The sequence below is a fragment of the Emys orbicularis genome, chromosome 6, assembly GCF_028017835.1.
Source record: "Emys orbicularis isolate rEmyOrb1 chromosome 6, rEmyOrb1.hap1, whole genome shotgun sequence".
Classification (NCBI taxonomy): Eukaryota; Metazoa; Chordata; order Testudines; family Emydidae; genus Emys; species Emys orbicularis.
The window spans coordinates 42,172,182-42,748,897 of NC_088688.1; the positions used below are offsets into that span (position 1 = coordinate 42,172,182).

At 41.8% G+C, this 576,716-nt stretch overlaps 2 protein-coding genes across 2 annotated transcripts; one reads left to right on the forward strand and one right to left on the reverse strand.

Moving 5' to 3' along the window:
- Positions 1 to 43,668: 43,668 nt before the first annotated feature.
- MAST4 (microtubule associated serine/threonine kinase family member 4) lies at positions 43,669 to 482,362 on the forward strand. Its single transcript, XM_065406852.1, has 31 exons — positions 43,669 to 43,974; positions 144,466 to 144,619; positions 169,755 to 169,876; positions 247,051 to 247,125; positions 271,062 to 271,093; positions 374,090 to 374,178; positions 387,889 to 387,958; positions 390,815 to 390,835; positions 391,522 to 391,600; positions 399,429 to 399,586; positions 403,267 to 403,342; positions 405,241 to 405,450; positions 408,704 to 408,805; positions 415,205 to 415,337; positions 430,075 to 430,136; positions 438,176 to 438,261; positions 448,035 to 448,243; positions 449,369 to 449,507; positions 450,681 to 450,813; positions 451,569 to 451,734; positions 456,415 to 456,516; positions 465,685 to 465,807; positions 466,060 to 466,172; positions 467,652 to 467,779; positions 467,917 to 468,149; positions 469,531 to 469,731; positions 471,034 to 471,263; positions 472,589 to 472,711; positions 475,076 to 475,212; positions 477,351 to 477,532; positions 478,482 to 482,362. Exons 1-31 carry the CDS (start codon positions 43,669 to 43,671, stop codon positions 482,360 to 482,362), a joined length of 7,875 nt encoding a protein of 2,624 aa, XP_065262924.1.
- A 14,784-nt stretch (positions 482,363 to 497,146) lies between these two features.
- Positions 497,147 to 505,229, reverse strand: CD180 (CD180 molecule). The gene is made up of 3 exons (XM_065405867.1): positions 505,140 to 505,229; positions 499,669 to 499,835; positions 497,147 to 498,878 (listed from the first exon to the last, which is right to left on the reverse strand). Exons 1-3 carry the CDS (start codon positions 505,227 to 505,229, stop codon positions 497,147 to 497,149), a joined length of 1,989 nt encoding a protein of 662 aa, XP_065261939.1.
- Between the last annotated feature and the right edge of the window lie 71,487 nt (positions 505,230 to 576,716).

Genomic DNA, 576,716 nt, shown 5'->3' on the forward strand with positions numbered 1-576,716 from the left:
GGAAGGCAGCAAGCCAGTCCCTGGTATTGAAAAGGTTGAGAAACACTGCCCTAGAACATCTCATGGGACGTGCCCAAGGTCACATGAGAAATCTGTGATGGAGCAGAGAATCGGAGCTGGCTCTCCTCAGTCCCCAGCTAGCACCTTAACCAGTGGACCATCCTTCCTCACCTCTAACTTATTGTATTTGAACTGAACACAAAATGGGCACTGCCCTTGCAGCAGGCAGAGATCTTGGTCTCTATGTAAAGGTTTAGTCTGCTAAACCAGAATGCCGTTATCTCCTTTCAGGAACATAAGTCGCATATTGGTTAGAGTGCCCCCAAAGGAACAAGGGAGTCCATGAGTGAGAGTCAGCAAGAGAATAGCTGAGTATTAAATGCTCATGTTTTGGCATAATGCTGAAAGCAGCTCCAGCATGGCAGTGCAGTAGAAGTGCACAAGCCTGAGGCTTCTGACACAAAGGCCAGGTCTACACTAACCCCCCCACTTCGGACTAAGGTACGCAAATTCAGCTACGTTAATAACGTAGCTGAATTCGAAGTACCTTAGTCCGAAGTTACCGCGGTCCAGACGCGGCAGGAAGGCTCCCCCGTCGATGCTGCGTACTCCGCTCGCCGAGCTGGAGTACCAGCGTCGAAGGCGAGCACTTCCGGGATCGATCCGGGGCACTTCCGGGATCGATTTATCGCGTCTTAACCAGACGCGATAAATCGAACTCAGAAAGCCGATTGCTTACATCTGGACCCGGATGTAAGTGAAGACGTACCCAAAGGAGTAAATCAGTTTAATGTGACTGTTCATTAGCTATTGTGTTAAGACACTGACCATCTTATTAAGACCTTTTAAGTTTCTTGGTATTTAGTGACAAAGGACAGTCACAGCAGCATCCCCTCCCCCAGCAGTAATGGTAGGGAGTTCAAGAGACCATGTTAAATGTCCTATTCAGTTTTTCTTGACTGAATTGTATTAAATGTTTGACAGTGTGCTCATGTGGACTGGAGAAGGACTAGCATCAGGGCAGTGGCTGCTCCTCCCTCCCAGCACCTCCCCCACCCCTGGGTCTGGCTGTAGCCCCTAGGGTGACCAGATGTCCTGATTTTATAGGGACAATCCTGATTTTTGGGTTTTTCTTATATAGGCTGCTATTACCCCCCCCATCCCAATTTTTCACACTTGCTGTCTGGTCACCCTAGTAGCCCCCAATAAGGAATCTCCTTATGTCCCCTGGACTCACTCCTGCACAGGTGAATTTCAGGACTCAATGCCACAGACACTAACTTCCCTCAGATGTTTCTTGCAGACTGGTCAGTGTTTCTCCCCTCCCTCCACTTTGGGGGGTGGGAAGAGCAGGATCGGAGAGAGCTTGGTGCAACTCCTTACCTCAGACTACAGCCATTTTTCTGTGTGGTCCAGAGGCCACACAGATGTTTTGCAGCAGGAGGATAATTGTCTATGCTGTGGAGAAGGGCACGGAGAAGAGAGGTATCCTTTGAAGACACTTTCCCCTACTGCATAGCCCAACTACAGCATTGTCTGTGAATATGCTTCCCTCTGCACCGCACAGCTGGGTGGCCAAAGGCAGCAGAACTTCTGCGTTCCACTCCAAATTTGATGGATATTGTTAATTTTCCAGGGAATAAATATGGTCTCTAAGCTCTGTTTAGACTCAGACCCAAGTTGATAAACCTGACTAAAATTTTAGCAAAAAACAGTGAGATTTATATGAATGAGTCTTGCCCATTAGAGAAACAGGCACACAGACTTTTTAAAAATCCTTATGTGATAAAATAATGTCTAGGAGGGAAGCATCTGCCCATTAGCTAAAGGGTTTGCGGATCAATTCGACTTCCACTGAAGTCAATAGGAGCCTTTCCACTGACATCTAAATGCCATTGAACAAGCCCTTGATATGGAAACTATATTTCAAAAAATCAAGTCTAAACTCAGGAGTATCTTCAGTTTTCTTTGCTTTAACTCCTTTGGTTATGCAGGATGTATTCATACATTTCTGGTACAATTTCTCTTGGGGGTCCCATATTAGGAACACCCTTGCATTTAGGGTCTGATCCAAAGCCCATTGTTGTCAAAGGAAGTCTTCTCTTGACTTCAATGGTCTTTGGATCTGGGCTTTTACATTTTTGACTAAGCCACATTCAAACGGCTGCTGCAATGGAGATATGATACAGTGAAGGAGCTAAGACCATGAATAGATTATTCTCTGTACAGTGATAGGGTCTCCAAGACCCAGACTAGTTCATTAAAGAAAATTGTGTAAGCAGTGTCAGGATGAGCTCTACCCTGACATCTGGTGGTGAATTATGGCGAGTGTGGAAAAGAACTCCAGGGGCTGATCTTGTTTGCATAGGCACACCCACTCGCCTGGCATGGAACAACAGCAACTGAAAGTGGTTACTTTGGCTGGTGTGGGATCCCCAGTTTCTCTATTATTGGGGCAGGAAGAATAAAGTTTTGTTACCCTGATTCTGTGAATCAAGGCCAGTGGAACTGTTGTATGACAGAAGGACTGAGTGAGTCCTTCACCATTACCTAAGTAGCACTTGCTTGACAAGGGGCATGGGTTACAAAACCCAGTGAATTGAGAGAGGATGGGGACAGGTATTTGTACCTGATGGTATGGGCCCCCTCTGAGGGTTTGAAACACCAATTGCACCACCTCCTCTCTCCACTGTTGAATGTCAGAGCTAACTTTGATTCCATTAGGAGTCTAGTTACAGGCTGCTGAGCTAAATTCACTTTGGGCCAATGGTGCACCAGCACTAGGGCTCCCCTACTATTGAGCTGAAATCACTAAGAGCTGACGTTATTAAGAGCTGAGATCACTGAGTGAAGTGTTAACAAGTGGGGGAGCCTGAAGCTATATTGCTCAGCAGCTGGCAGAGCAATTTGTGGGGACGACTGGAGGAGCAGCGAGCGGCGTGGAGCCTTGTGGGGCCGGTTGGAGTGGCCCAAGGAATGGCGAGCGGAGCTGTTTGCAGGGACGGCTGGAACGGCTCACAGGTCAGTGAGCGGAGTGGAGCAGCTTGTAGAGCGGAGCAGTTCGTGGGATGGCAGGAAAGTGGACTGGCTCGTGGTGAAGACTGCGGCGGAACCCCCATGGAGAAACAGACGGCTGGCCAGCCTCGGATCACGTAAGGTGCCCCTTAACACCCTGCGTGCCCCCCCTTTTTGCTCTGGGGCTGCACTGACCAGGGACAGAGACTTTGGGGGTTGTTGGACTTTGGGGACTCTGGGTGATTTTTGGGTTGTTGGATTCAAGAGACAAAGGGAAAGGACACAGCCCAATTTGCTGGGGTGGGTTTTGCTCATGGTTTGTGTTATGAATCCTGTTTGTGGTGTTTTTTCCAATCTTATGCTGATGTCGTTTACCTCATGTTATTAAACATTTTCTGCTACACTCAGACTCCGTGCTTGCGAGAGGGGAAGTATTGCCTCTTAGAGGTACCCAGGGGGGTGGTATGTAATTGTCCCAGGTCACTGGGTGGGGGCTCGAGCCGGTTTTGCATTGTGTTATTGAAACAGAACCCCTAGATACAGAACCCGGCCCTTGTTGCTGCCAACTTAGATGGGCAGAAGGGTTACAATTGCATTTACTAACATTGCTCCAATGTTTTTTTTTTCTGCCTTTTCTCCCATCCCCCACACCATGGAAACCAACTTCACCATCCGCTCTCATCATTTATATAGCACCAACGGGACATTATGGGCTTTACACACAAGTATGAAGACTAGATCCTTCTCCTGAAGAGAGAGATACAGTAGTCTGATATGTATTAACTACAAAAGGCAAGAATTATGCCTGTTAAAAGCACCTGCTAGCAGTGCAGCTGGAGTTGAGGCCACTCTATTATTCTTCATCTGGTGAGCACTGATGGTGTATTCAGCACTTTGCAGAACATAGAAGATACAGTCTCTGGCCCAAGATGTTTATAATCTATGCTGATTACACTGTGCTAATCAGCCTTCATATTCCCCATTATGAAGACATTCTCCTGCTACAAAAATTGATCTAGTAGCTCAAATAGTGATGAGTCCTGATGAGTGCCAAAGCCCGTCTTACTCCTGAGGTCACTAGAAGCTTTGTAGTGCTTTTCAAGTACTGCAGTGATTTATTTTGGATTACTTACCGTTTCATATACATCAAAACTTCCTTCTGGATTTTAAGGAGGAGATCAATATACTCCTCAAAAATGCCTTAGCCCTTTTCTTAAAAATACATATTGTTGGCCAGAAAATACCCCATTGTTCCTGAATTAAATTCCCGAATAGGCACTTTAATTCCAAAGCAGGGATAAAAAGAAAGTTCAAGGCATGATGCACTGTAAATATTGCCACATACCATACAATTCCTTTTGTATTAAATGAATTTGATATTCAAGATCTTAAATTCCAGGCCACCCATTACTGGTACACACAGTAAATGAGTGGGCCTGTGTGGTCAGAGAAGCAATGCATTTTCACTAACATTATCAAGTCAAAGGGAACCCCAAAATATTGCCTACCTAGGCTTCCATCATTTAAAGAAAAGCTTATCAACTATAATTTGTGAATTAAAATCCATTTGAGTGCATCTACAATCTGTTTAAAATTTAATCACCACCTACATGTGAGTTTTGCCTGAATAAGGCCTGCAATGTCAGGTGCTAATCCTCTAGTAGCTGAATTACAGGAAATCTTTGAGATCCTATTTTCAATGGTAAAGGGATAATCACTATATTGAAAACAACTCCTCTTCTTACCTTCCAAAAGCATAGCTGACCTGGCAATTCAGTTGAGTTTGTAAAATGTGTTTGATTATGGGAAAGAAAGGACTAAAACATATGGGAACGAACAACCTGTTATCTAACGCAATCTTGCCACCTTTCCCCCTTGTACGCATAGTGGCCTGAAGAAGTAGTGATCTGTGACCAGTCATTGGCACCCCTTACATAAAGGAAGGAACACTATCTGATCTACCCAATTCCTTTTTAGTGTAATATATTCTTGAACTGCACAGTGAATTTCCTATAATAATAAATAATAAAAAGCTACTTGAGATTCACTACTGTTTAAGAAAATATTTTACAGTACATTGAGCTGCTAATACCAAAATGTTCCAAAAAGTAAACTTGATCTTGTTGGCAGAAATGATTTACTGGGTTTTCTGAAAAGGAGTTAATGTTCCTTGACCTTCATCGGTAACTATGGACTTGATTTATCCACTGCAGACCCTAGTAGAGGGTCCCCCCAAAGGCATTCTGCCTGAAAGGTGGGACCGGGCTAGAGAAGTGCAAAGCTTCAGCAGCGCTCACTTGGTCTGGGGCTCCATAACCAGCTAGCAGAGCCTGGACATAGCCAAACTGCCCAAGGACTGCACTGAATCAATGCATCTCCGCAGACCGCCTCCCCCAAAGGAGCGCCAATGGAAACAAGCTGCAAACTAAAGCTGCCGCCTCCTATTGAAAACAGTGGGCAATATGGTGGTATATGTCCCCCCCATGTGACACAAGGGTGGCAATCTGAATCGTTCTATCCCAGCAGTTTGAATCAAGCTCTATATCCATCACCACACAATGCTTTTGGAAGTGCATGTGCACCAATTTAAAAATGTTAAATTGCTGCTAAGCAGGCATATAGTCATTAGTAAGTAGGGAGAACTGAAATTCACACATAAGAAGCAGTCTGTGTCAGTAATAAGCATTGACATTACAACATTGGGTTCTAACTCGTTTATTTCACAAGTTTGGATTTTTCAGTGTCTTGCCTCTGAACATAAATAAAACAAGCAAGAAAAAAAATTATGTAGGTTGGCTTAAACCACTCCTTCTGTAGTGTGGTGGTGTCCAGGCTTCCGGAGTACAATTCCTGGGATGCGCAGGGTGCTTGGATGATGAGTCTCATGGAAGCAGTAAGGGTATGATCCTAAGAACTGGGTTTCAAGTCTTTTTAGAGGCAGACCTTTCTTCTTCCCAATGACACATGCATTTCCATTTGAACATTCATATAGAACAAAGGGGGACTTTTGCCTCACTTCATCCCCCTGGCTGCTAGCATTGTGGTCTCTCATTTCTTGTGGGGAGGAGCATCTCATCCTTCTGCAATAGGTAGTTTACATACCTCTCTACCTGAGGGGTAGGAACCTAATTAAGAACCCACATGCCCTACTTAATAGTGAAACCTCAGTTTTGCAGTAATAAGCCAAATACTTGGAGAAAATGCAGTGCAAAGTCTTCTTACTTCAGCCTTTAAATTTAAGACCTGGGTGAGCATAGCAGATGTAATTTCTTCTGCATGCACCACTTAAAAAAAACATTTTGTATACAACAACAACAACAACATGGCCTATTTTTGTCACTGCAGCTGAATGGCAGCTTTTAAAGTGAGGAAGACCTTTAATGTGTTCCTTTGTCACATCTGAAATGGAGAGATTTGGATCAAAGATCCTGTTAACTTTAAAGCAGCCGTTTCCAAGCTTTGATTATGGAAGATTGTTGGTTCTTAAGCTCATTGAGTATATATCCTCCCACACTACAGATGGACCCAAACTGCAAAGCAGGAATTTTTTTTACCAGATCTGGATCCAAACCTTTCCAAAGCTCAGGGCTATTTGGCTCTGAGATTTCAGCTCGAACCATTCACTCCACACTAGATTTGAAAGAACATTAAAGATGCTTTGCAAATTGAAATACTTATCTAAAATGCTATCTATATTTCCAGGAAAATCTGTGCTATGTTAGTCATGGATGGTATAGAACTAAGTTCTCCAATGTACGGTGAATCCTTTGATTTTAAACCTTACATCATATCAAGCAGTGGCTCTCCAACTTATTTGATCGTGCCCCCCTTCTTTGTGTCTGAAGGCAGAGTGGAGAGCAGTGGCTGCTGGCGTGGTGCCCAGCTTTGAAGGCAGTGCCACTGCCAGCAGCGAAGGAGAAAGCATAGTATGGTATTTACACCTACCTTTACTTCTGTGCTGCTGGTGGCAGCAGCGTTGTCTTCAGAGCTGGGCGCCCAGCCAGCAGCTGCCGCTAGCCAGCAGCTGCCGCTCTCCAGCAGCCCAGCTCTGAATGTGTGCAGTCATTTTTTTTCTTCTGTAACGCTTCTCATGCCCCCACAGAATACACCTCCTCCTCCCCCTCGCCCCCCCAGTTTGAGAACCTCCAGCAAAATTTACCTTCTTCTGGGATTTCTTCTTCTTTATTCCTCATTTTGATTTCACTGCAGTGCCAGAGTTCCTTTCCAGGGTTTTCCTATTGAAGTTTCAACAGCCTCCAAACCTCACCCAAGCCACAACTAATCTATTGCAGTGATTGTCAAACTTATTTAATCACGCCTTCCTTCTTTGTGTCTGTAATAGTTTGTGCCTCCTCCGCCACACAGGTACATATACCACTGATAAAAACAACAACATGCAATTCTTACTAAATATTAAAAACAGTAAGGCATGGATTCAAACAGAGCCAACAATCCATTGTTATAAAAGCAAAAAGCAAAACTGAGATGCTTACAATTAAATGTGCACACCACATCGTAGCAAACAGATTAACGTATAGATGGCAATGACTTTGTATAATGCTATACAACAGGGGTCGGCAACCTACGGCACGCGTGCCAAACACGGCACGCAAGCCGATTTTGAATGGCACGCGGCTGCCTGCCGCGGTTCCGACCCCCAGCTGCACTCAGCCCCCCCGCCCACCGTTCTCCCCTGCGGGGGCAGGAGGCAGAAGCTTCGTCCTGCAGCAGCCAAGCTCCCCCGCTTCTTCCCCCAGCCGTGGTGCAGCCTGCTTTCCTGCCCTTCCTCCTCTCCTTCCCTGCGCCGGCCCTTGCAAAGGGAGGGGGGAGGAGTGGCAGTGTGCTCACTGCTCCGCAAAAGCCCCCGGAGTTCCAGCCGGCGCGTGGCAGCCCCGCGGCCCCTTGCTAAAGCCGGCCCTGGGTAAAGGAGGCAGAGAAGAGGTAGGGACGGGCCTTGGGGAAGGGGGTGGAACAGGACATATCCCTTCCAGCTCCCTGCCATGAGCCGCTGAGGGCAGGGGGCTGGGAGCACCCCCACGAGCCGAGCACCCCAGCCCTCTGCCCTGAACCCCCCCACACCCCCAGCCTTCTGCCCTGCACCTCCACACACCCCCAGCCCTCTGCCCTGACCTCTGAAGCCCCCCCCACCCCCAGCCTTCTGCCCTGCACCTCCACCCCCCCAGCCCTCTGCCGACCTCTGAAGCCCCCCACACCGCCAGCCTTCTGCCCTGCACCTCCACACACCCCCAGCCCTCTGCCCTGACCTCTGAAGCCCCCCACACCCCCAGCCTTCTGCCCTGCACCTCCACCCCCCCAGCCCTCTGCCCTGACCTCTGAAGCCCCCCACACCGCCAGCCTTCTGCCCTGCACCTCCACACACCCCCAGCCCTCTGCCCTGACCTCTGAAGCCCCCCACACCCACCCTTCTGGAGGTGTGGGGGGCTTCAGAGGTCAGGCCCCACTCAGCCCGCTGCCGGCCTAGGTGAACAGAACACCAGGCTGGCGGCGAGCTGAGCAGGCTGGCGGCGTAAGATCAGCATTTTAATTTAATTTTAAATGAAGCTTCTTAAATATTTTGAAAACCTTGTTTACTTTACATACAACAATAGCTTAGTTATATAATATATAGACTTATAGAGACCTTCTAAAAAACGTTAAAATGTATTACCGGCACGCGAAACCTTAAATTAAAGTAAATAAATGAAGACTCGGCACACCGCTTCTGAAAGGTTGCCTACCCCTGCTATACAAGCTGAAACAGAAATCTGTCAAAATGCACAGCGCCATCTAGAGTCAAATGTGCAGTGCCATCTGAGGACTGATATGTCTGTAGGAATCAGTTTTGCTAGTTATTCATTGCTGTGAGTAAAATGTGTGCAGTACGTTCCCCCCTCGCCTCTCCCCAAAGCTTCTAACGCCTTCTGCCCCAAAATACATTCCACACCCCCCCAAGTTTGAGAACCTCTGATCTATTGTAATGATAAGCTAAAGCATTTCTATACTTCCAGTGTTACCACTACATCATTAGTGATACATTCAGGAGTGAGAAGACAACTTTGCAATTACTTACAAAGATCTTTAACAGATTTAGCCCAAAGATGGAGAAGTTAATGATAGCTCATATGTTAAGGTTGAATAGCTTTTCCAAGCATGTCATCTTGGTGGGAGCAAACTGTAACCATAATAGTCAATGAGCGGGTCCTGGGTTGCAAGGAAGGTCTATATGTAATGAAACTTTCACCCTAATACAGTGTTTATGCAGGCATCTTGATAGGAGCATCTTGTCATAAAGACAACTTCTTCAAGAGACAGGCAGGCCAGATTCTGATCTCAGTAAAACTGTAGCAACTCCATTGACTTTAAATTCCTCCAGAGTCACACCAGTATATAGGAAGGAAGAGCTGAATTTGGCCCCATCTATTTATGTGTTTTATTTAGCAGCTATATAATGTTAGACTCTATAGTCTTTATACAAGTGTAGATACAACTGAGCATGTCTGAGCAGTATTACACTCCAGAAGCCCGCTGTAAGCCATGGTATTCAGAAGCCAGCCCTTTGTCATGTTGTAGGTAACCTTTCCATACAGCACCTCACACTATCAAAACAGCAAGAAATGGATGAAATTATTCCCAGAATGATGAATGCATTTTACAGTGTCTTGTGAAATATTCATGGTATTGACTTGCTGGAGAAAATTGACACTACATACAACAGGTCTAATTCCTGGTACAGATACTCCACCAGCAAGCAAAGCAAGATAATGCAGACCCCACCAGGCTTTTCTTGGATTACTTAGTTTTCCTTCTACCAAGCTGCTTTAAACATTTAAGAACAGATTCTGGCTGCTCATGGACAACTGTGCAATGGGGAGGGAGGGAGAAGCACTTTCCCCAACCTGCGCAAGGGATAATTAGATTCCACTAGACACCCCAAAGGGGACAGGTGTGAATACTGCACCTCTTGAAAGGAGGTGGAGGACCTGCTGCCCAGCATGCTCAATCCACTGTCAACTGAGCCCTGTGTATGCCTCTCTTGCACAGCTGGAATGCCTCCAGTCACTGCTGTTGTGCACCTTTACACACTCCCTTCTCCCCCACCCCATGAAGCTGTGCTTATTAAAGCCACAATGTGGAACTCAGTGTTGTGCAATCAATCAATAATTTGATCTTAGTGGTTCTGTCGAGGTCGGAGATTGCTGTACTTTGAGGGTTTTTTAAATGAAAGAACTGATATTTTTTCCTAAAGAAATAGCAGCTTTTGCAAAAACTTTCCGCAAAATTGTGCTCCACCTGCTTTTTTCATAAGAAGCTGTGATTCCCCCCGGCCTTTAATTGCTGCACGAGGTGTAATTTGTCTTTGGTGCTCTGGAGTTGCTGAGCTCCTTCCTTTCTTTACCTGATGTTTCACTCAAGCAATATGCTTAATCAATGTTTGCTGATGTTTATAGTCTAATGCTTACTGACAGCAGGTGCAGAAGTAGTAAATCACCATCTGCATAAAAATCTTCCTTAAATTCAGCAGCATGCTGTTTTGCTGTAATTTTAGTAGACAGGTGATTTTTCATGGCACCTCTATAGGGTATTTTCCCCCCAGATAGCTGGTTCTATTTTCCTACCTGCTGCTTTCAGAAGTTATGGCCTTTTTGGTGGACCTGTGTGAGGTGCCACTTCTAGCATATCTATTTGTTTTTCTTGTTGATGGACTTTCCCTAGTGTTCAATTGTGATATACGGCTCTCGGGGTCTAACTCCAACCCAGTTTTCATCATGTCTTACTCTGTTCTGCTAAAAAAAAAAAAAAAAAAAAAGAAAAAGTGGCAGAGGGCTGCTTTGAGCTGCTCTTGCTTGTACAGTGTGGACAAAGGAACTCTGTAACTCTTCTTTGAAGGTATACAATTTTCATCATGGCAGGTAAACATTTAGCTGCATAATGTCCACTAATATTAATGGGAGGTATATGGCTAAATCTCCATGCACCATGCTCGCAAAATTTCTCCTAAATCCTACATCATTGGTTTTAAGGATGGGGGCAGGAAAAATTATCAGACCAATTGTTTCTGAAACTGAGGTGTTCCAATTAGTTGCCTGTCTTGCTAGTGCTTCAGGTCCGCAATGTTTCCTAGTCACTGCTAATAGTCCATCAGTTTATTTCTGAAACAATAGAGAAAGACTTGATTTCTATTAGCTAAAACCATTTACAGTTCTAAGTTGCTAGTACATCTCTCCATCTTTTCCTTATATATTATTGTATAGGGGCCTAGAGGCCTGCTGTTGTGCAAGGCACTCTATTAACATATAATAAGAGATAGTCCCTACTTTGAAGAGCTCAGTCAAACAGAAAAGACAAAGGGCAAGAGGAGAAACAAAGGCACAGAGCAGTGACATGGCTTACCCAATGTCATACAGCACATCAGTGGCAGAACCTGGACTAGAACTTGACTGCCAGTGAAGTATCCTAGAGAGACTAGGTGGATGAGGTGATCTTTTATTGGACCAACTTCTGTCTTCTTGAAGAAGAGCTCTGTGTAAGCTCAAAAGCTTGTTGTCTCTCTCACCAGCAGAAGTTGCTCCAACAAAAGACATTACCTCGTCCAATATGTCTAATATCCTGGGACCAACACCACTACAACAACACTGCATACAATAGTGAAGTAGCCTGTCTACAGGACCTTGCTATCTCTTAAAATTGTGCTTTGTTTTATTAAACTGCCTGTTGATGCACTGCCAGAAAGAACAGGGATAGTAAAATCCAAGGTGATTCAAGAAAACAGCTGAAAGGAAAGGTACATAGGAACACACAGAATTTAGTGAGTAAATATGATCACATACAGCATGGAGGCTGCAAAGAATCCATGCAGATACGAAATACCAAATGATAAATGTTCAAAACTAAATAGAATATGAACAAAGAGCCACTATTTACTATTTTTGATCGCAAACTTTGTATATGTACTTTTGAAAATCTACCTGAAGATCAGATAAAGCAGCTTAAGGTGAGCTAAGAAAATTTTTAGATAAGCTGGTTCAAAGACAAAATGTAAAGACCAGTAAATAATTAAACTGAGCCATGTGAGATGAATCTTAAAGCAAGATGTAGCTGAGCCAATAGAAACTCAAGATCAATTGTGCCTGCACATCAAAGACAAGCTGCAGTACAGTGAGAAAGAACTCTAGGAGGAAATATACCAGAATATTATCTATTACAGGGTGAACTGTATCATATGTCAGAGAAAAATGAGACACTTTGCTCCACTAGGATTATCAAAAATCTTCTGGGTAAAAATCAACTTCTCCTGGATAGAACAGATGTCTTATCATTACCTAGCAACATCTGAAAGAGAGTAAGCCAATTCTTTAAAATGCTCAGGTTCCAGGGCAGTAGACTTTCTGGTCTTAAGGATAAGTCTCCCTATTTCTGAGTCTTTAAAAAATAGTACAGGAACTATACTGTTGCACAGGCAGTGGCAACTGGAAGGTTTCCATGAGGAATACAGGATCGCACCCCAGCTACAGTCAATGTTCAGAAAACTACTTCTAACAAAAAAAAAAAAAAAAAAAAAATGAGGAGTCCTTGTGGCACCTTAGAGACTAACAAATTTATTTGGGTATAATCTTTCATGGGCTATAACCCACTTCACCAGATGTATGAAGTAAAAGATACAGGAGCAGGTATAAATACACAAAAGAATGTCTAACAAGATAAATCAATTAACAGCAGGATACCAAGGGAGGAGAAATAATTTTTGAAGTGGTAAGAGAGTGGCCCATTACAGACAGTTGACAAGAAGGTGTGAGTAACAGTAGGGAGAAATTAGTATTGGAGAAACTAAGTTTAGGTTTTGTAATGACCCAACCACTCCCAGTCTTTATTCAGGCCTAATCTGATGGTATCTAGTTTGCAAATTAATTCCAGTTCTGCAGCTTCATGTTGGAGTCTGTTTTTGAAGTTTTTTTGTTGAAGAATTGCCACTTTGAGGTCTGTTATTGAGTGACCAGAGAAACTGAAGTGTTCTCCTACTGGTTTTTGAATGTTATGATTCTTGATGTCAGCTTTGTGTCCATTTATTCTTTTGCGTAGAGATTGTCTGGTTTGGCCAATGTACATGGCAGAGGGGCATTATTGGCACTGGATGGCATATATCACATTGGTAGATGTGCAGGTGAACGAGCCCCGGATGGTGTGGCTGATGTGGTTAGGTCCTATGACGGTGTCCCTTGAATAGATATGTGGACAGAGTTGGAACCGGGGTTTGTAGCAGGGTTTGGTTCCTGGGTTGGTGTTTTTGTTGTGTGGTGTATAGCTGGTGAGTATTTGCTTCAGGTTGGGGGGCTGTCTGTAAGCGAGGACTGGCCTGTCTCCCAAGGTCTGTGAGAGTGAGGGATTGTACTTCAGGATAGGTTGTAGATCCTTGATGATGTGCTGGAGAGGTTTTAGTTGGGGGCTGTAGGTGACGGCTAGTGGCATTCTGTTACTTTCTTTGTTGGGCCTGCCTTGTAGTAGGTGACTTCTCTGTACCCTTCTGGCTCTGTCAATCTGTTTCTTCACTTCACCAGGTGGGTATTGCAGTTTTAAGAACACTTGATAGAGATTCTGTAGGTGTTTGTCTCCATCTGAGGGATCGGAGCAAATGCGGTTGTATCTTAGAGCTTGGCTGTAGACAATGGATTGTGTGATCTGGTCTGGATGAAAGCTGGAGGCATGTAGGTAAGTATAGCAGTCAGTAGGTTTCCGGTATACGGTGGTGTTTATGTGACCATCGCTTATTAGCACTGTAGTGTCTAGGAAATGGACCTCTTGTGTGGACTGGTCCAGGCTGAGGTTGATGGTAGGGTGGAAATCGTTGAAATCTTGGTGGAATTCCTCAAGGACCTCCTTCCCATGGGTCCAGATGATGAAGATGTCATCAATGAAGCGCAAATAGAGTAGGGGCATAAGGGGATGAGAGCTGAGGAAGCATCGTTCTAAGTCAGCCATAAAAATGTTGGCATATTGAGGGGCCATGCGGGTACCCATAGCAGTCCCGCTGCCTTGAAGGTATAAATTGTCCCCAAATCTGAAATAGTTGTGCATAAGGACAAAGTTCAGCCACCAGGTTTGCCGTGATGGTATCAGGGATGCTATTCCTGATGGCTTGTAGTACATCTTTGTGAGGAATGTTGGTGTAGAGGGCTTCTACATATAGTGGCGAGGATGGTGTTTTCTGGAAGATCATCAAAGGATTGTAGTTTCCTCAGGAAGTCAGTGGTGTCTCGAAGATAGCTGGGAGTGCTGGTAGCGTAGGGCCTGAGGAGAGAGTCTATATAGCCAGATAATTCTGCTGTCAGGGTGCCAATGCCTGAGATGATAGGGAGTCCAGGATTCTCAGGTTCATGGATTTTGGGTAGCAGGTAGAATACCCCTGGTCGGGGCTCTGGGGGTGTGAAAGTGTAGATTTGTTCCTGTGCTTCTTTAGGGAGTTTCTTGAGCAGATGGTGTAGTTTCTTTTGATAATCCTCAGTGGAGTCCGAAGGTAATGGCCTGTAGAATGTGGTGACAGAGAGTTGTCTAGCAGCCTCTTGAGAAGCACAGGAACAAATCTACACTCTACAGAGTCCTTGTACAAAACAAGCCTAAAAATTACCACAGTTAACAAGAGAGTAGAGCACAATATTAGAGATAATGAAGAAAACCAGAAGGTTAATTACGTTGGCCAACAGCAAAATAAGATCCAGCCCCAACGGAACAGATGTTATCAAGCCAAACAGAGTTATTAGGAGGAACAGATTGACCAAGGAAATGAAATGATAATTGACCAAGCTTCTGGTTATCAGATCCTAGGTCCCCCTGACAGAAAAAGCAACAGAAGATAACTTTTCTCCCTTTAGTTATACCCATGAAAGTGAGGGTTGCATATGTGCAGAATTTGGCCCATAAAATGTTTAGTCTGAAAACACTAAGCAAGTTGAACTGAGAAAAGTCTATTACTCAGCATAACCCTAAACTGAGACTAAACTTTATTTCCTATACATAGTTATATGAGGTTGGACAGGGTTACAAAAGGCTAATATTCCTGTCACATGACAGGTCAGTATCCACTGACTCCAGTTGCTACTGTGTGTGTGATTATGGTCATAACAAGATCACAGAATGGTACAAAATCAAATTTGAGGAGAAAATGTCAGTATGGCCAGCTCATGAAAGGACCCTTTCTCCTTGGGGGTCATTCTGATAACAGGCAAGTTGTTAGGCCTTGTGGATTCAAGAAACTGAATAGATTATTGAAGTCTATTATGTATGCAAATCTAGGCTGCCTATTTCACAAGAATGGCCTTTCCCATGGTATTTTGGCACGTTCACTTTCATACTCTAGAACATATTTCCTGTATTTCTCTCCCCACATTTTTTATTAGAAATATTTGCATGAAAACAGGAGAGCTGATTAAGAGTTTGCTCAGTCCCACTACTTATCACTAACTTGAAGTCATGAAATATTCTGTTTGTGACATCAAACATGTCCACAGCAATTAACTGTGGTGTCAGTTTATGATTTCAAGTGAGGAATAAATGAAAGGAGCAGAGTTCCTGCAAATACAGGATCTCTAAATAATACAAATCAAATGAAGAGAAATACAGAAAAGTGCCTGCTATTTAAATTACGCCATTCTACATAGATTGTTTTCCATGAGACATCTGTTGCAATGATAGTTATTAATACAGGCAAGTTTCTTAGATAACTCTATTGAGGCAAAAAATATGTGTACACGCAGCACCAGGGAAGAATAAAAGAAGAGTTCTGTTAAACTGTAAGTGAGAGTGTGAAATGTATTAGTGTAGCTGTAGAGCTGCTTTTAAAAAGTCTGATGTGGTCGATGTATTCACTAGATGACATGTACTGTGATGCTCAAAAGGCAGGGCTTAAGAAAATGAACTAGCTAATGGTGAGTAGGAAACTTTCCCTAGTGATTTAGGGTTGAGTGGGGTTCCCTAAGCCATCATTTTCTATAGAATTTAAGCTTTCATGAAGAAAATTTCTAGCCTTATGGGCTAGGTCTACCAGCCTGGTTCAACAGGCTCATGCTAGTGGGGCCTGCGGTAGAGCACTAAAAGTAGCTGTGTCAGCTTTGCATCTTGGGCTCTCAAGCCCAGCCCATCCCTCCAGGCTTGAGAACCCAAGCTTTAGCCTGAGCTGCAATGTCTATACAGCTATTTTTAGCTAGCACGAGTCTGTCGATCCAGGCTGGGAGGTTCACTCCCAGCTGCAGAGTAGCAATCCCCCTGGTTGAAAGGAGAACTTTATGAATGTGAGCTGAAGTGAGGTTGTCTTGTCACTGTTACAGGGCTAATTGTAACTCTGGCCCCTTCTCTGATCTCCCTGAGGGCACCCATCAGGTATGAGGCCTCAAGCCTTTACCTCCTTGCGATGTGTCATGCGGTGCACCTCTCACCGCTGGACTGGTGCCTCCTCCTGGCCACTCTGGGGATTAGGTCGAGGCCAACACCCCCATCCACAGTCTGCACACTGTCACTCTGTCTCTGCTTCAGCCTATGATCCCTCTCTCGGCTTCCGGAACCGCAACATCCTCTTTGCGCCTTAGCCTTCCAGCTAGGTCGCCATCCGTGTTTTCCCCCTTCCAGGGTTGCATATCTCTATCCAACAGTCCAGCCACTTCGCCAGTGGCGAGTGGAGGGTAATTGGGGCCTACCCACTAGTCCATGTCCCAGCCCAGGGACCCTGTAAATGGCAGCCTCCTGCTGCGCCTCTTTAACTTCTCTCAATACTGCTATATTTCCTTGGGCCCTTTCCCCATGGCCCCAGTACTCTTTGCCCTCACCTCAGGGCCCTCAGCTGTTCAGAGGAACACTCCGATGCGGAAACTACAGAACTCGAACCACCAAAAAAAGAAAACCTTCTGCTGGTGGCATCTGACTCAGATGATGAAAGTGAACGTGCGTTGGTCTGCACTGCTTTGGATTTTTATTGAGCAGAACCCGTCATCAGCATGGAAGCATGTCCTCTGGAATGGTGGCCAAAGCATGAAGGGGCATATGAATGTTTAGCATATCTCGCACGTAAATACCTTGCAATGCCGGCTAAAAAAGTGCCATGAGAACATCTGCTCTCACTTTCAGGTGACGTTATAAACAAGAAGTGGGCAGCATTATCTCCTGCAAATGTAAACAAACTTGTTTCTCTGAGTGATTGGCTGAACAAGAAGCAGGACTGAGTGGACTTGTAGGCTCTAAAGTTTTACATTATTTTATTTTTGAATGCAGTTTTTTTTGTACATAATTCTACATTTGTAAATTCAGCTTTCATGATATAGAGATTGCATTACAGGACTTGTATGAGGTGAACTGAAAAATATCATTTTTGTTTTTTACAGCACAAATATTTGTAATCAAAAATAAATATAAAGTGAGCTCTGTACACTTTGTATTCTGTGTTGTAACTGAAATCAATATATTTGAAAATGCAGTAAAAATCCAAAAATATTTACATAAATTCCATTGTTTAACAGTGCGATTAATCACGATTAATTTTTTTAATCGTTTGACAGCCCTAATCACATTATTTACCTTGTCCAAAACAGCAACAACAAAACATATTCAGGAATACATCATTCAGTCAAACTTGCTACATAAAAATTTGCCACTTAATCAAATGGCAGCCTCATAGAGCCTGCATTCACTGTGTTCCAGTCTACAAAACAGACTTTTGCTGAATGCTACTTTGCCCAATAAAACCCAGAGTTAGTACTGATATGTTTTGTAACATAGGTGATTCATCAGCGTGAAGCATAGCTGTTACCCGCTGCATATCCACATTAGCCTGCCAAGAATAAAGTAGGGAAGATGAATAATCATTGATACATATCACACTTTACTTAAGAATTCAAATAGACAGTGTATGAAGTATTTGTCAAGATTTTACTTTCTATGCGGATTGTTTCATTTCTACTAAAAAACCATATACTGTGCCAGTGCTATCTGTGTTGCATGAATCATTAGGTAAACAAAAATGCACATTTCAAGATAAACTGCATCACAATGCTTCTGTTGTATTGTCTGATTACTGATATATACATATATTATAGATATGCAGTCTTGGTGCATATCTTTCACTCTCCATAAGAAAAGTGTTATTTTACCTACCTGGGATTTGCCTTTAGAACAAATGAAGCATTGCATTGAAAGATGATGAAACTGCAAGAGATCAGGATATGAATGTCTCTAATATCTGGCAGTTAACTCCAGGAGTGTGTGTGCCCACTGCTGTAGTTTTACAGTGCCATTGTGCGGAGTAGCCTTCAGTATATTGTATCAATTCAATCCAAGTCCAAGTGACGAACTATATGGGAGGCCAAAAGTGCCACAATATTCATGACACCTTTGAATTAAATATGAACCACTAGCTATGTATGTCAAAAAAGTTATCAAGAATTCTGGTCACTGCAAATTCATCCTTTACATCCCTCTGTTGGAGGGATTGTGCAACAGTAAAAACTTGATATTTGCTTCTAGTTTTGACAGCTTGAGTGCTACTTATTGAAGAATTCACTCCCCTCGCAGTAGGTACACCGAATACTGTGTTTCTACTGAGCCTACTGTGAACCAAATGAAACGCTGCATGCTGTATATTCTGAACTAGAAATCTTCACTTCTCAATCTTCCAGTGGTCCTCCAGTTTTTTTTGGACTTAAGGTTCTGAATGCATTGAGCTTTGAGTGTTTTTACCCCCTTGCTAACCACAACAGACTCTATGGCAATACATGGAAGAATACATACCTTGACGAGAGCTAAATATGTAGGTTTGTCATAGCAAATACTGAAAGCAGTTGTGGAAGATCTCCTTTCATTGCCTGTATTCCCTTAAACTACCAGTGTGGAAAATAAAAATTCTACTTGATCTAAAAAACACATGCACAAATAAAAAGAGAATTAACAAGACTTATGCAACAAAAGCCTGATCCAAAGTCCATTGAAGGCAATAGGAGTCTTTTGATGTACTTCAATGAGCTATGGATCAAGCCTATAAAGCATAAATCATGATCTTTTACTGTTACCCTCACTCCAATTTATGATGCCTCCTCTTGTAAATTACTGCTGTTACGTTACACTAATTTTGATTATAAGCACCTCACATTACATAAAAACCCATATTACAGGAATATAAACACACTATTTAAACCTATGACATTGTAGAAATGAATAATAATAGCTGTAGCAAAAAGTTAAAACTGGAAGTCATACATCTGTGGTTTTAAAAAAAGTGACGTCTCAGGACCAGGGGTGGCACTGGGAGGGGAGTGGGGGACTATAGCCACTCCAAAATTTGCTTTAGCTCCCCTCACCCCGTAGCCACCCTGTAGCAGCAGCCACTCTCTGGCTGCCCAGGTCTGAAGGCAGCAGCACTGCTGCCAGCAGCAGCATAGGAGTAAGCCCGGGCATGGGGTTCAGGTGCCTGAGAGCAACCCACAGCCTGTGTCCCTGCCTGCCGGGTGCATTGCCCAGGGCAGGTGCAGGGGCCTGTAGCCTTTTATTTTATTTAAAGTGAATTTAGTTAATTTACTATTTTAAGTAATTTTGTATTATACCATCATGGGACTGGCTTTGGTGGCTACAGTTGCAAACTCAGAATGAAAGTTACCTCTGTCATTTGTCTCAGATCTAAAGTTTCTAGGAACGCATGAAGACCCAGGAAAATAAAACAGACATTCACAATGTCTAGTCTGCCGTATCAATTTTATTAAAGTTACCAACAATGTTATGACCATCCAAGCATATATAAATCCTAAAAATATCCATGCACAAGTTATAGCTATAGTTATACTCACATTCTCCTAGATAATCTTAAGGTCTGATGGATCCCTCACGGATTGATCATCAATAGAGAGATGGTTCCTGCTGGAGTTTCCCCAAAGGTAAATCCCAATCCAGGCACCCTCTTTTATAATGTGATTCTGACTATATCTTATACCCTACTCTTTTTCCTTATCTGTATTGTGTTCCGCAAGAATATTGGGGTACCCTGTTTTTCATAGGTTGTTTATAGTTCCCTTTATTCTCATTAGCATTTGCGCACATAGTGCACCTTGTGGTTAGGGCACATGTTAGAAAAATGTGACTACTGGGTATCGTGTAATCAAAAATTACTCTTGCGATTAATTTTCTGCAATACCATCCATTGGTACATCTTCTGTACAAAATCCATAATTTTGTGGCATCAGGTTATTCTCTGGTCACTTACTTATGTCAAGCATTTCTTAAGCCTTAGGCTTAGTATGGCTAAGCTAAAATCTTACAGGCCTCAGCCTGTAGGCCTTGCATTCCAGCCCTATTTACTTAGATACCTAAGGCATATTTATCGCTTCTGACTACTGATCATTGTATGCTGAATAGATTTAAATTGCAGGATTACAGAAACATAAGATTGATCAGTAGTCAGAAGCGATAAATATCATAACATCACACAATAAATGAATGCTAAAGTAATTGGCTACAGTCCAAGGCTCCCCACAGTTGCCTGGACTGACCTGCTCCTGCCCATGCTCCTGGGACCTCCCTCCCCGTGGTCACTGCCTGCTGGAGGCTCTGTCGGCCCCAGAGCCAGGTCCCTGCACCCTGGTGGCTGTTACTGGCTGCAAGCAGTCAAAGGGCAGTGGGGAGCTAAGGAGCAGCCGCAGCCCCGGCCAGGGGGTGGGGCCACAGAGAGGGGCAGGGCCTGATGGCAAGGGGGACAAGGTCCCCCCAATTTTCTGTCTAGCCCACCTCAGCCCCCACACCAAGAAAAGGCTGGCACCTCTCCCCCTCCCCCCCCCCCCCCACACATTCAGCACACTCTTTAAATGTAAATTAAAGAAAAGTATTTTGGCTGCACAATACGTCCCCTTGGGTAGTTGGGCACATCCCTCTTTCTCTTTACATAGTCCTGTCCAGATACAGTGCTTATTCCCTATTTTTAAAAGTTAGTTAAATTAAATTTGGAAGGATCCTTAGCACTCAGCTGATCCATTTACTTGCTTCTGCTGCCCTAGGAGCTCTGACATGGAATTAAAGTTTCTGCCGCTGGGACATAAATGCAGATGTTGTATAAAGGCAGTGTCAGCTTTTAAAAAACAAAACCTCTCTCTCCAAGTCTAAGGCAACCAATTTTTAAAATCTGAGCTGCTTTTACTCTATATCAGTACTTAGAAGTTGGGTCTCTTCATTTTAGTGGGATGTTAAGGAGCTCTCGTTTTTCTTTAAAAATCATGATACGTAGCAGCTATGTAGTGCTTTACATTATAGATCTCAGAGTGCTTTACAAATGCATGTCATCAACATTCCCTCCAGTGTACAGATGGGGCACATGGAGGCTTAGAGATGTGATTTGCTCCAGACCATGCTGCAAGTCAGGTGTAGAGTTGGGAAGAGAAAGCAGGTCTGTTCATTCCCAGTCTGGTGAACTAGCCACTGGATCATGCTGCCTCCACAGTCAATAAGTTCTTTCCAGAGACAATCAAAAATCATTTGTAACAAGGCCCTGATTGTGCCTGGGGATCCATGCAGGCAGACTCATGAGCCTGTGCAGAGCTCCACCAAAATTGATGGAGCTCCATGTGGGCAAACAGGTCTTGCCTGTGAAGATCCAGTGGCAGGATCAGGGCCTGACTCACTTTCCAGAGCAGATTTTGTGCCTAAAATAGATATCTTCAGAAAATGTATTTTGTTCCCCTGAGGTTTTGTAGATTCTGTGGATGGCAGGGCCGGCTCCAGCATTTCTGCTGCCCCAAGCAAAAAAAAAAAAAAAAAAAAAAGCCGCGATCGGCGGCGGCAGTTCAGCGGCAGGTCCTTCACTCCTAGAGGGAGTGAGGGACCTGCTGCCCCTGAATTGCCGCAGGTGCCGCCCCTCTCCCTTGGCCGCCCCAAGCACCTGCTTGTTAAGCTGGTGCCTGGAGCCGGCCCTGGTGGATGGAGACCACTATATAACTCTTTCTCTAAAAGCTTAGACTGTTGAGGAATAAGGAGGTATTTGGTAGCTGTTCCCTATGACAGATCTAGGGGTACCCAGGAATGTAAGTCTCCTTGTTACCATCTGCCTCCAGAATGAGGGAGTCTTCCTTATGGCAACTCAGTGTTAGCTCCCAAACACCACCAGCTTCTCAGCCATTCAAGCATTCTCGTCTGGGCTATGCCAGCCCTATCTTTGCCTTGCACCCTGCCCCCGAGTCCCCTGGAAGTGTTTCTTTGTGATATCCAGCCCCTGAGCATGGCTATTTACAGAAATCCCAGATCCTCTGCCCCCAAAGGAGCAGTATATCCAAGTTTACCTTAAACAACCGCTCCTGCATAACACACAGGACTCGTAATGAAACAAAACAAGGCTTATTTAAGAAAGAATCAAGATTCCACTAGAAACAAGAGCGAGTGAGGGAAACAAACGGTACAATACAAAACAAAATCATAAAACATTAACAAGGGCCTACACTTATTAATAGTTACCTTTCCTATCTAATAAAGTCAATTTTCTCCCCAAAGTTCAGCCTATTGCCGAGCTGGCTGACTTCACAGAAAGCAGTGTCCAATCTTTCATGAAAAACGTCCCTACGCAACAAGATGCATCCACAGTGAATGGATTCAGAGTGGCTCTCCCCACTCTATGTTACACTGAAACAGTCTCTTGTCTTTATTCCCTGTCTATTATAATGGCCATTTTAAAAATCTCCAAGTGGTTTCAATTGTTTGCAGTTGTCTTTGATTATTTTCCATTGACTGTTCTGTGATGGCGCACTGGAAGACAATTGAGCCTTGCATTACATCACCAGCTAACCAGGGAGGGGTGGCAACCCCCTCCTGCATGAATAGGCCATCACCAAGTGATATCACTCCCTGGTGACTCCTTTTAATCTTAAAACCATAAGGGCATAAACTTCATTATTCCTTAAATATCACCCATACACACATCACGCCATAATTATGAACATTGATAAGTTGCAACCTTTCACTAGAGACCTTACATATTACCCTTCATGCATAAATACCCTGAAAGCAATGTATTTGATGTAGTGAATTTGTCAGCTCTGAGACAAGAGTTGTTTGCAAAGAACAGAGGACCTTTTGACAAGGAGCCTTTGTGGATGTCAGGAACTGCAGGTCATGAACCCTGGTCCACACCCAGTGACCTGCTCACAGTTGCTAGTGCAGAAGCTGAACCCCAACAGAGGTCTCCAGTCCTGGAACCTGATTGGCAGAATGCTGGGGGTCCTGATTGGTCCATGGCTTCTATATAAACCCAGCACAGGAACAGAGAGTGGCCTATGCAACTGAGATCTACTCTGCTCTTGCCTGATTTCCAGCATCTGACTTGTGGATCTGCTCTCAAGTTTGTCTCCTGCTTCTGATCTCCCAGAATCCTGAGTTGGCTGACTCTTGATTCCTATCCTGTGACTGTGGACCCTGCCCACGACCTGGCCATGACAGTGTCACAACCCCTGCAGATGGGACTAACAATCATCCTACAATATATAGTTAAATTTTTATGTGGTGGATTGAGGACTGTGTTAGAATTACAAGCTATCACTCTGGGTGTTTGTGTGTGTGTGTGTGGGGGGGTCCTGCTTGCAGGATAGGGGGCTCTGTAGGGAAGCATGCCATCTGAATCAGTTCTACAAAGAGCCAGTCTAGAGTAAGGTGGGGTGAGTTGCGCCTCTCAGTTTTAGGGAGCAAACTGCTTTGTGTCTCTGTTTTGGGTGCTTGTGTGTTATCGTTCTGAATTCTGAGAAATACCAGTGTTACTTTGCAACCTTCCAGCAAGAGGATTTTTGTTTTTATCTAACATCTGTTTGCATGTCATGAACATAACACTTTTTTTTTCATAACTGTATCAGGGTGCAATTCAGTGCCATCTGGTTTGATTTCAGTTTTGGACAGAGTTTAGCCATGCAGCTTGCAAGTCAATACAATACAATTTAGTGGTCTCATTCTGCTCTAATTCTGCAAACTCCCATTGACTTCAATGAGAGCAGGGCCAGTTCCTAACAGTTAGTGTAAGCTGGAAAATCAAACAGGTGTCCAGATTTAAATAAACCTGGCTCAGAAGCCTAGGAATTAAAATATATTATTACTGAAAGGAGGAGGAAAGAAATTGGCATATTCTTTCACTGATGATTGATGGATTTCTGTACAAGGAGACTTGGAGATCATTATGGTGCCTCTGTTGAATTAGACAAAGAGTGACTTCCGTCTGTTTCTGGGAACATGCACGTCAACATGTGAAGATTTTATTTTCTTCCCACATCATGGCTGTTGCATACAGACCAGAGAAAGAGTACTGGCACTAGTTAGATTGCTATATTCCAGAGGCACAGTTGGTGGGCTTCCTACCACAGAGAAACTCTACTTGTTAACAGAACTGAAAGTTGATGAAAAGTTAACGTATCAGGACAAATTCCATGTTCACTAAATGACCATGATGCTTTGGTGCAGTTGCCTTTTGGAATACAACACAGGAACTTTCTTAACTAGGCTTCTTTCTCACATTTTAGCTCTGTTGTTTGTGCAATTGTTTCTCACTCTGAGGAGGAGTCTGGAATGAATATCAGGTGGTGAGATTTTTATGCTAAGATAAATTCACAGTTTAAAATTGAGATGTTGCTATGCAATTTTAGGAATGATGTAAGATGACAACTGTGAGCTTTAACTATTTTAATTAGATTGCTACTAAAGATGGAAGAAATTTTTACTAATTTTTAAACATAAGTATATTGTAGTAACATCCTGGTTTGTAGCTGAGGGTTCCTTTGGGGTTTAAGCTGTTATTTTACTGTTATTTTATCAATTGAATCAGTTTACCTCTAGCTGGCAGTGTTCTCCCTCTAGGGTGCCTTGAGATTTTTGAAATGCTGGCAGGATCTGCCTGTGTTCTTGTAAACTATGCTACTGAAATTAGTGCCTGGATGCCTGTTTAAGCCCAATTACATCTTGTTTGGCCATATTTCCTTGGTTTTGGTTCTATGCCCTTCCAAGCCAAGGCTGAATACCAGGATTTATATATGTATTCTGGACTGTTTTATGAAAATACAAAAAGGTAGCTTTGTGAGTGAGGATGTTGTGAGTTTGTTCAGCCTTGATATATAAGGAAACAAAGCTGTTGCCTGGAAATAAAGTATGTGAGCAACTGAAAAATGGCAGAAAAATTGGTGAGGAGGGAAAAGCTGCTACCTTGACCACCCAACCCACTAGAAACAACTGGATTTATAACCATCATGTATGCAAATGAGTCATGCGGTCAATGGAGTTCTGGATGGTGTGAAGAAAATAGACTAACAATTTCTAGTTAGAGGGTTGATGGTAGAGAAAACACAAGGAAAAGGATTCTACTTATGGGAATCTTGGTCCAGGTAGAAAATTCTTCTTCCCTTTGTTTTGTCTCTTCCTTCCTTTTCCAACAGCTGTCTCTCCCCCTTACCTCATCTCCTGTGTTATGATCTGTGTGTACTTGTCCCAAAGTAAAAATGACTAAATACAGATTTCTGAAGCATACTGTTTGGATGCATAAAAGCTTTTTTATACTTGTGTGTATACCCCACATTTACGTAGTATGCACCCTACTTTAACTTATATCTTCTGGCTTTTCAACATATAATGCATACCAACATACATTCCCTTATATGAGTAAAGCAGGTCTGGGTGGGGAAGTCTAGGTGCAAGGAGTCTAAATTACATTACCTTATGCATCACTTCTGAATTTGACGCAAAGTTTCCATGATTTACTAGTGACACCTAGTGTATTCAACCTCTGTAGATAGAACATTGCACTTATTCTCCAGTTTTCTTTGCCACTATGAAGAATGCTGAGTATAATCCAGAATGCCTCCTCCTTGTCTAAGATGGCCACTCACATACTCCCAGAATACTGGACATTCTGGTACTTCTGGGAACAGCGTGGGTCCACCCCTGCTGGGGAGACCCACCCTGGCCTGTGTGACTGTGCATGTGAGGTCATTCTGCATGGGGGATGCCATTTTGAGGTGCGTGCCTCCCTGTCCCTGCTGGCATGTGACCTCACATGCACAATGTGTGGGAGGTCACGCTGATGGAATGGTGTGCTCCTCAGAATGGCATCCCCCATCCAATATCCCATGTCCAGTTTTGTCTCTGTACCAGATGGGAGGCAAACCACCCAAACAGAGATGAGTGGCCTCCCTATCTTTCTCTGACACATAGGGTGACCAGACAGCAAATGTGAAAAATCGGGACGGGGGTGGGGGGTAATAGGAGCCTATATTAAAAAAAGACCCAAAAATCAAGACTGTCCCTATAAAATTGGGACATCTGGTCACCCTACTGACACACGTAGCTTCACACCACAGTGTGGATGCAGCTTGCTTTTCACTGCCTCTTGTGCAGAGTAGACATAGCCTAAGAGAGCCCATTACTGTGAACTCGATATACCTGGAACTCTACATTGCCCAGACCAGTTGTACTAAAAAAATGTCTTATGTGGGTTGGCTAAGCTTGCCACTGAATAGCTTAACAAGACAGTGTTTATATATATATAGCTATAGATACACACAGCCCTTCCATGACTTCCTCAGTGTTTCATGTCACTGAAAACATCAGTCTTTTTCTACTGGATCAAACATTTAATTGCTGAATTTGTCTAGGATCTCATTGTAGATGTCATTATTAAATTCATCAGGATCCAGAGCTGTGTTAGAATGACTTAACAGCCCTAAAAACTTTCTTTATATTTGCTATCAATTCTAATGATCACATTCAGTGTTCCAGAATGACAGAAAGATATGACTTATCAATATGACTATGGATGCCTTTGAACACATCATTTATGAAAGGAGGAAAGCATGCAACTGTGGTAGGACTCTTTTAAACTGCAAATTAATAGTTAACCAAGTTATTACTAAACCTCATACAAATGCTTGATTGCTTTATTAAAAAATATTGTTTATCTTCATTTTAGAAGATTGGCTAAGACAGCTTTAATCACCTTTGTATCTCATTCATATACATTTACGATAACATATATTAGTTCAAACACAAAAAACTGTTAAAAGAACATTAAGACTGCAAAGTCAACCACTCAGGAAATGACAGAATTAAGACTGTCCGGGTAAACTTAATTCACCTCCCATGGCTGTATGCATTACAATACAGTCTTAAATTACACAATCACTTTACAAGATCACATGATAAGTGCTCACTGAATGGATACCTATTCAATGTTTCTAACTATCCTCTTTACTGAATGTGTGGGCCCAGGCCTTATTTACTGCACACCATCCAAATCCTGCACTGAATTATTAATTTCCTCAAAGGCTTTTTCTATGATACTTATCATGGTGGTGCTTTGTTTCTTTGGAAACATTGATTAATTTATCTTCACAACAACCTGTGAAATAAGGTGGAATAATTATCCCATTTTACACAGGGAAAATGGAGGCTAAAATTGTCAAAAGTCCACTAATTTTGGATGCTTATTTGGAGAGCCCTAGGGCCTGATTTTTCCCCCAGGATACTTAGTAGAGCTGGTCACAGATTTTGATGGAATATTTTTCCATTGCAAAATGCCAATTTATCAAAAGCGAAACATTTAGCAGAAACATGTTGATTTTGGCAAATTTTGTGTTGGGGGGGAGGGGAAATTGGGGGGAAAAAGGGATTTTGATAAGGTCAAACTTCTATTTTTCCATTTTTGGAGTGGAATGGTTTCATTTTGTTTTGAAACAACTTTCTGTTTCAAAATTTCTTATTTGTATTAATTTCTAAAAATTAAAGTCAATGAAAATGTATATTTCAGTTTCATCAAAACAAAACATTTCAGTCCAGCAGAATTTTGTTTCATGGGTTTTGAAAATGTTTGGTTTTGTTCTATTTCAGGTTAGAAAAAAATGTAAAAATTGCAGAATTTCCTGGAAAAATGGAAAATCCAGTTCCTGCCCAGCTCTAGTACGCAGCATTATATAGCACAGGGGTAGGCAACCTATGGCACGCATGCCAAAGGTGGTACGTGAGCTGGTTTTCAGTGACACTCACACTGCCTGGGTCCTGGCCACCAGTCCAGGGGGCTCTGCATTTTAATTTAATTTTAAATGAATCTTCTTAAACATTTAAAAAATCTTATTTACTTTAGATACAACAATAGTTTATTTATATATTATAGACTTATAGAAAGAGACCTTCTAAAAACGTTAAAATGTATTACTGGCACGCAAAACCTTAAATTAGAGTGAATAAATGAAAACTCAGCACACCACTTCTGAAAGGTTGCCGACCCCTGATATAGCATGTTGTATGTTCAGAACACAACTGCCACTAACCTTATTTGCAGTTGTGAGTGCTCAGCACTTCTGCAATCAGACTCTACTTATTGGGCACTCAGAAAATGAGGAACACAATTAGACAGAATGAGAAACCATTAGTGGCCTCCAGTGAACATTCGTGTTTAAGAGACTTGCCCAGCATAAGATAGGAACTATGGTGCAGGCAGAGAGAGAATCCAGTTCTCTGGGGTGGCATTCAACTGCCTTAGCCATGCACAGTAAGGTCAGCACATAGGAGTTGTGAGAAGGTGGAGCGTGCTTGGTACAGACAGACGCTTTGGAGAATTTAGCTGTCAAACTCTAACAAGCCTCTTCTGAGCACATATAACTAAGATTATAAAACGCTTATAACCTGGCTATATTTGGGGAGAATTTAACATATATGGCAAAAGATACATCCCTCATGCTAAGGCCACCTTCCTGGCAAATTTCAGGCCCTGGTTCCAGAGCATGGAGGTGCTGTGGCTTCTCACTGAAACAGTTGTAAGAATTTTTTAGCAATGTATTTTTCTGTAGCTACATTCTTGGAGGTGGCTGAACTGTTTTGGCTGAAACTTTCACAAAACACTCCCCATAGCCAAACAAGCAAATACGCTCAGTTCCCCCTCCTCCACCAACCTCAACTAGAGGCAGATACTCACCATGGAAAATTTCAGTTTGAATGGTTAAAGTTTGGCAAAGTTATAAGCAACTAAAAACAGATTCTTATAATAATGGAAAGTTGTAGGTAACCTTAATTATTGGCATAATTATTTCAGATGCTGCTCCACCCCCATTGGTGCTTTCCCTCACCATGGCAGGCATGGATCAGCATTCATGTCGCACTTTCTGTTAGTAGCTGGCCTGGGCAAGCTAATGATTCAACCAGTGGACCAAATTAGTCGGTGAATCCTGGTCATGTGCCACCTGAGGCACATTGCACATATGCTAAGAAGACCCCCACCATTCCTTTATATGCAGGGGATGGGAAAAATGAGCTAGCTGCTATTTAGTGTGACATTTGCTACAGAGCTCAGCTCCTGTTGTTCTCAGTTTTTGGAAAGAGATCGGCTATGGATGGAATGTTGTGCCATGCATCACGGACTGGTGTCTTTCTTAGCTTGTTTTTCTCTGTGTGTGTCTGCCGGCACTCTTCCTGGTTACTGTTCTCTCTGCACTGAGAAAGATTGTCCTCAGCTGGAGCTACTGGAAGCTGAGCTCTTTTCAAAACTCTGGCCCCCCTTTATTTAGGATCCTCAACGGTCTTTAGGTGCCTAACTCCTATTGAAATGAACAGGATTTAGATGCTTAAATACCTTTAAGGATCTGGGCCAGAGTCTTTTGAAAGTCGAGCTCTTAAATTCTCTCTCCCCCTCTCTCTAAACCAACACTAGAGGCTCTCCCAAGACAGTGTGAAAATTGCAGAGTCACATGCATGTGTATTATGGAATGATGACAGTTTCTGCACAGTTAAGATTGTGACCAGATTGCATTATAAACCCTATTGTTAGCTTTTCCTCCTCCCTCATAATTTTAGATAACAGAATAGCTTTGGCCTGGAAATTGCTATGCTTCCTCTGAAGAATAAGAAATGTAAAGTTTGAAGAAAAAAGGTCAAAGGCTTTGTCAGTTACAGATGACTCAATAATTTACTCTGATTTGAAATGTTGATTTGTGTTTAATTGTTTTGTCCCTCTGGCTCAAATATGGCTTATCAGCCATTCAATTTTTTTCCATAGTTAAATCTCCTTAGAAATTCATGCATAGGCTCTCTTAGAAGAAAATAGGCTGTAATCAAGCAAAGTTATTAATGATTGTTGTCTCTGTCTGTAATTGTTATTGTGTATGTACAGCTGCTCAGCTTGTAGCTTTCTGTTAGGTCTGGGAAGAAACAGCTGTAGATTGCTCTGGTTGAGCTGTGACTAAACTGAATACATTGTCCCAAACTATATTGTAAAAAAACCCTGTTATTTATTATTATAGGCAGAGCTGGCATCCATGCCTATAATAAATAAGGTTCCCTGACACTTTCCATTGTAAGACCCTATTTTAAACTGCTTATAACTTTGCCAAATATTTTCTGTTGAGTCTGAAATCTTCCATGCTTACCTCAGACTGAATTGTTTTGGAAAGTTTCAGCACAAACAGTTCATCACTTTCCAATAAAATGAAATTATAGAACTACTAACTGTAGTATGTAACCTATTATTTAAATCACCTTCTGTACCAGATGACTAGAGGATAGCTACTGTGACATCAACTTTTTAAAAAGGCTCCAGAGGTGATCCTAGCATCAGTACCAGACAAATTGGCTGAAACCTATAGTAAAGAACAAAATGACCAAACACATAAATGAGCCTGATTTGTTGGAAGATTCAATGCAGCTTTTGTAAAGGGAAATCATGCCTCACCAATATATTAGAATTCTTTGAAGGGGTCAGCAATCATGTGGACAAGGGGGATTCAGTGGATATAGTGTACTTGCAGTTTCAGAAAGCCTTTGACAAGGTCCCTCACCAAAGGCTCTTACCCCATGACTGCTCATTTTGCTTAACAGGGAAGGTCCTCTCATGAAACAGTAACTAGTTAAAAGACAGGAAACAAAGGGTAGGAATAAATGGTCAGGTTTCAGAATGGAGAGAGGTAAATGATAGTGTCCCTCACATATCTGTCCTGGAACCAGTGCTATTCAACATATTCATAAATGATCTGGAAAAAGGGGTAAACAGTAAAGTGGCAAAATTTGCAGATGATACAAAATTACTCAAGATAGTTAGATCCAAAGCAGACTGTGAGGAGATACAAAGGGATCTCACAAAATTGGGTGACTGGGCAACAAAATGGCAGATGAAATTCAATGTTGATAAATGCAAAGTAATGCACATTTGAAAACATAATCCCAACTATAGATATAAAATGATGGGGTCTAAATTAGCTTTGATCACTCAAGAAAGAGATCTTGGAGTCATTGTGGCTAATTCTCTGAAAACATCCACTTAATGTGCAGCGGCAGTCAAAAAAGCGAACAGAATGTTGGGGATCATTAAGAAAGGGATAGATAATAAGATAGAAAATATCATATTGCCTCTATATAAATCCATGGTACACCCACACATTGAATACTGCAGGCAGTTCTAGTTGCCCCATCTTAAAAAGGATATATTAGAATTGGAAAAGGTACAGGGAAAGGCAACAAAAATTATAAGGGTATGAAACAACTTTCATATGAGGAGAGGTTATAAAGACTGGGACTTTTCATCTTGGGAAAGAGACAACTAAAGGGGGATATGATAGACGTATAAAATCATGAATGGTGTGGAGAAAGTGAATAAGGAAGTGTTATTTACCCCTTCACATAATACAAGAATCAGGAGTCACCCAATGAAATTAATAGGCAGAAGGTTTAAAACAAACAAAAGGAAGTACTTCTTCAGACAATGCACAGTCAACCTGTGGAACTCATTGCCAGGGAATGTTGTGAAGGCCAAAAGTATAACTGGGTTCAAAAAAGAACTAGCTACGTTCATGGAGGATAGGTCCATCAATGGCTATTTGCCAAGATGGTCAGGGAGGCAAACCCATGCTTTGAGTGTTCCTAATCTCTGACTGCCAGAAGCTAGGAGTGGATGACATGGGGATCACTTTAATTGCCCCATTCTGTTCATTCCCTCTGAAACACTTGGCATTGGCCACTGTCAGAAGACAGGATACTGGGCTAGATGGACCATTGGGCTGACCCAGCATGGCTGTTCTTATGTTCTTCTAACAGGTTTTTTTAATGCAATTAATTATTTGCATTACAATAGTGCCTAGAGAGCCCAACCAATATCAGGGCCTCACAGCACTAGGCATTGTCCAAATGCATCTGGTACTCCTTCACTGAAGAGCTTACACTAAACAAGTGACTCAGACAAAGGAAAACAGAGGTACAAGAAGTGAAGTGACTTGCCAAAACAGACCCACCGACAGAGGGAAGCAGAGGGGGCAATTGCACAGGGACCCGGGCAATTTAAAAGGGCCCGGGGGTCCCCAGCCGTTGCCGGCAGCACAGCGGGGCTAAGGCAGGCTTCCTGCCCACCCTTACTCCGCGACGCTCCCAGAAGCGGCCAGCACGTCCCTGTGACCCCTGGGGATGGGGTCTCCACGCGCTACCCCCACCGCGAGTGCCAACTCTGCAGCTCGAATTGGCCGGGAGCTGCGGAGGTGGTGCCTGCGGGCAGTGGCGCATGGAGACCCCTTGGGCCCCCCGCCTAGGAGCCACTGCTAGAGGGGTGTGCCAGTGGCTTTCAGGAGCTGCCCGAGGTAAGTGCCAACCCCTTGACTCCCTCCTGCACCCCAACCCCCTACCCCGCCCAGATCCTGCACCCCGCACCCCCTCTCCCACCCCACCCTCCTGCCCCAGCCTGGTGAAAGTGAGTGAGGGTGGGGGAGAGTGAGCGATGGAGGGAGGGGGGATGGAGTGAGTAGGGGGTGGAGCCTCAGAGAAGGGGTGGGACCTCAGGGCAGGAGGCGGGGCAAGGGTCTTTGGGTTTGCGTGATTAGACAGTTGACAACCCTACTGGGCAGGCATGTGGAAGCCCTGGCCATGCCAGAAGAGAGCGCCCAGCAACGCAGGCGGCAGCTCTCTGGGCACCGGCCAGCGCAGGCGCAGCACGGCCCAAATGTCAGGCGGACTGCATCCGCACGGGCGCGGCTTGTGCGGACGTGGGGGCCTATTGACTGTTCTGCCCTGGGCCCGGAATTGCTGTTGACGGGCCTGTGCCCAAGATAACACAGCAAGTCAGTGGCATGGGTAGCCCAGGTCTCTTGACTCCCAGTGCAACACCCTACCCATTACACCAGACTGTCTCTCACATAATGTATTATGCTTCTGTGTGGGTAAGTATAAAGCATTATACAAGCATTTCAAGGACAAGATGTTCCAGCTGTTTCTTGCAGAGCCTTTTTGTCTGGTGCATACACGGCTAGAGAGAACAGAATAGCAGAAAAGTGAGCCAAGGCATGAGATATTAAATAAAGAGAGGGGACTTGAACACAGAAAGAGACATTGAGAGAAAGATTAGTTTGGAAGTGAAGAAAGAGAGAACAGCACATATATGCGTAGGCCCAAGTCTGTTGTGTCATTGACATCAGAATGCTGAATTATTAAACTAATTATAGAAAATTGCAAGCCCATAAAAATTAATCCCACATCATTTCATATTCCCTCTCGATTTTTTTATCCACCATATTTTGTGTCTTATCCATTGTTCTGTTGGAGAATAGAGAGTTATGCTTCCTTTTCTATGTATAGCATTTTGGCATTGTCCCCACTATATCAAACTGTCTATCTGACAGTGAGGCTGTCAATTATACTTCATTTTTTCTATGGTCAGCCTTGATGAGCAATGGCCAAAGTTTTCAGACCTGGTTGCCTAAAGTTAGGTTCCTAAAAGAAAGAGACCTGATTTTCCCCAGGACCTGCAAGTGGTCATTTAGGAGCCTTAATATGTATTTAGAAGTCTTCCTTTATGCGCCTAGGTTTGTAAAGTTTGGCCAGCATTTCTAATTTTGAACCTCAAAATGAGGCCCAATTCTGCCCTTAAACTTCATGTGTGCAGTGTTTGAATGAGTTTGAGATTCCCTACATCCCTACTAATAAGGCCTTTCAGTTTAAACTGGCAATTACTGGTAAAAATAGTATTGAAACAATGACAAGGACTTATTGGTAAATGTGTGTTTGTGTCTAGGAATATAGAAATTGTCAATTTTAGCTCACAGTAATCAGCCTCATTCCACTTCACAGTATTTCTGTTTAAGTTTAACTATCCTAGTCTGCTGCTGACAATCAAGAGAGCACAATATGAAGTAGAAGTTGAAAAAGCCTGCAGGTTTGGACTTCCTTGTGAAATATTCTTGGCAAAACAAACAAACAAATAAACAAAAAGCTCAGTTTTTTTCAGCAAACACATACAAATGGAGAGCTCTACTAGAGCAATTAATGGGTCAAGACTTAGCCACCAAATATTTATCCATGAACCACTGAGACAGTTGCACTCATCTGATGCAATGCAGATCATAAAGCCCAGAGCAAAGTGCATGAAAAATTGAGACAATTCATTCCTGGTTAAGGGGATCTGGCTCTGGAACAAACTTTCACAGGGGATTAGAGAATCCAGAATATGACCATCTTCAGGAAAGGTGCAAAACCTGCTCTTTCCACTATATCAAGAATAATACTCCCAACACTGACACCGTCATCTACCCAGAGACTATCCCCCCAATAGAATTCAATTTTTAAAAAACTGGAACAAACATACTACCCCCCCCCCCCCCAAATAAATTTTTTGCCTCAAAACGGGAGGATGCCACAGACTGACTCCATGAAGTCCACTAGGACTATTTCTATTGATTTTACATGGAAGGTGCTTAGACACTACAATGATGGGTGATGTATAAAACTCTAAGATAGACCATAATAAATCTTTTATATCCAGATACAAAATGGGAAGCAGTAGTTTGATTTATTTATTTATTTATTTATTTTTACTTTAGCCAGCTGAGCAGGCAGAGTTTTGAATTTGGGTATTTTAAGGATTTTTCTTCTTCGTATGGGATTCACCTACTGAACACCAAACTCCTGTTCTCCTGCTGTAATGCTTCCATACAGTGAAGAAGAGTTTTGGCTCTTGTGGTAGCTTATTTCTTGTTGGGAGAGAGCTGAGTGGACACAAACTCAGGAAATTCCTCCCCAATCTGTTTTGATATAAAATATATGCTTAGTTTCTATTACTGCTGTGAACAAGGATGGCTAAGAAACAGGGCCAGATTTAGGGGCAGGCTACCCCAGCGACTGGCTTGGGGGGGGGGGGGGAATGCAGAACTCTGGGTGCTATTTTTGTTGTTAGCGACAAAAGGGAAAATAGAATGTTTGAAGTAACATGTTTCAGGTATTCCTTATGTGGATTCATATTTCACTAACCTCCTAGAATGTTCTGGACCATTATAGAATGTTGTGGAACCATCCAGACTTTTTGAGAACTACATTTTCCCTCAAACCTCCTAGAATGTTGTCAGCCATGCCCTTGTGTGTATATAAGGGGCAGGGTGTTGCCAGTCAGTGAGATATAAGAATGAATTTAAGTGAAGCAAGAGCCCAGCTGCGATATTTATTGTCTTATATGCCAGGAATAAATCATGCATGAAAATCGTGCATGAAAGTCCATGAAATGGGCTACAAATGCAATAAAAAAGAAGGTATTCAAAAGTTTAACAAATGGGGATGAGGGGTGCTGAAGACACTCCTCACCTTGGGCACCTTTTGGACTAGGGCCATCCCTACTAACAAAAGTAAAAGCAAGGCTTACTTAGATGTACTGTAGCACCATTTTCCTGGCTCCAGCAAACAGAGGCGGCTCTATGTATTTTGCCCCCCCAAGCACAGCAGTCAGGCGGCTTTCGGCGGCATGCCTGCGGGAGGTCCGCTGGTCCCGCGCCTTCGGTGTACCCACCGCCGAATTGCCGTTCAAGCCATGGGACTGGCGGACCTCCCGCAGGCATGCTGCCGAAGGCAGCCTGAGTGCCGCCCTCACGGCGACCAGCAGGCTGCCCCCCGCAGCTTGCCGCCCCAGGCACGCACTTGGTGCGCTGGTGCCTGGAGCCGCCCCTGCCAGCAAAGCAGCTGAACTCTCACAGAAAAATGCTACTTACCCCCAAACTCTAAGCCAGATTCCTCACTGTTCTAGCAGGTGTGCCTGTGAAGAGATGGAGGCAGGTAATTCGTGCCTGCCCTTTTCAGGTGGCTGTTGGAGCCCTGGCATAGCTTACAGCAGCTCTGAAAGCTGCCTTAAATTGTGCCACAGAAGCATGGTCACGTATGGCGTTTTTAAGGAGTACTGATGAGCAGCGACACAGGTCCACACCAAACACATGCCCTCCTGACCCTCCCTGGGCACACCTCAGAAAATGCCCAGCACCCAGAAGTTCTGGAGATTAGGGAGAGCTGGCGAAAGGTCCCCCTGCACCAGGGTTATTCCCCAAAGCGGCCTTACATCTGCCCTGCAGCCCCTTTGTATCATCTTAGCTGATGAACGGGGACACAGAGCAAAAATGAACAGGGCTCATTAAGGCAACAGTGGTTTGCATCTGTGTCCTAAGTCCTTTCCATTCAAACTAAAATCCTTTTAAAGGTTAATCTGCCAGGGTGTCACTTTGAATATCAAAGTATTCACTATCAAAATCATCCCTGCATGGAGTGCCAATCTGTCTGATTGCCTGACTTGAGGAAAAAAGGGAGCAAGAGTTTCTGACTTTGAGTCAGTGTGATTCACCTGCCTGAGCACTCCATTAGCCTGTCTTGAAGATGACTGGAAGAGGAGGAAATGGGCTATGTTCTTTCCCCCTGTTTTATGATGTATAAGGGCCTGAAAGGGTCTGCACCCCCAACAACAAAGAAAGGGGTGGATGGTAATCTTAGTTTTTACCTTAAAAGTATTATAAATCTCATGTTTTCCCAGAGGTTTCCTTGGAGAGCCCAGGCTGTCTATATTAAGATTTTCTGAAATTCTCCCCCATATGCTCTTGCTCTCTGGTGTAGCTCTTCCATGGGATGCTAGCATACACCAGCTGCCAGCATTTTTAATCACTGTTTCATTTAGGCCTGGTCAGAGCGTGTCTAGATGTCAATGTGGTAAAATATCTGGACTTGGTAAGAACATCTGCAGTAGGAGGCCCGCATTGGCTTTTTAATTTTTCCTTTATAGAGGTGTGGGCATCTTAAATGCAACAACCTATTTCAATCCATTTATTATCATTTATATCTTTACAACTTTTATTACAATAATTTTCAGGACTCAGAGTGTTTATGTTTAGGCTATTTGTATAATAGTCTCCACATGTGACATTTAAATGCTAGCACAGTTATAACTCTGGGGCACCTGGCATTGACCACTGTCGGAAGACTGGATACTGGGCTAGATGGACCTTTGGTCTGACCCAGTATGGCCATTCTTATGTTCTTCATTGAGATGACTGACATGTCAGAATGCCCATGTTTCAGTCTATATGCCAGCTGTCTCAAAGGCCCTATCTACTAAAAATGAACTGTGCTTCACATCCAGTCAAAAACAGCTTCCTTCCTTGGCCCCCCGTAAAAAGGCTGGCAACATTTGCTGAAAACACACCCTTTTAGGAGTGTTAAATCTCTTGGGAAAGGGTTTAATTAGTTATGCTGACTCACTGAGGCAGGAAACTCATTGCCCCATCTGGTTATAAAAAAGAAATGGATTTTTGAGGGAGAAAGAATCTAGGATGTGGTCTGAATAATCCAGATGGAGGAAATTTAGGGGCAGCTAATTGTGGGGAGAAGATTTGAGCTGGTCTTTGTTACCTTTGGGGAGAAGGATAGCTCAGTGGTTTGAGCATTGGCCTGCTAAACTCAGGGTTGTGAGTTCAATCCTTGAGGGGGCCACTTAGAGGGCTCTGGGGCAAAATTAGTAATTGGTCCTGCTAGTGAAGGCAGCAGGCTGGACTCAATGACCTTTCAGGGTCCCTTCCCGCTCTATGAGATAGGCATATATTACCTTATTCTTGTTTGTTTCTTAATGAATCCAGATTTCACAAACACAATTTGGTTATTGCTAGACAAGGAAAGCAGTTGTCCCATTCTTCTGCATTGGGTGTTGAATTTAGCTTTTCTGTCCACACCATTGTCCAAACTCTCTTCAATCATGGTTGAGAGAAGGCTAGAGGGAACTGAATATCGACCATTGCTTAATTTCTGGTGGAAACACATCTAACAAAAGGCACCAGTGAAATATTTACAAGTGAAAGCAATATTTGAAACCAGAAGGGCTAGAAACTATAGTTTTTAAATGAAAGTTAGATTGCAAAGCATACAGTAATATCTGTGAAAGATATATAGAATTTGCACATTTCCATTGCCCTACTTATTGCTAGCACTTTCCATTTATCTTCAAGTAGGCAGATTTCTTCCAGAAGTAAAGCAGAAAATGAAGTGGCTTGCATGAATCCTCTCTTACGGAAGAAGCTCAGTAATGAAACATTTATACACCACCAGTGCAACAGTTACAGAATAAAAAATGGAAGGGTCTATTCAGATTACAATTTGGTTTCAGGATTGGCATTAATTGGCAATATTGCTGGCAGTTTCAAAAGGGAGGGAAGGACTGAAAAGGCACAGAGACTCATTCATCCATAAAAACGATTCTTCCAGGTCAGGACTGTTGCACGGTGACAATACAGCAAGAGACTGTAATTATTTTATGCACAGCGGGTTTCATTTGCCAGAGCTGTCAGACCAGCAACTTTCTTAGGTACCAAACCCACTTTAAAAACAAATTTTAAAAGTTGCTTTTTGCAAAGGTGGACCTTTGCATACATGTGCTCTATTAAAGTGTAAGAAACCAATTCTAAGCTACAGAAGAAACATTAGACAAAACATCACCTAACTATAAAAGGGCAGCACTTTGAAAATATACAGTGCTATAAATCTGCTGCAATAAGTGTTATAGAGGACAGACCTTTGGAGTTTGGCCCATAAGATCTTAGGTCAGCAGCCTGCCACACCACTAAAACTCTCCGATACACCCCTGTCATTTCCCTTCTTGACTTTTGTAACCTTTTCCTTTCTGATCTTTTTGACACCCATCTAGTTCTGCTCTGGTCCATTCAAAACACTGCTGCTAAGTTCATTTTCTTTGCCTGTCATTTTTACCATGTCACCCCCTTCTTTGAGTCTCTTCACTGAGCCTCCACTCTCTTCAACACAATGAATAAAACCTGATCCTTACCGTTAAGGCCCATCACAACTTATCCCCTCCCTGCTTATCTGCTTGTGTATCTTCTTATGTTGTTCCTTCCACCCCTTCTACTCCATCTATATGATGCCAGCCTCCATTGGCCATTTTTCTACTTCTCCCAAAAGCAGCCATGCTTCAGTAGTGTCCCTCATGTCTGGCGCACACACACCAAACTTGTCTGTAAATCCACTACCCCATCTTCCTTCAAATCCCTACTTCTATTGTGAGCATTTGCCAACCAATAACAGCTAGGTAGATGGTCAATAGAAACGTCTGGCATTTACCTGTTTGTTTATTTGTATCCTAATTATATATTTTTTAGATTTAGCAGATGTGAAACCACCTAACTATGCACACGTTCTTATTACTGTTTTCTTTGTTCTCCTGCTGGTTCATTGCACCCACTTCTTGAATCTTGTCTTACATAAATGGTAAGCTCTTTGTGCCAAGAACCATCTTTTACTTCGTCTCTGAGCAGTGTCTAGCCTAGTGGGGCTCTGATCCTCATTAGGAACACTTCACACTACAGTAATACAGATAAATGCTAATAATATAATAATCACCTACATCTTTCTGCTGGGAGTAGTGTGAGCAATGCTGTAAAATACATTACTCTAAGATGCTTTGCCATTATATGGGAGGGTCAAACCAGAAGCTAAATTCTAACATTATTTCTATTGTTTTGGCCATTGCATTCATTCCAAAGGATATATTTTGACTTCCACTCAACTACCTATGAGGTCTCTATTGTAGAAAATCTAAATAATAAACATAGAGTATCATTATAGTGATCTAGATGCTTTTGAGAGAAAATAGGTGAGTTCTGCCTTCACTCTCATTCTGTCCCCCAACTTGGATGCTTTGTGCCATTCCAGTCGCTGGAAAACTAGCTGAACGGTGTACCTGGGAATTCTCCTGGTGTAAGAGAATACCTTGGTGGTGAACAGTCTGCACTGCAGTCTAGCTCTATGTCACCATCCTTTCTCACCCCACGACGGGAGATGAGGCTGGGAAATAGGGGACATAGCTGAAGCACCTCTATGCTTCAGCTATTACTGGCTGCCACAATTGCCCCTGGAGGCTGTGGGCAGCTAGGCATATGTTACAATTGTCTTGAGGCTGCTCTAATTTATGCCAAGAACTGTATCAGTTCTTGTCAGGTCCTACAAGCCAAGGGCTATAAAGGAGTCAGCATACAGTCACCTTCATGGAGTGCAAATCACAACTGGAGTCTGGGTCTTTATACAAACCAAAAGACATGATGTTTACCGGCTTTTCTCTTTAGAAATGACTTGCTAAACTGAAGGCAAAACACAGTTTTCCCTGGGTAGCGTCATAAAAGTGCAACTGAACGCTAACAATTTAATCTGTTCCTAGGTCTACATTCTAGAACGGTGGTTTTCAAACCGTGGTTCGCGACCCAGAACTGGTTCGCGGAATGGAAGGGACTGGGTCGCGGCAGCTCTGGTCAGCAGCGCCGACTGGGCTGTTAAAAGTCCCGTCGGAGGTGCTGTCCGGCTACGGCAGGCTAGTTCCTACCTGTTCCGACACTGTGCTGTGCCCTGGAAGCGGCCAGCAACAGGTCCGGCTCCTAGGTGGCAGGGGGGCCTGAGCACCAGCTCTGCACTCCCATTGGCCGGGAACCTGCCAATTGGAGCTGGGGGGAGGCAATGCCTGCAGGGGAGAGCCACGCGGAGCTGCTTGCATGCCTCCACCTAGGAGCTGGACATGCTGCTGGTTGCTTCCGGGGCGCAGTGCAGTCCGCGGTGCCAGGACAGTCGGGAAGCCTGCCTCTGCACCCTGGCTGCACCGCTGACTGGGAGCTGCCGGAGGTAAGCCCATGTCCCAATCCCCTGCCCCAGACCTGAGCCCCCCCAACCCAGAGCCCCCTCCTGCACTCCAAACCTCTCATCCCCGGCCCCACCCCAGAGCCTGCACCCCCAGCCCAGAGCTCTGATCCCCTTCTGCACCCCAATCCCCTGCCATACCCCTGAGCCCTCCCCACACCCAGAGCCCCTCATTCCCGGCCCCATCCCGCAGTCCTCACCCTAACCCTCTGCCCCAGCCCTGAGCCCCTCCCACACCCCAAACCCCTCATCCCCAGCTCTGTTGGGTCGCGGGCACCAACAATTTTCTTCAACTGAGTTGCCAAAAAAAGTTTGAAAGCCACTGTTCTAGAATGCCCACACCTGAAAATATACCGAACAGCATCCTGGGGTGACACTGCAGTTCTAGACTGTGTTTAACTGTGTTTCTAATCTGAGATGTATCTCTGTTAAAAAGACACTGTTGAGGTATAATGCTTATTGTCTCTTCATCATTCTTGGATGCATTTTTCTTAGGGCCTGTTCTGCAAACTCCATTTGTTAAACATCCAGAGTTTTAGCTCCATTCAAAACTCAGTAGCTAAAGGTAGGTTTAAGCTTTGGGGAGACTTGAAACAGGAGAGGAAAAGGAGCTTGGGATCAAGACTTTTAAAGTATTGATTTTTTTCTTTGTTGATTAGCTAATCTGACAATGCATGAAGCCCAGGATAACACTGAAAAAATGGCTCCACTCATCATCACCACCACCAGTACTATTTGAGGGAAAGGATGGGTCTTATGGTAAAGTACAGGATTGGGAATCAGGAATTCCTAACTTCATCATCTACTTACTGTGTGACTTTGGACTCTGCTCAAGTTTCCTCCTGTAATAAATTTCTGCTCAATATATAATATTTGTTGAGAGCCTCCAATGGTAGTTGTTACAGGAATGCTAAGTATGACTCCAGTGCTTAATTTGTAACTGATGCAGCAAACCCAGAGGTGCCAGGCTATGAACTGCCAAGCCTAGAGGTGCCAGGGCTCAGCCCTGGTAAGCCCTGGCAAAAATTGAGCACTGTATGACTCTGATCTTGCAATTGGACGTATGTGGGTGGGTTTCTGAGCCTATGCAGATCCCTGTTGAAATAAATGCAGCTCTGATGGGCACAGGAGTCCATCTGTGATGATCTCATCATAGGATTGGGTCCGTATTGTTGTTATAGATGGTTCAGTATAGAAACATATGCTTTATAAACAAAGAGAAAATATATTTAAAAAATTGACAAAAAGATGCAGATAGGAATCTAGTGGGATTTTCAAAAGTGCCTAGATGCCTAACTCCTGGGAATTAAACAGCTTTGATGCTTTTGAAAATCTCACTAGGCACCTATACGCAGCATCTTTAGGCATCAGACCTTTAAAAATCTGGCCCAAAGTTTCTTAAAGTTAGTGAATGTTACACTATGATGAGCACCATAGTGTACTTTGCCATAAAATTGCTATCAGCAACTTCTTAAGTGGTATTGAATTGGCATTCCAATCACAACAAACTGTTGGTGGCTAATTTGATTGTTTTAAAGGGCAACAATCCACCTGAAAAATCATATTTCCGTGGGAATTATTTGTACATATTATTGGTACAAATCATATTTACTACTCTGAAATTAAAGACATTTTTTCTGTATTATTTTGTCTGTTTGCTTTGTATGTAGTGAATTTCAGGGTTCTAGTTGAAAGTGTATGCCCTTGCAAGATTCTGCAAGAAAGTGTGAGGCCCCATTTGTGCAGGACACTGGTGCAGCCCCAGCACAGAAGTCTGCCCGTGGCCCCAGTATCAACAAAGCTGAAACCCAAGAGGCAGTAGCTAGTAGTGTGCACGGAGATTGTTTAAAAAAAAAATGGTGCAGGGATTGATTGGGACCCAGACCTCTTACCACAACACAAATAAATTAATAAAATAACAATACTAGGAGACCTGTAGGAATGGGCCTGAGAATGTTTGGGTCTCGCCAAAAAGGCTCTTCAACAGAGAGGGATTTTGAAAGGATTTTTTAAAAAATATCAGAACACTCACTTTCTATCAGAAAGTTTAATATATCGTTTATAAATAGTCTAGTTGACAGCGTCCCTTTCATAAGATCCCAGCCTGTGTTCACACACAAATGAGCCCCAGTGGCGGCACGATGGTTTGAAAGAACTTGCTGTCTTCAGAGACGTTGCATCTTGCGCGGAGGTGCAAGGAGACAGATCTTCTGGCTCTCCCGCCCCTCTTTTCTCCTTTTTAGCTGGTTGTTTCCACTCTCTCTCCCCTCCTCCTTCCCTGCCTCGATCCCTCCTTTTCCCTCTCCTCCCTCCCCGCATTACCTGCCGCTCACGTTGGGCTCTTGGCCCAGGAATCATCCTTGCAGGGCCCACCCACCGCCGTCCTTACCATTGGCTCCGCGGGCTGCCCGTCTCCCCCTTCCCCTGTCCCGGAGGCAGGTTCGCGGGAGCTGCGGCAGGCTCGGCGCGTCTCCGGCTGCTTGGGAGAGGAGCCGCCGCTGGCACCGACAGCTCGGAGCCTTGGTCCTACGCGCCGCGGCGGCGCCCCAGCAGCGGCGGGCAGGGACTCCCCGGGTATCTCAGCCAAAGCGCCATGTAGCCGCTGTTGTCCCGGACGGCGCGCGGTGCCCCTAGGGACGCTTCCCGGCGGAGCATGTAGGCGCCAGCGGCGGGGGACTGAGCTGGTTCCCCACCGCGGCGGCTCCTGTTTGCCCGCGGCACTTGGCGGCGATGGGGGAGAAAGTTTCGGCCGCTCCGGAGCGGCTGCGGGGCGGCGGCCGGATCGTCTCGTCCTGCTCCAGCTCCTCGGGCTCCTCCTCGGGCTCCTCAACTCTCTCGGAGGAGGGGGACGCCGGCTTGGCCCGGGACCGCCCCGGCGGCTGCTCGGACGCGGGGCGGCAGGCGGCGGCTCCCCGCGGGGCGGAGGGGGAGGAAGCCGGGCGGTGGCGGCAGAGCGAGGAGGCGGCGAGCCCAGGTGGGGGGCAGCAGCAGCTTCGGCCGGAGAGCGACGCCTCGCTGGAGGAACAGGAGGAGGAGGTGCGGTTTGTCCCGGGGAAGGGGCCCGGCCAGGTGCAGGCGGGGGGTGGCCGTGGCTGGCTCCCGAGCCGGGCGTGGTGGCGGCGGGCAGGGGTGTCGCCGTGAGGTTAAAAGCGCTCTCTCCTCCTGCGGGGATTTCCTGGCAGGATCCCGGGTGCAGCGTGGCATCCCCCGGTCAGTTGGCTGCAGAGATGTTGGAACAATTTGTATAGCGGCGGTGCTGAGAGCCATTGAACCAGACTGTAATAACCTTGTATATGATAGAAACCACTTGGGGAGGAGGGGGTGTGTTTGCAGCATGCTTTGATGGATGCGGGGCGTTGAACTTGCTTCTCTGCTCGTGTCTGCCGCTGAAAGGAGAGCTTGGGCTGAGACAGGACAGGGCTTCACCAGCACGTTGTTCACAGGGGTCCTACCCCGGTTCACTTGTTCCACATAGGATTCTTGTTTGTTCCTGTTGCTAAATGTTTATTTTTAAAAAAGGGAAAAACTTCCTGATCCCCAGCCCCCTTCTTTCTTTCCTCCCAGGAACAATCACCATAACGGTGCTATAAAATGAACTCCTCAATGTCAAATGGAAATTGTGGGTTAGCCCTTAAATGACACTAATCTGCCTGGAAGAGCTAATGCCATAGCTTTGTGGATTATGGTGTGGGTTTGTGAAGACAGATCTGTTGGATGATATATGTATACACATGTTTTTTTTTTTTTTTTAATTTATAGCCTATTTTCTAATTATTTTAAAGGCATTTGGACTGTTTTCAGGGTTGGGACTATATCTGTATGCATTGTATAGTGTTCATATGTATTGGTATGCTCTGGTTCCATAGAACTTCATAATACCTAGTTTGGAATTGTATGGTTTTATATGCTGTCACTGGGCAATCTGTGCTCTCTCTTAGCCTGGTGGCTCACAAACTTCTTTTGTTAAGAATTTGTCCACAACATCCTGATGCAGGTTACCTTCTCTCTGACTTCATCCTACACCTTCCTGTGGCTATGGCTGGGATTGACCAGGGTTTATCTTCGCTGTAACGTTAGCTTGAGTTAGCTATGCTCAGGTTCACTCCTGTTGAGGTAGCCTAGCCCATAAGAGCTTAAGAATGGTCATACTGGGCCAGATCAATGTGGCTGGTGCCAGATGCCTGAGAGGGAATGAACAGAACAATTATCAAGTGATCCATCCCCTGTTGTCCAGTTCCAGCTTCTGGCAGATGAAGGTTTAGGGACATCTAAGGTATGTCTGCACTGCAATTAGACACCCGCAGCTGGCCCGTGCCAGCTGACTCAGGCTGAGAGGCTGTTGAATTGCAGTGTAGATGCTTGGGCTTGGGCTGGAGTCCAGGCTCTAGGACCCTGTGAGGTGGGAGATCCCAGAGCTTGGGCTGCAGCCTGAGTCCTGAACCTCTATGCCGCAATTAAACAGCCCCTTAGCCCGAGCCCTGCAATCCCGATCCAGCTGAACAGGCCAGCCGCGGGTGCCTAATTGCAATGTAGACATACCCCAGAGCATAGCGTCGAGTCCCTGGACTCTGACCATCTGGACCAATTGATGAACCTATTCTCCATGAACATACCTAGCTCTTTTTTGAACCCTGTTATACTTTTGGCCTTCACAGCATCCTCTGACTGAAGTTAGAGCAGGCACACTGTGAAATAACATTTGAGCTGCAGAGTGGCTGGGTCCCCACTGCATTACTAGCTGAAGTATCAGTAGTACTTGAGCTTCAACCCATAACCCCTAATGAGCTAAGGAGCTCAGGTTTAACGCACTACTTAACTCAAGCTAGAGATTTTTGCTTGGTTGAGAATTGGTTAAGGGCAACACTCCAGTTAAAACCTTCAGCTAATGCTGTTAGCGCTGTTAACACAATGTTAGTAAGCCCTAAGAGAATTAGGCACAAAACTGCCATTGAAATTCAGTGGAAGATGAGTGCCTAACTGCCCTTCTGGAAACTCCAGTCTTCCCACAAAGTGGAGCAATAGCCACAGAGAACATGTTTGAACACCCGCTTCCTCTGCATTAAAGCCAGTTTATCCGCAGGCTGTTTTCTTTTTTGCATGTGTAAGATTTTATCTCCCCTGGCTGCTAGCAACCATGTAGCAGTATTCATGCCAGGTCACTTGCTGTTTGGTTCTGCTCTCCTTTTGCATTTGCTAGCCCACCAGTTTTGCTGTAGTCAGCAGAATTGCTCATGGTTGAATTTCAAAGTGAAGAAACACTTAAAGCGGCATGTTAAGACTTCATTTTCTATGCAGAAACCCACACGTGGAGAAGACAGGGGAGTTCTGAAACAGACTTGTGTGCTCACTTGAAGCTTTTCAAAAAGCTGGATGTTCATTACAGCTTGCATAGTTGGGGAAGTCATGCTGATTGGTCTTGTCCCATTAGTTTTATTTTTGTTACTTTTAAATACAGTCAGAGTTTGAAAAGCTTACTGGACTTCCCTCTGGTTAGGAAGAGAAGGATGCCAGTGAGGTGCAGAAATAGTGCCTTAGTACGAAGGTTAGATTTCTTCTCTCTCTCCTGCTCCCTCCTTCTCAATCTCAGCTTCAGGGAAAGGAAATGCTTGAGAGTGATAGTCTTGTTAAGTGCATACCACTGCTAGGAAAACCTGTGAGCAGCAGGAGAGGTAGGATAGCTGTCAGCAGGCCCAAGAAGACAGTGCTGCCTCAGTTCACACTTTTGTAAAGTTATCTTTATAAGCATAACTTGAACTTTTAAATTTAAAAGTTCACATCAAGAACTTTTAAATTCTGTAATATCTAGTGATTTAGATTCCCTGCTGCTTGTGAGTAGAACTGGGTGAATAATTGATTTTTTGGTAGCTTGGCAGTTATGTGCAAAACAAAAAATTGTGTTCAGTTGACCCTGAACTGTAAATTCCAAAAAATTGCAGCAAATCAAAAAAGTTGACTTAAAAATACATTTCAGGTTTAAATGAAACATTCATTTAGTTCTTGGGTATTTTAAAAAAATATATAAAGCAAAGGAAATGAAAGGCTAAAATGGTTGGAGGAAGAGATAGTTCTGCCCTCCTTATAACTTTTAGCTCTGTGGTTAGGAGACTCTCTTGGGATGAATTCCCCATCTGCCCAGTGTGGAGCAAGGGTTTGAACTTGAGTTTCCCGTTTCTCAGGTGAATGCCCTAACTACTGGGCTACAGAATGTTCTCTCAATCTCTACTCTTGAAACTGTTCCATGGCGTATGAATAATTAAGTAACAATTGGAGCAGTGACTTGAATTTGAGTTTCTCCCTTCTCAGGTGAGTGTCCAAACCGCCAGGCTGCCCAGTAACCTGGGTTGGGTGTGTGTCAGGCTGTGCTACTGAAGCTGTTCCACGTTGTTTAAAACTCTTGAATAGTCATTGGACCAGAGAGAGGGAGAATGATTCCATAGCCTGGAGCTTCTGTGGGGCTGAAGGGAAAGGAATGAATGCCAGAGAGGCAGTGCTTGCCCCATTTTCTTTTTCACCATGCTTCTCCATCTCCTGTGCACCGGCTCATCTCTCTGCCAGAAAGTGGCTGGGAGCAGGGGATCATAGTTGTTTATAGTTTGTTTTGTTAAACTTATTAAAACAAATGGTACCAAACATCAACAATGAGTAGTCATTTTTTCTGAATACTTGTCTATCTTTCAACAAGAAAGAAGTAGTTTATAGGCGAATCAATTTTCAGACTTAGACTGAATTGCTGGAGATTGAGCTTACATACAATGTGAGATCATCATTGAATTTGAAGCTAATTGCTATTGATTCTACTACGAGTTCCTGAATCACTTGGATAACTGGGAACACTCCTGCTTATCAGAGTGCTATAGCAGCCTTTCAGCAGGAGTGCAGTACTTCACAGTAAGAATAACTGTTTAACCATTTTAGCCAAAGAAAGAAATATTATAAAAAAGCTTCTGAAAAAGCCACCTTCTCCCAAATATACAAACCCAGTCCTTGTTACCATGCTAAATTGAACTTTTACATGAGAAAATTGGTAAATTACTGTTGTAAAGTAAAAAAATGTATTCTCTGTAACTGAGACTTGGTATTCAGATATCAGTCTGATTTGAGTTCTATTTTCAAGGTTATTAAAACCCCAAAATGACTGGGTTTCTACTGAAAACTTAAACTGACTTCTTAGAGTTGCTTATACTCAATAAAATATATTCTTTGGAAACAGCTTCTCCCCACCCCCCAGTTGGCATGATTCCTGTATCTTAAGTCCCTTGTTCTGTATAATTAAGGACACAGAAGAAAAACTACTGTACTAAGAAACAGCTCTATCTTCTGCTGCCTACTGGTCACCTGAAGAGCCACTCCTCTATTCATGATATTGTAACCCACATGTTCTATACTGTAGCATTTGACTTAGGCCATATCTACACTAAAAAGTTAGGTGGACCCAGCTATGTTGCTCAGGGGTGTGAAAAAAATCCACACGTTGGAGCAGTGTAATGAAGCAGACCTAACCCCTGGTGTTGACAGTGCTAAGTTGATGGAAAAATTCTTCTGATGACCTAGCTACCACCTCTCGGGGAGGTGGATTAACTACAGCTATGGGAGAATCCCTCCCGTCACTGTAATGAATGTCTACGCTGAAGTGTTGCAGCTGTACTGCTGTAGTGGTTTATGTGTAGACATAGCCTTAGTTTTTCCAGGAGGGGGAAGAGAAGCTGTGAGGAGGAGACATGGATCTTAGTTGGATACTCTTTTTGCACAGGTGCAGAGGGCAGGGCAGGACAACTCAGCTAGAAAGACCCAGAACAGGGTATGGTAGTTAGTAGATATGTTCATTAATTGTTCTGAGGCTGTACAGGAAGTTTTCATTGTGAGCAACCCACCTGCCAGGTCATCTCTTAGTTATCCTCTGAGAGTTGAGACAGTCCGAGAGCCAGGGGATTGGGGAAAGGTTATAAATAGAGGAGTTAAAAATAGGCCTGTATAGATTGACACAGGACCAAGCATTGTGTTTGCTTTGAGGGCTGGGTCCCAGGCCCTGTACCACTTTGGATACAGGTGAGTTCTATTTCAGCTTTATTTACTAGGGAAACCCTCCATTAGAGTGATATTTGGTCCACCACAGTGTGTTTTATGGAACTGCCTGTGGAATTTGTTTTGTTATTAGCACTCTGCTCTAAACTGGGATTCTGTTTTAGAGAGAATGGGGTAGCACTTTGTGAATTCTTGCCTGACTTAGCCAGGCTTATGAGGAGATATGGTACCCTGCAATTGAGAGGACCAGTCGGCTATTAATTCCAGGGCTGAGTGGCCGCTAGTTGTGGAGCTCCCCAGACTGTTCGTTTGCGGAGAGGGTGCTGAAGTGTTTGAAAGGACCAAGAGGCTGTCATTTCTCAGCTCCAAAGAGTCCAGGTGACACACACTACATAATATAGTTACCTCTAAAGTCTCAGAAATCATCTCTGAGAACGGATCAGAGGGAAATGTGTTTTGATGTGTGTGCTAATGTATAAAAATGCTGTGCTGAAACCTTATATTTGAAAATATACGCACATAAAAGAGAAACAAAAGGGGGAAGTCTGTATAAGCTACACCAATTGATTCTTCTATCTAATAGATTTTGTTTAAAAGTTATTATTCGTATTCCAAATGCTATTTACAACATTTTATACTATTTACAATGTGTTTTGTATGCATTAAATCTTTGTTCTACTAAGAACTGTATGGTGCTCTCTCTTTTGACTGGGAACTGTGAACATCCATTTATCCGGGTTTTACATTCAACAACCCTGAGGTTGAACTTTGTGTAACCTTTTTAGAAAGCACTGCAAGACAGCTCTGGCCTGTGCTTCAGCAAAGGGTTAAGCTGAGGTGCTGGAAGAAGGGGAATGGGGGGGGGGGAAGGGAGGGGAGGTGAAATAGATTTATACAGAATATTGTCTGAACATCCTCTGTGTCTGTTCCAGTATAAAAATCAGTTGCTTTGAAAATCATTGTGACTTCATGTGAGAAATGTGAACAAGAGTAGATGGATTTCTGGAAAACCAAGAGTCTGTCATGAAGCCATTGATATTGTGGAGCAAAAGCCCCCAGAAAATAGAGTTGTTTGTAAACTGTTTTTTGTAGATTTGTCATCTGGCATGCATAACGCTCTAGTAGGTACATACCTATGTCATTCCAAATTGCCATCTCTTAATGCAGCATTGTTGGCTGTAGCTTATGCTACTCTTAAACATCCTAGTATCCTTAAATATGAATAATGTACATGTTTTGCTGTGCTGGAGTGTGACATAAGTCTTTTAAAAAAATATGAATGATCTACTCTGAAGTATTTTCAATGGAGATGTTACATGATTGACACCAGGGCATACCACTCTTCCCTAACCAAGTGGAGTGGTGGTATTTTGCCTTTCCTTTATTTTCCCCCCCACTTCCTTAAAAATAAAAACTCCATCTGTTATGGACAGGTTAGGTGTCTGTGGGAAACACCAATTATACAGGTCCTTGCATTGTTTTAGTAATACGTTTTTAGTCTTTGGCACTGATGGAGCATGCACCATTGCAGCGCGTCCTGAACACCTCTTCTGCTCAAAGATGAACGGCATAATTACTGGAAAGTGAGTTAAGAGTCATAGATAGAGATGCCACAATGAAATACATGCTCACTGCTAGGTAGAGCTGGAATTTAACAAGATAGTTTTGTGTCGGAAAATGCCGATTCATCAACCTGAACACTTTTCCTGGAAAGGGGCATTTTCAATGAAGCTTTCATTGGGAAGGTGTCTGGTCCAGGGTATAATTGCTATTCAAAACCAGGGAGATCCACCCAATAATAGTCATAGCCCAATGGATATGGCACTCATCCGAGATGCAGATGACATGGGGAAGCCAAGTTTAAGTGCCTGCTCAGCCTGTTCAGAACACTTGTGAATCTGGATCTTACCCTAACCATGAGGCTATTGGCTACTCCAGCGCGTGGGTCTCTTCTGTTTGGAACTGTTTCAGTCTATATAAATATTCATTGGGCTAGAAAGAGATTAACTCTGTAGCTTGGTTGTTAGGGCACTCATGTGGGAGACATAGGCTAGGTCTACGCTACCCGCCTGAATCGGCGGGTAGAAATCGACCTCTCGGGGATCGAATTATTGCGTCTCGTCGGGACGCAACAATCGATCCCCGAATCGACGCTCTTACTCCACCAGCGGAGGTGGGAGTAAGCGCTGTCGACGGGAAGCCGCGAAGGTCGATTTTGCCACCGTCCTTACAGCGGGGTAAGTCGGCTGCGATACGTCGAATTCAGCTACGCTATTCGCGTAGCTGAATTTGCGAATCTTAAATCGACCCCCCCCATAGTGAGGATGTAGCCTTAGTTTCAAGTCCCTGATCCGAATCAGGGAGATCAGGGACGTGAACCTGGTTCTCCCATGTCTCCTTCATCTCGGGTGAGTGCCATAACCGCTGGATGGTTGGCTCTGTGGAGTGGGGTGTCTTTCTCTGTTCTTACACCAACAACTTTGAAATATCTCAGTTTTGTCCTAAAGTTAAATGGGAAACTTTTCAAAATTATGAAAATTCTCACAGGATGGGAAAACCATTTCCCAGCCAGCTCTACTACCAAGTTCTTGATTATTTTCAGTGGGGTTATTTAAAAATGAAAATGTTTTGCTTTATTACCACCTTCTCTTAAGTATATAGCACTGTCTCAACATTCATGTAAACCACTCTTTTCCATTTTGTCTTTAACATTGGAAGGATTTAGTACTTCCCTTTCTTTGCTTGAAGGTCTTGTCAAGAACTTTGGAGGACTCTTGGTGATGCCACACAAAGACGTAACCTGAGCTTCTGTCCCCTCAGTGGTGTGAGTGCTGAAGAGACTGATTCTTACACTTAAGGCTTTGTCTACACTGGCAAGTGAAAGACAAAACTTTTGTCATTCAGAGGTGTTAACCCCCTCTTCTTCTCCTCCTCCTCCTCTTCTCCACCCCCCCCCCACCCACGAAAGACAAAAGTTTTTCTGACAAGTGCTGGTGTGAACAGGGTTTTGTTGGCAGGAGTGCTCTCCTGTCGACAAAGCTAACACCACTCGTGACCGGAGAACTTGCTTCTGCCGACAAACAGCGGCTACACTGTGCACCTTTTAGTAGCATGGCTGTGGCGGCACAGCCGTGTTGCCAAAAGCTGCGTAGTATAAACATAGCCTCAGCTGCAGCTCAGTTTACACTTTCATGTGCCAGAACTGTTTAGCTCTTTTCCTTATTTGCTGAAGGACCTTAAGAGGGCCTGATATTTCTAGTCTTAAAAACAAGATTTTGAGATAATCTGTCTACATCATAAAGAAGCAATTAAAGGGCCATAAATTTGCTTTTTTTATTTGGCGAACGAGAGGAAATTGTGCTGAGATTACCATTATTGTCCATAGAGCTAGTTTTAGCATTTTTTTTCTTCTTCAGCAGTAATGCAAGTAATCCAACTAAACAATAATTTTAATAATACTGGGCTTGATCTTGGGACAAGAACCTGTAACATCTGAGTGATAACGGAATTCTTAAGTAATCCATATTATTAATACATAATCTATAGATCGGGCTTCAGCATCCAGCAGTCTTACTAACTATATGAACCTCCACCATAGAATGAGCCATGGAAAAATAGTTTTTCTGGATAACTGCAGTTCAGTGTTGCAAGACTCTTGGACAAACCCACAACCCTCTAGATTGTTCAAACAAACTACAATTAAAAAAAACAACCTCAAGCTTTATTACAAATGTGAACATCTAAATTTAATCTGCTACTAGGGTACCTACGTTAGTCCCTGAGTTGGCTGCATGATGTGTGAAGCTTTTCATTTGCACCCACAACTTTGTTTTTTCCACATGTGACAGAATCCCATTTTACAGGTGGGCTGCTGGTGACCAGGTTGAGAGAGAGGGGTATTTGTACTGTCTGCACTCAGCGTGAGACCAGACCTCAATTTGGACTTCAGGGTAGCAGTTTCATAGCCTGTCTTCCTGAAACTAACAATACTAACTTGCATCTGGACACTGTCTTTATTCTGAGGATTGCAAAGCACTTAACAAACCCCAGTCAATGCCCCATGCCATGCATGAGAGGAAGGTATTTATCCTGTATTTACAGATGCAGGAAACAGAAACATGGCAGTTCAGGGACTTGTCCAAGGAAACACAGTGAATTAGAACAAGGAACATAAACAAGGATCTAGCTATTAGGCAACGGTCTTAGGGGTCAGCGCTCTGTAGAACGGAGATGCTCTGATACCATGGTGATGGGCACTGTATAAATTCTAGAATAAAAGACCCAACAGTGAGGTGGGGAGGCTCTAGTTCAATTGCAGCAGAACTTGGGCAGGCCCTGCCTTCTCTATTCTGCAAAAGCATAACCGGCATGGAGCAGATGGGGAAATTGGCTTTCTGACAGTGGGAACGTCACCTCTGCTCCTGCTCAGCCTTTAGCTTCTTTGCAGGCAGAGACTAGCTTGGAAGACCACTCCCCCACACTGCTGTGAAAGCAAAAATCTCTCTAGTGGCTCTCTGTGAGGAAGATGGGGAGAGATGTGTACCAAATGTTTTGTTCTGTGTTGGTTCAGCACCTCGCACAATGGGAATCTGGTCCATGACGGGGGCTCCCAGGTGCGATGCTAACACAAATAATAAATATCCTCAAGTGCAGTATTTGCAGCTCCTGCTGGAATACTCTGTCTAGTTCTGGCGTGCACAATTGAAGAAGAATGTTGATAAACGAGCGGGTTCAGAGAAGAGCCACGAGAATAATTAAAGGAGTAGAAAACATGCCTTACAGTGATTGAGCTCCTCTATCTATTTAGTTTAACAACGAGAAGGTTAAAGAGGTGACTTTTTGGGGGGTGGGGAGAAGAGACTTTATTTGATGTTTTGGGTCATTTACAATAAGACAGTACAGTAATATTGTTTTAACATATGTAGGTACATACCTTAATACAGAATTAATAATATAAGCAACATATTGTATCTTACCATATATTGTTATCTATTGACCATATTGTGTTATTGTTAACATTTTATTTTATTCAAGATTATTTAAACAGAACCTTAGCATAGGGGTGTGTATGTGTGTGTGCTTATGTAACCGTTCATATTAACTTTTTCGGGGGGAGGAAGGTGAATGTTTTCTGGGGAGTGAAATGGGGAGGGGAGGAGTCTCAGGAGAATAGAGCAAAAGGAAAGCTAAGGGGGCTGAAAGGGATGTAATTCAATTATTATCCTCTGTATATATCCTTCCTGACTATCCTATAAGTGTAGGCTTACTGCGTCTATATATCAAAGTATCTCAGTGGTTTCAGTATTTCTACTGGATTGGTTTCCCATGCAAGGTATACTATTTAACGTTTTGTTAAAAAATTTGTCTGGAATTGTTTTCACAAAAGTTGTTAGACCTTCCATTATAAGATACTCTATTAATAGTTTATTCCAGTGAGCTACAGTAGGAATAGTTTCCTGGGCCCACAAATTAAAGATTGCCTTTTTTTTTTGCTATGAAGAGCAAGAATAGGAGTAGCTTCCTTGTTCCTGGTTTGAGTCTTTTTAGACTCAATACACTTGTTTAGAACTTTAACAGAACTTAATCTCTCTAGTATTATTTTTTTATTTCAGGATTATTTTCCAGACCTTTCTACTACCCAGCAGTTCCATATCCTATATATGAAAGAGAGCCTGGCTGTCTTGCATTTCATAAGATATCTGGGGCAATATTATGTATTTTATTATGTAGAGATAGAGAAACATGCATTCTGTAAATTAAAAAGTACTGACATTGTACTACTTGGTTAGTATTTCAGCCAATATTTATCGTCTATATTATCTCATTCCATTATTGACAGTCTACGCTCCATAGCTCAATAGCTTTATGTGGCTTGTCCTCTAAAACATAGTCATGAGATTAATATATTCTAGACATAATCTTGTTTGCTGAAACTTCAAGCCTGCTTACAAAGTTTACTAATACATATAACTTTGTTGGTTCCTTTTTTATCTGAAAGTGTTTATTGAAAAAGTAAGCAATCTGTATAAATTCATATGATATATTTTTAAAAATATATCAGCTATATCTGTTTTAGGGGTTGTCCATCCGTAAAGAAATCTTTCCACTTTTCCTAGTGATATTTGCCTCAACACCTAAAAACTTCTTTATTCAGTCCAGTTTTAAAAGCAGTGCCACTTTTTATTATTTATATTCTGAGATCTCTTCTTTTTGTTTGGTCAAGTGCCTCAGGTACGGGATTAAGGGGTGACTTGATCACTATTTGTAAGTACCTACATGGGGGAACAAATATTTCATAATGGGTTCTTCCGTCTAGCAGACAAACGTATAACAAGATCCAGTGGCTAGAAATAGACAAATTCAGGCTAGAAATAAAGCATAAGTTTTTAATAGGTTAATTAATCATTGGAACAATTTACCAAGAACTGTGGTGGATTCTCCATCACTGGCAATTTTTAAATCAAGATTGTATTTTGTTTAAAAGATATATGCTCTAGGTCAAACAAGAATTAATTCAGAGAAGTTCTGTGGTATGTATTGTGCAGGAAGTCGGCCTATATGATTACAGTTGTCTTTTCTGGTTTTAGAATCTATTCAAAGATCATGAGTCAGGCCTCAAAATGAATTTAAAAATAAAATTGGGTTCTTTTTGTTAGTTGTCTGGATTTTGAGCATTTAAGGGGTCATGTTTTCCAACTCTTCTTCACCACCATGAAGGCTACACCTTTTATTTTTAATTGTTTTAATAAATGGAGGTTTTCATGACTTCAGAAGCTGGGGCTTTAGGAAATATACTAAATGTTCTGTGACTTGTGATACAGTCAGAAAAGCTGACAGCTGAGTGCATGGGGGAGTGATGGAAAGACAATGAGAAGATGGGGAGGAGTGGACTGGTGAGACTAATCCCCCAAAATTGCAGGACTGCGAGGAGGGAAAAATGGGTGGAAAAAAATCTCCATCTAAAATGAGGCCATTTACTTTTAAGTTTTTTAGTTTGTTTGAGCTACTGATCCCAACTATCGGAGTTTAAATATCTAGCTGAAAGAAATTCTCCCATAAAACCTGCCCTCTGCACTTTGAAAGAATGTAATGATGATATCCTACTCAAACAGAGACCCAAATAAAACTAAGGCTCCCGTCTACCCTACAAACCCTTAACCGGGTTACACTTTGTGTGCTATTTACATAAAGCCTACCCATGTCTTCGAGAGGCCTAAGCCTGATTTTGTGACCTGGTAATACAGCTGTTACGGTCCATCCATATTTTAAATGGTAAGCATGTCTTAACCAGGAACTACTTAGCACAGTTATTTGCAGTGCAGATATGGCTGAAGGTCTTGAATATAGAAAGGATTAAATCTTGAAAGGCACTACACAAGTTGGCATACACAGTGTGCCTGATTAATTCACGTTTTAATTTAGAAGTGACTTTGCAGAGAGGAAGAAACCCAAAAGTGTTTGCACAAATGATTAAATATAGATGGAAGTAGCTGAACGTGGGGTTAACTCATACAATCCACAGCAGGGATGATGCATTCTCCGTTGTCCCACAGAAACGTTACTGTGCATTATGTTCGTTCAGCAGATTTAGGGCGAACTCCATGCATGGGTCTCAGTAGAAACACACTGTGACTTAATTTTTATTTCTTGAGGGCAGCATTTATTAAATATATACTGATTGGCAAATTCTTTCTTCATGGAGCCTTTCCTTGATGCTTTGCTAGAACTGTGTAATTAGCTGCACCTGTTCTGTGAGTGATCTTACTGTGTCTAATAGCACTCCTACCTTGGGAGATAGTGTGCTGTGGGTGGGTGTACAGATCAGCCAGTGTATTAAAAAAAACCCAAAACACTTCAGATTGCTAGTTATCTTCCTGTCTTTAGGCAACTTTTATTAGAATGTAACTATGCTATAATTATGGTTGAGAAGATATTTACAGAATAAGCCTCTATTTTTCATACTTTACCTTACCAAAAATGTCTCGGTCAGACCTCTTTCATACCAGACTTGAGGTTATGGGTCTATTACAGGAGTGGGTGGGTGAGGCTCTGTGGCCTGCAATGTGCAGGAATGTCAGACTAGATAGTCATGATGGTCCCTTCTGGCCTTAAAGTCTGAGTCTATTAATTTTTGTGTATAGAAAATTTTGGAGGAAATGTGTAATCTTATTTTGTTCAAAGATACTGGAATACCAAAGGAGGTTATCTTTTGGCAGATAAGCCATTTTTGAGCTATGAGTTATTAAAAAGTCACACTTGTATGTGGTGGTTTCCACTCAACTGGTCTGTCTTAATCTCTTACAGTTTTTGATTCTCCCTTACTTAGCACAGACGTTCTTCTGCTTATGACACACTAGAGAAAACTTAGAGGTATATCTTCAGCTGATGTAAATTGTCATAGTTCCATCGACTTCTTTGGAGCTGTGATGGATATGGAGCTCTTCTGTAGTAACTTATGAATACTGTAGGTTGACCTTGCTATTGGGATGTTCACTGTATGAATATATTAGTTTCGTTTAACAGTGGGCTGTATGGAAAACAAGCGAGCAGGAAGAACAGCTCAAGGTAAACCACCCCACAGCGGGTTTAGGGTTGTTATGGGACCGTGGCAGAGCCTTAACCCTGAGGACTCTGTCATGACTTGCAGAGTTCACTGAACTGGTTTATGATGAGCAGGGCCCAAAACCTAGGAAGTGACAACCCAAGGAACATTCTCTGGATAAAAAGAGATTCTTTATTTCCAGAGGGGAAGTAGTTGTTGAGGAGCTCTTTGGGGAAGCAGACTAAGACAGGCACCTGCTGCAGTGTTGAAGAAGCTAGGACACCTTCACAGGATGGTGAACTTTAGGTAAGACACAGACACACATGCACCCACAGTTTGTTTTAAAATCCTTTTACTCTAAATGTGGTGTTCTGACTATGAAAAATTAAACAATATTTTGATTTAAGAAGGCCATCTGATCACTATATTCACCACTAATCACAAATTCCTGAAGGAAAGGACCACAGGCACCAAACTCAGTTGGACCTGCTAGGTAAGCATAGTTTGATGCACAGATTACTGTAGCCCAGAGTCTGGTCTCCGAGTGGGAGAATTGTAGAACTCCACTCCAGAAGAGGTAAGCACATAAGGCCTGACACCTGAAGTGGGTTTGCTCTGGGACAAAGATGCAGCTATCTTTGCAACCAGGACAGGTGCTAGGACAACTTACACCATTTTAGTATCAGCCCCATAATGTTCTGCAGCCTTTATGTTTCCATGACTGTCTGTGTAACACTCTGCTAGCACAGTGGACTTTTCTGAAAAGCCATTAGAAACAAAATGAACAAAAGAAGATGCATTGTACAAATCTAAGACGGTAGTCAATGTAACAAGTTTTAAGTGGTTAAAAAAAAAAAAAATCCCCCACACGCAACTCTGGATGCAGCGCTAGCTTTCTGAGGGTGGGTAAAGTAAGGGCAAGTCTTCTACCACTGACACATTTGTAACCACTTACAGTAGCTAGTGGGCGCGAGCTTGGCGTGCTATTGCACCCTTCCGTTTAATTCACTTGGATGTTACCAACGGGTATAGTTGTGCAATGCAAGTGACAACTTATCTCCTAGATGATGAGGAAAGAGTGTCTACAACTATGTGCGCCTTGGTTTCATGCAAGTGAGTACAAGCAAGTTATAGCTATGAGAGAACTAAAATATTTGAATCCAGCTTGGCCTCTCCCAGTGTGACTCTACTAGGTAAGGATTTTTGCATAGTAATCAAATTACGTAATGGTAAATCAAAGAGATTATGAATCTCAATGTAGATTTACACAGTGATGGATGAGTCAGTATAAAAGCCAAGAGCGGAACTGGGAATAGCAGACTGAACACAACTCTTAGAATTTGGTTTCAAATCCAGGTGCAATATGGTACATGAATGAAACTGTGTGAGGAAATAGACTATTAGGTAGTTCTGGCAAGTGTGATGGTTTGACCTGTTCTTTAATTTATCTCTGACACTGTTGCTAGCAGGCTTCTATAGCTGGCTGGAAGTTAGATGATAATTGTAAATACTCAACTACCTGTACTTAGATGCTATCTAACCAACTAAAGCCAATAAAGTTATTTAAATAAGCATTGCAGGCAACAAATTATCACTATTTATTTACATATGAAGCAAAAATATGTCCATTGTTACAAATCTAGGTGCCAATTTTAGAAATATGCACATGAGTACTCCCATTGAATCTAATGAGGCTACTCGTGTGTAATGTTATGTTCGAATATGAAGGTGTTTGCATGTTAGGTGGCCTTAGTTTGTAAGGTTTTTATGTATTGATGAGGTATTGGAAGCATTTAGCAGAGGCTTCTTGAATCTCATTTCTGTATTACTGGAGAATGTGTTTATAATATACGTACACATACATATATATATATCTCCAGGACAACTTGTCAAGAATTTATTTGTAAAGTTAAGTATATCTTGATCTTCACAAATAAGGCGAAGTGAAACCTGAATTTTTCCATATAATTACAAGTGGGTTTCTTGAGTGGTATATTCACAGCAGACTCAATTCTGTGTCATTGGGAGATCTGTTTGAGTATGGAGTGCATGATTTAGGCCCGTGACTGATAGTTACTTGGCTGTTAAGAATTCATAATATTAATCTTGATTATATGCGAACAGACACACTATTCACTAGTCACTTCCCCTCTGTGCCTCAGTTTCCCGATCTGTAAAATGGGGATAATGATACTGACCTCCTTCGTAAAATGCTTTGAGATCTACTAATGGAAAGTGCTATATAAGTGCTAGGTATTATTCATATTATTACTACTACCCTGTTTTACTATACTGCATCGGTAATAGTTCCTTAAGTGTTTTATTGCATACCTGCCAGTTACTTTCAGATACTGTGTTATGAACTCTTGTTTATACAGGGTGCTACTCCTGTTGAAACTATAGGAAAAACTGTATTGTACTTGAGAAATACCATGAGTACTTAAAATACGGTTTCTGTAGCTCCAAGACAGGAGAGTTATAGCTATATGTGCAACCTTCACTTTGGTATTTTTGGCTCTTGAGTGCTTGACCATGGAATCTCTTAAAGTTTGCAGGATTAGTCTTGTCCCTATCTTTCCCTCTGTATTCCACCCACACGCTTTGTGAGAATAAAAAATGGCACCGTGGCCATCTGGATAGTTCCAGGTCAGATTTGCTGAGGCAAAAATACTTATTTGTAGACTATCTCCTAGCCTGGCTAACTCTTTGGGATGCTTGCCTCCTGCATCTTCACTAGTATGAAGATTCTGTGGATCAAGTTCTGCCACATACACCTGTGCAATCTCACTTTAGTCAGTAGAGTTCCACAGGTGTGTCCAATTGTCCTTAGTAGAGTCTTTTTAAAATTCCTTGTTACCTTGGAAGTCCTCCTACCTCCCCAATTTAAGGGTATAATGCAGTACAAAAACGTTGGAATGGCATTCTATCCACCAATGTAACCATGTGTATGTATATAAAGGTATTGTATAGTCCCATATTCATTATATCACTGGTTTCCATATAAAATTTACTCTGTTTACAAGTAAATAGAAATGATTTTTGTCTAACAGTCAGCCCTGCAAAATCGTGCTGGGTTTTGACAATCAAGTGGATTTTTTTTTTTTAACACCTCCAGTGGTATCACCAGTATCAGAGGGTTTGCATGACAAATTGAACTCTCAGCTACATCTGTGCAATTCCATTTCTTTAAACGATGCTCTCATCACACACACACACACACACACACACACACACACACACACACACACACACACACACACACACACACACACACACACAACATGCACAAACCAATTTATAGATAGATAATTTTACTGAGGGCTTAATCTGCAAACAGTAATGTTGTACAGGTGTAAGAGGGGACAGAGCTTAGCCTGCTGAGCCTTTCTCATTGGTAATGGTGATGGTGTATATGATGGAAAGAGCCTAGGTTGATTATCAGAACCCAGAGTCAGGGCTGGTCTACACCACGAATTTATATTGCTATAGCTGTATCTCTCAGGGGTGTGGAAAAATCCACATCCCAAGAGAAGTAGATATACCGCCTTACCCCCTGGTTATAGATAGTGCAAGGTAGGTAAAAGAATTCTTCCATTGATCTAGCTACTGCCTCTCGGAGAGGTGGATTACCTTTGCTAATGGGAGAACCTCTCCCATTGGTGTAGGTAGTGCCTACACTGAAGCAGAGCAGCAGCACTGCAGCTGAAGCACTGTAGCGTTTTAAGTGTAGACATATCCTGAGTTCATACATAGAATTAGTTACGTGCCTTGAGCATGGAACCTGACAAAGTCACTTTTTAGAGAAGGATGACGCTTCAGTTGTTTGATCAACAATCGTAAGATTTAAAAAACAATTTAATGTCAGTCTGGGAAAATGTTTCCTGTATAACCTGTGTCTGTTTAGTAGTTTTCAGAATTGTATTTGTGTACAGAGCTGTGTAGTGCTGGTGTTGCCTAACTCTGCAGATTCAAACCATAATCCAGCTCAGTTGTGGAGCTCTTGCATCCAGCACTTGGAAAACTAGAGTCAAAGTGTACATATATTTCAGTTACTTTGAGTTGTCAAGTCTTGTCTTATCTTGTCCTTTCAGAAAAAAAAATTTCCCCCCTGAAAACTCATAAAAATGTATACTGCAGTATTGATGCCTTTTGGATAGCGAAAAGGTCTGTTGCATTGCATATATATAATGTTCCAAAGTGGGTTTGCTGAATGAAGAGGTAAAAGTATTGATTTCATTCATCATAGATGCAGAGGGAATAAAATACTTGTGCTGATAAACTTGGAAGGCTTAATTCAGGAAAGAATTTAGTACTTAGATTTTTTTTTTCTTAATATAATATTATCCACTTCATGAGGTATCCATACAGTTCTCTCGTCAATGTCCATTTGTTCATCATTTTGATAACAATATAATTTTTCTTACACTGAGAGAAGGCAGGGCTAAAGTAATAGGAGTCACTTGACATAACTTCTAAAATCAGATCGATATTTTTATTGCATATTGCCATTTCAGTGAGCAGTGCTGTAATAACAAACTCTAATTCTTGTCAACACAACATGTACATTTAAGCACCTCCTCAACAGTAGGGGACCAAAAAGATGTTATTTTGCCTTGGCTATTTTAACACCTATTTTAAAATATTGTAATCCATAAAATATCCTTTTAACTTGATAAAAGCAAAATAACTAACTTCTGAGTAAGCTTTTACTAAATTGTAAATTAAAGATCAAAGTTCCCTACTTCCACAAACATCGATCCCATGAAGTCCTTCTCTACTTTTGCCAACGCCAGGTGATCAAAAATTATGAGTGGCTTTAAAATCATAAGACTTTTTTTTTTTTTTTTTTAAAGTTGAGATCTTTTTATCTGCTTTCTGTTTTTTTGAGTCTTTAGGGTTCATGTTTTTTCAGCGTTTATCTGCAAGCACGAAGGCTAGAAACTCGCTTTTAAAAAATAAACAAAATCTTGAGAATCTCATGTAATCACAGGACCTCAGATCTGGCACTTCAGAAAAGTATCAAATATCATAAGAGTCATAAAATCAGGAGTGTTGCCAACAAATCTACTTCCCCGAAAGCCGGAATAAATAAAACTTGCATTGTGTCCTGATAGCTGTAGAAGCCTGGCCCTTTCAGACAGATGGGTAATAGGCTTGAAACAATACCCTGCCGCCAGCCCCTCTCTTGCTTCGGTGCCCCTGCTTATAGCAACTGTGACAGTATGGCATGTTGGAGAGAGTGCTTCTTAACAGGAAGGTCTCAAGCCATTTAATTGTATAGGTCAAAACCAACAGCTTAGTTTCCGCTTGGTAACCAGCAGACAGCTAGTGCACATTCTGTGGCACAGGTGTCATGCTTGTGCCAAGTTATGTTGCTTAATAAGTGGGTTGCTGTGTTCTGCTCCAGCTTGTTTCTGGGTTGTCTTAGGCCATCGTGTCTGGTACAGCACATTGCAGTTATTTAGTCTTGAGTGATAGAGGCCTGAATCGTGGTAGCAAGGTCTGTGTCTGAAAGAAATGGCCACAGACTCCAAATGAAATGGGGACTGAGGTGAGATGAATTCCTTGACACTGATTCTATACAATCCTAATAAAGCAGCTGGGGATCCAACAGCATCTCCAAATTGCAAACTCTGGTAACAAACTGCAGACACCCTCAATAAGGAGGACAGATAGTCTTCTCCATATTTTTGGTTTGCTTTCCCAAAACCAACATCACCTTGGTCTTATTTGGATTGAGCTTCTAATCTCAGCAAAGCTGCTGACTTGCTGTGTAGCTTTAGAAAAATCATTTAGCCTCTTGTTTACCTACCTTGACAGGTGTGCTGTGAGGCTTAATGCTAAAGCATTTTGAGATTCTTGGTCGAAAGGTGTTTTATAAAAAGTAAAAGCTGGGGAATTCTTAAGTAAGAAATTGCCAGATTCCTACTAATAGGGGCAGAGGGAAGAAAGGTGTAGGTGGTCTAAGTGTATAGGCACAATGTGTTAAAGGTTTCTGTGAAACATCAGTTGCTCTTTAATATCTTGAGTATAAGTAGAAGTCTGAACAGAAGATGAACTAGGTGGTAGTTGACTTTATTTTTAAATATTTAGAGGAACACCTTAAATGTGCTAAACCATTTGTTCCAGGCAAGCTGCAAAAACAAAGTATGTGGGTGTCTGCGTGGGGTGAGGGAAAATATTTTCTAGCTCTTATGTACTTTGAGTCTCAATGCTCATTTCCTAGGGCAGAGATTTGCATAAAACACTGGTTGGAAAAACAATAAAAAAGATGCTGGTCTTCTGGATATTTGAATTTAGCATTACATTTCTCTAAATGAGAGGTTCTCAACCTTTTTCTTTCTGAGCCTTCCCCCTCCCCTCCCAATATGCTATAAAAATTCCACAGCCCATCTCTACCACAAATGTTTTTCTGCATATAAAAGCCAGGGCCAGCATTAGGGGGTAGCAAGCAGGGCAATTGCCTGGAGCTTCACGCCAAAGGGGGCCCCGTGAAGCCAAGTTGCTCAGGCTTCGGCTTCAGCCCTGGTTGGCTTCACCGGGCTTCAGCCCCAGGTGGTGGGGTTTCAGTTTTCTGCCATGGACCCCCAGCAAGTCTAATGCCGGCCCTGCTTGACTGAATCCTGCTCGGGGCCTCCCAGTGGGCCCCGAACCCCTGGTTGAGAACCACTGCTCTAAATGATATCTCCTGTAGTCAAACAATGTAGTGTCTACCACCTGAATCAAAGCACTTTCTGTTTCCTGCCTAGCTGCAGCTCTGAGGTGTGAGCTTTGTGGTATGCTTTGAACACTGGAAGAACCTGTTAACGATATATCTAATGCTGGTGCTTTTCCTCTGTGCACTTGGTCACCCTCCATTGCCTTCTGCTTGCTCAGCAGTGCACAAAGCTGTGAAATGTACTGCATCACATACCTTTTAACTAACACCCCTTTCCCACTCACTTTGGACTTGATGTTTCATTCTCTACATCTTGATTATTTTTATTACTATTTCATCACCCATTATAAGTTTAACTTGGTTGAATTACTCTGCAAAGCACTCTGGATAATGCTGAAAACTTAGCTGAACACGTGCTACTCCTAACATATATTATGTAATTCTTTAAAATAAAAAGGGACTGGTCAGAGACAACTAGTACCTGAATTGAGAAATAGAGCATCTGCATCAAGCAAATACATTTTAAGCCTTAAATTCTTCTGTCTGATCAATTTAAGTCAGATGATTAGCTGTATTTTAGTGTTTTCCACATTTAAGTTCAGTCCTTGTTTGAATATTTTTTTTCAGTGATCCAGCCTTGGTGTTCTGTTTCATCTGGTCTCCACTTCCCTTTCCCTGCCCCATATAAAAAGTGATTACCCTTGCTCCATACTTGTCAGTGTTCCTTGTCTCAGTAGGACAGGTTCTACAATGAAAAGCCATATTTGAGCTGTTGTGTTTTGTAAAGCACCATTTACATTTTATAATATCTTTGCTGTATTGCATACATTCAGTGGCATGTCAAAATAGAATAACCACTAAAAATGTTTAGGACATATGCAGACAATTTGCAGTAGGACATAGCGGTATACAAAGAATCTCCCAAAGAATCTGAACTTTGCCACGCACTTTCTATCTTTACTTTGTGTGCCTCTTTTTCAGAGGAGAGATTTGACAACATTTTATAGAAATATTCATTAACTAGTGTGTGTTGCTTCCACATATTGTTCTGATGTCTTCATTATTAAGTTGCTCTCATAGTTTTGAACTGGTTGGATACAGGGGTGTGCCCAAGGGGGGGGGGGAAAGGGGCATAGGTCCCCCAAAATTCATCTAAAAAAAATGTATTTCTGACTCAGCCCTGGCGGCTGACTCCTGGCCGCTGCTCCGGCCCTGGACCGTGTCCCTGGTCGGATGGTATTTGTTTTTCTTTCTGATAACTGTCTAATGATGTACAGTGTCTTCGTATCATTATGTGCGTCAATGGTCTGTGCATCTATTGCCATTTTGTCTAGTGGAGGAAGGCAAAGAGAGGGATGATGTGGTCAAAGCTGTGGGCTAGGAAGCTGATCTTTACAGCAGCATTCTGAATGGAGATGAGCAAGGCAAAATTGCATTTGTCAAGGCCAGAGTAAAAAATTTTACCAAGTGGTACCCTTGAGAATTGTTCATCATTTTATCAAAAGTACTTGGCAGGGACAGGGAGTTGGAGTATGAAATAATGTATGCATTCAACATTAGGAGAGGTTGAAAATGTTTTCTGGACTTCTGGGACTTAGTATAATCCTGATTCATCTCTTGTTTTACTGGCCCTCTGTATTTCTCTTGTCGCCTCCATGTTCTCTTCTTTTGGAGTCTAACCTTGATCCCTTCTTCTCCTTCCCCCATTTCATTGTAGTATAGAAAAAGCAGAGGAAAGATAAGTGGTAACTAAATGTTTATAAGGTGGGTTTTTTGGCAAATGCTGAAAAAATAGTTTGCTAACACTTGCTAAACTTAACTGTAGTACCACAGAAAATACTATGTAAATGGCTATTCTTGGTGTTTCATATGTTTTAGATAGAGTTGTAAACTAGATTACTATTGAATATTCTAAGCTCTTTTACCTGCTGTCAAATCAGATCTGGTTATGAGGAACTTATTTGATCACGAGTCGCTGGATGAGAATATATTTCCACACACTTTGAAGTAAATAATTTTGAAGCGGCAATGTTTCCAGGGTAGGCTTCACAAACGTAGCCTGACAGCATTGAAATATATCTTTTAAAACCCTAACAGCAGGCATCAGCAAGACTCCAGTCTATTATTACTTTAATTATCTGCTCAAACCTTGAATTTTTTCAAATATAAGAAACACTTCAGCATTTTTGACAATGCAGAGTAGAATAGTGTAAAAATATTCATGTTATGCTTACTGTAAAGTAACCGAACAACTTGGTGAAAATGTTTTTACTTTAAATACTTGAATGTAGGTTGCTTTAAAGGGAAGATTTATTGTTGGTAGGAATGGTGGGAACAGAAACACTTAAAAAAATAAAATAAAACAAAACTACTGTCCTGATCTTGCAGCCATTGCTCACAAGTAATCCATCAGGTAATGGAGTCACATGGAAGCTAGTGGGATCACTTGCACGATAGATTACTTACATGAATAAAGGCTGTAAGTCTAGGACTCGTATCAGCAGCAAGTAATTATATATTATGTTTAATGACTTAAAATTTGCACATCATAAAAAATTTGAAAATGAGTTTCTCCTTTCCTGACCCAACAGTTGGAGTTCACGCTTCATTGTTCTCCGTGCAGCGGTGTCTGATCTCTCAAATCTCTCACTCTGTTAAAACATTTATCTTCACTTGTTAGAATCTGGATAACTCCAGAATGGCATAACCACTCAAATGAGTTCCCCTTCTTTTTCAGATTAATGTCAAAAGAGAAATTAGTCATATTTTCTTTATATAATGAGTTTATAGTTTTGTATTTAACAGGCTTTTACAGTTCTATCTTGGTTATAAACTACAATGATACAAGATAGTATTGAAGATAGATGTCACACTTAATCAGAAGATTTGATACTAATCTAATTTTTGTTGCGCATTTTGTAAAAATTGCTTACCCGGATGAACAAAGCTGCAGTAATGGATTTTTTTCCCCCTCAAGTACTGAAGTGGTGTGCCAGTATATCTGTGAATAGGGTAGTACTTTCTAAGTTTAAAATAATTAGCTGCTTCCTGTAAAATGCCTTCAGAAATAAAGGACTTTTTAATGCCCATTACAATGCTTGTCTGTTAGTTTTGGTGAACCTTAGGGAAAGATCCACCATAAATACAAAATAATTACAACATTAATATTAAAGTGAGATCTCAGGCTCCTGTCCACCCCATCCAGAAAATTAGACTCTATGTTCTGGAAGTAACAAAACAAACAACATCAAACACAGGATGACACTGTAAAGCAGGGGTGGGCAAACTTTTTGGCCCGAGGGCCACATTGGGGTTGCAAAACTGTAGGGAAGGCTGTGCCTTCCCAAACAGCCTGGCCCCCGCCCCCTATCCAACCCCGCTCTCTGACTGCCCCCTCAGAACCTCTGACCCATCCAACCCCCCCTGCTCCTTGTCCCCTGACCGCCCCCTCCTGGGACCCCTGCCCCTAACCGCCCTCCCGGGACCCCACCCCTATCCAATCCCCCTGCTCCCAGTCCCCCTGACAGCCCCAACCCCTATCCACACCCCCGCCCCCTGACAGGCCCCCCGGGACCCCACGCCTATCCAACCCCCCCTGTTCCCCATCTCCTGACCCCTATCCACATCCCTGCCCCCTGACAGGCCCCCCGGGACTCCCACGCTTATCCAAGCCCCCCGTTTCCCTCCCGATCGTCCCCATCCAACCACCCCCTGTCCCCTGACTGCCCCCCGGGACTCCCCGGCCCTTACCATGCCGCTCAGAGCAGCATGTCTGGCAGCTGTGCTGCCTGGTCGGAGCTAGACACGCTGCCCTGCAGGAGCGTGCTGCCCTGCTGCCCAGAGCGCTGCCTGCGTGGCGGCGGAGGAAGGGGGACAGCCTCCGTGGCTGGGAGCTCAAGGGCCGGGCAGGATGGTCCCGCAGGCGGGATGTGGCCTGCGGGCCGTAGTTTGCCCACCTCTGCTGTAAAGTAATGCAATTTGAAAATTACATGGCTTTAAGCAATTTCATTGTGTTCTCTTTCCTCAACCCTTAGTGGTTCCACAGGCTTCTAGGTGCTTCATTCAGCTAGCAGCAGGTCTACAGAACTTTACTCAAATCTGCAGGAGATACTAATCTCCTAATTCTATACATAAATGCAAGAGGATAAGGCTGTAATTCATCCAAGGGATTCTGATGAAACTGACAAACCACCAAGTGTTTTGCTCTCTTAATGTCACTGTAATCTGTTGATGGAATTATCGTCCTCCTTTGTAAAATTGGGGGAACATTATTGTTTTATTATGAGAGAGACAAGGTAGGTGAGGTAATCTCTCTTATTGGACCAGCTTCGGTTGGTGGAACGGACAAACTTCACTGAGCTCTTCCTCAGGACACCATTATACAAATTACACAATTAACAAAAGTGAAGAGAAATGCTCTTGTAGTAGAAACCTACTTGAAAAATATATAAGGCTGAGGATTGAACAAGTAATTTTAAGGATGACCAAGCTCCACCGTAATAAGCATAAAGCTGTTTAAATTGAGACAGTTCCAGCATTCAGACAAGTGATGGCTCCAAATATAGCAGAGAACTCCTACCCGGTTTCTAATCTAGCAATAACTGAAAGACTATGTGCTTCTGACCCATTGGCCTACCAGTAAAACATGGTCATAGTACAAAAATAGAGAAAATCCTCCTTACTGCTCACTTATTACAATGCTAGTTGAGGTCAGATTAGAAAACCCCCAAAATAGAGAACTAACTCTGGAAGAACAGGATTGCAATAGAGGGAGACAAAAATTGTCTGGGTAATATATAATAAATGCCCATGCGTGCAATTGTATTTTCCTTCATCCTGTGGCTGTAAGCCGATAAACTCTATACATTTAGCCAGATTGCACGTAGGGTTTAAATGGGCGCACTCTGATGTGCGCATGCATGCAAGCGGAGCTGTCCCTTGACCTCTTATGGTCAACGTAACAAGTCGTGATTTTGAAGGAGACTGTGTAAAGGGGTATAACAGCAGAAATGTGGATTTTTTTTTTCTATGAGCTGTCCAGGTGCTTTTTGGTTCCAAACCATCCTCCGTGCGTGTAAATGGCAAAATAAGCCTATTATGATATCTTGGCTTTTTAAAAATATAGACAGAGCCCAACTTGATCTTACCTTTGCATAAGTGAATTTATAGCAGCATATGCCTGAAGTACTACGTACAGTTGTAGGTGAGCTGTACTGTTTAACATTTCATGTAGGCTAATGTTAGAAGAATTTTTTGTCTCACAATTGCACTGCATTTTGAGACACTAATAAAAGTCTTGTCAAATAGTTTGTTTTTGCCTCCATTTTTCAAAATTTGAATTGTCAGATGAAAAGCTTTTAGTATGCTTGACTGATTGTTCTAGTCAGGTAAAGTTTTTGAGTAAATTACTGGTTGATCATGCTTTTGAAAGTGGCTCTTGAATTCTGACTTTGTACAAAGGCTTTCTTTGTTTAAAATAACACATGTTGATGCTGCTTTGCAGGTATTGAATTTTTGTTACTTAGTGGAATACTAGGATATTTTAGTAAACCTTCAAACTTAAGTAATGAGTGAAACTTAAACCTCAGTAGAATAGTATGTTAGTGGTATGTTTTCAAGTGGTTAGTGCGTGTTAGTGCGTATTCTCCAAAAATCAAGCATTTTTCCTGCAAACTCTCAAGCCCTCAAGCGACATTACAACATTCAATGGTAGAAAGTGATAGTGGAGAAAGCAACGTATTCTCTAACCCCATGGCTATCTTCTTTCTTAGGCCTGGTCTACACTAGGAGTTTATATCGAATTTAGCGCCGTTACATCGAATTAACCCCGCACCCGTCCACACCACGAAGCTATTTAATTCGACATAGAGCTCTCTTAAATTCGACTTCTGTACTCCTCGAAAACGAGAGGAGTAGCACTAAATTCGAAATGGCAATATCGAATTAGGCTAGGTGTGGATGGAAATCGACGGTAATAGCTCCGGGAGCTATCCCACAGTGCACCACTCTGTTGACGCTCTGGACAGCACTTCGAGCTCGGATGCTCTGACCAGCCACACAGGAAAAGCCCCGGGAAAATTTGAATTCCTTTTCCTGTCTGGGCAGTTTGAATCTCATTTTCTGTTTGGACAGCGTGGAGAGCTCAGCAGCACTGGCAACGATGCAGAGCTCTCCAGCAGAGATGGCCGTGCAATCTAATAGAAAGAGGGCCCCAGCATGGACTGATCGGGAAGTCTTGGATCTCATCGCTGTGTGGGGCGATGAGTCCGTGCTTTCAGAGCTGCGCTCCAAAAGAAGGAATGCAAAGATCTACGAGAAGATCTCTAAAGCCATGGCAGAGAGAGGATACAGCCGGGATGCAACGCAGTGCTGCGTGAAAATCAAGGAGCTGAGACAAGGCTACCAAAAAACCAAAGAGGCAAACCGACGCTCCGGATCCCAGCCCCACACATCACGTTTCTACGAGGCACTGCATTCCATCCTAGGTGCGGCCGCCACCACTACCCCACCACTGACCGTGGACTCCGAGGATGGGATATTGTCCACGGCCGGTTCCTCGTCGGAAATGTTAGGTGACGGGGAAGATGAGGAAGGAGATGAGGACGAGGCAGTCGACAGCGCTTGCACCGCTGATTTCCCCGACAGCCAGGAGCTCTTCATCACCCTTACCGAGATCCCCTACCAACCGTCCACAGCCGTTACCCTGGACACCGAATCAGGGGAAGGATCAAGCAGTGAGTGCTTTAAACATCTCAACATTTCATTTAAACATAACTGGAATATTTATATTAAGAATGGGCTTTTCAGTCACTCAATTAAACATAGAAACTTTTATTTATAACAAAACAGGAATATTAACTATATTTGTAATTTGTTGTTCATGATTTAGTTGGCTTAGTCAACTATTTAGTCCTAACTATGTATAGAAAATCAAATAATGTCCGGATATTCATGATTAGGCCACCACAGGACGCTCCACTCTGTAGTCCCTTATGCTGCACTTAAATGAAAAGACGGTCGATGTGCCCGGGAATGGACAGAGAGTCCTCCTGGGATAGCTCGGCATAGCTCTCCTGGAGGTACCGCTCAAGCATGCGCATGAGGTTCCGCGGCAGGGCGATCTTGTTCGGTCCCCCGTGGTAACACACGTTCCCACGCCATGAGTCCATCAGGTAGTCCAGGATCAGTGCTCGGCACAGCATGGCGGCATACGGCCCTGGCCTCTGAATGGTCTCACGAAGCATCCTTCCCCTCTCTGTCTCCGAGATCCTCATCAGTGTAATATCACACATGACGCCCTGCTTTAAATTAGGGAGGGGAATGTTAGTATTGGGACTGCTTTACAGCCACGCGGTGGAGGCGGCAGAGGGGCAGCATACAGGGAGCTTTCCCGGGGACAGCCGCGAGGTGGTGGGACAGGGGCAGAGCTCATGCTTCCCTGATTGCTGCCAGCAGAGAGTGGCCTTGCATTCAGTGCGAAAGGAGCCCAGTGCTACTATTACATTTTTAAGCTGCAACAAGTGTACGGCTTACCATGTTTTCCAGCAACAGAAGTAGAGGTGTCCTGCAACGCTTCTCTGATCGCAACTGCAGGACCCCAGGCAGTCAAGGCGAGGGCCGAAAATTCGACCTTGTCCTGACTGCGCATGTGAAAGGTCCAGTGCATGGTGTTGTTCACAGAGAAAGACTATGTTCTTTGTTAGCAACTTCATTTATCTGTCTCAGGAATTTACTCCCTTTTTCCCATTCCCACAGACACATCTGCGACTGTCTCCCAACCCAGCCTGGCATCACACTCCCAGAGGCTAGCGCAGATTAGGAGAAGGAAGAGAAAGACGCGTGAAGACATGTTTTATGAACTTATGGAGTGCTCACGAGAGCAGGCAGCCCAGACGACACAGTGGAGGGAGAACTTGTCACAAATGCACAGAGCAGTCATGGAACGGGAGGAGAGGTGGCGCCAGGAGGACCAGCAGGCTACTCAAACCCTGCTTGGACTAATGAGGGAGCAAACGGAGACGCTCCGGCGCCTAGTGGATGTTCTGCAAGACCGGAGGCAGGAGGACAGAGCCCTGCTGCTGTCTATCTCTAACCGCCCTCCCCCGCCACCAAGTCCCACACCCCCCTCACCAAAAGTCCAAAGAAGGAGGGGCGGCAAGGGCCGTTAAAACTTTCAGTCGGCCCCTGCACACTGCTGCAGCAAATGAAGGCTCTCGTTCCAAAGTTTGAAAAGTCCTTTCCTACCCATCTCACAATAGCCCACGTCCAAGTTTCCTCCCCCCCCTTTTCATGTGCGGTTCATAATAAAACATCTGTTTCTGTTAAGTACTGTTTCCGAGAGTGTCTTTTAGAGGGGATTCTGTCTGAAGGGGGGGAAGGGGTTTGTTACTTGGACAGGACAGTCACCTGTAGCAGGCTACAGAGGCGGGGGCAGGTCCAGCATCAGGACACATACACAGTACAGTCACCAGTTACCCTGGTCAGTCTGGGAGGCGGTTTTCATGTTCTGGGGTGCGAGGGGGTTGATCTGTGACTTTGTGGCGGGGGAGGGCAGTTACAGATCTTCTGCCGCGGTCCTTATCCTGGATCACAGAGCCACGCAGCAGGGGATCTGTTACCCTCCGCCCCCTGCCAGAAAGTCACTTGGCCGACACATACATGCAGTCCCGCCCAGGACTGCTGGCAGGCTGCGTTGAAACAACCAATCCAGCACTGCGGAGCCTGTCATTCCCGGAGTTTAGAAGCATCATTTGCATCAAAACACTAAACCCGCCCCCCGCCACAGTCTGCGTCCCCGGTTTAAAACATTCCCGCGAAAACAGTAAGAAAGAGAACCTTGTTCAGTAACAAAACGGAACAGATTTTATTTGTTGGGAAGGTGGGGAAGGGGGTATGTAACTTGGAAGGATAGTCAACAGTAACTGGGTAAAGAAACGGGGGCAGGTTCAGTATCTGTGTCCACAAAGTAAACAGTCACTGGAGACCCTGCTCAGTCAGGAACCTGGCTTTCAAAGCCTCCCTGATGCACAGCGCGTCCCGCTGTGATCTTCTAATCGCCCGGCTGTCTGGCTGGACGTAATCAGAAGCCAGGCTATTTGCCTCAAGCTCCCACCCCGCCATAAAGGTCTCCCCCTTGCTCTCACACAAATTGTGGAGCACACAGCAAGCAGCTATCACAATGGGGATATTGGTCTCGCTGAGATCACAGCGAGTGAGTAGGCTTCTCCATCTCCCCTTGAGACGGCCAAAAGCACACTCCACCACCATTCTGCACTTGCTGAGCCGGTAGTTGAATAGTTCTTTCCCTGAGTCCAGTGCGCCAGTGTAGGGCTTCATGAGCCAGGGCATTAGCGGGTATGCAGGGTCCCCGAGGATGACTGTAGGCATCTCCACATCCCCAACAGTTACTTTGTGGTCCGGGAAGTAAAGACCTTCCTGCAGCCGTCTACACAGACCAGAGTTCCTGAACACCCTAGCGTCATGAACCTTGCCAGGCCATCCAACGTAGATATTGGTAAAACGTCCCCGATGGTCCACCAGTGCTTGCAGCACCATGGAAAAGTACCCCTTTCTGTTGATGTACTGGCTGGCCTGGTGGTCCGGTGCCAGGATAGGGATGTGAGTCCCATCTATAGCCCCACCGCAGTTTGGGAATCCCATCTCGGCAAAGCCATCTCTGATGAGCTCCACGTTTCCCAGGGTCACTACCTTAGATAGCAGTAGCTTGACGATTGCCCTGGCTACTTGCATAACAGCAACCCCCACGGTAGACTTGCCCACACCAAAGTGGTTAGCGACGGACCGGTAGCTGTCTGGCGTTGCGAGCTTCCAGAGGGCTATGGCCACTCGCTTCTGGACAGTCAGGGCTGCCCGCATCCGGGTGTCCTTGCGCTTCAGGGCAGGGGACAGCAACTCACACAGTTCGAGGAAAGTCCCCTTCCGCATGCGAAAGTTGCGCAGCCACTGGGATTCATCCCAGACCTGCAGCACTATGCGGTCCCACCAGTCCGTGCTTGTTTCACGGGCCCAGAATCGCCATTCAACAGTATCAACAAGACCCAGTGACAGCGAGATGTCCTGGGCGCTGGGTCTCATGTTCTCAGAGAGGTCGGAGCTAGTGTCCGACTTCATGCCGTCACGGTGGTGCCGTAGCCTCCTCTCATGATTGATCTGCAGCTGCCTCTGGTACAGGTGGAGGAGAAGCTGCGAGGCGTTGAGAACTGCCACAACTGCAGCGATGGTCGCAGCGGGATCCATGCTCGCACTGCTGTGGCGTCCGCGCTGTCAGTAATCAGAAAAGCGCGCGAACTGATTTCCCGCCGGCGCTTTCAGGGAGGGAGGGAGGGAGGGCGTGAGTGACGGACGGATGACGACAGGCGCCCAAAAGCACCCTCGACACATTTTTTTACCCAGAAGGCATTTGGGGCTCGACCCAGAATTCCAATGGGCAGCGGGGACTGCGGGAACTGTGGGATAGCTGCCCACAGTGCACCGCTTCCAATGTCGACGCTTGCCCCGTTAGTGTGGACTCACAAAGTCGAATTACTGTCCTTAGTGTGGACACACACGTTCGACTTAGTAATATCGATTCCACATAGTCGAATTAACTAAAATCGAAGTACTCTCGTAGTGTAGACAAGGCCTTAGTGTTGTTGTCTTTCCCTTATCTTTGTGCCTTCTTTCCATTTGGGCCCTATATCTGGCTCACACTCAGTGACACAGACTGCCATGTCACTGCCCTCTCATCCTGTTTAAAGTGAACTTCTTGCTAAAGGTTTATAACCTATAATCTCAGTCCTTCCCCCCGCCCCCCATGCTATTCAAAATAGATTACAGGAGGGGAAATTCCAAATGTTGTGTAACTAGCAACTCAGAAGTGTTTTAACTGTTGAATATATCTGAGATTTTGTACTGATTAAATGGAATGTTTCTTCCCTTTCACCTCTGGAAGTATTGGGCATTCTTGAGGGCAAAATCTCTGTGCCACCACAAAAGCTATTATTCATCATTAGTTAAAGTATGCAACTTCTTGTCATGCTTATCCAATGGGTGGATTCCATTATAAACAGTATTCTGGATTTTTCTTCTGCTTGTTTATTTAAGTGTGTGTTAGCGGTGCTATTTTATGTTGTACATACGATACCTGTATATCATTTTTAAGTTTCTTACTGGTGTTGGTTTTTAAAGATGGCAGTGATCATATGATTAAACACATGCTTTCATCTATTTTTTATAATGCTTTGTCTGTAGTCATTGACACAATATTGCCTCCTAGTGATGCTTGCAAGAAGTAATACTAATTTAATATTCCCTTGTCCAGCCGAAATCAGCAGTTTATCTATCTAGGGTACTCATACAATTTTCTATTCCTGTGGCAGAGGGACAACTGTCGATCTTATCATTAAGGAGAGAATACCATCTATTACTAAGATCCCATACATGGAGATCTAGAAACTAACATGACTATTTCAACAGAAGTATCTTTTAATTAAAAAAAAAAAAAAAAAAAAAAATTAATTAAAAAAAAAAAGAAAAAAAGAAAAAAGGAACAAAATCTTTTGTTCCAAACCAAATTTTATCACAGAACTGTATCTGGCTCATCTTTAACATCTATTAGGTCATCAGATAGTTGTCCTGATGATGCATGATTATTTCCTTGTCTCTCACCCAAAATACCGTAGTTACAAGTATATAGCCGTTTGGATCAGCGAAGGAAGAAAAATGTGTCACAACAGTATAAAATGCATTCATTTTGATGGTAATTACTGTATCCCCATCATTTCTTGTGGTGTTCTTTCGCAAGGTGTCCCTGAGTGACAGACTGGATGGTGTGGGGTATGTAATGTGTAGCTGTTATGACTTGTCTTCTGTGCACTGCAACTTAAAGGTGCAAGCCTTTTTTTTTTTTATTTTTTTTTAAATCTTGGTTTTGTGTCCTTTTTTCTTGCTTTATGATGTAAAAAGATGGCCAGAAAACTTTTTATTTAATTTTTTTTTTTAAAAAAAATCAGGGAATCTAATGTGAACCAAATGTGTTATTTTTAATAAAAGACAAATTCTGATGTTAGTCATTGTTATGGAATTGGCATAAACAAAGCAAAAATTAACTTAAACGTTGGCTGTTAATACATGCAAGACTTATTGTAATGCTAATGGAAGTGACATACATTGTCAGTCTGATTTTTCACCCCCCTTTTTGGGTGGGATGTCTTTATTGTGAGCTCTGTAATATAGGACAGTGCTATGTGGTAAATACACTGGTAAACTGGATGCTGTTGGACCATCATAGCTGTTTTTCTTACATTAAAGTCAATTGATAGTTTATTTTAAAATGACAACTTATTTTTTAATTGAATCTTTCCAATTTCTTTTGTCTTTAGTTTGAACATAAGTGAATGAAATTTTCAGTAGAGAAGAACAATAGTCTAAAATCTATTCTTACTGTGTTAATCGTTGATGCCTATGTAAACGAGTGCACACTTTGGCCCAGTATCCCTTTTCTATACAGTCCTGATAGCGTGCTAAGCAGTACACAGAACACAGCAGCAGAACTATCTTAAGGTCTTGCAAAGGGCTCCAAATATTTGTGAATGTGCAAGTGTTAAGGCTAATCTCTTCTTTCATATTGAAAGAAGATGCTCAGCCCTTTGTGAAGAAAACCTTGAAAATATAGCTGTCCATTTATAATATTTTATGGTTGAAAGTTTGTTGGGAAAGATCATTTCCTCCCCTTTAAGATCCATCAAACATACATATACCGATGGATCCCTTTTATGGGTAAGGAGAAGACAAAAGTCCTAGGCCAATTTGCAAGTGGGTTATACTGCATGGGCTTCTGCTAATTATGCTAAAGTTAACACAGCTAACTCCTCTGCTGAGCAGCTGACATGACTTCTGGCTACAGGTATGGGCGGCTAAATTGCACAAGAAGCAGCTGCTGGGGCTCTGGCTGCTCCATTGTCTACTTCCTTGCCAGACTGTGGGAGCCCTATTGCAGTAGGATGGGAGCTCAGCTAGCTTTGCCTGAGCCTAGGAGTTGCACTTAGCAATGCAATGGATGGCTCCTCTCCCCCCCACAGCTCCATATGGCAGGCTAGGAAAGATGATGAACTGGGAACCAACAACCAGGTACCGCTCCTAGATTCTCTGGCTCAGGCCTGGAGCAAGTTCGACCAGTCCCCAGACTACTCTCTTACTTGTAACAGCTGGCTGAGGTCTGTCTAGTGGACCTTGCGCTAGCTGGAAGTAGCCAGAGGACCTTGATCCCTAGCCTCTCCAACATACATTCTGCACCAGGGTCTGTCAGATGGGGGAGTCTGGCTGTGCTGGCTTTGTGTCCCCTGGGGGCTCTTCCATGCTGAGGGAATGGACTAACAGAGTTTTTTCTCCTTCAGTGCCACTGGCATGGAGTAGGACAGATTCCGCCCCAATTGCTGATAGTGGTACCTTGACCTTTTTGAAATAATATGTTTAGCTTGAGGGCTGAAAAAGTTGGACACTGCTGCAATAGTTAGAGAAGGCCATTAATCTCCCAGAACAGCTAGGATGGAGACGTACCAATAGATTTTAGATGTACACCTCTACCCTGATATAACATGACCCGATATAACACAGTAAAGCAGTGCTTCGGGGGTGGGGCTGCGCACTCCGGCGGGTCAAAGCAAGTTCGATATAATGCGGTTTCACCTATAACGTGGTACGATTTTTTGGCTCCCGAGGACAGCGTTATATCAGGGTAGAGGTGTATTTGTGCTGTGCAGTGTTACACCAAACCATGCATGGTGTACAAAGGTACAACTTTATGTCTGAATTATGTTTAGGGATTTAATCTTTTCAGTAATTCTCTCTGCTACCACCCACTTCTTGTGTTAATTTAAATGTTTGTACTCTGATGTAAAAGAAAACATAACTGTTGCATCTTTTCCTGTTTCCAACTGGCTAAAAATGTTAGCCGGTGTATTTTTGTTCTTCGTTGCAATATAATAGTACTGTAGTAAATACTCGTGTGCTTGCTAAAATATTTCATCTGCATAGTTAAATTGCATTAATACCTTTTTATAAAAAGAAATTGCCAGTAAAATAACTAGAGGGCTCCATTTTTTTGAAATAATAGATTAGCATCCATACATAGTCTAGTTACAAGCGGATTTGATCTTTCAGTGAAATTTCATAATCCTCGTGCAGATATAAAACTGTGTATGCAGCCTAACTAAATATTTTTTACATAAACCAAGCAGGTGGAATTTTTACACCTTGGAGTTAGTTATCTTTTTGGCAGTAATTACCTTGCAGGACTGAATTAGAATGCCTCCTGGATAACAAATAGATGGCACAGAGTTCTCATGCAGGCTTTAATATTTCATTACTGAACGTATTCAGTTACCTTACTGTGGATGGACTGACCCACACAATTTCTAGTAGTGAGTGAAAAAATTTAAGTCTATGAAGCCTGTGAAGAAATTACTTCCCTTTTTAAAAAGTACTGTACTTAGAGAAGCTTTGTGTTTGCCTAATTAAATATTACACATTCAGGCATTTTTTCCCCAAGCACTTCCTTTTTTGTGCAAATGGGAATTCAGTAACCTGGATTGTAGTTATAACATTGTTCTGCCTTTAAGATGAAAAATCATGATCACAAGGTATTGGACCAAAACGGAATTGTAATCTGGTGATTAAAATCTCTTCTGTATTATAGTTGAACTGGTAGCAATGCCCATAGTTAAGGTTTCATGCTTCATGCATTTGTGAATCATCATCATGGTAAATCCCAAATGGTCGTGGCCTCCCTGCAAATTGAACGCCACCCAGCTCGATCTCTGGCATGGTGCTCCAGGTGGTCTGATGACCAGTGATGGACATAAACTGAATATACAATCACCGAAGATTTTGGTGCCCTCATGATTGCAGGCCATGTATACCAAGGGATGTTGCTACATGTGTTGGGCTTAGTCGGTCTTCCATTCTTATAATATGTATATACCAAAAAAGCTGCCAAAACTGAACCACTATTGTTGGAGTCAGTTGCGGGGTTCAGCTTCATTTGTGTAAGTTAAAGCTAAATTCTGAGTTTACTCTTTCTAAAACTCTAGCTGCAGGTTCTCAAACTCCTTTGAGGGTTTTTTTCCCCCCCCCCTCAAGGCACATTGGTCTAAGATGGCTGCTACTGCTATCTCATACCTTTTAAGGCAGACTGTTAGCATGGGATAGTCATTCTATTCAGAGCCTTACAATACAGATTACTTGATGTAGTTGAGGTGAGAAAATGGGACCTGAAGTGTATGTCAGCAAATCCTGGCCAATTCTTAAATTAAAATTTAGAAAGGGAGAAATTATTTACCTCACTCTAAATGAAATCCAGGAAATTTCAGGGCAGTCGCCTAAAATAGAGGAAAGCAATGTTTTAAACAAAACTTTCATTAAACAATAAGGGTCTGCTGTACTGCTAAAGGATTTATTGCAAGCTTAAAAATTCATATAGTTGAAGGAGTACTTATGATTAACTTTGCCCTAGAATGAGCTTACATTTGTATATCTTGAATGGGGCATTCACCTGAAAATTAAATTAGAGATTTAAAATCTGAAACTGAGGCCAATGTTGAGATTAAAAAACTCTGACCAAAGTCTAAAGAACGCTTGAATGGTGAGGAACTGAGGCAGGAAAATGTTTTTGTTCTTTAGTCTTGATCTGTATATTTCTTGTGCTTACTAAAGTAAAGTATGATGGTTTAAGAATCCCTTTTACAAAGCCTGTGTGTTATGTGCTTCAGCTATCATGTGTCCCTGATGAGGTATCTGGTAAACCACCAGTTTGGAGCTTTAGGAGAGGATGGTGTTAAGCTACTTGGAGGATGTAGGAAGTCAGCACTGGTCCTGGAGGCCTAGGGCAGCTGTTCATTGAGGTCCCAATTCTGGGAATGGGTAGCAGAAAGTCTGTTCCAAGGAAGTGTGCGAGAGAGGCTGGAGCCTGTTGAGACCCAGAGAAGCTTAAAGCACATGAGTCCAACGTGATGGGACCCAAACACAGCAGTCTGGTGAATGTCCGATAGGAGAAGACTTGTGGGGGATTGTCGCAAGGACTTGTTAAGTGTGGGACAAGAAATTGACAAAAACAATTTATTCTATATAGAACATAGATTTAAAATGACTTGATTTTATTTTTCATAAGTAAGAAAATACTGGGGATTGTCTAATGGACAATCGACATAAAGTACTATTGAAGAGAAGTTCTAAAACAGTGATTTTTTTTTTTTAATGGATTAGGGTTGCCAACTTTCTAATCGCACAAAACTGAACACCCCTGCCCAGCCCCTTCCTTGAGGCCCTGCCCCTTCCCCTTTGTTGCTTGCTCTCCCCCATGCTCACTCACTTTCACCAGGTTGGGGTGCGGGGGGTGGGTGAGGGCTCTGACTGTGGGTGTGGGCTGTGGGGTGGGGCCGGGTGTGACGGGTTGGATCACAGAAACCCCCTTGGGAGCTGCCACCTAATGTACCAAGACAACCCCTGCTTCTGTTTTCCCTGCCAGCTCAGGACTCCAGCACCCTGTCTTGCTGAGGCAGACACTCCCGTCTGCTCCAACACAGATCCAGAGTCTGAATCACTTGCCCCAAAGCTGCAAGTTTACCTGAAAACAGCTCACAGAAGTGTGCTTGTCTCTAGCACTCAGATGCCCAACTCCCAATGGGGTCTAAACCCAAATAAATTCGTTTTACCCGGTATAAAGCTTATACAGGGTAAACTCATAAATTGTTCGCCCTCTATAACACCGATAGAGAGATATGCACAGCTGTTTGCTCCCCCAGGTATTAATACATACTCTGAGTAAATTACTAAGTAGAAAGTGACTTTATTAAATACAGATAGTAGGATTAAAGTGGTTCCACGTGGTAAATGGCAGAACAAAGTAAGTCACCAAGCAAAATAAAATAAAATGCGCAAATCCATGTCTAATCAAACTGAATACAGATAATCTCACCCTCAGAGATACTTCAGTAAGCTTTTTCTCAGACTGGACACCTTCCAGGCCTGGGCACAATTATTTCCCCTGGTACAGCTCTTGTTGCAGCTCAGGTGATAGCTAGGGGATTCTTCATGATGGCTCCTCTCCCCCTCTGTTCTCTTCCACCCCTTTATATATCTTTTGCATAAGGCGGGAACCCTTTGTCCCTCTGGGTTTCCACTCCCCCCCCCCCCCCCCCCCCCGGAAAAGCACCAGGTTAAAGATGGATTCCAGTTCAGGTGACACGATCACATGTCACTGCAAGACTTCATTACCCACTTGCCAGCACACACATATACAGGAAGACTAACAGGTAAACACAGCCATCTGCAGACAATGGTCCTGGTTAATGGGAGTCATCAAGATTCCAAACCATCATTAATGGCCCACACTTTACATAATTACAATAGGCCCTCAGAGTTATATTTTATATTTCTAGTTTTAGATACAAGAGGGGTACATTTCTACAAATAGGATGATCACACTCAGTAGATTATAAGCTTTGTAATGATACCTTACAAGAGACCTTTTGCATGAAGCATATCCCAGTTGCATTATATTCACTTATCATGTTTTTATAAAACTATATGGACTGCACAACGTCACACCTGGGATGAGGGGTTTTGGGTGCAGGAGGGGGCTCAGGGCTGGGGCAGGGTGTTGGGAGGGTGCGGGAGGGGTTTGGAGTGCGGGGTCCCAGTGGCACTTAACACAGCTCCCAGGAAGCGTCTGCCAAGTCCCTGCAGTCCCTAGGCGCATGGATGGCCAGGAAGGCTCCCGTGCGCTGCCCTCACCCCCGCAGGCGACACCCCTGTAGCTCCCATTGGTTGCAGTTCCAGCTGCAGAACTGGCACTAGGGGCAGGGGCAGCGCACAGAGCCTCTCTGGCTGCCCATGCGCCTAGGGACTACAAGGACCGGGCGGCTACTTCCAGAAGCCACGCTGAACTAGGGCATGCAGGGAGCCTGCCTTAGCCCCGGGGCCCCACTGTGCCAGTGACCAGAGCCATCAGAGTCCCTTTTTGACCAGGCGTTCCGGTCAAAAACCGGATGTCTGACAACCCTAGTGTGTGTGTGTGTGTGTGTGTGTGTTTGTGGACCCCAAAGCATCTTATTTCAGCCAGAACCATGTCAAGAGAGCACTAGTCAACTCAAGCAAATGAGTCAATATATTAATCAGTCTGGTAGGCCCCTCTAAGTCTTTGCCCCACTTAATCATTATGTATTGCTGGTTTTCCTTTTACTATCCTTCCACAGCTGCCCTTCCCTCCTCCTTCCCCCCCCCCCCCCCGGCCCCCCAGTTGCTTCTCTGAATCCTTTCTCAGGTTTGGTGTCTGGCAGTTCTAAAACTGCGGTTTGGCTCTACATTTAGCCATGAAGGGCATAAAAAATAACCAGTACAGGCTGAAGTTCCTGGATTAATTCTATGATGCTTGGGCCCAGACAGTGTCAGCAGTAAGAGACCGGGGTTTGCTGCTGTGTGTTTCTCTAGTGCTCGTGATTGCCCTATTTTTTTTTTTTTTTTTTAATTCTTTAATTATGGTGGAAAAGTCCATAGTGGAAGTGCACATATTTGTATGCCAAACTAACTAGCAATAGATTCCTTTTGTCAGTGGCTGCTACTGCAAATCAACTGAGTTTTCGGCTGTGAGAAAATATCTTAAATGCAGAAATATTAATTCATCCTTAAGAGTTTGCAGAAGGCTCGTAATAAAGAATACAAATTGTTTTATTTGGGAAGATGAAATCACAAAGGGATTGATCTTTCGCTCAGTGAGAATGAGATTTTTCTTTATAATTAATGCCAAAGAGGCCACAATACTAGCTAAATTACTAGTTTTGAGAGATCATGTCATTTAATATATTAAATGATTATAAGATTTTTAAGATAATTGGGACTAGGGCAATGTTTTGTTTGGTATGTAGTTTTTTTAATGTTTAATTTTATGAAATAGTGATTCATGCTAGAAAATTATATATTGATTCATCCATGTAGGTGTCAGTTTTAGGCTTAAAAAGGATATTTATGTAAATCCTGCAAGGGGTAACTTTTTGCAGCTGCAGGGGTAATTAAAGTTAAGACAGGATCTTTTTTTAGAAGTGCTAGTACAACACACATGAGAATTAAACAGAGAACTATATTTTTTTCACCCAGATCCCTACTGAACATCAGTCCTTATAAATTGTTGGAAGTAGAGGTTAGAGTGAAAGCAGTTCACTCACAGTAAAATTTGGTGTCAGATTATAGCTGAATATAGACCCTTTTAAAATGCTGAGTAACAGGAATTTGAAGAATTTGGTCATGTTCTGTTATCCTCAAGGGACACACTTTTCCGCTCAGTCCTCCAAAAATTATGCTGTGGGTTACAGGAAAGAAAGGCAGGAGGAGTGTTTGAAGTTGACACAATCAAAATGTGTTTCTAGTGAAAGAAATTGTGCTGAAAGCATGTTTCAGAGGCTTAATCTCTGACCTTTTGTCCCTTTCCGGTCAATTTTTTTCACCCAAAGACTCTTGAAATTTGATTAACAAGGTTTTGATCTAGTCTAGTTTCTGACTGAGGTCCTGATGCTTCTCTAATTGAAGTTGTCAAGGCTGATTCCCCACTCTGGCACTTCGAGTGCAGAAGGTAGGGGCCTGCAAGAATTTTTAAAAATTAATACTTGCCACTCCAGGCTTGTATTAAACTCCCAAGGTTAGCTTTTTTTCTGACCTTGGCTTGGTAAACGCTGCCACCACCCAAATGCAAAACCCCTTTTTGGAACCCAGGAAGGCACACTTGGGAATTCCTTCCGGTGGAGTACCCTCAAGCCCTTTCACCCCCACCTCTGGGGAAGAGCTGAGAAAGAAAACAAAGGAAATTAGCTGTTGCCACCAGTTAATTAAACAACATATGCACAAACCTCTTAGGACACCAAAAATTAAATCCTGTTCTTAAAAAAGGTAAATTTTATTAAAAACAAAAAGAAAGAAAATACATTTCGAATTTAGGCTTTTGTTAGATTTTAAAAGAGCAATTCCAAAAATTAAGCACCCAAAATAGCTTTCTTGGGGGTTCAGCTTAAAGGTTACAAGCAAACAAAGGCATCCGGGGTTAGCACAGAGGAATAAGAAAGAAAGAGAAATAAACCTAATCGCGTCTTTCTAAACATTCCTGATCTACTTACACATTTGGGGGTTCCTAATAAGTAGTTCTAGGTATGATCTGATGAGCTATGATCATACCTGGCTTAAAGCTTCTCATAGCATAACTGCTACCTGTTCCCCTCTTTCCCGGAGAACCACAACAGACACAAAGGGAAAGTTCCCCCCCCCCCATTTAAAAAAGTTCTAGCCTTCCCATTGGCTTTTTTGATCAGGTGCCCACTCCCTTTCCTTTTCCTGGGGGACTTTTTTAACCCTTTAGAGGTAAAGCAAGCAGAGAACAGCCACCAAGAGGGACTTATAGCTAACTGGCTGGCTGGGTGTCCGTAAAAGGGAGCTCCCCATCGCCCACTTCATTTATCACAGAAGTCAATGAGAATTTTTCTATTCGAATTTAGTGTAGGCAGGTTCTGAAGTTTGTAATTGGGTCTTTTTTCTTAAGTTGAAATCAAGTCACTTCCAAAAATAAGTTTCAGGTGCTATATATGCCTGTAGTACCTCCTGCCGATTATTGTGGCTTTCCAATTTTGTGTCGGATGGGAAAATGTTTTCCCTCTCCTGTTGTGTGAAAGACCCACACAAACACAGATATTTGCTTATTTGATACCCAAAATGCTGTCAAAGGCAGGGTTTCACTCTTCCCTCTATAAAATCAAACTGAAAATAAAGTACAATTTATTTTGTCTCTAATATCCTTGAGATATAGTACTCTTAGGTATAAACTAGTTAAGTTTACAGATTTATTATTATTTTTTTTTTTAAAAGGTGACTCTCCTTGAGTTGGTCTGAAAATGGCTTTTTTCTGTGGAAAATTTCTAGGGGTGGGGGGAATTGTCAAAAATTTCAGTGAAAATTTTTTATTTTTGGTCAAATTCAATTTGTCTAGAAATTTTCATTGAGGAAAGCAGACATTTTCTGTTTAGTCAAAGATACAATTTGGGAAAATAACTTTGATAGAAAATTTCCAACCAGGCCTCCTGTGTCCCTTTCAGGGAATCTGCCCTTCTTCTCCCTATGGCTGGCTTTTAGTTAAGAAGCATATTTTATGTGTGCTTCATGTTAAGAAGTGCTGTCTGGCATTTGTTGACCTTTCTTTTGGGGGATGCTGCATATGATCCCAGAAACAGTTTTTGCTATTGAAACTCCATGGATTTGTTGAGAAGCTTTATATAAGCACCGAAACCAAGCACATTTCTTCTGAGCTACACTGGTAGCTGACAGAAACTAATATGGGAAAAATTCATCTTGATTATGTTCCTGAAACAAAATTCAGAACGCAGTCAAAATGTACCTCGCCCAGCATGGGATTGTTACTCCTAATGGAAGAGTTGCTAAAATTATTCTTTAATGTGGCACAGGAAGATCTGTGGGATTGCCAGGCCTGTGCAATTTCATAGGGTGTAAATTCTGAATGCCATGGATTTTGTAGGGTGATTTTGAGGGAGTAAGAGCAATGGGATGAAACTGGGCGAGGGAAATGCTTAGTATAAGAAGATAAGAATGACCATGCTGGGCTAGACCAAAGGTTCAGCTAGCTCAGTGTCCTGCCTTCTGACAGTGGCCAATGCCAGATGCTTCAGAAGGAATGAACAGAACAATGCAATTATCGGGTGATCCATCCCATGTCATCCAGTCCCAGCATCTATCAGTCAGAGGCGTAGGGACACCTAGATCATGGGATTGCTGTATTGGGAATGGTGTACTGGGAAACCTCCTATTGGAGTATGAGAGAGAATCCCAAGAGAAATGGTAAATTCCATTATTTGAGTTATTTAAAATAGACTGGGCAAAGCATTCAAGAGTATATTAGAGAACTATTATTATGTCTTGAGTTCCAGAAGTGAGTTTCCTGCTTTCCTATTTGCAGCAATTAGCCAGGTGTTTTATTTCTTTGAATAAAAATGCCATACGGATTATTGGGTGATTCTGAGCAAAGACTTACATAGTTTATAAAGCCACTATGATCACCTAGCCTGACCTCCTGCATAACACCAACCATAAGCACTTTCCTGAATTTATACCTATTTGAGCTAAAGCACATCTTTTAGAAAAAAAATACAGCATTAATTAAAATGCTTCTTTTACTAGGAGCCAGTTTTTCAAAAGAGCTCAGCACACTGAGCTGAGTTCCATTGACAATTGGGGCCTTGGTGTCCAGATGGGTGCTGCTGGTTGCTGAGCTCCATTGAAAATAATGTCACAGTAGTGGCGCTGAGTAGAGCTGGGTGAAATTTTTCAGCCAAAACTTTTTTCAGATTTAGGGACATCAAAATATTTCCCAAATTCATGTATTTTTTGCTAAATTCTTCATGTAGTAGAAAAAACTTCTGAAAAAGTTGAAAATTTTTGTTTCAACACTTTAGAAACTAAACATTTTGACTTTTTTAAGTTAAAAGAATTTTTATTTTCAAATGGTCCTTCAAATTAATTTTAATATATATGGCCCGAAACAATTTTTTAAACTTTTTTTTGTAAACTGAAATTTTGGGTCACCCCAAAATGAATTTTTTTCAGATCTGCCAATGAACCAAAAAAATCAGTTATTCATACACCTATGGTGATAAGACCTTGAAAATCTGTCTCTAAATGGCCATGCTTTTGACTCAAGTAGCCTTTTACTAAATGTTCTGCTCCAGCAGAACTGTCATGCACTCACTGTATTGGTGCTATATACTGAGGCATCAGTGATTGTTTTCTCTCATGCTAATTCTGCTTGGATTTTTGCCTTTTGCCATTGCTTTGTGTGGCTATTTGACGGATGGGCCCAGACCCACTCATCTGTGTGTAGAGTGGCCTCAGGACCCTGGCTCCTTTGTTGTAGCAAGGCTGCCTCCCTAGGTTGGTATTCGCTTAACTACTTTTATATACAGTACCTTCCACCAGGCTGTAGCACACTACCCCTCGTAGGAAACAGTGTCTTGGTTCTCCAGGCCATCAGTCTCTGTCCTGGGCTGCTATCTAGGCCCTTGGAAGGGTGTATTGCAAGGGTCCAATATTGCCAGGTAGGGATCCCTTCCTGTCTTTGCCATCCATGTCTTGGCTGTCTTTATTGCTGTCTCTGTCTTCCCATTGCTTTTTGAATATCTAGGAGAAGACATCTTGTACTCAAAGTCATGTGCCCACAGACTGAGCTGCTGAGGGAAACGTTTGGAGGAGGCACCAGGAGCTCAGTCTTTGTGCACATGTCTAGACTACTCCAGTTTCTGGGAAGTGGACTATCTGGAGACACTCGGTGAAGAAGTGTGATCAGAAAACTGAAGGCACATTCAGTGCTCCTTCCAATTTCCATGCAGGTTGCTACATAAAGTATCATCTGTAATCTCCATTTTCTGTTATGTAGTTCACTCTTTGGGTTGGAACTGTGAACTTTTTAATACTCTCCTGAGGGTACTTAGAGTTTCTGGTAGTGTTACAACAGTCTGTTTTGATGATGGACTATTCAGGGTAGTATGTTACACTTGATTGGATAAACAAATCTCTCCCTCATACACATGAAGCAGTTGAAAAAGTTGTCTCGTGCTTCATTGTCTAAACTTGTATTGTTGGCCATTAAGAGTGTACTCTCTCTCTCGGTCAATGTTTGATACAAAATAGTACTTCTCTTTATTAAGATTAGGAAATAAGATTTCAGATTTTTTGCTGTTCAAATAAAAAAAAAGTGTTATTCAAGTGTTAACACCTATGTCAAATTATCTTCTGCTTCAGTCTTCATCCTTGGTCTTGTCTGTGTACTTGATTGCTTACATCCTCTACTGCCTGAGTGGGATTAAAGGCAACCATGTCAACTGGACAAAAGTGTAATTCTTTAAACAAGGGTGCAGAAGGTGCTTTTTTGAATATTTGTATAAAATTTAGCACAAATTATGTTAGTAAATCTGTAGTAGTCCTGCACTGGACTTATCTGTGTCAGTATTTCCAACCTCAAGTATTCAAAAATTATGGGTCAGGTCCCAAAATCATGAGATTGGCCTAATAATGAGATTTAAAAGCATAGATTTGGGCTTCTTTATCTTGGTCTTCCAGTTTCTGAGCCGTTAGGGTGCACTCATTTAATGTTTTCTCCACAACCATCAAGGCTAGAAACTTTTGATTTTAAATGAAGGCTGAGATTCTCCTGCAGTCTATTGATAATCAGTTGGGGCTTTAGGATAAATACTAAATACCATGAGACTCATGATACAATCGCAAGAGCTGGCAATGCTGCTAACTACAGACACAAGGTCATACCAATGAAGAAATTAATATTTGGCGTAAAGGTGGAAACTAGAAAGAGCACTTCAAACACACCAATCATTTTTAAGATAAGAGATATATAAACAGTCCTCACAATAATTGTGCTTTGTCTGTGTATATGTATGTGTGTGTGTGTGTGTGTGTACACACACACACACACACACACACACACACAGCTCTGTAAGATTCATACTATTAGCATTGAGTCCTGTGTATTAATATTCCTATTTTTTATGGTCTCCGAATATTTCCAGTTGATTTTTGCCAGTTTCACTGCCAATGTGGCAGTGTCTTTTGAAGGCATAGACTAGTTGCACAGTGTACAAAGAACAACCTGGCTCAATGCTGTAATTCTGTACCTGTGTTTTCGCCTGTGGAAGCAGCAGCACAAACTGTTGTGGAGAGTCCCTCTAAAATCTTTGTGTAACAGTGCAGAGCAGATGAGAATAACGATATTGCTGTCCCCAAGCTAGTTTCTGTAGCACCTCAGAGGAAACCTTCCAGTGGAACTCGTAGGTAGAGTAGTATTAAGAGACGTGGGGGAGGAATTCTACAGATGCTCTTGGAAAATACTAGCTTCTTACCTTGCAGCCACATTGGAAGCCTTTTCTCTTTCTATTTTATATCCTGTTCTTGAGGATTACTAGTTAATAATTCACACACACTGTAGTTACCAATTAAAGAGAAATTGAATTTGAAGCAGCAGTAAGTTCAATTAAATATATTTGGGAATCGGTTATTTCTTCAATTGCCCAGGTAGGGGGTTTAATTATTTTAAAAATGGTCATTTCTTCTGGATGCATTTTTTACTTTGCATGAGTGAAAAGAAAAAGAACCAACCATTAATTACCATTACTAAGGAATTAAATATTTTTAACCTCTGAAATTGTGTATTTTTTAAGTTTTAAACAAAAAGACTGATAATGAAATAAATATACATCTAGGCTGGATGGAGTGCATGTTTAATGCCCCCCCAAAAAGGGCAATATAACGTTTAAGATCATGACCTTTAAAATGAATATGCAAATATAAAACGGCAGTACAATTAGACTGACCATTTAAAACTGAAAATTTGAGACAAATTGGAAGGGAAGGATTTATCTAATTTTGGTTATAAAAGAATAAATAGACTTTTGAAGTCTCTTTGTATAGGAGTTTGGGTATTGCCATAGCAAAAACAGTGGCAAACTATCTAGTTTGATCAATTACATGAAAAGAGAGTGCAAAAAAATTTCTTCACTGTATGGTACATGTGTTCTATTTAGTATTGAATGTGACTAAGAACTGAAATCTATAGAAATGCATGAATGTGGGTAGTAATATGTTGTATTAGGCATGACTTGACTATTTTGCTGTGACTAATCAAAATATGTTAATCAAATATAAACTTGGAGGGTTTTCTTGTTTGGTGAAATGATATAACATATCCACATTTCATCTAAGTGCAGCTGCTTTTGGTTTACCCTTTATAGTGCAACTCTTTTACCTTGAATAGACCTATACTATGCCAAAAGTGAACTAAACAATGTGCAAGGAAAGCAATGTAACTGTCTTGCTTTTAAAAGACAATTTGAGTCACTTGTTACCCTTGTATGACTTGCACATCTCTTAGTTGGCAATGTTAATGGAGTACAGAGATGATATCATAGTTAAATTACACAGAGAACCGTTCTCTGGTTCTTATTGGGACATTCAGTAATACAGAGATGAATGCGCTGTACTCTTTTACTGACTTTGGGATTGGGAGCAAGAGTAGCTAGGCAAGATGCCCAGAGCAGTTTTTTCAGTTCTGTCAGATGATGATTATAGTGAGGCTTTCGTTTTCTGGCCAGGTTGTTTATCGTAATATATTGCACTCATTTGATGGCAGGTGTTGGATGATTTAGGTCAACAGTAGCATATTTTAAACTTTTCAGTGTACTGTATGGGAGCCTATAATGTTGTATAACACAACTGGTAGATGCCGAAGATAACTTTAATAAGGGTACTCCTTTTATGATATGAAAATGGGGCAGATTAAGGGATAACAGTTTATAGCATCAACTTCTATAGTAATTTTTTTTCACTTTGGAGTACTTAAACTTTCGAATGCTCAACAGTAATTGGGTTTGGTTCAGCTAGTGTAACCTAGGACAGAGTGCCTATGACAGCAACTGTATAGAAAGCCTAACTGAGTTCAGGTTGCCTGAAACCTCTGCTTTACCAGGAGGTGCCTCTGCTTCAGTAGTGGATGGTGTGGCTGGGAGTCAAGGCCAGGCAAAGATGATTGACATGCACTGATTTCCCACATTTCCTGATGGGCAAGTTTAAAGCTGCCCTTACTTAGCAGATATGCTTGATGGATAGGGATGGTGCAAATACTGCTTTACCCTCTCCCTGGAGTGAATCACTGAGGTTACTGTGGTCCTTGTTTGGCACTGAAGGGTGCGATTTTCACTCCTCTGTGCCAGTAGGGTGTGTTGAGCCCAGTGTGTTGAAGTCTGTTTTGCCTGAACATTGAGATTACTCTTTAGGGGTGATCAATTCAACCAGAATATGTTGAACAAAAAACAGCTTTGCTAGGGGGCTGGTGGATAGAGATCTGTGTTCTGATTATTGATGTTTTTTGTTTCAAATTGAAAATTCTGATGACCCATGAAAGCCACAAGGTTGTACCAAAATCTGCCGTGTCTGAATGTGTAGTTTATATCTTTTTTCCATTTTAAAGTTAGAGGTGGAGTTCTACTCATCTTGTGTGTAGCTTGTGTATATTTTTAAGGGCTTGTCTATGTTTGAAATGCTACAGCTACAGTTTCCATTACAACTCCTTGTTCTTTCTCAACTTTCTATAACATCCCCTTTGGACTTAACTTTCCATGATCTTTGCCTGTTTCTTTTTTTCTTCTAATTACAGAAGAGTGGGGAAATATAAAAGTCAAGTTGGTATACACCTGATTCTCACTGAGAACTAGTGCCTTTGCCTTGTGTGAGGAGAAAAATTGGTTTTGATGTTAGGTATGGCTGTTTGGAAAAATACTACTTTCTGTAACGATGTGTTCAGCAGCTGTGATGCTTACTGCTCCTAGTGTTTTTCATTGTCATTGTCTGTGAGCAGCATGTTTTACGTCTATCAACACAGGAGCACTTTCAGTAACGTTCTGGATGTTCTCAAAGAAATGAGCCAGGGTTGCCCTTGGTGTTATTTAAATGACTTCTGTACCTCATCCGGGCTGGGATGTGGGTGACACACATAATTTTGGTTTGTAACTGTCTGTCTGGGATTCTTGTCAAAGTATTTCATTTGTCCTAGTTCCTGTTACAGCTCTTCTGTAAATCCTTCAGTGCTAAGTGTCACTGGACCAGGAAGCTTGTCAGATCTTGGCACTAAGATTTTCTTTTGTCATCTTGACTATGGGTCTCTGAATTGGTGATGCTGATTGTGAGGTGTGCTAGAATATTCTAACAATGCTAATATGGATTCCTTGAATCTGCAGGGCTTTTAAAATCTAAACTGTTTTGCTATTTGTACTGACTTTCTAGTCACACATTTGATTCTGAATAGTAATCACTTGACATGGTGTGCTTGAATTCCTATCAGAGAATTGCTGAAATTAGCCACTTGTGAATTGTGGCTCATTATCTACTATTAATTTAACTGGAACTCAGTTGTGAGCAAACTGCAATTTACAATGTGTTATGACACTATTACTTGTTATATTGTACAACAGTGTAAAATCGAGGGAATTTGAGTAGTTGTCCACTAACAAGTAATTTTGTGTTTGAATTCAAATAGATCTGCACCTACCTTGGACCAAGTGTGATCAGGAATTCGATGAGGTTTAAATGACTCTTGCATTGTCTCCAGTATTTCCTGCAGATTGCACCCTTGGAAACAATCTTTGCTGGTAACCTGCATGTCTGCTTGAAATAAGATCTCTCTGGCTCTGTTCTTAAACCTCTCAATACTCAGACTTTAAAGTCAGAAGGGACCATCATGATCATCTAGTCTGACCTGCACGTTGCAGGCCACAGAACCTCACCCACCCACTCCTGAAATAGACCTCTAACCTCTGGTTGAATTACTGCAGTCCTCAAATCATGGTTTAAAGACTTCAAGTTACAGATAATTCACCATTTACACCCTTCCAGGGTCTCCGCCAATCTGACCAAAAATTCCTTCCTGACCCCAAATATGGCGATCAGTTAGACCATGAGCATATGGGTAAGACCCTCCAGGCAGATACTTGGGAAAGAATTCTCTGTAGTAACTCTGAGTCCTCCCCATCTAGTGTCCTGTTTACAGCTCTTGGGGATTTTTGCTACTGCAGTCGACGATGGGCCACACGCCACTGAAGGCAGTCCCATCATAACATCCCCTCCATAAACTTATCAAGATCAGTCTTGAAGCCAGTTAGGTTTTTTGCCCCCACTGCTCCCCTGGGAAGGCTGTTCCAGAACTTCACTCCTCTGATGGTTAGAAATCTTCACCTAATTTCCAGCCTAAACTTGTTGATGGCCAGTTTATACCCATTTGTTCTTGTGTCCACATTGGTGCTTAACTTCAATAACTCCTCTATCTCCCTTGTATTTATCCCTCTGATGTATTTATAAAGAGCAATCATATCTCCCCTCAGCCTTCTTTAGCTTAAGCTAAACAAGCCAAGCTCTTTGAGTCTCCTCTCATAAGGTAGGTTTTCCATTCCTCGGATCATCCTAGTAGCCCTTCTCTGCACCTGTTCCCGTTTAAATTAATCTTTCTTCAACATGGGAGACCAGAATTGCACACAGTATTCCAGATGAGGTCTCACCAGTGTCTGTATAATGGTACTAACTCTTCCCTGTCTCTACTGGAAATATTTCACCTGATGCGTCCTAGGAGTGCATTAGATTTTTTTCACAACCGCATAACATTCACTGCTCAGTCATTCTGTGATCAACCAGTTTTCCTCCTCTGTCACTCCCAATTTATAAGTCCCCAGATTATAGCAAAACATCTTGTTGTTAGTCCCTAAATGCATGACTTTGCACTGTTACATTTCATCCCATTTTTATTACTCCAGTTTACAAGGTGTGACGAAGTGGGACTGTTCTTAATGTTTCCTCTGAATACTGTGTGGGTACCTCAGTTTCTGGCCGACCCTCCGTCGCCTAGCAAGTAATGGCCAGGCCCTTCCCCCCTGCAAGGGGATGCTAAAGGTGTGGGAGAACAAAGAGGTCAGGTGACCTCCTGGCCCGGGAAAGGAACTCAGCAGAGAAGGAGGGGCTGGAGGGGGTTTCAGTTGGGAGCTGGCTGGGGACGCGGAGTGAGTGCAGACATGGTTGTCTGGCTCACTGGGCCCCAGAATGGATCCGGCTGAGGGATCCCGTTCGCTGGACCTACAAGCTCTCTTTTAAACCGTGTTCCTGTCATCTAATAAATCTCTGTTTTACTGGCTGGCTGAGAGTCACATCTGATTGCCAAGTGGGGGTGCGTGCAGGACCCTCTGGCTTCCCCAAGACCCCGCCTGGACGGACTCGCTGTGGGAAGCGCACGGAGGGGCATATGCTGAATGCTCCCAGGAGAGACCCAGGAGGTGAAGCCGTGTGAGCTTCTTTCCCATGGAGCAGACTGTCTTCAGGGCGAGGAGGCTCCCCAAAGTCCTGACTGGCTTTGTGGGGAGCAATTCCAGAGCATCGCCTGGGGACTCCGTGACACAAGGTCATCCAGATCTTCTTGCATGATATTCTGGTCCTCCTCCATATTGACTATACCTCCCAACTTTGTGTCATCCACAAATTTTATTAGCGCACACTCAATTTTTGTGCCAAGGTCAGTAATAAAAATGTTAAATAAGATTGGTCCCAAGATCAATCCCAGAGGAACTCCCCTAGTAATCTCCCTCCAGCCTGACAGTTCACCTTTCTGTATGACCTGTTGTAGTCCCCCCTTTAACCAGTTCCTTATTCACCTATCAATTCTCAGATTAATCCCATCTTCTCCAATATGACTAATAATTTTCAGTGTGGAACTGTATCAAATGCCTTACTGAAATTCAGGTAGATTAGATCTACTGCATTTCCTTTGTCTAAAAAATCAGTTATCTTCTCAAGGAAAGAGATCTGGTTTGTCTGGCACAATCTATCTTTTGTAAAATCATGTATTTTATCCCAATTACTGTTCACCTCTGTCCTTAACTACTTTCTCTTTCAAAATTTGTTTCAAGAGCTTGCATACAATTAAAGTCAAACTAACCGGCCTGTCGTTTCCTGGATCACTTTTCCCCCTTTCTTAAAAATAGAACTATATTAGCAATTCTCCAGTCATAGTGTACAAACACTGAGTTTACAGATTGATTGATTAAAAATCCTTGCTACTGGGCTTGCAATTTCAGGTACCAGTTCCTTTAATATTCTTGGATTTAGATTATCTAGGTCCCCCCGATTTTAATGCCATTAAGCTGTTTGAGTTTGACTTCCACCTCCATATCCCCGTTGCCATTAGCCACCCTGCTACTATCCCTTTGATTTAAAGTACCGTATATACTCGTTCATAAGCTGAATTTTTTTTAGTAAAAAAGGGAAGCACCAGAGAAGGGGGTTGGCTTATGAACGGGTATAGAGAGGGAGAGGTGGGACACAGCCCCTCCCCCCAACAGAGGTAGCAAGGAGAGGCAGCACAGCCAGAAGGGAAGAGTTGGGGCCAGAGTCTCTCCGCTTCTGGCCACGCTGCTCTCCCCACAGCCTCCGAAGCAGCTGCAGCTCCAGGGCTGGCAGGCTGCAGCCGTGCCGCTCGGCCCCGTCCCCCAGAGCACGCTGCAGCCATGCCACCCGGCCCAGCCCACTGGAATATGCTGCGGCTGCGCCTTCCAGTCTGGCCCACCGGAGCAGGCTACGGCTGCGCTGCCCATCCTCCCCTGACCCTCCCCAGATAAGGTGGGACGGGATGGGATGGGGAGAGTGTGGGGGTCCTGGGCTAGGGGTGGAGTCATGTGGGGGGTGATCACAGGGATTACTCCCCTGACCCCCAGCTTCTCCCCCCAAAAAACATTTCCTCACCAGTTGCTGTCCCGGCCCATCAGGGTAAGCAGCTGGCGCGCCGGGACACTTTGTTTACTTAGGTTTACCTCCGTGCCTGCAGACGCTTGAGGTAAAAAAACCGTCTCGGCCCACCAGCGGCTTATCCTGATGGTCCAGGAGCCAAAGTTTGCTGACTCCTGAATTATAGGGTCAGCTTATGAATGCGTCATAAAAATTTTCCATTTTTACTTATCCATCTTGTGGGGATTGGCTTATAAACGAACCAGCTTATGATCACGTATATACGGTAATTCCAAGCCTCTTCCACATTCAGATCCTTTAGTTCTTCAGTCCAGTTCACTTCCCTAACTAATTCTCTTCATTTTTTAAGGTTAGCTCTTTTGAAATCAAGGACCCTTGTTGCAGATCTATTTTTGTTTATCCTTACATTTAGTTTAAACTGAATTAGCTCATGATCACTCGGATCAAGGTTCTCCGCTACAATCAGTTCTTCTACGAGGTCCTCGCTACACACCAATACCAAATCTAAAATGGTATCACCTCTTTGTTGGTTCAGCAACTATTTGTTGAAGAAATCTGTCAGCTATCACAGCCACAAAAGTCTGGGCCCTACTATTATTAGCACTTGTCATCCAATCTATGTGTGGAAAGTTAATCTCCCATAATCACACAATTCACAGTAGTATTTATTTCATTAAAATATTAAAGAGGTCTCTATCGATATCCAAATTGGGTCCTGGTGGTCTGTAGCATACCCCAGGCACTATATCGGGGGAACCTCTGGTAGCTTTCTTCAAGAAAGTGATTTTGGCGCAGACAGACTCTGTCTTATCCATTCCATCCCTTCTAATTTCTTTACAGTCTACTTCATCATTAATCTACAATCCAGTCGGCATGGTGAATAATTGGGTGCTAGTATAACATGATGTCCTTTGCGCAAACTCCTTTCAACAATTTTAGCTCAATAGTCCCAGTAAGATGTTAAGTTTGAAGATTTCTGGGCTTTTCTGTTTAGCCATCTACTTAGAATTATTTTTCAGTTGTAAGTTTGAGTCCTCTTGTTTCTCATTTGAGTGTCTCTGGTCTTTCTATTAGAAAGAGGTAGTAGTGCAGTCATACGTCCTTCAAATGTCTCTTTCTGCAGCCTTTTAAATGAATGTTGGCTATAAGAAGCTCTTCACCAAGATGACATTTCACATTTAATGAGTACTTCTGCAATTTCACTATCACTTTCTGGAGTATAGGCAATCCTTTGAAGAATACTTTCTGTAATGTGGCTTTTGTGGTGTGTGTCTACATTGGTAAATGGCTATCTATAAACATAATGAAACAACTCATGACCTTAAACAATTGCTGGCATTTTTTCAGTTTTGACCCTTGAATACATTTAATATAGTACTTTTAAACAAGCCAGAATTTCACTTCAAAACCACATCTGCTAAGTTTCTCAAGTTGCCTTTTTTTAGTCTTTGGCCTGGTGTACACTACGAGTTTAGTTTGAATTTAGCAGCATTAAATCGAATTAACCCTGCACCCGTCCACACAACGAAGCCATTTACTTCGACATAAAGGGCTCTTAAAATCTATTTCTGTACTCTTCCCCGACAAGGGGAGTAGCGCCGAAATCGACATTGCCATTTCGAATTAGGGTTAGTGTGGTCACAATTCGACGCTATTGGCCTCCGGGAACTATCCCACAGTGCACCATTGTGACCGCTCTGGACAGCAATCTGAAGTCGGATGCACTGACCAGGTAGACAGGAAAAGCCCTGTGAACTTTTGAATTTTATTTCCTGTTTGCCCAGCGTGGAGAGCACAGGTGACCATGCAGAGCTCATCAGCACAGGTAACCATGCAGTCCGAGAATCGAAAAAGAGCACCAGCATGGACCATACGGAAGGTACTGGATCTGATCGCTATATGGGGAGAGGATTCCGTGCTAGCAGAACTATGTTCCAAAAGACGAAATGCCAAAACATTTGAAAAAATTTCTAAGGGCATGATGGAGAGAGGCCGCAATAGGGATTCATATCAGTGCCGTGTGAAAGTTAAGGAGCTCAGACAAGCCTACCAGAAAACCAAAGAAGCAAACGGAAGGTCCAGGGCAGAGCCGCAGACATGCCGCTTCTACGCTGAGCTGCATGCAGTTCTAGGGGGGGCCGCCACCACTACCCCATCCCTGACCGTGGATTCCGAGGAGGGGGTAATCTCAGCCATGCCTGAGGATTCTGTGGACGGGGAGGAGGAGGAGGAGGATGAGGACGAGCTTGTGGAGAGCACACAGCACTCCGTTCTCCCCAGCAGCCAGGATCTTTTTCTCAGCCTGACTGAAGTACCCTCCTAACCCCTCCCAAGGCGTTATCCCAGACAATGAGGCCATGGAAGGGACCTCTGGTGAGTGTACCTTTGTAAATATAAAATATAGTTTAAAAGCAAGCGTTTTTTAATGATTAATTTGCCCTGAGGACTTGGGATGCATTTGCGGCCAGTACAGCTACTGGAAAAGTCTGTTAACGTGTCTGGGGATGGAGAGGAAATCCTCCAGGGACATCTCCATGAAGCTCTCCTGGAGGTACTCCAAAAGCCTTTGCAGAAGGTTTCTGGGCAGTGCAGCCTTATTCCGTCCTCCATGGTAGGACACTTGACCATGCCATGCTAGTAGCAAATAATCTGGTATCATTGCATGACAAAGCCTGGCAGCGTATGGTCCCGGTGTTTGCTGGCATTCAAGCAACATCCGTTCTTTATCTCGCTGTGTTATCCTCAGGAGAGTGATATTGTTCATGGTAACCTGGTTGAAATACGGGAATTTAATTAAGGTGACAGAGGTGACCGTTCCTACTGGGCTGTTTGCCTGTGGCTGAAAAGAAATCCTTCCCTGCAGTTAGCCAAGCCGGGGGGGATCATTGGCGATGAGCTTTTCGCATTTGGCTAGCAGGGATCTTCCCTGATACTAGCCACGCGGTGGGGGGAGGGGTAAAGCGATCATCCCAGAGAATTGGATTGGGGTGCGGGAGGTTAGTTTGGTTTCTGCTGCTACACGTTAACAGGAAAACCGCAGCACTCAACAGGCTTTGCTTGGTATGTGGGAAAGGAGGGCACTGCTTTTAGGAAGGCTGCAGAAGCCAAAGACAATGGCTTACCATGGCCGCATGCAAGCCGAATTCTGTTGCCCGGACCTGCGTCTGTGATCTCTAACACCAAAGCCGCAGGCACTCAATATTAAGATGCAAAATGCGACCTTGTACCGAAAATCACATGTGCTATGTAATATGAATAGTGTTGTTCACCGTGAAAGAGTATAAGCATTGTTCTGTAAAATGTATCTTTTTAAATACTTCTCTCCCTTTTTTCCCTCCCTCCTGCAGCTGCAAATTTTTCAAGCCTCCCTCCTCCGTCCCAAAGGCTATCTCAGATAAGGTGGCGAAAAAAACAGGCGCGAGACGAAATGTTCTCTGAAATCATGGAATCGACCCGCAATGAAAGAGCTCATCTGAATGAGTGGAAGGACACTGTATCAAAGTACAGGAAAGATGCCAGGGAACGTGAGGACAGGAGGGACGAATGTGAAGAGAGGAGGGACACTCGAGATCAGAGGTGGCGGCAGGAAGATCAGAGGAGGCAGGATGCAACGCTGGGGCTACTGTGGGATCAAACGGACATGCTCCGGCATCTGGTGGAACTTCAGGAACGGCAGCAGGACCACAGAGTGCCGCTGCAGCCCCTGTATAACCGCCCTCACCATGTTCCATAGCCTCCTCACCCAGACGTGTAAGAATGTGCGTGGGGGGGGGGGAAGGAGGCTCCGTGCACCCGCCCACTCCACCCCAGTGGACAGCCCAAGCAAAAGGCTGTCATTATTTTGAACTTTTGAAGTGGCCTTTTCCTTTCCTCCTATCCTCCTCTCAAACCCCACCTGGGCTACCTTGTCAGTTCTCTCCCTACGTTTATAATCAATAATAAAGAATACATGATTTTTAAACGATAGTGACTTTATTTCCTTTGAAAGCAAGCTGTGATCAAAGGGGGGAGGGTGGTTTGCTTACAGGGAATGAGTCAATCAAGGGGGTGGGTTTTCATCAAGGAGAAACAAACAGAACTTTCACACCGTAGCCTGGCCAGTCATGAAACTGGTTTTCAAAGCTTCTCTGATGCGCAGCGCTTCCTGGTGTGCTCTTCTAATCGCCCTGGTGTCTGGCTGCGCGTAATCAGCGGCCAGGCAATTTGCCTCAGCCTCCCACCCCGCCATAAAGGTCTCCCCCTTACTCTCACAGAGATTGTGGAGCACACAGCAAGCAGCAGTAACAATGGGAATATTGGTTTGGCTGAGGTCTGAGCGAGTCAGTAACGTGCGCCAGCGACCCTTTAAACGTCCAAATGCACATTCTACCACCATTCTGCACTTGCTCAGCCTGTAGTTGAACAGCTCCTGACTACTGTCCAGGCTGCCTGTATATGGCTTCATGAGCCATGGCATTAAGGGGTAGGCTGGGTCCCCAAGAATAACTATTGGCATTTCAACATCCCCAACGGTTATTTTCTGGTCCGGGAAGTAAGTCCCTTGCTGCAGCCGTTTAAACAGAGTAGTGTTCCTGAAGACGCGAGCATCACGAACCCTTCCCGGCCAGCCCGCGTTGATGTTGGTGAAACGTCCCTTGTGATCCACCAGTGCTTGCAGCACCATTGAAAAGTCCCCTTGCGATTTATGTACTGGCTGCCCTGGTGCTCCGGTGCCAAGATAGGGATATGGGTTCCATCTATCGCCCCACCACAGTCAGGGAATCCCATTGCAGCAAAGCCATCCACTATGATCTGCACATTTCCCAGAGTCACTACCTTTGGTAGCAGCAGCTCAGTGATTGCTTTGGCTACTTGGATCACAGCAGCCCCCACAGTAGATTTGCCCACTCCAAATTGATTCCAGACTGACCGGTAGCTGTCTGGTGTTGCAAGCTTCCACAGGGCTATCGCCACTTGCTTCTCAACTGTGAGGGCTGCTCTCATCTTGGTATTCTGGCGCTTCAGGGCAGGGGAAAGCAAGTCACAAAGTTCCATGAAAGTGCCCTTACGCATGCGAAAGTTTCGCAGCCACTGGGAATCGTCCCACACCTGCAACACTATGCGGTCCCACCAGTCTGTGCTTGTTTCCCGGGCCCAGAATTGGCGTTCCACAGCTATAACCTGCCCCATTAACAGCCTGATCTCCAAAGCGCCGGGGCCTGCGGTTTGAGAGAATTCTGTGTCCATGTCCTCATCACTCTTGTTGCTGCGCTGCCGTAGCCGACTCCTCCTTGCCTGGTTTTGCAGGTTCTGGTTCAGCATAAACTGCACGATAATGCGTGAGGTGTTTACAGTGTTCATGACTGCTGTCTTGAGCTGAGCGGGTTCCATGCTTGCCGTGGTATGGCGTCTGCACTGTTCACCCAGGAAAAAAGGCGCAAAACAGTTGTCTGCCGTCGCTTTCATGGAGGGACGGGGAGGATGTACCCGGAACCACCCGCGACAATGTTTTTGGCCCCATCAGGCATTGGGATCTTAACCCAGAATTCCAATAGGCGGAGGAGACTGCGGGAACTATGGAATAGCTACCCACAGTGCAACGCTCCGGAAGTCGACGCTAGCCTCGGTACATGGACACACACAGCCGAATTAATGTGATTAGTGTGGCCGCATACACTCGACTTTATACAATCAGTTGCCAAAAATCGAGTTCTGTAAATTCGAAGTAATCCCGTAGTGTAGACATACCCCTTGTACAGAACAGCTTTCAATGTGTTCAGAACCCAAACAAAAATGTGACACTGAAAACTGTTTCTTCTCCTGTTCAGATAACTGATTGGGTTTTGTGAAACTTTCCAAAGTCTCAATTTTGTGCTGAGGTCTCCTGAAAAAACTTAAACAAAACAACCTCCCTCAAAAATTACTTTCCACCTAATAGTTATTAGGGGACTGATAATCAAGGTTTCTATAAAATGTTCCATTTATCCTAAACGCTAATGTCACACCCACAATGTGTATTATAAATGTGCCTATCTTCTGTAGTGCATGCCCTGATTTGTTGACCGGATAGATATCTGAACAATCTGTACAGAGAGCTAGCAAATTCTTGTCTTTCTCATGTAGCTTTGATCAAGTTACACCCATTATGAGATGTGTTTTAGCAACTTCAATATGCATGAATTACATGATGATACATTTCCTCTTGGGTAGAGCCAGTTTAGTTGAATGCGTCAGGCTATGAAGTATGGGCTTGTGTATCAGACTGAGAATATTAGATTGGGTCATTGGTGCACAAAATGTTGGAAACAGCGATAAGTGGTTTAAGCCAATCTTAAACAATGTTTTACTGGTGGGTGATGCCATCCTTCATTTAGATCAGGGTATTCATATGCAGTATCTACTTACATATTGAACACATTTTAAGTGTATTGATTTAATTAAATAACAAGAGTTGGTGCATAATTAAAAAAAAAAAAAGAATTAAGAGGTGGAAATTAATTCATTTCCTCTCTCCTCCTTCCCCACCCCCCAAAAAACCCACACACATAGGTTGATAAAGTTCTTACTTAATATACTGAATTTCTGAGAACTAAAAGTAGAGAAATTTAAATCTGTGTGATCAATAAACCTTATTATATTAGCACTGTCAAATTGAAATTTCCCATTTCTCCCTGAAAATTTTGTAGCATCTATGGTTAAAAGTAACATCTAAGCTGAGTGTAATTGATGATGTATAATAGATTTTTTTGTATTGTGCATTATATAGTGTTTTATGTATAATTGGTTTTTATTTTCAGTTTGTCTCGTACTAAAAAAAAAAACCCAATCCATTATAAACGCAGAAGTTGTGCCACTTATGATGTTGCTCCAATTTAGTTAAACTCATTCAACTTTTTGTGTAGGGAGATTTCAGCCATTATTGTGTGGTTGTGCTAGCTGAAGTTAGAGTAACTCTTAATAAAACTCACTTCTATAGTTCTACCTCCCACCCAATCCTTTCCAAACAGTAGTTTTTACACACTGTCCAGGCCAATTCTTGAGGTGCAGAGATAAAAAAACAAGCCCTTTTATGTAAAAGATGTTACCAGTTGTACACTATGTATATTAAGTAAAGCACTGTGGATGTTTACTGGTTACTGTGTGACCTTGGGAATTAACTTCGGTACCTTTTTTTTTTAGTTTTCCTGCCAGTAGAATGTGAAAAAAAACACCAAAACTTGACTACTACCTAAGGGTGCTATGATGCTGTGTCAGGGGGTGTACCAACCCCACACTGGTGAGGCAAGCGTTAAAAAGCTGCTCTGAGCCCAAGAGGCCACGCCCCCTTGCCTCTGCTGTGCGTGCTCCCAATGGAGGGAGCATTTAAAAAAAGAGCGACTCAGTTCAGTCTGGCGGACAGCAGTCAGGTATAGCAGTCTCCTGCCGAGAAGTCACCAGGATGCCAAACTGCTGGGATTGAGCCTCGTAGCCAAACCTCTGGAAGCCCATTGACCACAGGAGCTGAAGATGATGACTCACTATTGCTGACTCAGGAGATACATCAGTGGGGAACACAGGAGGGACCCCAAGTCCAGCCCGAATTGGTGCCGGAGGGACTGGAACAAGGGTAGGAAGTGAGCCAGGAAATGCACTTAGGAGTACAAGGGCTACTGCTTCGAAGGGCCCTGGGTTGGAACATGGTGGAGTAGGGTGGGCCTGGATTTCCCTACTCCTTCCCACTCGCAAGTGAGTGATACTATCCTGGGCTGTTGTTGCTAGGCAAGGCAGCCTTTGGATTCTCACCAGTGGGCGACATTACCCTAGCCGGGAAAATGATGCTTGGATTCTGCTCAATAGGTGTTATGCCCCAGAGTATTGCCGTTAGGCACTACTGTTGTCCCAGAGCACGCAGCCAATCCCCTGACAGATGCTTAATTCATTAATATTTGTAGTGCTTTAAAATCCTCTGGGAGACTCTTTGGCCTTATGTGAACAAAAATTTGCACTGATTTTAACTAAATCTGAACAGTCGCTTTGTTTGAATGCTTTGAAATCAGTTTTGACTGCTTTATATTGATTTAATTAAAGTCAATTCCTTACTGACTTGGTTAAATGGTGCAGCTTCAGTGTCTAGACAAGGCCTTGGAATTATAGAGACTGATTATTTTGTGCAAAATTTTCAGATCCTGTAGCTAAGAAATAGAAATAACTTGTTAGATTACAAACAGTGAGAACATGTAACTTTTTAAAATTACAAGTTAATTTTGAGATAAAACTTTAAATCGGGAGCTAGGTGGCACATAGCTAGCCTTTTACTGTGAGGGAAATGGGTTGAAGCCTTGACCAAGATCTTAAAAAATGTAAACAGTAATATATTATTGGTTATTTACATAGTTTTATCTATTGTTTGATATGTTACCTTTGCAAAAGAGCTAAGTTAGTATAATGGAAGAAACACTTAGCTGTAGGAATTTTTGCCTTAAAATGCCTCAAACATGAAGAAATGCCTCTAATTTGAAAATCGTATCTTCTTATGAGTACTTTATACCTACTATTGTTAGACAAAAGTCCTAGAAGAACTGAAGGAGATTAGAGGAAAACACATCTGTTTTCCCGATTCACCTGTGTGTGTTTATGCTGGACATTTGACAGCACTTTGTGTATTGTCAGTTCTCCTATTTTGTAGATAGTCAGTTGCAATTGCTATTTTATGCGACAGCATGAGACCACCACTTGTGCAGTGCTCTTGGGGTGCTCACATTCATGCATTTTCCCAGGCTTTGCAGGATGGTATTTACTGTTAAAATTCCACAGTAAAGCTCAAATTGAACTCGCAGTAGGCAGTGGACAGAAAGGAAGTGGAGACGGGATGGACCCTATCATATTAGATGGTAGTACTCTTGGGTCCGCTAAAAGACTGTAAAGCCCTTCAGGGACCAGAAAAACCCAGTGCATGCTTTCTTTTTAATGTGTGCATGTTTAAAGGGTGCTCTCTCATGAATGTTAGCTTTTTCTTTTTTTAAATGGATCAATTTAAAATAAACTTGTCACTTTATTTTTGCATTTAGGTTATAATGTAGAGCTTTTGATAAATGTATTCTGGCTTTTTTTCCCCTTCCTACAATTTCAGTCCTTAAATGGTAAACAAACATTGTGGTTAGGTCAGCTTCCCGTAACTTTCCTCACCAGTGAAATTAAAGTTGGGTTTGTTTATAGTTCCTGGCATCTTCCCTCGAAGGAAAAATCTTCAGTTGTTGTAAATCAGTTTATCTCCTCACCAGAGCCTTTATGCTTTACATCAGCTGGGGATCTGGTCCTCATTCTTTACCTACTGAGCCTTACTAAACATTCTCCAGTCACTCTAATTCTCCATGAACTGACAAACTTTTAAGTGACCTTTCTACTGCCTTGGCTTTTTCTATAAAAAAAAATCTGAAGTATGATTCATCTCAGCTAGGTTTGCCAGGCGTCCGGTTTTCGACTGGAACACGCGGTCGAAAAGGGACCCCGGCGGTGCTGGTCAGCACTGCCGACTGGGCCATTAAAAGTCCGGTAGACGGTGCTGCGGGTCTAAGGCAGGCTAGTCCTTACCTGGCCTGGGGCACCGCGCTGCGCCCCGGAAGCAGCAAGCAGGTCCAGCTCCTAGGCAGGGGGACCACGGGGCTCCGTGTGCTACCCCCGGCTGAGCACCGGCTCCGCACTCCCATTGGCCGGGGACCATGGCTAATGGGAACTGTGGAGGCAGTGCCTGCGGGCAAGAGCAGTGTGCAGAGTCTCCTGCCCCCCGCCTAGGAGCCGGACCTGCTGGCTGCTTCCGGGGCGCAGTGCAGTGCGGAGCCAGGACAGGCAGGGATCCTGCCTTAACCCTGCTGACCAGGAGCCGCCCAAGTAAGCCCAGAGCCCCCTCCCACAACCTGAACTTCTCATCCACAGCCCCAGCCAGAGACCATACCCCCTCCTGCACCCCAACCCCCTGCCTCAACCTGCAGCCCCCTCCCGCATTCTGAATCCCGGCCCCACCCCCCCAGTCTGGAGCCCCCTCCTGCACCCCAAACCACTCATCCCCACCCCAGAGCCCTCACCCGCTCCCACACCCCAACTCCATGCCCTGGCCTGGAGCCCTCTCCCGTACCTGAGCCCTTCATTTCTGGCCCCACTCCAGAGCCCACACCCCCAGTTAGAGCCCTCACACCCTCCTGCACCCCAACCCCTGCCCCAGTCCAGTGAAAGTGAGTGAAGGTGGGGGAGAGCAAGCCACTCAGGGAGAGGAAATGTAGTGAGTAGGGGGCGGGGCCTCAGGGCCTGGGCGGGCCTAGGGTGTTCGGTTTTGTACAATTAGAAAGTTGGCAACCCTAATCTCAGATTGGTCCTTAGTCATCTGTTTAAATTTCCAAATATCTGCACTGTCATGATCAGAACCTTTTAGGCCACTTAGGATATGTCTACACAGCAACTAGATACCCACAGCTGGCCTGTGCGAGCTGACTCGGGGTTGCAGGGCTCAGTCTGTGGGGCTGTTCGGTTGCTGTGTAAACTTCAGGCTGGAGCCCACACTCTAGGATCCAGAGCTCAGGCTCCAGCCCAAGCCCAGAAGTCTACACAGTAATGAAACAGCCCTGGAGCCTGATTCCCGTGAGTGGAGGCAATGCGTTGCGGGAGTCATGTGGGGTCACGTGCCCCCCAGATTTCTGAAAGCACCGAGCTGCATTTGCATGGATTGCTCTGCTTAGCCTGCCGGGAGCAGAGGGTGGAGGGGTTGGGTCTGTTTTTCTCATGCTGTGCCCCACCCCGGTACATTTCTGGCTTGCTTGGCCCCTCTCCCCCTCAGCTGGGCCTGCATAGGGAGTAGAGTGGGCAGGACAGAGCTGCTTCTTCTGCCGGGTGAGGGAGGCTGCTCTGTGTCGTTGCTTTTGTGCAGCGTGGTGGCTGCCTGCAAGAGTCCGGCTTGGGAGGCAGCAGCATCCCATGTGGCAGGTAACCCTGGTGGGGTGGGCAGAGCGTGGCAGGGCCGGGTGCAGGGTCTCTGGGGAAGGTGTCGGGAGCAAGTTCCCTGTGCTCATCCTGAGTTAGGGGCATTGCCTGCACCCTTCCCCTGCTGAGGTGTCTACGAGGGGACAAGGAGCCGGGGAGAAACTCTGTTGCTGTGATTCCCCCTCTGGGGCTGGGACTGGCCTGGAGGCACGTGCTCCCTGCTCCTTCAGCCTCAGCCCCAGCCCCCCAGGAGCTGGTGGGATTTGTTGCCCGGGCCCAGGGAGGTGGGGCCTGGAAGGTTCCTGCGCCCAAAGACGACGCATGGGGCAGTCATGTGCCTCTCCCTCCAACCTTTAAATTGTGTTCTTCCTCCCCCCCACCCCCCATCAACAGTTATGTGTCACTTCTGCCCATGAGCTCGAGTCAGCTGGCATGGGCCAACTGCAGGTATCTAGTTGCTGTGTAGACATATACTTACTCTCTGGAAAATGTATTTCTTTCTTAGTCAAATGGTAGCTTTGACCCAGAGCAATTTCTAACTCAGCTGAGTTTGTAAATTGCTATAGTTGTTACTGGCTTCTTTCTTGCATATTGTTTGTTTATACTTCAATTTTAATTTCTTAATTTTTTTTTTCTAAAAACAGACATTTAAGGTAACAAAAAAAAAAAATGATCCTTAAAAATTTCCGTACCTATGCTAATAGAATATTAGGTGTTCAAAGCTAAAATAATTTTTAAAATTGACTTTTGCAGTATAAGCAATTTGTTTCTATTTGCATGTCATTTGGCTTGAATAATGAGGCTAAACTGGTGGGCTTTTGTGTCGAGTCATTTTCTGGTTCTCATGCACTAGTGCTATAGGGGAATGCTTATTAGATGTAAATATTTATAATTTCTTTGACAGAAATTTTAAAAGGAAAAGCAATTAATCAAAAAGCATATTAGATTCTGTCTTCCCCCCATTTTTTAACCCTACCTTTATTTTGGACAGAGTCTATTTGGCAAGGTTTTTTTTGTTTTTTGTTTTTTTTTAATCAGGTTAAAATTTTCAAACATGAATCCAAATTTAGGCACCCAAATAAATGAAGTGTTGAACGCTCACATATCCTATTAAATTAATGGAAACTGCAGGTGCTCAGCCTATTTTAAAAATAGGCTAACTTTTACTTAGACCTGTAAATACATAACTTTAGGCTTTTAAACTAAAAATGTTGGCCTCAGGCCCTAACTCAGGCTTGTTTACTCACTTAAAAAAAAAAACCCTCTCTTTTTCTGTGTACCTCCTCTTCCTCCTCCACCTTTCCTGAATTTTATTTTAAGTGTGTTGCTTTTCTTCAGTCATGTTATGAAATATCTGATACTCATATCCTCTAGGTCACTTAATTGACAGAAGTGTGTGTGTGTTTTTTTTTTTTTTTTTTTTTTTTAATCAACAGGCATGCCCAGATAGAGTAAAAGTCTCTGAATACCTTCCCCTCCATCTTTATATGTTTTGTGCTCCCATACTTCAGTCTGTCTGATTTTATTCACTCTACCAGATTCCTTAGCAAAGAATGTCCTAACAGTCATAGATTCATGATTTTTTTTTTTTTTTTTTTAACGCTCCACAACTGAGCATTTGTTCTTTGGCTTGTACCCAAATTTAACAGAATTTAGTATCTTTAGATTTTCTCCTGCTTTTTTATATGATAAATTATTGCATTTGCAACATGTAATACACCAATTAACAAGCATAAATATTTTATGTTTAGGATTACTTAGATTGTAAACTATTTGGGACAGGGATTATCTTTTAATTATGTGTCTAGGGTGCTTAGCAAGGTGAGGCCCTGGTACATAATTACTGGTGCTACAGCAAAAATAATAGAATTGGAAAGCAAGAAACACATGATCTATGGGGAAGCCATAAGCCAAACTAAATTGATAGATGCAGGTATGATTTTGTACACTTTTTTCACTGTAATAAGCTTTTATGACTAACATCTAATTAGAGAACCAAGGTAGCCATTTAAAAAGTCCACATTTACCACCAATTACTACACATTTGTAATACAATTGTATTAAATGTATGCTTACATGTGGCATGTAAGCTTGATTGGCTCAAACTTCTTAAACTTGTGATTCCTGCATGATGATCTTAAAATAATAATTTACCAATTTAAAAGCCACCCTTTGTGGATTCTTCAAAATCGTTGTCCTGCTTCTTGTGAATTTCTCCATTGTTTGGCAGTTGACTGCTTCTTTGCTATGGCCTTTGGCTCTGTCTTCTCCGTGTTGCATCAACAATGTTTGTTGGAGGCAGTGCTTCTTGTCATGCATGGGAAATGAGAATGAGCTCCCAGGAGGCTGAGTAATAGGAACAGAGCAGAGCTGGGGTAGAGGTGTAATCCATGCAGGAGGAGGACACATCTTTTATTTTGAAAGGTGGGGCAGGAAGCGAAGTCCTTAGCAGACTCACAATAACTGAGGTAGGACAGCCTTGTCAATCCCCTGGGACTGTGTATCTTGGTACAGTGCCTAGAATATCTGGTCACTTTACAGAAAACAGCAATCAGTCTGTTCTAAGTAACGCTGTCTGTTATGCACTAAGTTATATTCACAAAGTGTGTCAACGCACAATAGCAAAATGTGGTATTTAAAGGCCTCGTGTAAATGACATTGTTTTGAAAAGGAGGGTCTCCAAAAGCTTTCTAAATTGATATGCTTAACACAAACAAAACCAAGAAGCAAGTTATAGCTCACCGTTTTACACCTTGAAGATATTTGCTTTCTGCTTAACTGGCTTCATTTGTTGCTTTGACTTTTAAAAAGTTACGCTGGATGCAGTGGTGATTTCACAGCGCTCAGTGTTCTGTTTAAAGTCTAGTTTAGCACCACTTTGGGAATTGTATGTCAGTTGACATACATTGTTAATAACTTTTCTACCACCTACAGAGCTGGTCAAATAATAGAAAATATAGTAGTGAATAATTATTCAGTGCATACGTTGTCGAATTTCCCAGTGAGTAAGTCTCAATGATCCACCTCACTGATTCACCTGATCCAATTGTTGTACAATTGTTGAGCTAAATATCAATTTTATTTATACTTGTTTTTTTAACACACACACACAGCTAACTGTATTTATTACCTTTGCTCAGAATCTCACGTGTGTCTGGGAAACTAAATTCTTCCGTTACTTTCATTTTTCAGATAAGAAAGATGAGGATGAAGTTTATTTGATTTTAAAATTGTTGCCTGAACATAAAACATTTCTCTCGGTGTTATCTATTTTTTCTGTGAGTGATAGATTTCCTGTTTTAAATACAATTGCCCCTAGCTGCACTTACGGTTTTTTTACTATTCAAACAAATTTTTGTGCTCCGTATAATCAGTCCTTATTCTGTCATTTGGGCTTTAAGTTTAGTACATGACTGTAGGAGTCATGTAGCTTGAAAGTCAACCTTAGAGGTGTTATCTCCAGGATGAATAGCTTCACAAGGCTGAATGGTCACTGGATTCATGCTGAGCCAGGCCTTCAGTTCCTGTCCCTCCTGCTCTGCTCAGCTCTTTAGCTAATTGCCTGGTCTAGTGAAGCTCTGGAGCAGAGTGAGTGCTTGGTGATGGCAGCTGAGGTGGGGGTCTTCTCTCATGCCATCTCTGATACAGAGGAGGTCACCTTGAGGAAGGTGATGGTAAGTTTCCCTGCAAGGCTGGATAAGCTCTCTGCCTGTCCTGGTGGCTGCTGTGGAGCAGAGATTCCCTAGTGCTGCAAGAGATTAGGGAAGAGAGAGAGCCATGTTCAAAACCTGATCAAAATGCAAATACAAAGAAAGTGCTCGTCTCTATTGTCAAACATCCCAGAGATAACTACCATAAAAATAGCTTCCTTGGCACTCTTCCCAATTACACTATTTGGCTTGTGGGACTGTTCTGGGGCAGATTCCAGTGTGACAACAGAATCATAGAAATGCAGTATGGATAGGCAAGAAGACTTAAGTCTTTTCTATCTTTCAACTCACAGATATAAATAATTCCTTTACACTCTACAAATCCTTGTAGAGAGTTGTCATATTCCCTTTATTAGTTGTAATTTAGTCAATCTGTACATATTCTTTCCTAAATATATAAAGGTTGATTAAAGTACTTTAAAAAGGAGGACATGATCATTGATTGCATCAGTTTTCTGCCGTGAGTTATGAACTCACGATCAGCTGTTTTATTTGTGAATTTTCTCAGCTGAGCACCCAAGATGACATAAAATTTAAGAGACTGAGAGCTATCCTGTTTAGTGTACATGCATTAAAATAACAAGTTGCCCATCACATGACTTTGACAGTTGCTGTTACTTTTAGACTTGTGCAAGTATAAGTAATCTGAGAACAACGTACAGCGTGATTGAGTTCCATATTATGCCGTTTTCTAGCTCTTCTAGCCTCCAAGCTCTTCCAAAATGGAAAACCTGAAATACAACCTAACCTATTCATCTGCATATGCACAAAGTTAACTTTTCCCCTGTTTGTTGTCTTCTCCTAACTCAGGTGTAGTCTTAGTCGTGTTTAGGAGTCTTAATTTCCTGAATGCTCTGGAATCTAGCTCATTAGTTTTTAAGGTTCTAATGTTTAATTTGAACTTAACTTTACATGAAAATGAAATTCTATCCCATTCAGTAAACAGCATATTGCACACTATCTGCAAAGCATTAGTTTTGCTTTGAAATTAACCATTTAAAACAAGCTAAACGTTCATTCGTGTAGATTCTGCCTTTTTATTGGTACTTAATTGTCATTTTTAAGCACACTAAAGGGTAGCAACATCAAGAGCCACTAATTTTTATTCAAAACAAGCAATCTGGTCTTCCTATCCTCTTCATTAGCTAACCCGAACTTGTTTGGGAAAGGTCAAACCAACTCATTTTTTTAGGTTAGTATAAAGGGCTACGTTTATCAGCTGAATAAACATTATGAGCAAAACTGATTGTGCTATATTTAACTTGCTTTCCTTTGGTTTTCCTACATTCAAAATGTAAGAGGAAGAAATTTCAGTATTTACTCTAAAGCAAAATAGGTCAGACATGTTTGTCTTGATTTAATTCCTTTCCCCACAGTCTCCGTATTGATGATAAACTGTACACGTGAAAATTGAATTCAGCAGCAACTTCCCCTTTTCTCCAATTGCGCAACAAGCGTGAGGTCGCAAAATGAAAATAAGTGCGACCTTCTGAATCTGTCTTGCAATAAAGTACCACTGTTCTGCTTAATGAAAAGTAAAACATTTCAAAGTGGTAACATGTTATGGCTTCTTTTACGCTATCTAAGCTATGGAACTAAGTAAATCAAAACGCTGGAGAAGTGCAGTACATTAAACTGAACTTTCATTCTAAGGCTCTCCTTCCTTTTGATTTTAGATATATTATAGAATGGCAAATACAATGCCAAATTTATCCTCCAGCCACATGTTGGCTTAATCATGCTAGTAACAACTGTTCAAACCTGTGGCTTCCCTGTCCCTTGCTAACAGTTTTTTGTTTTGTTTTGTTTTTATTTAAATGTTCCATGCATGCTCAAATACTGGTGTGTGCATGCATGTGAATATATACCATCCCTAAGCAGTATAAGGCATGGCTTCAGAATTAGTAATTGTTAGATGTGGTTGAAAATCATGTTAACCATGCCAGCCTCTGTCCAAACTTATAATGTGGATAAGGCCTTAGCATTTTTTGATTATTTGCTCTTGAAGTTTAAGTCAACTGAAGGTGGCAGATATTTAATTTAAAACCCTTGGCTGTGTAAGAGGTGAGGGATAAGCAGAAAAATGTTTCAAAACTACTTCTCCAGCTGAGTTTGTAAACACTTGATCAGGGAAAAGTAGAACCCATTAATTATAATTTGTTTGCAGTTTCATAGCAACCTTTTACTGTTTAATAACTGTTTGTTGGCTTCAAGAGAAATAATGGACATTGTGATGGAGCTGCTCTTTTCCTTGAAATGAAATCAGAAGGCAACTTGTCTTATTTTTTCCACATGCTTGACAAAAGTCCATTTTTAACAATGATTCATACTTGAATTCAAACAAGAGGGTAACCGATAAGCAATTAAACCTTGTGTAGAAAACCATCTAAATTTATCCCCATTCCCAAATGGTAAGAAATGTACCAGGTTTCCTGGTAAATTAAAAACTCAGACCATGTTGTTTCAAAGATTTCCTAAGGTGCATGAAACTCTTTGGCAAATCTGGGCCAATTTTAAAGGTTTTATGCAGAAACAATGTAAACATAGATTACTTTTCTGTGTGGAAGTTGACAAAATTCAGCTCTCTTTAGTGGAGCGGTGCTTTAAGATTTTTGATTTGTTTCAATCTGAAACTAAGTGAAAATGATGGATGAGAACCAATGCAGACCAAACCAGAAGAAAAATGTTTGCATGAAACCAGCAACCTGTGGTTGAACTATCATTTGACTGTAATATCCTTCTGCAAACGCTGTACCTACAAACCTATCCTGTTGGGCAAAGGTGTGGTCAGAAGCCAGTGGGAAGCCTTGCAAATCTCTCTTGAAGAGGCTTTTCCTCTTTCGGCACCTGAAGATCCTAGTAAACAGTCTATAAGGTGCCACAGGACTCTTTGTCGCTTTTTACAGATCGTCTATTAGTCTATAAGGTGCCACAGGACACTCTGTCGCTTTTTACAGATCCAGACTAACATGGCTACCCCTCTGATACTTGCCTCTATCTAGTTGACTGATTTGTAGTGCTAACTTTATTTTAGTTTAATATTAAACACATACCAATCACTTACTTTCTATGAGCATTTATAAAACTTCCACAATGCAGGCAAGCTGTATTTCCCTCAAAAATGGGGAAAAGAAAATCATATGTAATTACCAGTCTTGGCTTTAAATCTTACTGTCTTTGGCTGGCATGGTATGTACTTTTTATAGGAAAGCATTTTGGGTTCTGTGCTCCTTGGGCTGGCAGGAGCAGCTCCAAAGGCTGTGGAGATGAGGTATTGACTGGATCCCAAGGGAACACAGTTCAGCATCCTTGGCTTGAGGGAGGGGTTACCACAAAATGTGGTCTTTTAGTTTGCATGGTAAATACAAGAGTGAGTGAGGGTGGGAGGGGAGGGAAAGGAGATGTGTATGTTAGAATCATTTTGTCAGATTCCTTCTTGTTATCTCTATGGATTACATTACTGGTGAACTTGAATGTCCGTTGATAGTTTGAAGTAAACCTAAACATTAAAACTAAACTGCCCAGTGTTCACCCTGCTGGAAGTATATTGTAAAACATGGCTATATACCAAATATGGTCTTATTTTTAACCTGGATTGACTTTATCTTGATCTTTGAAACCACTAACCACCACTAATTAAGAAAAACATTATGTAAACATTAGCCAGAGGAAGTTGCTTAATGAATTGTTAAAGTAAAATAAAATGGTGTTTGTGGCTGTGAACTCTTCTGTCCATTTGTTATTTATTAGGCTGACTGTTCCCAATAATCTTCAGAAGAAGTTGCTAGGGAAATAATGAGGAGGTCACTAAGGGCTGGTCCACACTAAGCCCCCAGTTCGAACTAAGATACGCAACTTCAGCTATGTGAATAACGTAGCTGAAGTCGAAGTATCTTAGTTCGAACTTAAAGGTACTTACTGCGGGTCCACACGCGGCAGGCAGGCTCCCCCGTCGACTCTGCCTACTCCTCTCGCAGAGCAGGATTACCGGCGTCGACGGCGAGCACTTCCGGGATCGATTTATTGCGTCTAGACAAGACGCGATAAATCGATCCCAGAATATCAATTGCTTGCCGCCGAACCAGCGGGTAAGTATAGACGTACCCTAAGAAACCACCTTGTATGTCCCAGTTAGTCTTGTGCTTGTTAACTACTTCTACTACATTTTAAAATTAATTTCTGATAAATGAGCATGTTTGCCTCATGATTAAAAGACAGGTAATTCTACAAAATTGCTACAACCATTGAAGAAGCTGAATGAAAACCACTTATCGTGAAGGCTACATTTTAGTCGTGTATTTTTAGTAAAAGTCATGGACAGGTCACGGGCTGTGTTTTAAAAAAAAAAAAAAAAATTCACGGGCTGAGACCTGTGCATGACTTTGACTAAAAATACCTATCATGATTAAAACTTGGGGAGGGGGGGGGGGTGATGGGGTGCTCCGGGGAGGGGGAAAGCCAGGGGCGCCGTGGGTGCTGGGGGAGGAGGTCGAAGTGACCCAGGACCCTCTGGTGCTGGGGAAGAGGGGTCAGGAATGGAACAATGAGGAAAAGTGGACCATGATAAGGATGAAAAAGTCATATATAAACTATTGTCACAGTGCAGGGCAACTCACACCTGTATTTCCCCCAGTGTTCCAGCCCGGGCACCTACTCTCGGCTTCCAGCTTCTCAGCTGTTACCTTTCTGGGACACCCAGAGCTAGTAAAGGGTGTAAGTTATTATGTTTTTCTTAATGTGACTGCTGCCAATAAATATATTTTAACACAGTGGTTGTGAAAACAAATACCCACTTATAGAAAAGTGGTTGAGAAAAATTATTCCTTGTAGGTGCTGTTTTTTTTGTTTTTGTTTTTTTTTTAAATAAAGAAAACTCAAACGACTATTTAAATGTTCTCTACTTATTGGAATCTAATATGCTCAAGGGTTAGTTGTTTGTGGATCTGTGTATACAATATTTAGTTTAAGAAAAGGGTTTTTACCAGTTGTCAAATAGCAGTTGTTGTATTCTGATTGCTTTGCAAATGGCCTCATGGAATCCTAGAAGCATAGAATATCAGGGTTGGAAGGGATCTCAGGAGGTCATCTAGTCCAATCCCCCGCTCAAAGCAGGACCAATTCCCAACTAAATCATCCCAGCCAGGGCTTTGTCAAGCCTGACCTTAAAAACCTCTAATGAGGCAGATTCCACCACCTCCCTAGGTAACCCATTCCAGTGCTTCACCACCCTCCTAGTGACAACTTGAGACCATTACTCCTTGTTCTGTCATGTGCTACCGCTGAGAACAGTCTAGATCCATCCTTTTCAGAACCCCCTTTCAGGTAGTTGAAAGCAGCTATCAAATCCCCCCTCATTCTTCTCTTCTGCAGACTAAGCAATCCCAGTTCCCTCAGCCTCTCCTCATAAGTCATGTGCTCCAGCCCCCTAATCATTTTTGTTGCCCTCCGCTGGACTCTTTCCAATTTTTCCACATCCTTTTTGTAGTGTGGGGCCCAAAACTGGATACAGTACTCCAGATGAGGCCTCACCAATAGAGGGGAATGATCACGTCCCTCGATCTGCTGGCAGTGCCTCTACTTATACAGCCCAAGATGCCGTTAGCCTTCTTGGCAACAAGGGCACATTGTTGACTCATATCCAGCTTCTCGTCCACTGTAACCCCTAGGTCCTTTTCTGAAGAACTGCTGCCTAGCCATTCGGTCCCTAGTCTGTAACAGTGCATGGGATTCTTCCGTCCTAAGTGCAGGACTCTGCACTTGTTCTTGTTGAACCTCATCAGATTTGTTTTGGCCCAATCCTCTAATTTGTCTAGATCCCTCTGTATCCTATCTCTACCCTCCAGCGTATCTACCACTTCTCCTAGTTTAGTGTCATCTGCAAACTTGCTGAGAGTGCAGTCCACGCTATCCTCCAGATCATTAAAGAAGATCTTGAACAAAACCGGTCCCAGGACCGACCTGTGGGGCACTCCGCTTGATACCAGCTGCCAACTAGACACGGAGCCATTGATCACTACCCATTGAGCCCGACGATCTAGCCAGCTTTCTATCCACCTTATAGTCCATTCATCCAGCCCATACTTCTTTAACTTGCCGGCAAGAATATTGTGGGAGACGGTATCAAAAGCTTTGCTAAAGTCAAGGAATAACACATCCACTGCTTTCCCCTCATTCACAGAGCCAGTTATCTTGTCATGTAAGGCAATTAGGTTAGTCAGGCATGACTTGCCCTTGGTGAATCCATGCTGACTATTCCTGATCACTTTCCTACTGAAGCACAACTCTAAGTGCTTCAGAATTGATTCCTTGAGGACCTGCTCCATGATTTTTCCAGGGACTGAGGTGAGGCTGACTGGCCTGTAGTTCCCCGGATCCTCCTCCTTCCTTTTTTTAAAGATGGGCCCGATTGCCATGAGCTTTCAAAGATAATGGCCAATGGCTCTGCAATCACATCCACCAACTCCTTTAGCACCCTTGGATGCAGCGCATCTGGCCCCATGGACTTGTGCTCGTCCAGTTTTTCTAAATAGTCCCGAACCACTTCTTTCTCCACAGAGGGCTGGTCACCTCCTCCCCATAGGGTATGTCTACACTACGAGAGTAGTTCGATTTTAATTAAATCGAATTAGTGGAACCGATATTACAAAGTCGAACGTGTGTATCCACACTAAGAACAGTAATTCGACTTTGTGAGTCCACACTAACGGGGCAAGCATCGACATTGGAAGCGGTGCACTGTGGGCAGCTATCCCACAGTTCCCGCAGTCCCCACTGCCCATTGGAATTCTGGGTCGAGCCCCCAATGCCTGCTGGGGAAAAAAATGTGTCGAGGGTGGTTTTGGGTAACTGTCATCATTCAACCGTCACTCCCGCCCTCCCTCCCTGAAAGTGCCAGCGGGCAATCAGTTCGCGCACTTTTCTGGTGAGTGACAGCGCGGACGCCACAGCACCGCGAGCATGGAGCCTGCTGCGATCATCGCTGCAGTTATGGCCATTGTCAACACCTCACACCTTATCATCCACCTTTTTTCAGAGGCCGATGCTGAGAAATCGGGCGAGGAGGCTACGGCAGCGCGGTGAGGACATTAAGTCTGAGAGTGGCACAGACCTCTCGCAAAGCACGGGACCCCGCGCCGTGAACATCATGGTGGCAATGGGTCATGTTGATGCTGTGGAACGGCGATTCTGGGCCCGGGAAACAAGCGCGGACTGGTGGGACCGCAAAGTGCTGCAGGTTTGGGATGAATCACAGTGGCTGCGAAACTTTCGCATGCGTAAGGGGACTTTCCTGGAACTTTGTGAGTTGCTGTCCCCTGCCCTGAAGCGCAAGGACACCCGGATGCGAGCAGCCCTGACTGTCCAGAAGCGAGTGGCCATAGCCCTCTGGAAGCTTGCAACACCAGACAGCTACCGGTCAGTCGTGAACCACTTTGGCGTGGGCAAATCTACCATGGGGGTTGCTGTGATTCAAGTAGCCAACGCAATCGTTGAGCTACTGCTCTCAAAGGTAGTGACCCTGGGAAACGTGCAGGTCATCATAGATGGCTTCGCCGCTATGGGATTCCCAAACTGCGGTGGGGCTATAGATGGAACTCACATCCCTATCCTGGGACCGGAGCACCAGGCCAGCCAGTACATTAACAGAAAGGGCTACTTTTCAATGGTGCTGCAAGCACTTGTGGACCATAGGGGACGTTTTACCAACATCAACGTCGGATGGCCGGGCAAGGTTCATGACGCTCGTGTTTTCAGGAACTCTGGTCTGTTTAGACGGCTGCAGGAAGGTATTTACTTCCCGGACCACAAAATAACTGTTGGGGATGTGGAGATGCCTATAGTGATCCTTGGGGACCCAGCCTACCCGCTAATGCCCTGGCTCATGAAGCCCTATACAGGCACCCTGGACAGTGAAAAAGAACTCTTCAACTACTGGCTGAGCAAGTGCAGAATGGTGGTGGAGTGTGCTTTTGGACGTCTCAAGGGGAGATGGAGAAGCTTACTGACTCGCTTTGATCTCAGCGAAACCAATATCCCCATTGTTATTGCAGCTTGCTGTGTGCTCCACAATCTCTGTGAGAGCAAGGGGGAGACGTTTATGGTGGGGTGGGAGGTTGAGGCACATCGCCTGGCTGCTGATTACGCCCAGCCAGACAGCCGGGCAATTAAAAGAGCCCAGCGGGACGCGCTGTGCATCCGGGAGGCTTTGAAAGCTAGGTTCCACAGTGATCAGGGTAACCTGTGACTATTAAGTTTGTTTAAAGAGAAGCTGAACCTGCCCCCGTTTCTTTACCCAGTTAATGTTGACTATCCTCTCCAGTTACATACCCCCTTCACCCCATTTCCCCCCTTCCAACACACCTTAAAAATAAAATAAATGGAACTTTGTTCATTAACACCGTTTTCTTTATTAAGGGTTTCGTGGTAAAGGGTTGAAACTGGGACGCAGACTGTGGTGGGGAGCGGGTGTAGTGATGGAAAGGACACTTCTAAACTCGAGGAATGACAGGCTCCTGCTCCTAGAGCGGTCCGCAGTGGTGGACTGGTTGTTTCAACGGAGCCTGCCACCCCTCCTTTTCGGAACTCTGTGTGTGGGGGCTATGTGACTTTGTGGCGGGGTAGGACGGTTACAGATCCCCTGCTGCGTGGCTCTGTCATCCAGGCTAAGGACCGCTGCATAAGATCTGTAACCGCCCTCCCCCGCCACACACTCACATAGCCCCCCCACACAGAACATGAAAACCACCTCCCAGACTGACCAGGGTGCCTAGTGACTGCAATGTGTGTGTGACCTGCTGCTGAACCTGCCCCCGTGTCTGTACCCTGGTAAAGGTGACTGTCCTCTCCAATTACCAACCCTCTTTCCCCCCTTCAAACACACTCTCCTCTAAAAGAACCTGACGGAAACAGTAATTAAAAGAAACGTATTTTTTATTAACAACTACACAGTTAGGGGATGACACTGGGACGGGGGCTTGGGTGAGGTGCTTTTGGAGTGAAGGAAAGGACTTATCAAAACTTTGGGAATGAGAGCCGTCTGGTACTTGAGCAGTCTGCAGGGGTGGAGTGACTGTTTTCACAGCCCCTGCCGCCCCTCCTTCTTGGGACTTTGGGTGGGGGGGATGGGACTTTGTGGCGGGGGAGGGCGGTTAGAGAGAGACTGCAGCGGGGCTCTGTCCTCCTGCCTCCGGTCTTGCAGAAGATCTACAAGGCGCCGGAGCGTGTCGGTTTGCTCCCTCATTAGTCCAAGCAGCGTTTGAGTCGCCTGCTGGTCTTCCTGCCGCCACCTGTCCTCCCGTTCGCTGTGTGATCGCTGGTATTGCGACATGTTCTCCCTCCACTGGGTCTGCTGTGCCACCTCTGCTTGGGAGCAGCCCATAAGTTCGGAGAACATCTTGTCCCGTGTCCTTCTCTTTCGGTGCCTAATCTGCGCCAGCCTCTGGGAGGGGGATGCTGGGGTAGGTCGGGAGACAGTCGCAGCTGTGGGATGGGAAAAAGGGAGTGAATTCCTCACAAAGATACATTTTTGTGAACAATGAACATGTTCACAGAGAAAGACTAAGACCATGCACAGCACCTATCACATGCGTACTCAGGACAAGGTTGAATTTTCGGCCTTCTCATTCAGTGCCTGGGGTCTTGGAGTACAGATCACACAAGCGGGGCAGGACAGCGGAATTCGGGTAGCAGTCGGACATGGTAAGCCGTAGACTTTTGGCTGCTGAAAGCTTAATTTATAGCAGTGCCCTCCTTTCACGTTCAAAGCAATGCCCCTAACGTTGGCCAGTTCCTGCTGCCGGCAATCCGGCCAGCATGAACTCTGCCCCTGTCCCACCCCCCTCGCGGCTGTCCCCGGGAAAGATCCCTGGATGCTGCCCCTGTCCCGCCTCCACCGCGTGGCTGTAAACCGCCGGTTACAGTTATGTAAAGGAACAGGCAATCAGTCCCAATACTAACATTCCCCTAATTTAAAGCAGGTCACCATGAGTGATATCACTCTGATGAGGATTTTGGACACAGAGAAAGACCACATGCTGCGTGAATGCCAGCAAAAACCAGGGCCGTATGCGGCCATGCTGTGCGAGGCACTGATCCCGGAGTACTTGCTGCTAGCCTGGCGCGGAAAAGTTTCCTACCATGGAGGACGCAATAATGCCGCTCTCCCCAGGAACCTAATGCAAAGGCTTTCAAATTACCTCCAGGAGAGCTTCGTGGAGATGTCCCAGGAGGATTTCTGCTCTATCCCCGGACATATTGACAGAATTTTCCAGTAGCTGCACTGGCAAGGACTAAAAAGTAGAGCGCCTACGGCAAAGTAATCATGCAAAACCGGACATTCTGAGATACTTTTGCAGTAGTTGCACTGGCAAGGACTAAAAAGTAAAGCGCCTAGGGCAAAGTAATCATGAAAAACCCATTGTTAATATTCCATTCCTGTTCTGATCAAAATAAATGTTTACATGTTTAAAACACTTACCGACTGATCCTTCCCCTGATTCAGGGTCACGGTTAACGCCTTGGGAGGGTTGGTAGGGGATCTCCGTGAGGGTGATGAAGAGATCCTGGCTGTCAGGGAAATCAGCGTTGTATGCGCTGTCGACTGCCTCGTCCTCCTCATCTCCTTCCTCACCTTCCCCGTCCGTGAACATCTCAGAGGAAGCGGCCGTCGACAATACCCCATCGTCAGAGTCCACGGTCAGTGGCGGGGTAGTGGTGGTGGCCGCACCTAGAGTGGAATGCAGTGCCTCGTAGAAACGGCATGTCTGGGGCTGGGATCCGGAGCGTCCGTTTGCCGCTTTGGTCTTCTGGTAGCCTTGTCTCAGGTCCTTGATTTTCACACGGCACAGCGTTGCATCCTGGCTGTATCCTCTCTCTGTCATGGCTTTGGAGATCTTCTCGTAGATCTTCGCATTCCGTTTTTTCGATCGCAGCTCCGAAAGCACGGACTCATCGCCCCACACAGCGATCAGATCCAAGACTTCCCGATCAGTCCATGCTGGGGCCCTCTTTCTATTCTGCGATTGCATGGTCACCTCTGCTGGAGAGCTCTGCATCGTTGCCAGTGCTGCTGAGCTCGCCACGATGTCCAAACAGGAAATGAGATTCAAACTGGCCAGACAGGAAAAGGAATTCAAATTTTCCCAGGGCTTTTCCTGTGTGGCTGGTCAGAGCATCCGAGCTCGGACTGCTGTCCAGAGCGTCAACAGAGTGGTGCACTGTGGGATAGCTCCCGGAGCTATTAGCGTCGAATTCCATCCACACCTACCCTAATTCGACATGGCCATGTCGAATTTAGCGCTACTCCCCTCGTTGGGGAGGAGTACAGAAATCGATTTAAAGAGACCTCTATGTTGAACTAAATAGCTTCGTTGTGTGGACGGGCGCACGGTTAATTCGATTTAACGCTGCTATATTCTACATAACCTCCTAGTGTAGACCAGGCCATACTGTGCTGCCCAGTGCAGCAGTCTGGGAGCTGACCTTGTTCGTGAAGACAGGGGCAAAAAAAGCATTGAGTACATTAGCTTTTTCCACATCCTCTGTCACGAAGTTGCCTCCCTCATTCAGTAAGGGGCCCACACTTTTCTTGACTTTTTCGTCTTGTTGCTAACATACCTGAAGAAACCCTTCTTGTTACTCTTAACATCTCTTGCTAGCTGCAACTCCAAGTGTGATTTGGCCTTCCTGATTTCACTCCTGCATGCCTGAGCAATATTATTTTTATACTCCTCCCTGGTCATTTGTCTAATCTTCCACTTCTTGTAAGCTTTTTTTTTTGCATTTAAGATCAGCAAGGATTTCACAGTTAAGCCAAGCTGGTCGCCTGCCATATTTACTTTTCTTTCCACACATTGGGATGGTTTTTTCCTGCAACCTCAATAAGGATTCTTTAAAATACAGCCAGCTCTCCTGGACTCCTTTCCCCAATCATGTTAGGCTACGTCTTCACTACAGGGGGTGGTCGATTTAAGATACGCAAATTCAGCTACGCGAATAGCGTAGCTGAATTCGACGTATCGCAGCCGACTTACCCCGCTGTAGGGACGGTGGCAAAATCGACCTCTGCGGCTTCCTGTCGATGGCACTTACTCCCACCTTCGCTGGTGGAGTAAGAGCGTCGATTCGGGGATCGATTGTCGCGTTCCGACGGGACGCGATAAATCGATCCCCGAGAGGTCGATTTCTACCCGCCGATTCAGGCGGGTAGTGTAGACCTAGCCTTATTCTCCCAGGGGATCCTGCCCATCAGTTCCCTGAGGGAGTCAATGTAATATTTGGTCAAATGGAATATTTTTGTCTTTTCATTCACAGTAGTTTCTAGACATGTACTCTTCTCACATCATCCTCACAAAACATTTTTGTGTGCAGGTGATTTGTGTCTGAGGAAGCTATTGGAGAGGACACAGCCAGGACCCCCGCTGGTACCAAGGAGGGAGGATTGGTGTGGCTCCCTACCCGTCTCAGTGTCCCTGCAGTTCTTAGGTGGCCTACCCCTAGCCCTGAGCCCCCTCCCACACACCCAAACCCCTGGGCCAGCACCAGCCTCTGCAGAAATCACAGTGGTCACGGAAAGTCACAGAATCCATGACCTCCGTGACAGACTCGCAGCCTTACTTATCATTTCAAATGCTTTCAAATGTGTTTATGCACCCTTCTCTCCTGGGTGTCATTTGTTTTTTTTTAAATCTAATTCTGTAACAAATATTTTTGTTGTGCCCACTAATGCAGAATGACTTTTACCTGTAACTTATCAATTAGGCAGAGCCAAAAGATGCCACTCTGGATTTTTATGCTTTTTGGTATTGTTCCAGACAGCTTCTGTTGCTGTATAAAATGTTACACTGCTTGAAGCAAAAATTACCTTTGAGAACACACTGAATAAATGGTATGCTGTTCATTTGAGGTAAAAGTAGATATCATAGTATCAGAGAACCATAGGGTTAGAGGGGACCGCCAGGGTCATCTAGTATAACCTCCTGCCAAGATGCAGAATTTGTTGGATCTAAACCAGGGGTCTCAAACTCAAATGACCATGAGGGCCACATGAGGACTAGTGCATTGACCCGAGGGCCGCATCACTGACGCCCCCCCTCGCTGCCTCTGGCCCCGCCCCCACTCCACCCCTACCATTAGGCCCTGCCCCTGCCCCACCTCTTCCAACCCCTTCCCTGAAGTCCCCACTCTAACGCTGCCCCCAGGGAGTGCAGAAAGGGTGCAGGGTGCGGCAGGGGGCTCAGGGCAGGGAGTTGAGGTGCAGGAGGTGTGCAGGGTGCGGCAGGGGGCTCAGGGCAGGGAGTTGGTGTGTGGGGTGCAAGAGGGTGAGGGGTGTGGCAGGGGGTCGGGGTGCAGGGTGCAGCAGGTGGCTCAGGGCAGGGAGTGCAGGAGAGGGTGCAGGATGCAGCAGGGGCTCAGGGCAGGGAGTTAGGGTGCAGGATGTGGCAGGGGGCTCAGGGCAAGGAGTTGGGGTGCAGGAGGGATTCAGGGTGCGAGCTCCAGCCCGGTGCCGCTTACCTAGAGCAGTTCTGGGGTGGCAGCGGCGTGCACCGGGGCCAGGGCAGGCTCCCTGCCTGCCTGCCCCGGCCCCTGACCCCACGCCGCTCTGCTCCAGGAAGCAGATGGAACCATGTCCCTGCAGCCCCTGTGGGAGAGGGAGAGTCTCAGGGTTCCGTGCGTGTGCTGCTCTTGCTGCTCCTCTAGGTACCTCCCACGAAGCTCCCATTGGCCGCGGTTCCCTGCGGGGGACGGTGCCTGGAAGGAGGCAATGCAGGAGCCCCCTCCCCCCTTCCCCCTCCCCCCTGGCCCAAAGGGGCGTGCTGCCAGCTGCTTCAGAGAGCGGCGCGGGGCTTGCAACGCCACAGGGGGCAATCCCGCGGGTAGGCAGAGGGGGGCGGGGCGCAGGGAGCTTGGCGGGTCACACTCAAGAGTCCCGCGTGCCGCGTGTTTGAGACCCCTGATCTAAACCATCCAACACAGATGGCTATCCAGTCTCTTTTTGAAAATCTCCATTGAAGGCGCTTCCACAATCTCCCGAGGCAGTCTGTTCCATTGTCCTACTGTTCTTACAGTTAGGAAGTTTTTCCTGAGATTTAATCTAAATCTGCTCTGTTGTAGTTTGAATCCATTGCCTCTTGTCCTGCCCCTCTATGGCAAGAGAGAACAACTTTTCTCCATCTTTTTTTATGGCAGCCTTTCAAGTATTTGAAAACTGTTATGTCCCCCCTCAATCTCCTCTTTTCCAAACTAAATATACTCAGTTCCTTCAGCCTTTGCTCATATGCCTTGCATTCTATCCCTTCGATCATCTTTGTCACTTGCATCTGGAACCTTTCCAGTTTCTCTACATCCTTTCTATACATTGGTGACCAAAATTGAGACAGTAGTCCAGCTGAGGCCTAACCAGCGTCAAATATAGCGGCACTCTCATTCGCATACTATGCTTCTGTTAATGCAACTTAAAATTGCATGTGCTTTTTTTGCAACAGCATCGCATTGCTGACTCATATTGAGGTTGTGATCCACCACAACTTCCCCATTCTGTATTTATGCATTAGGTTTTTCTTCCCCAAGTATAACATCTTACATTTGTCTTTGTTGAATTTAATTTTGATTTTATAGCCCAGTCCTCCAATTTATCAAGATCCTTTGGAATTTTAGCTCTATCCTCCAAAGTGGTGTGGCAACCCACCCAGCTTCGTGTCATCTGCAAATTTGTTCAGTATGCTCTCTATTCCTACATCCAGGTCATTTATAAAGATGTGTAACAACATAAGATCCAGCACAGATCCCCGTGGAACCCCATTTCAGACCTCGCTCTAATCTGACATTATTCCATTAATAGTTACTCTTTCATTGCTGTTGTTTAACCAATTCTGTATCCACTTAATGGCATTTCTGCTGAGCCCACATTTTTCCAGCTTACCTATCAGAATGTCATGTGGGAATGTGTCAAAAGCCTTGTTAAAGTCCAGGTATATTATGTCCACCACATTCCCTCTATCCACCAAATCAGTTACCCTGTCAAAGAAGGAAATCAAGCTGGTTTGGCATGATTTGTTATCAGTAAATCCATACTGGCTGCTAGTGAATACCCCTTCATCCTCCAGGTATTCACTAATTGAATGTTATATACATTGCAGTAGCTTCCCTGAAGTCAGGCTGACTAGTCTGTAGTTCCCCAGGTCCTCCTTTTTCTCCAGGTCTTCCGGGACCTCTTCTGTCATCCATGAGTTTACAGATATTATTGCTAGTGGCTCCGAGATTTCTTCAGCTAATTTCTTCAGATTTGGACATGAATAGCATCTGGCCCTGTTGATTTGAATTAATTCAAATTAGTCAGAAGATCTGACGTGTTCTTTACTTATCCCGAGCTGCATCCCTTCCCCTTTATTGTCTATTGTAACTTTGGTAGTCGTCCGATCACGTTATTTTTTTTTTATAAGACTAAAGCAAAATAGGCATTGAGCAGCTTTGCCTTCCTATCCTCTTCCATTACCAGCTCACCACCTATATTTGAGCAGCGGACGCACACCATCCTTGATCTATCTTTTTTGTCTGACGCACATTTGAAGAATCCATTCTTGTTTTCTCTAACATTTCTTGCCAGTTGTGACTCATTCTTTGCCTTGGCTTTCCTGATTTTTTTTTTTTTTTTTGGTCCCTACACACTTGCACAGTTTTCCTTGGTGACATGCCCCTCCTTCCATTCTCTGTATATATTCCTTTTGGTTTTTAGATAGCTAAAAAGCTCCTTGTGCAGCCACATTGGCCTCCTGTGGATCTTCTTATCTTTTCTCTGCATGGGAATAGCTTGACGCTAAGCCGTTAGTATTATATCTTTTAGTAACTGCCAGCCCCCTTTGATGACTCTTCTTCCTAATTGGTCTTTCAATGGAACCTTCCCTAATATTTCTCGGAGTTGGTTGAAATCTGCCTTTCTGAAGTCAAGTGTCCTTGTTCTGCTGTTCTCATGTCCTCTTTTCCTTAGAATCTTGAATTCTATCAGATCCTGATCACTTCCATCCAAATTATCATATGTTACCGATAGATCAGTTAGCAGTTATATAATACAATCGTGATGATAAATCCTTGTAAAGTAGCAATTAATGTCTTTTGAGAAACTGTGTTTTCACTACTTTTTTTTAATTAATCAGCTTCTGTTGTTAGCACTGGTTTTTCCATTAATCTGGGTGGCTTCTACCTAGTTAGAGTTGGTGGAATTCATTTTTTATTTTAAATTTTTTTATATATTTTTTTAAAATTTTTCACAGTTGTGTGAAATTATTGGGGGTCAGATAAATTATTTCATGACAATAGACATTGTGATATAAAAGTTTGTTTTAACAGAAATAAATCTCAAATTGTCAACATCACATGTCAAAATATACAAAGTGAATAAATTAAACTGAGTTCTCAAGCAGCATTTTTCTTTCTCTGCCTGTTTGTAAAAAATTATTGATGGAAATATTTTGTGTTTGTTTATTGACATTTACTGGTAAAAATCTAATCCATAGGCATGCGCAGCACATTTCATTAGGGTGTGCACCCAGGGAATTTTATTTATTTATTTTTTTAAAGGTGAACATCATAAAGTTTGGGGTGTGGGAGGGACTGCGGGGTGTGGGAAGGGGTGCGGTATGCAGGAAGGGGCTCAGGACAAGGGATTGGGGCAGAGGAGGGGTGCGGAGTGCTTGAGGGGGCTCAGGGCAGGGGGTTGGGGTGCGAGGTGTAGGCAGGGGGCTCAGGGCAGGGAGTTGGGGTGCGGGGTGCATGAGGGGGCTCAGGGCAGGGGGTTGGGGTGCAGGAGGGATGTAGAGTGCAGGAGGAGGCTCAGGGCAGGGGGTTGGGGTGCCTGGGGGTGCAGGGTGCAGCGGGGGCTCAGGGCAGGGGGGTTGGAGTGCAGGAGGGGTGTGAGGTGCAGGTAGGGGGCTCAGGGCAGGGGGCTTGGGGCATGGGGGTAGGAGGGGTCTCAAGGCAGGGGGTTGGGGTGCGAGGTGTGGGCAGGAGGGGGCTCAAGGCAGGGGGTTGGGTGCGAGGTGCAGGCAGGGGGCTCAGGGCAGGGAGTTGGAGTGCGAGGTGCAGGCAGGGGGCTCAGGGCAGGGGGTTGGGGTGCAGGAGGGGTGGTCTTCAAGGTATTGGGATACCACAGTCTTCGATATGTATTCCTTTGTTCAGTGCTGTTTCAGCTAATGAATGAATGCATGGCAACTATGAATCTTGAAAGATGGTGGTAGAAGTCCTAAAGCAGTTCAGTTACTGTTAGGGCTGTCAACTAATCACAGTTAATTCACGCGATTAACTCAAAAAATTAATCACGATTAATCAAACTTATAATAATAGATTACCAATTGAAATTTATTAAATATTTTTAGATGTTTTTCTACATTTTCAATATTGATTTCAATTACAAAACAGAATACAAAGTGCAGTACTCACTTTATATTATTATTTTTTATTACAACTATATGCACTGTAAACAGGGGCGGCTCTAGCTTTTTTGCCGCCCCAAGCACGGCAGGCAGGCTGTCTTCGGCGGCATGCCTGCGGGAGGTCCGCCGGTCCCGCAGATTCGGTGTACCCGCCGCTGAATCTGCGGGATCGGCGGACCTCCCGCAGGCAAGCTGCTGAAGGCTGCCTGACTGCTGCCCTTGCAGGGACCGGCAGGCTGCCCCCCGCGGCTTGCCGCCCCAGGCACGCGCTTGGAGCGTGCGTGCCTGGAGCCGCTGCGGACTAAAAATGATAAACAGAAGAAATAGTATTTTTCAATTCTCTTCATACAAGTACTGAAGTGCAATCTCTTTATAATGAAAGTGTAACTTAAATTTTTTTTTTTTTGTGGTTACATAACTGCACTCAAAAACAAAACAGTGTAAAACTTTAGAGCCTACAAGTCCACTCAGTCCTCCTTATTCTGCCAATCGCTAAGACAAACAAGTTTGTTTACATTGACGGGAAATACTGCTGCCTGCTTCTTACTTACAACGTCACCTGAAAGTGAGAACAGGCCCTGCAAGGTATTTACATGACAGATATGCTAAACATTTGTACGCCCCTTCATGTTTTGGCCACCATTCCAGAGGACATGCTCCCATGCTGATGATGCTCGTTAAAAAAATAATGCATCAATTAAATTTGTGACTACTCATTGAGGGGAGAATTGTATGTCTCCTGCTCTGCTTTACCCACATTCTGCATATAATTCATGTCATAGCAGTCTCTGATGATGACCCAGCACATGTTCGTTTTAAGAACACTTTCACACCAGATTTGACAAAACGCAAAGAAGGTACCGATGTGAGATTTCTAAAAATAGCTACAGCACTCGACACAAGGTTTAAGAATCTGAAGTGCTGTCCAGAATCTAAGAGGGACAAGGTGTGGAGCATGCTTTTAGAAGTCTTAAAAGAGCAACACTCTGATGCAGAAACTACTGAACCCAAACCACCAATAAAGATAGCTGCCTTTCCAGTGTGAAACTTCTGCTGGTGGCATCTGACTCAGAGGATGAAAATGAACATGCGTCGGTCTGCACTGCTTTGGATCGTTATCGAGCAGAACCCATCATCCGCATGGAAGCATGTCCTCTGGAATGGTGGTTGAAGCATGAAAGGACATATGAATCTTTAGCGCATCTGGCACGTAAATATCTTGAAACGCCGGCTACAACAGTGCCATGCGAATGCCTGTTCTCACTTTCAGGTGACGTAAACAAGAAGCGGGCAACATTGTCTCCTGTAAATTGTAACCAACCTGGTTTGTCTGAGTGATTGCACTACAGTACTTGTATGAGGTGAACTGAAAAATAATTTTTTTTTGTTTTTTACAGTGCAAATATTTGTAATCAAAAATAAATATAAAGTGACCACTGTATACTTTGTATTCTGTGTTGTAATTGAAATTAATATATTTGAAAATGTAGGAAATATAGAAAAACATGCAAAAATATTTAAAATAAATGGTATTCTATTGTTGTTTAACAGTCTGATTAATCGTAATTAATTTTTTTAGTCGTGCGATTAATCACGATTAATTTTTTAAATCGCTTGACAGCCCTAGTTACTGTGTGTCCTGCTGCAGCATTGCAAGTGGCTAAAAAGTCCAAATCTTGCTTGACAGTCCTTGCTACAGATAATGCAGGCATCAGGCACAGGCACAGAAGATGAAGCTGGTGTACTCCTACCGCTTGAGACCTCCTGCGCTTTCCTTTTTCTCAATCACCTCTCTTCAGCCTCCAATGTGGCCTGCCTCTTCCCAGATGTTTAATGTTTTCAGATCCCTTCTGCAAACGTTCTTGAACCTGAGCCTAGGTTAACCCAGTGGCCTTGGAGCATCTGCACATTCTCTATACAGGAGATCTTTGGAATCTGTCCATCCAATGCAGATGACCAAGCCTCCAATGTGGCCTGCCTCTTCCCAGATGTTTAATGTTTTCAGATCCCTTCTGCAAACGTTCTTGAACCTGAGCCTAGGTTAACCCAGTGGCCTTGGAGCATCTGCACATTCTCCATACAGGAGATCTTTGGAATCTGTCCATCCAATGCAGATGACCAAGCCAACAGAGATGTGTGTGTTTGAGAATAGTGATTAGACTTGGTAATTTTGCTTTGTCAAGTACTTTGGAGTCAAGAACTTTGGTTTCCCACTCAATATTTAGAATACAGTGAAGGCAGCAGCAGTGAAAGGTGTTTAGCCATCTCATACCTTCTGTAGGTGGTCCAGGTCTCACCACCATACAGCAATATGGTCAAAACTCATGTCTGGTAGACCAATCCTTTGGTGTTCAGTTTGTTTTCTGTTATCCCAAACGTGCTTGGTCAGTTGGCTGAACGTGATAGCTGCCTTTCCAGTGTGAAACTTAACTTATCTCTAGACGATGAGCTTATCAGATACATTTATTCCTAGTTAGCAGAACTTGTGCACAACTTCTAGGGTGGTGCTAGATATTAAAACTTCTGGTGCAGTAAACACAACTTGTGCCATAATCATTAACTTCTTTAGAAACATGGTCCAAATTCATAACAAGTTAGCACAACACTACTGCAAAGTTGCTGGTGCTCCTCTTCACTTCAGTGAGCACTGTGCTGTCGGCGAAAAGTTCTCTTATCAGCAGGTGTTTGACTATCCTTTTTGTTCTTGGATGTGCAATGTTGAAGAGCTTTCCCCCCCCCCCCCCCCTGTCTGGTCTTGTATGGAGATGTATAACCTCAGTGCTAAATGAGAGAGCATGACAAAGCAGCAGACAGAAGAATATACCAAAGAGTTTTGGTGCCAAAACATATCTCTGTTTGGTGCCACTGCAGACTTCAAAGCTGTCAGATTGATCACCATCATACTGGAGTGTAGCCTTTTTGCCATTGTGGAAGGATTGAATCAGACTGAGTAGGAATGGGGGGGTAACCAAGTCTCTGTAGCAATTGGAAAAGACCTTTTCTGCTAACTAGATTAAGAGGCTTTGTAAGATCTATAAAAAGAACAGGAGCACTAGTGGCACCTTAGAGACTAACAAATTTATTAGAGCATAAGCTTTCGTGGGCTACAGCCCACTTCTTCGGATGCATCTGAAGAAGTGGGCTGTAGCCCACGAAAGCTTATGCTCTAATACATTTGTTAGTCTCTAAGGTGCCACTAGTGCTCCTGTTCTTTTTGCGGATACAGACTAACACGGCTGCTACTCTGAAACCTGTAAGATCTATGAAGGCCATATAGAGAGGTTTTCCTTGTTCTTGATGCTTTTTTTTTTTTTTTGCAGTTGCCTTCGTGCAAAGACCAGATTGGTAGTTGATCTACTGGCATGGAAGTTGCACTAACTCCCTGGATATATATGTTCAGCAAGAACTTGCAGTCTTTTGAGAGTGACCCAGACAAATGCCTTGTCAGCAACAGTAAGGAGAGAAATTCCTCTGTAGTAGTTGCGATCACTCCAATCTCCCTTTTTTTTCCTTTTTTTTTTTTTTTAATACAACGTTCTGAGGTTGGTATCCTTCATATCTCATCCTCTTTCCCTCAAGCATGCAACCAAAACATCAAGCACAACTTACCTTCTGTATTTCAGGAACTCAGCTGGAATTCTCTTTTTTCCTATAGCCTTTCTTGATGCTACAGAAATGATTGCCTTTCCAAACTCATTTATAGATGGTTTTGTATTAAGCTCTTTGGTAGTCTGGAGTTTGGTGATCACATTTAGCTGCTTCAGAAACAGTGGTTTCACATGAGTAGAGTTTGTGGTAGCATTCTACCCTGTGTTGCATCTATTTGCTGTTTTTGTAGATACAGACTAACACGGCTACCCCCTGATATATTGTGTGTTTTGCTTCAGTCAGTAGAAGCATTTCTTCAGAGTGTGCTGCACTCCAATCTTTATCTTGTACAATTTTTTTACCAAAAGCTATGGTTTCAGCTATATGGATGTTTGTTCTGAGTGTGTTCAATTACTACTTTTCCTTTATTATTTATATGATATATATTAATGTATATTTTCATATATTTTTCTGGTAAGATTCACAATGTGCCGCTGTCCTCATCAGTGGTGTAATTCTTGATCTAATTTTTGACTCCAGGGTCCTCAAGATAGGGATTTTTTTATTTTATTTCAACCAATGGCATTATGTTTTAATAATGGAGTGTTGAGTGTATGTCATGTTCTAGACAAAGCCAGAAGGATGAGGGTGAGTGAAAATATGAAGTGCTTTTTATATTAAGCACAGATCCTCGATACTGCAGTGATTGAGATAGGTGGGATTGGGATGCCATGTTTAAGTCTGCCTAGACCAGATGAATTGGAAAATTGACTAGGGACAGCAACAGTAGAGTACAGATTCCCTTCTGACTGCATTCTTTCTCTTTTCCCACATTCTCCTGGCTGCTTGTAACTTCTTTTCTTCTTTAAGTCTTTGAACGGGGGTTATTTGAGCCAGATAATGTTGCTAAGCCCCTTCAGTAACATCAACTCCAGTTAACAAGACCTAGATGTACTCATTTTAAAGTAGCCTGAGATTGGCAAATGACAGCTTCCAGAAGATGTGAAATGAATGGAGGCTTTTAAAAACTGAGTACAGTTTTTCACTATTGCCCTAAACAAAGAGGACAAATTAGGTACAAGTGATCTGGGCCGTGCTCTTCCTCCCATCTACACTTGTCATTAGGCCTCTAGAATCTTTCGTTTTTGTTTTTTTGTGTGTGAGCTTCTGATATGTTAACTACAATTAAGAAAAGAGATTCAGGTGTTGATTTATTATGTTACAGGTCTATTGAAAAATTACCAAGCCACTAAATGCCTTATTTCAGTTCACTTTGAACAAATTTTCAAGTGTATGTTTCCCACTGAACTATGTTCAGGTATGTTGTAATTATCTCAGGCATGGTATGGAAAAGATTAAAAAGCCTGCATAGTCTTTTGTGACAATATTACATTATTTAAAAGTTTAAGAACGATGTTAAATGTGAAGCTCAGTGACTGCAGAGTTAAACTAAAATTTCTGGTGCTAGATACACTATTTAGTTTAAAAATATAAAAAGGAATGTTGCAAATGGGCAGTTATGCATCTTGCACTCAAGTATATGCACATAGAATTTGCACTAATACATCCAGTAAAGCATGTTTTTTTTCCCCTTATCGAAGTGTAAATTAACTATGCAAGTCCTTCACATAAATAGCTTTTCAGTCATCATGCGTTGATTTACAGATCAACTTCAGCTTTATTACATACTGAGAACCCCCTCCTCTAAGCCTGTTTTACCATGGTTTTCTTTTCCTTTGCTTTGTACCTGACTTGCATAATGTTCAGTGAATCCTTTGATAGATGTTATTTCTAAGGAAAGTGATTGTGGATTGGAAGCTTCATAGGGCCAAAAGGATTATGCAGTATTTTTAATGGTCTACATAAAATATAATTGATTGACCTAGAAAAATATTGTCTCTGTTCAAGGCAAGTAATGGGTATTTTACCTTATTTTAAATTGATAAATGTGGAATTCAGAAATACTTCACTGCTCAAAACTATTTATTACAAGCTTCTGGGGCCAAAAGAATGTTCTACACTTGCCAAGCGAGTAGGTTAATGAATGGAATTTTGTTAGTCAGTGGCTGGATTTCACAAAAAATACAGTATTTTGGTAGAGACCTTCTGTGCTGCTTGGAATTGCAATTGTTCTAAATATGGGTTGTTAAAACAAGCTGGTCAGTGGTATTAGCAACGTTTTACCTTGCATTTTTATTTTTAATTTCAATGTAACTGAGGGGAAAGTGAGACCTAATTGAGCATGGACGGAGTGCATATACTTGAATAAACAACTAGCTGACTGAGGCAACTGAGCAAATGAAACCTTTTTAGGTAAGGTTAGGAGCGCAATGGTGACTGACTAGAAATGGATTTTACAAATGAACTAAACTGCTCTCACTTCATTAGTATTCATGGTAAATAGAAAAAATTCCTTCCTGAAGATATGTTCTCCTCAGCAAATTAAAGCATTTTTTCACTAACTAAATGATGATGGTGTCAACAACTGATGGAGATGAATAGGTCCTCTTAATATACCTCAATTTTTTTTTTCTGGAATTGAAGGTGACTTTGAAGGAAAGTTTACTATAGTTTAATCCTCGTCAGTTTAGCATCTGCCAGTGATATTTATTCCCTTTCCGTCCCAAAGTCTCTATGTATAATCCACACTGATAAAATAATGTTAAATTTACAGTGACATATGGAAATATTTAATGAATGTATTGTATTTGTAATTGGCTTTCTTATGCCATCGTGAAGGTCATTAAAGTACTTGAGTTTTGTCAATGGTGGTTTTTGAAGTCTGTTGTCTTTTTTCTTACGTTCTCAATACCTAATATCCCATTTTTAGTGAAGAAATTAAAAAATAGCCACGGCTGCTAATGCTTTATCTTGTGCTTTAGCAGAGAGAGCACAAACACACACAATTGCCAAGACTCTGCTAATATTAGACAAGGAAGTAAAACACAGACTGTGCTGTATGAAGGAACAAAAATGCATCTGTGCCAAAAAGAAAAGGGTGTGTACGCGTGAGGAGAGGGTGAGGGGGGGAGAGGAAGTGTTACTTTCAGGCAGTTTTAACAATGCAATAACAATTTAACAACTGATAGAGAATAAACATTAAAATCTCTTAAAAAATAACTAGTGAGAGAAACTCGTGTGCATAGTCTTCTTTTATAGTTTGTTTTGCCTACAGGCAAATCAGTAAAAGAGTATCTTCAGTATTTTGTCCTATAGGAACCAATTATATATTCTTGTGTCAAATACACATTCTAGACTTCATGTAAAATATTGGTAGTAGTTTTCTAGCAGTACTCTATTGGGCAATGAGCACTGCTGTTTATAGCTGGCATACCAAATTGCAAGAAGCAGACAGACAATTATAGTGTTTTAGTTTATCTGTGGAGACTGTTTAAATTTGAAAACTAACATTTTCTTCAGAACTGCTTGCTCTTTAGCTGGCATATCCTGTTGTATGGTAACCAAGCATATCACACTCACCCTGTCTCCTCTAATTTTTTTTTCTAGCTGAGTTCAGCACTGTTTAGATCTCAGGCTTGGTTAGTGTGGAGCATTAATTTTCTGTTCAGAAAGCTGAGTTTGTCCAATTAGTCACATGGAACCTAGAAGGCTGCAGGCATATGTGGGGCTTCTGTGGGACAATATAACATTCTGTAATTTATCCTGAATGTTTGCATTTTCCCAGTAACAACACTGAATGCACAAGAGCAAATTTGTCTCCTTGCCCCCTCAGGTTTCACCAGTCCAGGACTGATCGGTTGTGTTCTTACTCTAACAGAAGCCTAGAGTGCTTGGCACACCTGTCTGCAGGCTTACTCATGAAACTCCCCCTGTACTCATTTAGCTTCCGCACAAGACAGATGTAGTAGTAGACACCAATAAGATTTCAGTACCTCAGAGCAATTTTTCTTTCCCCCTGCCAAGATGGAAGAAGGAAAAGATCACAGGACAAGAAAGGAAGGGAATATCTTTCCTGCTGAGCAGTATGCCTCAAACCCACTGGTGGGTCAGCATTCACGGTACAGGGCATTTCCAGCCATCTGAATTTTGTTGAAAATTATTTAGCTGGCCTAATATTGCTGATTGGCTATTTTTATGTTCAGTTTGTCTGTTTCTAATATCAATTAAATTAATTGGAACTGAAAAAAACTGCGATTCCACTCTTGATTATAGTCTTTCACAAAGGTTGCAGACATATTCTGGAGAGTGAGCGAGTGCGTATATGCATCTGTGGATCATTTCTATGTGTAAATGTAGGCTTCTGTTCAATATTTTAGGCCTGAGTCAGCTCTCACAATGATTTTTTACAATAGTATAACTCCACTGTGACCCAGGGACACTTTGGTGCCAACTGGCAGAAGGCAGAAGGGGGTGCATAGGGGTTTGAGGATCTCCTGGGTCCGATGTCTACATAGTATGTGCCAAAGGGTGGCATATAAGGTCTCTGCCAAAAGCCAGTAATGCAACAGTCATCCTAATCATTGCAGGATGTATGCATAGATGATATTTAAGGAATTATGTAGCTATACTGAAAACTATGTTCTTAAGGTTTGGGAGTTCAGATAGATCACCAGAAAGTGATAAACAGATTCTGTTTAGGCTGGGGGTAGTAGACACTTCTTTCTCTGGCTGGTCATTGTGTGTTGTGTGACTTACAGTGTAAATCTGTTTGCATTATTGAGCCTGATACTAATGAAGAGATTGAATTCACATGAGAGAAGATCGGGGGGGGGGGGGGGGGGGGAATCAAAAGTAGCAGGGGGGCATCCTGTTTGAATAAAGACTATGAACTTTTGGGGTGTAACTGGGGGTACTGAAGTATACACAGGATCCTTCACCAAGGAGATGAACAGTCAGTGTGTTCTGTCTTTTATGAAAGGCGGGTCAGGGCACAGACGAAAGAGGCTGGAAAATGCTGCAAGGTATTAGCATGGGTGAGCTAAACTCCATTAGCCAAGACAGCATCTTGTTAGTTAAGTCTAGGCTCTAAAAGATGGGTAAAATTTTTATTTTACATTTAATCATTTGTTTCTAATACTTTCACTTGCTACTTCCAGAATCTCTGTACTTTGTTAAATAAACTTCCTTGTTTTCACTATAAATATATCTTTAAGTGCTGTGTGTTACATAAAGGGGTAATCTGATGAGAAAGTGGTAAACTGGTGAATCCTGCTTTTTTGATGTGTACTGCTTAATCTGTGAATTCTGAGTGTCCAGTGGACCAGGGGCTGGGCAGTTCAGAGAGAGGGTTGGGGGTTGGAGTGTGTTTATTGCTAACCTGTTAAAGAACAGTGGAGCCTGTGTAGGGTGAGAGGGGAGTGCTTGTATTGCCCACAGCTTGTGGAGTTGACCCCGTCAGGCACAGACAAGGCTTCCTCTCTCTGAGAGCAGGAGGTTGTGGTGTCTACCATCAGCTTTAATTGCACTTTGATTCTCAATGGAGCACTATTTAGATATTTCTTGCACATGAGATAGCCCCTTCCTGGTATCCACAGTATGCTGTTTCCATTCTTTTTTTAAATGCCTATTCTTAACTCCAGTTTGCTTCTATTGGATTCTGAGTGGGTAGCTGTGATAATAGAGAGATGTGATTTTTATTGCACACAGCTAGGCATGTGGTATGGGTGATTCTCTCCTTAAAAGAAGACTTGCTTTTGATTTTCTTCGCTGGTGCTGTATATTTGATGCTATGGTCCCTTCACTATTCTGCTAAAATTACTGCCAAGGAAGCAGCTCATCAGCATCTTGTGAAATAGTTACACACTCTTCAAAGGTAGCTGTTACCAAAGTATCTGGGCTCTGTTTAATTAAATTTAGGGAGATTAGTTCTTTCAAAGAATAAGAACTCCTCTCTCCTGAGACTTGCGTGGTTTGGCTCTGAGTACCTAGCTGGGGCCATTCCATTACTGAACCTCTGAGCTTGACCCTAGCACTTATAGGGCTTTAGAGATCAGGACAAAGGAATCCAAAACGGAACCAGAGCTACACAAGGATCCCAATGGAAATATGAAGAAATTGAGTGATGTGTTCTTATTGGTTTCCTCACCTGTAAGTGAGCAGTTGCTTATTGAACTTAGCTGTGGCTCCTTCAGGACCCCACAGGACTCTTTCAGGCACGGCTGCTATTTGGGAATACAGAAGAGATCAGTATAGTTCAGCGGGATCCTGAGGTTGTGCAATGCTTTGATAACAAAGGGCAGGCATTCTCTATAAAGTGAGATCAGAATTCCTACTGGATACTCGAAATGCTTCTCTCTGCTTATCAGAATCATGTCGGTCTTACCTGGATAGAATTTGAGCAAGATACATTTCATCCTGCTATACTGCTCCCTTCAGTCATTGAGATAAGTAGATACAATGGACACCCGGGTGCTTACATTTTTAATGGCAGGAATTGGGTCTTTATTTTAGGGCTTCTGTTCTAAAATAAAGAGAATGGCCTACTGTTTAGCACTAAATGCACAGCAAACCCTTTTCATTTTCAACCCGTAGTCTGTACATGTTTTGAGGTAATTGTACGTTCCTCTTTTTTTTTACATTTGCTGCCTGATGGTTAAAAAGATTTTTGGCATGAATGACAGCAAACACTGTATTTAAGAAATGTGTGTATGTATATGGTTTGTATGAAAGATATGATACTGGATATTAAATCTTGTTATATTTAAGAGTAACAAATTTAAACACCTGCAACCCTAGGTTTTGCATGAGTTCTTTGGAATAAGTCATTTAAAACCTACACCTATATTTTAATGCCAAGTAGGAAATCTGAATATTCCTTCTATTTAGAGATTAGAGGTGGTCAGAAAAGATAAGTATTTTGAAAAACAAAAATGTCTTTTAAAAAAAATTAGTGAGCCTCCCAGCCCAGGTCAACAGCTTTGTTCAAGCTCGGGTGGCTAGCCCGAGCCTCCGTTCGTGGCGTAGTGTCCACACTGCTATTTTTAGCTCGCTAGCTCAAGCCTTGCTAGGGTGCATCTGTCTACCTGGTTTGGAAGGCTCGCTTCCCACTGCAGTGTAGACATACCCAAAGTTAGAAAGATTTTTCCTAATATTTAACCTAAATCTCCCTTGCTGCAGATTAAGACTGTTGCTTCTTGTCCTACTTTCAGTGGACATGGGGAATAATTGATCACCGTCCTCTTTATAACAGCCCTTAACATATTTGAAGACTGTTAACAGGACCGCCCTCAGTCACCTTTTCTCAAGACTAACTATGCCCAATTTCTTTAACCTTTCTCATAAGTAAAATTTTCTAAACTTCTTATCATTTTTGTTGCTCTCCTCTGGACTCCATCTAGTTTGTGCACATCTTTCTAAAGTTTGATGCTCAGAATTGGACACAGTACTGCAGCTGAGCACTCACCAGTACTGAATATAGAGCAACAATTATCTACTGTCTGACATATGATGCTACTATTAATACACCTGAGAATATTATCTTTTTTATCAGCTGCTTCACATTGTTGAATCATATTCATTTTGTGACCCACTATAACCCCCAGATACTTTTCAACAGTACTACCACCTAGCCAGTTATTCCCCATTTTGTAGTTGTGCATTTGATTTTTCCATCTTAAGTGTAGATCTGTGCACTTGTCTTTACTGAATTTCATCTTGTTGATTTCAGACCAGTTCTGCAATTTGTCAGGGTTGTTCTGAATTCTAATCCTGTCCTCCAGTGTCTTAGCAATACCTCCCAGCTTGGTGTCATCTGTAAATGCTATTTAAGTATGCTCTCCGCTACTCCATCATCCAAGTCATTAATGAAAATATTGACTAATACGGGACCCAGAACAGAACCCTGCAGGATCCCACCTTTGATCACTATTCTTTGAGTACGGTCTTTCAACCAATTTTGTATCCATTGTATAGTAATTTCATCAAACATTTCTCTAGCTTGCATATGAGAACATCATATATGACTGTGTGAAAAGCCTTGCTAAAACCAGAATATATCATGTCTACTGTTCCCCTCCCCCATTAGCTGGGCAAGTCACCTTTTCAAAGCAGGAAATTAGGTTGGTGTGGCTTGACTTGGGTTTCGACAAATCCATGCTGGCTATTCATTATCACCCTTTTAGCCACTCAGTGCTTGCAAATTGATTAATAATTTGTTTCAGTATCTTCCCAGGTATCAAAGTTAGGCTGATTTATCTGTAATTTCCTCGGTCATCTTTGTTCTCCTTTTTAAAAATAGGCACTATGGTTTCCCTTCTTCAGTCCTCTGGGACCATCACGGGTTCTTGAAGATAATTGCTAAAGTTACAAGATGGCTTCAGCTAGTTCCTTAAGTATTCTAGGATTAATTTCATCAGGTCCTGCATACTTGTCTTACACCCAACTGAGCTACATAGTTTTTTAACATATTCTTTCCCAATTTTGGCTTACAGTCCTTCCCCATTGTTGTTCTTAATGTTAAGTATCAGGTCACCATTAACCTTTTAGTGAAGAAGCAAAATAGACATTAAACACCCGAGCCTTCTTGTTATCAATTATTAGCTCTCCTTCTCCTCTCAGTAGAGGCCCTATGTTTTTCTTCATACTTCTCTTGCTCCTAATATATTGATAGAACCTCTTCTTATTGCCTTTTATGGTCCTTGCTATGTGTAATTCATTTTGTCCCTACATGCTTGTGCTATTCTTTTGTACTCCTCCTTAGCAATTTCCACTTTTTGTAGGATTCCCTTTTCAGATAATTAAAGCGCTCCTGATGAAGCCACAGTCTTATCTTCTTACTATTTGCATGACTACATGATCTTAATTTATTAACTCAGCTGCCATACATTTTTCCCTCCTGAAATCCATAATCTTGTGTATGTGACACTACTGCCAGGCACCTGGTTTGGGCTCAGGTGAAAAGTAAGCTGTTGTTGCAGATGAACTTCTAAGAAGAAACATTTTGTTTATCTGATTATGAAGTATGACGAACAAAGGAGGATAATATCCATATAGTTTACCATGAAATGTCAATTGCAATTCAAAAAATCAACATCAGCTGTATTTTGTAACTGGACTGTCGTGTATAAATGTTTAACATTCATAGGGCTGCAATGTTAGCCAGTTGACCTACTTGATACATCTTTTTGACATGGGTAATAGTTACAGCTTGGAATACAGATGCATTGCAGCCCTGGAATCTTAAATACCCACCTGTTCTGCATGGTGAATTCCATTGATTAACATTTTGCGTTTAAAAAAAAAAAAAAGGAAAATCCATCTTTTCAGCAGAACAGGTGTACTTTTAAGTACTAGGACTGTACTAGTGTCAGGACAAGGCAAGGGGAATGCCTTTTCAGGAAGCAGCTGATTCTAGACACAGATATAAATAGAATCATTGAGCTGGAACTTGGGAGGTCATCTAGTCCAGTCCCCTGCACTCGTGGCAGGACTAAGTATTACCTAGACCAGGGGTTGGCAACCTTTCAGAAGTGGAGTGCCAAGTCTTCATTTATTCACGCTAATTTAAGGTTTCGCGTGCCGGTCATACATTTTAATGTTTTTAGAAGGTCTCTTTCTATAAGTCTATAATATATAACTAAACTATTGTTGTATGTAAAGTAAATAAGGTTTCTAAAATGTTTAAGAAGCTTCATTTAAAATTAAATTAAAATGCAGAGCCCCCCGGACCGGTGGCCAGGACCCGGGCAGTGTGAGTGCCACTGAAAATCAGCTCGCGTGCCGCCTTCGGCACGCGTGCCATAGGTTGCCTACCCCTGACCTAGACCATCCCTGACAGGTGTTTGTCTAACCTGCTCTTAAAAATCTCCAATGATGGAGACGCCACAACCTCCCTAGGCAATTTATTCCAGTGCTTAACCACCCTCACAGGAAATTTTTCCTAATGTCCACCTTAAACCCCCCTTGCTGCAATTTAAGCCCATTGCTTCTTGTTCTATCCTCAGAAGTTAAGAAAAACAATTTTTCTTCCTCCTCCTTGTAACTACCTTTTATGTACTTGAAAACTGTTATCATGTCCCCTCTCTGTCTTCTCTTTTCCGGACTAAACAAACCCAATTTTTTCAATCTTCCCTCATGTTTTTGTTGCTCTTCTCTGGACTCTCTCCAATTTGTCCACATCCTTCCTGAAATGTGGCACCCACAACTGGACACAATATTCCAGTTGAGGCCTAATCAGTGTGGAGTACAGCGGAAGAATTACTTTTATTTATTTATTTTTAAAGTTAATCTCCTCTTATAACAATGAATTTAAGCTAGTTTAGTGTTTGGAATGTGTTCGCCTACTCTTGGTGTGTATGTTTTATAAGGAAATTCTTAAATGTTTGATACCAGGAAAGCATTTTGCATGAATTCAGATTCATGCACTTATAGGAATATTAACAACAAAGGCATTAATAAATGGTGTGCACTAAGCTAAAAATACATTTCTTACCTCTTTTGTATAAATTCAAAGACTAACATATTAATTCACAGTATGTTCAAGATATAGAACTCTCAAATATATACACTAATCTATCAGAAAAATTTTATGTGTACCCATTTTACAGCCCCGAGAAGTATCTATTCTTGTATTCCAAAAGTGGGCTCCTCAAAATGTGAGATGTAAACTTGAGCTGTATCTCAATTTAATAAATTAATTTTGTTTTTGTGCTGTGTCAGAAAAGTTAAGTAATCCATTGCTTTTTCCTAGTTTCTCCCCAATCACTATCATACATTTCCCTGCCCCACTCTCCAGTCTTTGAAGCTGATAATAACTAACTTGGGTGAGAGACAGTGGGTAATGTACATGCAGAGAAAAAGTCAAATTTTAAATTCAGCACAGATTTCTACCTCTTGGAGATTCTACAGACTAACATAGCAATTGTTTTTTCTGCTCCTTTATTGGCTGGCTAGCTGTACTGTAGAATCTAGTTATGTATACCTCTCTCTGGTTATCCATTCTGCGTGAGTGCAGCATCATGACATCCCCAAACACCTAGCAATGACATTACTATTATGCAGATGACAACTCTGCTGGAATCTAATGTCAAGGTGTGTGGGTGTGTGTGTGTATGTGTGTGTGTGTGTGTGTGTGTGTGTGGTTTGTGTGCTGAACAGAAAAGACATGAACACTTTTAAACTGTTTAAATATTTAAGGCATATTTTAAACAAAAAAACCTTCTGTCTCTCCACCTTTCTTTGGGACAACAGTATTTTTATCCCCTAGCTATTTGGAAACCACACTTTTCTTGTGGTTTTACAGATTCCAGAAAAACAAACAGAGAATGACCATGGATTTAATTGAAGTATGTCTTTCCATTGCTTCACTATTTTAAAATGTGTGAAAGTCTTATCCATGAGCCATCACATAGCTCAGTACATAAAATTAATTTGACCTAATTACCGTTTGTTTTTAAGGTGTACACATACCACACTACTTAAAACCATACTGCACATCTTCAGAGTGAAAGAAGCATTTCAGGAAAGCGGGAGCTATTAAAAATGTTTCTCAGTTGGTGATTGTGCTTCTTTGGAAGCAAACACTTCACTTGGGCGGGGGACTGTCCTGTGGTGGATAGAAAATCTTTTTATATGCTGCCTTAGCTTTGGCTTGCAGTGAAGTGAAAATTTTGTAAGGAAAGTGCTGTTTCAGTAGCCTGCAAAGGATAGAACTTTCAGGCTTCTTTCAAGGAGAGAGGTACTATAAATTTCATTACATAAATAACTCTCTTCCTCATCAGAAACAAAAACAATCCTTTACAATAGTTTCAGAAGCATTTTGTTTCAGGATAAATTTACTTTCACCTTCTCTAAAACTAAAGCTGTGCAACAATTGGAAAGATGTAATACACCTCTACCCCGATATAACGCGACCTGATATAATGCAGTAAAGCAGTGCTCCGGGGGGGGGCTGCGCACTCCGGTGGATCAAAGCAAGTTCGATATAATGCAGTTTCACCTATAACGCGATAAGATTTTTTGGCTCCCGAGGACAGCGTTATATCGAGGTAGAGGTGTATGTTAATACTGCTAAGTAACTGAAGATGGAAGTATGAGATTAGATTCTTTGAACGATGCTGCTGCAGCTGATGAGACTTGGTTTTTCATGGCCAGCCGAAACACTGTTTGTAAACTTGAAGGGGAGTGTGTGTGTGTGTGTGTGTGTGTGTGTGATTTGATCCCATCTCTAATTAAAATAGGTTCCAAAGACTGATTTAAACCTCCAGCCCCAAAGAAGTTTAGAACTAGGAGCATTAATATTTTAAACTTAATTTTGATCCCTAATTTGCTCTGGTGCATCTGTTTTGTGTGTAAGATTACTTATCCTGATCTAGCTAAAGGTTTTGTGTTGAACCTAGTCCCGTGAAATAGGATCTGAAATCTTGGCCCTGCTTACATTGATGGGGGTTTATCTATTGACTTCAATGAAGCCAAGATTTTTTTTTTCTTCTAGTTCTGAATGCTATCCAGGCTTTGGACTCAGTCTGATCTTCTAGCAAGTGATCAAATGTTTCCAAAGTTGTCTAGTGTTAGGATAAAGAAATTTAAATTAAAAGCAATGAAATTAGAGTGGATGTTATGAAATATCATAGCAGAATGCACAAATGATACTTAGAACAATCTTCAAATTGTTGTCACGAACAGAGGACTGTAATTTTGGGTAGGAATAAATAGGAAGAGCGATAATCTCCTAAACAACTAACATCCTTATTCATATTTCCCTTGAAATACAACAGAAGTAAATGATTTGACTATACACAGAATAATCTTTAAATGGAACATTTTCCCTCATGGTGTTAGTGGAACTTTAAGTTCTTATTTGATGTTTTAAATAGGTTTCCTTGGACTTGTGGTGTGTTACATGATGTTGTTTATGACATACTGCCATCTGGTGGCTTTTTATTTAAAGTTGCAGTATATACATGTTAAAAACTGTTTAAAAGAATGTTGTTTAGGCAAACCACTCAAAAGTTATGAAATACTGGTTTTATGAATGCCCGTGCAGACTTAATTTTGGCTCTGTGTGTCCACCCTGAATGAGGCAGGGGTCCTGCAGGGAAAAAAGTGTGAGATCACATAATGAAAAACTGTATCTTAATGTAGAAGGATGCAGACTTAAAGTTACACAGGCAACTATACTGGCATTTCCTAATTTTTTAAATGCTTCATTTAGCTATATATATATATATATATATATAAAATGTAATTTACTTTGTGAACCCACTGTTAGGTTTAAAAAAAATCTTCATACAAATATAATTTTCATGTTGACAGTCTCTTTCTATTGTGGGATCTACCCTTAAAGAGTATGCATTTTTTGTTTCTTTGCAGCTTGATCATATATTATCCCCTCCATCTATGCTGTTTCGGAAATCCAGCAACCCTGAAGTCTCTTCTGGCCCTGGAAAGTCATTTAAGTTTAAAAGACAGCTGAGTGAAGATGGAAGACCGTTTAGAAGAGGAAGCCTTGGAGGAGCTTTGACTGGTGAGCATAGGAGGCCTGAAAACTAAAAGCAGAGTTGATCTGTTTGGACCTGATTTCCCTGAAGGTCTTACAGTGCCATGTAGCATCGTGCACACACATCTGGCCTCATTTATCTAAGGTGTTTTTCTCCCTTTCAAACCCCTCAATGATTTTTTTTTTTTAAGTGTGAAAAGACTGGGACCAGCCATTAGCTGAGTTACTCTCTGTGAGCTACAGCAGAAATCTTAACACCGAAGCCAGAGTTTTCAAAAGTTCTCAACCCCTAGTAGCTCTTAATTGTTCTCAGTGAAAGCTACAGAGTGCTGAACGCTTCTGAAATTTGACTACATTGTTTAAGAGCCTAAATGGGAGCTATTGATTGCAGAGCTCTTTTGAAAATCGGGCTTTAGAGTCCACAAAATGAATATGAAAAAGTCAAGTCCAGCTAGGCAAAATTTTTTTATAATGACGACCCAGATAATGATAGGCCTGTCAGCCTGGCATAGCCCCTGGGCCATATAATGGAGTGGCTGATACAGGTTTGTATTAATAAAGAATTAAAGGAGGGTAATGTTGTTAATGCAAATCAGCATGGGAAATACATCTGGTCAAACTTACTTAATATTTTTTTTTAATGAGATTACAGGTTTGGTTGATAAAGGTTATAATGTTATAATATTGTTAGACTTCTGTAAGGTGTTTGGCCACATGACACTTGGATTAAAAAACTAGAATGACATAAAATTAACATGGCACACAAATGTATTAAAAACTGGCTAACTGATAGCTCTAAAAATGTAAACAAGGAATAGTCATCAAGGGTGCATTTCCAGAGGCATCCAGCAGGGATTGGTTCTTGGCCCTGTGCTATTCAGCATTTTATCAATGACCTGGAAGAAAGCAAAATGATTACTGATAAATTTTGCAAATAACACAAAAATTGGGAGAGCGGTAAATAATGAACAGGGCAGATCCCTGGGTACGTCTATACTTACCTCCGGGTCCGGCGGTAAGCAATCAATCTTCTGGGATCGATTTATCGCGTTTTGTCTAGACGCGATAAATCGATCCCGGAAGTGCTCGCCGTCGACGCCGGTACTCCTGCTCCGCGAGAGGAATACGCGGAGTCGACGGCGGAGCCTGCCTACCGCGTCTGGACCCGCAGTAAGTTCGAAATAAGGTACTTCGACTTCAGCTACGTTATTCACGTAGCTGAAGTTGCATATCTTAGTTCGAAGTGGGGGGTTAGTGTGGACCAGGCCACTGATTCAGAGTGATCTGTATTGCTTGGTAAACTGGAGCAAGCAAACAATATGTATTTTAATACAGCTAAATGTAAATATATACATCTAGGAACAAAATAATGTAGAATGGGGGAACTCTATACCGGGAAGCAGTGAGTCTGAAAAAGATCTGGGGTGTGTGGTGGATAATAAGCTGAGTATGAGCTTCCAATGTGACTCTGCCCAAAAGATGCAGAAACATGGGAATCTCGGGTAGGAGTAGAGAGTTTATTTTCCCTCTGTATTGACACTGGTGAGACTGCTATTGGAATACTGTGTCCAATTCTGGTGCCCACAAGTCAAGAAGGATGTTGATAAAATGGAGAGGGTTCAGAGAAGAGCCATGAGAATGATTAAAGGATTAGAAAACATGCTTTATAGATAGTGATAGACTCAGAGCTCAGTCTCTTTATCTTACAAAGAGAAATTTAAGGGATGACTTGATTAAAGTTTATAAGCACTTACATGGAGAACAAATATTTAATAGTGCCAACCTAGCATACAAATATGTAACACGATCTAATGGCTGGAAGTTGAAGCTCTACAAATTTAGACTGGAAATAAGGCATATTATTACAGTGAGAAAAATTGAAACAGTTTACTAAGGGTCATGGTGGATTTTCCCTCACTGACCATTTTAAAATCAAGATTGGATGTTTTTCTAAAAGATCTGCTCTAGGAATTATTTTGGGGAAGTTCTGTGACCTGTAATATACAACAGGTCAGACTAAATTAGGACAGTGGTCCTTTTCTGGCCTTGGTATCTGTGAATGAAATCTGCTAATTTTGATTAATGCAATTCAATTTTTCTAGCTCCTCTGACTTTGTAACTTATCAAACAGCTCTGATCCTCCTTATATACCTGTTTAACTTATTACTGTGAGTTGTCGCATCACTTTTCAGCTAGACTACTCACCATAATAAACACATGGCTCAGAGCCTTACTGTGTCCATTCAAGTTCATATGGTTCGTCTATGTCAAAAATTCAGAGATGAAATTCAGATTAGAGAATGAGTGTCACATTAATATTAAAAAATGTAAAATGAAAATCTACGCACCTCTAAATATATACTATTTTAATGGTGGTATTTTTTGGCTAATAATGAAAATTAATGTCACAATGGATTGAAAAAATGACCTGAGCTGTCAGTTAGTGCTTCCCTCTTGGTGCCAATTCCAGCATTTTAAAATTTTAGTATTTATTCTACTTTTCACACCATTTTTTTTTCTATTTTTTCCTGTAACTTCGGTTTTGTCCAGTGAGGCTGACAAACCTAAAAAGAATCCAGAAATTGGCAGTGACTACACAGTACAACCCAATTTATCTGACCCTCTCCACATTTACCAAATAACCAGGACTCTTAGGCCATAGGCAGACAATCTCTCCTGTGGACATTAGATGGCGCTGCAGCATTTCATTTTCCCATTCTCCAGTTTATCCGGAGTTTTGAATATCTGGTCTGGCCCCGGTCCCAATTAGACCGATAAACGGGGTTCTACTGTATGTTAATCATTAGATTAGAAGCAACTGGAACATTCCAAGGGTACAATCTCTATGTATACTTGGTAGAAAATAATGTGAAACACTACACTGGCTCTTAAATTATATGAGGGAAAAGATAGATAGACCCTACTACAGTGGAAAGTCTCTTTCATCAGAATATTAAAACAAACGTGATTTAAGTTTCATTGGTATAAACAATACCATGTTCTTTGTGAGTCCTCTCTCATCAGGAGTTCTTTTATTGATCTTTGTAATATAAATTGTGTTTTCATGTTTTAATAGGTTTTAGTGACAGAGAAGTGTTTTTGTATCACACTTATTTGTAAGCTTAATCTGCAGTACAGGTGTGCATTATATCCAGCTTTTCCTGGTAAAAGCTACTCTATAGACTGGTTCAATTGACTTAACTGATGCTTTCTGAAACTAGAGGTAGCCATATGCTAGTTGTGATTTCAGCAGATGCTTTTTGCCCTATAAACTAGAATAATGGTATTTGTGAATCAGATTTTCCCTCTTTCCAGAGGAGTAAGGGGCTAGTCAGCATAACACAGCTGTGAAATAAACCTACTGTGCCACTGTAAATGTGCTGGTCTCTAACACGGTTTTTGAATTTCTGTTGGTCCTTCAAAAATGAAACAGACATACATTTTGTCTGCTTGCAATGTGTGATAAATAGCTTTAAAGTGAGGATTTGGGAACACTGAGTAATAGTATTTAACTGCTTCATTACTAATGCACTTTCCATTAATTGAATACCCTAGAGGCTTTAGGCCCTTACAATGGCTTATACATCTTAATAGCTTTCATGATGCTGATCAATTAAATCTAAATCACTATGGCTTCAGAAATTTCTTAACATTATTTTTTAGGACTGTCTGAACTTTCACAAATCAACTTGTATCAGTGTATATCAAAAACATTTACAAGCATTCTTACAACTGCCCTGCGAGATAGGGTTGATCATTTCAGTGTTACTTCGTGCTCTCCCATTTACTTGTATCCACCTATTGTCTCGTTATATATTCTAGGTTATATGGTCTTTGGGGCCAGACATTCTTTGTTGTCCATGTGTATTGTGCCTAGAACAATCCTTGATTTGGAGCTCCTAGTTGCTACCACAATACCAATAATAAAAATCAGGGTATGCATTTTAGAGACAGCTAAAGTGAGGCATGTCAGGAGTCCTGACACTGTCTTATGCCTGAAATTGTTCAGTTTTTAATTGAGGACTAACATTTTTTTCTCTAATTTCTGGTTCAGGATCAGTGCTTGGGAAAAGGTACTTGTACTGAATACATTTGGTTCACCAAAGTGTGCCTAGACTTATCAGTTGGAAAGAAATTTAACCTTTAAAAATCACATAAATCTGATTACTGTCTTGCTTTATTCCCAGTTTTTATTCCATTAAGTTTTTATTAGTGGCCACTTGGCTGAGAACCACTAGCACAGCAGTAGAAATCACTAGTTTGGAAGCAGTTTGGAATACCAACTTCCAAATACAGTAGTATAAAGCATAAGCTGCAATTCTAGCAGTTGAAGGTGTCGCCTGCTAAAATGATGTAAAGAATTCAAGTGGCGGTGAGGAGGGGAGAGCAGGAGGGAAAGATGTTAACTAGAATAACGTTCTAAGTCAGTCTGGGTGGTTTTTTGACCCAGGACTTTGCCAGGGCTGCATCATTCAGAGCCCCGTTGGCTGGGTGGGCTGTTGATCCTGTGGGTCTATATGTGTCACGTGCCAATGCTTCCCTTGCACAATCGGCACAAGGAACCTCCTCAGCACTGGGAACTTGTTAAGCACTGTCTTCTTTATTGCTGTCGGTGCCATCGGTGTTACTGTGGCGGTATTCGGCACTCACTGCCTTCCATGTGGCACCATCAGTCACCTTGATATTGCTGCTGACTTCAGGGTCAATACCACTTCCAGCACCGGAAATGACGGAGGCATACTCAGGGCTATCAGCACCAGTTCCCTCTTCATCTTTGGCTATGGATGAGTCAGACTGGTTACTTGCACCCTCCGGATTGGCTCCAACTTTATCCTGTGAAGCTTCGGACTCCTCGGCGTCTAGGGCAGGATCTTCCTCTTTTTGCTCTCCATTGCCTGTCCTGCATCAGGGGCTGTTCATGGAGTGTTATGGGTACCAGGATTGGCGCGCGTCTCGCGGTTGGGACACGAGCCCTGTAGCTCAGGGTCCAGTAGCCACCAATGTGCTATTCATATTAGTGGCCTCCTTGGAACTGATGGATGCTCCTCACTCATAGAGACCCCACTCCTCATCTTGCTCTAAGGTGAGATTACTGGCCAGGTCTTTTGTGATGACCGTCAGTCTGCCACAGGCCCGAGCACTGGTGAACCTTCGCCTTATGGAGTCTCCAGAGTCGTCCTGTCCAGGTCTGTCAGTCCTGGAGCAGGATCCTGCTTTGGCACAGTTAACTGCTTAATCTTCTACCCTGGATGAGTCTGTAGAGCCTGGCTCTTACTCTTCTTCGGTATTGGAGGATTTCAAGGCATACCAGGGTCTTTTGCAGTACAGGGCGGCTTCCCTGGGTATTCAAGCAGAGTTCCTGCAGGAGAATACCCATAAGTTGTTGGATATCCTGCAGCCATTTGCCCTGGGAAAGTAACCCTTCCTGTTAGTGATGCGTTCCTAGAACCTGTTAAGGTTCTCTGTAGCACACCGACTTTGGTACCGTCTACTGTGAAGCACATGCAGAAATGGCACTTCATTCTGGTGAAGGGATTTGAGGGGGTCAAATTCTCTGGTTGTAACCACAGTGAATGATAGAGCCTGGCAGGGCAGATTTAAGTCCACTTCCATGGAGAAGGACTCTAAATGGATGGACCTGGGGGTAGGAAGATTTATATTTCTTCTTCCTTGCAGCTGCACATTGCTAACCAGCAGGTGTTGCTGTCCAAATGATGACATAAACTGGATGGCTGTGTTTAAGTTTGCAGACCAGCTACCTGAAGCCTCAAGAAGGACTTTCGGGCATTTATCATCGAAGGCTGCTTGGTGGTGAAGACTTCGTTGCAGTCTGTTTTGGACATTGTGGATACTTTGGCCAGAGTGATGGCCTCGGCAGTGACCATGAGAAGGGGGTCCTGGTTGCAGAATTCAGGCACACGTCCCTATGTGCAGCAGGCCATACAGGATTTGCCCTTTGACAGCCAAGTGCTTTTTTGGACAAGATGGATGAGACTCCGCATTCCTTCAAGAACTCTAGGGTACCCTATGGTGCTTGGGGATGTGATGTATACACTAGCAGTGCGGAGGCACCAGTATGGTGGTCAGCAGCAACAGTGCTGTCTGCAGCTCACATTTGGGCAGCCTTTCCTTCCCTCGATGCATGTCACGCTTTTCTGGACTGTATTGGGGCTCGGTGGTTCAGATACTTACTGACAACATTACTGTATCACAAAATGTATCATGTGAACAGATAAGGGCAATCTGCCAAGAGGCAATCCGGTTGTGGCAGTTCTGCATTGAGGAGAGTATCACTCCGATAGCCGACCACTTGCCCAGGGTCCAGAATCATCTTGTGGAGAACATGTGCCTGAACATCTCAAAGCTAACCACCGCTCCCAGGGGAGAACATGTCAATCAGGCCTTGCACAGGAGACATTAATTTTTTGTGTGAACTCAAATGTTCTAAACTAATATTTAAACAATTAAAATCTGATTTTAAATTATTTTTTTAAAGTCAACTCTTTTTGGACAAAGCAATATATTTTGTCCTTGTCTTAGTGAGAACCTAAATGTATTTAAATAAACAAATAAACAAACAAAAAAACACCCTGGCTTTTAAATTGGCTTCTTAAAAATTCCAGTGGCGTGGAGATTGGAGCTTTAAAACTTGTTTCTGATCAGGGGGAAAAATGGTTAATTTAAAAGCTGCTTTTCTGCAGTGGCTGGTTTTCCTGAGCTGCAATAACTTCAAAGGGTTGCCTACAATCAGAGGGTTTGGGGATTGTTAGTATCAACAGAGCTTCTGCAGGCTTTAGTCTGCTGTGTTCAGAGACATTTAAATGGAATTCATAGCAGAAAATAGTACATTTCTGTCTTTTTTTCCATAGGTGTGTCAGTATGATAGAGGTTAATGTGGCTAACCAGTCCCAACATGCAAACTAAGATGTGTTTAACTTCCTTGCTCCATTGTTCATCAGGCTAATGTACCATAGTGATTTATCATAAAATTATTTAACAGATGTTTTTGTTCAGTTTGTCCATTTGCTCTAATGAGACATTACCTTTCTACTTTACCCTTAAGATTCAATTACATGCCATTGTCGGGGGTTTAAATTCTGTGTTGTATTGTGAGTAATTCCATGATCTTCCTATGCTGTCCTGTTAGAGAGCTCCATCACTTCTACTCTGCAGTTCCTTCTCAAGTACTGAGAAACCTCTGTGTTGCTGTACACAGCTATGGGTGCTATTCTTCCCCACTGATGCTGAGGGGAGATGTTCAGTGTTTTGAGAGTAAACTTTTTCATTTTCCTTCAAATATTATCTTATGCAACTGCCTTGCTTGCTTAGATGCTTTTTTATTTGTAAGTTTATTATTTCATGTATTGGTCCTAATATAGAGTAGATATGTTAAAAGATCTAATTATTAGCATAAGAACATAAGAATGGCCGTACTGGGTCAGACCAAAGGTCCATCTAGCCTAGTATCCTGTCTACCGACAGTGACAATGCCAGGTGCCCCAGAGGGAGTGGACCTAACAGGCAATGATCAAGTGATCTCTCTCCTGCCATCCATCTCCATCCTCTGACAAACAGAGGCTAGGGATACTCTTCCTTACCCATCCTGGCTTAACCACCATGAATTTATCCAGTTCTCTTTTAAACGCTGTTATAGTCCTACCCTTCACAACCTCCTCAGGTAAGGAGTTCCACAAGTTGACTGTGCACTGCGTGAAGAAGAACTTCCTTGTATTTGTTTTAAACCTGCTGCCTATTAATTTCATTTGGTGACCCCTAGTTCTTGTATTATGGGAATAAGTAAATAACTTTTCCTTATCCACTTTCTCCACATCACTCACGATTTTATATACCTCTATCATATCCCCCCTTAGTCGCCTCTTTTTCAAGCTGAAGAGTCCTAACCTCTTTAATCTCTCCTCATATGGGACCCGTTCCAAACCCCTAATCATTTTAGTTGCCCTTTTCTGAATCTTTTCTAGTGCCAGTATATCTTTTTTGAGATGAGACCACATCTATATGCACTATTTGAGATGTGGGCGTACCATCAATTTATATAAGGGCAATAATATATTCTCAGTCTTATTCTCTATCCCCTTTTTAATGATTCCTAACATCCTGTTTGCTTTTTTGACCGCCTCTGCACACTGAGTGGACATCTTCAGAGAACTATCCACGATGACTCCAAGATCTTTTTCCTGACTTGTTGTAGCTAAATTAGCCCCCATCATGTTGTATGTATAGTTGGGGTTATTTTTTCCAATGTGCATTACTTTACATTTATCCACATTAAATTTCATTTGCCATTTTGTTGCCCAATCACTTAGTTTTGTGAGATCTTTTTGAAGTTTGTCAGTCTGCTTTGGTCTTAACTATCTTGAGCAGATTAGTATCATCTGCAAACTTTGCCACCTCACTGTTTACCCCTTTCTCCAGATCATTTATGAATAAGTTGAATAGGATTGGTCCGAGGACTGACCCTTGTGGAACACCACTAGTTACCCCTCTCCATTCTGAGAATTTACCATTAATTCCTACCCTTTGTTCCCTGTCTTTTAACCAGTTCTCAGTCCATGAAAGGACCTTCCCTTTTATCCCATGACAGCTTAATTTACTTAAGAGCCTTTGGTGAGGGACCTTGTCAAAGGCTTTCTGGAAATCTAAGTACACTATGTCCACTGGATCCCCCTTGTCCACATGTTTGTTGACCCCTTCAAAGAACTCTAATAGATTAGTAAGACACGATTTCCCTTTACAGAAACCATGTTGACTATTGCTCAACAGTTTGTTTTTCTATGTGTCTGACAATTTTATTCTTAACTATTGTTTCGACTAATTTGCCTGGTACCGACGTTAGACTTACCGGTCTGTAATTGCCGGGATCACCTCTAGAGCCCTTTTTAAATATTGGTGTTACATTAGCTAAAAAGCTAATTGGTGTTACATTAGCAGAAAAAGAACATTTAAGTTCTTTCTTTCTTGGTTAGCAGCTGTAATGCTCTTTGCTTTCAGTGTTTCAGAGAACCCATTATAATTCTATCCTTTTTAATTAGCCAAGTTCTCTGTTGTTTAGATGGTGGGGAGATCAACTGTAGGTAGACATGAGCCGCAACTTAATTATTGAGAAGTAATGCAGACATTTCTTTACATACTAACAATACTTGGCACATATATTATAGCATCTTTCTTCCAAGGATATCAAAGCATTGTACAATAATTAAGCTTCACTATTACCCAATGGAATGAAAAGCATGAATTTGAGATGGGTAACTCAAACCTGCCAGGTATAGCTTATTTTGTGTGACACTTGTGCATTTTGCAAGCCTTCTCATGCCTGTTTAGGCAAAATGTCTCGTTAGAGAGAAGCACTCTCCACATAGTCTTTGGCCTCTGTGACGGTGCATGGAACTGGGAGCTAGAAGATTATGGTTTCTGATGGTACTTCTACTGGTAGATGTTCAATATATCTGTGCAGTTCACAGCTCTCTGCTGTTGGACTGGTTGTTACATTGCTACCAAGTAGGCAGGCAACCGTCATTGATCCACTTTACAAATAGGTAACTGAGAGGTCGTGAGAAGTGACTTCGGAGAACTCAGCTCTCTGATACAACCTACGGCTTATTCACTTTGGCACATTCGTTTTAAAAGGCAGTGTGGCTATCGATGTGCTTGGCTATGCTGTCCTGAACTATTCTTCTACACACTAGACCAAACTCTGCCAGAGCCAGGAATAGAGCACAGTAATCCTGATTCCCAGTATCCCACTGTTATGTCAGAAACTTCAGTGATAGCATTTTGACCATGTTTTTCTGGTGTTAGTGCTTCCCAAGCAATGTAGAAAGGAGAAATGGATACTATTCCCTTCTGTGCACCATCAGAATTGTTTACTGCGCCCAACTATGGTACCAATTAATTATTCTTGTACAGCTCACTGAAGGCAGTGGAGTTGCATAGATGTCACTGGGGATATAGTGTGAAGACAATGGGGTGGTACAGGTTCTGGAGCCAGAAGTAGGCTTGCACAGTCTTAATTACTGGGCATGATGCATGGAAGGCACAGTAATCTATTTGCGAACTAAACAAGACTTGAGTATGACTGCAAACTTTTATCTTGTGTTTTGGTTTTTTAGGCATTAATGTAGGGTTTTTTTCAATTCTATATGTGCTTGAGCAAGGGCATATCCCAAATGACTTTCACCTTACTAAGGCACTGAATGTGTGCAAACCTAGATCTTTATTCAGGTTAGTCTGTGTCCTTTTTTCACATTTTCAGTCAGCACTCCCTGACAGTAGCTGGAGGGGTATCATTTATCCTGCTGCTGGGAGAAGATGACAGACTCACTTTCAGAGAGTACAGGCATTCAGTTGTAAAGGGAGAGAGAATTCAGTAGTAAGGCAAACCACAACCCAGAAACCCATTCCAAGGACTGTCAGGCACTTACTAAGGCACTCTCTTGGTTTGTGTTGAACTGTTTCCAGTAGCAGCAGAGAGGGAGGAGGTAGAAGGAATTTTACGTGTTGTGTAATGACAAACTGAAAATAAAACTGATTTTATGTATACAATATTTAAAAAGCTGTATGCAGACAAAGTAAATACATTCTGCCATGAAGTATAAATATTTATAATTTTAGAAAGTGTTTTTGATGCACTAATGATGTTAGCTTGCATTTGTCATTTGTCACTTTCAGTTGTGGTTCAGGTCTTTAATCAGCCCTTATAGTCAGGGATAAATTTATTTTCCTGTGTGCCCCTAGTTAGATAATCACCCCCTTCTTTGACGTTAGTATGTCTGGATCCTGCATCAGATCAGAAATTAGAGCAGAAGAAACTGTATGCCTGTCTCATTATTTTGCTTTTAACTCCTCCATTGCTGCTTAATTGTGCTTGTGTCAACAAAAAGCTTGAAGGTTACTATTGAGATCAAAGCATACTAAAGCAGCACCAGCAGAATATCTGATTATCATCTAATAACAAAGGGTTCTTACTAAACATGACTCCCAAAAGATGGGGAAGAATTGGGTTTAAACCCCCTTTAGCTGCTTTATGATATGTAAAGATGGCCTGAAAGTTATTTAAATCCTCCCCCCTCTCTGATTATTATTATTTTTTTTTTTATTAGAAACCAAGGTCTCATTTACATTGTTTCCTGGAGGACTCTGTAGATTACTTGAAAGTGGTAAGGTGATGCCATGCAAATGAAATCTGACTAATTGAGAATGTCTAAAATTCTGCTGCTTCTTCGGGTAGTGCCCCTATGGGTGCTTCACTCCAGGTGCACATGCACCTTTGTTAAGAGATTTTTAGATAGCAGTGCCTGTTCAAACCACACATGTCCCACTCAGCCCTTGTGCCCCTCACCGTGGCTATCTAGCATTGTGTGGGCAAATCACCTTCAATTCCTTCTCAACCACCTTGGCCTTAGCAGAGTCTCATTGAGCTTACCTCAAATGTGATCCCTCTCTTAGTATACTAAGCAGTTTAGTTTCTTCTAGTTATACTTAGAATAGTGGTGATAGTAGTTTTAGCTTAAAAAAATCTTAAAATTTACATAGCAGTTTTTTTTTCTTGTTTTATGGATCATTGTCCTTGTGGTAGTTTCTTCCCTCCTAGGGGCTTTATATTGCTGGGAGGGCATACCCAGTTCTCCTGGGTTTAAATGCTGCTCGGAGGCTGTCCTGGTGAGTGACTGGCACCACTGACATATCTGTTGTCTCAGGGACACTCACATTCCCCAGAAGTGCAACTTTTGTCTGGTGTTAAAATCTAGGGCCAGAAAGAACTGGGATATTAAACTCTCTCTCCTCATGATGGAGAGCTCTCTCTGCCCAGCTTCTGATGCAGGCCAGAAGACCCTCTCTTTAAGCTGGTCTCTGAAAAAGTCAGCCTCTCAACCACTTCAGTGTTACACTCTCCTAGGGCGTCTAAGAGGAAGAGCCAAGAATCCTCTCATAAAGACTCTGAAGTATGGACCTCGAGCCCTCCAGGTAGGGAATCTACCTTTAAAAAAAGCACGGTCGCCGAATGAATTAGCGATTTCAGCACCCACCAGTCACCAACCTGGTACCCATGAGGCTGCAGTTTCCCCAGGTACTGAGAGAGTCACTAACCCAAAGACTCTAAGGTTTTGGGCTCTGACAAATCATTGGTGATGTCAGGGATCGAAGTGGCAAGAAGAGGTCTATCTCTTCTCACTCAGAACCAAAGAAGACCAGTCTGACACTTGCATCCTTCGAGGAGTGTCCAGTAAGTCTACAGTACTGTCAGCTTCCTCTGCCATGATCACCTCTGCCCAGGCTGCTGCCACAGTACTGACAACTCTCTCGCTACCATAGGAGTTCCAATTTCCTTGAGACCTTGTGGTGTCTGAAAAGCCTGACTCACTGTTGTTTGGTACCAACCCGTTCTCAGTTCTAAGCACCAGTTTTGGCAGGGTGGTCAAGGTTCTGAGTTACCATCCCCCGGCAGGCCAGCTGCAATGATTCCTGTGCCTTCCTTGCTTTGGTGACCACTTCCACCACTTTCAGCAGGCTTGAGAACTTATTACTATGGAAAAGTGGGTTTTGGAGATCATATTCATGTGATATGCTGTTGACTTTTCCCCCCTCCTGCCGTCCAGTCCCCCTTTTCCTCTCCCTCTTCAGGGACCCCCTCTTATGAACACCTTCTAAAGCAAGAAATAGGCTCTCTCCTACACGTGGGTGCTATAAAACCAGCTCCTGTGCAACACAGAGGGAAGGGGTTTTACTCCAGCTAATTCCTGGTTCCAAAAAAGAATGGTGGTTGGAGACCCATCCTGGATCTAAGGCTACTCAACACCTTTGTGAAGGTACAAATGTTTAAAATGGTAACACTTGCAGCAATAATTCCATCACTGGATGAAGGGGAGTGGTTCTCAGTCCTTGACCTTCAGGATACATATTTCCATATAGCGATCCACTGCTCCTGCAGAAGATTTTCACTTTCACCCTAGGTCAGAACCACTTTCAATACTGAGTGCTTCCATTTGGCCTCTCCTCTGCTCCCAGAGTCTTTTTCCCCCCCAAAGTTTGTCAGTGGTAGCAGCTTGCCTTCCCAGAGAAGGAATCTTGATATTCCCTTACCTCCATGATTGGCTGCCAAAGGGGGGCCTCTTACACAGAGGCCTCGGTGGCTACTCAGAAGGCCATAAATCTCTTCCTCAGGCTGGGTCTACAATTGAATGCTCAAAAATCCACCTTGGCCCCAGTACAAAGACTGGAATTCATAGGATCTTACCTTGATGAAATATCATCCAGAGCCTACCTCCCTATTCATGGATTTATAGTGCTGTCCAGTTTAGTCAGTGCTGTCCAGCTCAGCATTTAGACATTGGTAAAGAACTGTCTCTAGCTGCTGGTGCATATGGCAGCTGGTACTTTTGTGATAGGCCACACAAGGTTGCAAATGTGCTGCCTCCAAGGAGACTCTTTTTGCTCAGCCTTCCCCAACAGTAGTAATAAAAAGAGATCATCCCCGTTAGGATGGGGAGAACCTCTAGACACTCTCACTGCCCAAGGCAGGTGATCACCTCTCAAGGCCACTCTACATATCAACTTGCTGGAACTCAAGGCAGTCAGCCATGCCTGGCTCCAATTTCTACCATTGATCAAGGGCAAATGCGTAAATTTTAAGATGGACAACATGTCATACATGTTTTATATCTACTGTCAAGGAGGAGTGAAATCACTTTCCCTCTGTGCTAAAGCAGCCAGGCTCTGGAATGGGTGTATTCACAATCAGATCTACATCGCAGCAGCTTACTGTCTGGGTGCTCAGATTGTCAGTAGATGCTTCTCTCAGGATCATGAATGGGAACTAAATTCCTTCATACTCCACCATGTATTTTGGTGCTGGGGCACCCCTTAGGTAGTTGTTTGCCACAGCCAGAAACAGGAAATGCTCCCAGCTCTGCTTGAGAGGTGGGCTGGTCTTTGGGAGATGTCTTTCTTCTTTGGTGGACTCTGGGTCTGTTGTAGGTGGTCTCTCCAACTCCTCTAATATCCAAGGTTCGGATCAAGATAAGGAAAGACAAGGCCAGGGTTATTCTGGTAGCCCCAACATGGCCAAGGCAGACATGGTTCCCTTACCTCATCCAGCTGCCCATTTGTCCACCAATCACTCTCCAGACTGTCCCGCATTTTCTCCCTCAGGAATCCAGGTGAATTCTTCACTCCAATCCCAGAGTTCTTCGCCTCAAAGCATGGCTGGTCGATAGTTTGCAGGATTAGAAACAACACGTTTGAAGGAAATGATAAGAGTACAGTTACATGGCGGTAAACAGTCTGCTCATTACACTTACCTGCAAAAATAGACAATATTCAGCCATTGGTGTGACTTGAGATACATTCTGCCCTCTTCCTCTTTGCTGTCAGACGTAGTAGACAATGTCCTAGAATTGATTGTCGCTGAGTTCCAGTATGGTTCATTTGGCAGTCATTATGACTTTCCACTCCCTGACAAAGAGGTTTTTCCTATTCGCCCATCCAACAACAAAGTTCCGCAAGGGGTTGAGAAATCTTTTTACACAAGTCAAATGCCCTACCCTGACTTGGGACCTCAACTTGGATCTTACATGCCACAAGCCCACCATTTGAACCTGTGGATATCTGCTCCTTCCTCCATTTATCGATGAAAACAGCATTTCTGGTAGCCATTACTTTTGCTTGACAAGTTAGGGATATAGGGGCTTGTAGCGGGGCGGTCAACCTGCTCCGGCTAAGAGGGGTTAAAAGCAGCCCTGGAGAGGGCTGCAGCTGAGAAATAAGGTGGGCTGATTGGGGAAACAGCCACAGCTGGGGCCATGCCCCAATCAGGCCACAGCTGGCCCTATAAAAGGGCTGTGAGGCAGCGGCTCAGGCAGTGTCTCTCTAGCTGTGGAGAGAGACGGGCCTGGCTGCTTGGGAGCTCAGCAGGGTACCTAGAGTGGAGCAGGGCTGGGGGAAGGCCAGAGGAATTGGGGAGCTACAGCCTGAGAAACCCCCAGGCTGCAGGCCTTGCTGAAGGCTCAGAGCAGGTACTGGGGTTGCAGAGGTGCAGCCCAGGGTTAGGCAAAGGCAGCAGGTCCAAACCCCACTTGCCGATGATCACTGGTTTATAGACTGCAGTCTGCCCCAGTGAGCGGGGGCTAGATGATGACTGGCAGTAGCCACTGAGGCAAGGTGGGGATAAAGGGTTTTGGGTTCCCTAGGGAGGGGAGACCCAGAGACTGCGGGGGTACTGTAGAGGGCAGAACCCCGAGGGAAGGGGCACCAGGGTCCGGGAGGGACACAGGGGCCAGCGGCAGGCAAGACACCGGCCTGCAGAGGGCGCTCCGGGCTGGAAGAGCTAATTCCCAGGACGACCAGCAGGAGGCGCCCCACCGGTGAGTCGACGCCCCGCCAGAGGGCTCTTATGGCATACTGCCCTTTCAGTGTTTTTCAAGGACAAAGTCACATTACGACCACATCCCAGTTTTTTACCAAAATCATCCTCTGCGTTCCACATTAACCAGCCTATTCATCTCCCAGATTTCTTCCTTAACCATACTGAGTAAAGAGGATGCAGTGTTGTGCACGCTCAATGTCAGAAGGGCTTTAGCCTTTTATCGTGACAGGACTAAACCATTTAGAAAGTCTCCCAGATTGTGTCTATTGCCAACTGTTCTAAAGGATTGACAGTTTCAAGCAAAGACTCTCTGGATGCATATTGGACTGCATTACTTGTTCTCAATCTCAGGGTCTCCGACCTCCTTTGAGAGTATGGACCCATTCAACGAGATCTCTTTTATAGCCTTTCTGAAGAACATTCTCATTACTCTATGTAGAGCTGTGACTTGGATCTCCTATACATACTGCATAATGTTCAGAAAGGGTAACCCATGACTCAACTTCTGATGCCGTGTTTGGCTCTGGTGTGCTTGCTTCAATTTTGGACTTGACCCCGAAGCACCCTCCCCCTGCCTTAAAGGGTGCTGCTTGGTAGTCCCCTATAGTGGAGCACATCTCTGTGGGGAGACACCTCTTGAAGAACCACAGTTACTGCACAGGGTGAGTAACCTCTTCTTTTTAATATCTATTTAACTCATGTCTGAGAAACATTTTAGGGAAAAGATTTTTGTTAAAGTCTTTCAGTTAGTGGCTAATAATCCATAAATGATGTTGGAGTCCTCGAACAAAAGCAAAGGTGAGAGGCTATTTTAATAAGGTATTATTGGGTTCCTCATACACAGCTACCAGGTGTATGTAGCCATTCATCACACTTTAAGCTTCATGTTATAATATTTTGTACCTGTGGGCAACATAGGTCTGGCTGTGGAGCCAATCTCGAAGATTGAGGAGTGGTATAGTACTAAAGAGCCCTAAACGCTGCTCTTGTCATTCGTAAATGTCCTCAAACAGCAGAAGCTATATTTTGATTTGCTAGCCCTATCGGAGAAGATATAATCCCATCTCCTTCTGTAACTCCCATGAGGTCAGTGACCCAAAACCAGGAGTTAGTGGAGGATTGTGATTCAGGAAAACTGACTGACAGAAGAATTTCAAGGATTTGTTTATGGAAGTTGAACTCAGTAACTGTGAATGTTGCTAACGCTATAAAAATAGAATAAAAATACACACCAAGCACAATTTATTGCACAGTCTGATATAGTCTGGTAGTGTTCAGAATGTTGCAGCCAAAAGCTATCTTTTGTGTGCATAAAATTCTTATGATGCTTCTGCAAAATTTTATCTTTGCTAATTTGAATTTATTTATTCAAAATAAATGGAACCATCTTCATCCTTAACTTTAACGTGGTTCCATTTATGTGTAGGTCTTGGCAGGGATATTATGGTATTTTGCCTAAACTGTTTCTTTCCACTCTTGCTTTGATCCCCAAATCTAGGCATTTCTGTCATACCCATCATTGTTATATCAGAATTGTGACCTTAACATTCTTCTAGTGTTCTCGTGGGTAAGGAAAAATTTTGAGGGAGGAGGGCAGAAACGGGGGTGTCTATGTGGTAGGGATTTGTGGTAGAATGGATAAACACAGTGCAATTTTAGCAGTTGCACCAAAGCTGTAAAGCTGCTTGGAAAATGGGATCTATTTGTTGTTTCCTTCCATATATTTTGCCAGAAGTATTCATCCAGATCTGTCATTTCTCCAAGTTTAGACATCTCTAACCATTTATTCTGCTGAATTGTATTTCAGTACAGTTAGGATGGGGAAGCAGAGTTGTAAATGATAGTTTTGGGCTGTGGTTTTACATCATTTAGACATCACTGCCACATACAGGCAGGATAATAATGATATTGCTGCAGACACTTTCAATACGGAAGACGTTATTTTAAAAGCAACTGTGATGCGGTGTACCAACCCCGCACTGCCCAAGAAGGGATTAACAGCTAGTGAGTTCAATTAGTCCCACCTTGATGCATCTTCTGTAGGTGTCCCTTCGGGTGGAGTTAAAAGGGAGAACCCAGGTCAATTGGTGGCTGACCAAGAAAGGGAGTAGATCTCCAGTTCTCACCCTATGAAAGAAGCCTGGCTGGAGCCAGGAATCTAAGTCAGATTCAGCCTGTCAGGGCTTCCGGGGGTGGGGTGGGAGGGTGGCAGGTAGGTCTGAATCAGGGAGCTCTGACGAGTGTTAATTAGAAAAGACTATTTCTGAGTAGAAGAGCTGGGTCCAGCTCCAAACTGGGAGGCGACAACCCTCCTTTGACTTTGTTACATTTGTTCTGGAGCTTTGATACCCCAGAAGGAGTGGAACTTTGGCATGATGTAGCTGTTTGGTTAAATCACCATAACACTAGACCATGTTGGAAGTGACTGCTGACCACTGAAGCCCTGAAGACTGATTAGTGACACGACTGGCCACAAAGTGGTGCTGCGGAGGCCAATCCAGGCACACAAACATTTAAAACCTGGTGGTGGTTTGCTTATCTTTAAAAAACAAAACAAAAAAAACCCACCGGAGGTGTTTGGAAGGCATCAAAGCCTACAGCAAATATTTTATATTTTTGTTTCATAAAATTTTGATAAGTTTCAAAACTACTTGGAAACAATGTAATCAAAATTTAAACTGAACTTCCTTTTACCAGATGTGTGTTAACATGTGCCGTTCCACCGGAACAAATGTATGCATCTTTGATTGTTAAAAAAGTCCCTTTCAGATATTGGAAGGGCAAGAATGGAATTTATTACAAGCCTGGAATTGATGAACATTATTTCTGGAATGAGGATAATTTACATGAATCTGATCAAAATACAATTCAATCCTTGGAGGAGGAGGATGCAGGTTGTGTAAATTCTTGGGTGGAAGATAGAGATGTGCTAATACTGGAGCCTTGACTGTGAACCCCTTTCAGTTGAGAGGGACATGGATTATTTGGATACAAATTCACAGATACAGATTCACTGTTTTTGTCTTGGTCTGATCCAAAACTTGAAGTGTCCTATTTCCAGATTCAGTTTGGCCAAGGTGGTGGAAATCCTTCTAAACAATCTTTGTATGATGCTTCTATTACAAACAACTTGCAAGATTTTAGGTGCTACTGAATCTGGTCTTAAAGCCTGAACTTGATTTACATCTCAACACCACTGCTTCAGCCCATCTTAAAAAGTGAAGGCAAAGATACAGACAGCAGCTTGTGGGGAATTTTCTGTGTATGTAGAGGTGATATTTTTAAATTCTAATCTGCCACCATTGGGTGGGCTTCTACTACATTCAAAATCTTTCATCAGATTCAAAGAAAGCCCATTTAAATAAATAAATAAATAAAATAACGTGCCACAAAATCTCTTCCTCTGAATACTGGGTTTCCTGTCAAAATTGTTGCACCTTATAGTGACTGTCCGTTCCGAATCAGTAACATGTTTGATAACAAGCTATCAGACCTAAATCTTATCTAGAAAGTGGAGCTTTATAACACTGGAAAGGAGTGATTCCAAATTTACCAATGGAAACATAGCACTTGTTTCTAGTCCCGCTATGTTGTGAAATACAGTATCAGACCTTATATGTGGGACATTGTGAATACAAAACTATTTTAGATAATTTAGCTATTTTAGATAATACTTAAAAGTTTTAGAAACTGTAATAGTTATAATTTTTCTTTCCCTCAATATATTGGGCATTTGGTCTCAGGGTTCTAAGGAGGGAGGGAGAATTGTTTTACATATAGGCTATTATTTAAAACATAGCATATACAGAATGGGTTGAAAGGCTATAAAAGAACTTATTTGGGATAAACTCCATAGCTCCCTTGTATTTAAAGTAATGTAACTAAAACCTTTATTCCACAAAATCCCATGTATTCTCTATTTACAGTAACTTAGTTGTAACATATTTCAAAGATTTTTTTAAGCTGCTCTGCTTATACCATGTAAAGATGGATAAATATTATAAAATTGCTTTAGGCCCAGATTTATAAAGGTATTTAGGCATCACTGTGCCCATCGTTGCAATACCTGACTGATTTAGGAGATTGCATCTCATTTTCAAAAGGGATTTGGGCACTTAGGAATCTAAATGCAGTTGACAGTTGATGGGATTTAGATTCCTATGTGCCTAAATCCCTTTTGAAAATTAGATGTATGCTCCTAAATCAGTTATGCATTGCAACACTGAGCACAGCGATGCCGAAATGCCTTTAAAAATCTGGGCCTTAGTTCCCATTTGACCAATCAGCAGTTGGTAGCTGGAACTGGGTATAAGGGGATGACCAGAATAGTTTTCTTTTTCCTTTCCCCTTTCTTTTGTTTATAAACTATACTAAAAGAACCAATGAAGTGGATGTATGGCAGCTCATCCCAGGATTGCACAAACCTCATATTACCATTGGTTTGAAGAACTGCTGAGGAATTCTCCCTGTCATAAAGGGCTAGCATCTCTTTTAGATACCTCAAAAATCAATGCTGAAGCACTCTTGTTTTGAGCTCCCGGGACTCTGGTGCCTGTCCCTGAGTAAAGGGAAATAAAGAAATTAAAGTGGAAAGGCCCTCCATGTTCTTAATGTCCTGCCCATACATTACTTCCGTTGGTCACTGCTGTTCAGTGAGGTAGACTGGAGCTTCCATTTAAACCAAGGTCTCTTGAGCAAGAAACATCGAGTGTTTGTCCAAGGTTTGTTCTAACAGGTTTTTTGTTCACTTGTATTTTGTCACTGACTGTAACTCGTGTATTGTGGTGTTGATTCTCTACATTTATTTCCTCAACATATGTAATTGTACAAGAGAAGAAAAATCAGACATCCAAAGAGCAAATAATTAAACAAGGCTGATAGTAAAATACAAGCAATCATTTTTAGAACTACCAGAAAGATTTTAACTACCATAGGTTGGTTAAATGGTAAAGGGGGAATATGCTCATACCTAGTACCTCTGTAATGTGCGGGTTGTGTGTGTATGTTGTTTTTTAAAGAAACTGGACTTTGTTAATTGGGTTTCTTACAAATGTTTCTTGTGTTAATAGAATAAATGATAACTGAATCAGTTGTAATTCTAGGCTTGATTGAATAATATTAGGCTTAGCGGACGGATTGGTGAAAAATGTTCACCTCTCTTCCATCAGGCTGGGAAACTGGCATTGTCTATTAACTTTAACCATGGGTAGCTGAATAATACAGTTAACAGATGCTAATTTTCTTAAGTTGCAAGCAGCAAATGATGCATACATAAAACAACATATTTTTTGTGCCTTCTGGTAGTCATCCCAAATTGGATTTAAATAAAGTTTGTTGATGTAACCACAATGAACTAAGGCAAAATGGTGAAGAGTTTCATAATGATGGTTTTAAATCCATCCATAATCCTTTTATTCTCTTATTAATACTAATGGGAATTATATGCATTAATTCCCCATGCACTGATGAGAAAACAGACCCTAACATTTATAGTCTCCACATAATTTCCTACAGCTGGCTCTGAAAAAAATAATAAATGTGAGGCAATAAAATATGATGCCTAGAGGCCTAACCTGATGGTAGGATTGTAAAATAGAAGAGATTCATCCCCTCCTTTCCTATACTGCACCCCAAAAAAAAAAAAAAAGTACAAAGAGTCTTGAAAGAAGGTTTTACTTTTTCCCAGACTGATTTGGGCCTAAGGATCTAGGTTTTTTACTTGTGTTCATCCTCAATTGCATGTTCTTAAATATCTAATTATTGGATCAAAATAACACTCTCTGTGAAAGACTTCAATCATTTCCTGTTAGAAAAAGACAAAGGATGACTAGTCTGAAGGATGTGTTACTTCTTCACAACTATTATAAGGAAACATATTTATTATATTCCAATTTTCAGTAGCTCCAAAAGTTCTCTTTGTGGTGACTATGTCCATGTCTCAACCTGAACCTGAAAGTTGAAAGTTTTAACAAAATATGTGCACCTATTTTTGAGGCAAGAGTGGGGGAAAAATAGTTGTAACTCTTTTAATAGTGCATTTTACCCTTTTCTTTTCTCCCTAGTCTCTCCAATCAGTCACTTACTCCAAAATTAGATGTTCCATTCAAACGAAATAAAACCAGTATTGGATTAATTTCCTAACAATTTTTTCAGCACTGTAATCTACCTTCTGTTTTAAATAGTTTTTCCCCCTCCATTACAAGCAAAACTCATTTAAGGTGTCATCATTTACTTTTTTTTCCTCCTATGTTGTGTGGATACCTTCTGTATAAAACCTGTAAAAATTTTAGACCTATGACTTTAAATGACAACTAAAAATATATAACTGTTTATAAAGGATATTACATTAAGCTCTTATTAATGTTTTTCAAATACGTTATGACATGATTGAAATGTAATATATAATGCATTATAAGTTTGAATATGAAAATGTAATTCTTCAGATTGGAAAAGGAGGAAAAAAAGCATGGTTTACAAATTGCAAAAGTTTTTAATAAAAAAAAAAAAAAGAAACATCTTCCCACATGAGTGATCATTGTGGAAGCACAACACATTATAGTTTTTCAGACTTTCTCTTGAGTATAAACTGATTGGACACAACCAAAAGAAACCAGAAAAGAAAATAATTTCCAAACTTTTAAAAATGTTCCCTTGGATAACGGAGGCAGGATCTGTATTAAAGGACAGGTCAAGAGAAAGAAGGCATAAACTCTTGTAATTCCTGGAGATGGGTTCCCCATAGCCAACCACCTCTCCATCATGTTTGGAATTATCTAACAGCTAATTTTCATCGAGTAAATCTATCTTGACTGTGTGGTGGACTAGCAAGGATATCCCTGGATGCAGGTCGGAGTAGATGTGACCTAGAGACTAAACAATGTTCTGATGGGACTACAAATCAAAGCATTCCTCAGTCTCCCCTAGAAACCTCACATCCTGGTAGTATTATGCTAGCTGCCCCTTTTTTTAGGGAGGCTGAGATGCAGGATGAAAGCCTGCAGAGCATGTACTCAAGAGACTTCGCAAAGGATGAGCTCATACCAATCCGCAATGTCATCCATGAAAGGAATGAATGGAGAATCTGTGAAGTGATCCCTTCCACACTGGTAGATGCATCAGCCTCACCATGATCAACTGTATATACAGGTGCTGAAAGGCCTAATATAATTACCAGGAACATATGACCTCAGTCCATTACTGGACGAAGGTTATCATGCTAGGACACTGGTACTGTTTTATGTCATATCCAGGTCTATAACTAGATTGATAAGGATACAATAAGCAAGAAGTGTAGTTAGTGTTGGTTTGCCACAACGCTCTTTCCCCCCCCGCCCCCCCCCCCCCGAAAAGGGAACACAATCCATTTGAGCTTTCAATTGAAAAGCAGAATGAGTGCAGTAAAAAACAAAATAGACAGCTATCACATATAGGCAAATAGTGGTGCAGTTCTAACTGAAATATTACATGGAATAAGTGGATTATAAAGATCCATGCAGGAGTCTAGATTCATGTATGTTGGGCGGCTTTACCAAGCATATTGGCAGCATGAAAGAATGCAAAAAGAAAAGAAAGGGAGCAATTGTGAGTGAAGCTTTAGTAGGACAGAGTCTAGGAGGAGACCAGGGATCGGGATGTAAGCAGGTGTGGAGTGCTTTGAAAATGAAGAGAAGATTGAAATTCATGTGCAAGAATCTGGGAAGCTAGCTGAGGAAGGAGACATCTTCAGAGCTGTGAGAAAGAGACACATTCCTCTGGGCAGGGATTGTTTCTTCCATGTTTTTGCTATACTTACCATATTGGCTTTCTGATCCCAATAAGCAGAGTTGGTTGAAACTCGGAATTTCTATTTTATGGAGAATTTCTGGCATTGTAAAACTTTTTGTTATGAATCTGAATGGAAAGTCAATTTTCTGCAAAATGCAATTTCTATTTTTTTCAAGTTGGTCAAAATTTCTTGTTTCAAAAAAACCAAAATGTGTTGTTTTTATTTTGACTTATTTAAATATATTAAAATATAATAGACTATACAAAAATTTAGTTAATCGCCGATTAGTATTGTAATTGGTATTCTAAATGTTAATTGGTAATTAGCCATTGGTAATTGGTATCTGGTATTAGGCAATTACTGTCGTAATTGGTATTTTAACTGGTCATTATAATTAGTTTGGTAACTGGTATAATATAATTTTATTATAAGCAAAATCAAAATGTAGGTTTGAAACAAAAAATTGAATTTTTCCATTCTGACAGGGTGACAATGCTTCATTTAAATTTTTTAAAATGAAATTACATCCCGTGGAATGTTTTAATTTAGATGAATCAATGTTTTTCTGTCCAAAAAAACTTGACCAGCCTAGTAGTAAGTAAGTAATTTCTCCCTTGCCTATTAACATGCAACAAAATTGCAGATTTTAATTATTATGCTTATTTTATTCAACAAAATCCCCAAAATGTTCTAAGACCATTATCTTGATGTGTCTGGATACGTTCTCCAGAGGCTGTTTGTTCCAGATATCATGAGGCCTCAATGTTCACACTCCATTCTGATAAATGGAGGAAGTTCTCAATGTTTGACTGCAGATCAAAAAGGCAAGAATGTGTCATCTTATATTAGGAGTAATCTTTGCAAAAGAGACTGAAAACAAACTCATTTCCAGTTAGAGCTTAGATTCCAGAGCACTGAGCCCAGTCTTTGGGGGGATTTCATCTAAAAAATCTTGGAGTTTCTGTGCCCTCAGGTAGTGTAACACATGTAGTATACCTTCGCATACAATAGTTAAAACTGTACCAGAAGCGGACAATATATGAGTTGTGATATTGGTTAGTGCCTTTTTGCATAGGTTAAATGTGCTTTGCTTGGGTGAATGTGTTCGTGTAAGCTCAAAACTTTGCATGCTCTAATATATTCATAACTGCTTTTAAGGATTTTACTTGGGTTTTATACAATTAGAACACTTGCCTTATTTTCAGTAGGTTGTGAAATCTGCTCTACCCTCAAGGCTCTTGGTTGGAAAAAAAGGAAAATTTTTCACTTCAGCATCACATCTATACTTGTATCAGTGGATTTAATCATGCTGACTGGGTCATTAGCTACACCACAGGCTTTCAAACATTATTTTTAATAATTTGGTAGGTTAATCATGCAGGAAACTCTAAAGAAAAAAATGAAGTGTTTGTACTTGCAGTGCGACTACTCCACCCAAGATGTTGAGTTATCCTGGTCTGTTCTCTATCGATCAGTCAAATCTCTATCAATTGAAAAAAAAATCAAAGGCAGTAGACTTTAGGCAGTAGCCAGTCACATACCTTTTCTCCATCTTCTGTTGTAGCTTCTTCAAGGGGCAAAGACGGCCCTGGGATGTTTGAGCAGTTCAATAGAGATTACAGCAAGTGAAGTATTGATGATTGTTTGGTGGTTTTGGTTTTGTTTTGTTTTGTTTGCTCATTCCCACTATTCTGGATGTTTGTATCAGCTACTGAATTTGTAGTGTTTCAGAGGCAGGTACAGTTATCAGGACATTTAGTGCAGGGAATATGCAGTAAGGAAGACTTACCTGCTAAAGGGTGAACTTCCCAGATGACTAATGAATAAGTGGTAAAAGATCGCCACTTAGGTGGAATCCTGCCTCACCAGGGTTATAACGAAAGAACCCAACATTTAGAATGCCTATCTGAGAAACCAAAATTCTAGATAAGAGTTTACCCTTTATAGTAAACCATGTGAATTTTGTTTCCTCTTCTGTCACATCTCGTGCTTAACATGATCTTTCTTTACATTGTCAGGCAGGTACCTGCTTCCCAATACCATTGCACAGCAGTCATGGCAACCTGCAGAAACCTCCAATCTTGTTCGTATGCGTAGCCAAGCTCTTGGGCAATCGGCTCCTTCACTTACTGCTAGTCTGGTGAGTTACATTTTCAAAATAGAAGACAATTTTGCATGCAAAAGACCTATGCAATATTATGGTTGAGATTTTATGTGCACAAAAGTCAATAAGCCACAGTTTGTTGTCTCCAAAACCCCCAATAACTCAGGCCTTTCACATAACTCTGAATTAGTGCACAATAGTAATTGTGTGTTACTATACGTAATGCTACTTAATATGTGCAGGGTGGCTGAATTACATTTGTGATGGAAGCTGTAACTTTGAATGGCCTTACTTGTTTTCACACACAGTCTCAGCTGAAATGTTGCATCAGTATAACTATTTGTGTTGAAATGGTCAATCTTCAAAGAAGGCCCTAGAATGGCCTAGCCTTTCTGGTGGGCACCTGTGCTATCAGTTTTATAGTTCATGCTTTCCACAGGATTCTGCACTCAGGAACAAGCTTCTGCAGTGTATGAAGTATGAACTGAACGTGCAATTCATTCATCGTGCTTTTAAGTAAAGGTAGGGGGAGGGATAGCTGGCCAGGCCGTATGGAGGGTCTGGAGCAGTCAAGGTTAAGTCTGGATTTTCCTGACTGTTTCATCTTAACTTGCCTGCATTGAGTTTCAGTGTGCAATATGCTGCTTTGTGCTGGTGTATATTGCATTTTGTGAAGTGTTCCAAAAAGAGAAAAAGAAAAGAAAATCACATATGTCCCATGCATAAGATATGATTTCCAAACACTTAATTATAAACCAAGTTCCATCAAAAATGCCAATGGTATTTATCCTTTTTTAGAGCTAATTTCATGAGAAGTATATAGTTTTTGAAAAAAGAGAGCTCAAGTTGATTCAAAACAGTAGAAAATCATCTAGGGACTTTCTTATCTGGCGGTTCTTATGCTCTGTTAATCTAACAACCAATATAATTTTAGCAGTCCACCTGTATTTTCCACTAAAAATTTATCCTTGTGCAGAGAAACAACAAGAGAAAATACACATCAGAAATTAAATTTCTGAGCTTCTAAAGCTCTCTCTCAAGCATAACAATACTGATGCTAATAGTGGCAATAAAAGATAAGTACAAAGATGTTCTTCCCCGGTGCCTTGTTATTCCTTGCTTTACTGATGGGAGTAAATTAAACCTCACAACACCCTTATGAAGTAGGGAAATATTACCTTCAGATTACAGAGAGGGAGACTGAGGCACAGATATTTTTGCCTAAAGCCATCCAGAAAGTCATTGGCAAAGCTGAGCCTAGAACAAAGTTTTCTTGAGTTCCTTCTGTGCTCTACCAGCCAGTGCTGCCTTCCCAGAACTCTAAATCTCAAAAGCAAAATGTTGTTAAAGATGGCACGCAGTAATCAAGATACCACAGAGCTTAAAGTAGTCTGCATTGAAAAGTTAGCATCTGTCAGTAACTACCACAATGTTGGTATTTGCAAAACTACTATTTCCTCCTATGCTTAGAACAAGAAATGACTGAAACACAAATTAACAGTGCTGACTTGGCAAATGCCAACTTTTTTTTCACCAGTCGCTGTACTAAAATAGAGTTAATGCAAAGTCTGGAAATTTGCATAGGAGCAACATAGAGAGAGGTTGGAAAATGTTAAACAAAAAATCCTGTAGCTATTACTTTACGTGACCTGCCTGATTCAGATTAGGACATTAACAGGGATAATGATAGAAAAGGAAGCCAAAATGGATACCATATGTACAAACTCTCTCTAATGTGCTTGCACAACATCTAGCACAGTTGAACCCCGATCTCTGTAGGGATATCTACAGTAATGTCTTCTAAAAGAGTAAATACTAGAATATTCTCCTCAAGCACCATAGGTGAGATGGGTGCAGTGCTGGGCTTTTAATATTTCCCTCCCCTCCCCCATTGTTTTTCAATTATTTTTCTGTTTTGCTGCTTTTCAATCAAACCTCAGAATGGGAAGTAGACAAATTCTTACTGCCTTATTGGATATTATTTTAATGCCCACATTTCTCAGATCCAGTAACTAGTACTTCTTATTGGAAGGAAGGAGGGGATTGGAATGAGGGAGAAAGACGGAAGAGTCACAATTTCTCTCATTGCTGGATCACCGCTCGCAGTGAGGACTCTCTTTGGGAGCCACTGTGAAAAATGAAAGAAATGAGGCAACAGCCTCCCTAAAGCCTCTTCTTAAATCTGGAGATCTTCTTCAGCACCGAGCCTTATAGCATACCTGTAGAGTGATTTTTCATTTTGTGGAGAGGAAGGGTTTTGTTGATTACAGCTGTAAAAGGAAAACTAATAAAATTTGAGCTTACTGATTACTATTCAATGATCTTATGGTGCTGCTTAGCATTTGGTCTATTTCATAGGGTGGGGCTAGGTTTATGAATATTGATGAATTACTTAAATAATAAAGAAATGTCAGTGGCGTGTTTGCTGCTTTATGCAGTCAGTTGATTTTATTGTTGTTGTTGTTGCAGTATTGCATAGTAGAGCTGTGCAACATTTTTTTTCAACTAATTGTTTTTGATTAAAAAAAAAAATGCATTTTTGTGGCCTGAAATTATTTGTTGAATTTGACAAATAGTTTTGTTTGAATTTTTTTTTTAAGAGTTGAAATGTTTCATTTCAGTTTTACATTAGGCTAATTAAAAATAAAAAATACAAGTGTGAAAACCTCCCAAAATGGCTGAATCAAAACGAAAAGCTCAAAAGAATTGTTTAGAATCAACTGTTTCAGTTAATTCAAAACAAGTGAAAACCTTAAACTTTGTTTAAAGTTGACTTGAATCATTTTATCAACTTCAAAAAATTTTTTGAGGGTTTTATTTATTTATTTTTTGATGTGATGGGAAATTTTGAAATTTTGTTTTGGGTCAGTTTAAACCGGATTTCTTTCCTGATTTTTTTTTTTATTAATTTTTTTTGGTTTTTTTTTTTTGGTTGAGCTCCCAATCTGAAAAATCCATTATTTGCTCAGCTCTATTACAGAGTGTGTGTGTGGGGGAAGGGCAATAGATTATAGTAGCCTGTAACCGGATGGCAGGATAATCTTACTGCCCCACCTTTTTAAAGTATTGGAAACCTCAGAGAGCTGCAGGTTAATTTGGCACACGTGTGGCTTATTAGACTCCACCTTTAATATAAAAAGTGGAAGTAACTGTCTCAGAGGAAGCTAGAGGTTGGGGTAGATGAGACTGAAGAAGGAACCCAGGAGCAGTATGGTCTGGAGTGAAGGCTTAAACTGGAGCTTTGTGTTACGCTTTTGAATTACTCATTTTATTAATATCCATTTTAGGAAATAGAGACTTTTTGATATCTTATGAGTCAGTAGTTTGTTTGGAGCAAGATAGAAGCTACCAGTTTACAGACCCATATGTGGGTAGAGATCGTGTTTCTTTAGCAGTGTTTATTCATTAAAAAATTGAACTTCATTCCAAAGAAATTTGTCTCTGCCTGTCACATTGCTAAATAGACATGTTCATTCTACTGACACTCAAGTGTAGGAAGTTAGAATCATGGAGCCCTTATTCTATGTCACTAGAAACTGAGGCATATGGTTAATGCTATTGGGCAGGAGCTGTTAAATTTCAGTGATTGGGAAGTTATCCACTTTTCTTTTTAAGTGGGTGAAGATAATGATTTCATGGCTTATGGTTCACCTTCACCTCTAGTTGCCCCTCTAATGTATTATTTAGAGCAGGGGTTGGCAACCTTTCAGAAGTGGTGTGCCGAGTCTTCATTTATTCAGTCTAATTTAAGGTTTCGCGTGCCAGTAATACATTTTAACATTTTTAAAAGGTCTCTTTCTATAAGTCTATAATATAACTAAACTATTGTTGTATGTAAAGTAAATAAGGTTTTTAAAATGTTTAAGAAGCTTCATTTAAAATTAAATTAAAATGCAGAGCCCCCTGGACTGGTGGCCAGGACCCAGGCAGTGTGAGTGCCACTGAAACTCAGCTCGCGTGCCGCCTTCGGCACGCATGCCATAGGTTGCCTACCCCTGATTTAGAGTATTATAGTAGACCCTTCTAGTTTCCAGTATAATTAAAATTGCAAATCAGTTTCCTTTCTGACACATGTTTTCACATTCATGAGTAAAAGTCTCTTTAACAGTTTCTGACTTACAGGAAAGAGGGAAAAATACAGTTTGTGCAGAGTAAATTTGAAAGCTGCATAGTGATTCCTCATGGTGGAAAATGTTCAGTCACGAGTGCACTGCTAATTAGTGCATGCGCTTCAGTTCAAGGATATGTACTGGGAACTAGTGATGCTTGCTCTTGTACACGGAATCTATCAGCGGTTCTAAGCTCTGCAATCAAATATTGTGCAGACAAGCAGCTTTTAAGCTACTTCCAGATTTTTTTTCTTTGTTCTTGTTTTTAAACACCTAGGAATTAAGTGGGAGTTTTTAATGCAGTGTTAAAGCTGAACAGTAAAATAATATATAAACGTCAGGAATTGCAGAAATTAAGGATCCAAAAGCAATGTTAATTCACCCACATTTGTGCATCTGAGTAAAACATTGTTTGAAGTTCCATTTTTGCATTTTTTGACACTCTTGCAAATGTCACTATTTGACTTATGCTTGTGTTGGCAGTGTTTTGCTTTTAATACAATACTTAAATCAATGCAATCATGGGATAGAAATCATTTTTATTAACACATTGCTATGTTTAAGTGATTATGAAACAGTATTCTAAAGAAATACAACTTCACAGGAATTTCAGTCAGTCACACTTCTTTTGGAGTCTGTATAAACATTGACTTCATCACCAGTTGGCTTTTACTGCACTTTCTTTTTCTTATAGCCACACGTCTTCCTTTCTGTCTACCCACCCTCATTTTTTAAATTTGTGCCTGACTACAACCTTGGTTATCATCTCTTCTGCATAAACAGGATGCATTATGTACGGCAGATCCAAACAGATTCTACTGATGGCAGGGATTATTTTAAATTTAACTACAGTTTCCTAATGTATTTATTTGCTAGGCATTGAGAGCTGCCATAATGCAAGGCTAATGTAATGTGGCCACAAACACAGAGCTTCTCTAAAACCAGCTTTGTCAGGTGTCACAATTACCAGTGAGACAGTTTGGGGGATCTATCTATGTACAACTTATGAATTCTGTTAGATATTATGAATAGAGCTTGGTGAGAATCTTTCATTGGAACGATTTTCCAGGGAAAAAACCCTTTTCACAAATACCACAGGAAAAATTCAGTTTTGCTGAAAAATGTTGGTATTCCTATAGATGGAAAGTGAAAATGACAAGAGCCTTCCTATTGAGCTTCTGAGGCTGAGCACCCTGATTCTGCCTCCCAGCCTTCCCCCAGCTCTGGAGAGAGAATGATCAAGAGTGGTGAGGCAGGGAATTACATGAAGATCTTTCTTTCTTTCTTTCTTTGCATATCTTGTACTGTCTAAAGAGTGATTATTTTTAGAAACCCCTTTTGCAAAGTCTTTAATATATGGAGATATACCTATCCCATAGAACTAGAAGGGACCTTGAAAGGTCATCAAGTCCAGTCCCCTGCCTTCACTAGCAGGACCAATTTTTTTTGTCCCAGATCCCTAAATGGCCCCCTCAAGGATTGATCTGACAACCCTGGGTTTAGAGGGCCAATGCTCAAACCACTGAGCTATCCCTCCCCCCGTTCATTTGCTTCAACTATCCCGTGTCGCTGAAGGGTTAAACTATAAACCAGAGTGCCTGCAAGGGTGGAGGGTACACTTTCGCCACTGGCTGTTTTGGGGGTTCAGTATTAGTTTTTGGGCCTCAGACATTTGGGCTGCAGGGTCCCACTTCTGGAAGAGGTACCACACAGTGTCTGTGTCCAAGAAGTACGTTACAGGGGCTGGAGTCAGAAACTGTGGCTGGACCCTACCAAGAGGAGCTTACAAGCAGACTGATACCAACACAGCAGCCTGATGAATGTCCAACAGGGAGAGCTCAATCAGGGCTGTGCCGATTTTGCACTAAGACTCCTGAAAAAAGGTGGTGGTGGCAACATGGTAGTAGAAACCTTGAGCAGCCTGTAGCAAAGGGGTACAAATATTTCCATTTCTTAAGGCCCAGTTCTCTTCTTGTGCATGTGTTAGTAACGCCGATTAATGTCTGTGGGTGTATCCAATGAAAGAATTTGGCCATATATGGACACAAGGCAGTTTTATTTAGTAAGGAAAACATTTTTAGGTAGCCTGCTAGCAACCGTATGCTTTTATGCTTGAAATCAATTTCATTACTTTTTTGTAATTAGTATGGAAGTATTTCATCTCTTTTTTCAAGGGCAAGTCATCCTGCCTGAAGTAATATGAAGCTTCAGTGTGAAGTTATAATCTTTTGACTACAAGAAGCACATGAAAAGCATTTACTTGGGCAGATGTAGCCCTCTGAGAAGTGAGTGAGTTCTGTAAGAACAGTTAATATAAGGAGCTTGAAGGTGCTGCTAGGCCGGTGGTTCTCAAACTTTTGTATTGGTGACCCCCTCACATAGCAAGTCTCTGAGTGCGACCCCCCCCTAATAAATTAAAAACACTTTTTAAAATATATTTAACACCATTATAAATGCTGGAGGCAAAGTGCGATTTGGGGTGGAGGCTGACAGCTCGTGACCCCCCCATGTAATAACCTCGCGACCCCCTAAGCGGTCCCGACTCCCAGTTTGAGAACCCCTGCGCTAGGCGGACTCTGGATTGAGAAAGCAATTTATCACCTCAGGTGTATCCTGAAATAACCACAGTTTACCCAGGCTACGTTGGACATTTTGACAATATAATAAAAATGGTGTCGATACAGCCACACACCTGGCATAAGTTAAAGGTGGATGTGAGGAGGCATCCTTTTCAGAGGGCAAGGACATGGAACTTGCTGAGCAGCAGTAGCTCAGCAGACAGCAGTGTGCTGAATCTCAGGGTGACTCCGCTGCTGCTCTTCTGGCTCCTGAGTGGAGAGCAGTAGGGCAGCCAGGAGTGGAAGGCTCTCTCTGGTGCTTGGGAGGGGACTTGGAGTCTGAGGGGAAACTTGGGAGTCTAGAATGGTTCTGCATTTGGACCTAGAAATATTAAAGTATTTAGAAAATGAAGCTAAACTTCTTCAGCAAAAAATGGAAAGCTGAGACTGAGGTCTGAGGAATTATAACACGCAGCATCCATAAATAGCACAGCTGTTTCTTTTTTTGTCCTTTTTTTCTCGTTGGCTTACTTTGAGAACATGCTGGTTTCTCTTAACTGTGGTTCATATTTCTTATGTATTAAGATGAGGCCCCTTTTACTAGAGGGACCTCTGGACTTTATTGGGAGTGTTCCAGTTGGGAAGATCCTATGTGCTGCGATCTAGCCTTAGAGACTACAACTCCAATGATGTCTTGGGGAAAGAGGGAGGGAGAGACTTTTCTCTTCCAGGGAGAGCAGGTGGTGGGCTCCATTTTGGGAGAGGAGCAAGATTGCTGGTGTGGAGCTCTGTCCATACCAGGAGCTGCTGCTAACTGCTGCTGAGAGCGTGTTGGGGCTTTGATGGAGCAGGGAGCTTCAGAGATGGTTGGTGGCTTCACTGGGGCCAGGGGAGAGACTATTGCTTTGCCTAGAGCTGGCTGAGATGGGCCTGCAGTGAAGGAACTGTGAGTAACCCCCACTCTTGTTTGGGAAAGTAATTGCAAGGGAAGGGGCACAGAAGTCTGAGGAGAGGCAGAGTGATCTTCCCATCGAACCAGGACCCAGAGCTGTGGACATTTGGTGGGGCCAACTCCAGTCTTCACTGGGGTTGTGCAGCTTGTTGCCTTGACTGGAATGATACACAGAACCAACAATGCTGTCTCCAGCTTCAGATCTTCAAGCGTGCCCATGCAAGCAAGTGTCTAGGACTCTGAAATCCAGGGGAGTGTACACCCTGGGGTGAGGTAAATGACTCATAGACTCATAGACTTTAAGGTCAGAAGGGACCAATATGGTCATCTAGTCTGACCTCCCGCATGATGCAGGCCACAAAAGCTGACCCACCCACAACAGAATCTTCCAGCCTGCGACCCCTGTCCTATGCTGCGGAGGAAGGCGAAAAACCTCCAGGGCCTCTGCCAATCTACCCTGGAGGAAAATTCCTTCCCGACCCCAAATATGGCGATCAGCAGAACCCCGAGCATACAGGCAAGATTCTACAGCCGGACCTCATTTTACCCGCGATGGCACGTTAATGCCTAATTGACTAAAATCACGTTATCCCATCAAACCATTCCCTCCATATACTTATCAAGCCTAATCTTGAGGCCAGAGAGGTCTTTCGCCCCCACCGTTTCCCTCGGAAGGCTGTTCCAAAATTTCACCCCTCTGACGGTTAGAAACCTTCGTCTAATTTCAAGCCTAAACTTCCCCACGGCCAGTTTATATCCATTCGTTCTCGTGTCCACATTACTACTGAGCTGAAATAATTCCTCTCCCTCCTTGGTATTAATCCCTTTGATATATTTGATATATACTGGTGGCAGTATAAATGCCAGTTAGATAAGTTTCATTTATTACTGTGTATACCAGTTGTTCTCAAACTTTTTTTTCGCGGACCACTTGAAAATTGCTGAGGGTCTTGGCGGACCACTTCATGATCTTTCCAAATGTTGTTTGTACCGTTAGCTGACTATTGTAAAGTGCTTTGGATAAAAGCACTATATTAAAAAAACTTAATAATGAATGTTTTTTTGTTCTACAAATAAAAGCACACAACTCATATCTTAATATCCGTAGTCTTACCTTTCTAATGCGATGGATGTGCCCTCTCTCCCCTGCCGTGGCAGCCCCCGAGCTGGGGCTGGGAAGAGCGGGGGGTCTCCCCCACCACAGCAGCCACAGAGCTGGGGCTGGGAAGGAGGGCCATCCCTCCCCTGCGGGGAAAGTCGCCTCTTTCTCTGGCCGCCGCAGCCCTGCATGTCCCAAATTCCCCCCACCCCCTCTTCTCACCCCACTGCCTCCTCCCACCTACCCCCTTTTCCCCCCAAGGCCACCACCTCACCTTACATGTGCATCTTCTCCAGGGTCCAGGCACCTAATTAGTGGAGCCATGCCTGCGCGGCTTCACTAATTAGGTGGGTGGCCCGTCATTCTCTCGTGTGCGGCTGCCCAGACGGGCACCTTAGAGGGAACTATCCCTGGACCACAGTTTGAGAACCTCTGGTGTATACTATATTTGTTAATTGATTTTATTCAGCTGCCCCTTGTGGAGTTAAATTAGTAGTCTGTTATACCCTGTTTCTTTAAGTTGTCAAGTAGAGGTGTGTTAACTCTAATTTAAGTGTATTGGATGTATATTACTTATAATTGGTATGTTAGAGTTAGAGCCATGCCACAGATGATGATGATGATGATTATTATTAGAATAGGTTTATTCCTGGAGGTTCCCAAGGCATTGAGTGTGTACCGGCGCTGCCAATTTTAAATTCCTTTAGGAGTAAAGGGAGTGCAAGAGAGGGGTGGAGAAAGGATTCCCACCTATCCAACATGACCACTGGGATACTTGAGATATCCTTTAATGTCAACAACATCAGGCGCCCAGACACACAGGTGAGTGTTGCCTGCTCCCGAGTAACCCAGGGAGGAAAGCGGGGGGTTACATAAGCAATAGCTATTTGTTTCAAACTGTCCAAATAAATAGTCACCTTTTGATTTAAGAAGCTAATTCCTGAAATATATACACAACAGTATTTATCCTACATGATATATATCCTACATGATATATAATACGCTAAGTTCAATGTATTGAACTTATTCATAGTAAATTAACATTATTAATACAAATAGCATCTTATCTTTGTCTTTCTCAGGAAAACAGAAACTGAAGCCTACTTATTTAACTTGGAGCTCAAGTCTTTTAAATACTCTGGTGTATGAACTCCTTGTGTTGGCACTGTCCAGCTCAAGTCTGGGAAGAATAGGAGCCTGCTTGTAACTTTTCACCCCCTTAAAGTAGCAAGGATTTAGTTCCCTCCCCCTTCATGAATATCAGAGTACAAATGTGTGTCTGAGTCCCCCAGTCTCTTCATGAGAGCCCTGTATCTTTCACCACATATTCTTGGTCCAAAAAACAATATCAAGATTTAACTCAGTAAATCATTTTAGTCTTTAAATACATTTGGATCTAGGTTCTCCTTATCTGGAGTTGTTCAGTATTCTTCCAACCCTTGATGTACCAATATTACCGCTATGTGTCATGAAATAAGTTGTGTTTAGTGACCCAGATCCTTAAAGTTTTCTTGGACTATGGATCTTTGTGATGTTCTTATGCAATATCCTTCAAGAAGTTTATCCCTTTCAACATCATAAACTGGTGAAGAGGAATTAAACTTTTTTATTTTAGAATCAACGTTCTAGTTAGGAATCCTCTATTTTTGCATAAGTTGATTTTCCACGGATTCCAGAAAGCATCTTTCTTTTGATAATGGCAGAGGCAGAAAGGGAATCTACACGAGTTTTCTCCCAGTATCAATTGACCTTTGACAATTAATTTGCCTCTCTCCTTTATATATTTCAGCATCTCTCTGGATGTTCTTGGTGTGCTGGTTTCTACCATTTCTAAACACATGCACATTTGGTAAAGATTAAAATCTGTAACTTCCCTCATTCATTGCCTCAAATATGTTTTAGTTCATATGATGCTGTGATATGATGATTATCCAATGAAATTCAGAAAAGAAATAAAGTGCATAAAGGTGCATATGCTTTATTATAAATATAAATCTATAAATTTGAGCCAAGTAAGAAGATGATTAAGTACTTTTTTTATGCTTTAAACTATTGCCAAATCATTTATCCACGGGTATTCAGGTTGTTCATGAGCTAGCATTTAAAAGATCTGTTTACTATGTGGGTGTTTGCATCAAGGTTGGTATAGCTTCAGTGAGAAGTGCAGAACAGTTTTGCTTTCCCTGAGTCTCTTTTGGAAGATGACTGTTTACAAGACAGTATAAAATGAGTAATGTAATAAAGGCCTGGGAAGAGGTATCACTTTGTTTCTCCTATTTTTCCAGGGAGGTTAAAAGATTAGTCAGTTTATCTGGCAGCAAAATTTTTACATTGATGTAGCGGACTTTGGTGGTTCTTCTAAGGAACATATTTTGAAACCTTATGGGCAGTTGTGAATAATGTCTTGTCTAGCTCTCTGAAGCTTAAAACAGAGCTAAAATAGGCCATTGTCAGTAGCCAGTACTTTTTCCAGTAAGAGAGCTTGCAGTAGTGTTGAATCATGGTATGAATAGGTTTATTTCACTGGAGGGCAGAGGAGCATTAGTCGTCACCCACTCCCCTGCCTTTTTTATATTTAAAAAAAAAAACATAATAAAGTTAAACTTGCCAAAATCTCCAAAACCATTAGAGTATTAAATCTACTAATATCTACACTGCAATTTACCTGCTTTTTATTGCAGTTTCTCGTAATCACTGCAAATTAATCTGTAAGGATGTACCTACCAAAGCTAGAGGGTGGTCATTCTTTGAACCAATGGTTTGCGAAGGATCGATTGCTGAAAGGAAACAGCAATCCCTACTGCTAAGCTAAGTAAGAAATGCTCAATACCAGTGAAGAGGCTTTACTACTTACTCTTTTATATAGAATAATATTGAAAATGAATAAGCAAGTCTTTGTTAAATGTGCCATCAACTGCTGCTAAATTGACATAAATGTTGACAGTTATTGTGAGAGCTGTTTCAAAACTAATTATGCTGATTAGAATGTAACTACCAGTAATTGCATGTGTTGAAACAGCACACCAACACCCCTTTGTGAATTTTAGTCCCAGATGTAAGTCATCCATTTGTTGCCTGAGAAGTGGCAAAATTATGGCTTAGATAGCACATGATTACAAACAACTAAAGTCATTTCATTGGAAATACTAATTGGGTAGATGTGTGAAGAACAGTATCAAATGTGTACATGTAAAACATGCAATTCAAAAGGAACGCCTATAAAATCATCCATTTTAAAGTTTTTCATTCAAATAATTTTTAAGCAGTATGGTTTTAGAGCATAAGCTAATACAACTTATCTATTTTCACCATAGTATATTATAAGTATTTAATAATGTTTCCTAGAGATTCAGTAGACTAACTTTATTATGTTACTAATTTCAAATTAAAAATTATGCTTGCAGTAAAATACCTTCCATTTTTCTTTTTATTAAAAAAGAGAGCAAACCTTAAAATGAAAGATGAATGAAAATCAGTATCCTAGATCAAGATAACTTCAAATCTAGTGTTTGTTTTAGGGTCAGTACATGAATGTGAACTTGCTTCTGTGGCTTAGGTTCTGGGTTGGAACTAGAGCGAGTAGGGATCTCTTTTCCACTTTAAGTATAGATGAAATAGTCCATAAAGAGCTTTTTTGAGAGATTGGATAAGGTAAGGTAGAAATCTCCTAAACCACTAATCTCACAGATTTCTACCATTTGGTTCAAAATCTCCCAAGAACAGTTAGCTAGATTTCAGTGCCACTGAATCTGAACCATGGGCTTGACTTGGACTCCAACTGTAGTTTGAATCTGAATATCTTTTCCTTGGTCTTGCATCTAGAAAGATAATGGAACAAATAATTAAGCAGTCAATTTGCAAACACCTAAAAGATAATAAGGTAATAAGTAACAGTCAGCATAGATTTGTCAAGAACACACTGTGTCAAACCAACCTGATGGCTTGTTACCCTGTCAAAGAAAGCTTTGTGGATGGGGGTGGGGGGGGGGGTGGGGGGGGAGAGTGGTAGATGTGGTATATCTTGATTTTAGTAAGGCTTTTGATACTGTCTCACGTGACCGTCTCATAAACAAATTAGGGGAATACAACCTAGATGGAGCTACCATAAGGTGGGTGCATAACTGGTTGGAAAACCGTTCCTGGGGAGTAGTTATCAGTGGTTCACGGTCAAGCTGGAAGGGCATATCAAGTGGGGTCCTGCGGGGATCAGTTCTGGATGTGGTTCTTTTCAATATCTTGATCAATGGTTTAGAGAATGGCATAGAGAGCACACTTATAAAGTTTGTGGATGATACCAAACTGGGAGGGATTGCAAGTGCTTTGGAGGATAGGATTAAAATTCAAAATGATCTGGATAAACGGGAGAAATGATCTGAAGTAAATAGGTTGAAATTCAATAAGGACAAATGCAAAGTACTGCATTTAGGAAAGAACAATCAGTTGCACGCAGGGCCGGCTCTAGACCAAATGGCGCCCCAGGCTGAGGAGCATCTTTGGCCCCTTTCTCCATTTGTTAAACTTTTGAATACCTTATTTTTTTATTCCATTTGTAGCCCATTTCATGACTTGGATGCACGATTTGCATGCACGATTTATCTCTGTCATAGAAGATGATAAATTTGCATGCTAGGCTCTGTAAATCTGTATTTATTCATGCCATACATAAGCAAATAAAAAAAATTGTTTCCTCTAAGTTTATAGAAACTTAAGAATAATTGAAATGTACTAACATCAAGAAAATGAACTGTATACCAATATTCGGTGGACCAGTATTAAATAGCATTACAGTAGTTGTCAGCCTTAGAATGTTAACCCTAGGCATTTAGTTCAAAAGGTTGCTTTTCTCACCTTTGCCCTTGTGAACTCAAGCATGGCATCAGAGAGATCCAAAGACTGGCCAATGGCATTTTTAAGCGACAAAATAGCAAGCAATGTCAGTCTCTCATCAGCTGTAGTCAATGAAAGATATGTTTTAATGAGCCTGAGCGTCAAAAAGCTGCGCTCACCACTCATGACTGTGACCAGCAGTGTGAGCAGAGTCCTCAAAGCTATCCATACATTAGGAAAAGTGTCCTTCAGCTCTGCATCATGAATGAAGTGGAGAACTTGGAATGTAGAGTGTTTCCCATGTGGCAAAATGTGATGGATGTTGTTCAATTCGACATAGAGGTCTTTATCACTGATGTCCAAATATTTCCTATGTGTCAGCGTCCAGTGAAGGTCTGTACAGTTGCTCAAGGGTGTTTTTCTGTCTGTCAACAACTTACTAAGGTCATACAAACTGGACTTTTCGTGATGCTTCATTTATCTGAACCGTTCTTCAGTGGACACTCGAGCAGTGTCAATGAGCAAAAAAACACTCCTCCCTCTTGAATTTTTCTTCTGAGCTTCCCATCACCTCATTTCTGTCCTCATAACCAAACTATCTCTTCTTCCAATGAATACGAGTTTCCTCGAAGACAGGCTCAACTCCTAAGTTTTCTGCCATTTCTTTGGCAACAGTGATGGCATCTTCAAATCCGTTGTCTCTGTAGGCCACAAGAAAATCAAGGCAGCTTCCCATCAAAGTAGTAGCAAACATCATGCGAGGCTGATTGTTCTTTCTTGTTTCTCTCCTTTTCATGAACATCAGATTTTTCTTTGTCATTACTCTCCTTTTCATGTGAGCCACTTTCCTCTTTATCATCACTCTCCTTTACGCCGCCAGGAAAACGGGATGATTCTCCATCACTTTCCTCACATCTCCCTTCCTTATCTTCAGGTAAAGCTGCTAATTCCTTAGTAATAGGCCTTCCATTATTTATGCTTCGCTCCTCGAGTTCTTCTGCACTGGGACAATCACTACTGCCTAAAGCCTGGTCTGTGGTGTTCTGTTTCAAATATTTTCCCATCAAATTTGCCCCTTGCTGCAAACTAGATTGCAGGTGAGCTTTTCGCTTCCTATACTGAGCTCCTGAAGGCTTCTTTGGGGGCAGCTTTTATTTTTTATGGGGGAAAACTGATAGTATTAGGGAGAGCAAAAGTCTATGTTCCACGGTCTTAGACATTACATGTCATTAAACATTAAACAAAGTCATTAAACATTACATGTTAAGCATGGCAAAAGAAGTAAAGTATTTCTTTTATATTGTTGCGTAGATAGGGTTCGATAGATAAAAATTAAATGTCCTTTATTAATTACTACTTACTCTTCAAGTCTTAAAACACTATTTCACAATTACACAGTACAACAAGGTTCACAATATCGGAGCTGGGCTCTCGCTTCACTTCAATTTGTTCTTTTATCTCACTGACTGGTGATGTCCTGCCCCTTATATACCTGCGAAGGCATGGCTTACAACATTCTAGGAGGTTTGAGGAAAATGTAGTTCTCAAAGTCTGGAAGGTTCCATGAGATTCTACAAAGTTCCAGAACATTCTAAGAGGTTAATGAAAAATGAATCCACATACGGAATACCTGAAACATTTTATTTCAAACACACTGTTTTCCCTTTTGTCACTGTGGTGGGGTGTCTGCCCCACCCCCATGCTAGAGGGGGCTGCAGCAGGCCAGTGCGCCTGTGCAGCCCGGCAGCCAATAAGAGGAGGGCTTATTGGGAGCCAATCAGGGCCCGCATTGGAGACAGCCAATCAGGGCCAGGCTCAGCCCTATGAAAAGGCTGATCTGAGAGAAGAGAGTCAGTCTGTCCCAGACCTTCAGGGAGGAAGGTCTGTCTCCTTAGCAGGAGACCAGCACCCAGGACAGCGCAGTGCTGGGCAGGCTCAGGGAAGCAGAGTGGAGCTTCAGCCTGCTACCTGCCAGACTGCTGGCCCTGGGTAGAAGGGCCTAGAGGGTGTAATGGGGTCAGAGGAGAAGTGACCCAGGGAAGGCTGAAGGCAAGGGGAGAGAAGGAGGGCCGAGAGGCTGCCGTTAGAAGGTCCCTGGGTCAGGACCCAGAGTAGCGGGCGGGCCTGGGTCCCCCCCTTTCCCCCTTGTGCTGCACCGGGCCGTGGAGCATGGCCGAGTCAGGCTGCAACCTGCCCCCTGACGTAAGAGGGGCTAGACTTGGGGGTTGTGGCAGGCCGCTGAGGCCAGTGCAAAGACTCCTGTTAACCCCCCCCCCCCCCCCGGGAAGGGGGTGTGGATGGACTAAGGGGCACTGCCGGAGGGCAGTGGTACGGAAGAGGATGCCGCAAGCCGGAGAGCGACGCGGGTCTACACGCCAACCGATTGCGAGACAACGGACGGGACACCACCAGGAGGGGGCGCTCCACTGGACAGAGCTAATTCCCGAGACAACCAGTAGGAGGCGCCAGGTGGTGAGACCCAACCCCGTCACAGTCGCTAACAGAAACAATACCCCGAGCCTGGTGCAGGCACCCTTAAATCCAGCCCTGGTTGCACACCCACAAAATGGAAAAGGACTGCCTAGGAAAGAGTACTGCAGAAAGCGATGTGGGGTTATAGTGGATCAAAAGCTAAATGTGTCAACAGTGTAACACTGCTGCACAAAAAGCAAACATCATACTGGGATGTATTAGCAACAGTGTTGTAATCAAGACATGAGAAGTAATTCTTCCGCTATACTCTGCACTGATTACGCCTCAACTGGAGTATTGTGTCTAGTTTTAGGCACAACATTTCAGGAAAGATGTGGACAATTGGAGAAAGTCCAGAGAAGAGCAACAAAAATGATTAAAGATCTAGAAAACATGACCTATTAGGGACGATTGAAAAAATTGGGTTTGTTTAGTCTGGCAAAGAGAGGACGGGGGGGATGGGGGGACATAAGTTTTCAAGTACATAAAAGGTTGTTACAAGGAGGAGGTAGAAAAATTGTTCTTGTTAACCTCTGAGGGTGGGACAAGAAGTAATGGGCTTAAATTGCAGCAAGGGCATTTAGGTTGGACATTAGGAAAATCTTCCTACCAGGGTAGTTAAACTCTGGAATAAATTGCCTAGGGAGGTTGTGGAATCTCCATCATTGGAGATTTTAAGAGCAGGTTAGACAAACCTGTCAGGGATGGTCTAGTCCTGCTATGAGTGCAGGGAACTGGACTAGATGACCTCTCGAGGTCCCTTCCAGTCCTATGATTCTATCCATGAGTTGATTTTAAATACAGTCAGACCAAGACAAACTTGTCAAGTCTGAAAATATTTCTTGCTCTGAAATGTTAAAAATGCCAAATAACTATAGCAAATGCACTTCTATATTTTGGCCCTCTCTCTATCCCTGTTTTAAACTTCTGTGTTACTTCTTATATGTGACTATGGTCTTTTTTGTATGCCCACTCTTCCTCAAGTCATGTTTCTTTTAAGGGGATGTTATTGGGATTTTTTTATTGAATAGTAACATTTTTATTGAAGGAAGGAAGAAAATAAGTGTTTTTTTTTTTTTTTTTTTTTTAAATAAAGTACAGGGGGTGTCAGAATACCACGCCTCCTACAACCCTGGAATTTGGAGGTACAGCAAACCTAATTCAGATGTTTACATCATACAATGTGTAGCTTGCAAAATAACATAAGACAATAACTGCATTGCATTATATATTTCACAATAAACATCTTACAAGGGCTTAAGCTACTCACTAAATTTCGGCCTAAAAGATATTTGAATATTCAAACACTCACATTTTTCTCCTTATTTTATTTGATATGTTCTTATGTAAACTTGGAGGAGGAAAAGTGGCGGAGGTGGGGTGGGGTGAATCTCAACCGTTACTCTTCTGAAGTGCCAGAATAAAGAAAAAAAAAAACTCCTTTCAATGTCAGATTCCCATTTGAGTTTTCTACATGACAGCAAAAAGTCCAAGATTTGATGCTTTTAAGTATTAACAGCCAACAGTAATTTACTAGCTTCTTGATCAGCTTACTGAGAACAGGGTTATCTCCAAATCCACGTGTTCACTGCCCGTATCCTGGATGTCTCTTAGTTGGCACTATCTACTTTAAATAAGTATGAGAGCACCAATCCTATAGGAAGTCAGATTTGGTATTGAAATTCAGTAGGACTGTGCTTCTAAATTACATAGGTGCTTTTGAAAATCCCAAAGATGTATGTATGTATATCCACGACAAGGGACTGGTTATTGATGACTTTTTAACCTTACACATGGGGCGTGCATTCATATTCCTTTCCCCCCTTCTATGGCCAAGCAGAGCTTCAGTGGAACAGATAATTGAATGCTATATGCCTGCTTATTATACCCAGGTCACGAAAGAGGAGAAGAGCAAATTTCGAATTGCCTGAGAGAAAAAGTTCTGCTGTATCAATCTAAATTTTAATAATGAAGCTACAGATTATCACCAAGAAATTAATTATTTAGATAGACCTATAATGAATTGGAAACAATGGTCTACTGTTCCAAAGTGCTAGAGTATATTCTTCAGATAATGCAAATAATTGTCACATGGGAAAATTAAAAGGAGAAAGTTAATATCTGTAGACTTGCATTATAATCCTAGACATCAGAAACGCACTGCGCGTTTGGAAAGCACTGGAACTCATTGTATTTCATGCTGACATGTTCTGCTACAATTGGTTAATACAAAAATTCTCCAATCTATGGTTCTAATCCAAATGGATAAACAGTTCTAATGCTGATTTACAAAAAAGAAAACATCTTACTGATGCATCCTGTCTTCTCTGTTTTGTTTTGACTGGAGGTTCCTTGAGGGAAGGGGATATCTACTTTCTGTATTATGCTGAACATATTGCTGGTGCTTCAAAACAAATGCGAATAAATACTTTATGTGAGAGGGTAGCTAAAACTGCTTGCATCACAAAATGGTACTATTGTATTAATTTGGTTGGCATATATGGGCCCAAACTCTTAAAGGTGTTAACAGGAACTGTTAAGTAAGGCTTTAATTTTAGTAATATCCACTGTTCCCTTTTCCTTTAGCTGGAAAGTTTTATAAGAACCCTCAACCCCTCGTTAGACAGTCTTTTAGATGCTATTAAAGATGGTAATAACTCATCCTTTTTGGGAAAAAGAGAAGTCGTTTAATTGAAATAGGTTGAAGCTGTTGTTGTTGAAGTCCAATCCCATTTCCTAAAACACAAAACAAGACAGAGAGAGAGAGAGCGAAAAGAGCAGCAAAGATAGACGGTGCAGCTTCTGTCACTGGCGTTGACTCCATCGTTGACTGGTCGCTCCCTCTCGACCCCCCCCAACCATCTGTGGTTGTCAGGCAGCTTTTTCTTGTGCTAATTTGCCCCCAAAAGTCTTTTATTTTTGTGAACCCTAAAAGAGAGTGACAGGTGGAAGAACCCATCCCCTCATTATTTTGTTCACCAATTAGGCCTAATTTCCGACACAGTATTTTGGTCCCTCAATTTGCAGCCGTACACGTCTCTTGTTTATCAGGCATAATCTTAACACAGTCCTTGAGTTATATCAGTATCTTGTTTCAGACTAATTCAGTTTTTCGGTCTTCCTTTAACATCTTTTCCTATCAACCTGTTATAGGTTATCATGACATTTTATTAACTTTTATCCACTTTCCCGCAGTTAGGCCTACCCCCGTTGTGAGCCTAACAGTCCCAGTTATTACTACGGTACTCTCCTTCATGAATAGTGATTGGTTTAGGATTTATTAAAGGAAGGATGGAAGCTGACAACTTGAGAACAGTAACTCTCATCCCTCAGCCATGACTCCCCAGTGCTTTTATGATGGCCATAACTTTTCAAGATATAGAGCCTTAAATACTGTTGAATGGCCCAACTGGCTTGCTATGTTGTTCAAATTTTCATTTGTACAAAACTTTATTTAAGCTAGAGGAACCTTATATGTCATTCAATAGCTTCCATTCTCGCTAATGGCATTATCTCACAACCTTTCCAACTATGCAGAGGGCCACAAAAAAGTTCGTTTGCGATAGTTCTTCAGTCTTTCATTAGAAACCTTCCTATGATAATCCGAGCCTACTCCTGTGATAGGCAATGGGTAGTTGATGCACTATTGACGATCTAGGATTTCCCTCATGTTGTAGGCTTAAAAATTTATATACTTCCTTATTATTAGGTTACAACCTGAACACTGGGTTGGTTGACTTTGATCTGTTTTGCTCTATATGACTCTGCATGTCTCTGCAAATACTTTCAGTTCAAGCCTTGTACTGCTGCTTTCTAATTAAATCAGATCTTACTGTAAAATACATAAATGTCCTACAGAAGCAGATGGGAACATCAACTTCTCTCACCCTTCTGGAGAGAGAGAGGATATTACATGATCTTAGGCCAAAAAATATGTATTTTCTTATGATTTTTCTCAAGATTTCCCCCCCAGATATTGATAAACTGCTTTTGGACTTTATGGGACAAGCATAGTCACCATGTTGCTCATCAGGTCTTTATGCTTTTATGTTGGACTGATGGTCTTAGAACAACTGTATTACTGACTTGGACTCTTAATACATTCCATGGGTGGCGTACCCGAGCCCACTTATCCACTGACGCTTTAAAAACTCCCGCACCTCAATCGGGGTCTATGCTGGTTATGTGATATGTATGTATCTCTTCATCCTTGTAACCGATACCTGTAATCCCTCATAATTCAAGCCTGACCCCAGATGTACAGTATCTTCCCTCTTAACTGGTGTATATTTAATTTTAAACATTAACTTTAATAAAATTTTTAAATCTATTCAGCTTTTGACAATTTTCACACTTTTTTCTCTAATCACTACTCCCCCAGCCTGGTGTACATATCCTTATATAGTTATACTTCACATTCCCATTTGATTAAACCTTATTTTCAGTACAACCTAGGCTGTTCTGCAACATTTACTTGAAGGCCAAAAAATTCCTTCTTAGGAATTCTCTTATCCTATTGTGGAACAACTGGAGATTAAAGAAGAGAAAAGAAACATATTAGTGCTCTACTTGACCTGGTGCCACTTGAGTAAAAGATGCAGTAATCAGTGGTAAATTAGTTAACTTCTATTCTCTCATGAATAGAGTTAACCTTTTGTTCTCCCTGCATATTTGCAATTACATGGTATAGGCAGTACACAGTCAATTAAACTCCAAACCATCTTTGAAGTCTTTATAATGCGTAGAACAGTTTGGGAATAATCTACACTTGGCTGAACAGGCGTACATAGTTTTAGATGCTAGGGTCTATCCAAAATTAGTGAAAGCTAGTGGCCATGAGAAAAGAATTAAATCATGAGATTCCAAACCACCAATGGTGATGCTGTTTGAAAGCAGGTAAATATCACTTCATTCTGCATAGCCACAAGATTTTTAAAGAAAAGTTTGTTGGACTTGAGCTCACAAATTGAGGGCAAGCATGACAGAGAATATTTTAAACAGGAAACATTCCTAGCATGGAACCACTTTTGTTCCCACATAGCATTTACAAAAGTAAATGCTGCCTCGTGGGTATTCTCATCATGGAAAACTAGCTTTATCATAAAAGAACAATTGAATTTTAATGTACCAAATACTGGAAAAACTGAATAAATGACCAACAGGAAAATAAGTGTTTCCTTTACCGAGTACTTTCATTTTTTACTGTAGTGGTTATGCCTATCAGTGATATAAATCTGTTGATAATTGTATAGCCAGAGATTGGCAAGGTGAACCAATCACCAAATTAATGAGAATATTTAAAACCCTCAAACCCAGCTCTGGTGGAGGAAAATTGCATTTGGTATATGCCATGAAGAGGAAGGACCACTCATTGGAAAGTGTTTGAATTTTGCAGTAGAAGGAACACAGGAAGGAATGCATTGGTTATGTGTAAGTACATTATTAGCTTCATTGGGTTGAGAAAATAAGTCGTCCTGGGTAGTTCATTGCAAATCAAACACATTTTCAGTAGTCTTTTAAAAAGCAAAACCAGGGATTTGACTGCATTTAAAAGTGATTAGAAAGTAATAGAGACAATTATGTCATTGTGTTGGGAAGGGGGGGACCTACCCTATGTTAATGGTTGCACTTGGAATACTGATCTATTCTGTTTTGTTGAATTCACATAATAGAGACCATTTCCTAAAGATCTAGAGAAGGAATAATGATAGTGTTAGAGTATGAATAAGCTTGCATACCATGAGACTTTATAAAGACTTGGATCATTTATCGTAGAAAGGAGGAAACTGAAAATGTATTTAATTGAAGTGATGTTTAGAAAATGCCGGTATAATAAACCCTAGTCAGATGCTGCTTTTTATCCTTTCTCATAAGAGCAAAGATGAACGTGATGCAACTGAAAAGTTTTGAATTTTAAGTTAACAAAACTCTTTTACAGTGTATATTTTCATCCTTTGGAAATCATTGTGGTAGGATAATACTGAGGCTGGTAGGTTAGCAAATTTTTGTAAAGGATAAATTTGAGCATAAATAACAATTTACAGTTCATGTTGAAATAGATGGTTGAGAAATCATATGTCATGCTTTAGTGAAGAAGTATCACCTGTGAAGGTTTGGAAAGACTTTCCTCTCTAATGCTACTGCATAATATACACTGGGAACAGTGGGTTAATTGCTGTGTTCTGAAGCTGGAGACAGGCTTACTGACTCTATGAATCATGGTGTGATCAGTATGGTGAACTTGTATATGCTATATTTTGCCACAGTAAGCAGCACTACATTTGATGGAGGGAGAAATATTAAATGGCTTGAGTGTTTGTCATCAATATATTGTAATTACCTGAAACTATACCTTGTGATATAGACCACTGTCTTAAATAGAGATTTGATTATTATATTACTGCATTATGATTCTCTAAACAATCATTGCAATAATTAAGCTTACTTTTTATCATTTTGTTTCTGGTATTTGCATATTAATAATTTGTAAATCTGTTAAAACTTCATAAATAAACAAATAGCGCACACTCTTTTTCTCGTTCTCTCTACAATGAGCTGGTGCAAATAGTATTTTGTCCAGGAGGTGGCACAAGAGCCAAATGTGTCTCAAAAGTACAGTAAATGTATTGTGTATTTGATATCTCTGGACCCTTGTTGAATGGTTACTTTTGCTGTACTCATTAAATTATTACCAAGTCACACTTTGTAAACACATGCCTTTATATGAGAGAGAAATTAATTTTCAAGAATGTTAAGATAGTATAGCCTGGAAAGTTATTTAAATAATTTAGAAAAGCTTTCCCCCCCCCCTTCCCTTCCAGAAAAGGCAACTACTATCCCTCTGGTCTTCGTTATATATAGTAGATTGGTTAACAGGATTTGATGCTTGAGAGAAATTTTGAGTTAGCAGCAAGGGGGTCTCTTGTATATAATAGCTTCTTACGAATTAAACCTTGAGATCCAAGATGTGTTGAACAGGAGAGAATTGGACGAATTAGTAACTATTTTTTGACCACACAACAAATACATTGATATGTTCTCCTAATTGTTAAGGTAAAGAGATGAGTTTAATTCACATCACTTTAAAAGAGGCGTATACCACTAGCTATGATTGCATAACATTCAGGAGTTACATATCCATTGCGGTGCAACTGGTTGAAGTCAAAGGAGCAAGAAGAGAACATTCTACATTTAAAGTTGATCAAATTATGTTTGGGAAAATATTTATATCCTAAGACTCTTACAATAAATTGAGCAGATATCATTAACTGGTATCTTTCACATTTTCAATGTTAAAATGTGTATTCATTACAATATCTGGAACTGTGTGGAGATTTGTTTACTATGCCTTATTAAGTGGTAATAGAATCCATAATTGTTAGTGCTCAAGTCTTAACAAAATACAATTAGTTGCTGCAAAACACATTGTACGTTAATGATACCATTAAGATTAATTAATATAAATGGATGAGCTAAGAATTTCAAACAGGACAGTTCTGACTTTTTAACACTCTAGAATCTGAAAATTTATTTGCTTGTCTCCTGAAGATAATGTACAAGTCCCCTATACTGGCCTTGTGTATGTACTGTATGTACAAGATGTGGGCTAAAAGAGTAAATAAATCACGAAAAGAGATAAAGCTGGTAATACTTCTCATTTATCACATGGTATATGATAAAATGGGTCCAAAATCCAACATTGATTGACTTCCTTAGTTAAAGTGCTTTATCAGAAAATTGAACAACTTTAAGGGTTTCTTTGGAGAAAGTCTTCTGGGAATTCCTCAGTAGATGGCTTTGCGGTAAGGGTTTTGTTTATATAGTAGATGTGTGTTTTGTGTCTGTCTGTATATGAATGTTAATGTTTTCTGTGCTTACCTGGGACAGTTGGTAAAATGAAATGCAGTTCCCCCCACCTCATGTTGTATGCTGTGGGGATGGAATAGGGATGAAAGCATAACTGGCTAGTAATTAGTTGGTTTAGGCTCATTGATGTTAAGCTTTCCCTGGAAGAGAAAAGGCAAGTGTGATTATTTTTGTGGCGGGGAAGGAAAATTGGCAGCAGTAACTTAGAAACTCTCTACGGATATACACTTAAATCGAGGATATGGCTTTGCCAAGTAGTTTTAGGATTTAATTGTCTCATTGCTTTTTAGTTTCTACAGATTTCAGATAAATGACAGCATTGGAAAAACTTGTATATGTATTCAACAAAGTGTGGGCTCTTGCAAATTGTTTTACCTGCTACTAAGACTTCTCATGTGGTTTTGAGACTATTTTCATCAGCAATTTTAATTGGGTCCTAGTGAGAGAGTGCTTTATAATAAGCAATAGTCTGCTATGCAGTAGTCCATATTTTGCCTATAGGTACAGTCTCTTTTCTCTTGAAAATAAGAGAGACCCTAACAGGCTGGAGCCATAAATATCGCAGGAAGTAGCTGGGTGAAACTTTCATTAATATCTCACCACCCTACCCACGCCTCCCAAATAAATTGGATTAAATTTACCTGGCTTTGTTTTTTGTTTCACACCTGAAATTTGACCCAGGTTCAACATCTGGGGAGAGTTTCTAGTGGACTCTTTCTTCCATAAGGATTCTGGGATTAGATTTGTGGCTTTGGTTTGGAATTTTGGAAGAGTCAGTAGTTTTGCACAATTTTAACATGAAGTGAGAAAAAGTTCATATGGAGTTTTTCATATGGAGTTCCTTTATCGGATATGAAACTCAGCAAAACACAATGGGTGTCAACTTCCTTTGGAACTGAAACCACTGAATGTTAGAATGCTGTAGCAGGCAGATGAGGTTAATATTAATGTACCGATGCACCTTAATCTTGACCTATGACATCTGTGCTGTCCTCACAATGGGATGAGTGGAATGCTTAAGTGACCTAATTTGGTCTCAAGTAAACAGTCTGCTAGTTCACAAGCAATGAACAATAAGCAAATGAACCCTGGATTCCATATGAAATCTGATAGCTTTCTTTGATAGGATAACGAGTCTTGTGGATAAGGGAGAAGCGGTGGATGTGGTATACCTAGACTTTAGTAAGGCATTTGATACGGTCTCGCATGATATTCTTATCGATAAACTAGGCAAATACAACTTAAATGGGGCTACTATAAGGCGATTGCATAACTGGCTGGATAACCGTACTCAGAGAGTAGTTATTAATGGTTCCCAATCCTGCTGGAAAGGTATAACAAGTGGGGTTCCGCAGGGGTCTGTTCAATATCTTCATCAATGACTTAGATATTGGCATAGAAAGTACGCTTATTAAGTTTGCAGATGATACAAAACTGGGAGGGATTGCAACTGCTTTGGAGGACAGGGTCATAATTCAAAATGATCTGGACAAATTGGAGAAATGGTCTGAGGTAAACAGGATGAAGTTTAATAAAGACAAATGCAAAGTGCTCCACTTAGGAAGGAACAATCAGTTTCACACATACAGAATAGGAAGAGACTGTCTAGGAAGGAGTACGGCAGAAAGGGATCTAGGGGTTATAGTGGACCACAAGCTAAATATGAGTCAACAGTGTGATGCTGTTGCAAAAAAAGCAAACGTGATTCTGGGATGCATTAAGAGGTGTGTTGTGAGCAAGACACGAGAAGTCATTCTTCCGCTCTACTCTGCGCTGGTTAGGCCTCAGCTGGAGTATTGTGTCCAGTTCTGGGCACCGCATTTCAAGAAAGATGTGGAGAAATTGGAGAGGGTCCAGAGAAGAGCAACAAGAATGATTAAAGGTCTAGAGAACATGACCTATGAAGGAAGGCTGAAAGAATTGGGTTTGTTTAGTTTGGAAAAGAGAAGACTGAGAGGGGACATGATAGCAGTTTTCAGGTATCTAAAAGGGTGTCATAAGGAGGAGGGAGAAAACTTGTTAATCTTAGCCTCTAAGGATAGAACAAGAAGCAATGGGCTTAAACTGCAGCAAGGGAGATTTAGGTTGGACATTAGGAAAAAGTTCCTAACTGTCAGGGTGGTTAAACACTGGAATAAACTGCCTAAGGAGGTTGTGGAATCTCCAACTCTGGAGATATTTAAGAGTAGGTTAAATAAATGTCTATCAGGGATGGTCTAGACAGTATTTGGTCCTGCTATGAGGGCAGGGGACTGGACTCGATGACCTCTCGAGGTCCCTTCCAACCCTAGAATCTATGAATCTATGTGAAAATTTAAAATCTCAGTGGATTATAATCTGCCTATACAGTACTTGCCTTATTTCTTAGTATACATCATAAATTCAACATGCTTAGGGAAATGCTATTTTGTCCTAACATTCTGTGCATCTGTATCCTTTGGGCAATTTCAATGAGAGAACTGTATAACTGAAGAATAGGGATTGAATTGGCGGCTGGTAAAATAACAGGCTCCACCCACATTAAGACATCAAGTAAAGATGCCAAAATGAGATTCTGCTCACATGTACTGTGCAGATTTTCATGATATCCTCCTTTCTTGTGTGTTTGGATCATACTCACTTTTAAAAAATTATTATTAGGCTTTTAAAGTTAACACTCCATTTAGATAAATAGGGAAAGTTCACGCCTCTTGGAGCTAGTGTTTCAGTCTGTCTGAAGAGTTAGGCAGGCATAATTTCATCAGTTCAGACTTGGTTCACAGTTTGAAGTTTGTCCTGACAACCATAAAGACTAGAGATTTTTTTTTTAAAAACTCATAACTGCAAACTTAAAACAAAATTCCTTGCTATGAGATGCATTAGATTCTGCTTCCAGGCAAATGCAGTCCAGATTCACTATCCTGTACTAATACAGTTCATCTGCTTGGAACTTTTTGAGTGCTGTGGCAGAGGAAAGCACCTAGCCATTAAATAGGAGTTCATTGTTTCTCTATGATGCTGTTAAGAACTGAAGCTCAATTATCACCATAGATAATCTAACCTCAGTCCCATTTGTTATGTCTGTTGCTGGTCATTTATAGAACAATTCCAGTGTGATCTCTAAGGATTCGGTATAGGCAAAAGAGACTGTCAATTGTCTATCAATTGTAGAGGCTGAAAGATGGTCATAATATTCTGTTAGGTCATTGGTGAGACTCCAATGTACAGCACTGTTCCTAAAAGATCTCAAACTACACCAGATGCAGGAATCTCTGGGTAGATGATGTATGTCCCCAGCCCTAACAAGAACAATGTGAGCCCTTTTTAAAAAAAAAAATCTTCCCTTCCCACTACATTGTCGTCTTATCTGCCCATCATTAGATTGTGAGATCCGTAAGACAGAAGCTGGTCCTTCTTGTTCATCTGGAATGTGCCTAACACATAGTGGGATACTACTATAAACAAGTATTAAATAAAAGTAGCTATACCCTGAATCTCTAATCCCAGCCCCAAATGCCACTTTTCAATATAGAAATGAATGAGCATTTATTAGGGCTCTCAAACTTTTAAAATAATAATTGCAATTAATCGTGAGACTAAAAAAAGTCATGATTAATTGCACTGTTAATCAATAATAGAATACCAATTGAAATTTATTATAAATACTTTTGGAAGTTTTTCTACATTTTAAAATACACCTCTACCCTGATATAATGCGACCTGATATAACACGAATTGGGATATAGCGCGGTAAAGCAGCGCTCCGGGGGGAGCGGAGCTGCACACTCCGGTGGATCAAAGCAAGTTCGATATAACGTGGTTTCACCTATAACGCGGTAAGATTTTTTTGGCTCCCGAGGACAGCGTTATATCGGGGTAGAGGTGTATATTGATTTCAGTTACAACACAGAATACAAAGTGTACTGTGCTCATGTTTTATTATTTTTATTACAAATATTTGCACTGTAAAAAAAAATCAACAAAATAAATAGTATTTTTCAGTTCACCCAAAACAAGTACTGTAGTGCAATCTCTTTATTGTGAAAGTGCAACTTAGCAATGTAGAATTATTTTTTTTTTTAACATAACTGCACTCAAAAAACAAAACAGTGTAAAACTTTAGAGCTTACAAGTCAAAGCATGAAGGGACATACAAATGCTTAGCATATCTGGCATGTAAATACCTTGCAATGCTGGCTAAAACAATGCCATGCGAATGCCTGTTCTCGCTTTCTGTGACTTTGTAGCAGGCAGCAATATCTCCTGTAAATGTAAACAAACTTGTTTGTCTTAGCGATTGGCTAAACAAGAAGTAGGACTGAGTGGACTTGTAGGAGGTGAATTGAAAAAATACTATTTCTTTTGTTTATCTTTTTTTTTACAATGCAAATATTTGTAATAAAAATAGATTCATAGATTCTAGGACTGGAAGGGACCTCGAGAGGTCATCGAGTCCAGTCCCCTGCCCGCATGGCAGGACCAAATACTGTCTAGACCATCCCTGATAGACATTTATCTAACCTACTCTTAAATATCTCCAGAGTTGGAGATTCCACAACCTCCTTAGGCAGTTTATTCCAGTGTTTAACCACCCTGACAGTTAGGAACTTTTTCCTAATGTCCAACCTAGACCTCCCTTGCTGCAGTTTAAACCCATTGCTTCTTGTTCTATCCTTAGAGGCTAAGGTGAACAAGTTTTCTCCCTCCTCCTTATGACACCCTTTTAGATACCTGAAAACTGCTATCATGTCCCCTCTCAGTCTTCTCTTTTCCAAACTAAACAAACCCAATTCTTTCAGCCTTCCTTCATAGGTCATGTTCTCAAGACCTTTAATCATTCTTGTTGCTCTTCTCTGGACCCTTTCCAATTTCTCCACATCTTTTTTGAAATGCGGTGCCCAGAACTGGACACAATACTCCAGCTGAGGCCTAACCAGAGCAGAGTAGAGCGGAAGAATGACTTCTCGTGTCTTGCTCACAACACACCTGTTAATACATCCCAGAATCATGTTTGCTTTTTTTGCAACAGCATCACACTGTTGACTCATATTTAGCTTGTGGTCCACTATAACCTCTAGATCCCTTTCTGCCGTACTCCTTCCTAGACAGTCTCTTCCCATTCTGTATGTGTGAAACTGATTTTTTCTTCCTAAGTGGAGCACTTTGCATTTGTCTTTGTTAAACTTCATCCTGTTTACCTCAGACCATTTCTCCAATTTGTCCAGATCATTTTGAATTATGACCCTGTCCTCCAAAGCAGTTGCAATCCCTCCCAGTTTGGTATCATCCGCAAACTTAATAAGCGTACTTTCTATGCCAATATCTAAGTCGTTGATGAAGATATTGAACAGAGCCGGTCCCAAAACAGACCCCTGTGGTACCCCACTCGTTATGCCTTTCCAGCAGGATTGGGAACCATTAATAACAACTCTCTGAGTACGGTTATCCAGCCAGTTATGCACCCACCTTATAGTAGCCCCATCTAAATTGTATTTGCCTAGTTTGTCGATAAGAATATCGTGCGAGACCGTATCAAATGCCTTACTAAAGTCTAGGTATACCACATCCACAGCTTCACCCTTATCCACAAGGCTCGTTATCCTATCAAAGAAAGCTATCAGATTGGTTTGACATGATTTGTTCTTTACAAATCCATGCTGGCTGTTCCCTATCATCATCTGCAAACACTTGGAAGGTGGTAAGGTTTCCTTAATTACGTGCTCCATTATCTTCCCTGGCACAGAAGTTAAACTAACTGGTCTGTAGTTTCCTGGTATAGGAAAAATAGTATAAATTATAAATAGTATAAAGTGAGCACTGTACGGTTTGTGTTCTGTGTTGTAATTGAAATCAATCTATTTGAAAATTTAAGAAAACACCCAAAATATTTAAAATACCATTTAAATTGGTGCAGGGAGAGCCGTTGGGCTAGTAGAGTGTTTGGATAGCTGAAAGTTCAACTATGTACATTTGCATTCTTAGCCAAACCGAGCCTCCATATCTTTGGAGGGTCTTGTCATTATTATGCACTTTATAAACTGCATAGAGGCTCTGCTGGAAATACTAGGATGTTTGTGTTCACTCAATAAGATCAGAATAAAGGCCTTTGGCTAACAAGACAAAATTCATTGAACTTGAAGCCTCCAGGTAGACTTAAACTTGACTCAGTCTTGGGATTTCAGATTTAAAATACAAAGTGGTTTTGCCCTACTCCAGTGCCATTCGTGCTATAATCAATGTTTCATTTTACCTTGTATAGATAGTCTTACATTGAGGTTTTCATTACAAACATCTGCATTTTTTAACATGCTTAGACCTGCCTAATAAAAATTAAACTTGATGCAATGGAGAAGGGAAGCCAGTTGGGGGAGGTGGGTTCTGAAATCAAACCAAATTACTGGCTCACAAAACTGCCTTATAGTTAGGGCTTATTTTTTTTAAACTTCTGTATATTTGTGCTCCAGAATCTAAGCTTTCATTTAAAAAAGATAAAAACAGTTTCTATCTCTTATGATAGCAAAGGGAACCTTCAAAATGTGACGCAAAGATGCAATAAGCCTAGAATCATAGATGTGTAGGATGGTCATCTACTTCAGGCCCCTGCACTCAAGGAAGGACTACATAATAATTAGACCAGGGATTGGCAACCTTTAGCACGTGGCCCTCCAGGGTAAGCCCCCCGGCGGGCCGGGTCGATTTGTTTACCTGCCGCGTCCGCAGGTTCGGCCGATCGTGGCTCCCACTGGCCGCGGTTCGCCGCTCCAGGCCAATGGGGGCTGCGGGAAGCGGCGCGGGCCGAGGGATGTGCTGGCCGCCACTTCCCGCCGCCCCCATTGGCTGGAGAGGCGAGCCGCAGCCAGTGGTAGCCGCAATTGGCCGAACCTGCGGACGCGGCCCGCACCCTGGTGGGCCGCGTGCCAAAGGTTGCTGATCCCTGGGCTAGACCATTCCTGACAGGTGTTTGTCTAACAGAACCTGTTCTTACAAAATTCCAATGACGGAGATTCCGCAACCTCCCTGATATCTGCGCACCACCTGAAACAATAGTTGTGAGCTGTGTGAACTGCCCAGTCAACCTAATGGGAGCACTAACGCTTTGACTGGTGACCAATTAGTGGAAACATTCTTGTCCTTACTGCAATTGTGGCTGATATTTGGGTTGGGTGTAGTGGGGTAGCTGCTGTCAAGAGTTACTGGAAGGGGGGGACAAGTAAATTCAGTACCTACCCCACCCTGAAATTTTAAAGTCTCCTCTGCCCCTGCTCAAAAAGGAGGCAGGAAAGAGGTGATATATCCATCCTTAGTGCCAGACTTCCTGAGTACCAAAATATTAAAGCCACCTTCCACACTACCTCGACTACCAAAAGCCCTAGTGTTCCCTTATTCAGCTGCTCAAACTACTTGCGTTCCCTTGACACCTTTTGCAAGACAGCCGTTGAAGATTAAGATTACAAGTATTTGTTTTTTGAAACTGAGTTTAACATTGACACCACCCTCCCAATATTGTACTGATGGGATTGAAGTAAGGGAAGTGGCCAGTGAATGGAGATGGGTTGGATCAGTGTCCCTGCTGCATAGTTTAGGTCTGGTGTGCTGCATAGGGTATGTCTATGTGCATTGTGGGTGAGTGAAGGCTACTTTGGTAGGCCTTTTACCTTTTGCATATGTCGAGAGAATAAATGGTGGTGTGTGTGGCAGTGTAATGGATTAATCAGTACAAGTTTCAGATACTCCGAAGTGGCATTGCTGTGAGTTCCAATAAAACACATCACACCACCCTGTCTTTTTTTCCTGGTTCTTTTTTCTAACCCTCCTTACAGAAAAGTTGTCCTGGAAATGGTTAGTTTTAAACATTTCTCTTTTTGCATCCATCTAGTTGTAAAACTAAGTATCTTAGTTATGTTGAGTCCAGCCATCTGCACTTCTTAAGGCAAGGAGAAGAATATAGCAACTGCGATTCTAGGGGAATTTTACCTAAATGCTATGTTTGTGCATAAAAATACCATTAATTTTAAAGTCCAATATCTTCGGGCTTTCCAGCACTGGAAGCTAGATGGGGCTCTCCCCTTTCCAGTAGTGTAAAATATCAGTTTCTAGTCCTCCTGGGTTGCAAGTTATCTGACCATAAACCAATCACTGATGCAGGACTGATTTTCCTAAACCTTAAATTCCCATATCTGGGGAGAAAAGAAGTAAAAACTTCTCTAGCAGATTGACTTTAAAAATGCAATGATGTTGGCTTGATGTTGCCGAGAGATTTAGGTTCTTAGAATAGTACTGACAGACAATTTAGTGGGTAGAGTTCAGGTGAGTTGATCCATGGTATGCAATAAATACAATTTGTCACATGCTTCCATAGGGTGTCATATGGATATGACCACCACACACGGAGTGTGTTTATGTATAAAACCATATAAAGCAGCTGTGCAGTCTAAATTCTTAATTACAGAAACTTGTGTGTCTATGGTCAAGCTTGATTTTTTTTTTTTCAATTAAGTGATGGCTTAGTAATGTCTAACTTTTCTCTCAAAACACTGAAGATTAGATGATATAATTAGATAAAATAATATGGGGAATGCAATGAATAGCAATATTAATTAGACTATAAACTGCCTAAATTTGTGGAATTGCTTCTTAAATCATCTACTGTAGTGATGTTACTTCCCATCACCTCTTTGCAGTTTGAAGTAAAAATAGACGTTATTGTGGAGACGTACCTATGCTAAATATTGAGACCTTCATCATATTTAATGAGGCCATACTCTGCCCATACAGACGAGAAGAAAAAATCTTCCAGAAATAGTTCTGCTGTTTTTTTTTTTTTTTTTTTTTTAAATGCTTTTTCTCCTCCTGACAGGAAAAAAAAATGAAGTTCTACTTCTCAGTTTTATGAGACATGCTGTATTTTGTGGTGTGTGTGTGTGTGTGTGTGTGTGTGTGTGTGCAACCAATCCAGTGTTTTTCCTCCTGTGATTGATGTTAGGGTATTTATGGGGACAGTCTGCTATATTTCATATGTATATGAGGATGTCATAGTTAGTGTTCCAAAGAACATTATTTATATAATTTATATTTTATCATTTTCTTCTGGAATGTCATTTTGTTCAATAGTATGATTCCTTGCATTTCACCAGTTACACTTTTGTTGGTTAATATGGTAAAAATAATTAGATGAAAAGGTGATGCACACCTCCAGACAGCAGTATAACATCTTGTGAATAGCTGTGATCAAATTACATGTACATCATGTACAAATTACATGTACATCAAACACCAAGTGCATGCATCATGAAGCATCTAAAAAAGCTTATGGATTGAATGGAAACAATTGCTTAAATGGTAGGATAGCATGGCCGCAAATGTATGCTGCTTGCCCCTCTGTAATTCATGCTAAAATGCAACATAAGCATATTAAAATGCCATTCTGAGAATTGATACAATATATATTGTCAGTGGAAAGGTGATTGCGCTTTTCTATCCGGGATAAATTTAATCTTCCACTGGAAGGCAGTCTTCTTTGTTTCCTTGATATGCCTTCCAACCTATTTAGGTTATTACATGAATAACCTTTAGTTTCCTTTCAGATAACTCTTATGTAAATGTTACATCTTGAGCAACAGAGAGGCAATATTTTGTCTTAATTAAAGATGTAATTTCATTCAGGAAATTCCTTTCTGTATAGATTATTCCTAGTACTTTTCAGTTGTCTGTTCCCAGAAATAGACACTCCCCCTGTAGTATTTGATATGGATTCAAATGACATTTCTGGTTTCTTGTCAGATTGTGGACATTTGTGAGCTATGCTGTTAAGCAGTGAGTTACTTATTAGCACAGTTTTAACCTTGTGAAATGATCTGAGTCTTGGGTATGCAGCATTCTTAATACCTTACAGGCTTTGGAGCTAAACAGACGTATACTAGCTCATAAAGCTGTACATTGGGAAACCAGACACAACTTCCTGTGTCTTAAATTGTACATTTGCTGTCATGATACAACTAACAATGGTTAACTTTAACATTCCTGCCTTTTAGACCAGTTGCTAATATTTTGGTGGGGAAAACAAGTGCAACAGTTTGGGTTTTAAGAAATTTTCTGTTTCTTAAACTTAAAAAAAAACTTTTTAAAATGTGCATCTAGGATATATAATATCCCCTACCAGCTGAAATATGTGGTGCACTCCATGGGACAAACTGCAGGACTTTGTACTGTACCAAGGGATCCCACAAATCCTAACTGCCATTTCAGATTCATTTTGAGAGTCCTCATTGGAAACTTCAGAAAGTTTCATTATTTTCACTCATTTCCCCATCCACTTTAAGGAGATGGAGAAAGCAAGCAACGGAAAGATGCATGAGGTCATGTGGAGTGAACAGAGTTTGGCGACAAATTTGAAAGTTTATTTAAAAAAAAAAAAAGGAAGGAAAGAAAAGCTGAAACAAGAAAAGGAGATAAATAAAAATGGAAATGAGAAGAAAATGGTACCAGAATGAATTGGAAGGAGAGGGATAAAGGAAACAGAGAATAAATCTGAAAAGCCACAGGTTCTAGTTTAATGAACTTTATTTTAAAATTATATTGCTTAGCACCTATGTCCTAGTTCTCTTTAAGTCTGGGAAAAGGAATGAGATGTTGACCTACTTTTAGCACTTGGTATATTAATATCGCTGGCTATCTAGTCAGGTCTGTGGTTAAACTGAAGTTTAACCAATAGCTGTTGTGCTGCTCTTTTTGTCTGATGCTGGGTCCTGAATTGGCAGCTACCATTCCTGGGAACTGGGAGAATGCCAAGGTGGCTTTAACTGGAACTCTGACACAGCTGAGGATCTGGTTCATTAGATATACATGATTTGAAACATCAGTAGACTAAAAGGGTTGTTTTTGAGTTAGTAGGTGTGTAATTTAAACATCTAAGGGTATGTCTACACTACAGGATTAATTCGAATTTATATAATTCGAATTTAGGAAACCGATTTTATAAATTCGAATGTATTCGGCCACACTAGGCACCATTAATTCGGTGGTTTGCGTCCAAGCTACCATAGTAGCATCGATTTCCAGAGCGTTGCATTGTGGGTAGCTTTTACATAGCTATCCCATAGTTCCCGCAGTCTCCACCCCCCTTGGAATTCTGGGTTGAGACCCCAGTGCATGATGGGGCAAAAAACATTGTCGCAGGTAGTTCTGGGTACAGCCTCCCCCTCCCTCCCTGAAAGCAACGGCAGACAACCATTTCGCGCCTTTTTTCCTGAGTGAACTCTGCAGACTCCATTCTGCATCAAGCATGGATCCCGTTGTGCTCCAGAACGCAGTCTTGAACATTATAAACACCTCGCGCTTTCTCGTGGAGTTTATGCTTACACAGGACCAGAAAAAAGAGGCGAGGAGGAGGAGGCGGCGATTGCAGCGCAGCGACCAGCGTGATGAGGACATGGACACGGACACAGAATTCTCTGAGACCGCGGGCCCCGGTGCTTTGGAGATTATGATGTTAATGGGCCAGGTTATAGGCTTGGAACGCCGATTCTGGGCCCGGGAAACAAGCACAGACTGGTGGGACCGCATAGTGTTGCAGGTGTGGGACGATTCCCAATGGCTGAGAAACTTTCGCATGCGTAAGGGCACTTTCATGGAACTTTGTGACTTGCTTTCCCCTGCCCTGAAGCGCCAGAATACCAAGATGAGAGCAGCCCTCACAGTTGAGAAGCGAGTGGCGATAGCCCTGTGGAAGCTTGCAACGCCAGACAGCTACCGGTCAGTCGGGAATCAATTTGGAGTGGGCAAATCTACTGTGGGGGCTGCTGTGATGCAAGTAGCCAAAGCAATCACGGAGGTGCTGCTACGAAAGGTAGTGACTCTGGGAAATGTGCAGGTCATAGTGGATGGCTTTGCTGCAATGGGATTCCCTAACTGTGGTGGGGCAATAGATGGAACCCATATTCCTATCTTGGCACCGGAGCACCAGGGTACCCAGTACATAAACCGCAAGGGGTACTTCTCAATGGTGCTGCAAGCACTTGTGGATCACAAGGGACGTTTCACCAACATCCATGTGGGCTGGCCGGGAAGGGTTCATGACGCTCGCGTCTTCAGGAACACCAATCTGTTTAAACGGCTGCAGCAAGGGACTTACTTTCCGGACCAGAAAATAACCGTGGGGGATGTTGAAATGCCAATTGTTATTCTTGGGGACCCAGCCTACCCCTTAATGCCATGGCTCATGAAGCCATACACAGGCAGCCTGGACAGGAGTCAGGAGTTGTTCAACTACAGGCTGAGCAAGTGCAGAATGGTGGTAGAATGTGCATTTGGCCGTTTAAAAGGTCGCTGGCGATCCTTATTGACTCGCTCAGACCTCAGCCAAACCAATATCCCCATTGTTATTACTGCTTGCTGTGTGCTTCACAATCTCTGTGAGAGCAAGGGGGAGACCTTTATGGCAGGGTGGGAGGCTGAGGCAAATCGCCTGGCTGCTGATTACTCGCAGCCAGACACCAGGGCGATTAGAAGAGCACACGATGAAGCGCTGCGCATTAGGGAAGCTTTGAAAACCAGTTTCATGACTGGCCAGGCTACAGTGTGAAATTTATGTTTGTTTATCCTTCCTGAAAACCCGCTCCCTTTATTGACTCATTCTCTGTAAGGAACCCACCCTCCCCCTTCCCCCAGCTTGCTTTCAAAGGAAATAAAGTCACCATTGTTTAAAAATCATTTATTCTTTATTAATTGATTATAAAAAGAGGGAGAGAACCTGAGTGGGGTTTGGGAGGAGGATCAGCGGGAAGGAAAAGCCCAGTAAAAAAAGGTTAAGAAAATGGCAGCCTTTTGCTTGGGCTGTCCACTGGGGTGGAATGGGAGGGTGTACGGAGCCTCCCCCCCGTGTTCTTACACATCTGGGTGTGGAGGCTATGGAACATGGTGAGGAGGTAGGGGGGTTATACAGGGGCTGTAGCGGCACAGAACCTGAGTGGGGTTTGGGAGGAGGATCTGCGGGAAGGAAAAGCCCAGTAAAAAAAGGTTAAAAAAATGGCAGCCTTTTGCTTGGGCTGTCCACTGGGGTGGAATGGGAGGGTGTACGGAGCCTCCCCCCCGTGTTCTTACACATCTGGGTGTGGAGGCTATGGAACATGGTGAGGAGGTAGGGGGGTTATACAGGGGCTGTAGCGGCACAGAACCTGAGTGGGGTTTGGGAGGAGGATCTGCGGGAAGGAAAAGCCCAGTAAAAAAAGGTTAAAAAAATGGCAGCCTTTTGCTTGGGCTGTCCACTGGGGTGGAATGGGAGGGTGTACGGAGCCTCCCCCCCCGTGTTCTTACACGTCTGGGTGTGGAGGCTATGGGACATGGTGAGGAGGTAGGGGGGTTATACAGGGGCTGTAGCGGCACTCTGTTCTCCAGCAGCCGTTCCTGAAGCTCCACCAGACGCCGGAGCATGTCTGTTTGCTCACGCAGCAGCCCCAGCGTTGCTTCCCGACTCCTCTGATCTTCCTGCCGCCACCTCTCATCTCGAGCGTCTCTCCTCTCCTCACGTTGGTCCCTTCTGTCCTCACGTTGGTCCCTCATGTCCTCACGTTGGTCCCTCCTGTCCTCACGGTCACTGGCTTCTTTCCTATACTTGCAAACCGTCTCCTTCCACTCATTCAGATGAGCTCTTTCATTCCTGGTGGATTGCATGATTTCGGAAAACATCTCTTCTCTCGTCTTTTTTTTACGACGCCTTATCTGGGATAGCCTTCGGGAAGGAGGAGGGAGGCTTGAAACATTTGCACCTGCTGGAGGGAGTGAAAAAAGGAGAGAATTTTTTTAAAAGATACATTTTTCAGAACAATGCTTATACTCTTTCACGGTGTATACTATTCACATTACATAGCACATGTGATTTCTGTGCAAGGTCGCATTTTGCCTCTTAATATTGAGTGCCTGTGGCTTTGCTGCTAGAGATCACAGACGCAGGTCGGGGCAACAGAATTCACCTTGCATGCTGCCATGGTAAGCCACTGTCTTTAGGCTTCTGCGCCCTGCTTTCCCACATACCAAGCAAAGCCCGTTGTGCTGCAGTTTTCCTGTTAGCTTGTTTTCTGCTGCTGAAGGTTAACACCCCCCCCCCCATCCAATTCTCTGGGATGAGTGCTTTCTCCCTCCCCCCACCGCGTGGCTGGTATCAGGGAAGATCCCTGCAGGAACCAAACTAACAACACCCCCCCCAAACCCGCCATGAATTCTCTGGGATGAGTGCTTTCTCCCTCCCCCCACCGCCTGGCTGGTATCAGGGAAGATCCCTGCAGGAACCAAACTAACAACACCCCCCCCAAACCCGCCATGAATTCTCTGGGATGAGTGCTTTCTCCCTCCCCCCACCGCCTGGCTGGTATCAGGGAAGATCCCTGCAGGAACCAAACTAACAACCCCCCCCCCCACCCGCCATGAATTCTCTGGGATGAGTGCTTTCTCCCTCCCCCCACCGCGTGGCTGGTATCAGGGAAGATCCCTGCAGGAACCAAACTAACACCCCCCCCCCACCCGCCATGAATTCTCTGGGATGAGTGCTTTCTCCCTCCCCCCACCGCGTGGCTGGTATCAGGGAAGATCCCTGCAGGAACCAAACTAACACCCCCCCCCCCCACCCGCCATGAATTCTCTGGGATGAGTGCTTTCTCCCTCCCCCCACCGCGTGGCTGGTATCAGGGAAGATCCCTGCAGGAACCAAACTAACACCCCCCCCCCCCACCCGCCATGAATTCTCTGGGATGAGTGCTTTCTCCCTCCCCCCACCGCCTGGCTGGTATCAGGGAAGATCCCTGCTAGCAAAACGCGAAAAGCTCTGGGCCAATCCTCCCCCCCCCCTTTGCACTTGGCTAAATGCAGGGAAGGATTTCTTTTCAGCCACAGGCAAACAGCCCAGTAGGAACGGCCACCTCAGTCCCCTTAATTAAATTCCCTTATTTCAACCAGGTTACCCTAAGCGATATCACTCTCCTGAGGATTACACAGCAAGATAAAGAACGGATGTTGCTTGAATGCCAGCAAACACCGGGACCATACGCTGCCAGGCTCTGTCAGGCAATGATACCAGATTACTTGCTACTAGCATGGCGTGGTCAAGTGTCCTACCATGGAGGACGGAATAAGGCTGCACTGCCCAGAAACCTTGTGGCAAGGCTTTTGGAGTACCTCCAGGAGAGCTTCATGGAGATGTCCCTGGAGGATTTCCGCTCCATCCCCAGACATGTTAACAGACTTTTCCAGTAGCTGTACTGGCTGCGAATGCATCCCAAGTGCTCAGGGCAAATTAATCATTAAAAATGCTTGCTTTTAAACCATGTTTTCTATTTTAAAAGGTAAACTCACCTGAGGTCCCTTCCATGGGGTCATGGTCTTGGGTGCTGGCTTGGGAGGCTTGGGAGGGTACTTCAGTCAGGGTGAGAAACAGTTCCTGGCTGTTGGGGAGAACGGAGAACTGGGTGCTCTCTGCCAGCTCGTCCTCCTCCTCCTCCTCTTCCCCTTCCACGGAATCATCAGGTGTACCTGATGAGATTATCCCCAGCTCGGAATCCACAGTCAGAGGTGGGGTAGTGGTGGCGGCCCCCCCTAGAAATGCATTTAGCTCAGCGTAGAAGCGGCATGTCCGCGGCTCTGACCCGGAGCGACCGTTTGCCTCCTTTGCTTTTTGATAGGCTTGTCTGAGCTCCTTGACTTTCACGCGGCACTGATCTGTGTCCCTATTGTGGCCTCTCTCCATCATGCCCTTGGAAATTTTTTCATAAGTTTTGGCATTTCGTCTTTTCGAACGCAGTTCAGCTAGCACTGAATCCTCTCCCCATATAGAGATCAAATCCAGTACCTCCTGTACGGTCCATGCTGGTGCTCTTTTTCGATTATCAGCCTGCATGGTTACCTGTGCTGATGAGCTCTCTGTGGTCACCTGTGCTCTCCACGCTGTGCAAACAGGAAATGAAATTCAAATGTTCCCGGGGCTTTTCCTGTCCACCTGGCCAGTGCATGCGAGTTCAGATTGCTGGCCAGAGCGGTCACAATGGTGCACTGTGGGATAGCTCCTGGAGGCCAATAACATCGAATTGCGGCCACACTAACGCTAATTCGAATTGACAAATTCGATTTTGGCGCTACTCCGCTCGTCGGGGTGGAGTACAGAAATCGAATTAAAGGGCCCTTTAATTCGAATTAAATGGCTTCGTTGTGTGGACGGGTCAAGCGTTAATTCGAATTAAGGCAGCTAAATCCGAATTAAAGTCGTAGTGTAGACCAGGCCTAACATGAACACTTTTTTTGTTTTTAAAAATATATTTTTAAAAATTACTCCTGGTGTAACTTAATATAGGAAGTTTTGGCAAAGTTGAATCTTTTACAGCATAATTGCAAGCCTCAGAAAATTGGTGTTTATAATCAAAGTCTGTGCCAGCATCTTCTGTACTCTGTGCATGAGCACTGTTACTATATAACTTTTAAATTCATTTCTCATACATTTTTGATCACCTTAAGGTATGTAGACCTAGGGCAAACGGAGCAACTTTTCTTTTCCTATTCCTATTCCTCAGCTATGCTATTATTGTTCAATGTTATTTTTTCAGCAACCTTTTATATTTGTCCCAAATGTTTTTGCCTCTAGCGGGTTTTATTTCTTTAAAATGTATGTGGTCCACTTCTCAAAGTGATGCATTTTGACAGGAAATCAATACCTTTTCATACTAGATTTGGTGGTGTGATTGTCATAATCCTCCTCTTAGACTTTGTTAATGGCTGAATACTAACCTTGATTTTTTTTATCTTGATTTTTATATCCTTTGCTAAGAATTGTATCTTTCACCTCCACCCCAACCCATTCCCCCCAGAAAAGTTTTCTAGGTACATCATATCTTTCAATGAAAATGTACGAGAGCCAGGTATCTGCAGAAGTACCTGCTACTTCCGTATAGATGTGCGTATCCCTGCAACTAAACTTCATTTCTATGGGCTGTGATGTAATTCATGGGATGACACTTCTGAAATAAAAAACTTCCCCAACACTAGCCAATTAGGGCAGTTAACTTTACTGGGATGAGGACAAAGGATTAAAATTCCCTTCCATGAAGTACCAAGTTTCAATTGCTCTGAGGAGAAAACAGTTAATAATAATAAATAAAAAAAAAAAAAAAAAGTGGTACCCTCTCTGAATATTAGCTGGCAGTCCCATCTGTGTTCAGAATCTCTCAAATTTATTTTGTCTTTACAGTAGGACTTTTGGTAATATGACATTTCAGGGTTTGATTGAGCTTCTCGGTTTTGGAAATGCTGTAACTCTTTTCCTAGGCGTATGAAATTAAAATGCCTGGATGTTTCCTAATTTATGTTGTATCAACTGATCAATCCCAAATTGAAAACCTATGGGCATGCTTGTGGGGATCTCTCTCTTGGTAATGTGTTTTAGTATTTCTTGACAAGATTTTTCCCGCGTAAATATACAGATGTATGCAGAGATCATTTTTGAACATAAAATGTAATCAATTTAACTCAGTGGCTGGGTTCTTAAACCTCTAAGATTTTTAATAACACAGTATCAATTGATATCAAGGCTAATAGTCTGACAGCTTCAAAAAAATCAATGTTTAGTTTAGTAGCAGCTGTACTGATAAGAAAAGTCAAATACTTTACTTTTCCTCTTGGCATTTGTTTATCCAGGAATGATCACCTCAAATACAGCATCTGGTTTTCAGTACAGAGCTGTCTTCATTGTTTGTCTTTTTCCACCCATTTTGTCCAGTTGGGTTGATTTGAGGCCTAGGAGCCCAAGTGACTTGCCCGATGTCACTAGGTGGGTTAGTGGCTGTTGTTTTTCTTTAACCATTAGACCCCATTCTGCTTCTTCAGTTTAAACATGTGCAATTTGAAAGCAAAGGGGTAATTTCTTATAAAGTGGCATTACAGCGCAGTGTTACTAATGAACTATGCAGATAATATTCATCTCTTGGCTGCCTTGAATTGAAATTAAATGAGAATGAACAAGGTAAACAAGCTGAAATAGACTGTGAAACTACACATGTTGGGAATCCTATTGTTTGTTTATTAATTTTTCCAAATACAACATATACCAAAATACCAGATTCATCATAATACACTAAGTAAATAAAGAGCCTTAAAATAAAGGGAAGGGAGGGGACATGACATATCTATCTTAGGGGTCTACGTTAATCATAGACCTCTAAAAAGTCAGCCCAAATTGCTTTGAATTTTCCAGACATTCCCTTTCTGCAGAATGCCAGTCGTTCGTTAGCTGTGAGGTCAGCCATATCACTGAACCAGGCAGGGAATCCTATGTTTTGACTGTTTATACTCTTGTAGCTGGGTTAACATTTCACCTAATGAATGCATTTCATTTTTACTTTATCATATTTTGATCAGGTGTTAATATTACTGTGAATGACATTAAACTCTACAATGTTTCTGTATTTGTGGTTTAAGAATAGGCTTCCAAGGTATTTATGTAAATAAATTGGCTTTCAAGCTGTTAGGTAAAATGCCAGTGGTGACTGGAAAACTGCCTCTGTGTTGTTAAAAGGCAGCTTGCATGTTATGCTACATTTTGTTTTCTTTGATGCCATCAAAACGATGAGAGCCAGACTTGGTCGTGCTGCTTGACTGACCAGCTGTGCCCCAGTTTTTCACCATCACAATCAGCTGCCGCCTTTACTGAGGTGTCACTGCTGATTTACTCAGACACTTTGACCTTACAGTTGCCTCTGAAAGTGCTTGACCTAGAAGTCAGTGCCCAAAGCAGTTTGCCGTTAGCACAGGATGCCAGTGTTATTGTTTGAATATAACAATGCTCACAGGATTTCCTCTGTCTAATAGCTATTCCTGCCTGGATGAATGTGTTAGGTGTCTGGAGCCCACTTGCTGCTTTGTAACACAGTACTGCAAGCATTCATGATCTCTGAAGTTGCTGGAGTGAATAACTAAACCAGAGTCAGCTGACTTTCAATCTCCAATCAGATAAACTGTGATGTAAGTGTTTAGCAGCTGCTAGGATCTGAATAAGGGTGCTGAAGTCTGAGGTAGTACAGCATGGCTATACTGTTGTGGGAGGAATAAGAGAAGCTAAATAGTGCAATGGATGAGTCCAGCATTCTGAGGAGACGAGGGCTTCAGGTAGGAAACTGTCCATTCATGTTTTCTCAATGAACCACTGATCATTTCAAAGTTCCTGTTTCATTCCTTTCCTGTACGACAAATGTATGGACAATTTTTTTAAACCACATACCTTCAGTGTGATGTGTTGAGTGTCATGCTACAGGTACAACATGTAAGAATGCTCATCAGGTCTCCCTTCTGTAGAAACTGTATGATGATTTGTCTGTCTCGGGGGGTGGGGGTGGGGAGTAATATCTATAAAGTATATTTAGAATAACATTTTCTACAGCAAAGAAGTTTGGTTTTTAATATGCTGACACTAATGATTTAAAAGTGCAATGTTCTGTGTAGTTAACTACAACTATGGTGAAGTATATTGATATGTGTGATACACTAGCATGTCAAGGGGAGTCTAAGCTTAGCATCACTGGGCATTCATAGCAGATGTGTGCAGCTGTTGATTGGAGTTTCAGCAATAATTAATATGGGCTACAGTTTCAAGTTTATCTTTTTCTGTAGGTTGGGAAAGCAGAAGAGGTACTGTGTATTTTTTTTTTAAAAGTAATTGATTTCTGACACCATGGTTGAATTTGTTACATTGTAAACAAAGTTACTTAATTATAAAGATGCATTTGAAGCTAAAACTGGGTAAAATAAGGCCATTATTTGGGGGATAAGTGGGTGTGGTGGGTTTTTTTGTTTTGTTTGTTTTTGGAACTTCAACAAAGTCATGGCCATTTGAGCTGCATTGTAAGAATGATAAATAATTCAAAACATGCTTATCTAAATCACATTTTGCCAAGCCATCATTCCACAGTATCCCCCCCCCCCAAATTTCAAACCAATTGTTCATTTCACAAGTGCTGTGCACAATTGGGAATTTTTCATTTGTCTCTAATGGTTATTACTTTAGCTCAAAATCTGTACTTGCACATGCTAACTGCATATTAGACCACTTTAGTCCTTTTTGAAAGTAATTAATATTAATTAAGGTCTGAAAATCAGTTTCTTAATACTAAATATGTGTAAGAAAATTCACAAGTATGGATGGCATATGGTGACTCTCTTCAAAACTGAAGCAAAAAGGAGCACCACCTTAAGCTATATGATTGTATTCTATTGTTTATTTAAAAAAAAAACACCTTTCCTCAAGTCACTCTTAGCAATGAATGTACTTCCTTTCTTTTGTTTTCCTTTCCGCAATACTTCAATAGAGAGGGGGGGGGGAGCCCATGCTGTATGTGGGATCACTATGGCTTTGTTAAACAATGCAAAACTGTACAAAAAAGCTCCTCAATGCACCGAACTTTCAAAAGTTGTAAACTTCACAGAAACCTGGTTGTTCCCACTGAAATATGCTTCCAGATAACCCAGTTCTGCTAAAGACTGATGTAATTTCTATCCGACAAATAACACCAAAATAAAATCTTTAGTCGTTATTGTATAACAAACCTTTTAAGTCACTGTGATAAAATATCTGTTCAAACTCCCTGGGACCTCTTATTGGTTAAAGTCCATTTGTTTTTCTTTAACTTTGTATTACTGTATTTGGCCATGAGAACTAGATTAACTTTTGAAAATAAACTGCTTTTATGCTTTCCTTAGTCTCTTAGAGCCTGAATCCTTCTTTTATATTAACTGATTGTGTGGGAGTGTATGTGTGTGGATCTCAACTACTATATGCTGGGGTTGCCAGTGACAGCATTTAAGAGGATTTAACAGTTTCAAGAGGTAGATCTTCATAGTAAAAACAGATTTTCTCCTACTAAACCTGCTATAATCCACTGAGTAATGTAAACCGGATATCTGCCTTTTGACATGAATTGAACAGCATTCTGTACAGATTAAGGGATAGGTAAAACTGTAATGCATATGTCTGTTGCAAAATTCTGTAGCATAAATATTTTCAAGATAACAAAACATTCTGTAATTTGTTTCTGTAATCTGCTATAACTTTATTAAATCTTTTTGTATGGATATTCAAATACATTTAATTGTATGTTTACATTTTCCCATTATACTTAGCTGAGCATTTTTAAAAAGTGTGGAGAACCATACACTAAATGTATTCCTAATATCAAAACCAGCAGTGCACACATGCAATACTGAATTGTTTTTAAAGAGGTGTGTGATGCACACCACATACCTATGATTAGGATCCAGTCCTAAAGTGGAATGTTCACAATGTAAGGACCAGATCCTACAAACGCTTAATTTGGAGCATAATTCCACAAAAATCTATGCCCGTTAGCAAGTTCTGGCCGGATTAAGCCCCTAGATTGTAAACGCTCCAAGGCAGGGACTCAACCTTTACCTGTATAATACAACACACTAGGGGTGACGGGTGCCTTAAGTAGCACTAGTAATGCAAAGTAAGTAACGTTTGTATTTAGTTGAAAAGTAAATTTTAAAGGATCCCACATTATAAAATCAATGTCTCTCTATTGTTATGCTGGATTGAACACTGTGGTACCTTTTCTGTCCATTTTTCTTCTTTCTTATACATTACAGATGCTTTCATTTAAAGACTTGTAACAATGTATACAGAAGTGCATCTATTGTAAATGGTAAGTTAGTGATTTTTGCCTGTGGTTTTGGTCTTCAAGGAAAAGAGAACAAACTTCAGTTTGTCCATCTTCAAGCACAAAAGTTCGTGGGGTTACAACATTAGAAATAGGAGCCATGGAAATACAGCCATAGAGAAGCATTGTAAATATGTGCATCTGAGTAGAAGGTGAACACTTGCTTAGATGAAGGTTCACTTAACCTTCAAAGAATAATCTTATCACAAGTCTGATTTCTTATAAATTGATCATGTGATAATAGATCTTACATGTTTAACTTTGAAACCTGATTTGTAAAGGGTAAGGATTCTATATAACTGCATATTTTCATACATTTTCTACGCTGTTCATTTCAGCCCTTGTGTCAGAACACGTCTGTCATTTTTTTTTGAGATGGGGTCCTGATATGGTGGTGCCTGCTGCCCAGCCACCACCATACTCTGGAAAAAACAGGAGGCTACTTGGATTGCATTTCAAAATATAGAAAAACTATAACAAATTGCTGGACTTAAGTAAACCTCTGGCATTTTGATTTTGTTTAGACACTCAATTTTTCAAACAGAAACTGGCCCTTCCTACATCTCACCCTGACTAACTGAATCTGTTAATCATTTAACAACATTTTGATTTATTTCCTGTTACTGCTATTATTGGATACAACCATAAAAAGGTAGAAATAGCTGAATACGAAACTCTAAATGACTTTTGTACCTTGTCAATGAACGGGTTCTCTATAAAGTGATTTTGAGGCATCAACCAAAAAACTAACTACTTTTTCTAGCTGCATTCTGGTGATGTCATTAAACACTGACATTTCATTCTGATTCTGAAATGTCAAGTATACTGTAGTGGGTATGTGAAAAGATACCACTTGAAGATGATGATCATTAAAAGTAACCAACAACGGAAGCAACTTCCATATTTAGAGGGTTTTTTCCACAGTCCTATGTTTTGTTACAGTGATTCTGATTTCCTTCCTTGTTCATAATTTCTCTTTGTCTTGTTCTCGAGTTCGGTTTCAGAAAGCAGAGAGGCAGCTGAGATATATTCAGTGGCATGTGCTAAAATGCTTAGACATCACATTGCTGAGATTAGGATTCGTAGCTCAGAATTTCCTTGCTGTTGACTGGTCTCTCAGCCCCAGTACTAGTCTAATATGGTTTCTGTTTACACGATCCTTCAAAAAATACATAAAAGTAAAGTATTTTTTGTGATGATAAGTCATGGGTGAAATGATGCTCTTTCCCTTCATTGGGGAGGGAGAGGGCATGGGAAAGTAGAATTATTGTTGCCAATGCTAGATAGGCACTCTGATGATACCATCTCTTTTCTGCAGAAAAGAGGTGTTTTTTCATTAAGGGACATACTTCCTGTTTAGAAAAGTCTTACTGGGCCTTCCGTTCCATTACGTTCACATGCCACCTACAGCTTGTTCAGTATCCATTCTGTGAGGCCCAGAAACTTGTCTCTCTCACCAACAGAAGTTGGTCCATTACAAGATGTTACCTCACCCATTGTCTCTCTAGTTTCAGTTCTGGCTTTGTTGCTGGTGATGGTAAACACCTTCTTGCATAGCCTGGGGGAGAGCATACAGAGGAGCTTCCCTGGAGCAATGTATGAATTGATGTTATGCTAACGTATGAGACACTGCAACTGGCCATGCATAGTGAAACCATCATGTGCTGAAATCTTGGACATAATAGGTCCAGGACTTCCATAACACAGAAATATGGGATTTCCCAAGTCCTTACTTACTGCTTCTACCAGTACGACTTCAGACAGAGAAGGAGTAATTTCCCAGAAAAATCACCATTTGAGGCTGCTACGCCACACCGTTTGCTTGGTGGGAAAGGAAGCCCTGGATCCTGTTACCTATAGAGAAATAATTCTTCTCAAAATATTGGAAATTGACATAAAAGTTGGTCCCTTACTCTGTTCATTGGGGTTGGGGAGAACATACTATGTATGAAAGGAAATGAAATAAGCAAGGAAATGGCAGTGACATTATAACTGTTTGCTTTTTTGTTGACTTAATTGAGGAATGGGAATGTGTTTTGATGGTATCCTGTTGGAGAAAACTGATGATAGAAGCTGGAAAATGTTCATTAGACCTTACCCTGTGTTTCAGGCTCAGAGGAAGGAGATTAGAGAAGTTAGTTTTCTAGAGGAGGGGCTAGAGAGGCTCTTAGCAGTTTCTACTCACTCAGGAGCTGTGCACAATACATTCTCCCTCTTTTAGGACATGAGGGGCCTGATTCATCTTTTTACAAAGGTATAATTTCACTGAATGGAGTCATAGCATTGTAGAAGGGGAGTGACACAATCGTGAATTGGGCCTGAGATACGTGCCTTTGCCTGTTAGTAAGAAGAAAAGAAAATAACTTGGTCTGTGAAGAAAAGGGGAAACCCAGTGCTGGAGGCAGGTAGAGGTTCTGGAATCTTTGCTTGCACGGTTTGGTTTCTAACATGTAGTTTCTGTATGGGTTTCCTTCTGAAAATAGGCACTCAATTAAGTAACAAAGAATCAATGCATTTGCTTGTGTGTTTATTTTTTATATAGATCTGAACATTGAAAAAGGTGTTTGTGTGAGCAAGATTGTCTGACTGTAGTTAAAAATGTAATTTCATACACTCTTAGTTAAGTGTTCAGTGTTTGTTGGTATAACTATGTCTAGATTCCTTTTAACAGTTTCTGTGGGCACCATGTTGGAAGCCAGAACATCTTTATTCTATTCTGATAGAGAAAAATAAGAACCTTGTGTGGTGCTTTTATAATGGATAGATACCACAGTGACAGCTGTCTTAGAAGTGCCTGAGATAGACAATGCTTCTGTAAGATGAGAGACTGATGCAAAAAACACTTTTCCTTTCCTCATTAGCGGTCACTTCTGTGGGCCTGATAGAGTGCACAATCTTTTGATCAGTTAATTCGCCTGTATTTTCAAGGTATTCATCCATTGTTACATGTTTGTCAAGCTTTCTAAAAGACTCTTTCTTTTGTCAAACATCTCTTTTGCTATTATGGCCGCTATAAAAGTCAGTCTTCCTGAAAGGGTTAACATTTCTCTCATCGGTTCACTTGTCTCTGTGGTGTGGTCACCTCATAGCAAGTAAAGAGAACTGCTATATTCTTAGCCAGTGTATTTGGCATTAGGCCAGACTCTGTCTGTAGCCCATATCGTACTTCTCACTAATGCCTTTTGATAATTGCACTACCATTTCTTGATAATGCCTACAATATGTCACAGAACTGACTGTTTGGTATTATGTTGGGAAGGAGAGACATAAACTTAATGTTCCTTCATATCAGATCCATTGTTGAGCAGTGCCTTTCAGCAGAGGAATCTTGAGATGGTTCGAATCAAGCTCTGTCATGTTCTTTGAGCCATACGCAAAACCAGTTTTCCGGTTCAGTGTGCAGTAGTTACCACCAATTCCCAAATAATTCATCTTGTCCTAGAAAACAATGAATATTTTTAATTTTAATAAATAATTTGTGCATACCTCTAATTAGTACCACTATCATTGCTTGATTACATTAAGAATTGTTCCTTGTGGGATTTTTTTTATCTCATAGCTGTGCCCACCTAGTATGGTTTGACAAACAGGTTGGCTAGTATAGACTTAATGCAATGGCAACAAGTAATTAACTTAGTTCCTGTTAAATCACATGGAAATAGTAACATTGATTGTAATTGTCTTTCCGCTCCATTGTGAGAAGCTTCCCTTAAGTTGCTTTACATTTACCTTCCACTTGCCTACGCCATTGCTACTTTTTTCAGTCACATTTGGCCTAACGATTTTTCAAATTTATTTTTACTTTCTGGTATATTACTTACGCTTTTAAAACATTATATGTGTTATTTCTTTGAGTTATAGGTTGTTCCCACTCCCACAGATGTTAACATATTCTTAAATCCATTTCCCATTATGTTGAAACCATTGCCTTTTTGATTACAGTAGTGTTATCCATCTATATATTACAAATAAATTTAAAACAATCCTAAAAGAATGTTAAGGTTGCAAAGTTAGGAAATGCCAGAATCAAGGCTGCCCATGCACCTTCTACATGTGTATTTTGATAGTTTTTAATTACTTGATCTCACACTATTTTTTCCACAGGACTCCTGCCTCATTCACTACACCAGACGGATGGTGATTAGGGCTGGCCGGAAAAGGGTAATCCCTTCCTGCAAAAATATTCATGTTTTTGAAAAACATTTCATTCTAAAATGGCATGAAATGTCAAAACAGTAGAATTTTTCACTAGAAGGATTTCAGGAAAAATTCTGTTTTTGGAAAACTAAAATGGAAGTTTTAGGCTTCCCAGCTGCCCTCCCAGAAGGTCCTTGTCAATTTCACTTTGAGAGAAATCAGTGTACCAAAGAGTTCACTTCATTTGTTTGATTTTTTTGTGGGGGGGGGGGGGGAGGGATTCCTTTAATTTTTCTGAGAAAGTGAAATTGACAAGAGCCTTCCAGCCCAGTTCCTGGAGAGGTAAAGCACCTTAGTTCTCCGCCTTCCTCCCTCCCTCCAGCTCTGGCAACCAGAACAACAGAGAGACCTGGGGTGCTCAGCCTGTCTGGCCCTAGAGTTGAGTGGGAGGAGGAGAGTCAGGATGCTTAGCCTTGGCAGCCCTCCTGGAAAGCTTTTGTCAATTTCAGTTTCTGCCAGGGGCCAGGCAGAAAGTGAAATTAACAAGACCCTTCCTAGCGGTCAGCTGGGGAACTGTCATTTAGATTTTCTTGACAGCAGAAACTTCCAGCAAAACTTAAGTTTTTTTCCCATGGAAAATTTTGGTTTTGTGAAGAGTGTTTTTGGTGAGAAAATCATTCAGAAGAAATATTTCTGATCAGTTCTAATCTATATTCTCTCCCGAGTCCTGCCTCTCTCTCCCACCCCCCGCCCCCCCCCTCGCCCTCCACCCCCCGCTCCTCTCAAACCATACATCCTCTGGCTCTTGCTCTCATGGTCACCCATTCCATTTCTCATCCATCTGCCTGGACACCAGCAGAGGGGGCATTGAAAGTACAGAGATTGAGTCCTGATCCACTGCTGCAGCCTTTGGATGGAGCATGCTCGATCCGACAATCTTCGGAGATTTTAGCTGCCACGCTAACATGTCTCTATTGAGCATTTGAGAAATGAGATTTTTTGGGAGGCTTCTTACTTATCCAAATTTGAGCACATATTTCACAGGGATGGCAAAAGACTCATCCCTGTGTGACAGTGACACTCCTGCCAGAATTTAAGTCCCTGCTCCAAAGCAGGTAGATGCTACAGCTTCTCAATGAAGCAAAATAACTTTTTTTTTAAACATGGGCAAAATGTGTTTCTCTGTGTTCTCAGAAACAGTTGAACCATTTTAGTTGCAGCTCTCCAAGAAATTCAGCCTGGAGAATTGCCGTCCAAACCGTTAAAGTTTGGCAAAGATCTAAGCAACTGAGAGCAGAGTCTCTGATCATGGAAATTCAGGCAACCTTAACTACCAGTGCTGCCTGTAATGACCTTGAGGTTTACATTATTATGCTGGAACTTGTTTTCAGATATCTGGTATCCAGATGGATTTGTAGAATGCACACACTGGATTGGTATATGGAACATATATTTTAGTTAGCTGCTTTTAGAGATAGATGGTGTGTTACGTCAAACTTTTGTAATCTTTCAGGTGTTGGCGTTTGATTTTTTTTTTTCTTTTTTGAGGGTTAACTTAAAGAACCAGAATTTCCAGGGGTATATGTTATCATACTGCTGTTATTGTTTATGTACCACTGCAAAGTACTATATTAAGTAGGAAGACAAGGGCCTGGCCCCAAGAAACTTAGTCTAGCACAATAAAACGGAACATGGTTGTGAGGGAAGGCAGAGTAGAAAAGTGGAGAGACTGCAGTCAAAAAAGAGAAAAATCAAAACTGCTAATTGTAAAGCAGTGTACAAGGAGTTGATTTCATTTGTTTTTATTTGAATTTACTTTTGGTATTGGTTCATTAAAATTAATTTCTTGTAATTAAGCCAGTGAAGAGGAAGGAAATAAATCTAATTTCAGCAGCTGAGAGAAGCTAGCTAAGAGTGAGTTTCTGAGATGGGTAATGATCAGAACTGGGTCTGCAAAAAAAATAAAATAAATAATCCTAAAACTGTAATTGAAGCAAAATCCTTGTGTAACAGAAGATCATTGCTTTTGCACATTCACAATCTTGCTTAAAACGCTCTCTTCAGTAACTTAACCTTGTCTGCTTTTTAGTGATCTCTAATTCCAAAAACTGGAAATCCTTTGGCTGAGTTTGAGAATACAAATTTAACTGTGTTGAAAATCCAGTAGTGTGTTTGAGAGAGCCACATGCCCAGGGCTGCCCATTGATTTTTACACACTCAGCAGGATCACAGTGGATTTTTTTTTTTGAGAGTGCAGCTCAGGCACATTTCTTTGGAAAATTTACTCCTTACCTGGAAAGTTGCTAGTAGAATTTAATGCTTTTTATGAACAATGTCTTAGTTTTAAGTGGTTTCTGTTTTTGCAAGATTAGTAAACACATAAGTAAAATGAAGGAACAGTGTAGAGGAAAATGTAAGAGGTGTTAATATCATGCCCAAATTGAAATCTGTATTCATGTTACCTGGATTCATTCTTATTGATTAGTTGATGTCTTAGCCACCCCCACCCACTCAAGAGCAAACAATACCTTTTTTTTAATACACAAAAGATTGTAATAATTTACTGGGTGTGAGTTTAGTAGTGATCAAATGGGTTAAGTTATTAGACGATATCTCATACTATTTGATGTTGAAAAATAGCAGATTTGACATGCAGGCATGAATCTGCGTATCATCTTCACATTTTATCAGTTTTGCCCTGAATAACTGCATTTGTCTGTTGGCTACAATTTGGAGTTGTTCTAAGGCCAAGGTGATCAAAATCTACAGTTTACTTGAGATGGCTGGGCACTGTGATGGCTGGGGGTGGAAAGGGGAAGATCTAACACTGAGCCAATATATAGTTGATCACCGAATATGGAATTTTACTGGCTTCCTTTTCTTTTCTTGCTGTATTCCTGTCCTCAAGCCCATTTACTTTCTGAAGTATTCTCAGCTTTGTTTTGTTCATTCTTATAGTTGATATAGCTTTCTATTCCGTGGACTGTATTGACATGCCTCATAGATATCTGAACATAATTATGCAGCTTTGATGGCTCTCATGGGTGGTTTGGTTGCAGTGATCATTCATGTTTGACACTTGCAGAATATACACAAGGTACTTGAAGATATCTCACATGACTCTCTGTTCTGATCTTCAAAAGATGGCAACCTCTGGCTTAAGGAGCTCCATTAACTGAAAATATGTTACTGGTAGATCGTCTTCCTTACTCGTTGATCTGGATGTTACCCCTTCAAGTTCCAACTCTCCTCTACAACATCAAGCTCATCCTTCCTCTCCTTGTCTTCAAGTTTCTGTGTAACTTTTCCTCTCCCTATATATCCATTTTTACATTGCTTCTCTTCCACTCTGCTAATGATGCCAGCTTTTGTGCCCCTTTGTCCTTCTAACACAGTTGTGTCTGGGCTTTCTTCTATGCCATCCCCTCAATGTAGAATGCCTACCCTGAGTTATCCTTGTAAGACCACTGCCATCTTCTCATTCACATCCCAACAGAAGACTCCTGCTATGGCACCTATGACGAGGCTCTGAAATAATTGATGAAGGTCTCTGTCTGCAAAATTAAAAATACGTTTTCGGAGAATGTGGCCAGTCATCTGTCCATTTTCCTGGTACATTGGACTCCTTTTTCCTATGCTCCCTCTGTTTTGTTCACTTGGAGTGTAAGCTCTTCAGTTTAGAGACAGTGCCTCCTTCAGTGTTTCTGTAGCACTAAGCACATGATGGGTGCTGCAACAGTAACGTTAAAATCAGAATTTTAGAATTGACCCTAAGTAGTTATAAACTTATAGCATGTGGTTTTAGCTTGCTTTTTTTTCTATCTATCTGGTAATGAGCCTAGACAATGCAGATCAATGCCATGCTCCTTTGATGCTGAACCCAGTAAAGCTGGTTGTGAGGCTTATAGATGCATAAAGCAGTGTGTTCTTGTCTTTAGGCTCTAACAAGATGCTGGGGGTGGGGGGAGGGAATCCTGGCACTTTTAAATTGATGCATTTCTATAATGCGGGCCATTCGAGAAACTTTAAATATGAACTCACTATTTTTTTTTTGTTTTCCTACTAAAGCACCACGAAGAAATGTAGTAATTGATGAGAATCTGGTTTAATATTTATCCATCCCTGCTCCCCTCACAACACTGCAGTGTCTTTTATACAAATAACAGCCATAACGATTATCTCTGTTCAACAGGATGCAGTAGGAGAAAGGAGTAACTACTGCAGGGCATTGCCATAACTAGCAGTGTTAATAGGAGAGCATCCTGCAGACAAATGGCTTTAGACGATCAAGCAATTAGAGCCAATCCATTACTTACACATTTTTGTTTTAAATGTAAGAGGACCAGAACAATGCCACCATGGCTAACCAGCAGAATAAAAGTCAGATAGAGGCAAAAGGGTATCCATTAAAAATTAGAAGTCAAATTTTACTGAGGGGAAAAAAAGAGAGGAGCATAAACTCTGATAAGTCAAATGTAAAAGGGTAATTAGGCAGGCCAAAAAAGCATTTGGAAGGCAATTAACAGCAACATTTTTAAGTACTTCAGAAGCAGGAAACCTGCTAAATGTTGGGGAGGTACTGAATGATCAGGGTGCTGAAGGAGCACTCAAGGAAGACGAGGCCATTGCAGAGAAGCTAAATAAACTCTTTGCATTGGTCTTCACTACAGAGGATGTGAGGGAGATTCCCATACACGACCCATTCTTTTGAGGTGACAAATCTGAGTAACCGTCCCAGATTTAAGTGTCAGTAGAGGAGGTTTGGAACAAATTGATAAGTAGAAAAAGTAATAAATTACCAGGACCAGGTGGTATTCACCCAACCTGTGGAACTCATTGCCAGAGGATGTTATGGAGGCCAAAAGTATATCTGAGTTCAAAAAATAATTTAAGTTCATGGAGGATAGATCCATCAATGGTTAGTAGGCAAGATGGCTGTTGATGCAACCCCATGTCCCTAAACCTCTGACTGCCAGAAGCTGGGACTGGAGGATAGAGGATGGATCACTCGATAATTGCCTTGTTCTGTTCATTCCCTCTGAAGCATTTGGGATGGGCCACTGTTGGAAGACAGGATACTGGGCTAGCTGAACCATTGGTCTGACCCAGTATGGCTGTTCTTATAAAACATCTATGATAGTGCTGCAAGAATGAGATGCAGCAAGTTATCGCTGATGCATTTTTCCTTTGCCAGCAATTGTTCTTGTTACAGCCCAGGCTCTGTTACAGTTTAGTTTACAAAGTTTACAATTTAAAGTTTACAATTTTCTTAATGTTTTAAGACCTAAAGTAGAAATTGGACACATTTTTTCTTAATTTAAAGTGAGGCATTGACTGAATGTTCTGCTATACTTGCTAATACTCTGAGAAAATAATAAATATGGTAATTGAAAAATATCTTTTAAAAATTCTGTAAATATTTTTGCATACTTTTCTGATCTATTGTAGTCAGATGTGCTAGCTGTGAGATTGTTCTTTAATAGAAATAACTTTTCTGATCAGTCTATTGGCTTGGTACAGAGTGTGACTTGATGACCCGTTGTTGGAGGCAAATGAGGTTAGCAAAAAGTGAAAGCTTATCATTAATAAGAAATGTACTACCTTGCACTTGCCTGGACCCTCAGAAAAACTTGTCTGAATTTGTAGCTTGGACCCAGCTTTAGTTCGTTATATAGCACGTTTCTTCAGAAGAGCTCTATGCACTTCACAAAAATTAATGGGTTTAGCTTCACAACATTTCTGTGAAGGATCATAGAGGTAAGGAAGGGGAAATAGTCTGATTATTCAGTACATCCCACACGAGTGCAGAATTGTTCCATACAGCTTATCTTCTAGAGTGTTGCTCAGGTGTTCTTAAAAATTACAGGCGTCTCACATTTCCCTATGGAGATTATTCCAATTCAGTCTAAATTAATCCATTCTCTGTTACGTGCTGTTATTCCCAGTTATACCCCTGTGTTTCACACTACGTAACAATTCTCTCTCTCTTTGGTGTTTACACCCTTCAAATGTTAGTAGGTTCTCAATGCCTCCTTTTGCCTCTTTGGTCTTCAATTCGCCAAGTTACACATATGGAAATCTTTTTTACTCTTTCAGTGATTTGGAAAGCATTTTTGTCGCTTTTCTTCGAATAGCCTGGTACTGGTGGGATTAAATACAATATTCTAGGTGCAGTAGCATAAAGTAGCATATGGAATTGTATTATTACCTCCTTGAACCAAACTGTAAGAAACAGGATTATTATCTTGCTGGTCTGTGATGTGATCTCCTTGCATGGACAACCCGACATGGCACTGACCAGATATGCAACCTTATAGCATTGCAAACTCAAACTCATTTATTATCTACTGTTATCCCAAGCTTTTTCAGCATTAGTGTTTCCCACGTTGCTTCCTTTCATTGCTCCCTATCATTAATATCCCCTTTCAATAGATCGGTAAACTGAAGCCCAGAAAGAGTAAGTGACTTGCTCAAGGTCACACAGAAATTAGTTGGCATAGCCAGGAATCAAACCCACATCTTTTGTGTGGCAGGCTTGAATTCTTCTACCTCTGTTTTTGAGGTAATGGCCTTTAAAGAGAGCACTGCTTTGTTTATATTAATCTACAGGGTGATGGACAATTCTACAGCCTAAGAATTTGGAAGCATTTTGAAATGCCCATTGTATCATGATCAATGGAACTGAAGTCAGAAGGCCTATGGTCCCTAGGGGGACTACTATTGATGGGAAACTAGGGGAACAGAGATGTGAGGAGATGGGCTGGAAGCAACTCAGCCACATTGACAGAGTAATGCACAGGGTTTAATAAAGTCCCACCCTCAATTTATCTGACATTCATCATCACTCTTAGTGAATGAAACACCCATGAGAGTGTGATTTTTTTGGGTGGACTAGAGTTTATTTCAATGCCTTTCTCCAGTGCCAATAAAAACACAACTCCCATAGAGTCTCCCACATGGAGACCCAGAATTCAGTCACTGAGGATTTTCAGCAAGAATTGCAAAGGGTAAACCTCCCCACAATCAAGTCCAAAAAAGAACAAAAGGAATTAACTTAATTCTTCAGTACCAACTTTATAGAATCTTGTAATGATAAAACAACATAATAAATAATTTATTATTTCAACATAACATGGATACTTTATAATCCACATACATCATCTTCACAGTTATACATAAATATAAAGAAAACAAATTAAATGTAAACAGGTGAGTTCCCACAGAAACACAGTGAGAAGTAACTCAGAATTCGCAAAAGCTAAGGTTGAGTTCATCTGAGTCTATTACAATCTGTGATCATCAAAAGCTATACAGTTTTCTGAGTCAAAAGCACTGCAACAACTTGCTTATAGAAATCTCCAGTTGGACTCCATACAGACTTTCTCTTCCTCTGCTGCAATCACTCAGGCTAGGTCTACACTATGGGGGTGAGGGGGGTCGACCTAAGATACGCAACTTCAGCTACGTGAATAACGTAGCTGAAGTTGCGTATTTTAGGTCGACTTACCTGGCTGTGAGGACGGCGGCGAGTCGACCGCTGCTGCACCGCCGTCGACTCCGCTTCCGCCTCTTGCCGCGGTGGATTTCCGGAGTCGACGGCAGAGCCATCGGGGATCGATTTTATTGCGTCTTCACTAGACGCGATAAGTCGATCCCCAATAGATCAATTGCTACCCGCCGATCCGGCGGGTAGTGAAGACGTGCCCTTAGTTAGCTAACTAAGGCCATGTCTACATTAGAGAGCTTATAGCAGCATAAGATGTCCCGGGTAGCTGCTCTATGCTGACGGGAGAGAGCTCTCATGTTGACATAATTAAACCACCCCTAGCGACTGTCAGTAGCTATATCGGCAGGACAGTGTCTCCCGCTGACATAGCACAGTCCACACCAGCGCTTTTGTTGGTGTAACTTATGTCAGTCGGGGCTGTATTTTTCCCCCTGCACCCTTGAGCAACATACGCTATAGCAACAAAAGTGGTAGCATAAACATGGCCTAAGTAACCAACAACTCAGTTTACATATACTGATTAAAACACCCTTTTACAAAAAAAATACAAAACTGAGAATAACAAAATATAAATGACTCTCCCCATCATCACATTCAAATAAGAGAAGAGTTGGTGAATAATACTAGTTGAGACAAATAAAACAGTTTGACTAAAATCAAACAACATTCCAACTGTACAATTAAAAGAAATTAGTTTTCCCCTCCCAATTTCCCCTTTCTAATATTAACACTGCCAGGGCTTCCCAGCTGGAGGGTTAACACTATCCTTAACTTGATGCAAAATGCTTCAGAGTCAGGGAAAAACAGCCTGCATTCTTCTCTGTGGCTCAGCTTCTTTCAACCCACACAGGGCACATGGACTTTTGTAAAGCAGCTGTCCTGACTACTTGCCCTCATGGAGTTTGAGTCCAGCAACAGGGAACCTGTTCAGAATATCCAAAACTACCACATCCAATTCCAGAAATTTCTGGGTGTGGAGTGCTAATTGCGCATCTGCCTTAGGGTGACCAGCCAGCAAGTGTGAAAAATTGGGATGGGGGTGGGAGGTAATAGGAGCCTATATAAGAAAAAGACCCAAAAATCGGGACATCTGGTCACCCTAATTTGCCTAGCAACAATTACCCAGACACAACTCGTTCCTACCCACCTCCAATAGATCTCTTAAAGAGATATCTCCCTATAAGGCATGTGGGTCACAATATGACCTTGGACTGACTGAAAATTGAGTGACTGGCTTTCAGTGATCTGTCTAATAAGCAGGTTGTGGAAAGCACTCCAGCTAATATACAACGAACTCCAGTAGCTGTGCACATGCAGAAATACTACTCCTTTTTGCAGTATATTGAGATTTATTAATATATAAAGCAACAAGATCATAATTTTGATGTTTCAAAAGTGTATTAAGTTGTATCAATGTAATGCTTTAAAATTGTGAAAGTGTGTGTGGGAGATGAATGAGTAGTGTATTCACAAGCAAACTGTTGCAACTTGCAATGCTATGTCTTAGAACTTTCACTGTTCCTGTACCCCATGGTGGAAAGTTTTCTCAGTGTATGTGCCCCAGCTAGGCAAGGTAATAGGAGGCCACAAGGAGAGATCTCAAATAGTCACAGCAAGAATAATATATTTTAAAATTATATTTTTACCTTCCAGGCTGTTTTCTTGTTTTATTTACCTTTTTTCCTTTTGTGGTTATACTTTTTCTGTTGGGTTTTCATATGTTTGCACAGCTATACATTCATGATGTCATTGAGACATTGTTAGTCTTGTTTTAGTAGAGCTGTGTGGAAGACAGAAGGTCCATTTTTATGAAAGATTTCAAAATTTGTCTTAATTTCAAATCAGAGCAAAAACTAAACATCTTGGAATTCTCTGAAGGAAAATCACCCCCTACAAATATTTAGCGGGTCAATCAAAACATATTTCATTTTGATTTCAACTTTTTGTTTTATATTTGTTACAATATATAATAAAAAAATTCAAAATGAAGTCATTTAAAAACAAATAAAAACATTTCCTTCCAAAAAATGTCAAAATAGGATATTTTGATCTTGTTGAAACTCTGTTTTCTTGCAAAATGAAGGCCTGATTTCATGAAGCTTTTTGATTTCAGTGGAACTGCATGTTCTGATGGAATATGGTTTCATTAATGTTTCTTTGAGCAGCTCTGTTTTTTTTTTAGTATGAATAAGTAAGAATAACAGGTTATAAGGGAGGGTGAAAACTGTTGTCTGCTTATTTCTCTTCAGTAAAACACAAGTGTAGCATGACCACCATATTAACTTGTGACAGACTTGCTTAAATTTTAACTTGTGGGGGGCGGGAATTTGAGTCCTCTATTTTTGTGTCTCGAGAGTGAAGCTGAATTTTGTCCCTGTATAAATGATGTGTCAAAGCTTCAGGTTGTTTGTCTGACTTCCATATCAAATGTGTTCCCTTCACAATTTTTTCTAACTGCCACACTGGGGATTGAACTGAAGGCTTCCAGAGCTAAGCAGGAGTTGCTTAACTAAGTGAGCAGACTCTGTATCTAAGGGCTATGACAGACTCTCACTTTGGGATTGGGTATAAAAGGAGACCTGTAATGCACACTGTGCAGTGGGTGACATACACTTGTGTAATTCCGCTGTCCTCATTTAGAACCCCAGTGTGGGACCCTTTAAGTGCATTCAGTGGAGTTGCACAGATTTAACTGATTCATCCTGTATCTGGAATTTACTTTACAAATCTGTTGAAGCACAAGTAGGAAAGAAAGCCAGCTTCGTAACTTTCTCTCTAAGCTAAATAGGTTGAGCTCCTGAAGCACGTTTTCTAATCCTTAAATTGGAGAGGGTTCAGAGAAGAGCCACAAGAATGATTAATCAATGATCTTCTTGAATTTTGAGCACCAGAACTGGACACAGTATTCCAGCAGTGGTCACATGAGTGCCAAATGCAGACGTAAAATAAGCTTTCTATTCCTACTCAAACGTCACACTCATGTTCAGCTGATTATCCTCCACGACCCCCGAATCTTTTTCAAAATCACTGCTTCCCAGGATAGAATCCCCCATTCTGTAAGTATGTCCTACGTTCTTTTTCCCTAGATGCATAGATTTACGTTTAACCATATTAGAATGCATATTGTTTGCTTGTGCCAGTTTACCAAGCAATCCAGATCATTCTGAATCAATGACCTGTCCTCTTCATTATTTACCACTCCCCCAAATTGTGTGCCATCTGCAAAATATATCAGAGATGATTTTGTTTTCTTTCAGGTTATTGATACAATATGTTGAATAGTATAGGCCCAAGAACCAATTCTTGCAGGATCCTAGTAGAAACACACCCACTCATTGACAATTCCCAATTGACAATTACACTTTGAGACCTATCAGCTAGCTAGTTTTAATCCATTTAGCGTGTGCCATGTTAATTTTATATCTTTCTAGTTTTTTAATCAAAATGTCATGTGGTACCAATTCAAATGGCTTACAAAAGTCTAAGTATACTACGTCAACATTATTAACTATGATTTGCATTATTACATTACCTTCCTTTAATTCTTTATTAGAGTCCTGTATTGGGTGCTCCATTATCTTGCCTGGGATTGATGTCAGGCTGGGTCATCCCGTGTATAATTTCTAAAAATTGGCACAACATTAGCTTTCTTCCAGTCTTCTGGAACTTCCCCAGTGCTCCATGACTTAATGAAATTCAACATTAACAGTCCAGAGAACTCCTCAGCCAGTTTTTTTTAAAACTCTTGGATGCAAGTTATCTGGACCAGCTGATTTAAAATTGTCTAACTTTAGTAGCGTCTGTTTAACATCCTCTAGCAATACTAATGGAATGGAAAGAATGTTATCACCACCATATGATGATACTATATCAGAAAATACAGGACAGAAATCTTTATTGAATATTTCTGCCTTTTCTGCATTATTATGGATAATTCTATCATTTCCATCTAGTGATGGACCAATATCATTGGCAGTTTCTCTCCCTCCCCCCCCCCCAATATATTTAAAAAAAATCTTCTTATGGTTCTTAACTCTGCTGGCCATGGATTTCTCCTTGTGTCCTATGGCCTCTTTTGCCAATTTTCTACAATTCCTAACTTCTGATTTATATTCATTACTGTCAATATCCCCTTTCTTCCATTTAAAAAAAAAAATTTTTTTTTTTACAGCTGCTTTCACTTCCCCCTCTATACCGGGTCAGTCTTTTTAACCACCACAGCCTTCTTCCTCAATTGTGGGATAGGAGCATCTAGTAAGGTGTTCTAAAATTATTCCCAATTATCATTCATATTTCTCTGATTAAATTCTTCCTCCCAGCTGATTTGGCTCATAATTGTTTTCAGCATTGTGAAATTGGCTGTATTAAAGCACCAAGTATATATATTACTAGTCTGGACTTCATTCTGTTTGCATATTGTAAACGTGAACACTTGTTATCACTTTTACATAAGCTACATTAATTTTTAGTTCTGTGATAAGCTCCTCTTTATCTGTGTTGGTTGCAATGCTTCTTAAGTTAGAAAATTGCCATTTATAATGTTTAGAAATTCCAAGGATGGTTTTTATACTGGCAGTATGAAACCTCCAGCATATGTCACTCAAATTGAAGTTCTCCATGATGACAGGTTTTTTCCCTACACTTTATAGATAGGTGCCCATGTAGGTGGTCATTCTGTTTGCTAGTGTGTTTTGGTGTTCTGTAGCAGACACCAACTAGTACCCCATCTTGTGCTTTATCTGTTAAGACATTGATCCATAAGTATTCAAAAATCATTTTCTTCCAAGTTATCAGTGACTTGAAAACAGGTAATGTCATTTTTGACAGAGGGCCACCCCTCTCCCCTTTTGCTTACTCAGTCATTCCTAAATAGGTTATAACCATTGATTTTAACATTCCAGTCATGTCACTCATCCCGTCAGTTTCAGTAGTACCAATTAGAATGAATTTATGCTCATTAAGGAGCAATTCCAATTCCTCTTGTTTGCTTCCCAGGCTTCTAACATTGGGGAATTCAAGAATTTCTTCTCTTCATGTCCTTTAATTTCTTAATTAGTATTGTTCTCAACATCCCGATTTTGTGCTGAGTGCTCATATATTCCCTCTTTTTACCCTCCCCTTTTGCTATTTAATCCCCACCTGACTATTGTAGCCAGCCTGGCCCCAAGGAGATTGGTCCCCCTTCTCCTGAGGTGGATGCTGTCCAAACTATACAGTTCTCTCCCCACAGAAGGTTGGACCAATTTTCCACAAAACCAAAACCCTCCATCACTTACATAGCCAGCAGTTCACTTCCAGAATCTTCTGCCTTCTGTCTTCCTTCAGTTGTGGGACAGGAAGGATCTCAGAGAGGATTGCTTGGACATTCATCTTCTTTAGCATGCTTTCGAGTTCCCTGAAGCCATAAACTGTATCTGCAAGATATCCCACGATGCAATGTCATTAGTACTGATATGAACCATCACCAGTGGATCCTTGCCTATCAACTTCAGAAGACTGTCCAATCTTAAAGTGACGTCTCATGTCTTGGTTCAGGGAAGGCAGCACGCTGTCCTGTTGCTCTCCTGTCCCTTGGAGAACATTCTTTCAATTTTTCTGAGTATTGAATCTCCAACAAGGATTGTCTGTTTTCCCTGGACAGTTGGAGAACTCTTTATGGGCAAGCTTGATTTTTCTTACAAGTTGGGCTGAGCTGCCATCCACATTCTCATACTTCCTTTGGACCTGCTGGATTTTTAGAGGTATCTTCCAAAGTTTCCATGTAGAGGACCTGATATTGATTTGAATCTATCTGTGTGGAATTCCTCCCAGTTCTCTTCTTTCTAGCCTGCCTCCAGCCATGTAGAATACCACTGTGATCTCTTACCTCAGATGGTTACGAACAGCCAGATTACCTCTCTGACTTCTACATTGCAATTTTTAGCCCCACAGCCTGAGCCAGATTCAGCTGACCCAGGCTCTGAAGCTGTGCTTTTTCATCGTAGTGTAGACGTACCCTCCTAGTGTATATATAAACTGTCCTCTTTCCCTGACTCAGGGACTCCTGCAGGAGCCATCCCGCTTCCTACAACTTTCCCCAGCAGCTGAGCTCTGGTTTTGCTGGCTTTTTTTCAAGGATCAGGTGACCTTCAAGCTATCGTCTGATCCCTGTTTGATTAATCACAGGTCGGGCTGGCCCAACCTGCCTTAAGAGGCCAGCCACCCAGTGGCAGGGCCTAATTGCTGCAGTGTTTTTCCATTTACTCCCCTTTTATAGTAATGTTTCCTTCTACTGGGCTCCTACCTTGGAATTTATCACCTACCTGATAGGTGTTTAAATAGTGCCTGCCAAGGGAATTGCCACTGCCCCTCCTCCTGTTTACTCTGGCCCCTATACTAGCAAAATTAACTGTTAGGTCTTGTGTACCCTAGAACAGGGGTGGGCAAACTACGGCCCACAGGCCACATCCGGCCCGTGGGACCGTCCTGCCCGGCCTCCGAGCTCCTGGCCCGGGAGGCTCACCCCCGGCCCCTCCCCTGCTGTCCCCCCTCCCCCGCAGCATCCCCCGCAGCCCTCCCCTGCTGTCCCCCCTTCCCCGCAGCTCGCTCCACCGCTGGCGCAATGCTCTGGGTGGTGGGGCTGTGAGCTCCTGGGGTAGCGCAGCTGCAGAGCTGGCCTGACCCGGTCTCTGTGCTGTGTGGTGGTGGCGGCGGCAGCGGCAGCAACAGCATGTCCCGGCTTCAGCTGGGCGGCGTGGCTCTAGCGCCGCCAGCCACCGGTGCTCCAGGCAGGGAGCGGGGAGGTTGGATAGAGGCCAGGGGAGTTTGGGGTGGTGGTCAGGGGGCGGGGGTGTGGATGGTGGTCGGGGGGGGGGGGAAACAGGGGGTTGAATGGGGGCAGAGGTCCCAGTGGGGCCGTCAGGGAATGGGGGGGTTGGATGGGCCATGAGTCCCGGGGTGGTGGTGGGGCAGATAGGAGGTGGGGGCTGGGCCACAACCCCCTCCCCTAACCGGCCCTCCAAACAATTTATGAAACCCGATGCGGCCCTCAGGCCAAAAAGTTTGCCCGCCCCGCCCTAGAAGGTTGTACTGGTTTAACTATACTGGTATAGCCCTCATATTGTAGATGCAGTTATCAGTATAAAGGTGCATTGTATTGGTGTAGCTACTTCCGTTTGGGAAGGGGATACAATTATGCCACTTTCATGTTTTATGCTAATATAACTGCTTCAGTAAAAAAATGGCACTCCTGCCATAATTATACCATAAAATGTAGACCAGACCTTATTGCATCAGCAACTAGTGAAGTGAACGCTGTTTAACTTCAAGTTTAGCTGAGGACAAACTATGTCAGATTTTCCAAAACCCTGGTTAAAACCTGTTCTGCAGGTGAAAAAATTGCCATTGACTTATGGGTGATTGGGTGTGCAAAAATCCCCACCTCCTGATTTCACTGCTGGGGCTTGAATATCTGGACTGCTCCTGCTAATGAATGGGAGAGAAGATAAGGCCTGTGGAGAGCTCCCAGGGTCGGGAAGGAGCATTTTTACATTTGCAGAGAATTAAAAGTCCGTACCACTGCTCCCTGTTGTGTAGGAAGTGGTCTCTCTCTAGGCATGCCCTCTCCAGCTACAGAGAAACTTCACTTAGTGTCATTCGCATTAATTAATATTGACTATAGTGTGTTACAGGTGAAGACTATGTTAGTGGGGTTGTGTTGTATTGTTAGAATTGATGGAATCTAAAATATAAAATGTTGCTAAAATTGAGAGAAGCCTTGTTCAAAGATACAACTTTTAGGGTATTTACTGAATTCTACAGGATTTATTTCAGGTTTAAGGATTTAGAGACAAATCTGACTAAGATTAGTACATTCTCCATAGGTGAGAGTATCTTCACTTTTACTGTGGAAGATGTCTTTTTATTTTTAATTTATTCAGATTTCAGATTTTCATTTTTTGTGTATTTGTACTCTTCTCACCCACTCTCCTGTACTTACTCCCCCTGCCCCACCTCCTTTGTATTCCACAAGGTATTTAGATAATCAGTGTGGAAATGTACTGACAACATGAGAAAACAGTTTCAAATGGCAGTCATTTTTATAATAGTATCAAGATAAAAGATTTGTCAGGCAAAAAATAACATTGCCTGGTTTTAGACTTTAGAATGTAACAAACAATCCATTTGCAGTATCGGGTTTTCCAAGGAACCTTGTGTAGAATAAATAGGGGATTAATCATTTAGGGAATTTAAGTTTTCTATCTATGCTTGTCCTAGAGTGTAACCTTCTATCAGACAAAATATCCAACAGTTGGTATGTTTTGTTACAATGACACTAGTGTATAACTATAGCCACTCTGTCATCATTTTCATTCTAACTCTCTGTTTAGATGGGTTCAGAGAATCATAGGCCTGGAAGGGGCCTCGACAGGTCATCTAGTCTAGTCCCCTGCATTCATGGCAGGACTAAGTATTATCTAGACCATCTCTGACAAGTGTTTGTCTAAGCTGCTTTAAAAAATCTCCAATGATGGAGATTCTACAACCTCCCTAGGCAATTTATTCCAGTGCTTAACCACCGTGACAGGAAGTTTTTCTTAATGTCCAACCTAAACCTCCCTTGCTGCATTTTAATCCTCAGAGGTTAACGAGAACAATTTTTCTCCCTCCTCCTTGTAACAACCTTTTATGTACTTGAAAACTGTTATCATGTGATCTCTCAGTCTTCTCTTTTCCAGACTAAACAAGCCCAATTTTTTCAGTCTTTCCTTATAGGTCATGTTTTCTAGACCTTTGATCATTTTTGCTGCTCTTCTTTGGACTTTCTCCAATTTATCCACATATCCAATTTAGGCACATCTTGCTTTACTTCTCATGCCTTGGTTACAACACTCCTGCTAATACATCCCAGAATGACGTTCTCCTTTTTTGCAACAGTGTTACACTGTTGACTCATATTTAGCTTGTGGTCCGCTATGACCCCCAGATCCCTTTCCGCAGTACTCCTTCCTAGGCAGTCATTTCCCATTTTGTATGTGTGAAACTGATTGTTCCTTCCTAAGTGGAGTACTTTGCATTTGTCCTTATTGAATTTCATCCTATTTACTTCAGACCATTTCTCCAGTTTGTCCAGATATGGAGATATTTAACATAGAACTTTGATGTAAAACTCTATTGTAATAGATATAACTATATTGTGCTTCAGAATCTAGAAGTAATTAAATCCATAAGCCTTTCTTTCCTATGAACTTTTAAACAAATTTTACTGGGCACAGAATTAGTCTGAATCAATGGATATTCACAAATGTTGTCAAACAGCCATTTGATAGTATTGGTTCAGTTGTGGGAACAAAAATTATTTTGAAAAACAGCACTGGATTTACCACAGCATAATTCATAGAACACAGGCATTGCATCATAAACTTGTGAAAACTACTTCAGGAAATTGTACAGAAAGTTTAAATAGCACTGCTCTACAGCCAAAATGCTTCTGAAATAAATGTAGTCAAACTTTACTAATTCTGGGTCACTGAGAACGAAAATGATGCTTAAAATTGTTGATTGGCTCTAGTTTTCAAGATCTGCTATTGGGTCAGTATATACAACCCTTGACTTGGGAATGGCGGAGGATAAGTGAGTTATAAAGGGAAGGGATCTCAATTTAAACCAGAAATGACTAAAATACATCTTTGACTGGATCTATGAATAAATCTATGACTGGGTTTGGACAGTACTTGCTTTTTAGGCAAAACAATGAATGATGCAATCTGAAGCTGGTATTGCGTCATACATGATATGAATTGCATCATGTTATTCCTAGAAGTCATGGATGATGCAATCATAACGAAGCTTACATCACTCTGCTGAACAAATTGCCCTATATCAGCTCTAGAAATCATACAGTGTCGTGCTCTCTTATTTGTCAGTGTTTGATTTTGCAAAGGGACACATTTCTGTTTAGCCAAAGTGAGCAGAGATGCCTCGTACTTGTGTGAACAGTGCAGATAACTTCTGCTATGTTTGTGGTGAAGTGACTTTTGCATCACAAAAGCGCAGTATAACCACTATGGTTAAGAAAGCCTATCACCTTTATTTCGGCTGCAAAATTAGAGATCAGGACAAGAGGTGGGCCCCACACATGTGCTGCAAGACTTGTGCAACAAATCTTCGCCAGTGGTTGAACAGGGAAAAGGAAATCTATGCCTTTTGCAGTGCCAATGATTTGGAGAGAGCCAACAGATCATACCAGCAATTGTTACTTCTGCATGGTGCCTCCAGTTGGGAAAGGTGTGTCAAAGAAGAAAAAGTGGACTGTGCATTATCCAAACATTCCATCAGCTATACGCCCAGTACCCCACGGAGAAGGACTGCCGGTTCCTGATGCACCAGAATCATTCTCACTTGAGTCAGACGAGGAAGAGGAAGAGGATGAAACTTCTGGTCCTGAACCATCAATGTCACAGGACCCACATTTTCTCCCATCCTCCTCCTCTGAACCACACCTCATAACACAAGGTGAACTGAAGGACCTTGTCAGGGATTTGGAACTACCCAAGAGTAAGGCAGAGCTGTTGGGCTCCAGACTAGAGCAGTGGAATCTCCTGGCAGGTGATGTTAGGGTTTCCATGTTCCGTGACCGTCAAAAGGATCTTGTCCCATTCTTCTTCATGGAAGGTGATCTTGTAGCCTGCAACAACATCGATGGTGTGATGGCAGCCCTCAACATCGTTCACGATCCAGATGAGTGGAGACTGTTCATTGATTCATCGAAGACGAGTCTTAAAGCTGTTTTACTGCATAATGGCCATGTTTTGCCATCAATTCCAGTTGGTCATGCAGTCCATCTGAAGGAAACCTATGACAACATGAAACAACTTTTGAGGTGCATAAACTATGACCAACATCAGTGGCAGCTTTGTGGCGATTTGAAGGTTGTTGCTCTCTTGCTTGGTCTGCAGACTGGGTACACAAAGTACTGCTGTTTTCTCTGCAAATGGGATAGTCGTGCAAGAGATTCCCACTACATCAAGAAAGGTTGGCCACTCCGACAGTCATTGGAGCCTGGGAGGAAAAGTGTTCAGCATCCACCACTTGTTGAATCAAGGAAGATTTTGTTACCACCCTTACACATCAAGCTGGGTCTGATGAAGAACTTTGTCAAGGCCATTGACAAAACACAAGCAGCTTTCAAGTACCTCCGTGGAAAATTTCCAAGTTTAAGTGAAGCTAAGATAAAGGAAGGTGTCTTCGTTGGTCCTCAGATTCGTGAACTTCTTCGAGATGATGCATTTGACCATGCACTGCGTGGCAAGGAAAAGACGGCATGGAAAGCCTTCCAGTTAGTGGCAATAAATTTTCTCGGAAACAACAAGGCAGACAACTACAGGTTGTTGGTGGAAAACCTCCTCAAGGCATACAAAAGCCTTGGTTGCAACATGTCACTAAAGATGCATTTTTTTGCACTCTCATCTAGATTTTTTTCCACCGAACTGCGGAGCAGTGAGCGACGAGCATGGCGAGCGATTTCACCAGGACATTGCAACAATGGAGAAACGCTATCAGGGCAAATGGAGCCCATCAATGCTTGCAGACTATTGCTGGACAGTGACAAGAGATGCTCCATTTAACGAATACAAGAGACAAGCCAAGAAGCGCCGAGTAGACACTGAATAGGACTAAACTATGTACAGAATAGTTTTTTGCCTTTTGTTTCATAATCAATTTTATTTATATAACCCTTTTTTGCTGATTTTTAAAGTGTTACATAAACAGGACAGGTGAAATATTATCATGTAAAGCAACCATAAACACATGAAAAGACCTAGGTTTACAATTTATGATTAAAACTCTACTATCTACACAATATACATAGACATAAAATGTAAAAACTTAAATATCTTAGAAACAGTAGCCAATCAGTTGTTTTAATTGTCATATTTGAATTCAGCACATCAAAATACATAATAAATAGCACATTTTATCTCTGAAGCAGACGACTTCTCAAAAATTGTAGACCAGTGTAGTCAAAACGTTCTTTAATCCAGTTCTAAAGCAAGTTATCTGACTTTACTGTTAAGCTGTCTTACAAAACGTGTTCTTTCTTTGTTGTACAATTTAAGCACTTGTTGTCTCACAATAATAGTATAAAAATATGAGGAGATGTGGATTCTATTCAGCATTTGTTTTCTTTTGTAGTTCTCTGTAAAATAACATTAGAACAGGTTTTTCTTTTGACATCTCTAGAAGCATTCATTGTGTTTTGCAGTTTTTCTGTCTGAGACTTTTTAGAGAGCTGACCCTCATTTCTGTAAATGTATTCACTAAATAGGCTACACAAATAAATATCAGCCTGTGTGGTGCTCATGAACATCTTGCATATAAGCAGTGATCAGTCTTCTAAATCACATGAACGGTTATTTTTTATGCTCCCTGTTTAGATGACAGTTTTTAAATAAGGGGAAATGGCAAAAATCACACTTTAGTGCAAATTTTTGGATGAATAATAAATAACAGTTAAGTGAACTAGCCGCTTTTTCCACATGTTGTCATGTTAGATCTTGATTCTTTTGTGGCAAGGAGGTCTGTCTTAGTATGTATAGGGCGTCTCACAATGTGATTCCCCATCCCTGATTGGGTTCTAGGCCTACTGCAATACAAATTAAGTTATTTTATTTCAGAAAATGTCAATGACTTATTTTATTGTTCAACCAGATCCCAACTTTAATCAGGGCACTTTTTAGTCCCCAGAGTGGAATTGCATAAAATGAAAAAGACTAATAGTTCCTTTGAAATAGTGGGAAATGTTTTGATCCTTATACTTGTTTCACTTACTTAAATTCAAAGACGCAGAGGGCAGACCATTTTCATAGGAAGTGTAACTATGAAGGTTTTAGGTATTTTTTGTTACATTTGGGCTTTGATTCCCTTCTCTGTAAATTATAGTTAGTTGTGAGTAGAGTTGGTTGGAAAAGGGGTAGGAGATATGGGAGGGAATGAAGGTTAGAATGGCGTTTACATTTTTGCCAGACTTTTGTTTGTTTATTGTTTACAGATTTGTGACCAGTACTGGTTGTAATTTAGTAACTGAAATACTTAATCTTACATTTGGAATCTGTAGTGTTGACACTGCTTTATAATAGAAGTTCTAAATGTGTTTCTTCTTTTTCTGGTTTGTCCTCCGGATAGCATTTCTTTGGGAAGGGCTTTTTAGATTTTTTTTCTGAAAAGATCCTATATTTATTTGTTGCTAATTTACTTTTCTTCAATTCTTCAATGTCACTTCCAGTTAATTAGGGTTCCCACCCTTCTTCTCCATGACAGTATCTGTTTCTTATGAGTGAATGTGATGTGCATGATCCTGTGATGTACATCATCCTGGGCTAATGTTCCCAGTAGGTCTCTAGAGCTAAACAAAATTGGCGCTGTTCAGAATCTGATTGAGAGACTTCCAAGGAAAAACCAGGGTGTTCTAGGAAGTAGCATATTTTAGTAGGAAGTCCTCTTGCTTCTGAGTCAGGCTTGATCTTATGTCCCAGCTTGGTGTCTGGAGGTGTTGCGCATGTCCACTGAAGGTAGGATAAGAAGTAATCTGCTTAATCAGTGGCCCGGGAGATTTAGGATAAATATTAGGAAAAAACTTTAACTACAAGGATAAGTAAGCACTGGAACAGATTATCAAGGGAGGTTGTGGAATTCCTGCCTTTGGAAGTTTTTAAGAACAGGTTAGAATCACCTTTTGGGGATGGTCTAGATATGCTTGGTTCTGCCTCAGCGCAGAGGGTAGACTAGATTAACTCTCAAGGTCCCTTCTAGCATTTCATTTCTATGATTCTACAGTTATACGACACTCAATGTAATATGTGTGCATTTGAGAGAGCTTTGCAGTTCAAACATTAAAGATGAACAATGAAAGCAGAGCATTACATGGAACTTAAAAATACTTCTGTTTCTGCTGCCTGCTCTGATCCTAACATTGACTATCCCGACAATACCCTTCCTTTTCAAATTGCACAACTAACCACATTTCTTTTTCTTATCCGGTCTTGAACTTTCTTCAGTCCTTTCCCATACCCTACATCTTGATCTGATCTACCATGGCTACTTCATCTACTCCTTCAAGTTTCTCCAGAAAACTCTCACTTTGTGTGTCCTAGTCTTCCCTTGTTAATAAGTCATAAAAAAGTAACCCTGAAGAACATATGTGTAGTACCAACAAAAGCAACTGTATGTTCTTAATTATGTAATCCCTGTCCTTTCTCCTTCTATCTGGGTTCTATTCCCAGTTTCGCCACAAATATCTTCTGTGACCTTGGACAAGACATCTGTGCTTATGTTTCCTGTCTGTAAATTGGTGCTAATAGGTCGAAATTATCTCACAATGTAAAATAAATTTGTTTGCAAAATTCTTAGAAATATTTATATGCATTGTTCTAGGTAAGTGTAAAGTATGGCTATTTATTGCCCAGAATATACATTATAATGCATTTTATATAATGACCCTGCGGCCTTCATATAGGCTCTTTTTCAAAACCTGGAATCCAGGACCTTATCCCGTCGGCTGATTATATATAAAATCAGGCTATTGGATAATTCAGCTAGGGTCTGAATGAAGAGTGCCCTCTGGCAGGGTGCATGCAGGAGTTATTCTTTCCAAATAGAAAACTAAAGATAATGGGGAGCAATGTGAATTTATAATATACCAAAGCCGGAGTCTAATATTATGCCATATATAGTGGCAGAACTGCTGCTGAATCTATTTCCCTGAGGTATTATTATTCATAGTATTCATAGATAGCTGAATCCTATAGTTTACCCAGAAACCTGACTTTGTACAAACCATTTCAGAGCAATAATAAGCAATCTTTTGCCTGCTACTGGCACCTATAAGAAAAGTGAGCACCAAACAAATACATTGTAGTAGGTCAAAATTATACAGAGCATGGAAGTTACATTTATTGAGTTTTATTTTGGATGTCAGGATTTTCATGTCTAATAACTAAAGGGTGCCAAACTCAGCTGGTGACCTAGGTTTAGACTGGATTTTGGATTTCTTTTTTAAACTTACTTTTTGGTGTAAAAGTACAGTTCCTTCATTACCGCAGTTTATGAAATTCATAAGAGTACTAATTAAGGCTGCCCTGCAATTTTTTTTCTTTATTGCTTGTAACTGGAAAAAACAAAAACACAAATAACCTCCCCAAAAAACAAACAAACAAAAAACCTGTTTGTGAATCTTGTGTTTTTCCTATGTTAAGGATTTATTTGATCCAATTAGAAAATAGGTGACCCAATAAGAAAAGAATTCAAACACTTTTATTTACCTTAAAAATTACTTCAGAGGAAATGGTGAGCTTCCATATTCTGAATTCAGTGTAACATCTTAGAATTAATAGTAACAACCAGTTCTACTACTCCCTGATTAGCTAATATTAAAAACAAATTTCACCTTCATGTAAGAGGACCAAAAGTAAACTACAGCATCCTAGAATTCAATTAATTTATAGTTTCATTGTAAGTGTGTATTTAATACTGTGATCCTCAGTGCAGAAGTCAGTTACTGTTTTATTATTTTCATATCTACAGAAGCTTTTATCCAAGGCTTTCAAAGCACTTTACATATGTTTTAGCTAAGCAATTCTGTAACTGTGTGAGGTAGGTAAGGGATCACTTTATCCACTACAGAATATAGCCACTGCTGAGATGGCATGCAGCAACTGTCTTAGTTCTGAGCACTACTATTCAACATGTTTAGGAGGGGTGAAGAGGAATGCCACATCCAAATGAAACATTGGAGAAATTAGATACTCAGGAATATACTTGCCTAGGTTGGAATTTGGGCAGGACACCAGGCTCACACTCCTACTTTTCTGAAGAGCGCCGTGAGGTTTGTAATGCTCCAGTGCTCAAGTTTACATCTCATCCAGACGTCATCTCCAGCAGAAACGACCCCTGGCTCTAGTTTGGGGCTGTAGTTCAATACTGACTTAGTTGGAAAAGTGCCACCTTCTGAATTAGCACCACTTCCCTCAATACTGAGATGTGACCAAATGCAACTCTGTATTCACACCCTACACACTATTGTAATAATTTTTATACAAAACATGCCTTGTGAGGTATCGTTTGAAAACTAATAACTTTCTGGTCAATAATATCATGGTGACATGAATGTAACAACATTCATATGTAAAGTTATGAACATAAGATGAAGTTATGACTGAAATGTGTTTACCAGACTAGTCTGGGGAGTGGATATACCAGTTTTTCAAAGACAAAGGACAAGATGACATCTCTAGCCAGGTGTCATAAAAGTTGACTGGCGTTCACTGGTCAAGTGGCCAATTTTTGGCACTGAAGTGGGGCAGGAACAGATCAATTTGCATTTTAACAAACCACAATGTGGAACCTCTTTCACCACAAGATGCCATGTCTCCATCTTTACATCTGGAAGGACCTTTATCTAGGGGTAACCCTCAGGAAAATGCCTTTCAGAGGGTGATTGGACGATAAAAGGGAGGGGCAAAACCACCCCACATATTCTCTCTCTCTTTCACCTGAGAAGACAAAGGAATTAGTCTTTGGTCTTAAGGAGGCATTCTGAACTGAGAATTTGGTCAGCCCTGTTGTAAGGAACGTTTGATTAAAAATTTCACCTTGATCCAAGTCTAGTTTGTTTAAGTTTAGTTACTAGGAAGTGTTTTATCTTTATTTCTCTTGTAACCATTTCTAACTTTAATGCCTTATACTTGTACTCAATTAAAACCTATCTGCTTGTAACTACGGTAAATAAAACTTGGTTTATGCTTTAATCAAAACTAATCCAGGGTTGTCTTTAAACTGAATTGTTTGGTAACTCCAATTAAAGGAGCAAACTGTTGTACATTGACCCCTTATAGGGGCAACGGACCTAAAATATCTGAATTGCCCAGGAGAGGGCTGCAGAACACATGTTTTGGGGAAATTTGGGACTGGGAGTGTGGTGGGGTCACTCTGCAAATAGTAACGGAGGCTGCTGGAAGCCAGTGTGTGACTGATGTGTGGCTGACAGGCTGCAGCTATACACAGACACTAAGGGTGTGACCTGAATGCTGGAGGACTATTTGTGAGCAGCCCCATAGGCGCCGACTCCATGGGTACTCCGGGACTGGAGCACCCATGGGGAAAAATGAGTGGGTGCTCTGCGTCCACCGCAGCCAAGCTCCCTGCCCTGCCCCACCTCACCTCACCTCACCACCTCCTCCGCCTCCTTCCCTGAGTGCACCGCATCCCTGCTCCTCCGCCTACCTCCCAGCACTTGCTGCCACCAAACAGCTGTAGTAAGCTCCGGGGGGGGGGGGGGGAGGAGCGGGAACGTGGTGCGCTCAGGAGAGGAGGTGGGGCCAGGGCGGGGATTTGGGGAAGGAGTCCGAATAGGGGCAGGGAGGGGGTGGAGTTGGCGCTGGGACTTTGGGGAACAGGGGTGGAGAGGGGGCGGGGCTGGGGTGGAGTCAGGGTGGGGTCAGGGGCAGAGGGGGGTCGAGCACCCACCGGCGCCAGTAGAAGTCAGCGCCTATGAGCAGCCCATATGGGAGTGACAGCAGCAAAGCATTGTGAGGCTCATAAAGTTGCAGGGCAGGTGGTAACATAACCTGGTGTGGATTGCACCCCGGAATGTGATATTAGATATTCCTTGGAAGTCCCCCATTTTGGTACTGACTCAACCTCTTTGTACTTGGCTAATGAGATCTAGCTGGGACCAGGAAAAGGGTGACATGGATTCACCTATGGCATATAAAATAATTTTTTAGATAGAACTAGAAGGTAATTATAATTCCACATCTTGGATAATAGATTTGGCAATTCTCATCTCAATTTAATTTTTTTCTAGCTTTTTTTTTCTTTAAATAAAATATAGTACATTTTATGGAGGGGTTGCATTGTTGTTAACATCCAAAACACTAACTGCTTTCCTAACCTTTTTGTCCCCAAAGCGTGGGAATCTGTTGTAATCTAGAAAAGGATTTTCTGATATTAGAGATGAAAGCTTGTGATATTAACATATTGCCCGGAAGTTAGCATTTAAGTTCATTCAGAATTGAAAATCATTAGCATAGTAATACTTTGACTCCTTTCATAAGTAGGAGATTTTCGAACCAGTGAATGTGTAGTTTACAGTATATTCTAATGGGCAGTAAAATCTGATTTATTTTAGTAGTCAAATTGATGTACACCTCTACCCCGATATAACGCAGTCCTCGGGAGCCAAAAAATCTTATTGCGTTATATCGAACTTGCTTTGATCCGCTGGAGCACGCAGCCCTGCCCCCGCCCCGGAGTGCTGCTTTACCGCGTTATATCCGAATTCGCGTTATATCAGGGTAGAGGTGTATTTTGTAACTTCACGAAGAGTTTCAGGAACACTTCCTCATCGTTTAGAAGAGGAAAAATGTTTAAGATGATATTATTAGGACATTTCCCACATTCCTCTTTCATCTGCAGTCTCCTGTTTATATTTATGACAGATTAAATTTGTCTAATTCATATGTGATATAAAGTAGAATTAATATTGAGCATGAATTGGAATCGTAGCTTTAAAAGCAAACTGAGCATACTTAGGCAAATACCCATACAATAAAAATGATATATCATCATAATTAAGAGAACAAGAGGGTGTGTGTATAGGGTGTCAGAGTGAAGATAAATGAGAACAGAAATTGTTCATTCAGATTTGCTAATGCAATCTTGTCTATATTCAAAATGTCAATGTCCATGGTGTGAAACCCCCAGCAGAATACCTCATTTGGGTGGGTTTGGTATGGTGAGCCAGGCACTTCAAAGAATCCTGAAAAGAGAGTATCAGGGTGGTGAGTTAGAGGGAGAACAGATATGGCTCTAGTACGCTGACTTGCCAAAGATGGATGTGCTTAATTGAAATGTAAAACATTGTATTTCTTTATTGAAGCTAATACAGGATGCTTTTGCTTAGTTTTGCTTGCAGAGATGCAGATTATATGGTATGCATACCTCCTTTGGTTTTTTAATCTGATTTCTCTCTCTCTCTTCTTAATAAATCTTGTTTCTTATTTAGACAATTTGAGTTAGCATGTTGAGGTAAAGTCCCTGAAAGGAAAGTAGCCATCTTAACTCTCATGAGAAGTGGTTAGAGGAGAATGGTGCCTATACTGGAGCCCTTGATTGAAACAGCTCTTTATGAGGTGTCACCCTCACATTTACCATGGTCCATAAGGGGGATCATGAGGAATGGCAAGAACACTTGTTCTTGTGAAAACTGCAGCAGCTGTTGACAATCCAACAGCTGGGTTTGTCTGGAATCAAGTGAGCCAAAGCAAGTGAGCCAATGACCTAGATAATTTTTGTATTTTGGACTATGTACCTGCATTTCTTCCAACAGAGTGTTCCTTCAGATTCTGGTCCATAAACCAGAACAGTTGTCTTTTACAACCCACTTCTTAACCATTCATTCAAAAGAAGGAATGAATCTCTCATACCTGCTAAGTGTAAATCTGAAAAATATAATGTAGTTGATTCATCTTTTGGAGCTCTAAAAAGTGTGTACGAGGGATGTAAATCTAAAGAAGTATTTTTTTTTACCAAGGGGATTTCAGAGTTTTCAGTTAGAGTATGGATTGAGTTGAGTTGCATACGATTTTTTTTTCTGTGTACTTTCAAAATTGATGATACATTACTTGCTAGTTTAAGTACATGGTAATGGCAAGACAAAGCTTTTGTAACTTCAGTGTGTATATCTTTGTCATCTATATTCATGCTATCTCATTAAGTGTCCATACACAATACATATATAGAAGCCTCATGAGGTTACAAGCAAAATAACTTCATTTTTCTCTGATACGCGTATGGTGAAACTGTGGAATATATTTCATAAAGCTCTTAGAAAGATAGTGAAAGTACAGTTCAGTTAAATACTCTCCCTCTCCCTTCTCTGATCATCCTTCATTCCATCCCCTCCACGATCCATCCTCTTCCCTTTTCTCTCTTCTTTTCCCTTCCTGTCTTCCATTCACTGTCAGGAAGGGCCGCCTCAGAAGAGCCATTTCAGCTCAACACGGCACCGTCAGAGACTAGTGGAACCAGCGGCTACAAAAGTGAGTGGACTTATTGAAGGACAGTTTTAAAAATGGAATGTTGTATCAGTGGAATGTGACAACTGTAGTGAAGATCTGATGTACACTTGATAGGAGCATTAATTATTACCCACCTGTGAGTAATATGGTCAGCACTGTTTCATAAAGATGAATTTGCACATTGAAGATATTCATTATGCATGTATAATGCTGCACCTCCTTCAAGAGTTGTGGGTGAGTTTTTTAGATGTACAGTGTATGTATAGAAAATTATAATTATATTTGCTACTTTTGCTATGTGTTCTGTTCAATGTCTGTATTTTTTCACATTTTGGAAGTGTATTCACAAATACATGACATACACTTAATTCTTCTCTCTCACAATATTAAAATGAAATATTTCTTATAATAATGCCACAAACAATTTGGGACGGGTGTCCTGGGATAACGTTGATTAGTCTCTTGAGCAAGCCCTGATACAAATGTGTAGAATTAAAGATACTGTTGGAGCATTAGTATTTATGCTGGCAGATTCAATAGCAATGTCAGATATACTGACAAGCTTATTCTGCCTTTCCTAGAAGATCATTTCAGTTAGAGGTATATAAAAATTAGGTATGGTTCAAGAAATCTAATCAGCAGGATGTGGGAAACGATAGCTATTGTGGATATTAGTTTTATTTTCTAGATTAATGAAATGTACCACATTGCATATTTCAGATCATGTGCGTAATACTGCTACAATTTTTCCTATTTTTTTGCAAGAATCTAACAAAAATAAAGTCACAGCGGACTCCCTTTCTCCCCTCTGCCCCCAATCCGCTTAGTTTTCCCCTTTTCCCACAAGAATACTGTACGTTTGAGAAAGGACATAAGGCTTGCCTTCTACCCTAAAGCTCAACAGTCTCAGATTCTGGTGGACCAGTGGGAGAACTGAATTTGAGTCATGGGCCAGCCACTGAGAACTGGTCAGCCAGTCCCAGGCACCTAAAGTTAGGTACTGTTATCCTGAGTACCACAACTGACCTCAACAGTCATAGCAAGTTATTGGGAGAGAGGTAGTCACTTGTTAGCTAGGACCCAAGCCATTTCTTATTTTGTTACCTAGTTATTTTTGTATAGTGCTAAACATGCTGCATCCTCACAGAGAGGAAGATAAGTCCCTGCGTGCAGAGCTAAATAGGTCGTACAGAGAAGGGCAGAGTGTTAGGGAAACAATGAAACGGAATATGTTAAGAGTAGGTTCCTGTCATGTTAGTACCAAAACAATTGTGTGAATTCTTGTTATACAGGTTAAGACAGGATCGAGGTAGAAGAAATAGGGTTCATAGATATCCTTGTGTTTTCAGGAAAGACTGAAAGGAGGAGAGAGTAGAGTCACATTATGCTGCATAGCACAGTGTGGAAGGAGGCTTGGAAATGAACCCAAAGGGGGAGTTACTCAGGAAAGTTGGACCTTGTTAGGGGGACAACAATAATTGATTCAAACAGAACAGTACATTGACGATGAGGACAAGGTCTAAGAGTTTAGTACTGATAAAGTTACAAGAAACCCAGTTAATGGATTTGAAGAGGTGCTAGATATGGTCAGAGCCTTGGGGCCAGGTAAATTATTTTTATGGAAGCACTGTAGATGAATTAAAGGTGAAGTAAAGTGGAAGTCAGAGGATGTGCATGAGAAGAGCTCCAGGAGTTGAGAGAGAATCACAGCTTGAACTAGGGTTATGGTAATGTAGACAAAAGGAATGAGTGGACTTTGGAGTATTAGAGGAAGAAGCGCTATAACTTGCAAAGAACTTTCTGTGAGGGGAGAAGAGTTGACAATTATACCAGGGCTGTGAATTGGAGAAATGTCAATCATTGAAATGTAGGGCTGGAAGGGACCTCAAGAGGTCATCTAATCCAGCCCCTGCACTGAAGCAAGTGTGTATCTGAATCCATGCGTGACAGGGTGTTTGTCTAAACTGTTCTTAAAAATCTCCAGGGACAGGGATTCCACACCCTCCCTTGGAAACCTATTCCAGTGCGTAAGTACCCGTATAGTTAGAAAATGTATCCTAGTACCTAATCTAAATCTCCCTGGCTGCAGATTAAGATAATTACTTCTTGTCCTACCCTCAGTGGCCATAGAGAACAATTGGTCACTTTATCCTAGCCCTTAACATATTAAAATACTTTTATCAGGTCCCCCCTTGGTCTTCTTTTCTCAAAACTAAACAAGCCCATTTTTTTAACCTTGCCTCATAGGTCAGGTTTTCTAAATGTTTTATCATTTTTGTTGCTCTTTTCTGCACTCTCTCCAGTTTGTCCACATCTTTCTTACATGTGGTGCCCAGAACTTCACAAAACACTCCAGCTGAGGCATCACCAATGCTGAGTAGATCAGGACAGTTACTTTCTATGTCTTACATCAGACACTTCTATTAATGTGCTCCCAGATTGGTGTCATCAGCAAATTTTATAAGCATACTCTCCACTTTTTTTGTCATTAATGAAAATAATGAGTGGTACTGGACCCAGGACAGTCTCCTGTGGGATTCTACTATATATTCCCCACTACTGTTTTGATAACTATTCTTTTTGAGTACAGTCTTTCAATCAGTTTTGTACCCAACGTAGAGTAATGTTATTTAAATCACATTGTTGTTGTTTTCCTATGAGAATGTCATATGGGATGGTGTCAAAAGCCTTTTCCACCCACCACAGAGCATCCGCAGTGTCCCTGGGCCACCCCACCACTGCCCAGAGCACCCACGGCGTCCCCGGGCCGCCCCCTTCTCCAGAGCACCCAAGACTTAGCCAGGGGGTATATAGAATCATCTGACTGGAATGGACCTCGAGAGGTCATCTAGTCCAATCCCCTGCACTCATGGCAGGACTAAGTATTATCTAGACCATTCCTGACAGATGTTTGTCTAACCTGCTCTCAAAAATCTCCAATGATGGAGCTTCCACAACCTCCCTAGGCGATTTATTCCAGTGCTTAACCACCCTGACAGTTAGGAAGCTTTTCCTAATGTCCAACCTAACCCTCCCTTGCTGCAATTTAAACCCATTGCTTCTTGAGCCTTCTCCGAGGCTCAGAAGAACAATTCTTCTCCCTCCTTCTTGTAACAACTTTTTATATACTTGAAAACTGTTATAATGTCCCCTCTCAGTCTTCTCTTTTCCAGACTAAACAAACCCAGTTTTTTTCAGTCTTTCCTCATAGGTTATGTTTTCTAGACCTTTAATCATTTTTGTTGCTCTTCTCTGGACTTTCTCCAGTTTATCCACATCTTTCCTGAAATGTGGCACCCAGAACTGGACACAATACTTCAGTTGAGGCCTAATCAGTGCGGATTTTCTGTTCTTGTTTTTCCCCCCTCATTGAGTAACAGGCTTACCCTGTCCTTGGTCTTCCTCTTGCTTCTAATGTATTTGTAGAATGTCCTTTATGTCTCTATCTAGTTTGAGCTCGTTTTGTACCTTGGCCTTTCTAATTTTGTCCCTACATACTAGTGTTATTTGTTTATATTCATCCTTTGTAATTTGACCTAGTTTTCACTTTTTGTATGACTCTTGATTTTTAGATCATCGAAGATCTCCTGGTTAAGCCAGGGTGGTCTCTTGCCATACTTCTTATCTTTCCTACGTAGTGGGATTGTTTGCTCTTGTGCCTTTAATGTCTCTTTGCAAAACTGCCAACTGTTTGCTTCCCATGGGATTTTACCTAACAATTCCCTGAGTTTGCTAAAGTCTGCCTTCTTGAAATCCATTGTCTTTATTGTGCTGTTCTCCTACCATTCCTTAGAATCATGGACTCTACCATTTCATGATCACTTTCACCCAAGCTGCCTTCCACTTTCAAATTCTCAACCAGTTCTTCCCTATTTGTCAAAATCAAATCTGGAACTGCCTCTCTCTTGTTGCTTTTTCCACCTTCTGAAATAAAAAATTGTCTCCAATACATTCCAAGAACTTGTTGGATAATCTGTGCTTTGCTGTGTTATTTTCCCAACAGATGTCTGAGTAGTTGAAGTCCCCCATCACCACCAAGTCCTGTGCTTTGGATGATTTTGTTAGTTGTTTAAAAAAGGCCTCATCTATCTCTTCTTCCTGGATAGGTGGTCTGTAGTAGACTCCTATCGTGACATCTCCCTTGTATTTTTTACACCTTTTATCCTTACCCAGAGACTTTCAACAAGTCTGTCTCCTATTTCCATCTCAACCTCAGTTCAAGTCTATACATTTTTAATATATAACGCAACACCTCCTCCCTTTCTTCCGTGTCTGTCCTTCCTGAGCAAGCTGTATCCTTCTATACCAATATTCCAGTCATGCGTATTATCCCACCAAGTTCTGTGATGCCAACTATGTCATAGTTATGTTTATTTACTAGCATTTTGAGTTCTTCCTGCTTAATGCCCATACTTCTCGCATTAGTATACAGACATCTAAGATACTGATTTGATTTCCCCCCTCCCCCCGCAGTTCTGTCTTGTCTCTCCTTTATCCCTGCTATAACAGCCCATGCTCCCCCCACCAAATTCCGACCCTTCTTCCAGTTCTCCTTGTTTTTGACTTACCTGTGGGCTTTGGTCACCTGCCCCCTTTGAACCTAATTTAAAGCCCTCCTCACTAGGTTAGCTAGTCTGTATCCAAATGTGCTCTTCCCCTTCCTCGATAGTTGGACCCCATCTCTGCTTAGCAGTCCGTCTTCCTGGAACAGCATCCCGTGGTCAAGGAAGCTGAAGCCTTCCTGATGACACCATCTTCGCAGCCAGGCATTCACCTGCAGGCCCTTACTCTTGACCGGAAGGATTGAAGAGAACACCACCTGTGCTCCTAACTCCTTCTGCCTTACTCTCAGAGCCCTGTACTCACTTCTGATCTGCTGAGGGTCATACCTCGCAGTTTCATTAGTTCCCACATGGATGAGTAGCATGGGGTAGTAGTCAGAGGGCCAGATGATCCTTGACAATCCCTCCATAACATCTCAGATATGGGACCCTGGCAGGCAGCATACCTCCCAGGATGCCATGTCAGGGCGGCAGATTGGTGCCTTCGCCCTCCTCAAAAGAGGGACAAGTCATGGACAGGTCACGGGTCACACATTTTTGTTTACTGTTCGTGACCTGTCCATGACTTTTACTAAAAATACTTGTGACTAAAACGTAAACTTAATCATGTCTATTGCTTTTCCCATCCACTAAGCCAGGAACCCTATCTGCAAAGCATACTAGAGGCCAATAGTGACTAAGAAGAGAGTATTTAGGGAGAAAGCAGTGTTTTAGACAAGTTGCACAAGTTTCTTATATATGGTATTAATTAAAATCGGTGCATTAGATATTACAGCATTTTAGAACTTTTTGCATATAACAGCACAAAAGAACCTAAGAGACAGGGTTTCATGCACAAAAATATAAAAATAAATAATGTGTTTGTTGTTACAGGTACAAAAATGTTGAGTGAAATGTTTTTTAATTTTTTAAAACACTGTTAATATAATTTAAAAAATTAAAGTAATTTTGATCCGTTTTCACCAAACTTGCTTATAGCATAACTGCACAGTGCCTAAAATTCAAAGCCAAACTAACTTGAAGTGTACTCAGAGACTTTGTTCACTGAAATTTCTCAGTAGATAGCAAATATGAGCAACAAATGAACAAAGGTAAACCATGGTAAAGAAGAATATGCTGTAGGAATAATAATCTAAAGGACACAATGAAATAGTTATATGTGAAGCTGGCAAAGGCAACCATCAAATAAAAATCAATTCGATGTGGGAGCATGTGGGGTGAGGAGGTGGGAGGGGAGCGGGACAAGAGAAAGTGTTCAGAAGATTAGTTTCAAAATCTTGTGGTGTTTCAATACATAATGGTAATAAAGGTTTATTCCAGATGAGCTGTCAGTATAAATTGGGAGCATTTGTAGGTAAGGTTCCTGAGGATTGCTCTGAAATTTTGTTATCACGGAGAAAATATTCAGCACACTGTACTATCAATAACACAAGCTCCAAACTTAATGTAGGGAGAGAATATTGCAACAAAGATACTGACTTTTTAAAAATCCTTTCTAATCCTAATTCCGACTGAATACTTTAACAGTTAGTTACAGTATGCAGTAATAGCCACTGAAACCCTTTTATGATTTTCAGTAGTTTCTATGATTGGAAATAGACTCCCCTGCTGATGAAATCGGCCCTGGAGCTACGGTATCCACAAAGCATACGTTCTACTTTTCAAGCTAGTGAAAATCTTTTAGGATTGTGTTTTCATTTCTAGCTATCCCAAGAATAAGTGCTAGTAACTTTGAGATGTTAGACATATATTGTTCAATAATAAAAGAAACACTGTCGTCTGTAACCTATCATTTAAATCAGCTTCTGTACCAAATGACTGGAGGATAGCTAATGTGATGCCAGTTTTTAAAAAGGGCTCCAGAGGTGATCCCGGCAATTACAGTAATCCTGACTTCAAAACCGGGCAAACTGGTTGAAACTGTTGTAAAGAACAAAATTGTCAGATACATAGGTGAACATAATCTATAGGGAAAGAGTCAACATGGTTTTTGTAAAGGGAAATCATGCCTCACCAATCTACTAGAATTCTTTGAGGGGGTCAACAAGCATGTGAACAAGGGGGATCTAGTGGATATAGTGTACTTAGATTTTCAGAAAGCCTTTGACAAGGTCCCTCACCAAAGGCTCGTAAGCAAAGTAAGCTATCATGGGATAAGAGGAAAGGTTCTCTCATGGATTGGTAACTGGTTAAAGTTAAAAGATAGGAAACAAAGGGTAGGAATAAATGGTCAATTTTCAGAATGAAGAGAGGTAAATAGTGGTGTTCCCCAGGGGTCTGTACGGGGACCAGTCCTATTCACCATATTCATAAATGATCTGGAAAAAAGGGTAAAAAGTGAGGTGGCAAAATTTGCAGATGATACTAAACTACTCAAGATATTTAAGTCCCAGGCAGACTTGTAGCTCTTTGCAAAGGAATTCTCAAAACTGAGTGACTGGGCAACAAAATGGCAGATGAAATTCAATGTTGATAAATGCAAAGTAATGCACATTGGAAAACATAATCTGAACTATACATATAAAATGATGGGGTCTAAATTAGCTGTGACCACTCAAGAAAGAGATCTTGGAGTCATTGTGGATAGTTCTCTGAAAACATCCACTTAATGTGCAGCGGCAGTCAAAAAAGTGAAAAGAATGTTGGGAATCATTAAGAAAGGGCTAGATAAGAAAGAAAATACCATATTGCCTCTTTATAAATCCTTGGTATGCCGACATCTTGAATACTGCGTGCAGATGTGGTCACCGCATCTCAAAAAAGATATATTTGACTTAGAAAAAAGGGCAACAAAAATTATTAGGGGTATGAAATGGCTGCCGTCTAAGGAGAGATTAATAGGACTGGGGATTTTCGGCTTGGAAAAGAGACGACTAAGGGGGGATATGATAGAGGTCTATAAAATCATGACTGATGTGGAGAAAGTAAATAAGGAAGTGTTATTTACTCCTTCTCCTAACACAAGAACTAGGGGCCACCAAATGAAATTAATAGGCAGCAGGTTTAAAACAAACAAAAGGAAGTATTTTTTCACACAACGCACAGTCAACCTATGGAACTCCTTGCCAGAGGATGCTGTGAGGGCCAAGACTATAACGGGGTTCAAAAAAGAACTAGATACATTCATGGAGGATAGGTGCATCAATGGCTATTAGCCAGGATGGGCAGGGATGATGTCCCTAGTCTGTTTGCCAGAAGCTGGGAATGGGCGACAGGGATGCATCACTTGATGATTACCTGTTCTGTTCATTCCCTCTGGGGCTCCTGGCATTGGCCACTGTTGGAAGACAGGATACTGGGATAGATGGACCCAGCATGGTCATTCTTATGTTCTAATATCACCAGCAGTTGGGACCTGAACTGAGATCCTAAGGTCTTAGGTGAAAAATGGTAAAGCTAAGGCTGCAGATATGTAAATTACTAATGTGATCAGACTTTAATACTGAGAGCGGCTAGACTGTCTGGTTGGTAAGCTAGTACTATGGTAGACCCATCTTAAATACATTACGGACATGCATTCTTAAACTTGCATTGTTCACCTGTTTCTAGATGGCTATTTAGATATGCTGGACTGAGTCAGAAAGCATTACAATATCTTGCCCTTTCCGGACATAGCTGTCTTAGACATACCTTTTTTTATAGGGTGGCATATAAAGAAGCGCCACTGATTGTCACTTTTGTCTAGTGCTTTTCCTCACTAAGTTCTTACACTCCTAAGAAGGATACAGCAGAAGAGGCTGTGTGGGTTATAGCGAATCACAAACTAAATATGAGTCAACAGTATAATACTATTGCAAAAAACAAACAAACCATCATTCTGAGATGTATTAGCAATAGTGTTGTAAGCAAGACATTACAAGTAATTATTCACTCTACCTCAGCTGGAGTATCGTGTCCCGGTATTCGGGAAAGATGTGGACAAATGGGAGAAAGTCTAGAGGAGAGCAACAAAAAAGATTAAAGCTCTAGAAAACATGACATATGAGAAAAGACTGAAAAAATTGGGTTTGTTGAGTCTGGAGAAGAGAAGACTGAGGGGGGACCTGATAGCAGTCGTCAACGATGTAAAAGGTTGTTATTAAGAGGAAGGTGATAAATTGTTCTCCTTATCCACTGAGGACAGTACAGAAAGTAATGGGCTTAAATTGCAGCAAGGGAGATTTAGGTTAGATATTAGGGGAAACTTCCTAATTATAAGGATAGTGAAGCACTGGAACAAATTACCTAGGGAGGTTGTGGAATCTCTGTCATGGAGGTTTTTAAAAACAAGTTAGACAAACTGTCAGGGATGGTCTAGATAATACTTAGTCCTTCCTCAGTGTGGGGAACTGGGCTAGATGAGCTATCAAGGTCCCTTCCAGTCCTACATTTCTATGATTCAATTTCCATAGTTTAAGTTGTAACACGCTTTCTATTGTAAACTCAATTTGTTTGTGCATACATGCACACACCCTTCATAACTGAGACAGAAATGAACCAGTCCTCCAAAACGTTGAGTGGTCTCCTGTCAGAAGAGAAGTATAAGGAAGGTTTGATGTAACAAGATCATTCATGAGTATTCAAAATTCATGACATTCTAAATTCAAAGATTTTTCGCTTGAATATTTTTCTAATCTCTCTTTAAAATCCTATGTCAGTAGTATCTTGTACTGAAAGGAGGCATTTTTTCAGAAAAATGTATAATTTATTAGAAACTTTCTTTTCTGGGAAGCCTCAGTGAAGTCTCCATGATTGATTATGAATTCTGAAGCTCTGGCACAAGAGCCAGAGGAGAGTTGGTGCAGCAAGATGCTGAGGGAGGAATAGTGGACCCTGTAGGCTGCCAGATGCAGAAATTATAATATCCGGGAGGTCAGATGCACATACTTGAATTTTTATAAGCCCTGCACAGACTCCACATCATATTAATAATTCACTAATATATACGTACATACATTCCATCTTTGAACCAATGATTTACAACATTGTGTCAGAGCATTTTATTAATCCAAAAAGATATCCTAAGGAAATTCTCACCATCCAAAAGTTGACATTATGTCTGAAGTGGGTCTTGTGTCAACTTGGACACTTGCCTTGTGCCAGAGACCCCAATGTCATTTAGTGACGTCACAGAGATGGCAATATGGGCTTTGACATCCTTGGATGGGCAAAGGACTAATGTTTATGATGTGCAGTTCTGCCTGTTAATGGGAAGAATCCTTTCAATGAACCTTTGTAGTTCAAAAAAAAATGTTTTAAATAAGAACCAGGATATTCAGAGCTAAGGTTACATTTAACCAGGTGAGTAAAATCAGCAGAAAGAAGATAGGGGTCGGCAGGGGTGGGGATTTGCTATATCTTCATCATCACTACAGAAAACATCCACTGTTGCTGGGGAGCTGATAAACGTGGCTGCTAGCATCCTGTGTCCTGCCCCTGGAGCAGCCCAGCTGTATGTGCAACAAGTGAAGTAGAAGCCACTTGCTCACCCAGGTGTGGGTTAGGCAGTGGTATGGCGTCTAGTTTCCATCCACCAGCAAGTGTGGCAAATGAGGAGGGGGTAGGGTGAAAAAAGAATAGATATGGGTGAGAGAGGACCTGAGCTGCAATGTTTCCACATGCTTGGCAGTGGAGAGTGAGAAAACTGTTACCGGGAACTTGCACAGCTATGTTTTAATGTGAAGTGTATGGTGCATTTGGAAATGCCCATATGAGTTTGTCCTTATGTGTTCCTCCATCATCCCCTCCCTAATGCAAAAAGCCCAGTAAAACCAGGCATTTATCTGAAAGTTGATGGAAGTTTTTTTTCTAAACCTAAAGCACTGAAAAACTATACTAGTGCTCCTACGTTTGTTCAGCTGCACAGTTGTAAAAGCAGCTGGGATTTTATGTCTTGCATGAATTTTTCTGAGTGTACTATAGTGCTCTTAAATTGTAAGGATGAGAATATTTGTTTGAGTTTGGTAGTAGCTGGAATCTATGTGAGATTGGTGTTTTCAAACATTTCTCAGTCAATGTATTTACTCTGCTCTACCAGTCATGCAGTGATATGGTACATTGCCAATGGGTGAAATAGACTGTGCAACAGGAGGTCAGAATGGAGCATGGATTTTCTAACACAGCGTGTTAGATGAAATGATTTTGTGTACTTTGAAGTGGAAAATTCAATCAGAATTTCCCACACTTTTTAGTTAAAGAAACATGGCTATTTATTGATAAAAGTCAGACTGAGAAAATATAGAATGCAACATAGTAGGCATCAAATCTAACTAATATTGTTCCTGGTCATAGTAATTATTTTCTCCTGCATTTTCTTGAGAGGTCTTTTAAAAAACAAAAAGACAAAATGGCTATAAGGTGTCTAGAGTACACATCAGGATATACTGTATTCATGTTGGTGTCGAAATGCTACTTTTTTATGGGGCTATCCTTTAGAGTAGGAGAGGCTTTCATATTTTATTAATATCGGTAGCCACTGTTCAAGTAACCAGCACTTAATTGTACTCATAAAGTAGTAGAGTTTGGATAGCATAGGATGCTATCAACTGTGAACTTAGGATGGAGTATGAAGTTAGTTAGTAATGTAACTACTGGTCAATTGAGAAATGGTTTATAGATACAATTCTCAATTATTTTATTAATAACATTCAATTTCATTAAATATTTCAGTATTAATTTATTCCATGGGTATGAAATGGATACTTGCCCTCTAAAGTGTGCTTAGACTAGGTTTAAAATACCCATGTATCTAACATGGAATAAATTTTATTAAAAGAAAAGGCAGTTTTTAAAGTTTGCACACTTGTACTAAGTAAATGTTGCCCTGAGTCTTGGAATGGGGGTGTTTTGGCTTCCTACTGCCAAATGCCAGCACACCAGGACTTGCTGAAACCACAGGTTTGAATCCTACCAGGGTCAACCTTGTATCCTTCCAAGGTAGTGGTTGTACTTTGTTTCCTACATTTTTAGAGACTACTAATTCCAGCAGTATTCTTCTTTTAAAGGGTAGAGCATATCTATGGCCGGCAGGGCCGCCCAGAGGATTCAGGGGGCCTGGGGCAAAGCGGGGGAGCTGCGGCGCTTGTACTCACCCGGCAGCGGTCCGGGTCTTCGGCGGCACTTCGGCGGTGGGGGGCCCTTCAGTCGCTCCGCGTCTTCGGCAGCACCAAAGAGCCCCCTGCCGCCGAAGACCCGGACAGCCACCGGGCCTGGGGCAAATTGCCCCACTTGCCCCCCCTCCCCGGGTGGCCCTGATGGCCGGTAGCGTTTTTAAATTGCTGCTGCTGTCTGAACAGTTAAGAGCTTGTGGCACTCTTTAGCCAATGTTAGATTTCAATCTAAAGAAGTATTTGGTCTGGCTATAGAACATGACCTGCTCTTCTCTTTAATTTCTGTGCATTTGCTCCCATGACTTTAACTATGAAAAATCCATTTTTAGGGACATCTTTTAAGCAATACAATTCATAACAGGTAAATTCAGTGCTCCTTCTGTTGCTGAATCTTACAACAAACCTTGCCACTGGAGAGACGTGAGACAACATATAGTGTATCTACTGCTAGACCAGACCTTTTCTCCTTGTGAAAAGCATCATTCCAAAATACAGTATTCTCTTGCTCCATAGGGATTAGTATTTTCAAACATTAAGAAACTTTGTAAACATATGGTAGGCAAAGTAAACCAAATCTAAAGGCTACCTCTTTACGTAATGTGATTAGTCTATTATAAATTTTAATATTGCCACAGTATCTTGTTAATCTATGGTAGAACACTTATTGACTGTTTATATCAGTTCCATGTTGTATGTGATAGAACCATTGATTTTTTTCATTCTATATTGTGTTTTTTTTATATGTTGTCTTTAAAATGTCCTTCCCCCATCCAGTTAATTTGCCTGTAAATTGATGATAAATGTCAAGGTTTAAGCAGACTTCTGGGTATTTCATCACAGCACATTTCAATACCCCTGGAGTTGATCGACCAATAAATTTCTGCCCTAAAAGAGGCTGTCAGCAGTCACTATAGCAAAATAACTGTGGGGAGGTTAGTTTAAAAAACAAAAATGAATTGTATTGTCAAGTGCCTGACATCAGCCTAGATAACCCAAGTGGCTTCTTCAGGTTAAATCTGAGTTTAAGTGTCTCTTTCCTTTAATTTATATGCATCCTACTGAAATCTGTAGTAGACACCTATTGACGTATATTGAAGTTGATTCACTGTTTGCATTGTTTTCTTAGCATTAGGCGAGAGGAGAAAGTTGAAACATAACGTAATATCTTTTATAAATTCAAGGGCCCAGTTTAGATGTATAAATGCCCTGGTACCAGGGCTGGATTTACCATGAGGCGAACTGAGGCGACTGCCTCAGGTGCCAGACTGTGGGGTGGTGCCACTAGGACCCAGAGTGTAGAAAATTGTGTCTGCTGCTGGTGCATATGTATTCTCTCTACTCTAGATGCACAGAGATGGTGGAGTGCTGTGCTGGGAGAAGGAGGGCACAAGAGACATAACAGGCAGGCAGGAGAAAAGGTGAGAGGGAATAACAGAAAGCAGCAGGAGCTGCAGGGAGAGAGAGGAGGAGGAGCCTCTTATGTACCTCTCTAGCACCCCCAGGAGCCTGGACTGATTAACACCAGCTTCTCAGGGAGCTTCCCTGAACCCACTTGAGGAGAACAGGCAGTCAACTGAAGTAGTAGGAGCCAGTTATGCCCTTAAGATGCTGATATCTTCCCTCACTCAGGCCCTGCTACCAGCCTGCTTATTTGTCCCCTTCAATTGAATGCTGAGAGCCACTATAGCTGGCACAGAACAGCAGCTATGAGTGAAAGAAGAAAACACCCCTCTGGGGCAGCATTCAGAAAAAGAGAGCAAAGGAAGCTTTTCTATCTAAGCAGGAAGCAGCTCTCCTGAGATACATAGACACAAATGTTCACGGTGAGCCTTCCGGCCCCAGTGAGGATGTGAGTGGTGAGGAGATGCCTGATCTTCCAGTTAGAGTGCAGGTGACCTGGAAGCTACTGCAGCATCCATATCTTCATCTCAAATGGATGTAACCATGCACATTCCTGAAGAAAAGTGTAGATCAGAGAAGAGTGTGGTGGAGGCGCAAGAAACAGCTGCTTCTGAGTTTAGTTCCTTAAGTTTAGATGATCCAGGACTGTGGATCCATTTGAGCAGTAGCCTGAGGGACTTCTGATCTCAGTGAAACCAATATCCCCATTGTTATTGCAGCTTGCTGTGTGCTCCACAATCTGTGAGAGCAAGGGGGAGACGTTTATGGTGGGGTGGGAGGTTGAGGCACATCGCCTGGCTGCTGATTATGCCCAGCCAGACAGCCGGGCGATTAGAAGACGCGCTGTGCATCCGGGAGGCTTTGAAAGCTAGGTTCCACAGTGTGCAGGGTAACCTGTGACTATTAAGTTTGTTTAAAGAGAAGCTGAACCTGCCCCCGTTTCTTTACCCAGTTAATGTTGACTATCCTCTCCAGTTACATACCCCCTTCACCCCGTTTCCCCCCTTCCAACACACCTTTAAAAATAAAATAAATGGAACTTTGTTCATTAACACTGTTTTCTTTATTAAGGGTTTTGTGATAAAGGGTTGAAACTGGGACGCAGACTGTGGTGGGGAGTGGGTGTAGTGATGGAAAGGACGCTTTTAAACTCGAGGAATGACAGGCTCCTGCTCCTAGAGCGGTCTGCAGTGGTGGACTGGTTGTTTCAACGGAGCCTGCCACCTCTCCTTTTTGGGACTCTGTGTGTGGGGGCTATGTGACTTTGTGGCGGGGTAGGACGGTTACAGATCCCCTGCTGCGTGGCTCTGTCATCCAGGCTAAGGACCGCTGCATAAGATCTGTAACCGCCCTCCCCCGCCACAAACTCACATAGCCCCCCCCCACAGAACATGAAAACCACCTCCCAGACTGACCAGGGTGCCTAGTGACTGCAATGTGTGTGTGACCTGCTGCTGAACCTGCCCCCGTGTCTGTACCCTGGTAAAGGTGACTGTCCTCGCCAATTACCAACCCCCTTTCCCCCCTTCAAACACACTCTCCTGTAAAATAACCTGACGGAAACAGTAATTAAAAGAAACGTATTTTTTATTAACAACTACACAGGTAGGGGATGACACTGGGACGGGGGCTTGGGTGAGGTGCTTTTGGAGTGAAGGAAAGGACTTATCAAAACTTTGGGAATGAGAGCCGTCTGGTACTTGAGCAGTTTGCAGGGGTGGAGTGACTGTTTTCACAGCCCCTGCCGCCCCTCCTTCTTGGGACTTTGGGTGAGGGGGGGATGGGACTTTGTGGCAGGGGAGGGCGGTTAGAGATAGACTGCAGCGGGGCTCTGTGCTCCTGCCTCCGGTCCTGCAGAACATCTACAAGGCGCCGGAGCGTGTCCGTTTGCTCCCTCATTAGTCCAAGCAGCGTTTGAGTCGCCTGCTGGTCTTCCTGCCACCACCTGTCCTCCCGTTCGCTGTGTGATCGCTGGTATTGCGACATGTTCTCCCTCCACTGGGCCTGCTATGCCACCTCGGCTCGGGAGCAGCCCATAAGTTCGGAGAACATCTTGTCCCGTGTCCTTCTCTTTCGGCGCCTAATCTGCGCCAGCCTCTGGGAGGGGGATGCCGGGGTAGGTCGGGAGACACTCGCAGCTGTGGGATGGGAAAAAGGGAGTGAATTCCTCACAAAGATACATTTTTGTGAACAATGAACATAGTCTTTCTCTGTGAACAAGACCATGCACAGCACCTATCACATGCGCACTCAGGACAAGGTCGAATTTTCGGCCTTCCCATTCAGTGCCTGGGGGCTTGGAGTACAGATCACACAAGCGGGGCAGGACAGCGGAATTCGGGTAGCAGTCGGACATGGTAAGCCGTAGACTTTTGGCTGCTGAAAGCTTAATTTATAGCAGTGCCCTCCTTTCACGTTCAAAGCAATGCCCCTAGCGTTGGCCAGTTCCTGCTGCCGGCTATCCGGCCAGCATGAACTCTGCCCCTGTCCCACCCCCCTCGCGGCTGTCCCCGGGAAAGATCCTTGTATGCTGCCCCTGTCCCGCCTCCACCGCGTGGCTGTAAACCGCCGGTTACAGTTATGTAAAGGAACAGGCAATCAGTCCCAATACTAACATTCCCCTAATTTAAAGCAGGTCACCAAGAGGGATATCACTCTGATGAGGATTTCGGACACTGAGAAAGAACACATGCTGCGTGAATGCCAGCAAAAACCAGGGCCGTATGCGGCCATGCTGTGCAAGGCACTGATCCCAGAGTACTTGCTGCTAGCCTGGCACGGAAAAGTTTCCTACCATGGAGGACGCAATAAGGCCATTCTCCCCAGGAACCTGATGCAAAGGCTTTCAAATTACCTCCAGGAGAGCTTCGTGGAGATGTCCCAGGAGGATTTCAGCTCTATCCCCGGACATATTTCCAGTAGCTGCACTGGCAAGGACTAAAAAGTAGAGCGCCTAGGGCAAACTAATCATGAAAAACCGGACATTTTGAGATACTTTCGCAGTAGTTGCACTGGCAAGGACTAAAAAGTTAAGCGCCTAGGGCAAAGTAATCATGAAAAACCCATTGTTAATATTCCATTCCTGTTCTGTTCAAAATAAATGTTTACATGTTTAAAACACTTACCGACTGATCCTTCCCCTGATTCAGGGTCACGGTTAACGCCTTGGGAGGGTTGGGAGGGGATCTCCGTGAGGGTGATGAAGAGATCCTGGCTGTCGGGGAAATCAGCGTTGTAAGCGCTGTCGACTGCCTCGTCCTCCTCATCTCCTTCCTCATCTTCCCCGTCCGCAAACATCTCCGAGGAAGCGGCCGTCGACAATACCCCATTGTCAGAGTCCACGGTCAGTGGTGGGGTAGTGGTGGCGGCCGCACCTAGAATGGAATGCAGTGCCGCGTAGAAACGGCATGTCTGGGGCTGGGATCCGGAGCGTCCGTTTGCCGCTTTTGTCTTCTGGTAGCCTTGTCTCAGGTCCTTGATTTTCACGCGGCACTGCGTTGCATCCCGGCTGTATCCTCTCTCCGTCATGGCTTTTGAGATCTTCTCGTAGATCTTCTAATTCCGTTTTTTCGATCGCAGCTCCGAAAGTACGGACTCATCGCCTCACACAGCGATCAGATCCAAGACTTCCCGATCAGTCCATGCTGGGGCCCTCTTTCTATTCTGCGATTGCATGGTCACCTCTGCTGGACAACTGCATCGTTGCCAGTGCTGCTGAGTTCGCCACGATGTCCAAACAGGAAGTGAGATTCAAACTGGCCAGACAGGAAAAGGAATTCAAATTTTCCCGGGGCATTTCCTGTGTGGCTGGTCAGAGCATCCGAGCTCGGACTGCTGTCCAGAGCGTCAATAGAGTGGTGCACTGTGGGATAGCTCCCGGAGCTATTAGCGTCGAATTCCATCCACACCTACCCAAATTCAACATGGCCATGTCGAATTTAGCGCTACTCCCCTCGTCGGGGAGGAGTACAGAAATCAATTTAAAGAGACCTCTATGTCGAACTAAATAGCTTTGTTGTGTGGACGGGTGCAGGGTTAATTCAATTTAACGCTGCTAAATTCGACATAACCTCCTAGTGTAGACCAGGCCTAAGGTTAAAGGCCACCATAGATGATCAGCATCAAGAGAAGATTGCATCAGAGTCTTTACTGGCAAAATGTTCTGAAAAGGCTCATTGCCATTGTGAGAATGCTTGCTACCCAAAACCTAGCACTGTGTGGCACTTCAGATCAGCTGTATGTGCCAAACAATGGAAACTTCCTTAAAATTGTGGAGCTGATGGCTGAGTTTGATGCTCTACTCCAGGACCATCTAAGAATAGTCACCACCCAAGAAATGTACCACACCACTACCTTGGAAAAACAATTCAAGATGAGATCATAAAGTAACTGGCAACAAAAGTCAAACAGAAGATTGTGGCAGATCTGAAGTCAGCAAGATATTACTCTGTTATTCTGGACTGCACACCTGACATCAGCCATATGGAACAAATGACTTTAATGTTGCGTTTTGTAACAACAACAAAACCTAGTGAAAATGTCCCTTCAATGGTGACTGTCAGAGAGCATTTTCTAGAATTTATTGACATTGATACTACAGGAGCTGGTATGACAAATGTGCTTCTTAAAAAGCTGGAAGATACGGGAATTGTGATAGCTGACAAGAGGTCAGGCTACGATAATGGTGCCAACGTGAGAGGAAAGAACAGAGGAGTGGAGACACGGATCAGAGAGTTAAACCCTCGAGCTTTTTTTGTCCCATGCAGTTCTCATTCATTGAACTTGGTGGTCAGTGATGCAGCATCAGCTTCTAGTGAGGCTGCTGAATTTTTTAATGTAATTCAAAGCGCATCTACGTATTTTTCTCTGCATCAACTCATCGATGGCAAATTTTGAAGCAACATCTGGGAACATCCTCTCTGACACTGAAACCACTGAGTGCCACATGATGGGAAAGTCGAGTGGAGTCGATAAAACACCAAATTGGGAAGATAGATGATGCCATTGTTGCCATTATGGAGGATAATGCTATGACAGGAACTGTTTGTGGGAGAACAGTGGCAGAGGGAAATTGAATCACCAGAAACATACATAACTTCAAATTTCTGTGTGGCTTAGTGTTGTGGCATGACATACTGTTTGAAATAAATATTGTAAGCAAGAGACTCCAAGGTGTTGACCTTGATATATCTGGAGCAATGGAACAACTGGACAAAGCAAAGTCATACCTACAGTCTTACCGGTCAGATGAGGGATTTCAAAACGTTCTGAAGAGTGCACAGAAGTTGGCAAAGGAACTTCACACTGAAGCTATTTTCCCACCCATTCAAGAATACAAGAGTCACCGAAGAAGAAAACATTTTGATTATGAGGCACGGGATAATCCCATACGAGACCCCAAACAACAATTCAAAGTTGGATTCTTTAACCAGGTGCTAGATTGTGCAATAGTTGAAGAACATTTCATGCAGCTCATGGAACACAGCAGTATATTTGGGATGTTGTATGATATTCCAAAACTCGTCACTATACCTGAAGAAGACTTACACCAGCAATGCAGGGCACTAGAGACCGTGTTGATACATGATGACATGCGCAATATTGATGTGAGTGATTTAGGTGATGAACTGAAAGCCCTTTCAAGATACATTTCAGCAGGATCAACTCCACAGGCTTTTCTGGAATATATGTGCACAAAGATGATGACCACCTTCTTTCCAAATGCTTTTGTTGCTCTGCGCATACTTCTAACGCTTCCTGTAATGGTTGCCAGTGGAGAACACAGCTTCTCCAAGCTGAAGTTAATAAAAACACATCTATGCTCCACAATGACACAGGAGAGACTGGTCGGCCCAGACTGTGGACCTTCAGGAAGCAGTTCAAATCTTTGCAACCAAGAAGGCATGGAAAGCACCACTTTGGCATTTTTATCTGTTTGAATAATCAGTGTTTACTATGCAGACAAGTAAAGTTACATTTGCTGTTCAGGTGTCTGAAAGTTAAGTGTTACTTAAATTTTTTTTAACAAGGCATTTTAAGTTGTTAGTTCTCCTTTATTGGGGTAGGTAGTAGAGCAGTACCATGAGAGGAGTAGAACAGGAAGAAGGCAGAATTGAGACCTTTCAAAGTTTTGGCCCAATCGAGGAGACATGGGGGCGTCATTTGAGCTCCCCACCTCAGGTGCCAAAATGCCTGGCACCCTTTTTCAGGAGGGGTCACCATGGAAAATTGTTGGTGCCACCTATAGGTGAAAAGGAGAAACAGTAAATGTAAGGTTACTAATTTTTATATGTAAGCCATGGAAGCGGTTGGTATTTAAGTGGCAGAATAATTATGTAATGAAACTTCTTGTAACCAGGTGACTTTTGGTGTACTCTGTGTGTGTACACATTTAAAAAGTCACCAACTAATCTAATAAACTGCAAGAAGCTGGAGACCTTCAGATCTAAGGCAGCAAATTGTAGACGGTAAATAGCAGTATTGTTCTTTCTCATGTTATTTCTTCATGTTTTTTAAAAATAGTGCATTATTGATATTTAGTTGAAAGATTTCTTTTATGGAGCTTTTTATGGACAGCTGAAAAGTCTCTAAGATCAGGCTTCTGAATATTTGAAAACCTTGCAACCATTGTTGAAAGATGAAGCTGATTTACTGTGGTTCTAAAAGGTACCCAGTATCCACAACGTTCGCTCTCTCTTTAGCGGCTTATGAACATTGTAGCTTATATTGATTCCTGAGAATGGGACTCAGCAACAAGCAATAAAAGTCGATGGCACCTTTCCCCCTCCATATAGGGGTGCGTAGATCAATATTTGAATTTACTGTAATTTACTGGTAATAGGTAGAAGAACTGAAAGAATTGCAGTGTCTTGTGGGTCACAGCTGAGGTGTATATCCTTTTTATTTAAACTCTGTTGTAGGTCAAAGTCTTTCCCCTACTAAATGGAAACATAGTTAGTAGAAGAGTTGATACGCCTTACTTATCAATGGGCTTTATAAGACTGGACACCTACAGTCTGCTTTGTGAATTAAAATTGTGCTGGCTGACCTACATTTCATAAGACCTGAAGGACTGCGACATGTACTGAATTTCTGAATATTTTGTGAGTTATAAACCCAAAAAGCTTCTGTGCTTTTGAAGACAAGTTACTAAAAATAAAATGCTCACTGTATTGACAGTTCACTGATTAATGATTAGCTTAATTAAATCATGTACGCACAGTCCTTATTGTATCTTCAATGTAATTTAGCAGAGGCTTCTATGTATCTCCTAAACCTGAGATCCAACTTAATATATTTGTAGGTTTGCAGACAACAGTCTCAAGGCAGAAAGGACATTACATAGTTGGGACAAGAGTCTCGTGTTTGTGAAGTGGCGTAAAGCAACCTTAATGCCAGCTTAAATAGTAAACAAAGATATATAGTGAGGTCTTCTATCTCTATACCTAGACCACCCCTGACAAACATCTGTCAGGGATGGTCTAAGTATATTTAATCCTGCCTCAGCACAGAGGGATGGACTAGATGACCTCTCAAGATGCCTTCTGCCCTATATTTCTATTATTCTACTTCTTGGTGATCCTTGACTGCTGGGATGGTTTTTCGGGCCATAGGCACCCATTGTGAAGTAGAGCTTTTATGTTGGAGATTTGTCCAGTAGATGTATGGGCTCAGGACCATGGAGACATGAAGTTTGGCTTGAAGCCACCTGCATCCCTGAGTCCTGCACTGGGCACAGCTCATCTGCACTGGAACACCCAGGCCACGAAAACCTTGCCCTTGATTTTACACTTTATCAAAATCCTTTCTTAAACAACAATTTTTAGTGCCTGGGAATCATAAGTTAACTTTATGGCATTTTTAATACAACTGAGATTTGAACCCACAGTTTCAAAGTTAAAGATTAGCATGTTTCCAGTATGCCTCGTTCAGCTTTTTTCCTCACTATATTCTTAAAGCTGTATAATTCAGTCAAACTTCGTCTCTTCAGTTTGTGAAATAACAGCTTTTCAGATGCATAGGAACAAAATGCCCCTTTTCCTGGGTCTTAGAATAAGGGCATGTCTACATTAGGGATATTTTCACTGTGTTGTATCTATACCAGTGTAAAAGGATTGAACTGCAGAAATTTACCTGGAGTAAGACAGTATATACTAACACATTAATTAAGGAATTTTTTATCCTGATGCAAAAATCCCTAATTTAGAAAAGCCACAAGTGATGTGAGACATGTCTAAGAGCTATAAACTGTGAGCCTTTCATGTACTTAGTGATAGGAGGAGTGCAAAACATAAATTGGATGCTGACTTGCAGCCAAGTTTTCTGTATTGGAGGTACTCAAGCCTGTGATAAATGTGAGACAACTGACCTGGCATTTTGATGTCAATGCTATGGTATATAGGGAAAATGTGACGATACAGACATTGTCTAAAAAGGAAGTTTGTTTTTATTTTTTCATTTATTTTTGGTTAGCTGCTTATTGGTATCGCCATGCTTTTTTATTTTAAAATCATGCTTAAAAAGTGATATTTGCACTGCTTTGCTTCAAATGAGATCTATGTGTGTAAAAATAACTTGGGTGTGAAATTTACTTTGTAAAAGCTGCCAACATCTTTTAGTACATCTTTACCCTCTACTAGTTATCCCTAGTGATTTATCTGACATGGAACTTCTCCAGTAATTACAAGGCAGTACAGCAGGGGTGCCCAAAGCACGGCCCAAGGACCAAATGCAGCTGTACCTGCATACAATGCTGATCATCTGCAATTTTGATACTGATAATGACAAACTCAGGGGGGAAAATCTGTTCATCTACCAAGAAAGATACAAGTATAAGGGATTGATTTGGTATACTTGTTAAGAGTGTGTTAAATTAGAAGCAGTTCCTGGACATTTGACAAGATATAAATGCGACCTTTGCTCACAAAATGTGAACAGCTTTGCATTAGTCACTATCCATTACAGACTGACTGTTCATAGTTCACCTGCTGTAGAACAAGAAGCAAAATTGTCCTTGTGATGCATTTCAAATTAGATACAGAACACAATGCAATTGTAATTTTTGAATAATTCTTTGTACAATTAGGAGTGTGTGGGGATCCAAGCTCAACATGCTTTTAAAAAATTAAGTGGATGTTTGTGGTCTCCAGCATTTTGAACTTACTGGAATTATTTAGTTTATGTAAAACAATTTTGTGTGTGTGTAACACTTGTATATTACATATACAAGGTTATGTTAAGATATTATTTAAGTTGAAAATTTTAAAAAGTTGCAGAAACTCCAGAACTAGCAAATACTAGAATAAAGTTAATTACATTATGTCCACAGGTCCCCTGCCTCATTTACTGTACAGGATGGATGGTGCTCAGAAATGAAGCAGTTATTTGATATTTTAGTGGCCTCTGCCTTATTCACTGTACACCATCTAAAGTCTGCAAATAATATAGAAGTATTCATTTCTTCATGGTCCTTTCTAGGGTGACTGAGTGAGCCATTTTTATCCATTTATTTGTTTTTGGTTTTTTTACACATTCATATGCATTATCTGGTCAGAGGGTGCACATGCATTTTATGCACTGTGTAGAATCTTATTTTTCCGATTCTTTTTTAAAAGAAAAAATTCTAACATCACACCTTTTAGCTAGTTTGGTTTGGTAATATAAATTAACTATACATCTATTAGATGTGTAAAAACAGTATGCTAGGTGAGATAAAATAGGAGATACACAATTATTCTAAACCAGGGTGATTAAAAACATCCATCTAACAGGCCTCCACAACCCACTAACACAGGCACATCTTCTGTTGTGTTGCCTTTGAAATCAAAGTATCTGCCTGGAGAACATCTAGTACTGTGTATCTCATAGGTCAGATGAGTGCCCCGTCATTTAAATGCAGGCTATATTCCCATCTGAACAAGATTACAAAGACTTTACAAATATAGTTTTGAGAAAACAACTGGAATGGCAGAAATAGAGGGAGGTGAATGAGGGGTACCAAAGTGTAACAAGATATATGTGTGTGTGGGGGGGGGGGGAATCGGAAAGCAGAAAATGGATATTACATAATTTATCTGATATTACCTGGCCCACTTCTAGGCATATATCATGCATCTTTTAGATGGACAGAACTTGGTGGGCATTGTAGCTGTCTTCTATCCAAAATACTAATAGAAAATATATTAGCTATAGTAACTTCTCACTAATTCTCATTTAGCTAATATACAGTCACAATAATTCTCTCCAAATGGCAGTTTCACCCTACTTCTCAGCAAAAGTTTTGTGTTTAAAAAAAAATAAAAAAAAGCACATTATGGTGCTTTGTATTAAGACTTCATAAAATGATGTACTCTAGAACATTGTATGAGCATATTAGTAGTGGTATAACTGGTCAAGCTATGCTTGTCAAAATAAATGAACAATGTCCATGTTCTGATGCAAGATCCTTGATATTTGTGATAGATTCCTTGGAGCCGGAGCCTGACCCTGTCAGGTGCTGAATATCCTCAACTATTTTTGCACATGTGGGTGTTACGGAAGATTAGCATATTGCAGAACTGGGCCCTTGCTAATTTTAATTCTTTTAAAAATCCCCAGTGGATCTGGCTGTTCGGTTATTCTGTTGTTTGAAATATGATCTGAGAATATTTCTGTCACAGATGCTATTGAACATTCCCAAAGATAAACCTAAAGAAAATCAGTGTTTGAAATAACAGTAGGAAGCAGAACATGGAAGAAGATTTATACAAAATCTGTATAATCCTTTATTATATTCAAAACACATCTGTGCTGTCTGTGTACAGTATTGTTGAGATTGAAGGATTGTGGTACTTAATTTTAAAAAATGGATATTTCCAACTGCATTCTTTTGATTTCAAATGTAACGTGATCTTTTTTCATTTTACAGAAGGAGCTGAGTCTTCCAAGAAGAGGAAGTTTGTAAGTAGCTAAAGTTCCTTCCATTGTGCTCACTGCACAGTATGTGGTTTGACAGTTCTTCAATATGTCTATTCATTTTTCAGTGGGAGATGGAATGAAGGTTAAGTGTGGCAGTTGATTGGCCTTATGATACACACACACACAGAAAATTGAGATTGTAAATGAATACCCATGGGTCGATATGTTGTTTTCTGAAGATTTATACTGGTGTGGTTTAGTGGCCTGTTATGAAAGAGGCTATTGTGAAAGACTTTGAAGGTTTATGCTGGGGTTATTAATAAAATAAGTGTTCCTTACGTTATGTAACATTTTAATTCAGATTGTTGTTGTTTTTGTTGTAACCAGGCAAATATTTGGTTTTCTCATGAACAGTGCAACCTAAATTGACTTAACCTGATATTGCTGATGTAGAGAAAATAGAAATAAAAAATTGAACAATTTGGGTTAATGTATGTAATTGTGTGTATGTAGTGTTTTAACCAGAGGAAGTACAGATTGTGCACATCCTAGCATGTATTATTATTGGGCTAGTGCATTAATGAAAAGGTATTCAAATATGCTGTTACTTTATGGCTACTTGCACTTTGCAGATTTATGTACCTTGACTTTATCTCTCATACATTTTGAATTATTATATTTTAAAAGTTGTGGTTTTATTTGCATTTCTTTTGTATCTCTTTCTCTAGAATGCCTGTGGAGAATTACATACTCTACAACGCACAACTGGTCTATTATAATTTAATAGTACTTGACTACTTTACTAACAGCTGTTCCATATAGAGGCAACTTAGAACTGTTGTATTTAAGACTTATTTCATAATCTAATGACTCTGAGCAAAATCTAGCAAAGGAGATAGCTGAGAAGAACACTAATATATAGAAACTTTTTATCCTGGAGATCCCAAGTTTTATATAAACATACAGCACCATCAAAATGCCGCTACTTCTGGCATACGAGTGATTGCACTGATCTATAACATGCTGCTTAATAATGTAGGTAGGGGAAACACTGGCCAAGAACAAATACATTTCTGGAAAACATTTGTTTACCTCAGAAGATGGACTGAATCTAAGATTAGAACCAGTGAATCCAGATAGTCTAGATATTTCAAAACCCATAGGTTGCTAAGACATTCCTTCTGGCTATGTGTGTTTTGTGCCTATTGAAGAGCTTGCATGAGCAAGACAGAGCATGCAAAGTGCTATCTAAATAAGTGTGAAGTCACTAACTAGATCTAAACAAGCTGCAGCTGTCAAGCGGCCAACAGTCTGGGTCTATTCTCTTCTTGAACTATTACATGAAAATAGACTCTAAGTGCTGAACATTTTACTTCCTTTGGCATTATAAAATGCCTTGCATGTGGTTTTAGAGTTGCTATTCTAACCGATCACATGCTGAACATTTAACAGTTTTGTTTGTTTTGCTCACAAAACAATCTGGCCCCTTATGAGATTTTCAGAAATGGACTCCGGGAAGCTGGAGTGATAGTGTTTCATTTTTTCTGCTTAGTGCGTTTACGTGGATCAAGGGGTTCGAAGTTCAAGATACTGGTCACATTGATACCCTTGCCGGAACTTGATATTTTTAGCTTCTGTTTAGCTCATGTTGGCCTATAGAAACCAGTAAGTGCTTCAGACTTTAGAGAGCAATATTTGATTTCTCAATATCAAATGAGACAACATTATTGACATCTGTATACCCAATGCCAGGCTACCTTTTGGGGTCTTGTTGTTTTGAGAACATCACTGAGGTGATGCTCTGTGGCCTTGCCCAAAAGTGTTGCAGGCTGACACTCATGAGTGGCTGAACAACGAAGACTGCAGTTTTGTACGTACTTAATAACTCTCCTGTTTTGTTGAGTGCTTTGAAGGTAATCTGATTAATCCTCACAACATTGCTGTGGAGGAGGGATACATCAGTATTCTTATACTCAGCTCAAAGATGTAGCAATAGTGCATTTGCACAAGGCCACACAATGAGTAGTGATTTTATTGCTGGGTGGCTTCAAGGGAAAGGGTGGGCTGGTTCCTCCTTCTCCCCCAGCAGACTTTGTGTAGGAGGGAGATGTCTCCTTTTCCCCTCCAAAGATCCAGCAAGAAGGGGGTGAGGGTGGGGAGAGGAGTTAGTGAGTGGATGGCAACGGTACTTCCCCAAATGGTAACAGTAAGGGAGTCCTGGGGTTTTGCAGGAGGTGCAGTAGTTTATGGGGCTAGGAAAAGATGTTCCAGTGAGGCACGGGAATTTCCCCACTGACTGAATTTCATCCACTCCCTCTCTGAGTGCAAAAAGCATGTTGAACCTCAAACCAGGCTCACTATGATTGGATTTAAGGCTTGATTCTAATATTTTGTCCAGCTTTATTCATCTGGCTGTCATCACAGGTTCCCAACTGTAGCATATCTGTTGCATCACAAATGCCAATACAGAGGGTTGAAATGGGGAAATTGCACTTGATAAAGAGCTGAAGTACAATCGTGAAGCACCATGGAGACTGACTGAAATCCTGCAGTTCCTTCCTTAGGGACTTGGTAGCTCAGTTGGTAGGTACCCTTTGCCAGGACTAATGAGAGAGTCTCATGCTGACAGTTTCCCAATCACACAAGGAAATGGATTGAGTATTTTTTAAAAGAGAACCTAATTCCAGTTGTCATTATTTGTATAGCCCATAGATACTAGGTGCCTGAGAAATGCCAATAGGCAGAGTAATTTTAAAAATATTTCTAAAGAATAAGGCTTGTCTGGTTACCTCTTCTTTCCAAGGGTTTCCTAAAAGAATTTACATAACTGCTAAAACTAGGTGCGTGGATAATCCATCGTAATTAGTATCGGGGGTAGCCGTGTTAGTCTGTATCTACAAAAACAACAAGGAGTCTGGTGGCACCTTAAAGACTAACAGATTTATTTGGGCATAAGCTTTCGTGGGTAAAAACCTCACTTCTTCAGATGCATAGAGTGAAAGTTACAGATGCAGGCATTATATACTGACACATGGAGAGCAGGGAGTTACTTCGCAAGTGGAGAACCAGTATTGACAGGGCCAATTCAATCAGGGTGGATGTAGTCCACTCCCAATAATAGATGAGGTGGTGTCAATTCCAGGAGAGGAAAAGCTGCTTCTGTAATGAGCCGGCCACTCCCAGTCCCTATTCAAGCCCAGCTTAATGGTGTTAAATTTGCAAATGAATTTTAGTTCTGCTGTTTCTCTTTGAAGTCTGTTTCTGAAGTTTTTTTGTTCAATGATAGTGACTTTTAAATCTGTAATAGAATGACCAGGGAGATTGAAGTGTTCACTTACTGGCTTTTGTATGTTACCATTCCTGATGTCCGATTTGTGTCCATTTATTCTTTTGCGGCAGGACTGTCCGGTTTGGCCAATGTACATGGCAGAGGGGCATTGCTGGCACATGATGGCATATATAACATTAGTAGATGTGCAGGTGAATGAGCCCTTGATGGTGTGGCTGATGTGGTTGGGTCCTCTGATGGTGTCGCCAGAGTAGATATGGGGACAGAGTAGGCAACGAGGTTTGCTACAGGGATTGGTTCCTGGGTTGGTGTTTCTGTGGTGTGGTGTGTAGTTGCACCAGCTGGTTACACCTCCTCATCTATTATTGGGAGTAGACTACATTCACCCTGATTGAATTGGCCCTGTCAACACTGGTTCTCCACTTGCGAAGTAACTCCCTGCTCTCCATGTGTCAGTATATAATGCCTGCATCTGTAACTTTCACTCTATGCATCTGAAGAAGTGAGGTTTTTACCCACGAAAGCTTATGCCCAAATAAATCTGTTAGTCTTTAAGGTGCCACCAGACTCCTTGTTGTTTCCATAGTAATTAGGGTTTTTTTTTTTTTTGGTTTCTGCTATTTAGCTACCCCATGAGTACTGTACTTTTATAAACTCGTGTTAAAATGACACCACCTTGTGAAATTACTTATACAAAATGCCAGTTATTACTACTTCCCATATTTGTACTTGACACACCTATATAATTCCTGTTATCATTAGTGATTGGTTATGATCATATTGAGGGCAAAGCTCAAATTGCTGTGGAGATGCAGAGGAATGCAGTGCCCCCATATTAAAATAACAACTGTATGTTGAGAGAATTGTGGTGGCAATGTGTAAGTTTAATTGGCCAAGAGAAGAAAAGACACTTCCAAGTGTGTTCTCATAAATCTGTAGCTCGGAAGGGCATGTGCAGGGGAATGATAGCAAGAGTTGTCACAGTCATTTAAAGCTCTGTTAGGAGCTCTGGGTTCCCAGCTGCCAGTGTAAGCACCATTTTAAAATATAATGCCAATAGGTTATGCTGCTTCTTTCCTGCAAAGCTAATGTAATATCAGATACTTAATGTGGTATTAAATACAGGTTCTCTGTAAAGAATGTTAAAGGAAGCAGGGACTGGAACCTGGTGCTCCCTTGCCCAGGTGAGTGTCTTAAACACCAGGCTATTGGTTATTCGGGGGAGGGAGGGGAAGGGGTCTCTCAGTCTTCCTGTTGAAGCTGTTCCACTGTGTATAAAATATTTGAATAGCCATTGGGTGAGAGAGACTGTAACTCAGTGGTTAGGGCACTCACCTGGGATGTGGAGGAGACAGATTCAAATCACTGGTCTGAGCTATTTTCTTTCTTCAGCATTACCTCTCATTTTACTTATGGTGTTTGACACTGAATGTTTTAAAAGTAAAATCTAATTTTTCCTCAAGTTTTGAAAAACAAAAAAAAATTCCAGAGCAGGCGCATTAATTGCTTTTCACTTACATAGTTTTATGGCACTATGATTTGAGATGTAAGTTTTGACTTTTTCATGATGCTGAGATTAGTTCAATACAAGTCTAATGAAGAAATGTCCCCTTGTTAGCATAATCATATCCAGCTATTAAAGCTGTTAGTCTGAATTCTGCAGGTTATTTTTAATATAAATACTATTTTTGCCTTCCTAAACTCTGAATTATGTCCAGATCTACAGCACTTGATCAATAGCACTACTTGAGCTGCAGGATCAGGAGCTACCCCACACTGGGACTTAACATGAAATATAAGTAAAATTTCTTCAACACTTAGTTGTGAGGATTGACATGACAGAAATTTCTGAAAGTTCTGCATGACTTCACATATGCTCACTTCTCAGTATCATGGAGCAACGAAGGCATAGAATGCTGAGGAAGGGCCCTTGAGGGGGGGACAGGAAGGGAAGCACGTACCCAGTCATATCACAGGGTAGGAAATGGAGGAACTTGGAAAATGAAAGATAATGTGCTGCTTAAGTCACTTAGTAAATTATGGATTTTTTCCCCCCGGTTGATAAAGCTAACAAACTAGTTGTAGGTTGTAAAAGGAGGTGGGAGGATTTGGACTAGGCTGAAGAGAGCTCCGGTTCTGATTCCTTGTGCCTTAGGCTGGGGTGAAGACATGGCCTACGCAGGTCATATGCCTTGAAGTGCTAGGATGCAATATTTTGTGTTTTCTGGTTGTGTTTCCCTTAAACTCATGCATTTTCTTTTGCTTATTGCTACAGTCTGGGCCATGCACTCAGCGCTGTTTTCATGGGTATGCAGAGAAAAGTTTAAGATAATTACAGTGGTAAATATAAATTGACCTACTGACTCCAGGCATGGGTTGTGAGGTGGCATGTGGAGAGCAACGTGGAAAGGCAGGAGTCTGGGAGTCTCCCCATTATAAGTGGGGAGCACTAGAATGGACATATGGACTAATGGGGATAGGGGTTTGCATGGCATGGAGCTGTGCTATGTGGTATTAGAATGGAGGGACAAGAGGATGTGGTACATGGCAGGTGGGTCAGGAGGCAGAGCATAGAAGGGTTGGGTGAAGGAGGTACAGAGGGCTTGGAGGACATTGTGGGTGTGGAGTACAGGGGACTGAAGAAGACATGGAAAGGTTTAGAGAACAAGGGGGTTGGCATGGCGAGGGGCAGAGACTTTAAGTCATTTTTCAACTTTAATAAACATTTTAAAAATTGAAAAGTGCTTAACAGTTTTATATTTAGTCAATGTGGTTAAAAGCCTTTCCCCCCCATCCGCCCCCCAGTATTCACTACTCATTCTTCCCACACAGGTATAATTTACTTTCCCCTTCCCCGAAGGCACTTATAGACTTACAGAAGTGGAGCCCTCTGTTGGTGGGTCTCCTGAGATATGTCAGAGCAGAGCTCCCCCTCCTCTTTGTAGGACTGATCCATTGACCCAATTTAAACTGTTGGCAGTCATTAAAACAAATTCCCAAACAAAATACCGTTTTTAAAAGTTAAGGTTTAAAGTATCAAACTAGTGCTCCAGAGCAATATCACATTCTTTATTAATACTCCACACATTCAAAAAACCCCAAACTCGGATGTAATAATGTCTGGAACATGGAATATGAGCAGTTAGAGGGATCCAGCCTCTTCCCCAGTCCAGGGTTCTTTATTAGCAAATTTATATAAAAGTTCTCTACTGAAGCAGAAAAAAATAAAAGTGTAGAAACGTTCCAGCTTGCTACAGAGGTATAGTCTTTATATGTTACTGTGAGTATTCCCATTGACTTCAGTGAGCACTGTCATCCCATTTGAGGAAGTACTTAAGCTCATGCCTACATTTGCTTCAGTGCCAGGGATAATGCTAATTTTGCTTCTGGTGGGGAGTGTTAAATTACAAGTTATTGCTAAAGTATGATGTGTTTGCATATAAAAACATACAGATATTCTTACACATGAAAATCTCTCTAAGAAGCCAGATCATATGTTGGATGCTGTGCAGAACAGTATATTAAAATACATACTTCTTCATTCGGAATGTATCCAACTAAGTAAGTAGTTGGAGAGACGGCTCTCTCTAGATGCTCATTTTAGTCAGCTGTATATTAGTATTGCTGTATTACTAGTGACATTATTAAAAAGAGATGTGTTCATCCTCCTTGATCTTCCTCATCCACAAAGTGGAAAATACCATGTGATAAAATTAGAGATTCATAGGAAAATAATGCAGGCACTTCATAATAAGGGGAAACAAATTCATTTATCATGAATATGATCTTTCCTCAATTTTATGAATGAGCATTCCCGGTATAAAAAACTTCCTTAATAAAAGGGAGTTGACAGCAGGTTTGTTGGAGGCAGAGGTAAATTTGAGTTTAAATTGAGAGACGTTAAGGGCTAGATATGCATACTTCAATGGAATGTGTTTTCTTCTCTTTTCTTTGGGGGCATTACTTTTTCCTCTTAAAGTACCATATGTTACAATGGTTAGGGACTTCAGTGGCACAGCATCTGTTGAAATACTCCACACATTTCTAAATTTAGCATCTTACTTTGAGTACCCTCCACAGTACCAGAAAGGTAGAAAAAACCTGCCAATTAAGTCTGAGATACATATAAAAATATTAGTTTATATGAACAAAAGTGACGGAACAAAATATGAAAAACCAGGAAGGTTAGAACCTTTTCAAAAAACATTACTGATGTTAAAAATGAATTTTGGCTACAATGATCAACTATTGCATTTACATGCCAAGAAAATAACTATAAAACCCAAAGTTTGTATATTGTATCTGAATTAGCATTTAAAGTGGCATGTTGTGTAAAGGGAGAGCTATGTGATCTATTATCCATACAGCAAAAAATTCCTTTAAGGATTTCAGACTTTGGGAAGCCATCAATTACGTTTATGTATTCATAGAATAACAAGAGTCCCTGCTCCCCCCGCAACACTGATTTAAAAACTGAGAATTTTTCTTTGTTTCTGTAGGTAAACAACACTACAGTGAATGTTCTATTAGGGATTTCTTGGTTTCTGAATTTGATAGATGCCTTTGTAACTAAAAATTGTTGTATGATTTGTAACTTTTACCTTTTTTGTTTTTTTTAACCTATCAGAGAGGCTTACTTTGTTAAAAATGTGCATGTTTATTTGTTGTTAAATCCAGTCTTCTGAGAAAAATCAGCTGTGAACATTTAAAATGGAATTTCTTTTGTTCAGTTGCTACAGAAATTTAATCTGCTTTCCCACCTGGAAAATTCAGCCACTGCAGGTTTTTCACATAGTGATCACAAATCTTATTATACATTATAAGAAGAGCCCCTAATATCATCAGATAAGTTGCAAGACAGAAGAGACTAACTATCTACAATGTAACAGAAAGAAGCACAAGTTAAAGCTGATCTTTGCTTAAGGGCTTATTCTAACAAGGTTTCAAAAAATTGATAACTGTTGGTAATTGGGCTCTATTGATGACTAAGTATGGATGACAATAAGTATCAGGGAAGTAGCAGGCAGAAGCCTGCTACAACCAACATATCAGTACAGTATATGGGAAGTGGAGTCAATGTTACTGGAGCTGGACAAAACAATGAGACTTGATTGCAGCATTTATACATATGGGTGATGTGGGGTAGAAAGCGGTGATATCATATTTTAAGTTGAGTGCCAAGTAATTTTATTCCAAAAATGTATGGTTTAGAGAAACAAGAAATGGTAGGCCAAACCTCACTTGTCTCTCTCTCTTAATGCCAGTCAGGGATGTCACTTACTGCTTTAGTTACATGGTGTTCTTTCCAAGTAGTAGGGCACGCCACAATTAAAAGCATGCAAAACAATCACAATGATTAACTGACTTTAATAATAAAAGTAAAAAAGAAAAGAAAACTGGACACAAGCAATAAACCATGGTTACTTCAGTTAAAATCTGTTCTGTATGTCATCCTGTTGAGGGCTTTCAACAGAGATTATACCTTTGAGAGTGGATATACTCTGTTGGGGACCCTCATCTTTAGGCAAACTAAAACTAAGTACATTATTTCCAAAGTGAGTCATGCATCCTGCTGCAGTATATCATAGATAACCAAAACAGATATATATGCAAAAGAATTTCGTTTGATGAATCCTGTTTGGTTTATCATTGATAACAATGTATAAGTCTGATGAAACCAAAGGGTGTTTTAACTCAGTTATTTAAAAGAAGCAATTCAAGGAGCAGTCTTGAGACAGGCAAATAATGAATATTAAGAATCTTAAATTCAAAATAAATTCAGTGGCAAAAAACTATATGAACACAGAGTTAAGGTTGCTTGGTGGTATGTTGTCCTCTTGCATAACCAGAGAGGGAATATGTATTAAAGTAGGGCTGTCAATTAATCGCAGTTAACTCATGCGATTAACTACAAAAAAAATTAATCGCAATTAAAAACATTTATCTTGATTAATCGCACTGTTAAACAATAGAATACCAATTGAAATTTATTAAATATTTTGAATGTTTATCTACATTTTCTCTACATTTATCTACATTTTCATATATATTGTAGTCTGTGTTGTAATTGAAGTCAAAGTGTATATTTTTTATTACAAATATTTGCACTAAAATATCAATATCAAGTTTCAATAAGGCTATTTCTAGAATTCTGTATTAGGTTTTAACTAAAGGTTTTCCTTTGGAAAAAAGAGGGGTGAAAAGAAATCCATTTTTATGACTCAGTTTATAGCTGTGATAACACATCTGTAAGCAGCACTCCTCTTTGATCCTGAACAGAAAGCATCCCTACATTTCTCTAAACAATCAAGTCTTTCAAAAACATATATATCTTACAAAGTTTGTTTTCTTGAGATAGATTGTCTTGATAACCAGAGGTGTGTCTCGTTCTTTGGGAATGAAATCTTGGGGCTGTTTGCCTTTTTGACTACGATTCCTAGGTTTACAATCTACCTTTTGTAGTACATTTACAACTTTGAATTAAAGGTGCCCGTCCAGTACTGTATACAAGTAAAATCACAGGAACTAAAATATTGTGATTTCAAACATATTACAAAATAAAATAATATAGAATGTTAAGCAAAATTAAAGTTATAAAACTGCATTCCAGTGTCTGTGTAAATACCTGTTGAGGTAATAAACAATGTTTTATAGCTAAGGAGGTGCTATCTTCCTTGACACTGGGGGACTGTCCCTGGTTGACAGAAAACAGAGATCTTCCCACAAATGACCAGAATTAGCTTGAATATTTAATGTAATTAAAGCAACTGAAACATAAGCATATATGCTATCCATTCTTCAAGTGTCATGTGTATTAAAATAATTGCATCTCTTAAATTCAATAAAGGCAAGTTTGTAATAATATAATTTAGTATAATATTAGGTTAATAACCATTTTTGCACCAATACTGAGGTTTATTCCCCAGAGTGAGAACATCCCATTTTTTGTAGCTACTTATAATAAAGGACACACATTTGACTTCAGTGGGAGAAGGGTTGGGCTTGCAATGTAAGAAAAAATTGCATTTAATGCAAATCTTCAGAACCTCATTGTGGATTTGACAGCACTGAATGAGTTCTGGTAAGACTTCTGTTGAACTATGCTACTAGAGAGAGCCAAAAAATAAATCAAATGGAATGTTTCATTCAGTTGGTATGGCTAATGGTGATTCAAGCCCTATTAAATCAGCTCTATCTTGCAAAAGACCAAAGTTCCTGGCTGCTTTTACTACTGAGCTCAGCATCAAGATCTACACTGCTGGTAACAGTAGAGCCAAGGTAGCAAAATTGGTCAACAACATCCATCTAAGGTGATATCTGCAACTGGTTCTGAAGAGCCTTGGTGCACGATAAGTCTTCTTCAAGCTTATTGCTAGCCCAAAGATTTTGCATGAATCAGAGAATTTAGTAACAAGACGTTGTAGGGCATCAACACTATAAGCCACAAGGGCTGCATCATCTGCAAACAACAGGTCCCTTATGACAATCTCCTTCACCTTTAAAAAGCAACAGAGGGTCCTGTGGCACCTTTAAGACTAACAGAAGTATTGGGAGCATAAGCTTTCGTGGGTAAGAACCTCACTTCTTCAGATGCAAGAAGTGAGGTTCTTACCCACGAAAGCTTATGCTCCCAATACTTCTGTTAGTCTTAAAGGTGCCACAGGACCCTCTGTTGCTTTTTACAGATTCAGACTAACACGGCTACCCCTCTGATCCTTCACCTTTGAACCTTGCAATGCAAAACAGTTCCAGCTTTTCCCATGCCTCCCCAGCAACGGATCACCTCTAAAAGTGAAGGAATAAATCAGTCTCTAATCCAATGTAGCCCTTCTGAGAAAGCCATTAGTGGTGTCAATTATGCAGGTAGTTCATGTGATAGACACCGATTCACTGTATCTGCACTGCAGTCGGGAGGTGTGATTGCAGCACCTGAGCTACCTTTGATTGTGCTCACTAAAAAATAGCAGTGATGCCATAGCAGCATGGGTGGTGGTATGGGCTTGCCACCTGAGTAGATACCTAGAGTCCTGGGCGGGTTTGTATGCTGTGACTAGCCTGTGCTACTGTGGCTTCTGTGCTATTTTTAACATGCTAACTATATCAGAGCTAGCTTGGGTATATCTACACGTGCTACAATCGCATCTCCTGATTGCAGAGTAGGCATACCAAAAGACAATTATGTCATTGCATCCAGGACATCAAAGAGCAGTCTGGAAGTAGTGACTTTGTCAGTCTGATCTGTAGATGAAATGCTTCTTGTCCCATTACCAAGCCTATCGTCATTCCCTTATGTTAATACAACCACTGTCCATATCATTCTTGCACTTTCATTTAAAGAGGAGCCATTCAAAGCTGATCAAAAGGCCAACAACCTTAAGAAGTAATTTACTATTATTACTATTTATTATTATACTGCACTACGAGGGAATGAAATGTTCAAGTTTTGAATTTCCAGGACTACAATATCTGGTTGACCATTTCCCAAGTGTTGTACTATGCTGTTACTTTTTTTATTTTTTGTCTGTTTAAATTACAAAAAAAATAAAGAAAATTTCTGTGGACACCAGTGTAATTGATTGTAATAAACTCTCAACACCTATTCTTCTTGTTGCCACATTTTTCTGTGGCTTTAGGGCAAAAGGCCAACAGAAAAATGAATACTGAGCCCATCCATAGTCACCCACCATGCTTCCTTCCTGATGAAGTGTGCTCTGTGTGCATGCGTGACTGTAGAGAATACAGTCGGAAGTGCACTTCAGCTGACTAATAGATCAACATCAGCCGGGGTAGCACAGCATACGGGAATGAAAATATTTTTAAAGAGCTTTCTCTTCTTTATCAGGTGGAGGAAGTGTGTGATCTCTCAGGCCAAAGGAAAACTAGCAGAGGGGGTCAGTCATTGGGATCAGATAATGGCCCAGATGGAAGCAGTATAAGCAGGGTAGAGAATCAGACCACTCTTGGTGGCAGCAGAGAAAGTTGAGGCTTGAGGACTCATCTGCTTTGTCCAAAACCCGGTACTGCTTTGCAATAGAACCTCGCCTATACAGCTGAATCTTAAAGTATATGCTTACACTCAAATGAAAGTAACAAAATGAAAGGACGTTTTGGGCCATAGATGCTTTTCTGTTACATGTGAGGCACAAAGTTATATTTCAAGCACAAAACCCAACCTAGATATGAATGTGTGTTTAAAAAGCAATACACCTTGAGTGAAATCCTGGCTGCACTGCAGCCAATGGCAGAATTCTGATTGTATTCATTTGGGTCAGGCTTTCACCCCTATACTATTTCCTTTTGAGAACAACTGTCATTATAACTTGCAAAAAGGACAGACATCCACATTATTTAATCGCGTGAGCAATGTAACTGTTGACCTTAACCAGCTGTACAGATTGATACTGTTCTTTCTGACTTTTTCTCCTTGAATTTAGTAGTGACTTGAATTAATAGAATCTTTATTGCTCACAAAGTCTCTGATTGAGCAGGACCAACCAGTCAGCCCCCAGAGTGACGTTACAAGAGTTTTGCTTTATTTTTGCCTTCATCTGGTAGTAAGAGGACCTACACTGAGTCTCTGGTTGGCAGAGAGGGATTTGGAGACACCAAATTGATGGTAATTTATTGCCTATTAATCTGCAGGCTTTAGCGCTTCCGCTACTAAAGAAACATGGAATGGGTAACTAGTGCACATATTCTGTGTTACTCAGCCAGTATGTCTCCCTTTTTGACATATTGTGTTTTCAGGGTGGCATGCTGCAATAAAAAAATAGAAACCACAGGACAAAGGTCCCCATGATTCACTAAGAGGACCCAACAGCTAAACTTGACAAAATTAGGCAGAAAACAGCAAGTGGAAGGAAGCAAAGAGCAACAAATTGGACCACCTGACAGTCCTGTTCATATCACGTGATGTTCCTTTCCCCTTAGATGACTTTTATTCAGTGGACTGCTCCAGCTCAGCTGCTTCTGAGTAGTGCGGGAAGTGGCGGCCAGCACGTCCCTGCGGACCACACTGGTTCCCACAGCTCCCATTGGCTGGGAACGGTGAACCGCGGCCACTGGGAGCTGTGAGCGGCCGTGCCTGCAGACGGTCAATGTAAACACTGTCTCACGGCCTGCCAGCGGATTATACTGACGGCCTGCGTGCGGCATGTGGACCACAGGTTGCCCACCACTTCTGTAGTGTTTCCCTGACGAACAGAGAACTGACAAAGGACATCAGAAAGACCATCAGGAACATTAGATGGTGGGAGAAAATTTATGGATAGGAAGGTTAGTTGATGGGGCCAGGGAGTAGGCAGCCATGGATTTGGGACTACATGGATTCCTGGACATAGTGGTTCAGTTACTTAGGCTCCTGGTCTTTCATAGCAAACATGACAACAGACTGCTTTCAGTTAGAGCAGGTGAATAATGTAAAATATTTCCCACAAATATTTGTTTGTTTTTTAAATTAGTTTTGGTTGACTGTGTCCCCCTTTTGGGATCAAGTTTTATTGGCACAAATATGAGAGGAAATTTGCTTGCTTAAAATACCCATGAAAACCAGATTATCTAGTCATCAAGCATTTTTACTGGCTACCTGATAAAAGTACTCCTCCAGTCAGGAAGCAGAAGAATGCCAGGTGAGTAACTGTAATGCATCAAAACAGCTTGAATTGCAAACAGCAAACCCTAAAGAATATGAAATAAGAGACAACCAACAACAAAAACTGTTATCTTTAAATAACAAACAAATTGGGGAAAACCACAATCTGTACATACAATGTTTAGCAAATGGATTTTTGCTTTATGAATTATTTGTTCGGGTCTATTTAGTGTTGTGCTGGATAATTATAGACTTAGGCACACATGCACTTTCTCTTGCAAGTAGTCCCATTGAAGTCACATGCATAAAGCAACATGCCTAGACTTTGTAGGACTGGGGCCATAGTAATGTTGCTGAGAGACAACCACTAATTGTTAGATGAAACCATTCTAAACAATCTTTGTGATATGTATTCACTGTATTCTCCTGGGGATTACAGGTGAGATGTAAATATGAAGAAACTGTCAATTTTGTGTTTAGAAAAGCAGGTGCTCACATATTTCTGTAAAATGTGTTTTCCCTTTGAAGTGATTACCCCCCCCCCCCCCGCATTCTAAATAATTGCTTTGAGGCAAAGAAGACAGTTGCAGAACAGCAGGGTGCTGCCTTCCTTACATCTTGTTATGTTAAAGATTTTTCCCTCGCAATTGTTGGTATTATAGTCTTCCGTCATTTAAGAGATGGACTGGCTCTGTTTTGCAGATGTCATGATCACAAAGTCCAAGTAGTCTGTGTTTTTTCCCCTCCCCTCTTCTTGCTTAGCTGGGAATGAATATATTTTTTATTACTGTCAGTACATGGAGCCAGTGTTATTGTTGATCAGAAGGACCGGCGGAGGGAAAGCGGGGATATGGCATGGCTTTCCAGTTTTGGGCACAAGTTTTCATATTATAAAATGATTTCTATGCATTCATGTATGCCTGGTTGTTGCCAGGGTTTTGCAGTAATATTTCAATTTAGCAGCTGGCAGTGACGTTTGTCCTGGTAAGTTGGAGACTTTTATAAAGAGTTACTGTAAGATTTAAGGGATTCAGGTAACAATTTAAAGATGACTGCAAAGGAAACAGTTGCTTGTGGTCTCTTCGCTTATATATGATGTGCGGAGTAGGCCTGGAGTTTTTTAAAACTTTTTTTTCCTGTTTGCTTTTTACTAATATGTGTATTCATCTTCTATCTTTGCTGGAGATGTGGAGTGGGTGGTTTTACAGTTCTCTGCTGAAATAATGGTAAATTACATTTCTAATATGAAAAACAAGCCAACCAGAAATATTTTGCCTTGTTTGTTTTCTTGCTATTTTCATACATCACAAAGGAACCAAAAACAAAGTCCATATTTAAGTACCTAAAATAAATGACCCAATTTTCCAAAGTACTGAATTATCCATAAATTCCCACTAAAGTAAAAGCTGGGTACTCTGCATTTTTGAAAATCAGGCTATTTATTTTAGAAACCTAAATATGGATTTAGGAATCAACCTTCGAGCACCCATTGTTGGAAAATATTAACCCTTGTGGATTTCTTTAATATTCCTCTACCTTAGCAGTTGTCTTCAATTAAAAAAAAAAAAAAAGTCAGTCTAACCTTTGGAAAGACATGGTATGATTAAGAATGACTTCTGCAGAAGTCTTATATCCTCCAAGGCATAGGTGCTGGAACTAAGGGTGCGGGGGGTGCTGCAGCACCCCCTGACTTGAAGTGGTTTCCATCATATACAGGATTTACAGTTTGGTTCAATGTCTCTCAGCACCCCCACTATACAAATTGTTCCGGCACCCCTGCTCCAAGGTAGCCAGTGATAGCATGAAAGTTTAGATGATAGTTCATCTAGTTCCCCATTATTGCCATTTCAAGTCACAAACATTTCTTTGATTCTAAATGTATTATTGGGAATATTAAAGCAAACCAATCCTGAGCTTGAGCCACCAAAAACCTTTTATTCTCAATAGAAGCTATTTAATTAGAGGGTTTGTCTCAGGTTAATTATTTCATATTTAAGCTGATTTAAGGGTTTTCCAAAGCCCATTGCTGACCCATAGTCATGGAAAAGATTGATCCAGAAGCAGGAACTGTTGCACACATGATTCAGTGACCACTGTGACACAGTAGTCATTAATTTCTTGCCGTAGGTGGTGGTGGTTCATGCATAATTGCCTGATAGGGAGAGAGAGATTGGCCTCTTCTTCATTTTGTGGTGAACATGTATGAACGATGGCACCTGTCACCTATTCCCATCTCTACTTTGTGGGGAAGAACAGATGTGGTTGAAAAGTATTTTTTTCCTTGTGCAAAATTACAGTGAAAAAATAAATTATCTAAATTTTCCATTAAAATTCATTTTGGGGTCAGAAATTCAAGTATCAAAAAATTTTCAACTGAAAGGGGGAATATTTTTATTTTTGGCCAAAATATTTCAGGGTTTGGGTGTTCAGATTTAAAAAGAAGATACTTTGCAAAAAATTTTCAGTCAAAAACCCAATTTTTCTGTAACAGTTTCAATGAAACATTTTCTATCAGCCCTAGGTACAAGAGGTGTAGACGAGATCCCCTCGGCTCCTCCTTAAACACACACATACAATCATAGAAATGTAGGACTGGAAGGGACCTTAATAGGTCATCTAGTCCAGTGGTTCTCAACCTTTTCAGACTACTGTACCCTTTCAGAGTCTGATTTGTTTTGTGTACCCCTAAGTTTCACCTCACTTAAAAACTACTTGCTTACAAAATCAGACCTCAAAATCAAAAAATGTCACAGCACAGTATTACTGAAAAATTGCTTATTTTTTCATTTTACCATATAATTATAAAATAAATCAATTGGAATATAAAGATTGTACTTACATTTCAGTGTATAGTATACAGAGCAGTATAAACAAGTAATTGTATGTTATTTTAGTTTGTACTGACTTCACTAGTGCTTTTTATGTAGCCTGTTGTAAAACTAGGCAAATATCAAAATGAGTTGATGTACCCCCTGGAAGTCCTCTGCATACCCCTGGTTGAGAACCACTGATCTAGTCCAGTCCCCTGCACTGAGGCAGGACTAAGTATTATCTAGACCATCCCTGATGCACAGGTTCATCTCTTCAGGGAGAAGGTGGTGATGGAAACAGAGAAGAAAAAGTTGGAGACAATTTTGGAGATTGGCAGTGTGATTTGGGGAAAAAGCAGAGAGTTTGATCAGGTGGAGAAATAGCAGGACGTGGGAGACTGAGGGGTGGAAGGCTGGCAGAGATTGGGCAAAGGAAAGGTAAGAAAATTAGAGCAAAGTTTGAAATAGGAAAGAGGTAATAAAGGGGAAACTGTCAGGAAATGAGGAGAGAATACAGAGAAGATCCAAAGAGAAGAAAAGCCCTGAGAAAGGGCATCACTTTCCCTGCTGGGTCTTCTGAGGTAAGAGGTACAACCTACTCTGTCCCTGCCAGTTTCTAGAAACCCATCAGTGGTATCAAAAGCTGCTGATTAAACCAAAATAATCAACAAATGTATTTGATCTTTATGTTGCAAAGAAAATCCATCCATCAGTGAGACCCAGTACTGTTTCTGTACCATACAGGGACCTAAAACAAACCTGAAAATAGTTTTGGGAATTCTGAGGACTCCAGAGCTGCATTGTCACAGCTCTAATTTTTTTCCTCCAAGAAAAGGCAAGTAGTAACTGGTATGATTGTTAGCATCAGACTGTTTCCTGAAGTTAGGCTTTGTCTTTGCTCATTCGCGATGTTGGCAGCTTGCCCTTCCAAACTAGCCCTTCCAAAGCTATTGGCAATCTCCAGTAACTGATCCAACTTTCCTCCTTCCTTCAACTAAATTTTATCTGTTGAGAATTATATAAATCCAAATCACAGATGGTATCCTAATCATCTCTAGTGCCTGTAGAACATCACTGAGACCAAGCAGGAAAAGATTCACCTTAGTTGCCTCTTGACAGATCTGCTGCTATAGAGGCAGCCAATTTAGTCCAAATCTGAACATTACTCAGCTAGATAGAAAACTCCTTCGCAACTGTAGGGCTGATTTTAGCTCCTGACAGAGGAAATAAAACAAGGGAGATGGTAATTTTTTGGGGCGGGGACAGAGAGGAGGAGTTCCATGTGAGCTCAGACAGACACACTGGTATTTTGACAACACTGATGTGCTCCAGATTGCTGACTGCTTGACCTGTAGCTGACTTAAATCTTGAGTTTGGAAAGCTTTGGGAGCATCATATTTCCAGGGAGAAGAAGGAAGCCCGTCAACAGGCTTCCAGGTAAACTGAAGAGAAATTTGTGCTACTTTCTGCATATTTACTGTGGCTTAATGTAAAACCTTCTTGTTTCTTCATGACTTAATATCATTCTGTACCTCTTTCCTGTATCAATTATTGAGCTTTTTGGCTATCACACAACCAACACAACACTCAAGTCTCCTATTCCCTTGAATTCAGTGGTGGACCCTGCAGTGAATTCACCATGACTAATGCATTTCCAACAGGAAGGAAATACTGGTTTAGGGAGCAGGGTTTGAAAGCAGGAACCAAGAGAAGTATATGGGAGAAGAGTGAATAGAGGGTATTTAAGTCATTCCGACTGAATGAGGAGCTGGGAAGAAACATAAGGAGAGCGGAGAGGCTGAGGGTTTAATGATATTTGGTTACATAGGCTAACAGTGTGCATAACTGTTGGCTGAATTATTTACTAGTGTTGGCTGGCCCTATTTGAGGGAATGGGAAATGGAGAAGGTATGTAGTGGTACCATAGTGATGTGAGAATGAGCTAGGGTGGAGGAAGCGGTGTTGCTAAGAAGGGGAAATAAAAATGGGAGTGAAAGGGGATGGGAGTAGTAATGTGACTGCATGGAAAGGGATGCAGGAGGGAAGGAAAGGGGCACAACTATGAAAGCTAGAAAGTTAATTATTATAATTTTTAATGAAAGCTGTGTTTTGTATGTAATCATGCAACTCCAATGCCTCTGCCTTAATCTGACCCTGTCCAACCTGATGCTGCCACTGCTTTTTAGCCCTCTTGCTTCCCTTATCTCTGTGTAGAATTTAGAATTCATACTCTTTGGGGCTTCTCTGTCTGCAAAATGCCTAGCAGTCTGTCTGTTGCACAATTATAAATAATCATATTTGACCCACTGTAATAAAGTCAGCATCTTTAAAATTCATTACCAAAGGAATAATAATTATTGTAGTTTTAATTCTATTGCTACATTCTTTAAACCTCCAAATGAGTGTGCTTGTGGTCAGGAGCCTGTGATATGCAAGTTACTATGAGTATTGAATTATAGTATTTCTAGTACTCAGTTTAATTACATTTTTCCTAAATAAAATATGGAAAGAAAATCAGTTAAGTATCCTTAGGTATTTTTAAATGTTCTAATTTCACATTTAGGGAAGAGATATTAGTTTTTAGCTGCTATTGTGAAATCTATTAACTTGCTTTAGTAGGTTGAAAAGTTACCATTAGAAGAAAATACTAACCGTGAGAACAAGTTTAATCAGAGCCGTTTTATGGCGAACTAATCCAACTTGGCTTAGTATGGTACCTTTGTTGGATTTATTGAACAGTGCATAAGAGCATCAAAGAAAATCTTTGAATCTGTCCATACAATGTAGTACTGTTGAAAGGTGTACTGGATGTTGACCTTTTGAAAATAAATAGCCCTTGGCACACTTCACCTACCTATGACTTTGATTTCAGTTCAGTATGTGTTGTGTCTATGAATCAACAAAATATATATAGAAGAGGGGTATATTTTTAGTACTTTATTAATTAGATAATTCCTAATTACTTGCCTGAGTTCTAGTCTTAAGTCAGTACCATTAATAGATGTGTAAATAACATGTTAAATCTGTAGGTTTCTTTATAGCAAATAAAGCAGGAAAGAGAAAAGTGCACACTTGAAAATCAGTTAATTTTTTTCTCCTCACATATTCAAGTGACTAATGCAAGAAACCTCAGGATATATTAAATTTGAAGTTTTTACACATGTACACTGTAAAAAGTGCCTGAAGTATATGAAAAAACACTGTTTGTTTTTGTTTGGCCTTTGTTTTAGTGAATTTTTGCAAGACACAGAATGGTCTGAATTGTTAATGTCCTTCCAATGTTGCCCAGTAGTGTCCTTGAGGGGACTGTTGCTAGCAATGGGAGAGCTTGTCCTGTCCATTTCATTTTTGTCTACTCTGGTGTCATGGATGTCAAGTGTGGTGGGGAGTTTGAAATGTATATACTTGTCCACTAGTACCTGGATTGAGATAATCAACTCATTTCACATTGGCTCTTCAGTGGCCTACCTATTGTAATAACAAATTTTACTTACGGTTGATCTGAGCTGGATTCAGGCTGGTAATCTCTCCTTTTAGTTAGCTAAACCATGGAAGCTTTGCAGTCCTGCTAAAAACCTGTTGTTATGGAACATTGTTATGCCACGAAGTTGCTCCTCTTCTAGGTTCTGCTAAGAAAATCTCGTAAATATTTTCAAAAAATGGGGTCATTCTATGATTGAAAAGAATTTTAATGTACTTCTGTCTGTTATGGGTACTGAGAAGATTTTTAATCAGGATGGCATTTAAATATTGCTCTGTAAAAACTGATTTTTTTTTCAGGCAGTCTTTGCCAATATTTCATGTCTGCACATCTGCCTTTTAATTGTTATTTTTATTTCTTTTAAGAACCTACGGATTTGCAGTATGTGGCTAGAAACATTAGGCAGGAAGAAAGCGCTGGACTGGCAAGTGTAAGAAGCCTGGGCAATGACTTTTTTTGGGAATGTTGCACAAAATATGTAGTCATTTACAGCTGTGAGGGTGTAGGTGTTGAAGGGAAGTTTAAGGTCTTTGCTGAAATTTGGTGTGGTATTAATAAAAAAGTGTGCTCATGGGAGAAAATACATCCCTGTAGTGAATAATTAATGTTTTCCTTAATTACAAGATTCTATGGCTTTTTTTTTTATAAAACGACTTCAAAAAAAACTCTTGACGTTTTTTCTGAAATTCAGAAGAATGATGCTGGATCTGCCCACTGCCCTCCTGCTACTGTAGTATTTGCCCATCATTCCTGAAGCTCCCTGACTAACAGCTCTATCCCCCAAACAAAAGCTAATATTTCCTGATGCGGATGTGCAGGATGTATGGGGCTGGAGCTAGCATACAAATTTTTGGAAGGTTTCTGAAGTGTGTGTGTGTGTGTGTGTGTGTGTGTGTGTGTGGGAGCCACTAATCCCTGATTGGCATTCCCTAGGGTCTACTGCATATTAATATCCATTCACACACACACACACACACACACACACACACAGAGAACATGTAATATTTTTTATCCATGTTCACCATGTGTGTATGTGAATGGATATTAATATGCAGTAGACCCTAGGGAATGCCAATCAGGGATTAGTGGCTCATTACAAACATGTAACAATCCAGCAACATTTTGGCTTCATACGAATCATCCAATAAAAAGGAGGGGCATGTCAGGGGTAGGGCTTCAGCTCACTGTGGAGATTCTGGGTAGCACTGTGGTCTATAGGACAGGCAGAGGAGGCTACCAAGTGGCTGACAGTTTTGGGCTGTGTGTTCTGTGCTGCACCTTTAGGAGGCATAGCACAGAATCTTACCCTTTATATTTATATGTTTTAAAATATACCTACATGGGGAGCAAATATTTAATAGTGGGCTCTTCACCTAGCAGAGAAAGTCTAACCTGATCCAATGGCTGGAAGTGGCAGCTAGACAAGTTCAGACTGGAAATAAGGCCGTACATTTCTGAAAGCTATGCTCTAGTAATTATTGGGGGAAGTGCTATGGCCTGTCTTATACAGAAGGTCACACTAGATGATCACAATGATCCCTCTTGGCCTTGGAATCTATAAATTTATGAAAACCCTTAAAGCATGTAACTTTATGTTGATTGCTGCCAGGTGATCTGAAAAAGTGAGGGCTTTTTTACTGTTCTGAATTTTCCTGGTTAGTATTTGGATACCAAAGTGATCTTTGTAAAACCTAGATGGAAGAGAGTTTATGTGCAAACATTTTTTTCTTCTTTTTTTTATTATACCAGCTGCCCTATGTATGATACCTCAGTTAAAACTGAAACCAGCATCAACAGAGAACAAATAAACAAATGCAAATTATCAACCTGGATTTAATCAACCTATCACTGGGTGACAAGTCCTTTAAATTTAAACAACAAACAATAGTTATTTTAGTCCTAGTTGATTCAATATATTCCAAGATGTAGCACCATCTTTCTGACTATCTTTTTTTAGTTTTTTCAGTTGCTACTTTTTCAGATTTAGAAGCCAGACAAACGGATTCAATCATTATTAAAGTCTAGATTACCCAAATTCTTCCAGATTTTGATACTAGTTTGTTTGTCTACAAGAGACCCTATGAGTCAGACAGTTACTTTTGTTGGCCTTCTCAGCTAATATTTAGGTGGTGTTGTAAATTGTTTTTCCTCATAGTTTCATATGTGAGATATGGTGGGAAGCTGCCTATATTTGGGGTACCTACTCTCCAGGAAGAAGTGTTCAAGAAGGGAGTTTTGGACTAAATGAACACAGTGGAACTGGTGCAGCTTGTGTCATCATGAGAGACATTGCTTTGGTTGGCCCTTCTGTAGGGAAGTTTGAAGTGGTGTATTCTAATAAAGGGTGTCAGAGAGAATGGGCATTTGGAGGAAGGTCTGTAGGGAAAACTAAATTGATGTCTTACAGACCATTACACTTGATAGCTGCTGTGTTCTTTTTAATAGATGCTCAATCTGGTGAGTTTTAGAACAGATAATCTATCAAACAGAAGGAAAAGAGATTTTTACCTTGAAATTTTAACAGCAGTTACATTTTATGAGTTGCTGAGACAGGTAGAATGTGACAGCCCTGACTGTATATATCAGAGCAGAAGGCAGTTTTAGGAATCTTTTGTTTTCAGGCTTCCGTGACCATGGTATTCTTAGCAAAATAGCCTATATCATTATAATGTGGCAATGGCAGCACTAACTTCAGGAATGTGAGTAGTTTGGAGCTTTTTTAATATGTTGGCACTGTCTCTGTGATTTCCGAACCATTGGAGTACTTAGTGGAGGTAGCTAGAGTTGTCCAACAGGGGTTGTATTAATTTGCAGTATCAAGCATTTCAAAAAACCATATTACTGTACTGAATAATTCAAGCTACAGGTTATTCCTTTGTACAGTTTGAAGAGAAATAGTAATCATTTGGTCACAAATTATTAGCAATGATCCAAGTGGTGTTTACAGAGGAGATGAGAAATGCTGGCCCTGATATTTTGGCCAACCTCTGCTCAGCACAGCCCCTGAAATGATTTTAACTACCTTCTGCGCTCTCTGTGTTCCAGAATGATCCAGCACGGACCACTTTATATTGAACTCTTCTGTCCCCCAAGAGGCTGTTGTGTCAGCCAGGAATAAGTTTGAAATCCACAGCTTTAACTCACTGGCAAGTGGAAAAAGTGCTGTTTTTGGTGGGTGTTTTCATTAGAGATGGGAAAAGAGCTATATTTCTCCATCTTCCATACTTCCTATCTTTTCTGCCTTGTGATATGAACTAGTATATTGCAGCTAGGTTATTTGACATTTCAGCTGTCAAGGAAGCGATTGGTTCTCAATCAACATTCTCACATTTAAAGGGCTACACAGTATACCTTGTTGACTGTTGCCACATGTAAGTGCATCCTTCAAGCAGCTAGGATTTGCATTTGTGAGGGAGCATGCTACCTTCAGTCAGAGTGAAGGGAAAGAGTAACTGGTTGAGTGCCTCTATGTGATGGAGATACAGTTTCATGTTTCCAGTGACTAATCATATATAAATATTCAGGATGGCACTATATTTCAGACAGTGTTATAACATCCATTAGATACTCTGTTTTATAAAAGTACCTTATTAGAGGTATGTCAGTGGGAATTTAAATGAATTTAGAAAGTATGCATGGAATATACTGTGTGTGTGTGTGTGTGTGTGTGTGTATATATATGTATATGGTTGGAGTTCAGGTTCAACAAATTTTTGTTGAATCATAGGGTTCTAATGGGCAATCTGCCTGCTGGCTGCTGAGGAGTCCGAGTTTCCAAGTTCTGGGGCAGCCCTACTATGCCAGGGCTTCCTGAAATGGACCAGGAGCCTGACAGTCGTGGGAGCTTGAAAGCCCTGAGAACCCCCATAATTCCTTGAGTTGCTTTCAAGCAACTTGTTCTTGGGCTAATAATTTCCATGGTTTATTTTATTCTAAATCTTCAATTTTTCTGAAAAACCTGAGCAAAATCAGTCTAGCTATTTTGGAGGTGCGAAAATGGGCAAAAATTCATTACCCCTATATCTTCTGATTTGAAATGTTTGCTCTTGTATTGCTCAAAAATTGGTGGAAGGAAGAAAAATTTAAGAATTTCATTTGAAGAATATTGATTAATGTATAAAATTAACATATTCTAACTTGCATGGAAAAAAACAGATTTCATTCGCTTTTTGCGGTACCCTTAGCCAAGAAGGATTTAGAACACTGGCAAGGCAGAGCAAGATGCCATTGTTAAGATATTTGCTGCTTTTAAGGCCTGACTTCTGAGATGAGTACAGTGGCAAAAGGAGATTTCTCGTCAAATTACCTTAACCAAGAGCACCAATCACGTTCAGATCTAGGTGTGAAATGCAATTTCAAGAAAAAGATAAATCCATATTCTGTTAGTTGAGAGCAAACTGTATCTAACACTATTATATTATAGGTCTGTAATTTAGTTTATTACATAACCTGAAACATTCTGTTGTTCAGTGTAGGTAGCTGATTTCCATAGATTTGTAGTACTAATGTATGCCTTTGTCCTTTCAGAATGAATGGCTTTCAGATAGAGGCCATTTTATAGGTAGAATGTCCTCTTCTCAAGACTGCAATTCAAGTTAAATTATAATCTGATAGGCTCTGTTTCTTTCTTGCCCTGAAAGTATTAACAGGAATGTCAAATCACTCTGGGGAAGGAATGTAATGCACTCTTGAAAACTGGCAATAGAGGCTTTATCCTTCCTTTTAGAACAGGAGAACAGTATTTGGAGGACTTAAATTCCAGAGCTGGGAATACTTTAGACAAAGTCTGATGCCATCCCAGTAATTTACTCATGCGTTTCTCTCACTGATGGCAAATTATCTTGAGCGACTCATGGATTATGAGATTCTACAGTGAGAAGCTTTTTTTAAAGTTTCCATTTTGATTTAGGCTGCATTCGGGTTTGTTTAAAGATGGGTGAAAGGACCGGGAGCCAAGTCTGTTGATCCAGAGTGCCAATAGAATGGTCACAATATAGTAATTCCCATTTTTGTGAACAATATTATCCACAGAGTCCTATAACTTAGCTTTGTCAATCATGTCAAAGTAAATACAGAGCAGGCTGTCATTCTACAGTTATTTTGCCAAAAATAACAAGTTAATCTATTATTTTAATAACTGTTATTATGTGTGCCACTTTATATCTTCAAAGCACAGTGTGAGTGAACCTTAACTAATCAAGCTTCACAGCATACTGACTGGTCTGTAGGTGCTACTGCTATATCAATGTTAATAATAATAAAACAGATTCACTAGCACTTCATTAGCTGAATTATACCATGTTGCCATCATTTAAGGATATTAGCACCTATTGATTATAGTCTGGGAAAGACAGATGAAATAAGTTACCTGACCTGTTCAGGTTTTATAGTCATTGTGGGTTTGTCAGAATTGCAGTAGGGTTATGGTTGGCATGGAATTATAGTAGGAATATAGAAGGAAGAAACCAAAGAACTGTAGTGAGTCACCAGAAATGAGGGAACAGAGGAGGCCCTGAAAGTGTGCAATATGATGAGATTCGATATGGTGGTGAGGAAGATCAATTTTTCAGGTGTCTGCATTTGAATAGATTTTGGGAGATTAAATGTGCATCTTAAATTTTTCTGTCAAGATTTTAAAAAATGGATGCTTCAGGTTAAGCTCCTATGTGCACGGACACCTGAAATAGGGATTTAGGTGACTAAGGTGAGGTACCCATTTTTGAAAATGTTGGCCTTCATCTTTAGCCTATCTAGGTTTCTAACCACCATATGTACATTGGAAAATCTCTCCCTAGCTCTGATCCTCACATTTTGTCACATTATCAAGGCTATTCTTCAAGCTAAGACAGCACCTCAGTGGGAGCTTGTGTCAACATAGGCAGTATCTGTCAATACTCAGGTGAGTCTAATTGGCAGGAAAGAATAATTTTTAATTACAGACTTGCTGAGTGTTTGATGTTGTACAGAGCAGAAACTAAAATAGGAGATATTTCTTCAGTTGGTCAGAGACTAATGTTGCCGGAGAAGTAATTTGGTTGACAGCAGAAGTGATATTTTGCAGGGGCTGGTTTCCGGGAAATTAGACTGCTTGCAATAGTTCCCTTCTTTTTGAGAATGGACTTTTCTCCTGGCATTTAGTTCCTATTATTTTCCCTTTTCTTTGGATATATAAAGAAAGTAAAGCATTAGTTAGCCTCTGCTTTGCTTGGACATCCCACTGGCATACAAGAACTTGGTGTACAAACTTGAAAAAGCTATCTTACCCCCACATTATAACAACTCATTTTAAATTTAGTATCAAGAGCTGATAATTCTGTTCTCCAGAAAATTGTTAGTAAAAACCATCTTTGTGCAACTAAACTACTCGCTGATGGTGATGGTGGTGGTGGGTGGGGGGAAACCTCTTTCCAGTAACCTCAATATAATAGAGCCTTGAGCTAAACGGCAAGAGGTCAGTGCAAGCGCACAGCCACTATCCACTTACAGCAAATAAACAGTACATGTAACTTTCTAATGCAATATTGCAGCAGTTAATCTTCATAATAGTAAATAATGATCTACAGTGCTAAACTAAAAGTGTTGGATAAGTCAATAAAACACTTGTCACCTCTTTCAAGGCTGACACTACTGTAGAGAGAAATGAAGTTTAAATTATTATCTCTGACTGAGACATTGATCCTATCCCTGCCCCTTGAAAGTACTATTAATTTTGTTTATTCCAGAAATAAAAAATGGAATTGCGTTAAATTAATGAATGAGATTTTCTGCAACAACATGAGCCTCATTTTAATTGTTTTCCCAACCAGAAACTGGCAGGCGTGACTTGTAGCTGATCAATCTGAAGTTAAACTCAAACAATTGTTTTAACTAAATGGGGAGTCAGTTCTTAGTAGCTAGACTTCATCTAATTAAATTAAGGCTAAATTTTGCTGTATAAGTACAACCGAGAACAGAATTTGTCAGAATTCACTACTATGTTCTTCAGTAAATCATTTCCCCAAGTCTTCTGGAAATGCAGAATATAGGGAAGAAAATCTCCCATACCAACCCAAGCTTAATCCAAGGTGAGAATAAAATACTACCGGTGACGCTGACTCGAAATACCAGCATGAGTCTGCTGAACAGTAATATGAAAATTTTAAGAATACACTCCTGATCTGACAAGAAGTTGGATTCTCTTGGTCTCTGTGGGTCTCAAAGTAGCCTTCGTACACAGCTTCACAGCTGCTTCTGCTTAAACTGCTGGGCTCAGCTGCCAGTCCAGTTCTTTCTCTTATAGCCTCACCTACACCAATGGTGCTTTCCTCCTGGTGAGGTGTATGTACTGTCTGCTTATAAAGTTTTACACTAAAATAATTTTGTATATCTTGTCATGCAGCATGGGTACCATCTTATCCTTTTGCATGGCTTTTAGTCACCATGCAGAGTTGGTGAATTAATAGCTCTGTTATAGGCATGTCTTCTTAATTCACCTTCGTGTCCAAGTTGACATGTGGGATTAATTACTGAAACTTGTATTGCCTTTTTAAGCAAGGTGTGCAGTGCTTCTGAACTTTATTCCTTCGGTTGTTTTTTATATGGAAAAGGCTGTGGCATTGCCTTGATCTAATGAAAACTTTGGAGCTATTTAGCTCTTACCCTGTTAAGACAGAACTGTCTTTTTCCTTTAAATCTGCCGTGAAAGTTTATAAAGATTTATACAATAGAAGCCATGCACCTTGCCTATATACATAGTAGTTGTAGAGATTTCCTATCCTTTGGTTGATAATGCTCATCACCCAACAATCAGAGAAACAGATGCTGTGTATAGTGGTAATATTACCTGAAGAAAATTTAAGTGAATATAATAGGAACAGACAAAAATTCAGTCCCAAAGTCTACAGAAGTAGTATAAATCTGTGCACAGGTTGTGGAGCTTTCCTTCTATTGCCCCGCAGTTGCGTCACATCTCTAATCTGGAGGGGCTATTCCAAATTCAATCGTCATAATGTACTACTGCTATTATTATTAATTATTTGTATAACTGTAGCGCTTAGAAGCACTAGTCATTGGCCAGGACCTCATTGTGCTAGGCCCTTTACAAACATAGAATAAAAAGTCAGTCTTTGGCCCCAAAAAGTTTACAATGTAGAGAAATTGGCTGCCAGTCCAGGTGGCTTAAGAGTATTGAAGGATGACTTGCAGCAAATGGTCTGTGTACAGGTTTGCTGCATCCGTAAGGTACGGAATAGTTGTAAAGAATGGCTTGTGTTTTACTTACAAATTGAGGGGTAGATTTTCAAAGGCACAACTGGCAGTTTGGTGCCTAACTGTCCCCTTTTTGCCTTTAAAAATCGGCACACACACCCTATCTTAAGTTAATAACTTTAATCCACTTCAATGCATACATCCTGTTTTGGTAATGAGTTTTCCCATCAGATAATAGGGAGAGAGTTTAGGATTTGACCAATACGATTATTTGTAGGATAGATATGGGCTAGTCCGGCTTGGTTGGGCCTGCCTGAGTTTGATAACCATTCAAGTGTTTTTTTTAACAGGACTTTTAGAAATTCAAATGCACAATTCTGGGTTTTCTTTAACTTGATTTCCAGTAGAGTACAAACTAAGGCCAACAGCGATATGTCAACCACATTAGAAATATTGGCTAATACAAATACATAATGGAAAGAAAAAACATAACAATGATTATTTATTGTCTTGTGTATATTGATATGAGTTCTTTGGAGCCAGGGAGATAAGCTACCTTCTGTGTTTGTATCGTAACTCACATATTGTTGGTGCTACTGATAAGAAGCAAGCTGCAAACAATTATTTAACATTTAGACTTTATATTTCAATATATTTTCAGAAAGGTACATTGTCAGTCCCTTAGGCCCCAAATTTGATCTTTCTTACAATTTGGTCAGGAAAATCTTACATATTATATCATTTAATAAAAGCCTCCACCTCATCGCAATTAGTTTTGTTTATATTTTTAAAGACCGGAGGTATGCTGAAATGATCACCAACGTCTTACACTGACTCCATAGTTGTATGCATTCGTGCAGACAACATAAGTGACGCTGATACACCAAGATGTAAACAAAAGGAGCTATATTAGCTTCGAAGTTTTTAAAAAACTGAAAGATTATATATAATATTATGTGAGGTGTAGGCACCACTGCCTATGGTTAAGGTTGCCTGACACTTCCCATCATAAGACCCTGTTTTCAGTTCCTGATATCTTTGCCGCACTTTGACTCTTCAGGCTGAAGTTTTCCATGCCAGGTGTCTGCCTCAGGCTGTGTGGGTTTTTGTTTGTTTGTTTGTTTTGTTGTTTTTTGTTTTAGGTTTCAGCAAAAATGGTTCAGTCATTTCTGAGAATGAGATTTGGGAAAAATATGTGATTTTTGTCCATGTTAACAAATAGATTGTAATTGTTTTAAAGAAGCTCTAGAATCTATGTGCTTTGGACTTAAAATTTGTTCAGGGGGCATCACCCTAGCGTCAGGGATGTGCCTTCTGCTTCCTCATTTAAAAATTCCCACATTTGGTCAAGTTATGAGCCTTTGGAAAATAAAAATTCAGTTTGCACATGCTCAGTAGAGAGTTGTTAGCACTTGGGAGCTAAATTCTCCGAAGATTCCTTTTGCATTTTCCAACCCATTACAGCCCATAAGTGCTAACTGGACTTCACAGGCATTATTTTCATAGAGCAATCTAATTCTCAACTTCCTTAACCAAGAAGCTATCCCTTTCTCTTCCTGCAGTCCCCTGCCTCATTCATAACATACCTTCTAAATTCTGCCACAAACCAGGCAGGGGTTCTACAGATAACAGCCTCCTTTATACATAATTCTGAGTTTTCCCCAGAGAAGCTCCATCCTGTGCATTGAATGAGGCAAGGGTCCTGTGGAAAAAGTATGATAATGTAATTAAAACTGTATCCTAATGCGGATGAACTAAGATTGCTCAGGCAACTTTAATTCTGGTATTTCTTAGCTTTGAAAACTTGACTTTGCAGCCTTAATAATGTTCTTTTGAAATAGGCTGTTTTTGGAATATATATATATATGTTATCCCAAGGAAAAGTAGAAATTTGTGGATGCAGATGTTTAAAACTAAAAAAACTAATGGTTGGCAAGTAGAAAAAACATAAAAACAACATAAATGATTCACATAAATTGTTTTCACATTACTGTTACATTACACTGGCATGAAGCACTTGCCATAGAAAACGTTGATTTGAATGGGGTAAAATATTCTGACTCTTATAGTATTCGTAATAAACACTTACATAAAGTTTTAGCTTTCCATGGTATTTCATAAAAAAAGACATAGCTCTCATCAAGTAGTTTACAATAAAAAAACATAAGGCATAGACCAAAGAAGGGGATAAGGAAAGGAATGGGTAGGATTAAATCAAATAAGAGACATCAGATATACACTGTACTTTGCATATTACTGTTATTAAAATGAGATTGCCTTTAAAAATATACAATTTGAAAACAATCTAAAATGTCTTTCTTCAATTTGCAGTCTGGATCTCATCCTTAATAAAATATTTATAACATTTCCCTTTTTAACATTCAAATACAACCACCCCAAAACAGAACACTAACTTTTTGTCTTACATTAACAATCAGTGCTACAATAACATAATGTATTTGCTCCTAAGTCTCCTAAAATCATTTTCTATATCAAGAAAAAGAGTTTACATTGTCATTCAGTGACTTGCTATTTTATTGCCGCAGACACTGAATAATTCTGTTTACCAAGAAAAGGGATAATGTGACTTAAACAAGATGGCTAAATTCTATTTGATAGGATCATAGGGGGTGGTAAATGTTTGACATTTGCCGAGGGAAACTGTTTTCAGCGTACATTGCTGTTGCTTTATGTTTTTGAGCTGTCAGTCTGTGTGGTGAGGGGGACTTTTCATTCTGTCGAGGTGAAAAGTGTGCGTGTCAGTGAGGCAACTGCTTTTTTAGGCTATTAGAAATGAATTACTTGACGTGCAGAGCTGAAGGCTTCATTCTCTTTGCAAAATCAGTGCGGTGTGCATTGTTGTTAACTTGAAAAAGGCAGCTGACATCTCTTCATGACAGCTAGAGGTGGAAGGACCCAAACTTGCAGTACACCCCCCCCTCCCCCCAGAGATTGTTAGTCCATTCCTTTATAGTGGTTCATTTTGGCTCTCTGTCATCACCAGGATGCTGCCAGTGAATGTGTGTCATGGTTACAATAGAGTGTGGTAACATATAACAGCAATGAAAGCCCAGCGGGAAAGGCTACAAATTCCAGGGTTGACCTTGGAGTAAGTATTGTCTGTCTTTAATATTTTAATGATTTCTGCATGGCATTAGCTTTTGTGCAACCAATAGCTATTTAATATATGTTTGTACTGACAGTCTCGGAGCACTGCAGCTTTAGGTTGAAGGAACATGTTTTAAATGCATTGCAGTTGATTTCAGAAAATGTGTGAGCCTAGAGCCAGGACATTGCAGTATATTTAGAAGAAAACATTTCTGCATATTTAAAGTTGCTGAATCTCAGATCATGAAGCATCCTAACAGCTCACAGTGAAAGAATGTATCTGTAGGCCATGGTGTCTGTCTTTCTCTCCCTCTCTCTGTTACTGTTTGTTTATCCCAGTGTTGCCTTTCAGAAAGGCCTCTGTCTCTGCTGAATAATACAGAGCACTACAAGAGATTAGAACATAATAGAAATGCTATTTGTGAGCATTCATTAGGTATGATACATATTTTACATGTGTAACAGAATATTAATGAACTGTATTACATTCTGAATGATTCCTGCTTAGCATCTAGTCTCTGCAGTAAATGTGTTTACCTAGTTTAGCAGTGTGTTTACTTTGTATTTCCTTAAAGCTGATTAACTCATTTGCCTGCTTTCAGTTCTTACTTAGAGAGTAGCTACATGAAAATATACAAATTGGCTTTATAGTGAATATGTTGAACAAAGCCTCTTATTCACAAAGTGTCAGCACATATTTGTTCTAAATAATCAGCCAGTTGTATTTATATCTATACATACGTACCCATATGCACAGGCTCCATATGCTATGTATGTGTTTATACATACAGTGGGCACCCCAGAAAATTTGCTGTTTCAGCTAGATAAATAGATACGATTACTTCAGATCCTGCAGTATTCACTTGGACTTCCCCATTCTTGCTACAGGAAATACCTGAGTACTGCAAATACAAAGGAAAAGTTATTTAGTTATAAAAGATATTACCTAAGACATTTGGAAAGTTTTAAAGGGAGACATGTATGCAAATGTATTGTGTGTGTGTGTGTGTACGTATATATATACATGGGGACAATAATCCATTCTAATATTGCTTAAAGGTGCCAGAACCCTTATTACAGAAAATAACTTTGGAGTTAGTGCTTTGGAGTTCTCCTATTTATGCGTTTAAAACATTATTGAAAAATTCTGTATTTCAACGAAGACTTAATAATACTCCTGCTTCTTTTACTTTGGAGGGGTTTGCAAACTTGTAGGTACCTTTTAGGACTTCAGAAGTGTATTCTGAGAAAGAACATTACTAATTTTTCACAAATTTTGAAGGAGTTTCTTACAGGGAGCTCCTTAAAATAGTTTCCATGAATAATTTATAGTTGTATTCTCTTTTCTGAAGAAATGGCAATTTAAATATTTTAAAAATTAAACTTCACCAGAAATACATAATAATCTTATGCAAATAATGTCCCTAGCTACAAAAGTTGGAAAATCATTTACAACAAAAAATTTTGTTTTTGTAAAGGGAGGTAATGACTTGTACCAAACAGTATATATTTCTCCCTCCTTATCGTGCAACCTCCCACGGTAATGCTTACTCTGCCACAGTGCTCAGATTTTGAATCATATATATTGTTAAAATGTATATTACTATAATACTAGTTGTTTGCTTTTTGTAGTTAAAATGTTGTCACAATAAGAATTATGTATCTATTTCTATTACCTTACCTCTTTTACTAATACTTTTTGTTTTATTAGAATTGAACAAAATTTTAAATATTAACTCTTTACCTTTAAGTTGTCTCTGTACTTACTAATATTTTACTTGTTTGGACAGAGAAAGGACATGGCAAATTTATGGTTGGTTTCACCACAGGCTCCTTACCCCAATCCACCCCGCCACTAATTTTCTACTGCGCCTCAAGCCCCAGCAGGGGGGAACATTGAGAGCACAGGAGAAGCACACTCCCTGCTCTCAGTTCTCCTGTCCATAGCACCCAAGACCAGCAGGGAAAGTCCTGCTCAGCCCTTGCCGCCCCGGAATGGAACATGACCAGTACAGACAGAATCTGAATTTAGCTGCCAAATTCTAACAAGTCTCAATTGAGCATGTGTGAAGATTTTTCAAAGGCATTTTTCCAGGGGAATGCAAAAGGCACATCCCTGACACTCTGACCACCTCCTGCAAATTTCAGGTCCCTGCTCCAAAGGTTGGAGATGCTAGAGCTTCTCAATAAAAAGGTTGTAGGACTTGTTTTTTAATGTGTCAAAACAACATATTTTCCCTAATTTCATTCTTGGAAATGGCCGGACCATTTTTGCTTGAACTTAAGCTCCCTCACCCACCCCCCAAAACCCCACCAAAAATACACCCAGCATGGAAAAGTTCAACCTGACCACTTTAAAGTTTGGCAAAGTTATAAACAACTGAAAACAGGTTTATAATGGTGTCTCAGATCCTGGCTGTCCTTTCCCCTGCTGAATTCTCACCAGGCTGCTGTGCTTGGATCTGGCCCTGGATCCATCGTACTTCTAAGCTCCCCTGGATCTTGGCAGGTTCATTTGCAGTCTCTTGCTCTAGCCTCTTGGGCACAGACTCTCTGTATCATAGGACTTTCAGGGAATGGGATCCCCACAGTCTACCTTCTCTATGCGCCCAGCATCAATGCTCACCCCTAAGACACCCCAGTTGCACAAACTTACCCTCCCCAGAAAACTCCATCCTCCTGGGGACACTTGTTTAGTTTACCCTTTTTCAAGGCCCATGATAGTTGGATCAAGCATACATAAACTTTGCAAAGAGGATTTCTAAACCAATCAAATTTTATCCCTATGGTTGCACTAGCACAGGTGCAACTCAGCCTGTGATGTAACTTTGGGAGTACTAGCATAGGTTGGCCACAGGGTTCAGGTAGATGACATGATGTTGGGGAAAAAAAGCTGGTGACTGGTCTATCTGTGTGCTCCCACTGTTGCTTTGTCTGGAGCTAGCACCAAAGCTAGAGCAACAGTGGGATAATTTGAGAGAGTCCTCAGTGCACACAAAAGTTCAAGCAAAGCTAACTAGTCACTTTAGGACAAGAATGGAAGATAGCTAACTTTAGCCAGTTGCAACTATAGGCATGTTACCGGACATATTAAAAAGCTTTTCAGCAAGCATTTATGAGAAAAGTGCTTGTCACTGTATGCGTATACTTCAGAGGTGCAACTGTGTAACCCGTCAATGGCCCTACAATGCTGTTTTTACAGACGAACCTTTCGAAGTAGAACTACACTCCAAAGTACTTTTTAAAGACAGTTTCTAAGGTCAAAATTGTCCGATGTGATTGCCTGTTAAACACATATCCGTACTGAGTCACTTAAATATTTGGTCTGACTTTCAGAGCTGTTGAGCATCTGCGTTTCCCACTGTTACAGTAGTTCATTGCGTTTGAAAATGGGGCCACTTTTATTTAGGTACCTACATTTGGGCTCCCAAATTTGAAAATTTGCACCAAAGTTTTCTTATTCCCAACAAAATCATATTTTTATAAAGCCAATGTGCAAAATCAAATACTTAGTTTTAGGTATCTGGATATCTTCTTGTGTAAAGACTGCTATATAGCACTTGAGCACCTCAGGTGGTTATTGGGTTTTTTTTAACCACAAACCTTTACAAAGTTCCTTTTAGTTTTCCCTAGAGGACTCACATGGCAGTAATTTTTTCCTGCAAAAAGCCAAACGTGTAGCCTACTCCACGCTTCCCACATTATCTTATTTTAAATTTTTATCAATTTCATACCCGGGGTGGATCAAGACTGATGTGGCTAATAGAAGTGATAATTAGTGGATGGTTGTGTACCATTTCATTCAAGACAGCGCTCTAAAATTTCTGTTTTAAGGACCATAATCCCTAAAGTAAATCATGCTACTTTTACTGAACCTTTTGTTTACTAGAGATGACGTTATTTTAACTTTCAGTCTCACCCCAAGGAGCCTGAGCCCAACCCCAACAAGCCCTTGCAGTCCATGCAGTCCTCTGTTCGCTTTTCATTTTTGGAGGTAAGCAAGTAAACTTCCGTCATTGCCATTCTTTTCTTCATTAAAAAAAAAAAGACATGGTGGGGGTAGGGGAAGGCAGATTACTGAATCAAATAAGTCTGTGCAGTCAGGGAAGTATGTCTACTTAAAACAAGATCTTGTTCCAACATTAAAGTATTTCTAAAATATGGCAGAAACATGTGAGAGGGATTAAAGAGACTCAAGATGTTGATGCATAGGGAGTTGGGAGTCATTGAAAAATCAAATATTTTTATTATATTCTGTTTTCTGTAGCTAAATTGCAACAATTGTTACTAGTTCTTATGGGCCTTGCGGTTTTGCACTTATTTTGGTGCATTGTATGTACAGGGGATACCTGTATGTGTGTTCACTTTGTCACTGAGCTCACCTCTTTATGATGAAATGATTGTGATAGGAGGTACAACATGCAAGTGGATACATTGGCTTTTTTTTAATTTGTGTTGTTGGAATTTAATATTATTATATCAGTTTAATGAGAGATGCTGCACTGTTTTGCATCACATTAAAAGTCTGAGGACAGTTCAGAGGGTGAGGATGGTTCATTATTCAAATAGTTATTTTTGTGTAGAAGATAGACAATCATGTACTTTTAGACAATTATGTGCTTTTACGAGGTCAAACAGTTTTCAAAATAGGAATTTGGTGTCCAAGAGCTAGGAACGCACATAGTGATCTAGTGTAGGTCCGTTGGACTGTTTCCCCTTCCAGCAGTAGAAATGTCATGGCAATAGAAGTTGTGATTCTAATACAGTAAAACTTCACAAATATGCACTGTGAGGTCTTATGTCTAAGACATGATTACTTGCTCAAAATATACAAGAGAACATTTACTATTATACTATTAAATATAATCATAGATAATGAAAACTGAAGTATACTTGTCAAATAAACAAAATTTATTTGGTGATACATCATTCTTGCTTTGTTCCATGTCTTGCTAATTCACAAAATTAAGTAAATTACCTTGTGTCTTTGTCATTAGTGTGAGTTTACAAGGTTCTGCTCAATGGAGAATGTTCTCAAAATAAATATTAATACATTGTTATTCATATCAGGAATGAACAACTATGTAATTTTGTTAATCAAGAGTTTCAGCAGATGCTCTTAGGGTGAAGAAACTTTGATAAAGTAGTTTGTTTTTCAATTATATAGTAATGCACATATTGTGTGCATTAAGTTCACAAAAGTAGGCCTTAAGTATATGGTTCTAAAGCTTTGGTTGAACGTCATGTGGAAGACGTTACATGAATGTATTATTCTCGGTAATACACAATTTTTTTTATTAAAAACAAGCGGGTCATTATCATCCTTATTTCTGTGATTTGAGATGAAATTGGGAAATGTGGTATTTTCTGTGTTTTGGGATTTTCCCCCTCAACATTTTTTTTTTCTTTTTTTTCTCCAAATGCTTGCTGTTTGGTGCGGTGAGATGGGGTTAAAAAAAAGCAATTTTTTGTGTATTTTTAAATATAATTTAAGAAGTCATTGAATATATTCTGTTCTTAATGTGTTTGAAAGCTCTCTGATGTTAATTAGCTGGTGGTCTGCAACAGTATTATATGCTATAGGGTTTGTCTTGATAGCAGGAAAATAGTGAGTCATTTTTCAAAAACAAATGTTTTCAAACAGCCTCTTATGCAGCCAAGAGAGAACATACAACTCTGATTCATTCTGGATTGTGACCTTCTCTTTTTGTTTTGTATATTTCTGTAAATTCAGGGGGTTTGAAAAATGCAGAACAGCAAATACATCAATTAATAGTTGTCATTCAAGGCTGATCAATAGGAAAAAAGTGTGTGTATGTGTGTGAGGCAGTGACTTCACTGAGACTACTCTTGCTTTAAAATAATCATGTGCATAAGTGTTTGCAGGACTGGGGTCTAAGAAAAATGTGAATGGATAGAATTTTTGTGAGCTAGAGCCCTTGGCTGTGGTCCCATCCTCCCAGCCTTTTCCCTTACACAGTTGGACAGAAAGCTATCTTCTGTAAGTTTCATTTACAGTAGTTGACATCACACTATTGGCAGCACTGGTCATTTCAAAATAATTAGTATTACTCTCCATAAAGGATATTGTATTAAAAAAATTGCTTGGGGATGATAGGTTTCAACTGTTGGGAGTCAGTGGGAAACAGGCACATATCTGCCATTTGTACATTTAAAAATCTCCAACTTATATAGATGTTTTTTATAAAAAGTTCCAAATGTGCCAGGTGCCTTACAGTACATACAGAAGAAATGACACCTTCCCCAAAGAGCTTCCTATGAAACCACAAACAAGTGAATATTAAAAACCATGGGGGTGTGCATGAGAAGACAGTAGAAGGGTTGCAAGAAGATTGAGGAGTTGCTTAGAAGGTGATGCACAGATACTGATGGATTTTAAAATTATTTATTCAAACTTGTAATCTAATAGGTTTAGATTTATTTTAGTCTTCGTTTGGGTGGGCATTCTTTGGAATGGAAATGGGGAATGGGAATGGTGGATGAGTGTTGAAATATATGTATATAGCAAGACCAAAATTAGCAGGGAGAGTGGAGGAGATAAAGCTCTTGAAAAAAGAGGGCAAAAAGCATGCTGAGTAGTAGAGGAGCTAAAATAAAATAGGGTGTGGTTGAAGGGAGAAGTTGATGGCCAATGATTAGGTAGAAAAAGCAGAGTCTTGAATTTCAGAACTCTGTGATGTGACCAGGAGCTTGTTAGGTTGTGAAGCTGATTTGGGAAGGCAGGGAGGCTGTCTGGGTGTGCATGCTATTTAAAATAAGGCTATGTCTACACTTTAAAATGCTATGGTAGTGCAGCTGCAGCTATTGAATCTCTTGAGTGAGATACTATAGCAACAGGAGTGGTTCTCCCATCGCGGTAGGTAATCCACCTCCCTGAGAGGCAGTAGCTAGGTCAACAGAAGAATTCTTTTGTCGACTTAGAACTGTCTACATTGGGTTAGGTCGGCTTAACTACATCTCGTGGGAGTGTGCACGTGGCTACGCCGATGTAACTTTTTAGTACTGTAGACCGGTCCTAAGTTTTTGAAGCTTTTTTATGCCTGTTAGCCCTGCTGAGCCAACACAGCTGAGAGGGAGTGTGTTTTAATATTCCATCTTGTGAATCATAAATGGAATTGTTTACGGAGTGCCAATCAGTTACACCTGTGCAAATCCATTAAAAGCTCATGGGGTTACACAGGTGTAAATGGGGGTATAATTTTGAAGATAACAGGAGAGGCACAATTTAGTCTGCAGAATCTTTATTATTGGTCTGCTATTCAAAAGGGAAAGATAGCAACTTGACTTTCAGATCCTATGTTGTGTTTGTGGGGCTGGTAGGTAGGAAAACTGTTTTACTAGTTAACAGAGCATATTGGTAAGAAAACAGAGATGATAGACCTAGAACCCTGCATGGTGTTTTAAGTCATTTTCAGAGTAAAACCACACATTAAGTAGTTGCACTTGATCTTTTAAATCCCGCAGACTCGGTCTTCACTTAGTTAACCAGGGAGAAGGCACATGGATCTGAGCATCTGGGTTGGCCTAGCCCAGATCTGAGCATCTCCACAGTAAAGCCAAACCTGAGTTACTGTGTCCTCGCTGTTTTGGCACTCACCTGTGTATGTCTAAGGGCATAGTCCATGGTTCTTTGTGCTGAGATGCTCTAGGATTCTTTTCCAGTCAATTGTGGGAAAACTTACCTTCTCCTTGGGGAGGAGGCGGTATTGTTGGAATGACATTGGAGGACTATCAGCACTCAAGGGATTTAGCCTATGTCCTCACTGCAAAGCCACAATTAAAGAGGATCCTGGGTTCTAACCCATATCCCAAGCAGGGTAAGATAGCCTGAGCTTAAAGAACCTCCATACCGGGTTCAGAAATTTGTCTGTGTGGATGGTAGTGGGGTTTGGGCTAAAGCTCAGGTAAACTGTGCAGTGAAGACATACCCTCAATGATTTGGGCCATGGATGCCTTAGAAATCAATTTTTTAGGACAACCTGAAGAAATGTAAATAGTTGTATACAAATTTGACAGTCATATAAAATGCTTCAATCTGCCTTTTTTTTTTTTTTTTTTTTTTTTTTGCTTCATAAAGTTTAGGAGGAAGATTTAATAAAATGGTGTATTCTAAATAGGGAAATGATTAACGAGAGAGAAAAGAACCTTGAGAAATTGCCAGCCTGCACCTCTCTGGAGCGACATTTTATTTATTTATTTCTTAATTTTTTAAAAATACATCTTTAGATGCCCATCCAGTGCTCTAGAGGCAATTTTTCCTTGTTGCAGTCTGAAAACTGCTTTATCTTTTTCTTTTGTAAGAGCTAACTTGTCTGAGACATTTTAAATGCTGTTCCGTTGATCCCCTTTCCCTTAGCTCACATAAAGATTTTCCCCAAAGTAGCTGCCTGTTAGTTTTTATTATAAAAGCTTGTGGTTGTCTGGGCTACATTTTATACATATATTTTATTTAATGTGAGATTTGCTACACTGCTGCAAGTTAGTGATTTAGATTAGCCAACAGTTTGGGAGAGGATAAAGAACTATCTGAATTTGATTAACTTCCATATTATAGCCAGCACTGCAAAATGGTTGAGCATTTGGTAATATTAGATCTCTGATGCTGATGGTAGTAAAGATTTTTACTTTTGGTCTGAAATCTATACAAATCCTGAACTACTTAACTACTTTCTAAAGCAAAATAGAGAATGAAAAGCTTCTAGCACAGGGGTTGGCAACCTTTCAGAAGTGGTGTGCCAAGTCTTCATTTATTCACTCTAATTTTAAGGTTTCGCATGCCGGTCATACATTTTAATGTTTTTAGAAGGTCTCTTTCTACAAGTCTATAATATATAACTAAACTATTGTTGTATGTAAAGTAAATAAGGTTTCTAAAATGTTTAAGAAGCTTCATTTAAAATTAAATTAAAATGCAGAGCCCCCCCGGACCGGTGGCCAGGACCCGGGCAGTGTGAGTGCCACTGAAAATCAGCTCGCGTGCCGCCTTCGGCACGCATGCCATAGGTTGCCTACCCCTGTTCTAGCAGCATTCTTCTCTGAGATTTGCTCTCACAGTTTCGCTTTTATTGTAACTTGAGATACTGCTCCAATTACTTTACATATGACTTCCTAGCCTATTTTTTTTTTAAAAGTACTTATCTGCTAATCTGCAAACAGTTCTGCTTTACAAATTTTAAAGATAAATGATCTGTTTATCTGAGCACCAAATATTAAACTTTGACAGCAAAACCTCGCATAGTTTTATGCATTTTGTATATGCAATGGCCATTTTATCTACCTGACATTAATTAGTTTAATGTGTGCAACCACATAGAATAGATATAAGTTTGTCTTTACTTTGGATGAACCCAGTGCTTTCTCTCAACTATTGTAAATGACATTACAGAAAAGAACAAGGTGTCATTCCTAGGCTTATTTCTTGACCTCTGTGTGAATGGTAGAAGGAGCGCAGTGAATGCAGTCTATAGAACAAAGTCATCAGAAGAAAAAAATTAATCTTTCTTGAAATTTAAGTGAAACAAAATAATTCCAATGGGAGTTTTCAGTGTTCATTAGTTAACTTTACAGTTTATGGGGCATGCCATACCCTATTGTGGGAAACCTGTAGGAAGGAGGTTAGAGGGCTCAGGAAACTCACCAAGGGGAGCGGAAGAAGCAGGGTGGGCACATCCACTAAATGCTGCACATCATGGGAAACTGCTATCCGGCCCGAGGATTCCAGTACCTTGGCAGTCTCAGCAGACACCTCAGGAGAATCCATAGCAAGTGGATCGCCTTCTGCTGTGCCCTCTGCGACCTGCCTTTTGAGATGCAGAAGAAATGTAAGTCACACCAAATCACCTGCAAAGGACATCTCGCACCAGAAGAGGCCAACCCTACCAGACTATGTTGCCACCATCCCATCTCTGCTCCGAATGCAGAAACAGCACATGCTCCAGCTCCAGCTTCCGACTCCCCAAATACTCCAGCTACAGCATCCCAGCCAACTCCCCCAGAGCCACAGCACGAAAAGGTGGTCCAACAATCTACTGAGGGAAGGACTATCCCTGTCCCTGGGACCACCCAACAGGATACTACCATCGAAAGGGTAAGTGCTGCCTCAAAAATCCCTAAGCTGGATCCTGCCAAGAGGAGGATCAGCGCCCCCTCGCAGCTTACGCAAGACAACTCCATCTCTAGACAGCTTAGTGCTTCCTCACAGAACGTCCAGCATGACGCGGTCATCAGAAGGGTCAGCGCGCCCCCCCCCCCCCCCGCAGGTAACTTCACAGGACACTGTCATCGGAAGAGCTAGCATCACCGCACAGGCTACCCAGCCAGTGGAGAAGCTATCTCCACTGCTAGGACCATGCAACAGGACCTCACCCCTAGGTGGAGCAGCACAGCCTCCAAGACCACCCAACGGGACCTTGCCCCCAGAAGGTCTCTCACTGCATCTAAGACCCCCTCAGACAGAACTCATCCACAGAAGGACTAATGTCATCCCAGAAACTCCCAAGCAAGACCACACCCCTAAAAGGGCCAGTACCGCTGCCTCCAAAACTGTCCTTCCTAAAAGGACCAGTGCCGCCCTAAAATCTGTAAGGGAAGAACTGCTCTTGTTCTGGAGATCACACTTCAAGATCCGGCTGAATGGAGTACTCAACACCGGGAAGAAAATAGGCAACAAGCTAATCCCAGAGCAATTTTCCAGCCTGAGCCTGTGGAGATTCAGCAGCCAGAGAAGCAGCAGCCTTCGGCGAGGGCCACCACACCATCGCAAGCCACATGGATAGAGGAGTTGGCAAGGACAGCCTCCTTCAATGGCTTTAGCCTCCTTCAATGGCTTTGACCTCCTTGTAGACAGACTCACTAAAGACCTGTCTGCAGAAATCGTATCTGGGAGGACGGGAACTCAGGAGAACACACTGACTATTCACAGAACTCCTGTGTCGGGCAATAACAACAACAACAGGACGGAGGCCAGGAGAAGGCACATCGGTCATTGATATGATCAGCAGCAGCATCCAGGATCCAGAAGCTCTACTGGTCAAACCACTCTAAGGCTATGATCCTCAGTGGCCCTCATCTTACTGTGCAATCCCGTCCGAGAGACTATTCTCATACTTCAAGGGGGTGTTGAACGTCATGCAGCGTCAAGGGTGCCTTCATCCTCTACCCCAGGTTGACTATGCAGGGGACCTGGAACAAGACTTTACATCATGGGAAGTAATAACCAGACTTACAAAGACCAAAAACACTGCCCCAGGAAAAGATGGCATTCGCTACAACTTCCTGAAAAAAATGAGACCCCAGTTGCTGGTATTAACAGCCATTTTCAACAAATGCAAACAGTTCCGCCGTACTCCCAGCTCCTGGAAGAAATCTATGATGGTGCTCGTCTACAAGAAAGGCGAACAAGACAACCCCAGCAACTGGAGACCTATCTCTCTCTGCTCAACGATGTACAAACTGTATGCCAGATGCCTCGTGGCTAGAATAACTCTGTGAACGGAGGAGCCATCAGCTCCATCCAGAAAGGCTTCATGTCATGTGATGGCTGTTACAAGCACAACTTTGTCCTTCTGACCACTATCCACATGGCCAGAAGGGCACGAAGGCAATGGGCCATAGCATGGCTCGACCTGGCTAATGCCTTTGGATCAATGCCCCACCAGCACATTTTTGCCACACTGTGGGAGTTCGGAATGCCAGGAAACTTTCTCCAACTGATCCAGGAACTTTATGAAGGCTGCACTGCCACCATCTGCTCCATGGAAGGAGAAACACCTGAAATTTCTATCCATAGCGGCGTGAAGCAAGGCTGTACTCTCAGCCCCATCGTTTTCAACTTAGCCATGGAGCTGCTCATTCAAGCCCTCTCCAGCGGTTTAGGCGGTTTTGACCTATATGGCAACAGAGTGAATATCCTGGCCTACATAGACGATATGTTCCTGATCGCAGCCCTGAGTATCTCCAACAAATGGTCGACATCACCAGCTAGCCTGCCAACTGGATGAGACTCTGCTTCAGCTCTAGGAAGTGTGCATCCCTGCATATCGATGGCAGTAGAAGGGACTTGGTACAGGTGACGCCATTTCAGATTCAGGGTGAACCCATGATCTTCCTCAAGGAAGGGCAAGCATACCAACATCTCTGCACGCCTACGGGTTTCCACGTCCAGCAGACACTTGAGGATACCATCACAGAGATCCTATGAGATGTGGCCAGGATCGACTCCTCCCTACTGGCACCATGGCAGAAGATCAACACCTTGAACACCTTTCTGACCCCCCCGTATCTCATTCGTCCTGAGGGGATCTGCCATGGCGAAGGTACCTCTTAACAAGGCAGACAACACCATCAGGCAGCTATTGAATAAGTGGATGTTTCTTCCCCAGAGGGCCAGCAATGAACTGGTGTACCTCTCGCTCAGGCAGGGCGGTGCCAGTGTCTCTCATGTGGGCGATCTCTGCGATGTTGTGGTGATCACTCACGCCTTCTTACGTGCCCGGATGCAATGGCGAGGAACATCGCAGAAAGTGCTATGTCATCAGGAAGCGAATTGCAAGGATTCCTCCCAACCAAGATGTTGCTACCTACCTGACCAGCTCACCGAAAGGCAAATTTGGAAGAGACAGGGAGACTTTGCTTCACTCTGGAATCGTGCCCACAGTGCTAGTCGACGACTAGAGAAGTGTATTGGCTGCTGCTAGATGTGGTGCGAGGAACGCCAGAAGCTGGGAGTCCTGGTGCCACAAGTGAAGAATCAGAGCCCACAATCGTCACTCCGAGAGTTAGAACCATGCTGGAGAGGACCCTGAAGCGTGCCATCTGCTGCCAATACATGGAAAACCTGAAATGGAAGCCGGACCAGGGCAAGGCATTCGAGGTGATGTGCAAGTGGGATGCCAGCAACCACTTCCTCCTCTGGGGCAGCTTCACCTGATTTGCCGACTGGAGGTTCATTCACAGGACCCGGCTCAACTGCGTCCCGCTGAATGGAGCCGTTCACCACGGGAATCGGGACAAGCGATGCAAGAAGTGCAGCTATGCCAACAAGACACTACCCCATGTCCTCTGTAGCTGCAAGCCCCATTCCAGAGCCTGGTAGCTGCGACACAACGCCATCCAAGATCACCTGCTCAGAGCCATCCCACCACCCATAGGGATGGTGGCTGTGAACTCTGCCATCCCTGGAACCGACAGCCAACTGCAGCCGGACATCGCCATCACCAACGAGGATCAGAAGATCATGACGGTGAACATCACAGTGCCCTTTGAGAACAGGACCCCGACCTTCCATGATGCCCGAGCTTGAAAGGTGGAGAAATATGCCACTCTGGCCGAAAGCTTGAGAGCTAGGGCCACGTCTACACTACCCGCCGGATCGGCAGGTAGTAATCGATCTATCGGGGATCAATTTATTGCGTCTCGTCTAGACGCGATAAATCGATCCCCAAATCGACGCCCATACTCCACCTCGGCAGGAGGAGTAAGTGGAGTCGACGGGGGAGCCGCGGTGGTTGACTTGCTGCCGTGAGGACGTGAGGTAAGTCGAACTAAGATACTTCGACTTCAGCTACGCGAATAGTTGCCTATCTTAGATCGATTTCCTCCTCCCCCCAGTGTAGACCAGCCCTAGGGGTTACCAGGTTCACACGCGCTGATCGTCGGAGCCCTGGGCGTATGGGATTCCAGTAACGAGCAAGTGCTGAAGAATGCAGAATCGGTCAGCACTACTCTCAGCTGATGCGGCAACTCATGGTGTTGGACGCCATCATGTGGTCGGGGGACATCTACATAGACCACATCACCGGACATCGGCAATACCAGGAGGGATGAGCTGGAGTGCCAATGAGAAGCACACTGGGGAAAGTAACTGAAATACTTTCCTCATGGATTGTACTTTCTAAATGGACAACCTACCCTAAATTCTCAATTACCGAGGGACAATTTTCTCTCATTGCTATATTTGCTTTCCACAACCAACTCTCTGTATAACTTGTCATGAGTGATGTACCCGAATACTTGGATGCTAATATCTAAACTGTAGTGTAGTGAAGCTATTGCCTTGTATTCAAGTGTAGTATTTAGGCATGCATTAAAGAAATATATATTTTGTTCCCTTCACCTTGGTATAAGTTCATGGATGCTAAAAAAGTGGGCATATCATTTCCCTAATGTGGTGCAAACATAAGGTAAAACCATGTCATTCCTAAGGACATTATATATCATGTATCTCTTCTCTTTCTGGTGCATTGGATCAGGTGCAGACTTAAGCTAGCACTTCTGATGGTGTGGTGGTCTGTGGCTCATTGACTGGCTCCCTCGGATATTATTTTGCATGTTTTGTAGTGCGATAATGTCCAAATGATTCCATAGGGCTCATGATTCCTGGGTGTTTACCCCTGTGGCTTATGCATTGGGATAGTCTCTCAAATATGTCTCACTCCTGCATCTCAGGAGTATGGTGAAGATACTCTGATAGCACCTCCTTCCTTCCTTTGCTCTTCTGATCTCCTGGAGCACTCTTATGCACCTCCCCGCTTCTCCATTGCTTTTCCCAGAATTCAGACTCCTGTCTCCTTGACAAGTCTTTGGCTGTTGCACTTGTTCCTGATAAATGCAGGAAAAAAACCCTGATGAGTGCCCTTGAAATCATCCTATTTTATTCTCTGTCTGTGCAACTGCAAATCACAAGTAAGAAAGACTTTTCCTCTCGCTAGAATGCTATTCCCTGTGCTTATTCATTCTGCCATCAAATTTCTGCCTGTTGAGAGCTTTTCTAAAAAAGTTATCCTTGGAGAAGAGTAATTCTACCTTCCACCTATCCATAACATTTTTTTTGTGAGGCAGATGAGGTATTGTTGTGGGCAGGTATTTTGTGGGGAGAGGATGAGGTATTGTTGGGGGCAGGTACTGGAAGATAGCATCAATGGTGATAATGTTAAACCCTTCTCAGTCTGCTGCAACCTTACAAGATATGCTGCTTTAGATACCAGAAAGGAAGAAAGACCTGTTATTCCAGCCATTAGAGATGAGATTTTCAATTTATGTTAAGGAAATCTTTTGTATCTTGTGACCGATGATCTGATGACTGGACAGGGATTCAAAGTAACAGCTGTGGCGGGGGAGTCTTGCCTTATGAAGGAATCTCAGAGACTGTGTGGAATTTTTACTGCATGAAAAATTCTATTTTATTAATCTCTAGGAATGATCCAAAATCAGATCAACTGTAAACCAGTTTCTGCACTAACAGCAGGGTGCCTTTAGGTGTTATGGGATGGTAGTGAGTGCCTTTCAGCATAGTTTTATGGCAATTTACATTGTGACTGGTATATGGCAACAAACCTTTTAACTTCAATACAAATGCTTTTTTATGAAAAAGTACTGCATATGTTTTCAGTAAAGTGCGTGTTTGTGTATTTTCCCTCTGCTTGCCTGCCATTTTGAGCCACATGATCAGGAGAAAGGGAGGGTAGGAGAACAGTATTTGGGGTGAGGGTTGAAAGAGCATTGATGGCACTGTTTGCATCCATCCAGTATCCTGGGATAAATCTAGGGAGCAGAGTGCATCAGTCACTAACAGGTTCTTTTACTCTGCAGCTATACAAGATATTTTATTGAATTTGAGATTGATTGAGCACACAAATACAAACATGAAGGCTTTACTTAAAATCCAGATAAATCCAAGCATAAGCATAATTATGCGAAAACAGATGCATATAACAAAATACCCTCTGGATCATGCATACTTAGTCTGAGGCTGGTACAAGATAAAGCAGCCCCAGTGCTGAGGTACTTACAACTCTGTGCATACTTAGTCTTATGGAGACTGGTAACAACAAAGACAGAAGAAAAGTTCAGTGGAGATCACCCCAAGAGGGCTTGTTCATACTCAGGCTTCCACTATTTGGTCATCCCTCATCCCTGATGTTTCAACTAGGGATTGTTGTTGTTTATTCGTTTAAAATTCCTCAGTACGGAAATGGTAGTCTTTTCTGAGTGACTAGATATTTAGAACCTGGATTATTTTCCTTTGCAGATAATTGTCTTTGCAGCAATTCCAAAACAGAAAGGTAATGACGCTCTTTTAAAAGAAGAAATAAAGATGTTAAAATAACCTGATAATTTTTCACTGCAAGCATATACATTCCTTAAAATCTATGGTCTATCAAGGCTGGACATGAATTGAGCTGTTCAAAAGAGATCATTTGAAAGGTAAATAGTTCCTTTCAGACCAAGATAGGCAGAATAACGCGCGGATTCGGTCCCGTGTTGTATTGAAGCCATCTCAAGAATGTCCGTATGTGTAAACTAACTAGAGATAAATGACTCAGTCTCTTTTGTGTCAGGATGTGTGTAAATCAGTGGAAGAGCAATTTTTCTGAATGATCACACACTAAGGATGGGTGAATCATATAGTTGGTTTTCCTGGTATCACTAAAATCAAGACTTTTGGGTCATCTGAATTTAGCTGAGCAATTTTGGCTTATGATTGGATGATGGAATATTAGTTTGCACATCTTAGCTATTACTGATAGAAGCGTCTTGGGTCTAGCAATGGCAGGGCTTGGAACAGACAGTACCGATCCTGTACTCTTAGCTTTGCCTGTTTTGGTTAGTGGATGGTGTTTGAGATGCTGACTACACACCAGGCACACTTGCCTATTGACTCCATGGAGAAGGGAAGAAGTGTTATCACCCTTTGTGCATCCTCTTCCGTGGTTTCTGTGTGGAGGAAGAGAGAGCTGCCCCTTCTCCCTGCCTATGACAAGGCATAGGTATTCTTTTCTTGTCTTCAGTGGGGTGAAAAGATGATAATGTTCATCTCCTCGGGCAGGTCTACACTTACTTCCTGGTCCGGCCGTAAGCAATCGATCTTCTGGGATCGATTTATCGCGTCTTGTCTAGACGCGATAAATCGATCCCGGATCGATCCCGGAAGTGCTCGCCGTCGACGCCGGTACTCCAGCTCGGCGAGAGGAGTACGCGGCATCGACGGAGGAGCCTGCCTGCCGCGTCTGGACCCGCGGTAAGTTCGAACTAAGGTACTTCGAATTCAGCTACGTTATTAACGTAGCTGAATTTGCGTACCTTAGTTCGAAGTGGGGGGTTAGTGTGGACCAGGCCCTCAACTCAGCATGTCTTCCCCCCCATACCTTTCCCCATAACCTCAGGAGAGAAGAATTATAGAAACCATGGTAGAAGCCATCATGAGGAAAATCCTCCTGCTGTTGTCTAGCTCCATTTCTTTCTTTCTTTAGCACCACAGTAGTTTCTGAGCACCTCACACAAATATGTATGAAATTATCCCCACTGTACTGTGAGGTAGGGAAGCATTATTAGCCCCACTTTTACAGATGGGCACAGGGAAATTAAATGACAAGATCACACATGGAATCTGTGGCAGATCCAGAAATAGAACCTGAGGTGCTTTTACCACAAGTTAATCTTCCTTTCCAAGGCCATCTCCTACATCGTGTTTATGTTCACTTACTCCAACCATATTTTCCTTGTGTTTATTGTATCTGAAGGTTGTTCATTCTCACTTTAATGTTTCTGGGCAAATAAACTCTTTCCTATAAATTCTTCCCATCTCCCATGATGCTCTGTTTCACTGATGCAACAGATCAGCATGTTATGTTTGGTACATGCTGCTTGGAAGCAATGGTACATTTTGGCATCAGTTGAGAGATGGGCTAATTAACTGGTCCTTTTTAAAAAAAATTAGACTTGAGACTATGCTGTGCTCAGTTATCCCTGTAATTGTTTCTTTCAAATATTAATCCTCTGTAAATCAGGAAGATTCAATAACTCAGCTTTCTTCCTTTTGACCCTAAATATATTGGGAGTTATTTGAAAATTCAGACTGCAGGACATGGGTTTATTAAAACAGGAATTTTTTTGGCTTTTGAGTAGGAGACTCATTTAAAAAAGACATGTACAGATTTAAGAATGTATTGACTGTAAAGCTGTGTGCTCAGTGCCCTAAATTCCAAGGGTAATGGAGACAGGCATTTCCCCATAATATTACTTAAGCATTGTTTTCCTGTGTAATTTCCTGTGTCCCAAAGTTCCCATTTGCCAGCTCCCACTGCATAGGATACTCCATCACACGCTATTCTGTTGACAGCAGAATCAGCTGAATCAATCACTGAAGTCAGCTGGAACATGAACCCAACCTACTGCAGGGGAGAATCAAGGAAATGCTGCTGCAACTTAGTATATAGCACCCAAGGTTCCAAAGTAGTTAGTGTCCTTTTTATACTTGCTGCAGTAAAAAATCAGGATTTAATTTTTTTTAAATCATGTTTTTTAAATAATCCAAACAGAAAAACAGCACATGCCAATGTGTGAGGGAGAATCAATCAATTCCCATGCTCCAACAAATGTCCATGGTAGATGTGCAGTCATCATTACAGTACAGGTTGGCAGTCATGTGGGATGGGTACAGGGGGTCTGTGAATTAGAAAATCTTCTCAGTTTGGGACTTTAGCATATAACTGTACCGCTGATGCACTTTTCTTTGCAGATCTCGTTTAGACTGAGCAGCTGGTGCTAATTTCAAGATTCCTACCACGCAGGTTTGACTGACTGATTTGCGTGCTTCATAGCTGTGGTGAGGATCTCTATGCTGAGCTAGGGAGCATCATCAAACAGGTGTTTTTAAAATGAGAAATTAAGAACTCATGTAGCAACATTCCCAAATGCTACAGAGGTGAATGACCCCAGCATGAATGATACCCAGTTCCTTTCTCCTATCCTCTATCCAGCTTGGTTCCCAATTTAATTGGCTTTGGAAGAGGGTTGGGTTCAGTCTGGTAAGTCTGTTAGAAGTGGACAGTGGGCCGCAGCTGTGGAGTGCTCAGCTGCAGGAGGTGAATGTAATGGGCTAGTTCTGCTTAGGGGTCTGTATTCATCTACTAGCCCTGCTCTAGAAATTTGTTGTAGATTATTCCACAATGTGTATGCCTAGGAAAGTGCCCCATTTTTGTCCATGGCATCTGAGAAATGAGACAATTTAATAGCTAAACCCTAATTTCCCTGAAGAAATAATAGACATGTTTTCTATAGATAGCAAATAAATGTTCGTGTCACAGTATTCATGTGTTCATTAATGAAGATATTCCATATTACAAAAAAGTATATATGTAGTATGGAATGTAGCTGTGGGCTACTATAATTATTCATTTTTAGTTTAAAGCCTACTACAACAATTTTGTTAGCAAGGTAACTTATTCTTGTGTGTGTTTGAGATTGTTTGTTTTTTTACTCTACAACCGAATTGTTCACAAAATATGGCTTGTCTGGAGGCAGCTGTAGTTGTACAACATGTATAGTAAAGGCTAAGCATGAGTACTGTGCTCCTACACTTTATTGATAAATTATAAAACTAATCTCAATCATAGGTTCAGATACACAGGTGTATATTGTTGCATATTTTGAAGAACATGGTAGATGGTTTTAAGAGATGCAAGTTAAGATGTGCCTGGGTACTGCATTGGAGAGTGGGAGAAAGTGTAAATATTAAAAGTAGATTGGGACTGTTTAATAAAATAGGTCTGTAACCTCTGAGTACCATCTTGAAGCCCATGAAAACATGGGCATTGCAAGAAATGTTGGTGGAATGGGAGTTCTCCCCATGTGCATCAATGTACCATTGGATTTATACAAACATATTATAGGTGCAAAATGGTTAATTACCCATCTTCAGCCATGTTGCTACACTTAAGAAGCCATTTAGTCCTGAAAAAGTGCATTTCAAAAATAGAAACAGAATTGTTTATATACCAGTTATAAAATAGATAAAAATATTTCTTTTCTGATAATATGATGTTGAAGTTCGGCTCCAAGCACCAGGTTACTTTGGAAAGCTGATGACATTTTTATCTGGTGCTCTATTTGCTCTCCCTTGCAAGAGTTTCTTGCAACAGAAATCAAGATTTCTGAATTACAGTAATGCTTTCCTCATTTGTAAAAATGATGTGACTTCAACAATGAAGATCAGACATTGTTCTCTCTTATTTTGTCATTAGTCTGCCTATTTGCTTTGGCTTCTGCTTCTGAGCCAATAATCTCCAGACCAGAGCAAATGTATACTAGCCTAGTTATTTACATGGATGGCTGCACTATATATATACAGTTAGGAGAAATTAAAAATGGTCTTGCCTGATTTATATGCACATTTCTGCTCAATGCATATTTAGGTTTTAATTAATGTTTGAGATCCTTTTAATAATTTATAATCTCTTATAAATGAAGAGAGCTCCAGTGACCCCTTTACAAAGTAATTGTCCTTTTCCTTAAATATGTTTACATCTATTAAGCTGTAGTACAACAAAAAAGTGGGAGGTTAATTTGAATTTTGAATGATATATTACACCTGTTTAGAGTAATATTTACACGCATTTATAAATAGTAGTGGATATTCTTAGAATTTGGCAAACACTACTTCCATTTTGATATTTTTTAAAAGTTTATTTGGATACCATGTTTCACACACTGAATAAAGTGTTTGAATTCATTAAAGACAGGTAATAAGTGAGTGGTACATCAACAGTATCAACCACTAGAGGGAGCAAGAGGTCAAACATTATAATAGGGCAAAATGAAATAATTTCCTTGATTCATGGATTTTAAAACCAGAAAATTTTCATAAAAACTATCGTTTCATTGATTCATAGATTTTTAAAACTATTATGATCATGTAGTCTGACCTCCTGCATAATGCAGGCCAAAGAACATTACCCAGTAACTTCGGTTTGAACTATAGCATATCTTTTAGAAAGATATCCAACTTTGATTGAAAGACTTCAAGTGATGGAGAATCTACTACGTCCCTTGGCAAGTTGTTCTAATGGGTAATTAGCATCACTATTTAAAAAAATGAATCTTCTTTCTAGTCTTACTTGTTTAGCTTCGGTTCCTAGCCATTGGATCTTGTTTTGCCTTTTGCTGTTAAAGAGCCTTCTGTTATCAGAAATCAATTTCCCATGTACTTGTACACTGTGATGAAGTCACCTTTTACCCTTCTCTTGAATAAACTAAAAAGACCAAGCTGCTTACGTTTTTTACTATAAGACATGTTTTCCAGACCTTGACTCAATCTTGTAGCTCTTTTCTGAAACCATACCAATTTTTCAGTAACCTTTTTGAAGTGTGGGCACTGAACTGGACACAGTATTCTAGTAATGGTCTCACTAATGCTTTGTGAAGTGGTAATACCACCTCCTACTCCTACGTGATATTCCCATGCTTATGTATTCAAGGATCACATTTTTCTCTCTTAGTTACAGCATTGAACTGGGAGCTCATATTCAACTGGTTATCTGCTGTGACGCCAAAGTCCTTTTCAGTGTCACTGCCTTCCAGGATCCAGTCCATGTAACTGTGATTTAACACTCTTTGTTCCTAGATGTATGACCTTGCATTTGGCTGTATTAAAGCACATGTTCAAATGAGTCAACCTTACCCAGTGATCCAGGTTGGTCTGTATAACTGACCTATCCCCATCGTTACTTACCACTGCACTAATTTTTATTTTCTCTGTAAATTTACTAGCAATGGTTTTTTATTTTCTTTCATATCATTGCAAATAGCATAGAGGTAGGAACAGATCCCTGTGGTTCCCACTAGAAACACACCATTTACAATTACTTTGTGAGATTTGCCTATTAAACCATTTTTAGTTCAGTTACTCCCAGCGCTGGTGCACTGTCTACACTGGCACTTTACAGCACTGAAACTTGCAGCGCTCAGAGGTGGTTTTCTCACCCCTGAGTGAGAAAGTTGCAGCGCTGTAAAGTGCCAGTGTAGACAAGCCCTAAGTCAAATGCTTTACAGAAATCTAAGTATATTATATCCACAGTTACCTTTATCAACCAAACTTGTAATTTCATGAAAAGAGACATCAGGTTTGTCTGACAAGACTATTGACATTAATTATGCTAGCATCCATGAATTCTTTACTGATCGTGTGTCTTATGATCTTTCCTTGAATTTGTCCGGGTTCACTGTTAAGTTAACCAGCCTATAGTGTTCTGGCTCATTCTGTTTACCCTTTTTTAAATATTGCCATGATATTAGGTTTTCTCCAGTCCCTGGAACTTTCCAGGTGTTCCAAGATTTGTTGAAAATCAACATTAATGGTTGAGAGCTGCTCAGCCAATTGTTTTAGTACTCTTCCATTCGTGCTATCAAATCCTGCCAATTTAAAAATATTTAAATTCTGTAGTTGCCATTTTACTTTCCCCCTATTTACTGATGGATTAAGAAGTATTTCTTTTGTCATTTAAGACATAAATACATCCTCCTTCTTCTTTCCAAGTATGGAACAGAAATATTTATTGAATCCTTCTATTTTTTCTGCATGATGATGGAGAATTTTACCATCCTTATCTAATATTAGGCCTATACCTCTCTTAGCATTTAATTTGTTCCTGATGCATTTAAATAATTCCTTCCTATTTTCTTTAATCCTACTAGCCATAGACTTATTACAATGCATTTTTAATGTGTGCTTGTCTGGATTTAACTATCTAGTTTTCAATATCTAAATCAGCACTGGGAAACTAGTCTGAGCTTTTGCACTCTTCATTGTAAGGGGATATTTCTCAGCTAAAGCTTGTCTTTGTATGTTTATTTTTGGTTAATTTTCTTCAAAGGAATGGTGGGTTACTTGCGTTGGAATCTTTACTGGCTTGAGGGTGACATTTTTAGCTTCCCAATGTACATATATGGAGGAAAATAGAATAATCTTTTTTCTGCTTACTTTTTGTACTGTTTTATTTAATATTTTGTGCTTAAATGGAATATGTCATCTTTTTTATAATCCATTATCTCAGTAAAGCATTTAATAAATTACTAGGTAGTTTTAGTTTCTGGTTGTTTTCAGTGTGGCTTTACAGGGGAAGAGCTAAGGTAGGTTGAGTGAGCTTAACTGTGTATTTTCTTGTTTTCAAATTTTTGGAGTGTTTTTGTGATGTGGAAACTTGGCCTGAAATTTTCAGGTGTATTTTTGAGAAAATGTTAATGTTCTCTAAAGGGATTTTTTCCCCAAGTTTTTTCAAACTTAATTCCAAGTTGACAAAATCTATTATGAGGGAATATATGTAATAATATATTGATAAATATTAATTTATTACCATCTCAGGTGCCTGCTCCAGATAACTGTTGCAGAAGCTGTATAATTGGTGCCCCCATGCTCAGGTACAGCAACAAATGGAATGAATGTTTTCTGTGGATGCTCTGCACTAAATTTTTTTTTTTTTTTTTTAAAGCTGCTTAAAGTGGACTTACTGAAATGTAGCAGGAATAAATGGCATGTCAGGATCAACTGCACTATTGGACCCTGAAATGGTGCACTTTTGTTAAAGTGCACCAGTTCAGTGGTTTGAGCATTGGCCTGCTAAACCCAGGGTTGTGAGTTCAATCCTTGAGGGGGGCAACTGGGATCTGGGGCAAAATCAGTTCTTGGTCCTGCTAGTAAAGGCCTTTTGGGGTCCCTTCCAGTTCTATGAGATAGATAGGTGGACTTCAAAAGTGGCTTGTCCAGGTCACAGTTGAGAGGTATATCGACAGGTCATTATTTATACTTGTACTTCACCACGCTTAAACTTGCTGTATTTTTTCTTAGGAGAGAGGACTTGAGCTCTCCATTATGGTACCTTACACAAGCATTAAAATTCATATAACTGTCTTTAGACTCCATTGCACTTTACTCTACTCTACCCCTTCATCTACATGTATATGTGCAAGCCCTCATCCCCGTAATATCTGATTGTTTGCCACGCATTTAAAAATAGAAATAACAGTCATTTGGATTCCTTATATATAGGAGAAGCAGCTTGATTAGTTGTTCATAGGGTTTTATTTAAATGTCTGGATGTGGTGTGGTATATGTGTTGGTTTTCCTCAGGAAGTTCTAAGTTTGAATCCAAAATTCATTTAATTCTGAAAATGGTTATTTTGTGGTTATCTGTTGTGGCTAGTAGTTTCATGATCTAGATTAAGTTTGTGTGGAATGTAGCTCTCTCTGAAGGTCAGGGTTGTGGAGGGGAGGCAATTTTTGGTAGCAGAACCAAAATAATGGAGGGCTTTGAAAATCAGGGTAGAGGCTTTGAACTGGACTCTCTATTCAGTGGGAGCCAGTGAAGATTGATTTCTGGGATGGTCTGTTCATGGTGCCTGTGTTTAGTGGCCATCATTAAATGAGGTGAGTTTGATGGGTCTCAGATCCAGATCTGAGGCCAAAAATTCACTACCATGGTTGACACAATTGGCAGACTCAGTACAGAGAATGTTTGGGTCATGGAGACTGAACTTTCCCGATTACTCATAGTTAGTCTTCTCTCCCTACTTCCCCACCCATATCAAGTAAGAGGCTTGCTTATAGGGCAGTGTGTGTCAGACACTTGTCCTCATGATAAACAGAGGACTTCATTTGCCAGGATTGTTGAGCCAATGCCTTTCACCAATGCTAAATCCATGCAGTTCTCTTTTTAAGCTCAAGTTTATGGTTATGAACTCATTATTTTTAAATATGCATGTTAATGTATTAAATACCAAGTAAAAGGACATGCATGGAGCTGCACACAACCCGGCGTCATGGGTGGAGTGAACTCTCCTTGGGACATGAACAGGGCGCCAGGTTGAGAGGGATGCAAGATTTCCATGTGTAGTAGTAGGATTTTGGGGTGGAAAGAGGTGCTGCAGGCACTCCTCCCTAGTACCAGCTGTTTAAACTGCAGAGTGGAGCTGAGCTAAACAGGCAGGCACCAGCAAGGGAAGAAATGGGCTGAAGAACTCTCACTATTGGCTGCAGTAGCTTCCTCATCTGCTACCACTGGAATGGCATTCAGGTGTATGTCTGAGTACTACATAATGGGTACATTCCTAGTGAATATTCGTGTGGGATGCTAGTGGGAACTGGTCCTGGCACTAGTTGCAGCAGTGATAGCAGGTGCACCATAGCTGCCTGAGTAATCAGCAGCCAAATCAGTCCCAGCCTCAGAGTGAGCTGGAAATTACAACGAGAGAGGTTTTTTCTTAAAGCTACAGCTTCTGGATTCGTGTGATTACATGAGAACCTCAGATTTCCTTTAAATACTAATAAAAAAGTAAATTTCTAGCCCTAAGAGTTACAGAGAAAAGCCTGAACATGTGACCCACGTGTGACTGAAAATAACCCCAATTGTATTATTTTTTTTTAAACTCATGGTTTTTAAGCTAATGTAATTATTTCTTTTGTGTTAGGCCTGACTTGTGATTTTTGAACACTTGGGATTGGCAATACTGAGCAGATCTAAACAACACTATTGTATAAATACTAGTGGATGCTGGCAGATGGTATACACGTGTATGGTTGCAAGTACAGCAGTGGGAAATGTGAAGAAAAATGCTAGTCTAGACAAGGCTCTGGAGGGTAAGAGAGAGATTGGGGGTGGTGTCAGAATTAAAGAATTCGGGAATGGGAAGTAGAGAAGAGAAGAGGAAAACCAGAACATACATGCCAGATCTAGGCTGAAAAGAAAAGGGAAGGTCAAGAAGCAGATAGTGCAGAAAAATTAGGAAAGTGGAAAATCCCAAATGGAGGGCAGAGTATAGGGCCAGGAGAGGTAGAAGTAAAGCAGGATGCAGTGGACTGCAGGGTAGAGGTTGAAAAATACATCAAAGGGACTGTGAACCATGTCAAAACGCTGAGAGGGAACTGGTCATTAAATCCTTTTTCTTCTTCTTCTCTTCTGTCCCACCCTGCACTGCAATATGTCTGTTTTTCATGTCAAAAGAGGAGATGGTAGATAGTATGGGATTGGAGCCAGCACCCTTTCCTATCCGTATGTTGCACATCTACCACTAGGACAGGTGCCACAACTTTTCATGTTAAGAATCTGGTGTATGTAGTTGCAGGCAGCCATGCTGAAAATAATTAATTAGGTACCTGTAATATCAGGTTTGTTGGGATAGGCTTGAACCTATAAGCACCACTTACTGTAGTTACTGATTTAAGGTAGAATGTACGTGGCTTGTATTTTTGTAGAACAGTGTCTGTGTTAGCTATGCCAAATTATGGATCTTGATTGTCAGCAGGGTGTAGTAGCTCGCTACATAAGGTGCTCGTGATTTGCACACTTCTGTACCTCCTACTGAAACATACTCATCTTTGTAAGTACAATAAATACTCGAGGCTGTTGTTTCTACTCTAAACTTCAGAATGACCCACAAAGGACGTGTGTGAGAGTGCGTGCACACATTGCTGCATGTTGTGTTATATCACTGCTGCCTAAAGTGGTGTATGAAATGTTTAACTGTGATGAAAAGATTAAAGAATGCACAGTCTTTTCATTTTCTGTAGCACAGGAGCTCTCAACTTCATTCTCAGCCCCTTGGTAAGCAGCAAGATGAGATCAAAGGTGACAGGTTTAAGTCTTGGAAAAGACTCTCAAAGATTATTTTATTTCTAAAACTATTTGTGGGGGTGGGAGGAAGTGAATGGAATTTTTCTTTTTCAAAATATTTGTATTATTCTTACCAATAATACATTTACTTTCTATTTTCCTTTTATGTTTGTAAGCCAGACAATTTATTTTTTAAAATAATATAAATAAAGGGACGTGTTGAAAGTATAAAATGTGATACTCCCCCTCTGGGTAGATCTGAATGGTATCTGCCAAACAGATGACAAAGTACCTTGGGCTGAATCACACACAGAGACAGCATTTTCAGCAGAACATGGGGCTAAACTATTGTAATTATTGTTTATAGCCAGGCAGTGCCCATGTTAGAGAGGAAAAGTTTACTGACTCTTTGGGGAAGCAGTTGTATAATAATTAGATAACCCAACAGGGCACTGCTTCTCAGCTACACTAAAAAGTTTCTCTTGCGATCAGAGTTAATGTTAACACATTTTTTCAGTGAGTGATCAGATAATTAGGGATTTTTTTTTTCTTTTTTGGTATCATGTCTTTGAACTTTTAGTGAACTGAAAAGAAGGGAATGGATATGTCTGATCCAAATATTTGGACTGTCCTCTCAAACTATACCTTGCCTCATTTGAGGAGTGGAAACAGGCTACGTCGCACACAAAGGTAAAAATCCTTTCCAAGTTCTCCTGTGGTTACATGTAATCTTGTTCTGAAGGTTTTCTCTACTTGTCTCTCCACACTGTAAAGGACTTAAATACTGTGTTTACCAAACATAGTTGTTGAATTTACTTAGAGTATATGTAAATCTCTCTAATTTAAAATACTCTCCAGTACTTCCTGGTTTCATTGTTGTCCGCTTTTACAAAACCGTAGGTTATTTGGCATTTGCAGCTGCTTGGATTTACGTATCTTAAAGTAAGGTTCTGTACCTTTGAGTCCGTGTTGTTTTTTGTTCTTTTGTTGAATACTATTTATTACTTTCCCTCCCCAACATACTCTTTTACTTCAGTTTCTTTCTTTTTATACTGTTTCAGCTGTCTATCAAATATTTAACCTTTATCTGGAGTACATGTACTGTATATAGATAGCCTATTTCATACTGTACTCTTTAAGAGACAGTTTGTGTAACTGTGCCTTTTTTTTTTTTTTTACTGGTTAGCTGACATTTAGTAATACAGTAATGGCCTTTTCATTTTTGACAAGAGTAAACGTTGACTAGAAAAAAGCAAATTTTAAGTAAAGTTAAAGATTGTGCCACATATCAACAAAAAACAGGCAATCTGAAGCTATGCTGAGACTTTGGGATGTGTAGGGGGGTACCTACTGCTCTAAAGTCTGGTATGTCTCTGTCACACTGAGTAAGAATTGTTTATAGAGGTTTATGACTATCTCTGTTCAACTCCCAGTCTTGTCACTTTGAGTCACATCATTGCTGCTGTTCTAAATGTGGTTAGTTTTTATCAGTGAAATATTTTAAAATATTTTCTTTACATATTTTCACTACTGTGTGTGTGTGTGTGTTCAAGTTTAAATCTTCTTTAGATATTGCTCCCTCTCTGTCTTGCTATCTGTAAGAGTAACACAAAGAAAGCAGGAAACAGGCTTAGCAGATCTGTTCATAAGCTTTAAGTATTCATACACTGACATATTTTACAAAAGAAAAAGGTCTCTAATGTATCACAGAAATTTGAGATAGAAAAGAACTATTAAATCATCTGGCCTATTTCCTTGTCAATGCACAATTGTTCCTCTCTCTCTCTCTCTCTTTATATTTATATTTATATTTGTGTCTGGCCCAGTACATGCTAGATTACTTATAAAATGTTTTCTTATTCCTCTTCTAAAAATTATTTTAACTAATAAATACGACCAACTGAATGCACAGCTATCACGTTTGCACTTTCCTGATACAAATAGGCCTCAAAAAAAAAAAAAAAAAAAGCCTCAGAGATTGTTCAGCTCTTCCTCACTCTACTAACTCAAGTAGGTCTTGCACTTTCATGCAGACCTAAAAATACTTTTTATGAAGTGTTCTGCTGTGAAGCAGGTCAAGGAGGAACCTGTTAGACTTTCTGCCAAATGAGAGCACAGTTATAATACATCTGCGAGCCAGCCCTTAATTCTAAATTCTTGCTGTACTCTGTTTTATCACTAAATTTACATGATTCTAGATCTGTATATACATTTTGAAAGAACTTCGAAAGCAATACTTTAAGAATATCCCCCCACTTTAAATGCTAACTGAATAATAAAATATTCTGTGTATTGCAAGATGCACAGTCTGCCTCTATGTATTTACATAGTGTCTTACTGTAGAACCATGTAAAACTTTCACTTAAAAACCCAAAGCAAGATGTACAAGATCTTCCCCATCCTCCATTCCAACTAATTCTATCATTTTGTGGCATCTCCGAGAACTCATCAGTAAGCCTTCTGTTTCCAGACAGTGTTTTAAGTGGTCCAGCAAGGCAGACCTGCTCCCTTTCCCTGCACAAGTATACCCTGTATCTTCCTGGCATAGGTGATATAGTTCAGAGTGAAGCAAGGACCAGAAAGGTGGCAATAGCTGGGATGGAGGAACATCTCCCAGTTCTGCTGAAGAAAGGGGATTTGATACACAGAAGTTAATGGTTGGATCTGGGGGCAGAGGCCCTATTGTACCTGGCCTCTAATTCACAGGCTCATGATAAAAGGAGCAGGCTATTCAGATACTATCTGAAGAGAGGGGAGGGCAATGAGGTGAAGGCCACTGGGCTACCCCTCTCCTAGAAGACTGCTCTGGGTGAAATTGGGACTTTGGACCTGCCCAGGGAAAACTGGGTCTTGGCTGAAGAACCGGATGATGAAATTTTCCAGTTTTACAGTGAATAATGGAAGTTTTGGAGAAACCTAAGAATACAACCAAACTTGAAGTGCTTGTGAAATGAACCTGCTGGCAGTGGTTAATTGAAAGTGTGGGAACCAATAACAGTGAGTTTGGCGCAGTTCTACCCATAGCAATTGAAACTGAACTGATTTATTTAGATGTTAGAGTTGCCAATGAAACACCTTCTAACTGAAGTACAGGCAAACATTGATTCTTCATGGAAACTTAAGGGAAATTCAAGGTTGTCTCAAATTGGCATTCACCCAAGTTTGGATTTGGGGCCTCTTTCAGAAATGGGGATACCAGTCTTGGTGTTTGGTTGGGGCTACCTTGATGATCTCTTGTCTCTTCTGTCACCTCCACTCCATGCTATCTGCGTAGTTTGGGTGTGTGTGGGAAGGGTGGAAGGGTTCATTCTCTTTGTCATCCTTCTGTCTGGTTGGAGATAAGAAGAGGGCCCAGAACCCATTCCTCTTCTCCTGGTTCTCAGAGTTCATGGGGATTCTTCTCTAACACACTCTAAGGATTTTTTTTCCTATGAAGTCACTTAGCCTAGGGATTTCTTTCCCTTCCCTGAGCCTCAGAGACACAAAGAGGCAGGGATAGCCCATCTCCCTCTTCAGAGAGGGTGGAGGATTGCAATATTCAGCATAGCTGCTCAAAGTGCAGACATGAACAGAGTAAAAATTTCTTATCCAAAAGATGATCTGTCTTTCTGCTGACTTGAGTGACTAAAATAAGTTTTTACTGTTGTTTACTCCTTTTATCCCTGCAGAATCATGACACCTAAGGGAGAATGGGCTGGATTTTATTATGACTCATGCATCATCAACAGACTTGTTAACTGAATTCCAATTGTAGCAGCTTTATTGCTGGTAATGAAGCATGAGCAAGAAATACCCCAGTATGCCTTTCATGTCTCATGGTGGGTTTTCAGGGCTGGCAGTTACAAAACCCTCTACTTGTAAACTGAACAGCTATGATATACACGCCATTGAGAGTCACTAAACATGGATCACAAAACATCACTTTTACAACATTAGAACCAGACTTCATATGTCACCATTTTAATATTTGTATTTAGCACCATAGATGTGCTTGATGAATGAACAATCTTCTGTTGTGTCAGGACCCTTTTATTCTAAAACACAGGGTTATAAGTAATCACCTAATAATCCATTGCCCTATTTTGGATGAACATTGATTAATATTACATATTGGTTTTATTTTTTCTGTATGAACAGAGCAGTGTGATATTGAAGAGACTTTACTAATATGGGATACAATATGCCATCAGGTGATCAGTTATGTAATCTAACAACTCTAATTTCAGGAGAGGCTAGTTCTTTTTCTAATTAATATTTTTTTTATTTCCAATAATAAGTTTCAGAAAAGTGTAAGTAGCTGTCACCCAGGTCTGAGATTTTACTGGGATTGGAAATAGTATGTTTCCTGTTGGATACTGAACAAACCTTTTGAACTCATGAGTTGTCAGATTGAGTGGGCTCAACTGTATGGTTTAGGTTGGACATTAGGAAAAACTTCCTAACTGTCAGAGTGGTTAAGCACTGAAATAAATTGTCTAGGGAGGTTGTAGAATCTCCATCAGTGGGGATTATTAAGAGCAGGTTGGACAAACACCTGTCAGGGATGTTCTAGATCAGTGTTTCCCAAACTTGGGATGCTGCTTGTTTAGGGAAAGCCCCTGGCGGGCCGGGCTGGTTTGTTTACCTGCCGCTTCCGCAGGTCCGGCCGATCGCGGCTCCCACTGGCCACGGTTCGCTGCTCCAGGCCAATGGGAGCTGCTGAAAGCAGTGTGGGCTGAGGGATGTACTAGTCGCCGCTTCCAGCAGCTCCCATTGGCCTGGAGCGGCGAACCGCAGCCAGTGGGAGCCACAATCGGCCGGACCTGCGGACGCGGCAAGTAAACAAACCGGCCCAGCCCGCCAGGGGCTTTCCCTACACAAGCGGCGTCCCAAATTTGGGAAACACTGGTCTAGATAATACTTAGTCCTGCCTTGAATGCAGGGGACTGGACTAGATGACCTCTCGAAGTCCCTTCCAGTCCTATGATTCTGTGATGTTTAATTATCATATGCTATATTCATAGAATAGACTAAAAGGGCGAGGAGGTCAGGAGTTAGATAGATCCCTCTTCCTGTTAGTAAGAACCCCTTTGATAGGACTTCCTTTAAAAATTTTACTTCATTGTTTAGAATTGTATTTTAGAAGATTGATTATAATAATTTTTCCTATGCTGATTTGTGTGAGAGATACCTTTTGGGCTGAAAGAGTGGATTCTTAAGGAGAAGAAAATATCCTGAAATAAGCATTTAAAATTGAGAGTAAATTCCTTTCCAAATTTGTTTTAAAATGGATGATAATCAGGGTTTGAACTACTTGATTTGACAGAGGTATCTAAATTCAAATAGTAGACTGTAAATACTAAACTTTTCTTATAGATCCTGTCGCATTATTTCTCTTTACCTCTCTACGTAGTATCATGTCCAAGTGAAATTAATTAACTAATCACTCTAAAAGTTAATTCTTTAGTGGAACAAGAATCTTAAAAATGGTCCTGTGGGTGGCATAAGAAAAGTGGGCATAATTAAAGGGATGAGATTAACAACATCACGAACAGCCAAAAATACCCCATAATTGCTATATGTGGTGGTTGGATCTGCCATTGCCCAAATTTTAGTTATTTTAGTCATATTACATAGTACTGTGTCAATTAAAAAATAGCTAAAGAATTACTGTTTACTGTGGGTGTATTCATAGTAATTAGGAGAGTTTTCCCTTTAGTCTAAGCTTTCTAGATATTCACGTTAAACCTTACACATACAGAGAGAGACCCTCTGTATGCTTATTACATTAATAGCTACTGGACAGGCATAGAGAGAAGATAATTATGCTACAACTAAGGGAGTGAGAAATAGGCTTGTGCATGCTATTTAAGCTTACACAAGCACACTGACAAGGAATATGTTTTCTTAAATGGTGATCTGTTAAACTAATGGTCCCATTGCTGTGTATACTTAAGAAGAGTGTGCTAACATAGCCTGCTAAATGTGTTTCCTTCCATTCACAGTAAAGTGTTAAGGGGGAATTTCTTACTTATCCAGCGTTCACAATCAGAGAGAGGGGATCTTGTTTTCTTTATTCTGGGTGATTTATTTTGGTGAACCCTGTTTCCCCCCCCCCCCCCCCAAGCAATTAGTTTATTTTCAGGTTCCCAGACAGTCTAAATATTGGCAATACCCAGTTCATCCATGATGAACTATCATTGTTTCTTTCCTTCCGCCAGTGTGCTAGGATTAATGTGGCCAAATCTGAGGTTTTTACTTGGTACTTACTTCCATTGTCGGAGTGAGAACTGAGTCAAGATCTCAGGATTTGACCCATAGATCTTTCTGTGAATCAGCTGGGAGGGAAAAAGCAGGAGCAGGATAGGTGGAAGTTTGGTAAAGCTCTTCTGTTGCAACTTCCACTGCAGGAAATCAAATTTTTATGAACAGTTATGGTGGATAGATGAGTCTTTCATTTTATGGGCCCTCAGACTGGTTCATGGACTTGCCCAAGGTAAGTCTTTGGCAGAGATGGGAATGTAAACCTAGATCTCCTGACTCTGACATGCGTTTTAGTCATAACTTCCTTGTCTTCAAACAAGCTATATGAATCTATTAAGTACTGTCAGTATGGTAGCACTTTGATTTTAATTAATAAACTGTTTTTACATAGAAATAGTTTTGCTAGTTATTAGACTTTCGACAAATTCTATTTATTTGTTAATAGATTATCAGAATAACTGAAGATATTGCACACCAATTTAGATTAAACAGCTTTGACTGAGTATATTAAACAAAAAGGTGTCATGCTGCTTTTATGAGGTGAAACTATTTAATAGGTTGAATACAATTTCTTTCTCTCCTTTCTCCTTTCTTATTTGTATTAATTTCTTAAGAAAGCAATTCCTTACCATAGCATGTAGGGGCCCAAGTCATGGTGCTAGGTGCTGTACAAACACAGAATAAGTGACGGTCCCTACCCAAAGAGCTTAAAATCTAGGTATAAGACAAGAGACAACACACGAGGAGTGCCAGGAGTCAACATGATAGGCAGTGATCTTGTCACACACCATCAGCCTATCCTTTGTCAAGATTTTTGTAGACATCATGGCAAAGGCAAGTTTTAAAGAGGGATTTGAAGGAGGATAATGAGGACGCTTTGCAGATGTTTATAGGGAGCTTCTCCCCAATGTGAGGGATGGCATGGGAGAAAGCATAAAGGTGCTTGATTGAAAATTTTACAAGTGGTAATGGAGGCTGGCATTGTGGGCTGATTGGAGGTGGATGTTGATATGTTGGTAGAGAATGAGAGCTGATCAGTAGGGTGGGGATAGGTTGCAAAGAGCCTTGAAAGTGAAGACCAGTAGCTTATGTTTAATACGATAGAGAAGGGGGAGCCAGTGGAGGGATGCAAAGAGGGTGTCAAAAGGTCAAAGCAATGGGCTAGACTTAGTCATGCCTTGGTATTTTTCCCTGTTCAGTAAAAGCAATGAATTTGGCTACCCAATCACAATGCAAGTTCTTGGATGTTCTTTTAAGCAAGATCCTATGGATTTTTTCCCCAATAAAATCTTATATTGAGGGTATTGGTTACAATATTTAAGACATTAAAATAAAATAAATGTTTTAACTACTAATGTATTAAAATGAGTCCAGTCTCCTGTGCTTTGTATTTACTCCATTATACGAGCCTTTTCATAGTATGTTATACAAGCAATTAAATTTCTTGAAATGTACCCAGGGTAAATAAGAAATTTACTCAGGTACAGCACTTTGTGTTCTCTGAAGGAGACAGAATAATCTTATCACATGGTATTAATGTGCCAACCTGTTGTTCTAGTAATACAGATTTATTCTTCTTGGTATTTAGACTTGAGTTTAGTTAGCATTAATATACATTAGTATTGTTTAGATCTGCTGTAGTAGAATATTTCTTCTTCAATTTGAATAAAAGTAAGGGGAGGGAAACACTTTCAGGGCAGTATTAAATATCAGGGAAGGTCAATTTTGTGGTTCTGTTTACAATTCTCAAACAGTGAGCCAGTACAAATTGAATGGTAGCAAGTTGAAACTCTTTGGGCACTATTCCCTCTAACTATAAACATATCTCAGAAGTACAGTAAAACCAGAGCAATTCCCAGATTGATCTGCCCAATAGAGATGCTTCAAAACTACACACTGCAAGTATGCCTGCTACTGACAGATAAGTGCAGAAATATTGGGCTGGTGCCAGTGTAAATACATCAGTTTTTTCCCTCTTCCTTTAAGTTAATAGTAGTCTTCTCTAAATAATTGTTTATGAATTAAGGGAAATTGTCATGGTCTATTGTTCCCAAAAGATTATAAGTATTAGTAGAATCTGTTGTTCCCATGAAGTACTGGGATGCTCAGTTTATTAGAAAGTTGAAAGTGATGCAAATTCCTTATCCTGCCTATTCCTCTCTTTGTATATGTACTAATTATGTAAACGTTTTAACATGTAATGGTCTGTTGTTGATCTCTCTCATTTGGCTAGTGCATTTGATTTCAAAGCCAGTTAAAAGAATATTCCTTAAAAGGTTACCCACTAATGGATTTTCTTTTCTTCATAATATGTTTAAGATGAGGTCAAAGAAGGCAGTACCTGTTGGGAGGAAAATGGCTAATTTATTATATGACCTAAATCTGTTCTTATTTAATGGGGCTACTAAAAATTGTACCTAATCTTCTGAGGCTGTTAGGCTATAGAGAACTCACAGATATTAAAAGATATTGTTTCTTTAATTTATAAGCATTTGCTTTAGCAATTAAAAAAAACTTACCGTTTCTGTCTTAATGGTAGGCAGATTTCAAGGTAGGCCTAGTATAGATTCACGTGAATAAAATCAAGAAATTAATGAAGAAATAGGATGCCTAACTGCTGAAGCAAATAATAAAATTAAGTGCTGCATATTGAAATATTTATTTATTTTAATCAAAATTTATATAGCCTCTCCCCCATCCTCGTTTGATTATCTGAGTATACTCTGGAGCTTAAACAGCATTTATTTCCATGAGCTCAAGATAATAAGTTGGCTGTAAAACAAATAATTAATTTCTTGCTTTTGTTTGTGTGAATAAAAACCACATCTGCCTATCTGAATCTAAAAACACTATTTGTAATTGACTCTGTTTGGGCATTTTTACAGTTTGTTTTCAAGGGGTTGTGATAAATGTAAACTTTTGTGTGGCGGGGGTGAGGGGAAGGAGGGTGTGACCCATGTTCACTGTTTTTGAAATCCATGCATTGTCTTGAATGTGTACATAACAATAGTTGAGTAATCCAGAAGTTTATCCACTGAGAAGCTGAATATAAGGTGAGAATCAGAAGAAAATAATTTATACAACACAAGCTCCATTCAAAGACACATCCAGCCATGAATGGATATGAATAGTGAAGTACCTCAAACCCTTTGGAGAAGGTATTTTTTCTAGGGTAGGTCTGATCTATACAGGGATTTTCCCGCTGCTTCTAGCCTTTACAAAATTCCCAAATTCCCGCTACTTCCAATTTTTTCTGGGAACATCTTATCTGTCTCCTAGAATGCAAGGGGAGGAAGAGAGAAAATGAAGTTTATACTCTGTCCCAAACTGCAGCAGTTCTCCTGTGCACCATTGGAAAAAGTACATTTGTTCCTTTACAATTTGGACATTTTACAATATTTGAGCCCAGAATGTTTAGATTTCTCTCATATGTGCTTGGCTAACCTCAAATTGGGACCAATCTTACATGGTGAAATACTATGTAAATTGATCATTCTTCTTGAAGAGGTAGGGGAAGAGTAGAGTTACATTACAGATTTCTTTTTAACTGCAATAAGGTCTGTGTGAATCTTAATTTTGTTTGGAGACCATCTTAAAGGGACACACACAAAAATCACTTTGATTTGTTTTTTCCTGTGATGGTTACAAGTAATACTAATGATTTCTGTACCTATAATGTTAGAGAGGGGATGCATTTTTCACTGTATTTTTCCCCATTTTGCTACTTAGTGCATTTAACAGTATTTTGTGTATAATCAGATTCCCATCTAATAATCTGGGCCCCAACCCTGCCATTTACTTGGCACAAGTAAATGTGCAAAGTGCCAGTATAGTCAGTTGTCTCCACAAGGGGACAAAGGGTTTGCCCATGTGGAACAGGTTGCAGGTTTAGAATCTTAGTTTGTTTCCCCTGCTGTGTATATGGATCTTTCACAAAGCAAGCGAGGGAGATGGGGATTTTTTTTAAAAAACAGGTATTTGTCCTTTTTGTGTTTTAAAAACAAAAGTAATTTTTTTTACCAGCTCTAATTAAAACTATACAAATTATAATGAAGATTTGGGAGTGGGTGTGGTTCTTCAAACTACTTTAAGTAATTTTTTTTTAAAATGGTTGGATTTCACCCTGATGTCCTATCTTGATGGTGTTTGCTCTTAATTTTTTGGTGGACAGTCATTATGATTTCTTGCCCTGAGAGAGATACTACTCCATAGGAATGGATAGAAACAGGAGTGAAAGAAATAATAAATTCTTACTGGTACGGGGGCCAGGGCTCGGGCGGAAGGGGCGGGGCCTCAGGGGTCAGCCTCCCCCAGCCAGTCCATCCATGCTGCCTGGACCCCGCCGCCCGGGGCTCCGGTGGCAATTTAAAAGGTAGAATGGTAGCAGCAGCCAGGACCCCCGGGCCCTTTTAAATTGCTGGCCCTTGGCAGCTGCCCTTTTGCCCCCCTCACCCCGCTGTCAGCAGCTTGGGAGCGCGGCAAAAGGGGCAGGGACGTTAAAGTGCTGTCGCGGCAGTGCTTTAACATGGGCTGCGTACGGGCCGGTACCGGCATGCCGTACCGGATCACCTTCACCCCTGGATAGAAAGAACTAGAAAAAAACCTGGATTTGTTTTATTTATACATATATAAGCAGAGTATTGAATAAATCTGTTACCTTATGTGTTTGGACATATTCTGTTCTTTAACAAATCAGTTATAATTATTTTCAACAAAAATGTCCAAGATCACATGCTGCTGTGATTGCTTGAGGTCAGAGCGAGATGAGCACCTACAGACTTGCTTGGTTATTTGATCATCTACAATCGGGTCAGTTAATGCTGTACAGTCGACTTCATTTGGAGGTGGGTGGAGCTAATCAGATCTTTCTCTTTTTATTTCCCCCCTGTGAAAACAAATATGCTTAGAAAATTAGGGTTTAGCTGCTTTCTGCTTTGCACAAAACAAATGTATGCCACTGAGCCATTAAAAAACAAAAGCAGTGCCTTAACAATGAGAAGAATTCTTAAAGCCAAATTTTGCCGTCAGGCATGAGCAACTCCTTCATTTCAGTAAAAGGTGTTGGTCAGGGCACAGAATTTTTCCTTAAATGATTGACTCTTACTGTGAGACCTGTCCAATTTTTAAAGACATACAGTAACATAAACTTTTTATAGGTTTTTCAATTTTCTTCTGAGTGGTAAATTACTGAAGATTTCCCAATAGGTTTTTACACAAAAATAATATTGATATTCCTTATTTGTTTTTGATATGTTAGAATATACATTGTTAATAATAAAAAATCCCCGGTAAAACAGAAGTAATTTAATCATTGTTCTTCTCTTAACCTCATTTTTATCTGAGAACAAAATGAAATCCTTTTATCACTATTATTGCTAATAATAAAACTGTTGATCAGGGATAATCATAATTCAGGGATGTGGGTCTTACCACTAGTATTGTTGTGTTTACCTGAACTTGTTGCCAGGATAGTCTTCACAATGTAAACCAATGCAGGGGTTATTTGTTCTACATGTAGCAAAACTGAAATGACAGTGTGAACAACCCTCTTGCACCTTGACAGTGTAGTTAGTTGAGAAATCTTAATAAATTAATATTACTAACACTAACTGTTTCAGTGCTAAGTAACAAAATGCAGTTAGTTTATCCATTTGTCAGATGTGCTTTTTTAGTGGTGCTAGACATACTTAGCATATGTGTTTATTTGCAGGGACTTTCCATGAATAACTAACTGCTGCTTGAACACATGCATTTCCAGTAGTAGAAGAAAAGGTAGTCAAACAGGTTGGATAGCTATGTCTGGTTTTGGTTGTGATTTGGAAGACTCATGCCTAAATATTCAAACATACATGCACAAAAGGTAACTATCAGGATTCAAAGTGATACTGTGTCTCCTGTACCCTCCTTCTTTCACTCCTTCCCATCCCTGAAAAACTGGAAATGTAGAAAGTGGGAGACAAGTTTTGAAAATAAGCATCATGCTCACTTTTCCTCTTTACCATAGGCAAGATGATTTTACTTCTACTCTAATGTGCCTGCCACTTTCTGATTGCTGAAATCTTTTATCTGGAGGCATCTGCTTCTCATCTCTGACTTGTGACTAACAAGAAGCCCAGATTCTTTTAAAGAATATACTTCCTCTTGTTTTTTCCCTTCCTGCCCTGTTGTCTCTGATATCTTCTATGCTGTCTCACCAGGCATAAAACTGTTATTAAATGAAGTTACAAATAGTAGGGATTGATTTGTGGAGGAAAATATTTCCCCATTTTTCCCCCCTCAGATGCGTCCACCGCAAGACCTTGATACATAAAACATTTGTTGCTAACCTTTAATATTGTTCAAAATTTTTAGGAAATATATGTAATATATTAAATTACAAACTAAATATGCAAATTACTATGTAAGTATTTAGATTGGACATAAGCAATGCAACTTCATTTATGGGTCAATAGTTCATAATCATTGCATGTCTCCTTACATATATTCATGAATTATTGAGCAAAAAGGGACCATTATTATCATATAGTTTGACCTCCTGCATGAAACAGGCCATAGAATAATTCAACATTATACTAGCATAACTGGTTATTTATTAATTTGGACTTTTAAAATTAGTTTGGAATGTTAATCTTCTGCAGGTTTTAAGAAAAGCTTAAAAGATGTCGCAAACATGTGCCCTAGATTTCTGTTGACACCTGTTATTATTTAACAGTTCTGTTTTGTGGTGAGTGGTTAAGGAGGTATGGCTCCTGTTCAATATGGGATGAACATATTGATAGAATATTAGAATGGCTGTCAGTTTTTGAACTACATAGGGTCCTATTTTAGTATTGCAGTTTCTTACTATTTATTATTTATATTGCGGTAGTACCTCGGAATCCCAGTCCCAGACCAGAACTTCCTTGTGCTAGCTGTTGTACAAACACATACTATTTACCATGGTTACCACTCTATTACAATATTAAATTGCAGTTATATGGTGCCTCAAATTATTTTACCAATGTTAATTAATCCTTGCAACAGTCTGAGTACTTAGAGATTAATAAGCAGTTCCCAGGTTGTGGTCCACAGAGGACTTACTGGTTGTCTACAGAGATCTGACTCTTCTCCTTGTACACATCTTTTACTACATATATCCAGCTCTTCATTGCAAAGAAGGGGTTTGGAGGAAAGAAAGGATCAGAGCAGATGGGTCTGGTAGATGACATGAAAAACGAAAGTACAGTGTGATCAGCTTCTTCAAAAAAGATAAAACACTTTATGCACTTTAAGCCATCTTTAATGCACTTAAACGTTTGTAATGTTACTTCTCCATGTAAGCCACTGCCATAGTTGTGAAAAGGATGTTATATATTTGTAAATGGAAGGGGAGGCACTTCACATGATGTTCTCTTAAATTTCCCACAGCGTGGAGCACATCCTTAAGAACATTTATAAGTAATTATTCCCATTTTAGGACATAAAATAAGGACTATCCTCATTTTACAGAGAAAAGCTGACATGAGAGGTTAAGGAATGTGTTTAAAAACACAGATGATGTCCATGTCACAGCAGGGAGTTTGGCCTAGACACTAGGATTTGCACCTCTGTTTATGAAAGGTGCCATAGGTATTTGAATGATGAGAAGTGGTCAAGACTTCTTTTTTACATTATTAAGGTCTTCATCAGCACAGTATCAGAGCACCTCACATTTATCAATAATTACTGATTTCTACATTTATTAATCCATTTATCTTCACAACTCCCATGTGAAGTGGAAAGTACCACGCCCATTTTTAGAGATGGCAAAGTGAGGCACAAGGTAGATTAGATGATTTGCCAAGGGTTACGGAGGAAGTCTGTGGTTGAGTGGGGAATTGAATGCAAGTCTCAAGCCTCAGTTCAGTGCTCCATCCACTATACATTGGTTAATGCTCCCAGTATTAAATACTTTCCAAACATAGGTAAAGACACAACTGCAAACTCCCAGTCAAAATCTGTGAAGCCTCTAGCTTATCCTTATCACTTCTGAAAACTCCCTTCTGCCATGATGCATATGGAAAACTCCAGTCTGATCATTGACTAAGTGAGTGGTGGATTGTGTATACATGGTTTTTTTTGTTGCAATATCTTCCCCACCCAACATCTTATCCACCTATCATGCCTTGGGTTTTAGATTGTAAGCTCTGGGTGGCAGTGGTGTCATTTACAATAACTTTGTACAGTGGCTAGCATCAGGAGGCCCTGACCAGATTGGCCTATAGGTTCAATATAAATACAAAATGAGAATAGTACTATACCTTAGTTTTGTGCCCCCTAACATGTTGAGCCAGTGGTTCCATTGCTGAGAGAGAAGAAAGAGTGCTACTTACTGATTTGCCAGCAGCCCTTCCTACAGCAGAGAGAGAGATTCCTTGGGGATCTCAAAACAAAATTGTGCTGATTCAATTTTGCAAAGTTTCTGCAATCAGAATATATCTCTGTATAAACCTGAAATTAACATGGTCCAGTTTCTAACAATAACAAAGAAGTCTAACCATCACTTAAAATTTCAGGTAAAATATATAGCATGATCAGAGTGCTTGGTATAAATGCTGGTGTATTAACATTTGGGGGGAGGGATAACTCAGTGGTTTGAGCATTGACCCGCTAAACCCAGAGTTGTCAGTTCAGTCCTTGAGGGGGCCACTTAGGGATCTGGGGCAAAAATCAGTACTTGGTCCTGCTAGTGAAGGCAGGGGGCTGGACTCAATGACCTTTCAAGGTCCCTTCCAGTTCTAGGAGATAGGATATCTCCATTAATTTAAAAAAAAAATAAAAAAAATTAAAGAGCTTCTAAAAACTATATCCTTGAATCTTCATATATTAGGCTTTTTTTTTTTTTTTTTTTTTGCAGTTTAGGATGTGAGGAATACTTCATAGCTTCAAATAATTGCTTATGAATTCATTAACTTTCCAGTTTACAATATATTTTCTATCCTTTTTTTTTTTTTTTGAAGATTCATAGAAAAAGAAAATGAAAGTGTGTAATATTTCCTCCTCATTCTGTTCTGTTTTTAATATAAAATGTACATCACTGATAATAGCAGGTTAGCAGCTACCAAAGCTTGGAACTGGTTGTATAAAATGTATAATGCATTTTTAGTTTGTTGATTTGATTTGTGTGTGAAATAAGATTGAAGCCCCTTGCTGTGACTTTGAGTAACAATAGCTGTACTTAGGATGTGTTTGATCTTTTTTCTCTCGCATTCTTTAAAAATATATTTGTAAACTGAGAGAGTTTCAGTACAGGAATGAGAATGAATTCTTGAGTTCTAAACCTGGCTCTGACAGACTCTGTAGGCCTTCACAAATCAGTGAACTTCTCTGCTTCGGTTTACCAAAATGTACAAAGGGAGAAGGAGCTGTCAGTACTAACCTACTTAGAGCTGTTTTAAGATTTATTGATTTAATGTCTACAAGAAACTTAAGTAATACTTTGCAATTATATACATTAACCATTAGATTCAATCTAAACTCAAAACAGCCTAATTGTATTTTATTAACCAGTGATTGGTTTATAACTATAAGATTTTAATATTTATATTAATATAAACAATGTATAGGTCTGAATATTTCAATTTCAGTAACTTTATTGGCATGACAAGGTACGCTTCTAGTAACTTAAACACTGGTATAGAGTAAGTTAAGATACTCCTAGGGTTTGCTGACATCAAATATTTATAACTTTTTTTTAATACTACTGAGTTTAGGGCGTGTCTACATGACGATGGCAACCGAGGGTGTAAATCTACAGACCACAAGCCTGCTGCACATAAAGTATACCTTCCACAGGATCCATATGGCAACTTTGTGCGCTGTATATTCACACCATGGCTAGCCATGCACTAAGCCTCTGTGTAGAGAAGCCCTTATTTTTCTTGAAAATGTTTTGTTTCTAGAGATCGATGAACCTTACAAAATCGACCCAAGTTTGAAGAAAATAGGTTCAATTGTTTTAAAGTTATGGACATTTAAATTTCTCAAGTTTTTGAAAGTATACCTTTAGCTACCCTTACTCTTACAAAAAAGCTATGAGCTCTTTAGTTGCCTCACATAGTTAATAACTCAGTTTTACGTTCCTCTTGAAAGGTAACACTGTGCCCAGAACCACCATGCTGGGGTGTTGGTTTAGTACGGACTCAGAAGGAATCATCGTAATTTCTTCCAGCACCTACAATTAACCTAACTCTGCTTAGTTTGAGATGTGATGAGATCACAGCTTAGGGTGGCATGGCTGTAGGCATCGGGACTATTAGAGCTAGACTGGTAAAGGATATGAGGTGTAGTTTTATACACTACAACAGTATCCATATCTCCTCTTCGCCACTAAACGATGACACATTTCCACTTTCTTAGAATGACTAGATGTAGTGGAAAGAATGAGGAATACTTGTGGCACCTTAGAGACTAACTAATTTATTTGGGCATAAGCTTTCGTGGGCTAAAACCCACTTCATCGGATGCATGCAGTGGAAAATACAGTAGGAAGATGTATATACACAGAGAACATGAAAAAATGGGTGTTGCCATAGCAACTCTAACGAGACTAATCAATTAAGATGGGCTATTATCAGCAGGAGAAAAAAAACTTTTGTAGTGATAATCAGGATGGCCCATTTCAAACAGTTGACAAGAAGGTGTGAGTAACAGTAGGGGAAAAATTAGCCTGGGGAAATAGTTTTTACTTTGTGTAATGACCCATCCACTCCCAGTCTTTATTCAAGCCTAATTTAATGGTGTCCAGTTCTGCAGTTACTCATTGGAGTCTGTTTTTGAAGTTTTTTTGTTGAAGAATTGCGACATTTAGGTCTGTAATTGAGTGACCAGGGAGGTTGAAGTGTTCTCCGACTGGTTTTTGAATGTTATAATTCTTGACGTCTGATTTGTGTCCATTTATTCTTTGCGTAGAGACTGTCTGGTTTGGCCAATGTACATGGCAGTGGGAGGTAGTTAACTAGACATTAGTGAACAGGAAGACCAGCATTTGTCCTTCTGAAGGAATGATTAATAATTAACTTTATTATATATTAAACAATTGGCTCATTTGGATTTAAAGAGGTTATAAAAACAATATTATTTTCTAAAGTGACTTTGTTTTAAAGATCTGGAATGGAAAACACTAAAACTTTTCAGTAACTATCTTCTTAGCCTGAATACCAAACAGGCTGGATCACTCTTCACTATGAGCTTTTAGTTACTGGAAAGGTTCACCAGGGTACTGCAAAATGACCCTATCTATCTATCTATCTATCTATCTATCTATCTATCTATCTATCTATCTATCTATCTATCTATCTATCTATCTATCTATCTAATGCATGTATTTTCCAAACTATCATTTTTGCTTTCTACTGCTGCTTTTGTGCTAGCTGCTGAGCTTGTCTCACTACCCTTACTTCCGCCAAATAAGAAGCAGAGGTCACTGAAATGTATGGGATGCTTCAGCAGTCTTAACATAACTGCTGCTGATATAATTAAGAAAATATAAACATGCACTGTAATCTTTGAGTATTAAGTTATTGTGCTTGAACTGTGCTACTCATTTTGAATTGACTAAAAAGTTTAAGAAAGAATGAAGGAAAATTAAGGAAAAATTAACCAAAATACACATCCCATTAGTTAATCTCCATTTTTTTCTGAAGTCATGTGAACAATGTACAGAAATAAAGCAATTTTCAGTACTAAACCTTGATATATTCCTGCCAGTATTAAAATAGTTAACTTGTGTGAAATCAGCTAGAACATTTCGTAAGTAAGGGACTGTTCTCAGATTACATTGTTGTTACTCCACCAAATTGCAAGAGGTAATTTGATCTGTTGAATACCAATATAATGATGTTGAATGTCTTTTTTTTTTTTTTAATCAATCAACATCTTTTATTTTCTCTACGTAATTTCCATGTACCAGGGTAGCTTATGCTAGTAATAGTGAAGCAAAATAATTGTAAATCAAAGTTCTTTAGACACATTTCCCTCCCTAGTTCTAGTCAGATCATTGTAATTTTTTCAAACGAGATTGAAATACCTATCGTTCACTTTTAAATGAATCACTCCTCTGACATATAGATTAGTGTGAAAGTGTCCTTCTCTTCTGAACCCTACCCTAACATTACACACATGTGTCATGAGACTGTTTTGAAAGAAAGACAGAAAGAAAGAAAAACTGTTTGGAGGAGAATGTTTGGCTATGGATTTGTATAGTGGAGATGATACGTGAGAATATGGTTATGATAAAATAAGTTTTTAGTGTTTGCTTCATAATATTGATTAATTTTCATCTTCAGTGGGCAAGACTGTTTTTATGAGTAATGGTAATTTCTACAGTCATCATAAATGATAAATTCCAGGAAATATGTCCACACTTTCCTTATCATAAAATTCAATGGTTTAGCAGAGAAAATGATTTTGCTATCATTCCTCTATCTCAGACCTATGTACAAATGTGGACTGTGGGCTGAACGCAGTTGATCATACCTTGTTACTCCAAAACTGCAGCCAAGACCTGGTAGTGTTACTTATTTTAAAAGTTCCTTCGGAGTATAGGATGTTGACAGGGCAGTGTTCAAGTGTTTTGTCTAGGCTCTCACATTCACATTTGGGATCATTCCTCGCTTCCACTTGGTCATATTGTCACCAGTCTTCCACCCCAGCTCTTGGTCGATTGAAAGTACACCAGTATTTCCACTTGAGGTCAGTGCCTGGGGGAAATTGTTCTGAAGGATCCAGATTCTCCAGGATCATTTGAATTTCTCACCCCTTTGTTACGCTGTGGCCTTCCACAGTAGTATTTTGGGGTAAGGAATTTTCAAAGGCAAAGTTTTTCTGGACATTGGCCTCTTGGATGGTGGAATGCACCTGTTCTGTCTTTCCTTTCTACGGAAGGCATCCCGCCTCACTGATGGTGATGCAGTTTCCACAAGGTAGCATAGTAACAATGTGGGAGTCAAAATTCTTGTGATAATCCTACAGAATTGATTAAGTTCAGTATCAATATTGTGTGTATGGCTCAAGAGTGACCATATTGGGGCATAGTATTCATCAGCTGAGTAACACAAGGCGAGACTGGTTGCTCAGTGTTTTGGGGTCAGCTCCCCATTTTGCATTGGTCAATTTCTGGAACACACAGTTCCTGATGTTTACTTTCTTTTTCAGCTTCTTGATGTGCTGTAACGTAACCCAGAGGTACAGCAAATGTTCATAGTGCTCAAGGGCTTTACCTTCTCACAATATCTGGAATTTTAATTTGGCCTGATGATGTTTCAAATGAAAGATGCCCACTTGTCTTGCTAGGATTGGTATTCAGGGACCATGCATGATGATGGTCTCCAGGTATGCTCAGGGAGCCAGTTAGAAAGCATTCAATATACTGAAATCTTTCTCATTGGGAGGCGATGCAAAGATCATCCCCCACTCTCACAAGCTTTGGGAGGCAGGCCAATCCTCGCTTACAGGCAGCCACCCAACCTGAAGCAAATACTCACCAGCAACTACACACCACACCACAGAAACACTAACCCAGGAACCAATTCCTGTAACAAACCCCATTGCTTTCTCTGTCCCCATATCTACTCTAGCGACACCATCATAGGACCCAGCCACACCATCAGAGGCTCATTCACTTGCACATCTACTAATGTGATATATGCCATCATGTGCCAGCAATGCCCCTCTGCCATGTACATTGGCCGAACCGGACAGTCTTTATGTAAAAGGTTAAATGGACACAAATCAGACATCAGGAATAGTAACATACAAAAGCCAGTAGGAGAACACTTCAGTCTCCCTGGACACTCAATAACAGATTTAAAAGTAGCCATACTTCACCAAAAATCTTCAAAAACAGACTTCAAAGAGAAACCGCTGAGCTACAATTCATTTGCAAACTTAACACTATCAATTTGGGCTTGAATAGAGACTGGGAGTGGTAGCTTACTACAAAAGCAATTTTCCCTCTCTTGGTATTGACACCTCCTCATCAATTATTGGGAGTGGACTACATCCACCCTCACTAAATTGGCCTTCAACATTGCTTCTCCACTTGTAAGGTAACTCCCTTCTCTTCATGTGCCAATATATATTTATGCCTGTATCTGTAATTTTCACTCCACGCATCTGAAGAAGTGGGTTTTTTACCCATGAAAGCTTATGCCCAAATAAATCTGTTAGTCTCTAAGGTGCTACCGGACTCCTCGTAGTCTTTATATACTTTGAGTAGTACAACCACTTTGCCCTGTCTCCACAGCCTGGTTATCTGCATGTCTCCATGCAAGAGTTGAAGAGGTCAGATAGCCATATCCCAAAAATGTAATAATGCTGTAAATTTTAAATGATTTGTAGTATCAGTTATTTTGTTTGGAAAGCTGAACTAGAGGATATATTGTATTTCTCAACAGTAACATCAATATTTGACTAATTAAATTACCAAACTGATGACATTTTACTGATAGGTCTAACACACACATAAAAAAGAGGAAGTTTTGGATTAATGTTCAAACCTTGTCCTTGATACAATGTTCTAATTTACCATTCAGAGGGTTCAGAATAACATAGAATATTATGTGTAGCCCTTGTACTTGAACATAGCTCCATTACAACAAAGGGTTGGTATGCCAAAGTTGTACGAAGGCAAGATTTCAGAGTTCCAGAATAGATAGGTGACTCAAATGCACTAAAATTCTTAAGAAGATTTAGGATCAAATCTCATCTTTCCCCATCAAAGATATTTAGGATGACTGGTAATGCGGGATGAGTCCCTTCCCAGTTAGATCACTGGTGTGAATCTGACCCCGGTCATCAGTGATCGAGTCATTGCTGTCTGGTAATGGGACCTAAGTGAAGTGAGTCGACAGTCTCATCCCTAAAGTGCACGTATCATAATTATGAATTATTAATTTTGACTTGAACCTGATATGGTGGTTCTTCTAGACCAGGCTTAAGACAATGGGGAAGTGTGCTTTTTTGCTGATCCTGCAGTACTGTTTTCAGGAAAATGGAGGGCTTCTGAGCTCTCAATCCAGAACCAATCTTGAGCATGAAACCTGCTTCAGAACATTTTAATTTTGGGAATTAAAAAAAATGTTCTGCGATCTCCTTCCTATGTAAATTTACCCTTAGCATTCCCTTTTAAGTCACAAATTGAACTCTTGTGTAGGTAGTTAAACACTATTCAGAACTAGTTGAAATTTCCCTATCTTCTGTCAGCTCCCAGCTCCCAACTCTCTATCACTCTGTTTTTGCTGATCCTGGACATAAGTTCCATGTCTTAGCCTTGGTCTACACTGGGGTGGCGGTTGACCAAAGATACGTATCTTAGGTCAATTTACCTGGCCGTGAGGACAGCGGCAAGTTGACCGCTGCCGCTCCCCCGTCGACTCCGCTTCCACCTCTCGCCGCGGTGGAGTTCTGGAGTCGACGGCAGAGCGATCGGGGATCGATTTTTATCACGTCTATTCTAGACGTGATAAATAGATCCCCGATAGATTGCTCACTCCCGCCGATCCGGCGGGTAGTGTAGACGTACCACTATTCTCTCTGTTATCCTCTTTCCCATTTGTGTATCTACTGGCCCTTACAGTGCCACTCTAACACAGCTTCTTTCCCCAAAATTGCCAATCCCCAAGCATTCAAAATTAATGGATCAGATCCCAAAGAACCATGAGCTTTAAAATAACAATAAAATTGAGTTCATTTTATTTTTGTTCTGGTTTTGAGTCTGTAGAGTTCATGTTTTCAAGCTTTTTTTCTGCAATCATGAGGGCTTAAATTTTTTTTTGTAAATGAAAGCTGAGATTCTCATGCAATCATATCACTCCAAGAGCTAGGGCTTTTAAGAAGAGAACCAAATATTCTAAGATTCATGATAAAATTGGAAACATGGTCACTGTGATCCCATCTCTTTAATTTGCTTCCAGCCCTACTACCCTTGAACGGCCTTTGTTTAAACAGCCAAGATTGAAAGCAGACACATGCAATGGGGCATAATTTATTTCTTGGGGCCAATGTTTCCTGTAGCAACTGAAGTTCTTTTTGTTGTTGCCAGCATACTGCTAGCTGTGCATCTGTTGTATTGGTGATCATACTGTGGGTAATAGGCCTTCTACTATGGGAAATCATGGATATACTTTGTGAACAACAGGTCAATCAGTGTGTACAAACCATTAATTGCTAGTTGTATTCCTCCAACTATCACAGCACACTTATTCTTTGACCTCTGCATCTGCTTTCCCTTCTTTATTGGGCCTTTTACATATTTTTTATTTACTTTTAAAGACGTCTAATGGATGGATTGGACCTTTCAGATATTTTTCATTCCCTGTCAATGTGAGTTAGTGAAAGCAATCTTCATAGAGGTTGTTTCCTTCAGATATTTTTTTCTTAAGGCATTTGTATTTCTTGGGAGTTTTTTCTCTCCTTACATACCTGGTGAGTCACGGATTATTGTTCAGTCATGACCTACTTCTTCTCTTCACAGGCAATTAAGGTATTACTTTAATAGTAAAGTACATACAGCTATCCTGGTTCAGATGTGCTATAGACAGAGAACATGTATATGCTAAATTTCACCTCACAACTTTGTTGCACAGCAGGACGTGTTCAAGATAGCATTTGTCTAATTCTGAATGTTGTGGGTTATATTATCACTGTTGTATAATTTTTAGATTGTACCTTTATATATTAAAGCATTTCATTGGTAAAGGGGTTAATGTTATGAGGTAACATCTTACCTTGCTGTTTTTGTGCTCTGGATGTTCGAGAAAATATAAAGCTATTTAACCCTTTAAGGGTTGTCAGTATGTTGAGAAGTAAAAGTTCTAGAAATTTCTGGTCTCTGTAAGAGCATTATCTAGGCTTCTTCCTGTGAGCAAAGACAGAGTATATGCAAAAAGGATTTGGTAGTCCATATTCATCCCTGCAGGCACAGCGGGGGGCAATTTGCATCTTCCTGTGCCTGTAGAGGCATGTGTTTCAGAGAGGGAATTCACCTCTGGGGAGGAAGGCAGCTTTATATTCTGGCCAAGGTTCTATATGAGCTCTGCTAGTGGAGGCCGCCTGGGAGACGCACTTAGACTGTCTCTTGGCAGGTGTGGCCTTGTCCCTTTCCAGGGCGAGGCTTTCATTCTAAGCATGCCTCAAAGGGCTTCGGTAGAGGAGGGTTTTCAGGCACCCTGTGTCACTGCTCCAGATGGATTTGCGAGGGCCCACAACTTGAGTTGTGCCAGCAGAGTGAATCAAACCCTCTGTACGTGTTCGTGTGTGTATCTATGGAAAAAATGTTATCTAGGTCCAGTCCTGCTGAGTTTGAGATCTGACAAGATAGTACTCTTGTCCATGGTGGTCATTATCACTTCATGATAAATGCAATTTAGCACTCGACTCTGCAATTTATTACATGGGTTTCACCACCAGGAGTGTCTGTGTAGATGGTTAAACACCAGGGATCCCAGTAAACTATGCAGATGCACCTCTACTGACAAGTACTGTGCATGCATAGATAGATAGATGACTAGTATGCATGGGAGAATCTGGGTTCTGGAACTTCACTTTCTCTTGGCCGTTTTCAATGCTGTGACAAAAGGAAGGGATTCGAGAACTCCCCATTTCCCTGAATGCTCCCAGTGCTGCTGGTAGGGTTGCCTCCTCTGAGGTACAAAAAATCATGACATCCGGGATGATCCTGAATCCATAAAACTGGACAGCTGGCAGTGTGTACTGAGCACCCTTACAGATTTTCTGGGACACTTATCAAGGGGTGACCCTAGGAAAACCTGGACAGATGGCAACCCTACAGCCTGCTGGCGAGGATTGAGTAATGGACTCAAGGTCTCCCTTTACAATGGACACTTCTGGTGGTTCTGCTAACTGGGGAGAGGGAATGGAGTCAAAGGTGAGTCAAAGGCAAAGGATGAGAGAGGGAAAGAGTGAATGAAAGTGTAGATGGAACGTGGGAAGGGATAGAGTAAGAGGGGGAAGGAAGGGATGTGAGAGATACTGGACTGCACTAGTGGATTTTAAATTTGAGGCTTAGCAGTCGTTTGTTCTAAACATGGGTGGAGGGGGAGGATTACAAGGAGTGTTGATATACACAATATGTATGCTGGTGATATCTATGTAATAAATTGCTTTTATCAAGCACCTTTGGCTACTTCACTTGTGTGCTGCCCATTAATTTATCTCCACTTGGACTATTTCAGACACTCCAGGCCTCTGAACAGCTTCAAACATCCCCTATTTGGAAAGAAAAAGCCTGCCAGCGGAGTATTTTTCTCTTCCATCTCTTCTTCCCCAAAAACCCCAAACAAAAAACGAAACAAACAACCAAAAAACACCCCCTTAATTCTGTCCAAACATTACACTAGTAAGAATCACAGAATGGTCAATTTTTACTTTGATACCACTGACAAATTTAAAATCTCAGACTCTGATTGTCTCATGACCCTGCCTGTCTCATGACCCTACATTTGGGAGTTTTATGCCATTGGACAGGGGAGAATTTCAGCATCCCAGTCGGTTACACAGTACCTTCTTCAAGTCTCGGAAGATGCTGAGAATATCAGACATTAACATCATGACATTTATCTATACAAAGGCTATTTTAGGTATATTTGGAGGTTTCTAAAATTGTATTAATTATAATTTTCTTCTGCCTCAGAAAGCTCTACAGTTGGATTACTTTCCATGTGGAGAGAGAAGAAAAACAGCACCATAAAATTTTAATTCAAAAGTTTCCAAAATAGTTTTTCTATTTTTAAAAAAAGGCAAGTGACAAATGCAGAGCATGTAGTGGTGTGGTATAAATAATGTATAGATGCTTGTTTGGAAAGAACTACATAACTTATTAGCGAGTAGTACAGCCATCCGAAACTCTTTCCAGTAAAACCCTTTTTTACTACACCACAGCATCATTAATACACGTATATGTTTAGTGCCAGGCCTGCTGCGCTGTACTTAAAACCCCCTGATTTTTCTTGCTGTGTGGTACTTGGTGATTAAGCATAACTGAAAAAAGACTCCTCTGTGAAGCCTAAAGCCTCGTGTTGTAATCTCACTGCTGACTGTGCCTGTAGATGTTTGAATTGCTTCATTGGAGATTATTCAGACCTTTCCAATTTCCTCACAATGACTTTGCAGCAAAGCTGTGTTTTCTGCATGTATAATAGATTGCCTTCCTGAAGTAGATGTACTTCAATATGGAAAGCTTCATCTAATTCAGTCTTAGACCTAGTCTGCACACAGTTTTTCTACCAGTTCAATTCTGTCCTGTGTGTGGGTGTGGGTTGTTTGTTTGTTTGTTTTGGAGTGTTTTTGTGTGTGTGTGTGTGTGTGTTTTTACTGAAATAGTTATACTGATATATCTCCTAGTGTGCATGCAGTATAAAGGTGCCTTATACTGGTCTAGCTTATTCCCTTTCCCATACGGGAGTAGCTATTAGAGCTGCATGAAATTTCTTTGGTAAATACACCTCTACCTCAATATAATGTGACCCGATATAACACGAATTCGGATATAACGCGGTAAAGCAGTGGTCCGGGGGGGCGGGGCTGCGCACTCCGGTGGATCAAAGCAAGTTCAATATAACGCGGTTTCACCTATAACGTGGTAAGATTTTTTTGTGTCCCGAGGATAGCGTTATATCGAGGTGGGGTGTAGTTTATTTGCTGAAAAATGTGACTCCGGTTGATCCAGAACTATTCAGGAATTTGTGTAAAGTTGGCTGAATAGTTTTGACTAACATTTAATTTTGACCAGACTCAATTTTTGTTGTTGTGATTTCACATTGTTTGACAAAAGCAAAGGAGGACGGATTCACAAAACACTGGGTGTGAGAAGGTGGTTTGGAGAAGATGGCCTCCCTTATAACTTTTAGCCCAGGGTACTCTCCTGAGATGTGGGAGACCCAGGTTCAATTTCCCACTCTGCTTGATATGGAGAAAAGATTTAATCCTGGCTCTCTCCCACCCCAGGTGAGTTCCCTACTGACTAGGCTATAGAATCATTTTCACACTCTTTCCCCGGCCTAATTGTCTTTTTTAAAGTTATTGGTCAGGCAAAAAGAGTGAGAATGAGTCTGTAGCCTGGCCATTAGGGCACTCACCCAGCATATCGGAGATCCAAGTGCAAATCCCTGTATCAATGACTGTTCAATTATTTTTTACAAAGTTGAAAGCTTCAATAGGAGAGATTGAGAGCACCCCAAACCAGAATATCCCATTGTCCAGTGGCTAGAGTATTCCCTTGTAGTGTGGGAGACCCAGTTGGAAATGAGAAACTTTGTGTTGGGTTGAAACAAAAAGGGGGGAAAAAAGACTTTTTTTGATTCACCAAATTTTGGAAAATTTTGGTTAGACCTGAAACAAAACTTTTTTCTGATCCTTTGGAATTGCCAGCAAACCAAAATATCCGTTATTTGCCCAGTACTAGTAGCTGTGCCAGTAACAAATCACCTTTATACTGGTATAACTCCATCCATACTAGGGGATTGTGTTGCTTCTATATCAGTCCAGTTAAAGCAGTTCAACTTTTTCTGTGTAGACAAGCACATGTTCAATGAAGTTATGCATTTGTTCCTTTTACGGAGATCAATAAAGTAATTTAGTTTACTGTAGTCTTGTAAGTACAGTGAATTAAGTGGTTAAACCCAATTTAGAGTGCAACTCAAGTTCAGATTGGAAATCGGGTGTAATTTTTTAACAGTAAGAGTAATTAACTATTGGAACGATTTTAGCAAGGGTCATGATGAATTCTCCATCAGTGACAATTTTCAAATCAAGATTGGATGGTTTTTTTTAAAAGATATGCTCCCGATTTTATTTTGGGGAAGTTCTGTGGCCTCGGCTATACAGGAGGTCAGATGATCACAGTGGTCCCTTCTAGCTTTAGAATCTATGAATATTTTCTCTCAAACTGGCCATGAATCAATCCTTTATTCAAAAATTCACATTAATGTAATATTCGTGGAAATGACATAGCCCATACTTCATCCTATCCGGGGAAAGGAGTGACTATACGTATCTTTCTATCAATGGCAGATGAGAAAAGAAAAGAGTTTGTTAGAGTTGATTATTGTAAGGGAGTTTTTTGCACAAGGAAGATTTAATGGACAGAAGGGCACAAATCTAATATGGGGACTGGATAGGGACTGGTAATGAGTTTAATCTTTTCTTTATTTTTATTTTTTGTTTTTTGTATATATATAACAACACTCCTGGTACTAATAGGTACACTTAGTGGCAATATCAGCAGAGGCCAACAACTTACTGGCATGGTAAATGAATTAGCACTGATCCTTCCCGGGAAAACAAAGGAATATAATGCTCCTAGACTCTTAAATGTGAATTTATAATAATTTTTCTTCTCAGTTTACATTGCCAGCGAAGGAAAATATTGTTGACAATAAAGAGATTTCTTTTTTTGTAAACTTCAGCTTTGAATTGTGGTCAGTTATATGTGCACCCAAACAGTACAATGGTGGGTGTCACACTGATGTCTACAATAAAGCAGCCACAATTCTGAAAGCTATATTCCTAAATCCATATTTAGGCTCTTTAAATAAAGGAAGAGCTGGTTTTCAGAAGCCCTGGAGTTCTAGCATTTTGGCCTCAATAAATAGCGATAAGGCATATTTCCTTCTCATTGAATTTAATTCTTACAAGCCAACTGTTTTCTTAAACCCTAGCCACAAGCAGTATCTAATCCTTGTATCCAAATGAAAGACAGTACAGCATATTAAATGCAAAGTATTATCAATATAAGTTGTAAACTTTTGGGGATAGACTGGGGGCACGGTTTAGATATGCAATACCAATTCTGATTCATATGGAAAACATTCAATAACAAAATCAAATAGCATCCCCTTTGCCATATTGTTTTAATCAGCCTTTTAAAGAAAAGAATCACATTGGCTTCACTATTACTGATTTCCAGTAATGACTATTTTACTTCTTAGTTTAAAATTACAGAATTACTTACTACTTGCAAATTTTTGGCTACTGTAAAAGCTAACGACTACAAGTAATGTCTGCATGACATGGAAGAAGCATATTCCCCTGATTTTGCTATATTACAGACCTCTGCAAGGAACTTTGCTTCATACAAGGGATATTTCAGCTCTCCCCTATTGGTCTGTGGTTTACCTCCTGCTCCCATCCTCCTCCCAATTCATAGTGGGGTGAATTAGCTGTCTGCTCAGGATCTTCCCTTCTGTACTTGAAGAGTAAATCTCCTTCAGGTGACTACTACTCTTGAAATTCCTATTTACTTTTTTTGTCCAAGACTTCCCCATCATACTTCTAGAAAGCCTGGACTGGATTAAGGCATAAGTATAATAAGCAGATGCTTATAAGGTTCCAGCTATGTACGTGCACGCAGGGCTCATCGGTGCTCTACCAGGTTGGTGTTGGCAAGTTCTCCCCACTCGCCCAAAAATTTGAGATGAAGGCTGACTCCACTCTCTTTCGGGATTGTTCCCAGCCCAACTGAGTGCAAACCTGGAGAGGTAGGAGGCCTAAGCCTGCTACTCTGAGAAGCAGTGGCAAGCCCCCCAGCAGACAGTCCTTATGTGCATCACTCTTCTGAGTACCACCACAAGAAGGTGGGGTGATGGAGGAGCCTATGTAGGGTTCTGCCTACGACCCTAGATTGCCTTAATTGGTATCTGAGAGAAACAGGAATAGCTCATTCTTCACTATGCTTAATTGTACACCTTATAGGGAGGATTATGATTTTCTAGACATGTACTCACTGTGGTTTATGCCAAGCACTAACTAGGTGGGTGTTTGCTCTTGCATAGAGCTGCTCAGTGTGTCCTGACTGAACAATAGGACATTTAAAAACCTAGGGAAGTGACACCCTCCCCAGATTTCCTAGGTGAAAAATCATGTACAAACCTCTTGGGTTAAGGTGACAATCCTCCTTACTAATGCAGTTGGAAAGGGGCATTATAGACCATTGTGTAGTTTTCCAGTGGACCTTGTCACAAAATTACAAAGAAAATGAAGCATTTGTTTACAGACCTGTATTAATGGTGAGTTATTTTTTTCAAACTTTCCTCCTTTTTAAACTGAAATTTGCCTCTATCTTATCTGAAAGTGGCTCCTGCTGTACATTGTTATGAAATGTTTGCATCAAAGATGTTGAATTATGGAATCGGATGTTTATAAAATGTTTTTAAAATTAATTCCACATAATTTGAATCTTCCTACACTCATTTTTATTGTCTCTCATGTGGGCCTAATCTGGTTGAAAGATAACGTGAATTGAAGGGTGGCTCCTTGGCTGTGCTCATTTACTGATGTGCTGTGATCCTGGCTTTTTTTGGTGTGAAATAATTAAGGTTAATTCTACCCTTGACAGAAGATGCATGACTTTGGGGAGGTAGTCGTCTCACAGTTCTGCAATGCTAATGCTCTAGTAATTATCTATAATGGAGGGCTACCACATTCTGATTAAACTGTAATGGGAAATATAAACAAGAAAAGAATCACAAAAAGTGACTCATTGAAGAGCACTTAGTGATAGTTTTCTTTTCAACATCTTATAGATCTGTTTTTTATTTTTCTCAAAAAGAAATTCATTTTATAGTGATTGTTTAAAAAAGTACTTTAGTCAGGGATGTACTTTGCAGCACTTCAGAGAATAGACCAATTTTTTGTAACAAGAAAAATACTCCTGTGGGAGGCCTTACAGTATTATTTCATCCAGTTTGTTTAGTTTTCTTTTCATGCCAGTACAAGCAGTGAAATCCTAGTATTTGTGCCTCCAGTCAGTTTGGCTTTGGTATGTGATTTTTCTTCCTGTTGGATATGCTATTGTGGGGTAGTTGCTGTGCATGAGGCATGAGTGACTTCCCCCCTTGGATATTAAGTGGTTCTCACCAGGGTAATATTTGCTGAAGTTTTGAGGGTGAAAATATTTTAATTTATGGTACAATCTTGTTATCATGAACACATTGGGAGGTATAAATGTTGCCTGTGTATAATGCTATTGTGAGTTTGTATAGATTAGTTTAGTATTGTGCCCCATGTGACATGCCAACTGTGTTTTGTAAGAGGGTTAAGTTTGTAAAGACTGTTGAGGGAAGAGAGAGCTGCCAGAATTAAGAGAGAATGGAGGAACAACTGGCAAAGGCGTGAGCTGGCAAAACCACATAAGGCCCCTGCAATCTTTGAAGGAGCAGAAACTGACAAGGGAATCTGAGTGAGGACCATGGAGTGGGAGAGAGCTGCCAAAATCAATGGATACTCAGGGAGGGTTATAAGGGAGGAGAAAAGCAGCCCAGACAGGCACATTATTCTTTTGAGGGAAAGTATTGCTAATGTTTATTTGTGTAAGAATAAGGCAGGGTAAGTATAAATTAGTTTAGACATGAAAACTGTTCCGAAAATTGCATGGATTGAACGTACAACCATATAAAATCTTTCCATGTCAGCTCCCACTTTTCCTGGCCGTTAATTTTAGAATTTGACCTGTTTTGGCCAATCTCATTCCTGCCAGGTGAGAAACAGACTAATGAAAGAAACACCAAGGGAAATCACTAAAAATAACAGAGTCCTGTGGATGCATCCGATGAAGTGGGCATTCACCCACGAAAGCTTATGCTCCAATACATCTGTTAGTCTTAAAGGTGCCACGGGACTCTCTGTTGCTTTTTACAGATCCAGACTAACACGGCTACCCCTCTGATACATTAAAAATAAGTTTGTGATGTTAATTAGGGTGGAATGTTTCTCTCGCCTTCTTGTTTTAGTGATTTTTTTTTTTTAGCTAAGGTGGGTTCACTACTGAGCTGAAAGGAGCCAATGGGTTCCTCTTGTTAACAGAACTAGCCTTGGGCCTCATAAAAAAGGCGGCTGGCCCTCTTTAGTAAGTCTCTAGTCCTTTTCCTTGTGAAGGTAGACGTGAAACATAAATTGGTACAGCCGACATTCTGAAGACTGAAAGGAAGTACAGTGCAGCTCCCTTTCTGCAGCAGGAGGCTGAGGAGACCAAAAGATTCCCCCTCCCTTCCCCATTCAGGCATTTGCATATAAAATGGACCAGTTCATTTTGGGGTTTACCTAAAATATCCTCCCACTAAAGTGCCAAAATCCTGAGGATGGCTCTAGGGCATACACATATGATGACTTCAGACAATTTAAAATTTTTAACCCTAAGCACAGGCCTTCACACAGCACACACCCGTCCAGCTAGGGAGGGACCTTCATGGGTCAGGGGAGACCTGTCCACCTCAAGAGACAAAGCCATCCTATTCCCCATCTCACTATCCACTGCACCTCCAGGAGGAACCTGCTACTCCCCTAATCCACCACTCTACAACCAGTGACTTAAGAACAACCCCACCACAGTTGCTGCTCGTAGGAGCAGCTGCCTGGTGGGGGAGCCACAGCAGTGTGCTGGGAATGGGGAAACAGAGTTGGGTGAGAGGAGGTGGCTCTGAGGGCAGGAGGTGGAAGGAGTGATGAAGTGAGGGGCAGGGTGGATAGCAGTGTACCCATGACATGCATTTGATCCAGCAAATCTCTTGACTGGGCTGGGAGGCTCCTACTCTTAGCCACTTTCTGATCTGTGCCTGCCTGGGAGCTTAAACCTCCTGATGTGGAGAGCTCAGGAGATGGTCTTGGTTCCAGTCTCAGTGATTGGGAATACCTGAGGCAAGGTACTTGACTTTAGGTTGCTCCTCAGGAAGCTAGCCAGAGAGACCCAACTAGGACCCCTCCACCAAATCTAACCAGAGACGTGGAGTTATGGCTAGAGCAGCACTGGGGAGGCTCTAGCCAGCTCTCCCTAAGCTCACGGGCCTGCAAGCAGTAACCAGGGATCAACAGGAAGAACCAGGGTCCCAAGCACACCGCACTGCTCCCCTGCTCCCCCCAACCCCAGTCAGGGAGCAAGGAGCAGGAGTAATTAGAGCTTTGCACCAGCCAGGGAATAGCAGCCACAGCTGATATCAGGAAGTGGAGTGGCCAGATTTGCCTCCCATCCCAGGGCAAACAGCAGCCAGCATCAAGGGCTAGTGACCTAGAGGCAGAGTCTCAAGAATTCTCCAGAGTCACCTGGACACCCACCCAGGGAGATGTCAGAGGTAGCCAGGAGCATAGTGATTCATGTGTTTTAAAACTCATTCCTGGCTGCAGTCTTGATAGACCTAAATTCTGGGCATTTACGATCATTTTTGCATACTTACAAAATATGCAATTTAGGACACCAGGTCATTTGATTAGTATTTCCAAACTTCTGAACCTTCGACTTAATGGGTACAGTAACTCCTCACTTAAAGTCGTCCCAGTTAATGTTGTTTCATTGTTACGTTGCTGATCAATTAGGGAACATGCTCGTTTAAAGCTGTGTAATGCTCCCTTTTAACGTCGTTTGGCAGCCGCCTGCTTTGTCTACTGCTTGCAGGAAGAGCAGCCCGTTGCAGCTAGCTGGTGGGGGCTTGGAACCAGGGTGGACTGCCAGCTCCCCTTATCAGCTCCCCGCTTCCCTAAGTTCCCTGTGCAGCAGCTGCCTGCAGTTCAGCTGTGTCCCTCCCCCCACTGCCATATGCTGCTCCTGCCCTCTGCCTTGGAGCTGCTCCCCTAGACTCCTGCTTGCTGTGTGGGGGGAGGAGGGAAGGAAGAGGGGAGCTAATGTCAGCAGCTGCGGCCTCAGCAAGCTGTTCTAATTAACAAGGCAGTGTACTTATGGGAAATGCGCATATCTCCCTCCATTCCTGCTGCCTTGCAGAGTGAGGGAGTTAACCCTTGAGGGCTCAACCAATTGCTAGTTCATCATTTAGCAGTAAGGGAAATATCCCACCCTCTGACTCCTCTACCTCAACCAAGCTTCACAATCATCATCACTGTGTACCAGTATTAAATTGTTTGTTTCAAACTTATAGTGTGTGTGTGTGTGTGTGAGAGAGAATTTCCCTGGAACCTAACCCCCTCATTTACATTAATTCTTATGGGCAAATTGGATTCGCTTAACATCGTTTCGCTTAAAGTCGCATTTTTCAGGAACATAACTACAACTTTAAGTGAAGAGTTACTGTATGATGTATGACTCACCTAGGCAGCAAATATTTGAGGAAAACACTTGTGAAAATGTTATCAGCATATCACTGGGTGGCTTACTTTTTTGTTAGTGTGCAGTTTTTCCTTTTATTTATGTTAGGGTTACCATATTTAAAAAATAAAAAAAGAGGACACTCCACGGGGCCCTGGCCCCGCCCCTTTCCCACCCCCGGCCCCGCCCCAACTCCGCCCATTCCCCGCCCCTTCCCCAAAGTCCCCGTCCTAACTCCCCCTCCCAGCCACGCGAAAAGGGCTGCCCAAGCGCTACCGGCTTCACGGTTTGCCGGGCAGCCCCCAGACCCTGCGCCCCCGGCCGGCGCTTCCCCAGCGCAGCTGGAGCCCGGGAGGGGAAGCGCCCAGCCGGGAGCGCAGGGTCTGGAGGCTGCCCGGCAAACCGTGAAGCCGGTAGCGCTCGGGCTTCGGGCAGCCCCCATGCCTCCGGACCCCGAGCCCCCGGCCGGGCACTTCCCCTCCCGGGCTCCAGCTGCTCTGCTTCTCCCCTGACTCTTCGGCTCTGTTTAAGAGCCAAGCTGCCCGAGCGCTCCGGCTTCGGGCAGCCCCCTTGCCTCCGGACCCTGCGCCGCCGGAGCAGAGCAGCTGGAGCCCGGGAGGGGAAGTGCCCGGCCGGCGACTGGGGTCCGGAGGCAAGGGGGCTGCCCGAAGCCGGAGCGCTCGGCTCTTAAACAGAGCCGAAGAGTCAGGGGAGGAGAAGAGCAGCCGCGGGAGGGGAAGTGCCCGGCCGGTATTTTCCCGGACATGTTCGGCTTTTTGGCAATTCCCCCCGGACGGGGGTTTGATTACCAAAAAGCCGGACATGTCCGGGAAAAACCGGACGTATGGTAACCCTAATTTGTCCTAAAATTAAATAGAATAATATAAACATACTATAGGATAGGATGAACCTAGGAATTACTTTGACTGTAGGGCTTATATAGATTTAATAGGAGTCTTATTAAATTTTCCATGTCTCAAATTTTTCTCTACTGGTGGCACAGTTTTTACCTTAATATTGAAAGCAAAATGTTTGTGTACTGTTAAATTCAGTTATCTGAAATAATAGTGCTGTTACGGTAGTGAGCATGCTACTCACTCAGCTCATAACTTTGTGTGTTACTTTGCAGAGGAGAAATAAAGTATAAAAGAGCCTTACAGTAGGGTTAAATGTCAACGTTAGAGTGTATTCAATCAGTTGTACAGTGTGAGGTTGTGAATATTACAGTCCCTGGATAATGAACTAGAATTGTAAAATTGACTGGTGCATGGCCCAGAACAATGTAAATTTTGTCTGCTCTCCACTGCCTACCTACTTTACATGTATTACAGATTTTTATCATGTAAGCAGCTATTTTATTAATATTGTCCGACTATGGAGTTAAAATAGACTATTTAGCTAAATGTTATGTTACCTAATTAAATATTTATCTCTGTAAAGAATTAAACTCAGAATCAAATTCTGTAGAGATAACATGAAGCAGAGCGGACGAGACTGCCCTCATAGTCATTTAGGAAAGATGTAGGTCTATTAAAATATTGCTCTAACCTGGTTTCCTTTCTTTAGCTGAGTTCTCTGCTGTATGTGAAAGAAAAATAATTTGCGGTTAGTTATGATTAACAATAAAATTATAGATATCACAAAAGTTGTAAGTTCCTTTCAGAGTTGCCTGTTGTTTTTTTTAAATTTTATTATTCAAGAAATACTTTACCAAATAAGCCAGTGGCATGGAGACTTGAAAGGCCTTTGACCACTGGAGGCCTTTGTATGCATCCATTTCCCTCACTAAGTATTGTGTCTGCTGAAGGATAACCTAGTCTTGCTACCTGCTAATGGAATTACTGTCCTAGCTCAAGTAGGAGAAAATTTGTGCTCTGGCACTGAACTTCCTAGGTTAAAGCTTCACAGATGACCTTTGCAGCGCGTCATCACATGTGCGTTCTCTTGCATTTTAAGCTACAGTTTTTCTTGTAGGTTATTTTCCCAGACCTGAAGAAGAGCTCTGTGTAAGCTCAAAAGCTTTACTCTCTCACCAACAGAAGTTGGTCCAATAAAAGATATTACCTCATCCACCTTGTCTCTCATTTTATTTTTGGAAAGAGGAAAAAAGAGAGAAGTTGAATTCCACCAAAATACACGTGTGTCTGCTGAGGAAGAGAATGGGGCAATGGAGTGGAACTCTTAGACAACTTTTCAGATAAGCCAGGGGATAGAGAGACTCTTGACATTCTCTTCTCCCCCCCTCCCCATTTTCTCTTAGCTGTTTTTTCTTCCCATGCCTGGTCTCCTCTTCGCATGCCAGGAATGCAGGTTACCAGCCCAGCCACCTGCAGTACATATTTTTGGTTTCAGTGTGAGGAACTGCCTTAAGCCTCTCCTAAGAGAAGGTGAGACCTAGCCGGCTAGTTGTGCCAGGGCTGGAGCCACAGGCTGGCAGTTAGTAAGCAGCTGTCAGGGGCAGGAGAGGAAAGAGTTGATCACAACTACATCAGCAGCTAGAGAGGCATCTCTCTGCAACAGGACTGTAGCCATCCTCTACTGCCTACGTTCCCCGCACCAATGGCCAAGCATAAAAATATTCCTGATCATTTCCCAAAAATCTAGGTCAGACTCTGACAAACTGGGACTATTGGCAGCTCTTCCCTTTATTTTATTCCTTACATTTTGACATTCCTCCTTCTTTTAGAAGAATGTCAGCCTCTTTTAAAATGAACTGACCTAAAAAAGTAACCCCTAGCTGCTTGCATTATAACAGTTAGTCAAATTCCAAAAAAGCTTTCCTTTAGCTCGTTAGAGATCGCTGTGGGTTATTTACTTACAGTGAGTGGGGTGTGTGGCTGGATTTTAGCTTGATTGTGTATACGATTAGTTCAAAAGTAAAATAAAATATGGTATGCTTTTATACCTGTATGAAACTATGGCCATTGTTCCACAGTGAACCTGAAACCAGAATTGTGTTCGAATTCTTATTCTCTTTACCCTTTCCATGACAATCTTTATGTTATGGTGATTTAATAAGTATAGAGCCTTTTTTGTTATTTCATTTCATTCTTTCAATCTTATTTCCCAAGTACTATGCTAGTTTATTAAGGTTTGTGTCTCTTAATATCCTTAAGCTACTAAATGTTACATGTGACCAGTTCAATTAATAAAAGAAAATAGTACTGCACTACATGGTATATGCCATGATATGCAGTTGAAAAGATGTTGAACAGCTGAATAACAGCTCTAAAATGCTAACAGAATGGATCTCTGAGAAAACAAGTCCCATTGTACGTTTTCGGCTGTTCATGGTCACTATAGCTAATTGAATCTACTTTAGCTTTTAAGTGGAAATAGAGAGTGTCTCCCAAAACTTTTAAAAGGTGGCAGCCTTACTCAACTTTTTTAAGCCTGGGAGCCTACAGCTTCTTAGCCTTAGTCTTACGTGATGTGAAAATAAACAGGGCTGAATGAAATCTGTGGGTTCTGGTCCAATCCAGATCCTGTAGGAATTCCCAGTGGAACACCCCTGCTGGTTTGCTTTCTCCGGTAAAACTGCACAGCTCTGGCACCATCGGAATCCCCTTAGATCTCCCCTCCAAGGCAATGCAAAACCCCATTTAATGATGCAGTCTAATATCACACCTTGTGTCTTCAAAGGATGTCTTCTGTTGTCTCTTCTTGGTGAGGAGAAGCGCACCATACGGGACTACTACTCTGCCTCATCAATAGGCAGTACTCATCCTTCCCTCACTGCAGCTGGCTTTTAGATTATCTGAGCGGGGTAGATAACTTCTCATAGGATTGCAACAAGGGTTCTTAGGGATCCTAAAGTAATACAGAACAGCAACTTTTTCATAAAGGGGTAAGAAAAATCAGTGCATGCCTTATTTTAATTTTAATTTGTAAAATGTTGCTGTTGGTTTAGTGCAGAGCATTTGCTCACTTCTTACCCACTCTTATTGTCTGTGAATAGCAGTTAAAATACTAGATAAACTTTGCTCTTTAAGCCTCTCCACTGCATAGTTGACTCTCTAGTGTCTGTGTTCATAAAGACAATAAATAACTGTGAAGTCATAGGCTAGCACATTTCATAACAAGTTAAATATAACTTAAATTGAACTTTTCCAGTGTAAACAAAGTGGGCACCTCCCATTTCTTACTAGAGACAGTTTGCTTCTCCTGAGGTGCTTGTCAGCTATACATTTTTAATGTTTCAGAAAATGTAACTGCCTTTTCTTTCCCCAGAGCTGCTCTTACAGTAGTAGTCTGCCTTGTGTCTACACAGCCAGCCTTTGCATTCTGGCTTCCACGATAGGCTAGTCTCTCTAGATTTGTATTAGCAAATATAAGATTTTGTTTGCAATAGATCTTCAAATATACAGGATCCCCTTTTAATCTTTACCTTTCACTAAACCAATATGTTGCACTGGCACAAAAATTAAGGATTATGTTGCAGAACAGTGCTGTTATCAGGACACGCTGCTAAAGGCGGTGCCAGAGGCGTTTATAGTCCATATCCATCTTCATTATAAGTGTAAATTATTAATAATTTAGCATGTTGAAATGAAATCATTATAAATGATTAAAACGGATGCCAAATTTCCTGTGGAAAGCATGGCAAGTGGTAGTCTGTCAATACCTCCGTCCCTCCCTACAGGTTTTTTTTTTTTTTTTTTAAAGCAATTAACCTTTGTTGCTAGTAATTACTCATGTATTAGCGCTCGTATGCCCGGGCGGAAGAAGATTCTTCCATGATAGCACACCTCGCGGTGTCATTCATTAGCCATTCTCTTCATTACCTTATCAGGAAACTTGCATTTAATGCTTCAGCTCTGAAATGCTGTCTTTCTTTAGTGTGTGTTTAAACAGCCTTGATTTGTTAAGAATAAATATCCTTTCGATGTGCTGGTGGTTTCATAGGTATATGCAATGAGTTAATGGTTTCAGTCCAGTTCTGTCAACATCACAGCTGGTACCCTTATCGAAAGTCTTTTACAAAGAAGCCAAGGGTCAGGATGGCTTTCACTGCAGTCTCATGTTGTCCCTGCTCTGTGGATAAGTAGAGAATTTCAATTTCCAGAGCTGCAAACTTGGCAACTTTCACAAATGCTAAATACTACTTGTAAAACATTGACGTGGGATATAGCAGATCAAAATCATCAAATGTTTAGGGATGAAAATATTTTTTGTAGTTATAAAGAAGTCATGGATTCTTCTTTGCATGTAACAGGGCATACTGCATTTAAAGATACATATAGTATTTGTTACAAAACTGTATTTTTTGTATAATTGTGATAAGCTATTCTGAATACTGTAATAGAGATGTGGTGATTAAATTACAAGGTTTATTATAAAAAATAAAAGAAGAAATAATTTCTATTTTCACCTAAGCTATTTAGGTCTGTACCATGTTTGTCTTTCAGATTCTTGCACTGATCAGTCTTGGAGTTCATCAGCATTTTAACCACTCCTGTTTTCTTTAACATATTTTCTACTTTAAAAGTCATTCAGACCCCCCAGTTTAAGCTGTATCTATGTTAGAGCCCCTTGGAAGTAAAACAATATTGTGTTTACACAGATATGATAGAAAATAACAAACTGGCAGTTGTGATTTATGGGATTATAATGTTTAGAAAGTTGTCTGTCCTGTGTTATCTACCTCTCCTTGAGCCCTCTGCTTCTACCCCAACTTTTTCTTCCATACTTCTGTTCCAAGCACTTGTGGATGGCAACTTCTCTCTGCCGTTCTCCTTCAATAGTCACACTAGCAGTTTTGTCATCTGCTTCATTGGCCCTGTTTTAACAAACTGCCCAAATGGATTTTGTCTGGTGCACCAAGAGTGGCAGCTGTTTCAGCAGCAACAGGGTCAGGATTCATTTAACTGAATCCTAGAAGTCAGTAGTTACACTGCACCCATGTGTTATGAGATTAATTTTATGTGATTCAATACAAATTATTTTTATGTAACATCCTTCATCCATTCTATCACAAAACCCTTTCACTGGGAGAGTCAATCCTATGCTAAAGTTGAAAGCTTGGTTCAGAGGGAGGAGGAGGTTAGGTCATTTTTCCTGACAGGGAATAGCAAAAATGAACAAGCAATTCCCCAACCCTGTAAAGTTGAGAGAAGAGAAACAAGAAACCAGGATAGGAAGAGGAGAGTGAGTGGGCAGGGGAGTAAGTGGATATGAGAACAGGGAGGTAAGGTGGAACCAGTCAACGATGAATTTGAAAACCAAGTAGGTAATTCTGATTTGGAATCAAAGATAGGTAGGGAGCAGTGACGGTGATCCAGGATGTCGACGATGTGATGTAACATAAAATTACAACAAGACTATGGGTTGGAGATGGTTTTAAGGTGTTTTTATCAGATTCTCCCTTTCCAGACATGTAGGGTTCATAACTTCTCCTTATGTACATGCTTCATACAGTTGGCCTCATACCAGTAGGTGAAAAACAGTCCAAAGAGGGAGTGCCTGGGAAAGAGGAGAGGGAGACTGACAGAAAATGTTAAGCTTGTATATTTGGCATTCTTCTGTGTGTGACCCCAGGTCTTTAAATAATTAATTAATTAATATTAATTTAAATGAGGAACATTTAAGACATACAGTAGTTTCCCTTTTTTAAAGATTTTTTTCCCCTGGGCAGTCTCTAAATCATGAGTCACACCTGTTGTCTGGCTTATTCACCACTGGCAGGTCTCTTCTTTGTGATAGGCATCCTTATCAGGATATAAAATCCGGGTCCTATATAATTGTGTGTTGTGTGCACAGTTCTCTATGTGGCTTACCGTGGTCTGTGCTGCCTGAAGTTACCATCTCTGTAGACTGTTCCAATACTGTTCTGACTTTGTTCTGCTCAAGACAAATCTTTCTCCTGTCAGTGCTGCCTCTGATCAGCTAAGGTTTATCCTTTCAGATTTGGTTGGGGGGAAAATAACTGTTAAGAAAGGCAATACGATGAAAGGGTGGCTTGATGCCCACACGGAGCTTGAAAGATAAAAGAAAATGGATAAATTATTTTGTCCACCTGAACTATCTCTGGGATGTTTTGGGTTTTTTTTTTATATACTGAAAGTTGATGTTACAGGGCCAAATGCAGCAAAATTGCTGGGATAGTTGGCAACCCTTTGCTTCCTCCACCATGAATTCTCAACTCTTTTTTGTTCTAACAGCCCTGATCACTTTGCATGATTCCCTGTACATTTTCCACCCACAGAGGTCCTCCTTAATGCAGGCCTTAACGGGGTGCAAGAGTCGCACTTCTTAGGGTTACACTGCTGTAGGATGGATGACATAATTCAAAGTCTTTGTGAAACAGAATAAAAAATAAAGTTATGGTCACAGTCTAAGTAGAAATTTCCCTTTCATGCAGCGATTCACATCTTACCTTATTATCAAGACAGCTAACGCAAGGAGGTGTCATCCTCTCTTCATTTTATTCTCTTTAAAAGAATATTTAAATCAGCATGGTAATAAATAAATTCTGCCTAAAGCCTCAATGACATCTAAGAATATCTCTTGAAAATAAGGCTTTATTTATTGCATACATTTCGCCCAATGACGATAATGCCAACCTAGTTTCCAGTATTAACTTTAAAAAAGTAAAGGGGGGGGACCGTAAAACAGAGCTGGGGTGGGGGGCCATTTGAATGAAATGTTTTTGGTAATGATCCCTACCTTTGTGTGTGGAAAAGGTATCACTAACTTTTTGTCTGGAGAATATACTGGAATACTGAATACAGTCCTCATTTGCTTAGATTTGAATTTTTAGCAACACTCTTTATTAAACTAATAATTTCAGCGATGCCACTTATATAGTTCCAATTAAATAACTGAATCACAGAGTCCTGTACTTGGACATAATTATAGCTAAAATTGATGAAAGGGTATTTTTAGTGAGATTTCTGGTAATTTCATACCTGTGAAATACTGAAGCAGTGTGTGGTTTTTTAAAATTAAATCATTGAAGTGCAAAAAAAGCCACTTTCATGCCACATTTCATGCTTGCCAAATTTTGATTAGCAGTAGGATAGTGGTTATCTTTGAGGTAAACATTTAGGTATTTAGAAGCACACTGTGACAGAAGGAGAGGATGTTTTAGATGTACATGATGATGGAGGAGCAACGTGAGAAGTTTGGGATACTTTACTTTGCATAATGATTTTATACTAACTGTACATAATATGGGAAGTAGGTTAGTGGTGTATAGGAAACAGTAATATTGACACACCTCAGAAGCCCTCCAGCATGTTAGTGCCTCATCAGAGAAAAGGGCTTCAGTGCAAATGCCAAAAAGTGTACACACACCCGTGGGACAAGGACAGCAGTGTCAGCAATGGATGGTCCTCAAAGTCTGCTTCCCAATCAGGACCCCTTCTCACTATTTTTAATGTGAAGCTGAAGCATGCGGAAAATGTGTGCCCTCTACACAGTTTCAGGATTGAAGATTAATAAATGAACTGTTAATAAAATATTTTTAAAAAGCAGCAGAAGATAAGCTGGGTTTTGCCACAGGATACCACAGCTATATAAAACTTAGGGATGGAATATGACAAGATGATTTTGGATTTGTGGTCTGTAGAAATATGGAGTATTTTATATGGACAATTTTAAATAAAATAAATATTGACTACATAAAAAACACCTATCTTAAGCATTGAGTACCCTTGACAAATTCTTTAAAACAGTAGTTCTCAAAGCCGGTCCGCCGCTTGTTCAGGGAAAGCCCCTGGTGGGCCGGGCCAGTTTGTTTACCTGCCGCGTCCACAGGTTCGGCCGATCGCAGCTCCCACTGGCTGCGGTTCGCCGCTCCAGGCTAATGGGGGCTGCGGGAAGCAGCGCGGGCCAAGGGATATGCTGGCCGCCTTTCCCGTAGCCCCCATTGGCCTGGAGCGGCGAACCGCGGCCAGTGGGAGCCGCGATCAGCCGAACGTGTGAACGCGGCTGGTAAACAAACTGGCCCGGCCTGCCAGGGTCTTTCCCTGAACAAGCAGCGGACCGGCTTTAGAACCACTGCTAAAATACAGTTCAAATATAAATATTTTGCATTTTCATTTTTTTTCTCTGTTTATTTCAGTTAATCTCCTTTCCCCTTTAAACAATTCTTGTCCTACATTTAAGACTACAAGGGTAAATAACATTAAAAAACTAAAGTATACCATATAATAGCTCTACAGTAATTACAAAAGCAACCAATAGCAGATAGCAATTTTACAAGAGCAAAACATATAGAATAGTTTAGCTATATAGCCAGAACTTTACAAAAATGTTATAGAGAAGCATTTAATAAACCAGCTTCAACAGTAGAAAAATATATATAAAACTAATAATGTGGGGAAAATGTGATTGCTTCTCGCAATTACCCAAACCTATGCAGGCTCTACATCCCTGTATCCCCACACAGTCCACCTACTCACAAAAGGTCCTGTGGCAATTTGTCCTCCCCTCTCCCCCAGAGATGTCATCTTTGAGGACTGGGAAGAGAGCTCTGGTGCTCTCCTACCACCATTTGGCACCTTTTGGAGTTAGATATTACTTTTTCTCTCCCACAGTCTTACAGAATAAGTCCAATGGGCTCCTATCCTATGGAGCATATATGATTGGTTTAATCGGAGAAGAAATACCATATGACGGAACCCAAACCACCAATCTTTACAAGTCAAAAATATACCACAAAAACTATATTAAATTTTTCACTGACATCCAGATAATAGGTGGGAGTTAGTGGGATTTTACCTAATTTTTAAATTGGGGATGACAAAATATTTAGCAGGATAAATTTTTGCAGATCCACCATCTCAAAAAGACCACATATGCAGAGTTTTTAATTTCCCTGTGCATTTAAATTTAGATTTTTCCCATCAGTTTGCCCTATTTCTTTTATATTGTTATGTGGTTCTGGGATGTGTTAAACAAATGCGTAATACATTAAAATCAGTCTGATATTTTCTCTGTTACCAACCAGCTAAGTGTGACAGTCTTACTTTGTTCTTATATGGTCAGGAGAAACCAAATGGTCTTTTTGGTGGGCTCTTCTGCTGCCACATTGCATACCGTTAATCAGAACTAAGTAACAGTAATTCAGCACATGCTGTGCAGTTAAAAAGCAATGTTTTTAAAACATTGACTATGTTGTCAGTAATGCCTTGGATTTTAAAAAATCTGATTTACTGCTAACCATTTATGCCAGGGGTGGGCAAACTTTTTTGGCCCGAGGGCCACGTCGGCGTTGCGAAACTGTATGGAGGACCAGGTAGGGAAGGCTGTGCCTCCCCAAACAGCCTGGCCCCTGCCCCCTATCCGCCCCCTCCCACTTCCCGCACCCTGACTGCCCTCCTCAGGATCCCCCAACCTATCCAACCCCCCCCTGCTCCTTGTCCCCTGACCACTCCCTCCTGGGGCCCCTGCTCCCCAGGACCCCGCTCCCTATCCCCTGACTGCCCCCCCCCGCCCCATCCAACCGCCCCCTATTCCCTGACTGCCCCAGGGGACCCCCAGCCCTTATCCAATCCCCCTACCCCCCTTAACCATGCTGCTCAGAGCAGCAGAAGCTTGCAGCCAGCCACGCCACCCATGCTGCCTGGCAGGAGCGGCGGGCCAGAGTGCTGGCGGCGCGGCGAGGTGAGGCTGCGGGGAAGGGGCCGGGGCTAGCTTCCCCAGCCAGGAGCTCAGGGGCCGGGCAGGATGGCCCTGCAGGCTGGATGTGGCCCGCAGGCAGTAGTAGGCCCACCTCTGATTTATGCTGTTTTCTCACCTTTTTTATATTTTATTCTGCTTGTATAATGAGGAAACTAGTCAGTTTCCTTTTCTGGTAGTCATACAAAGCACAATGATGTAATGTTTAAATTGGAAACAATGCAGGGAAATATTTAATTAAAACCCTACTTTTATTGGAACTTATTATAATACTGGAAATATTTCTGATCGTGTTAGGCTAAATTTTTGGACTGAATTGATCTCAATGTCCCTTTAAAGACTTTGCAAGTAAAATTTAAGACCCGTCACTCACTCCTGCAAACACTTACACACCTGCTTAACTTTATGCACGAGTAGTCCCATTGGTTTCATGGAGCTGCTTATACGCATAAAGTTAAGTAGTGCCCATGTTTGATTATGGTTATAAGGTAGTAAAAAGTAAATTTTTACAAATACTAAGATGCAGTTAAAGGTCCCATCTTCTCCCTTACTTTACTAGATGTATGAATTTAATATTTATCTCTTATAATAAGCTATTATGGGGGGGAAACAGTGGATTAGCAGTACTTGAGATGAAAAATGTGTGAATGAATGCATTTATCTTTGTTGGCATCGTCTGTTCTATTGATGGAAGGCACAGATGTGAAATTTATCCCAATAATTAGATTTTTAATTAGTGTATCATCATAAGATTGACAAATCATTGCTCTTCATTGCATGCGATTTGGAGTGAGAAAGTTCATGTAAACACAAATATCTTTAATTATTGCCTGACAATTCCAAACTCAGATTTGTTTTGATGCATTTATGCATGTTGTATGTATAATAACAGGGATATGTCACAAGATATTACACTAGTGACACAGAACGTTGCCTAAAGTACTGTGAATTGGTGCATAGGTCTTTGTGCTAACTGAATGGTAAATGAAGTGCAAGCTGGGTAATTATCAGTGATGTATTATCTTATGCAGTTATATGGGAAGTGGCACTTCTTGCCATTATCCAGTATGTGCCTAATCTAGATTTCTTGCATACTCAAAACTCCTGTTGAAACGTATGGTTTTGATTTGAATGGGAGATTGGGGGGCTGAATGAGTGCAGGATTGGGCCTTATGAGTAAGAGGGTATTGAGAGGGTGTTCTGTTTTCTGGTTTTAAGTTATTTTTTTTTTTCCCTACAGTTGTCGGACAAGTAACCGAAAGAGCTTGATAGGCAATGGCCAGTCTCCAGCTCTGCCTCGGCCTCATTCACCTCTTTCAGCTCATGCAGGTAAACCATCTACTTTTACCTATGCCATTACTTGTATTAATGCCTTTAATTCTTTAGGAGAAACACATCATCTAGTCCACTACACTTCTGCAGTGTAACTTTTCTCTCCATTGTTTGTAATAACTAAAGTTTGAGAATAATCATGATGAGAGCCCTAATTACTGTGTTAGGAACTACTAAACTATGGTGATAGGCACCCTGGAAATAGCTTGTGTGAATAACATTATTTTTGCCCTATTACATGTTGACAGGTGTAGATTTTCCCCATTCTCCAACCTCAGTGCAGTGTGAAATGAACATACGATACCTTGCAACATAGAGACAATGTTGTCAGTGGATGGGACGTTTGATAGCAAATCAGGATATTTTGAGTTCTGTTCCCAGTTCTGTTGCTGACCTTGTGTTTGACATTGGTCAGGGTCACTTCAACTTTCTGTACCTCGGTTTCCCCATCTGTAAATTGGTGATCATGACACTTTGTTTGAAAAGCACATTGAGATCTACGGATTAAAATCTGCAAATAAGAGCAGCTTTATTGTTATTTATTATCTGTTTTGTATAGGAATCTTGTCTATACAGCAGAATACAGTACAACAAAGATGTATTTTGTGTTACATTGTGTGTACAGTTGAGTCGCAATTAAATCCCTGGGAGTGCTACAATAAGAAGGTGTGAGTGTGGGAATTGGCATTAGCCATAGGCAGGCAGGCAGGCTGTCAAAGGTTGTTAAAGTGTGGCTGTGGGGAGCTGGTTGACAGCTTACAAGTTAAAGGAGACAGCAGAAAGATGGATTTCATCTGTATTTTTTAAAGGGGATGGTAGGTTCAGTCAGTAAGACATTAGCAGGCTGTCTTATGCAGCTGACCAGCAATGTTAGATGAGAAATATGGCTATCCTCACAACTGTGGGCAGGAGCCCTATGCAGCTATAGGAATAAAAATATGTGTATAATGCCATTGCAGAGCCTGCAAAGAGAGCCTGAGTTTTTGTACACAGTTCATGAAGGCAGGGACTGGTGAGGCTTCAAACTCAGCAATAGAGTGGGTGAATTTTTTTTTAAACAAATAAATTCAGTGCTTAGAATCTGACACATTTCATACCAGGCTGCAATCATTTTAAAGAGCGACGGGAATGGTCTACTGGCCTGAGCAAAAACCTGGAAGTCACGAACTTCTGATGTTTATTCATGACTGATGATGACTGTCTATGGCTTTTGGCATGTCACTTAACCTCTCTTGTTCAGTTCCTCAATCTATAAAATGGGAACAATTATATTGCTGTCATATGACTGTTGAGAAGCTGCTTTTAAGATGAAAAACAGTAGTATAAGTGCTAGTATTAATTATTATTATTATTAAGTAGGTCAAATGTGGGGTTGAAACCACTTGGCATCCCCTTCATTAAACAATATATGCAACCCATTCAAGAGCTTATTATGACTGCTTGTCACAATAATTGTTATAGTTCCCAGTGATCCACTGGAATCGCTCATGTTCTAATATATTTCACCCCACACTTAACGTGTTTGATGACTATTTTTGCAGTTGTGTAGTTTTGGGCCTCGTTTGTATTAAGGATTTGCCATAATTCCAGCCACTGATGTAATCGCCCCAGTTCAAGCTTCTATTGTAGACCAGGAAAGCTGTGGTTTGCACTCCTTTCAGACAGAGATAAGCTGCACTAGTGCAAATCCTGGTTTTGCTTGTCTACACTAGAAGTTGACACTGGTGCAGCTACGCCAGTAGCTGGCCACTGATGGCTGGAATCAGAACAAATTCTCAGCATAGAAAAGTTCTCAGTACTCTAGGTTTTATGGGATTCATGGCTTATCAGAGTTGCTCCTGATGTGTGTGGGGTTTTTAATATCTGCCCTCCTGTAGTGAATAAACACTTTCTAAAACTATTTGAAGATGAGATTATCTTTACTGTATCGTTCCATAGTTCATGATTGTTTGGAAAGTCATTTTTCAATGATGCAGCTGAAAGAAGGGGGGAAGGTTGCAGAAACTCTTGAGAATTATTTATTATTACTGCAGAGCCCCTTTGTTGTGTGTGGGTTTTGCTTTTTTTCTTTTTCCACCTTTTGCTCTGGGGCCACTGTTTGATGTCTGTCATAGAGGAGACACCTACCAGTATGGTTGCCAATTTTGGTTGGACATGTATCTGGAGGTTTCATCCCATGACATAATCTTTAATTAAAGATTAATCTTTATTTCCTGTATTAGGAGGTAGCCGTGTTAGTCTGTATCCACAAAAACAACCAGGAGTCTGGTGGCACCTTAAAGACTAACAGATTTATTTGGGCATAAGCTTTCGTGGGTAAAAAACCTCACTTCTTCAGATGCATGGAGTGAAAATTTCAGATGCAGGCATTATATAATGACACATTATTTCCTGGAGACTCGAGGACAATCCTCCTGGAGGGTTGGCAACCCTAGCTACCAGCCCTTCGTGCATATGCTAGTGGGATGGGAAAATCTGGAGTGCCTGGGAGAAATTGTTTTAATTAGCAGCCTAGTTGTCATACCAAAGTTATCCCTGGGGGAATTCTGCTCCACTGCACCTGCAGAATTTGCGAAGAATTAATGTCCTGCGTAGAATTTCATTTTTCCCCACAGAATTGGTGCTGCAGAGCTGCTGGCCACTGCTGGGGCCACTGGACCCGGCAGAGCCCTGCTCCCCAGCTCACAGTGTGCCTATGAGGGAGGGCAGCAGTTCCCGGATTTATCAGCCCCGGTCAGTCACCTGGTGCCGTCGGGCCACCTTCCTGCACAGCAGCTGCTGGAGCCCGTGAGCTGAGCCCTGTGGGGAGAGAGCAACAGCTGGGAATTGCAGGGAGGGGCCGCTGCTTTCCAGGAGGGGAGACTGAGGGTAGAGGAGAGTATCTGCCGGGGGAGGCATGACTTGAGCTGTTATGGTGGTGACCAAATCTTTAAATTTTGCCCCCCTCTCCCCACTATCAGCAGGTACAGGAGGAGCTGCGGGGCGGGGGGCCGCCGGATGCAGTGGGGGGGCTCTGGGTTTGGGGTGTATGGAAGGGGCGGGGTCTCAGATGGAAGGGGCAGGGCTGGGGGCTAGCCTTCCCCAGCCAGAGATTCACAAGCTGCCCATGAAAGAGCGCAAAGTCGAAGTGAGCAGCAGATATAGAACTTCTCTTGCTTATCCACAAATTTGTTGTGTTCTGTGAAGATACCGGAGCAGCTGTGCAGAGATAACTGACATGGGTGGTAAGCTGGACTTTGGGGCCCACAAGGCTTGTAGCCCCCTCCACCCCACAGGCATGTCTGTATGGGGCACCTGCACATGTAAGGGACGTCTCCGTTTTTGTTGTTTAAAAGATGTTTCTAGTTCAGTGATTCCAAAACTTTAACAACCTGTGAACCCCTTTCACTAAAGTTTCATGTCTCGTGAACCCCCTCCTAAAAATGAATATTTCCAGAGATTTTCTCTTTTACCTGAGTATAAATTATAAAAACAGTGATCTTGGAAATATAAATTGCTTTTATGACATGCTTATCACACACTATTTATTATTAATTATTATTTATCATTACAGTATTTTTATTACATTATGAAAATGGCAACACTCTTCCAAGATCTCACTTTCGTAGCTTGTATCACTTTGAATAAGCCTGTTATAAGACAAGGATCCTATGTTTCATCAAGGAGTATCAGATGTGAAACAGCAGGAAAGTATTTAAGAAGCCAACTCAGAGTTCCTCCTACACAAGCATTCAGGTCTTCAGCAGTCCAGGCAAACAGCGCATGTTACAACAAAGCTTAAACTTGTTCTTCATAATAATTTTAAAAACAAGACTAGCTGCCTATTTAATTTTAAAAACAGCAAAAAATATCCACCTCCCTTTCCATTTCTTATAAGGAGTCTTAAAGTTTAAATCTCCTCAGTGTGATAGATAGGCTTGCTTTAATCTGGTTAGCTCTTGGAAGTCCAGGCTCCAGGCCCCATGCTCCCTATTGACAGCTCTGTCCGCCATTAGGGAATTTTTTCCCAAGAACCCCCTGTAACATTTCATGAACTCCAGTTTGGGAACCACTGTTTTAGTTCTCTTTCTTGTGAAAACAGGAAACCAATACAAACCGATGTAATCTCATTGGTAGGGTCGAAAGCTTGTCATTCAGCCTTTTACTAAAGATCTTGGGTTATTCAGTCTTCCTTATAGCCTTCCGGGGCTGGCCTTGGGATCCATGACACCTTTGACAATAGATCCTTTGATTTCTGAAGGAACCACAGACAAATTCAGAGTTATAGGAGGCAGGGGGTTCTTGCAGCACCTTGAGCAGCATCTAGTGCTATTGTCACTAAAAGCTCTTTTCCAGCTAAATGCCTCCAGCATAGCCAGCTCCTCTGCTGAACAGCCAAATGGTCAAAGTGTGCAATTAGAATCTCCTCCAGGTCAGGGAATTCAGGATTTTTATTGTTTTTGTTTTGTGTGTTTGTTTCCATAGCAATTGTAGCTTGATCCTTTGATGCATACACAGCCTTTTGTAAAACTGTTCTGCGTTTCATGCTAAACTTTAATGCTGGTATCTGTGATTTAAATCTCAGCCATGGCATTATATAGATCTAGTTTAATGTACTTTAATTGACTTACCTGTATTAAAAGGGAGCTAAGCACACAGGCGCAGACTTTCCATTGTGCCGGGGGGTGCTCGACTCCCAGCTCTGCCCTAGGCCCTGCCCCAACTCCACCCTTGCCCTCAAGGCCACACCTCCACCTCGCCCCACTTCTTCCAACCCCGCTCCACCCCTGCCCAGCCTCTTCCTGCCCTATTCCGCCCTCTCCCCCAAGCACACTGCGTCTTCACTCCTCCCCCCCCCCCCCGGCCTCCTGCACGCCGCTAAAGAGCTGATTGCAGTGGGCGGGAGGTGCAGGGAGGGAATGGGAAGTGCTGATCGGTGGGGCCCGCCGGTGGACAGGAGGCACCGAGGGGAGGGGGAGGTGCTGATAGGGGGGCTGCTTTTGGGTGCTCAGCACGCACCATTGTTTTCCCCCATGGATGCTCTAGCCCCGGAGCACCCACGGAGCTGGCACCTTTGGCTAAGCACATAGATCTCTCATTCAGACTTCACACACATGCCTATTAGAGTGTGAAGTCTGATCCAAAGCAGTGCATGGAGCCTTCATGTACTTCGCAGCATTGTGCACTTGACCCATCTAAAGGCACCAATTCATCAATCACATTAGGTTGCATGAATGTATAATCTTTTTTTAGTCTCCATTAATTGAAGTGATGTATTTTAGTCATTTCTGGTTTAAATTGAAATCCCTTCCCTTTATAACTCACTCATCCTCCGCCATTCCCAAGTCAAGGGTCGTATATACTGACCCAATAGCATATCTTGAAAACTAGAGCCAATCAACAATTTTAAGCATCATTTTCGTTCTCAGTGACCCAGAATTAGTAAAGTTTGACAACATTTATTTCAGAAGCATTTTGGCTGTAGAGCAGTGCTATCTGAGAAAATGAAAAAAAAAATTAATTTAGAATTCTGAATTGCTCTGAGTGACTTGAGTTATCACATTATTAATAGATGGAGGATTTTAATAATGTGTGGTCTTATTTCCTTGTACAACTAAAAATTAAGGTAATTTGCTGTTTATAAATGTTTGAAATTCCCCTCCCTGAAGTTTAGTGTTAAATCACTAGTTTTGGGGGGATATTGAACTTAATTATATTGTGGTTATTATAGTAGGTACTGATTCACCGTAGTTACTACTAAGTAATGAATAGCCTCTCCTATTGTGGACTTTAGATTTTTTATGCCTGGCATATACAGAAGTTTTGCTTTCTTTTTGGACCTATTTAGATTGTGTATCGGATGTTATGAAAAAAATCTAGCAAAAGTGTTTTAAATGTGAACACTTTGATAAGCTTCGAGTATCAACAGAGCTTTCTCATCTCCTTTACTCCATCATTGAGGAGGGAAAAGATCTCAGTGACTGATTGGTTGTGTAGATAGCTGACATCCCATGAGCACTGACATTTTTAGATACATATTTTTGGAGAATGTAGTGCTCTTGTACAGAAGTCAACTTGATGCCTAAGGCTTTCAAAGGAATAATTGACAAGGCACAGGTTAGATGTCACACATGGAATTTGGGGGTAACTGTAACCAGGTCAGTTTTAGTATCGTAGGGCAGTTACGGAGGTGCTTCAGTTGCAGTCAAATTGCATAGAACAGTTATTTTGGAGTTCGGGTACAATTCCATAAAATGCTACAGCATTGACACAAAATCTTCTGCGATGTCTCGTAATAGATTCTTGAGATTGTTTTAGCTTTTCATTGACCCTTTTTTTATTACTCTGGATGGATGTCGCATATCAGCATGATGCTGAGTAAAGATTTGGTGAATGTCAGGAATAATGAAGAAAGTTGATTTCTACTTTTAGTTCTCCCAGTGCTTATAGTATCTTATCTAGCTAGTAGCACAGAGAGATTTCTATAGCTTTTCATTTAAACTTTCTCTAACACTATGTAGGTAGTATGTCACTAGTGCTGATCGGTGGTACTGTGGTACTACCCTTTCATGGCACTAGCACTCAGTGCTAATATCAGGGTGTCACAGACCCTAGTCAAGGCCCTCCTCATAGCCACCCACTGGGGCTGCTGTGAAGGATCCAGTCACTGGGTCCCTGGGTGTTTCAAGCCTCTGGGGCCTGAACAGAGTCCAGCCACTCCCCCAATCTTAGGATCCCTAGGCACACGCTCAGGGGTGCAGATCCTGTGTCTTACACCATGAGAGCTGCAACCCACTGTCCGGTTATCTAGCCACTGGTTCAGTGCTCACCTTCCCCTCCCCCATACGGAAACACATCCTCTCCCAGAACTGCACCCCAAGGTATGAACCTTCTGGTTTAGTGTTTAACAGTCTCAGGAGGCATGTGGTAATTGTGAAGAATATAACACACACTTTGCGCAGAGTTTAACGTATTATTGCTCTTAATCGTACTATAAAGCACAAGAGAGCAAAGATGACAAAGAAAAGGATAAACATCCTAACTAGGGTTGCCAGGCATCTCGTTTTCGACCAGAATACCCGTTCGAAAAGGACCCTGGCGGCTCTGGTTGGCACTGCCGACCGGGCCGTTAAAAGTCCGGTTGGCGGCGCAGTGGGGGCCCGGGGCTAAGGCAGGCTCTCTGCTTGCTCTGGCTCTGCGCTCCTCCTGGAAGTAGCCACCAGGTCCCTAGGTGCTGGGGTGGCCAGGGAGTGGGAGACTCCATGCACTGCCCCGAGTGCCGGCTCCGCAGCTCCCATTGGCCGGAAACCACGGCAGAGCCGCCTGGCTGCCCATGTGCCTTAGAGGCCGCAGGAACCTGGTGGCCGCTTCCTTGGACTGACAGTAAGTGCTGCCGGGACCCTGCACCCCCTCCCGCACCCAACCTCCTGTCCCAGCCCAGAGCCCCCTCCTGCACCCCAAACCTCGCCATCCCCAGCCAGAGCTCTCACCCGCCCTGCACCCCAACCCCCGGCCCCAGCCCGGAGTCCCCTCCCAAACCCCTCATCCCCAGCCCACCCCAGAGTCTGCACCCCCAACCCAGATCCCATACCCCCTCCCGCACCCCAACCACAACCTAGTGAGAGTGGGGAAGAGTGAGCGAGAGAGGGGGAATGGAGCGAGTGGGGACAGGGCCTTGGAGAAGGGGCACAGAAGGGGTGTGGGTTTTGTGTGATTAGAAAGTTGGCAACCCTAATCCTAACTGCAATGCCCCTTGCTAGCTCGCTTGTTTCTTGAAGGACCTTGGGGGACTATCAGGGTTCAGGTAGACAAACAGGAAGGCAGGGCTGTTTGCCTGGGTGGGTCCCTCGTGGAGTCTCCTTCCTTGCTTTCCTTCTCTCTCCTGCCCAGTTTTTCTTGTTCCTGTGCACCTCCCTAGTTTGTGTTCCCCGCTTTCTTTGTTCTGTCTTTTGATAACTTTCCACTGCTCTCCTTCCCCCTCTCTGCCCGCCCTGCTTTTGCATAAGTATTGTGGTCAAAGCACTGTTGTTTAAAGTTAAGTACTTTCCCATTGTCCTCATTCTGAGGAAAACATATTTAAAAGCTCTTGAGATATGGTGGTGACAAGAAGCATTCATGATACTGCAGTTCTCATATTAATACTCCATGTCACCCACCAACCAGAATTCAGAAGTTGTACAGGCAGATCCCCAAATCATCACACAGGAGGTTATCATTTCCAGACACTTTCATGAAGTTACTATTTGACATTTCTAAACAGAACATGAGACGAACCAGTAGAACTTTCTTCATTCAAACTGGCCGGGGGACCCAGTTGAATTCTGAGCATTTTTGTGCAAACAAAGGAATTTAAAATCAAGGATATTGCACCACAAAATGTACTTCCAACATAATTTGAAAATTTGGGTGTGAAGGTAGGCACCTAATTTCAAATGGCTTGATTTTCAGAAATATTCCTTTCTGTGAGTGTTCTTCTAGACCCCCTGAAAATCAAGTCACTTTAATTTTGTTGCCTGAATATGGGCTTAGGTGCTTAACTTCAAGCACCCAATTTTATAAATTGTGGGCTTTGCTTCTTTATTTTAACAAATGTAGCTTAGTTTTCTTATTTATGGTGAAGCACACATAGACCTTGTCTACACTGCCACTTTACAGCGCTGAAACTTGCAGCGCTTAGGGGGGTGTTTTTTCACTGTAAAGTGGCAGTATAGACAGTGCACCTGTGCTGGGAGCTACTCCTCTCATGGGCGGGTACGACTACACAAGCCATGATTACACAGCCACGTTAAAGTGCTGCCGTGGCAGCACTTTAACGTAGCTAGTGAAGACATACCCTAAATGTGCTATATTTGCAAAAAATAGTTTTTATATCTGTGTTGTAAAGTGAGTTGTAAAATGATCAGGTTTGTGAATTAATGAAAACAGCAATAAGTTAATTTTCAGTGAAGTATGAAGATGCCGGAAGTCACAGATACGAAGTCAGGGTTCTGAATCTGTTTTAAAAGAATGACATCTACAGAAAGAAAGCAATACAGTTTATTTTGTTTATTAATTTTAACTATTGCCATTTGTATACAGTAATGGCAATTCCTTAACTGCAACCAGAAGAGACTTTTTACTCATTTTGCTCTAGGAAGGACTGGATCCTGCCATGCAATCAGTTTTCAAAAGAGGCTTGCAATGCCTTAGGGAATAATGTATATGGGAAAGGGGGGGAAAGTTTTAAATGATAAATTGCACTCTGATTCAAGTGTCCTAACACTATCTAAATCCATTTAAAATTGTAACCACTTTTTTAAAAGGAGTTAGTTAAGCTGGTCAAAATTTGCAGACGTTCTCCCTACCCGTGCCCACACCCTCTGTTTTGCAACAAAGATGGCATCTGATGCTTAACTATATTTACTTTCTTTTTATTAAACTGCTGCTGCCTCTAATGCTATTTGTACATTGAATGGCATGAACTCTGCATTTCCAGTTAGTGGAGGCTTCACCTGTCTCTACATATCAGTAATCTTGAAACTTAATTCCAATTTAGAGAAAATAATAATAAATGTGCTTTGTAGATAGATTTTTTTTTTTTTTTTTTTTGTCCCTGGGCTTCTACCCTTCCCATACTTCTGTAGACCCATATCTGTCCAATGTTAATCTCTAATGGCATCAAGCAAACACTGCTAAACCTGCCAAGAGATGTTAATGTCATCTAGACTGAGAGCAAGGAATATCCAAGAAGCAAGCCAGCTGCCAACCATAACACACACATTTAGCAAAATGTTTAGTATTTCCCTTATCTGAATAGAGAGGGCCCCCACTAGCAGACAACCAGCTCTTAAGAGTTTGCAAACCCTTTCCTTACTCTAACTGGGGACAGTCATCTGCAGGTGTCATCGGTAGTTTAATCCACTCTTCACCCCTGCACAGATCTTGGTGGGAAGCACCTGGATAACTATCTGAAAGCTATTCTGCTGCCCAGCTATGTGTTTCACTGACTAGCACAGTTGGTTACATTACAAAAGCCAGACCTGCAACCTTCTATGGCTCCTTGGATCTTGTCTGCTTTATGTCAAGATTTCATGACTGAATAGCTAGGCTGTAAACCCAATACAAAAGCATATTAGACTTATTGTTATGTTATATTGCTATGGTGTTAAAATGCTGAGAGTCGTTTAAGGAGATCATCAAATGACAACAAGGCTTCAAAGTGGGGCTAATGTTCTGATCCACCAGGAGTTTATAATAGCAATTATCATTAATCTCGAATTCCCTCAGTGCTAATAGAAAGTCATTGCATCAGAAACTCTTTATTTTGTAAGTAGACAGCTATTAAAAATGCATTAATAATCTATAGTGAGTACAACATATGCCTTTCCGAAAGATTTGCAGTTCTTCCGTCTGTGGTGAAGAGACAGGATTTCTTGAAGCTAATTACAAAACAATCAAACAATTTAATTAATCTGGATATAGCTTTCCTAACCATAACTGCCTGCAAAATGAGGCACCCTGAGTGTATTGCCATTAGGTAAAGTATTGTTTTGGAATGTTGATTACCTATTCACTCTGTTACTTCTCCCTGAGGATGATAGTGTTAATTACCCACCTACTGCCTGGTCACCAGTCGGGTTTACTTTATCAGGTCAGAAACATCAGCAGTAATCTCAGAAGTGTATAAAATAACCTAGGACTAAAATATACAACAGCCAACAAATCCCTGGGAACAGCAGGCTTTGAAGAATAAGCAAGCACTGCACATATGGGCAGAGAATTAACTGGCACTGGTTTTCATTTGAAAGTCTCTCAGGTATTGACTTGCAGATGGGTGGATGAATGCTGTAAGGGATGAAGGTCACGTATAGGACTCCGGTTCTAATCTGTCTTGCTTTTCTGGAATACCACACCTTAAAACCACAGCAGTAGTACTAGTCAACCCCGTCACTCTGGGTTTTTTTTCTTCCCTATTTGCTGTCTTGACTGTTTGAATTATTTTGTTACTCAGATATCTAGATAAACCCCCATGATTTAACTGGTATTCAGGAATTATTTGTAATGTGTTTCTTGGAAATCTGAAATTTATTTTCCAGAGAAATCAGTTTACAAATTGATTGATATTAGTCAAGTTTGACTCTCCTCCTGCATGAAGAGGATTTATTGAATCTTTCTGATTTTATCTGTAATGAGTGGTAGTTCTGTGCTGCTCCTGGTGATGCTAGAGAGATAGAGGTTCTGCATCTCCTGAAAGCAATAGTCATATTTAAAAAAAAATAAGCAAAGGTGGAGAAAAAGTACTATTTTTCATGAAAAAGTTAAGAATATGCTCTGAATAAATGGCTGATGGGTAATTAAGTATGCTGCTGAGAGATGTAATGTAAACAAATATAAATATGTGGTGTTTAAATAGTTATCAATGGAAACAGTAGTCTAGATTTATAAAACGACCTCATGTGCTGATAATTCAAACCCTTTGCTGTCAGAAGGTGCTTATCTACAATGTTTATTTTTTAAATTACCTATTTCTGTTCTCTGTAAAATGCCAAGACAGGTTCTTTGTCTTCTCATTCATCTAAGCCCACTGTGTTTTCCCAGACACAGCTCCCCCCTTTTTGGTGTGATTTCTAGAATGAGTGGCCACGTTTTATCTGCACAACATGTCTTTATAATTAAAAAAAAAAAAAAAAAGCTTATCTTTATTTAATAAGCTATCCTAGTAGCAAGAGGAATCCAGTTAGGAGCTGTTAAATTAAATGAACTGTTGCTCTCAGTAATTTGGTATTTGCAGTTCATGCAGGACAAGAATAAATTGTGCTAGCCCCCAAACAAAGATCAAAATCAATGCCACAATGTCTGGTTTTAGATGTTTTCCCCCTCAGGGAACAAAAATCCCTGCCACCTTGAAATTATCAAGGCCCCCAGAGGTATATGAAGAGTAATGAAGAAGCTGTGGTATTGGGGGAGGGGAGAAAGTTGAAAACTTAATTCAGCTGTGATAGATAAATGGACAAAGAGTCAGGGGTTCTGGCCAGCTAAAGCGGAATTCTTGTCTCCTGGGGCTCAGGAAAGAACCGATGCAAAGATATGATTTCAGTGTAGCTGAAAACGCATCCTGATTCTGCTCCCGAAAAAGAATGGGTTTCTTAGTGTTTACCATCTAAATGTCTTGATGATTATACTGTCTATCATAAAATTAATGGCATCTGTTGAGGACATCACTATAAAATATGCAAGGTTAAGTTAATTGAAAAATTTCAGTAGAAATCTAGCACTCCTGAAATCATTAAGGCAGCACCTCTATTGGATTAGGTTTTCTTTTTGAACCTGGATAGCAATTTATCCTCTTTAAATGTTTACTTTGAGTATATACATAGAAGTCTTGCTCTCCTTACTCCTAATTATAATTGCAGATTTCATTTAGTGTCCAACAGTACAGTAAATAAGTTGCTCTTGTACTTATTCTTTAAGTGAGTGCGATCAGAATCTATTCTTTAATTTAGAAGGTTTTTTTAATATGCCTCATAGGACAATGCTACTTTAAAAAGAACTTATTTTTTTTTCCAAGTGTCACCTTTACATTTCCCCTTTAGACAATCCATATGGTCTAATAATATACGCTGAGTGGCCAAGGCAAGCTGGAGCACTGGTGAACTTCCCCTTAACAGCTGCCATTGAGCTTTCTCTCTGATCAGTGGCAGGTAGCATGTCTAATATGAGAAAATAACAAGCCCCCAAAGGAGATGTCCTGTTCACAATGCGCAATCACTTCTGCACATCACTTAAGGACTTCACCTCTCCAAGCAGGCCTTTGGTCTAACCAGACCAGGGGATAATTTTCCGTTTCATTTGTTTTGTGTAGCTATTGGCTTTTAGAGAGTTACAAGAATACACAGTACAGTTGGCAAGAGGAAAAACTATAGAGAAAATATGTTTAAAGACTATACATTTATGGCAGTAATTTTCTGGGGTTTTCGAATATTTTAAAATATTTTTAATGACTTTAAAAAAATAGTGTGTTTCCAAGCTTCAAGTTGTATTTCTTTCAAACTAAAATATTATTCCTGTAAAGTTGAATTAATTGATTTGTGCTTTTGAAAATGGAGTGAACTGGCTTTATCTGAAGTTAAATTTGATCTTCATTACTAGTTTCTTTAACTGAAATGTTACTTTAAATAAGGGCTTGGCTACACTTGCGAGTTACAGCGCAATAAAGGAGCCCCGGGTGCACTACTCACTCCCCATCCACACTGACAAGGCACGTAGAGCGCTCTGACTCCGCGGCTACAGCACTGCTGGTACTCCACCGCGGCGAGTGGAATAACATTTGCTGCGCCCCTGCTGCAGCACCGCGATGCCAGTGTGAACGAGGTGTTGTGTTACTGCGCTGTGATCAGCCTCCGGAAACGTCCCATAATCCTCTTAAGTCAAGTGGCCACTCTTGTCGTTGTGAAATCGGCTGCAGGAATGTGCAAGTGCCGCAAATGTGGCCACGCCAGTGCGCTTGAAGCTGTCAGTGTGGACAGACTGCAGCACTTTCCCTACTGCGCTCTACGAAGGCGGGTTTAACTCACAGCGCTCTACATCTGCAAGTGTAGCCATGCCCTAAGATGTTATATTGGGAGTCCAGTTCTTTCAGAAACCTTACAGACTAATCTTTGTACTGAAGATTGGTTCTAGGCTGTCTGGAAATATAAGGTAATTGCTGTTTCTGATTTCTTTTTCTCCTTTATTTTTGCCCCATGACAGGAAGCAGTCCTCAAGACAGCCCTAGAAATTTCTCTCCCAGTGCCTCAGCCCATTTTTCTTTTGCACGAAGGTAAGTGTTTGTTTGCTATGCAGAAAGTACAGTTTGTATGGGGAAAATGTTCCTATGCACAGAGGGACTGACTAGTAAAATACATGGAAATGTCAGTAATTAAGAATTACTTGATTTTTATATTAACTATATTAGTCCTTAAACAACACAAAACCACATTGAGTGATTGATACAATGCAATTGTGCCTTTTTAAAGTATGTTTTAAAATTTAATTTTGCTAATATGTATCTTCAGTCAAATTCTTTTCACTGGGCATTTAATCCTGGTAGGACTCATACAATTAGTCAGATTCAGATCTTGTAAAAATTGAGACATTTCAATAGTAAATGGATACCATAGGCAAGCTTCAGTCACAGACCTAAGCAGTTTCCCCAGCTGTATAATTGAGACAATTACTGACTTGCAGGTGTGTTGTGAGGATTAATTAATTAATGTTGGTACAGTTTTGATGTAAATTATTAATAAATTAACCATAAACTGAGTAGATAACTTGTCACAGGAGACTACCTATTCATGCCAGCGTGGTTCCATATTACTTTAAATCTCCTCCACTTACCTCAGATAATATGTTTATTAACACTAAGACTGGTGGGGTAGAAAGAGTTTATATGTTGACCGAAGTGTGTCTACAAAATAAATTACATCAGATGGCTGTGTTTTAAGTGATGCATTAAGTATCACTGCAGTTACCCACATAACTGCCTTATTCATCAGTGAGAGAACACTACTTGGTGCAACTTTTGTTTCATTTTAGGACTTTCAGATACACAGGTTGTCAGACAGGGATAAATCTTATACCCAATGTAAGAAAATGGCTTTGACTCTGTATAAAACAGTTCAAGCCAGGGGAGAGAGCTTCATTTGTACATGCTTTGTGTGGCTCAACTCTAGCTTCTCACATATGCGATGGTGTTTCATACAAATCTATGTTTTGAGATTTTTATGGAGGAATATAACTAGCATCTGCTGTCACCCATGTTTAATCTGACTGTGATTTAAAAACTAGCTGAATCAGTATTTTACAGTGTAAAATAGTGTACAAATAAAAATATATTTCCATGAAGGAGGAGATATTTATAATAAATTTATAAATCCCCTAAAAACTCATGAGAAAAACCGATGAGAAAAATTGAACATTACTTAAGATGAGGATTTCGTGACAGTGTTTGGCACCATTTAAAAAAGCATCTCAAACAATTCCTGTCGTTAAATGCTTTATCATGTAATTAGACTAAAATACTAGGAAAAGTCCATTTTATTTCTCTAATGACAGTGTTCACGATACCTGATACCACGAGCAGTTTACCTGGAGCTCTTGTACATCTTTTCTATTAGGATGTATAATATTGTACTACTTCAGCAGTAATGGCAGCCCCTCTTACAAATACCATATAGCAGATCCTGGATTCAGTCCTTTTCGTCTTGCATTCTCTTCTCCTTTCAAACTGTATCTTTTATTTAACACTAATTCGTGGGAGTGGGGAGGGGGGAGAAGAAATGAATTAGGAAAACGAAAGTAATTTCCAGACATTCCCATTTTGCAGATCAAAGTAAAGGATCTAGCTTCAGAACTTGAAGAGCAGCGTATTTAATTTTTGTAGCAAGTTTGCTTCATAGCATTGTATACATGAAACATTAACCTAAAAATTTCTGATCCATACGGTATTTGTATGTCATTTTCTTAGGGAAAGGCACTATGTATCTCAAGGTTATATTCATGCACCACGTTACGGTAATAAAAGTGGGTTGGTCTTTGTGTATTAGTGGAGGAAACATGTTCAACCCACGTAATCTGATGAAACAAATTATTTCTGCTTCACAGCTGCAAAATATACAGAACACACCCCTGTTTACATCTTTCAGCTTGTCTTTCTTTCTATACTAAGCAAATTTTAATTTATATAAAACCTCCTTTTGGAATTGTTCATTCATTGGAAAGATGCTCATCAATACCTCAGAGAAAAGAGGGTTAATACATTACAAAACAAGATCACGGAGACAGAGATATGTGCAAAATTTTCCAGTGTGTTCAGTGTTTGTTCATTGTGAATGAATGGACCGAATAAATCTCCACAAATCATACCCTTTGTTCTGATGGGTGTTTTCTTTAGTGTGGAGCAACACTAGTTCTACAGTACTATTCAATTCATTGGGTATTTAATCCTGGTAGAACTCATACAATAGATAGGATTAGGATTATGTAAAAATGGAAAAAATTCAATGATAAATGGATAGCGTAGGCAAGTGTCGATCACCCCTGTGACACTAACTCAGACCTACAACGTTTACTTTTTTACATGAGGCAGCATGGTCTAGAGTTAACACGGGGGACTGACAGCCAGGGATTCCTGAGTTCTGGTCCTAGTTTTATTGATGCTGTCAGTGACTCTGCCACAGACTTGTGTGACTTTGAGCATACACATAATCATCTGTATTATAGTTCTGTGGGACTACGTCATGAGCTCCTTACTCACATTTTACTCAGTCCACATCCATCCCGATGACTTGAGTTAGAGTTTGATTGGGTAAACACTGAGTAGGAAGCCACACCTTGGAATTTCGCCCAGAATGAATAATGGTGACGTTCTGAGACAGACTTTTTTGGAGGGTGGGGAAGCAGCATCGAAATGTTTAGATTTCCAGATTTGAAGCCCTACTTTATGAAATTACATTTCCTACACAAAACCAGAATTGAGTGGGGGTCTTTGTACCTGATCTTAAATTAAATGTTTTTTTTTAAATATTTTTTCCAGAATACTTGATTTGTGTTATTAAAAACAAATCCTATTTTGTTATGTTCATACATTTTGTTATTTTGCTTGTGTTTTAACATACTTGATACAATTGTACTCCAGTCATGGGCACCGAAATGACAGGTAAATGTAACCAAAAACCATAACAGTTGTTTTGTGATTTGTCTATTTGAATGTGTAAGCTCCATATTGTCTGTATGTGGGCCACATGAAGCAGCAGGGGTTAGGAATTGTACTAGCTTATAAATATTTCCTCCTCCAAAGATGGTAATTTAACTAAAATGTGAGTTTTTCACATGTATTCATAGCTCTTAAGAGTTTAAATTCTAGTCTAATTGTTCTTTCCACTTAATGATAGTAACCTACTGGTAATTTGTACTGATTTCATTTTTTATAATGGAAATAACCATTCCCATTATAATTTGCTTTTAGTTGATTGTGTTGGATACACTACATTTCATAGCATCATGGTTTGTGCATTGGTCACATGTTTTTATTTGCTTCTCATTAATTTGCATTTGCTGAACCTGAAAGCTATAATTATTCCCTGTCTTCATTTTGTCAGAGTGTCTTAGTGAGAGATCAGTATTATGGATCAGCTCATTCACTTTCGAGTTATTTCATCTGCTTGATACTATTAAAATTGTATAATATTTGTTTATCGTGACCCCCTGTGAAAGTTTACTCTTTGGTGAATAACCTGATTGTATCATCCTTCTGGAATGCAATTCTACAGAATAATAGTTTCCCAGATATTTCTGTATAATGATTCTCAGTGTTCTTTTGGACTAACCTCAATTTCACAACAGGACTGATGGACGCCGCTGGTCTTTGGCTTCTCTCCCCTCCTCTGGCTATGGTACAAATACACCCAGCTCAACGGTTTCTGTAAGTGCCAGCTTTATTTTACAGATAGTTTTCAACTACATACAGGATTTTCGTAAACAGGCCACCTCGTGAGAAATAAAATATAACATATGCCTTTTGTCACCCCGGATAAGCTGTGCATCAAATGATGTGCTGACAAGCAAGATATTCACACTTTCAGTGCTGGCATTTCATTTGTGATGCATAACTATATTATTGCCCTGGCATTTCATTTGTGATGCATAACTATATTATTGCCCAGTAGTGGAAGAATGTGCAAGGTTATGTTTGATTTACTGAGACCCCCATATTTATTATGGGATATGGCTATTTAAATGCCCCTTTGCATAGAGCCAACTTTATTATGTATGCTACATACAACAGTTGGCATCATTAGCTTTGTACTTGTTATGCCACCATCTTGCCTTAAAACTATTGACAAGTGTAGACTGTTTGATTTCAGGCTAATCTTGCCCTTGCCCTTCCTTCTCAACATGCATTCTGGCTATATTGGGAAATGCATGAAAGCAGAATGGCATAGGTAATGGTTCATTTCCACTACTGAGGAGTTGCACAGTGAGGGAAGCATAAGTTAAGGGGGTCTGCACTTCTACACATCACATGTTTTTCACTATCGTGTAGAGAGCATTCTGGTGCAGCACAATGTCTTATAGTCTGCAACTAAGCAGTTCTGTTGGCTAGCCCAGCTTGACAGCGCATGGTTTTATGTCTTTAGTCCTGTATTATGCCCATATCTTGTCCCAATTAGTGAGATAGTACACCTCTACCCCGATATAACGCGACCCGGTATAACACGAATTCGGATATAACGTGGTAAAGCAGTGCTCCGGGGGGGTGGGGCTGCGCACTCCGGTGGATCAAAGTAAGTTCGATATAACGTGGTTTCACCTATAATGCGGTAAGATTTTTGGGCTCCCAAGGACAGCGTTATATTGAGGTAGAGGTGTATGTAAAATCATGTATATTATTATTAGACATCTGGTGTCCCCTTCTTAAACTCACTCCTTGAACCATTCAGGTAACTTTACTTTTTCCTTATGCACAGTTGATCTTTTCTCGAGAAATAGTTCAAATACTAAGCCCTGATAGCATTTGACAGGTGCACATTAATAATCAGCTCTTAGTCTGTTTTTTCCACAAAGGGTTTGTGAAGGTTAAGCTTATTCTTGTCTTGCTGACTTCAAAACAAGTTGAGAAAATATGCATAGCTTAAAAATAACTCAACAGCACTGATTTTCCTCCACACTGCGCACCTCTATACACACGCACGCACGCACGGTGTAGGTCTTGCTTTTAGCAAGTAGTTTGTCATGTTTAGGATTAATTCCCTAACCACTTTCACTTCCCTTTGGATTCAGATGAAAAGTGATGTGCTGTGCTCCATGAAAATGCACTTGAAAATATTGACAGAAAAGAGTTTGTCAGCCACTAAGTAATTGCTATAGCAACTCTATCACCATGATAAGAAACAGACAAACTCAAAACCTGGATTGAAGAAAAACACCAGGAACGTATCAAAAGAGAATTTTAATTTCCAAGTTATATGCAGGTTTTTCCTTGACTATACACAATTTAAAAACTGTAATTCTAATTCAGTTTCTTGTTTTCTCCTTCCCGCTTGCATGATGATGTTGTACACAGACAAGAATGCATGAATCTGCTTTAACTATCTTTCGTATTCCTTATGGAAACACATCTAGCACTGCCATAATTGCCTTAGATATCTAAAACTATATAATGGATTGTATGGTGAGCTGTCCCTTGGTAGTTCATGAATAGGCCATATCATAGAATCATAAAATATCAGGGTTGGAAGGGACCTCAGGAGTTCATCTAGTCCAACCCCCTGCTCAAAGCAGGACCAATTCCCAACTAAATCATCCCAGCCAGGGCTTTGGCAAGCCTGACCTTAAAAACCTCTAAGGAAGAAGATTCCACCACCTCCCTAGCAACCCATTCCAGTGCTTCACCACCCTCCTAGTGAAAAAGTTTTTCCTAATATCCAACCTAAACCTCCTCCACTGCAACTTGAGACCATTACTCCTTGTTCTGTCATTTGGTACCACTGAGAATAGTCTAGATCATCCTCTTTGGAACCCCTTTTCAGGTAGTTGAAAGCAGCTATCAAATCGCCCCTCATTCTTCTCTTCTGCAGACTAAACAATCCCAGTTCCCTCAGCCTCTCCTCATAAGTCATGTGCTCCAGCCCCCTAATCAATTTTGTTGCCCTCCGCTGGACTCTTTCCAATTTTTCCACATCCTTCTTGTAGTGTGGGGCCCAACACTGGACACAGTATTCCAGATGAGGCCTCACCAATGTCGAATAGAGGAGAATGATCACATCCCTTGATCTGCTGGCAATGCCCCTACTTATACAGCCCAAAATGCCGTTAGCCTTCTTGGCAACAAGGGCACACTGTTGACTCATATCCAGCTTCTCGTCCACTGTAACCCCTAGGTCCTTTTCTGCCGAACTGCTGCCTAGCCATTCGGTCCCTAGTCTGTAGCAATGCATGGGATTCTTCCGTCCTAAGTGCAGGACTCTGCACTTGTCCTTGTTGAACCTCATCAAGTTTATTTTGTCTAGGTCCCTTTGTATCCTATCCCTACCCTCCGACGTATCTACCACTCCTCCCAGTTTAGTGTCATCTGCAAACTTGCTGAGAGTGCAGTCCACGCCATCCTCCAGATCATTAATGAAGATATTGAACAAAACCGGCCCCAGGACCAGGGCCGGCTTTAGGAAGTGCGGGGCCCAATTCGAACAGTTTCGGCGGGGCCCCAACAGGGATGACTTTAAAAAAAAAAAAAAAAAAAAAAAAAACACACAAAAAAACACCTTTCATTTCTTCCATGTATTATTTACTTTCCATAACTATATAAATAATAACAAAATTATATATTACATACATTGCGTAATGTATGCGGATGCATGCTAAGCCTACCTAAAGTTCTTGACACACACCCCGGGACCCCTGCCCCATCCACCCCCCTTCCCTGTCCCCTGACTGTCCCCTGCCGCCCCATCCAACCCTTCCTCTCATTCCTGATGGCCCACTGGGACCCCTGCCCCATCCAACCACCCCTTCTCTCTGTCCCGACTGCCCCTGGAACCCCTGCCCCTGACTGCCCCCCACCGCCCAACCCAACCCCTGCTCCTTCCTGACTGCCCCCCCAGGACCCTTGCCCCCATTCAATCCCCCTGTTCCCTGCCCTCTGACCGCCCCGACCCCTATCCACCCCCCCACAACCCTCCGAACTCCCCTGCCCTCTTCCAACACCTGCTCCCTGCCCCCTTACCGCGCTGCCTGGAGCCGCTCGGCTGGGTCCGGGTCTGGGCCGGGTCCGCTCGGTCCGGGCTGGGTCCAGGGCCGGGTCCAGGGCTGGTCCGGGCCCGCTCAGCCCGGGCCTGGGTCCGGGTCCGCTCGGTCTGGGCCAGGTCCGGGCTGGATCCGCTCGTCCGGGTCCGGGTCTGGGCCAGAGCCGCTGGGCCAGGGCCGGGCCGGAGCCTCTCGGTCCACGCTGGCGCCGCTTGGCTGGGGCCGGCGCCGCAGGGCCCGAGCTGAGCCGGGCCAGAGCCGCTCGGCCGAGTCCACGTCCAGGCCGGGGCCGGGCCCGGGGCTGCGGGGCTGGGCCGGAGCCTCTCGGGCCGGGCCGGCGCCACTTGGCCAGGGCCGGCACCGCGGGGCCCAAGCTGGGCCAGAGCCGCTCGGCCGGGTCCACGTCCGGGCCGGGCCTGGGGCCGCGGGGCCGGGCCGGAGCCTCTCGGGCCGGGCCGGCGCCACTTGGCTAGTGCCGGTGCCGCGGGGCCTGAGCTGGGCCGGAGCCGCTCGGCCGGTTCTGGGGCCGGGTCCGGGCCGGAGCCGCTCAGCCGGGCCCGAGACCGGCGCCGCGGGGCCCGAGCCGAGCAGGGCCAGAGCCACTCGGCTGGGACCGGGCTGGGGCTGGGGGTGTTCGGCCGGGGCCAGGCCGGAAGAAGCCGCGTGCTCGGACTGGGCCGCACTGCGCCTCCCTGGAACTCTCCTCGCCCCCCCCAGCTTACCTCCTGCCTGCTGCTTGTTTCAGGCTTCCCACGAACATCTGATTCACGGGAAGCAGGGGAGGGGGAGGAGAAGGTGGGCGGAGCGTTCAGGGGAGGAGGGGGAAGTGGGCCGGGGGCGGGGTGGACAGCTGCGCAGGGCCCTCTAGGCGCGGGGCCCCATTCAGGGGAATCGGCCGAATCGGCCTAAAGCCAGCCCTGCCCAGGACCGACCCTTGGGGCACTCCGCTTGATACTGGCTGCCAACTAGACATGGAGCCATTGATCACTACCCGTTAACCCCGACGATCTAGCTAGCTTTCTATCCACCTTATAGTCCATTCATCTAGCCCATACTTCTTTAACTTGCTGGCAAGAATACTGTGGGAGACCGTATCAAAAGCTTTGCTAAAATCAAGTCTTATTTATAAATATTAAAACAGATGTCCTTCTAAAAACACACACGTGGCTTTGAACTAACAGTTTCTGACTGGTGGAAAGAAGTCTGTCATTTTAATAAATAAGTGTGAATTTTGGTGAATCAACCAGCAGTATAAAAATAGATCCCTGTATTTTTATACATTCTTCTGTTTGGTTGATTTTTCTGCTGGTTCCTACTATTGGTGCAGCTTGAGCAAGGGCTGAGACAACTGCTGATTTTTAAGAAATAGAGGTGTTCTCAGAAGTGATATGCTTCATTTGCATTATTCATTGAAGCTAAAGACAGTGAACTTAAGATTTGAATCAAGGAGTGAAAACTTTAACTGCTGATGGTCTGATTTGTTTCACATACTTTGTCAGGCTCTGAAACAGCAACTATTAGACATCCTCACCCCTCTGTATATTTTTACAAATTCATGGAAATGAGGTGAGACTAGTTTGTATGCAGTGGCTATTGTTTCTTCTGTACTCTGTACTTCCAGCATTTTATAAGTACATCTCTGGATTACTGTGATTCTCATCAACTGCCTAGAACGCTTCTTGTAAGCAAGGGCAGTTTTAGAACATACTATCATAATAGCTAGTATCAAACTTTGAAGATACTTGTGATCTTTTAAGGTCAAGTACAGGAAAAGGTAGGCAGTGGAAAGTCTGTAGTGCACCCTGTTTATGTCCAAATGAATGCAGTGCTCCTTATCATGTTATCTCATTACTTTTTCTTAACCTTCTTAAGATGAAATTGAAGAGAATGAAGAAGTCACTAGTTTAGTGGAAGTTTTTGAGAGTAGGTATTATAATGACATGTATTTCAGTTCCTGTGGGAAAGGTGAAACTGGGCAACTGCTTGGAAAGTAAGAGATGAGGGCATCTGCAAAACTAGCTTCAAGGGCAGGAAGCCCTTGTACCATGTCATTGGGAAGATGGATCTTGCTGTGCCAGTTAACAGATAAATCAGAAACTGTCAACAACAACAAAAACTATGAAGAGTACACCTCTACCCCAATATAACGCTGTCCTCGGGAGCCAAAAAATCTTACCGCGTTATAGGTGAAACCGCGTTATATCGAACTTGCTTTGATCCGCCGGAGTGCGCAGCCCCGCCCCCCCCGGAGCACTGCTTTACCGCGTTATATCCGAATTCGTGTTATATCAGGTCACGTTATATCGGGGTAGAGGTGTATATGGAAAATTAATCAAGGGAATGCATGGCCCCCACCCTTTGCCGGTTGCTTGTCTTCTTAGATTGGTAGCTCTTTGGGGTGGGGACTCTCTCTTATTGGTGGTATGACAGTTGACACGAGCTGAGGATCTGCTCCATGGTATTGGTGAACAACATTTAGGTCATTGTATAGCTTACCATAATACATGTAAAAATTATATGTAAAATCTCAAGTAGTTTTGAAGCTACTCAAAAAAAGCCTTCAAGCTTCAGTTCATTAAGAGTTTTGTTCTAAGAGTTTGGATTGCAAGGGATTGAATTCAAACCTTCAAGGAAATTTCCTTTGCCATATCCCAGTTAATGGCCTTCACCAGAACCTGGAACCCTTGTGTGATGTATAGGGAAGGGGGGTGGTAGCCTTGTCCCTACTTTTGTTATGTCTGGATTCCATGGCTCCCATCCCTGGATCTTCTGAATTTGCAAGCTGTTCTTTCCAAAATGTTGGTTTTGAGAGAAGCACCATGCAGGGTAACTGCCCTCCACAGTTCTGAGGGTGGTTCTGATTTCAATAAGGTAGAAAGTAGTTTTACACATGCAGGCAGGCATAACAGTCAGCACTGGAAAATTATGTTGTGCTAGAACATTTTTTGACCAACACAATGTCATACACTTTCAGTGTAGAAGGGTCTACCATATCATGCTAGTTAATGTGGTATAACTTGATGTAATTTTCCAGTGTAGACAAGCCATTAGAGAGTTTACCCTTCCCTGCAAATGTTCTGCTTGAAGATGCATAGGAAGATAGTGCCCCATGAGATCTAGGTCAGATAAGTATAGTAAACGTTTTTGAGTTTCCTAGCAACTACATGCTAGCAATTAGGGATGTTCACCTTCTAGCATTGTTACCAGGAAGTTCTGAAAGTTGGCTAGCTATCTACTATGCTTAGCATCATGGAGTGCTACCTGTACATGGCAACTTAGTAGAGCCTATGCAGAAAATCCTTGGGATTGAGGGGATACAGAAGCCCTGCCTGTTGGCCTACAAAACATAGAAGATGAGGGGAAATAGCCAGACTCGTGAGAGGCCAGTAAGCCCAGGAGGCAGTGGGAAGACAGACAATAAGGAATGATCCCAGGTCTTGAGGATCTGCAGGGAGTGTGTAGGGAAGGATGTCAGCTGGCTGAGTAGAGAGAGCATGTCCCAGTAGCATTCGTGGAGTTTTGCCACTCTATAGACTTCTTCCCCTCATACTGGCAAGGAATAGGAACCTCAAATTCACTCTCACTGGAGCAGATTCAAGATTCAATGCAAACATTTTGCATGTCTAGATGCAACATGTATGAATGTGTAGCATAGCTGTCATCTGTATTTGTTCTTGTTTATACTGTGCACCTTTTTGCTTGTAACTTAAGAAATGATAAAGTATGAAAAACTTCAGATCTTGAAAGAGTTTTGAATCTTGTATTTCTAAACTAAGAGGATGGTTTGACAATGTATCTTTACTTTTTATATTCCATGGAATTTATTTATTTAGTCTTCATTGCTATATGAAGTTCTTACATTTCAGTTTAGATGTACAAGTTTTGTCAAAAATGGTATGTAAAATATTTTCAGAGAGAATTCAGGTCATAATTGATAAACAATATTAGAAATGTTGATAATGGCTTCCTAGAATCAAAATAATATGTTTTTAACAAGTGATGTGCACCAAAAATGTAGGGTATCCAAACACATTTGTTACTGCAGTATGTAAAATTCCGGGTTTTATTTTGTGGCAGTAAATCATAGACTATCATGCCATTAATATGTATCTTATACTATGGAAATAATGAATATTTAGCAGACTCCATTTTAAAAGTTTCTTCTATTTTGATGTATATTATTATTTCCAGCATTCTTTCTCATGTTAAGTATAGGGAAGTGCTCTCAAGGCAAGAGAATCTTTCAAAATTAAAGCAACTTTAAGTACAGACACTATGTCTGTGGCTGCATTTTTAATTTTAATCTGAACTATATTTATATTTACTGTATATCTAGCACATGTAGTTAAATGTTTGTATTTTACTTATTTTGCTCCACAAATTAAGTGAATATAGGAAAAGATAGCTATCGTTTCCAATATAAGTGGTCTCTATATCTACAATGAATATAATCTTGGAAATGGCTTTTGGCTATGATATTAACTAATGTTCTGTCCCGCTCTTTGCAGTCATCCTGTTCCTCCCAAGAGAAGTTACACCAGTTACCATACCAACCAACACCTGATGAACTACATTTTTTGTCTAAACATTTCTGTACCACTGAAAGCATTGCCAGTGATAACAGATGCAGGACCACACCAATGCGCCCTCGATCCAGAAGTCTCAGGTGAGTTCAGCTGTCTGGAAATAGTGGCTAAATCTGAATCTGTATACTGCTAGAGCATCATGGTTCTATAAATTTGGGGCATTAACCAATTTGTGATATTTTAATAATTCCTGAAATGTATTAAAAGTCAGTGTTGATTGTGTCTTAGGCTGAACCAAACTCCATTTAATAAATTGTTACTTTAGGTCCTCAAATATACCTGTCTAATGAAGGCTACAGTGTCTTTAGGTCCTCTCTCATTGACATTGTAATTTAGATTTTAATGGAACAAAACTAGTAACTTCTGGCCACTTAAACTGTGATGATGGCTTTTATTCTACTTCTGTGTGCAAGTGTTCATAGGATTCAAGCCTATATTTGCAAGAATAATTGAAAATATTATTTATATTCTAGGTGTCCTTAGTATAAAAGAAATAGAAAAGTGTGTCAGAAAGTTATGCGGGGGGTGGGGGGATAATTTATTATGCTTAGCTACAGAGCATTTGAATTTCTTGCTCCCCAGAGACCAAGCCCATCCTATTTCCCATACTCCGGAAATCTGTGCAAGATACACTTTATTAGTAGATCAGTTCTTACCTATCAAAGTACTATTTACTGTACTATTTGGAGAATGCAAAAAGGCAATATCTCTAATCTTTCTAGGACTAAAAAGATAGTACTTAGTCACTTCAGAATTAAAATCAATGTTGCAGGTAGCAAAACTGTCAGAATTCATAACTTCAGTGCAATATATTTTAGCTCAGTTTTTTCACGATTATTCTTTATTTAGAATTCTGTGTAGATTGCCTGACTAAATTAAGTTGCTACCTATATAATCTGTAGAACAGTGGAATAAATAGAGCAATTACTGAGAAGTAAGATGAGATGGTTTTTTTTGTTCTTTAAAAGGTTACACATGGAAAACATTCTTCACCTACCAGTACAGTCTTCTCTCTCTACCACTTTATTTTCCAGTTTAGAAAAATAAAAAATTCCTAGTTTAGTTTATGAAACAGGCACAGTCACACCAGACAATAATAGCCAAAGTGCTTTCAGAGACGTTAATGCGCTAGTTAAGTGGTGTACTGAACTTAAGTACTTAATATGTTGTTTTATTTATGCAAATAGGTAATTTGCTTGGGTTGGCCGTGATAGTTGAAGTTCCTAACACCTTGATATGTTAAAGCAAATTTCAGTCCTCATTTTTTGTCCTTTTGAACAAACCAAAAGATCTCCTTTTTATTATGCTATAATATCTAAAAATACCATGTATACTATATATTTTTTAAATTTGGTGTGCTGGAGAACTCCTTCCTCTCTTTCTCTTTCTGTACATATTTATGCGAGACCTAAAGTGGTTGTGTAGCCAGATCACATCCCAGCCAAGTAAGCAATTTCTTTGAGGGGGGTTAATTGATATGGGAGAACTGCTTCAGACCCTGCCACATCACTGCCTCCATATCAGATGAGGTACCAAGTGTCGGTCACCTCAGGCTATTTTCCTGTAAATCTCCTGCTCCTTTAAGGATATAATGCTACCAACATAGGTAGCACAATGCAAATATTTGGCACTGTATATGTGTATTGGCTACACGTTTATTTGCATTTCAAGTTGGAAATAGATCTGTTGGGTTTATTTTATTGTTTTTCTCTGATTTTTGATTTCTTGGGGTTTGCAACTCAGGAATCACAGTTTCAGACTGCTGCATTGCTGTTCTATATCCATCCCCAGTGAGCCACTAAATGGGCTAAGGTAGCCACAAATACCCATTGATTGGCCAGCTCATTTAATTGAGGCCAGTTTGCCTAATAAGTGGTTGATATGGGACTTGACTAATAAAGAATGAAAGAGGTTAATATAATTAATTCCAATCAATGTGGATTTATGGAAAATAGATCCTATCAAACTACCTTGATATCATTTTTTTTTTTAATGAAATTACAAGTTTGGTTGATAAAGGTAATAGTGTTCATGTACAGGTCTGTCGCATCTTATGCGCATTTAACATGCGCGATTTCAGCTTTACGCGGTCGGCAAAAACAAAAAAAAGAGAAAAATAACAATTTTAATACTGTACGTGTAGTGCGGGCGATTCCGCCCACCATTCAACTCAATGTAATTTTGAATATACGCGGTTTTCGCTTTATGTGCTGACCGCGGAACGTAACCCCAGCGTAAGATGAGACAGACCTGTAATACACTTAGACTTCTGTAAGGCGTTTGACTTTGTACCACACAACATTTTGATTAAACACCAAGAGCAATGTAAAATTAACATGGTATACATTAAATAGATTAAAATCTGGCGTAGTTGACAGGTCTCAAAATGTAATTGTGAACGGGAAACTGTCATTGAGTGGGTGTGTTTGAGCAAGGATTGATTCCTGGCCCTATGCTTTTTAACATTTTTATCAATGATCTAGAAGAAAATGTAGAATCATCACTGAAACATTTTCAGATGACACAAAAAATTAGGACAGTTCATAGATACAAAGCAATCTGGACTGGTTGGTAAACTGGACGCAAGCAAACAATATGCATTTTACTACATCTAAATGTAAATGTATACATCAGGGAACAAAGAATATAAGCCATACTTACAGCATTGCACTAGGAGGACACTATCCTGGGAAGCAGTGACTTTGAAAAAGATTTGGCAGGTCCTGAGGGATAATCAGCTGAACATGAGCTGCTAGTCAGTGCAACATTATGGCCAAAACGGCTAATGCGATCCTAGGATGCGTAAACAGGGGAATCTCAAGGAGGAGTGTAGAGGTTATTTTACCAGTGTAGAAGTTATTTTACCTGTGTAGCACGGCTGCTGGAATACTGCAACTGCTGCTGGAATACTGCATCCAGTTTTTATGCCCACAATTCAAGAAGGATGTTGATAAATTGGAGAGAGTTCAGAGAAGAGCCAGGAGAATGATAAAAGGATTAGAAGACATGCCTTGTAGTGATAGAGTCAAGGAGCTTAGTCTATTTAGCTTAACAAAGAGAATGTTAAGGGTGACTTGATTACATTGTGTAAGTATCTACATAGAGAAAAAATATGGGGTCTTCAATCTAGGAGAGAAAGGTGTAACACAATCCAATGGCTGGAAGTTGAAGCTAGACAATTTTCAGAGTAGAAATAAGGCGTAATTTTTTAATAATGAGAGTAATTAACAGTTGGAACAATTTACCAATTGTTGTGGTGGATTCTTCATCACTGGCAATTTTTAAATCAAGATCAAGTGTTTTTTTCTGAAAGCTGTGTTCTAGGAATTACTTTGGGGAAGTTCTATGGCCTGTGTCATATAGGAGTTCAGACTAGATTATCAAAATGGTTATTTCTGGCCTTGGAATTTATGAATAAGTAGCTGTTTTGCTTTGGTTATTTAAGATTAAAAATATACTTCCATGCCCTGTCTGAGGAAGAAGTGGCATCATGAACATAGTAAATGCACTCTGCACTCTAAAATATAGCTATAAACTAAAGAAGTTGCGTTGTTGGCAGTAACAGGCCCAACACTTCAAGGCAGCTTTAGGCCCTGCCAGTATGTAGTAGAAAGGGACTGATTTTATAGTTGGTTAGCAAATATACCTGTCTAATGAAGGCTACAGTGTCTTTTGATGCAAGCAGATTGTATAGAAATATAAAAACTTCTTTCAACTCATGCTGAGACAAGTTTAAAGGGATGATTTGCTTTACTTGCAGCCCTGGACGTTCTCCTGCCTGCTGTGACCATGAAATAATTATGATGAACCATGTCTACAAAGAAAGGTTCCCAAAGGTAATGAATTATATTTAAGATACCCAGTATCTAAACTAATAGGCAGCATAGGTTTTAAATAAATGATGTTTTTGTTATGGGAACTAATGATCTAAGCCAGTAATGGCTTTCATAAAGCATCACCAAACCCTTATTAGAAAGATAAAATCACAATAAAAAAAAATCCCTGCTGAGAACTGGACATTCATTTAGCAAAGCTGCTGAACTGATTTTGAAATAAATCATGCTGGTAATATACGTTGATGATTGTCTGGAAAGGTATCATACAATAGTTCGTAGTTTTACAGTTGCTGTAACTAGGTATTCAATTAGTTTGAACTTTGCAAACAAAAAGAAAATGTGTCCTTCACTCAGAAGCTTGTGTAGGATCCAGAAACGCATGTTTCAAATCCCTTTCTGATATTTCTCTTGTTTCCCGAAGGTTCATTATATATTGGTTGTTTTTTGTTTTTGTTTTTTTTTTAATTGTGAAAATCAGTGAACTGCTTGAAGTGCTTGGCTATTGGATGCTAAGCAATTGAAGGCTATTGCCTTATCTCAAAGATGAGGAACAAAACTGACCCAAGGTGCAAGTGAATCAGTGGGGGCATTGGCAGATCCCTGTGTGGTTCTCTGGAGTCTGATTTCATATAACAAAAAAATAAGGAAAGCTGGAAAGCTGTTATCGTTGCAAAGAGACACTCACTTCATGTTTTGAAGGTTAACTCCTTCAGAGACTTCTGCCTGAGTTTGCAAAGAGATTAAACTGTAACTGAGGCGTGAACTGCACCATTTAACTGAATGGTGAGATAAGAGTGAGATAGAACCTCAGAGTTATGAACACCAGAGTTACGAACTGACAAGTCAACCACACACTTCATTTGAAACCAGAAGTACACAATCAGGCAGCAGCAGAGACCAAAAAAAAAAAAAGGCAAACACAGTATGGTACTGAATTAAACATAAACTATTCAAAAATAAAGGGACAGCAGCATTTTTCTTCTGCATAGTAAAGTTTCAAACTATATTAAATCAATGTTAAGTTGTAAATATTTGAAAGAACAACCATAACGTTTTGTTCAGAGTTACAAACATTTCAGAGTTATGAACAACTTCCATTTCCAAGGTGTTCATAACTCTGAAGTTCTAGTGTATGTGGTATTGTTAAAAAGATTGCTTATATATTGCAGTTCAGCAGGAAAAAAAGATATAGTTATACATGGCAACAGAAATACCAGCTGAATTTATGTACTTTAATGCTGTATGTACTTTAATGCCTTATGGTTTAGTCAGCAAGGTTCAGATTTTTAAAGGTATTTAGGTGCCTAAGTACCATGGATTTCAGTGGGAGTTAGGTGCCTAAATATCTTTAAAAATCTGGCACTAACTCTCTAAAAGAGAATATTCCCCTGGAAATATTCATCATTATTCTATATAATGTTTTCTTGATACAACAAATATAAAGGATAGAAAACTATTATGTCTTGCAGTATATGAAGATTAATTAAAAAAAAAAAAAAGTAGCCCTCCCCTTCCCCAGAGTTCATATTTTGTTTTGGCTCTGTAGTAAAAGCTAACGTCATAGTGTTCTTCTATTTTGTGCACATCAAGAAACTGCCACACAACTTAGCATGACTGGCAGTCCCCATTAAAGAGGCACAGAGTAGAATAACAGGAGGGGAATTGCTGGTCAGCATTAGTAGAATCATGTGGGGAAATGGAGAGTGTTTGCCCATTCTCTAGCTGGGCAAATCAGTGTTTATTGGTTGTTCACTTTCATGATCACCCATTTTCATATATAGTGTTAGAAGAAATTTTTAAGCTATTCAGAAATTTATTTAACTAGTAAAAATATTGTTTTGGAGTGGTAATAGAGTTTCAGAAAATACTGATTAAATCTATCAATATATTTTTTATAGGCCACAGCTCAGATGGAAGAACGGCTTCAGGATATTATCACCAACCATTCTCCTGATAACATTCTTCCCCTGGCAGATGGAGTGCTCAGCTTTACCCACCATCAGATCATTGAGCTGGCTCGAGATTGCTTGGATAAATCCCATCAGGGCCTCATCACTTCACGATACTTCTTTGAATTACAGCACAAATTAGACAAATTGCTACAGGAGGTATGAACCATGCACTGTGCAAAGATAATTATCTTTTGTTAAAAAAATTGTTCAGATATGTTTGTTTAACATTAGTTGCTGTGAAATAATTATGCTCTACTCAAATAGATGCCAATGTAGTGTAAATTCATAGTGGGCTTATTCAATGAAATGACCTGTACAAGAACCATAGGGCCTTATGGGGTATGACTCAAGGATAAATGGATTATAAAGATTTTTAGACTCAGTAACACTTTGTAATACATTGCAAGTTATAAATTGCCTATGTCGGTGTTTATATGCATCCCACAATGAAGCGACCCCCTACTTCCATCTATTGTGGATAAATACGCCTTTCAGATTACATAGCCTCCTAATTTCTAGCAGGGGTTGAGGCAGCAGACAGCAATCCTTAGTCTTTCATTAGCATCAGGTTATTTATTTATTTAGAAGTTTGTAATGTCTCCTTACATCTCAAAAACCAACCTTAGTAATAAAAAACAAATTGACTTCAGCATAAAAACATTAATAAGAATCTTCTTTAAATAATCAATTGATAAGAGAAATCTGAAGCCCAAGTTAGCAAATAGGACTTGTGCTGTGACATGAAGCTCATCAAATATATAAATATACCTTTTTAAAAAAAAACAAAGGACGATGTTGTGTCCTTGATCCATTGTCTGGCAGTTGTGCATATGGATTGATGGTATAGTGTGCCCCAGAGCCAATCTGGTAGACAAGTGGATTCAATACAGTGAAATATACCAAGCAAGATTTTATTAAGATTTTATTGTTTTGTTTTGCTTTTATTTTTAATACACAAAAATGTCAGCCTGTATGTTAATAGTTTGCCTGTTTCCAGACTATGCTGGTTTTGGGGTAAAACCTGATTAGGTTATATCAAAAATACACTTCTCTTACACTACTTTCTGCTGGTACCAAATTTCCTTTTGTACTTCCCCCTATTCCCCCCCCCCCAAAAAAAAACACTGCAAAAACTGGACAACAATGCACCATTTCTTTGTGTACAAGTGTGTTACTTCATTTGTAAACCTATTTCTTTTCAAAGTATTATCACTATTATCTGGGTGAATTTTACAATATTCATCAAAAGCTAAAAACATAAAATAATTGTAGGGAAATTTGCCTGATGTAGAACTGAGCTGTGGGAACATATTTTGGGTTTCTTAGGATGCATTTGTTGTCAGTTCCCAACTGTGATAGTCAGTGGAAAGCTGTGGCTCCTACTGCTACTTGGCACCTTGTGGTTGCTTTGCATAACCAGGGAAAGAGTCCCTGAGGTTTGAGCAGCTTGATTTAACTGACATTTTTGTAGTGCTAAGGACAAGGACAAGTTGAGTTGAATGCTTTCCTATCTCACCCTTCTTTCAGTTATATGGAATCTTCTGTGTAGATCCCTACCTACCTAGATGCAGAAGTGTGCAATATTACTTTTATTTTCGCCAGTGATTAAAACAGAAGTACGCTCAGTCCATTAACATTTTTCTCGTGAATGTAGCTGGCAGCATATAGAATATGAATGTTTGCCTCTCATTAGCATTTTCTCAAAGCTAATGGTAGGAGCATTGCAGTGAAGTTTGTTCAGTTTTCTTTGAAACTTCACAATTAGATTACATTTTCTTCCACCGTGTTGTTTTTAATTATTGTATTAAGCATGGGATTGCTATTTAGCTTAGTATTTCCATGGATTTTTGCAATTGCAAATACATAAACTACTTTTATATTAAAATTGTAAGGTTTTAGTTTGAATTTTCTTTGTATGCTTGAATATATGGAACATAGCACAGAATAAGCAGTAGATGAGATTTGGAATTTATCCTGCAGCTTCTATTATTCGAAGCAATGAAATGCCTTTTTGATATATGAGCAAAGGACCATCAATATCTTTCAGCCAGATGAAAGAACATATGGCTTCTTTTGCATTCATTAGGTATCATAAAGTCTATTCTTTGTTGCTTGACAAGAAAGTTTGAAAGAAATTTGAAATGCAATTCAGACCCTTGTGAAAATTCTCTTTTAAGTTCTCCAGAAACATATTTTCTTTTGTACAGATTCTTTAACATCATTATTCTCCTTTCATCTTCTTATTCTTTGCAGAACTCAATTTCCCATTTGCTTCCTTTACTGCACATACCTGTACTCGGCTCCTATATGCATGGATTAGCATAGTTTCATTATATTTGTACATTTAAGTGTGGTCATTTTAGAATTTCATGGCCATCATTTAATCATAGGAAATCAGTTTCCATACCACATGGATGCTGCTAATGTTTATTATATGTGTTGTAGTATCTTTTATTCCAAGGGATCTTAAAATACACAAAAAACTGATATAGAGAAAACTGTAGAAATAGACGTCACCTCATGGTGAAATGCAGCAGCCTCTGTTGTAAAACCGTAGCTATAACAGTACACGGGAATATGTTGGTAAAAACAAAGAATACCCCATCCATCTGAAAATGCAATAACCTTTATTTTGATACTATCATAGACTTGCAGTAATTTTGCCTTGATGTTAGTGTAAAAATGGTAAGTCTTATGCAAATGAAAAGAGAATCTTTGCTATTACAGCAGGCTTTCTGAAAATGAATTACAGTGCATGCTCATTAGTGCTTTTTTAAATACAAGTTGGCTGTTTCAAAAGCTTAAGCCACATTATAAAAATCTCATACATAATATCATTTTTAATAACAATGGTATTAGGGGAGGGGCTGGAGTTGATTAGATCACTGTAAAATGTACTCAGGTTAGCCTTTAGCCACTATGTAACTAAAAATGTCTTAACTTGTTTGAATCATTTGGGTTGGCCAGTCATGTCACACAGCATTTGTCTGGTTTGATTTCAGAGAAGCAAGAGATTTCACTCTAAAAATCCTGATTTCCTATAGAAATGTTAACTCCGTTTTTACTATAGAATACTAAATGACACAGCTGTAATACACGTTTTTTAGTTTCTCATTCACAACTCTTCTAATAGTTTTTGACAAAAAATACTGATTCACCTTGAAGCCATATGAATGAAAATCAGATAGTACTATATCTGCTATATGAATTGAAAGTACCCTGTTCCATGTTGTAGAAATTTTGACTGTCTGAGCTATACTGCAAGGATTTCAAATGGAGATTAAGACTGTAGTTACAAACTATATTTAATACCATTGATTGTATTTGTGGTCATCATATTAACATGCTTTCTTGACTGGTATATTTAATGTAGGAGTTTTTAATCATCCTTTTCCTTTGACTCTCTTAGGGTCAAGAGCGATCAGAAAGTGGAGAACTGGCATTTATTAAGCAACTAGTCCGAAAGATCCTCATAGTCATTGCTCGTCCTGCTCGCTTATTAGAATGCCTGGTAAGCTGATGGTTATTGTAAGCAGGATTCTGATTTGTTACTGGTGGAAAGCTTGACTATTTGGGCTGGTATTAAAGGCCAGCAATAAAAGTATATTATTTAGTATGTAAAAGTATGTTATATATTCTTTGGAACTTTCCAAAGTTGTTTTTAGTATGAGAACTCCTATCCATAGAGTGCTGATAACTTTCATTAGTGCCTATCATTCTGAATTCCTTTTTATTTGAATGCACTATATCTCATATTGCACACAAAAACTGCATTAGAAGAACTTTATCAAAGATGAAGTCAAACACTCCAAAGATAGGAAATACCCAGGCAACATTCATTCGGCCCCCTTGTGTGTATGCATTATGATACAGATGAAGAACCGAAGCACAGAGAGATTAAAGTAAAATTATTCATTAATTTTAGATGCCGAATTTGAGACAGGACCTGCTCTTTCAGAGTACTTTGCATTATAAAGCACTTTATATGTTCAAAGTATAGCTCCCATTGGCTTCAGTTGCAGCTATGAGCGCTCAACACTTCTGCAAATCAGATCCTAGGGTCTCAAGTCAGGCAACTAGAAAATGAGGAACACCTGGTTAGGGTGAAAATTTTGGTTTCAGTAACTTGCCCAGCATCACATAGGAACTCTGTGGCAGAGACAGGGAAATAATCCAATTCTCCAAGGCAGCATACAGCTGTCTTTAATCATAAGTCCCTTCTTTCTCTTTCTGCAGTCCCCTGCCTCTTTCTCTACACATCTTCCAACTTCTACAGCAAATGAAGCCAGGGTTGTACAGACAACCCTGAGTCATCTCCAGAGCAGGCCCCTTACTGAATGAGGCAGAGATCCTCAACAAAATACTATATGATCTGTAATAAAAGGATGTATCATAATACATATGCAGGAGGAGGAGGGTACAGGGAATCTTAATTGTGGCATATCCTAACTTTTGATTACTTCACTTAGCAACCTTAATAATGTTCTTTCAGCATAGTTTTTTGTGTGTGATTTCTTAGCTTTTTTAAAAAGCAAACTGGAAAAAAAAGTTCAAAATGTTCTGGCATATTGACACCCACATGGTTCATCAGCAGGGTTGGAACCTTTAGATCCACTGCATACACCTGTGTCACTTGAGCTAACAGAATAACTGATGGCAGTAGTATGCCAACCTGCACTAGGGGGGTTTGTCTGGGTTTCAGATATTTGCTGACAGCAGAGGAATGGTGAGATTCAGGAATCTTGGGTTCCATGCCAGATACTGGAGAGGAGTATGCTTTAGTGAGCACAGATTCTTTTGCCCATTGCCCCCAAATATGACTTTTTCTGCCCTATCCCTTCCAACCTGTCCCTGTCCAAGTCCTGTCTCTACTCCACCCTTGGTTCCCTGCCATAGTCCTATTCTTCACATCTCCGGTATCTCATCCCATTCCCATTCCCCGTGTCCAACCAGTCCCAGTCTCCCCTGCACTTATGGCTCCTCATCCTATCTGTCTCTCACCCACCCATGTTTCCCATCCTTACTGGCTCCCATGCTCCTCATCCATTCTCAGTCTCCCCCTTCCACACCTCCTCTCTGACTCCTTGCCTTAGTCTTCCCCCTCCCTGTCTCATTGTCTGAATCTCTCTGCCCAGGTAGTCCCAGTTCTCTCCCCACACCCTGGGTCCTTCTCAGCTCTGCTTCCTCCCACCTCCTCCACTCCCTCTTCACTGGGTCCCAGTCCCCTTGCTCAGCTAGTTCTAGTTTCTTCCCCCAGCTCCTCATTCAATCTCAGTCTCCCCCTCCCATTCACCTCCTTGCACAGGCAGTCCCAGTCTCCCTTCCAGTTCCCCTCTCCCTCCCAGGCTCCTTGTCACATTCTAATCCGTCTTCATCCCTAGGCCCAGCCCTTGTCCCCTCTGATTTCAGAGCAGCCAAGCTTCCTCCTTCATGCTACCTGGGCCCAGCAGGGTGGGCTTTGATAGCACAAGAGAAACAGGTTCCCTGCTCTCTTTTCTGATTCCCTGCTCTGACGTAGCTCATGACAGTTGCATGGAAATTCCAGTTCAGCCCCAGGTTGGGTCATGCCTAGTGTAGTTGGAACCTTAAAAGATTTTTAGCTGTAGTCTGGCAAGTCTCATTTGTGAATAGTGATTTTTTTGAAGGTTTGTAACTTGGTCAAATTTGGGCAGGTTTTGACAGAGACAGCAAAAGGTATATCACGGACACATATGCAACACCCTTTGCCAAATTTCAGACTCTGCTCCAAAGTATGGGGGAGGAGGAAGGGCATGTGAGCTCTAAAATGTCTCAAAGAAAAGGTCTCCATACGTTTTTTAACATGGGCAAGATAACATATTTTTGGAAATGCTGAACCATTTTGACTGGAGTTTTTCCAGAAAAATTCAGCCTGATACAGACACTGAGCTCGAAAAATTTCAGCCCAACCAGTTAGAGTTTGGCAAAGTTTATAAGTAACTGAAAACAGGGTCTTATAATGGGAAGTGTTGGGCAGCTTTAATAATAGATGCTGCTGCCAGTCCCACTATGTTTCTAACTAGGTATGTATACCAGGCTCATGGTATGTGAGCACCTATTTGTAATCATTTGTTAGTCGGATGAGTAGAGCTTTCTCTGCTTCGGGAAGTGTGCTGTGAGCTACTGCCAAATATTTAAAAGTTTATTCATTTCTACTGTTTCTGTATCTGAAAAAGGTAATGTGAGGATAAAACTAGAGATCAGAAAATAGATAACTCACCTGCAATTGTATATACATGAATTTGATTAAAGTTATTTATCTTAAAACTACTTTGATGTGTTAACAAACGGAGGTGCAGCTGTATAGTATTTCCATTGTTAATGCAGGTGGGGAGAAGAAAATGTCATATCTAAGGGGAACACATTAACATGTAAGATGAGCAGCGTGGCAGAAGATTAATGGCATTTAATGTTTGTTGTTCAATTCGGACTGAAGAGGTGCTGCTGAGGTAGGGAGTGATGAGCACTGGAGCATCAGGAAGAAATATGAGATGGCTGGTGTCAACACCAAATCACAGTGAACTGAGAATAAACAACAAATGTATGCTCTATAACTCTGTTCCTACTTGGGGGTGGGGAGGAAGTGGGAGCTTTTGGGAACCCGATTGCTTCTGGAATCTGAGGTGGAACTAGTGGCCTGTTTGTCCACGATGAGGTCCTTGCCATAGTTAGCATGCTTTTGATTTTTATTGTGTTTACACTGGGTCAACCTTTGAAGATCCTTAGAAGTTACAACTAATAAATCTGTTTGGTTTTTTTTCCAATACCTGCTTGGTTGGTAGTGTGACTTTTAGAGAATATTTCAGACCAGTTTTTGGAAGACTGCACTGTCTTACCTATTCACTTCAAAGTAAGAACATAACAGTTGCCATAATGGGTCAGACCAATAGGCTGTCTAGCCCAGTATCCTGTCTTCCGACAATGGTTGGTGCCAGATGCTTCTGAGGGAGTGAACAGAACAGGGAAGTTATTGAGGGATCTGTCCCCTGTCATCTGGTCCCAGTTTCTAGCAGTTGGAGGTTTGGGGACACCCAGATCATCGGATTCCATCCCTGACCATCTTGTCTAATAGCCACTGATGGACCTATCCTCCAGGAACTTATGTGTTATTCAAAGCATTGATGCTCATTTATAAACCCTACCTGGTTTGCATCCTCTCTATTCCTGTGAAATCAGCTGGAGTACCCAGGCCAATAGTCCTCAGAATTAACTGTCATGGGCTCAATGCAGCATATTCTCATTTGGAAGACCTTCACTTCTGGGGGCTTGTTTCCCAGCTGATTTACCAGAACCAGTCTTTTTACCACCAGAACGTGGTATAAGGGGCCATCTCTTTTCTCTAGCTTACCCCTAAGGGCATGAAGCAGGCGTATAATTCAGTGATGAATGACATCACTTCAAAGTTGACATTGATCAATAAGTTATATATAACTTTAAAATATTGTGTGTGCAGAAACTCCAGTGACTGCAGTGGTATTCTCTTCAGCGTCTCCCAAACATATAGGTTGCTTGTCTCACCTACTGGATATGTGTTCCCTGGCCCAGAAAATGGACATTCTGAGCTTTCTCCTAAGCTCCTGGCTTCCATGCACAGAAGCTTTTTGGTTTACTGCCAAACTGCCGCGGAAGATTATTGCCAACTGTCAGTTTGCTTGCTTGCTATGAGGGGTGTGTGGCCTTTTAGGCAATATAGAAGTCAGCTACTTCTGCAACTTTGAACTAGTTAAGAGGACTTAGGATTTTTTATTTTATTTTGGGTTATTAGGATTTTTTTTTTTCCTGCTTAGCTGGTATTCTGACTAGAAATGGCTGGAAAAAGAAAAATCTCTGTCCTGAGGGAAAAAATGAGTTCTCTCCTAACCCCCTCCAAAAAACAAAACACAAAAAATCATCCTGAATGGGGATGGAAAGTAAAAACTCAGAATTTTTCACAGGAATGAAAATTCCAAAATATTTCATTTTGGAAACACTCAAGTGCTCCCACTGCCCAATGTTTTGGTGTTTCTGAAATGAATCATAGAATAATAGAATATCAGGGTTGGAAGGGACTTCAGGAGGTCATCTAGTCCAACCCCCTGCTCAAAGCAGGACCCAATCCCCAACTAAATCATTCCAGCTAAATGAAATGTGCTCCCTGCAGTCTCAGGTTGTCCTTCTCCCCAGGCAGCTGGCTGTAGGAGAACCAGGGAGCTGGGCAACTGGGTAGCCCGCCTGCCGCGTTTCCACCAAAAGCTTTGACGCATTCATGCATGTTTCAATTCTGCTGAGTCAGCATTTTACGATCAGCGTGTGTGTGGGGGGGGGGTGCGGGGGGGGGACTGTTTTGTCAGAATTTTTTCAACCAGCCCTAGTTCTAACACTGTTGCTCTTGCCTCAGTTAATGGTGGACAGGGAGACAGATAAGAATGTAAGGGATATGTGAAATAGGACACCTCTGGCATGAGTTAACGTGGGAGAACATGAGATTAGGACAACTTTATATTTTATCAAAAAAGCAAATAAGAAAGCTGTATCTGATAACTTCCCTTATTCATTCCTACTCTTCCTCTTGTGTATTGTCTATTTAGATTGTAAGATAAAGAACTTAAATCTAAGGAGCTAGGAAAAGAGGCTTAGGTGTTCTTTTGATTTTCTGAGACATCTAACACCTTTTTAGTCATGGGATAAATAGTAATAATATAGTAGATTTTGTAAGAGAGTTTTCATTTTCAGATGTGAAGTCCCTTGCAAGGTACCAAATTTTCAGTAATATTCTGGCCTTTGTGGTTTAGATCTAGAACTGTTGATAGTTTTTAATTTAATTTTCTTAAAATACAGTACACTTTGATTCATTAGAACTACCTTAAAATTGCAGTTAGAGGGAAAAGGAGGGATCTGGTATGTGTTTATATGAACTGTGGCTTGTTTTACCCATATAGGCATGAGAGGTTAGGACATCTTCCACATGTGAGGTGTAATCACTGAATAACATATTGATGATCATAGACTATTCAACCAGTAACACTGAAAAAATTGCTTCCTGCCCTTTATATGACTTATTAAAGTGTTCCATATTACTTGAGCAGTGCAGTACCATTGAAAGGGTGGGGAGGCCATAGATTTGCTCTAAACAGTATGCCGACCATCAGTCGGACCTTCTTCTTCCTCTCTCAGGTGTCTCCATTCCTTCTTCCCACACGCAGGCAGCAGTGCAAGTCCTCTTTGTCTGCTACCTTCCCATGAGGCCTTATACCCATCCCCTCCCAGGAGCTCCTGCCTTTCCCACCCCAGCCCTCCTTGCTGGCAAGCCTCTGGTCCAACCATCTCACTTTCCAGTCCTTGGCACGGAGAGGAGCAGGAGTCTCAGCTGACAAGGTTTTGGCACATTGAGAGCCTGGCACGCAGAGCGGGACCTGGGTGCTTGTGCTAGCAGCATTCCCAACCACGTACCTGCATACTGTAGTTAGAAGATGGCTACGCAGCACCTGCCACTGCCATGCATGTGGACAGATTACGGTAGCTGGTTGCAATGTACCAGGTTGTTGTTTTCCCACTTGTAAAATTTAAAAATTGCCCAGCACATTGCAACTGCTAATGGGCAAGGCAGTAGAAAAACCAGCCAGGCTGGTCAAAAACCAGCCAGGTGGCAATCCCAGCTGCTTAAAAATGGTCAGGCTATGTCCTGGGTGGCCCCTGGGGCTCCGTGGCCTATGTTAGTAATAGTCTAAAACATTGCAGTTTACAGCATGTTACTATAGTGTTTTGGACCACTAGTAATGGAATGATGTAGTATTGCTTTTAATTAGGTAAGTAACAAAAAGCTTGGAGATGTAAAGGAAGCTTTGATGTGAGAGTTTAGGAGTACAGTTTCTAACAAGGAAAATTATGGTGAATATTTTTACTTCTCTTCCAGGAATTTGATCCTGAAGAATTTTACTATCTCTTGGAAGCTGCAGAAGGACATGCTAAAGAGGGGCACGTGATTAAAACAGACATCCCTAGATATATTATAAGCCAGCTGGGCCTGAATAAGGATCCTCTGGAAGGTAAGCGCATATCATGGTCTAACCAGCAATTACCAAATCAAGATGATAAGAAATGGAATTATTTCTGTTATGCTTGTTGGGCTCTGTGATGCAGTGTGTGTGCGTCCAATAATAAATCCAAGGTGGGAGTGTTTGGGGGGGGGGGGTGAAGGGCAAAAATACAAATATTAACTATCATAGTTTACACCTGCTTGGAGACCAGCTCTGAACATTATTAGCCTCTCTGGATTTCTGAGCTTCCATCACAGATCTCTGACTTTATTTTTGAAGACTGACTTGAGTTTTTAATAGAAATGCAGCGAAGCGATCTGATGATGTAACTCTCCATCACTCTAAGCTGGCAATACAAATCTGCATGTACCAACTGTGACTAATAAGATGGTTACTGTTCAAGATTTGATCACAGATGAAGCCCCAGGTTCTGGATGTGTAACTGAGACATGGCTGGACAAAGCAGAGGTTCTTTATTAGTCCTGTTGTGTCCTGAGAGGTGCTCCGTTCAGTTTGAGTGAAAAGAAGGTTGGGGAAGCGGTGCACCTTGCTGGTTGCATTTGACCTTACATGTAGGAGGTTTTCTGTTCCCAAAATGGATTTGTGTGTGTCTGCTTTGTTTGAGAGTCCCATGATAGTGCTAGCATTCTGTGTTGTGTAGCCCTGCTACGTCTCAGATTCTCCAAAGGTGCTAATTGATTTTCTTGCACTGGCATTCAAATTACAAAGCCTTATTGTCCTGGGTGATTTCTATGTCCATGAAGATGACTTTACTAGGTTCACTCAAGATCCCATTAGTTGCTGGTTCAGTACAGAAATCTCATCACTTGGGATCTTGTTTTACGGACAATGCCAGGTCGAATTAGAATTGCGCCTGTTTCTTAATGAGACAGTTTCCTCTTCCATTTTGAAGCCAGAGTCTACCATCTGCTGACATGCTTTATAATTCATCCTTGGGGATTAATGGAAATGTTTAGGTATCAGAATGCTCTGAAGAAGTTGGTTGAGGGTCAGTGCATAAGCACTGGAGGCTGGGAATCAGGAAGAAAATGTTCATAAGAAAAGCAGAGAATAATATGCGATGTTTGCCTGCCTTTTTCAGTAATACTCCAGGACAGAGGGGTTCAGAGACGGGTGATGAGAATGGTTAGCGACATGGCAAAACTCGTGGAGAATACCACAGGGGGGAGACCCATAAGAGGGGATATATGAAATGAATAATAGAGAAAATAGATAAAAGTACAATATTATTTATATAATATAATAAAAGAACAAGAGAATATTAAATGGGAGTGAATTTAAAACTAACACAAGGAAATATTTTTTTCACTCAAAATATACATAGCTTGTGGAACTCATTGCCACAAGATATTACTGCGACCAAAAGCTTAGCAGGATTCAAAAAAGGTTGGACATATATAGGGATAACACTTTATATATGACTATTGATAGTCAGGATTTAAAACAAAATGAAGAGTTTTGGAAGGCCATAAACCAATTTCTAACTAATGGAAGTTAGGAAGAAGCTGTCTATGGGCAGGTCATTCCACAGTTGTCTTCTGCAGGGTCTTCTGCAACATTAACTCAGCCTCTTACTCAGATGTTTCACCTAACTTCCTTCCTGTCTACACACAAAATCCTCTCACCTGAGTTTAGTGCTGCTTTAAAGTTGGGCTAGCTGGCCCAGCTGGTGGCATGGGTTACAGCTTGGGTGCTGCTTTCACTTGGGCTGGTAACTTGCACACTTTGTATTGAGGACAGAGGCTAAATAACTCAAGTGTTGACAGTCCTCTACTGCCTTCCCACAATTCTCCCCGAGCCCAGAAGGACAGACTATTTCTCCCACAACTCATTGGAAAAGAATCATAGAGTGGCTCAGCTTACTGTAGCTCAAAGAACCATGGGACAGGTGGACCTTTGGTCTGACCCAGTATGACGATACCTGTGTTCCAGTTGTACACATATGTGGGTTGAATTAGGAGGGTTTGATTTTCTGTGGGAGGCTGAGAGTCTGTATCTTTTGAATATTATGAGCCCGATTCTACCACCCGTGCTAATTGTCACTCCACAAATAGCCCCCTGGAAATCATTGAGGCCACATGTATGGTACTCAATATGAGTTAGGGATTTGGCCCTATGTAAACTCCTGGTAATTGTGAGAGCGGTAGAGAGAACACCACCATAGATAAATAAAAAACGAAAGAAATGAAAAGAATATTTTTTGTCAAGCAGAATGTTTACTTTGTCTTTGTACTTTGAATAGATCACTTTTATAAATTTTTTTTATATACCGTATATACTCATTCATAAGCCGAATATTTTTGGTAAAAAAGTGATGCATCAAAGAGCGGGGGTCAGCTTCTAAACGGGTCTACACCAAAATTTGATGATTTTAAACTCTATGGAATCATTGAATTGAATACCTAATACATTGTCATTTTGTTTACCTGGAGCGTCTGCAGGCATGGAGCCCCTCATCTCCCTGTAGCCGCGGTTCGCCGTTCCCAGCCAATGGGAGCTATGGGAAGTGGCGCGCCACTTCCCGCAGCTCTCATTGGCTGGGAACGGCGAACCGCAATCACAGGAAGCTGAGGGGCTCCATGCCTGCAGACGCTCTAGGTAAACAAAACGTCCCGCCAGTGGCTTACCCTGACAGGTCGGGAGCCAAAGTTTGCCGACCCATTTATTAATGTAAATACTGCAGCCTTTTAAAGTTGGAAAGGCTTTGTTTAGTGGACTAGATTGGCTTGAAATGGACCTCATAAGTCTCGAGCCAATATGAAAATATACGTGCAGAATCGATGGAATCTCTAATAAAATTGAAATAGCCTGTTATCCCTACAAACATGCCAATCTACAGGGCTGCTTTGAAATAAACAAAGAACAATAATAATTTGACAGTGATAAAGCAGGTGACATTCCTATATAAAGTCATACAAAATCTATAACTATAATAATAATAATCTATTTTCATACTAGTATTTAAAATGAACAACGGTGAAATCAAAAGAAAAAGGTCTTCTTATCATGCAGCGTTCAAACTTAAAGTTGTTGAATATGCAGAAGCAAACAATAATTGCACCGCTGCTCATGAATTCTGCATCAATGAGAAGCAAGTAAGAGAATGGCAGAAAAAATAAAACAACACTAAAAGACATGCCAAGAAGCAAGAAAAAATGTCCAACGAGGTGCGCTTCATTTCCTGAGCTAGAGAAAGATCTCAATAATTGGGTTGTTGAATGTCAACAAAATGGGTACATTGTCACTAGAACTGGAATTCGTCTGCGTGCTCTGCAAATGTCGAAAGACAACAAATACAAGTCAGTAAAGCCGTCAATGTTTGTCGCATCAGCGGGTTGGTGTACTCGCTTCATGGTCTCTATCTTCGTCAGCGAACGAAGATAGCGCAAAAGCTGCCTAGAGATCTGGAAGAAAAAAGCAAATCTTTCCAAAGGTTTATTATAAAATATCGAAAGGAATATGCATTTGAACTGTCACAAATAGGAAATATGGACAAAACACTAATGACATTCGATCTCCCAAGCAACAGAACGGTAACTGGTGTTGGTGAAAAAACAATTTTAATTAAAACCACTGGCCATGAAAAAATCCATTTTACGGTGGTTTTATCATGTTTGGCAAATGGATCAAAGCTCCCTCCTGTTGTTATTTTTAAAAGAAAACCCTTGCCTAAAAACATGAAATTTCCTGCTGGTGTCATCATACATGCACACGAAAAGGGATGGATGGATGAAAGTGGGACTATTGAATGGCTGGAAAAAGTGTGGAAATAAGAGACCAGGAGCACTTTTCAAGAAACCTGCTATGCTCGTTTGGGACATGTTCAGGGCACTCAAGACGGATGAGGTGAAAAATGTGGTCAAAAATATGAAAACTACTTTGGCTGTAATACCTGGAGGCTTAACTTCAGTTCTACAACCACTTGATGTCTGCCTGAACAAACCCTTTAAAGACAGGCTACGCAAAATGTGGTCTGAATGGATGTGCTCAGGCATGGCGAAGTTGACAAAAGGCGGGAATCTTATGAAGCCCGAAATCAATCTGGTCGCCCAGTGGATCAAGGATGCATTGGGTGTCCATTCCCTCGGAAATGGTAGAAAAATCATTTAGGAAATGCTGTATCAGCGATGCACTCGACCGTCAGAAGATGATGCCATATTTCATGATGACACAACAGAGGCTGATGATGAGAAGGAATCTGACTCTGAAGAAGACGCTGCCGACATCTACGATGACAATGCAGGTGCAGCTGTGACTGAAGCCAAGTTTAATGAACTGTTTGGTGAATCAGAGACTGATTTAGACTTCGAAGGATTTTAAGACTTTGTAAAGTCTCATATAGATCTAAGTTACTTGTTTTAAATATCCATTTACTGATTTTAAATATTGACTGTAATTTTGAAGGTGAATACATATTTGTTCAATTATTATTATAACAACAACAGGTTTTTCATTAGATTACATTAAAATAATTCTAGCAAAACTTTTGAGTGTTTCTTGTGATGCCAGTTTTTAAAATATAGCAGGGGTCAGCAAACTTTGGCTTCCGGCCTGTCAGGGTAAGCCGCTGGTGGGTCGGGACATTTTGTTTACTTGGAGCGTCTGCAGGCACGGAGCCCCTCAGCTCCCAGACGCTCCAAGTAAACAAAACGTCCCGACCCGCCAGTGGCTTATCTTGACAGGCCGGGAGCCAAAGTTTGCCGACCCCTGAAATATAGGGTAGGCTTATGAAAAGGTTATACAGTTTTTGCTATTTTTACCTAACCATCTTGGGGGGGGTCGGCTTATAAACGAACAGGCTAATGAACAAGTATATACTGTAAATTAAACTAAATAGTGTAAAATATAACTTACATTTTTAAATGGTTTCCGAGTTCTCCAAATCTATCAGAAAAATGGGCTAAGTGGGGCTGTAATATATAGTGTGAATTGCTGGGGAAGGGAGGTTACTGGCCTTTGGTTAAACGGGAGATTCACAGAAATGGGTTATTCTGTGTATCTTTTAAACATTAATGCTCTCGGTAAATTTATCATCAAATAAACTAGGTCAGCTAATTCACACTAATGCTATTTCTGCTCCCCACAGAAAAGTAACAAATATAAATACCATGAATTGCTTATTATCGTGTTCAAAAAAATCCATTTTTTTGTATCTGTATAAATAATTTTTTTAAATGTCTCTTAAAAAGTAACATCTCCATCCACCATTTTAGTGCAGAAGCAGAGGTTAAAAAATATGCATTAGTGGTATTATACATTTCAATATAGTGATTTCACAAAGGAATGTTTGGAAACACCTCTCTCTCTCTCTGTCTGTCTCTCAGAGCATTATACTGAGATCATCCTGTTGAAAACTCTTTAAATTTTGCATGGAGAAAAGATCTAAAAAGCAATAATAGCTGTTATCAATCAGAAATGTCACCCTGAATCACTATTGGATTTCTAGACAGTTCATTAAAATGTGTATACAACATTGGCAAATGGTCACAGAAAGGATTTCCTTCCCCTTGCAAGGGAAGCTGCCAATGTAAACCCTTCTCTACTTTTTCCACCTTTGTTTGCTGCCATGGCCATAGTATCTTTTCTTCAAATGAAATGGTGCGTGCATTACTTGGAGATAATGCCAGATAAATGTATACTGTACTGAAAGCAATACCACAACAGATTCATCACTTATCAGAAACTGGTGGCTGCATTTCTGAAAAGTTCCCTGGGGAGAGATTTTTCCCTGTGGCTTTTAAATTACCATCTTTACCTTTTTGAATCATGAGTCTTCAGAAATGGTTTAAATCAATGAAATAAAAAGGGCAGATGTTTAATGGTATTTAGATGAGTTTTAAAAATCTCTTCAGGCATTGCAAAATGGTTCCTTAGTTCCCTGCTTCAGAAGCTGACTCTTGGTTCCATTCCATTACTACCTACTGTTTGCAAATAATATGTATTTCTCAGATAATGGTTATTTTGCAAAAGTTCTGTTTAAAACAGAACCATTTTTAATTTGCTATTTATGAAAGCAATTTGGGCAGAGAAGGCTGTCAAAGTACATTATACTGGTTTGGTTCTCACCCATCCAATAAAGGCTACATCAACACTTCCATTATAACCCCTTGCCTCTCCACCCGATTCACAGCTTTATAACTTGGCAGTAGAATTCACTCCAGCTTGAATCTTGTTGGTATAAGAAGCCTTAACCCAGGAGAATTTTTTTCGGTTTAAATTTAAAAAAAATAATTGGAACATTAATGAAAAATGTACTGTTATTGACTTTGTTCCCTTGAATGATTTTCTTGTACTTCTGTAACACTAAAAAAAAAAAAACTTTGTTTTTTCAACATGACATTTTACAGACTTCTGGTTCATATATTTTACTAACTTGTTCCTTTTGTGTTTTGTTTTTAATTTTAAGCAACAGACTTATCTACATTTAAAACACATCATCCACACATGGGAGTAACTTTTAAAAACCCGTATAGTAATTCCCTAAAAAGAACTGTGTACTTAAATTTGTTCTGGTGAATAAAATAAGTCTTGTACAAGCCTCAGAACAAGAATATTACAATTATAAAGTCCCCTAAGTATTAAAGTAATGGAAATGTCCAGTTAAGTTAATTTATATAAATATTCCATTATCCGTAGAGTTTACACATTCAGTTGACAATATTGACATGTAAAAATTAACCTTACAAATTTCTGGGAACCTTATCTCTGATCCATAGCACATACTCGCAAACTCTTTCAACATATACTTATGAACTAAAATGTGTATCTTCAGTTGTGTAAAGTATGTAATTAACTATGTATAGGATTAGATTAGGACTAAGCTTCCCAAGATCTTTCAGTTACTACCTGTCTCATTTAGCTCTTATTACCCTGAGGAGTTCCTGTGGCTGGATCTACAGAGCATATTCTGTGGTTCCATTTTGAAGCTGAGAGGGGCAACCATGTAACTTGGAGATCTTGGGAATCTTAACACTTCCCCAGAGTAGTAGCTATGGGTTACCAAAGACCCTATTACATTCCTTAAAGTTCTAGAAAGAAAATGGCTTTTAGCTGATCTTGTTAGGCACTTTACCTTTTGTCTGCATAAAATTTAAAGCATTGAAGCCCTTATCTGGATAAACTAGATGCCTGTTAGCCAGTTAGCTTCTAGTACTATGAGACTTTAAGAAGCCCGACTAGGACAGTAGCTGCTCCTAAATACCAGTGGTACCCCAAGGAAGGTCCTAAGCTCCACAGGATTCTGAGCAACTTGATTGCCTCCCTTAATTTTCACTACCTTGGAGAGTTCCTTAGTCTAACAAGGCAGGGGATCTGCAGAATTAGGCGTTCTTCGAGTGCTGGTCTCTATGTGTATTCCAGGCATGGATACTCATGCCCACAATGTGCCTGAGATCAGATTTCTAGCAAGTAGCATCCATTGGTCTGTGCCTGCAAAGTTGCTCTCTTTGTCTCCCTGCGGAGGGGCAGGCATGGATACACCTCTCCAGTTCCTTGTTACCACCACATGGCCTGAATGGGATTCCTCTGTATCTGAAGCTGCTGCCTAGCTTTCCTATCTGTAGATATATATTGTAAACAGCTTTTAGTATTTTACTGTTTTTAGTGTTTTTTCTAGTTATAGTTAGTATAGAATAGTTTCTTCCCCACTCCAGGGGCCCTCCCCTGCTCCCCTCCCCTCAGGAGAAGGACTATGCCTAAAGTTCCAGGGTTTACGAACTGTCTCCCCTGCCCCTTTTCCTTCTGTGTCAGTGACAAACACCAGCACTGCCTTTACTGCCTTGGGGAGGCTCACATCACCACCAAGTGCAGCATCTGCCGCTCCTTCCCTCCCTGAACATGTGAGGGATGAGAGCTCTGTCTGAGGAAACATCTCATGGAGAGAGCCACGAGACCCTAGTCGGACACAGGATGGAGAGACCCCCTTATACAATGGTTGCAGGCTGTGAGCAGTGCGCCTCCAAGGACGAGAACCAGAGCAGAGGCCAGAGTTTAATCACCCAGAAATCACTCCCTCAGGCCTCTCATGAGAGTAAGGGACATAGGCATAAGGACTGATCCCCTTCTAGGTTTGCCTCTAAGAGAAAAGATCACTCCCTGACTCCGTCTAGGTCAGATGAATCCTCACGCATGGCTCCTAAATACTTAGGTCCCCATAAACCTGACCAAGTGGGTAAGGTGTGAAGGAGAAAGGGTCCGTTGGTACCATACCTGCTCCAACTCATAAGCCGAAGGATTGGCATCTGCCAGCACCAACTGGGAGCTGCACTTTGGACTCCCCTTCAATGGTACTGCTACGCTCTGAGAAGGATCTGCCAAGCCCTTGGATGCACTGGATCCATCGTTTACCACCTCCGGGACCTCTCGCACTCTAGATCAGAATGTACTGGAACCTTTACCTCTCCAGGGCATATTTTTACCTTTCCCTACCCTCAGTCTCCTCTGTGTTCCAGTCCAGTCGTCCTCAGGAACATGTCAACACTGGACAAAGGAACCACCTCATGGAGAAAGGGATTGTCCCATATCCTTTCTACAAGTCAGAGTTTGTATTCACTGATATCATCAGCACTGCTGATAGAACCTGAAACAACCTTCTTGTCAACTGAGTCCAATGTTCTAGACAAACCCTTGCCTCACAGGGAGGCAAGCCTGGATAGAGACTCCAGAAGATCTTCCAGCCCTCCTCCTCCCAGATATGACTACCCAAGGGACTGTTTGCACTCAGTGCCATGGGGCTCTCCTCAACTGGTCAAACCTTCATACTGGTCACACTGGGGTCCATGGCATGGGATCCTTTTGCTAGGCACTCTGGATCTGTGCACGATTCACATTGGCCCTCTCTTCCTAGCCAAAATCAACTGGCTTCGTTTGAGTATGCAGAGGAAAAAATCAAGCTGGATCTGACAGTACCAATGGTTCCAACAGGCATGACGTCCTCCTCGTTCAATGAGGCAATTTCTCCATCATCACCATCCCGATCTGATAATTAAGGCTACGAGTCAGTCACAGATTCCGTGATTTTATGAGACCTCCGCAACTTCCTCAAAATTCCACTAATTCAGCCCCGGGTGGCGGGGCTTGGGCTTACTTACCCTCTAACCCCATCCCTGTGTACATTTCCGTGATTTTATTGTTTATTGCCCATGTACTGTCTGTGACTTTTAATAAAAATACTCGTGCCAAAATCGTAGCCTTACTGATGATCACAGACAATACCAGCAGCTGTAGCAGAGGGTGGTGCCCAAGCTCCAGCTTCCATTAGAGGAGGTTCATGACATGCAGCATGGACTACTGGACATCTTACAAAACTCTGGTCCTTTGTGGTTGGCCCTCCCAATCAATGAGGCCATTTATGGAACCAGCCAGAGCAGTATAGCATACCCCCTGCATCCTGTGCCCCCACCCTAAAAAGGGTTGAGAGGTGATATTTTGTAGCAGCTAAAGGGGCAGAGTTTCTGTTTACTCACCCAGCACCCAACTCCTTAGTGGTGTAGGCAGCCACAGAAAGATCCGAACTGCAACACCCTCAAGTAAGACCCGCAGATGCCAAATGCCTTGACCTTCTTGGGAGAGAAGGTATTTTCATCAACCACCCTCGGATTTAGAATTGCTAACTACCATGCCCTGTTAACAAAATATCATTTTACTAATTACTCTAAAGTTGTGGAGTTTAATGACAAATTTCCCCAAGAGGACAGGGCTCAATTCCAAGCCCTCATAGATGAGTGTAAGCTGGTGACTAAAACCAGCAGTAAACATAGCCAGTACCATATCTAAAGCTATAGCTACAGCCATAGTCATGATGCATGAATCGTGGCTTCATTCTTTGGTGTTCAAGATATTCTTTTGATAATACTATCAAGGACTTGCTCTTTGATGAGTCTAGTCTCTTCAGTGAAAGACTTGGTGAGACATTACACTTGGTAAAGCACTCCAGAACAGCCCTCCACTCCCTGGGCATTTATACCCTGGTCCCAAAGAGAAAACACCACAGGCAGACTGCCCCCTCAGCTGTTTTACCACCAGCACCCTTACAAACCACTGCGCAAATACCAGAGGGTACAAAGATCAGGTATACAGCTTTCTCTTCAACCACCGCTGCTCAACCCAACCCACCAACCAGGGATTTCTTTTGACAAGATGCTTGAGAAATGCATCCCCTTATTGACACCATTCCCTACTGCCCCCCAAACCTTTGGTGGCCTCCTCACCCTTTTTGCCAGGGAGGGAAATAACAAAGGACAAGTGCGTACTACAGATCATCAACTCCAACTACATAATCAAGTTTCTCTCTCCTTCCCCACACAAGCCCTCTTCTGGATCCCTCTTCAGAGACCATTGTCATGAAATCTTCCATAGGAAGTGAACTCTTCTCCTGCAGCGAGGGGCTATAGTGCAAGTGCCACCCCAAATCAAGGGAAGGATTCTACTCCCCATACTTCATAGTTCCCAAGAGAAATGGGATGGAGATCAATTCTCATTCTATGCCAGCTAAATGTTTTTATTTGAAAATCAACATTTTGCATGGTCACACTGACATCAATAATGCCTTCTCTGGAGTAGGGCATGTGGTTCGTGGCTCTTGATGTGAAAAATGCTTATTTTCATGTGGACATTCATCCATCCTACAGAAGGTTCTTCAGATTCCTGAGGAGCACTTTCAGGTCAGAGTACTCCTGTTTGGGATTGCTACAGCACCCCGCATTATCTTTTCGAAGTTCTTCTAAGTGATGGTGGTCCAGATCAGAGTAAACAGCTACATTGTCTTCCTGTACCTGGACAATTAGCTACTAACAGGCAAATCCAGTCGAGAGTCCAGTCAGTGACCATATTCTTACACACTCTTCTGGCATCCTTGGGACTCTGCATAAACAAAGAAAAGTCCACATTTTTTAGGATTCTTTTTAGGAGCAACCCTAGACTCGATCTCAGCGAAGGCCTGTCTTCCTATGGACAGATTCTAGGCTGCGAACAGCTGATATGACCAATTTCCCATAGACTTCCTGCAGTCAAGGTCTGTCTAGGCCATGTGACCTCATGTACCTACATAACCTCATTCACAAGACTTCTGTTACCCGAAGGCCCGGCTCTGGTCAATTTACTCACCAAACAGAAACAACATGAATACCAAGGTAACAATCTATACTAAGGTCACAGCTGCTATCGTATGTTAGACAAACCTGGAACAACTGCACACGTGAGTCCCTTTCCTTCCACCCACACCCAACATGACCATAATCACAGACACATCCCTCATAGGATAGGAAGCCCACATTGCGCAAGGCACATAGTTTTCTGGGGATGGGGAGGGGCAGGATATATATCAATCTACTGGAGCTGAGGGCAATTCATTCAGCTTGCAATTCATTCTTTCCACTTATATGGTCTCCTCATATCCAGATAACATCAGACAACATGACAACAGTCTTCTACATAAACAAGGCAGAGAAAAATCTCTTCCTTTATGTATAGAGGTAATCCGTTTATGGCATTGGTGCATCAGGAACCACATACCTTCCAGGTGCACAGAACTCTGTGGTGGGCAATCTCAGCAGACATTTCTGTACAGATCACGAATGGGAGATATGCATTTCTGTCCTGAACGATGTTCCCGCTTGGTAGTGAACGCCATCTTGGGATCCCAGATGAACAAGGAATTCCATCTATAACTGCTGTAGAGCAGCACTAGGCCAGGAATCCAGGGCAATGCCCTCCTATTTTCCTGAACATACCACCTGAGGTACACCTTTTCTCCTGTCCCACTGTTACCACTGTGAAAGATTCATCACGACAAAGCTTGAGTCATTCTCATGGCAACCAACTGACTCAGATAGTTCTGGTTTCCGGTTATCTTACAAATGTCAATCTGTCCTCCCATAAGCATCTGTCCCTTCCCAGATCTTTTAACTCAGAAGAATGTCAAGATCAAACATCCCAACCTGTACCCTCTTCAGCTTACGTCCTGGTATTTGCATGAGCATCAGACCTAGAGCATTCATGTTCAGAGGCCGTTCAGTCTATCCCCAGACAAAGCAGAAAAGGCTCTAGAAAATGCTATTTAACTAAATGGAGGCATTTCTCTATCTGGATGCAACAGAACCAGTTATCCCCAGAGTCAGCAGATAATCCTACTATTTTGGACTATCTCCTGTCCCTGAAGACTTGAGGGCTTCCCATAGGTTCACTGCATGTCCGTCTAGCAGCCAGCAGTGCCTTCCATCCTCCTGTAAAAGGCCACTCCACTTTTACTCACCCTACAGCAGTTAGATTCCTGAAAGGTCTCATTAGGACCTTCCCACCAATGGTGAAATCAACACTGCAATGGGAACTCAACCTTGCACTCTCAATATTTGCTAGACCACCCTTTGTACCATTAGCCATGTTTTCAGTGCGCCACCTGTCCATGAAGGTCACCTTCCTAGTCATTATCACATCACCCAGAAGCATGAGTGACTCGCCATATACCATATTTCATAAGGAGAAGGTTTCCCTTCAGCTCCACCTGAAATTCATCCCCAAGGTAATTTCTGAGTTTCACGTGAGTCAAGCTATTCACTTACTGGTATTCTTTCTGAAAGCTCAGATTTCCAATGAGAGGAGACTTCACTCTCTCGACATCAGATGGGCTTTGATTTTTCTATCTGCAAAGAACAAAACCAATTGGGAAACCACCAAGGTTATGTATCAGAGCTATCACAAGGACCAGGGTTATCTGCTCAGAGACTCTCTAAGTGGATCTCTGGCTGCATCATTCTTTATGTTGGCTTGTATTCCTCCCGATGGGGTGAAGGCCCATTCTACTAGAGCACAACCATCCATACCTTCATGAAACATTACACCTCAGTCTAGGCCTCTTCTGCAGATGCAACAGTTGGAACAGCAGTTTTACAGACGTCTATATCAACTGCATCCTTGCAACTCCCTCTCCCTCCTCCTACTGCCAACCAGTCAGTCACATGTGGAATATACATAGAAGCCAACACTCAAAGAAGGAATGGAGGTTACTTATCTATAACTGGAAGTTCTTTGAGGTGTTTGTTCCCTATCTGTATTCCACTACCAGTGCTCCTTCTCCTCTATTTCAGATCTTAACAGTAAGAGGAGGAAGTAGGTTGGCAGTGCTCCGCACTGCCCCTTGTTTCAGAGCACAAGGAGCGCAACGGCACAGACCAATGGACACTGCTTGCTAGAAATCTCCAGTCTCAGGCATGTGGTGTGCATACATACCAGCATGTGGAATACGGGGGAGGGGGGACACACATCTTGAAGAACCACCAGTTACAGATAAGTAACCTCTATTTCTGCAGGATAGTGAAAGCTAAGATGAGCTATTTGATTATTCAGTATATTTTTCTCCATTGCCTTTCATGGTAGAAACAATTAAGATGAATATTAGAGAGACAAGGTGGGTGAGGTAATATCTTTTATTGGACCAACTTCTGTTGGTGAGACAAGTTTTCAAGCTACACAGTACTTTCCTTCAGGTCTGGATTAATCGTGATTGCCTCAGCACGTCCGACTTAGGCTCAGACCCTGCAGATCTGTTCCTTTGGCGGCAATGACAGTGGTGTTCAATGACCAACCAGCATCATTAAAGCAAAGTGTCATTTATTTAGAGCACAAGTATTACAGAGCAAACATATCTTAAAAACAATCAAACACACTACGTGAGGGTCTAGCTTACCAGGTGGTTAACATTTTCCACATAGGGCCCCTAGTAGGACTAGCTTCCGGTAGACTAGGGGTAGGCAACCTATGGCACACGTGCCGAAGGCGGCACATGAGCTGATTTTCAGTGGCACTCACACTGCCCAGGACCTGGCCACCGGTCTGAGGGGCTCTGCATTTTAATTTAATTTTCAATGAAGCTTCTTAAACATTTTAAAAACCTTATTTACTTTACATACAACAATAGTTTAGTTATATATTATAGACTTATAGAAAGAGACCTTCTAAAAACGGTAAAATGTATTACTGGCACGCGAAACCTTAAATTAGAGTGAATAAATGAAGACTTGGCACACCACGTCTGAAAGGTTGCCGACCCCTGCTGTAGACTCTTCCCAGTGCATCTCTGTGTCAGCTTGTCTCTTTGTCGGAGCTCACTAACAGTCTCTGGACAGTCCCTGGTGACTCACCTCCCTTCACAGGAATCACTTTTTAATTGTTTTATCCCTTAGATCTGGTAACTCCCAGCTCTGGCAAAACAAGGTTTACAGCATACTTGAGACAGGATACAGGATCTTTTAAGCCAACAGTTTGCCCCATTGTCTTTCAAGTGTCTACTGAAATAATCATATTTAGGAAGCCTTTGTGTTGCTTCCTTGTATGGTGTTCCCACAGCCCTGTCCTGCTAGATCAATACATTCCCACAGGGAAGTTTTATAACCCCAGTATACAGTAACTTCCTCTCTCTGCCCCAGGCACATATGGGGTTCATAAAGTTGTTACATCTCAGTATTCATAACATTATTACATAGCAGCTCCATTTCTGTCACAGAAGGATTCATAAAGGAATTCGACAACAGGTCAGAATTTCCAAAAGGGGATTATCCTCCTAAACTGGAGGACTTGACTGAATTTTAAAGGTCATTTAACCACTAATATAGGTAATACAACACTTGTTAACTGTCTGTTCCAGAGAAGTGACATTTTCATGTTTTAGTTTGGCACTTGCTTCTGTTTGCTATATGTATTCTAAAATGAAGTTTCTATCCTTTGTTTTCAGAAATAGCTCAGCTAGCTAACTATGACAGTGGCACAGCAGAAACTCCAGAAACAGATGAATCAGTAAGTGCAAGTCTTCCTGTTACAGTGGTGGTGGCTGATGTTTTTAGCATATCAGTTTTTAAAATACAGTGATGTGTTAATTGCGTTGTTTCATTACATTCTCTAGTAGATTTTTTACATGGCTGGCTGAACAGAATATAGGTTAACTTTCAAACTAATGCCAAGGTGCATAACTGATTAAAGATAGCAACAAGCAATAGCCCAGTTATGCCTTCTGTTTTCAGGAAGTTGTAATTTTCACCATTTTCATAAAGTCACTAATATTTACTTCTGCCTGGAGTTAGCTATTGCTAGAGACTTGCTTGTTTTCTTGGTACCTTTTACATTTCTGCTTAATCACTGTATTTTTTTCTCTTTTTGAAAAGGGTTTAAAAATCCCTCCAAAACTAGAATTTTTTGCACAGACTTTTTAAGTCCTCCACTTACACAGTGATCCAAAATTTAAGAGGGTGTAATGCACTGAACAGATAAATGGCAACAGGTTAAAGTGGTAGCTCTACATTTGGAAATTAAGATTTGTGAGTAGGAAGACTGTGCATTGAGTTTAAAAGACGTTTTGTTGCACTTTGAAAATACATATTGTGAAGATATTATACTAGGGCTGTGGGTAGTAATAAGTAGTATAAAATAATCCTTTGCACTGACTTGTTTAAATTGCCCAAGGTAGAATAAAAGTCAGTGGAGATGACTGGAATTACTGGTGTGCTTAAGGGCAGAATTTGGCCCATTATAATAAAAAACAAACAAACCGAGCCATTTTTCTTCTAAACAAATAAACCATAGAAAACACAGAGGTAGGATTACAGTGCAGCTTCACAGCAAAAAAAGCAAATGCGTTTGGGCTGCATACATAATTCAGTTCAGTAATAGTTAATTGGCATGACAAGTTATACAAGTATTGCTAGTGTGTAAAATAGAATCCTCAGGTATCTGATGAAAATACTTGCAGTATTTCCAGGCAAAGGCCTCAGACTGTGTCTGGGGGTTTTTCATCTTATGATCATTCCTGATTTGGTGGCGGGATGCCATCTACAAAGGGTTCAGGTGCTGTGACATGGAGGTAACTGTACCTTTCTATGCACCTTTGGTCCATCTGCATCTGAAATATTGCATAGATCTGGGCACTTAATTATCAGAAATATACTGACAAGAGGTTAAAGAGGAATAACAAAAATGATTAGGGGGCTGGACTTACTGAATTATGCAGTGTGACTAACAGTTAAATATGGCTACATATCAGGAAACACTTCATGATAATGTATTGTGTTAGTCTCTGGAATAATCACCCAGGGGACGTGGTGGAAACCTTGTTGCTTAGCAAATGTAAAACTAGACTGTCCAAAACACTCATAAATGTGTAATTAGGAACAGTCTTGTCGTGGCAAGCAAATGAATTAAATGACTTAATAGGTCTCCACTTTCAGCTCCAGATTATATCATTCTGTTAGCATACCTAGTGGCTTTCATGTACTATATTGTTATATATTGTTATATATAGCCTATTTGTGCAAAACGGTTGCCTGGAAAAGAATGCTTTTCCCCCACTGCCTCCTGTCCTTTTCAAAATGCCCAGACCGACACCAGTGTTGGTCCCTCCTCTTTCAATGGGGGATATCCTCAGAGGTTCTGAAGACCTACAAGTTGCAACTTGGCAATACAGGAAAGCAAGACTAATTCATTTAGTGCTGCACACTGGGCCATGCCCACCTGGGATAGGTTAAAATAATTAGATGTTTACCACTCATACCCCAGTGCCACTTGGTGGGTGGGTGTGAGGGGGGGAGGTACATGCTGCTTGAGAACTCTGTGGAAATATCCTGAGCCCTCTGTGAAGGAATATACATACCAATTCAGACATACTCTCTGGAACTAAAACCTCCCTCCCATCTGGCATATCAGATCTATTTTGAGGAAGGATATGGGAGAGAGAGTTCTTCACTAAATCTTGGGGACCAATTGAGTGGCTTCACCGGTGTTCAACATTTATTTAAACTGGTCCTGCAGGAAATGAAAAAGTCGCTGAGCACATAAACAACAAATCAAGTAGGAAGAAGGATTTCTTTGCCATACATATAGGAAAGCTTTATATCATTAAGTAACCCCAAATTTAATTAAGAGTTAAGTTTCCCAGTGGTGCCTCACACCTTTCCAGAATGTCAAGGTCAGCTACACTCCAAACTCCGGCAACCAGGATATGAAGAGTTGAGATACATGCCACCCCTACAATTAACCTTAACTCTGTCCTCTGCGCATACTAGTTTTTTCATTTTCTACAGAACACTCTGAGGACAGAACATATGAGCAGTCTAGGACGTAGTCTTGACATTCCTCTTTGCTAAGGCAAAACTGGGGTTTAGGTCAAGCATAGTGAAAAGGAACTACCTGTCCTACACTCAAGCACTGGGCCTTCTCCACACAAACCACCCCAGACTTGCAAAATGCAACCTCCCTGCCCCCCCGTCACTCTTCCCCTGATGATTTCTTCCAAGATAGTGTCTTCACTTATCCCCTACTTATCCCCAGAAATCACTAGCATGTATGCCACCACATTATTGATAATCCCCAGGACAAGTACACCACCGCTAACGCAACCTACAGAACTTTGTGCTGAAATGAGGCATATTTGATCCCTTTGATGTCCTCATGCATGTCTCGTATTAGCTGTGCCAATATACTGCAACAAATCCCTCCACCTTTCAATACAACTACACTGACACTGTTGGAGTGCATGTCAATAAATGCTAGAATTCAAATCTGTGGAGCACAACATAAACAACACATTCTCTTAGTCCTTCCTCATGTCTGTTTATTATGGTAAATTATTCCCACCCCCATGTACTGAACAGGGGCGGTCCTAAACTAGCTGCAAGCAACTGGTGCCCTAGGCGAACCATGCAATCAGCACCCCAAACCCAAGGCAGATATAGGCTAAGGTTTTTGGTAAACTGGGAAACATTTTGCCCCTTTTTTTCCTTTTAATGTTTTTTAAGTTTTTTTTTTAAACAGAGGCTTAATTATTTGGTTTGTCCGTCCATCTGTCTGCCCAACCAGTGTTTCTGAGATGAGATAAAATAGAGACACGAAATTTTCAAAATAGATTTGTACACGACAGCTAGATGATATTTCAGTCCAATTTCAAATAAAAATGCATTAAAAATGTTAATTATAATTTTTATTACTACAAATCCAAAATCATCCATAACGCTATCCTGCTTTAACTGCCATTACCACCACATCCAATACAGAAAGAAATAAGAAAACTCTTCAATGAACTTTAACCTGTATTTACAAAACACACTGAATAAAAAACACTGTACTCTTAAAGTATGACTTTTCTTGCTTTAAGTTTTGAAAATTCAGTCACTAGTTCTTTTCGATCCAATTTTCCAGCTATTTCATGCTCTATTGATATTGTGGCAAGTCCAACAAGTGTCTCTTGCACCATTGTTGAACACAGATATGTTTTTATCAATTTTAAAGTTGAGACGCTACGTTCCCCACTAGTTACGGAAACTGGCAAAGTGAAAAGAATGCACAGAGCTATAAAAATGTTTGGAAAACTGTGCGTTTATTTTCACAAACAAACTTCAGTACTTCTTCAGGAGTGGAATGTTTCTTAAGTCGTCTTGAAAAAGCCTGAAGCTGACTACATAAATCTGTAGCATCAATGTCTTTTTAATTTTCATGAGTCAATGCCAACTCCGGTTTTATACAAAATTCTCTTATCTGTTTTGCTGTTTTCTTTTGCAAGCTGTGGATATCATATAGAAAGCCAAATACTAACTCTAGCTGCTGCATCTGTTGAAAACTTTCGTCAACCGCGTGAATAGCAGTATCAAGGACTGCGATGTAGAAATTCACTTTGAGCCTTTGTTTTGGGTTCTGAATGGGTGTGTCTCGTCCTTCATACGAAAACTGCTGTTTCTTTTGCCGAATGCGAACTGGCTCTGGTTCAAATTCTGTCGGAAAGTCTATTTCTTCAGCAAACTCGAGAGAATCTACCATTGTTCTTTTGAACCCTTAATCATGTCTGAATTCCTCCAGAATATTTTTAGTTTGCTGCAGTTTTTGAATAGCAGAATGTATGTTCAAGTTCTTTTCCTGAAACTGCTTACTAGTGAGGTTAATCTTGAAAAGGATATTATACCACAAAATGAGTGAAGTCACAAATTTGAATTTGGAAAGGCCATTTGCAAGAGCTTCTGCATCTGAACATGCCGTATTGCCAGATGATCCAGTAAAGGTAATATCATCATAAATTTCAGTTAGGGCATCAGAAATGTTTCCAAGTTCACAGAAAAGAGGCTTCAAAGCATCAATGAGTTTGACAAGACCCATCTTGTCTGACTAAGTGGTTTCACAGTTAGAGAATTCACATGGCGAGTCGGAATCTCCCAACGACGTGTTGAGCCTGAGAAAAACACATAAACACGTTGCACCAGGTCAAAGAAACTGCTTGCCTCCAAACAGCATCTAGCAGCATCATTGACAACCAAATTCAGAGAATGCGCACTGCAAGGAACGAGAAAGGCCCTAGGATTGTTTTCCATCATTCTCCTTTGCACACCATTGTCTTTACCCTTCATATTAGTCCCATTATCATAGCCTTGGCCACGTAAGTTTTCAACAGATAATGACATTGTTTCAAGCTCTTGTAGAATAGTTTCAGTCATAAATGCTCCAGTCGTCTCCTTCAGTGGTACGAACCCAAAAAAAGTTCTTTTATGAGCACTTCAGCATTATCGTCATCTGCAGGCTTTTCCATATCCACAAAACGAATGATCATCATTTGTTCAACATGACTCACATCTAGTGTACAGCCCAGTATTATTGAAAAGTATTTTGCAGAATGGGCAGCTTCTACAATTTTCTTTTTAATGGGCATTTGCTAGGATTTGAATCAGTTCATTCTGCATATTTTTTCCTAAGTAATGAACCTGTGTTTCATGATGAGTTATTTTACATAGATGCTCCTTCCTGACTGTATCAAACAAAGCTAGGTATTCAACAAATTTTTAAAAGTTTCCATTACCTGGAGTGTACGATATTTCATTTCTACTGTGGCCGCGGAATGCTAAATTTTGTCCACCGAGAAGTCTTACTAAAGCAATCAGACGCTCTAATATTTGTTGCCAATATTCTTCTTTTTCTTCATCAATAGTTTTTCCTTTTTTCAATCATAATTCAAGTTCTTTCCAATTTTGAAAACATTACAAATGTTCTGTACTTCTTTCATGTGAAGAGAGAATTGAAGATACGTTTTTCCAGTCCTTCGAACCATTTTCAGTAAGTGATGTACCAGTTGCTTGATTTCTAAACAACTTGCAGCAAAAGCAAAACACAAAGTCCTTCGACACTGAATATTGTAACCAGTTTTGATTAATTTCTTCCCCATTAATGAGTTTCCTCTTGTAATGCTGAGCAGAGAATTTTCTTCTATTTCCATCCTTAGGGAAGGGAAATTCATGAACTTGTTCGGGTCCATGTTCCACGAGAATTTCCACTGTCATCACATCTGGGCCATGAAGCTGGGTCCCCATGGTGTAACTTGTTTGTAACTTCCTCATTCTTTCTTCCTTCTACTTCATTTACTTCAATTTCTGCATGTGTCTCTGAAGGTGAATAAATTTTCTCCACTTCCATATCAGTCTGATGCTGTGAGCTGCCTTCATCCAGAAGTAAGTTTCCATCATCTTGAGTTTCCAAACTGCTTTTTTGTGGATGTTAGCTACCCTCATCTCAAAGTAATATACTTTCATCTTGATGTTCCAAACTGCTTCCATGCGGATGTGAGCTAACCTCCTCTCCAAGTAAAATTCCTTCATCTGGATGCTGTGAACTGCTTCCATCTTTATTTGGATTAAAGAGAAGATGTTTCAGGAAGGATCCCTGCTGTTTTGCTTGGTCCTTTTCCTTCTTGGCCTTTTGTTTACGATACTCAGCTCCTGAGGGCTTTCTTTTTCCTCTTTCTGCCATGGAGCATTTGAATATTGTTATACTGTGCTCCCGACTGTAAGCATTATAGCGTTAAGAATGGCTGACACACCCACCACATGGTTGGCGATTTAAACCACATTGCAGCCGTCCCAACATGTCTTTTCACTGCTTAAAGGTTCAGTGATTAGTAACATACACTCACTTACCTTTTAAAACAGTTAGTTACAGCGTTTATACAGAAACAAAATGACCTTTTTCGAGGTTCTAACCCGACACCGGTTGTTTGGAAAGTAATCCCCTTCCTCACGGTTATCCGCTTGGAGTGTGACGTCATCACTTTTGTAGTCTATTAAGCATTAACGCTATTACTTTTCTTTTATGGACCTTATTTATTACATGTGAACCAGTTATAACAAAGAAAAGTTCATAATTATACAGCCTGATAATAACTCTTAAAGATACTCACATTTTGGATTTATAATGCTGAAAGACGTTATTCTTTACTCTTTGGCACCAAGAAACACAATTTTCCATAGTATTCGTTCGATTCTTAACCATCTACCTGCGACGTATGTTAAAATGACTGTTTGACGTATCAATTCGCGATATCTCTGCTCTACATGAATTTCCGGCTATGCGACCTTGATGTATATCCGAGTTAGGTGTCACTAGCATTGCAGCTCTTGCCACTGGCGTCTGTGTTTCATTGTGGCTGAGTTATTGCTTATCCAAATTGTGGAGTGGGTCATCTGGACCCTACGTCACAAATTGGAAAAAAAAATTCACTAAAATATTACTTATTTTTGCAGTAAATAAAAGATTTGACATATTAATAAATTCTCAGAAATGTAGTGAAATGAATTATAATTCGTATTCCCTCCGTACGCGCACGGGAATTGAAATAATGACATCTTCGTTATTTTATTTGTATTTTTTTTCATCTTTTTCATTTTTTTTAAATTTGATTTTTTCCCCCTCGAATTTGGTGTCCCGTTTAACTTGGCAGCCTAGGCAACCACCTAGTTCGCCTATATGGACGGGCCACCCCTGGTACTGAACCATTCTTAGTGGCTGTTGCCAGTTACAGAGGGCAGGGTTAAGGTTGTGTTGTGGGAGTGGCCAACCTTTATTTTTCCTGGTTTTCAGAGATTTGACATTCTGGAAGGACATGGTGCACCATTGGGCAATCTTAACCTTAACCCTGCATTAAAGTTTTGGGCACTTAATTCTCAGCTTCCCCATGTACCACAGCCCAGCTTTCTGCCTCCATTTCTTCTGGTTCTTTGGCAATGATTACCCCAGTCCCAAAATGTACTGTTTAGTCTCTTTGCTGCCTTTACATAATCTCCTCATCTCCAATCTCTCGTCCAGTCCAGTCCAGTCCAGCCCAGTTTTCCTACCTCAGCCCTCCTCCCTAGGGAGAGGTAGGTGTTGGCGAGGGCCCCACACGCTGAGGAGCTGGGGAGAGGATTCAGGGACTGCCATGGAGGCAGTGGGAACGTTTGTGGAGCAGGGAAAAACATGAGGGGGCTGCATGGATGTGGGGAGTTTTGGGAGACAGAACTGACGCCTCCTAGTATGCCCCACTGCACAGCTCTGAACTCCTCCTTTCCACCCCACTCTTCCCTGTGCTGCTCCAACACCTCTCCGCATTCCCCCTCACTGCTCTGACCTCCCATATTAGGCAATGAGTTCATCCATCCTTTGTTAGTCCATCCTGACCTATACATCAAGGACCAGATTTACAAAAGTATTCAGGCACCTGAGTGCCTAAGCAGGTTCAGTGTCTATCTGCATCCTTAGCTGGCTAAATATTTTTGTAAATCTGGCCCCATGTATGTCTGCCAGCACCCCACCACAGAGGTGAGTGGATTAACAGATGCAGAATAGCATATAACTTTCTGATGGAATAACAGCTTGCTTCAGAGCCTTCTCTGGCCCCTGATCAGTTGAGCTGTGGCTGATTGACCAGAGCCCAAAAGAACACTCCATCATGGTTTTGATGAGCATGTTGCAGCCTGAGGGCAGTAAAGAATTTTTTCTGTTTTATATATGTCTGTAGTGTTAACTTTGTTCTCTTTCTGTTTTTTTTTACTTAAAAGAACTCTAATACATCAGTGAAGCTCCGGAGGAAACCTCGTGAAAGCGATTTTGAAACAATTAAACTGATTAGTAATGGAGCTTATGGGTGAGTAATCCATGAGTGTAACAGCTCTTCTGCATTTTGTTTTTGCATAATTTCCCATTATTTTTTACTGTAAACAGCAGGGAGGGGTATGTGATTGTGTGTGTGTGTGCCTGGGTGCTTTTCTAATTCTGGTTTCTAGTCCAAATGCATTTCCCATGTTATTACTGACAATTGTGATATACAAGAAACAATTGAGCTTTCTGCTAACTGGTGCTAGTCAGTAACAAAATCCAGCATACTGCAGTGTCTTGAATTAAGATAACGTATATTCTCACCGGACAAGATGCTTGGGAACCTGTAGAACTAGATGCTACATGAAGCTAAAGATGAAATGTTAAAATGGAGTTTTGAAGAAAATTTAAAAAGTCTTAGCTTAATATTGAAAGCAGATTTTTTTTCAAATTTTGAAATGGAGTATAACTGAATCTGTAAGAAGTACACTGTAAAATAGTGTTCTTGCCCTAAAAAAATAGACACTGTTTTAAGTGAATACATAAAATATTTTTTCCCGATTGAAAATAAATTTATACCAGTCTGTTTAAACCAAAGATGCCTGAATGATGTCATACCGAGAACTCCATTGGCAGTTTGTCAGTTCAAGGGCCTCGCTTGCCTGGATAAAAATGGAGAGCACTCATCTTTCATTTGGAAATTCAACACACAGCGATTGGATGTCCCAGCATGCAATGCTCTGTCTTGGCAATGCCATGCTGCTCTGATTAAGATCAGACATTGCATGATGTGCCCTGTGGTCTTTTTTGGGCTCCATCTCTGTACACGAAAGGATTAAGGCAGGTCTATAGATCCAAACTCCTGTGCTGGGAGAGGCTCAAAAAATGGATTCAAACAATTTGGGTCAACCCTACGGTTATTGAGGAGCCCACTACCAAAGAAAGTTGGCTCTATTATGGGATGAGGAGCTGTTTCCTGGTCCTGACCTCATCATGCTGATTCTAGCCCTTTCTGCTCTCAGCCAGAATGTGGCAGCTGTATTATACGTCTGAGTGCTCACTGCAGAATTCCTGAATGTAAAAGAGGGAGCCACTACAGTCCACCTTCCTATCCAGTCCAGTGGATCCTCATGCTCACTTTTAATGGCTAGAGGCTTGAGGTCATAGCTAATGCGCCTCTCTGGTCACAATTAGTTATTTCTTTGTTGTGACTCATTGACCAAGGGAGTAGAGTATTTTGGGCTGCAGCTAATTCACCCTTTATGCCAGTGACGGTCAGTCACTATAGTGCATGCAGGGGCTATTGTCTGTGCCCAGACCTGCTTACGTGGCTCAGCAAAAAGCCTGAAGAAAATGTAGCATAATTTTCATTAAAATTACATAAAAATCCAAACACAGCTCTCAGTACTCAACCTCACACAAATCATCCCCTCAATGATTTTCCCCTAGGTACCTCATTGCCACATATTCAATTCTTGGAAAAGTCCTCTTCACAGCAGGAATCAGCTGCTGCCACCCCTGCTTCACCGGTGCATGCGTCTCTCTCTCCTTCCCCTGACAGCTGCTCCCTCCTTTCATCTTGTCCCCAACGTTCTCATTGGAGGAGGGGGAAGATAGGGAAGGCACTGACTTGGCCAGCAGGTGAAGAACAAAAGAGAATCTTAGCCGTTGTACCCACCCAACGTTGGAGGGATTCCTGGTGAGGAGAGGAAAAGAGAGATGGGGCCAGGAACCCTGAGCCTCCATCCAAAGGGCAAACGTTAGGAAGGTCTGTCTGTGCCTCATGCTCCTTACACTCTAAGAGCCTCAGCCAGTCATAGAGCAACATAGTGCAGAGAGCCACCTCTAGTCCAGAGCAGACCAAGTTTCATAGAACTGTAAAGCCAAAAGGGACATTTATGATCATCTAGTCTGGCCTCCTGCATAACAGAGGCTGAATTTCACCCAGTAATTTAAAGCAAGCCCAATAACTTGTGGTTTCAAATGAGTTCAGGCTAAAATGTGTGAAACATTTGGGATTCACAGATGTTTTCATGAATAAACCAGTGGCTGTCAAAATGTTCTCAAGCTGCATATAATGGGACCCCACACATCACAAACTTTCATAGGAGAAATGAGTATTGTGTTCTGTTCTGTTGTATGTGGTGGTGTGAGAACCAATATAGAATAGAGTAGAGTACTGGTGACGGAATATACAAACCCCACACTGGTAAGGAAGGGCTCAAGCAGCAACTCTGGGCCCAGGTGGATTCACTCTGCCATACCTGTAAAGCATTCATGTCTTGGAAGAGGAACTCATAAGCACCTTTCTGGTTAGATTTCCACTCCGCTTTACAAGGTAGGAGGTAGATTAATTTGCATTGACATTTTTCAGGCATTTAGTGTGGTTAGTTGACTTGGCAGCATGTGATTGGTTGATTTACTGTATATTTATTATCAGCACGTTTAAAGGGTAACATATCATTAGTACCTGAATTCCTCTTATCCTCTGTAAGAAACGGAATATAATTAAGCAATAATGTCTGTTGCATCTGTGGATACAAAGCAATAAACTTCTTCATAGGCATTTATTACAGTATATTACAAGTATAAACAGCTGAAATTAAAGTTATTGTTGTTATGCTACATGGATTTTTTTCTCTTCCAGTGTTTTTCCACTTCATTAACTTTCTGAAGTAATCTAAATATGTGTGAATTCTGCTTGTGCTTCACTGATTTATTCTCAGGAATATGTCACTAGGTATTTTGTGATGTGGCTTGTTAATACTTGATTATGTTGTTGTAATATTTCATTTCTTTCAAGGATGTAGTGAAAGGATTCCTCCTGAACCAAGTGAGAAGCAAATGTTATCGAGTGCAGTGTTTTTGTTTGGTCCTGCCTTCATTAGTGAAGTGAAAGGCTTTGATGATTTGACAGCGTAATTGTTGGTCTTGGCACATTGTAGCAGAGATTTGTCAGATATGTTAAACTTCATGAGTTTAAATTTGAACCATTGTCTTTTTTAAAGTTTGAGTAAATATCTTTGCAGTATTCCGCTTTGTAACTGCTTGAATAAACTCATTTGTAGTGTAATTAAATGACTGTATAGTAGATGAGGTATATCGGGCTTTTGGGAATGGTTGGGAATATACAAGAAGTTAAACAAGCTGTGAATCAGTAAACATGTAGGATGCAGGCCAAATCATTAATGGTTTCACAAGCTGTCTATCTTAGACTCTCTCACCAGCCAAAAGGTTTTCCTTTAATGCTCCCTAAATTTTTAATTTTCATTACTGTTCAAGCTGATTTTCTCCTAATTTTAAAATTTCAAATGGTAACATATAGGAACTCTTTGGTCCACTCACTGCAGCTGCCGTCAGCATGCCTGCACAATCAATTACATGTTACAGTTAGTTTTATTAGGTGTGTAAACTCCCCATTTGGATTTGTTAGGCAGTTGCCTTAGTTTTGCATAATAGTGCCTGCTTGATATGGTGCCAATTACATCAGTTGAAAAAGGGGTGGTGAATTGAATATTTGGGATGGGTACATGCGACATACTGGCCAAGTGTCTCTCTTTCCCCACTAGTGTCTGATCTATGTAGAGTAAAAAGCCCTAATACTGCTACTAGCTAATCCAGTAATTTCTGTCAGTTAAATGGTAGAGGCTAGTATTTTTGGTGTTGAAGGCCCTAGGCTCAGTCTCCATTGAGGACATGTGCATGGTGGAGTCATAACAAAATGGTGGCCCATCGGGGATTTGAACTCTTGTGCCCTTCAGATGCTCAGATGAACGTCCCATAATAAGAGGAGTAACACCCTGGGTAAGTGTCTTGCTTCTCTCCAGTAGATGGTAGATAGAGAAGAATAAGATCCTTCTAATGGTACCAGCTACGGAGTTAGCTCAAGTAGTAGAGGCAGATACTTTTGATGCTGAAGGTCCCATTTTCAATCACTGTTAACTGTAGAGTGTGTTGCAAAGTGCTGGAAAATAATTTCTCAATCTAGTGTTTCAATTACTCCCAGCCCTCCCTTTTATTTGGAATGCAACAAATTGGAACTTTCACTGAGATTATTCATTTTATAAAAAATCTAGGCAGTAGTATCATTGTTTTACACGGACTTTTACAAACAGTAAAGGTGGGAGGAGATACTCTTAAGGAAGGTTTACACTAGAAATGCTACATCGGCGCAGCTGCATTGGTGCAGCTGTGTTGCTGTAGCGCGTCTGGTGAAGATGCTCTATGCCGAAGGGAGAGCATTATCCTGTCAGCATAATTACTCCACCTCTGTGAGAGGCAGAAGCTGTGTCGGCAGGAGAGCATCTCCTGCCGACATAGCGCCAGTGTGGACTGTGCTTAGGTTGCTGTAACTTGCGTTGCTTGGTGGAGTGTCTTTTTCACACCCCTGAGTGACGTAAGTTAGATCGACTTAAGCAGTAGAGTAGACCTGCCCGTAGATATTGAGAGATGCTTTTTTCAGCTTCAAGAACAAAAATCTACATGAAGTAGTCAAACAACTGCAACTAGTAGCAGGAGGAAAACAAAATTATTGGGTTTTATCAGAGGGGTAGTTGATCACTTAGTGTTTGGGTATCAGCGAAATATCCCTACTTCTAATCTTAAATTATTACCTGTACACTTATCACAGTATGCTGGATTTTGTTACTGACTAGCACCAGTTAGCAGAAAGCTCAATTGTTTCTTGTATATCACAATTGTCAGTAATAACATGGGAAATGCATTTGGCAACTGTGATTTATGGTTTGTCAATGTGATTTACTTTTAAATCTCCTTTAGCTGTGGGGCTGTATTATCCTCTGCATCTAGCCCAGCCAAGTCAGATTCCAATTTTTTCCAGAGCCAATGTTTTCAGGAAATAATAACAGGATTATTGAAGTAATTAATATTAGAGCTGAAATGAAGCAATATTCGAAAGATCACGTCAGTGATGAGACTTTTTTGGAGGAGTAAACTTTGCTTATTGTAATTAAATGTAAGATCAATAAAATATAGGATACTAGTGCAAAACTTTGTCACTAAATATAAATGCTGTTCATCACAGTGAGACAGACCATGCAAGCAAACTCCAGCAGCTATGCCAAGAAGTGGATAGAAAGGAAGGTAAAAAACCCAAACCCTCAGTTCCAGAAACTAGAGGATTAGAATAATGCCATTCAGAACCAGGAACTCTGGATTGTCCAGCTGATTGAGACAAAATTCTAGTTGAATGCTACTTAGATGAAGTAAAAACAAGTGCAAAGTAAGAAATAGGTGCCCCAATGAGTCTCCTAAATGTATTCTGGATGAAAAAGTATTTACCCTCTGTGCGATTGTGCCCACTTACTGAGTCTGGGCACCAAGGAAAATTTTGGTTTGCAAGCAGTGAATGGAGCCAGGTAAAATTCCTGGGAAGTAATGGGCCAGAACTTCTAGAGTGCTAGAAATAATAGTTTACTTGTGGTAGAATGGCTTGCTGACTTGTTGCAAATAAAGCTTATCACCAGGGATTTATGAGTGAGGACGCCCAGAATCTGAGCATTCTTGTAACACCATGTGGACTCTGAATGAGCTTATATTCCCTTCAGGGTTGACTATTGCACTGGCAGCTTTCCATTGTTGTACAGAGGAGTGTTTGATGGGCTTTTGGGATTAAATATGCATCCCATTTTACATGTTATCATGGTCTATAGCAAGGGTTTTGACCAACATATGGAAAAATGCTAAAGCAATTGTGTAGCTGTGAAGTAAAAATAAAACCTGTAAATATAGTCTCTCTAAAAGAAATATTATAGCTGGGAAGATTAATATCAAGTGAAGTGCATTGGGCCTGACCCTTTAAATATGGTCAGCACTCAAAATTAGAAGCAAAAGAAGACAAAAATAGTCCATTAATTACAAAAGCGAAGGGATTTCCTGGTATGCTATCTTGGGTTAAGTAGTGTTTGTTCTCATGTTACTAAAACCTTGTGACCTTCTAAAAAAAATAAAAAACAAAGGAAAGAGCTGGAAGAGAGAGCCAATTGTCTTATCAAAGTCAACTGGGCAGATATCCACTAAGAGGCTGAAGGCCAATTTTGTTCTCCACTCCTGCTTCATCAATCCCCTCCCGTGTGATGATGTATCCCAAGTTTGATCAGCTGTTCATTTTGCACATAGATGCTTCAGCCAATACATGTGGGGACAATATTGTTTCAGCTTCAGTGCTATACATTTCAAGTAATAGCCTGTTAATCAGAAACATCTATCCAAGACAGAAATAAGCTACCACTTGCATTCAAAGAAGGTAGAAATCATGACTTTGAAATGTATCGCATTGAACAGTTGAGGAATAATCTGTAGTATGCTCCAGGTTTTCCCATCTATAGCAATAACATCTCCGCCGATGTCATGAAATGAGACCATATTTTTGCTACTGTTAATTTATATAGCTTATAGTTACCCTCCAATCCTAGGAGAAATCTCTACAATTAAAGGTATAGCTGTAAACTGGACCACTAGGGTGAGCTGTTCATTGTGGCTCCTATCAAGCAGCACCGCTGTGTCGTTATTAAAAGTAAGGAAAGGGAGAGAGGCAGGAAAATCAGACCTGGAAAGAAAAAAGAGGGAGTGAGATGCAGGGGTGTAGAGGATGTGGGAAGATGACCCACAATATAATGGGCCCTTCAATATAATGTGGGACTTCCCCCTTTATTTGGAAAGCTGTTGTACAGTCATAGAAGCCCAGTTCAGCGGGTTCGGGGCAGATCAGAGTACAAAAGAGCATGGTACAGAAAAGAGGCCTGCCTAGGAATGTTAAGATGCAGCAGGAGAAGTTTCGGTAATTTTTTTCAGTCTTCTTGCAATGAAGTTGTGATAAGTTCTCAATCAAGTGTTTTTGTGACTGTATATTCCTCCCAGCCCTCTCTTCCATTCAGAGTGCAACATATACAAAGACTTGGAAAGCAGCTGGCTTTCCTGATGATGTATATAGATGGTAATTCACATTACTAAATTTTCCCCCATTTTTTGAAACTGCAACAACGTTTGTACCTTTTTATTTAACTCTTCTTCTCTGGAAAGTCTTGCTATTCAACAACCATTTCAGTGATTGTTCAGCACATTTAACTACCAACTTTTAACTCAGTGCGAGTTGAGGGCACACTCAGGATTCGGCCCTTTGATCTCAATAACTGTGGTATAGAGTTGTTTCAGGTATGTTCAGGATATTGACAGGTTGGGGGGAAAGAAACGTAGCATAACTACCATGAATTCAGTGTAATATCAGAGGAAGAAAGGAAATCTACAACATGAATGTATTTGGAGCCACTTTCTTCATTTCAGCAAGCACCAATATGTGAGAGAGAATTCCACTAGACACTTTCAAAACCCTATGTTTACCCATGTCTCCATCCATGTTGACACAGGGCATAGCTTCAGATATAAATACAAACAAAAGGACAAGGAGTCAAAAATGCTGCAAGTTGAGGTGTCCTCCTGTGGCACCAGCATGAAACTCAGAAAGCTCAGTTTCTGATTGCCTGAGTGAATCTGGCAGTCTGAGATCCCACGGAATTGAATAGTGAATGGTGCCATGAGTTTATCATCTTTGTCAGGCACATGGGAATGTAAAACGCTGCACAATATAAACAATGCGTGCATGTGTTTATATACATGTACTGTCTTCTGCTCCCTATTGAGTTTGGTACTGCTTGAAGTTGACAAATATTTTCTGAAGAAATGTGGACTGCTGAGCCCTGTTTACATGGAAGCTTATATGGGTGCCTACCTGTGACATTAAAGGCTGAGGTGGTGCCATAAGGAAGTGTAATATTAATTAGATAAAGGCTCTGATATTAATCATGATGATAATTTGTTTGGCAGGTCAGATACGTTTGATCTTACTAGTTCCTGTGATGTTGTCTTTAAATTTAAATTACTAGCTGCACAGCTCTATAGATTGTGCAGAAGGAAGCATTTTTATTAAGGCTCAATTTTAATAGTCTCCAATTAATATCTATTACTGCATCCTTAAGAGCTCATCTTGCTAAGCCTGGCTGAAGGGCAGCTTTTGGAGTCCATCAGGAGTGCTTCATAGGCCCCAATCCTGAAAAGGGAGTTCCTTCACAGAGTCCTGCAGAGTTCAGTGAGACTATGTATTGACATCAGAATTCCTTGGAAGATCAAGGTTTCAGGCAGGTGAAGGGGTCACTTTCCCACACATAAGATGTCAGAAGGTAACAAGAATGAGAGGGTTGAAGTAGGAAAAAGAGAGGAGGACAAAGGGACAAAATTGGTAGACAGAGGCTGAGTTTGACAGGAAATGGGGACAAAGAAGAGAGAGGGAGGACAGAAAGAGAGCAAATGGGAAAAGAAGGGGGTTAGAAACTAAGTGAAAGGGAGGGTGGGGACAGAGAGGAAAATAAATATCAGGGAGTGGTGGGAAGAGATGGAGGAAGAAAAGAAAGAAGCCAACAGGGAGGAGAACTGATCTGTGGAGTTGCGTAACTAACTCTACTAGTAACTAACTCTGTTTTTTATTCCACTTGGGAGGGGCATGAAACAGGAGCAGGTCTTTGTAAAAGGCACAAAGGGCAGGGCTTGACTCACCGCCCAAGGTGTTTTCCACCTAATCATTATGATGTAATGTCTTTCAGCTGCCCTACCCTTGACTGGGGACTGTACTTTCAGAGACAATGGAAAGGATTAATGACAACCTTTTCAATCAGAGAAAACACTCACCAGGAATAATCACAGCACAAAAGAAATAAGAAACAACTTTAGCTGTTCAGAAGGGTTTATAAATTTCTCTAGTGTGGGGCCAGAGTACTCTTTATCAAAAATAGTGAGACAAAAAGTAAATGCTGAGCTGCCTTTTTTATTTAAATAATTATATCGAGATATAAGTGGGCCTCTGGGGGGCACAAATTGAATTAGAAACTACATAATCGACTTCTGCCTTTTTCTCTGCTTTCTCTGTCTCATCCTTTCCTTTCCACACACCCTAACTGCTATGATAATTACATACTAAAAATGCCCTGAGCAATAAATATTACAAAATAGAGGTAATGCAATGTAAACATTTTCCAGGATTTGCCTCCAGGGATTTTTAGGAAATGTAGTAATTTACATCCTGTGTCCATGCTCCAATGCAGGGGTCATGGACTGTGTGATCTTTCACCAAATCCTGGAAGCAACCAGGGCTGCTCAGATGCTGCTTTGCTTTCACTCTGCCCCCCCTAAATCCCAACCCAGATGACAAGAAGCCCAGTCAATGTTGCCCCCAATGGAATTTCTACATATCTAGGCCGAGACTTAATCCCACATTAATATGGAAGCTAACACAGTGATCCATTTTGATGGAATCAGCCACTGCTGATCTGCCCTTGGTAGTGGTAAATGCTGATGTTAGGGACAGGGTGACGGTAACAAATGAGGCATTTTGCAACTGGCAAAGAGAGAGAGAGCCATCCCACTGAGCAGTGTTTGCCCTTCCAGGCATTTCTCATATGAAACCGCATGAGAAATCCATGACTTATTTGAAAATTCCCTGAAATGGAGGTTGAATCATAATTATGACACACACTTGCAGGACAGGCACTTGTCAGAATGATTTATAATATTGGTCATAGCTGTTTTTTCTCTATGAATCCTTTGCAGGTGGAAATGCCCATTTGAGCTGCGAGCATTTGTAGGCTTTATTTAGGTTTTTTAATTGTGTGTAGTTGATATGTCAATTGAGGCTGCATCTTGATCATGAAACAAAACAGTATTTGGGAGCTCAGTTTTGAAAGACTAATTAATAGTATATAAATAAATCTAGTCACTGATCCCTTTTTTCTCCTGTTGTTTGGGCTGTTTCAGTGCCGTTTATTTTGTGCGACATAAAGAAACCAGACAGAGATTTGCCATGAAGAAAATTAACAAACAGAATCTCATCCTCCGAAACCAGATTCAGCAGGCCTTTGTTGAGCGTGATATCCTGACATTTGCAGAAAATCCATTTGTCGTCAGCATGTACTGCTCCTTTGAAACTAGACGCCATTTATGTATGGTCATGGAGTATGTGGAAGGTAAAGTATTTGTTCTCTTTACAGTGGGAAGAAAAGTGTATTTTAGCATCAAAAAAGGAAAATCAGCCCACACAGTATTTACATTACAAAAGCTCACCTATGTGTTCTCTGTACAGTAGCTATGTACACCTAGTATCTAAATCCACCAATGAGATGGCTTCATTCCCAATCGTTATCTTTTAGTGATTGCCTGTAAAATGCTTGTCTTGCAGCTCTAAAGAAAAGTAATGCTCTTTGAATGAGTTTGTTATAATTTATAATCATAAGTGTCCTGTAACACTGGAAATTCATGTGAAAATAAAGTTAAGAAGTTTTCTTCTGCTTTTGAAATTTTCACCACTTGTGAAAATGATAGTGTATCTGAAAACAATTTACAGTAATAAGCTTGAAACATCAAAGAGACACCTTCAAGGGGACCATGACATTGAGAGGAAAGAAGGTCCAGTGGTTAGACTGTTAGCCTGGGTCATGAAAGAGAGAGAGATCCTGTGTGATCTTGGTTGGTCTTTCTGGGTGGCAATTCCCCATCTGTAAAATGGGTATAACAATACTTCTCTACCTTACAGAGGTATTGTGAATAAATACATTAAAGAGTAAGAGACATGCAGATTCTATGTTGATGGGGCCATATAAATATGTTAGGTAGGTAGATAGACTAAGGGCTTGTCTACACTTACAGTGCAGCTGCGCCACTGAAGCCCTTAGTGAAGATGCTACCTACGCCAACAGGAGAGTTTCTCCTCTCAGTGTAGATACTTCACCTTCCTGAGAGGCAGAAGCTATGTTCCCATGATGGTATTTAAGGTAGTGAATCAAAATTTAGCAAAAAAAAAATTTCTTTTTGAAAACACCTGAATCTCATTCAGGGTCAAGGATATCTTTATGCTGCTTCAGCACCAGTTTCTACTTCCTCTCCCTCTCAAAAAAAAAAAAATTGCTTGTATGAAAATATTTTGCAGAATAAACCTAAAAGACAGTATTCAAATAGTGAACATTCAGAATCCTCGTTGTGCAGTTGGTAAATATATGGAGGTCCACGTATGCCTGCATGTGCAGCATGCCTTAGTTATGTCTGCACCTCAAAATATATGATACCACCTAGAACTTTTTGTTTTATATTTTCAGGTGGAGATTGCGCTACTTTAATGAAGAATATGGGTCCTTTACCTGTGGATATGGCAAGGATGTATTTTGCTGAGACTGTGCTAGCCTTGGAATATCTGCATAATTATGGAATCGTACACCGGGATTTGAAGCCAGACAAGTAAGTGTATAGAATATAACCACAAAAGAACTTTGTCTGAAAATTAGTCATATATGAAAGTTGTAATTTTGCTGTGCAGAAAATGGATGTTTGGTTATGAATATTATCCCATACATTCAGAATTCTCAGATAATAGATAATATGAGTGGGGTGGTTTAGCCGTAATTATAGATGATGTGTTGATTTTTACAATCCTTTAGGCAACGAGAGGCTGTAAGACTAGCATGAGAGAAATACATTTTTTCTTGAGGCCGAAATGAAGGATATAATGTCTGGCCAATAAGAGCAAGCTCTCTCTACATATACTTTGTACCCTATTTAATGCTGAATATTAAATAGGAAACAAAATTGTACATACAAATTCTTATAAGTATTAAATGGGTAACCTTGCCCTTCTGTCACATTTCTGCAGTATTTGGGGTTATAATACTTCATGTCTTCTATAAGTGTAAACTGCATTACAGCAGGTTGCTGAAGTAAAGACAGAACCTGACACATCTTCCACTAATTTTCATTGTCACTTGTTTCAAAACACATTTGAATCCCAAATGAGTCTGAGTCAAAATACCCACCTGGTTCTGTGTATCTATTGTCTGCCAACTTAATATCTGTCAATCTCTTTTCTTTACCCATCTTCTCCCCAATTTAAATGAATGGCACAGTTAATTAGAGGTAGAAAAAACTAATGCCTCTTTTTCCAAGTATCAGGGAGTAGCCGTGTTAGTCTGTATCCACAAAAACAACAAGGAGTCCGGTGGTACCTTAAAGACTAAATAAATCTGTTAGTCTTTAAGGTGCCACCGGACTCCTCGTTGTTTTTCCTTTTAAAGTTAGAATCTATTTGTATGTCTTCCAGAATGCTTTCCATTTCTTCTTGTGCTAACTACACTGTGCTATATTTTTTGTGGTCTTTATGTGGATCCTTTTAAGATCCTTTAACTATTAGGTGTTCAAGCAGATATAAATTAGGGTTTGTTTAAATCCAATAACAACAACATATGTATCATACATTTGGTAACTTCCTGGATGCCTCTGTGTCTAGCCCAGTAGCTTCCTAAATTGTTTTTTAAACAGTTATGCAGTGCTGTTAAAGCATTATTCTGTGACTATAATAAACAAACTAGTACAGTTTTGGTTTATGTTATAGTAATTGAGTGTCATTCTGATTTGCAGTTTATTAGTAACATCCATGGGACATATTAAGCTTACAGATTTTGGGCTTTCTAAGGTGGGGCTAATGAGCATGACTACAAATCTTTATGAGGGTCACATTGAGAAGGATGCTAGAGAGTTCCTTGACAAGCAGGTAAGGGATGCCTTTTTTTCATTTTTACACTGAGAGATTAAATAACGCTGTATTTACCAATGGGATATGCCATAATATTATATAAGCCATTATTATTTCTGCATTGGTATTTCAGATGTATGCGTCAGAGTTACCTTTACTGGTGCACTGCAGATTGTTCCATGCTTTTTTCCCTCCTGCATTATGGTCTATTAGTAAGATGAACGATCTAATTGTGTGCAAGTGAGATCGTGAGAGAGACAAATGGAAAACGGTTTTTATAAGGAATTCAGGAGTCTCAGCAGAGTATTTGCAGAACTCATGATGCATTGTACAATCAAGGGTGCTAAAATCCTAGCTATGGCCCATTTCCCTTTAAGCATGCCTCATTACCATTTGCCCACAATCTGTTCACTGTAAAAGTTACTTAAGGTAAAACCATCACAACTTTCATGTAAAAATAAAGATATGTTTAGATTAAATAAAACAATTGTTTTAATTGACTCTTGTGTATAAAAAACAATCTTTTAAAACTGTATTTTTCATAAAATGCATTTTTCGCATACAATACAACCAATTAATGTAGGTCATTCTTTTTAAAATATTAATTGTACTGCAAGCTGAACAGTGTAAAACATGCCGAAAAGAATGTTTAAAATTCTCCATGTTTTTTGTAATATCTTGCTACATCATGAGAATTATTGGGGAAATTTAAGCACAATAACTAGGGTTATTAAACTGCACTTGTTTAAACATTTTCTTTTTCTCATTTTTAGGTCTGTGGCACACCTGAATATATAGCACCAGAAGTGATATTGAGGCAGGGTTATGGCAAGCCAGTGGACTGGTGGGCCATGGGAATTATCCTTTATGAATTTCTTGTTGGGTGTGTGCCATTCTTTGGAGATACACCAGAAGAGCTATTTGGACAAGTGATCAGTGGTAAATATCACCATGAAAAACTGAATTTCTTAACCTGCTGAAACCAATCACTTAATCAAAAAAGATATTTAAGAATTTACTTAAAAGCTAGCATTTTTCAACTAGTTGTGCCAAAAATTTAAAAAAAAAATGAAATTACTCATGTTACCATAATACCAGCCATCAAAATGACGGGTGAAATTTGAACGAAAAACTGAACTTGTATTATACATCAATAATGAGTTCAGAAATGCAATAACACGATAGGTCGTGTTTCTAAGTACACTGATTAAAAAGAAAATAACTATTAATGGTTATTTGACTGTCAGTCTTTCCAGGCATTGTACCAGAGAAGAAAAGGTTAATGTGGACTGCATTTGCAGAAATGGAAAAATGCCTAATGGCACAATGAAGAAATTAACAAAAATGTAATAAAACCCTAAAACAAATGTCTCCCAAATAATAAATAATGAAAAAAATAGGGAAACTAATTCAATTCACAGATTGTTAATGATTTCATTGGTGGTTGTTATAGTGTAATGTTATTTCTGTAACAGCTGTTCTTCTTTCATTTAAAATTCAATAACCTTTTAGATTTTAACCTGCAAACTGACCCTAAGTATTGTCATGCAGCTTGTGGCAAAACTAAATGATAATTAAACAGAATCTCTCACTATCCTACCTGCTGTTTCCATAAATTTCCCAAATGCATAGATGTAGATTGCCTCCGTTTTATGCCAAAAGTTTATCTCTGTTATTGAATGTCTTCCAGTCCATTCTAAGGTATACATAAAAGGTCCACTAGCTAAAAAATAAAAAAAATCCCATTTAGTATGTAAGGAGGTGTTCTGTTATCATATCACTCTTCTCCATCTCTGACTTTGCAAGTCAGGCATGTTTGTAATCTTTAATGAAGTGGATTTGTGAATTGCCGGCAGTATATGACCTCTTTATACAATATCCTAGCTGTTTATGGATTTATAACCATGCTGTTTTCTGATGTGCTACACCAAGGCCTGAGTGGCAAGGGGAATCAACTGTTTAATTAACACAAGCAGCAAATGCTGGCTTTGTTCTCGATGCCTTACGGCTGAAATGCATATTCATGTTTTATTTTATCCAAATCAGATTTAAACTGCAGTAGAAGCTGCAGGCAGACAAACATGGAAATAACTCATGGTTTTTATTGCATTTACACACACGTGCACACACGCACACACACACACACACCCCTTTAGGCTGCTCTCTTAGATTGTGGGGGAGGGAGAGATATTTTATTATTTATAACAATTTAAAAAATGTATTTTGGAACGTTACAGTCCATGCTATATTCTTTCTTTTTATAAATTAAATTGCCACATTTTAAATCTGAGGCCCTGATCCAGTTGATACATAAGCTTGTGAGTCACTGTCTGTGTTTGACTGCTCCCAATGACCTTATATGGATGATTCACGGAAGTATTTGTAAACTCGCCCCCCCCCCCTTTTTTTTTCATTTTTTTTTTTTTAGATTCAGATTTTTGACTTTTTTTTAACCTGTATCAGATTTTTCCTTTCTGTTTAATTGTAATTATTTTATTGAAGTCATTCTTATTGCCAAATCATACAAGATAACTCCTTTCTGCAGTGAAAATAGCCAGGTCCACATGTATTGCACAGACATGGAACTGGCTGTAGAATCGAACCCTTGCTACAGTTTTGTTCTCCAGGCTTTATCGGTGAAGTCCTGACCCCATTGGAGTTAATGGGAAAGCTGCCATGAACTTCAGTGGTGCCACAGTTTCACCCTAAGTGTATGTCTACACACCAGCTGAGAGGTGTAATGCCCACACAGACAGACATTCACGCTAGCCCTCTTCAGGCTAGCACCTAAAAATAGCAGTGTGACACTGGTGGCTTGGGCTTAGCCACCCAAGTACATACCCAGGGGGGTTGGGCAGGACTGTACTCGCTCAACTAGTCTGAGTCACTGCCTGCACCGCTGCAGCCACACTGCTATGTTTAGCACACATAAAGTTAACGCGTGTATATCTACCTGCACTGGGAATCCAACCTCTCGGCTGCTGTATAGACATATCCTTAGAGCAGAGCTTCCCAAACCTTTTTTGTCAAGCTCCCCACTTCAGAGATTCATGACCTGTGCATGCCGCCTGTACCCCCGGGAGAGGGATGGCCGGTACCCACGGGAGGGGCAAGGGGTACTCATCATGTGGAAGTTGAGGAAGCCTTCTGCTCTCTGCACAGTTGTGCAGTCTTGGCTGCCTCCCATGCAGCAAGTCAATGGGGTCGCTCTGAAGGGCCGAGCTCAGAAAGGGAGCTGAAGGCTGCACCTCACTGGCTCCCTGCCAGGCAGAGCTCCCTCTTGACCTCAACCATTCAGCACAGCCCCGGTTCTGTCCGGCAGGGGAAGTGAATGGGGCTCTGTGCTCTGGGACTGCAGTGAAAGGGTGGAGTCCAGTAGGGGCTCTGTTCAGCAGGAGGGTCAGTATTTCTGGGGTGCAGCCTTCTGCTCCTCGCTCACAGAATCCCTGCCAGCGTCCCCATCAGAGGAGCGTAACTGCAGGAATGGAAGTGAGACAGGCAGAAAGCCTGGTCCTGGCAGTCAAGACCTCCTGCAAAGAGCACTGTCCGCTACTCCTGCTGGATAGAGCCCCTTCCTGAGCATGGCCCTTCGGCGTGGCCCATCAGGTCCTCAGGACCTTAGGGCATGCCCCACAGTTCGGAACCTCTCTCTGAGTATATTTTGACTAGCTTTTGCTCCTGTGGTAACGTGTGTAAATTGATTACTAATTAATTTGAGTTAGTTAAGATCTTTGTAAGTGGTGAGCTTGGCTGTGTCCTGAAACAAATGTTTCAGCATGTTAGGTTACCAAAGTCTTAGGTCCATAAAATTGACAGTTAGTTAATGCCAATTACAGTAGAAGCAAAATCTCTAGCTAAGCATTCATTTAAAAAAAAAAAGTCTTTTAGTCCATATGGATGTGGGAAAACCCCTTAAGAACATGAACCAAATGTTAACCTATGTAGTATTTTCTGCATGAGTTTGCAGAAAGCCTGAAACAACAGATATGACTCCCCCCCCACACACACCCCGCCCCCATCCTCGATATCTTGTATACCTCTGAAATGTAAACATGGTAATTTAAATGTCATCCTTGCTAATTATTTAATTGTTGGTCATTTTAATAGAAAAATCCACTTTTTTGTTGTGTTTAATGCAAAATCCCAAACTGCCACCCATGTCTCCCCAGGTACCTCAAGTCCCAGTTGTCCCCTATCCAGCTGCCATCATCTCTAGCTTCTCTCTGACAGCTTGTACAATGAGTCCATATGTAGATTAAAATAAATCTGACATGGAAAATCAGCACAAAAATAAATTGAATTTAATACGAAAATGGGCCCTCATTGCCATTGTATCTGAGCACCTCAGAGTCTTTAATGTATTGCCCCTGTGAGTTAGGAAAGTACTGTTTTCTCATTTTACAGAGAAGCTAAGTGACTTGCCTAAGGTCACATAGGAAGCCTATGGCAGAGCAGGCCCCTTGAACCCAGGTCTCCCATATCCTAGGCTAATGCGCTAACCACTGGACCATCCTTCCTCCTTATGGGTTTGGTGTTCATTTTCATATTGAAGTCATTGCAGATTCCCATGTTTTAATTTAAAGGAAGGTTGGGCAGAATTTCCAGTCTGCCGTGACCAGGGTGCTGCAGAATCCAGGAGACTTGCCACAGAAATTAAGTCCATCTTGTCATGAAGTACAGAAGACCTTAGTGATAGTCAGGGTTAACTGAAGTATGTTGATGGCTTTTTTTCTCTTAAGTAGAAGAGACATAGGAAAAAACTACCACGTTGGCTTGTAGCTCTGTAAACCATAGGCACCGACTCTGTGGGCTCCAGGAAAAAAAATGGAAAAAAATTAGCACCCACCGGCAGCCAAGCTTCCCTTCCTCCCCCCCACCCCCCCACCCCTGCCCATCGGCAGTCCCCGCTGATCAACCCCCCCCCCCCCTTCATCCCCCCAGCTGTTCTGCAGTGTGTAGGAGGCACTGGGAGGGAGGGAGGGAGGGAGAGGAGCGGGGATGGGGAGTGCTCGGGGGAAGGGGCGGAAAGAGGTGAGGTGGGGGTGGGAAGGGGTGGAGTTTGGGGCGAGGCTTGGGGCTGATCAGGGGTTGAGCATCCCCGGGGAAAATTAGAAGCCGGCACCTGTGCTCCAAACCATAAGGGCCAATCATACAGCCTTTACTCATGTGAGTAACGACTTCAGTGAAATGATTAGCATGAGTGAGGATTACAGATGTGAGCAATGATTGCAGGATCAGGCCAGATGGGTCCATCTTATCAGCAGTTGCCAAGGAACAGAACTGGAATTTAAACCATAACAATCTTTCAAGGGAAGAACAGCATAGCAGTGCTAAGCACAAATATTTTGTAAACACAATAATCACTTCTGCCTCTTGTTGTTAAGAGCTGTTTAAATCACACTTTGTTGCAAATAATATGAATGATGATTAAATATCTGAGCTTTGAAGAATAGGTGCAGATTGTGTTATGTTTGAAAGCAATTAACATGTAACAAAAAACAACTTGACTAATATGCTGTGTAGGAAAGGTCGGTTTCATTTTAACTAAGCTGACCAGCATCCTTTATGGTACTGGAACGGGACTAAAATAAATTCACGAACATCTTTCTTTCATACTAGATGAGATCAACTGGCCTGAAAAGGATGAAGCCCCACCTCCAGATGCCCAGGATCTGATTACTGTACTGCTCAGACAAAACCCTATGGAGAGACTGGGAACAGGTTAGGGGACAGGATTTTAAATTTTGCTCATGTGCTAGAAATAGCATCTATGTTGAACATGTCGAGGCTTTTGTTTGCTTTTTTGTTTTGCCCAGGAAACATTTGTGCATGTGTACAACATGATGCCAACTCATTAGCGCAAGAGTGTGTTTTGCTGGTTCGGTTTCTCTTTTGCTGATTCAGAGCAGTAATACTGTAGAGGGACATATATGAGTGCAGTTGTCATCTTATGCAGTCATCTTATGCAGTTTCCTCTCCTCTTATCTTGTTTCAATAAATAAAAGATAAACTCTTGAAGACAATCTATCTAGTGCATGGAATTGTTAAGCTCGTGAAAATGCAGACTGTTAAATAACTTAATTGCAGAAATAGAGAGCAGTGAACATACAAGAGCCACTTTGTGTGCCACAAATACCATGACCTGGCCAATGAGCCCCCACCGGCTTCAGAGCATATGATTGCTACTTGAACTAATTACTCCAAAATAACTGCCTGAGATTGCATCATGAACTGTTTTATTACTCTTATTCAGTGCTACTGCCTTAGTATGAAAAAGAATAAAACGAAAAGCATGAGAAGTTAAGGAAATAAATGGAGAGCGGTGGTGAATTCTCCATCACTGACAATTTTAAAATCAAGATGGGATATTTTTCTAAAAAGATCTGCTCTAGGAATTATTTTGGGGAAGTTTTATGGCTGTACAGGAGGTCAGACTAGATGATCACAATGATCCCATCTCGTCTTAGAATCTATGAAGATAAGCTGCTGCCTGCTGTGCTGTGGGCGTTCTATCTCTAATCAGTGCCACTCCCAAGCCAATCTAGGTAAAGAGGCTGATATGTGAAGTCAACTGCAGATAGACCTGCATAGGCCCATAATGCAGCAGTCCATATTAAAAACTGTGTGTGTTTGTCAGCTCATCTACAGATGGACTTATTTGGGGAATTGTAAGTTTGGGGGAGGGGCAGGAGTCACAAAATTATTGCAGACGTTGGGTCATTGTCCAGAGTTTTAAAATGTTCAGTGATGTGCATTTTTACAGAGATAATTTTAAAATATGGACTGTCCTCTTTAATTGAATAGTAAGGACAATATTCTGACTGGCCCTAACACAGCCAGGTGGGGTGATCCATCCGCAGTGCCTTTGTAGCCACATTACAGTTCCCCAGACCTTGGGTGGTGATATGGAGAGAGGTGAAGTGGGAGCAGGAAGAGAGGCCGCATGCCAATGGCCTCAAATAGGTGGGCAGGGAGTGGGCAGAACTTTGGTTCCAACTCTCCTCCCCACCCTTGCCCACCTCCAATGCACTTGTTAGCGTGCAGTATGCAACATCCAGGAGAGAGCTATATCAAATTACTCTCTTCTCTCCCTCATATCACACGGAGCAAGGTGGTAATCACAGTTCCCTCCCAGGGCTTCTTCTGAGGCAGCACAGCTTTGTACCACCCCATACATAGGGCATTGCTGTAAGCAAATGTCTGAAGAGCCAGAACTAGCTCAGCACTTGGTGGAAGGTTTTTTTAAATATATTAATTGTAGACCCCGTCACTTTATCGCCTGATCCTTCATAATACATGTAGTGTTCGTGCCAAAGCTGCTATTCTATGACTGAGCACTAGTAGAGTCTCTGTCCCCTCCCCCATCACGCACGCACACCCCTACACACACACTCTCTCGTGCGGTAATGGTCAGTGCCTCCAAATGTAACATCTGCTCAATTTATTTACTAGTTTATTTCTTCAACTGTTCTTGGTCTCTTAAGAGTTGAGAATCTGAGAAGGGGAATCCTGCAGGCACTTTGAAGCTCAGAGGAGTATTAAAAAAACTAAAGCAAAGCTTTTAAAGTGTCAAAAACAGCTCACAAAAACAGCGGCTGCAATGTGATGGGTCCCATAGGGGCACTGGAAAATACTGCTCTGCCACACATTTCAAATGACAGCCTTGTATATATAATACATATTTAGCTGGCTGAATAATGCTCCATGAAAATATATAATTGCGTATTTACTCAGGAGACTGGAGTGGCTTGGTCAGATTGTAAGGAAATGAATAGATTTTCTGAAACACTTCCATAAAAGAAGGAAAAATAACAGAAATATAAGAGGAACATTGTATTAATACTAAAATGTGGCACAAAATAATCACATAGCTTCAAGATCAGTGTTGGAGTTAAATCATTGTATTCTTGCCATTGCAATTTAAAAAAAAAAACAGATTCTACTGTTGCATTTTCCTTTTTGGACTATCTGGACTAGTTTCTTGCTATTAGACCTGTTTTGTTTTTATTATTTTATTTATTTTAGATTTTTTAAACTTTCCATGAAACAGTGTTTTGGGCTAAACTTCCTCTTTAGAAACCAGATCGAGATTCCAAATCACCACTCTTTTTAAAAATAGACAGACACCCTTCCTTAACTAACAACAAGCTGGAGTTGTGTTGTTTCTTCTGTCTCTCTTCCCCGTCCCAGACTCAAACGAGCATACACTGTGTACACTTCCTGCAGACCCCGTTTTTCACAGTCAGCTTGCTAGATCCTGTTTAGAGAGCCCTATCTCATGCCAAAAACACTGGAAGGAGGGGAATCTTTTGAAGCCCCAGTATATTAGAAAAAAGACACGTTCAAGACAAACTTTTTAAAAACTGTTTCTCCTAATTTTTTTTTCTGCCAGTAAGAACAAGCCATAATTTGGTTAAAATGCCTGTTGAAGGCCATTCTTGAGCCTAGAAGCATGTGTGGGTAAATACTGTATGCTAGATTTGTTAGCTTTTGTAAACTTTCTTGGTATGATAGATGATTTTAGATGAGACAAAGGTAAGCAACATAGGGTATGTCTACACTACGAAATTAGGTCGAATTTATAGAAGCCGGTTTTATAGAAATCGGTTGTATACAGCCGATTGTGTGTGTCCCCACATAAAATGCTCTAAGTGCATTAATTCGGCGGACCGCGTCCACAGTACCGAGGCTAGCGTCGACTTCCGGAGCATTGCACTATGGGTAGCTATCCCACAGTTCCAGCAGTCTCCGCCGCCCATTGGAATTCTGGGTTGAGATCCCAATGCCCGAATGATGCAAAACAGTGTCGCGGGGGGTTCTGGGTACATGTCGTCAGGCCCCTCCCCCTCCGTCAGAGCAACGGCAGACAATAGATTCGCGCCTTTTTACCTGGGTTACCTGTGCAGACAACATACCACGGCAAGCCTGGAGCCCGCTCAGCTCAGCTCACCGTCACCATATGTCATCTGGGTGCCGGCAGACGTGGGACTGCATTGCTACACAGCAGCAGCAGCTAACTGCCTTTTGGCGGTAGACGGTGCAGCATGACTGGTAGCCTTCATCGGCGATCTGGGTGCTGGCAGCCGTGGGGCTGGCAGCCGTGGGGCTGCATTGCACCAGCCCCTTGCCTTTTGGCAGTAGATGGTATATTACGACTGGTAACCGTCATCGTCGTACAGCAGTGGCTGGAACTCCATATGTCCCCCAGTCCCCCATCCCCCCAGTCATATTCTGCTGCCTTCACAATGACGATGATGATGGCTATCAGTCGTAGTATGCCATTTTCTGCCAAGCGCCCATCGCACATTAGCAGAGTCTTCCCTGAGCAGCAGATCGTGCAATAGGCCTGAAGGCCATCGTCATAATACAGGAAAAATGTGGCGCCCAGTATTTGCTGCCAAGCACCCAGAAGATGTCGAGGGCTATCAGTCATGCTGCACCGTCGTCTAAGATGTAAAAAATAGATTTGTACTGTATTCATTTGCTTCCCCCTCCCTCCGTCAAATCAACGGCCTGCTAAACCCAGGCTTTTGAGTTCAATCTTTGGGGGGGGCCATTCTGTGTGACAGTTGTTTGTGTTTCTCCCTGATGCACAGCCACCTTTGTTGATTTTAATTCCCTGTACCTGTACGCCATGTCGTCACTCACCCCTCCCTCCCTCCTTCCCCTGGTCCATCAGATACTAGTTTCGCGCCTTTTTTCAGACCAGACGCCATAGCTAGCACTGGGATCATGGAGCCCACTCAGATCACCGCGGCAATTATGAGCACTATGAACACCACACGCATTGTCCTGGAGTATATGCAGAGCCAGAACATGCCAAAGCAAAACCAGGACCAGCCGAGGAGGAGGCGATTGCAGCGCGGCGACGAGAGTGATGAGGAAATTGACATGGACATAGACCTCTCACAAGGCACAGGCCCCAGCAATGTGGAAATCATGGTGTTACTGGGGCAGGTTCATGCCGTGGAACGCCGATTCTGGGCCCGGGAAACAAGCACAGACTGGTGGGACCGCATCGTGCTGCAGGTGTGGGACGATTCCCAGTGGCTGCGAAACTTTCGCATGCGTAAGGGCACTTTCATGGAACTTTGTGACTTGCTTTCCCCTGCCCTGAAGCGCCAGAATACCAGGATGAGAGCAGCCCTCACAGTTGAGAAGTGAGTGGCGATAGCCCTGTGGAAGCTTGCAACGCCAGACAGCTACCGGTCAGTCGGGAATCAATTTGGAGTGGGCAAATCTACTGTGGGGACTGCTGTGATCCAAGTTGCCAGGGCAATGAAAGACCTGGTGATATCAAGGGTAGTGACTCTGGGAAACGTGCAGGACATAGTGGATGGCTTTGCTGCAATGGGATTCCCAAACTGTGGTGGGGCCATAGACGGAACCCATATCCCTATCTTGGCACCGGAGCACCAAGCCACCGAGTACATAAACCGCAAGGGGTACTTTTCAATGCTGCTGCAAGCCCTGGTGGATCACAAGGGACGTTTCACCAACATCAACGTGGGATGGCCGGGAAAGGTACATGATGCTCGCATCTTCAGGCACTCTGCTCAGTTTCGGAAGCTGGAGGAAGGGACTTTCTTCCCGGACCAGAAAATAACCGTTGGGGATGTTGAAATGCCTATCGTGATCCTTGGGGACCCAGCCTACCCCTTAATGCCATGGCTCATGAAGCCGTACACAGGCAGCCTGGACAGGAGTCAGGACCTGTTCAACTATAGGCTGAGCAAGTGCCGAATGGTGGTGGGATGTGCATTTGGACGTTTAAAAGCGCGCTGGCGCAGCTTACTGACTCGCTCAGACCTTAGCGAAAAGAATATCCCCATTGTTATTGCTGCTTGCTGTGCGCTCCACAATATCTGAGAGAGTAAGGGGGAGACATTTATGGCGGGGTGGGAGGTTGAGGCAAATCGCCTGGCCGCTGATTACGCGCAGCCAGACCCCAGGGCGGTTAGAGGAGCACAGCATGGCGCGGTGCGCATCAGAGAAGCTTTGAAAACGAGTTTTGTGACTGGCCAGGCTACGGTGTGAAACTTCTGTTTGTTTCTCCTTGATGAACCCTCCACCCCCCCCCACCCGGTTCACTCTACTTCCCTGTAAGCCAACCACCCCACCCTCCCCTTCCCCCTTCGAGCACCGCTTGCAGAGGCAATAAAGTCATTGTTACTTCACATTCATGCATTCTTTATTAATTCATCACACAACTAGGGGGATAATTGCAAAGGTAGCCCGGGATGGGTGGGGGAGGAGGGAAGGAAAAGGACACACTGCAGTTTAAAACTTTAACTCTTATTGAAGGCCAGCCTTCTGATGCTAGGGCAATCATCTGGGGTGGAGTGACTGGGTGGCCGGAGGCCCCCCCACCGTGTTCTTGGGCGTCTGGATGAGGAGGCTATGGAACTTGGGGAGGAGGGCTGTTGGTTACACAGGGGCTGTAGCGGCGGTCTCTGCTCCTGCTGCCTTTCCTGCAGCTCAACCATACGCTGGAGCATATCAGTTTGATGCTCCAGCAGCCGGAGCATCGACTCTTGCCTTCTGTCTGCAAGCTGACGCCACCTATCCTTTTCAGCCCGCGATTCAGCACGCCACCTCTCCTCTCGTTCATATTGTGCTTTTCTGTAATCAGTCATTGACTGCCTCCATGCATTCTGCTGTGCTCTGTCAGCGTGGGAGGACATCTGTAGCTCTGTGAACATGTCATCACGCATCCTACGCTTTCTCCTTCTAATCTTCACTAGCCTCTGTGAAGGAGAAACATTTGCAGCTGGTGGAGGAGAAGGGAGAGGTGGTTAAAAAAGACACATTTTAGAGAACAATGGGTACACTCTTTCACGTTAAATTTTGCTGTTCACATTACACAGCACATGTGCTTTCGTTACAAGGTCGCATTTTTCCTCTTATATTGAGGGCCTGCCGGTTTGGTGTGAGAGATCACTCACGCAGTGCCAGGCCACAGATTTCAGCTTGCAGGCAGCCATGGTAAGACACAGTCTTTTGGCTTTTTTAACCTTCTTAACATGTGGGAATGGTTTCAAACAGTAGTGCTCTCATTTCCCATACCAAGCACCCGTTGGGTTGGCCATTTAAAATGGGTTTGCAATGTAAAAGGAGGGGCTGCGGTTTCAGGGTTAACATGCAGCACAAACCCAACTAACTCCCCTCCCCCACACACCCAATTCTCTGGGATGATCACTTCACCCCTCCCCCCCACCGCGTGGCTAACAGCGGGGAATATTTCTGTTCAGCAGATCAGGAACGGGCACCTCTGAATGTCCCCTTAATAAAATTGCCCCATTTCAACCAGGTGACCGTGAATGATATCCTTCTCCTGAGGATAACAAAGAGCGATAAGGAATGGATGTTGTCTGCATGCCAGCAAACACCGGGACCATACGCTGCCATGCTTTGTTATGCAATGATTCCAGACTACGTGCTACTGGCCTGGCGTGGTAAAGTGTCCTACCATGGCGGACGGGATAAGGCAGCCCTCCCCAGAAACCTTTTGCAAAGGCTTTGGGAGTACATCCAGGAGAGTTTTCTGGAGATGTCCCTGGAGGATTTCCGCTCCATCCCCATACACGTTAACAGACTTTTCCAGTAGCTGTACTGGCCGCGATTGCCAGGGCAAATTAATCATTAATCATTAAACACGCTTGCTTTTAAACCATGTGTAATATTTACAAAGGTACACTCACCAGAGGTCCCCTGTGTGCCCTCAGGGTCTGGGAGCACGCCTTGGGTGAGTTCGGGGGTTACTGGTTCCAGGTCCAGGGTGATAAACATATCCTGGCTGTTGGGGAAACCGGTTTCTCCGCTTCCTTGCGGCTGTGAGCTATCTACATTTTCTCCATCCTCAGCTTCCGAACCCTCTTCCCTGTGTGTTTCTCCAGTGAGGGAGTCATAGCACACGGTTGGGGTAGTGGTGGCTGCACCCCCTAGAATGGCATGCAGCTCCGCGTAGAAGCGGCATGTTTGCGGCTCTGCCCCGGACCTTCCGTTTGCTTCTCTGGCTTTGTGGTAGGCTTGCCTTAGCTCCTTAATTTTCACGCGGCACTGCTGTGCGTCCCTGTTATGGCCTCTGTCCTTCATGGCCTTGGAGACCTTTTCTAATATTTTGCCATTTCGTTTACTGCTTTGGAGTTCAGCCAGCACTGATTCGTCTCCCCATATGGCGAGCAGATCCCGTACCTCCCGTTCTGTCCATGCTGGAGCTCTTTTGCGATCCTGGGACTCCATCATGGTTACCTGTGCTGATGAGCTCTGCGTGGTCACCTGTGCTCTCCACGCTGAGCAAACAGGAAATGAAATTCAAACGTTCGCAGGGCTTTTCCTGTCTACCTGGCCAGTGCATCTGAGTTGACAGTGCTGTCCAGAGCGGTCACAATGAAGCACTGTGGGATAGCTCCCGGAGGCCAATAACGTCGAATTCCGTCCACACTACCCCAATTACGACCCCCTAAGGCCGATTTTATCGCTAATCCCCTCGTCGGAGGTGGAGTAAAGAAACCGGTTTAAAGGGCCCTTTAAGTTGAAAGAAAGGGCTTCGTCGTGTGAACGTGTCCAGGCTTAATTCGATTTAACGCGGCTAAAGTCGATCTAAACTCGTAGTGTAGACCAGGCCCTAGTAAAGTAATCTGTGTTGTCCAAATTCTACAGATATAACATTTCCCAGTATTAGTACCCCTCTTTTCAATTACTTTAAAAAGAATAGTGTCTGTTATTTTCTTAGGAAGGTATTCTAGGTTGCAAGAATATTACACTTTGCCATAATGTTACAGTACAGCAATATCAGGATTTGTGTTGTATAGTATACAGCATAATACTGCGAATCCAACAAATGTGTCAGGATTTTACTTGGTTTTAACAGCATTGCATGCATTAATGCTGGTGAGCCTGTAAAATGATACTTTCATTATTCCCTAAGGTTTCACTATTTCACATCATGCTCAAATTCTCAACGAAATCATAAACCAAAAAAGTTTACAGACTGTAATAAACGATGAACTGAAAAAAGAAAAGTTGCTCATAAATTCCTGGTTATTTTTCACTTGTGTGTTTCAGATTGCGTTTTTTAATCTGATGTGTTTGTTTCAAAATTGCTAAAGTGATTGATTCTTTTGACTCTCTAACTGGTTGCAGCACTTCTGATAGTTACCCTTTGTTGTAAAGAAGGTTGTGTAAGAGCTTTCTGTCACTTTTTCATTTACCAGTAGCTTTCGAAATCATTTTTATGTTATGGTGGTCAGTAGGTTACCATGAGAAAAGGCACAAACCCCATATAATCTATGGAGGTTTTATGGCTGTTTTTGATCAGAAATAGATTAATTTATTTAAATATTTTAAGCACTTTATAATAAGGGCAGATTAATCCATAGAAAGTTAAATTATAGAGATATTCCAATGAAACTTCATATTACCATCCCATAAATATCAAACAGAATTCTTAATGATGAACCTTATTAAAATAAATGGATACTAAAATCAAAACAATCCTCTACTTGTTCCAAAGTGCTGCTAAATACACTTTTGTATTGAAGAGATTTATATCTTGGCTAACAACACTGAGTCTCAGGTTTCAGCCTAATATGTATTTGATATATAGTAATTAAACTCCTAAAAAACAAGTTTTTGATGGAAATGCTCACAGAACAATAGCAATGCCAATACAATAGCACAGATATCTCACTGAACAAAAAGATGCTGAAGAAATATATTTATCCAAGATTATGCAGCTAGTTGGCTAGACTTCGACATGCCAGTCTGAAATGGTGATTGTACCTCTCCATGCTAATTAGCATTTTCTTTTACCAAGGAGTTAGCTCTGAATTAACTGAAGTATTTTTGTTTAGAAATCACCCACATGTTTTTCTCTGGCTCCCCCAGGTGGCGCATATGAAGTAAAGCAACACCAGTTCTTTCGTAGCTTAGACTGGAATAGTCTGCTGAGACAGAAAGCAGAATTCATTCCACAGCTGGAATCTGAGGATGACACAAGTTATTTTGACAGTATGTATTGTACAAAAATATGTTTGAATTTTTTGGGAATTTACGTAATAATTGTCTTTGATTTTTACTTTTCCTCAGCATGGGTTGAAAATCCTGTTTGTTAGAACCAGTGGAAGCTGCAGCATTTGACTGCCAGTCTGACATTTCAGGAAAACTTATTTTTAAAAATAAAGTTACCCTTTTAATTAACATTAAGCCTGGGAGTCTGATGCTTCATGATAAGTTTCAATCATTTTTTCCCCTTGTTTGTAGCTCGTTCTGAGAAATACCACCATATGGAAACTGAAGAAGAGGATGACACAAATGATGAAGACTTTAATCTGGAAATAAGGCAGTTTTCCTCATGTTCACATAGATTTTCAAAAGTAAGTAAAGTATTTGTATATGTTTGTTTACATACAGACTCAGTGACTTTTGTGCGGTTTGAAAAGGGCCAGCAGTGTGTGTATGTGGTACGTAATTCCCCTATTGACTAATCCTGTGGAATTTAATAGGGATGAAACCAGTAGGGTTCAAATCAAAATTTAATAAGACATCTGTGAAAACACTAAAACTCTAGAGAATGTAATAGAAAGTGGTATCCAATGATTGATTGGGACTGGTTAGCACATCTTGTTCCACAATTTTTGTTTTGTGAGTTATATAGATTTTTGTGGCACATTTTGGATGGCCTGAACAGGGGGCAAACTTGGGAATTCAAAGAGGAGATTGCACTAGTCAAATGAAAGATAATTTGGACGCGGACAAAAGTTAGCAGTTGGAAAGCAGACAGACTTTGGAGATGTTTTGCAAGAAAAACAGCAGGCGATAAATGGTTAGAGAATCGAATGTCTTATATAATGGGCTTTTTATCCTAAATGGTAGTCAGCATTGAGTTTCAAAAGCTTTCATTAATAGATATTTACTGGGCACCTTCTTCAGATACTGGTGTTTTTTTCCCAAAAATATTTAAAATCCAAAGCCAATGAAGGAAAGGAAAACTTACATTTCTAATCCATTCATCCTGGTTTATATTTTCATAAATGTACACTTCATAATACCACTCCCCTATACTACAGAGACCATGCTAGACTGGAGGAGTGGGGGACGGTAGTCTCATTGCAGGTCTTGCTATCCTGGTATGTGAACTCTGTCCTGACTTAGCAGCATGAACCCGATTCAAAGAGGGAGGAATGATTCAGAGTTCTTAATCTCCTCTTTAGAGGTGTTTTTTATCCTTTTGTAAGGAGTGAACCTACAAGAGTAGCTTGATATCTTAAAACTTGCCAGTATGTCATTGTTTGTAGCTCTAGCTGTGGCTTAGAGGCTGTATGACACACAGCTGACAGTCTCTGTATGCAGTTTGTCAGCTGAACAACTGACTTTTTATGACCAGAATTTATTTTTTCTAAATCTTTTAGCCATGTAATTTATTCTCATCTTCGCAGTCAATTCCAATTCATTTTTCTGCTTCCCACCCCAGATTGGTGGCCATTGAATCGCTAGCTTGGGTGGTTGTTCTTTTTGATTGACTTTATAGTTAAGAAGTCATCTAAGAATGTGCATTGATCCTATGACCTAAAAGCCCAAGGGCATTTATGGATTTTGTTTGCAAACTTGGAGTTCACACAGTGAAGTGGTGAGAGAAAGCTGATGGATTCATAACTAAAAGATGTTATTCATGACCCTGTAGCTGAGGAACCAAGAAAATAAAATTGAAAAGCATTTCAAGAACACAAACTCCTAGAATTTAAACCTAAACCATCTCAGTCCTTTTAAACTCCAGGACACTGCATTAGATGTGTTTTCCTGAAAATCTCTTTGTATCAAATGTGTGTTAATGATACAGTTTTTTTCTGTAATAGGTTTTTAGTAGCATTGATCGAATAACTCGGAATCAAGGTGAAGAAAAGGAAGATACAGGAGACAAAACAAAAAATGTGACGTTGCCATCTGTGGAATCTTTAAGTTGGAGTTCAGAATATTCTGAACTGTAAGTAGAAACAACTGTCAAAGAGAGTTCAAATTCAGGTTAACAGCCATTGGTGATTGTTTTGTAGCCACTATGATTGGCCTTCACTTAAAAAGTATCATTAAATACGATTTGTGTAAATGCTGTTTTAAATTCAGGCAACAGCTATCTACATCCAACTCCTCTGATACAGAAAGTACCAGGCTGCGGCACAGTTCAGGTTTGCTTCCAAAATTGGCCATATCATCTGAGGGGGATCAAGATGAAACCACCTGCACAGGAGGATCCCGGGAGGAGCAAGAAAAGGCTGCTTCTTTAAATGAGGAGGCTGCTCAAGATGAGCTTGAGGTCACCACTCCAGCAAGTACCATCAGCAGCTCAACACTATCAGGTAAGGATCTTAACTTATTATACTGCAGGGGACAGAGAAGGCCGGTAGATCCCCTCCCACCCATCTACCCCTTTAACTACTTTAACTAACTTATCTCCCTCCTTCTATTTGTCACCAAAATCCTTGAGTGTACTGTATATTCCTGCTGCCGAGACTTCTCCACCACTCCCTTAGCTCACTGCTTGAGTCTCTCCAATCTGGTGTCCTCCTTCTACATGCAATTAAACTATCCACAACAAATTACTACTACTACTTAACTGCTGAAAATCAGTTTTTCCTCCATATATTTCTCTTTAGCTGCTTCAGCTCTGTTCTACTCAGGTTTTCTTACTTTGTATGAACTTTCGTTTACCAGCTCCTTTTCCTTGTAATGCATGTTCAGGAGTTCTAGATCATAGAAGTTAAAATAAGGTTGTGTGTGTGTGGTTGGTGGCAATATACAGACCAGTACTAGGCATAATTCAAGCTGTTTGCTTGGGGTTTTGTGTGTGTGTGTGTGTATGTATGTAACTTAAAGGTATGCAAATGTCAGTTAAATTAGAGAATATGTTTTTATTTGCTCTACAAAGTGCCAGCGGCAGGGATGTTCTTTGATCTGTGAAATTGCTGGGTTCTTATTGCTATCCGCTTAAATAAAATGGCTGAGCTTTTCTATGTGCCCATCCTATAAGGTCACAGAACTCTCCTGCATCCATCACTGTACATTTCAACAGGTCTTTGGAGGTAGATCAGCTGGTGTAAGGTTTTTCTCCATTTTTATTATTTTAAGTGGTGTTCTCCTCCTTCCACAATCAGTAGTGTCTGAGATGGTATCATTTTATTATAAATAACAAAGTACACCATTGTGCTTCTGAGTCTTAAATTACCAATTATCATACTCCCCATATTATGTTTGTGGTACTGGGCACAGAAATCACCCACCTCCCCAAACACCCAAAACTTAGAAAGGAAATCCTCCTTGGTACTTTAATGCTTTCACAAGGAGTGTTTTCTTTTATTGTTAGAAGAGCTGATAGGGCTGGATGCTGCAGTAAACCCACACTCAAATCTCCCATTGACCTTAGTGGGAATTCTACATACAGAATAAGTGCACAGTTAAGTCCTAGAAGGTGTGTGTCACCTGTCTGTGCTACCAAAATGCTGCAGATTTTATTTACATTTTAATTATGTAAATGATGTAAAACCATGTCAGCTACTATTACTTCACCTTACCCTGTTAACCTTTGTAAAACCTGTAATTCTTTGCAGTCGTTTTTATTTTACCTCTAATATTGTGTGAACTTGTGGACTAAAATACATATTCCCACCTTGCGATTGTATTGTTTTCCTCCTCCTGACCCCCAGTTTCCCTCAATGTGTTTATCCCTTCTTCTTTGTACAGTTGGCAGTTTTTCAGAGCACTTAGATCAGATAAACGGAAGAAACGAGAGTGTGGACAGTACAGATAATTCCTCAAAGCCATCCAGTGAACCTGCTTCTCATATGGCTCGTCAGCGATTAGAAAGCACAGAGAAAAAGAAAATATCTGGAAAAGTCACAAAGTCCCTGTCTGCCAGTGCTCTGTCCCTCATGATTCCAGGAGGTAGAAATAAATCTATTAGTATGAAATTTTGTGACTTGTGCATAATCTATGTGGAACATGATCTAAATACAAGATTTCTTGAGTCCAAAATGGACTTGTCTTTGTTTCCCATGTTACAGCAGGCTGAGAGGCAGATGACCGGGTAGTTTACACATCCAGTTAGCACTCGGTGCTTTGAATCCAGTTGCGCAGTAGTTGTATGTTGGACATGCTGTAACCCCTGTCACAAAAGGGGTTTAATAGTTCAAAGATGGTGCAGGTTGATCTTGTACTACTCAAAAGCATTAAACCAAGCTTTTCTTTTATTTTAAATTGGATATGGCTCTATGAAATAACACTGTAAGCAGAGTTTAGGCATAATGTACTTAAAATTTTTGTCAATGTACCTATAAATCAAAATCCTCCTGGTTTGGATGCAGCTTATACTGGCAAAAGGGTGGTTTTTCAAGGTTGTACAGGTTCACGCGCGAAATAATCTATGCAGGTAAAAGCACTTTTATCCCAGTATAACTTCATCTACACTAGGACTATTGTCAGCATAAAACTGTTGTCAAAAATGTGCACCCCTAAACATCATTGCTATACCAGCAAACATAAATATGTGCCCTTAATTAAACTAGCAGGACAAAAGTAATAGTGGTTTGCCGTGACAATGTCAAGTTATCCTTTTAAGTAGGAACTAAAATTAATGGTTTTGATTACAGAATTCATTACAAAATTTAAATTGGGATTATCAGAAGAGTTACCCGAAATCCAGCTACATGAAAACTGTCTTTTTTGCTAATGGATAGTTCCATTATTTTGGGGCCTACAAGTCTGTGTTATATATTTACTAGAAAAGTTCACGGCATTCCTTCTGTGTCTGTTTGTTGGGAAATAGATTGGAGACTGCTTTTTCTTTAAATGGAAAAGTTGATCAAAGACTTTGTTTGGAAAAACAAAACAGTTTACACCTTGAGAATTAGAGGAGCAGGTGAGTAACAAAACAGTGCATGTGGTGAAGAAAAAAATCTGTTCCAAGAGTAGATTGTCATTTCAAGCTTCTGATGAGGAGTTATAAAGACTAAATAAAATATAGAGTTTATAAATATTTTGAAAATACCTTATCTTCCCAGTGTCATTTTAATGTTGATCATGAAAGTGAAGTTTTGTGTTCTTAACAATTCAGGCATCATTAAATAAGTTGCTTTTTATGCTATAAATCTTTATCCGGTTTACTAAGGTTAAAATGGTCATTGTTTTGATCTGTGTGTGTTTGTGTAAAATCAGAATGTGCTCTAACAGGAAGTTCATCTGTTCCAGATGTGTTTGGTGTTTCTCCTTTGGGAAGTCCTATGTCCCCACATTCCCTTTCTTCAGACCTTTCATCCTCCAGAGATTCCTCCCCTAGCCGTGATTCCTCAATTGCTTCTGCAACCCCTCATCAACCTATATTAATTCACAGTTCAGGAAAAAAGTATGGCTTCACCATCCGAGCAATCAGGGTCTATGTGGGTGACAGTGATATCTACACCGTGCACCATATTGTTTGGGTAAGAATAAAATTTTCCTCAACATTTCTCAAAACGTAAGTTTGAAGCTGATATATTTGCAGTTATGAGCCTTTTCAGACTGCATTAGATTATATCTCACAGATAGGGTGTCTGCTTGTATGCAGTCATTATCTAAAGGGTGGCAATCTGGCAAATTATTTTCTTAGGGTGACATTTCTCCTTGTGCAAAGGGCCACCATTTAATTAGAATGTTTGAATATTCAAATGATTTTCAAACTATATATTTAGTGATAAATTTTGCAATTGGTGCTGTGTTGGTTAGTTTCATAAGCCACATGATATTGATTTTGTTCTCTGGCTGGATGAGTTCTATACTGAATCAACAGTGTGTGAATTGCTAAATGAATTATGTTTATGACAATTCAGTATACAATTCAAAATTCATGCTGTGTTGGCAATTTATTTGTGTATGTTAGTTGCTTAAGATGTATTAGTTACATAAGTTAATTACATATGTAATTAATTTATATAACTAGTTGAATTAAGTGTCTGTCAAAGCACAAGTTGTATAGTTGATTATAATAGTCACAATTAGGATAATTTAAAGAAGAATATTTACTGTAGAAGTATGCAAATCATTTTGAAGAATGAATTAATCTGTGGATTTTATTACCTGTTCATGGGACATCTTATAAATAGGAAAAAAGATTAAACTGATTTAATAAATAATTATTCTTGGGTTATATATTCTCTTCTGGTCACTACTGAACTAGGCCAAAGGATTGGTTGCTCTTGATTCATTGCCATTCATTCATTGGCTTGGAAATGGATTTCTTTATTGTAAAAAAATTAATTAACTAAAAGATTTTTTTAATGCAATTTTGCAGGCAGTTTTTAATTTGAATGACACTTGTAGTTTGAGGCTTTATTTTAAATTACTGCAATATTTAACTTTGAAAATAGCCACAGTACTGATGCAGCAGCATCCTCTTCACAAAGTTTCTATATCTGACCATTTGGAGTCAGTGCTTTGATGTTGCACTGTCCATACCAAAATCACTCACTTTTTTTTCATCTCATGCCAGGAATAATGGGCCTGATCCAAAGCCCATTGAAGTCAGTGGAAAGAATTCAGTGGGTTTTGCACCAACGTGAGCTGTAAAACTTGGACACAAATGAATACTTAAAGATGGAATGGACTGTCTGAATTCCTTTTTCTGATATCACAATAAGCCATAAGGCCATTTCAATGTAGTTTACTGTTTGAAAGTCAAAAGTTTGTGTGAAGATAATGGATTCATTAAAACAGATTAGCATGAGCCTGCTTTGTTCAAAGAACTCTTCTCTTTTCCCCTAACCTTCAGAATGTCGAAGAAGGAAGCCCAGCTTATCAAGCAGGCCTAAAGGCTGGGGATTTGATCACACATATCAATGGAGAGCCAGTTCATGGTCTTGTTCACACTGAAGTCATAGAGCTGTTGTTAAAGGTACAGTATTACTTTTTTAGACCAGCATTGTATCTTAGTTCATATTTTACACCCTACCTGCCTGGTTTACGTATCCCTTTCCTTCAAAGTTTAGTTATTATCAGAAAATTTATTTAGTGCTTGGACAGATCCTAAACTAATAGCTGGATAGATCTGGAAAGAAGCCACTGAATCCCATAAGCACAACCAAGCCTTTCATTTCTGTGCTAGTGCTTGACACTGCTACTGATGTAGCAGGTAGCTAGGAGTACATTCAGGATACTGACGTCCACATTAAGCATCCCATTCTCCTTCAAAAAGTGAAGATAACATTTAGTGGAGACATAGGAAAGCATAGTTCTTTTAATGTCCTTAATTACACTTTCTTTTGATTCATAGCAGGGGTTATTTTGTGCATTTCAGGCTATAGGTGATGACTTTGTTTAGAGTGTGCCCATTTTAAAATGGAATCAGTAGAGAAAATTCCAAAAGAAAAAAATTTAAAAAAAATCTTCTCCTGTTCTTTAAGTCTCAAATTCCAGAGGTCTCAAAAGTAGCCAGGCAACTGAGCTTCTAAGGCCCTGACCCTGCAGATGGATCCATGTGGACAGACCCGTGTACCTGTACACAGCTCCATTGGGGTTCTGCAAGGGCAGACCAGGACCTGCCTTATTAGATCATTTTATATTTGTTTTTCCTTAGGGGCTTTACAGCATGGTTCATTTTTTTGGAGTTCAATATTCTCTTACACATCGTTTCACCGTAGCTCATTATATTGCAGTTCTTCCATAATATTTGCAGCACAGAATAAAAGTAGGTCAGCATTATTTTAGACAGCAGTACATTTGCTTCCTACATTATTAACAATTTCATGGTGTTGTATGAACAACTTCACCTGTCGAAATGAATAGTCAGTCATAAAAGTGGATTAGAAAGCAACACTTTAGTAACAGAATATAGAGATAATAAAAAAGGTTAAAAATATATATTTTGCTCAGAAATTAATTTTTTCTCCTCTCTGAAACCAGAGGAACTCTCAAAGTAATAAATTATTTGAGAAGGATATGGTATAAAACACGCGCTGGTTAAATAATTTTAGGCAGCCAGTTGCCTATAATAGGTTTCTCACTGTTCTTGTGTTCCTTGTCTAAAGAATTAATGTAAATTTGAGTTTTTATTAGCCAAAGTAGCATTTTTAAAGCTAATAAGAAATTACAGAAAGGAAAATAAAAATGATTAGCTGATGGTATTTACAATATTCATAAGAGTAAATTCAGCATGCGATGATGCAATTCATCCAAAAAACAGACCTGGAATTAATTGATTTGATTTATTACAAAGGAAAACTTTATCCTGATGCTATTCTTGTAGAGTGGTTTTGTTATTAACATAGAACTATAGGTATTTATTTATTTTTCAGTCAGGCTTATATGCGAATGGAACTATGGGACAGCCCATGGCATTTCAGTTAAACAATTCTAAGAAGCTTTTAGCTTAAAATAAGTAAGTCATCACTTGTGTAAACAACAAACATGTATACATGTCTTTGCTACTTCTCATTTGGAGCTTGCATGGAGGTGAGTTCTCCAGCTCCGCTTCACAGTTGCAATGACTGGTTTCTTGAGAGAGAGTGAGTGTTCACTGAAGTAGTTCATTCAAGATATGATGACAGCTGTATTCTTGTAGTGGGAAAATGGGTGTGAGAGGGGAATCTACAAAATTTTAATTAAATTCTTTCACAATTTGCAATTTTGGCCAACCCATGGTATCCTTCTAACTAATTAAAATAATTAAAAATCTACACTAGGCCTGAAAATTATGGGTCTGGGCATCAGGGCCAGCTCCAGGGTTTTGGCCGCCCCAAGCAGCCAAAAAAAAAAAAAAAAGCCGCGATCGCGATCTGCGGTGGCAATTCGGCGGGAGGTCCTTCGCTCCGAGCGGGAGTGAGGGACCGTCCGCCGAATAGCTGGACGTGCCACCCCTCCCCGAAGTGGCTGCCCCAAGCACCTGCTTGCCAAGCTGGTGCCTGGAGCCAGCCCTGCTGGGCATGAAGAAAACATATAAACTTTGAGTCCCTCACAATGTGACCACCTTCACAAAAACTTGACTGAGAATTGTCTGTGCTCATGTTTAATAGCAGGCACCTGATTTGAATGTGTAAGTGGTGAATACGGTAACCTGCCAATTTGTGTGTATTTTGGTTCCTGGTGACTAGTCCCTACAACATGATTGATTCAGAAGTATATAGAGTGCTTGCATTTGTTGTCAGCTCCTACTCCCAAGTTGGAGTTGTGTTTTGCTGCATTTGCAGTGTAATGGAACTTCCAATTGACAGGAAAGTGGTTCTGTATTACTCACGCCGAAACATTCTAATCATTTTGTTAGAGTGGAAACAAAGTGTCAATTACTACAACCCCCTTCGAGAACACTTCAATCAAAACAGGCCCGGCCAGGAGGAATAGCTACAAGAGCCGAATGGTTAGACGCAGTAAGAAAACCAAAAAGAAAGAGAGCCTAGAAAGGTGAGTGGTAGTTTTGTTTTATGATAAATATATTGCTTTTGCATAAGTGTGTAGGCATGTGGTTATGTATGTATAACCACATCTAAAAAACATCCTGTTACACCATTACTTTCTCTTCCACCTCCCACACCCATCTTTTTACCTTCATCCATGGTATCCCATGCTCATGAAACATCCTCCCCATCCTAGTGTGCCAGGATGCCCCCCACTCTATCCTTATTTAAAACCCTCCTGAAGATGCAGTGTTGCTGCAAGGCACAAAAACAGAAATAGAAATGAGAGAGTGAATAACTGCGGTTGCCACCTCTTTTGGGTCTTCCAGTGCATCTTTGTTTTAAATAACCTTTTTGAGACTAGAGTTGTCTTGTTGTGTACCTTTTACAGCTCCAAACATATTGCTGGCTGTGAAGGGACATGCCCTCATACTAGCAGAGAGAAGACTAGCAAACTCCTCTGGGCCTGTTCAGTACCAATGAGATGCTCCTGCAAGGCCTCTTCCACCTGAGGCGGGGGTGAGTGGGTGGGTGGGTGGAAGAGGCCTTCCCTTCAAAGGGAAAATCTGCCACAGGAAGGGGTGGTCAACAGGAAGAGGGCTGCCCTGCCTCAGATAGCAGAGACAGGCTTGCCGAGAGGTAGACAGCAACAAGCCTCACCTCTTCCAAATCTACAAGACCCAGCCTCAGAGCAATGCACCCATGAGGAGGTGCTGGAAGGAGACCCCATTTGGAGTAAGCCCAAAGAGCTGATCCAGGAGGACTGCCTGAGTTCCAGGTCACCCTTTCCTCCCATGGACTCCCCTCACCCATAAGGGAGAAAAGAGGGGAGAGGACTTTTCTTTTGTTTGTTTGCTCCAAGAACTCCTTTGGGCATCTGGCAGGGTGGAGTGTGGGGTAGAAGGGAAAGGAAAACAGTATAAGGACCTGACGAGGGGGCTGGGATTCCTGCCCCACACAAATTGTGGAGAATGCAGTCATAACCACACCTGATACAAGGGGTTTTAAAAAAGCCTTAGAGGAGATAGCGCTCAGCTGCTCCATGCAAGATGGAACTGGAGCGGTGGTATAAGTGGTAAGAGATGCAGCAAGCTGCCCAGCAACAGCAATTCCAACAGCAGTTGCTGCAGCAGTGGGACATCCAGCAGAAAACTCAGACCACACAACAGCAGCAGCTGCTGAGGAAACTGTTGGCCCAGCAACAGCAGTATCAAAAGGAAATGATGCAGCAGATGGTGCCATCTCTATGCCCCCAGGGAGTCCCAGCAGGCCATGCAAGGGTGTTCCCCTGCCAGAACCAGTGAAGCTAACCAAGATGGAGCCGGACGATGACCCTGAAGCCTTCCTAGTTACATTCTAGAGGGTGGTGCTAGCAGCCCAGTGGCCCCCCAGGACAATGGGCTCTGATCCTGGCCCCATACTTGATGGGTCTGGCCCAGGCAACCTTTTGTAATCTGGACTTGGAGAGGGAAATAGACTACAAACAAGTAAAGGCCGCCATTTTGGACTACTTGGGTATTTCCAAGCAGACGCACCGTCAATGATTTAGAACAGAGCTACTCCATGGGAGTGAGACCCCAGACAATGGCACAATGGTTGAGAGAGCACTATTGAAAGTGGCTTCATCCTGCCTGAGTTCCAGGTCACCCTCACCTCCCTTTATTTTCCCATGGACTCCCCTCTCCCATAAGGGAGGAAAGAGGGGAGAGGACTTTTGTTTGCTCCAAGAACCCCCTTGGGCGTCAGCCAAGTGGGGGACACAGGAAGACAATGTAAGGATCTGAAGAGGGGCTGGAGGGGACCCTTGCCCCCCCACACTGGCACTAAACAATTCCATACATTTTGATATGGTCTTAAACTGAGGAAACAAAGGAATAATGTACCAGATTTTACACTCATTTATATGTAACTCAAACTTTCTCTGGAAGTGTAGTGAGTAATTTTTAGAGATGATAGATTGTGGTCACGTTTTTATCCCATCTGTCTGCAATTCATCCTGTTTTCTAAAGCCTTAGCAGTTCTACAATTTTGTACAATTCACTTTTGGGGAGGTAACAGGGATGTTATTAAAAGCCAGCATTGAGAGCTGGGATGATGATTTGTGCAGCGTCTCTCCTGATGAATTCTCTCCCATTCTCATGCTAGGAGGAGGTCTCTCTTCAAAAAGCTAGCCAAGCAGCCCTCTCCCCTTCTTCACACGAGCCGAAGTTTCTCCTGCCTGAACCGATCCCTTTCATCAGGAGAGAGCTTGCCTGGCTCCCCAACTCACAGCTTGTCTCCCAGGTCTCCTACCCCAAGCTACCGCTCCACTCCTGATTTCCCATCCGGTGAGTTGTTAGGGAGATGGAAATATGTGCCACCTTCATGAAGCTTAGTCTGTACTGATTTCCAGTGAGAATAGTCACCTATGTGAAATCCAAGACACTTTGAATAGTTTGATTTCATTTGGATTAAGAAAAACCATGATACTAAATCAAAGATTTTAGTATGGCACAGAAGAATTTAAAAGGAAACTGTGTGCTAGGTTTGTCTCCAATATTTTATATTTGTTCGGTTTTTTAAAATCTAAAATTAATAGAAAATAAAACTTAATGAATGAATAAATCATCTATAGAAACTACCTACGGACAAATTAAAACTAGTTGAGAGAATATTACTAGTAAAGGAATGAAAATTACATTGGAAAAAGCATTGCTAGATCATGGGACCAGTGTGTGGGGTATAATAAATGTGGATTACCATTGGAAAGCTGGGTGGGCACAGAGATACAGTAGACTTTACACGTCACATCATTCTGATTTCTAGATTGTTTCACTTGTTCCAGCCCCATTTTAGTGTTCTCATGATTTTAGCAGCTGTAAAAATGAATGTTGTTGCTTACTATCCATTGCTGAAGGTGTAAACCATCTGAAAGCTTGGAACTTTTCTTTGAAATGGCAGAAATATTAGCTTCTAAATCCTGTGGGAAAATAATTGCTAATTTAAATGTAAGGGAAAAAACATGTTTATAAGAGGTTTCAGAGTAGCAGCCATGTTAGTCCGTATCTGCAAAAAGTACAGGAGTACTTGTGGCACCTTAGAGACTAACAAATTTATTTGAGCATTTATAAGAGTGATGTTATTTTACAGTCCAGTAATTTGCAGCCTACCAAACCCTGGAATGCTTTGGCAGGTAGAACAAATGCTTATCAGTACATTTTTTGTATGCTGCGTCCGCGTTAGTTATTAGAGACAAGAGCTGAAGAACTTTTCTAGTTTTATATTTTTCTTTTTTAGGTACCAATTCCTCCCAGAGCAGCTCCCCTAGCTCAAGTGCACCCAATTCTCCAGCTGGCTCAGGTCACATAAGACCCAGCACTCTTCATGGGTTGGGTCCAAAGCTTGGCGGACAAAGATACCGGTCAGGAAGACGCAAGTCAGCTGGCAGCATTCCTCTCTCCCCTTTGGCACGAACACCTTCTCCAACACCCCAGCCACCATCCCCTCAGCGATCTCCATCACCTTTACTGGGGCATTCAATTGGAAATTCAAAAATAGCTCAGGCATTCCCTAGCAAGATGCACTCCCCTCCAACTATTGTAAGACATATAGTGAGGCCAAAGAGTGCCGAGCCACCCAGGTCTCCACTGCTAAAGAGGGTCCAGTCTGAAGAGAAACTTGCACCTTCTTATGGTTGTGACAAGAAACACTTATGTTCACGCAAACACAGCCTGGAAGTGACTCAAGAAGAGGTGAATAGGGAATTGTCCCAAAGAGAAGTAACTCTTCAGAGCCTGGAGGAGAATGTGTGTGATGTGCCATCACTCACCCGAGTCAGGCCTGCAGAGCAAGGCTGCCTGAAACGCCCTGTCTGCAGAAAGTTGGGTAGGCAAGAGTCTGTTGATGAGCTGGATCGGGAGAAATTAAAGGTCAAGATAGTTATGAAAAAGCAAGATCTTGCTGAGAAACAAGATTGTCTGCAGAAAGCAAGCACTATACATGAGCCTAGTGATGAATCAGAAAATCCTGCTACCTTAAGACTGGAAGAAAGAGACAAAAAATCATTTCAGAAGGCTTTGGAAAGATCAAATCACTTTGAAACTAAAATTACTGCTCTGGAGACTCAGTCAGTAGGTGGCATACTCAAAGACACCCTTCACAAGAATGCAAACATGAGACCAAATGACTGTGTTCCCTTAGATACACACATGCTATGTCATGGGCCTCCTCTTAATGAACTTAGTCATCTCTCTTATGACTTCAAAAGAATTTCCCCTCCATGTACATTGCAAGATGTGCTACCTCACTCATCTGACAGGCTGCTAAATGGAAAGGGAGAAAACACAGATAAAAATGCGCCAACAAAAGAATTTGTCAAATTTGAAAGACTAGATGGTAAGCTTGCAAATATTGATTATCTGAGAAAGAAAATGTCCTTTGAAGAAAAAGATGACAGTCTCTGTCCAGTGTTAAAGCCCAAACTGACATCAAATGTTCATGAATGCCTTCAACTTAATACAGTCAGACCCATCAATATACAGCAGGATTCCGCTACAGTTGCTGATAGCAGAGCATTTATCAGTAGTGCACATGCTGCTCAGATTAGCTCAGTTTCTTTTGTTCCTCTCAAAGCCTTGAATGGTCGAGTGGAAACTGGTGTGGAAAAATCAGCCCTGATTTCTACTGAGTCTCCTGTCAGAAAAAGTCCATCGGAGTATAAACTAGAAGGGAGATCGGTTTCTTGTTTGAAACCAATTGAAGGCACTTTAGACATTGCCTTACTATCTGGGCCACAGGCTTCAAAGACAGAATTGCCTTCATGCCTGCTACCAGAAAGTCAAAACACCAGCAATGATGTGGGCTCTTCCATGCCTCTGGCATCTCAATGCAATGGTGTAAAGGAGGAGACATCCTGTCAGAAAGAGGTGTTGTCACCCCATTCAAAGTCTAGTAAATCTAATCTACTAGAGCCCCAATTTTCACAGTCAAGCAAGAATTTTCAAAATGCACCAGCAACCCCCATGACCACAGAACTAGAAACAGGAAAAAAGGTTTCCAGTCCAGGTGTTACATGCAACATTTCTGTCAGGGAAGTTGATCAAAAGAGAGAGGATTCCCATTCAAAACAGAAGGACCATGCGACTGAAGCAAAATTACACACTGTCCAAAATCAGTGTCTCCACACTGCCCTGGCATCTGCCACATCTTCCACAGCCCAAGGCAACCCTGAAAAAACTGCAGGAAAAGAGAGGCAAACCCAAAAGGAGTTGCCTGTCAAGTACCCAGAGACACAAAGAAATTACGAATCTTTCCCTGCGAAGGCCGAGGGGATCAGAAATTCATTTATGAAGAAATCTATCCCAGATGCTTTTAAAACAAGCGACTCCAAAACCATTCAGAGAAACTCTGCTGACGTTGCCATTCCCCTTCAAACACATAGAACGAGAGTGCAGACAGCAGGCTCTAAGGTGGAGTCTAAAGATGGCAAAGATCTACCAAAACAATTTGCCAAAGATGACATTGTCCCTGCTGGCTCTTCTGAAGAGAGGGACATGAACAAGCAGGAGGTGATGGACTCAAAGAGTGAAATGTCTTTGCCCAAAAGGCCTGTACAACAATCAGAGTCTAATACTAAAAGTGAGAAATCACATGTGTGTTCCTCTGTGCAGGACAACTCCAAAGATTTGAGAAAGAAAGATCAGAAACAGTCTAGCAATATACAACTTCAAACTACGGAGAGAGAGCTACCCAACCTGATTATTAGGCAGCAATTTAGCTCTTTAGGTTCCCCTTCTGAGAGAGAGATTGTAAACAGAAATTGTGTAATAGATGCTCATGTGCATTTAGGTGTTCAAGCGCAAGTCAAAGCTGGTTCAGCCTACATGGAAAGCAGTAATAATAAATCCAGGCAAATAAATGAAACTTGTTCCTCTAAATCTAAGCACTCTGACAAATTCACATTTGCACAAAAGCAGTGCACTGCAAACATAAAAGAAAAAGAAACAGTTATTCAGCCCTCAGCTGGCTCTCGGAAAGATGGGAAACATGCCAATAAAAGTGTGCAGGATTCTCTTTCTTTTGTTCCAATTTCTCAGAGAAAACTAAACAATGAGCACATTCAGGTAGAAAAGCCTCTGGGTCTGGAACGCGAGTCAGCACCTTCAATCCAAATCAATAGCAGCACTCCTGAAACCAAACCTAAATCCTCTTGTAATGGCCAGGCACCAGCAGGCCCAGAAAACTCCAAGCATTTTCTAAGTCAGGAAACAGCAGGCTTCAGTGAGGCTGCTGATCAAAAGCAACTCTATGTAAGTGAAAAGCAAAACATGCCTCCAAAGTTTTCCACTGTGAAAGACTGTCTCTTATTGAACAAACTGGCAGACAAGGGCCCAAGTAATCGGGCCATCACTGCAGACAAAAGACCTGAAGGACAAAAATGCACTGAAGCACTTTATGTTCAGAATGACAATGGGAAATTGGAGCCCAGCCTTTTCCTTAACTGTGACCGGGGGAAAGTAGCAGAAAAGGCAGCCATAGTTAGCAAAGGCTCTCCAGATTCAAAAGGGAAGGGACAAGTTAGTCAAAAACAGTTAACAGATACGAACAAGCAGATTACAGCAAAGCTTTTATCAGCTGCCACTGTGCAGAGTTCATGTCATTCAGCTGTAACTCCATCAAAGCAGCTGAATTGTCCACCCAACTTCCCTGAATGTAGGCAACAAGCATCTCGTTTGTCTTCAGCAAACAATGATGTGTCTTCAACCAAGGTTAAAACAGGCTCATCAGAGCTTCCTGTCACCAGCTGCAAGGAACTGAAAAAGCAAGCCACCTCTTCTACAGGGGATGGTAAAAGAGAAATCACTAAGAGCGTTTCACTGTTGACCTTGCATAGCTCTGCTATCCCAGTAGAAGCCCTTCATCCTGCTTCAAACCTTGGGAGTAAACCTGGAAATCAAGAAAAACCTCTTTCTGCTAACAACACTGTGGATGTAAAGGGAAAAGATCCCATTCAAGCTCAGCCTCCTGCTGCAAAAAAACAGAATGTAGGTAAAGATTTACCCAGGTCAGTAACCACCCCTGACCGTCCTAATGCACTTTCATCTGATAAAGACTCAGTGCGGCAGAGGCGAGGAAAGGATGCTTCACGGAGCAGTCCTCACAAAAAGTCCTCTCAATAGCATTAACTTGGCAGATATGACTTAGACTTTAGCTGAAAATTGTTGATGTGTCTTGACTACCTTCTGAAACCAGCACTGTGTGGTATCTTTACATGGCAAAGCTTTCATGCCACTCCAGCAGGGGGCAGTGTGTACAAAGAGAGGACCTTTTTCAAAATGCCTTCCCAAATGTAACCGGTAAAACTGTTACCATAGAGTATTTGTATAAAATTACCTTTACAGTTGAGAATTGTTGAGAAAAAGATTTTCCCTGTAAATATCTCATGACGTGTTTGGTTTTGAATGTAGCATATATACGTTGCTGCTGATTGCATTGTTTACTATTACCTTTTTTTTTAAGATAGTTGCTTTGCCACTTATATGCCATAATCAAATATGAAGCAGAATTACTGAAACTCAGACCTAGGATAAACAATACAAATATGGTCTGATTTAAAGGGAAAGAAAATAAGCCACATTTTTACTTGTTAAAAATTCTAGATAGTGTTAAAAACAATAGAAAAAATATGGTGGCTTATTGTAAGTTTTTATGTATATTTTAAATAACCATAGATTTTGATAGTACTGTATCTGGCTAACTGCTTCACTAGATCGAATGTAAGACCTAACCGAATCTCCCCAGTGCACAGCCTGCCTCTCATTTAGAATAGGCATAGTTACAGTGAAGGGAAAAGCCTCCATTAACACTACACCCAGTTGAGTAGCATTATCTGGTGAAACAGATGTTCTCATCTTGTCTTTAGGGAGGCTACCTGGGACCTTCACTTCAGACAAGGCTGAGACTGCAAGCACGTGTGCTTAGTTTCTGCTGCAATCCTGTCTTGGTTCCCTTTTAGCTCTTTTAAATTCAGGCCTTTATAGAGGTGAGGCACAAGTAGAAGCAAATGACTAGCAGTACTATTCCCATCCCTGTTTTTTAATGAATTTAAAGAATATCAATTATCATGGTATGTAGGTTAGAGTAACTAGCTTCATGCAGTTTAGCTTTTTTCTCTTTTATATGACAAGTCTGGTAAAAAGGAAAAAAGTGATTTCAGTATCATATCTTCAGAAAAGATCAGGACATCTGATACATTTTAATACATAGCTGGGGCCTTATGTTGTAGAGCAAACTTGCTGTTTTTAGCAAGTAATCCCTGGGTTTCACATTCATTTCTAAATGCATTGAGTAGCTCCTGGCATTTCATAACATGATCTCTTTATTTGTATGCAAAAAAAGAAAAAAGAAAAAAAAAGTAAATACTGTAATTTAAAAAAGCAGCATTTTTGTAACAAAGGGACCTGTTGGAGCTATTTGGTGCTAGAATGTGACTGTCCTTATTACTTTTGCTAAGCCTTATTTAAATTTTGTATACTGTGGAACATGTTGAATTTGTCTGATCGTTTTAGTGTGGAGGTATTTGGTTTGTTTTGAAGGACAAAAGGTAAAGTTTGAAACATGTACAGGAGCACTACAGAAATATCCACACAAATGAGTATTTTTAAATTATTGGTATCAGTAAGATGGTATTTTTGCTTATTTGTGTTATAAATATCCATATAAGAGCCAATCTACTATCAGTTTCCTCTGGAATTTCTTTGTTTCTAGAGCTATACCATTTTTCTTCAAAGCACAGTGTAATTTTGGCTTGGAGATTTGTAAGGCACCTAGTAGTATGCTAATTTTTTCCCCCCACTGCTTAGTTGGGTTTAGATTCATTTCAGTGAGTCTGTGATTAAAAGATAAAATTGCCAACAAGTCCTCCTAATTTTTCACGTTGCGCTATTACATTCATTTCTTTTTCTATGCGCTCACATGATACAACAATTGGAGAAAATAGTTTTGAAAAGTTTTGAAGAGAAAATTTTTTCAGCATTTACAGTATATATCTGTGCTTTGGCGGTTGTTCTAACCAAACACTAATGCACTTAGGTATCATGACATTTCTGGCTGGGAGGTATTTCCTAGTTTACAGTCTTTTGCATTTTTAAACTGTCCTCTTGTTTCCTTTAAAACATATCTTGCTATTTGTTTACAAATGTATCTTTTATGTATATTTTGTATAGTGCATTATCACTTCTGCCAAATAAGGGTTGTTGGTTTTTTGTTTGTTTGGGGGTCTGGTTTTTTTTGTTTGGTTGGTTGGTTGGTTGGGGTTTTTTTTGCATTTTGGAAACGTAACAGTGCTTAAGCTCGTGTTCATGTAGTACCTGTTTGTTGGTGTTTACCTTACCAGTGAGCTGTTAGAGATCCTTTCACCTGTACTAGATGGTCTATCTTTGTGTGATTGTTGATTATGACGTGCTCCTTTGTAGACTTCCGGCTGTAGATTTATCAGCTTACAAAACCTGTTTGTTAGGGTCTGTGCAATAAAGTGTTTGCAGTCTTATTTTCTTTAAGAAACTCCCTATGGATGTCATAATTGTTGTATACTGAACAAAAATATTTATACTTATGCAGTTGCATACAACTGAAATAAAAATTGAGCATGAAAAGATAGTCATTGGGTTTCTTTAATCCCTTTTTCGCCCATTACTAAATGCAGCTTCGTACTACGCTGCGTTTAAATGCGATTCAATGGCTCATGCTCGTTTCCGTTTGTTTTTTCTTATTACCAAGCCAGTTTAGTTACTTTTTGGAACAGGCTAACCAAGTATTTTGCGTGGGGAAGCATGGTCTAGTGCAGGGGTTCTCAAACTGGGGGTCGGGACCCTTCAGGGGGTCGTAAGGTTATGTGGGGGGTTGTGAGCTGTCAGCCTCCATCCCAAACCCTGCTTTGCCTCCAGCATTTATAATGGTGTTAAATATATAAAAAAGTGTTTTTAATTTATAAGGGGGGGGTCACACTCAGAGGCGACCAATTCAGATGCTTCAATTGAAGGTGTAAGAACCCTCCACTGCATACATGTGGTATATGTTCTCATCCTGACCTCTAGTAGAGACTGGAGCAAGCCCTGAAGCACAAGTTTCAATATCGCTTCCAAAATGTTATTGTCATTAATTACAGTAACTCTGGCTATACCTGATGTCTGTGTAAATAGGCAATCCCTTTTTGAATCTTAAGTTCTTGGCCTCAACAATTTCCTGTGGCAGTGTGTGCCACAGCTGAATCATAGACGGTGTGCAAAAGTATTCTCTTATGTTGTTTGTTGAGCTTCCCATCTTTTAATTTCACTGAATGTCCCCTGATTCTTTTATTATGAGAATGAGAACAGAAGTAGAGATACTGAGGGGCTGTGAGCCATGCGGGAGTATCCTTAGCATTCCTGGCCCTTAGGGCGAGAGAGGGAAGGCTACTGTTTGTAGGAGAAGTGGAAAGCGGGTGGGGCTCCTGCTGGGCTGAGTCCTTAACCTGGGAGTGATTGAGTCCTGTCCAGCCCCTAAGTAAAGGGCATTACGGACAAGGATACACTAATCTTTGTTGCTCCAAGGAGAGTGGTTCATTGAGATAGTGATAGTCTCCAGGTTTGGACACTACCTAGCAGTTAGGTGACTTGAACACAGCTGATCATCAATTGTCAGGAAATGCCTGAACCTCATTGTTGCTGCTATTCACAAATCAAAACTGCATTGTTTCCTCAGTTGTTTCCCCCCTACAGAACCAGGTGTCAGTGTCGTTACAGCGATACAATTATTGGTTAAACCAGCACTGTACAAAATACATAGGAAGCTAGGTGCTGATCTACAGCTCTTAGACAAATCTGCCAAGTGTCTAGCATCTTGCTTGACACACGTGTAGGCCACCCCTAGGATCACTAGATACCAAGTGTGAAAAATCAGGGTGGTGGTGTAATAGTCTTATATAAGACAAAACCCCTAATATTAGGATGGTCTGCCTAGCCACCCCTCCTACATTCCCATGGCCCAGACTAAATGCCATGCTGGACTCTGGGCAAGCAGAAGGGTAGAAGCTTCCGTTCAGACTTGTTGCCACCACGGGTGGTGATTGCACGTGCCAAGCAGGCTGCTCTCTGCCTCTCCCAGTATTGTCTCCAGCGCTCCAAGCCAGCAGAGGAGGACGGGACCATACAATGTCAGATGAGCAGCTGGAGGGAGGAGAGTGGGAATCATAGAAAGAAATCATGAGAGTTGGCAACACCAGTGAACCAACCTGAGCTATAGAATCTCCTTCTTCCCTGTGACAGGTTCCCCCCAGTGTGCCACCTGGAACTGGGGTACCACTGAGCCCCCATGACCCACCAGCCCGGGCTCCTTTCTACACTGTACTGCTCTGACAAGCTGCCAAGCCCTCCAGGCTTCAGCCTGCACTTTCACCAGAATACATGCAGGTAGGAACATACCAAGCTGCAGTACACACAGGCAGGTTCTTTAACCAGCCCCTGCATGGGAAGGCTTCAGCTAGGGTACCTCCCAGTTCTTAAAATACGCACCCCCTCTGCAGTGTAAACCCAAAATTATACCATCTTGCGCTGCACAGGGAAGTGTATGGCGTAAGCTCAGTCCCAGGCAGGAACAAGCTTGGTGATGGAAAGAAAGGGATGAACACAAACAAAGAGTTTATTTTTAAGTTATTCACTTGAGAAATTGGCATGCATCTTGCCATGGAGGTCTGCAGTTTGGTTAGAGCATCAGCCTTTTTCCTAGCCAAAGATGGGGTAGGAAGAACTTTGCTCTGAGCATTGCTGGTTTTTCCAATGTGGAGTAAAGGTAAGTGCTACTTTAAATCTAACAATTTACCACCTAATCTCCTGAAACTTAACTTGTTAGTTACAAGCAGTTTAGGTTCCTTTCCCATCTAAATACTGATGTCAAAATCTATATTGAAAGTCACTGTAAGGTTTGTACTGTATTGTAATTTTGTTTACACCAGGATGGTCCTGAGTTCAAATCCATCAGCCATCATTCATCTCAGGCAATTCAGTTCATCTCTTTGTGTATCAGCTCTCCAGCTGTGTTTAAAAAAAATAAGAGAAAAGCAAAACCTGACTGAAAACCAAGTGATGCATCAGATCAGAGGTCTACTGAGTAAATAAATCCTATAAAGAAAGATAAATCCAATGTCACTTTCTGTTCGTTTATATCCTCACTAAGTGATCCCCAAAAAACTAAAGCTTTAGACTTTGAATTTCCCTGTATAGAATCAGTGCTTTGTGATGCACTGCATTTATATAAAAATATTCCTTCAGAAGGGGCAGTCCAATCTGTATATTTAGGATTTGTGTACCTGGTAATGATCAACATATGCTGTTCACTTTTATTATTTGTGTAACTTCTAGGTGTGAATGGGGCTTGAGACAAATAAAAAAGCAAAGCCCTGCTCAGAGAGAGTTCATATTCTAAATTAAATAAAAGAGAACACAAAAATGACAGCAGGTGGGATAAAAATAAAAAGGATTGAGATGGTAAAGTGGCGGAGACGTATTGTATTGTACTTGGAGAAGCACAGATCTCCCAGAAAGAACAAATCTGTTCATGCGATGAAGTGGAGAAACTGCTTGCCAGCCCAGCAGGGGTTAAGGAGAGCCTTTGGCCCCAGCTAGCCCCGCCTCGTTATAATTGCAGCCAATGCCAGGCCTGGAGTGGGGAGAAAGGAGAGAGCCTGGGCCAGTTCAGGGTTGACTGGTGAAGAGGCAGGAGCTAGCTGCCTGGAAGAAAGAAGCCAAGGCCATCCCCAGGGAGCACATTCTCTCCCCCAGCTAAGGGAGACTGTGGAGACCTAGGAGTCTCTGGCAACTGAGGTAACTGGGTGACTGCAACCCAGAGACACTGTGGGGTTTGGCTGTACCAAACTTACAGCTGCCCTGCCCGAAGGAGCCTGGGTCCACAGCAGGGTGCCACCAAGGATCCATGAGATGGCGCCACGGGAGGCAAGCCACCCCAGTGGATTGAGTTACAAGGGCCTGTAACGGTGTTGGGACTCACCACCTGGCGCCTCCTGCTGATTGTCTCTGGGAATTAGCTCTGTCCAGTGGAGCGCCCCCTCCTGGTGGTGTCCCGTCCGTCATCTCGCCCTCGGTTGGCATCTGAGCCCGCATCACTCACCAGCTCGCGACATCCTTTTCAAGCCACTGCCCTCCGGCAGTGCCCTTAGTCCATCCTCGCCCCCTTCCAGCGGGGGCGGGGGGTGTTGATCAACAGTCTCTCTACGCCCCAGCCACCATGTCCAACCACACACCCCAAAGTCTAATCCCTCTTGTCAGGGATCTGGTGTAGTCTATGATGGCCGCTCCCTACGGCCAATGGCTGGGTGTACTGGAAGGGGGGGACCCAGGCCCGCCCTCTACTCTGGGTCCTGGCCCAGGGACCCTCTGGCGGCACCCTTGCTGTCCTCCTTCTCTCCCCTTGTCTGTCCGCTTCCCTGGGCCGCTTCCCCTACGGCCCCTTACACCCGCTAGGCCCTTCCGTTCAGGGCCTGCAGCCTGGCAGGCTATGGGCTAGAGCTCCCTTTTGTTCCCCTAGCCTGGCCAGTACTGCGCTGTCCGTGGTGCTAGTCTCCCACCTCTGGAGACCGACCTTCCCCTGTTGAAGGCTTGGAACAGACTGACTGCTCCCTTCCTGAGCAGCCTTTTTATAGGGCTGAGCCTGGCCCTGATTGGTTGCCTCCAATCTGGGCCCTGATTGGCTCCCAATAAGTCCTTCTCTAATTGGCTGCCCGTCTGCGCAGGCGCACTGGCCTGCTGCAGCCCACACTCTCAGGGAGTGGGGCAGTCCGCCCCACTACAGGGCCATGCCCCAAACTGAAGACATTCTGGTTGGAAACAGCCCAGGGCAGTGGATTTAAACTCCCTGCTTGGAGTGCTCCCTGTTCAGCCCCCCTTGTGTTGACTGGGCTGGGACCTGGTGGAGTGGGAGGTCCTCGGTCCCTCTACCCCCACTGCCTAAAAGACTGAGGCACCTTGAGCCAGGGAAACAAGGGGCTAGAAGTCAGGCACGCCAACCACTAGGCCACCTGGCCCTCCAAGCACCCTGGCACACTCATTTTCATTTCTTTGCATTTATCAACATTGAATTTCATCTGCCATTTTGTTGCCCAGTCACCCAGTTTTGTGCGCTCCCTTTGTAACTATTGGTACAGGTCTGTCGCATCTTACGCGCATTTAACATGCGCGGTTTCAACTTTACGTGGTCGGCAAAAACAAAACAAAACGAAAAAAGAGAAAAACAACAGTTTTAATACTATACCTGTAGTGCGGGCAATTTTGCCCGCCATTGAACTCAATGGGGTTTTGGCTATACGTGGTTTTCGCTTTACGAGCTAACCACGGAACGGAACCCCCGCGTAAGATGAGACGGACCTGTACACTCAATTCTTGTTAAATTATTTTTGCACATTTTCAGTTTTTTTACCTTCTTTGTTGACTTTTTGTTTTAGTTGACTTGTAAGTGGTTGAAATTTAGCTCTGCTCCTGGCCCTAGGGGACTGGGTCAGGTTTCTGTAGCTACAGAGGGGTTCACATTGGAGATTTTGTCTCTGGGAGCTGAGCAAGGTTTGAGCCTAAAGTTCCTCTTTCAAGGTGAGGCGGTGTTGCAGAAAGCACAGTGATGCATGCTGGAATAAGAGTGCTGATGCTACAATTTTGGGTCCCAGGCAGGGGTGAGTAGTTGGTACTTGCCGAGCTGCAGGCGACAACTGAGGTATGTCAGCAGAGATGTTTTGGAAACTTTGGCACAATGCTTTCACACGCTGTAACGCTGCTCTGCTCACTCTTGACTTCACTGTTTGTTGATCACTTTTGTAGCACGCTGTTGTAGAGAACAAATTATTCAAGATGCATGTTTATTTCCAGCTCCTTTAGAAAAATCCATGCTAGACAAATGGAAACTTAGAATGCTGGAAAGGAAAGCCATACAAGATTTTGGGTGTTTTACAGTGTTACACAACTAGACAGATTCTTTTAGGTACAATTTTCCCCTTACACTATTGTGAAGCTGTGCCTTCAGATAGTGCATTTATTACAGCATCAAACATAAGCTACTTGTCTTCAATTTCAAGGCCCTTCATAGTCTATTCCCACCCTACCTTATCTCTCACTCACTATCAAAATATTGATGCCAGCTTCCATTGCCCACTTGTTAAATTTTCAATCAGGCACCTTCATGTTTTCTCCCCTGCTGCGCCCCCATGAACATCCACGACGTTTTCTCATTATCCTCCTTCAAATCCCTCCTTTAAATTCACCTTTGCCGTGATGACTTCAAAAAATTTGACAATGATTAGGCTGCTGGTATGCTGCCTGTCATGCTGGCCAGTATTGTCGTCATCTTCCTTGTACTCCCCTATTTGTAACCGTTAACTCTTGTCTTAGATGGAGATTGTAAGGTCTTTGGGACAGGGACCATCATTGTGTTCTGTGTTTATACAGCGCCTAGCACAGTGGGGTCCTGGTCCATGATTGGGGCTCCTAGGCACTATGGGAATACAAATAAATAATTGCAGAGCTCACTGTATTGAACCAATTCTGTTTGGGAAGATGTGCCTTGAATCAGCTAGTGAAAGTTCAGCAGTTTCTGGGTTTTATGTAGCTTGCTTTGCACTGTTCTCAAAGATATGCTGATGTAGGTCAAATCATGTCAGTTGACCACCTATTATTTGGCCACAATCAAATATTGTTAAATATTCCAGCAAGAATGCCCTGCTGTAGGTGGCGACCTCCCTTTTCGATTGCATCATGCATTCTTTCATTTTTCTAGCACTTCATTCATTGTGTTTCCATTATTGTGAGTTAAAATTACTCAGTTAAATGTTTGTTGTAATTAGCCACAAATATCTATCTCAGGCTAAGCCTAGTGGTGACCATAAAGTCTTACTCTTACTGTTCTAATAAACCAGTGATTTACAATATTTGACCATTTTGGACATTATTTGACCAATATTTGTCCGGTCAATTGAACAGTTATTTTTCAAATAAGGGGGGTGATATCTTTTATTGGACCAACTTCTGTTGGTAAAGAGACAAGCTTTCAAGCTTACACAGAGCTCTTCCTCAGGTCCTGGCTCCAACTACACTGCAAAGAATTCTTTTTGGACCAGTCAAATGCCCAATCCTATGCTGATGAGTTTCTTTGCTTAAAGGGGGCTTTGCAAAGACATTTGTTCCAAGACGTTTTTCCTGTCTTAGATCACTCTATGTGCAAGCATCGTTTTGATGGAGGCTGCCTGTTCTGCTGTTTCTGTCTATTCAAATACCATATGCATTACAGGGTCAGCTCACTGGGTCACAATAACACATTTTTACATCTGATAGCTTGCCTGTGACAGCAACAACTTGTAATATATGAAAACAATTCACATTCGTGTGTGGACATGCTATATTATCATAACCAAGATATGGTAGTGCTGTACTGTGAAATTGACGGCAGACATCAAAAAGTGCCCACTGTGCAATTTTCAACGCGACTTTCCTGTTTAAAATAGGGATGCCGTCAGATAACTTTTGACCTAAGTTATATAGGTTGGGGGCTGTATAATATGTGAGGGAAGTTGTAGGTCAGTCTATGTATGTGAAGTGCAGACATTTTAAAGAGCTACAAGAATCTCCATTTTGTAGACTGACACTAGCCAAACTTGGTACCTGCTACAAAGGAGAAAGCAGAGAAAACATTGATAATATTTCTATCTTGTACGTCTCACGAATTGAGTGGAAACTTTTCAACCCAGTGGTGATCTTCAATACATTAACTAGCTTAGACTTTATAGGGGGAACTTTCAAGGAAAAGCCTCTGGAATAATAGCTGAAGTTGAACTGGAAGTCCCCTGTGTAAAGTGTTCAAAGAGAACTCAGCTCCCATGCATCTTTGAGTAAATGCAACATTCCGTTCATCACAACTGAGACCCTTTGCTCCATACAATGTATATACATTTCTGTGGAAAGAGAACGATGCACAGCCTTAGAGGGGATTGGCTCTTTACATCCGGGTTGAATTGTTATGGAAGCACTGGTGCAAAAACTTGCATTCTAGCCACAAAGGGCAGACTAATAGCCACACCTAGTACTTGTCAGGCTTTGGCCCAAGTATAAATATTAACTCCTTACTATTGCTGTTTGGATTTAGTAACCTATGATAAAGTAAAGCAGAAACTCCCTAATTCAACACACTTAAGTAATGCTAAGTGTTTTCTGAACTTTGCGGAGCCATACACCAGAAGTACAGACCGCAGCCCCACTACAAAATAGCCGTCCGCTCCATGAGCATTCAGGGTATCCGAATGCACATGAACCTACTAGGCATCTCATCTCATTTTGCTTACAACCTTTAGCTTCCTTTTCCACACTTCCACAAAGGGAAATAGTTGGCATTTACCAGCACAGCTGACACAAAGGCTGCCAACAACACTCTGATCCCCACCCATCAAGCATCTGGCCTAAGATGTGAACGGTCAAATACTAAGGTAGAAGAATACTGAAGTGGTGATATGGCTTTAGGGGTACGTTAGTCCAGCCACTCCCCATTTACAATTTAAGTTAATTATAAATCCTCCCAAGTCTTAGTCTGACCTCTCAACATTATGATGAATTTATATATTCATTTACTAATTAAACTCTCACTATATATTTTCAGAGATCAATGCTCCATAAACGCCAACCCCACCAAAAGGCAATAATCGTGTGAATAAGAATGCAGCCATCTTCCCTTTCTAAATCAAGAGAAATATAATCCTCTGTGATCATCGCCTTTTTAAATGAGAATTTCTGTAGCTGCATCCCTGTGAGGATTCTGTTTTCAGGCCCTGGGGCAGGTCTGGCGTTTTAATGTTCTGTTTAGTTCGGTCTCTGTGGAGCATGTGATTGGGCTTTCAGGCCTTGTTTCAAAGCCAGAGTATTCCTGTGACAACAGAGGAGTCCAAATTGCAAAATAGATCAAAGAGATGATTACCAAGGACCAAAGATTTTTTCAGAAAATAGGGGAGACCCAGAGTGTTTGCAGATTTTCATGTCCAAGTCTGTCAGGAGCGGGGGGTGTTTGAACATAGCAACGGCCATGCTGGGTCAGACCAATGGTCCAACTAGCCCAGTATCCTGTCTTCCGACAGTGCCAATGTCAAGTGCTTCAGAGGGAATGAACAGAACAGGCAATCATCAAGTGATCCATCCCCTGGATTTATATAGAGGCATTATGATAAATACATATTTTCTGTCGTATTATCCCTTTCCTAATGATTCCTAACGTTCTATTAGCTTTTTTGACTGCTGCTTCACATTGAGTGGATGTTTTCAAAGAACTATCCACAATGACTCCAAGATCACTTTCTTGAGTGGTAACAGTTAATTTGGACCCCATCATTGTATATGTATAGTTGGGATTCTGTTTTCTAATTTTCATTACTTTGCATTTATCAACATTGAATTTCATCTGCCATTTTGTTGCCCAGTCACCCAGTTTTGTGAGCTCCCTTTGTAACTCTTCACAGTCAGCTTTGGATTTAATTATCTTGAGTAATTTTGTATTGTCTGCAAATGTTTCCATCTCACTGTTTTACCCCTTTTTCCAGATCACTTATGAATATGTTGAATAGGACTGGGCCTAGTACAGACCCCTGGGCTACACCACTGTTTACCTCTCTCCATTCTGAAAACTGGCCATTTATTCCTACCCTTTGTTTCCTGTCTTTTAACCAGTTCCTGATCCATGAGAGGACCTTCCCTCTTATCCCATGACTGCTTGCTTTGCTTAAGAGCCTTTGGTGAGGGACCTTGTCAAAGGCTTTCTGAAAGTCCAAGTACACTGTATCCACTGGATCACCCTTGTCCACATGTTTGTTGACCCCTTAAAAAAATCTAATAGATTGGTGAGGTATGATTTCTCTTTACAAAAGCCCTATTTACTCTTCCCCAACAAATCATGTTCATCTATGTGTCTGACAATTCTGTTCTTTACTATAGTTTCAGCCAATTTGCCTGGTACTGAAGTTAGGCTTACTCATCTGTAATTGCTGGAGCCTTTTTAAAAAATTGGCATCACATCAGCTATCCTCCAGTCATCTGGTACAGAAGCTGATTTAAATGATAGATTACATACCACAGTTTGGGTCCATGCATGTCCCTCCCCGTCCCCAAAAAATCCTTTTATTTATTAACCTTGCAAGCATCTTTTTTCAATGTAGAAAGCACATTTTAAAGTTAGGTACCCAATAGAATTTGTACAAAAAGCGGCAAATTTACTAATACATCTGAAAAATCAGTACAATGCCTGCAATATTTGGAGCATATTTTAAAATATCAAGAGTTGCAAACACACATTCATGATCCTGGTCTGAATATCTTCTTGTATTCCCTAAGGTCTTCCTTTCTTGTGTGCTAGTTTGTCATTCTTTCTGTGGCCATGTCTACACTTGAGTTGGAGGTGTAAATTCCAGCTCGGTAGACGTATGTGCATCAGCTTTGATCAAGCTAGTGCACTAAAAATAGCAGAGTAGCCTCAATGGTGCAGGAAGTGGGAGGAGCTAGCGGCTCTGAATACAATCCTGCTCTGGACCCTGGGTACTTGAGCAACTATCCCATCCCACTGCCCATGCCACTACAATAGTGCACTGCAGAGCATTGAAACCAAAACTGAGAAGAAAAACTGGGATTCATGGTATGTGGGTGCTTTCCCCACTTCTGCCACTGACACATTATGTGACCTGAGGCCAGTTACTTAACCTTTCTGCCTCCGTTCATGCATCTGTCAAGGGGAGGTGAGACTAACCTCTGAGTTCCTCTGACAAAAGGTGCTATGTAAGTGCGACATATAACTGTGATATCTGTGATTTCAGCTGAGGAGTGGTCCTGGGGAGCAAGGAGAATTTCTGGCTGCTTGAATGGCAAGGTGAGGTTTGGGTGGAGATGGTCCCCACACAGGAATCTCCCTCCCTCTTCACTTGATCTGACCTCTTGACATGACCCATCTTTTTGCTGCATATTCCTGACCCCTCCCTCAGTCCATGAACCAGCAGACGGGAGGCAGGTTGAATTGGGAGAACCTGCAACATGCCAGAAGCAGGGAAGTTAGGGGGGCTGTGACCCACAAGGAAACCTATTTAGCTCTCCCTGGTCCCCCCTCAGAGGGGGAGGGAAGGGTGCTGCTTGCCTGGGGAGTGGAAGCAGGAGCCGGGAGGTGGGATGGGGCTCCTGCTGGGCTGAGAAATTAACCTGTGAGTGACTGAGTCCTCTCAGGCCCCTCAGTAAAGGGCATTACAGACAAGGATCCACAGGACCTCTCTGCTCTGAGGAGAGTGACTCATTTGAACAGTAATGACCTCCAGCTTTGGGCACTTCCTGGCAGTTGGAGGAATTGAAAACAGCTGGCCATCAACTTTCAGGAAATGCCTGGCCCTGGCTGCCATTATTACTGCATTTCACAATCACAGCTGCATTGTTGGCTCAGTTATTTCCCCCCCGTACAAGCCCAGCTGTGAAGGTGCATTCTCATTGTCACGACCCCTGTTACAAATGCTCCACAATTAGTATATGGAGAAAATAAACAATGTTTACTCATTAAATCATCACATGTTCAGTACTGCAAAATGCATAAGGGTCCTGTGACACACACACACCGGCCCCCTCTCTCATGTACCTGCAGCCTCTCTGCCTGCTCTATTCCTCCTGCTTTTCCAGGCCCAGCAGAGAGGAGGAACTGGCTGCAGCAGGGTCAATGCTGCAGCAGGGGGGTTGAGCTGCTGATGGGGGGGAAATGGTGGGGTGAGAGGTGGAAAGGGGTGCCAGGAGCTACTGAGGAAAAGGTGAGGGGCTACTGGTGGGAAAGGAAGTGGACAGGAGCTAAGGGAGGAGGAAGAGTTAATATGGAAGCAGGGGTGGCTCTATGTATTTTGCCGCCCCAAGCACGGCAGTCAGGCAGCTTTCGGCGGCGCACCTGCGGGAGGTCCGCTGGTAATGCAGATTCGGCGTACGCGCCGCCAAATTGCCGCCGAAGCCGCTGGACCGGCGGACCTCCCGCAGGCGTGCCGCTGAAGGCTGCCTGACTGCCACCCTCACAGCAACCAGCAGGCCGCCCCCCGTGGCTTGCCGCCCCAGGCACGTGCTTGCTGCGCTGGTGCCTGGAGCCGCCCCTGTATGGAAGAGATATGGGTGAGAGGCTAGTAGACAAGACATGAACTATTGTGCCTAGATATTCCCTGATAAAGGTTCCCCTCTGGCCACTGACTGCAAAGTTCCTCAGATTGCCCTGATTTCCCCCTAGTTCCCCCCACAAGCTTCCCCTGATTCCCCACAAACCCTTGCCCACCACTTTTGAGGGCAAGAAATAAGGCCCTGCATCTCACCTACACCCAGTGATTCAGTGAACAATGATCAGGAAAGAGGCCAGTCTAATTTTCTTCTAGAGCAACCATGTGTGCAGGACCAGCCGTGCTATTGCCTCAGCCATTCAGATAGCACTGGTTTCTAAATTTTGACTTCAGAGCAGCCCATTCATTTGGGGGAACCAGTATTCCCACTTCATTTCTCACCCCTTTCCTCCTCGGTGACATTCCCCTAGCTCACTCAGCTGCCTGAGGCCCCAGTGCTAGCTTATAGTTGAGGACTAGTGGCAGACTTCAATGGGACTATTTATTATTATTTGTATTACCAGAGAGCCTAGGAGCCCTTGTCATAGATCAGGACCCTACTGTGTTACTTGTGTGGCTAAAGTTCTTCACAGGATCTGGCCCTGGTTTGTTTTTTCATAGTAATTTTTCTTAAATCAATTGCTAAGAATGAGAATGGGGCGTGCAATACTAATGTTAAAAGGCGTATTGCCCAGGAACAAAGCAACAAGTAGGAACAATTACCTTTTCTTCAGCATCTGTCTAGTAACTGTCCTTTCTTCCTTTATTTAAAAATGACTGTTGAGGAGCCATCTTTCACTTAGAGTTGTTGGTAATTTCTCTTTAAAATGCGTGCGACCCAAACCAAGCTAACAGCAGCAAGTAACATCAAACCCAGCACAGTGCAAACAATTCCTGCAACACTGATCCCACAGGAGAGTGTCACAGTGGACAGTTTAGCACCTGCTAGAGCTTTGGGCTCACAACACACTGTCCCTTCAGGGTCTTCAATTTTATCCATATTCTGCTTGTACCAAGTTATTAAACCAATATTAGAGCAGGTGCATTCCAGTGGATTGTAACTTAAATTGATTATACTCTGGCCGGATAAGTTAGTTAACATGTCACGTGGTATAATATGGATCCTATTATTGGCAAAATTGAGATAGATGCTCTTGAGATTGGAAAATGCATCTGTGCTGAATGCAATAAGCTTGTTGTGGCTCAGGTCAACCTGCTTTAGCTTCTTGAGGGTGTGAAATGCTTGGTTTTGTATAGCTGTCAGATCACAGAATGATAAAATTAACACCTCTAAACTGGGTACCTGGTGAAAGAGATTTTCATTCAGAATGGTCCCTGACTGAAACTTATTCCCCCTAAGGTTCAACAGGAAAAGGGTTTGCAGCCCCTGTAAAAGGTGCTGAATGTTGGTATCGATATAGGAATAAGAAAGGTTCAGGACATGCAAGAGATGCAGATTGCGGAAAGGACCCTGGGAAGCATTGATGTGAAGACGTGTAAAAGCTAAATCCAGGAGCTCCAGGTTAGCACCTTCCTTAAAGGCCAAATCTTGGAGCTGAAGCTGCTTGTTGTAGCTCAGATTCAGGTGCCGTAATCCACTCAGGCCTTTTAGCTGGTTGCTGCAGCAATCTAAATTTTCTATGTAACTGTGGCTTAAATCCAGGTGTTGAAGCTTTGACAGTGTTTTTAAACAGCCAGAGCCTAAGTCCAGATTCTCAGCATTTTCTCTGATATGGAGGTGGGTGAGGGAGGGGAAGGCGGTGGAGCTAATGTTGCACATGTGCTTAAAGGCGTTCCTATTGAGAATTAATTCTTCCAACATGTTCATGCCAGTGATGTCAGGAGGTAACATGCTGATGTAGGTGTGAGTCAGATCCAGCCTTTGGAGTTTGCTCAAACACTGAAATGTGGCAGCAGTCAAATGAAGGAAATGCCGCTTTTGCAGACTGATATCCACCACAGAGATATTGCACAGGTTCAGTAGCATAGTAGGGTTTATGGGAAGCCCATTTTCTGCATCCTCAAATGTCCCCAACCAAAGAGTATGGGTTCTGGTTTCCTGCATCCCTGCTAAAACCACAGAAATGTCAATGCAACCTCCAAAGTCCAAGCTGTAAAATAAGTTGGACTGGAACGCCCCAGCTTCAATGTGTATAATATCATTGCCCGTCAAGATCAGAGTTAAATTCTTTGTCTGCAGCAGAATATTTATGTCTTTTGCTGCTATTCTTTGTATGTTGTTCATTTGAAAATCAAGGTATTTGAGGTTTCTGGTTGGAAAGCTTGGAGGGAGCTGCAGTGAGGAGATATGATTGCTGCCCAAGTCAAAAGTCTCTAAATTATCCAGATTCTGCATTGGAATAAATGCTAAGCTGGTTAGACCTGTCTGAGTTAAGACAAGATGCTTCAGAGACTGTGGGCCAACAAATGCTGTGTCAGCCAGAAACATGAGTAGATTTCCAGTCAAGACAATAATGTTCAGATAAGCATTGCTTTGAAAGGCACCTTCGTACACCCAGTTAATTTGACACCTTGAAAAGAACAGAAAAATCCAATGACGTTACTAATAAATCAATCTGATAAAATTTCCCCACTATTACATGGTCATTTAAAAACAACAATCGAAATGCAATCTCACATACAAAGAAAGCCCAATGAACTATGGTCTTCCTTGACTTAAAAGCTATTATTCTTTGCTGGCAGCATATAGCTGATATTCACAAGCCCCTATGTTTTAAACTCAGATAAAAAGAGGCCATAATGGGAAGTGAAAACTGTCTAGGGCTGATTGGGTGTGGAGGTCCTGACTGTGACGTTGTTCATGAAAGTCACACAGAGACATGCTAAGTAAGGGGGGTTTCCCTTCCCTAATCAACACAATCAAAATCTTATCCCTATAATAAGGGCACTTCTTACAAGGCTAGAATCTCCTTCTCCCCACATTTCATGAATGATATTTTCATGGAAAAGCAGGTGAGATGTTTCCTACAGCAAATTTGTTGGTGCTAACATAAATAATAGGACGTGAAGGTTTCACCCATTCCTGCAAATGGTCCAATAACTCCAGGCCTTAACAGGAGAGAGCCCAGAAAAAAGCTATTTCCAAATAGCTAGGCATTCTTAATTGGCAAGACAATGCAACAGTTGTCTGCAAGGGTCTCTGAAGGTTCTGCTGTGAAGATGGTTGCCATGGTATACTATGGAAGCCTTCAGTTCTTTATTAGAATTGCAAAAGGTTGAAATAAGGGCATGTAAGCAATGGCAGATTCAAAATAAGTTACGACCTTTGTGATCAGTGGAAGTGACAAAGATTTCCAATACCTTGTTAAGTCTAAATATACCAGATTCTTTAGCTTGCTGAAGGTTGAATTGTGAAGGGAAGAAAGCAAATTAAAGCTGAAGTCAAGGATTTCTGTTGTGGCTGGAAGTCTTTCAGGAATCTCTCTCAGTCCTAAATCCTCACAGCTATAGCTTTTGTTGGCTATAACCTGTGGAAATTATATACATATATATATTATTAAATACACAGATACAGGCATACTGTGAATGTAAACATGAAGCTCTGACATGCACATTCTACCAAGCAGCTGCCTTAGAAATAAATCATTTAAAAACATAACAGTCAAAACATATCTTATAGCACTTACAATACCTGATCACATCCCACTGTATTCCAAAACCTTGAATTAGAACAATGCAAAAACCTTAATGTAGCATTGTATTTAAAAACAAACAATCCCCCCTTCAAGATTAAAGGCCTGGATAGCAGTGAAGTGAGTGGAGAAAGAGCTATTAATCCACCGAAACCCAGATGCCTAATGGTGAGGAAACTGAGTTCAATTAAAAAAACCCAAACTGCTGGATTCTGCAAGGACGGAAGTGGGAGTGGGGTGGATCAGCAGCAGGAAAGCAGAACAGGAGCCTATCGGCAACATATGAAATCTTAATATCAACCTGAAATATGCAATCCTGGGACTTCATGGAATGCAGTTTTTAAACCACAGGCTTGGATCTTTTATGCTAAGAATAAGTGCACATCATTCTGTATTTCATTAACCAAGGACAGTATGAATTATTAATCCCCAATAAATAATCCGTGGGTCTTGTAACAAGGCTCACTGTAAAATAAGAACTAGGGAGTTATGAAGATCTTGCAAAGAGAGCTTGGCTCAGAGTGCGAAAATACTGTGTTATAACAGAAAATGTCTGCTCAAATAAAAAGGAACTGAGCTGTGTTCATACTCGCAGCAAGGGACTGCTTCGCACAGTTAGCTGAAACTGGACAAAAATTAATATCTGAGAAACTGAGACTTTTAAATGCTTTTAAAGACTTTTCAGTCTAAGTGGGAAATGGAATAATCTGTCTCTTATGCAAATATATTCACCTCTCCAAAGTTAAAACCGGGGGATTCATTATAATATACCAGACCTGCCTCTGACTTCATAGGAGACTATATTGTCAATCAAAACACAAGGATGTTATGCACTGTCAAGCACAGTCCTCAGTAGGCTGATCTGTGTGACTGTGTGAAAAAGAGATGCATGAAAAGTCCAACTTTATTTCAGGCTTCAAACCCATGATCACCGCCTAGCAAACAGGCTGACATTCACAAGTGCAGTGGAATCAATGCCTAAGGAATGGCTGCCAATCAGAAACAATGGAATAAGAGCACAGGGAAGAGGCAGCCACTCACCAGAGGACTTCAAGCCTTCCTTTAAGTAAAACAAGGCCTTGTTTCTTAAAGGAATCTTCAGAAAAAGACTAGGTTGTCTCCTCAAAGACTCTTAATTACTGTTGAAATTAGCTCCAAGGAGAGAAGAAATCCTTTGAAGATTTCCCAGCCTGCTCCACAGATTCTCAAATCGTGAGATTAAATATAACTGGCGTTGTCTAAAGTCTTAAATAAAATAACTCTCAACTTGCTACAGAAAACACAGCTAAGCTTTGAAGGAAGAATAGGTCTGTACAAGTGCTGGTCCAAAACAGAAAGAAAAAGTTGTGAACATTTTAATTTTTTCCCAGTTTTTCATTGAAATTTTGGATATAAAAATATTTGGTCCAACCCTATTCTGTTCTTTAATAGAGAATTTCTATTATTGGACAGTAATACGTTCATTGGAAACTATTGCTAATGTAACAACCCCAGACTCCAAGAGAAGCCAGCCAGACTTAAGAGCAGGTATCAGTCTATTAGTAGCTGATAATCTACACACTTCCATTTATAAACAATTACTGTTTTTTGATCATCCGATAGATGGGTGATGCAAGGAGCGTGTGGGCTTCACCTTGCATTAGTGAATAATTTTAATGGTGTCGTCTAATAAACTATGGACTATTGTATTGCTATGCAGCGGTGCTGAGAATTTCACAATTTTGCCAAATGGAGAACTAAACTAACACTTTTTTTCATTACATTTGATTATGAAACGGGGGGCAATGGGTGGCTGGGTGATCACTCAGGGCACCAACGTTCAGTGTGCCAAAAATCCCCATTTTTTGGGTGGTTGGTTTTTTTTGGTGTGTGTGTGTGCGTGTGTGTGTGTGTTTTGCTTGTGCCTTTTATGTAGCTGCATGGGGAGTACCAAACACATTTTCTGCCATGGGTGACAAAACATCTGGGCCAGCCCAAGTGGACAAATCTCTAAGAGGTGCAGCACAGAACTCAAAACTGAGGAGAAACTAAGGCTATGTCTACACTACAGCCGGGATCGACATTCTGAGATGGATCCACCCGCAGTTGATTTAGCAGGTCTAGTGAAGACCCGCCAAATCGAGAGCCGATTGCTCTCCAGTCGACCCCTGTACTCTACCCCCGATGAGAAGAGTAAGGTAAGTTGACAGGAGAGTTTCTCCCGTCAACCCCCAGCGGTAACTCAGCCTAAGGTATGTCGACTCCAGCTACGTTATTCACGTAGTTGCGTAGCGTAGGTCGACTTACCATGGTACTAGACATAGCCTAAGGTGCCCTCCACAGGTGCCGACTTTTCAAAGTGCCGGAGGGTGCTCGACTCCCGATTCTTCCCCAGGAGACGCTGAGAGGGAGGGGGAGGTGCTGACTTGCTGGGCCTGCCAGCAGGCGGGAGGTACTGGAAGTGGATGGGGGGGGAGCTGATAGGGGGACCGTAAGTGGGTGCTCCAGCCCTGGAGCACCCATGGAGTCGCCGCCAATGGTGCCCTCCTGATCCTGGGCAGCTCTGGGACTCCTGTCGTAAATTATACAGTCCTGAGGGCCTAAGTTACAGCAGCCTCCGTTCATTGCCTTATGGGATGCAGCACTGCTTGCTGCAGTCCTGACTTTGATATGTCCTTCTTGCCCCCAGCTATGCTGCTTCCTGCCCACAAAACCAGCATTTGTGAGGGACTCTCTTTCCCAGTTCCTGCAGTGGGGGAATCCTGCCCTAGCCAGATCCTGGAATTTGAGATTCCCTTTATACCACTTTGCCTCTTTGTAAAGGAGATGGAGCAGGGGTGAGGAGCTTGCCCTATGCTGGGAAATCTTGATTTGACTGGTTAGCAGCCACTATGAGATCCTGGCAGGAGGCTCTGAGGTGGAACTATTTTTATTTACTTAACCACATCTCAATACGCCCTACTAGCAATGGTTCCAAAATGTGCCAGTTGGACCACAAGATTTCTTAATGTTACTGGCTTACTAACTAGGAGAAGCATTATTTAAAAATTATTTGTGTTGAAAAAAGCAGTGCCTCAGTGTACAACCACAATGATTATTGGATTATTTCAGGTACGTCGACGCTTAAAATGCTACAGCGGCACAGCTGTGCCATTGCAGCATAGGTAGTGTAGATACTACCTCTGCCAAGAGGAGGGGTTCTCCCATCATTGGTGCAGGTAATCCACCTCCCTAAGAAGTAGTAGCTAGGCTGATGGAAGAAACCATATCTTTGATGTTTGTTACTACTCCTTCAAGCCAGGGGGTATGGCTGCACCGCCATCACTCCTAGTTTCAGCACCCCTGGACAGGGTCATGCATTCAGTGCTGATTGTTTTGTATGATCTGTACTCTCCTGTGCTTTACATAAGTGTAAAAGGGCATAGAGGTGACCAACTCTGAACAAAGTGTATCTCTGTATGTTAACCACTGCACAACTACTGCGTGCCCCTGAGAGCGGTAAGCTGTGGAACAGAAGCTATGCACCTTTGGGGTTGGAGTTCTGTGAGAGGGGTGTGTTTGAGTAACTGGGGTATCTTGGGAGTCTGCTGGTCCTGGGGGCGTCTAGGGCAGGTGGGCTGAGGAGCCCCATTTCTGAGAGAGGGTAATAGCCTGAGCCTTGGTAGGCTATAGCACTGGTTCCTCCCTTGGCCTCTGCCACATTTCCTAGGCACTAAAAGCTTAACACCCCAGGAGATCCAGTGCAGAAAGGCTTGTATTCCCCCCCAAAGCAATCCCAGTGGGTGGCCGATAGGCCATGCTCACTAGGATCTGTGACAGAAAGCTATTGATGCAAACTGACTTGTAACAAAATAATTCCGTTTCTTTACAAGCGGAGGGTCCAATTATTCCTAGGTCACTCAAAATTTTCATTACTCTGTAGGAATTTTGCAAGTAATACAAATACGGACAGTAGAACCACAAACAGGAGTTATGAATAATGGGAGATATAAAGAAGTATATAAAATAACCGTAGAGTGACAGCAACTATGTAGCTCCCATGTGCTCTATCCCCAAATTAAATAACAAGAGACAGTTCTAATTTAGAAGTTCCTAGATGATCACATAAGGGAAATGTCAAATACAGACCTAAGAAAAACCAATACATTCCAGACTGATGGGAGAAAAACACTGCTTTTACGCACTTTATAATTAACCAGTGGAACTTGCTGCCCTAGCTTGTTATTGGGGCGAATGGCTGAGTAAGATTTAAGAAAGAAAAGAAAGGTTTAGCTGCTGATGTAAATGAGAAGCGTGCCTGCGTTATGCCATTTCAAATAAAATTACAAGAGCGATCAGCCCTCCCGCTTCAGGGCAGAAACTGGTCTCCAGATGGAGCAGAGGAGGAAATTCCCCTCACGGTACAGTTTTGCACAATTAGGAGGATTATGGGAGTTGTACAACTTCAATAAAGCAAAGAATCTATTATAGGCCTCTGTGGCACATAAAATATGAGGGCAATTCCTATGAGTCTCTTTCCCCCGCCCCCTCCCCCCAAAAAAACCCCTCTGCAACCAAAAGAACCCTGAGAAGCATCTTGCCTTCATTCTTCCTCCCCGCCCCCTTCCCCTGTCATTTTAATTTAAAACGAACCAGACCAGACAAAAAGAACTAAGGAGTGCCTGGTATTTCCTTTTATTATTGCTCTGGTTTGGAATCATATATCTGCTCAGCTACAACTGCCCACTACATGAAAGAGAATCATCGTCTTGCCCATTTGCACTGGTGTATACAAATTCTTGGACCCAAATGGTAGGAAAGAAACCCCTTATAACCTGTTCTCTTTTCAGCTCTGATGTCTTGCTGTAGACATGCATGTGAGATTTCAACATGCCCAAAGCATTATGAAATGTATAAAACACTGTCAGTTTCTGGCAGATACAGAAGGATCCCATATAAAAGGGTCATATTAGTGCCTGAGCAGTATCACGGAGTGTGTCTGAAAAGACCTGCCTTACTTTCCCAGTTCGAGGCTTCCGGACACCCCCCCAGCCAAAAAAAAATCTCCCTGCACTTCAAAGCGATCAGATATTAGCATGCAAATAATCACCAAAGCTTCATGATTGATTTTCTACATATATAACACCCTTGCCTCAAGAGAAAGAAATAACTATCACTCACCTCAGTGCACATCGTATCTACAGGCTCAGATACTTCGCAGCGAACACAGAAAAGCCCCATCAAAATCAACCAATATATCTGGCAAGCCATTAAGGCATTAGATGGCTTCTAAACTCAGATGATCTTGTGGTATCTTCTCTTAATGAAGGCAAAACAGGACAGCAAAACCAAGATAAACTGAAACAGTCGGCTAGAAATTAATTAAATGGCAAAGGAAGAAAAAGAAAAAAAAAAAGTTTGCTAAACCTCTCAGGCTTAGCATGGTGAAACCACAATCACAGCTTGAAAGGGGAAGTTCCCTGTTTTAAATATAGTCATTCAAATGACTGATACAGAAGTGATGTCTTGTGGGCCCAGAGCTTATCTAGAAAATGAAAATGGAGGGATCCAGTCAGGACAGACCTATGACTGATACTGATCTTGTTTATATGGGTATAAATAATAACAATTAGCTCTTATAGAGTACTTTGCATCAGCAGCGCTCAAAACATTTTACAAAGGTCAATATCTTTATTCCCATTTTACAGAGGGGGAAACTGAGGCACAGAGTGTGAGTGACTGCCTGCGGTCACACAACAGGCCATAGGCAGTGCCAGGGTTAGAACCCAGATCTTCTATGTCCTTGTCCAGTGTGCTATCCACAAGACCATTCGGTAAATCAGGAATAGCTACACTGAAGTCAGTGGTGTTACACCAATGTAAAGTAGGCATCAGAGCAGAAATAGTCCCCTAGAAAAAGGAATCAGGAGGTTTAGGATTGTGTTTTTCACCAATAAATAATTTAACATGAGTGGGGTTCTTTTATTTTAACTTTCCAGTTATCTTATGTCTCTTCCATATCCGATAAAGGGCGCTGTATCAGTTATGAGGGTCAGGGAAGTCTATGAAAGAATGAAATTGTTTGGTATTTGAATTTCTGCCAACCCCCCCCCCCCACACACACACACTTTCTGCAAGAACCCCTCCCCCAGATTTTAAAATCTGCTCTAGTATGGACTAAAATATTGAAACCTGGATGCCTAAAATCAGGCTTCTAAATCGCTATTTAAGCTCTTCAGTATGAGAGGCCTGATTTACAGAAGTGCTGAGCACTGCCACATACTCAGCACTGAAATCAATGGGGAGCTGCAGGTGCACGGCACCTTTGAAATTCAGATAATTGTTATTTAAATGCCTTACTGTGGAGTTAGAGACTGAAAAGGTTTTAATGAACAGCTGGAGTGGGCCTATTGCTTATACCTGGAGAGGGCGTGCTCAGGGGGGGAGGAGCGGAACTTACCAGGGAGATGCTAAGGCAGATGGGGAACCAACCCAGGAGAGAGGTAGTTTTGGAGTCTCTGGTCTCTCCCTGGGAAAGGAACCATGGAGGAGTTGGGACTGGCCCTGAAGTGAGAGGGTAACAGGAGCAAAGGACACTCTTGAAGCAGGCCTGGGAGAAGACCAACGCCACAGACAGACAGCCCGGGGGTAGACCAGAGTCAAGATCAGACCCAGCCTGGAGAGAATCAGGCTAGGAGATGGACTCCCGGGGAGAAGATTTGAAGGTCAGTGGTATGGCAGGAGCTAGACATCTAGGGAGAAAGCCCTGGGAAAAAGCTCTGCAGAGCCCAGGAGGAGGTGAAGAGTCTCTTAAGGACTGAGCTCAGAAGAATTTACATTCCTATGCACTTAATTTGGACTTTGGGTACCCTAGAAGGGGTGAGACTTTAGTTAGAGTGACCTGGCAAGAGGGCCAACTCACCACCACAGACCATGGAAGTCCCAAGGAGGAGATTGTGGCAGAGTCATTGCAAGGCTGAGTCTTGCCATGGATGGTGCTGTGAGATGAGACTATCCCAAATGGGGGAGAACGTGCGCTTCTCGATTGACCCCCAAAATAAGGGCAGAGGGAGGCAGTCATGAATTTGGGGGTGTCATAACTATAAAGGGAAGGGTAACAGCTCTCCTGTGTACAGTACTATAAAATCCCTCCTGGCCAGAGACTCCAAAATCCTTTTACCTGTAAAGGGTTAAGAAGCTCGGGTAACCTGGCTGACACCTGACCCAAAGGACCAATAAGGGGACAAGATACTTTCAAATCTTGGGGGGGGGAAAGGCTTTTGTGTGTGCTCTTTGTTTAAGGGGTTCGTTCGTTCTTGGGACTGAGAGGGACCAGACATCAATCCAGGTTCTCCCCATCTTTCTAAACAAGTCTCTCATATTTCAAACTTGTAAGTAAAAAGCCAGGCAAGGCGTCTTAGTTTTACTTTGTTTTCTCAACTTGTAAATGTACCTTTTACTAGAGTGTTTATCTTTGTTTGCTGTACTTTGAACCTAAGACAGAGGGGGGTCCTCTGAGCTCTTTAAGTTTGATTACCCTGTAAAGTTATTTTCCATACTGATTTTACAGAGATGATTTTTACCTTTTTCTTTAATTAAAAGCCTTCTTTTTAAGAACCTGATTGATTTTTCCTTGTGTTTAGATCCAAGGAGTTTGATCTGTATTCACCAGGAGTTGGTGAAAGGAAGGAGGGGGGAAGGGTCAATTTCTCCTTGTTTTAAGATCCAAGGAGTTTGGATCTGTATTCACCAGGAGTTGGTGAAAGGAAGGAGGGGGGAAGGGTCAATTTCTCCTTGTTTTAAGATCCAAGGAGTTTGGATCTGTATTCACCAGGGAATTGGTGAAAAGTTTCTCAAAGCTTCCCAGGGAAGGGAATGGTGGCAGCGGACCAGAACTAAGCTGGTAATTAAGCTTAGAAGTCCTCATGCAGGCCCCCACACTTGTACCCTAAAGTTCAAAGTGGGGATACAGCCTTGACAGGGGGCAATGAAGGCAGAGCTGTGGGCCAGAAAGGGGTGCTGTGGAGGTCATGCTGCCATATGAGGATAAATCAGCCATGATCTATACATTTTTAAAATTATGATATTGTAGCCATGTGACATATCTAGCCAAGCAGGATTCCCTAGTCAAAGCAATACATTTATACTCAGCAGTACTCTGGCCAATTAAGAGAGCCTTTACACATTGAATTACCTTTTAATTCTTCTTCAAATTCCTTATTCCCTCCTTGCTGGCTTTTATAGGAACATTCATCTTCACACCTGATGCTTTAGTTACCCATCATCACTTGATGTAGACAGAATATCCATGATCTGCAAACAGGGACACCGGATCATGAGTTTATGGAGGACTGTTGCATTAGGTATAGGATATATTTACAGTATGTTGATCCTCTTTGTATGACATTTTTGAAAGCTGCCTATGGGATTTGGATACCTGATTCATAGTACATTTTTTATGGGAATTGAGCATCTAAATCCCCTTACACAGCATTTAAAATCTCAGCCTCTGGGCTTTAGAAACTCAAAACCCGTGACTATGGAAAAAATCATCTCCAATCTGAGCCGCACGGGACTGAGTTGGTAGATTATTTGAATGATTGCTGCTGTTTGTTTGTTAGGAGAGAACAATACTCAGCCCTGTACAAGATGCCCTGTACAAGGTGCAGAATGGTTGCTGCCAAGGAGTTTACAGTCTAACCAGCCAGATAACATCTATCAGACCTGAATGCACAGAGAGATCTAGCAGAAGGTTTTATCTGAGAGAAATTTTGGCTGTTTTATAAAGAGTGGTGTTACTGTATTGCTGGGTATTGCAGAACTGAATTTGAGGAAGCATTGCCAAACAAAAGGGTGACTTCTGTACTGTCGTCAGCCATTTCCTCCATGAGTACTCACAGTAGGCAGACCTTGTGTGTTGCTACTAGACAGTCCAGGCTGAATACATTCAGCCTGTCTGCCTGCAAGCCAGAGAGAGCGACAGAGCAGGAACTACAGTTAACAATCTGCTTTGCATTTAGTACAACCAGGTCTAATCTCTTCTCTCCCATGAGGGACATTACTGAGGCCCAGTGGAATAGAAAAAGGGCTACAGGGGTCCTGGGCAGTTTGGAAGAAGGGATAAAGATTAGTGGGGGTGGGGAGGAAGCTGGGGTGAAATTCATTGACAGAGAGAAGGGGAAGGGTGGCTGCATTTAAAATAAAATGAAAATTCAGTATTGTCCCCCAGCCCTTGCCTTCTGAGGAGTGAAGGACAGAGCCTACAGCTTGAATTTGAGATTTTGCACATTTTACTACTGCTGACCCAGCAGGCTGGCCCCCAGTTGTCCTCGGCTGTTGCCTGCTGCTTGGCTGAAAAGCTAAAGCATTTACCCTTTTAATAGTGTTTCTCGCTGCACAGCCACAGCTGAAAACAAAACGGCAGGGCTTGAGATTCATAACACTTTGTGATTACATATAAAAAATACAAGAATGCAAATAGGAAGAAAAAAAAAAACCCAAACTGACCGACATTAGTCCTTGCAACATTGCCTGATCTTCTGACTTTACCCCTGTGCAACCCCATGGGGCCCAACTCACTTTGTTCGCACAAGTGGATACAATTCCATTGCCTTCAGTGGAATTGTGCCTGCTTACTCCATAGCTAAACTGGGCCTATTTCTTTCACTAATGTTGCATGGGGTGTGAGGGACGGATTTGGTCTAATAACTGTAGCGGGGGGAAATAACCCTCATATCTAAATTGGATCTAATCCTTATACCCAAATTGTCCTGCTCTCAGTTGAAACATGTACAGTACATTTCAGACGCAAGTTCCCTGGCTTAGCAAATGGAATTGAGATGCTTTGAATTACCACTTCACTGTTCCACCTGACTGTGGTTATGCTCAATTAGAACTAGAATATGTTCCCTATTGTTCTTTAAGAAGAAGAAACCAAGCCGGCATTCAAGAGAATTGTAGACAGTGTTTCATTAGCAGTCAGCCTGGGAACAATGTGATCAAAACCTGCTAGGCTGGGAAAGGGGAAGAGGAGAGAGGGTGAAGAGGTGACTGGGGAGAGCTGCAGCATGAGAGGTAACATGTGACAAACGTGAGCAAGTTGCAGGTGAGACATCCTCTTGGAAAGGAGCCCTTCCTCCTTTTGAAATGCTCATGCTCTCACTAGGTTGTTATTTCTGTGTTAAAGCCGACAGTGCAGTTGGTGCTTCACAAGACACAGGAGATGACACAGTCCCTGCCCCGAGGAGTTTGCAGCTTCTAAATAAATGGACAACATAGAACATGCTAGGAGACCCAAAGGAGAAGGGCCTTTCTTTCAGTAATTTTGCTAACATGAAGTCAGTGTTTGTGAGCTTGGAAGAGGGATTTGAAAGTAGAGAGGGTGGATGCTCTGCCTCGGAAGGGAATTTCAGACATATTGGGGGGACTGGGAGCAGGGCACTGTAAAAACAAATCCAAGATGGACAGTTTGGTTTAATTAAGAAATTATTTCAATGGGAGCAATATTAGGCCAGTGCTGAGTGCTTTAGAAAATGCCTCCGGGCAGCACAGTCTGTTCTGTTAGCTGTGCCTGGTAGCAGACACAGCCGTTTCTTTCTTAAAATGAAACTAATGCAACAGGTAGAACACCGAAGCCTCCCCATTCAGTGGCTATGGGGGTAGCCAAAGGTACTACCAGGTGTTCCACACACAGGGCTTAGCTAAATGAGGCTGAAATCCAGAGCAGGTGTAACCCACACACTTCCTGGGTGTGGTGTTCTGTCCCATCTAGTGGTACCGAGACCACTTAGAGAGAAAATGGGTCTGCTATACAGCCTTAGCTAACTGTCAGTTGGCTTTTAGCTCATGCGGTAGAGGCTCATGCACTAAGCTCCAAAGGTCCCCGGTTCAATCCTGCCTGCCGACTATCAGGGTCTGCCAGCGTTACACAGGCATTTGCAAGTGCTTTGGGGGATAGGATTAAATTTTGAAATGATCTGACGTAAATAGGATGAAATTCAATAAGGACAAATGCAAAGTACTCCACTTAGGAAGGAACAATCAGTTGCACACATACAAAATGGAAAATGACTGCCTGGGAAGGAGTACAGTGAAAAGGGATTTGGAGGTCATAGTGGATCACAAGCTAAATATGAGTAAACAGTGTAATACTGTTACAAAAAAAGGAGAACATCATTCTGGGATGTATTATCAGGAGTATGGTAAGCAAGATACAAGAAGTAATTCTTCTGCTCTACTCCACACTGATTAAGCCTCAACTGGAGTATTGTGTCCAGTTCTGGGTGCCACATTTCAGGAAAGATGTGGAGAAAGTCCAGACAAGAGCAACAAAAATGATTAAAGGTCTAGAAAACATGACGTATGAGGGAAGACTGAAAAATTGGGTTTGTTTAGTCTGGAGAAGAGAAGACTGATAGGGAACATAACAGTTTTCAAGTACATAATAGGTTGTTACAAGGAGGAGGGAGAAAAATGGTTCTTAACTTCTGAGCATAGGACAAGAAGCAATGGGCTTACATTGCAGCAAGGGCAGTTTAGGTTGGACATTAGGAAAAACGTCCTAACTGTCAGGGTGGTTAAGCACTGGAATAAATTGCCTAGGGAGGTTGTGGAATCTCCATCATTGGGGATTTTTAAGAGCAGGTTGGACAAACACCTGACAGAGATGGTCTAGATAATACTTAGTCCTGCCTTGAGGGGACTGGACTAGATGACCTCTTGAGGTCCCTTCCAGTTCTACAATTCTATGATACATGTACACTGCATAAAGAAAACCCAAACTTGTGGCAGTGAGTCTCAGAGCCTGGGTCAGCTGACTCAGACTTGCACTATGAAGCTAAACATAGCAGTGTAGAGATCCCCAACTAGGCTGGGTCTGGGCTCTGAGACCCACCCCCCTTGCTGGGTTTCAGAGTCACAGCTCCAGCTTAAGTAGGAACCTCTACGTTGCTAGTTTTAGCCCCATAGCGTGAGCCCGAGTCAGTTGGCCCAGACTCTGAGATGTGCTGCTTTGGGGATTTTTCCAGTGTAGACATATCTAGAACCTACATTTTGGTTCAGGAACTTCCAAAGTATCTGCCTAGTCACTAGATGTAGATCAGTGGAAACAATATGAATGAATATGAGCCTGGACTGGGGCGTTAACTACACAAGCTTAGAAATGCTACAGACTTGTTAGTGATCTGGCCTCCTACCTGGCACTTGGCAAACACATTTTAACATGATGGTGAAAGCATTAGGTGCCTAAACTGCGGCGCAGATAACAGCCCCAGTAATTCAATCAGTTGAGCTTCCAGCAATCAAGATGCCATCTGGATAAACTCTAACTCGATGCCCAAGAAGATAAAGACAGCTGGACTTTCTAAATGCCAAGGACATGCATACTTAATTCCTGGGCCTGCAGGCTGCAGCCAGCCGCACACTGACACAGTTTTCTTAATTATGCAGAAAATACAGTGCTGAACACAAGCACCCTCTGTTGCTGAAGGCTAGAGGCTTTACATTTCACATGCTGGGGAAAAAAACCCTCAGTATGGTTTCCATGCATCACAATCAGCTTCTTAGGTTTTAGATGCAGTATAAAGCAGGGTAACCCCAAATGATGATAAAGCAGCTACTGGACTGAACACATCTCTTCTTGATTAATGGCCCTACAGTGTGTTGCTGCTAGTCCCTTTTATAGCCTCCGTCTCAGGATTACATCATTTTGCTGCTCCATTAACTGGAGCTGGACAAGTCAATTGGACGGCTGCCTGCAGCACAAGCCTAAAGTAGTACATAAAAATGAATGGAGGAGAAGGGGTGGTTAATGTGCAGAGCTAAGGTTAAAAATCCAACACAGCCTAAAACACTTGCAGGATCTTGGGAGTTCCAAACATATTGAGCTTGGGATCAGGAAACCTTGGATTTGTGGCTCTGTATTTTTGTTACTGGGCTGTTTTTGTGCTTTCCTCACTTGGTTGGTTTGTTTCTTATTCTTATGCACATAAACATCAAGAAACTAAAGTTCTTCCTGGAGAGATTTATCTGGACAGGAATGGTAGGTAGAACTCACAAGGATCATTCAGCTGTTTCATGGGAAGATACATACCATTATGTATATGCACCCTATATTTTCAGCTGTATGTCTTACTCGTAAATATAAAAATAAATGTAGATCTTATGAAAGGACTGGAAAGGTGCCCTTATTTACAATTACACCCAGTAATTCTGTAAACTAAAGCACAAAAAGTTATGTTCCCTGGCAATTGGTGCTGCGTCTGCAGAGGGGAATTTTCCTCTTTCCATTTCCCCTTCACCCTGTTTTTGTCCTATAATCTTTTCCCCGCTATTCAACTCTTATCTTTCCACCTTAATTTTTGTCTTTCACGCCATTAATCTCACTCCTCACCTGTCTCATTTGCCAGTTCTACACTAGGGCCTTATTCATAAATGTTAAGCCAGAAGAGGGTCCAGTGTGATCATCTAGTCTGGCCTCCTGCACAACAAAGGCCATGGACCCTCACCCAGCAATTGTTGCAACAAGCCCATAACTTCCGTTTAAGCTACACAGTCTTGATATAAAACTTCAGGTGATGAAGAATCCACCACATCCCTTGGTAAATTGTTCCAGTGGTTAATTACCTTCACTTAGGGTGACCAGACAGCAAGTGTGAAAAATCGGGTGAGGGGTAATAGGTGCCTATGTAAGAAAAAGCTCCAAAAATTGGGACTGTCCCTATAAAATCAGGACATCTGGTCACCCTACCTTCACTGTTTAAAAATTGTAACATTTTTGTCTACATTTATATAGCTTCAGCTTCTAACCATTGGCTTGTGTTGTGTCTTTGTGTGTTAGATTGAAGAGCCATCTGTGACAGATATGGCAAGAAATTACCATAATATTGGGAGAACTTACTGAATTGAGTTTAAATATCTTTGGAGTCTGCTGTACTAAATGCAAAGTTTACATATTATTTTGGGCTGGGATTGTCTGTAATCTTTCTGGGGAGAATGAAGTGGGGGGAGGGGGGAAGGGGGAGTGTGATGTGAAGCCTGGGAAGTGTTACAAACTTCCAAGGACTCCACTGAACAATGTGCCAGACAAGAATGAACTTTTGGGCCAAACAGTGTCAAGTGGTTTGCCTGGAGAAATCTCTAGGGGGAAGTGAATGCAAATTCCCACCTCTGGTTATGCAACAACCTAGCTTTTTGAAGATATTCCCTGGGGAAAGGATCATTATATGCTGATTACCTCTTCCCAGAGTCTCAAGATCAAAGGTTCAAGATGTATAAAGGAAAGACTAAACTACTTATAGTTGTTCTGGTTCTGAATCTGAGTGTTATGAGCTTGTAACCATGGGGAAAACCTAGCTGTGGGCTTGGAAAGACTATCATCTGCCAGAGCCTGAGGTTAAAGTCGGGGTCACCTCTGGTAAGCTTTTTAGCATGTGTATAGGTTCTTTTTCTGTTTTTAATGTGTTTTCTCTGTAATGCTTTCACCTTAATAAATGTGCTCACCAGAAAAGGCTGTGTGGTGCTGTGCATAGCCTTCAGAGAGAAAGCAAAATGCAGATGCTGTCCTATTTTGGCAGGCTGGCTTGCTGGGGATATCACAGTTTAGGCAGGAACCGTGCAGCCTGGAAAAACCCAAGTCAGGAGGGAGAGAGACGTAGGACTCTACCCAAGAGAGGTGACAGCTGAGGCACTGGGAGCCTAAAGTGGGAGTCCTCAAGGGACCACGGAGGGGGGATACAGGAGCAGTTGACCTGAACTGTGACATTGTCTGTTATCAAAAATCTCTTCCCTTTGGAGGTATTTGTAAATTCTGATTATGTCATCTCTTAATCTTCTCTTGGATAAACTAAACAGATTAAAAAGCAACAGAGAGTCCTGTGGCACCTTTATGACTAACAGATGTATTGGAGCATAAGCTTTCGTGGGTGAATGTCATGTCATGCGTCTGACGAAGTGGGTATTCACCCACGAAAGCTTATGCTCCAATACATCTGTTAGTCTTAAAGGTGCCACAGGACTCTCAGTCTGGATCTGTAAAAAGCAACAAACACGGCTACCCCTCTGATACTAAACTGATTAAGCTTCTTAAGATCTTTTCTATGAGGCATGTTTTTGAAGACCTCAATTCTTGGAGCTCTTTTCTGAATCCTTTCTTTTTCAATTGCCTTTTAAAAGTGTGGACATCTGTACATGGTATTCTAGTAATGGGCTTACTAATGCCATTTACAGAGGTAATACCATCTCCTCACTCCTACTTGATGTTCCCCCTACTTACGCATCCAAGGATCGTGTTCACTACAGTGTTGCATTGGGAGCTCCTGTTCAACTGGTTATCTAACATTACTTCCAAGTCCTTTTCTGCCTTCTGGGACACTGTCTCCCATCATATAAATGTGACCTACATTCTAGATACAGTATATATGTTTCTAGATATATGACCTTGCATTTGGCTGTAGTAAAACGCATGTTGTTCAAATGCGTTCGCCTTACAAGCATTCCAGGCCAGTCTGTATAACTGACCTGTCTCCATCATCTTGTGATCTAACTAGCTAAACAGAGCTCAGCTCTTCGGGAGGGCCTAGGCGTAGAGCCACTACTCCTCCAGATCGAGAGGAGCCAGCTGAGGTGGTTTGGGCACCTGATAAGGATACCCCTTGGGAGGCGTCCATTGGAACTCTACTGGGCAAGTCCCACTGGGCAGCAGCCCCGAGGCCAACCCAGGACATGCTGGAGGGATTGTAACTCCCAGCTGGCCTGGGAACACTGGGGAATCCCCCAGGGGGAGCTGGAACCAGTTGAAGAGGAAAAGAGGGTCTGGTCCTCTCTACTCTCCATGCTGCTGCCACGAACCTCACCTCAGGAAAAGCGGCATAAAGGAAAAAGAAGAAGCCTAGCTAAACGTATCTATTGTTATTTCCAAGGATCCTGATTATAATATTCTTGTACCTTTACCTTAATATTCAGTAAAGCTGTAAACAAGTTTTGTAACAACTTACAAATATTAAGTTGTAATAATTTTATTAATATCATTTTTGCATCAATATTGAGGTCTCTCCCCTATGCATGTTATTGGTTACATGGCATTTTTTCCCTAAGTGACTGATGTAGGCTTTCTAAACCTGAGGAATCTCATTTTGGAATGTTTTGATTTGTATTAATTGGGTTGCTGTTTGTAATTGTTGGATGAATCTTGTAGTTCTTGTGGACATGTTTTTATATGTACAAGAGCAGTTGTAGTGAGTATCTTCTTGGGAATATTTATTTGCTCCCAATAATACTTGCCAATGCTTTTGTTTTCTGTGAACATTCTGTGAGTATAATCCTGCTCCACGAATGCTTTTTAACAAAATGGGTTGAGAGTACCAGTGAGGTAAAGTTTTAGTAACAAGAATATTTGTAACTACTAAGAACTTACACTTTCAGAGTGCTATACAAATATTAATGTAGTTAAGTCTCACAACAGCCTAGTGTAGTAAATATTATCCCCTCTTCAAAGATGCGGGACCCAGAGGCAGAAAAAGGTTAATTGACTTGTCCAAGGTCACGAGATTAGGACATAGGAGTTACTAGATACCAGCCCCATGCTCAGTCCTCTAGAATAGTGGTTCTCAACCTTCCAGGCTACTGTACTCCTTTGTCTGATTTGTCTTGAGTATCTCCAAGTTTCAGCTCACTTAAAAACTACTTGCTCACAAAATCAGACATAAAAATACAAAAGTGTCACAGCACACTATTACTAAAATATTACTTACTTTCTCATTTTACCATATAATTATAAAATAAATCAATTGAAATATAAATATTGTACTTACATTTCAGTGTATAGTATATAGAGCAGTATAAACAAGTCATTGTCTGTATGAAATTTTAGTTTGTACTGACTTCACTAGTGCTTTCTATGTAAACTCTTGTAAAACTAGGCAAATATCTAGATGAGTTGATGTACCCCCTGGAAGACCTCTGTGTACCCTTGGTTGAGAACCACTGCTCTAGAACATGCTGTGTTTCTAGTAGTAGATTACTGCTAGAGTATATTCAACACTTCTTATTCCAACCTTACTCAGGAAAAATGTCACCGCAGTTAAACTTTGCTGCATGATTAAAGAATGCCGAAGAGTGTCCTGTATTGTAACTATAACACTGCACTGAAGACAACTCTTACAGACAACTCTCATTTCCTTTGCAATCAAAAATGGCATAAAAAGAACTATAAATTCTCTTGAAGTTCCCTTTTTGACTTTTATCTTGAGTTTGTATAGAAGAACCATCCATGAAGCTAACAGAAATGAGCAACAAGGGCAAGTCATTTCACAGGCCTGTGACACCGCTCCCCCTCTGTAAAATGGGGCTAATAATTCTTCCCCTGGATGGAAACGGCTATGTAAATTATTACTACTAACCATAATTAATAGAATAATTTTCCTTAGCAGCCAACAGGGCTGGCATGATGTAGTCCAAAATATCATATTGATATCAGATAGTAAAATTGTATTGGTATATCTGCAGACTGTACCCATGTGAAAAAAATATCACAGGTTCTATTTTCAGTACCAAGTTCTGGCCCTGCTAATGGCCTCTTTGTTCTGTTCCAGTTAAACAGCATTCCCCCTGTGAAATCCCTGTCTAATATAAAATCAGCATACCTGGTACTGCACTATCACTCCTGGCCCACCAATGTAAGAAACATACTGGAGCCTGGCCAGCACATGTTATGGCTCTGCAATCCCCAGCCACAGTAAGAGCCATTATAATCCAGTATAACTTGGGGTAGCCTGAAGACTATGCTGGGGGCTGAATTTTTCCCTGATTGCCCTGAAAATCGGGAAATGATAAACAGCCACCTTTGCCTCACCTCTCTTCCCCTTCTCCGGCGCCACATCATGGCCAGTGATGAATGAAGTTTGGATAGATCTAGAGGTCAAAATCTTGTGGTTCTTGCTTAAGCCAAACTCTCATGAGGTCTAATCCTGCCAGGAGCCTCAGATGAGGTTGCAGCACTGTGGATTTTCTGGTAATTCAGCCCCTTTATCTCAAATTGTGCACCCAAAAATAGAAAGGACCAAAATGATCAGTTACTTTTGAAAATGTCAGCCCTTGTTCTCTATTAAGATCTATAACTTTTAACTCTCATTGGCTTCAAAGAGTAAGGACTGAAGGGTTTGTTTTTTAAGGAGTATAAATCTGTTTAGGCTCTTTGCCCTTCCTAGTTGGGACAGAAGGATGCCATACAGTTTTTTAAAATCTATTTTAAAATAGCCTACAACGATGCACTAACTTTTTCTACTGTCCAAGAACCAAACCATGCCATTCATTTTGGTCCTGCAGCTATGACTGAGTTCAGGGAGTGCTGTTTATCTAATCTAGTGGGATTTTTGTCACTGAAGCATCTAGAGAGACAAAGTGGATGAGGTAATATCTTTTATTGGACCAGCTTCTCGTAGTGAGAGAGACCAGCTTTTGAGTTACACAGAGCTCTTTTTCAGGTTTGGGAAAGATACTCAAGAGTGTGACAGCTAACATACAAGGTGGAACAGATGGTTTAGCATATTAGTTAACGTATATTTCAAGGGACAATTCAAGGTGAAGTAGCCCTTTAATGCCTCTCCAGTCACTGGGGGGAGGCTGGCGGCAGTGGGAGGAGGTGGGGAGTGGAGAAGGGGTTAGTGGGTTATACATTGTTGTAATAAGCCATAAATCCAGTGTCTCTATTCAGTCCATGATTTTTAGTGTCTAGCAAAGTTAAGAATTTAAGCTCCCAGGCTCATCTTTTTAAGGTATTGTGCAGGTTTCCTTTGAGGATAAGGCTGAGAAGCCAGATATGGAGTGGTCGCTTAGTGAAAAGCGTTCACCCACAGGTGATATGATGTTTTTGTCCTTTACCATTTTTCTGTGTTTGTTCATTTGAGAGCATAGTGAATGTCTTGTTTCACCCACATAGTTGCTGGGGCATTTAGTGAACTGGATGAGGCAAACCACATGTTGTGAAGGACAGGTGTAGGACCGATGGATCTTGAAAGGTGTATTGTGGGCGGTGTTGATTATTGTAGCAATGAAGATACATCTGCAGGTTTTGCATCTCACAAAACTAAGTGATTGGGCAACAAAATGGCAAATGAAATTCAATGTGGATAAATGTAAAGTAATGCACATTGGAAAAAATAACCCCAACTATACATACAATATGATGGGGGCTAATTTAGCTACAACAAGTCAGGAAAAAGATCTTGGAGTCATCGTGGATAGTTCTCTGAAAATGTCCACGCAGTATGCAGAGGCGGTCAAAAAAGCAAACAGGATGTTAAGAATCATTAAAAAGGGGATAGAGAATAAGACTGAGAATATATTATTGCCCTTATATAAATCGATGGTACGCCCTCATCTCGAATACTGCGTACAGATGTGGTCTCGTCATCTCAAAACAGATATACTGGCACTAGAAAAGGTTCAGAAAAGGGCAACTAAAATGATTAAGGGTTTGGAACGGGTCCCATATGAGGATAGATTAAAGAGGCTAGGACTCTTCAGCTTGGAAAAGAGGAGACTAAGGGGGGATATGATAGAGGTATACAAAATCATGAGTGATGTGGAGAAAGTGGATAAGGAAAAGTTATTTACTTATTCCCATAATACAAGAACTAGGGGTCATCAAATGAAATTAATAGGCAGCAGGTTTAAAACAAATAAAAGGAAGTTCTTCTTCACACAGCGCACAGTCAACTTGTGGAACTCCTTACCTGAGGAGGTTGTGAAGGCTAGGACTATAACAGAGTTTAAAAGAGAACTGGATAAATTCATGGTGGTTAAGTCCATTAATGGCTATTAGCCAGGACGGGTAAGGAATGGTGTCCCTAGCCTCTGTCTGTCAGAGGGTGGAGATGGATGGCAGGAGAGAGATCACTTGATCATTGCCTGTTAGGTTCACTCCCTCTGGGGCACCTGGCATTGGCCACTGTCGGTAGACAGGATACTGGGCTAGATGGACCTTTGGTCTGACCCGTTACGGTTTTTTTGATAGTTGTTTTTGGTTTCTTGTATGATTTCCAGGTAAGATTCCTAATTCTTTTTTTCCAGTGTGTTGGAGTGTGTGATGATTTCTTATTTGAGGTGGTCCCTTCTGGAGTATGAGAGGTGCAATAAGTTGTTCCTCAGTTTTTCTCATGTCCTTCTGCAGAGCTGTTCAGCATATTTGCAATTGCATGCAGTGGTCAGCAAGATATAGATGGTGAGACCTCTGGGGATGATGATTTGTTTCTTGCATTTGCTCAGGAAGTAGATGTCGCGGTTAAGTTCTGCTTCCTTTTTCTTCATGTTGTTTCCATTTCAGACAGCAAAATTTGGTATCTTCCAGTGTTGTTGTAGCTGTGTTGGTCCCAGGATATTAGAGAGACAAGATGGGTGAGGCAATAGCTTTTATTGACCCAACTTCTGTTGGTGAAAGAGACAAGCTTTCAAATTTATACAGAGCTCTTCTTCAGGTCTGGCATATGTACTCAGAGTGTCACGGCAAAATACAAGGTGGAACAGATTATTTAGCATAAGGAGTTATTTCAAGGGATCATTCAAGGTAGAATGGCCTGTTAACACCTCTCCAGCCATAAAGAGAGAGAGAGAGAGAGAAGAAAAAAAAGGTGTGTGTGTGTGTGTATAGCTGGGGGTTAGTGGGTTATAGATTGTTCTAATAAGTACTCATCCTCAAAGGAAACCAGCACAACACCTTCCAAAGATGACCCTGGGAGCTTAAATTTGTAACTTTGCTAGACACTAAAAATCATGGACTGAATAGAGACACTGGATTTATGGCATGGGCAGCAGGTGCCCTGCCGGCAGGGGGAGGCTAGCCCCTGACTGGCCCCGCCCCCGACTCCCAAGCACAGGACGGGCAGGTGGCGCATGGCCCTTCTGGCCCCTGAGTGCAGGGAGGGTGAGCGGCCTCCCACAGGCCCAGTTCCCTCAGCCTCCCCCAAGCACAGTGCGGGCAGCCCCAGCGCCTCCAGCCCTCTCCCTCGCAGCGCTGGGCGGCTTAGCCCCAGTGGCTCCAGCCCCCTCCCAAGTCCCAGCCACCCTAGCCCAGCAGAACTGAAGAGGAGCAGCCTGGCCTGGGGAAAGAGCAAGCAGGGGAAGAGTGTGGGCAGGGCCACGTAGGGCTGCTTGGGGAGGCACAGCCTTCGCCAGCCTATTGGACGCACCACCCATGGTTTATGGCTTATTGCAACAATCGAAAACCAACACTAGCCCCGCCCCTGCCAGCTTCCTCCCTCCCCCACCCCCACTGGAGAGGTGTTAATGGGCCACTTCATCTGTCCCTTGAAATATGTTAATTACTTACACTAAACAGTTTGTTCCACCTTGTATTTAGCTGTCACACTCTGAATATATTTCCCAGACCTGAAGAAGAGCTCTATGTAAGCGTGAAAGCTTGTCTTGCTCACCAACAGAAGTTGGTCCAATAAAAGATATAATCTCATCCACCTTGTCTCTCTAATATCTTGGGACCAACAGGACTACAACAAGGCTGCATACAACTGCATCATCTAGAAACTGAAATAATTTGTGACTGTTTTCTTTGGTGAATTAGCCGGTACCACAGGAAATGAGGTAACCAAACGAAAAGCTTGCTTTTGATTTCATGTATCAATACATTTCTTTAAACTCAGACATGACTCTATGGATGTTAATGTTCATACAATACTGCCACCCAGTGTCTAGTTAGAATAGCAGGAGGCAGGGAAATTACAGAGCTTCATGTTGTGTTATGTGATCAATTAGTTTTTTCCTGTATGTGTTGGGAACATCTATCTCTGGTCTTTTTTTTTTTTTTTTTTTTTTTTAAAGAGAGAACATATGTGCTATAAGAACAGGAGTACTTGAAGTCACACATTATAATGGATACTGCTATGCAAACATTTAAAATATAATCTGAGGCACTGCAGATGTAAATCAAACTGGGGAAAGCAAAAGGTACTGTGCCCTCCACTTTTTAAGAAAGACAGATGTACTTACTTGAAATTTAAGCCAGTGTAACCCACGTGCTTTAAACGGCAGCCTTTGATTTGTTTTAAGCCCAAAGAAAGGGAGAATATTAATAGCAGGAGAGACACATTTTTTGTTTGAATCCAACAATGGATGCCAACTCAAATGTTCAAAAATCATGAGATTGGCTTTGAAATCATGAGATTAGGTAAAAATAACAGATTTGGTCTTTTTTATTTGCCTTCTGCTTTTTGAGCCTTTAGGGTGCACTGGGGTCACATTTTGAAGCTTTCTCCACAGCCACGAGGGCTAGAAATGTTTTTTCTTTAAGCACAAAGGCTGAAATCATCACATATCTACTTGACTCCAGGAGCTGGGGCGTCAATGAAAACAATAATTACCTTGAGACTCATGACAAAATCATGAGAGTTGGTAACACTGCCTGTGTGTGTGTCTGCACCCATGTAGAGAGCAAAGCAGGACAGGGCAATTCAGACGGAACCATCCAGAAGTAAGATTGTGTTTATTGGTTACTAGACATGCTGAGTATCTTTTTCTGAAGCTGTATGGAAAATTTCCATTAGTGCTGATTGGAAGTTTTCCAATGAAACCCCCCCACTTTGGATCCGGCCCGCGGGATTGCCCCCTGTGGCGCCACGGGTCCCGTGCCGCTCTCAGAAGCGGCCGGCACCACTTCCCTGCGGCCCCCCAGCAGGGGGGCAGAAGGCTCCGTGCGTTGCCCTTGCCTCCAGGCACCACCCCCCACAGCTCCCATTGGCCGGGAACGGGCAACAGCGGCCAATGGGACCTTTGGGGGAGGTACCTGGAGGCGCGGCAAGGGCAGCGCACGAGGAGCGCCCCCCCCCAGGGGCTGCAGCGCTTCCTGGGGCAGAGCGGCGTGGGACCAGGGCAGGCATGCAGGGAGCCTGCCACTGCCACCCCAGAGCCACTTTAGGTAAGTGGCGCCGGGCCGGAGCCTGAACCCCTCCTGTACCCCGCCCCCCAACTCCCTGCCCTAAGCCCCCTGCCTGCACCTCGCACCCCTCCTGCACCCCAACCCCCTGCCCTGAGCCCCCTCCCGCAGTCTGCACCCCTCCTGCACTCCCCACCCCTCCTGCACCCCAACCCCGTGTCCTGGCCCTACATACAATTTCCCCACCCAGATGTGGCCCTTGGCCCAAAAAGTTTGCCCACCCCTGCTCTAAGCCCACCTTGCCTCAATGGCTATTGCCAGTCGTCATCTAGCCCCCATTCTCTGGGGCAGACTTCAGTCTGTAATGACCGCTCATCATTGGCAAGGGGGTAGGACCTGCTGCCTTTGCCCATCCCCGGGCTGCCCCTCAGCAGCCCCAGTACCTTTCATAGGCCTTCAACAAGGCCTGCAGCCTGGGGGTTTACCAGGCTGGTGCTCCGCAGCTCCCTTTGCCCTTCCACAGCCCTGCCCTGCCCTGCTTCAGGTACCTTGCATCCAGGCAGCTAGCCCTTCCCACGCCAGGGCTAGAGTGAGACTCCTCCAGTTCTTGGCCCCCGGCCCGCTTATCAGGGCCAGCTGGGCCCTAATTGAGCTGGCCACACCTGTGGTCAGCTATTCCCTCAGCTGCCCTCACTCCTTGTATCCCAGCCGTAGCCCTCTCCAGGGCTGCTTTTAACCCCTGTTCTGCTGAGTGGGGCATCTTTACTTATTTCATCTTTACTTATTAGGGAAGCCCTCAGTTAGAATGTCTGATTGCTGCAGTGTATTTGGGAGGGAGATTTAAAGAAAGAATTTGTTGCCCCTAAGGTTACAGAGCCTGTGTAATTTACGTTTAACTATTAACTAACTGTCTTAAATTGAGATTTTATCTCTGTTAAAGAGAGAACAGGGGCTCAGGTGAGGTGAGGGTTAGTAGATCCTTAAGAACATAAGAACGGTCATACTGGGTCATACCAGTGGTCTATCTAGTCCAGTATCCTATCTTCTGACTGTGGCTAGTGCCAGATGCTTCAGAGGGAATGAACAGAACAGGGCACTTGCTGAGTGATCCATCCCCCGTCGTTCAGTCCCAGCTTAGGGACATCCAGAGCAGCTTGGCTAGTAGCCATTGATGACCCTATCCTCCATGAACTTATCTAATTATTTTTTTAACCCAGTTATACTTTTGGCTTTCACAACACCCCGTGACAACGAGTTCCACAGGTTGACTGTGCACTGTGTGAAGAAATACTTTCTTTTGTTTGTTTTAAACCTGCTCCCTATTAATTTCATTGGGTGACCCCTAGTTCTTGTGTTATGTGTGGGGGTAAATGACACTTCCCTATTCGCTTTCTCCACACCATTCATGATTTTATAGACCTTTATCATATCCTCCCCTTACCTCTTTTCAAAGTTGAACAGTCCCAGTCTTTTTATGTCTCCTTGTATGGAAGCTGTTGCATTTCTCTGTACTTTTTCCAATTCTAATGTATCTTTTTGAGATGGGACAACCAGAACTGCACACAGTATTCAAGATGTGGGCGTACCATGGATTTATATAGTGGCATTATGGTAGTTTCTGTTTTATTATCTATCCCTTTCTTAGTGGTTCCTAACATTCTGTTCATTTTTTGACTGCTCCTTCACATTGAGCAGACGTTTTCAGAGAACTATCCTTAACTGACTTAGCTGGGCTTATGGTGAAAAGACAGTTCTCCAAAGAAAGACTTACAAAAATCTAGGGAAATCGATCTTTTCTATGTTGATCCCAATACTCCCAGATACCTGTACTACTTTGGATTCAGGCCACATATTTCCTGTCTCATCAGCCAACTATAAACCTGAGGCCTAAAATGCTGAAGCCTTTAAGGAACCGTACATTTTTGTTTGCTGGCAAGGCTGAAGTGTACGGAATAAAACTAAGATGCTGCCTTTCTTCTCAAGCTCTGAAGAAAAATCCAGGTATCATAGACTCTCCACATTTTAAGGTCACACTACATAGTTTTCTGTGTAGCTTGAAAGCTTGTAACTTTCACCAACAGAAGTTGGTCCAATAAAATATATTACCTCACCCACCTTGTTTCTCTAAAAATACAGAAACACAAATATTTATGCAGAAATCTTCCTCTGTACTATGTGTAACTGAAGTGGAAAGGAGGAAATCTATATAAGTTATAAAAGTTATTCAAAGGTATTGCAAATACTGTTTACAATGCTTGTGAATTAATTATTTGTGACTAAGTAACCATGTGGGACTTTTATCTCTGCAGCTGTTACTAGCACCTCCAAACAGGGCTTTCGATACAATATCTCTGGGGCTTGATGCTGGGTAATGCATTCCAAAAAGTCCTGAATGAGTTATGCTGTGGTATAGGAAAGGGGATGGAGTGTGATAGTTGTACCTAATTTAGTATTGCCAACCCCAAAAGTTTAAAAATCATAAGCTAGACCTCCAAAGCATGAGTTTTGAGGGAAAGTTTTAAGAAGCATGTTCTGGATTTTGAGCACAGCCTGCCCCTCTCAAGTATCTGTGTGTGACAGTTAATGTTACCAGCTCTCGCTAACCTATAGTGAGTCATGCGGGTTTGGCTCCATGGCAGGAGCTCCTTCTAGAAGAGACAAATTTGTATAAAGTGCTGCCCGATGGTGTGGAGGTTCCAGCTTCCTCCCAAACCCACAAATTCCAGTTAATTCATTCTCTATTTTTCCCCCCAACCCCACACCCACCCAGGTCAGCAATTAATTGTCCACCCATCATCCCCCCACTTCAATTATTTTTGTGCCACAAGCCCTCATATCTGCCCCAGGCCTATATCAACTCTTTCCACCCAGCTACACAACAGCTCCGCACACCCAAGCCCCACATCTGCCCTGTTCTGTTCCACCTGCTGCTGTGGTGGTTCTTCACCCTCCCATGGGCAGGGTGGCAACTTCAGGGGCTCTTCACCCTTCCTCCAGACCTGAGGGGATGGGTGGGGGCCAGCTTTCAGGGCTCATCACCCTCCCCCTAGGCCTGGGCTTGGGGTCCAGCTCCAGCAGGGTGGTCTTTGCCCCCTTCCCAAGCCTGGGGTTGCAGTGGTACTGGGGAGGGAACAGGAACACAGAGAGAGGCCTGAGTTGCTGGGTTCTTTCATCTCCTGCCCCCAGCCCCTATTGTGAAAGTGATATTGGCTGCTCCCTCTCCCCATTCGCTACACAAACGCTTTTGTTGGCTCCTGAGGGGTGGGGGATAGAGAGCACTATCTCCTGTGGCAGCTCTGATTGACTGCACTTCTATAGGAGGTGAGGAAATGTGGAAGACAGCCACTCAAAAGGGGCTTTCCCCAGGCAGGTCTGGAATTCCCCTGAAAGCTGGGGCTTCTATCATCAGAGGCAGACTGGCTCCAAGTGGGGTCCAAACTGGGTGATTTGTGCAAGGTGGCAATACTTCTAACATACCCCATTCACCCTCCCTACAGAAATGATGCCTTAACAGGGGCTGCCACTTTTTAGGCAAGCAAATCCTTCAAAGATGGAATAATAGGACCCCCGGTCTTTCCCCCAGAAAAGGTGTATTTATTAATCTGCTATATATCTTCATGCAAGATAGAAAACACATTTAAATTTAGAATACCAACACAATTTTCAGGGAAAGTGGTGCATTTACTAGCGCACCTGGTACTAAAAACAGCTACAAAATGTGGAGAGCATGTTGTTAAATGAAGATTTGCAGATGATTCTGGAATGATTCTGGCCTTGATTATGCTAGAGAACCAAGTTTGGATGGTCCCTTAAGGCCAAGATTGCTGTATTGTGTACATTTTTATTAACAGCAGGTTATTTTTTAAATGTATTATTTTGTTCCTATAAAATAATTAGGAGTGAATGGTATGACAATATCCTGCAACTCTTATGGAATTAATATAAACATTATTGAATTAAGTCCAATGCCTTTGGGGTCCATTGCATTTAAAATGCAACTGTTTATGTTGTTACTGTGAGACTGTATGTAATTTTGGGTATGCTAATGTAATTCCTCTGGTTATAATCCCCAACCCTGGGAGAGGTTTGCATATACTAGGTCAAACTGGATTTTGCAGGGACCAACAGACAGGGAAAATATTTTTGGATAACTAACCTGGTTTCAAACAGGCTCAAGGCAAATGAATAAGAAACAGACAGGACCTCTATTCCATGGAGGGCCCCAATCTTTAGGGAATGGGTAGAAGGACTTGGCTTACCGAGGGCTAATAAGATTGGATGCTAGTTCTGAGCTGAGGCTGCGATGAACTTGGGAGCACAAAGGAAACCCACCCTTTGGGGCAGAAGGGGGGCTTGAAGGAGTCACCTGCCAGAACCCATGTTGAAGACATTTTGTGGAGAATCGGATGCATTGGTATGTGTGTAGGTTCTTTTATTGTTTGAATATGTTTTCTCTGTAATGCTTTTACCTTAAGAGTAAAATAGGCTTGCATAGGAAGTGCTGGGTGGTAACTTATAACTGTGAGTAATTACTGTGGTGTTAGTCCCTGAAGAGAAAGTAAGCAGGCCTGTGTAGGCAGACTGTCCTTTTCTGAGAATAACACAGTGAAGGCAGGAAACTGTTCAGCCTGGAAATACCCTGCTCAGGAGGGAGAGAGATGTGGGTGTCCATCCCTGAAAGGCAATGGCTAGGGAGCTGGAAGCCGAGAGTGGGTGCCCTTGCTGAATCACTGAGGGGAAGTACAGGTGCAATTGCCATGAACAGTCACATTAGGTATGGAATGAAATGCAGAGTGAGGTTCAACATGTACACAGAGCCACTGATACTGAAGGTGTCCAGAATTGCTTGGAGAGTGTTTGAGAATTACAGGTATCATATGAGTGCTCTTGCCACTGTCCAGTATGGTCCCTCCACCTGCAGATGGGGACAAACACCCTTTCCGCCTGGGGATTAGGGAGGGATGCAGAAAAAAGGTTGAAGTGCTATTTCCCCTAAATCCTTCCTGCTTTTTCGGTTCGACCCTGTGGAAGCCCCTCCACAAATGCTCTAGTGGTTGGGATCTGCTGGTGGGGAGGGGTAGGGCTGGAGGGCTTTTTGGATCATCCTTCCCTATCACTAGGATTCCTTTTTTGCTCCCCTTCCCCGAGTAGGTGCTTCCCTGAGAAGCTGGTGGACGTGTGATTTCTTTGGAGCCATGTTGACATGGAAGGAAGGTTAATGTAGGGCATATTCACAGGGCTTCTGCATGGATCTGCAGTTTCTGCAGGCTCAATATCTGTCTGTTCAATGTGGTGGCAGGGTGAGGCCTTCTTACCCGCCCTGGAATAATGGTCAAAGCCTACAAGATCTTCTTGTTCCCTCCCACAGGGAGTAATATGGCTCTAGCATTTTACATATAATTATCTCCAAATAATAAAAATGGGCTTTTACTCCTCTGATCCAGCAGGATTGCTCAACTTCACTTAGTGGCAGCTTTGATGTGGATTTATAGTTGGATGGCACTGCCTCCCTGCAGGGACATTTAGCCATTGAAGCCTCATTTTCAGGTGCAGGGAAGGTGGGGGAATCAATACAATTAGCTAGCAAAAAGACAATAGCAGTTTACAGCTAACACTTGCAGTTCGCCAGAAACTTCAGAGATGTTGTATCCAAAGGCAACCGAGCATACATCCTGTAGTGTGTGTCAGCAGGAAGTTAGAGCGCACCATCGTCAGGGAAGTGAAAGAGCTCCTAACAAACAACAGGAACTGAAGTGTGAATTGTAAAAAGGGAACTGAGAATAGCCAGAATAAAACATGTGGGTGGGGTGGGAACTGCTGATGGGGATTAGTGGCCACACCATTACTGGCATCTTAAACATCCAAATTTCAGCTGGAAACGACATTCCTTTTTTTATTCTTCCTGCAAATACTATTTCTTATTAATTATTATTCATGATAGCTGCTGGGGAGATAATGGGGGAATGTGGTTGCCTTTCAAAAATCATATTTAAAAATATGTTTGAATACCAGTCCTTGAATAGAATTCCTTTAGCTATTGTGTGAGGTAATGCTGGACTCTCCCTAATTCCAAAGTAAAGACTCAGCAGTAGCAGAATTGTATATAGCATTCTGACATGGCAAAACAGTAATAAAATAGGGATTTTTATTATTACTAATAAGGCCCAGTGGAGCTGTATACACAGAATCTAAGAGCAGGATTGCTCCAGTCTTGCACAGTGAAATGAGGAGTGACAGGAAGAAAGCTTTAGTCACATCTGTCTGTCTGTCTGAGATCTGAGCGGGTCCCACAGGAGAAAAAAGAAAAAGTAACAAAGTCTCCCACTCTGCAGGTGCAGCTTGACAAACTGCATTTATGAAAGAGGAGCATCCCGTTTTCCTTTGTTGTGATCTGGTTTACAGTGAAGCATGGAATGATGGCTTGAAGTTGTATTTTATCTTATTCCTGTTGCCTCTGGAGATTGTGGAGATTAAACTCTTGATTACTCGAAATCAAACTTAGATAAAGAAAAGGATTAAGTTTAAGAAACTAAACCGAAAATTATGGCTATTAAAAATATTTTTGGCACAGATCCCTTGAGAGGTGTATCTTAAAAGGAAGTTCTGTTACTAAGACACCTAAAGTGTCCTGAAAAATATATATCCTCCAATTTTAAATAAGAAATGTTGATTTATGAACATACTTAACCAAGGATAATCAAATGGGCTATCAAAGATGAGATTAGACATTTATTTAATATTCATGTTGAATTACAGCACCAGGCAAGCAATATTGCTTTCTTCCTTTTGGTTTTGTGCATTGATTTTGAAGCAGCTGGCAGAACGACTGAGGCTATCTCCCATGAATGCCCAAGAAATTTCTAGAAATGCACAAGATCTCTCCCTACAGAGTGTATAGTAGTTATACAATGGATGTACTATTTGGAACATTATGCCAAATTGCAGGGCTGGCCTGGGAACCCTTCTTATGTGGATAATCTCCATAGTCAAAAAGGAAGGGGTTACTAATGGGTCATGTAGTTCATTTTGCTGTGCTGTGGCAGGCCTCCAATATCCTATAACAAAAATGATTATGAAGTCTAGCCTGGATGGTGTCTGTTGATGTCAGCATTTCCTTTGGCTGTGTGTTCCATCGTCTAATCACGCTTGCAGTCAGCTAGAAAATTTTTCCTATTGGTTAAACTAAATTTTCCTTGCTCCAGTTTGATTCTGTTGTTCCTTGTTCTGTCGTCCTTGACTAGTGAGAATGATTGACCCTTTCCTCTGAGTTACATCCTGTGAGGTATTTGTACTATCCTTACTATGGCCCTTTTCCCATCAGCTGTATTTTTCAAGATTTTTATACGTTCAGCTAAAAAAGTTCTTCATATGCCCGAGTTTCCAACTCTCAGAAACAAAACTATGCTTAAAGCAGTGTCCCCCAGCAGGTGCATTAATTGTATTTTGCTACACTGTCACGCTGATTAGCTGGGCACACACACATTGTCAGGCATGAGTTCTCACCAAATACAAGCCTTATCTTGATTCTCAGAAGAGCTGGAGAGAAGCCAGAACCATGGAGTTGAGTCAAATATACACAAGTGTCTGTCAATCTGCAAAACTCCATTTGAATACATTTTGGCACCAGAACTACATCGCATGAAAAGTGGCTCTTAAGGAAATACAAGAGGAGCTAGGGGGACGGACATCTCATTTAATAAACAAGCAAACAATTCCTTGAGTACCTTTGTGCTGTCTGGTGCTGATGTGAACGGAATATCAATGCCTTTTAATATGCCGTTTGTGAGTGGTAAGCGTTTCCAGCTCAGGGTTGGCTTGCTGTGACTAAATGAAAGGAGGGACAATAGCCCCACAGCGACAAGCCTTTCACATAGGTGGAAGTTAAAGTGATTAATAGCAGTTTGAAAAATAAAGTACAAAAAGAAATGCCTGTGTTGCAGATGAGCTTTCCCACAAACTGCCCATAAATTACCCTTCCAGCCCATCGTTTTTTTTTACTAACTCTGTTCTTTTGTTTTCAGCTGTGTGAGTAGTGCAAACGGCAACATGTTCTCTGATCAGTGGCCCAAATTCTGATTTACCTAGAGTGGCTGGGTGATTTTTCCAGCATCTATCCGTAAGTGTGGTGTGGAGGAGGGCTCACTTGCTAAAGCTCAGCATGGGTAAGACGGGCAATGCTAGAGTTCAGGAAGCAGCTAGAAGATATGGCAAAGATTATATTCTTGCCTATTGTTGCAGGCATATGTTTGGCAGGTGCTATGGGGCTCACCACATGAGGGTATGGTTGGCTCCATAGCTGCTGCTGAATGTGCAAATAGCAGCATTTACCATGAGTCCATCATTTGCACTTGACAAGGAGACAGCATCATTTTCTTAGAATATGAAGATGTGGACCTCACCATAGTCAGCCGTGTCTCTGGCACCTCAAGGTTGTACAGTGTCACTGCCATAGGGTTATACCTCAAGATCATTCAGAAATGAAAGGCCATGCAAAACGCTGTTGCCCACTCACTGAGGCTCAGATTCACTAAGGTACTCCAGCATGTAACTTGTACCTTCAAGACCCTGAGTAGTTCCATTGAAGTCCAGGGGCCTACTCAGGTGCATAAAGTTATGCAGGTACTTAAGTATCTTGCTGACTCAGGGTCTGAATGAAGTTTCACACACAATGCATGTTACATCTGTGCACTGTGACCTACATTGGCTGCCAGTTGATTTCCTAGAAGAGTTTACGGGATTGGTTTTTGACCTATAAATACCTCAAGAACACTTATTTTATTAGGGGATTCTGCAGAGCTCTGATAAATGGAGGTGTTTGAGCTAATAACCCCTTGTCTGAAAGAGAAAAGAAGGGACAGGTCCTTCTCCCTGAAACTTGTTTTTCTCCCCTGTCCAACAGAACATGGATTAGATAGGCCTTGCAGTGTGAATCATGTTATCAGCTGCTCCCAGGAGTGGGGGAAGAAGCTTGAGGTAGATGGATGAACAGAGTCTTCTGTTGGCAGGTATTGAAGCTATTCATACAATTTTGGGGCTTAATTATTGTGTTAAAGTATTATCCATGGCCTAAGGCTGTATGATTAATTCCTTTACATTATGTAACGTATCCAATTGGAAATGCCCGTTGGGGGGTGTAGCGGGGTGGTCACCCCGCTCCGGCCCTGAAGGGGTTAAAGCAGCTCTGGTGAGGGCTGTGGTTGGTAAAGCTAGGCTGATTGGGGGAAGCAGCCACAGCTGGGGCTACGCCCCAATCAGGCCACCGCTGGCCCTATAAGAGGGCTGAGGGCCAGAGGCTGTAGAAGACACTCTCTCTGAGGGCCAGAGGCTGTAGAAGACACTCTCTCTCTAGTCTTTGAGAGAGAAGGACCTGGCTGCCTGGGAAGCAGAGAAGGGTATCTAGGGTGGAGCAGTGCTGGGGAAGGGCAGAGGGAGCTGGGGAGCTCCAGCCTAGCAAAGCCCCAGGCTGCAGGCCGAGTTAAGGGTACTAGGGCTGCAGAGGGGCAGCCCAGATATAGGCAGAGGCAGCTGGTCCAACGCCCCCCCTTGCCGACGATGAGTGGTTTATAGACTGCAGTCTGCTCCAGTGAGCGGGGGCTAGATGATGACTGGCAATAGCCACTGAGGCGAGGTGGGGATAGGGGGTTGGGAGTTCCCCCGAGGTGGGGAGACTCAGATTGTGGGTTGCTGCTAGGGGGCACTGGGGTCCGGGAAGGACACGGGGGCCAGCGGCAGACGAGACACCGGCCTGCAGAGGGTGCTCCAGAGGCTGGAAGAGAACATAAGAACATAAGAAAGGCCGTACTGGGTCAGACCAAAGGTCCATCTAGCCCAGTATCTGTCTACCGACAGTGGCCAATGCCAGGTGCCCCAAGAGCTAATTCCCAGGACAACCAGCAGGAGGTGCTGCACCGGTGAGTCGTCGCCCCGCCGCAGGGGGACTCGGATGCTTGTGTTTGTGATTAAGAACTCCTTTGTAACATTGATCCCTCAAGTTCAGCAAGCTTCAAAGCAAAGAGAAGAAAGCCAAATATTGCGGAATATGGATACAGGGTGCAGCTGTAAATTAATTGAGAAGGCAGTGTGTAAAGGAGGTGTGGTGCTGGTTGGGTTTTGGAAGAATGCTGGGGAGAGCTGTGTAGAATATTCTTCCTGGAACCTGAAACCAGCCCATTCTTAAATCTTTGTCCCAAACTCAAGATAGGTACACAGAGTGAACATGCTCAATTTCGGGGTGACATTGAAATTGTGCAACATTTGCTGTTTTAGTGGGGCTTCGCTTTGAGATTTTTTGGTCTTAATTCAAACCTGCAACTCAAAGTGAAACTCTGGGAAGGAAGGGGCTGTTCAAACTTCTGTGGACGGAAACCAGATCAGCTATCGGCACAAACCCACGAGAAGCAAAATCGCCCATTTTTTTTGCAGCTGTAATTCCAGTTTACTGTTGGTTACCCTGGCTTCTGCAACTTATTTCCACAAGATGGCGCTATTCTAACATATCAGATCTATACTTTTCATGTATCCCTAAAAATAACCGAGAGTGATGAAAACTGGACACTATTACATATTCTATTTCTATGGAGATATTTTTTAACTGGATATGCTTCTACACAAAATAATTATCCAGAAAAACAATGTAACGTTAGGCAAGCTTTTTTATAGGTAGCACTGTAAAGAGGCTTCTAATGAATGAAATCAACCATCCATTTCTGAAACCACTAGCAGTCTGAATCCCAACCAGATCTCTTGGGATCAGCTCAGCAGTACTCCATTCCTAATGGCAGAATGATTGGTAAAGTTTGTCACATGCAATCAACTTTCAGACTGAGTTCAAAGCCTGGTCTCTCAATAAAAGTGTCTAGTTTTGCTTGAAAATTGTTGGGGCCCTATTCACTGCAGGGGAGAAAACTGAAGTTGACAGGGACTCGGGTTTTTGAATCTTGGTCCTACAAGAAATGTGATTGTGAGTGGGCGGTGGCTGTGGGGAAGCTGGTCTCCAGCTGTTGCTGCAGCCACAGAATCTAGCACAATGGGGCCCTGATTCTGACTGAGAGCTTTGTGTTTCACTGCAGCATCACTAATAATAATAATAATTAATAAAGGGGTGAGTGTGGGTTGCTCCCCTTCCACCCTGACACAGATAAAACCCGCCTGCCCCTGAGAGACTGCATGGTTGCCTGCCCAGGTTAGAGTCACCTCCAGGTGACGTTGCAGGACCTAGCAGTACACCTCTCCCGCTACTCTCTCCGGGACCCTTGCCTTCCTAAACCTGCTCTGCTGATGACACATGAATATGACACATTTTCCAAATAGCACCTCCCTTGTGTATGTATCTGACAAGACTTATCCTTTCCCCTGTCCCATGTTTTCTTCCCAACCCCCCCTCCACCTCTCAGCCTCTTCCCTGTCTGCTTTGCCTCCACAAACCCAGTCTCGGCCTCACTATAAATAGTTACAATACCAGCAAAACATTTAAAATAACATTTCCCTAATAATATATATTTTAAGATCCCCTTTTGAATGATCTGGCACCATCAAGTCACGTTTGTAACCACACCACAGATTCTTGTAACTGTTCCTCTCCTCCTCCATCTCTATGGTTTGTTACACACTGGCTGTGGCTTACATTGAATTAGCCTGCAAGTTCATTGGAGTAGAAACCATGTCTTGGGTGTTTCCACAAGGCCCAGCTTAACAGGCTGTAGGAACACTACTGCAATGGAAATATTTAATATCAACAGTGCTGTAAAAGGAGTTTGCTTTGCTAGAAATGTATTACTCATTGTTTGTATTGTGCTCTGTTTGGTGTGGTGCTGACACTGTCACAAGGAGCTAATATCGTCCAGACCCAGTGGACGCGTTTGCCAGAAGATAAACACTATCAGGGTAAAAAGCTGACATTACAAATGCATAACTGCCTGTGGTTGTGCTCCTGTGGCGATAGTACAGTAAGTGGATTGAGAGGTGGGACAGAAGGTCTCATGCTTGAGGAAAGGCCAGGAGGGTGGAAGGTTATTGGCTCCCCCGTTTGCCCCCACTGCCAGCAGCAGTAAAGTTGATTACAGCTACTCATGTTATTTTGCTGCAGAAGATGGTATGATAGATATCACTGGGGATAAACGGGGCTGGTATTTAGGACAGTGTGTGATCATAGCAGCATCTGCCAGAGTTTCCATTTTAAATCTTAGTTTGCAAGGGCTTTAATTTGTCCATAAACATTTTTTCCAAGTCGTCTTAAAAAAGCCCAGCCCATAATTATTGTTTTTTCCAAAAAATAAAAAACTAGTGACATATGATAGAAGAATCTATTGTGGAAATGTAATACTCTGATGAGGTACGGCTCCCAGACACAATAAATGTCAACATTTATCCCTGCATTTTCTAAGAAACATGGGGTGGTGGTGGTCTTGATTCTGTTTTAGCCACATAGATCTATGCTCAGCAGCCACTTTGGCTCCTGCTTCTCAGTGGCAAAATGGTAGGCTGGCTGGAGGTTTAGTGCATGCCACCCTAAGAACATCCTGTAGTGCTTGAAGAATGCTGCAGGGAGTCCCTAAAGGCTAAATAGGACTCAGATTGACTATTGCAATGTGGCAACCTCCTCCCCAGCCTTCTCACTCAGCTGAACTCCTTGATCTTCCTTTGTCAAGCCCCCAAATGGACTTTCTTCAAGCCCCTCTCCCTGGACAAACTCTTCCTACCTCTTCCCAACAGACCGTTTAGATTTCCTCTATTTAGCTTCCCTAAGCAGGGCCTGATTTTTAGAAATGTGTGCACAATTGTGCATGCTTATTTGTGTACCGAATTTCTATATAGTATTACCACAACTGTACATATGGATTAGGCATACACATACAAATGATAGTGTAGATTCATAATGGCAATCTGCATGTCCACATACAAATGTGCATGTGCAGTTGTGCATGAAAATTAGATTCAGGATTGCACATACATTTTTGCAGACACAAGTGCATGCATCCAGTCCTTGATTTACTACGATCCCTCAGACCACCTAGCCCAGATCCCAAGGCACCTGCCTTAATCTGCCTCTGGGAGAGCTGCCCAGACAGTGGGAGGGACCAAATTGATTACTTTGTATGGGAGTGAAATACAGAGAATGTTAACTCCGGTATGAAGGGATGGGTGAAAAATTGATGAGCCAAACTGGATAATTTTCTTTCCGTACAGGTCCCTGCCTCAGGCAGGTGGCCAAAACAAAGCAGGGAAGGGAGGTAGCAACTTGTATATAGGCTCCTGAGGTAGCCAGCCACAAAAAGAATGGTAAGGGGAGATTGTTCATGGCTAAGGCTACGATTTAGTCACGGGCAGCGTTCCCTCTAATTTTTCCCACCCATGTGCGGAATGAATTTTGTTATGTGCACCAATATGGAGGTGATGTGTGACACATCACCTTCATACTGGTGCACATAACAAAATTCACGTGGTAGGGATGAGCTTAAGGGGTTCCGAGTGTGGGAGGAGGCTCAGGGCTGGGGCAGAGGGTTGGGGTGCAGGGTTGTGAGGGCTCTGGGGTGGGGCTGGGGATGAGGGGTTTGGGGTGCAGGAGAGTGCTCCGGGCAGTGGCGGATTTAGAGTTAGTGGGGCCCTGTGCTCAGCTTCATTTTTGGGGCCCCTCCTTGGGACCCAGCCAAGAAAGAACATTCTCTCTCATCTCCTCCCCTACCCCCATTTTTCATTCTTTTTTTTCTTCCTCCTCCTATAACTAGTAGGAAGTACATGAAAATAAAGTGAGGTACCTTGATTGTTTATGCAGTCTAATTTATTTTTCCACAGACCACTTGAAACCGCTGAGAGGGTCGGTGGACCACTTAATGACCTTTCCAAATATTGTTTGTACCGTTAGCTAACGATTGTAAAGTGCTTTGGATAAGAGCGCTTTATAAAAAAAAAAGTAAAAAAAAGTGTTGGGGTGCGGGGTCTGGCCAGGACTTAGGGTGAGGGAGGGGGCTCAGGGCTGGGAGTGCAGGGTCTGGGAGGAAGTTAGGGTGCAGGAGTAGGCTGGGGATTGGGGTGCGGGTCTGGCCAGGAGTTAGGATGCAGGAGGGGGCTCAGGTTTGGGGCAGGAGGTGGGTGTGGAGCACTTACCTGGGGCAGCTCCTCTTTGGTGCGAGGTGTGCAGGTGGGGATGTGTGTGTGTGTGCAGGGGTCTGGGGATGAGGGGGTGCAGGAGTCAGGGAGGGCAGGGGCTGGGTGTATGTGAGGGAGGTGCAGAAGTCCGGGCAGGGGGCGGGGGTGTAGGCTGGGGTCATGGGGGTGCTCCCAGCTCCCTGCCCTGAGCGGCTCACAGCAGGGGGTGGGGGAGGTGTATGTGTATGCAGAGTACGGGGCCCCTGCCTTTGCTCCACCCTGCCCCAATTCCACCCCCTTCCCTATAGCCCCGCCCCCGCCTCTTCTCCGCCTACTCCCCCTCCCACCCGGAATGACCTGAGCACCGGCAAACAGCTGTTTGGTGGTGGGGGAAGCGGTGGGAGGGGGTGGGAACACAGCACGCTCGGGGGAGGGAGGAGCTTGGCTGCCGGTGGGTGCATAGCCTGCAGTAGGAGCCCCAGGAGCTGGCAGGACCAAGCTTCTGCCCCCGCAACTGCCCGGCCCTGGGGCCCGCTGTCGCTGGGTGGCCTTGTGCCAGGGCACCCTGTGTTTCACTGTAAATCCGCCTTTGGCTCCGGGACTATGACGGGAGGACTCCCCCAAGCTCTCTCTCCCGCAGCAGCACCTGGGTGGGGGGGGGAAGGCACCTCTCCCTGCCACGGCAGCTCAGGGCTGGGGCGGGGCAGCTGGGCCTGGGACCAAGCACCCCGGCCGTGCCTGGATCTGGGCTGGGCTGCGCCGTCCTGGCAGGTTGGGGGCTGGGCTCGGTTGGGGCTGGGGGAGAGGAGCACCTCTCCCCCAGCTGTGGCAGCTGTGGCAGGTCTCTGGGCGGGTTCCCTGAGCGCCTGCGCGGCGCTAAATAGGTTGCTGTGTGGCCACCAGCTTACAGGGAACTTAAGTCGTAGGTATTTTTAGTAAAAGTCATGGACAGCAATAAACAAAAATTCACAGGCCGTGGCCTGTCCATGACTTGTACTATAAATACCCCTGACTAAATCTTAGGTGCTCTGGGGGGAAGCGCTCTGGCACGCCTCTGCTGCTGCTCTGGGGAGGGGGGCCCTCTGGGGACCCGCTGCCGCTGCTCCGGTGGTAGGGGGTGTGTGGGTGGCCCAAGATCCCGCCGCTGCTTTGGGACCGCTGCTCTGGGACAGTGCCTGGGACTGCTGCTACTCCAGCGGCCCCCGGGGCCAGCTGCCTGGAGCCACCCAAGCAGCAGCTGGTGTGACTGGCCCTGGGGTCACCCCAGCTGCTCGTGCAGCCCTGGGGTCAGCCGCACCGGCCACTGCAGAAGTCCCGGAGGTCCCAGAAAGTCGCGGAATCCGTGACTTCTGTGATCTCCATGAAAGACTCACAGCCTTATTCATGGCCACAGACTATAAGGAACAATAAGCAGCTCTTTCACATAAGCCATCGTCGAAGAGAAGATGAGGCATGTGGTAACTGGTAATAAACAACAGTGCTGTGGGTACTTTTTCGTGTTATATCGGAAGATAAAAAAAATCTGGTAAACTACAATATAAATGATGCAGTGGTTTGAAAGGTCTGTGCTGGAGACTGCTTGGACTTTCTATTGATCTCACATTGGAGGTGTGGCTTAAGCTAATGATTATTTAAGGGAGAGGGAATGGGATTGGATTTTCAGGGTCCAAGAGGATTACCCTCATTTGTGAAGTGGGTGTTTCGTGTGCTGTGACAGGCTCAACGCCTTCCTTGGCTGTACCTTTAAAATATCCAAACTATGGTGCCCCTGTTCCTATGCAAGGGAAGTACATTGCCAGCTTGACCCAATCTCAGGTGAAACATGAAAAATCTTTCTTGAAACTTGGTTAATGCTACAAAAAGGCTAGCGTTTTGTTTTGTGCTGTGAGCCCATTGAGTGTGTGTGTGCGCACTCGCTCATGCCTGTGTTTCAGAACAGTTTTTTCTACATGTGACTCAGAGTGGAAATGTTACACACATATCACATGGTTGGTGGCTGGAATTTATTCAGAAGTCTTTGTCATTCGAATGTTGGTATCTGTGGTTTGCTACCTTCCTTTTCCTTCCCCCTCCCTCAGGAATCAGGGCTTGCAACAAAGCTAGTCTCCAGGCCCCCTCATCAATTCAGCTGGCCTACAGCAGGCTGCCTGATTAGCCATGTCACCTCTTTGGCTGCAGGGGCCAGCAGACTGGCTCTTAAGCCAGGAGCAGCAGCTTGCTGGCTTCTCAATGCTCATTCCCATCCCTCTGACTTCTCTTGCATGATCTTGTTCCTCCTGGTCCTGCCTTGTCTCAGTTCTGTCCCTGCCTTGAACCCCTCCTTGCCTGATAACCTCTTTGTTCCAGTTCTTGCTCTCATAGACTCATAGACTTTAAGGTCAGAAGGGACCATTATGATCATCTAGTCTGACCTCCCACATGATACAGGCCACAAAATCTGACCCACCCACTCCTGGAATAATTCTCTCCCTTGACTCAACTGTTGAAGTCCCCAAATCATGATTTAAAGACTTCAAGTCGCAGAGAATCCTCCAGCAAGCGACCCCATTTGACCCTTGGCTTTGCCTCCTGACTACAGATTCCAGCTAGATCCATTGGCTCTGGTATCCCATTCCTGTCCTCCACTGTTACCCCTCGGCTTTGGTTCCTGACTACTGATGCCTGCTCCAACCACTAGGCCTGATGCCTGCTCATTCCGGTTGACTGACACTGCATAAGATGTAATCATAGGTGGGTTTTTTTTTTAGTTCATAAAATGGTGGTGGAAGGGCCTATGGAGAGGAAATATTAGTATCATTTGATCAATAAATAATTATTTACCTGGACTTATCTAAAATTGTGCATGTTCAAATCGTGTTGCAGATGTATCTTTAAAAAATATTCTATTATGGCAGTATTTAAACTTAGTCAATGGAATGTGACACCTGCACATATTTCATAGAGTAATGGTGTGCATACTTGTTCAGAATGTATAAAATCAACACTTAGTTTGTAGAATGGGGTAAGTATTGCAGACATATAGCTTTGGTTTTTTAAGCTAATTTACATGAATTCTTTCAAACAAATGCTCCTGGTATGGTGGTTTTTAGAGAAAATTAGACTTTAAAATATGCTGATGCCTGCTGTAATGTGGAACAGTTTGTATTACACATTGCAGAGCAAAATAAAGGTAAGGGCCCTCCTTAGTCTCCATGGCATCAATTTCTGGGGTCAGTGTGGTCCTGTGTATATTAAAACTTTGTATTCCCATTGAAAATAGTATGGAGATGCCAGCCACAGTTCCACAGTTAAGGATGAATTGAGTTTTGCACTTAAAGTGGGGATTAAATAAAATATACTGTAGATCTGACATTTTATTCCATTGGAATTGGGGACTGGCTCTGATTCAAAAAAGAACTTAAGCATGTGTTTAAGTCCATCTTTATTCAAGAAAGCACTTATATATGCACATAACGTTAATCCCATGCTTAGGCCCCATTGATTTCGATAGGGAAGCTTTCCTGAATCAGGAATTCTCTGATGAAGAGAGGAAAAGGTATCATTTGAAGCCTATGTGACCTCTCTTTCTTTCTGACAATAACCAGTATAGTGAATTTATAAAACACCCCTTCTTCTCATTATTAGGTACACAATTCACACACCCTGAAGGTGGAACGGACTATGCCAATGCTGGAAAAGAAGGTGGTTGAAGAAATTTCTGAACGATAAGTATATGAAGTGTTGGCATATAGGTTTCTCAGTCCCTGGCTGTGTCCTTGGTGTATTGTTGGAATGCCTGAGATTGACACGGTGGATGTATATCACTGTTTTTAATGGGGTTTAATGTACGGATCTGTGTAACATTGCCTGGTTTGCAGTGTCTAGAGCTGCAGTTTTCAAACTTTTGAGTTACAATTTTTGGTTGCGCGGCCCACCCCCAAACCAAACAAAAATAGACACAATACCTGCCCCTCCCACCTCGGATTTTCAGGGTGGGGGAAGGCGCATGTGATGGTCTCTTAAGGACAGAGCCAGCAGTGAGCACAGAGGCTGCCAGGAGTAGAAATCAGCATGGCCGTAGCAGTTGTTACTGACCTACAGGCTGGGTGGCCCGCTGAGATGAATCGGGGTGGAGGTGGTGCTGCTGGCCCGAGCCCCTCTGGACGTTGCTGCTCCCGGCCGAAGCCCTGCCAGACATTGCCGCTCGTCCCCCTGAACATTCTTCCACACCCCCCGAAGGAGGCACTCCCCACAGTTTGAAAACTTCTGTCTAGAAAATATCAAGGGTTACTTGACTAAATGGCTAAGCTGCCAGCTTTTAAATTTTTTTTCAGATTCAACAAATGATTGTGTTTCAGAACTAGACACTTGATTCATTATAGCTCATCCATTCATAATAACTGGGTAAAAGCTGTATTTAGTGTTTTTATTAAATCATCTGTTTTCTTGGGTCTTTAGATTATTACTACCATTTAATAATTATATTGTACTAAATGCCATACAAAGACATAGTGTCTTCCCCAAAGAGCTTGCAGTCTAAATATAGCATCTTAGGTCAACTGAAAAATCAGCTCTTAAACAGAAGGCTCTGGTCAACTTCAGCTATAGGCACACTGATTGGTATAGTATGAATCAACCAGAATGCATATACTGCATATATTGATATACAGCGTTAGCTGAGTCAACAATAAAACTTTCGAGGGGGATTCTCCAAATGGCAGCTAGGTGCCTAGCTCCCATGGAAAGTCAATGAGACCAGGGCCTTTTGTGTCTTTAAAAATCTCCCTTTTATTGTCTAAATGCATTTTTATCTAATCACAACTACCTATTTAGCTGGACCTAAAGAGTGTTTGCATGTAAGATCAGAACAGGCCCCAAAGGGGTTTTGTATTCTAATTGCTCCTTGTTTTGCTGAGATCATGGAATCATTGAAATGTAGAGCTGGAAGGGACCACAAAAGGTCATCTAGTCCAGCCCTCTGCACTGGTAGACCAAGTAGAGCTAGACCATCCCTGAAAGATGTCTAATCTGTTCTTAAAAACCTCCAGTAATGGGGTTTCCATGGCCTCCCTTGGAAGCCTAATTCAGAGCATAACTATCTTTAGAAAGTTATTCCCAATATCTAACATAAATCTAAACCTCCCTTGCTGAAGATTGAGTAGATTATTGCTTGTCCTACCCTCAGAGGACAAGGAGAACAATTGATCACTCGGTTCTTTATTAAAGCCCTTAACATATTTGAAGACTGTTGTCTGGTGTGTTCCCTCCCAATCACCATTCTCCTGTCTTCTTTTTTCCAAGACTAAACATGCATAGTTTTTTTTTAAACCTTCCCTCATAGGTCAAGTTTTCGAAACCTTTTATAATTTTCTTGCTCTCCCTTCAATTTGTCCACATTTGTCTTAGTGTGATGCCCAGAACAGGATACAGTACTCCAGCTGAGGTCTCACCAGTGCTGAGTAGAGCAGGGACAAATTAATGGAGATATCCCATCTCCTAGAACTGGAAGGGACCTTGAAAGGTCATCAAATCCAGCCCCCTGCCTTCACTAGCAGGACCAAGTACTGATTTTGCCCCAGATCCCTAAGTGGCCCCCGTCAAGGATTGAACTCACAACCCTGGGTTTAGCAGGCCAATGCTCAAACCACTGAGCTATCCCTCCCCGGAACAGTACCTCCCATGTCTTACATATGACACTTCTGTTAATACACCCCAGAATATTAGCCTTCCCCCCCCCCCCCAAATGCATCACATTGTTGGCTCATATTCAATTTGTGATTCACCATAACTATCAGATCCTTTTCAGCAGTGCTACTGCCTACACAGCTATTCCCCATTTTGTAGTTGTGCATTTGATTTTTCTTTCTTAAGTGTAGCAGTTTGCACTTGTCTTTATTGATTTTCATCTTATTAATTCCAGACCAATTTGTCAAGGTTGGTTTTCTTGCAACCCCTCCCAGCTTGGTGTTATCTGCAAATTTGATAAACAGATTCTCTACTCCATTATCCAAGTCATTAATGAAAATATTTAATAGTACCAGACCCAGGGCAGACTACTGCTGGACTCTACTAGGTATGTCCAGTTTGACAGTGATCTATTGATAACTACTATTTTAGTATGGTCTTTCAACCAGTTTTGCACCCACATCATAGAAATTTCATCTAGACTACATCTGCTTAGTTTGCTTATGAGAATGTCATGTGGGACTGTGTCAACAGCCTTACAAAAATCAAGATGTATATCATGTCTACAGGTTCCCTCCTATCCACTAAGCCAGTAAACCTGTCAAAGAAAGGAATTAAGTTGGGTTGGTATGATTTGTTCTTGACAATCCATGTTGGTATTCCTTATCACCCTATTGTCCTCTAGGTGCTTCCTCTAGGTGCTTCAAATTGATTGTTTAATAATTAGTTCTAGTATCTGTTGTAGCGAAGCGCAGCTGAGCCCCTCTTACTTCTGTCCCTGCTGCCCTCACAAACCAGTCAAGGATGCCTCAGGTTGGTGCAATCACCAGTGTACTTTATTTATAGTTATTTCCAGTGATGAGCTGCCAGAATGTTAATAACTGGTTCCCTACCAGGTCTTCGGCGGTACTTCGGTGGCTCCGGGTTTTTGGCGGCACTTCGGCAGCGGGTCCTTTAGTGCCGCCAAAGACCCCAGAGTGAGTGAACGACCTGCCGCTGAAGTGCCGCTGATGACCCAGTAGGGAAGGGAACCAGTTATTAAGCGCTGCCTGGTGACTAGAAGCCTGAGAACCCCCACCCTAACTGCTCCCCAGGGCCCCACCCCCTACCCAACTCGCCCCGCTCCCTGTCCCCTGACTGCCCTGACCCCATCCACCACCACCCCGGCAGACCCCTGGAACTCCCACGCCTACCCAACCCCCCCCCATTCCCCATCCCCTGACCGCCCCCCCAGAACCTCTGCCCCTTCCAACCGCTCCCTGCCCCTTATCCAACCCCTCCTTCCAGCCCCAGCCCGGCCCCCTTACCATGCTGCTCAGGGCAGCGTGTATGGATGCCGCGCAGCCCGCTGGAGCTCACAGCCCCACCTCCTTACCATGCCGTTCAAAGCGGCAGGAGCTGCAGAGCTGCCCAGGAGCAGTCCAGAGCGCTGGCTCTGGGCTCTGCGAGAGGGGGAAGGGGCCAGGGGAGCCTCCCCAGCAGGGAGCTCAGGCGGGCCAGACAGGACGGTCCTGCGGGCCGGAGTTTGCCCACCCCTTTAGCAACCGGTTCTAAACCGCCTTCTAAACCTAACAACCGGTTCGCGCGAACCGGCTCCAGCTCACCACTGGTTAGTTCCCCCCACCCCCTTACTATCTATATACAGGATTTTACAGCCAGGCTTTACAAGCAGCAGACCAGAACCACCCACCCCTCTCAGCATCTGGCCTCTCCCCTCCTCCGTCCCGCCCAACCAGCTTTTATAGCCCCAGGTTAATTAGGCTGGCAGCTGTTTCTAGTTGCCAGGCAGGCACAGGTCTATTCAACCCACTCCAATCTACCCCCTACTTGGGCGGGCGTGGCAGAGGGCTGCTTAAGTTCTCCTTGCCCAGCACCCTGCCACCTGTCCAGGAATTGAAATTAGGCAGATTGGTCTGTAATTCCCCAGGTCTTCTCCTCCCCCCCCCCCCCCCCGCTTTTTTTAAATTATCAGTACTATGTTTGCCTTTCTCCAGTCCTCTGGAACCTCACCCATCCTTGATGACTCTCAAAGCTAATTGCTAACAGGTCTGAAATTGCTTCAGCTAGTTCCTTAAGTACCCTATGGTGAATTTCAACAGGCCCAGCTGACATGAATACATCTAATTTACCTAAATGTTCTTTAATCTGTTCTTTCCCTATTTTTGACTTGTGTTCCTTTCTCCTTATTATTAACATTAATTGTGTGGAGTATCTGGTTACCATTAACATTTTTAGTGAAGACTGAATCAAATTAAGCATTAAACAACTCAGCCTTCTGGATGTCATCAATTAGCTGTCCTTCCCCATTAAGCAGAGGACCTACACTTGCCTTCTTCTTTCTCTTGCTCCTCTTCTTATTGCCTTTTATAGATGTCCTTTGGTAGGTGTAACTCATTTTGTGCCTTAGCCTTTCAGATTTTGTCCTCACATGCGTGAGCTATTCTTTTGTACTCCTCCTTAGTTTGTCCAGGCTTCCACTTTTTGTAGAATTCCTCTTTAATTTTTCAGGTTATCAAGGAGCTACTAAGGGAGCCACATTGGCCTCTTACTGTCCTTCTTATCTTTTCTTCATGACAGGGTGGTTTGCAGTTGCACCCTTAATATTGTGACTTTGAGAAACTGCGAACTCTCCTGAACTCCTTTTTTGCTTATATTTTATTTCTTTTATCTCTCTGTCAGGGTGCTAGTTTTAGGTATAAGCTCACAAGATATTATAGATGGGCTGGTGATGAGATATCTTCGGACCACCTTTTCAGTCCAGTCTTAATCAAGTCTCCCTTTTGGCAGGCACTATTTAGATATCTCCAGAGACAGTTAGTTACTTAGATATGTTAATGACCTAATGTGCCTGCAATTTTTTGGGTGCAAAAATGAAGGCTGATCTTTAAATATATATATAGGGTGTGATTCTCACCTCCACTCCAGCCCTTTACATCATATGAAAGGACTGGAGTAATGCAGACTGGATCTGAAAGCCCTGTATCCATCACCATGAAAAACAGCTGAATGTCTGCTTCCTCAGTCTCCCTCATAAACCTTGACAGGTGGTGTGTTGCAGGTGGGGGCTGGGTGTGAGAGGGTTATATTGGGGTGGAGCTTCAGTATACAGGGCTTCAGAGATGCTGGTCAGCACTGCATAGGGCAATTCAGGGAGGTGCTGTAACTAGACAGTGTCTCTGGACTGTCTAACTTACACTGGGGGACTCTCCAGCCATTGTAACATTCAAGGATCACGAGGGCACAAAGGTGTCTTAAAACCACTGTGGCCTTACCTTCCCCAACCAAGACTGGGAGTTCTGTAGTTAGAGGCACAGCACTGGTGGATTACAAGGGCTGCTTCATCAACATCAATGTGGGATGGCCGGGAAAGATGCATGACGCTTGCATCTTTAGGAACTCTGGGCTGTTTGAGCAGCTGCAAGAAGGGACTTACTTTCCATACCAGAAAATTACTGTTGGGGATGTTGAAATGCCAATAGTTATCCTTGGGGACCCAGCCTACCCCTGGCTCCCATGGCTCATGAAGCCATAAACAGGCAGCCTGGACAGTAGTAAGGAACAGTTCAACTATAGGCTGAGCAAGTGCAGAATGGTGGTAGAATGTGCCTTTGGACGTTTAAAAGCTCGCTGGCGCTGTTTGCTGACTAGGTTAGACCTCAGCGCAACCAATATTCCCATTGTTATTACTGCTTTGGTGTGACAGGTGTGTGTGTGTTTCTCCTTGATGCAAACCCGCCCCCTTTGTTGATTTTTTAACTCCCTGTAAGCCAACCACTCTCCCCTCCCCCCCTCGGTCACAGCTGGCAAAGGAAATAAAGTCACTATTGTTGTGAAACCATGCATTCTTTCTTCATTAATTAAAAAAAAGGGGGAGATAACTGATAAGGTTTCCCAGGTGGGGTGGAGGAGAAGGGAAGGACAAGGCCACATTGCTTATTGTAACCACTTTATTCCTACTCAAGATTCCCCTGTTTATGCACTCCAGGATCGCATTAGCCCTTTTGGCCACACCATCGCACTGAGAGCTCATGTTCATCTGATTATCCACCACGACCCCCAAATCTTTTTCAGAGTCACTGCTTTCCAGGATGGACTGTACCATCCTGTAAGTATGGGCTACATTCTTTGTTCCTAGATGTATACATTTAAAGTAAGCTGTATTAAAATGCATACTGTTTGCTTGTGCCCAGTTTAGGAAGCAGTCGAGATTGCTCTGTATCAGTGACCTGGCTTCTTCATTATTTATCACTTCTCAATTTTTGTGTCATCTTCAAACTTTATCAGTGATGATTTTATGTTTTCTTCCAGGTAATTGATAAAAATGTTAAATAGCATAGGGCCAAGAACCTATCCCTGCAGGACCCACTAGAAACACACCTGATTGGTGATGATTTCCCATTGACAATTACATTTTGAGAACTATGAGTTAGCCAGTTTTTAATCCATTAAATGTGTGCCATGTTAATTTTATATTCTATTTTTTTAATCAAAATGTCATGCAGTACCAAGTCAAACTCCATACTGAAGTCTAAGTATACTACATCAACACTACTACTTTTATCAACCAAACTTGTAATCTCATCAAAAAAAAGAGATCAAGTTAGTTTGACAGGATTTATTTTCCATAAACCCATGTTGATTTGCATTAATGACTTTACCCTCCTTTATTTCTTTCTTTATTATTTGAATCCCGTATCAGCTTCTGCATTATCTTGCCCAGGATTGATGTCAGACTGACAGGTCTATAATTACCTGGGTCGTCCCATTTACCCCTTTTGAATATTGGCACAATATTACCTTTCTTCCTGTCATCTGGAACTTCCCCATTAATAATAATAATATATGGAGATATACCTATCTCATAGAGCTGGAAGGGACCCAGAAAGGTCATCAAGTACAGCCCCCTGCCTTCACTAGGAGAACCAATTTTGCCCCAGATCCCTAAGTGGCTCCCTCAAGGATTGAACTCAGAACCCTGGGTTTAGCAGGCCAATGCTCAAACCACTGAGCTATCTCTCCCCCTTTCAAGGCTTATTGAAAATCACCATTAATGGTCCAGTGAGCTCTTCAGAAAAGCTGAATTGAGAGATTTGACTTCAGTGGATTAGCCATATGATGAAAAAGGCTAAATCTTTAATTTTCTCAAATAGTGGCTCATGATGAAATATAATCAGTTTACAGCTTCTCTAACCTCATCCTTTTGTAACATTTCATTTTCTATATCACTTACTCCAATTATCGTTAATTATTAGAGCCTGTTACCCTGACCATGTCACCCTACTCCTGGAAACTGTCCATTGCATCTCTTTTTACCACCACATTAAATTCAAGCTTTTTGACTTTATTTGAGCTGGGGGAAATTTTTGGTCAAACTGCAAATTTGTTAAAAAATATAGTTTCAGTGTGACAAACTATTTGCGGATTCAGGTTGAATTTGGTATATGGTTTTGGCTGAATCAAAATGAGGATTTTTTATTTTGGGGGGGAAAAGGTCAAAATGTTGGGGTTTCTTTTTGACATTTTCAGAATGAACCATTTGAGGTTTTGTTTTCATAGACTCATAGACTTTAAGGTCAGAAGGGACCATTATGATCATCTAGTCTCACCTCCTGCATGATGCAGGCCACAAAATCTGACCCACCCACTCCTGGAATAATTCTCTCCCTTGACTCAGCTGTTGAAGTCCCCAAATCATGATTTAAAGACTTTAAGTCGCAGAGAATCCTCCAGCAAGCGACCCTTGCCCCATGCTGCGGAGGAAGGCGAAAAACCTCCAGGGCCTCTGCCAATCTACCCTGGAGGAAAATTCCTTCCCGACCCCAAATATGGCGATCAGCAGAACCCCGAGCATTTGGGCAAGATTCTCCAGCCAGACCCACATTGACCATTGATACTAATTACCAGCGATGGCACGTTATTGATTTATTGACTAAAATCACGTTATCCCATCAAACCATCCCCTCCATAAACTTATCAAGCTTAATCTTAAAGCCAGAGAGGTCTTTCGCCTCCACCGTTTCCTTCGGAAGGCTATTCCAGAACTTCACCCCTCTGACGGTTAGAAACCGTCGTCTAATTTCAAGCCTAAACTTCCCGACGGCCAGTTTATATCCATTTGTTCTCGTGTCCACATTAGTACTAAGCTGAAATAATTCCTCTCCCTCCCTGATATTTATCCCTCTGATATATTTAAAGAGAGCAATCATATCCCCCCTCAGCCTCCTTTTGACACTGTTTCATTTTGAAACGTCATCTTAAAAAGTTTTGTTTGACCCGAATGATTATTTTTTTTCCAGTTTTTCATTTTGCTGAGGAAAACTGGGGAAAAAAAAATCAGTATTGGTTTGAAACAAACAGAATTTGGGGGGGGGGATCTTTTGGTTTGGCCACCAAACCAAAAAATCAATTAATCACTCAGCTCTAGTCCTCACCTTCAAAGTTCTTTACAACTCTCTTCATTTATCTATTTATGGTACTTCTATGGTTTTGCATTACTGCAGTATCAGAATGCCTTGCTATCTTTAATATGTTTAGCCTCACAACACTCCCAGGAGGTAGAGAGAGCCTGTTTTTTCACAGATGGGGAATTGAGGCACAGACAAATTAATTGACTTGCCCAAGGTCATACAGGAAGTCAGAACTGAATCGGGGTCTCCCAAGTCACAGGCTGGTTCCCTAACCATTGGACCATCCTTTCTCTCCTTATTGGCTCATCTCTTATTGGCTCACTCCATGACTCCTTAAATGGCAGCCTTAAATACCCATTTCTCTGCTACTCCCTTAAATATCTCCACTCTTTCTTCCAAGCTGCCACTCATGAACTAAACCAGAAACTTTCTCTTTCTTCAGAAACCGCCTCAGGGACCCACTTCTGCTGTGACAGTTACAAGAATACAGCCAATTAGTAAAGACTTGTTTGAAAGTCATCCAATCTTTCAGATGATTTGTAGCCATTAAGTTGTGCAATGGCCAACCTATATAATCATGTGATTTTTATCTTCAAGACTCTCACCTTCCCTCCCCCTCCTACTTCCGTTCTAGTGTTTGTTTGCACTCACTTATTCCATCTTGTTTCAGATTAGATTGTAAACCTTTTGGGGGCAGGGACGATGTGTGTTTGAACAGCAGCTAGTGCAATGGAGTCTTGATCTTGACTGGGCACTCTATTGTGTCTAAATAACAGTGCCACACAATATAAACAACAATTGTAAATTATTCTTTTAAATCAGATGGAATTCCCAAGAAGGGTCTAACAGTTGGCCTAGTGATTAACTGACCAGAATCTCTGTCAGGAGCTGTGACCAGCTGTCTTTTTGTGAACACAGAGTAACTTTAGGTGTTTTTTAACTCCCAGTTTTCAAGTTGTGTCCACAGGGTGAGTCCAGGAAGTGTGTTTGTATTACTCTCTGCAGATGGACTGATCTTCAAGACATTTTTCTGAATGCACCAGAGTTATTGTCAGATTTCATATGCACAAAAGAATCCCCACAACAAATGCCAGAGATAAAGAGAACCCATGAAGAAAAATCAGGAGATTACACTTTAAAAATGTGTATTGATTTTTTAATGCTTTAATTGTGTTTAATGCTTGAGGGAATAAGCCACACTAAGAATTTATGGTAGCTCTTACCTAACAAGAAATGACTGTGTCCCTGTAGTAGTATCGTACTTTAAACTTCTTGTACTATGAATAAAGCAGAGAGGTGAACTAGAAATGTCACCCAGGGAACAATACAAAATGACCTACAGTAGTTGACTATGCACTGTTGTTGTAGAAGTGTCCGTCCCAGGATGTTAGAGACAAAGTGGCTGAGGTAATGTCTTTTGTTGGATCAACTTCTGTGGGAGAGAGAGAGAGACAAGCTTTTGAACTACACAGATCTCTTCCTCAGTTTTGGGAAAGTGTCACAGCTAAATACAAGGTCAAACAAGTAGTTTAGCATAAGTAGTTAGCACATTTTCTAAGGGACCATTGAAGAGGAAGCAGCCTGTTAACAACTCTCTTGTCATAGATTAAAAAGTGGGTTACAGATTGTTGTAATGGCCTTCAAACAACTTCTCCAAGTTCATCAACTGAAAGCGGCACCAAACCCTGCCAGAACAACAGATGCAAAACCTGCAGGCATATCTCCACTGCTAAAATGATCAATACCCCATCCACCCCCACAACACACCTTTCAAGACCCATAGGTCTTACACACACCTATCACAACATGTGGTGTACCACCTCCAGTACACTAAATGCTCCAATAATAACTATGTGAGTGAAATTGGACAATCACTTGCATGAACTCACACAGGAAAGCGATAAAAGACAAAAACACCATATCACTTGTGGGTAAACACTTTTCACAAAAACAACGAGGAGTCCTTGTGGCACCTTAGCCCTGGTCTACACTACGGGGTTAGGTCAAATTTAGCCACGTTAGGTCGATTTAAAAATGACTGCGTCCACACAACCAACCCCGTTTCGTCGACCTAAAGGGCTCCTAAATCGACTTCTGTACTCCTCCCCGGCGAGGGGTATAGCGCTAAAATCGACCTTGCTGGGTGGAATTTGGGGTAGTGCGGATGCAAATGGAAGGTATTTGGCCTCCGGGAGCTATCCCAGAGTGCTCCATTGTGACCGCTCTGGGAAAGGGGGGCTCTGCAGTTTGAAAACATTCCCACATGTTATGAAGGTGTAAGAAGCCAACCCAATTTTACTCTCCCTTTTTATCTCCCTCCAGGTGCAAATGTTTCTACGCTCCCCCTATTATCTCCATCTCTGCGGTTATTGCAGATAAGAAGGTGAAAAAAATGCACTTGCGATGACATGTTTTCCGAGCTGATGCAGTCCTCCCGCACTGATAGGGCACAGCTCAATGCATGGAGCCATTCAGTGGCAGAGGCCAGGAAAGAATTGAGTGAGCGCGAAGAGGCGGAGGCAGGACACGATGCTGAGGCTAATGGGGGAGCAAATGGACATGATGAAGCATGTGTTGGAGCTGCAGGAAAGCCAACAAGAGCACAGACCCCCACTGCATCCACTGTATAACCGCCAACCCTCCTCCCTATGTTCCATAGCCTCCTCACCCAGACGCCCAAGAATGCGGGGGGGGGGGGGGGGGGGGGTTGGAAGAGGCACCGGGCACCCAGCCACTTCACTCCAAAGGATGGCCCAAGCAACAGAAGGCTGTCATTCAAGCAGTTTGATTTGTAGTGTGGCTACAATAAGCAATGTGGCTTTGTCCTTCCCTCCTCCCCCACCCCACCCGGGCTACCTTGTCTGTTATCTAACTTTTTTTTTAAATGATTAAAGAAAGAATGCATGGTTTCAAAACAATAGCTACTTTATTTCAAAGGGGGGAGGGTGGTTGGCTTACAGGGAATTAAAATCAACAAAGGGGGCGGGTTTGCATCAAGGAGAAACACACACAACTGTCACACCAAAGCCTGGCCACTCATGAAACTGGTTTTCAAAGCCTCTGTGATGTGCAGTGCACCTAGCTGTGCTCTTCTAATCGCCCTGGTGTCTGGCTGCTCATAATCGGACGCCAGGCGATTTGCCTCAACCTCCCTCCCCACCATAAACGTCTCCCCCTTACGCTCACAGATATTATGGAGCACACAGCAATAACAATGGGAATGTTGGTTGCACTGAGGTCTGACCTAGTCAGCAAACAGCGCCAGCGAGCTTTTAAACATCCAAAGGCACATTCTACCACCATTCTGCACTTGCTCAGCCTATAATTGAACTGCTCCTTACTACTGTCCAGGCTGCCTGTTTATGACTTCATGAGCCATGGGAGCAAGGGGTAGGCTGGGTCCCAAAGGATAACTATTGGCATTTCAACATCCCCAACAGTAATTTTCTGGTCTGGAAAGTAAGTCCCTTCTTGCAGCTCCTCGAACAGCCCGGAGTTCCTAAAGATGCGCATGTCATGCACCTTTCCCGGCCATCCCACATTGATGTCGGTGAAACATCCCTTGTAATCCACCAGTGCTTGCAGCACCATTGAGAAGTACCCCTTGTGGTTTATGTACTGGTTGGCAAGGTGGTCCGGTGCCAAGATGGAGATATGCGTTCCATCTATCATCCCACCACAGTTAGGGAACCCCATTCCAGCAAAGCCATCCATTGCACATTTCCCAGAGTAACTACCCTTGATAACAGAACGTCAACGATTGCATTGGCTACTTGGATCACAGCAGCCCCCACAGTAGACTTGCCCACTCCAAATTGATTCCGGACTGACCGGTAGCTGTCCGGCGTTGCAAGCTTCAACAGGGATATTGTCACTCGCTTCTCAACTGTCAGGGCAGCTCTCATCTTGGTATTCCTGCGCTTCAGGATGGGGAAAAGCAACTCACAGAGTTCCAGGAAAGTGGCCTTACGCATGCGAAAGTTTCAAAGCCATGGGGAATCATTCCATACCTGTAACACTATGAGGTCCCACCAGTCTGTGCTTGTTTGCCTGGCCCAGAATCGGAGTTCCACTGTATCAACCCGCCGCAGTGCTGCCATGATGTCCCAATTGTCACAGCCCGTGCTTTCAGGAATGTCTGTGTCCATGTCTTCATCAAAATCCTCCTCGTGCTGGCGTCTCTTAGCCCGGTTCTGCATATACACAAGGATAATGCGCAAGGTGTTTACAATGCTCACAATAGCAGTGGTGAGCTGAACGGGCTCCATGCTTGCCATGTTATGGCATCTGCAGGAGAGCAGAGTTGCAGTGGAAGTGGTGGGTGACGACGGTTAGCAGTCCTACTGCATCGTCTGCTGACAGCAGCACCAGGACACAACAGTAGTGGTGATGGTGAGCTGAACTGAACGGGCTCCATGCTTGCCGTGGTATGGCGTCTGCATGGGGAAAAAGGCGTGAAAGGATTGTCTGCCGTTGCTTTCACGGAGGGAGGGGTGACTGACGACATGTACCCAAAACCACCCGTGACAATGTTTTTTCCCCAGTCAGGCATTGGAAGCTTAACCCAGAATTCCAATGGGCGGTGCGGGATGCTAGCCACGGTAGTGAGGATGCACTCCAATGACTTAATGCGCTTAGTGTGGACATATGCAATTGACTGTATAAAATCGACTTCTATAATATCGACCTAATTTTGTATTGTAGACACATTTATTTGGGCATAAGCTTTCGTGGGCTAAAACCCACTTAGCCCACGAAAGCTTATGCCCAAATAAATTTGTTAGTCTCTAAGGTGCCACAAGGACTCCTCATTGTTTTTACTGATACAGACTAACACGGCTACCACTCTGAAAGTTTTCACAAAGCGATCTCTCTATATCTGACCTGTCAGTGCTCATCCTCAAAGAAAACCTGCATAATACTTTCAAAAGCTGTCAGCCAGAGGCAGTGGAGTTCCAGATATCAGCCTGATAAGGCTCCAGTTGTCAGTGCCCCATAATGCCCCACTTAAGTCACTGCAAGCACTTCTGATGAGGACGCACACCACTGACAGGAATCTAGTGTGACACGAAGAGCCGATTTAATTACTGTGGTGGCCGTAGGTTGAACTAACTTAAGTCCACCCAATTTTGTAGTGTAGACGTGCCCTGAGTATCTTTCCAAGACCTGAAGAAGAGCTCTGTATAGCTTGAAAGCTTGTCTCGCGCACCAACAGAAGTTGGTCCAATGACAGATATGACCTCACCCACCTTGTCTCTACAGTAGTGGACTGAAACTTTTCTTGTTGTGAAGGCTACAAATGCTAATTTCTGGACTTTTGTTACAGTGACATGAGAATAACCGTAGTGCAGCCCTACCTTGTATTGCCCATTTTATCTTCCCCCTAATTGATTTCTGTATCTGAAACTTGCTCTGGCAAAGAACTTTGCTGGTGCCTTAGCACTTTACTTCCTTAGAACATCAGACAATGAATTGTACTGAAATGCCCCTGCTCAGCAAACTAAAACCTTTGAAATGATAATCGATATTTAATGTGAGGTTTTGGGTTCTTACGTGATGCAAGCTGCTAGGTTCCGTAGGCATGATACTCGGCAGCTGTCCAATTGTGCAAAGTGAACCAGGAGAGTTTGGAGCACATCTCTGCTCCACTGCTGCCTCAATATTATCTTCTCTTTTTAACTCTCCGACTCCACAGCGGAATGAAAACCCAACCATAAATCACTGATGGGGTGACTCAGCAGAAATAAAATCTCAGTAAGCAGCAGGATTTTCCAGCAGAAACAAATCTTTCATAGGATTCCTCAAAATCATTTACCATAAGGAAAATAAATTCAACGAGAGTCCCTGACCTGGGGTTTACTCAGCCTAAAACACTTAGCCAGCCCATGGCTTACCCAGAGCCTTTTCACAGCAGCTGTTCTCACGGGTACTTCTCTGGGCCTCAGGCTACACAAGGAAAATGAAAAGTGAAGCTTGTGTACTGGGTCAAGGTAATGCTGCTGCAGCCAGCCACACAGAGCCAGATTCAGATCTGGGATTACTGAGTACAAGTTGGAATCTCACAACCTCAGAGGCTTTCAACATGAGCTCTGAACTTGGCTGTTGCTCCTTGCTTAATTATGTGCTATATTTAGTGTGGTTGTTGGAGGATGTGGTATCAGATTGTGTGGTGTGCAGTATGGCCAAATAAAGGGAGCTATCAGACAGTACTTCTTGGTAACCTGATGTGTGTTACTTCTTGGCTTGATAATTAGTCCTCTGTCAGATATTTTATGGTAAAATATGAAATGACATGATGCTGCTGGGAGAGGAGGTAGAAAACAACACGAAAAAGAATGTGGCTTTGGTGGTTTTTCTCAGTAAAGAGGTACATTAGCAAGATCCAGCCTGTAAAGAACAAGGAGTAGATGATGAATTTTATAAAGCCCAGCTTGGCTCTAACAGTCTGGTGCTCATCTGCTGTATGTGTGCACACAGTGGCTGCTGGTTCTTAATCACTAAAGACTTCTTTGTTCATACTCTCATTGAAGCAGGTATTTCTTTCAGGAATAATATTTTCTGGAGCTGTTTGTCTTAAGATTTCATTCCAGTGCATACATAGGCTTCTAGCTGGGGCTGAGGCAAAGTATTAAATATGCAAACTGGTCTGAAATATTTGGCTCTCAACCTTAGTTTCGTTTCACTGGTGGTTCTTTACAGGACCTTGGAAACCTCAGTGTTTTGAGGGACTTGGAGGTAATGCTGGTCAGAGACACTTTGAAGGAACCATATTCTGTCATAAGCAACAGAGAGTCCTGTGGCACCTTTAAGACTAACAGATGTATTGGAGCATAAGCTTTCATTGGTGAATGCCCACTTCGTTGGATGCATGTAATAGAAATTTCCAGGGGCAGGTATAAATATGCTGGCAAGAATCAGCCTGGAGATAACGAGGTTAGTTCAATCAGGGAGGGTGAGGTCCTCTGCTAGCAGTTGAAGTGTGAACACCAAGGGAGGAGAAACTGCTTCTGTAGTTGGCTAGCCATTCACAGTCTTTGTTTAATCCTGATCTGATGGTGTCAAATTTGCAAATGAACTGAAGCTCAGCAGTTGCTCTTTGGAGTCTGGTCCTGAAGTTTTTTTGCTGTAAGATGGCTACCTTTACATCTGCTATTGTGTGGCCAGGGAGGTTGAAGTGTTCTCCTACAGGTTTTTGTATATTGCCATTCCTGATATCTGACTTGTGTCCATTTATCCTTTTACGTAGTGACTGTCCAGTTTGGCCAATGTACATAGCAGAGGGGCATTGCTGGCACATGATGGCATATATAACATTGGTGGACGTGCAGGTGAATGAACCGGTGATGTTGTAGCTGATCTGGTTAGGTCCTGTGATGGTATTGTTGGTGTAGATATGTGGGCCGAGTTGGCATCGAGGTTTGTTGCATGGATTGGTTCCTGAGTTAGAGTTGTTATGGTGCGGTGTGTGGTTGCTGGTGAGAATATGCTTAAGGTTGGCAGGTTGTCTGTGGGCGAGGACTGGCCTGCCTCCCAAGGTCTGTGAAAGAGAGGGATCATTGTCCAGGATGGGTAGATCACTGATGATGCATTGGAGAGGTTTAAGCTGAGGACTGTAGGTAATGGCCAGTGGAGTTCTGTTGGTTTCTTTCTTGGGCTTGTCTTGTAGCAGGAGGCTTCTAGGTACACGTCTGGCTCTGTTGATTTGTTTCCTTATTTCCTTGTGCGGGTATCGTAGTTTTAAGAATGCTTGGTGAAGATCTTGTAGGTGTTGGTCTCTGTCTGAGGGGTTGGAGCAGATGCGGTTGTACCTCAGTGCTTGGCTGTAGACAATGGATCGTGTGGTGTGTCCGGGGTGGAAGCTGGAGGCATGAAGGTAGGCATAGCGGTCGGTGGGTTTTCGGTATAGGGTGGTGTTAACGTGGCCATCACTTATTTGTACTGTGGTGTCTAGGAAGTGGACCTCCCATGTAGATTGATCCAGGCTGAGGTTGATGGTGGGGTGGAAGCTGTTGAAATCGTGGTGGAATTCTTCCAGAGTCTCCTTCCCATGGGTCCTAGACATTCTCCTCTCCTTACTCAGGGGTTTAGGGCAGGCAGCCACTCATCAGGGTTCCTGTCTCCAGGCGTGCTTCCAGCTCACTCTGGGATAGGGGCACAACCGCAGTTTTCCAAGGAGGGGGCCCAGTGACAAAACCCCTCTCCAGCAGGGCACCAGTCCCGGGATGGAGAAGATGGTGGTCGGCAGGGTGCTGCATGGGAAACGCTGGGGCATGGGGAGTCAAGGCCACCAGTGCCTGGGCAGGACATAGCCTGGAAGGAGGTACAGTGCAAGTTTGAGGGTATCCAGCACTCTTGCTCCCCAGGGAAAAGCCCAGCATCTAGACTGCAGCCCCCCACTTCCTGCTGCTGCCCTGCCTGAGGCAGGGACTTCAGGGAACTGCCAGGGCTTCCCCTCCCAGTCCACAGCACTGGGACTTCTTCAGAGGTTCCCCCATTGGGCGGGAATGCTGGTGCCCCAGTCCATTACCTCCTGTGCTGGTGGCATATCCCCAGCCCTAGGGCTGCCCCACACTGCTGTCTCGGGCAGGGCCAGGAGGAGAGGCATCCATGGCATTAGGATTTATGGCGAGGCTCCACTTGTGTCTAAACACTAGTGCTTCAGCGCTTGAGTGTGGTAAAGTCTATGTGCTCTTTTTTTTCTCCACCATGCATAAAAGCTGATTGACGTAGATGAGCCTTGTACCATGGCTGCCACTGAGATTGCTCTGTCCATTCCTGGGGTGGCGTCTAGCCAAAGAACACTTCCTTAAAGACAGGACAGAATTTCTGAAACCTGACAAAACTATTCATTGTACTGAACAGGATTAGTTTAGTTGCCGCATGCCATTTCCACTTCTTCCTTGTACTTAATGAGTGAACTGTTAACTTTACAAGCAATAGCTTCTCCTGAACAATAAATAAAGAACCTATAACAAGAGTAGCAACAGCAGACACGGTTCTCTTGATCAGCCAGTTTTGCAGCATCAGGCTCTAGAACAATGGTTCTTGGCATGTGGATTGTGATGCCTGCAGTTTTCAGTTTTCATGATGCCGCCAGTTACCCTTTCCCACATATCTACTGAAGAAAATTTGCTCAGTCATTTGAAACAAGTGTTTCTGAATCATAGAAATTAAAGCGTAAGAAAACCTTATTTTTCTAGGTCCCTTTGCATTGTTTTCTTGTCTTGCTGCTGTTTGCAACTCTTCCCATAAGAACATAAAAATGTCCACGCTGGGTCAGACCAACGGTCCCTCTGGGCAGTATGAACAGAACAGGGCAATTATTGAGTGATCCATCCCTTGTTACCCAGAACACCCTGAGCATGGGTTTGCATCCCTGACAATCCTGGCTAATAGCCATTGATGGACCTATCCTCTATGAACTTAGCTAGTTCTTTTTTGAACCCAATTTAGTATCATCTGCAAATTTCATTAGAATGTTCTTTATTCTTTAATTGAGATCATTAATGGAGATGTTAAATAAGACGAGCATAATAACAAGCCCTGTGTTATGCTGCTAGCCACTTAAACCCAGCTCACTACATTGCTATACACTACATCTGCTGTATTCCCATTTCCCACTAATTTTTTAATCCTATCAATAAAGGAATCATGTTTGTCTGGCAAGTTTTATTCTTTCTTAACCCATGCTGCCTACTGTTCATGGCTATGTTACTCTGAAAATGTAGTGATTTTCAATAACTTTATATTTGTTCCTTTACAGATAAGACCTGATATTCTAAAGCTCTCAAAAAGGATAGCTGAAACCTTAGACAGAGATGTAACTGTTGATGGGGGGGCACAATGTAAAGGTTCTGGTGGTATGAAGCAAGGTTCAGGGCAGGGCATATAAACCTTGGCAGAAATCTGGGGGGCATATGGGGTCACATGCTCCCCCCTCCAAGCGTCGCCTCTGCCATCAGATAACCTATAGCCACACTCCTGTGAAGCTTAGCAACTCTGCAAGCCAAAATGTAACTCCTGTGGTGCTTCCAAGCTTCACTAAGCAGAGCCCGGCATGCAGGGCAAGGCAGGTTACTCTGGAGAAGTGAGAGTCCCGATGAAGGAAGGTGCAGGGCAGGCTGTGGGGAATAGTGAGTTATGGATAAGGCAAGGGTTGTATAGGAGGGGGGAGGAGACAGAGATACCCCCAGAACAAGTTGAAGCTGCTGGCTCCGTTAGCAGCAGTCCTTCTGCCCAGCCTTCCTGGGTACTGAGCTTTCAAGCTTGGCAGGAAAGGAGCTCCATGTTCAATGCAGTGTAGTTAGCAGCCCCTTCCTTGACTTCTTAGCCCAAGCTGAGAATTAGGGAGGCCCTGTGTGGTGACACTCCTATAGCATAAGCTTGGTTAATTAGCCTGAGAGCTAGAGAGCTGGGGGGCCCAACTGGATCCTGACTGACTCCCATGGCATCAATAAAAAAATCCTCCTTGTATTCATTATAGTCTGTTCTCTCTCTTCTCTACCACTAGGGACACCACACTCTGGAACTGGGGAGGCTGGGCTAATGGAGAGGCAATTTTGCATAGCTTGCTATGTCCTATACCCCCAACTTCCTGCCCCTCCTGTCTCAGCAACCTGCCCTGTTCCATACCCTCCCTCCTCAGTAGCTCCTAAGGAGCTTAGCTGTGCACAGGTAAACCCAACAGACATAGCCAACCTTGGAACGTCCTTCCTGAACTAATCCATAGGGATCACAGCTTTCAAATCCCTCCTTAAGATGTTCTTCTGTGGGACACCTACAAGACTGCAGCCAGCTAAGGCCAAGTTGAGGGACAAGGAAGGCTCTTATTTACTTAGGCAGACAAGCCTGAACAGTTTGGAATTACTTTCAGCATGGATAAAACTGAAGTCTTGTTCCAGTCACCAGTGGGCCAAACATCACAACCAATGGTACAAAACTAAAGAGCATCAACCACTTGACAAACCTGGCAGTACCATAGTGCCAGCACCATATCAAATGAGAGGGTCCCTGGATCAAGAAATATCAAATAGAATATAAAAGGTGAGCTAGGCCTTTGGAAGACTTTGCCATAGGCTACTCAACAAGCACACCATCAAACTGATGATACACTATGCAGCAGTGATGGCATCTCTTTTATATGAGTGTGGAACATGGACAGTTTACTGCAGACACATAAGCAATTTGAAAAATTTCACATGCGCGGTGTCCGCTCTGTTATGCAGGTCCACTGGCAAGACAGAGTCTTTAAACATTAACATCTTTGAAAGAGTATAGCCAGCCAGCATCAAAGCAACAAGTATCAAAGCTCAGCTTAGATGGACAGGTCGGGTTATTAGAATGGGTGATAATAAACTCACGAAAAATAGTTTATTTGATGAACTGAAACTCGGAAAGTTCAGGAGGGCTGGCCAAGGGAAATGCTTTAAAGGACATGCTTAAGCAGAATCTCACCTCATGCTATATTGATATAACTTCAAGGACTGACCTGAATGGAGAGCAGCTATCAATAAGATTTGAAACACTTTGAGGAAGACAGATGCGAAAAATGGATTGAAAAAAGGGCCAAGCATCATGCCAAGTCTTCAGTGGGAGCCTTCACATTCCTGTGTGACATCTGTTCATGATCACGCGCCTCATGGATGGGACTGTACTACCACTTGAGAACACAGATGATGCTGTGACATCATTGTTTGATAAGATGGTCAGCCATACATACAATATATACATAAAACACTTTCAAATGATTCAGGGTTATAGCTCACCTATGGAAGTGCGCAAACTGAACTTTGCCGTTGTGTTCTCAGCTTTCTCCCCCCCCCCCCATACTGTTTGTTAATCTAATTTGAAACAAGGCACAGCAAATTACTATGTACCTCTTTGGGGCAGAGATCATGCCTTCTTATGTGTTTGTACAGGGTCTAGCATAAGGCAGAGCATAATACAGCTTTTTCTCTAGGCCAGCTTGGGGCCTTAAGTGATGGCTTTGCTCAGCACAGCCATGCAGGAGAGAATCTGTGTTCATTGCCCTTCTTCTGGGCTCCCTGGCTGGCATATGTCTGACTGTTGTGGGGGAAGCACAGTGAATGAGTGATGAGAATGGGAATGCCCCAAGTAATTCTACAGCAATCTCTCTGGCATCTCTAGCAGTATTAACCATCTCCAAAGCAAATCACATCCAGTCCTCTGGGTCTGAAAAAGTGGGCTTAAACTGGCGGGAAATAGCAAGATTCTATCCAGCAGGGATGGTATAATGTAATTTAATGAGGAAAAAAGGTAGAGAACTGAGAACTGGGTCAAAGCATGATGCTAAAAGGAAAATTATCTGGCAATCATAGCGATGTAAATTTAAAACCATCAGCCAATGTCTGGTAGCAATTAGAAAAGTAAACAGAATACTGGGCTGTGTCACTCATGCAATAGATCAGAAATCCGAGGAGATAATTTATGGGATTGTTCAAAGGGCTGCTGGTGAGACCACACCCAAAGTATTGTGAATGATTTGTAGGCACTATGTTACAGTAGGATTATTGGAAGAAATGAGAGGGGCTATGAAGAGAACAATAGGTATCAAAGATTATGGGATGAGATTAGTAAAAATAGGCCTGTATTTTGTTGAAATCAGAGAACGCTGATGGGAGTGAAGGTGGATGCCCCAAAAAGTATTTAGAGACTAATGGGTAGAGATGGATGGACTGGTTAGAATCTGCCTGAACTCAAAACATTTTTAAGTTTTGGAAAACATTCAATATAGGAGATTTACCTCACCCATTAAGGTCCTGTGGTGCCTCCTCATGATCCCAGTGTGCCAGCTCCGTTCAGCGGCACCTCTAAAATCTCCTCCCACACCAGAAGTACAGAAATAGCAGAAACTACCATGAATGTTTTCCAAAAAGGAGTCTCTTCCTTGATCAGGCACGTATATTAGGAAGGCGAGATTGCAGTGTATGAACACTGGTAAATAGGTGGATGGACCAGAAGGCTCTCCTCTCATCTGGGTTCTCATTCCCCTTCATAGCTTTCCTTTCATTCTGAACTGTTACCAAAAATGCCCAGGTGTTTGGCTGAGAAACTGGCCAGTGAAACCTTTACACATAAAACTGGGTTGAAAAAATAATAAAACAAACTGGCAAGTGAGAACTGAAGCTCAGCACATAAAATCACACATCCTTAGGACAAAAGGTCTTTAATGGGAGTGCAGAGTACAAATAAGGACAGCAGGCCATACAGTGGCAGAGTTAATAGAAGGGCCAGGGGGCAACTGCCCGCCCCACCGACAGCCTTCAGGTGTGTGTTTGGTGCCTTTTCAAACATATTATGTAACTGACAAAAAGGAGGTGTATGACAGATTTTTCACAGGGGGCTGGAGAGCGAGCCAACTCCACACTCACCTGACAATGGTAGCTCCAGTCCTGCAGGGCTGGACCTGGCTCCCTACTCCAGGCGTTGCAACATGCTGTGACCTCATGTACCATGTCACAATCCTATTGGCTCCAATCTGATCACGATAAAGGGGTGTCCAGGCCAAATCTGAGTGGTAATGCGATCCCATGTGCCAGATTGCTAGGCCCAGAGTAGGGAGCCGCATGGGACAGGAGCTGTCACTGCCGGGTGAATGTGGGGTAGGCTTACTCTCCAGCCCACCACCAATGACCCAGCACCCTTCCTGCCCACTTGCAAAACCTGGCCTGCCACTGAGTCCGTATATGGTGAAGTCCGTATAGTGTGGTACACAACTTCAGGTGCTAGGAATTCCACTGGATCATTTATTCCCCCTATTTTAATCAAGGTGTTCTTCTAGATAGAGATCTGCAAGGTGGAATGGGTGGAGTATGGTAGCATAACTCAATTAGATAGGCATTAAGGCTTGACTTCAGAAAGCTGTAGCGGTTTATTATGCCACTCAAAGGTTTGATGTGTCATTCAAAGACCTGAATGTGTGGGACTCATCACAGGTAAAACAGAGAAAATATAATTAATCTGTGGGGGAAACATCAGTTTGGTGATCTTTGTACTGTCTCAAAGGGACAGCTGCATTTACCTCAAGATGATTAGGTTTCATTTAATATATCAGTCAGACTGGGAGTTTTTCTCCATAAATGATTGTCCCTTGTACAGTCATAGCCATATGTACTTAATAATCAGTCATCGACCTGCAAGTCCAACCTGTCAGCACTGTATTTGGGTGTGTGTGATATTAAGACATGGGGGGGAAAAAACCTCATGTTGCCATAGTTTATTAATTTAGGTGCCAGGTATTACCACAGTTGTCACAGGAATACTAGTGGGTGTTGAAGAGAAGTCATCAGATGGCTAGCTGGTAATGTTGAGCTGGGTTATATCAAGGCACCACAGAACACTAACAAGAGATTAAGCACTGCTCAGCCATCATCAGGACACCCACAGGTCCTACGCACAGGTCGGGCAACCTGTGTACTTGTAGTTTATTTTGGGTGGTACATGCTACCCAGGCATCTTCCCATCGGTCTCTGTAGGACATTATTTACGTCAAATTATGTCTTTAGGCTTGTAAAACAAAAACTGTCTAGAAAGTGGGGCAGTCCCAGATACCCTACTCTGCAGGGAAACATTCAAAGACGAGTTTGCCTTTTACAAGAGCTGCACATCTGGGAGGCCCATAGTTTGCATACCAGAGCAGCGTAACGGTTTGCAGCCTGAACCCAGCCATACTGATTCTCTTTCTCTGCTGCAGAATTAGTTCATACAGTTGATGTAAAATGGCCAATTCTCCCAGGACAGAGCAAGCCTTTGCATTCTCATTTTTAAAAGAGAGGCAGAATGTGGTGGATTTCTGTGGAGAGTAAACGGGTTAGAAGTGTGACCCCTCCATGTTACTGTGCAGCACAGTCGTTTATTTCCTGGATGGTTTGCTTTGCACTCAAGTTAACTCATGCACTGGATTTTGTCCAAGAACATTTTGTTTCTTGATACAGGGCCAGGCTCCACTCAGTTGTGGTGCCGTTCCTTCTCCCTCCCTCCTCTCCTCCTTGTTCTTTATCATCATTCCCATTTCTTGGTGTTGCTGACACGATATAGAAGAAAAAAAAACAACCAAAAACCCATACGTGCCTGCGAAAAGAGCTGAAACCAGCTATGCTAAAGCTATAGCAGTTCCCAGTTAATGAGTCTGTGCATTGCACCGCCCTGAGCTCAGCCCCTGCACTGAAAATGTGTGTCTGAAACCAGCTGAAACAGAAAGCATTTGAACTCTACACTTTGCCAAATAGCTTCCAGATGTGTAAGATATAGCCTCACTGTGGACTGCGACTGTAGCTCTGCCAACATACGTTTGCACATTTCTGATGCACTAGAAACATGAAAGTGGATCTTTTACAACATCTGCTGCCTTTTCCCAGTGTCTCCCTACATGCCTTTCTGGTCCTTTTGCTGTATTTGAGAGTCCCCTTATTTTTTTAATTAAAATTTTTTTATGTATCTTTCCAATCACTCATTGACTCTTCTTAATCTGTTTCACACCTCCTTATGTTGGCAGTGGGGTCGAGAGCGAGCTTTCTTTGCTACCTAGACAGCTAATCAAGGCTCAGATCCTTTAATGAACTCTGCGTAGGTGCAGGGATCAGCCTGCAGGATCGGGTCACAAAACGGTGTTGATTCACTATAAAGGGGCTTCTGAAGAAAACTCAGCTTTTCTTAGTGTTGCAGCATTTCTCTGCTCACTTTGGTATGAGGGGAGTTAGAGCAGTACTGGGAAACAAAGCTGCCTGGGTTTTAGGATACATTAAAGTGCACCCATGCTGCTAAATCCCTCTTTTTTTTAAAGTATTATCTACAATTATCCTCCCCACTGTCCTTGAAGGAGCAAAATTATATTGCCCTGTAAGACATTTACTACTGAAAATGCATATTTACTAAGCATCTGGCAAAAAGTATTGTTACCTCAGACTCCAGTCAGCTGCCATTGATTTCCCCTCTCTATTCCACTTAATATTAGGCAAGTGCTGAAGTACCTTGGTACATCAGGGCCCTAGAGGTGTTCCTTCATAGCTACCCTCATTTCTCAGCTTCTCGCACTGTAAGGAGTTCTGGGTAGTTGGTGGTGCTACTTTCCCTCTGAAAAGTGTTCTTGCGGGTGGGAGCTTCATCTCAGTGGTCCTTGTGTGCACAGACTAGGCATTATGGGCATCATTCTCCTAGGACTCATTTATCCTGGCCCAACCCCAAAGTATGCCCTAATATAGGGACCTTATCACTATTTCAGTCTAATGTCACCAGTTTATCACTATATTTTCTAAACTCCGTGTTTCATAAGTTTTTAAAATATTTTTTCTAAGAGTTAAATTAAAAGGCCTGGGTTTATAACCCATTTGGAGGTTAGTGGGGAAAAGAGTGGTAGGGCATGTACCTTTAAACAAGATAATCTGTCTCTGCTTTGGGGAACTAGAATAATGGCACTGGAATTTTTTTTTGAAGACAGCTGTCCTGGGGTGAAAGGGTCAGAGCATGGCTGAAATGGAGGATGCGGGGACTGGATCTGGCCTACCATTTCATCTCCAGACATGATTTAAATTACAGATAGTGTGTAAACATTGAAGAAAACCTGGCTGAAAGAACTTCACTTGCACACAGACCACTTCCCAGTGGCTTCAATCTTAGAGACAATTTTATGTTTTCAAGTGTCTGGAATTCTCCGTGGACGTTTTCCAGCTCACTGTTCCATGGGACATCTTCCTTTGAATGCACATAGAGGGCTCCTTTCAACCCGAGAGCCACAGAACACAAATATTTCAACTTCAAATGTCCTCCTGACTCCTAGAATCCCTATTTGAGACCTACTTGGACAATGGAAGAAACTAAAACATGGAAGCAATAGATTATAATGGAACAGTTTTAATTGCATAATAGACAGTCTAACAAACTGTACCTCCCATATCACAATCTTGCTATGTATTTATAATTCCTCATTCCCCTCCATAATTCTCTTTGCAAAGTCAGAGAGAGGTATTAATGGTACTAGTGTAAAAGCCTATGTTGGGGGGACAAATAGGGTAACATCAAAAAGGTTTGCTTAATGCAGTGGTTCTCAACCAGGGGTACATGTACCCCTGGAGGTATGCAGAGGTCTTCCGGGGGTACATCAACTCATTTAGATATTTGCCTAGTTTTACAACAGGCAACACAAAAAGCACTAGCAAAGTCAGTACAAACTAAACTTTCATACAGCCAATGACTTGTTTATACTGCTCTATATACTATACACTGAAATGTAAGTACAATGTTTATATTCCAATTGTTTTATTTAATAATTATGTGGTAAAAATGAGAAAGTAAGCAATTTTTCAGTAGTAATGTGCTGTGACACTTTTGTATTTTTATGTCTGATTTTGTAAGCAAGTAGTTTTTAAGTGAGGTGAAACTTGGGTGAACTCAGACTCATGAAAGGGGTAAACGGTCTGGAAAGGTTGAGAACCACTGTCTTAGTGTATTGGTAAATAGCATGCACAGCTATTTGTGTCAGCTCTCCCATTTGCTCTTTGCTAAATTAGTTTTAGATCTGATCTTTTTCATTCACACAGCCTCCCTTTGATCTCTTCTCCGGCACACACCCTAAGCTACTTCTGTCTCCCAGTTTCTCAGATTTATGTGATTGCTCCCTGGTGGCTCTGATCTTGCATTTTGAGCTGCTCCCAGCCTTTCTGATGTTCCCAGTGATGCTACAACAATCCTCCCTCTTCGTCATTCTGGTGGGCATACATCTGATAACTAGATTAGCCTGCCAGTTGATTTCTGCTGAGACACTTATACTGCACAGCTTGTTATATGCTGTAAGTCTGAATCATAAGACCAGTGAGATAATAGTATAACATGGCACATTTGTATATACAGTGAAACCTGTTTTAAATGCAGAGCTCTCAAGTGTACTGTACTGTGCAGTATAAACTGCAGTGATGGATAGGGATAGCTCAAGTGGTTTGAGCATTGGCCTGCTAAACCCAGGGTTGTGAGCTCAATCCTTGGGAAGGCCATTTAGGGATCTGGGGCAAAAATCTGTCTGGGGATTGGTCCTGCTTTGAGCAGGGGGTTGGACTAGATGACCTCCTGAGGTCCCTTCCAAACCCAATATTCTATGATTCATGCTGCTATCCTGTCCCACTGCACTCTCAGGTAGTGTAGGTGGGGATAAAAAAAATAGAAGCTTTGGGCAGCTCTGAGACCTCTACTACCCAAGAGCCAACAGTGGATTTTGGATAGGAAAGGGGTGAGGATGGAGCAGGCTTGACTGACATTACTTTTACAGGAGGGGAAGGGAAGAAGGAGCAGAGCTGCCTCTTAGCTGCTGAGCTCTTTTTGCCTTGTTGTTGCCCTCTTCCTACCAGTTCATGTCACCCATGTTATTAATACTCACCACATCGTTTGGATGGGTAACTTGCCTCTCATGGAATGTCAGTGAGTGCTTCACTTCAGCTATCCACGTTGAGTGACTGGGCACCTAAGTCCCGTGGTACAGGAGCTATTGCCTCATCCGCTAACTGAACCAGTTCAGACAGAATAGGGAGCACACTGCTGGTGCAGATTTGCAGGTGAATAATTGCTTGTGTTAAAAAGTGCACAATTTTCAGGATTTGGGAAGATTTTTGTAAATACATTATGACGGTTCAAATATGCACGAGCAAAGAATATCATCCCCTTAATCACAGCAGATCAAACTTGATAGTCTTATTTGTGAAACTATATGGTATTCCTTCCCCCTCCCCCAGCATTCAGCCAGCTCTAGTGCAGAGCCCTGCACGGGTTCCCTGAATCATGCAGACGATCTGCATTAATTTCATTGTGGTCACAGACCCTCCCCATTACAATGGGCATGTGGCGGGGTGACGACTCACTGACACAGCGCCTCCTGCTGGTTGTCCTGGGAATTAGCTCTTCCAGCCCGGAGCACTTTCTGCAGGCCAGTGTCTTGCCTGCCGTTGGCCCCCCGTGTCCCTCCCGGACCATGGTGCCCTCTACATCGGGGTTCTGCCCCCGCAGTAACCCACAATCTGGGTCTCCCCCCCCCAGGGTAACCCCCAACCCTCTATCCCCACCTAGCCCCTGCTCACTGGGGCAGACTGCAGTCTGTAAACCACTCATCATCTGCTAGGGGGGTTAGGACCTGTTGCCTTTGCCTATCTCTGGGCTGTCCCCCTGCAGCTCCAGTACCTTTTTGGCCTTTTTAGCAAGGCCTGCAGCCTGGGGGTTTTACCAGGCTGGAGCGCCTCAGCTCCCTCTGCCCTTCCCTAGCACTGCTCCACCTCAGGTACCCTTCTCAGCAGCCAGGCCCTTCTCTCTCAGAAGCTAGAGAGAGCCTGTTTCTTGAGCTCCTGGCTCACAGCCCTTTTATAGGGCCAGCTGTGGCCTGATTGGGGCTCCTTCCCCAATCAGCCTTCTCCTGTGGCTCCTTCCCCAATCAGCCTTCCCCAGCAACAGCCCTCTCCAGGGCTGCTTTTAATCCCTCTTGACTGGAGTGGCGCAGCCACCCCACTACAGGGCACTATTAAAACTCAACATTAACTTCTCTTCCCAAGTAACTAGTATACCTGGTCTTTCTTAGACCTCAAATAGGAGATACTAAACTCCCACAATGACTAAGAAGTAGCAAATTTTGATGTTTTAAAAATGGTACCCTACATATATACCCCAATATAACTAATAATCACAAACATAGATATGTATAGACCAAACATGTGGAGTCATTTAATCTTACCACTGCATTTTCTTGGCAAAGGCAGAATTTCAGGAACTGATCTAGGAGGGGACTTTAGCTTTTTTCTTTAGACAGAGCTGGTTTTAGAGATTTTCTGAGATGTGCATGAATCACCTAGAGAGATCTAATATTCTCTCAAACTGGCATGTATGTAAGTAATGTATTGATGACAAGCATAACAGAGGCAACTCATACACTGCACATCTTGCATGGGCCCAAGATGTGCTGTATTTTTAGATCATGGGTTAGCAAAATTAAATCCCACTTGCAAGACTTGCATCATCTGCCAACTTAATAAAGAATATCTAAAAGAACTGAATCTCACTGGTATGTGAAAGGAGGAATTCACACAAGGATTTCACCAGTCCATCACATCTACTCTATGGGGTTTGATGTTGGGGTTATCATTATTTGGTGGGCCATTCTTATTAGAGTTGCATAGATAGTTCCATTAGTGTGTTCAATTTTATATAAAATATTGTCTATTTAATTACTGTAAAGCATCTGGAGTGAATTAGATGCTAATAAAATAAAAGTTCACTCACTCACTGTAGCTTTCTTGCTCATAGTATCCAAAAGTACAATGAACAAATACCAAAAATAGAACATTATCCCACTCTGCTCAGTTCACTTTCCCATCAGTAGAATGTATTGAAAGCAGAAATACCAATTCTGGAAAGCAGAAAGAGTCTGGACCTTTGGCAGTCAACTACTTTAACAATGACTTGGAACTGAAAGAAATTAATTAGTACCACTGTCTGTTATATCACCTGCAATATGCTGAAAATCCCTGAAGGCTAACACTGATGGCATGCTCATTTCGTTTCAACAAATGAGTGAGAGAATGCCCCTCAGGCAGGTAACATAGTTACTCAGATCAAAAAGATGGATGCATTCCACAGGGGGGTGAGTGTCGCACGCGCACACACACAAACAGAAACCCAAACCCAAACCGATACACAAACCCAGCTGCATTGGAGTTTTTTTAAGCTTGCAAGGAATACAAAACATCAATTGGTGATTACAGAACTGTAGGGCATCAATTTAGAAATGGAATAGTAAGGACAGCAAAGGATTTGTTTGGGAAATAAAAAAGGGGAAGATGGAAGATTTATAGTACAGATGAAAACTCCAAGTGGAGACTTAACTTCATATGCCGCCTGCATAAAAAAATCTTTTACAAAAGTCAGTTCAATGCCTGTGGACCTGAGAAAGGGAGAGAGGTAATGGGTCATCCCAAAATAGTAAGTCAAAATGATATTGTATCTCTCAAGCCTGACGGAACAGGGAACATGGAATAAGTGGATGGAGAAGTGGTGAAGGAGATGGGCAATTTGGAGACTGGGAAGATTCTTTGTTTAGAAGGGAGGAAGGAGAATGCAATAGCAAAACAAGGAATCCTTGATCTCACATTGGCAAATGTATCTAAAACAAGTGAAGTAGCAGCCATAGCATGGCACTATGTATGATAATTGCTTCCATTCAGTTGGTATGTTGACATAACTGAAAGAAGCCAGCTGAATACAGCAGGTGAATTCAATCAGTTATTTGGATGCAAAAGGGTTAATCTAAGACCGTAAATGCATCTGAATCGGTCTTAGAAATCATAGGACTGGAAGGGACCTTGAGAGGTCATCTAGTCCAGTCCCCTGCACTCATGGCAGCACTAAGTATTATCTAGACTGTCCCTGGCAGGTGTTTGTAAAATTTCATAAAAAATCCCAGTGAGAAGGGATTCCACAACCTCCCTAGGCAATTTATTCCAGTGTTGACTACCCTGACAGGAAGTTTTTCCTAATGTATAACCTAAACCTCCCTTGCTGCAATATAAGCCCATTGCTTCTTGTCCTATCCTCAGAGGTTAAGGAGAACAATTTTTCTCCCTCCTCTTTGTAACCACCTTTTATATACTTGAAAACAGTTATCATGTCCCCCTCAGTCTTCTCTTCTCCAGACTAAACAAACCCAATTTTTTCAATCTTATCTCATAGCTTGTATTTTCTAGACCTTTAATAATTTTTGTTGCTCTTCTCTGGACTTTCTCCAATTTGTCCACATCTTTCCTGAAATGTGGCATCCAGAACTGGACATAATACACCAGTTGAGCCTAGTAGCATGGAGTAAAGTGGAAGAATTACTTCTTGTGTTTTGCTTACAACACACCTGCTAATACATCCCAGAATGATGTTTGCTTTTTTTGCAACAGTGTTACACCGTTGACTAATATTTGGCTTATGATCTACTATGACCCCCAGCTCCCTTTCTGCAGTACTTCTTCCCAGGCATGGAGGAAGCTCCCTAAAAGTGTATGGAGGGCCACTGGTGCCTGAACTGTGGCCCTTTGTCCCCACCACACCCCCCCCAGGGCCCCACTCCTGTGCCATCCCCTACCCCTGAGCCCCTGCCCTCACACCGCTCCTCCCCTCAATGCCCCGCTTCCCCGCTGCCTCTTTGCCCCAAGACCCTGACCCCCGCTTGCTCCTCTCTGCTCCCTGTCTCCCGTTGCTTGTCCTTACTGCTGGTAAAAACTGATGGGGCCATGGTCCCTTGGCCCCCCTGCCCACCAGTTCCAGTGCCCCTGCTCCTTCCTAGGCAGTCATTTCCCATTTTGTATGTGTGCAATTGATTGTTCCTTCCTCAATGGAGTACTTTGCGTTTGTCCTTATTGAATTTCATCCTATTTACTTTAGACCATTTCTCCAGTTTGTTCAGATCATTTTGAATTTTAATCCTATCCTCCAAAGCACTTGCAACCCCTCCCAGGGTGGTATCATCTGCATGCTCTATAAGTGTACTCTCTATGCCATTATTTAAATCATTGATGAAGGTATTGAACAGAACCAGACCAAGAACTGATCCCTGCGGGACCCCACTCAATATGCCTGTCCAGCTTGACTGGTTAAATTCCTTGACTGGTCTTGCCAGGATAGATGCCTTTTAGAAGAGCTCCAGAATATTGCAAAGTCTTGATCCAATAGCTTCCTACTGACTTCAGTGGGTAGCTTTCAGATATAATCACACAACTAGGAGAGCTATTAGCCAAAAAATCCCAGAAAGACTATATGCTGTAAACCGCAAATCTTTGCTAAATCTGCAGAGAGCAGATACAGGATTATGATGTAGAGCCAGTGTGGCTATTTATTTATTTATTTGGAAACAGTGTCCAGTATTTCCTTTTCATTTCAAGTCTTTAAAAACTTTACCGTGAACTCTCTCTATAATATTTTTATTATTTGTTGGGTACAGCTTCTCATTTTTTACTCAGTCTTTACACAGGTAAATGCTCATTAACTTCAGCAGGAGTTTATTGGGGGAAGGACTGACTACAAAATGAGAGAGGACCTCAAGATTTTGCATCTTAATGTTTTATCATCTGTATTTAAGTGGTACCCATCACTGTAGTATCTTTGCAGCCAGAGGCGACTCGTGGGGAGGGCATGCAGGGTAACGTACCCCCTAGATTTGCTGTTTGGCTTGTACTGAGCATGCTCATGTGGACTGGGCATGTTCAGGAACAGTGCTGAAGTTGGCTGCCCTCACTCTGCCCCCACACTATCGGCAGGCAGAGGCCGTCTCTCTTTGCAGCATACGTCTATGTTTTTTTCCCCCTTAAATTCCTAGTGCATTAAGCTCCTGTCTTATCTGGAATTGGAAACAGGCTGTAAGACACAAACTGATTGTAAATTAAGACACAGTGTGAATGCTTCCAAACTTTAAATCATACTCCTGGGTAGCCAGAATGAAACTTGCCAAATTGTCAGTCAGTGCCTTTGCTTCTTTCTTACTGTTTTTGTGAGAATACAGATTCCCTGGCATAATTTTAATATACCCAAGGCTTTTCATACATCACAATTAACATGCTGGGCTCTTTGGGAATATGCAGGGCAGGGTATAGGAACACTATAAATTCTCCAATTACAAGAGAAGTATTAGACCAAAAGGACGTCTTTAGCACTGAAGTACTAGTTCAGAGACAGACCTAGCCTTCCTAATGGAGGAATTGAAAGAAATAGAAAACTTAACTTAAAATAAACGAGGCTGTTTATCAGACATAAACCTCTAATAATACGGGAGGCTTGGAAAAGGTAAGTATGCTGGAGTATTTGAGGGAAAAGCTGAATACATGTGGGGTCCATAGTACTAATGTCCAGGCTGGCCGCGCTTAGATACATCTGTGATAGGCCATGGAGACAAACCCAAGTGTTTTAACAAAGATTTACAACTGTTACAAAAGCGAATCCCTAGAATTATTATTGGTGGTGTTACAGATTTTGAATTCATTTTGTTTCACTATATGATGTCTGCAATTGCAGAAATATCCAGAGGGGAGTGTTCTAAATAATCATGGCGGGAAAAAAGCATACACAGTATAACCCTGAACAACATTTAAATCAAATATGATAGAACTTGGAAGATGGTGAGCAAAGTGACTTACCAAGAAAAGGAATACCAGACACTGTTAATTATCCTTCAGATAGTCTGTCTTAATTACAGTTGAAGGAACTAATTGTTATGCACAAGCATTTTATTATTGCTCAATTGGACTGAGTGATTAGCCAAATTTCAGGGTTGTTTCCGTTAGGATGAGAAGTCAGTGATTCGAGTCGTGTACTTTCTTGGTGTAATCTTGTTTATTTACAAAAATGTACACAAAGTCCTGTTTCTCTGAACACAGTAGAAAGAAACCAGCAGTTCCTTGGTCAAAAAATCCCCAATTCTGCCACTCCAATGATTTCTGTGCACAAGAAGCTCTGTCCCTCTGCTTCCTCTCAGGGTCACACTCACATCTCCTCCCATTGGCATTCTGCCTCCAGCACACACGGCCTGCAAAACTGATCTCCTAGCTTCTGTGTTTGCAACCAGGGAGGGAAACCCCTCAGTCCACACAGATTAGTTCTGACCTGTCATGCAGCGCAGGCCTTGGGTGGTAGCTTCCTAGCTCCCAGGTGTTTTGCTACATAAAGGGACCTGACTGCTCCTTCTGTCAAGCCTGAAAGTGTGCTTGGCATACCATTGCTTTGAGGTCTGTAGTTGGCTTTAGTTCCAAGACTACCCTGCTGGCAGCCATTAACACCTTTTAGCATGACGTCCTCAAAATTGGCATAATCTATGTGTTTGAGGAGTTGATCATCAGTCATTGCATAAAACCTTGGACAGCCTCTAGGATATTGCTGCCTTTCCAGAAGGCATATTAGGAGGGAGAGGCTTGTCTAATTTGCTTGTGCTTAAAAATCTGAAAATGAGGTTGCTTTGACCAAAAGTGGAAGGTTTTAGCTCTGCACGTGAACTATTCATACACTATAAACCGAGAAACAACATTTTTGGTGTAACTGATTCTTGATCTTTTCCTGGAACAAGTCACACAGACCTCTTTAAATGTCTTTTACATTGTAAGCTATCTGTCGCCATGTATGTTTACAAAACTTTCAGCTAAAGCAGGGTATCGTGTATTTGTGACACTCCATAGAGGTCTTTGTATCATAAACCAATGAGCATACAACACTCATCATTATACTGTAAACAGGCTTTTTTCATTCGTGGTAGATAGTCTATGTATAATCTGTGTTTATTAAGAGACTGAAGAACAATTCAGTACAGGTTAGTACTAATATAATTTAAAATACACTTCCTGCTATTTAACTGCGTTGGAATATCATATGTGCCAGAACACAGAATAGATGTTGCTCATACAGAATGGAAGAGAGATTGAAAAGTAATGAAGTATAAATTGTATCACTGGGATATATGACTGTTTTTTGGTAACATCCAGGAATAGGATGCGAGAATGAAGCATTATTACACACACACACACACTTTACAAGCCTGACTAATTTCCTTGTTACACACATGTTCACATGTTGCCTAAAGTGCTTTAGCCAAAGATTTTTTATTTCTCAGCTAACATCAATCTCACAGAGCTGTATAATGCCTGATTAAAAAATAAACAGGAAGACCATTCTGGATTGTGAGGCCACAGCCAGATGCAGGAGTGGTGGTGCAAAAAGGTGTACATTAAACCCACATACACAGTAACAGATTAAATAGAGCCTAGGATCAATCCCGCTGAAGGGCTCCCAGCAAATCAACTCCCCACCTGCAGGTTTCTGCAACAAATCAAAGGGCTGCCTCTTCCTAAAATTCCTTTGGGCACTCTCGAGTCCTTCTCCTGCCAATGCTACCTTCTCCATCAGTGTCTCCTCACTGATCTTTGATTTCAGACTTTAAGGGGACCATAGAGCTTCTTGGAGCTGGCCTTAATTTACCCCTACATATATGTAACTGAGGCATTTTCTAGTGGTCTGCATCTAACTTGGGATTCAGTGGGAGTGACAGTGCAGAATAAGGACCCAGTGTTTGAAAGTTGAAGCTACCAAGTGTGGTAGTAGAGTCTTTATCACTGACAATTTTAAATCAAGATTGAATGTTTTTCTAAAAGATACACTCTAGGAATTATTCTGGGGAAGCTCTATAGCCTGTGTTATACAGGAGGTCAGACTAGATGATGACAGTGGTCCCTTCTGACCTTGGAATCTATGACTCTACCACCCAATTAAATTGGTGGGACTTTTGGGTGTAAGTCCCAGGTATAACAGAGGTATAACAGAATAAATTGATCAGTATCCATGCTGTTTAATGCAATTTCAGCAGCTAATAAAGTTATAATCATCCATATTACTTGATTAAGGGTGAAGCCCCTGCTTTTCGAAGTATACTCTAGATTTGATTGGATGCCTCTGCAGGATCCATGTTGGTGAAGTTGTCTCCAGCTTGCATGAGGTGAGAGAAACAGAGATGATTGAAAGCTGGGGGAGGTTATAACTGTATTATATATATATATAATATATAACAGGGATGGGCTAGACAGTATTTGGTCCTGCCATGCGGGCAGGGGACTGGACTCTATGACCTCTCGAGGTCCCTTCCAGTCCTAGAAGCTATGAATCTATGTATAGGACCTCAAATGTAGGAAGTTATCTCCCTAAAACTAGATTTGATTGAGAATGTGCATCTTGTGTGTGAGATCATGTTTGGGTTATGATGAGAGGGATGATCATCCAACTATATGGTGGAGTTCCTAGGCGGGGGCTGACAGGATTCCTGATGAGGAGGGCAGCCTTGTTGACTCTGGCTGTTGGGACACACAACTCTGAGGGAGAAGGCAGCCTTGTTGACTCTGGCTGTTGGGCCACACAACTCTGAGGGAGAAGGCAGCCATATTGACTCTGGCCATTGGGCCACACAGACCTCAGGGAGAGGGCAGACATATTAACTCTGACTATTGGGCCACACAGCCCTGAAAGAGAGAGCAGCCATATTGACTCTGGCTGTTGGGCCACACAGCCCTGAGAGAGGGCAGCCATATTGACTTTGGCTCCTATGCCACAATACCCTGAGACTAAGGGTGATCGCACAGAACTAGTCACGGGGCTATAACAACCCTTACCCTGCTCCAAAAGGGGACGGGGCGTGTTGGGGTTAGCTCAAAATTTCATTGGCTGCTAGGACTATCACAGTTGGGTTTTGGCTCAAGTGAAACTGTTGGCTGCAATCTGGATCTGGTATTAGGATAGGGATTAGAGTTTGGGAACTGGAAGTCATGTCATGGGCCAACTATTATCTCCTTTGGTAAGACACACTTTTCCCATGGAACTTTTAAAATGCTGTTTTCTCAGAAGTTAGTGAAACCTGTACATTTTCAAATGGCTTTACGGGAGAAAACAGGTTGGCTGATGGACCAATTTATCAGTTGTCTGCTAGGACTTCATAATAATCTTCAGTGGCCCCTAAACACCCTCTCCCCTGGCTTCATTCTCACAGAGCACCATAGTTTTACAGCTGTTCTGTGATGGACAAAGTAAAATGGGGGTGATTAGAGTATTGCTGAGTCTGATGAACTGCAGCATAAAGATATTTAGAATTCATGGTTACACAGGAGGTCTTAACCCTGTTCTCACCTCCATCATAGTATCAACAAAATTCTGAACATCTGAACTGTTCCG

Excerpts from the sequence above, each read along its gene's own strand:
- MAST4 (XM_065406852.1), top strand. The coding sequence starts at position 43,669 with ATGGGGGAGAAAGTTTCGGCCGCTCCGGAGCGGCTGCGGGGCGGCGGC. Across the intron at positions 430,137-438,175 it reads CTCCAGAAACAGATGAATCA|AACTCTAATACATCAGTGAA; the intron begins GTAAGTGCAAGT and ends TTTACTTAAAAG. Across the intron at positions 466,173-467,651 it reads GTTCACATAGATTTTCAAAA|GTTTTTAGTAGCATTGATCG; the intron begins GTAAGTAAAGTA and ends TTTCTGTAATAG.
- CD180 (XM_065405867.1), bottom strand. The coding sequence starts at position 505,229 with ATGGCTTGCCAGATATATTGGTTGATTTTGATGGGGCTTTTCTGTGTT. Across the intron at positions 499,836-505,139 it reads TAGATACGATGTGCACTGAG|GTTATAGCCAACAAAAGCTA; the intron begins GTGAGTGATAGT and ends TAATTTCCACAG. Across the intron at positions 498,879-499,668 it reads GTATATTTAGACTTAACAAG|GTGTCAAATTAACTGGGTGT; the intron begins GTATTGGAAATC and ends GTTCTTTTCAAG.